General features: G+C 43.6%; 5 protein-coding genes, 1 non-coding gene and 1 pseudogene across 14 annotated transcripts; 5 read left to right on the top strand and 2 right to left on the bottom strand.

The window, feature by feature from the left end:
• The first annotated feature begins 79,356 nt into the window (after positions 1-79,356).
• LOC144261703 (small nucleolar RNA U3) lies at positions 79,357-79,574 on the top strand. Its single transcript, XR_013345399.1, has one exon. It is a non-coding gene; the product is annotated as a small nucleolar RNA U3 (small nucleolar RNA).
• Positions 79,575-79,625: 51 nt separating this feature from the next.
• LOC144261704 (small nucleolar RNA U3) lies at positions 79,626-79,823 on the top strand (annotated as a pseudogene).
• A 79,617-nt stretch (positions 79,824-159,440) lies between these two features.
• MTSS1 (MTSS I-BAR domain containing 1) lies at positions 159,441-341,178 on the top strand. 5 transcript variants are annotated; one of them, XM_077809810.1, is made up of 15 exons: positions 159,441-159,860; positions 182,955-183,016; positions 187,707-187,780; positions 285,218-285,302; positions 286,824-286,915; positions 289,183-289,257; positions 313,801-313,958; positions 315,087-315,194; positions 316,521-316,618; positions 318,900-319,110; positions 332,300-332,419; positions 333,377-333,571; positions 335,378-335,542; positions 335,959-336,121; positions 338,249-341,178. In XM_077809810.1, the coding sequence occupies exons 1-15, from the start codon at positions 159,789-159,791 to the stop codon at positions 338,944-338,946; spliced, it is 2,376 nt and encodes a 791-aa protein (XP_077665936.1). In that variant the 5' UTR covers positions 159,441-159,788; the 3' UTR covers positions 338,947-341,178. The 5 variants fall into 5 exon arrangements, with proteins under 5 accessions (XP_077665936.1, XP_077665931.1, XP_077665932.1 ...); XM_077809805.1 differs by lacking the exon at positions 332,300-332,419; XM_077809806.1 differs by lacking the exon at positions 332,300-332,419 and having other exon boundaries at positions 335,962-336,121.
• A 7,889-nt stretch (positions 341,179-349,067) lies between these two features.
• NDUFB9 (NADH:ubiquinone oxidoreductase subunit B9) lies at positions 349,068-357,158 on the bottom strand. 2 transcript variants are annotated; one of them, XM_077809816.1, is made up of 5 exons: positions 357,002-357,120; positions 354,763-354,905; positions 354,475-354,667; positions 350,526-350,639; positions 349,068-349,319 (listed from the first exon to the last, which is right to left on the bottom strand). In XM_077809816.1, the coding sequence occupies exons 2-5, from the start codon at positions 354,822-354,824 to the stop codon at positions 349,188-349,190; spliced, it is 501 nt and encodes a 166-aa protein (XP_077665942.1). In that variant the 5' UTR covers positions 354,825-354,905; positions 357,002-357,120; the 3' UTR covers positions 349,068-349,187. The 2 variants fall into 2 exon arrangements, with proteins under 2 accessions (XP_077665942.1, XP_077665941.1); XM_077809815.1 differs by lacking the exon at positions 354,763-354,905 and having other exon boundaries at positions 357,002-357,158.
• On the top strand, positions 357,152-386,666 carry TATDN1 (TatD DNase domain containing 1). Of its 3 annotated transcripts, none has more exons than XM_077809812.1 (12): positions 357,152-357,248; positions 357,939-358,004; positions 362,670-362,719; positions 366,359-366,422; positions 368,605-368,748; positions 368,837-368,879; positions 376,401-376,486; positions 376,593-376,633; positions 377,816-377,892; positions 378,816-378,886; positions 381,522-381,648; positions 386,187-386,666. In XM_077809812.1, the coding sequence occupies exons 1-12, from the start codon at positions 357,227-357,229 to the stop codon at positions 386,287-386,289; spliced, it is 894 nt and encodes a 297-aa protein (XP_077665938.1). In that variant the 5' UTR covers positions 357,152-357,226; the 3' UTR covers positions 386,290-386,666. The 3 variants fall into 3 exon arrangements, with proteins under 3 accessions (XP_077665938.1, XP_077665939.1, XP_077665940.1); XM_077809813.1 differs by lacking the exon at positions 357,152-357,248 and adding an exon at positions 357,348-357,518; XM_077809814.1 differs by lacking the exons at positions 357,152-357,248; positions 357,939-358,004 and having other exon boundaries at positions 366,674-368,748.
• A 1,264-nt stretch (positions 386,667-387,930) lies between these two features.
• On the bottom strand, positions 387,931-397,480 carry RNF139 (ring finger protein 139). Its single transcript, XM_077809811.1, has 2 exons — positions 397,160-397,480; positions 387,931-389,805 (listed from the first exon to the last, which is right to left on the bottom strand). Exons 1-2 carry the CDS (start codon positions 397,338-397,340, stop codon positions 388,010-388,012), a joined length of 1,977 nt encoding a protein of 658 aa, XP_077665937.1. The 5' UTR covers positions 397,341-397,480; the 3' UTR covers positions 387,931-388,009.
• A 61,217-nt stretch (positions 397,481-458,697) lies between these two features.
• TMEM65 (transmembrane protein 65) lies at positions 458,698-508,311 on the top strand. Of its 2 annotated transcripts, XM_077809817.1 has the most exons (8): positions 458,698-459,476; positions 468,203-468,283; positions 487,418-487,462; positions 490,201-490,268; positions 491,624-491,678; positions 494,355-494,397; positions 502,999-503,104; positions 505,175-508,311. In XM_077809817.1, exons 1-8 carry the CDS (start codon positions 459,122-459,124, stop codon positions 505,268-505,270), a joined length of 849 nt encoding a protein of 282 aa, XP_077665943.1. In that variant the 5' UTR covers positions 458,698-459,121; the 3' UTR covers positions 505,271-508,311. The 2 variants fall into 2 exon arrangements, with proteins under 2 accessions (XP_077665943.1, XP_077665945.1); XM_077809819.1 differs by lacking the exon at positions 468,203-468,283 and having other exon boundaries at positions 458,703-459,476.
• Positions 508,312-576,716: the final 68,405 nt, after the last annotated feature.

The following is a 576,716-nucleotide window of genomic DNA, read 5'->3' on the forward strand; positions in this document are numbered from 1 at the left end:
CGGGGCAGGAGCAAGGTGGAAAGAGAGACGGGGCAGGAACGAGGTGAGCTGGGGCATGGGGCAGGAGCAAGGTGGGAAGAGAGATGGGGCAGGAGCGAGGTGAGGTGGGGCACGGGGCACGAGCAAGGTGGGAAGAGAGACGGCGGGTGAGGTGAGGCACAGGGGCAGGAGCAAGGTGGGAAGAGAAATGGGGTAGGAGCGAGGTGAGGTGGGGCACGGGGCACGAGCAAGGTGGGAAGAGAGACGGCGGGTGAGGTGAGGCACAGGGGCAGGAGCAAGGTGGGAAGAGAAATGGGGTAGGAGCGAGGTGAGGTGGGGCACGGGGCAGGAGCAAGGGGGGAAGAGAGACGGGGCAGAAACGAAGTGAGGTGGGGCACGGGGCAGGAGCAAGGTGGGAAGAGAGACGGGGCAGGAACGAGTTGAGGTGCGGCACGGGGCAGGAGCAAGGTGGGAAGAGAGATGGGGCAGGAGCAAGGTGAGGTGGGGCACGGGGCGGGTGCAACGTGGGAAGAGAGACGGCGGGTGAGGTGGGGCACAGGGGCAGGAGAAAGGTGGGAAGAGAGAAGGGGCAGGAGAGAGGTGAGGTGGGGCACGGAGCGGGGGCGAGGTGGGGCACGGGGCGGGTGCAAGGTGGGAAGAGATACGGCGGGTGAGGTGGGGCACAGGGGCAGGAGCAAGGTGGAAAGAGAAATGGGGCAGGAGCGAGGTGAGGTGGGGCACAGGGGCAGGAGCAAGGTGGGAAGAGAGATGGGGCAGGAGCAAGGTGGGAAGAGAGATGGGGCAGGAGCAAGATGGGAAGAGAGACGGGGCAGGAGCGAGGTGAGGTGGGGCACGGGGCAGGAGCAAGGTGGGAAGAGAGACGGGGCAGGAACGAGGTGAGGTAGGGCACGGGGCAGGAGCAAGGTGGGAAGAGAGACGGGGCAGGAACGAGGTGAGGTGGAGCACGGGGCAGGAGCAAGGTGGGAAGAGAGACGGGGCAGGAACAAGGTGAGCTGGGGCATGTGGCAGGAGCAAGGTGGGAAGAGAGATGGGGCAGGAGCGAGGTGAGGTGGGGCACGGGGCGGGTGCAAGGTGGGAAGACAGACGGCGGGTGAGGTGGGGCACGGGCAGGAGCAAGGTGGGAAGAGAAATGGGGTAGGAGCGAGGTGAGGTGGGCCACGGGGCAGGAGCAAGATGGGAAGAGAGACGAGGCAGGAGCGAGGTAAGGTGGGGCACAGGGGCAGGAGCAAGGTGGGAAGAGAGACGGGGCAGGAGAGAGGTGAGGTGGGGTACGGGGCAGGTCCAAGGTGGGAAGAGAGACAGCGGGTGAGGTGGGGCACAGGGGCAGGAGCAAGGTGGGAAGAGAAATGGGGCAGGAGCTAGGTGAGGTGGGGCACGGGGCAGGAGCAAGATGGGAAGAGAGACGAGGCAGGAGCGAGGTAAGGTGGGGCACGGGGCAGGAGCAAGGTGGGAAGAGAGACGGGGCAGAAACGAAGTGAGGTGGTGCACGGGGCAGGAGCAAGGTGGGAAGAGAGACGGGGCAGGAGTGAGGTGAGGTGGAGGACAGGGGCAGGAGCCAGGTGGGAAGAGAGACGGGGCAGGAGCGAGGTGAGGTTGGTTACAGGGGCAGGAGCAAGGTGGGAAGAGAGATGGGGCAGGAGCGAGGTGAGGTGGGGCACGGGGCAGGAGCAAGGTGGGAAGAGAGACGCGGCAGGAACGAGGTGAGGTGGGGCACGGGGCAGGAGCAAGCTGGAAAGAGAGATGGGGCAGGAACGAGGTGAGGTGGAGCACAGGGGCAGGAGCAAGGTGGGAAGAGAGACGGGGCAGGAGGGAGGTGAGGTGGGGCGCGGGGTAGGAGCAAGGTGGGAAGAGAGACGGAGCAGGAGTGAGGTGAGGTGGAGCACAGGGGCAGGAGCCAGGTGGGAAGAGAGACGGTGCAGGAGCGAGGTGAGGTTGGTTACAGGGGCAGGAGCTAGGTGGGAAGAGAGATGGGGCAGGAGCGAGGTGAGGTGGGGCACGGGGCACGAGCAAGGTGGGAAGAGAGATGGGGCAGGAGCAAGATGGGAAGAGAGACGGGGCAGGAGCGAGGTGAGGTGGGGCACGGGGCAGGAGCAAGCTGGGAAGAGTGATGGGGCAGGAACGAGGTGAGGTGGAGCACAAGGGCAGGAACAAGGTGGGAAGAGAGACGGGGCAGGAGCAAGGTGAGGTGGGGCGCGGGGTAGGAGCAAGGTGGGAAGAGAGACGGAGCAGGAGTGAGGTGAGGTGGAGCACAGGGGCAGGAGCCAGGTGGGAAGAGATACGGGGCAGGAGCGAGGTGAGGTTGGTTACAGGGGCAGGAGCAAGGTGGGAAGAGAGATGGGGCAGGAGCGAGGTGAGGTGGTGCACGGGGGCACGAGCAAGGTGGGAAGAGAGATGGGGCAGGAGCAAGATGGGAAGAGAGACGGGGCAGGAGCGAGGTGAGGTGGGGCACGGGGCAGGAGCAAGGTGGGAAGAGAGATGCGGCAGGAACGAGGTGAGGTGGGGCACGGGGCAGGAGCAAGCTGGGAAGAGAGATGGGGCAGGAACGAGGTGAGGTGGAGCACAAGGGCAGGAACAAGGTGGGAAGAGAGACGGGGCAGGAGCAAGGTGAGGTGGGGCACAGGGGCAGGAGCAAGGTGGGAAGAGAGACGGGGCAGGAGCAAGGTGATGTGGGGCACAGGGGCAGGAGCAAGGTGGGAAGAGAGACGGAGCAGGAGCGAGGTTAGGTGGGAAGAGAGACAGGGCAGGAGCGAGGTGAGGTTGGTTACAGGGGCAGGAGTAAGGTGGGAAGAGAGACGGGGCAGGAGGAAGGTGAGGTGGGGCACAGGGGCAGGAGCAAGGTGGGAAAAGAGACGGAGCAGGAGCGAGGTTAGGTGGGAAGAGAGACAGGGCAGGAGCGAGGTGAGGTTGGTTACAGGGGCAGGAGTAAGGTGGGAAGAGAGACAGGGCAGGAGCGACGTGAGGTGGAGCACAGGGGCAGGAGCAAGGTGGGAAGAGAGACGGAGCAGGAGCGAGGTTAGGTGGGAAGAGAGACAGGGCAGGAGCGAGGTGAGGTTGGTTACAGGGGCAGTAGCAAGGTGGGAAGAGAGATGGGCAGGAACGAGGTGAGATGGGGAATGGGGCGGGATTAAGTTGGGAAGAGAGACGGCAGGAGCGAGGTGAGGTGGGGCACGGGGCAGCAGCAAGGTGGGAAGAGAGACGGCGGGTGAGGTGGGGCACAGGGGCAGGAGCAAGGTGGGAAGAGAGATGGGGCAGGAGCGAGGTGAGGTGCAGCACAGGGGCAGGAGCAAGGTGGGAAGAGAGATGGGCAGGAACGAGGTGAGATGGGGAATGGGGCGGGATCAAGTTGGGAAGAGAGACAGGGCAGGAGCGAGGTGAGGTGGGGCCCTGGGCAGCAGCAAGGTGGGAAGAGAGACGGCGGGTGAGGTGGGGCACAGGGGCAGGAGCAAGGTGGGAAGAGAGATGGGGCAGGAGCGAGGTGAGGTGGGGCACCGGGCGGGTGCAAGGTGGGAAGAGAGACGGCGGGTGAGGTGAGGCACAGGGGCAGGAGCAAGGTGGGAAGAGAAATGGGGTAGGAGCGAGGTGAGGTGGGGCACGGGGCAGGAGCAAGGGGGGAAGAGAGACGGGGCAGAAACGAAGTGAGGTGGGGCACGGGGCAGGAGCAAGGTGGGAAGAGAGACGGGGCAGGAGCAAGGTGAGGTGGGGCACGGGGCGGGTGCAACGTGGGAAGAGAGACGGGGCAGGAACGAGGTGAGGTAGGGCACGGGGCAGGAGCAAGGTGGGAAGAGAGACGGGGCAGGAACGAGGTGAGGTGGGGCACGGGGCAGGAGCAAGGTGGGAAGAGAGACGGGGCAGGAACGAGGTGAGGTAGGGCACGGGGCAGGAGCAAGGTGGGAAGAGAGACGGGGCAGGAACGAGGTGAGGTAGGGCACGGGGCAGGAGCAAGGTGGGAAGAGAGACGGGGCAGGAACGAGGTGAGGTGGAGCACGGGGCAGGAGCAAGGTGGGAAGAGAGACGGGGCAGGAACAAGGTGAGCTGGGGCATGTGGCAGGAGCAAGGTGGGAAGAGAGATGGGGCAGGAGCGAGGTGAGGTGGGGCACGGGGCGGGTGCAAGGTGGGAAGACAGACGGCGGGTGAGGTGGGGCACGGGCAGGAGCAAGGTGGGAAGAGAAATGGGGTAAGAGCGAGGTGAGGTGGGCCACGGGGCAGGAGCAAGATGGGAAGAGAGACGAGGCAGGAACGAGGTGAGGTGGGGCACGGGGCAGGAGCAAGGTGGGAAGAGAGATGGGGCAGGAGCGCGGTGAGGTGGGGCACAGGGGCAGGAGCAAGGTGGGAAGAGAGACGGGGCAGGAGCGAGGTGAGTTGGGGCGCGGGGTAGGAGGAAGGTGGGAAGAGAGACGGGGCAGGAGCGAGGTGAGGTGGAGGACAGGGGCAGGAGCCAGGTGGGAAGAGAGACGGGGCAGGAGCGAGGTGAGGTTGGTTACAGGGGCAGGAGCAAGGTGGGAAGAGAGATGGGGTAGGAGCGAGGTGAGGTGGGGCAGGGGTAGGAGCAAGGTGGGAAGAGAGACGGGGCAGGAGAGAGGTGAGGTGGGGTACGGGGCGGGTCCAAGGTGGGAAGAGAGACAGCGGGTGAGGTGGGGCAGAGGGGCAGGAGCAAGGTGGGAAGAGAAATGGGGCAGGAGCTAGGTGAGGTGGGGCACGGGGCAGGAGCAAGATGGGAAGAGAGACGAGGCAGGAGCGAGGTAAGGTGGGGCACGGGGCAGGAGCAAGGTGGGAAGAGAGACGGGGCAGAAACGAAGTGAGGTGGTGCACGGGGCAGGAGCAAGGTGGGAAGAGAGACGGGGCAGGAGTGAGGTGAGGTGGAGGACAGGGGCAGGAGCCAGGTGGGAAGAGAGACGGGGCAGGAGCGAGGTGAGGTTGGTTACAGGGGCAGGAGCAAGGTGGGAAGAGAGATGGGGCAGGAGCGAGGTGAGGTGGTGCACGGGGCAGGAGCAAGGTGGGAAGAGAGACGGGGCAGGAGCAAGATGGGAAGAGAGACGGGGCAGGAGCGAGGTGAGGTGGGGCACGGGGCAGGAGCAAGGTGGGAAGAGAGACGCGGCAGGAACGAGGTGAGGTGGGGCACGGGGCAGGAGCAAGCTGGAAAGAGAGATGGGGCAGGAACGAGGTGAGGTGGAGCACAGGGGCAGGAGCAAGGTGGGAAGAGAGACGGGGCAGGAGGGAGGTGAGGTGGGGCGCGGGGTAGGAGCAAGGTGGGAAGAGGGACGGAGCAGGAGTGAGGTGAGGTGGAGCACAGGGGCAGGAGCCAGGTGGGAAGAGAGACGGGGCAGGAGCGAGGTGAGGTTGGTTACAGGGGCAGGAGCAAGGTGGGAAGAGAGATGGGGCAGGAGCGAGGTGAGGTGGGGCACGGGGCACGAGCAAGGTGGGAAGAGAGATGGGGCAGGAGCAAGATGGGAAGAGAGACGGGGCAGGAGCGAGGTGAGGTGGGGCACGGGGCAGGAGCAAGGTGGGAAGAGAGATGCGGCAGGAACAAGGTGAGGTGGGGCACGGGGCAGGAGCAAGCTGGGAAGAGAGATGGGGCAGGAATGAGGTGAGGTGGAGCACAAGGGCAGGAACAAGGTGGGAAGAGAGACGGGGCAGGAGCAAGGTGAGGTGGGGCGCGGGGTAGGAGCAAGGTGGGAAGAGAGACGGAGCAGGAGTGAGGTGAGGTGGAGCACAGGGGCAGGAGCCAGGTGGGAAGAGAGACGGGGCAGGAGCGAGGTGAGGTGGGGCACAGGGGCAGGAGCAAGGTGGGAAGAGAGACGGGGCAGGAGAGAGGTGAGGTGGGGTACGGGGCGGGTCCAAGGTGGGAAGAGAGACAGCGGGTGAGGTGGGGCACAGGGGCAGGAGCAAGGTGGGAAGAGAAATGGGGCAGGAGCTAGGTGAGGTGGGGCACGGGGCAGGAGCAAGATGGGAAGAGAGACGAGGCAGGAGCGAGGTAAGGTGGGGCACGGGGCAGGAGCAAGGTGGGAAGAGAGACGCGGCAGGAACGAGGTGAGGTGGGGCACGGGGCAGGAGCAAGCTAGAAAGAGAGATGGGGCAGGAACGAGGTGAGGTGGAGCACAGGGGCAGGAGCAAGGTGGGAAGAGAGACGGGGCAGGAGGGAGGTGAGGTGGGGCGCGGGGTAGGAGCAAGGTGGGAAGAGAGACGGAGCAGGAGTGAGGTGAGGTGGAGCACAGGGGCAGGAGCCAGGTGGGAAGAGAGACGGGGCAGGAGCGAGGTGAGGTTGGTTACAGGGGCAGGAGCAAGGTGGGAAGAGAGATGGGGCAGGAGCGAGGTGAGGTGGGGCACGGGGCACGAGCAAGGTGGGAAGAGAGATGGGGCAGGAGCAAGATGGGAAGAGAGACGGGGCAGGAGCGAGGTGAGGTGGGGCACGGGGCAGGAGCAAGGTGGGAAGAGAGATGCGGCAGGAACGAGGTGAGGTGGGGCACGGGGCAGGAGCAAGCTGGGAAGAGAGATGGGGCAGGAACGAGGTGAGGTGGAGCACAAGGGCAGGAACAAGGTGGGAAGAGAGACGGGGCAGGAGCAAGGTGAGGTTGGTTACAGGGGCAGGAGTAAGGTGGGAAGAGAGACGGGGCAGGAGGAAGGTGAGGTGGAGCACAAGGGCAGTAGCAAGGTGGGAAGAGAGATGGGCAGGAACGAGGTGAGATGGGGAATGGGGCGGGATTAAGTTGGGAAGAGATACGGCAGGAGCGAGGTGAGGTGGGGCACGGGGCAGCAGCAAGGTGGGAAGAGAGACCGCGGGTGAGGTGGGGCACAGGGGCAGGAGCAAGGTGGGAAGAGAGATGGGGCAGGAGCGAGGTGAGGTGCAGCACAGGGGCAGGAGCAAGGTGGGAAGAGAGACGGGGCAGGAGTGAGGTTAGGTGGGAAGAGAGACGGGGCAGGAGCGAGGTGAGGTTGGTTACAGGGGCAGGAGTAAGGTGGGAAGAGAGACAGGGCAGGAGCGACGTGAGGTGGAGCACAGGGGCAGGAGCAAGGTGGGAAGAGAGACGGCGGGTGAGGTGGGGCACAGGGGCAGGAGCAAGGTGGGAAGAGATATGGGGCAGGAGCGAGGTGAGGTGCAGCACAGGGGCAGGAGCAAGGTGGGAAGAGAGACGGAGCAGGAGCGAGGTTAGGTGGGAAGAGAGACAGGGCAGGAGCGAGGTGAGGTTGGTTACAGGGGCAGTAGCAAGGTGGGAAGAGAGATGGGCAGGAACGAGGTGAGATGGGGAATGGGGCGGGATTAAGTTGGGAAGAGAGACGGCAGGAGCGAGGTGAGGTGGGGCACGGGGCAGCAGCAAGGTGGGAAGAGAGACGGCGGGTGAGGTGGGGCACAGGGGCAGGAGCAAGGTGGGAAGAGAGATGGGGCAGGAGCGAGGTGAGGTGCAGCACAGGGGCAGGAGCAAGGTGGGAAGAGAGACGGAGCAGGAGTCAGGTTAGGTGGGAAGAGAGACGGGGCAGGAGTGAGGTGAGGTTGGTTACAGGGGCAGGAGTAAGGTGGGAAGAGAGACGGGGCAGGAGCAAGGTGAGGTGGAGCACAGGGGCAGTAGCAAGGTGGGAAGAGAGATGGGCAGGAACGAGGTGAGATGGGGAATGGGGCGGGATCAAGTTGGGAAGAGAGACAGGGCAGGAGCGAGGTGAGGTGGGGCCCTGGGCAGCAGCAAGGTGGGAAGAGAGACGGCGGGTGAGGTGGGGCACAGGGGCAGGAGCAAGGTGGGAAGAGAGATGGGGCAGGAGCGAGGTGAGGTGCAGCACAGGGGCAGGAGCAAGGTGGGAAGAGAGACGGGGCAGGAGTGAGGTGAGGTTGGTTACAGGGGCAGGAGCAAGGTGGGAAGAGAGACGGGGCAGGAGCGAGGTGAGGTGGGGTACGGGGGCAGTAGCAAGGTGGGAAGAGAGACGGGGCAGGAACGAGGTCGGATGAGAGATGGGGCACAGGGACAAGAAGGAAGGAGGAAAGCGAGCTGGGGTAGGACATAATTCTTCATTGCTCTGGATTGCACCCCAGAGTGTAACATCTTTCTATTTTACACTGTGACTTATTATGAGCCTTGGGGGCAGCCCTGTTACATCATATTTAGGCACTTAAACAAGTGGCCTATTTACAGAAATGATGAGTGTGACATTGCACTCCATATGTTTTATGAAAATATGCTAATGAGTGTGAATATAATGGGTGACCAGACATCAAGTGTGAAAAATCAGAACAGGGGTGGGGGGGGTAATAGGCGCCTATATTAAAAAAAGATCCCTATAAAATCGGGACATCTGGTCACCCTAATATAATGTAACTGGAGTATACTTCATGCAAAAGGTCTCTTGTAAGGTATCATTTACAAAGCTTATAATCCACTGAGTGTGTTCATCCTATTTCTGTGTATGCATCATTCTTGTATCTAAAACTAGAAATATGAAGTATAAATCTGAAGTCTTACTGTAACTGTGTAAAGTGTGGGTCATTATTGGTGGCTTGGAATCTTGATGGCTCCCATTGTCTAGGACAATTGGTTGTAAATGGCTCTGTTTACTTGTAAGTCGTCCTGTATAGGTGTGTGCCTGTGAGTGGGTAATGAAGACTCACAGCACATGAGAACATGTCACATGATACTGGAAGCCATCTTAAACCTGGTGCTTCTCCATTTAGAAGGAGGAATGGGGATCCAGAAAGACAAAATATTCCGCCTTGTGCCAAAGCTGTAAAAGGGGGTGAAACAGAACAAAGGGGGTGGGCAGTCATGAGAAATCCCCTAGTCACCACCGGAGCTGGAACTAACAAGAACTGTACCAGGGGAATGGATTGGGCCCAGACTAGGAAGGAGTCTAGTCTGTGAAAGAAGCTTATTAAAACATCTCTAAGGGTGAGATTTACCTGTATTCAGTTTCTTAATGTATTGGGCTTAGACTTGCATGTTCTGTTTTATTTTGCTTGGTAACTTACTTTGTCTGTTATTACTTGAAACCATTTAAATCCTACTTTTTACACTTAATAAAATCGCTTTTGTTTATTAATTAACCCAGAGTAAGTGATTAATACTGGGGGGAGCAAACAGGTGTGTGCATCTCTCTCTATCAGTGTTATAGAGGGCGGACAATTTATGAGTTTACCTTGTATAAGCTTTATATAGAGTAAAACGGATTTATTTGGGGTTTGGATCCCATTGAGAACTGGGTGTCTGGATGCTGGAAACAGGAATATTTGCTGAGCTGTTTTCAGTTAAGTCTGCAGCTCTGTGGGCATGGTTCAGACACTGGATCTGTGTTGCAGCAGGCTAGCGTGTCTGGCTCAACAAGACAGGGTTCTGAAGTCCCAAGCTGGCAAGGGAAATGGGCTCAGAGGTAATTTCAGCACATCAGGTGACAGTCCCAAGGGGGGGTCTCTGTGACCAAACCCATCACAATGAGTTCTCAACAACAGAAAGCGGGAGCTGCTGAGTGCTCACCAATTCTGAAAATAACACCAAAGGTGACTAACTGTAGATTTATGAAATTAACTCCAGGCTTCCAAGTTCGAAAGTTTTAACCAGAGGCCAAAGGGTTTCATTTTTCTCTCTTGGATGCAGACATGGGGCCAAATTCTACTTCCAGGAACAGCTGTGTTATCCCATTGATTCAGAATCTGGGTCTTAGTGACTTTAAAATAGGAGTGAGTGATATTATGCTATTTTCAAGTATTACTTCACCAAAATAGTAATGATTAAACAGATTGCAGCTAGTGTATTAACAATAACACACCTTTCTCCTAGGACATCTGAGTGAGCTATAGAAGCAGTACACTTTCTGCTTCTCAAAAAAGTTACTTTGCTATATAGTTTTCATTGCAAAACTCTGTACAGAACAGTTGATTTAGCTAATCTTTGCTGCTACCTTTTTAAAATATTTGCTGGTAGTGAGTAGTTCTTGAGTAACTATGTTAAAGTATACTCCAAAGCACCCTTCACAATTTAGTAAACAGAAGGCCCGATCCACATTGCAGTCTGCCATTGCCCTTATGCACTGCTCTGTAGTGGCAAAGGGGCTGTAAACTGGCATGTAATCTGGACAGATCTTGTCCTCAGGGAATTGTAGCACAGAAGTATTATTTTAATTACTTTCAATTTAGTGTATTCTGGAAGTTGCTGAAATAATATCTTGCGTATAATAATACAGAATTGGCTTCTTTCTTCTACTACACTATAATGATATTTAGTTTCATTTCAACTTCCCCCAGCTGCCTGCTGGGAGCAGAGTCTGAAGCCGGCCCGGCTTCTCGACCCAGTTCCCAGCTGGGAGGGAGGTCCAAATCTACAGGCTCCTAGCTACAAGCAGGGAAAGACCCCTGGGCTTCTAACCCCGGCTCCCAGCTGGGAGCAGGGTCCAGCCATTCAGCTCTCCACAGAAGTGGGGACTTGTCAGTTTCATGGCTCCTGCCCTGAAATTGAGAAGGCAGCTGATGTAAAAGACCAGTGTCTACACCAGTGGTCCCCAAACTTTTCAGGGTCATGCCCCCCCACAGTAGCTGGGGCCAGGAGCATGGCCATGTCTCAAGGGAGGGGACAGGGGTAAGAGGCAAGGGAGCCAATTGGGGGGGGACAGAGGAGGGCAGAAGCCCCCCTACTTGAGTTTCATGCAGGAGGTGTGCAAACTCTCAGGTGGAGCTCTTAACTACAGCATTAGTGTGAAACATAAGTTCTGCAGAGGAGAGGTGCCCCTGGGGCAGGGAGTCAGTGTAACCCTTCTGCCTGTCCGAGTTGGCAGCAACAAGGGCCGGGTTCAGTATCTAGGGGTTCCATTCCAATAACAATGCAAAACCAGCTAGAGCCCCCACTCAGTGATCTGGGACAAATATATACCACCCCCGCTGGGCGCCTCCAGGAGGCAATACTTCCCCTCTTGCAAACACATAGTCTGAGTGTAACAAAAAGCCTTTTAATAACAGAGAGAAACAATGTGGCATTATGTTGGGGAAACACCACCAACAGGATTCATAACACAACCCATGAGCAAAAAACCCACCCCAAGCAAATTGGGGCATGTCCTTTCCCTTTAGTTGTTGAGTCCAGCAACCCAAAATCACCCAAAGTCCAACTACCCAAAAGTCTCTGCCCCTGGTCAGGGCAGCCCCAGAGTTCAAAAGTTTACCTGCAGAGTTTTACCTCCCAACCTGGGTGGAGATTGGGGGAGGGTTTAAGGGACACCTTATGTGGTCCAAAGCTGATGGCTCCACCTCTCCATGGGGCTCCGCTCTGCCAGCTGCCCTATGAGCTGCTATAGGCATCCAACAAACTGCTCTGCTCCCCACAGCCGCTCTGCTCTGCTCACTGTCCCACAAACTGCTCTGCTCCCCCAGCCGCTCCGCTCGCCATCCCGCAAACTGCTCTGCTCCACCAGCCACTCTGCTCCACTCACCATCCCACAAACTGCTCCACCATATAGCTTCAGGCTCCCCCACTACTTAACACAACACTCAGTGATTTCAGCTCTTAGTAAGTTTAGCTCTTTTGTCATTTCAGCTTGTAGTAGGGGAGCCTCAGTGCTAGTACACCATTAGCCCAAAGTGAATTCAGCTCAGCAGCCTGTAACTAGACTCCTAATAGAATCAAAATTAGCTCTGATAGTCCACAGTGGAGAGAGGAGGAAGTGCAATTAGCATGTAAGGCCCTCACCAGGGGACCCATCCCACCAAGTATTAATACCTATCCCCAGCCTCTCTCAATTCACAGAGTTTTGGAACCCATGTCCCTTGCCTAGCGAGTGCTACTTAGTTGATGGCGAGTCCCTCCATCATAACAAAAGGCCAAGTGCAGTTCCACTGTCCTTGATTCCCATAATCAGGGTAATAACAATTTATTCTTCCTGCCCCAATAACAGAGACACTGGGGATCCCACAGCAGCCAAAGTGACCATTTGGGCAGCTATGGCCTCATTCTAGGTGGAGTGGGTGTGCCTATGCAAATGAGATCAGCCCCTGAAGTTCTTTTCCATAACTTGCCACACCTCACCATCAGACATCAGGGTGGAGCTCATCCCGACTCTGCTTACATCAGTATTTTGTTTACAATCAGAGGCATGGTGATTAAGATAAGAAAGGGCTGGTGCTTAAATTAAGGATATGAAGTTTAGCCTGTAGAAAAGAAATCCCTCTGTGGAGGGGCAGGAGGGAGGATGGGTTGTTTTAGGATATGTCTACACTGGCAGAGTTACATCGCCGGCAGTTACATTGCCGCTCAGAGAGCGCTGAAGGGAAACCGTTGATGTGTGTTCACACTTGAGGCACTTGCATCAGTATTTGGAGCCATGCAGTCTGGGCAGCTGTCCCACAGAGCATCTCTTCCTCTTCTGCTGCTAAGAGTTGTGGGAAAGCAGATGGGGTCGCGGGGCATACTGGTCCTGTCCCAATAACCTGTGATGCATTGCTTCGCATCCCAGCAATCCCTGTGCTTCCGGCCGCATTTGGCACCATCTTTCAACGGTTTGTGTACTGTGCACTCTGCCTCTTTGGTCTGCAAGAATGGATCCCGCAGTGTTGACCAATATGCTGCTTGCTCTCACTAATGCGTCATGAGTGGCAGTGGAATTATTCCTTAAACTACAAAGGCAAGAGGAGCTTGACATTGATCTCACCACGCGTAGTAGCTACGACATGAGATTCATAGAATCATAGAATATCAGGCTTGGAAGGGACCTCAGAAGGTCATCTAGTCCAACCCCCTGCTCAAAGCAGGACCTAATCCCCAACTAAATCACCCCAGCCAGAGCTTTGTCAAGCCTGACCTTAAAAACCGCAAAGGAAGGAGTTTCCACCACCTCCCTAGGTAACTCATTCCAGTGCTTCACCATCCTCCTAGTGAAAAAGATTTTCCTAATATCCAACCTAAACCACCCCCACTGCAACTTGAGACCATTACTCCTTGTTCTATCATCTGGTACCACTGAGAACAGTCTAGATCCATCCTCTTTGGAACCCCCCTTCAGGTAGTTGAAAGCACCTATCAAATCCCCCCTCATTCTTCTTTTCTGCAGACTAAACAATCCCAGTTCCCTCAGCCTCTCCACATAAATCATGTGCTTCAGCCCTCTAATCATTTTTGGTGCCTTCCGCTGGACTCTGGTTGTGGCATTCACAGAGGTGCTAACCACAGTAGAATGCTGCTTGTGGGCTCGGGAAACGAGCACTGAGTGGTGGGATCACATCGTCATGCATGTCTGGGATGACGAGCAGTGGCTGCAGAAATTTCAGATGAGGAAAGCCACATTCATGGGATTGTGTGATGAGCTCACCCCAGCCCTGCAGCGCAAGGACACGAGAATGAGAGCTACCCTGCCGTTGGAGAAGCGTGTGGCGATTGCACTGTGGAAGCTGGCTACTCCAGACTGCTGCCAATAGGTCACTAACCAGTTTGGAGTTGGAAAGTCAACAGTTGGACTTGTGATGACGGAAGTGTGCAGGGCTATTAATCACATCCTGCTCTGAAAAACCGTGACTCTGGGCAACGTGCATGACATTGTGGATGGCTTTGCACTAATGTGCTTCCCTAACTGCGGACAGGTGATAGATGGCACGCATATTCCAATTCTGGCACCAGACTACCTAGCCACCAAGTACATCAATTGGAAGGGATTTTCTCTATAGTTCTCCAGGCACTTGTGAATCACCATGGGCGTTTCACGGACATTAACAGAGGCTGGTCCGGAAAGGTGCATGACGCATGTATCTTTCGGAACACTGGTCTGTTCAGGAAGCTGCAAGCAGGGACTTTCTTCCCAGACCAGAAGATCACTGTGAGGGAAGTGGAAATGCCCATTGTGATCCTGGGAAACCCCGCCTATCCCTTAATGCCGTGGCTCATGAAGCCATTCACGGGGAACCTTGCACCAGCAAGGAGCGGTTCAACAACAAGCTGAGCAAGTGCAGAATGACTATTGAGTGTGCTTTTGGCCGTTTAAAGGCCTACTGGCACTGCCTATATGGGAGGCTGGACCTGGCCGATGACAATATTCCTATGCTTATAGCCGCGTGCTGTACCTCCATAATATTTGTGAAGGGAAGGGTGAGAGCTTCACTCAGGGCTAGACCACTGAGGCTCCGCCCCTGGAGGCTGAATTTGAACAGCCAGAGACCAGGGCTATTAGAGGGGTGCAGCGTGAGGCCATAAGGATCAAGGATGCCTTGAGGCAGCAATCTGAAACTGAAAGCCACTCATATTTGTTGGTATGCTTGGGAGTGCAGTGCTTGTAATGCTAGGAGGTGATTGTGATTGGTGCAGACCATGCACTGTGAAGATTTAAGAAACTTGCCTGTTGCTTTTCAGGGCTCTGTTTGCTTTCAATGAATGGAATAAAGATTGCTTGCAAACCAAAACAATTCTTTTATTAAAAAACAACAATTGGGGGCAGAGAGACAAACAAAAAAACACATGAGCACTGTGGGGGATGAGGGAAGAGAGGGTCCCAGGAGGAGGTGGGGTCCTGGGACTGTTAAAGATTTGTGTATGTCCAGGTATCGTATGGAACCTTGTCCTTTGGAGTACAGTGCAGCAGGTACTGTACTTCAGCAGGGCTAAACTGCAGAGGGACGGGTGTTGAGTGCCATGGGTACTGGGAGTCCGCAGGGCTGGACTGATGGGGCAGGAGTGGAATGCAGCGGGTATAGATTGGAGCCAGGAGGTTGATAACAGCATGTTGATGGTGTTTGGGGGGCATATGGGAAAGAGTTTGCAACAGCAGCTACAGGGGAGGGCGGGCACGGAGCTGCTCCATTTGCAATGCTAGTAGCACCCGGAGTGTGTCCACCTGGCACTACATAACGTTTAAGAGCCGCTCCGTGGCTTCGTTCTGGCACTCCGCATTCTCCTTTCGGTCCCTCTCCTTGCTGTCCCGCCACTCCTTCAATTCTTGCTTTTCAGCCGTGGAGTGCATCATAACTTCATACAGAAAGTCCTCTTTAGTTTTTTGTGGCCGCTTTCTAATTCTGCGCAGCTGTTCAGCTGGCGATAACAAAGAGGGAGGCTGGGCTCCCAAGGTCATATCTGTGAAGACAAAATGCAACATTTTACAGAAGCAGTATTATTTGCAACACAGAGACCACTGATTCAGTGATTTAAAACACAGGCAGTATTCACATACCTGTAACTAACTTGCTGACCCCAGGCAAGCACGTATAAGCCACAAGTCCCCAAAATGGTGAGTAATCGCAGGGGCAGGGTAAATCAGCGTTCCAGGACCTTGCTGTACTCTGGGCACATGGCTTTTGGGGAGAGCCAGCACTGTAGGGGGGGCCTGAAATCATTACTGTCCCCACATTTTCCACAGGCCGTGTCCATTATGGAAGATATCTCTCTGATGAGGGTGAGCAAGGAATCAAAGGAGGGTCTTCCCCAAGACTGCGGCTTCTGCCCTGGCCCTTATGTGGCTCGCCTGTGTACAGCAATGGTCCCTCCCCCCGCCCCCCGCCCCCAGCTCCGCCCACCCCCCATGACAGCAGAGTGGCATGGGAAAACAAAGCAGCTCTGCCAAAAAACCTGCGGCAGCGGATTGCCCCGTATCTAGACTCCAGGAGAGTTTTGTGGAGATCTCTGAGGCAGATTCCTGTGAAGTGAGAGAGTCAATCAACACCCTGTTCCGCCGCTCAGATTAGGAATGTGGTGGTACGCACATCATACAGACACAAGCCTGCTTTCTGCTACCCTCCTGCCCCCAGCAACTCATTTCAGCGATTCCCAAAATCAAAACCACTTACCAGGGGCCTCCTCTGCTGTTTGTGCTTCGCCAGTCTCCGACAGCTGTGACTGGCTAGCCTCCTCCGAGGTAGAGAAGAGCTCCTGGCTGCTTGAATCTCTGACCTCCTAGTCATCCTCTGCCTTTGGGTCCCCCTCCACATCCTCATCCAAGATTTCCTCCTCCTGGCTCAGTCCACTCTCGACTGGCATGTGAGCCAATGAATTATCCACAGGGGCCTTCGCAGTGGAGGTGGGGTCGCCGCCGAGTATCACGTTCAGCTCGTGGGCACAGCACTGGAGCGGCGGTTTGCCTCCTGCACCTTGTGGTAGGCGGATGCAGCTCCTTCACTTTGACCTTGCACTGCAGTGTGTCCCGGTCATGGCTCCTTTCTGTCATGCATCGTGAAATCTGTCCGTAGGTATCATATTTCCTACGGCTGGAGCGCAGCTGGGACTGGACAGCCTCCTGTCCCCGAATGCCGATGAGCTCCAGCAGCTCGGCATTGCTCCAAGCGGGGAATTGCCTGGTGCGTGGAGCAGGCCTGGCCACCTGGAAAAATGCCCAGAGCCCACTGCACGCGTCACTGAACAAACAGGAAGGGGACTTTCAAAATTCCCAAGGAATTTAAAGGGCGGGGCTAACGGTTGGTCAGCTGAGGGCAGGGCAGAAGAGTTCAAATCGAAGACCAGAGAGGCGAGAGCAGGCATTGTGGGACACCTCCCGGAGGCCAGTTGCAGCGCTGTCATCGACCAGGGTGTCTACAGTGGCACTACGGCGCTGTAGCCCTGGCACGGAAAGCTCCGCGCCTCTTGTCGGGGTGGTTTTTTTTTACAGTGCTGCAACTGCGCAGTCTCTGTGTGCTGAGTGTCTTGGCAGCGTGGGCGCCTCGGGGGTTACACCACAGAAAGCTGCTTTAGTGCGCTGTAACTTGCCAGTGTGGAGAAGGCCTTAGAGAGAACACTGCGGGGACTCAGAAAAAATACACAAAGCTCTGAGCCTAGGTTACATGCAGAAAAGGGGAAGATTTGGGGGCATAGATGAAAAGAAGGGGTCAAACCCAGGGAAGGGCTAGCAGCGTATAGAGAAGTTCCCACTCTACCTGTGGTACTTATGTGGCCCCATCACCATGGTATCTGAGGCTGCGCTTCACAATGTCAAACCTGTTTCTCCTCCCAGCCCCGCAGTACAAATGGGGCACTGAGGCACACACAGACTAAGGGCCAGATTTTCAAAGGTATTTAGGTGCCTAGTAGATTTTCAAATGCACTTAGAAGGTTTGGTGCTTTGTAAACCCCACTAGATATCTAGCTGCATCTTTGGGTGCCTAAAAACCTTTGAAATTCTGTCCTTAAAGCACTGGCCTGGGGTCAGACAGAAAGTCCATGGGGGGGACACAACCCAGGTCTTTCTGAGCTAGCTCCCTATCCCAGCAGACCAGCCACTCTCTCTCTCTGCTGCATGCTGCAAAAGAAGAGGACTCTGATAGACTGGAGCAAAACCAAGGCAGCCAGTTCTCTGAGATTCCAGCAAATGGTCCCAGGATAGATGTCCTGGTTAACAGCATGAAAAGCAGCACAGAAGTTAGGGAGAATGAGAGTCAGATGAGAGGAAATCACTTAACTCCCAAGTGTTGGTAGGTTCAGCCGCATGCTGGGTTGTACAGCAATGGCTGCTGTGCAATTTTACTTTTTAACTGAAAACCATTTTGTTCAGTCATTTTTTGTTCTGAGTTTGAGAAAAGAAAGGAATAAGAAAGTGTCATATAAGTATCAGATGTGTTTATGCCTCAAATTCTTAGGGTTTCAGCTGTATTCAGGCCAATTCCAGAACAAAGAACAGAAACTGCATCCACAGAGTCCATAAAGTCAACGATTAGTGTCATGATTTGCATTATTCACTGGGCACCATTCAGCACTGTTCAGAATATGACAGAAAATCCAGTCCCTAAGCCAAATGCATATAAGAGGTGTAACTCTGGGTAAGATGACTCAGATATTTAAGTGTGAAGTGTATAGTTATTGACCAAACATGTTATCACATGGTCACTGTGATGTTTATATCTATGAGTGGAGGCACTGATGGCAATAGAAGTTTTAGTTAGAAGATTTGACCCTCCAACTTTTTTTCTAAAGGAAAAGCTGTCCAGAGTTCCTGTGCCAGTTTATTTTCCTTTCCTGCCTGCGGTGGCCCTGATATACCTTAGAAGTCTCAGGGGTTTTTTCAACTTTAAAATATAGAATTTTCTTGGTGTTTGGTTTTAAATATTCTGTGAGAACTGTAACTCAATCGCTATAGTGTTGTGTTTAAGAGCCTTCTGGAAAGTAACTAGCCTTTAAACAGAAGTAAAAGCAGTGTTGCTAATTCTCATGATTTTGTCATGAGTCTCATGATAATTGTTCTCCTTAAAGCCCCAGCTCCTGGAGTCAAGTGGATATGTGATGATTTCAGCCTTCGTGCTTAAAGAAAAATGAAGGTTCTAGTCCTCGTGGCTGTGGAGAAAGCTTCAAAATGTGACCCCAGTGCACCCTAAAGGCCAGGGGTGAAAGTAATAATAAATTCTTACAGGTACGGGGGGCCGGTTCCAGCCCCTGGAAGGGGCAGGGCCTTGGGCGGAAGGGGTGGGGCTGGGAGGGTCAGTAATCCAAATTTTCAACAGTTGTTTCAATTGTTATATTCAAGAGTTAGTAACAAAGAATATACATTAAAATTTAAAACCTAACCAGTGTTACTTAAGTGACTTGACACAAGATGTGAGAACATGTTAGTATTAGAGCTGAGTGGACCGAATATTTATTAAAGCCTCTTTTTTTATATAGGAATTAGATACAGTGCTTCTATAAGCTAATTTCTAAGTTATCTGCAAAAAAACCCTAGAGTTTTCAGGTGCCTAAGCAGCCCTTGGAATCACGGTTAAAGTTCCCCCTCCCAAAAAAATCTGAAATGGTGCCCCTGGTAAGGGGGCCGGGAACGGAGCCACAGCCAGGGCCTGAGGCTGTGGCCGGGAGTGGAGCCCTGGCTGGAGCACCGGGCTGGGGCTTGGAGAGGAGCTCTGGGCAGGGGTCAGGAGCAAGGACCGCTGCTGGAGGGAGAGTGTGGCTGGGTGGCACTCCCTTGCCCCTCATGGGGGCTGGATCAGGCCCACCATGCCCCGCCCAAGATTTCCCCCCACAATTTGGGGACCTTTGGTCTACACAGACACTGCGTTGACCTAACTACACTGACATAAGCCTTACGCCTCTCGTGGAGGTGGAGTTATGATGTCAGTGTAGTAGGGCGCTTACATCCATGGGAGGAAGGCTGTAGAGTCTATGATGCCTTATGTTGACCTAACTGGGTAGTGTAGATCAGCCCTGAGGCACTTAACTCCAGGAGAGGGTTCGCAGCTGAAGAAGTGGAGTTAGGTGATGAACACTCTGAGGGGCTTGGGGCTTAGGACAGCCCCCTCCCCACTTATTTAAGTGCATGCTGGCTTTTGTGAATCCCATTCTTAGGTGCCAATCTCTAGTCATTGTGTAGGAAGCCTGAGCCCCTCACTCAGGCTTTTTGAACTCCACGGATCTTCTAGGTGATAAATGTTGGGCATTGCAATGCTGAGTGTCAAAAAGCCTACGTCTTTTTGTGGATTTAGCCCTTAGTGTCTAAACTCTCTCTACGGCTTTGATGCTGCATAACGGGGCGAGGGGGATGAGAAGCCCCAGATGGCTTCCTCCCTGCTTCCAGCTTTCTTGACAGAAATTCCTTTATGGTAGAACATCTTCAAGGGTTATATCTCTATATTATTTCTAATTATAATAAATAAAAATAATTCTTTGCATTTAGGGCCTGATCCAGAATACAGTGTAGTTAGTAGAAAAATTCCCCTTCACTTCAGGATATGTCTACTCACATAGAAGTTGAGATTCCCAGTTTGGGTGGGTAGACAGACGCTAACTCTGCTTCAGCTAACATCTTAAAAATAGCAGTGTGGCTAGGGTGTAGCTACCCAAATATGTTGGGCAGGATTGTATTCGGGTGGTTAGCCCGAGCTGCCACCATATCCACATTGTTATTTTTAGCACGTTAGCTCCAGTAGAGCTAATGTGTTTATGTCCTCCTGGCCTGGGAATCACACCTATGAGCTGCGCTGTAGACATACCCTCAGTGGACTTTGGATCAGGCCCTTATCTTCCTACCCGTTCAAATAGTTTGTCTCACAAATACCTGTGTAAGATAGATATGTATCATTGCCTTCTCTTTTTTTTACAGGTGAGAGAAATGAGACCCAGAGTACAGGAGGCTGGGGAAAGTAGCATTACTTTACACAAGTTCCACCCTCAAACCTCTATATCTGATCATTTCTCTTTTAAAATTGCATAATGAGAAAGGCATGATCTAGTGCTCTGAGCACCCAACTATGAGATGGGAACTTGGAGTTCTAATCCTGGATCTGATGCTGAGACCCTGAGAAAGTCACTTAACTTTCCTGCCTTACTATGAGAATAATACTTACTTCATAGGGGTGTTGCAAGCATTAACGGATGTTTGTGAAATCGTTTGAAAACAAGTGTTAAGTAAAGGAAGATTATTATTATCTATTATTCATACTCTACTATGATTGTGTTATATATAGCTCCACTGATGGAAAACATGGGCTTGGTATGTAAAACAATACTGCAGAATGTAGGGAGAATAACATTTCTGAACCACCAGTTTTCCCCAACTGAAAGCATCAATTTTGTGCCTGTAGAGAAAAGTAATAACAGGGAGAATTGGGGTGTTTTACTGTGGAGATCAGTTCTACAAAAATCATTAGAGTGCTGTGGTTTTTGTCCAGATGCAATTTAAAAGGCACCTCTGAAGCAAATTATCAGAATACATTAGATATGCCAGAGTTCATCCTTGAGATAGTTTAATATACAGAAAAATAATTGACAATGAGATTCAATTAACAAAAGTCTTAACTAACTTACAACATCATTTCCCCACATCAGTTACTAATTTATGTGAATTCTTTGACCTCAAAGTAATTACCTAATTATTAGACAAAGAGAAACTACATTAATAGCTACTTCTGTAACTACCAATACATGTGACTGCTAGTACAGTTTATTTCAGCTAATGCTTCAGTACTCAACACTTCAGTTATTCTATTTGTTTAATGTTGAATATAACTTATTCTATATCTTGTAACCCAGTGTTCACAAGTGGACATTTAAATGGAACCCGTACTTTTAAATGTGAGTCTCTAATTATTGGTGGAACCCCCCTTTCATTAGTCAGTTCAGACAAAGCATAGGCTCAAATGGTCAGCAAAGTAAAGGATCATTAGACTTAAAGGTCCAGATCCACAAAGGGACTGAAGTACCTAAATCCCATTGTTAGGCACCACAAAATCCCCACTTTGCTGCCATCTAACCTGTAGGTACCCAAACTCACTTGGCACCTTAACTTTTGCAGTAATAATTCCCTAGAAACCTATGCTTCTGATTCTGGACATGCGCATTGCTGCCTCACACTAGGCACCCTAGCACTTATCTCCCACCTCAGCCCCAGCGTGATCCACAAACTGGAAGAAGATGGGCAAAGGAGTCCCTATCTTGAATGCTTGGCTTGATCTGGTAGGGTTGCCCACAGGGCACCTAACTCCACACAACAGCTGGGGTGGGGGTAGGAGGAGGATTCCCTTATAATCTTGAGCCCAGTTGCTAGATAGTCTCCCAGAATTTGGTTCAATTCCCTCCTCTGCCTGATGTGGAGAAGGGATTTGAACAGGGGTTCCCCAACCTCTCAGGTGACTGCCATTGATTATAGAGCAATTCTCATTCTCTGGCCCAATTGATTCTTAATTATTCAATCATTTAGCTGGAGAGCTGGATAAGGACCATCAGCAGAACAACCCATTGTCCAGTGACAACATCACAACACGCAAGGCCCTTTGTGGATTTGGGCCAAAGTCCTCTGATTTCTAAGCCCTCAGACACCTCATGGAACTGGAATGTAGTTAGAGCAATTATTAATTATGGTCCAGATTCTCAACTATGTCCAGTAGCTGCTGTTGCTCAATATGCTGGCTGACTATGGCCCCCCAGGCCATTACACCACTCAAGAACAGGCAGAGCTTATTATTCTGGCCACACTTTTAATGTGCCTTACACACTCCCTACGTTGGGAATTGCAAGGAATGGCTGCCCTAACACAATGCCTATATGCTTGCTGCCTATGCCAGGAACTGTAATGGAAGGCAGGGGATGCAAGAGCTGGCTATGCCTGGGGAAATACACCAGGGAAATACAAGGCTGGGGAGATCCAGCTCCTTTTCATGCAAACAGAGCAGCACAAAGGATCTGGATCCCAGAATAGGATCTAGCCTTCTGAGTAATACTATTATTTGCCTCCTCCAAGTCACAATACCTGTTCCAGATACAGGTGGATGATTTATGAATAAAGACAAACTAATCCCTTTGTAGTGCTTTGTGGGCACTTGGTTACACCCACAAACTTGTCTAACCACATCAGCTGCTGCAACTGTGCTGTAGTGTTTTTTCAGTGTAGCTCTCTTGCTTGTTTCTTAAACATGGGGTTTTCCTCGCAAATGCCCTTGTCCAGAGATATTTCTTGACTGACTATTCTTCGTCTTTGGGAGCTGGAGATTCCTTTTTGGAGTCTAGTTTGCAGGTGCAAGAGATAAAATGCAAGAGAATCCTAACTCACTGACTTCTATAAAAGCTGTGCATTGGTACTTCCTGGGTGGAGTGACCTATGGTATGTCCCAATTTGTTAGTGCCATGCTTTGAAGTATATCATACACAAATAAAACTGGCTTTTACTTTGAGTAATTGCCTTTCTCCAAGAAAAATTATTTTCTCTATCAGTATTTAGGGCATGTGAAATTTGTTCACAACTGATGATGGTAATTCAGTATTTTGTTTTCCTGAAACTTACTCTTTGTATTTAAATTTAAATTTGTAAGAGTTAAAACTGCATAAGGTCCTTTACATATCAGTAGCGTCAATTCTGGGGTTTTTTTTAGTCCATTTTCAAACTGCCCAAGGATTTTTATTAGTTTCTTGATCACAACTTTTTCAATTTCTTTGATTATTTTGGGTACCCAAGTTTGTACAAAATGAATTTATCCCCAGATTTTCACATCACTGATTGAGCAATTTTCCTTTGTTTCCTGATATACTATAACATGTTTATAATCACACATTGTGACGGTCTATTCTATTATGCTCACCACTTTTCCAAAGTATGATACATTTTGTACAAAGTTGCCTTGTAAGATATCACTTGAAAACTCATAAAGTGCTGAATATTGTTCTCCTGGTAAAATTAGTATATCAACATTGTATGGGAAGTTATTAGATTCCATTATGTATCATTGTTGTAACATGCTCTAAGGTTAAGACAAGCAGCCGTTCTCCAGCAATGAGAAGATGTGACGAAGCAATTTACATTGCATCACAGCAACATTTCAAACCTCACATCCACAACAGATTGCCTGTCACTGTGACTCAGGAAGGATGTTTCTAGCACAAGAAATGGAGTTATAGGAGGGCAGGAAAACACTTGACTTCACCTCCCCTCTTCCTGTCTCTCTGCTCATGACATTAACAGCTCTCAAAGAACTGAAGTAAGTGGGGAGTGGTCCCAGGCTGAAAGGAGATGCAGCCTGTAAAAGTTACAGCAGCATATGTTGAGACAAAACCTTTGCTTTTAAGTCTTGTTAAGTTAGGTATTAGCTTGCATATTATTCTTTTATTTTGTAACCAATTCTGACTTCTATGAATCAATTCTTGTAATCACTTAAAATCTATCGTTTTGTAGTTAATAAACTTCTCTTATTGTTTTATCTTAACAAGTGTGTTTGGATTAAAGTGTGTAGGAATCTCCATTTGGGACAAGCAAAGCTGATAGACATATCATTTTCCTTCGATGAAATGACAGACTTTCTATGAGCTTGCAATGTTCAGTAGTGTGCTACACAGTACAAGATGCACATTTCTAGGGGAAAGTCTGGAAATAAGAATTTGTGGGTGTCCCCCTATGTGCAATTCATGAGTGACTGGTTAGAGTGCTTGTGTGTTTAGCTAGGAGTGAACTTGCATGATGAAGGTTGTGTGAGCTGGCCAGGTGTGGATGTTCTGACAGCATAGTCATGTAAGAGACACCCCAGGCCAGACAATTAAGGGGACACAGCTGTTCAATAGTCCAGATTGTATCCTGGGGAATGCCACACCCATGTTATTAACAATCAATCCCTAGTTAGTTTTGACTTCCGAATAATAGAATGTAAGGGAAATTGAATATTTCACTTCCGTTTGTGACTGTTGTCAAACAAAAATTTTAAAAATTAATCAACTCATTAAAATGTTTCAGAATTCATTAAAATTGATTCTCCTTTTATCTTACTTAAGTGCCTTCTAGCTCAACCAAAATTCTGGGCCTAGTAGATTTTTCCATTAGGATGAGAAATTAGTGATACAAATCATGAATTTTCTTGCTGTAATTAATGTACACAAAGTCCTCAAACTCAGTAGAAACAAATAGCAGGCAGTTTCCTAGCACAAAAATCCACAGGTCTGCCACTCTAAAGTTCTGTGCCCCGGAAGCTGTGTCTTTCTGCTCCTTCTCAGGATCACTCACATGCGTTCTACTGGCTTTCTGCCTACAATCAATATCCTGGCTCCTGGGTTTGCACCTGGGAAGCCTCTGGCTTGATTGTTCTTTCTGCTGTCCCTAAAAGAGGGCATGGCACCTGCATTGGCTTTAATCAAATCCATGATTGTTTTTGGATGTGAGGCCTCCCTGATGGCAGCCATTAGCACTTTTCTGCATAACAATATAAAACCTTCCCTTGAAGCCTTATAGAAATAATATGTAGGTTTAACATGTACTTTGAATTATAAGCACAAAATAAATTTTCTAAACTGGACCAATATTTTATATGATTTACCGGATAAAACTGCAAAGTAATATAAAGCAGTTTGTATTAGTTTATAGCAGGAAAACCTTTGGAGGATTAGGACTTTCATGAATGAATTCAGACCTAAGCAAGATTCAAATGGGCCAAGAAATGGAAGCCCATTCACTTCATGGCTGCTGGTGGCGATGATTTATGTTAGGAGCATAAATAATTGCAACAAAGGTGGTTGCAAAAGAGATTTGGAGAGCGTAGATACAGGTTCATAAACCACACCTCCTTTGTGCCCTGTCTCCAGGTGCACACAACCCATGGAGTATGAACACTGCAGGTTTTGGTGATGAAGAAAATAGGGCATACATTTTTGGTCCTTCCTGGCCATCTCTTCTTGTGCATGAGCCATGTTGTGTTTAATTGTGGCTAATGGTACAGTATACACTCTGAGTCTAGGGCTTAGGAAATGTAGGGGCCTTGTCTGTGGCTGAGAGTTTAACTCCTCAGAGGGTTATTGATATTTGTTGTTTTCTCTTCCTTTACACATACAAGGAAAATAGCAGGAAGGGGGGAAAGCAAGACTAATTTTCATTGTATGATGAAACAAAATTCTAAACTTACTCGGATGATTTAAAGGAAGAGAAGGAAAGCCAAGAACATTCCTGTATATTTAGGAGGCTGGACTGATTGATATGGCGGACATCAGTTCAGGTAAGAAATCTGTCTCTTTCCTCAGCTGAGGTAGTGCCTGTTGAATTAATTGGGCCCATATGTTCTCATTTAAAAGAGTCAAGGGTGTTAACATAACCCAGTTACTGTCCCACATTAAATAGTATTAAACAAAGTTTTGCGTTTGGTATACAGAGACCTTGCCAGCTTAGTATCATGGTAAACACACAATTAAACATCTTTTTAATCTGTTATTAAAGATACAGGAAAAGCAGCAAAAATGGTTAAAGCATTTGAAATATAAAATATAAAGTGAGTCTTTCATTTTAACAACATCCCTTTTTCCCTTTAGCTGGAGAGAATGTCTAGAAGGAAAACCCCCTTTTTTGACAGTCTCTTAGATGTTACTAAAGATGGTAATACCTGTCCTTTTGGGGAAAAGAGAAGAAGTTAGTTGACACAGGCTGGAGCTGTTATTGCTGTTGTTAAAAGTCCAAGCCAATTTTCAAAGAAAAGATAAACACACCAAAAAGGGGAGGAAAAAGAACAGCAAAGATAAAACATGCAGTTTATGTCTCTGGTGTTGACTTTCACTGCTGGAAAAACACAGGCACAGCACATGGTCTTGTCAGCCACTCCAAGTCCTGACAAATTTGTATCAGCACCAGGCTGTCTAGGTAATTGCATTTAGCTACCTCTTTCTGGTCACAGATTTACAAAAAGGTTTCAGCATAGCAGCTGTGTTAGTCTGTATCTGCAAAAAGAAAAGGAGTACTTGTGACACCTTAGAGACTAACAAATTTATTTGAGCATAAGCTTTCGTGAGCTACAGCTCACTTCATCGGATGCACAAAAGTGTTGTATAATATACAGTCTTGGCTGGCTAAACCAGACTCTTAGCAGACAGAAGGAAAAAGGAGCAGGATAGGAAAGAACAGAAATGTAGGGAAGGAAAAGAACACACAGGAGGGGGTGGGGTGTGACCAAGTCTCACATCTCAGGTGGTATTTGAGATTTAGCTGGAGCTGGTGGAGGTGGCAGTGTGATCTGACTCCCTCTCACTGGCCTGGTCCAGTCAGGACATCTTTCCAGAATAAAATGAAGAGGGTCCCAGGCGATGGTGGTGGTGGCAGCCATGATGATGAAGTCTTTAAGGACCCCAAAATGAAGTGATGAGTGGAATAGCCCATCCCCTCATTATTTTGTCCACCAGTTAGGCCTAATCCGATACACCAGTTTTAATTCATTAATTTCCGGTCCCATATTTTTCTTGTTTACCAGGCATGCTTTTAACAAAGTCCTTGAATTATGTCAACAGGCCTTTTCCTTTGAACCTTTTCAGTCTTTTGCTTTTCTTTCTTTCTTTTTTTTTTTTTTTGCACCTTCTCCCATTAACTTTTCTTGTTATGAGATATTGTGACATCTTATGAACTCACACTCACTTTGTAAAATGGCGCTTACAATTGGGGTAAACTTGTAGGCCCATTTGTTATAAGAGACCAAAGGCAAGAACAGTAAGACAAGACTTAGGCCATGTCTGCACCACAAACTTGGGCTGACACAAGTTATGTCAACATAAATCTGACCCAATATATCACTCGTGCACACGCACACTTGGCTCCTTCACCAGGAGTGCTTAGTGCACAGTATGGTGCAACATTACATCTGACTGTAGCTTTCTGGATGAAACTGTCATTGGTATGGTCTTGATGCATGTTAAGGAAAGCTACTTTATTGTCTTATTATCTCATTATCTTAAGATAAGATTCCCAACATTCCCAAAGATTCTCAACGTTCTGTTAGCCTTCTTGACTGCCACTGCACATTGAGCAGATGTTTTCGGAGAACTATCCCCAATGAATCCAAGATCTCTTTCTTGAGTGGTAACAGCTAATTTAGACCCCCTTATTTTGTATGTATAGCTGGGATTATATTTTGGCACGTGTATTACTTTGCATTTATCAACATTGAATTTCATCTGCCATTTTGTTGCCCAGTCACCCAGTTTTGTCAGATCCCTTTGTAACTCTTTGCAGTCAGCTTTGGACTTAACTATCTTGAGTAATTTTGGATCACCTGCAAATGTTGCCACCTCACTGTTTACCTCTTTTTCCAGATCATTTATGAATATGTTGACGTTGGCACAGATCCCAGTACAGCCCCCTGGAGGACACCACTATTTACGTCTCTCCGTTCTGAAAAATGACCATTTATCTCTACCCTTTGTTTCCTATCTTTTAACTGGAGTCCCTGGCAATGTTTTCTAACGATCCTTAATTTAATTTAATAACAAGCCCTTTGTTAGCTTAATCATCCTGCCTCTGTTTATAAACAAACTCCCTGCTCCAAAGGCAGTAGCACAGAATTCATCTCACATTTCACACACTCAAACTGGGCCGCATTTAAGAGTTCCATCTGGGGCTAGGGCATGTCTTTGCCGGTAGGAAACTCAAGGGGAGGCCGGGACCTCCCCACTCCCCTCCAAATGGTATCCCTGAGGACAGACCCCCAGGCAGAGCGGAGCAGTTCCTCATTCACAAAAGTGGGGGGGCAGTGTCAGTGACTCCACATGCACCCCACACACACACCATGCCTTGCCTCTATGGGGGGGGGGGGTCAATGCCCCCCATCCCCGCCCCCCAAACTGCACCCATGGACTCCCCTCCCCGTCTCCCAACACTGCAGCAGGCCCCACCCCCAGCCCAGCTCTCTCTGTCTGGAATGGGATGCACTTGCTGCCTGCGGTTGTAGCCGGGCTGGGAGCTGTAGCCACACAGGGAGCCTGCCTAGGAGATGCAGGTAGGAGGCGGGGCGGCCCTAGGTGGGCAGGGTCTCATGCTGCTGATCACACTTGGCTTCTGCAGAGCAGAGCGAGCCCTGTGCTTCCCACCCTTGCTCAACCCTAAGCTCAACCTGGCTGAAGCCAGGAGCTGCTAAATGACTGATCGATGGAGCCCGCCAAACAGCTAATAAGCACAGATGCCTAACAGCTGATGGGTGGGGGCAGGGCCACCCCAGAACAGCTGATCCATGGCCAGGGCTGCAAAACCACTATGGCTGGTAGATGCTGAGCATCCATTATTTTTTTCTGTGGGTGCTCCAGGGCTGGAATACCCACAGAGCAGCACCTATGGTGGGTCATGCAAGTGGCATTAATTACTCCTGGGGGAATTCTGTGCTAAAATACTAAAAATTCTGCACACAATATTTTAAGATTCTGCAAAATTTTGCACAATTTATTTGTCAAAATAAGACTATATAACCATGCCAGTTTCAATTATTTTGGTAATTTATTTCAGAATATCTGTCAGCAAGTATGTCTGTAACACTACAGATCCACAAAAAAATCCCCTCGGGAGCAGAGAGCTAAAGAAACCCCTACGACAACCCAGTTCCTGTTTTTCTGCCCCCTTTCTCCCAGAGCCAGGAGGCCAGACACTCACACCCCTAACCCCCAGAGGCCAGCTGCAGGCCCCCCAGCCCAGACACTCACACCCCCTACACTCCTAGAGCCCAAGGATCAAGAGGGAGAAACAGCCTCATGCTGAGTTCTGGTTCCGCCTCCTTCCTTCAGGACATGCTCACAACTACAGCTGCTGTGAATCCTCCAGTTCCCTCCCCCTTCCCCCGGCCTTATCTTCTACTCTGCTGGGTCCAGTGGCCTGTAATGGCAGCTAAAATCTCCACAGCCCATTTCTGTGGAGAAAAAAGGAAATTCTGAGCACCCAACATTAATTTCTGCAGAATTTTGCATTGCACAGTGGCACAGAATTCCCCCAGGAGTAATTAAGTTAATTGTCTCCTGCTGCACAGGACTGTGACTCTCAGCAATGTGGAGGACATAGTGGATGGATTTCCAGCAATGGGGTTCCAAAACTGCAGTAAAACAATAGATGACATGCATATACCTATTTTGTCAGCAGCCCACCCAGCGTGTGTCAGCAGAAAGGGCTACTTTTCTGTAGTTATGCAAGCGCAGGACTGTTCAGAAAGCTGCAAATAGGGACTTTCTTCCCGATCTGTGGATTACCATTGGTGATGTCGAAAGGCCCATAATGACCCTGGAGGACCCAGCCTAGCCCTTTCTCCCCTGAAATTTTAAACAAGACATGCTTATTGTCACGTCTATGCTTGTGCACTGCCCCTCTCTCAGCACCAGCCATGGTGTGTATGGTCCGCCAGGGGTGAGGGAAATGAGGAGGGAATTCTTTGGTTGCATGAAACGCAGTCTAGGGCAATGGCACTGAATACTGGCCCCATTTTCCACAGGTGGTGGCAATTTTAGCTGATATCTCACTCCTGAGGGTAACAAAGGCTCCTGGTGTCCTGAAGCTGCCCAGGTCAGTCTGCCAATAGCTTGTCTATTGCAGTGGTGCCTCCTGAAGTTATTACCGATTGGGGTGGGAAAGTATCCTCCCGCGGGGAAGAAATAAGGCTGCTGTCCCTAAAAAGCTTTGGGAGAGGATGGTAGAGTACCTCCATGAAAGTTGCATTGAGATCTCTCCGCAGGGTACAAGGGCCATCCCTGCATGCATAAACAAACTGCCCCACATGCTCCCCATTCACCTGGCCTCACTCTACAGGGGAATGCAAACCAGATATCAACTCTACCTCTCTTTGTTGTACTGCTACCTCTTCTAGTACAAGACTCCCGGAACCCCACCCCCACCTAGGAAAGGTGGAGGGAAGGCAGGGGGCACGGGGTTCCACATGCTGCCCCCGCCCCGAGCACCAGCTCCACACTCCCATCAGCTGGGAACTGTGGCCAATGGAAGCTGCGGGGCGGTGCCTGTGGGTGAGAGCAGAGTGCAGAGCCCCCTGCAACACCTCTACCTAGGAGCTGGACCTGCTGCTGGTCGCTTCCGGAGCGCAGCACAGAGTCGGGGCAAGCAGGAAACCTGCCTTAGCCCCAGCTGTGCCACTGACTGGGAGCCACCAGAGGTAAGCCTGTGCCCCAACCCCGAGCCCCAGCCCCCTGCCCCAGCCCTGAGATCTCCCAAACCCGGAGCCCCTCCTGCACACCAAACCCCTCATCTCCAGCCCCACCTCAGAGCCTGCACCCCCAGCCAGAGTCCTCACCCCCTCCTGCACCCCTATCCCCTGCCCCAGCCCGGAGCCCCCTTCTTCACCCTGAACCCCTCATTTCTGGTCCCACCCTGGATCCTGCACCCCCAGTTAGAGTCCTCACCCCCTCCCAGACATTAACGCCTGCCCCAGCCCAGTGAAAGTGAGTGAGGGTGGGGAGAGAAGCCACCGCGGGAGGGGGAATGTAGTGAATGGGAGGCAGGGCCTTGGGGAAGGGGCAGGACTAGGGTGTTTGGTTTTGTGCAGTTAGAAAGTTGGCAACCCTAGCCCACGCCACCTGCCTGGCGCTCCAGGGCTCTGTGTGTGTGTGTGGAGTTTTGGCAGTGCCACACACTCACCCAGCACTCTGGGGCTGGGGGCGCCGGAGCCCCGCCACCGACCTGCCTGGTGCTCCAGAGCTAATGGCACTGGGGCCCTACTGGCCACCCACCAGCGTGCTGGGGCCGCACTGCCCACCCACCTGGTGCTCTGGGGCCGCCTGGGGCAGGAGGACCAGTGGTTTTGGTGGGAGAGCTCTGGGCTCCGGTGGGGGGGCGGGGTGGAAGGGGCAGGGCTGGGGGCTAGCCTCCCCGAATGGACGTGTCATGCACTGCCCATGGCTCTGGACTGTGCCCTGAAGGAAGGATTCATAACCTAGAAAACAAGTGTAATTCTAGAAAAATCTCAGAGCAGCTTATAAATAGCAATGTAACTTAACACTGAATGGCAAACAGAAGTAAGTCCTTGGTTTGTTGGCAGGAATGGCCATTTATTTCATGTATGCAGTGTTGCTGTAGATGTGTTGGTCCCAGAATATTAGAGAGAAAGTGGATGAGGTAATATCTGTTATTGGACCAATTTCTGTTGGTGACAGAGATAAGCTTTCCTGTTCCACTGAGCTCTCCTTCAGACCTAGGAAAGGTACTCAGTGTCACAGCTACATATAAGATCAAAACAGAGAGCTACTTATGCTGAACTATCTGTTTGATCATGTATTTAGTTGTGACCTTCTGAGTATCTTTCCCAGACCTGAAGAAGAGCTCTGTGTAGCAGGAAAGCGTGTTTCTCTCACCAACAGATGCTGGTCCAATAAAAGATATAACCTCACCCACCCTGTCTCTCTCATTCGTTTCATGTGTGCCAAATCAACTACAACAGAACTATTTTAAGCTGTATTTTTAGGAAGTGTTCTAATCCAGTTCCTGACTGGGTATTTCGGAGAAGCTAAAAAAGGCATTTCCCCTCCACAGGCCACCGGAAAGCTTTGTTGCACAAAAGTGGAATAACTATAAAAAAAAGAAAAAGGAGTGTGTTCTGCAGTCATTCATAAAAATCATTCCCTAGTCAAAAAGCTTCTTGTGAACCAGGCCATTAGCCTAGGCCGTGATACTTTCTACCAGTTTGCATTTCGGTCCCTGATTCTGGAAATAATTAAGCACGTGCGTAACTTTAGCCATGTGAATAACCCCATACTGCTCAGTGGAGCAATACACGTGAGTAAAGTTATGCACATGCTTATGTGTTTGCAGGATTGGGTCCTAAAAATAAATTTTTCATAGCATTTGCCTCAAAATAGAACTAAGGAAACTCAATGAAAAATAAGATTTAAGATCTAGAACTATATGACTTGGCTTTATTACTAGAACAGAATGACTAATTGATTAAAGGCTTTAATGCTCGTTTTTCCTTATTCAAATTTGATGGCAATAAAACTATGTCTGCAGTAAGTACCTCCTGGAGACCAATATCATTTTGGGGTTTTTTATGTTTGGTTGGTTGGTTGTGGGTTTTTTTGGTTTGGTTTTTTTGCTTTTATTAAAGCATCCCAAGGGTTATGTCAGGATGTTTTAAATATTAGTAACATTGGCGTATGCACAGGCCGTCCCACCTGGAGTAACCAATCTAGGAGATAGAAGTATAGTATTTTCAGGTACTTCACTTGCCTAGGAGTTCCCATGCCAATTTGTCCAGTTTTATAATCATATTCCCCTTTTAAAGTGTGTTTCTCTTCCCCAATGTGCTGTGAAAGGCCCCCACAAGTACCTGGAGACATTTATTTCCCAAAAAGTGCTAGGTGTTTCACAAACAAATAATGAAAGCTCCTGCCCAGAAAGGGCAGACCATCTTGATTTGACATGTCGTTAGATACACAAGAGTCAGGAAGAGAAAGATGACAATCATATTATCCATTTAGTCAGTTAAGGAGTGGCTTATGGTTTGATTTCTCTCAATTTCTTATAGGCTTTGCAGGAGACATACTTTTTAGGAGGGATTTGAATACTGCAAGGGAGGTGACCTGATGAACAGGTTTGGGAAAGCTATTCTAAGTGTAACCCTTCTGCCAGGTGTTGTCAGCTGCTAAAAGACTCAGGTTCAAATATCGAGGGGTTCCTGTTGAAATTAACAAACACACCAGCTTGAACCCTCACACATACACCCCGAAACCTCGACTAAATACCTTCCCTGGGCGCCTTTAACAGGCAATGAATGTTTCTCTTCTTGCGAGCACTGAATTGCTATATAAAACAAATAACTTTATTAAGAGGAAAAAGAAGCAGCATTTTTGGGAGAGGAGAACAACAAACCAACTTCACCTTTGTATAAAAATAAGTAAAACATTCATTCCCACAATGTCTTTGGCAGTAGTCCCCTGCCTCAGTTTTCCCACCTGCCGGTGTAAATGTTCTAGGAAAATGCTGCTGCTTTGTTGCCAGTAAAGTCCAGGAGTGCACTCAGGCAGGTCCCTCCAACCCCGCTGGGGGGAAGGGGGAAGTTTTGCCTAGCAGAAGCATCTGCTGTGGCGAAACACCTTACAGCCATCTTTGCATCATCTCTTGCTGCAATATGGTCTCTGCACCATCTCTGGAAGCTCCAACGCCTAACCCAGCTATAGTGATTACAGCTCTAGTGCTGCTAGGTTGGAGGGCTCTTATCAGAATTCACTTAGCCATTGCATTCTGCCATTGCACGTGGAAGGTGGGTAGGTGGGTTTCCTGGAGGACCCTTGAGCAGAGTCCTTGCTACCAGGGATTTGCTCCTAGCCAAAGGTAGAAATCCCTTTACCCATCTGTCTGGCTTGTATCTAAGTTCCACTACCCAATATTTCAGGAATGATTTAATATCCTCTTTCAGGACATATCTCTGTTGCCTTTTTGTCATGCAATAAGGATAATATTTCTTCATCCCTGTACCAAAAACATAAATTAATTTTAAACAAAATGACCAAAAGGAGGTTGGCTTTTTGTTTCTCTACAGTTCACCAATAGATGGCAGCAGAGAGCTCCTTCTTTCTAGAAATTCAGACTACAGCCATACACAAGCACAAGGAGCAGCAGGAAAGAAGACAGATGCCTGTGAGAGGAGATGAAGAGAGTATCAAGGCTGGTTTAATCAGGGCAGAAAAGAAGGTGAGGCGGGAATGAGAAAGGTGACAATGCCATAGATGAAGGCTGGGACTACATGACAATGAGGCCTTTTCTGACACGGACAAGTAGTTTGAATTTAATGCCTAGGACAATGGGGAGCTGATGAAATGACTCAAAGGGAAGAGGATGATAGGTTTGAATTGTTGAATGCAGAGAATTGCAGCAGCAGCTCTTTGGATGGGTTGGAAGGACTGTGAGGTTATTATCACAGAGCCAAGAGGAACCGATTCCATTATCAAAGCAGAGATGATCAGGGCATGTACAAGTGAGATGGCAGTGGAGACAGAATGGAACAGGACTTGGTTATAGTCTGAATGATGGAGTAGAGTCTAACCCTAACCCAAGAGAACTCCTAAATTACAGGCCTGGATGTAAGGGAACATGTTGGGGTTATGCTGCATCTGTTCTCCATTGCAACTGACAGAGGGTTTGGAAGGAAATTCTGTGAGCTTCCTTTTGTTTCTCATTGAGCTTGGGATGGCTTGCCACCATCTCAAGCTCAAAGTCAAAATGTCAGAGAGACAATGAGAGAGAGATCAGGAATCCAAAAATATTTTTGAGTCGTTAGTATAGAAGTGCTAGTGAGAAGAAGTAGCCACCCAAAGATAAGGTGTAGCGAGAGAAAAGGAAGGGGCCCAGGATAGAGCCTTGAGGGACTTCACTAGTGAGTGGAAGTGGAGAGCTGGAGGAAGAACATCAAGAAGAGATGCTGAAAAAGTGTCTAGAGGTTTAGGAGGAGAATCAAGATGGGACAGAGTTATGGAAGCCAATGGGAGACAGGATATCAAAGGGGAGAGTATTATCAACAGTGGGACAGCAGACCTGTTGGGGAAAATGGCAATGGAGTACGTAGGCCTTTAGATTTGACTAGAAAATGGTTTTCTGGAACACTGGTGAGAGCAGTATCTGTGGAGTGGAGGGGCCACAGATTGTTTTGACCACTGAGGCTTCTTATGCAATTGTATTTTACTTGATAGGTTTCAGAGTAACAGCCGTGTTAGTCTGTATTCACAAAAAGAAAAGGAGTCCTTGTGGCACCTTAGAGACTAACCAATTTATTTGAGCATGAGCTTTCGTGAGCTACAGCTCACTTCATCAGATGCATACCATGGAAACTGCATGCATCTGATGAAGTGAGCTGTAGCTCACGAAAGCTCATGCTCAAATAAATTGGTTAGTCTCTAAGGTGCCACAAGGACTCCTTTTCTTTTTGTATTTTACTTGACTGTTTCCTTCCACTTCCTACCATATTGGAAATGAAAGGGAAAAGGGATGGTAATTGAAGGGACAGGCATGGTGACAGATGGGTTTTGTAAGGATGGAGGAAACCAGGGCTTGTTTGTACACAGAAGGGCTGGAGCCAGAAGTGAAGGAGAAGGTAGGTTAATGGAGTAAGGAAGGGCCAAGGGAGGTTAGTCTGGAGGGGTTTGCATTGAGTGGCAAGTAAGGAGGCTGAACTGGGGAATAGGCAAGAAACCTCAAGATCAGAAACAGGGTAAAAGTGGATGAAGGGCAAAGAACAGAGAGGAGAAGGAAGAGGCTCCCAGGTGCACAGTAGGAACATGAAGGCTAGTATACCCCTTTGGGAATCAGCACAGCATATATCTGTCTGCTTCTTCCCTTTGGGGTTAGTGACTCAAGAAGCACTAGCAAGGAGTGCTCTGTGCACTCGAAGTAGAGGGGCTGTAGCTGATGGATGCCCCTGCACAGGGAATGCCAGTAAGGGAAGATTGCTTGGACTCCTCCCCCACTCCAGTAATCTGTCCTTTTATTTTACAGCTTAACAACATGAGTATAGTAATATTGATCTACTTTGCAGGGGGGTGGTGAGGCTTCATTAATTAATGCCTGTGAGAGAGGACTGATTTAAATCAAAGTGAGTTAAATCACCCATTTTAATCATGATTTGAATAAGTATGCAGGAAACCTTGATGTAAATCATCAATTTTAATCTTGTTTTGCATTTGTGCTTTTTAGTTATTTTCCTAAAGAAAGGCTGATTCTCGTTGGTTGGTAACCATTAAAACATGTTAATATACAACTAAATATAGTCTTTATGCTATATTTCGTACTTCATTTTGCTGATGTAAGCAGGGTGTGAATGAGCTTTCCCCTGATATCTAGTGATGCTCTGGGGAGGAAGGGAAAGACTTCAAGAGCAGAATGTGTTTGCACAGACAAGCCTAGATATGCAGCATAATGGAGCTGCTTTGCCAAAATGATTAATTTTGGCTGGTTTGGGTTACAAATCTAATATTTGAAAGCAGGGGTAATGAAATGTTGTTATCCTTATTGTATGAGTAAAGGGCAACAGAACTGGGGTTAGCATGCCCTAACTGAGTGGGTCACCCTAAACTGAACTTCTCTTGCTAAATGGTGGTGGGGTAGGGATGCCAAATGCTAGTAAAGCTGCGTGGTGAGTGTGGATTTTTTCCAAAGAAGACTTGATTTGATTTGGAGTCCTTATTTCTAGTTTGTGGTTCTTGGAGCCGGCCTTATTGCTGAGCAAGTCTAGGACCTAAACCTTGGATCTCCTATGGGAACAGCGAAAGCGGCATTGGCACTGAGAGATAAGTTAAGCAGCAGAATCTCAGAATAGGATGTCATAGCAATAGGGAAGAGCAGCAGCTGTGAGCTAGTTGTAGAGGTGGCAGCAGTACAGATATTGATCAATTCTTCTCCCCTGCCAATGCACCTCTGAACTCTGGGTCTTTGCTAACCAAGGACTGCCAGCTCTGAGTGGGGTACGACAGAGGGAAAGAAGTGTGGTGTGTTATAGGACATTCATTTATTGTACTTTCACACTAAAAGGTGAGACACTGAGGTAAAGAGCAGTGCACTGTGTAGTGGGTGTTTCCTTAAAGTCACATGCTTGGACACTGCCCAGTGCATTGTGGGGTGGGTGCTTTTGAAATATGGTTGTGGTGTTTTCCCCAAATTATTGTTGGGTCCCCTTTTCCCTTTTAATAAAAGTTTTATTTTGTTGTACACAGTGACTCAAAGCGTGTGACAGGGGAAGTATTGCCTGTTAGAGGCACCCAGGGGTGGTGTTTTGTTTTCCCAGATTACTGGGTCAAGATGGTTCTATTTTCTGTTGTTAAGAGAAACCCCTGGTTCTCATTGCTGCCAACTCCGCCTGGCAGAAGGGTTATACTAACTAGAAGAATACACTATATCTATGCACATTTATTTAAGCAATTACATAGCTTAATTCACATTTATTCAGATTCTTAATTTTTACATTTTTTATTACTAGATTAATTTTTTCCTTGCGATTTCTGTCAAGCTCTATGTGGCTAGAAATTTAAAATTCAAGTTAAACACACAAAACCAGCATTTTAAAATGTTTTTATTAGTTAAATGAAACTACCGTATGGGCTGGATACATAAGAAAATTTAAAACTAACTGAATAGTTAAACCCAAAAAGGACTATCTGTAGTTAGTGATTGTTTGTGGTCGCCATGCCCTTCAAGATTTTTGAACCGATGGATCCCTCACTGGTTTTTATTCAGCAGTTAAAGAGAACAAAAAGCTTTCCTACTTATAGTTTCTTAACTCTGAACTAACTAGTCATTGAACTGAACTAGGTGAATAAACTAAAATAAGAAAATATTTTCTCTGCACCTGTAGAGAGGCTACTGATGTCAAAAGCTGGTTCTGCACTTCAACAAAACCTAATTTCAGGTGCTTAGCCAGTGACTTCCACCAGTTCAGTGGTCTGACTTTCTTTAAAGTTTGACAGCAAACATGTACTACTTAATATTATTTTTAATTAATTTAAATTATTAATAGATTATAGTAAGTTCAGGCCTTAACATAGGCTGTCATAATTTCAAATGTAACCCTTCTGCCAGGCGGAGCCAGCAGCAAGCACGCCCAGGTTCAATATCTAGGTGTTCCTTTTCAACAATACAGCACAGAACTGGCTCGAGCCTCCACCCAGTAATCTCAGAATATTACACACCACCCCTGAGTGCTGCTTAGAGGCAATACTTCGCCACTCACAAGCACGGCGTCTGAGTGTAGAAAATAAACTTTTAATGAAAGAAAAGAAGTCACCCGACATTAATTAGGGAAAATGCCACAAGCAGGATTCATAATCATAAAATTATGAGCAGGACACCCACTCAACAGTGCGTGGGGCAGTGCCTTTTGCCTCATGTTCTTGAGTTCTACAATTAAAAGTTCCTTTTCTGTACCCCTCTTTGCTCCCTCACCATACCCGACTCACAGTGGTTGTCCTTCACCAGTGAGACCCCAGGGTTCCAAGGTGCATCTGTGTGAGTTCACCTCCCACCCAGGGAAGAAAGCATCTTACTTGCTCCACCATTTGTGCACTTGCTCTAGCTGGCTACACCACCAGCTGTCGTTCCTCTTTGCTAGCTGACTAGCCACTAATTCATCAGCTAACTGTCAGTTACCTTCTGCTATCACCTACCTCTCTGCTGTGAGCTCTGTAGGTCAGTCTTTCTGTGATTTTCAGCTCTTTCCCAACTGGGCAGAAACACATTATTACAGGTCTCCTTTGAGAACTTTAACATAACAAAAGGCTCCTAATAAAACCTATTTAGCTCTGCCTTTGAAAAGTAGGAAGGAAGAGATTAAACTAGACCAGGACCCCTTCACAGACCCCAACTAGAATACCTGTCTCTGCCCTTCTTGCTTTCACAGGCCTCTAGCATTCGAGGCCCTGGCTTAGCAAGTTTCTTTCAGCTGAAGGTGACACCTCAATTGGGACAAGCTCAGCACAGTTCTGCTCCCCTTTAATCATACAATGAAGATAACATTTCACTACCCCTGCATTCAATATACTAAAGTGATTTGTAACCCAACACCAGCCAAAGCTGATCACTTAGAGCTATACAACTCCTGTCTATTAGATACCTAGGTAAGGAAAGTAGGTGTGTTCATGTAAATACAGTTTGCTCCTGAAGTCTCTCCCCATCCTGAACTAGCTGTCAGGGGATAGTTCATTCAGATCTTGCTTACACAATTTTAATTATAAATAGGTTTGTTTTTAAAAAATAAACTGCAAACTTTAAAAAAAAAAATCCAATTTAAATCAAAATCTGATTTTAAAAAAATCCTTGATTTTTATCCACCCTGACACCTGTTAAATGTTTGGTAGTCCTTTGAGGGACTACTCATAGGAAATCCAGTCGTGAAAGACAGAAAAAAATGTCAATAAAGAGCAGTACAGACCTACTAAGAAAGACAGTTTCCCAGATTTCAAAGTCAAAATGTTATGGTTGTTTAATGAAAATGTAACAAGTGTCACAGTTTAAGATTTAATCTTTTAGCTGCCTTAGTACTGTACAACCCACTGAAAATATCCAAGGAAACCAGCAGGTGGCCCCACAAACAAGCATCTGAAAAGATCAGATTGGTTCCTGAGTGAGTGGCCAGGATATGATTGTTACACTGGTATATACTTGGGGTAGCTCCATTGAAGTAAATGGAGTCACATGTGTGTAAAAGCAGTGTCAGATCAGAATCTGACCCTTAGTTTCTAGTACCAAAATCTAAATGAAACAGTGTACAGTAATCCAATACCTGCCACAAATACTGTCAGCCAAAATTCTGTTTTGCCTTTTACTACGTATCGTCATTTAGACCTGTGCAAAATGGCTGGAAAACACTACCACTGGTGTAAATTAGGGGTAATTCTGTTTTGGCAGCATTTATGCCCAGTGTGCCAATGCTGTGGCAAATCAGACCCTAAATGTACTCAAGTGAATAGCCCCTGCTAATCCTAAAAGCTAATATATATAAATCCTGGAAGAGCTGGGACTTGTACGTTTAATGCATTGCTACACATATTAATGTAAAGTTACTCCTGTTCTGAAGCCTCACCTTGAACCCAAGTCTTTATGGTATGCAAGGCTATCCCCTGCACACAACCAACCCATCAACCAAAGTACTCCTGTCATGATGGGTGGGTCTTTAGGGATGGGGAGTTAAGACAGATTTAATAATTTTATTAAGATGATGTTAGAATAAAAAGAAAACGGTACAGAATTTAAACATAGAAGTTTCTGGTTATCAGGGAATAAGGTACAGATTATCAAGGGGTGCGAAGTTCGGTTTAGGAACAGGTGGCGTAAGGAATACATCATCTGCAATCTCCCCGATTGGGTGTAAAAGGTTAACAGGTCAAAGTACAGACATTGAGATATGGGGGTATGTTGTTCAGATGATGGCTATGTTCAGGTGTGGAGTATAATGAGTGGATACGATGATGAGGATGGATTTACCATCATTTGGTGAGATTTAATGTTCAGTGAGTTTATGGTTCCAGTTCATATGGTCCAATGGAAAAAGTCTCTCAGTCCCTTTTTCATAGTTGATGCACAATGTCTTACCAGCTCACACCTCCTGGTACTGTCGGTGGCAGGTGATGTGTTCGATGTTACAACCCACTCTCTCCATGCTCCACAAGGGGTACCTAGGGACCTGCCAGCTGATTTCAGCAACAGACTTCCTTTAGATTAGGAAATGACTGTGCAAGGAGCTCTTCTCTTTCCCCACACCTCAGCACTGGTCCTAGTCTCTTCTCTTCCCCTCCAGAGATGGAGTGAGGAGAGTGATCTTCCATAGTTTTCTTCTCCCCCCCTCCTTACAATGTGCATGATAAACACCCATTTTTTCATGTTCTGTGTGTATATAAATCTCCTCACTGTTTTTTCCACTCAATGCATCCGATGAAGTGAGCTGTAGCTCACGAAAGCTTATGCTCAAATAAATTGGTTAGTCTCTAAGGTGCCACAAGTACTCCTTTTCTTTTTGCAAATACAGACTAACACGGCTGCTACTCTGAAACCAGTCATAATTCAGTGATTCTGTCACATATTTACACCCCAGATTACTGCTGTCTTAGAAAGTGAGGAAATCATCAGAACCCAGTGAAGATATTACTGCGTCTTGCTATACCAGAGAAGGGGAACAGGCTGAAGTCTTTCCTATCTATACAGACTAGCACTAAAGTAAAGGAACTGAACATCAGAATTGCACAAGGGAGGCAGGAATGAAAAGACTGTCTCTGGCTTACATTGCCTTTAAGCCTTTATAAAACTTTAAATATAATTAATCACAACTCTCAAGCAAATCTCTGACCCTTGCATGAACAATACTGTTATTTCAGCGCTTGATTTAAAGGTACAGCATACCACAGTATACCTATGTAATGGGAGCAAAGGCTCTCAGTACTATAGAGCTGCCAGGTGAGGTCACCAAGACCTGGCCGGCTGGACTGTGTTAGTAGGGAAATGTAAATCCAGGCTGTGACGCTCGCAGACCTGATGCCAGCTCATGCCAAGGCCCCAGGTCTCACTGAACACTGACAAATGCCTAGCCGAAAACCAGTCTGACTCACCTTTGTACTAGTATAGTTAAAATAGATATTAGAGTTATAAGAATGTGTTTAGTGTTTAGACTTCATGGAATGCTTGTAGGATGCTGCATGGATTAATCCTACTTATAATATCTGTATCCCATGTTATAAGGTAATGTTTAAATGTATGTTCTGTAACTATACAAATGTTTGCTAAGGCTATGTCTACAATACAACTTATGCTGGCATAATTTATGTTGCTCAAGGATGTGCATATTCCACCCCCCTGAGCAACATCAGGTAAGCCAACATAAGTGCTCGTGTGCACAGCACTATGTCAGCTGGAGAGTTTCTCCCACCAACATAGCTTCTGCCACGCGTGGAGGTGATTTTTTTATGCCGACGGGAGAGCTCTCTCCACCACACATGCTCCAGGGGTGCAGAGGTATAGCGGCACCGCTGCAGTGCTGTACGTAGAGACGTGGCCTAAAACTGTAAATCCCCCACAGTCAGGGGAGAAGCATTGCCAAGTGTGAAATACTAGCTTACCACGAGAGGTGTTATCCGCTCCCTAACAAAAGAAGGACACCAGACAAACCACTGTGGACAGTTGATTGCTTCCCCTATGCCCCTGAAGAAGGTACGTGCACAAGTCCTCATCCCATCACAGATTGGACACTGAAGGAAGGAAATAAAAATGCCTATTAAGGAGAAACTGGTGGTCCTATGCTGCTTGAAAGGGCGAAGATTTCTAAGCATAAGCAAGCAGTCCCAAGGTGTTTAGCTTGGGTTAGCCCTGTGGAACTGGCATGTTACAGCAGTTTCTATTACCTTTTGAAACCTGATTGTAACTCATTTGTGTGTGTATGTTTACCTGCTTTAATGTTATGAATAACTCTCATATTTCTTTTTCCTAGTTAATAAACCTTTAGTTAATTACAGGACTGGCTACAAGCACTGTCTTTGGTGAGAGATCTAAGGTACAATTGACCAGGGGTAAGTGACTGGTCTTTTGGGACTGGAAATAACCTGAATATTGATGTGATTTTTGGTGTAAGGGACCATCTATCACAAAGACATGCTTGCATGGGTGGCAAGATAGACCAAAGTGCCCAAGGGGACTGTCTGACTTTATGTTAAGGCTGTTCCAGCACTTTAGGGGTTAATATTTGATATTTGGTTGGTGAAATATAAGTACAGAACACACAACCAATTTAGGGTTTGTGCCCTGTTTCTTGACAGTCTGCCCTGAGATTGGCATACATGGACTTGAGCCACAGTAGACACCATGACACAGGCAGATAATGCAGCTTGCATGTATGGGGTACCAAAGGTGAGCTAAAACACATAGCTAATCTGGTGTTGGGGTGGTTGGATGAATGCTCTGGTTGGGGGCTGCTAGTTGCCAGAAGTTGGGCAGAGGTTAGAGGAAGTTGCTTCTTTCTCCTGCTGCTGCCCTGCCCCACCCCGTTCTTCTTCACTCCTCTCCCCATACCGGAAACACCACCATGCTATGTTTTGGAGGAGGTACCTTTTAAGAGCTGGTTGAGCGCTCTAAGCCGTAGAGGCCTGGGGATCAAAGAGGCATATTCCTCCTCTAGCTGAGCACAATGTAGGTGGAAGGAGGGGCAAGGAAAGGCTAAGGTGGCAGGGATAATTCTCCTCTTCTTCCTTTCTCTCCAGCTGGGTCCTCTTGGCTACCCTCTGAGGGAAAATCCTGTCACACTTACTAGAGAATTCCATCTTTTCTTTAGAATTTAACTAAACTCTAGAATTCTAAAGGTTGGTTCAAAAAATCTGCAAGGTGGGTAACATTCTCTATTAAATTTTGTAGGTGTTTAGAGTAAGTTCTACAAAGCCCTGTTACATTTTTACAGAATTCTATCCAACCCTGTTGGTTTCATCCCTATCAAATTCCATGATTCTTTTCTGTAACAGCTGAGGAGCTGGCTGAAATCTTGTTTATTGGTGGAATTTTGGGGTATTACCCTGCAGCCGCCCGTTGGTGACCTAGTTGGAGTCTCAACCCCAAAACTAAAAGCTGCTGTTTTACTGTAATATGATGTGTGAAAAGAGCTTCTGGGCCAAATTCAGCCATGGTGTAAGGAGGTGCCATGCACCACAATGACACAAGGGCTAGATGTAGCCCATTGATTCTATTTGCCACTCATGGATCTTAATGAATTTCATTCATTGACTTTAATAGGAATGTGTTGGTGGCTAGCATTTCTGAAAATCAGGTCACTTTTATTTAGCACCATTAACATGTATTTAGAAGCCTCAACATTGAAAATATTGGTTATTGTTGCTAGCCTGGAGTTGAGCCCACACTCACTCAGCATCTTATTGTCATGACCCCACAGATCTCACACCTGGGTCACTGGGGTTTACCAGTCAGTTGCTGCCTCCTTATTCACATTCAGTGGCTTGCTACTCGCTGACCAAGAAGAGAGCCCATGAAACCTGAAACTACGTCTGGGAAACCTCCTCTGGGCGCTGAATGAAAGAACACTGGGATCTCTGATTGGTCAGGGCTTCCTATTTAAACCCACAGGAAGTTGTCCACACAACTAGGCCTTACCTGGCTGCTGCTTTGACTCCCTCACCCAGTGCTTAAAGCTCTGACATGTCTCATTCCGGATGACCCATCTGGTGTCTGAAGCCATATGAACAAGTTCAACTGGCTCCTGCCTGATTCCCAGTAACCTGAACACAATCCTCAGGAATTAGGTTGCTAATTAGGAATTAGGTTGGCCTAACTACCTGTGTCTCAGCCCTGACACTCACAGGGTTGGGGAAATATGTGTGTTGTCATATCACTCAGTAGGTTAAAGAGTTAATATCATAATTACATGTTTTATATTCTTAGTGTTTCTTGGATTAAGTACAGTAAGAGACTGTGATAAATGCAGAATAAGGGGAGAAAAAGACACAGTTTAAGCACCAAATATACAGCAGCAAGAAGGTTACAGGTACAGATGAAGAACAGCAATGTAATTGCAACATTTTCTAACTTGTCCAACTGCTGTGAAATAAAAAAAAAATATCAAGAATGGTTTGGACTCATGAATTAATAACACACGACAAATTAAGTCGTGAAGACGCTCAAATTAAATGTAAAACATATTCCAGGATTAACACAGAAGATAAAACCCATCATGGTTGGGCAATCTGCGGACCATGGATTTCTGCACTGCCACCCATGGCTACATATTATCATTAATCATTTATTATTTCACAGTGCCTGGATGTGTGAAAGACCTCTTACAGTACAGAAAAGATGGTGTTGTCCATGACCCATGAGTTTACAAACTGTGGCCTGGATCTTGGAAACTTTTTTGCACACATGAGTAACTTCATGCATGTGAGAAGAACCATTGGAATGTCAAACTTGACTCAACAAGGAAGAGTAAGAAGGGGTGGGTTAAGAAGGGCAGGGCTTACAGAAAGATGATTGCACAGTTACTCAGCTAAGGCACGTACACATCCTGGTAAAACAAACTTGTTGATTGTTGAGTTTTTTCTTCTTTTAAATATATATAAACTGAATCTCATGGTTGATTTTTGTCTTGTGGGCATCATGGAAGAAGCCAGCGTGAAGGAAGGATACAAATGAGAAGAGAATAGTGGCCTTGTGTAACACTTTCATCTTTTAAACAGTGCCTGGAACAAGCTCTATGTATCTATCCTAGGGTTTATAATAGCATTCAGTTCTATAGCATCTAAGCACCCTAAAGGAAAAATAGCTTGGATAGTGATGTCCCTAGTGGACTGCATGAAGTTCTCCGCTCCGCTCTCTTCCTGATAATAGGAAGCTCTGCTTGGAAAGTATGGCTAGTTAGAAGGTTTCAGAGTAGCAGCCATGTTAGTCTGTATTCACAAAAAGAAAAGGAGTACTTGTGGCACCTTAGAGACTAACCAATTAATTTGAGCATAAGCTTTCGTGAGCTACAAATTAGTTAGTCTCTAAGGTGCCACAAGTACTCCTTTTCTTTTTGCTAGTTAGAAGGGTTACACATCTATCTACCTGCCAGGTGGTGTAGGCAGCAACAAGGGCTGGGTTCTCTATGTAGGAGTTCCTCTTAACAGTACAACACAGAAGCAGCTGCAGTCCCCACCCAGTAATCCGGGAAAACTAAACATCCCCCCAGGCACCTCTAAGAGCAATACTTCCGCATTTGCAAGCACTGAGTCTGTGTATAACGAGAGAAACCTTTTATTAAAAGAAGAAAACACAGTGTTAATTTGGGAAAACACTGCAACAATGACTTGAAAGTATGTAATCAATAAGTAAAATACCTGTCCCATAGTATTTTGGGCAGTGTCCTTTTTTCATGGTTTCCCACCTGGTGCGTGAAAGTCCAAGGGAGGAATGTCTCTTTAACATGCCACTCCCTTTTTTCCTTCACTGCGCCCCACTCAGGATTTGTTTTCCAGGGTCAGCAAAATCGCCAATGTCCAGGGACACATTTGGGTGAGTTCCTTTCCACGCCTGAGAGAAGAGAGTGTTTGAGTGATGCTTCTGCCTCTGCTCATCAGCATTTGCAGTCTCTGCTACTGCTGGTCACTGCTGTGGTCCATCACTTATCCCCATTCTCAATTATTTCAGTGGTAGGGGCTTCTTTGGAGCTGCCTCTTCTGCGTTGCCTTTTCCCCACACCATTGACTCCATATCGGGTGTGAAGTTCAGCCCCTTTGAGGTGAGCTCTAATGATCCTTGAAAAAAGTCTACTACTCTCACATGAGCAAAGTCGCTCCTCAGTTGTGTTTGTAGACAGAACAACACCAGCTTCCCCCAAACCATTTATCCCTATTTTCTATTACTCTTGCTTGGCATTGGCATTGCTATCCCCTGCTTGGCAAATGAGATAATGATCAGGATGACAACCCACCCTCCCCCCGTCAGGGCACACTAAGTAGAGTCCTGCTGCCCTTTTTTCATACCATAAGGATAACAACATTTCATTACCCCTGCATTCAAGACTAAAGTGAATTTTAACAGCCATACCTGATCACTTTGGCAACGCAGGTCTGTCTTTTGATCCCCTTGGCAGAGTAAGTGTCACTATGCAAATACTCTGCTCCTGAAGTTTATTCCTGCAGTTCATCACTAGGGGTATGTCTACACTACGGAATTAGGTCGAATTTATAGAAGTTGGTTTTTTAGAAATCGGTTTTATATATTCGAGTGTGTGTGTCCCCACAGAAAATGCTGTAAGTGCATTAAGTGCATTAACTCGGCGGAGTGCTTCCACAGTACTGAGGCAACCGTTGACTTCCGGAGCGTTGCACTGTGGATAGCTATCCCACAGTTCCCACAGTCTCCGCTGCCCATTGGAATTCTGGCTTGAGATCCCAATGCCTGATGGGGATAAAACATTGTCACGGGTGGTTCGGGTACATATCGTCAGGCCCCCGTTCCCTCCCTCCCTCTGTGAAAGCAAGGGCAGAACATCGTTTCGCGCCTTTTTTCCTGAGTTACCTGTGCAGACACCATATCACGGCAAGCATGGAGCCCGCTCAGGTAACCATCACCGTACGTCTCCTGGGTGCTGGCAGATGTGGTACTGCATTGCTACACAGTAGCAGCAACCCTTTGCCTTCTGGCAGCAGACGGTGCAATATGACTGGTAGCCGTCATCGTCATGTCCGAGGTGCTCCTGGCCACACATGGGCGCAGGGACTAAATTTGGAGTGACTTGACCAGGTCATTCTCTTTAGTCCTGCAGTCAGTCCTATTGAACCGTCTTATGGTGAGCAGGCAGGCGATACGGATTGCTAGCAGTCGTACTGTACCATCTTCTGCCGGGCAGGCAAGAGATGAGGATGGATAGCAGTCGTATTGTACCATCTTCTACCAGGCAGGCAAGAGATGAGGATGGCTAGCAGTCGTACTGTACCATCTTCTGCCGAGCAGCCATGAGATGTGGATGGCATGCAGTCCTTCTGCACTGTCTGCTGCCAGCCAAAGATGTAAAAGATAGATGGAGTGGATCAAAACAAGAAATAGACCAGATTTGTTTTGTACTCATTTGCTTCCCCCCCCTCCCCCATCTAGGGGACTCATTCCTCTAGGTCACACTGCAGTCACTCACAGAGAAGGTGCAGCGAGGTAAATCTAGCCATGTATCAATCAGAGGCCAGACTAACCTCCTTGTTCCAATAAGAACAATAACTTAGGTGCACCATTTCTTATTGGAACCCTCCGTGAAGTCCTGCCTGAAATACTCCTTGATGTAAAGCCACCCCCTTTGTTGATTTTAGCTCCCTGAAGCCAACCCTGTAAGCCGTGTCCTCAGTCGCCCCTCCCTGCGTCAGAGCAATGGCAAACAATCGTGCATTTGAGTTGAGAGTGCTGTCCAGAGCAGTCACAATGGAGCACTCTGATGGGGCTAACACATTGTCATGGGTGGTTCTGGGTACATATCGTCAGGCCCCCGTTCCCTCCCTCCCTCCGTGAAAGCAAGGGCAGACAATCATTTCGCGCCTTTTTTCCTGAGTTACCTGTGCAGACGCCATACCACCGCAAGCATGGAGCCCGCTCAGGTAACAGTCACCCTATGTCTCCTGGGTGCTGGCAGACATGGTACTGCATTGCTACACAGCAGCATCAACCCCTTGCCTTGTGGCAGCAGACAGTACAGTACGACTGGTAGCCGTCATCGTCATGTCCGAGGTGCTCCTGGCTATGTCGGCCAGGAGCGCCTGGGCAGACATAGGCGCAGGGACTAAATTTGGAATGACTTGACCAGGTCATATTCTTTAGTCTTTCAGTCAGTCCTATTGAACCGTCTTATGGTGAGCAGGCAGGTGATACGGATTGCTAGCAGTCCTACTACATCATTTTCTGCCGGGCAGCCATGAGATGTGGATGGCATGCAGTCCTTCTGCACTGTCTGCTGCCAGCCAAAGATGTAAAAGATAGATGGAGTGGATCAAAACAAGAAATAGACCAGATTTGTTTTGTACTCATTTGCTTCCCCCCCCTCCCCTGTCTAGGGGACTCATTCCTCTAGGTCACACTGCAGTCACTCACAGCGAAGGTGCAGCGAGGTAAATCTATCCATGTATCAATCAGAGGCCAGACTAACCTCCTTGTTCCAATAAGAACAATAACTTAGGTGCACCATTTCTTATTGGAACCCTCCGTGAAGTCCTGCCTGAAATACTCCTTGATGTAAAGCCACCCCCTTTGTTGATTTTAGCTCCCTGAAGCCAACCCTGTAAGCTGTGTCATCAGTCGCCCCTCCCTCCATCAGAGCAATGGCAGACAATCGTTCTGCGCCTTTTTTCTGTGCGGACGCCATACCAAGGCAAGCATGGAGGCCGCTCAGCTCACTTTGGCAATTAGGAGCACATTAAACACCACACGCATTATCCAGCAGTATATGCAGCACCAGAACCTGGCAGAGCGATACCGGGCGAGGAGGCGACGTCAGCGTGGTCACGTGAGTGATCAGGACATGGACACAGATTTCTCTCAAAGCATGGGCCCTGCCAATGCATGCATCATGGTGCTAATGGGGCAGGTTCATGCTGTGGAACGCTGATTCTGGGCTCGGGAAACAAGCACAGACTGGTGGGACCGCATAGTGTTGCAGGTCTGGGACGATTCCCAGTGGCTGCGAAACTTTCGCATGCATAAGGGCACTTTCATGGAACTTTGTGACTTGCTTTCCCCTGCCCTGAAGCGCATGAATACCAAGATGAGAGCAGCCCTCACAGTTGAGAAGCGAGTGGCGATAGCCCTGTGGAAGCTTGCAACGCCAGACAGCTACCGGTCAGTTGGGAATCAATTTGGAGTGGGCAAATCTACTGTTGGGGCTGTTGTGATGCAAGTAGCCCACGCAATCAAAGATCTGCTGCTATCAAGGGTAGTGACCCTGGGAAATGTGCAGGTCATAGTGGATGGCTTTGCTGCAATGGGATTCCCTAACTGTGGTGGGGCCATAGACGGAACCCATATCACTATCTTGGCACCGGAGCACCAAGCTGCTGAGTACATAAACCGCAAGGGGTACTTTTCAATAGTGCTGCAAGCTCTGGTGGATCACAAGGGACGTTTCACCAACATCAACGTGGGATGGCCGGGAAAGGTGACGCTTGCATCTTCAGGAACTCTGGTCTGTTTCAAAAGCTGCAGGAAGGGACTTTATTCTCAGACCAGAAAATAACTGTTGGGGACGTTGAAATGCCTATAGTTCTCCTTGGGTACCCAGCCTACCCCTTAATGCCATGGCTCATGAAGCCGTACACAGGCAGCCTGGACAGTAGTCAGGAGCTGTTCAACTACAGGCTGAGCAAGTGCAGAATGGTGGTAGAATGTGCATTTGGACGTTTAAAGACCCGCTGGCACAGTTTACTGACTCGCTTAGACCTCAGTGAAACCAATATTCCCACTGTTATTACTGCTTGCTGTGCGCTCCACAATATCTGTGAGAGTAAGGGGGAGACATGTATGGTGGGGTGGGAGTTTGAGGCAAATCGCCTGGCTGCTGGTTACGCGCAGCCAGACACCAGGGCGGTTAGAAGAGCACAGGAGGGCGCGGTACACATCAGAGAAACTTTGAAAACCAGTTTCATGACTGGCCAGGCTATGGTGTGAAAGTTCTCTTTGTTTCTCCTTGATGAAACCCCCCGCCCCTTGGTTCACTCTACTTCCCTGCAAGCTAACCACCCTCCCCTCCTCCCTTTAATCATTGCTTGCAGAGGCAATAAAGTCATTGTTGCTTCACATTCATGCATTCTTTATTCATTCATCACACAAATAGGGGGACGACTACCAAGGTAGCCCAGGAGGGGTGGTGGAGGAGGGAAGGAAAATGCCACACAGCACTTTAAAAGTTTACAACTTTAAAATTTATTGAATGCCAACCTTCTTTTTTTTGAGCAATCCTCTGTGGCAGAGTGGCTGGTTGGCTGGTGGCCCCCCCACCGCGTTCTTGGGCGTCTGGGTGTGGAGGCTATGGAACTTGGGGAGGAGGGCGGTTGGTTACACAGGGGCTGCAGTGGCAGTCTGTGCTCCGGCTGCCTTTGCTGCAGCTCAACCATACACTGGAGCATACTGGTTTGGTCCTCCAGCAGCCTCAGCATTGGATCCTGCCTCCTCTCATCACGCTGCCGCCACATTTGAGCTTCAGCCCTGTCTTCAGCCCGCCACCTGTCCTCCCGGTCATTTTGTGCTTTCCTGCACTCTGACATTATTTGCCTCCACGCATTCGTCTGTGCTCTGTCAGTGTGGGAGGACAGCATGAGCTCAGAGAACATTTCATCACAAGTGCGTTTTTTTTTCTTTCTAATCTTCACTAGCCTCTGGGAAGGAGAAGATCCTGTGATCATTGAAACACATGCAGCGGGTGGAGAAAAAAAAAGGGACAGCGGTATTTAAAAAGACACATTTTATAAAACAGTGGCTACACTCTTTCAGGGTAAACCTTGCTGTTAACATTACATACATAGCACATGTGCTTTCGTTACAAGGTTGCATTTTGCCTCCCCCCCACCGTGTGGCTACCCCCTCAACCCTCCCCCCTCCCCGTGGCTAACAGCGGGGAACATTTCTGTTCAGCCGCAGGCAAACAGCTCAGCAGGAACGGGCTCCTCTGAATGTCCCCTGAAGAAAAGCACCCTATTTCAACCAGGAGACCATGAATGATATCTCACTCTCCTGAGGATAACACAGAGAGATAAAGAACGGATGTTGTTTGAACACCAGCAAGCATACACTGCAATGCTTTGTTGTACAATGATTCCCGAGGACGTGTTACTGGCTTGGAGTGGTAAAGTGTCCTACCATGAAGGACGCAATAAGGCTGCCCTCCCCAGAAACCTTTTGCAAAGGTTTTGGGAGTACATCCAGGAGAGCCGTGAATGCCAGGGCAAATTAATCCTTTCACATGCTTGCTTTTAAACCATGTATAGTGTTTTAAAAGGTACACTCACCGGAGGTCCCTTCTCCGCCTGTCAGGTCCAGGAGGCAGCCTTGGGTGGGTTCGGGGGGTACTGACTCCAGGTCCAGGGTGAGAAACAGTTCCTGGCTGTCAGGAAAACCGGTTTCTCCAGTTGCTTGCTGTGAGCTATCTACAACCTCATCGTCATCATCATCATCTTCTTCATCCCCAAAACCTGCTTTTGTGTTGCCTCCATCTCCATTGAAGGAGTCAAACAACACGCCTGGGGTAGTGGTGGCTGAACCCCCTAAAATGGCATGCAGCTCATCATAGAAGCGGCATGTTTGGGTCTCTGACCCGGAGCAGCCGTTCGTCCCTCTGGTTTTCTGGTAGGCTTGCCTCAGCTCCTTAAGTTTCACGCGGCACTGCTTCAGATCCCTGTTATGGCCTCTGTCCTTAATGCCCTGGGAGATTTTGACAAAGGTTTTGGCATTTCGAAAACTGGAACGGAGTTCTGATAGCACGGATTCCTCTCCCCATACAGCGATCAGATCCCGTACCTCCCGTTCAGTCCATGCTGGAGCTCTTTTGCGATTCTGGGACTCCATCATGGTCACCTGTGCTGATAAGCTCTGCATGGTCACCTGCAGCTTGCCACGCTGGCCAAACAGGAAATGAGATTCAAAAGTTCGCGGTTCTTTTCCTGTCTACCTGGCCAGTACATCTGAGTTGAGAGTGCTGTCCAGAGCGGTCACAATGGAGCACTCTGGGATAGCTCCCGGAGGCCAATACCGTCGAATTGTGTCCACAGTACCCCAAATTCGATCCGGCAAGGCCGATTTAAGCGCTAATCCACTTGTCAGGGGTGGAGTATGGAAATCGATTTTAAGAGCCCTTTAAGTCGAAATAAAGGGCTTCATCGTGTGGACGGGTGCAGGTTTACATCAATTTAACACTGCTAAATTCAACCTAAAGTCCTAGCGTACACCAGGGCTAGATGTCAGGGGAGAACTTATTCAGACTCTGCTTACAGAGACAGAGAGAGAGAGGTTTGGATGCCCTTGACGTATGCATGTCAAAACTTTGCAGAGATACTACTATTCCCAGAAGGGTCTGGGAAAGATGAAAGAAAATATATATTTAAAATTATTGCTATGTTCTCCCTAAAAAGAAACACACACAATATTTAATTACACAACTGAGTGAAAAGAAAATCCCTTGAAACCACATGCAGCAGCCCTTTAACCATGACAGTCTTCTTAGGGGTGCAGCTAACTTATAGTTAGTGGGGCCCAAGCTAGCCATTCCCTCTTTGTGTCTGTTAGCAGCTACTTGTTTTCCTCCCTCCCATCTGTCTGTGCTCTGGGCCCCTTACCTGAATTCAGCTCCTGATGACCCATCCATCTTGTCAAGAATTAAACAGCTCGCTGCTTCTCTGGTAGGGCACTCTGCTTCTCTGATACTGCACTTGGCTACTTAACACAGGCTTTCTATGCACCCCAAGACTGCAATCTCTTCCTCAGAGCTGTGACTAGAGGTGAGATGTAAGGTGGCTCCTGGGCTGTGGGGTCACAAAGCAGTCATAGTAAGGATGGCATTAACTCCTTTGACTAGGGTTACCATATTTCAGGTTCCCAAAAAGAGGAGGGGGGAGCTTGCATGGGGAAGAGGAGGAGCGGGGTGCTGGAGGGGGTACCTGTGGCAGGGGTGGGGGGCAGCTGGAGGTGGGGGGCAGCGTCATTCCTCTGTCACAGAGGCAGCTGGCACATGCCCAGGGCACAGTGACAGCCATCAGACAGCACCTCCTTGCAGGACTCCTTCCCTAGGGCTGGGAGCCAGGACCTAGGTGGGTGGGATCCAGCAGCTGTGGCTGCAGGGGAATGGACAAATCAGCTGCAGATACAGAGGAGGGACCAATCAGGAAGCAGACCAATCAGGCTCTTTCTGAGCTGCAATGTCTGCTCTGCAAAAATCCTGGACATTTCCTGTTATTTGAAAAATTCACCCAGGCAGAGGACGAAGCCTCAAAAAAGAGGCAATATCCGGGAAAACTCAGACATATGGTAACCCTACCTTTGACTGCAAGAAGAAACAGAGCCAGCCCAGTAGGCGAGACATCAGGGAGGGACAGAAAGAGATGAGAAAAGAAAATGAGGAATGGGAAAGCCAGGATCAAGTTTTCTTATGGGAACAAAACTGTTGCTCTGAGTATCCTCTCTGCCCCTTAATGTGGACTGTAGGAGACTCTTTTCACTCTGACTCCAGCATGAAATATTTCCCCCTATGGGTTGGAGTCAGAATATTCCACCCCCCTGAGTGCCATAAGTTACACCGACATAGGCTGTGTGCACTGCACTACGTCAGCAGGAGAGCTTCTCCCGCCAACATAGCTTCTGCTGCTCGCGAAGATGGTTTTATTATGCCAACAGGAGAGTGCTCTCCCATTGGCATAAAGCGTCTTCACCACACATACTGGTACAGCTGTGGTGCAGTCAGTGTAGACACGCCCTTAGACTTTCTTGTCACGCCTAGGATATGGCGCGGGTACCTCATTTCAGATGTTTGCAGCTTTTGTTCTAGGTGCTTTTTCAGTATTCATCTTTCACAACTATAAACCAATGTGGGTACAATGAGCATCATATATAATCTGGTCATTGACACTGATGTAAGGTATCAAACTTTTAAGGTTCAGGCATGCAAATGCTCTCCTGGTAGTAGCTATCCACCTGTTGAAGTCATTTTCATAGTCGTTGTCATGTGTTATGATGGAATTCAAGCCACCCACTTGTTCGATGCCTACACTGTTAATGACTAGTTGAGACAGTTTCTTGATTTTTTTTTATGTTACCTTTAGTCTGTTCTTTTGTTCATTCATTTGTAATCCCCATTCTCTGTCTGTTGTATAACCGTTTGTTGCTGCTTCTTGATAGTAGGCGTTATTCTTACAATACTATCTGCAAAGTCAAGCTGATTGATAACCTGCCCCAGCATCATGCAGCCTCCATCAGTGTTACTAAGGCAGTAGGACAAGATGTTTTCTACATATATAGCAAAAAAAAAATAAATAAATTGGACTGAGAATGCATCCCTGTTTGACTCCAGTTTTCACTTCAAATACTGTCAGTGCGCCATTGACTCTGGCTGCATGCTAGTTGAATCAGCTTGCTGCCAAAGCTATTCCATGTAAGTACTTTCCACAGGCCCTCTATGTTAACAGAGTCAAATGCTTTCTTAAAGTCAGTCAATGTATGTACAAAACAGTGGTTTGTTGAAGTCTGTGGCTCTCCAAGATTTGACAAAAAGTAAATATCTGATCTACAGTGGAACGTCAAAATCTAAAGCCAGCTTCTCACTCAAAGAATTTCCTCTGCCCTTCTTTTCATTTGGCCGAGAATCACTGTACAAAATACCTTGCAAGGAATGCTTATGAGACTTATTCCTCTGTAGTTATTGCAGACCATGCAATGCCAAAAATGTTTGAGCACGGGGCTGAAACTTCCAAAATCCCAAATTAGCTACACTGAAGGCTCCACCACTGATTTGCTTGTGGTCTACCCTGCAGAGGGCAGGTGACTATGTAAAACTTTCCACCTATTTGCTCAATGTGCACATCCACTCGGATGAGATTCAGAGAGCTGATGCAAGGAAGGATTGAAAAAGCAGCATACATGGCAATAAAGAAACATGCTCACTTTCACAGAGAGCTAGAGAAAAATGAAAATGAATTTGCCATGTTCTTTAAATGTTTCTTAGAAGTGATTTGTACATATGGAGACTACATAGCTTTATATATGTATGTTCTAAGGCCCTTCCAAAGCACCCTGTTAAATAATCCTGATGTTTCTCGTTAAAGGGTAGCCACACTGTGAAAAGTGGCTGTAAAATGTCATCATAGATTTCTATAGTTATTCATCCTCAGTAACTTCCAGGGAAGTTGGGACAATTTTTATAGTGGGGGCGCTGATGATGGAAACCATGGATACCATGTATTTGGTCTTTGTTATTACTACTTTAAACCAGGGGGTGCAGCAGCACCCCTCGTTCCCACACCATTGGTAACTTCATATCAAATGAGGTTGACTTGTAAGTAACAATGTGGGTTTTACATATTCTGCAAACTAATAAAGATAAAAGTAGTCAGATTCTGCCCTCAGTTACACCCATGTAACTCCACTATCTCCAGCAGATGTTAATGAGGTAAAACTTGGCCTGGAAATCAGAACATATTTAACAATTCCTTTGATGTATGAGCCAAAATACAGCCAGGCTCTTTCTTCTGGTTTTGTTGCCTCGACAGAGCTAACATGAGTAAAAAGCTGTAATGCTTATTTTAGTCACTTAAGTGAGCAGATATGACTGAATATCGGTATTGCCAACTCTCATGATTTTATTGCAGTTGAAATGATTGGGGGGGGGTGGGTTACCTGTCTCATAAAAACACAATAAAGGCACCAACTCATGAACTCTCCCTTGTTCGAAATGACCACCATCTACTATTACTGTCAATGGGGCTGAAGCCAGCAAAATGGCTGCCATTTCCCACAGTCTATCTGTATGTGGGAGTCAGGCTGTCCTTAGTCAAGTTGGCTCCCAACTCCCACTGTTTCAATGAGATTGAAGGCATGCCAACAGACAGAATGCTGTACACAACAGTTCAAGGTGCTAGACAGGACACAGGGACTGTGAGGGGCAGCAGAAACATTGTGAAAGATGGATGGGGAGAGTTTGGGGGAATCAAGGCAATGTGGGCAGGCTAGAGAACGAGGTGGATTTAGGGGTTGCAGAGGGATAAGGTGGGAGGCTGGCGGGGGGGAGACCAGAGGACAGTGATGAGGTGGGAGATGGAGAGGAAAGAATGGAATCCCCCAGCTTGGAGGCAGTGGTGAAGAAGGGGAGTCCCCTCCCAGCAGCCAGGGGAACTAAGAAGTTGCTGTACTTGATCACTGTACAGCTGCACTTTAACATACATAACCCATGGATACGGGATAAATGAAATTACACAGGCAGGTATCCATAACATTTATTCTAAATTATAGGGACATAATCCAATGACAGACTTCAATAAAATTAGTTCCCTGGTAGTGTTGTACTAGTTTGGTAGGATGCTTCTTAAGAATCTCTATCTGTATCATTTTGGATCTGTCTCTTCCATGTTATATCTGAAATAAATTAAACACAAGCCTGCACCAAACATTTTAGCATTCTCTCCCACCCTATGTGCAGTATTGCACAAACAGGACAGATATTATGGGATTTTTTTTTAACTTTCTTCTCACGCATCAAGCGTTGGGTTGCTGCAAGATGCAGGATACCAGACATGATGGGCCAATAACCTGAGCTGGCATCGTGCTCTCTTCTGACAGCACCTGATCTCATCAACTAATTACAGACACTTGCAGTTGATCCTGTGCGAAGACAAACAAGAGCTCGTAAACTCAAGCCTGCATGAATTGATCCACACATGATTAACGAATATAAATGAATACAGGGATGATGGCTGAAAACAGGGAGGTGTGGCATGGGCTGTGCTCATGTAGGGCTCAGTCAAGCCCATAAGGCACTGGCCTACATTGGGGAAAGGCAGAACCGCATTGCACCAGCAGGAACGCCAGTTTCAACAGTCCCCTGCACAACTGGCTGTGCAGGTAGAGGAGGATCACTGCTATGCCTCTTGAGAGTGCAATGTACTTACCTCTCCACAAGAGGCCAGCAATGCTGGTGGGTCCAGGTAGGAGATGGCCTCCTGCTGCCTCTTCTCTGTTGCTCTTAGTCTCTTTTGGGTTGGGCAGCATCCATGGGGGCATCAGCAGGGAAAGTGCAAAGGAAAGTCCAAAGACTGTAAATGTGGCTGCCCCTTGCATGGTGGCATTGACACAAGAAGTTGAGAGGGAATCTCTTTGCTCTCTCACCACAAAGAGCAGCTAGTCAGGACCAGTCTACAGACCTGCCTGTAATTTGTAGCTTTGAGCTGTACAATTTGTCATTATATCAGTATCTGAAAACACCACGCTCTGCCTATGTTATCAGGCACCAATTCATGGCAGCCTTATTGTGCGCTGCCAACTCTCAGCCCTGAGGAAATCCTGTAATGGTGATAATGGGAACATACAGTGCTTTGTACACTAGCCCAGTTTCATCTGTAAGCAGGGTCTGAATGAACTCTCCCCTGACATCTAGTGATGAGTCGGGAAGAAAAGGCTTCAGGACCAGACCATATTTATATGAACCCACCTACTCTGATTCAGCAGACAGGCTGTGTTACCATTATGGTCAATTTTGGCTAGTGTTGGGTTACAAATTGCTTTGGTATTTCAATGCGGGGTAATGAAATGTTGTTATCCTTATTGTATGAGTAAAGAGCAGCAGAACTGTGCTTAGCCTACCCTGACTGAGAGGGTCACCCTCATCTGAACTGCACTTGCTAAACAGGGATTAGGGATGCTAAATACCCCCTGAAGGGGGTGGTGGAGTGGATGGGGAAGAAGAATATACACATCTAGTGATAGCTAGTTTCAACCTGGTAGTGTGGGCTTTGCCTAAGAATTTTGGGTATTATTTAACTACATTTCTCTTTGCTGTTTAAAAGGCAAGTTGATTAGACTCAACTAGGCATCTTCTGCTTTGTTAAGTGATCACTAGAGCTGACATCACTGATAACCAGCTGTAAGCGCTAAGCCTTAGGCCTGCTGTGTGGTGGGGTTTCAGGGCAAGAGATTGCACAGTCTGTGTAAGTGGGGAAGTTCCACACTAACTGCTGAAATCACTGAGAGGTAGGACCTCAGGATGTGGCATTGCAGGAGAGAGGCATGTAGAAGCAGAGAAAGTGACTGCACAGCAGCCAATGGCAGTGGAGCGAATGATGGCGCTATGGGCGGCGGGTATAAGAGGCCAGTGGAGGCTCAGCCTCACCCAACAGTCAGTCCGCCACCTTTGGAGTGCACCACCACTGAAAGTAAACCCCGACCGTGGCTCTGCCCATGCTCCGACCCGAGGCCTCGCTCTCACTTGTCCTCTTCTCCCTGAGGCCCTGCCTTCCCTCCACCTCTTCCCATCCCTGCTCTGCCCTCATGGGGGTCTTGGGGGAGCGGGAGCAGTGAGTGGCTGGCTGGTGGGCCAGCGGGCAAGGAAACTGGGGGAGGGGGCGAAGAGGTGAGTGGTGAGTGGCCAGCCAGCAGGCCAGCAGGCAGGCAGGGCGGGGGGGCCAGAGGAGGGTGCAAAGAGATGCCCACGGCGGGCAGGCAGGTGGGGGGGTATCTCGGGGAGAGGGACCAAGATGCGTGAGCTGCGAGCGGGGGCTACGGGGAAGAGGTGAGCGGGGTTGGGACTGCGGGGGGCCGAGGATGGAGTGTGAGCAGGGCTTCAGGGGGAGGAGGCCGAGTGGGAGCGGGCCCGGGGCAGGGCCACAGTGCAGGCGTACACAGTCTCCCAAAATTGGAGGAGTCACGCACTGCCCATGGATGGCTCGGGGCAGCTGTAGGCAGCAGTGCGGAGTGGATGGTGGCAACTGTGAGCCAGCTGCAGCAGCAGAGGCATGACTGGATGCCTTCCCCTCCCCAGGCTGGGAGATGAACTCATGTGACTGCACCTCTGAATTCTGGGTCTTGGCTGACCAAGGACAATATTGCCAACCCAAAATGTTCAAAAAGCATGAGTCAGGCTCACCAACAATCATGAGATTGGCTTTAAAATCATGAGATGATGTAAAAATAACAGATTTGGGGTTCTTTTTATTTGCCTTCTGCTTTTCGAGCCTTTAGGGTGCACTGGGGGGTCACATTTTGAAGCTTTCTCCACAGCCACAAGGGCTAGAAACTTCCTTTTTCTTTAAAAATGAAGGCTGAAATCAACACCTAGCCACTTACTCCAGTGGCTTTAAGGAAAACAATAATTATCATGAGACTCATGACAAAATCATGAGAGTTGGCAACACTGCAACTGTGAGTGTGGTGCAGTGGAGGGAGAGGGGAGTTGTGTGTTAGGGGAACATTTGTTTGTTGGAGTTTCACAAGCAAAGTGAAAAACTAAGGCAAAGGATACTGCCCAGCGTACTCTGGGGTGGATGTTTTGCTTATAATGGCTTGGTTTTGAATGTGGTTGTGGTGTTTTCTCAAACTAATACTTGGTTCCCTTTCCCTTCTAATAAAAGTTCTCATTTGTTCTATACACACCTACAATGCTTGCAAGTGAGGAATTATTGCCTCTTAGAAGTGCCGAGGGGTGGGAGCTCTAGCCAGTTCTGTTTTGTAGCGTTAAAAGGAACCCCTAGATAGCGAACCCAGCCCTTGTTGTTGCCGACTTCACCTGACAGAAGTGTTACAAACCGTGCAACCCAATTGCCCTCACAGCAAGATTCATCCTGTAAGTGAGAGCAGTTTTTGTCCTCTTAGTCATTAGTACAAAAAAAAAAAAAAAAAAGGGGGGGGGGGAAGTAGCAAATCAAGTTTATCCTACAATGTCTTGCTAATTTTTTTTTTTTTTTGAGTAGGGGGAGCAAACTGAGAGAAAATCCACTATGGGCCAGATTTTTAAAGGTATTTAGGTGCCTAAAGATGCAGGTAGGGGCCTAGTTTTCAAAAATACCTAGGTATTAGGGCCCAGATCCTCAGAGATATTTAGTCTCCTAACTTCCTTTGATTTCAGTGGAAGTTAGGAGCCTAAATACTTTTGAGGCCCTGGTGCCTATTTGCACCTTTTGGGTGCCTATATACCTTTAAAAAAAATCTGTCTCTCTAAGTCACTAAAATCTCTCAAAGGTGAATCTGTAGCTTTGACTTTGAATTCCATTTGCTTTTTTGTTTTGTGCCACACCCTTAACACAAAATACCAGCTGCCTGTATGATGATTGTTCCTGTAGATGAAAAAGCTTAAACATTTACTGGAGATGTTTAAACAGAATTGACTGTTTCTGGTTAAAGGCATGTACAAGTACATTTATTTTACAAAATGTCTTTAGAAATAAATTAAAAAGTTATTAACTTAATTTTAGAAAGCAGGTGCATTTGTCATGTATATGTTGAGTTCATGGTGAAGTACGTGATATGCAATATATAATAACACGTTCAACATTAACACAAATCTCAACTCCATGGGAAAAAAAATGTGTCTTATATAAGAAACAGTGGAACAAAAAGAGCTATTGGGTCTAGTCTAGTCTATTAAAGTTCATCCCATTCAGAACACATTCCCCTTGGGGCAGAATCTAATTGCTTTCTGAATAACCATTATGCCTGTGCCCACTGGGCCATTCCGAACATATCATTCCTCAGAGAAAAAATGATTTCCCAGTGTCTGTTTTGAATTTCCTTTTCACTAACTTATATTTATTTTACAAAAATAGTATGTTAACAGAACATTGAGGTTGCAAAGTCAAGCACTTTTAGGAAATGTCAAAATTTTGGTTGTCTGTGCTATCTTCTTTCAACCCTCTTGTGCATATGCATTATGTCACAGTCTCTAATTACATGACCACATTCTTCTTTTTTTCACAGGACCCCTGCCTCTTTCAGTGCACAGAATGGACAGTGCTCACTTTATAAGCAGCTATTCTATATTTTGTATTGTCCTCATTATTTAATATGTGGCCCTGTGCATTATTTACTACGCACTATTCAAATGTTGCTCTGAAGACAGAATTATTAATTTCCTCATGGGCTTTTCTATGACATTCATTACTAGACTATCTGACTACTTCACAAACATTAATGAATTTATTTTCACCATACTCCTCCGAGATGAAGGGGTAGTAGTATCCTCATTTTACAGATATGGAGAAAAGGCACAGAAATTGAAGGAAAATGTATCCACTAATTTTGTGTGCCCGCTATGAGACACCTAGTGTCTGATTTGTCAGAGGACTTAGCATTATGTAGCACTCCATATGTTCAAAGTTCAGGTCCAATTGACTTCAGTTTGCAGCTGTGAGTGCTCACATCAGTTCCCAGGGCCTCAAGATGGCCACTCATAAAATGAAGTACGCCGAATTAGTGATTACCTGTGAGAGGCTTGGTTTAGTTGACTTGTCCAGCATCACTAAGGAACTCTGTGGCAGAGGCAATGATAGAGTCCAGTTCTTTAGGACAACTTTCAACTGCCTTAACCATGAGGCCATCCTTTCCCTTTCTGCAATCCCTTGCCTCACTCACTACATAATTTCCCACTTCTGCAACAAATGAGACAGACAGGGTCCTACAGACAACAGACTTTTTTAGTATACAGCCCCGATACATGCCCTGAGCTTAGTCCCTCCTGTGAACTAAATGAGGCAGGGTCCTAGGGAAAAAATATGTGATCATAGAATTAAAGTTTGCATCATAATGCTTACAAACAAGAAAGCCAAATTAAGATTTCACAGGCAACATTTAATTCTGGAATTTCCTAATTTATGAGTGCTTGATTTTGCAACCTTATTGTTCCTTTAGTGTATTTTTTGTGTGTAATTTCCTAGGTTTAAAAAAAACCTGCAAAATAATATTGATACTCACATGGTTCAACAGCAGGAATGGAACCTTTAGATCCAGCACACTGACCTCTTCCACTTGATCTAAAGGATTAACTGATAGCCATAGTTTGCTGTAATCCTCTATATGGACCAGCACTAGCAGGAGATGAGTCACACACTTTGCAAGAGGGTTTCATAAATATTTGCTGACAGCAGAGGAATGGTGAGACATGGGAATCTTGGATTGCATTCCAGGTTCTAGAAGGATGTGTGCTTTAGTGGTCACAGACCCTTCTGCTTCTGTGTCTCCCCAAGGCTGATTCCCCTTAGATTCACAGATGTTAAGGCTGGACCATCACGATCATCTACACATTGCAGGCCACAGAACCTTGCCCACCCACTCCGATTGAGCAATATACCCAGGCCTTTCTCCTCCTTTGTTGCTTCCAACTGATATGTCCACAGCTTAAACCAAAAATTCTTGTTGTTAGTCCATAAGTGCATGACCTCGCACTTTGCACTTTTAAATTTCACCCTATTTCTAATACTTCCTTACGTTCAAATGGCATTTCTTGCAGACATGCTGCTGCATTTGGATAAACTAAATGTGAACTTACAAGGAAAATTCTGATTGCTGTCTGATCTAGTGCAAAGTGTATTTGCGTTCATGAACAAACTGCAGTTATTTCACAGACAAATGCTTGAGGGAGAGCTGACGCACTTTCCCTCAATGTCATAACTTCAAGCCAGATCAACAGAAGATGCAGTAGAATCCCTAAAACGGACCACAACTAGGTATGCGAGCGTGATTAAAGATCTTAAGGACAGTTTTGAGAAAAAATTCCAAGATTTGCAGCAGAAAAGACCTCAAATCAGATTTCTGATTGACTCTTTTAGTGCTGAAGCAGATTGTCTGAAGCCCTCTTTAATCACTGATGAAGCAACATCCCAGACCAAAATAATAGAACTTCTGGAAGATGACAGATTGAAATCTGTTCAGAAGACAGAGGGGGCCCTTACTTTCTGGAAATCTGTACCAAAGGATAAATACCCCAACATCAGAGGTGCAGCCCTAAAATTAATCTTGATGTTTGCCTAGACCTATCTTTGTGAGTCTTGTTTTCTCAGCACTCAAACATGTGAAATCCAAGCACCGATCCATTTTGACAGATAGCCACTTAAGTGAACTGCTGTGTGTGAGCACAACTGAACACAAACCAGACTTCAAGGGAATTATTGAAAGCAAAGATTGCCAGAAGTCCCACTAAGTAAAAGATCAAGTTGTTATTATTGTTAACTATATATTATAAATGTGTAATAAATATACATGATTAACTTATATAATGAGAGTGTGTGTGTGTGTGTGTGTGTGTGTGTATACACACACATATATACGTACATACTCATTACATATGACTTTGGCTTTCTGGCAATGTATATTAGTAAATTCTGGCTCCTTCTCAGGCTCAGGTTCACCACCCCTGCATTAAGGTGTTTGAGTTTGGCTTCACCTTGGATGTGGTAATTTCTACTTAAGTCTCCTTGTATCCCATTAGCCACCCTGCCACTGCCCACCACTCCTCATTACCCTTATTAAAAACTGAGATGAAGTTTAGGAGTTGAGTCATGCCTAGTTTATCTTTAATCTCCACCCCCATCTTCAGTGTTTAGCAATCCCACTTCTTCTTTCCTTGTTTTCTTTTTATCTATATGGCTACAGAACCTTTTACTATTGATTTAGTTTCCTTTGCAAGGTCCAGCTCGGCCTGGCTTTTAAAAGTTCTCACTTTACTACCAACTACCAACATCAGCCCCTCTTTTAGATCTTGTCCACGAGTTCTATCATTTAGTGACACGATATCAAGGAGTTTTTCCCTTACAACACAGTGGTCAGACACAGTGCAGACAAATACCGATAATAAGGTTTATCCTATGCATGGCACAACTCATCCAAAGTGATGTTCAAATACTCACACTGCTGAAGTTGCGAGTGCAGTTGCAATTCGATGTCACTGTTCAGGTCGGAGATTCTGCATTCTATTGTGTGGCGTGAAAGCTGCAGGCCAGAAATTTTCTTCTGTAGATTCTCATTTTCTGGTGACAGGATTGAAACCACATCAGTGAGGCACATTTTTATAAGTTCTCCTTCAGAGTAGGGCTTTTTCGCACAGGTATGTGCCGCGCCACATAATGGGAGGCTAAGGTTACAGTCTGCAATTGATTGGCAAATCTGGTGAAGAACTGGGCTTCTACATCTGTTTGTTTTTTCAAAGTTTTCAGTTTTAAAGTGCGGAGTTCAGAACCTTGTGGGAATTCTTGATCCATATGTGTATGGCTCAAAGCGAAATGACGCTGCAAGTTTGAAGATTTGAACTGAGAGATACACATCTGGCAAAGAAAACACATGGCCTTACCATTACATTCAGAAAAAAAGTACTTATTCTCCCACTCCTGTTGGAAGCCTTGATTTTCATCTGTGTATTTTCTTTTTCACTTGCACTTGCCTTCCATTGTTAGATCGTGTAAGAAAAATTTTGATTAAAAATTTCCACACCAGCTAGTCACCATATGCTTTATTCAAGGAGACACTGGTGCCAGCCAGGGGGTGCTGGACACCTGGCTCTATCTCAGGCCCCACCCCCCACTCCACCTCTTTCCCCAAGTCCCCACCTCTGCCCCGCCTCTTCCCACCCTCTCCCCTGAGTGAGCCGTATCCTCACTCCTCCCCAGCCTCCTGCACATTGCAAAACAGCTGGTTGCGGCGGGCAGGAGGCACAGAGAGGGAGGAGGAGGTGTTGGGGGAGGGAGGGGTGAGGCTGCGCACCATGTCCTCTCTCCTCCTCCCTCCCCCCAGAGCCTCCTCAATGCTGCGAAATAGCTGATCGTGGCAGGCAGGAGGCACGGGGGAGAGAGGAGGAGGCGCTGACTTGGGGGGGCAGCCGGTGGGTGGGAGGTGCTGGGGGAGTTGGGGGGTGATAGGGCTGCCAGTGGGTGCTGAGCACCCACCATTGTTTCCCCCCAGTCAACTCCTAGCAGGAGCTGCATATTATCTCCTGAAGAGCTGCATATGGCTCTGGAGCCACAGGTTGGCCACCCCTGCTGTAGGGGTAGAACTGAGAGGTGACTGGCAGATCAGTGAGGGAAGCAGTTGGTTAAATTCTTCCCAGGTGACTTTGTTTGCATATTGTGTCACATGCTTAGGATTTTTATGGGCCAAATTCTCTTAGTTACGTTAGTCCATTCCCATTAATCTGTATATTATGGGATACATTTGTTTAATATATTGTTTTACTGATAAGATTTCAGTAGCTTGTGCAACATTTTTAGTTTTTTGGCATTCAGCGCCTGGGATTTTTCTAATGAATGGGCCCATCTCTCGTCTGAACTATAAATGGTTTCAAACATAGTCAATAGGACCCAAATCCACAAAGGCATTAGATATTTCAATGGAAGTTAGGAGCCTAAATACCTTTGATGATCTGGACCTGGGAGCTTAGTTTTTCTGAAAAGCAGGCCACTTATTTAGGTGCCTAAATATGGACTTGGGAGCCGAACTTTAGGCGTCCATTTGTGAAAATCATGGCCCAAGTTTAAGTGTAAGTGTGAAGCTCTTGAGCAGTGGCGAGCAACCTGTGGCCCACGGGTCACATGCGACCCATCTGGGTAATCTGATTGCGGGCCACAAGACATTTTACTGAAGTTGACCATCCACAGGCATCACCCCCCGCAGCTCCCTGTGGCCACGGTTCACCATTCCCAGCCAATGGGAGCTGAGGGAAGCAGTGGGCCGCAGGGACATGCTGGCCACCACTTCCCGCAGCTCCCATTGGCCGGGAACAGAGAACCGTGGCTACTGAGAGCTGCGGGGGGGACGTGCCTGTGGACGGTCAACGTCAGCAAAATGTCTCGCTGCCCGCAATTAGATTACCCTGATTGGCCGCATGCAACCTGCGGGGTCACAGGTTGCCCACCACTGCTCTAGACAAACTGAACTATTCAAATATCTATAAATGTACTTAAAAGCTACACGTGGAGAGACAAGAAACTGATGCAGCCCCAAACGAAAAGGCGGAATGTCAGGGCCTTCGGGATACCACAGCACAAAGAACTCACAGATGTAGCTCCTCTCCTTTTCAAAGAAGCCCTCGTATCCTCATGCCTCAGTACAGATTTCTATGTGGAAAGAGGCTGCTGAATTCTTCCAGGAATGATATATAAGGAGGATGAAGCCAAAAGTACAGTTTTGATCATTATCCATTTGTGATTGTCAGACCTAAAGGCATCAGAGGCCAAAAAGGGCATAAAATGTAGGGATTAGAGAACCCATTTCACGCCAGACAACATCCCTAGTAAGCAGGCCAGGGGCAAGGAGATCTTGCTGGTGAAACAGCCTTTAACTGCTGAAGCACGTTAATATGTTATTGTTTCCCTGCACATTTAGAATAGTGTGCAGTAACGAGACTTTCATTTTCTATGACGTTAAGTCTGCCAGGCCATTTACTGAGGAAGATAAAAGCAGAAAATCATTTCTGTGAGCCAGAGAGCAAGGCAGATGAAATGGACACTTGAATTTTATTCTCTAAGGCGATGCAGCTTTTGAGAGGCAAGTCACCTGATTCTGCACTCCATGCAATCTCTTTTCATTCTGTCACAGACACATGGAGGACTCTGAGATGTGGCTTATGCTTCTTTATAAATGTCTTTGAAAGATTTCTACTCTGCCTTTAATTGGGTTACTGCCCAGCCTTTCCCTACTGTTCCAGGTGAAATGTTGCTTGGCGACATATATTTCTTTTTTCTTTTCATACAGAATGTACTTAGGAAAAGATGAAGATTGAAGGAGTTCTGAATAACAATGTCTAGACTTTATCATTGTACTTCCCACCCAAAATGTTCAACAGGCCAGATCCTCAGCTGGCGTAAACTGGAAAAGCTCCATTTGCTTCAGTGGCATTTGCTGATTTATATCAGGTGAAGGTCTGGCCCATTGTTTGCCTATTTCTCTATTAACCTCCATGCCCTTACAGGTGATTTTTCTGATCTTTGTGCTAGATTATTCATTTTCGGGTGCATGCAGTGACAGTTTGATATCATAAATTACATAGGCTGTTAATTGCATAAACCATTGTCTAGACTATAGTTTACATCTTATCTGCTGCCTTTCATTTAAACCCTGTTTTTATACCTCTATATTTTACTCTGGTTCTGACATGTGAATGCTGTACTCTGTGTGGGATGTGTTGGAATATGTCTTTTTAGACTGCATGGAGTAACAATTCAAGATCACAGAGGAATTTGCTGTAACTGGAAATAGCAAAGCATATTCACTTATCTTCATTTTCCTCCCCCTTCTTCCTTCCTCCCTCCCTTCTCTGCCCCAGATAAAAAACCACCATGAGAATATAGTAGAAGCAGCAGGGAGTCCTTGAGTGATCTGGGGAAAATATTTCAGTTGCTTTTCATAGTCACCTGTTCTGTCATCACTAACTGCAAAGGGAACGCCAAACTGCCAAGGTTGACTTCTCTATAGTTACCTGTATGTGATCTGTTACCAGTGTTTTTCCTCTGTTGAAATCATTTTATATATCAAATATAAAAATCAGACTGCAGCCTGTTGGCCCAACCTAGCCCTCAGAGTTCTACAATGGCTGCTGTCATCTTTACACATTTGTGGCCAGTAGAATACAGGTCTCAGTGTGAGATGCTCCATCTCAATCTGAGAAGCCTAGCGAACTCCACAGCTGATTAGGGGAAAGCCTTTTCTTGTTCATTTTGGAAGGTAGTGTTTTTTAACTGGAAGTAAATTTAACGTTTTTGAAAAATGCCAGACTAATCACGCTCAAGTCCTCCATTTAACCACAGGACTGCAAAGGCAGTGTCATGCACATTTCCCTACTGTGCACCAACCTTGTTCTGGAAGGGATGAGCTCCAAGAACTTGATTCAGTGCCCAGTGAAGTCAGTGGAAAGCATGTCATTTATTTCACTGTGCATTGGATCAGGCCCTAAGAATGATAGCATGGTTCAGCCCTGGCATTCAAATGTCAGCTAGGATGTCAATTGAGAATGTGCCCAACAAATGGGTTATGGCCATCAACTCATTTCACAGAGGCCAATGACAACAGATGTAAAATGAAAAGGAGTACTTGTGGCACCTTAGAGACTAACAAATTTATTTGAGCATAAGCTTTCGTGAGCTACAAATAAATTTGTTAGTCTCTAAGGTGCCACAACTAGTCCTTTTCTTTTTGCGAATACAGACTAACACGGCTGCTACTCTGAAAGATGTAAAATGGTAATTGTTGAATAATCTATAATGAATAACTTATTCAACAAGATTGCCTTCTTTTTTTTCTATTTGCAAATTATCCCTAAACAGATAATAATTTTATCTGGTTTAACACTTTTTGTTTAATATTTTCTGCAAATTATTCTTGATTTGTAGCTTATTTGTGAACAGTGTGCTGCAAACATTTCATAGTCAACATTTGAGCTGTTTGGGTTGGGCAGTTTCTATGCCTGAATTCGTGAGCATAACTCATGGAATTGAGCTTTTGGTGCAAACCCTCACACTTATAAATGCAGAATTCCTTTTCTTTGGATATTTTGCAACATTTGCTGAAAAATTGCTATTTCAGTAAACTCATTTGCAAGAATATTCACAAAGTAGAAAAGATTACTAAAATAGTCAACACGACTTTCTTTAAATGCCAAAAGCATGTGCATAGAAACATTTTTGTAGTGTTTCTCTAACTATAGTAATGACTTTTAACCATTACTGGCTAGGACTTAGTTGGAACAAAGGACCTACAGGCATAAGGCATTCCTAGCCTGTTGAGCCATGCATCTTCACATTTCCTTCTTATTTTTAATGCAGAAATGAAGTCCCCAATTCTGCACCTCATATTCACAAAGCAAACACCTGCCTCCTTTGAGGTGGTGGCATGGTTTAGGTAGAGAATAAGGTTGGTGTTTCCTTGGTAGGGAGATAAGCACTGAGAAGCGAACGGTAGGAAACACCTTTTATATCAAAAGAATTACAATTTCTTTGACACATAAACAATTGGACCATTCTATTAGCAGAAGGCCAAAACATGGCTGGATTAACCTCAGGCAGCATGGCTCTTTCAAGTGAAAAACAATTTTAGAATCTAGCACTGAAGTGAAGTTTTTCTATTATTGATCAAGCTTTACTTCACAATATTTGGGCATTATTTAGGGCCTAATTTTTTAATTAGGTGTGTACATTTTATATGGATATTTGCACATAAAGGAATGCAATGTTTTTGCATTCTAGTCAGGTATTAACACACTCAGATAGCTAGGCAGCTAACTGGCAATGCACATATGCAAATATCTCATAAGCATGCACAGATTGGTATTTGTGCCAGACATTAGGGTTATGTAAATATATATGTTTAACTTAGAAAATCTGACCTTTAGGGAAAGATTCTAATGCTGATTAGAGACAGTCATAGTGCAGGGCAGGTGCTGTGTAAACTTCTCCATGTGCTCCAGTTCTGCCAGTGAATCTCACCCCTGACTGCAACACCCTCTGCTTTTCTAGTCCTGGGTCTCTCACAAGAGTACACTGCTAATTGCATTGATATGTGCCTACATGGGAGAAACAGGGAAACTTGGAAAAGCTTGCAATTGGGTCTTAGACTCAGACCACTAGACATTCTTATGGAAATATCCTAAAGAATTCAATAGAAAATGAGCATCTTTCTATAGATTATTTGAACCATCCTATATAACTTAATACAAAAAAAGATATCCTTTGTATAGAATTCTATAGGATGATTCAAAATAGAAATTTTATTATTTCTTATTCAGGTTCTTAAACCGCACCCCTTGCCAGGATACCTGAGCAGTTTCCCTCTCCATTAAATGCAGTGGGCTTTTCTAGTAATGTCCATAGAACCCCACTGATTTGGGACCAGATATTTTAAATATTTAGGTGCCTAAAGATGCAGATTGAAAATCCCACTAAAAACGTATCTGCATCTTTAGGTACCTAAATATTTTTACAAACCTGGTCCCTTCATCCCTATTGAATTCCACAGGGCTCCTTCATAATGATATTTTTGCTTGTGACCAAGGAGGATTTAGAGCCTGATCCAAGGTCCATTAATGTCAATGTGAGCTTTTTTTGCACTTACAGTCTAACATATTTGGTGTTAGATTGTGCTGCTTCTATGCCTTTAATTTCCAGGATGAACTATGGTCAAATCTCTCTCTGAAGCTTAGCCCGTGCATATTGATGAGGTTTCAATCAGAAAAATAAAGTTAGGGCTAGCTTGTGACTAGTCACAAGCATTCCCTCCATCCCCGGTACACATGCACTGGGGCTACTCACAATGGCAGCCCTTTTGCTCTCTGAATGCTTAAGGCTAGCAGCAACACAAATGCTAGCTTCCTCAAAGGGGAAAGATGGGAGGCCCTGGTCATACCCCCCTGTCCTCACTCTGGCCAGCTGGGCTGACAGTGTGGAGAGTGGAGACCATGCTGCACTCTTCCAAAGAGATGGCAGGTGCAGCTCTGGATCTTGCTCCCCAGTGATCCAGTCTCTAGAATCATCCATTGCACCCTTTCTACAGCAGGTAAAGGCTGAAGAACCACACATTAGCCCCTGGTCTGTCCCTCTATTCATGCTAGAGTGAAATTTTATTTTGCTCTGACTTAGAGTAAACACACCTGCATTTTTCTCCCCTTAGAATATTATAGTTTGTCATGGTGAATAACAGTGCAACAGATCAGATAGCTTTGTGGTTCAGGAAGCTGGAAGTTATTAAAAGCAAATTTTACATGAGGGCAAGATCGAGGAGAGGGAATTCCAGCTAATCCCTAAAATTTATGGAATGTTTTTGCATGACAATAGAACACAGAGTGCAGGAATACTTTAAAATCAGGTCTTAAGAGTTTTATTATATGAAAATCATCATCTTTTTTCCAAGCTGGAGAGGTTTTGTTTTTCACAACATCTTGTCTTACCAGGGTAGTGCTGGTTTGGTGAGTCATGGTGTGCTGGCTGATTATATTAGATCTGGGATTTTATCTTTGGTTTCAATATAGTTTTGAGAAATTCTCACCTGATATGTGGATTAGCACATCGGTGGGCCTGGAATAGGGCCCCTGTGCTGTGCTCCTGAAGTATGGTCCCTATCGCCTCCCAGTGGCGCCGGAGAAAGCAGCAGTTCTGAGCCTCGGCTGGCCCCCTCCCAGCTATCAAGTAGGAGCAAAAATAATCTCCAGCCCCACAGAAAACATTTGAACTAGGAATAAAGCAACAGGAAAACCAGACCAGATTCAGCTTGGTGAAAATAGGTGTCACTCCATTGATGTCAAGTGAGTTTCATCCATTTATACCAGGCTTGAATTCAATCCCTTTCATATAAAAGCTCCTGTAACTTTCATATGAGAATTGTGCAGGTAGATTCTGTTACCTCTGGGCAAATGTATATGAATGAAAGTACCAACTCACTTATTTTTTGTATTACCTATATTTATAACTATAGCCTGGAAAGCCTCTTTTCACTCAGTTTAGATGCCCCTAGGGTTTTGGATTAGAAGGACCCTTTGAAGGATCAACAAAGCAATATCCCACTGGAGGCAAATTAATATATGACATTCCTGTTTGTACCTAGGTGTAGATAAACATATGACAAACTGGCCATTTTGGGTCCCTGCCTGAAAAGTAGAAAAGACAAGCACACAGAAACCATGCTCTAACCTTTATAGCAATTGGGTTATTACAAATTAGCAAAAAGTTGTGATGTTCTTCTAAGGAGAACTACTCCCTAAAGGCAAAATTCTGTGCTCAGTTACACCTGCTTAATTTTACTGAAGGCAATGTGTAAGTTCTTTGAGACGGGAATGCTCACTTACTATAGGTTTGTACGGTTCCTAGCACAATGGGGCCCTGACCTCCTGGAGACCCCCTAGGCTCTACCACTATGCAAATTAACATTTACATGGGTGTAACTGAGAGCAGAACTGTCCTTTATAATTGTTTAGCTTTAGATCACTTTTCTAATAGCTGCAGAGTTGGGCTGAAGTCTTCGGAAGCCTCTATGGGCCAGATTTGTAAAAAGATTTAGATGCCTAAAGATGAAGATGAGCATCTCACAACGTTTTTCAAAAGCACCAACGTGCCAGTGGTGACTTAGGTGGCTTGGGCTAGCTTCACTTGAGGAACTTAAGAACTGCAATGCTCAAGGCTTGTCTACACTTACCGCACTGCAGCAGCACGGCTGCACGGGTGCAGCTGCGCCATTGTAGTGCTTAGTGAAGGTGCTATCTACACGGATGAGAGAGAGTTTCTCCCATCAACATAGCACTGTCTACACTGGGACTTAAACTGGTATAACTGTGTCACTCAGGGGTAATCCACACCCCTGAGCGATGTAGTTATACTGCCATAAGGCCAGGGTTCAGCATTACAGCACTTACCTTTTAGGTGCCCAGTAGAATTCACTACCCTGAATTAGGTGCCCCGGCTCCTTGTCTGATGCATGGAAAGTGTTAGGCTTCTGAGGGTAGGTCTACACAGCACTTAGAGGTGTGACTGCAGTTCAAGTAGGTGTACCCAAAATAGCTTTGAATTTAGTATGTATGCAGGGTAGTGTTGGACAAATTTCCTGGTGCCCTATGCAGCTGTGTGCTGCTCCAGCCCCTGCTCCACCTCTTCCCCATGGCCCCTGCCCCTGCTCCACCCCCACCCCCATTCCCACTCCCATTCCACCCCTTCCCCAAAGCCCCCACCCTGCTCCACCCCTACTCCCCTGAGGAGTGCAGCGGGGCCAGACCTGCACTCACAGGAGGCGGGAAGTGCAGCGACCCAGCCCCAGCTGTGCTACCAGTGAGTGCTGGGGGGCGGTTCCCCCCTGCCCACCAAGCCAGCCCCGCCACCCCCTCCGCGGAGGCCTGCTCCCCCCATGCAAGGAGGCTGCATATGGCCCCAGAATAGCTAGGGACAGCCCTGTCGGGAGGCTAGCCCATGCTGCTGCTGTAGCTACACTGCTATTGTTACTCAAGCTAGTTTTGATCTAAGGTTTTAACTAGATCAAAGCTAGGTTCAGGGTATGCCTACGTGAGCTACAATCAGATCTCCTAATTGTGCTAACCACTAAGCTGCATAGTCAATCTCTCTGGCCCAGTGAATATGACCCAGTCTCTGCGCCAATGAATATTTGACTAGTTCATACAAAGTGGAACAGCTTTATCAGAAGCAATTGAGAGAAGTCTTTCCCCCTCTAAATACCCTGCAGTGCAGTAGTTAGGGCATGTGCCTAGCAGCTGGGAAACACAAGTACAAGTCCCTAGTTAACTCTCAGGGAGAATGGGGATTTGAACGTGGGTCTCCCATGTCCTGGATGAGGGCTCTAACCCACTGAGCTATTGAGTGCCGAGGGCAACTCTAGCTCTGCCTTGGCAGTGTTTTTTCCAGGGCCCAATTCAATAGGCATGCTCTTAGGCGGCCTCTGAGCATGCCCACTGGATCAGGTGAGGTAGGCAGAACAGCCAGCTTGTGAATCCTTCCTTAGCTTAGGTGGGAGCCGAAGTGCACAGTGGTATCAGGACTGAGGTGGCTGTGCACATGCCCAGCAGAAGCAATTTAAGTGCCTAAGGGACTTTCCCAGTGGAAACTGAGGTGCCTAGGGACTTCAGGTGCCTACAGGGTTAGGCGGCAGCTGATCAATGGTTTTGTGAATGGCAGTGGTGCCCAAACGTTGGACTTAAGCACTGACGTCCACCAGAAAAATCTAGGTCTGTAAATCCCCCTAGCGAATCTAGCCCCTAGGCACTTTTGAAAATCCCAGTAGGTCCTTACCTGCCATTTTAGGCACCTAAATACCTTTAACAATCTGCTTCCAAATACCTATGGTTCCTTGACTTTCAGCCTCCTAAGTCATTTTTGAAAATGGGACATAGGCTCCTAAGTCACTTACATGCTTTTGAATATTTTCCCCTTTATACATAGAGATACTTGGCTCAACTTCCAAATATAACATCTTTAACAGAAAAGCATTTAGTTCCTTAATAATGCAATATAGAGTCAGATTATGATATTCTTACTCTAGCCACCACCAGCCTCAAAACACACACCACTGATTGTTGTCCCTTGAAAGTTTGGTCTAGCACAGGTTGGATTTAAAGAATAAGCTAATTGTAATAAGATTTAAAACAATTATTTGCATACATATTTGTCTGCAGGGACTATGCTTTCAAATTCCAATATTTTTAACAGAACATATGGCTATTTATACCAGAAACTAAGAGACATATTGCCAACATCAGCCATCGAAATAACCTTTCAGTGTTAGAAAGGTGGTGTGCAACTTCATATCAAGCACTGGATTCATTCCATCTTCTTGATGTGGACATGTGAAAGATGTGCTCTGAAACACAGTTAAGTTGGAGTCATTCCTTACTGTTTGGAGTCATGGAGTTGATTCTCTCTCTTTATAAGTGCTAGACTGTGTAAGCTCACTACAGAGACCAGTTCTTAATACAGTGATGATGGTCAATAAATAACAAATAATACACAGCACTATTAGGCAAAGTGCTAAAATTCTACAATTTGGATTTCCTTTAATGGGAACTATAGATGCTCATCAGGTGCTCAGGAATTAGACCCACAGCCCGCCAAGCTCCCCACTCCCCTGGAGTTATTTCTTGCTGCTGCCAAGCTCCCCTCACCCGCCACCCCCCGCCCCAGCGCACTGTGTCCCTGCTCCTCTGCCTTCCTCCAGGCACTTCCTGCCACCAAACAGCTGTTTGGCGGCACTTAGTGCTTTCCAGGAAGGGGGGGGGAGGAGCATGGAGCCGCACGCTTAGGGGAGGCGGTGAAGAAAAGGCGGGGCCAGAGCGGGGATTTGGGGAAGGGGTTGGGATGGGGGCGGTGAAGGGGTGGGAAGAAGTGGGGCCTCATGGAAGGTGTGGGGTGTGGGCGGGGCTGGGGGCAAAGCGGGGAGCTTTTGTATCTTTATATGTAAAGGTGTCTGTGATGTGGCCCTCAGACCAATGTACTAGTCCTCATGTGGCCCTCGTGGTGATTTGCATTTGAGATCCCTGAATTAGACCCATAGTAAATGTCTCATATGTACTTATTTAATGGGATCAAATGTGGATGTTTTTATTCCATTTTTGCTTAGGTCTAACTCAGGCAAAATTCTCATGGAAGTCACAGGACAGTCTACCTAAAATGAAGATTGAGTAAGAGTTTCAGAATTTGGCCCCTTCTGTCTGAGCAACCACTTTCTCATGTTCTGTGTGGCTCTCATGCACGCTGGGTGTTTCCTTGGTCTCACAATAATACTCAGCACTTATCTATTCCTTCCATTCTAGGATTTCAAAGAGCTTTACCAAAGCTTCAGATAACACAGCTGGGTAGTAGGGAAGTACTATTATCCCTATTTTACGGATGGGGAAACTGAGGCACAGAGAGCACAACTTTTGTTTTCTATATGCAAAAAATATTTTATTAATACTCAAGGATAGCCATGAACAGAGTGCGTGACTTAACACACATGTAAATGTGTTTACATGGATGAAACATACCATACGATGTTTAGCTGGAATCACACCTTTTTTCCCCAAGACACTGTATGTTGCAAAATTCAGTTTCTACGACCTGTGTTATGCAGAAGCTCAGACTAGAGGATCATGACTGAAAATCTACAAATGTATTAATATTGTTTTGATTTGAATCCCTCAACAATAAGAAAACAAACCTATTAAATTAAATACCTGTAGCATATAGTGTGCAAGGCAGATCTGAGAGGCAGTGTGCATAGGGCACTGGACCAAGATTCTTGGGTTCTATTTTTAGCTCAGTCAGTGGCCTGCTGTGTGACCTTGGGCAGGTCACTGTGCCCCTGTTCTATGTAGATTGCCTTTTACTCTCTCTCTCTCTCTGCATGTGTGTTGTTTTTTTACAGTGGCTAGCACACTCTAGATGCTATTATAGATAAATATGTGGATTTTTTTTAAATCTGTTACATCCAGAATCTTCCCCCGATGTCCTTGCAGTGCTATCATTAAAAAACACAGCATTTTCTTCCTTTGCTCGTGGAGCATATTGCACAGACCTTTTTGCCCATTCTTCATTCCGACACATACATTTTGTAAAACGTGCTGGATAATACTTAGAAGTGAAGTACATGTGAAGGGATGGATGGGTTATAGACTGGTGTGGTCAGAAGTTTTATTATACCAAGAAATTACTCAAAGCAAGTTATGAAATCCAGCTAATTCTTTATTTTAATGTAGCACCCTGGAGGTTGTCCGTATGATTCTTTAAAGACTTTCAATCAGGTGTCTGCAACTATGATGCAAAGCACATGCAGAGCATGATCAAAAGAGGTGGCATATTATTTCATTGTTTGTAATGAGCGGGGCACAGTCTTAAGATTCTGAAACCTTTGTCCCTTTGGGCTTAAATCATATCTGTACTGACTGTGGATAATAACTGGAGGATGCTTCCTAGTTCTCTGGTAATAACTTTATCCAGGGATAAATAAACTCTGAGGTTGAAGGAACAATAGTATAAAAGGACGGTTGACAGGGGGAATGATGTGAGGGGGTGGCACAGTCTTCACACCTTTTCAGATGGAACCTTTGCTCCCCCCTGCTTCCTACAGTGCTGCTGCCAATTATTGGAAGGAGTTTGGATTTTGAAAAGAGCCTTGTCTCAGACCTGTCAGTGGGTGCACATTGCATGGGAGTTACAGCTAAATGTGGAGAGGTGTTGAGCACTTGCTAGTTCCTGCTGTCTTCCCTGGGAGTCACTGGGGCTCAGCAGCCATTAGGATTTAGGGCCCTGATTAAGGAAAGCAGTTGAGCATATTCTCAAATTCATCCCTAGTCAGGAAGTCACTTAAGTTCATGCTTAAAATTAAGCACATGCTTAAGTGCTTTCCTGAATAGTGATGCTTTTCTGAGTCAGGGCTTAAGGCCTGATCCAGAGTCAATGGAAAGGATCCTATTGACAGCAGCAGGCTTTGGATCAAGCCCTTAGTGACATCAACAAATGCAGAAGTGAGATTCTGTGCTGGGTAGTGTACACACCCCGCAGCCTAGACAAAGGGGATGTTATAGTGGTTTTAAATAATCTTTGCGCTCTCCTGAGCCTCAGAGTTACTCAGAGTCTCTGTAAAGCTCGTGCTGTGACCTTGTCCTGCCACACTCCTCACATCCCCACCCCTGACCCTGGCATTGCCCCATACACCAAGGCTTTGTAGGAGGTGCTCAGAAGGCAGCCTTTTACAGCTATGTTCCACAGTGCCTACATCTGGGGAATCCTTTTGTGCCATTCTGGCCCTTTTTCCTAGTGGAAAGGGGCTGAAGTGGGAGCCCAAAATGCAGAGACAGCTATCAGTCAGTACCTTCCTGCAAGACCCCTTCCCAAGGCTGGGAGGTGGAGCCTGGGTGGGTGGGATCCAGCAGCTGTGGCTTGCAGGGGAATGGACCAAACCGCTGCGGATGCAGGGGAGGGACCATTCGGGAAGCAGACCAATCAGGCCTCTTTCTGAGTTGCAGCTTGTCTGCTCTGCAAAAACCCGGGACATTTCCTGTTATTTGAAAAACCTGGACAGAGAAAGGAAACTCAAAAAAGAGGCAATGTCTGGGAAAACCCGGACAAATGGTAAGTCTACCTGATAGAGCGATCATTTTGTGAAAAGTGTTCACCCACAGGTGATAAGGGTTTTGTCTTTTATCATTTTCCTGTGTGAATTCATTTGAGAGCATAATTATTATAATATTATATAATATAATATTATATTATAATTATTATCTGGTTTCACCCACATAATTGTTATTGGGGTATTTAATGCACTGGATGAGGTACACCGCATGTTGTGATAGGCATGTGTAGAACACATGGATCTTGAAAGGTGTGCTCTGGGGGGTGTTGATCATTGTAGCAGTGGAGATATGACCGCAGGTTTTGCAACTGCCTCAAACATTCACAAGACCATGGGCAACCCTCAGATATCCACCCCAAACACATAGCCAAATTCATCCATTTCATCCTCAACCATAACAATTTTACCTACAACAATAAACACTTTGTACAAACCACAGGAACAGCCATGGATTCTAGTATGGTTCCTCAATATGTCAAAATCTTCATGGGCCACCTTGACGAAGAATTTCTGGACAAATGCACCACGAAACCAATGATATACCTGAGATACATCCATGATATTTTCATAGGATTGCCAACTTTCTGAGTGCAGAAAACTGAACACCCTTGCCCCACCTCCTGCCCCACCCCAGCCCTGCTCCTTCTCCTTCACCCCACCCCCCACTCCCTCCATTCCCCCTCCGTCCGGTGCTGCTTGCCCTTACTCACTCATTTTCACTGGGCTGGGGCAGGGGGCTTACAATATGTGCTAACTTCTTATGCTAAACAATCTGTTATATCTGGCATTCTGCTGTGACGCTGGGAGTTCCTTTTCCAGACCTGAAGAACAGCTCTATGTGGCCTGAAAGCTTGTCTCTCTCACCAACAGAAGTTGGTCCAATAAAAGATATTATCTCACACACCTTGTCATGGTAAAATATGTATATTTAAAATCTCTTCTGTAGCTTTTTTTACATGTTATATGCTTGAGGGAGGAAATCTGCAACAAGGGTCAATTTGTGTCAATCTTTTATGGCAGGAGCCTTTTGTTATGTCCTGATGGTTTGATGATAAAATACTCTTCCGAATACAATTTAGATTGCTAAGTCAACACCACTTTTTCATGCACAGCTTTAAAGTTTATCTATTTCAAGCAGCTTTTGGTGCTTAGCTAATTTTTTTGTTGGCGTATAAAGAGCTCTGGATCTTGGACAATGAGCAATACATGCAATACAAGCAATACCTCTTTTAATTTAAACAGCAAATTTTATAGAATTTCACATCGTTTCTCATTGTTAGAAAGACTTGAAACATTAGATTAACAAAATGATGAAAACATTTGTATAATAGGGAACCCCCAATTTGGAGGGAGAAACATGGCAGCTATTTAATTATTATCATTTATATTTGTGTGCCCTCAAACTGCATTGCTCCCTCGAAACTGGATACATTTCAGAGTCAACGCGTAGCGGAGCGGGGCGGGGCGGGGCGGGGGGGGCATTCAGATTTCTCATTTAGCCCTGCTTCCTCCATGCAGATAAATGTTGGGGTGTAGAGACAGCAGGGCAAGCTGTGATGCCAGGAGCCCTGTGCCTGCTAGGCATTTTCCCTCATGTGGTCTGTGTAATGGTAGGGCAGGAGAGCTGGGACTCCCACAGATTTTTGGATCAGACTGTTTGAATGAATTATAAAGGGTGAAGATTAAAGTCCAAATTAGCGAGGTATTTCTCTGTAGTTATAAACCCCCGCCCCGCCATCCTGTCTTAAATTATGCAGCAACAGTGTCATCAGGGTTACCATATATACCTGCTCTTACTGGTCTATAGATGACGGTGAGCAGGAATAGCACTTAGACCCAGATCCACAAAGATAGGTAGATGAAGCCCAGATCTAAATACTTAAGTCCCAGTTTTAGACACCACTGTGACCCGCCACACTCCCTTTTTTAGCCCAGCTCTTTATCCACCTTGGATAAATATGTAGAGTCACTGAGCCAGAGAAAGCCTGTGAGAGGGACTCTACAGGATTGTTGACTTAGGCATCACAGAGAAGGGAGAAGGAGAAGATGGTGGAGTGGCCTGTCTGTGTCTTCAGTTTATGCAAATGAAAGGGGATGGCTGCTTTGCACCGCTTTGCTTTGAGAGGCAGCCTACGGAAGGGAGCCACGGAGGGCAGACTCGAGAGCCAGGTTCTGCTCATATGGGGCTTCTGGTAGTGCTCTCTGTCTCGTGAAGGCCAAATTGTAGCAACGAGCAGTTAGAGGACAATGTGTTAGAATGGCCTGTGACTGGCCGGGGGTATGCTAGTTAAAACTATGCTTTCGGGGATCATCTCTCTAGTCGGTGACTGGAGAAGGGTGGCTGTGAAAAGCTGGTCTTGCTAGCCACAATGAGGAGTTATAGGTGTTTCTTTCCAAAAATAAAAGTAGCAGAGAGTGCTGTTCTATAACAGCTGCATTTTTCTGCTGTAAAAGAGTGTCTTGCTCTTTCTGAGAAACGTGGGGGAAAGAAACATAGTCTGAGTGGCTAGCTCTGAGCTTGTTTTGCTGGGTGTGAAAAAGAGCTCCTGTATAGTTCTTTAAATCGGTCCTGTTTGTGGGTTATAAGTGAAAAGCTGTGACAAGCTGATCTTGCTAGCCACAACGAGGAGCTGCAGTGTTTTCTTCTGAGCATGAAAATGGCGGAGAGTGCTGTTCTATGGCAGCTGCTTTCTGCTGTAGAAGAGTGTCTTGCTCTTCCTGAGAAGAGCAGGGGAAAGGTGCACAGTCTGAGTGGTTAGTTTTGTGCTTGTTTTGTTTTGGGGGAGAACAAAGCTTGGGTGTGGTTCTTAGGAGCTGTGCTATTTGTGGGTTTGGTGTGCTGAACCCCAGCAGTGAAGCCCCATGTCCGGTTTCAGTTGCTCTCATGATGGGGCTGCTCTTTTCCAAAGACTTTAGAGAAGGGTTTTCTTTGGGTAGGTACTGTGTTTTTGCTATGTCTTTGCTCCCAATCTTTGTAGTCAGTAGATTTACCATAAAACAATTGTCTTTTCTCTCTTGCTTATTCTGCTTTATCTTCAGAGCCATTTTTGTTCCTCCCTTAAGTCTGACAGTTCCTTTCCCAATGGTGTCTGTCAGTTGTCCTGCACACTGGGATGAATGGATGATGCTTCCCTATTAACACCACCGGAGTCACTGATGCTTGGGAAGATTTTGTCTGTTCCCGCCTGGCATTTTTTAGAACAGGAGGACTGTAGCCTGTATGCCCACCATTCCTGCTCTCTGAGGAACATAGAACACACCATCAACTCTAGGTGACACACTGCCAAGCAGCTTTCTTCCAGACTGTGATGCTGTATGGCATGTGAGTGACCAGTTATAATATTATTGATACCAATTTTACAAAATTGCAATGAATCTTACAAGATATGCCATTTTCAGCATAGGCTTCCCTAGACAACACAGGTCATACAGATGAATAGCAATTTGAAATGTTGGCAGGGTTTCTCTGGACTCTGGTCTGGTTCAAAGGAAAGCCTATGGCTATGTACACTTGCTTTTAAGTCTGAGTTGTTAGTTTTTGGTTTGTCTTGCTGGGTGTGAAAAAGAGCTTGGGTGTGATGATTTTGAGCTGTGCTATCTGTGGGTTTTAAATGAAGTGTTTTATCTGCTTTTAGTTGCCATGTGTTTGGGTAGTATTTTTCCACAGGGTTTAGACCAAGGCTTTCTTTATGTCTGTAGTGTGTTTCCATTATGTCTCTGCGCTTAAGGGATTTACTTTAAGAACAGCCATATTGGGTCAGATCAAGGGTCCATCTAGCCTCGTATTCTGTCTTTCGATAGTGGCCAATGATCAATGCTTCAGAGGGAATGAACAGAACAGGTAATCATCAAGTGATCCATACCTTGGCTCCTACTCCCAGGTTCTGGAAAACAGGGGCTTGGGACGCCATCCCCACCCATCCTGGTTAATAGCCATTGATGGACCTACCCTCCATGAATTTTTCTAGTTCTTTTTGGAGCCCTGTTATAGTCTTGGGGCATGGCTACACTTGCGAGTTAGAGCGCATTAAAGCAGCCCTGGGTGCCCTAACTCACGACACATCCACACTGGCAAGGCACATAAGGCACCCGGATTCTGCGGCTCGAGTGCTCCTGGTAATCCACCCCGGCGAGTGGAATAACGTTTGATGTGCCCCCGCTGGAGCACCGCAGTGCCAGTGTGGACGCTCTGGTCTGTTGAGCTCTGATCAGCCTCCAGAAGTGTCCCACAATGCCTGTTCTAGCCACTCTGGTCATCACTTTGAACTCTACTGCCCTGCCCTCAGGTGACCAACCATCAGACCTGCCCTTTAAATTCTCTGGGAATTTTGAAAATCCCCTTCCAGGCATAGAATGCTTCAGAGAATCTTTCCAGGTGACCGTGCCTCCACGCACCAGGCAATCCCCAGTATGGAGCAATGGTGAGATGCTGGACCTCATCAGTGTCTGGAGGGAGGAAGCTGTCCAGTCCTAGCTGCGCTCCAGCCATAGGAATTACGATACCTTCTGGCAGATATCAAGGGACATGCTGGAAAGGGGCCATGACCGGGACGCACTGCAGTTCCGGATTAAAGTGAAGGAGCTGCGGAATGCCTACTGCAAAGCCCACAAGGCAAAGAGCCGCTCCGGTGCTGCCCCTGCGACCTGCCATTTGTACAAAGAGCTGGACGTGATACTTGGGAGCGACCCCACCTCCACTCCGAGGACCACCATGGACACTTCAGAGCCCAGTTCAACGAGGCATGGGGAGGAGGAGGAAAACGGGAGCAAGGGTGCTAAGCGAGGAAGACACGCCAGAATCCCTAGAAGCATGCAGCCAGGAGCTGTTCTCAAGCCAGAAGGAAGGTAGCCAGTCGTGGCTGCTGGTGCTTGGGGAAGAACAAACACCAGAGGAGGTTCCCGGTAAGCGGCTTTTATTTTGGGAAGGAAGTTATTTGGTGCGGGCTCTTGGGGCGAGGAGGGTTGGGGCTGCATGCATGCCTAGATGCGGAATAGGGCGTTGATGTGCTCTCTCACATCGCAGTAATTGGCCTCAGTGATCTCTTCAAAGGTCTCATCCAGAACTTGGGCAATGCGCTTGCACAGGTTTCTTGGGAGAGCCACTGTGGTCCTTGTCTCAGTCAGGCTAACATGTCCGCGCCATTGTGTTGTGGGGAGTGGGAGGACCATTGCTGCACACAGGCAAGCTGCATATGGGCCAGGGAGGAAGCCGCATTGTAGTAGAAGACCCTCCCTTGCTTCCCAGGTCACCCTCAGCAGCGAGATATCTTCCAGGATGAACTCCTGTAGAAAATGTGGGGAGAGTGTTCAGTGTAGGGGCCTCCTGCAGCTGTTGGCTCTCCCCAAGGCACAGAAACCCAGAGGATAGCACAGCCATGAAACAATCAGTCCCCCTTGACCCAGTGCTTACTCACCATTTTGGGGCTCCCATGGGTTTTGTGCACTCGCTTTGGGATGGGCAAATTATGCTATTGTGTAGACTGTGCTTGCCCTTAAGTATGGGGGAATCATTTCTCTGTCTGGTGTGAACAATGCAGCCTCTGTTAAGTGTTGCATTTTGCCTTTAGAGATGCAACCTTGAGATCTCAGCCATCCATGTTATCACCAGCCGAAAGACTCCAAAGAATTAGGAAGAGGCCATGTAGAAGCAAAGAAGACATGCTGCATGAAGTAATGCAGCAGTCCCTTAACGAGAATCTAAAAATGCAGGAGTGGAGGGAGAGTGAAAGGAAGATCTGCCAGCAGAATGAGGAGCACCAGCACAAAAGTGCAGAGCTCCGGCAGCAAAGCATCATGGAGCGCCAAGCGGACTTGAGCCAGGCGCTCGTACCCATGCAGGTGGAGCACTACTGTGCCTGCCCCCCACTGCAGACCTTGTCCCAAAACTCTTTCCCTTGTGCCCCCATGTCACCTCCACCCCACTTTCCCCAACATCCGGGTTCTTATCGCCACCAGCTGCCTCCAACACCTGTAGCTTCACCACCCAGTCCTGAAAACTACAACCCTGACCCTCTGCATTCAACCCCCATCGCCATGCAGTGTAGCCACCCTGAAGTGCAGCACGCATTGCGCAGCACTCCAGACAGGAAGGCTGAGTACGATAACAGGACATACACAAATCTGTGATTGTACCGTTCCCCACCCCACCCCCTTGCCCTTTCTGTTTCCCAAGTGGTTGTGTTTCTTTTAAATAAATTAATTTTCTTTTCAATAAATGGATTTTTTGGCTTTGAAAATATTCTTTATTATTGCATAAAGTAAAAGATACCTTAGCCCAGGAAAGAAACAGGCACTGCAAGTCAGCATAGCAAACACAGATTCCTACTAACATTGGAACCACTGTTCTTCACTCCTGTGCAGGGCACCAAACATTACTGGTGGCTTTCAGCCTCAAATTGCTCTCTCAAGGCATCCCTAATCCTTGCAGCCCCGTGCTGGGCCCCTCTAATAGCCCTGCTCTTTGGCTGTTCAAATTCAGCCTCCAGGAGTTGAACCTCCGAGTTCCATGCCTGAGTGAATCTTTCACCCTTCCCTTCACAAATGTTATGGAGGGTACAGCACGCGGCAGTCATTCTGCACCAGCTCAGCCTATTGTTGAACCGCTCCTTGCTACTGTCAAGGCTCCCTGTGTAGGGTTTCGTGAGCCATGGCATTAAAGGGTAAGCGGGGTCTCCAAGGATCACAATAGGCATTTTTGACTTCCCCTACGGTGATCTTCTGGTCTGGGAAAAAAGCCCTGGTTTGCAGCTTCCTGAACAGGCCAGTGTTCCAAAAGATGCGTGCGTCATGCACCTTTCTGGGCCAGCCTGTGTTAATGTCAATGAAACGCCCACTGTGATCCACAAGCACCTGGAGAACCATAGGGAAATACCCCTTCCGATTAATGTACTCAGAGGCTAGGTGGGCTGGTGCCAGAATTGGAATATGCATTCCCATCTACGGCCTCTCCGCAGTTAGGGAAACCCATTTGTGCAAAGCCAGCCACAATGTCATGCACGCTGCCCAGAGTCACGGTTCTTGTGAGCAAGATGTGATTAATGGCCCTGCAAACTTGCATCAACACGATTCCAAAGGTCGCCTTTCCCACTCCAAACTGGTTAGTGACCGATCGGTAGCTGTCTGGAGTTGCCAGCTTCCAGATTGCAATAGCCACCCACTTCTCCACCGGCAGGGCATATCTCAATCTCGTGTCCTTGTGCCGCAGTGTGGGGGCGAGTTCATCACACAGTTCCATGACAGTGGTTTTTCTCATCCAAAAGTTGTGCAGCCACTGCTCGTCATCCCAGACTTGCATGACGATGTGATCCCGCCACTCAGTGCTTGTTTTCCGAGCCCAGAAGCAGCATGCCATGGTGGTGAGCATGTCCATGAATGCCACAAGCAATTTCGTGTCGTGTGCGTTACTCAAGTCGATATCATCGTTGGAGTCCTCACCGTCAGTTTGGATCTTTAGGAATAACTCAACTGCCAAACATGACGTGCTGATGAGACTCATCAGCAGACTCCTCAGCAGTTCGGGCTCCATTCCCGCAGACCGAAAGGGAAGACAGAGTGCGCAGTACAAAAAACGTTGAAAGATGGCACCAAATGTGGACGGAAGCACAGGGATTGCTGGGATGTGAACTGATGCATCACGGGGCATTGGGATAGGACCCAGAGTGCCCCGCAGCCCCCACTCCCTTCCCACAAGCCACAGCACCAGAATGGGAAGAGGTGCTCTGTAGGATAGCTGACCATAATGCGCCCCTCCCAATGCCGCTGCAAGTGCTGCAAATGTGGCCATGCCAGTGCGCTTGCAGCTGTCAGTGTGGACAGACGGCAGCGCTTTCCCTACTACGCTCTCTGAAGGCGGGTTTAATTCAAAGCGCTCTACATCTGTAAGTGTAGCCATGCCCTTGGCCTTCACAACATCCTCTGGCAGAGTACCACAGGTTGACTGTGCATTGTGTGAAGAAATACTTCCTTTTGTTTCTTTTAAAACTGCTGTCTATTAATTTCATTTGGTGATACCTAGTTCTTGTGTTATGAGGAGTAAATAACACTTCCTTATTTACTTTCTCCACGCCAGTCATGATTTTATAGACCTCTATCATATCCCCCCTTAATCGTCTCTTTTCCAAGCTGAAAAGTCCCAGTCTTATTAATCTCGCCTCATATGGCAACCATTCCATACCCCTTATCATTTTTGTTGCCCTTTTCTGAACCTTTTGCAATTCCAATATATCTTTTTTGAGATGGGGCACCCCCATCTGCACGCAGTATTCAAGATGGGGGCATGTCGTGGATTTATATAGAGGCAATATGATATTTTCTGTCTTATTATCTATTCCTTTCTTAATGATTCCCAACATTCTGTTTGCTTTTTTGACTGCTGCTGCACATTGAGTGGATGTTTTCAGAGAACTATCCACAGTGACTCCAAGATCTCTTTCTTGAGTGGTAACTGCTAATTTAGACCCCATCATTTTATATGTAAGTAACCCTTCTGCCAGGCCAAGTTGATAGCAGCAAGGGCCAGGTTCAGTACACAGGGGTTCCCTCTCATCAAAGCAAATGCAAAACTGGCTCAAGCCCCCCACAGTGACCTGGGAAAATCCTACACACCCCCTGGGCGCCTCAAAGAGGCAATACTTCCCCTTTCGCAAGCACAGGGTCTCGGTGTAGCAGAGAATCTTTAATAACATGAAGTAAACGACATCAGCATTAAATTGGGGAAACACCACAACTAGTGTTCATTAACCAAACCATGAGCAAAGACCCACCCCAGCAAATTCGGCTACATCCTTTCCCTCGGGTTCTTGAGTCCCACAACCCAAACGTCTCTTGAGTCCAGCAATCCAAAAAATCACCCAAAGTCCAAAACGTCCAGCCCCAGAGTTCAAAAGTTCATCTGCAGAGTGTTACTCCCCAGTCTGGCTAAAAATGTGCCTGTGCGGGGAGGGGAAGAGGTAAGGTGCACCTTACATGACCTGAAGCTGACTGCCCCACAGCTCGACAGGGCTCTGCTCCACCCGCCATCTCACAGACACTCCACCAGCCTATCCATGAACAGCACCACTGCACGCTAGATCTTCCGGCTCCCCACTACTTGACACAGTGCTCAGTGATTTCAGCTCATAGTAGTGGGAGCCTTAGTACTGATGTACCATAAGGCCAAAGTGAATTCAGCATAGCACCTGTAGCAAGACTCTTAATAGACCCAAAATTAGCTCTGACATTCCACAGTGGAGAGAGACATAGGTGCAATTGGTGTTTCATGCTCTCACAAAAGGGCCCACCCCACCAGGTACTGATGCCTGTCTCAAACCTCTCTCAATTCACAGACTTTTGGAACCCATGTCCCTTGCCTAGCGAGTGCTACTTAGTTGATGGTGAGTACCTCCATCATAACAAAAGGCCAAGTACAGTTCCACTGTCCTTGATTCCCATAATCAGGGTAATAACAATTTATTCTTCCTACCCCAATAACAGAGACACTGGGGATCCCACAGCAGCCAAAGTGACCATTTGGGCAGCTATGGCCTCATTCTAGGCGGGATGAGTGTGCCTATGCAAATGAGATCGGCCCCTGAAGTTCTTTTGCACAACTTGCCACACCTCACCACCAGATGTCAGGGTGGAGCTCATCCTGACTCTGCTTACATGTATAGTGGGATTATAGTGTTCATAACTATTTCTGTTCCTCCACTAAGTCTGACAGTTACTGTCCCCATGGCACTTGTTGATTGTCCTCCACGCGGAGAAGAATGGATGATGCTTCTCTAAAGCACCACTGGAGCCACTGCTGCCTGGGAAGATTTTGTCTGTTCCCACGTGGCATTGTGGAGATCAGGAGAACAGAGGCCAGTAGTCCCATGATTCATGTAGTCTTTTCTCCCTGCCCCCAGGCCTCCCCCGCCCCCCACCCCGGTTCACTGGCCCAGTGTGAGGTTGTTCAAGATAGGGGAAGCCTGCCTTGCGACTTTTTACACAACCTTGGGAAACTTGGTCTCAGGCTCCTTTTGTGCTCTGCATTGTGTGTCACCTCAGACCACACCCACTCAGACAAACCACCAGGAACAAGGCTTTATTCTGTAAAGATCATAGAACAGGATTACACTCCAGCAGCCTCTTCACTGCTTGCCTGCCACTTGCTCCTAGCTCAGTCAGTGCTGAAACCTGCTGTAGGGACAGAGGGTACATCCTGGGAGGAATCAGGAAGTTCTCCCAAAATGCCACAGTTTGTAGTCCACAACTTGTAGTTCCCAGGGCTGCTGTTGAAGCGCTGTTGAAGCACTCTCTGAGAAGCCTTGTACACCTCACTCTAGGTTACATGCTGCTGGGCGACTTTCTTCAAGGCAAATAGCAATTAGACATTTTGACGGGGGTTAGCCGGACTCTGGTCTGGTTCAAAGGAAAGCCTTTGACTCTGTATCCTAGATTTAATTAGTGGTTCTGCATTTTCAGTTTTTATTTGTTAAAAAATATCTGGGAATTTTTCAGTGTTTATTTTCCAAATATTAAAACCAAGATGAAATCATCTTAAAAATTAAAAAAAAAATTAAAAATCGGGAAAAATCAGGGGGGGAATAAAAATAAAAATATTTTGTAATATGTACATTTTACTACAGTATAACTGAAACCTTTTTTAAATGCACAAAGGTGCATTTTGTCTCTCTCAGAGCTAGCAGTTTTTCCAGAAATCCTGGTTTGCGTACGCTCGCATAATTTTCTTTAAAGGATCTCATTCATGTTGAGCTTCATCCTGGCTTGGAGGTAGTCCAACTTGGAAAATATGCACTCTGCATCAGCAGATCTGGGGATACACTCAAAGCTCACCGTGCCACTTTGCTGAAGTTGGGAAGTGTGTCTTGATGACTGTTCCAAAAAGCCAGCACATCCAGTTTTGCATTGTCAGGGTTAGGCAAGTTCGTGGAAGTAGTAAATTCCCCTTTCAGATTTGAAAGTTCAATTTTAGTGGAAAATAGTTGAACCACTCTGGCATAACAGTCATAGTCTGCTGCAAATTTCACCTTCGGGAAGGGGGTAAAACACCTGGATAATATCCCAAAAAGGATATTCAGTACCAAACACATCTGAGTTTAGGTTACGCGTCACGGTCGTCTCCCATTTCTCGCTGAGCATTGCATTTGATGGAGCTGCAAACCTCTCTGGAAGACATAGTGGAGTACAAGCTGTGCTCAGAGAAAAGTGTAACCCTAATCTCTCCTATACACACTGCAGAGGCATCTACTCCAACTAGCATTAATATGAGTTGCAGACTCTTCAAAAAACATTAAAAAGCCATACATGTAATGGCTTTGTTATACTCTTTTTTTCAGCAAGAATCCAAAAGGTTGGAACATCTTGGAAAAAAAATAGAAGATACACTGGAACTGAAGTTCAAATTAGTCCAACCTGGGAAAACCTGCTGGCTTTCTCATGACAAATCTTTGGCTGTTGTCTTAAAATTACTGCACCCGCTATTACTGGCTTTGGAAAGTATCTGCCAACATAGGACAGATCTAAGTAGTGCAGCTACCAGACTACTTTTGTTACTGAGTTCAGAGAAGACTATCGCCATTCTCTCTCTTCTAAGTCTACTGTTGAAACCACTTGGGTCATTAATGCCATACAGGAATCTGCTACAACAGTAGTAGATCTTTGTCCAACAATAGAAGCTACCCTTGGATCAATCAGAGAGATATCCACTGAAAACATACTTGAAGAAGCAAAGACTTCAGTCCAGAAGTTGACTAAAGAAGGCACTTATATTGAATCCTTAAGTGAAGAGGACAAGAAGTGTTTGTTAAGCCAGCTGAAAAAGTACACAGACTTGATTCTTACAATTCAATAATAGCGATTTCTGGATTCTACTCAACCTCCACGTAGTTTTTACAGATGCCTGCCTTATAAAACACCTACAGTTGAGTGGAGTGAGGCACTACCAGCAATGGGACTGCCATGTGATCAGGACAGAATAGAGAATTTTGAACACAGAGTGGAATATCATACGACGAACAAATGAAGATTTAACTTCAACTTCTTCTTTATCATCACTAGAGGTTCGACCCAATTGTTATGCTGTGTTTCCTGGGATGAAAGAAGTAGGAATTCATCTCTTTCTAGTCCCAGTCACAGCAGCTACAGTTGAGCAACACATTCTTTTTCCTCATTGAATAGAATTTTGTGTTCTGAAAGAACTCAACTTCTTCCTGATCATGAGCATATCATGAAGGACTGGAAGTAATGGACATACAAGAAGCCACCAAAGATGAACGCATTGCATTCAAGAAGTTAATTAACAGAGCTGTGCAAATTACAACAAGAAACCAAGAAGCCTGTAGATGTAGTGCTTCATAGTAGCCTTGAGTAGCCAATTTTAATTTCTGTGATGATTTAAAAACATGAGTTAAATGTAATAAAATGGTCGTGAAACATTTTTCAGTTTTTACTATGGTGCCATACAGCCCAGCTGCGCTCTCGTGGTCTCACCCCTCATCGGCCCTCACCCCCTGTAGATTGGAACACCCCATAATTTCAATTCCTGGGTAAAACACTGTCTTTGTGCCCAGTAAAAAGAAAAGGAGTACTTGTGATACCTTAGAAATGAACAAATTTATTTGAGCATAAGATTTTGTGAGCTACAGTTCACTTCATCAGATGCATTCAGTGCAAAATACAGTTGGGAGATTTACATACACAGAGAACATGAAACAATGGGTGTTACCATACACACTGTAACAAGAGAGTGATCACTTAAGGTGAGCTATTGCCAGCAGGAGAGCGGGGTGGGGGGGGCAGCCTTTTGTAGTGATAATCAAGGTGGGCCATTTCCAGCAGTTGACAAGAACATCTGAGGAACAGTGGGGAGTGGAGGGGGGGAATAAACATGGGGAAATAGTTTTACTTTGTGTAATGACCCATCCACTCCCAGTCTCTATTTAAGCCTAAGTTAATTGTATCCAGTTTGCTAATTAATTCCAATTCAGCAGTCTCTCATTGGAGTCTGTTTTTGAAGTTTTTTTGTTGAAGAATTGCAACTTTTAGGTCTGTAATCGAGTGACCAAAGAGAGTGAAGTGTTCTCCAACTGGTTTTCGAATGTTATAATTCTTGACATCTGATTTGTGCCCATTTATTCTTTTATGTAGAGACTGTCCAGTTTGACCAATGTACACGGCAGAGAGGCATTGCTGGCACATGATGGCATATATTGCATTGGTACATGTGCAGGTGAACAAGCCTCTGTTAGTGTGGCTGATGTGATTAGGCCCTATGATGGTGTCCCCTGAATAGATATGTGGACACAGTTGGCAACGGGCTTTGTTGCAAGGATAGGTTCCTGGGTTAGTGGTTCTGTTGTGTGGTGTATGGTTGCTGGTGAGTATTTGCTTCAGGTTGGGGGGCTGTCTGGAAGCAACCCACCACCTCTCAGCTCTTCTAATCGATCCAGGTTTGTTGTAGAAAAAGGACTTTTATACACAGAAACTCTTTCTGGTGGACACCAGGAAGACTGGCATCCTCAGAGACAGTTGGTAATTCCAACTAAGTACCCGGTAAAGCTATTAAGCTTAGCCCACGATCATCCTAGTGGCCATGCTGGGGTGAACAGAACCAAAGACCATTTGGAAAAATCATTCCATTGGGAGGGAATGGGCAAGGATGTTTCTACCTATGTCCGGTCTTGTGAGTGTGCCAAAGAGTGGGAAAACCCCAAGACCAGGTAAAAGCCCCTCTCCAGCCACTCCCCATCATTGAGGTTCCATTTCATAGAATCATAGAATATCAGGGTTGGAAGGGACCTCAGGAGGTCATCTAGTCCAACCCCCTGCTCAAAGCAGGACCAATCCCCAAATAAATCATCCCAGACAGGGCTTTGTCAAGCCTGACCTTAAAAACTTCTAAGGAAGGAGATTCCACCACGTCCCTAGGTAACTCATTCCAGTATTTCAACACCTTCCCAGTGAAAAAGTTTTTCCTAATATCCAACCTAAACCTCCCCCACTGCAACTTGAGACCATTACTTCTTGTTCTGTCATCTGCTACCACTGAGAACAGTCTAGATCCATCCTCTTTGGAACCTCTTTTCAGGTAGTTGAAAGCAGCTATCAAATCCCCCCTCATTCTTCTCTTCCGCAGACTAAACAATCCCAGTTCCCTCAGCCTCTCCTCATAAGTCATGTGTTCCAGTCCCCTAATCATTTTTGTTGCCCTCCGCTGGACTCTCTCCAATTTTTCCACATCCTTCTTGTAGTGTGGGGCCCAAAACTGGACACAGTACTCCAGATGAGGCCTCACCGATGTCGAATAGAGGGGAACGATCACGTCCCTCGATCTGCTCGCTATGCCACTACTTATACATCCCAAAATGCCATTGGCCTTCTTGGTAACAACAGCACACTGTTGACTCATATCCAGCTTCTTGTCCACTGTAACCCTTAGGTCCTTTTCTGCAGAACTGCTGCCGAGCAATTCGGTCCCTAGTCTGTAGCGGTGCATGGGATTCTTCCGTCCTAAGTGCAGGACTCTGCACTTGTCCTTGTTGAACCTCATCAGATTTCTTTTGGCCCAATCCTCCAATTTGTCTAGGTCTCTCTGTATCCTATCCCTACCCTTCAGTGTATCTACCTCTCCTCCCAGTTTAGTGTCATCTGCAAACTTGCTGAGGGTGCAATCCACACCATCCTCCAGATCATTAAGGAAGATATTGAACAAAACCGGCCCCAGAACCGACCCTGGGGCACTCCACTTGATACCGGCTGCCAACTAGACATGGAGCCATTGATCACTACCCATTGAGCCCGACAATCTAGCCAACTTTCTATCCACCTTATAGTCCATTCATCCAGCCCATACTTGTTTATCTTGCTGGCAAGAATACTGTGAGAGTATCCATGTCAAAAGCTTTGCTAAAGTCAAGGAACAACATGTCCACTACTTTCCCCTCATCCACAGAGCCAGTTATCTCGTCATAGAAGGCAATTAGATTCGTCAGGCATGACTTGCCCTTGGTGAATCCATGCTGTCTGTTCCTGATCGCTTTCCTCTCCTCTAAGTGCTTCAGAATTGATTCCTTGAGGACCTGCTCCATGATTTTTTCAGGGACTGAGGTGAGGCTGACTGGCCTGTAGTTCCCAGGATCCTTCTTCTTCCCTTTTTTAAAGATGGGCACTACATTAGCCTTTTTCCAGTCATCCGGGACCTCCCCCAGTCGCCATGAGTTTTCAAAGATAATGGCCAATGGCTCTGCAATCACATCCATCATCTCCTTTAGCACTCTCGGATGCAGCGCATCCAGCCCCATGGACTTGTGCTCATCCTGCTTTTCTAAATAGTCCCGAACCACTTCCTCAGCAAGTAGCTGTGGATATTCTGGGTCCTTTTCCGAAAAAGACACTCAGGGGAAAGCAGTACATACTGACTTTCATGGATTTTGCCACCCCATGGCCAGAAGCTGTAACTCTAAGCAATACTAGGGATAAAAGTGTGTATTAGGCATTCATGGACATTTTTGCCAGGGTAGGTTGACCCTCCGACATCCTCTCAGATGCAGGAACTATGGAAAGCCTTTGGGAAGCTCATGGGGTGAATCACTTGGTTGCCACCCCTTATCATCATCAACCAAATGGCCTGGTGGAGAAGTTTAATGGAACTTTGGGGGCCATGATGCGTAAATTTGTAAATGAGCACTCCAATGATTGGGACCTAGTGTTGCAGCAGTTGCTCTTTGCCTACAGAGCTGTACCCCATCCCAGTTTAGGGTTTTCACCATTTGAACTTGTATATGGCCACGAGGTTAAGGGGCCATTACATTTGGTGAAGCAGCAATGGGAGGGGTTTACACCTTCTCCAGGAACTAACATTCTGGACTTTGTAACCAACCTACAAAACACCCTCCGAACCTCTTTAGCCCTTGCTAAAGAAAACCTAAAGGATACTCAAAAAGAGCAAAAAGCCTGGTATGATAAACATGCCAGAGAGCGTTCCTTCAAAGTAGGGGACCAGGTCATGGTCTTAAAGGCTCTCCAGGCCCATAAAATTGAAGCATCATGGGAAGAGCCATTCACGGTCCAAGAGCACCTGGGAGCTGTTAATTATCTCATAGCATTCCCCACCTCCAACCGAAAGCCTAAGGTGTACCATATTAATTCTCTAAAGCCCTTTTATTCCAGAGAATTAAAGGTTTGTCAGTTTACAGCCCATGGAGGAGATGACGCTGAGTGGCCTGAAGGTGTCTATTATGAAGAGAAAAATGATGGTGGCATGGAAGAGGTTAACCTCTCCTTGACTCTTGAGCGTATGCAGCGACAGCAGATCAAGGAGCTGTGCACTAGCTATGTGCCGACGTTCTCAGCCACCCCAGAACTGACTGAATGGGCATACCACTCCATTGACACAGGTAATGCTCACCCAATTAGAGCCCAACCTTACTGGGTGTCTCCTCAAGCTAAAACTGCTATAGAACGGGAGATCCAGGATATGCTATAGATGGGTGTAATCCGCCCCTCTGGCAGTGCATGGGCATCTCCAGTGGTTCTAGTTCCCAAACCAGATGGGGAGATACGTTTTTGCATGGACTACCGTCAGCTAAATGCTGTGACTCTCCCAGACAACTATCCAATGCCACGCACAGAAGAACTATTGGAGAAACTGGGACAGGTCCAGTTCATCTCTACCTTGGACTTAACCAAGGGGTACTGACAGGTACCGCTAGATGAATCCGCCAAGGAAAGGTCAGCCTTCACCACACATGTCGGGCTGTATGAATTTAATGTGCTCCCTTTCGGGCTACGGAATGCACCTGCCACCTTCCAAAGACTTGTAGATGGTCTCCTAGAGGGATTAAGAGAATATGCAGTCACCTACCTTGACGTTGTGCCCATATTTTTGGATTCCTGGAACACCTGGAACATCTACAAAAAGTCTTCGAGAGTATAAGGGAGGCAGGACTAACTGTTAAGGCTAAGAAGTGTCAAATAGGCCTAAACAGAGTGACTTACCTTGGACACCAGGTGGGTCAAGGAACTATCAACCCCCTACAGGCCAAAGTGGATGCTATCCAAAAGTGGCCTGTCCCAAAGTCAAAGAAACAGGTCCAATCCTTCTTAGGTTTGGCCGGATATTACGGGCGATTTGTAGCACAATACAGCCAAATCGCCACCCCACTGACAGACCTAACCAAAAAGAAACAGCCAAATGCCGTTCAGTGGACTGAAGAGTGTCAGAAGGTCTTTAACCAGCTTAAAGCGACACTCATGTCTGACCTGTGCTAAGGGCCCCAGACTTTGACAAACCGTTCCTAGTAACCACAGATGCATCCGAGCGTGGTGTGGGAGCAGTCTTAATGCAGGAAGGACCAAATCAAGAGTTCCATCCTGTCGTGTTTCTCAGCAAGAAGCTGTCTGAGAGGGAAAGCCACTGGTCAATCAGTGAAAAGAAATGTTACGCCATTGTCTATGCTCTGGAAAAGCTATGCCCATATCTTTGGGGATGGCGTTGCCACCTGCAAACCGACCATGCTGCGCTACAGTGGCTTCATACTGCCAAGGGAAATAACAAAAAACTTATTCGGTGGAGTTTAGCTCTCCAAGATTTTGATTTCAACATACAACACATTTCAGGAGCTTCTAACAAAGTGGCTGATGCACTCTCCTGTGAAAGTTTCCCAGAATCAACTGGTTAAAATCGTCCTTGAGATGTGGAAAATATTGTTAGTCTTTATACGGTTGGAAGTGTATTTAGAGGTGCATGTGTCTTATTAATTCTGTTTTCTCCTCGAGCTCCAGGAAGAAATAACAGACCGTGTTTTCACCTTATCTGTGATGGGGGGGGGGAATGTCATAAAAATAAAGGGAAGGGTAACCACCTTTCTGTATACAGTGCTATAAAATCCCTCCTGACCAGAGGCAAAACCCTTTCACCTGTAAAGGATTAAGAAGCTAAGATACCCTTGCTGGCACTTGACCAAAATGACCAATGAGGAGACAAGATACTTTCAAAACTGGAGGTGGGAAAACAAAGGGTCTGTCTGTGTGATGCTTTTGCTGGGAACTGATCAGGAATGCAGACTCAGAACTTCTGTAAAGTTAGTAAGTAATCTAGCTAGAAATGCGTTGGATTTCCTTTTGTTTAATGGCTGGTAAAATAAGCTGTGCTGGATGGAATGTATATTCCTGTTTTTGAGTCTTTTTGTAACTTACGGTTTTGTCTAGAGGGATTCTCTATGTTTTGAATCTGATTACCCTGTAAGGTATTTACCATCCTGATTTTACAGAGGTGATTCTTTTACCTTTTCTTTAATTAAAATTCTTCTTTTAAGAATCTGATTGTTTTTTCATTGTTCTTAAGATCCAAGGGTTTGGGTCTGTGTTCACCTGTACAAATTGGTGAGGATTTTTATCAAGCCTACCACAGGAAAGGGGGTGTAGGGTTTGGGGGGATATTTTGGGGGAAGATGTCTCCAAGTGGTCTCTTTCCCTGTTCTTTGTTTAACACGCTTGGTGGTGGCAGCATAGGGTTCAAAGACAAGGCAAAGTTTGTACCTTGGGGAAGTTTTTAACCTTAGCTGGTAAAAATAAGCTTAGGGGGTGTTTCATGCAGGACCCCACATCTGTACCCTAGAGTTCAGAGTGGGGAAGGAACCTTGACATGGTGGCAGATGGGATCATTTAGAGATCATTTTGAGATCATTTTGAACCAGAAGCACAGCAGAATTTTAAAAGGTTTTGTAAAAGAGGATTGCAGCTGTAGATTCTGTGTCTCTGCCTGGGGGACAGGGCAGCAGGCATAACAAAGGATTTTTCTGTAAGCTGAGAATTGCTATCAGAGAACACAGGTATCACGTTACAGCACAGCAAAATTTTACAAGCCAGGTTTTTTGGTTTTGTTTTGTGGTTTTCTTTTTAACTCTCCAGTATAATGTTAGTTAAAAACAGAGAGGCTAGGATGACAGAAACCAAGGTACAACACAAACTGGAGTTAACCAGACTGGAGGCAGCGAAAGAGGCAGAAAAAGCCCAAGAAGCTGCCCACCAGAGAGCTATGGAGGCAGCGAAAGAGGCAGAAAAAGCCCAGGAGGCTGCCCACAGGAGAGCTATGGAGGCAAGGGAAAAAGAACTGGAGGAGAAGGAAAAAGAGAGGAAGCATGCACTGGAGATGGAGAAGGCAAAGTTTGTACCTTGGGGAAGTTTTTAACCTAAGCTGGTAAGAATAAGCTTAGGGGGTCTTTCATGCAGGTCCCCACATCTGTACCCTAGAGTTCAGAGTGGGGGAGGAACCTTGACAACAGTATTTTGAATAATAAAGACAAATATATGATACGGCACAACTGGGAAGCTGTTTCCAAACACAATTTCTCCATACATCTATTTACACCAGTCCATGATGAAAACCCACATTTCTTGCCACACAGTGCACCTGACCCCATTTCATACACAGTCATCTCACCCATAATTAAAAATCATAACAATCAACCCCACCATTCATTGCCTACAGTGACAGTACCTTATTTACTGTTTACTTTGTTGTACAAACACATTCATAAATGTACTATCATCCCTCTTCTATTGGTCCATGCAAGGCCATAATGGATAAAGCATCCCTGATTTCCGTTAGCTGGATCCATTCTTCTCCAGCTGTGACAGGTGCCCTTTCTGGCTGAGTATACCGGTTCAGTAATCCATTACTGTCATAGCTCGACTCAGGGGAAAATGGCTCACCTTTGGCTTCATAAAGATTGTGAGAGCACAGCAAGCTACGATAATGCAGACAGCAATGACAACACTGGAGTCCAAACAGTTCTGTAAACAGCACCAGTGGGATTTCTATCTGCCAAACATACGTTCAACCAGGATTCTACGCTGACTGAGGGTATAATTAAACCTTCTTTTGGCAGGTCCTCTGAGATCAGAAGATTTCATAAGCCAAGGCAAAAGGGGGGGCACAAGCTCCCTTAGAATAACAGTGGAGCAGTAACTCCAGTTGTCATTTGGTGGGAAGGGTGTCCCAGCCTGACAATGAAGGTAGACTCCTGATCAGTGGAAAACCATAGCATCATGAACTTTTCTAATACAGCCCATGTTGGTGTCCATAACTTGGCCTCTGGTCCATGAGGGCCTGCATAACAATGGGATAGTACTCTTTGTGGTTTATGTACTCATGTGATCCTTGAGGAGGACAAACTATAGGCACATGAGTCCTATCAATGATCAATGGGCCCAGCACAGTTTGGAAACTCCGTTCTCTCAAAACCAGCATTTACTTCAGGAATATGGTTTATGCCCACCACCTCTGGGTCAATCACACACCTGATTGCATCAGACACCACTTTTCCCAGAGTCCACTTTCCAACACCACACTGGTTAGTAACAGACCTGTAGCAGTCCAGGGTAGCCAGCTTGAAGCTGGTTATAGCAACCTGTTTCTGGACCAGCAAGGCTGCCCTCATGCATATGTTGTGATGTTAGAGGATCAGGGAAAGCAGCTTACAAAGCTTCAGAAATGTAGCTTTCTTGGTGCAAAAGTTCTGTTCCCACTGATGGGGCTGCATGATGATGTGAACCCACCAGTCTGTGCTTGTGACTCTGCACCAGATATGCTGGTCTACACAGGGGGCATCTGCGGCTGTACCAGGAGTCATGAACACAGCAGCCTGTTCAAGTCTGCCATGTCTTTATCATTCTCAACCTCCTCCTCCGACAGGTGCCTTCGCTGGGTCAGAAAACGCCACCAAAACATCCACCTGCATCTCATGGAGGTTCGGCCCATTTCCTGAAACAGAAGTGAAAGCTCTAGCAAGACAAGTTCTTCAAATGGTGACTCCTCCATGTTGCTGGCTTCAGTTGCAGGGAGCATGGAGACCCAAAAGACGGCTCAGCTGCATATGTTGGTGGCCTGCAACCACTTCCTGTAACATGCAGAGTGGACATACACGTTTTCCCACACTGCATCACAAACAAAGGGCTAGAGAGGCTACAGCTGGTGAGGGTGCTAGGAAGCTTGTGATAGGCTGGTTTGACTCAGGTTTTCGGAATGCAGTGTAGATGCCTGAGCATGGCTGAGAGACCCAGGTCCAGAAATTCTAAAGCGGGGGTCAATATTCACCATCTGCAAGCCTGGGCTTGCAAACACTGGGCCAGGAGTGTACATTGCAAACTTCAGGCTTTGTGAATCCCAATACTGTTCCAGTTAGGCTCTACAACAGTGATCATTGCAATGCCCAAGTCCCTTTTTGGATCTGAGCCTAGACACTACAGTGATGAGTTACTCTAGGTAACCCTAAGATAGAATACAGTGTCTAGGTTAAATAGAATAGAATCACAGGGCTAGAATGGACCACAAGGGTCATCTAGAAAACAGAATATCATTGTCACATTGTACTCACCCTGTCTGTCTGTTGTATCCATCTGTTGTCTCGTCTTATTCTTAGATTGCAAATTCTTTGAGGCCGAGACCATCATTTTGTTATGTGTTTGTACAGTGCCTAGCAGAATTGTGCTTGGACAAGTAGGTATTAGCACACAGCCAATATTAATTTATAAATTAAGAGTGTTCACAGTTTCTTAACTATGAACCCTATCCTGACTTCCAATCATTTTTTATTTTAAGACTCAGCTTTATATTTTTCTTAATTTTCAAACCTTTGTGTACCTCATCTCATAAACTGGTGTTTTTGTTTCGTTGTGGGGGTGATATTTATTTACAAGCATATTTCTGTCTTTGCTTTTTTATGGGCGGGAATATCTATCTAAACAAAAAAGGCCATATTTTGGCTCCAGTTTGCATCACTGCCCAAAATTTCCTTTCTTCAATAAGTTTATGTCCACACAGTTAAGGTGTTCGGTACCATGGTTTTACATCTCATACAAAACATGGCAGCTTGATTAGCACTGTGTCCCCTACCCTCCATGGATAAAGGGAGCATCACTGGTTCAGCTCTGACTCAGAGTGAGGCATATAAAATCATCTGCATCACTTCCTGCAATGTCTAGGTGTTCCTGGAATTTTCTCACCCATCTGCTAGCCTTCTTATTTAAAAATTCAGATGAGATTGCAGCCAAAGAGAGCAGAGCTGTGAAAACCCAAGTCTATCTCCATAACAGCAGATGATTTACAATGACCAAGTTCAGAAAAATGGAAACTACAAGGACATGAAATATCATATGATTGTCATGGCAAATTCAGACACTGTAAACAGCGCTGTAAACCCCAGGGTTTATGAGGCTGAACCTGCAGCCAGACGTTTCTCCGCCTCTTTTTATAGTCTGACTATTCAGTATCTTTTACTTACATGAGTGTGCAATGAGGAAGGGTGGGGCACAAGACAACAGCCTCTCCCTTGCGCTGTCTATGCAAGGGCTAGGAAGAACTGCAGCTTTTGCATTCAGGAAACCATAGAGATTTTTCCATGCCTACTGCCCCCCAGGGCACATAGTGCCCAGCAGGGGATGGGGTTATACAGGGAGAATATGGAGCCATGGACCTGCCCACCTACCCATGGAGTGGGTCCTTGGCACAGAAGTCAGCAGGCTGTCCCTCATTCAGAGGTTATTGAGGAGCATGTTTCCGCAGCATTCCAGGGAGCTCCAGAAGTCAAGAACCATTACACTTACATGCATCCTGCAAGGTGTAGTCCTACTGTAACACCTTCACGGGACATTAAAGGTGCTCAGCATCAAATAGGATCAGACTCTTGTTTTTCCTACTTTTCTTTCTACAAAGGAAAAATAAATAGGCACCCAATGTGGCCATGGATTTTTGGATGCCTAACTTGAAACCCTGTGGGACTGGTTTTCAGAGAACTTCAGCGCCCTCCACTTCAGGTAACCTTAAGAGTAGCTGGGAGGGCACACCAAAAAAACCACACTCAAAAGTGTCTCAGGTTGGACACCCAAATTTGGAGGGTCCCTTTGGGACATGGTGTAAGCATGACAAACTGGCCTCTTCCATTAAATCTGTTAAACCTGGGGGAAAGGCTAACCACGTCCATTATTTTCTTTTGATTGCACCTTTAAAGCCAACCATTCACAGCACCTTCTTTTCACTTATGAAGCTGAATAAGGCTTGAGCTTCTGCCCTCTGTCCTCTTTCCACTCAGGAACAGGGGTTTCTTCATGTTTATTTCCCTGTGAAAATTGAAATTGTAAAGAGGAAAATAGTTTACTGTGGTGGGTTTGAATGAATTGTTGGTGAAATTTACCCCCAAAGCCATTATGTGAGTGACATTGTCAATCTGTTTGTTTGCTTGCTTGCTTGTTCGTTTGTTGTTCTTTAAAGTGTGGTCTGTGGCTGTCCAAACCAAGATTATTGAAAATAACATGTGAGTGATGACAATGCTGCCATCTTTGGCTGGAAACTTGCTCTCCTTGAGAGGTTCAGCACTTTAAGCAGTGGTGAGCTGGAGCCACTTCACACAGGTTCGCTAGAACCGGTTCTTAAATTTAGAAGCCCTTTTAGAACTGGTTGTTCTGTGAGGGACAACCAGTTCTCAAAGGGCTTCTAAATTTAACCGGCCGAAAGTGGCGCCTTAAGCGCCGACTCCGTGGGTGCTCCAGCCCTGGAGCACCCAAGGGGAAAATTTGGTGGGTGCACAGCACCCACCGGCAGCTCCCCGCCCCACCCCTGGCCGCAGCTCACCTCCACTCCGCCTCCTCCCCTGAACGCTCTGCCCCGCTCTGCTTCTCTGCCCCCGCAGGCTTCCCGCGAATCAGCTGTTCGCGTGGGAAGCTGGGGCAGGCTGAGAAGCAGGCGGCAGCTTCCCACTCAGGCCCAGGGAGGCAGAGGTGAGCTGGGGCGGGGGGACACGAGGAGAGCCGCCCACACCGCAGCAGGTAACCTGGGAGGGGGGGGGGCGCGCAAGGGAACCGCTCCCCGCCCCAGCTCACCTCCGCCACCCTCGGCCTGAGTGTGAAGCCGCCGCCTGCTTCTCAGCCCTCCCAGGCTTCCTGTGCGAACAGCTGATTTGTGGGAAGCCGGGGGGGGAGGGGATGGGGGCGCAGAGAAGCAGAGCTGGGCGGTGCGTTCAGCGGAGGAGGCGGAGGTGAGCTGGGGCTGAGCGTGGGGCGGGGAGCTGCCGGTGGGTGCTCTGCACCCACCAAATTTTCCCTGTGGGTGCTCCAGCCCCGGAGCACCCAGGGAGTCGGCGCCTAAGGTGCCACTTTTGATGTGATGGGTGGGGGAGCGGCTCCGCTAACGTGTGCTCTTTCAGTGGAAACCAACCAGTGGTGCTGTTAGCCAACAGCTGTTTTGCTAGTCTACAGTATTCTGCACCCATGAAGACTATTCCTTATTGCAAAGGAAGGGGGCTGCCTCTTTTCTAGCACCATAAACTGCTGTGCTGTATGGTCAGCTGCTGGAGGTCTTCCGGCAGAAGAATCAGTGACTTCTGCCCAGACTGATCTCCATATATGGAAATCAGGCTCCTGGGAATTACATTGGAAGGGACTCATTGAGTACCTATGTAACTCTTCTGCCAGTGAGTGATGGGTTCAATAGCCAGGGGTTCCTCTGAACAATATAAAACAGAACGGGATGGAGCCCCACTTGGTAATCTGGGAAAACTAAACACCACCATGGGGGGAGGGGCAATACTTCCCCACTCACAAGCACTGAGTCTGGGTATAACAAAAGAAAACCTTTATTAAAAGAAGAAAACACAGTTTTAATTTGGCAAAATACTGCAACAATGACTTGAAAGTAGGCAACCAATAAGTAAAACTCTCACCCCATAGCATCTTGGGCAGTGTAGTTTTTCTCTATTTTCCACCTTGCACTGTGAAAGTTCAAGAGACAAATGTCTCTTTAACATGCCACTCCCCAGAGGTGGATTACGGTTTTTGGGGGCCCTGGGCCAGAGCAAGTGGGGGACCCACCCCACCCTTTCCAACTGCAGGCTTCTCCCCCACCCCTCCTCCCAGAGCTCCTGCTGGGGAGCAGGGTTGGGGCCCAGGGGCTTCTCCCGCCCCCGCCTGCCCACCTAGCACTCCTGCCAGGGGGAACAGGGTCGGGGCACTGAGGCTTCACCCATTCTCCAGCAAGACTGCCGGGCTGGGGGGCAGGGGAAGCTCCCGCACCCTTACTCTGCTCCCCCCAACAGCAGGAGCACCGGGCAGGCAGGCAGGCGAAGCAGAACATGGGGGTGCCCATTCTTCCAGGACCTCCCAATTGGCTGGAGACCCTGGGCACGGGCCCCATTGGCCCAGTGGCTAATCTGCCACTGGCACTCCCCTTTTCTCTCTGTAGCACCCAACTCACAGTTTGTTGTCTGAAGTCAGCAATGTCCCCAGAGTCTGCAGATGCATTTGGGTGGGTTTGCCTCCCTGCCCTTGATGGTTAAGGGTGCCTCTGCTCATCAGTGTCACTGCAATCTCTGCCACTGTTTGTTGCTGTCATTGCTGTAGTCCAGGGATCGGCAACCTTTGGCACACGGCCCGCCAGGGTAAACCCCCTGGCGGGCAGGGTTGGTTTGTTTACCTGCCGCATCCACAGGTTCGGCCAATCGTGGCTCCCACTGTTCCGTGGTTCACCGCTCCAGGCCAATGGGGGCTGCGGAAAGCAGCGTGGGCCGAGAGATGTGCTGGCCGCCGCTTCCCGCAGCCTCCATTGGCCTGGGACGGCAAACCGCGGCCAGTGGGAGCCGCGATCGGCCGAACCTGCAGATGCATCAGGTAAACAAACCGGCCCGGCCTCATGCCAAAGGTTGCCGATCCCTGCTGTAGTCACTACTTCTGCACACAGCTACCACCATCACCATGTCCTCTTTCTTCAATACCGTGTTCTGAGGTTCCACCCTTTAGCCCAGTTGTCAGTGATCTCACTGGATGGGGGGCCTGGGGGGGGGGCGCTCTGTTCTACATTGTCTTTTCACAACAATGCTATCTCTATACTAGGTCTACAGCTTAGTCCCCTTAAATCAGCCTATCAGCAAACTCAGCTCCAATTGTCACTGAGAATGGACCAGAACGCTCAAATGAAATTAGCCAGCTCTGTCTTCAAACACTAGAGAAGGAGATCAAATAGTATTAGGGAGAGTCAAAGCTGAAGTCTCCCTTGGCATTGGCATCACTACCCCATGCTTAGCAAGGGAGATTAAAAGTTAGGATGAACCCCTCAATCTGGGCATATTGAGTACAGTCCTGCTGTCCTTTACTCATGCCATCAGGATAACAACATTTCATTACGTGGGCATTCAAATTTAAAAAATTTATTAAAGCGAAAGTTAAAAAAACCATGTAATGCACAGGTTGAGAAAAGAGTGTTTGTACATCTGGGTACAGTGCTTAGATTATCCACAAATACAGAGCTTGTTTTTAAAAGTCATATGATAGAGTCATAGAGTAAAGTGAATTTTAACCCAAAACAGCCAACCTTGATCACTTTGGTAACACAAATCTATCTGCTGATACCCTAGACCAGGGACGGGCAAACTTTTTGGCCTGAGGGCTGCATCGGTTTTCGGAAATTGTATGCCAGGCCGGTTAGGGGAGGCTGTGCCTCCCCAAAACAGCCAGGCATGGCCAGGCCCCCGCCCCGGATCTTCCTCCCACCCCTGCTTCTTGCCTCCTGACCCCTAGGGACCCCTGCCCCATCCACCCCCCCTCTCACTCCCTGTCCCCTGACCGCCCCCGGAACCCCCACCCTTGACTGCCCCCCACCACCCTATCCAACCCCTCCTCTCATTCCTTGATTGCCCCCCCAGGACCCCTGTCCCATCCAATCACCCCTTCTCCCTGACTGCCCCCGGAACCCCTGCCCCTGACTGCCCCCCCACTGCCCCATCCAACTCCCCCTCCATCCTGACTGCCCCCCCGGGGCCCCTACCCCCATTCAACCCACTTGTTCCCCACCCTCTGACCACTCCGACCCCTGTCCACACCACCCGACCCCAAACTCCCCTCTATCCAAGCCTCCTGCTCCCTGCCCCCTTACCGTGCTGCCTGGAGCACCGGTGGCTGGAGCCTGGCTGGAGCCAGCCACGCACCGCGCAGCTCAGAGCACTGGGTCAGGCCGGGCTCTGCAGCTATGCTGCCCCAGGAGCTCGCCGCTCTGAGCATTGCGCTGGCAGTGCAGTGAGGTGAGGCTGTGGAGGAGAGGGGACAGCAGGGGAGGGGTCTGGGGACAGCCCCCCGAATCAGGAGCTCAGGGGCCAGGCACGAGGGTCCCGTGGGCCAGATGTTTGCCCACCTCTGCCCTAGACAGAGTAGGTGTGTTTGTGCAGACACAGTCTGCTCCTGAGGTCTTTTCTCCCAGTTCATTACTAGATGTCAGGGGAGAGCTCAATCAGACCTTGTTTATACCTGCCTGGATGTCCTAATCCAGCCTACAAATCTACCATATAGACAAGAATTTTAAAGGGTCTGCATCCTAAAAGATATTTGGGCCAGACTCCAAACTGGCATGAATTGACAAAGCTAGAATCTGGTTCATTTGATTCTTGTGGGATGAAAACTCCATTTAATAAGTCACAACAGCTAGGGGAAACAAGACAAAGATTGCACAGTTCAAAGATTATCCTTCACTTTGTCCCAACTCTCTCACCCAGAACACAAAGGCAAAGGCAATTAGAAGTGGGAAGCAATTTTATTTATTTCTGGTAGTGCCCATAGTTTGTGAGGTGCTTCCCAAACAGAGAAGAAAGCAAGTTCTCAGCCCTGAGGTCTCCACAACCTAAAGATGAACCAGTAAATGAACAGACAGGGGGTAAGTGAGGAGGAGCAATATACATACAGTTATGTTAACAAATATATAGCTACATTATGTTGGATATGTAAACTGTACCCAAGTTACTTCTCAAATGCTCCGGTATGAAACTGCAGAAAAACCTGAGTGTCTCTGGATTAAGTTTAGAAGTGTGAGCAACAAGAGTGATGTAGTGGTGGGAGTCTGCTATTGACCACCGGACCAGGGAGATGAGGTGGATGAGGCTTTCTTCCGGCAGCTCGCGGAAGCTACTAGATCGCATGCCCTGGTTCTCATGGGTGACTATAATTTTCCTGATATCTGCTGGGAGAGCAATACAGCGGTGCATAGACAATCCAGGAAGTTTTTGGAAAGCGTAGGGGACAATTTCCTGGCGCAAGTGCTAGAGGAGCCAACTAGGGGAGGCGCTTTTCTTGACCTGCTGCTCACAAACCGGGTAGAATTAGTGGGGGAAGCAAAAGTGGATGGGAATCTGGGAGGCAATGACCATGAGTTGGTTGAGTTCAGGATCCTGACGCATGGAAGAAAGGTAAGGAGCAGGATACGGACCCTGGACTTCAGGAAAGCAGACTTCGACTCCCTCAGGGAACGGATGGCCAGGATCCCCTGGGGGAATAACATGAAGGGGAAAGGAGTCCAGGAGAGCTGGCTGTATTTCAAGGAATCCCTGTTGAGGTTACAGGGACAAACCATCCCGATGAGTCGAAAGAATAGTAAATATGGCAGGCGACCAGCTTGGCTTAATGGTGAAATCCTAGCGGATCTTAAACATAAAAAAGAAGCTTACAAGAAGTGGAAGGTTGGACATATGACCAGGGAAGAGTATAAAAATATTGCTCGGGCATATAGGAATAATATCAGGAGGGCCAAATCGCACCTGGAGCTGCAGCTAGCGAGAGATGTTAAGAGTAACAAGAAAGGTTTCTTCAGGTATGTTGGCAACAAGAAGAAAGCCAAGGAAAGTGTGGGCCCCTTAATGAATGAGGGAGGCAACCTAGTGACAGAGGATGTGGAAAAAGCTAATGTACTCAATGCTTTTTTTGCCTCTGTCTTCACTAACAAGGTCAGCTCCCAGACTGCTGCGCTGGGCATCACAAAATGGGGAAGAGATGGCCAGCCCTCTGTGGAGATAGAGGTGGTTAGGGACAATTTAGAAAAGCTGGACGTGCACAAGTCCATGGGGCAGGACGAGTTGCATCCGAGAGTGCTGAAGGAATTGGCGGCTGTGATTGCAGAGCCACTGGCCATTATCTTTGAAAACTCGTGGCGAACGGGGGAAGTCCCGGATGACTGGAAAAAGGCTAAAGTAGTGCCAATCTTTAAAAAAGGGAAGAAGGAGGATTCTGGGAACTACAGGTCAGTCAGCCTCACCTCAGTCCCTGGAAAAATCATGGAGCAGGTCCTCAAAGAATCAATCCTGAAGCACTTGCATGAGAGGAAAGTGATCAGGAACAGCCAGCATGGATTCACCAAGGGAAGGTCATGCCTGACTAATCTAATCGCCTTTTATGATGAGATTACTGGTTCTGTGGATGAAGGGAAAGCAGTGGATGTATTGTTTCTTGACTTTAGCAAAGCTTTTGACACGGTCTCGCACAGTATTCTTGTCAGCAAGTTAAGGAAGTATGGGCTGGATGAATGCACTATAAAGTGGGTAGAAAGCTGGCTAGATTGTCGGGCTCAACGGGTAGCGATCAATGGCTCCATATCTAGTTGGCAGCCGGTGTCAAGTAGAGTGCCCCAGGGGTCGGTCCTGGGGCCGGTTTTGTTCAATATCTTCATAAATGATCTGGAGGATGGAGTGGATTGCACTCTCAGCAAATTTGCGGATGATACTAAACTGGGAGGAGTGGTAGATATGCTGGAGGGGAGGGATAGGATACAGAGGGACCTAGACAAATTGGAAGATTAGGCCAAAAGAAATCTGATGAGGTTCAATAAGGATAAGTGCAGGGTCCTGCACTTAGGACGGAAGAACCCAATGCACCGCTACAGACTAGGGGCCGAATGGCTAGGCAGCAGTTCTGCGGAAAAGGACCTAGGGGTGACAGTGGACGAGAAGCTGGATATGAGTCAGCAGTGTGCCCTTGTTGCCAAGAAGGCCAATGGCATTTTGGGATGTATAAGTAGGGGCATAGCGAGCAGATCGAGGGACGTGATCGTTCCCCTCTATTCGAGATTGGTGAGGCCTCATCTGGAGTACTGTGTCCAGTTTTGGGCCCCACACTACAAGAAGGATGTGGATAAATTGGAGAGAGTCCAGCGAAGGGCAACAAAAATGATTAGGGGTCTAGAACACATGACTTATGAGGAGAGGCTGAGGGAGCTGGGATTGTTTAGCCTGCAGAAGAGAAGAATGAGGGGGGATTTGATAGCTGCTTTCAACTACCTGAAAGGGGGTTCCAAAGAGGATGATTCTAGACTGTTCTCAATGGTAGCAGATGACAGAACGAGGAGTAATGGTCTCAAGTTGCAGTGGGGGCGGTTTAGATTGGATATTAGCAAAAACTTTTTCACTATGAGGGTGGTGAAACACTGGAATGCGTTACCTAGGGAGGTGGTAGAATCTCCTTCCTTAGAGGTTTTTAAGGTCAGGCTTGACAAAGCCCTGGCTGGGATGATTTAACTGGGAATTGGTCCTGCTTCGAGCAGGGGGTTGGACTAGATGACCTTCTGGGGTCCCTTCCAACCCTGATATTCTATGATTCTATGACTCACTCAGGGAACAGATGGGTAGGATCCCCTGGGGGACTAACATGAAGGGGAAAGGAGTCCAGGAGAGCTGGCTGTATTTCAAGGAATCCCTGTTGAGGTTACAGGGACAAACCATCCCGATGTGTCGAAAGAATAGTAAATATGGCAGGCGACCAGCTTGGCTTAACGGTGAAATCCTAGCGGATCTTAAACATAAAAAAGAAGCTTACAAGAAGTGGAAGGTTGGACATATGACCAGGGAAGAGTATAATAATATTGCTCGGGCATGTAGGAATGAAATCAGGAGGGCCAAATCGCACCTGGAGCTGCAGCTAGCGAGAGATGTTAAGAGTAACAAGAAGGGTTTCTTCAGGTATGTTGGCAACAAGAAGAAAGCCAAGGAAAGTGTGGGCCCCTTAATGAATGAGGGAGGCAACCTAGTGACAGAGGATGTGGAAAAAGCTAATGTACTCAATGCTTTTTTTGCCTCTGTCTTCACTAACAAGGTCAGCTCCCAGACTGCTGTGCTGGGCATCACAAAATGGGGAAGAGATGGCCAGCCCTCTGTGGAGAAAGAGATGGTTAGGGACTATTTAGAAAAGCTGGACATGCACAAGTCCATGGGGCCGGACGAGTTGCATCCGAGAGTGCTAAAGGAACTGGCGGCTGTGATTGCAGAGCCATTGGCCATTATCTTTGAAAACTCGTGGCGAACGGGGGAAGTCCCGGATGACTGGAAAAAGGCTAATGTAGTGCCAATCTTTAAAAAAGGGAAGAAGGAGGATCCTGGGAACTACAGGCCAGTCAGCCTCACCTCAGTCCCCGAAAAAATCATGGAGCAGGTCCTCAAAGAATCAATCCTGAAGCACTTACATGAGAGGAAAGTGATCAGGAACAGCCAGCATGGATTCACCAAGGGAAGGTCATGCCTGACTAATCTAATCGCCTTTTATGATGAGATTACTGGTTCTGTGGATGAAGAGAAAGCAGTGGATGTATTGTTTCTTGACTTTAGCAAAGCTTTTGACACGGTCTCGCACAGTATTCTTGTCAGCAAGTTAAGGAAGTACAGGCTGGATGAATGCACTATAAGGTGGGTAGAAAGTTGGCTAGATTGTTGGGCTCAACGGGTAGTGATCAATGGCTCCATGTCTAGTTGGCAGCCGGTATCAAGTGGAGTGCCCCACGGGTCAGTCCTGGGGCCGGTTTTGTTCAATATCTTCATAAATGATCTGGAGAATGGTGTGGATTGCACTCTCAGCAAATTTGCGGATGATACTAAACTGGGAGGAGTGGTAGATATGCTGGAGGGGAGGGATAGGATACAGAGGGACCTAGACAAATTGGAAGATTAGGCCAAAAGAAATCTGATGAGGTTCAATAAGGATAAGTGCAGGGTCCTGCACTTAGGACGGAAGAACCCAATGCACAGCTACAGACTAGGGACCAAATGGCTAGGCAGCAGTTCTGCGGAAAAGGACCTAGGGGTGACAGTGGATGAGAAGCTGGATATGAGTCAACAGTGTGCCCTTGTTGCCAAGAAGGCCAATGGCATTTTGGGATGTATAAGTAGGGGCATTGCCAGCAGATCGAGGGATGTGATCGTCCCCCTCTATTCGACGTTGATGAGGCCTCATCTGGAGTACTGTGTCCAGTTTTGGGCCCCACACTACAAGAAGGATGTGTATAAATTGGAAAGAGTCCAGCAAAGGGCAACAAAAATGATTAGGGGTTTGGAACACATGACTTATGAGGAGAGGCTGAGGGAACTGGGATTGTTTAGTCTGCAGAAGAGAAGAATGAGGGGGGATTTGATAGCTACTTTCAACTACCTGAGAGGTGGTTCCAGAGACGATGGTTCTAGACTATTCTCAGTGGTAGAAGAGGACAGGACAAGGAGTAATGGTCTCAAGTTGCAGTGGGGGTGGTTTAGGTTGGATATTAGGAAAAACTTTTTCACTAGGAGGGTGGTGAAACACTGGAATGCGTTGCCTAGGGAGGTGGTGGAATCTCCTTCCTTAGAAGTTTTTAAGGTCAGGCTTGACAAAGCCCTGGCTGGGATGATTTAATTGGGGATCGGTCCTGCTTCTGAGCAGGGGGTTGGACTAGATGACCTCCTGAGGTCCCGTCCAACCCTGATATTCTATGATTCTATGTGTCACTGTCAGCAAACATCTCATAGACATGATGCGGTGGACTTTCAGGAGGAACTTGATTGTGAAGAGGATGAGTTCAGGAAGGTCCTTCCTTGCATAAGGACAGCATGGGAGAAAACCCCCAGATGTTTGTGTGGGACCATGTCAAATGGGTGCGCAAGGCTAACACCACTGACAGAGCAGAAGGGCTGATGAGGACATGGAATATAACAGCAAAGATGGAGTGAAGTCCCCTTCAACACTCTCTGGATAAGAAGAGAGCAGACACAGCGTGGAAGAAAAGAGAACCCAACAATTAGATAAATCAGGATGTTACTTTCCCTTTGATGAGACCATTTTGATATTACAAAACAAAAAAGCAACCACATGACTTTCCTCTGAAACTGAGTTTATCTGCTGATCATTGCTAGGCTCCCGCTCCTTGCTTGTGTTTTCAGATGAAAGTCGTGTCCACTCAGGGGTGACTCATTAACCACAAGACAAGAATAAAACACAAGTAATCACCATGGAACAGAAAGAAACCAACAAAGAAAAACAACAGAAAAGGTTGCCAGTTAAGCTCCAGACAATTGAAAGAATGATTCTGCATATGTTCAGTCACTCCCCACATCCTGTGGCATATGGCACTTGGCAATAAGCCTGAACTACAGTAACTTTCTTTGCTATGTGTGCATTCTTGAAAAGGATGATATTGTGCATAGAGCACTGGACTGGGACTTTGGCTCTGCCAGATTTCCCCTGTGTCCTTGGGCAAGTTACTTTGGCCCAGATCATTAAAGAGATGTAGGTGCGTAATTCCCATTGGCACCCACATCCCTTTAAAGTCTGGGCTTAATCTCTCTGTGCCTCAGGTCCCCTGTCTGTAAAATGGGGGTAATGCCATCCTTTATCAATTTAGATTGTAATAGCTTCAAGGGAGGGGCTGTTTCTTCCTCTGTTTTTGTACAGTGCCTAGGACAATGAAGCCTGATCTTAATTAAGTCCTACAAATGCTACTGTAATACAAATAATAATGCTTATCATAAAAATATTTTAAGCACTTACCTTAGAACTTGCACAGTGTTGCCTGATCTATTGCTTGTGTATTGATTATAGTTACTTAAGAATTCCCAGTTAACATTCTGAGGTTCCAGTTCCAAGATCAGGCCCAGAGTTATTAGAATTCCAGTTACATTGGAAACCCCAATGAGCACGGCTCCAAACTCACACTTAGGAAAAAGCTTCTGAATTGGTAAGAGTTTTATTTAAAAGGTTAGTAAACACACAAAGGTTCTGATCCAAAGAAGACTGTAGCAATCATGCAATATTAATTTTATGGCCAGTGTCATGTCATATGCATACTCACACAATCCTTGGGGAGACCTAGGAGTAGGGAGGCAGGTGGTGGTCCACAGGGGTGCCAAATGAGTCCAACAGTCAAGGTCTAGACGGTCTAGGCTGTGGTTAGCCCTATTATAGGTTCTGATGGCTACCAGAATATTCACAAGAGTGTTCAGCCTCCTTTGCCCGTAACTAGCATCCTCAACCTGATATTGTTGGGGTGTCTTTATTCTATAGGTTAGTATATGGTTAGTATATGAATTATCTCAAACTTATTAGCATACACATCAAGGGGTTACTATAACAATTGTGCAGTCGAACATCTGCTGATGTTCCTATCCTAAAATACCCAACCTGGCATCAACTGACATTTTGGTTACCTGTCAGCATAGTATGCACAATTTCAGCAGATTTATTGCAAAATTATATTTTGTGCCACCTTGCGACTTAAGCTCATTGTTGGTCATCTTACTTATGCTAAGCCTTAATAGGCCTAACTTCCTTAAATGCTCAAACTAATGTCTTCCAGGATTTGGGGCCTATAGGCTTCTTGCATTCCTGCCTTATACCTGTACCTTATCTTTAGATTTATAAGCTAATTTTGAACACATAATTTGACCCACAGGCTACAACAATACACTTAGAGCTGGGCCTTATTGTTGTATCCTGCTATGTAGATCTCTTGGCAGTCAGTGGGAAATTACTGTCTTGCTCTAGATAATTTATTCATAACATTTGGCCAATATCTTCATGTAGGCAAGGTAAAAAAACAAGGTTGCTTTTATTCAAAAAGATAGAAAATTACACTTGTATAATTTTCTCTGTAATGCATCCCTCTGTAATGTTACATGCTGGGTTGTAAAGTGACCCGGCTGGTGCAACCAGACATGGTCCATCAACAATACTCTACAAATTAAAAACAAAACCATGTTAACCTAGAAAGAGAAATTAGTGAAATAAATATCCTCTGGTAAAATTCTACTCTTGGTTATGCCTGGGCCACCCCATGTATATCTCTGGTTTGAGTAGGATGCAATTGAGGACAGAATTTAGCTCCATAAATCTTGCATTTTTAATCAGGTCCCATTACCTGTAGGCTGGTCTGGACTGAAATGAATGCTGTTTATTAAATGAGTAATATACTGAGGGGCAGGGACAATACTCTTACATCAGATAGTACCTGATATGATTAGTAGTCAATGGACTACTTGTGGAGTAAGGTACTAGCCAGTTTGGGTAAAATATTCTAAACTGGCCCTTTTTCATCATCTTATATTTTAATGAGAAGTTAGTGTCAAATTTAACTATGAAGGGACCAGCATGTTGCTATAAAAATATACTTGCTGTTATTAATGGTTGGTAAACAGTCCAAAGTCCAGAGTCTGATCTAACTTACACGGTCTGAATCCGACATACCTCCATGGAAGTCAGTGGAGCGACTTCAGATTTACACCAGTATAAATGAGTTCAGAATCTGAGTCCAGCTACTTACTCTTTGGTTGAATTTTATCACTATGACCTGTATCACTGAGCTCTGGGCAGCACGGTTTGTCATAATTGTGGCAAAAAAATACTTATTCACACTACATGCTGTCAGCCTGAGGCATTCACTGCTTCAGGGCGCCTGGACTTAAACACTGCAGCTGGAGCTGAACAAAAATTACATTGGTAGCTGGCATAGCAAGAGATCAGGATAATCAAATGTCATGCTTCAGAGCATAAACTGGTTGCTGTAGAGGTCAGGAAGGAATTCTCCTTCCACACACAGTACTGCACAATGGCCTAGATGCACAGTTGTGATGGGAGTTCACCTTCCACTGAAGCATCAGATGTTGGTCCCTCAGGCTACTTCCACGCTGCAAGTTAGGGGTGCGATTTCCCTGCTTGTGTACGCATACTTGCACCAGTACGCCCCGAGTTAGTGCAAGTTTAAATAGCAGTGTGGCCACGGTAGCATTGGTGGTGGCAGAGGCACCTACCCACTGGTTTCAGGCAGGTTTGTATTCAACACAGCTCAGCTGTGCCTCTGTTGCTCTTCATACTCATGCGAGCTCTATGCGAGCTAATGGCAGTATGGTTACAGGAATAGGGGAATTACATCCCTCGCTTACAGTGTACATGTGGTCTCAGAGGCAGGAGACCAGACTGAGTGGACTGCTGTAATTAAGGCACGGTGAATCCTAGAAATGTCATATCTCTTGGTAGGACCTGATCCGGGAAAGTTCGGAGCACCTCCTGGGAACGAGTTCCTCTGTGTTTGTGAAGTGCCTCACACAATGGGGCCCCGGTCCTGAACGGAGCTTTTGAACACTGCTTCCATATAACTACTACTACTACTAATGAATAATTACCTTCCTGACATTTTGTGACTTTACTGCCCCAGTCCTGCGCCCCTCGAAATCAGTAATCATTGGCTTAAATGGGAGCAGGATCAAACCCTAATTGGGCAACATAAAAATTGCACTGACACAGTTTTTAGTTTAGTTTATAGCTCTGGGATTTTGAAAGGAGCTGAAGAGACTTAGCTATCCAAGGTGCACTGAATTTCTGTGAGATGTGAGCACCAGACTCCCTTCAGTTCCTTTGAAAATCTCAGCCTCACAGAACAGCTGAACTTAGTTAATATCTCATACAGGTTGGTGCATGACTTTCAGTATTGTGTGCTGTGTGCCTCTGCAAACACTCTTATGCATTTCAACCTCTCCATGTTTGTTTTTAAAACAAAACAAACCGTATTTACAGAGCATATTCATACAAAGTTCTGCACATTATTGGCATTATGTGAATGATCTACGCTAGGAAGAGGTGTATATCCCAAGGTTGAACTGATTTGTGCTCCAAGAGCCCATAGTCATAAATCATAACACTGTAATTTACATTCTAGATCTTTGTGCTTTGTGGGGCCCCGCGCTTCAGGGCGACACAGCGTCCAGGGCGGCCTGGGGGTTTAGTGGGGGACCTGGTGCTGGCAGCAGCAAGCGACCCAGCCCCAGCCCCAGCCCCAGCCCCAGTCCGCCCCTGCTCCACCCCCATTTCACCCCTTCCCCCAAGCTCCCGCCCTACCTCTTTCCAGCTTATGCCCCCTTCCCTGAGCGACACTGGAAAGAGGCAGTTCACCCTTATTTCCAGTCTTAATCCATATAAGAGTTAAAAGCTCCTTCCTTCTCATTGCTCTTTCCTCCCCTTCTTCTTGCTGACTAACAGTTTTCCCTTTGCACCTGGGCTCACATAGGCCCTAATTTTTGAGATAACCCTGGTATGTGGGGTGGGGAAGGGCCGTGTTGACTCATTTTATGACAGATTCTCTTTGTCTTATATAAAACAACCTGAAGTCACCCCTATCGGTCAGAGGCATTCTTTTTATAAACTTCCCCTTATTTCATTAGTTATTCTTTGAACCAGACATTCTCCCTACTTTGTTCTTTCTGGCCTTATAACTTATTATTTTCAAGCCCTTCCTTCTACTTGCTAGTCAGGGCCTTTCTTTACTACACTTATTTCCTTAACCAAACATGAGCTAACCCTAATTCTTTAATTTCATATTTATCCTACAAAAATCTAAACAAAAGTCACAACGTTGAACATGAGGGTGGCTATGTATCAAATGTGGCCCCACCATAAGATGAGCTGTGTTTATAAAACAAACCTATTTTGGGAGAGACTCATGTAATCCACTGTTAAGCCTTTCCAATGTCACACAACTGCCGTTTGGCTTCCACTCCCCACATATGAGTTTGGGTGGGAAGCTGTGATCTGGAAGGAGCGAACTGCCCAATGACCACAAAATCCGTTAAGGTGCGAAGGCGCCCGGCCAGGCTTATTGTCGACGAAGCACGGTAATAGCACTGGCAGACTCTACGAGGATACTAAGACATGTATGCCCGTGATGATGGATGCACCTCAGTCAGTGGCAGGACTTTCCACTGCTCCCTAGGCTAGACAAAGGCACTCCCTCTGAGATACATCTTTATACACCAATACAAACAAGTTACATATCACCCTTGACATATCAGGGTGCCACCCTCTGACGTATTAGGGTGCCACCCATTGCCTTGTACCTGTAGGTTCGATCAAAACATCTCTATCCATCATGCTGTCATCCTGACCTTATCTTTAAGATGGGTTAGTGTGTTCCTGTTATGTTTGGGGAATGTGCTGGTATTGAGGTGTTCTGGTACCACCCTTCTGGAATGTGTTTGCATATATATTCTTATGCCTAGCACTACTTAGGAATGTGTGTTTCTGCAATATCAGCCCTGTTCTTTCCAGATTCTGTGAGCAGGGCCTGCCTCTTGCTCACAACTTGACTTTGCTTTATATTAGCAAGTTTTGACCATTACTTTAGCCCAGGCCTCAGGCCTCATACCAGGCCTTTAATACAAGGCCTTATGTTTCAGGCCCTCTTCCTGGTACAGGCCTCATGCATTCATACAATTCCTGTGTACCTATAGGGCAGAAAATGTCAAAGCGTAACCAGGTCTTATCATCTAGTAAATGAGAAAGGAAATATGGTGCAGTGGTTAAGCTCTGGGCTTGGAAGATATGATTTCAAGTCCCTGTTCCACCAGAGATTTCCTGTGTATGACCTTGGGCAAGTCACTTAGTCTTTCTGTACCTCAGTTGCCCATCGGTCAAATGGGGATAATGGCACTTCCCTACATCATCACAGCATGTAATGGAATGTTAAACTGTATTATAATGTTTAGCCAGTAGATAGTGCCATATGTACCATATCTTACCATACCTGGCAACATAACATATCATAACTGGCAGCATGTTACAGTGTCTAAAATAGAACGCATCTTCATGTGTGTCTCTGGGATAGAAGATCTGTAATGGGTCCATACGTGGTACATGGCATGGTATCAGAAGTGAAGGCAGCCTAATCGGTGCCAGAGGAGAAGAGAAACAGAAGGAAAGCAGCAGTAAAGTTTGTAAACAAACATTAAAAAAAAGCAACAAAGGTTGCAGGATCACTCATACCACTCTTCAGTGCCCAAGAGAACTTATCTTTGATAGACTGGAAGCAGCATTTTGCATTGAAACCAAACTCCTCAAGGAAACAGGAGTTATTCAGGTATCATCTTTAATTTATTCCAAGGGGGAGCAGGCAGAGCGTATCTTTAAACCTTTTACGTTCACTGAAGACAGTCACAAAGATGACTGTGAAAGGGTTCTGGCTCTGTTTGATGCATACTTTATGCCTCAGAGAAATATGATTTATAAAAGGGCATGTTTTCAGCAGAGAATTCAACAACCAGGGGAATCTGTTAACATTTTTTTCAGAGCTTTACATGCATTGACAGGAAACTGTGATTTTGGGCCTGTGAAACATGAAAATATCAGAGACAGGCTAGCCATAGGGCTTGCACTTAAAAATCTTTTACAGCAGTTAAAAACAGACTTAATCCTATCCACAGCTATTCAAATAGCAAAGCAATCTGAGCTAGTGAAACAGAAAAACTGAGAGCAACTTACCAAACTTGAAAAACCAGAAACTGTAAACAGACACAGTCTGAGTGCTAGAAGTCATAATCATAAGACCTCTGAGGCTAAGAGGAATACATTCTAGGCTAACTACAAATCTTTCAGGCTAAATGCACAAGATATGGGAAAAAATCATAATGCAAGAAATGTATGGCCAGCCAACAGTGCAAGATGTAATAAATGCACAAAATATGGATATAAATCGGGCTGTTTGCCATACCAAGACAATCAGGGAACTTAATGCTATAGACGGCCAAGAGCCATCATTTCTGGGATCTATCACGTGATGACACACAGCCTGCCTGGAGAGTGAAACTGACATGGAAGGGTGATTGACTTTAAAATCAACTCAGAAACAGATATGACAGTCATATCAGAAAGGACTTAAAACGCCTTCTACAGCTGAAATCATCTCTCACAGTCATGACTAGCCCTAGAGGTATTCTGAACTGCATGGGCCACTTCACCACAGAAACAACTTACAAAAACAAAAGCATTGCATTCAGAGTGTATGTGATCAAAGGATCAAAGACCAACAACATTCTCAGTTGGAGCATGGCAGCTATGTTGGGGCTAATGAGAAAGGTGGAAAAACTCAACAGACTCTTTGGGGATATTGGACTTTTGAAAGGAAATCCAATATAAATAACCTTAAGAGACAATGCTAAACCATATAGAATAACATCAGCTCTACCAGATAGACCTTGGAAGACACTAGCTGCAGATTTATGCAAATTCAGACATCATCATTACCTGGTCAGAGTGATTGTTTTTCCAAGAATAGAGAAATAATGTACTTAAAAGACATAAAATTTCAGAGTGTTATGGAGAAAATGATGTGCACTTTTGCTCATTTTGGTATTGCAGAACAACTAGTGACAGACAATGGCCTCAATTTACTGCAGCAAAATTTAAGTTATTCTGAACGAAATATGATTTTGATCATATTACTAGAAGCCCACATCACCCACAAATAAATGAAGAGGTTGAGAGCTGTACAGCCAGCCCAGAAAATCCTACAGCAGGAAGATCTGTTCCTTGCTCTTCTGACTTACAGATCAACATCAGCAGCAGCTACTGGATATAGTGCAGTACAATTCCTGATGGGAAGAGAATTCAGAACTATAGTTCCAACTTTGGAAAGGAAGCTAGTTCCAACGTGGCCAGACATGAAGAAAGCAGCCAAGTCTGATAAAAAGGCTAAAAGAACTTATGAACACTTACAACAGATGTCGCTCACTTAGAGAACTGCTGAGTCTAGAACCTGGTGACCATGTTCATGACAAATTGGATGGAGAAAAAGAATGGACACTTCCAGCTCTTGTAAAAAAATAATTAATCACCAAGATCATATCTGACCCAGACCGACACTGGGGAGTTCAACAGAAACTGTCGACACCCATAGTTTGTTCCTCTGAAAGACCAATCAATAGAGCAAACTCTACAGATGGTAGATATAGAACAAAAAGAAGAAGACTCAAAGATTTGAAACTGACCAGTTGCAACTAATGGGCCGTTGCAACTAATGGGCAGCCAGATGACCAAGTTGTTATGCACTTGGTTGTGTAGTCGGAATATCAAAATGATTCAGAGATGCTTAACAGAGTGGTATGTACTGAACTTTAAAGATAGTGTGATAGTGTACATTTTGTAAAAGTTTGTAAATGGAATGAATGTAAAACTTAAAGGAGAAGTTGTAATGGAATGTTAAACTGTATTATGATGTTTAGCCACTAGGGGAGCGCCATGTGTGACATACCTTATGCTGAGAACTGTCAAAGCTGGCAACGCATTAAAATGTCTTCAGGAGAACACATCTCCATGTATCCCTCTGGAGTGGAAGCTCTATAACCAGTCCATATCTGGTACATGGCACAGGGGTGGTGTGAGCATAATACATTACAGATTGAGAGGCACTCATATACTACAGTGATGGGGTCCATATAGGTACCAAAGGGTAGATAGGAATTGACCAAATAGGCATTTCAAATCCTAAGGAAAATATCCAACAGCACAAATAATTCCTCAAAACACAAACTGAAAGAGGAAAAAAAAAAATCTCCTCAACCTCTCCAGAAAAATGCTGCCAAGGCATTGAGCAAGTCAGCATTTGCTCAGCACCTGTCAGGGACCTAGCCTGCGGCACAGTCAGTCTCCTGGCAGCCTAATGAGTGTGATCGGCCCTGACAGATGCTGTCAATTGACTGCACCACCTGGCTGGCTGAAGGAGTCTGCAGGCTGATACCTCAGCTCAGTAGCAGCAGCAGTTCAGTGGCTGTTCAATGCATTTCTAGCCTGCAGCTGTGCAAGGCCCTATGTGGCCTTGCTTCTGCCCCAACCCCGGCTTCTTTCTGACTCCTGGCTCAGACCCTGAGATCTGCCTTCTGACTGTGACTCCAGTTAGACCTTTGGCTTAGGTTTTGGTTTCTGACTCCCAGCTCTGACTCTCCATCACACCTTCTGACTGACTCTGGCTAACTCTTCGGCTTAGACGTTGGTTTCTGACACCCATTTATGACCCTTGACTTTGTTTCTGGACCCACCCCCTCTGGATTCAGCTCTCACTGATAAGATGGACTCTTGCTGCCACCACTGGGCAAGACTGCCCATGACTTGGTTGCCGACACTGCCTGTATGGAAAGGCTGCCTGATAGGGCCAAGAAACATTCCCAATCCTCAACAATTTGATGAGAATGTTGGGTTTTTACAGAACATAAATGTGTGCAAGGTGCTTTGTAGAGCACATAAAATATAGGTCCCTGCCCCAAAGAGCTTCCATTTGAGTCTGTAGGGGTGAAAGCAGTAGACAAACAAAAGGTGGGGGGAAGAGGTGAGGGAGAACAGGAGCTGAAATAAGATGGTTGATCAGTTCAGGTTGGGTCCATCGTCATCCTTTTTCTAGATGTGACTTCAGATGGTCAGGGCACAGATGCATAAAAACAATTCAGCAAATGCAATGATGTGCTTAGCTGCCATTTTAAAGAGTCTCTCTTACTCCTGCTGCCAACTAGGTGTAGTGGCTACTCAAGTGTGCTTATGAGCTGCATTTAATAGACACTGATAGCGAGGGCAACCTGAGTGCCAGCAGCCAACCCAGCAGTATTTCAGAGGAAAGGGTATCCCTCATGACCAGCTGTTCAGTGCCCCACAATGTACGCAGGGCACAGTGTTTTGCTGGTGCACCAGCACATTCCCTTCAATTAACTTCACCTTTTGGATGCTGGGTTACAAAGTTCAGGTTTGATAGTACACGATGGCAACCTCCAGAAAAACTCACCTAGTTGCCACACAAGCAAGCTCAATTTAACTTGCATCATTTGTACCACTGCAGGGTCAAACCTTGCAAGCATCACTGATATCACCATGATATCAATGGTAGCCAGTCAGAAAGCACTAAAGCCCCAATTTGGCAAATAACTTAAACATATGCTTTTCTTTAAAGAGATTAGTAGTTTTATTGAAACCATTATCCCTTAAAATGAAGTGCATGCTTTAGTTAGCCTAATGTTTCCTAAGTGGGGCCTGGATTCCAAAGCAATTTCATAATTAGGGCTAAATTCTCCTTTCATATCTACATGCAACTCCTACTGATTTCAGCTTTAAGACTTGATCCTATAGCTGGTAAGCACTTCTCCGAGATGCTGGGTGCCCTGGATACCCCATCCCACACCATGGGGCTCAGCACTCTGCAAGATTGAGTCTTTAGTTTGCTAGTAGATGGGAGCTCAGCAACACTAAACTTGATGTAGATGAAGCCTCCATCATGAGAATGGAGTTAGATATGCAGAGGATTGGCAATGAGAAACTTCTCAGGGCCCATTATCCCTTCTACAATGAGACACTTGTCAACAGAATATTGTCTTGAAGTACAAGAATATAGTTTGGGGGCAAAAAAGTTATGAAAGAATGTATGTAGTATTTGAAACCTCTGGCCTAGTTGTGCTTACAGTAACTGTCAGGCTGTATTAGGTGAAGGTTTTGCTTGGTTAAGTCAATGTGATTTTTCCTGTATCACTGGCTTGTCTTTTCCACTGAAAAGAAACTGCAGACAGGCATGCATCACTGTCAAGTGTTAGAGACAAGAAGCAAGAGGATACCCATAACTGAAGGATGATGGGGAAAAGAAAGAGTCTTAACATGGCAATACAAGACACACTACCATGCTTGCTTGGCTCAGTTCCCAACCTGATTCCTGTTTCAGAGTTGTCATTTTTACCAAGTAAAGGTTTCACAATGTGGAGACGGAATCTATCAGACATGTTGTAACTAAGTTTTTTTTAAATTTAAGTGCCATTCCGTCCTATATGTAGTGTATGCATTTTCAAACTTAAAGCTGATATTCAGGCACTAATTGCAGCTTTCTTTGTTCTCATTAGTGAGATAAGTGTAATATGACAAAACACAATTTGTGCAAAGTGTTAACTGTCCTTCATTTCAGAATATGCTGAAGATGACTATGAGCACTGTGACTTTGATGTTCATATTGAAATAATGCTATCCAGAAATTAAGAAATACCGCCCCTCCCCCCCCAAAAAAACCAATCAAAACTTCCAGTTCTCTGCCTGGGTGTGGAACTGTATTATATTTTATAGATGAATGAATCAACATGTCTCCACTTGAATGCCAGCCTTAAAAGCTGTGGAGCTGTATTTTCAATATAACTTGAATCTACGTAGGTTCATCCCATTTATGTTACACTTCTCTACAAACTGAGAAGATGCATTAATGGAGGCACACAGAAGAAGAGTGAACAGAAATCAGTGAATTCATCAGAACAAACCGTTGTACAGCTGAATATGGTATCAGCATAAGCACCAGAAGGAGCACTTCTGTCTGATGCACAATGACTTGCGCCCCCTTTAAGCTGGACTTGCACGCAGTTTACATAGCCTTAATAAATGCTCTCTTGCAGAGTGCTTTGAGATTTTCATATGAAAGGAATGCAAAGTGGCAAGCATTACTATGTATAGTTAGCCAATATTGTATTTAAAAAGGTTATAAGAGGTTTTTTTGTCCTGCACCTTCAAGATTCTTTTTTTTATGATTCCTTTTCAAAGCTTCTGAGCTATAAATAGGTTTATAGATTTTAGAGCTGGAAAGAGCTTACTGAGGCTGAGACTGAATGTAGCTGAGGGTTTTTTTAGGGGTGTTGCTAGATTAAATCAGGGTGTGGAGAGAAAGAATTAAAACTAGGCAATGAGTTGCTGACAGTTGGAGGGAAAACATGGAAATGGAATCCACTGAGGGATTGCAGGGGCGAGCGGAGAAAAAACAGTATTTTAATAAAAAGTGGGACCAAGATGACATGTGTCAAACATGACGTCAGTTATTTTTTTATTTTTTGCATCCCTGTGCTCAGCTCACTCGTTCTTTTTATCTACTTAGGCTGTGATCCTGGAAAGATTTAGGTGCCTAACTTTAAACACATCAGACATCCCACTAAATCCAAAGGGATGATGAATGTGCTTAAAGTTGGGCACTTGCACAAGTCTTTCCTGGATAGGGGCCTTCGTTTGTAAGTGCTTTGTGGCAGGCTCCTGTCTAATGATCATATGTCTCTGGGAAGCACCTGACACACTTTGGGGCACTGAAAAACAAATAATAATAAATATTTTGAGGTATTTCAACTGTTTAGACACATCCACAAATGGGATTATGTTTTGTTTTTGCACCAGCATCTCATTGCTCATTCATGTCTAATTTCTCAACCTCTGATTGCTTTCCACACTAAAATTCTCTACCCAACTTTCTCCCACTTTGATATTGCAGTAAACTGTCTAGTGCGTATTAGTATCATTACCCTGTACTGGATGGAATCAGAACTGTTCAATTGTTTGTCACCGGCCTTATTAGCAGAGGCTGCTAATAGCCAAGAGATTCTCCTTTGCTTTCAGTGGCAGGGGCCTGTGTGTTTTGCAGCAGGAGAAGTTCTGCTCTGTCCCCTCTGGCTGTTGCCATGACACTCTGAGTGGCCACCGTGTGCAGCCATAGTGACAACAGGGAAATGTGAGAGGGTGATAGATTTGTTAGCAGATCATTTTCCCCACAAAACTGGTGCACGCTAGTTACCAGTAGTTCTGTCTCCTCGTAGCACGAAAGTATCCAGAATAGGTACAGCACAGGAAAAGGCAGTGCCACCTCTCCACGTCTTCCCACCAGTGCTCACTATAGCTGCGACCATGTCTTACATTCAGCCTCTGTGACCATTGGCTACCTAGCCTCTTTGGTGAGTCCGTCATACTCAGCCAGTTGAGGCATAGTGCTTTTAGTGACATCCACTAAGAACTGAACAGAGACCACTCAGCCTCTCCTTTTGATGTTGGTGTAGCCGACCAGCTCAGAAAAGCCAGTTTGTTTCACTCTACAGCTCAGGTAGAAAAGACATGACACCCTGTAAACACCAAGGCCTTGTCTAGGCTAGGAAAGAGACTGTTCCTTACACAATTGAGTTAGCTAACATGATTTGAAACACCCCTTAGCACTGATACCGGTCAGCTCTGTGTTTTTGCGGAACCAGGGCACAGTATCTAGCCTGTCTGACTCATGAAAGACACCCCCGCACCACCAGTCTCTTCTTGAACCAAAACCGATCACAGAAAAGGCTTGCAGAGAGCAGTGGAGGGCATTGGGAGACGCACCTAGACCCCTCCTGACAAGGGTGACAAGATTAAGACATCTCCATTAGCACACAGAATGGAAAACAGAGACAACTAAAAGCAGGGACGCACTGCATCATGGGAATCTCTGCTCCAGATGTTAATGAAGGCCTATGCCTGCACACACCCAGCTCAGCAATTATCAGACCAATTCTAGTAATAAGTCTTTGATTGATATCCAAAATACTGAAGCAGCCTAGCTGCATTGTGAGCTCCCTGGAAGAAAACACCACCCATAGCCAAGAGTGATCAGCTCCTATTGTCTAGTCTAAAGAAAACCCTTAAGTCATCAGGTTACCCATAAACAAATCTAGTGTTCTCCCTTGAACCATTGTATTTTCTCTATAAAAACCCCTACCTATGCCCAAGCAAGTGTTCTGATGCTTAGATCCAAACTATGCATCAGTTCCACTGGGAATCCATCTTCTCCTGACTGATCACGCTGGGGGCTCTGCCTGTCTCCAGCACTCAGGACCCTGAGCTACCCCCATCACCTGGGAACCCCGACCAGTTCAAGCCTCATGGAGTGGGTGAGATCCCCCTCTTTTTCTCTCTCTCTGTTTTCCTTTCTACCTTAGGTATTAACCTTTAATAATGTATGTTATGTTGGGTTAGCCCTCCTTGTGTAGTTATCACTATTATTCAATAAATAACTTTTATGGTTATGCTGGTTGCCTCTCTCTGTCTCTTGGAACTTTACTTTTTTGTGTTTTTAGCTTCCCCCATTTACTCTGCAGCAACGCTTCTTTTACCTAAGCTAAAGATCCCTGTAGTGCCCAAAAATACTGTGGGGTTTGCTCATCAAGTGGGTTACTACCAGTACAATTGTGAGGTGAAAGTGGGATAGGGACGTGTTAAATCTGTGGCATATAAGGGGGGGACAGCTGAAAGTGCTGCTCAGCCCAGCCTATTGAGCCCAGGGGCATGTGAAGGAGACAGCTTGAGAGTGCTCATTGACCAGGTTCACTCAGACTTGCTCTGTTAGTGTGTGTGTGTGTGTGTTTGTCTAGTTCTAGGGCTGGAGGAACCCAGTCCTGGGGAACCTAGGTTCTCCAGGATAGCTCCATTGGGAGGGGACTTGCAGAAGGAAGGAGTCGAGCTCCATATGAACATACAAGTGACATAAGCAGTACATTAATAGAATTACAGAAACCCTAATAAATGAGCATACCCCAAAGTACTGGGCACATCTGGTAACAGCACCTAGTGTAGACATAGCTTAGCACCTTTAGTTGGTCATGGTTTACCTGTGACCTCATAGCAATCTCCAGTCCTTTCGCCGCCTTCCTACAGGGCTTCCCATGAGAGTGGGTGTTTGGGCCCTGCAAAATGAATAGCTCTGGGCCCACTCTAGCTCTCACTGAAGACAACTGAAGCTGGGCCACTGATGTCCAAGTGATCAAGACCAGGCCCTTTCTGTGTTAAGGTCTGATTTATTATCGCCTTTGTGGATTGCAAATATTTTTAACCACGCTTATTTTTAGCAGCAGCCACCTGCCAGGATTTCCTGTGCATTTCCTCAGAACTGTGTCTCTTGGTGCATGGAAGAGCTCCCAGGACAAACCACTAATATAGATTTTTGCTTATGCTAGTAAGACACTAGGCCTTTTGAAAGTATTTAGGCCTCAGGGACTGTGGGAATTAGAGGGCAGTTGTACTCAGACCTGCCAATTTCTAAGTAGCTTCCCATATGACATTTTTGCAGACAGCGCATGTGAGATGAATGACTTTTTACTGATTCAGCCTGTCTCCCCCTTTCTAACTACAGTTAATAAGACATCCATCACAGTATCTTCAGGGGCTTCACCTACCTGTGAGGTAGGTCAGTACTGTTGTCTCACTCTTACAGATGGGTAAACTGAGGCACCATGACTTTCACAAGGTCATGCAGTCAGTCAGCAGTAGAGCTAGGAATAAAACCCAGAAGTCTTGACTCCCACTCCTGTGCCATAGCCACCATACCCATCCTTCCCTTGGTTGTCCTGCAGCGTTTCCTTTCTTCCCTTGCCTTGGTGTGGTCCCAGTCTCTCATATCTCTCTTTTTTCTTCTTCTTCTTCCCCATTGTGTCTCTCTGTGTCTACCACCTGGCCCTTTCTCTACATTTTCAGCTGGACCATTTCCCACTACGGTCAGTCTCCCCAAGACTTTTCTTTCCCTGAATTTCTTAGTAGGCTGTCTGGTCCTGTCTCCCTCAGCCCTTGGCTATCTCCTGGGGGATAGGAAATGCTGCTGGTCAGGGCCAGGAAGCAACAATGCTAGCTACCCATTCCTCCCGACTTGTGCTGCGCGGAAAGGCAGAATGGGAGTGAGGGCACAAGCGGATGAAGCAGTGAGATGGGGAGAACGAGGAAGCCTTAGCTGCTTGCTTAGAAGCCCCGACTCTAGGAGGAGAATCTTAAGGGGAATCTTTCTCATTGCCTGCAGGCCTGTTTATGAGTGATATTGCAGCGGGCATCAGCCGGGCAGTGACAGCAGGGGCACAAGTGTGGCAGGAATGTATGAAGCTGTTTGAATGAAGACCAATTGCCATTTTATCCCGCCTACCCTAAAATAAAGCTGAATATATGCAAAGGATGATTACTCACCCCTCAGTGTTCTGGTGAGTGGCGCTGCTGTACTTAGAAACTATTTCCCTCTGCTGATTCACTCTCATGTCCTAGATCATTTGTGGGTTAGTGAAGGTGGAGTTACTGCAAGGTGCTCTTAAACGTCTTTGGGAAGAAGAGGAGTGAGAGGAAAGAAATCATGCTCCATTCCACACAAATACTACCCACAAGCATAGCCACCTAAACTCTTTGGTTTAGATGCCTCAATCTTCAGGTCTCATTTCTGAGAGACCATGGGCTTGATTTGTAGATGTGCCAAGTACCCTCAGCTTGAGACCTATAGATGTTTTAGATGTTCAACACCTCTGAAATTGATGTTGTGGATCAAAATCTCGGTGTATTTTTCAAGATGTGGGTACTAAGTCCCAGATCCTCAAAGGTATAGCCTGGCCTAGCATAGTGTGAAAAGAAGCTTGTACTTGGCACATTGTTGTGTACCCCGGCATTATACTTGCCAATGGTTGTATAAGACACTGGCCTGAATGAGCTCTCCCCTGCCATCTACTGATGGGGAAAGACTTCAGGAGCAGACAACATTTGCATAGACACACCTATTCTGCCTGGATGACCAACAAATATACCTACTTTGCCAAAATGATAAATTCTGGCTGTTTTGGGTTAAGATTCACTTAAGCCTTAGCAGAGGTAAGGAAATGTTGTTATCCTTATTGTATGACTAAAGGGTGGCAGAACTGTATTTAATATGTCCTAATTGGCAGTGGGGATCACCCTACATTTAACCTCACTCACTAAGCGGGATGGGGGAGTGATGCCAAATCCTAGTGAAGGTCAGAGGAGATGGCAGGCAGGCGACCAACTGACCTTTCCCCTCCAATGTTTAACAAACAGGGCTGATTGGACTAGGTGAAAGTCCTTGTTTCTTTTCAGCAATTACTAGAGTTGAAATAGCTGATAATCCCTGCTGCTATGTTGTCATTCGCCCTAACACTCTCCCCATGTTAAGTCAAAGACTCAGCCCCCTAAAGCAGCTTTCCTCTATTATCCAGTAAATCACTAAGGAGGGGGCTAGGTAGAGTAACCTCAGAACATGATAGCATGACTAGTGGCAGCAGTGACTGGTGGCTGAGTTAGCATCAACAGTGGTGCGCAATGACAGCAGCAGCAGCAACAGTGGTTATCAGCAGAAGAGGAGGAGACATTATTTCACCATAACCACCTCTCCATGGTGAGAGGGGAGCCCACCTGAATACACAGCTGGATTCTGGGACTTCATTGACTTTGGACAATGAACGAGGATGCGGTGGAGGGAAAATAGGTGTGGCATATTAAAGGGACTTTCAAACTGCAAGGTGGGAAGCTGAGGCAAAGGACTATTGCCTAAGATACTGTGGGGCCGGTGTTTACTTATTGTTTGCATTCTTTTGAATCATTGCTGCTATGTTTTTACAAATTAATTCTGTGATCCCTCTTCTCTTAATATGTTTTTGTTGTTGATAGGTGTAACCCACACATCTCCTGGGTGTGGTACTCTGACCCAGATAGTGGCACCGAGACCACTTAGTGAGAGAGAGATTAATAAGTCTGCTCTACAGCCTTAGCTAACAGCTGATTGGCTTTTAGCTCATGAGAGGTTCATGCACTAAGCTCCAGAGGACCCAGGTTCAAGCCACATGCTGCCGACGGGGGTCTGTCAGTGTTACATATGCACAGAGTCAGTGCTTGCGAGTGGGGAACTGTTGCCTTTTAGAAGTGCCCAAAAGTGATGTTTCATTTTCTCACATTTCTGTGTGAAGGTTCAAGCTGGTTCTACTTTGTAATGTGAAGAGGAGCCCCTAGATATTGAACCTGGCCCTTGTTGCTGTCAGCACCACCTGGCAGAAGAGGTATATATGTGCTTTCTTAGCCTAAATAGTAGCAGCTGGAACTGGCCACAGGCTAAAGGATTAGATGGACCACTGGTCTGATTCTGTATGGCATCTCCTATGTTCCTAAAAAGCAGTTTTGAAGTGTTCCATGCCAGCAATAAAAGTGCCAAAGACAGGAAAAAGCCACAACACAGGGCAGAATGAAGGGGGAAGTGGGGGTGGGAGGAAGCACAAGTCTTTCATTTACATGGACTGTGGCATAGCTGTGTCTGCTACTTAGAGCATGACATTGTTTCTAAAATATATTCAGCACAACTCCAGTGGACCTAAACCTTAATAGCTAGTCACAAACCCAGAATTTAAATAGGTTGCTGATTCCCCATGGAAAGGCAACCCAAAAATAACTAAGTCTGGAACACAGAAAGATATGAATTTTGCTGTCATATAAACAGAACTTCTGGAAGAACATTTAATTTCCAGTCGCTTCCCTCTGAAAATACTAAAATCTGTTTTTTTCTTCATGATGCACAATGGTAGATGAAACTGTTGATACAGCTCATGAGGTTTTTGATATATAATGCTGTATTTTTTTTCTAGGGGCAGAAAAAGGCCCTTTAAATTGGAAAAGAATTGGCAAATTTCATAGGACAATATCCGGTATCAGGGAGTAGCCATGTAAGTCTGTATCCACAAAAACAACAAGGAGTCCTGTGGCACCTTAAAGACAAACAGATTTATTTGAGCATAAGCTTTCATGGGTAAAACCCCACTTCTTCAGATGCATAGAGTGAAAATTACAGATGCAGACATAAATATACTGACACATGAAGAAAAGGGAGTTACCTCACAAGTGGAGAACCAGTGTTTACAGGGCCAATTCTATCAGGGTGGATGTGGTCCACTCCTTGACACCTCCTCATCTATTACTGGGAGAGTCCAGAGGTGAGGGAAAACTGATAAAAGATTTAGAAACCAGCCCTGTGAGGAAAGGTTAAAAAACAGGGCATATTTAGTCTTGAGAAAATAAGACTAAGCAGCTGAGAAGAGTCTTAAAATATGAAGTAATCTGCTTAATTTGATTTAGACATTAAGAAAACCTTTCTAACTATAAGGATTAAGTACCATATTGGAATAGGCTGCCAAGGGAGATTCTGAAATCCCAGTCATTGGAGGTTTTTAAGAATAAATGAGACAAACACCTATCAGGGATGATAGTGTTGGTCTTCATTTATTGACGGGGAATGGACTAGCTGACCTCTCAAGGTCCCTTCCAGCCCTACATTTCTATAATTCTATGATTCAATACAGATCTAAAAATAGTCACAAAGAGTGAAATCCTGGCTCCACAGAAGTCAATGGCAACAACCTTCATTGACATTAACTGAGCCAGGACTTCATGCAAAGAATTCCTATTATTTTTTTGCTTGTGGTAGCTTTGTTTTAACAGTAGTGTTTTCCCTGTGGGGCCGGGGGCGAGAATTGTAGGGGTGAAAGGGCCATAGGAAACAGATAGGAAAAGCAAAAGAAAACACAGGAGTTTAGGAGAAAGGATGCAGCACTATCTGTTCCCTTGTTTTTTGAGGGGGGAGAGTCTGGTTTCTTTTCTCCTAAGCTCCCACATTTCTGTTCCCTTCTTTCCCTCTTTCTCATAGTGATCTGGTCTGAAGGCTCAGCCTGAGGAAGCCCTAGAGCAGGCCTTCTGGCTCCAGCCACGGCCCCATCCTCACCCGCCATCTGCACTCTCCTCCCTCTCTCAGTGGGATCAATCCTATTCACATCTCTCTGCCTTTTCTGATTAAATCCAAAATTTTGGTAAAGAAAAAGCACAGGCAAGGTGGGATGCCCTGTCCCTCAGGAAAGTCTCATCCTAATCCCTATAGTTTGAGACTTGTTTAAACCCTGAAGGAGTTTTTATTTCCCTTCCAAAACTTTTCTTTTTTACAATGAAGTATTGTAACTCTGGATATTTTTATTAGGTTGAATCTTGCTAAATTATTGGCCTCAACAACATGTAGTGACCATGAGTTCCACAATCTGTGTGCATTGAGTGAAAAAGTATTTCCTTTTATCAGTTATGAAAGTTACTTCTTATTTAAGTTAAACACATGCTTCAGTGCTTTGTTGAAACAGAGCATAAAAGCTGGGGTTTCAGTATATGAATATGAAAACGGTTAGACTAAGATCTAATTTCCTTTCAAAAGTAAAACAGAAGAGGGATATGATCAATGTCAATCCAGGGAAAGTATAGTAGATCAACCAAAGCAATGGGTTGATCCACAAAATTCTTAGTCACACTGCGTGTACGATATGCTACTATCACAAAGAGCCTGCTCCTGCTTTCAGTGACATTAGTGAGTGTTTTGCTATTGACTTCAGTGCAAGCAGCATTGAGCCCTAAGAGTCAGATAATAATCAACTAAGACAAGCCACAGGCTTTACACTGGAGGCTACAGCATCAGATTAAGCAACCATATTTGTCTTGAAAAATTAATGCTCCAGAAGTTCTGGTTTATTAGGATATCACCAGGACAAGCTGTTCCAAAGAAATTATCCTGTGATAGCCGTGTGTGTAATGTGCCCTGTCTGTATGATCTACTATGGGAGCAGAAGGGCCAGCTTCCACAGAACAGATGAATTCTAAAGCACTGTTCCTGTGTGTCATTGTCGGCTCCTTGTCTGATGTGTAGAGATGGGATGGGCAAGGGAAACAGATCCACTGGATGATCACAGGATGACAGATGTAAACAAAATCTGGAAGTTTGCTTCCTATTTGTTCTTTGTTATCAATATTTTAAAATAGATTGGCAATCAATGCATGAGTAGTGAATACTAAGCCACTATACATTTGCTTCATCCTGCAGTATTTTAAGAAAATACATAAATAAGAATGGGGAAATGGCAAGTTAAGTGCACATGTACGAATGAATATTTAAAATGTGTGGCTTGGAGTCTCAAAACATTTATTTATTGTTTGGAAAGCTCAGTATCTATGAGCACAGAGATGCTGATTCAAACTGAGCCATTAAATGACTGGCAGATGATAGAAGAAACCTTCCAATTCACTGGACTCTTTTATTTGCATATTTGTTATTTTGCTGATGCCTCTACAGGTCTCTAGACAACTCCCCAAATTTAATACACAAATCTAGAACATCTACAGTTTTCAATCTGACACTTTGCTTAATCAGAGATCAGCTAAAAGCTTCTCTTTGCAGACCAGAAAACTGAAGACACTGTACCCAGTTGTATCACAAGAGGCCACTTAAATCATCCTGCAGTCGCCAGCCCCTTATCTACCATCTACCAGGCAGCCAGGCCTGAGAAAAAAGTGGGGCCTTGCAATATGCCCAGAAGATTAATAGAGGGAAGTGAATTCTAGAATTGAGACCCCCTTGTGAAAGAAAGCCACACAGGGGCTCGCTCTCTAGAGAACGAGCTCTGGCTCGAATGCCTCCACTGATCTCCACTGCAGCAGAGTGGCCCAAAGAGCGAAGCAATCTCTCAGGTAAGCAGGTCCCAAAGTATTTAGGGTTTTGTAGGTTAAAACTGGCACCTCATGGCCCACTCAGAAACTTATCAGAAGCTAGTGCAGAAAGCCCTCCATACTTGCAGCCATCACAATCCCCTTAATTTACTTCTCTCCCGACCTTATTTCAGACAGCACACAGTGACAACTATTTGTTGGGCTGATGATTTAATAAATTCATTTATAGCCTAGTCTCAGGGTTTAAAGCAGAGGTGGGCAAACTACGGCCCGCGGGCCAGATCCAGCCCGTGGGACCCTCCTGCTAGGCCCCTGAGCTCCTGGCCGGGGAGGCTTGCCCCCGGCCCCTCTCCCACAGCCTCAGCTCACTGCGCCGCCGGTGCAATGCTCTGGGCAGCGGGGCTGCGAGCTCCTGGTCAGCGCAGCTGCAGAGCCTGGCCTAACCCCGTGCTCTGTGCTGCGCGGTGGCGTGGCCCGGCTCCAGCTGGGCGGCCCGCGGTGGTGAACTGAAGCCGGTTCTTAAATTTAGAAGCCCTTTTAGAACTGGTTGTTCCGCGAGGGACAACCTGTTCTAAAAGGGTTTCTAAATTTAACCGGTCAAAAGTGGCGCCTTAGGCGCTGACTCCACGGGTGCGAGCACCCAAGGGGAAAATTTGGTGGGTGCAGAGCACCCATCGGCAGCTCCCCGTCCCACCCCACCCCCGGCCCCAGCTCACCTCCGCTCCGCCCCGCTCTGCTTCTCTGCCCCCCACCCCCCAGGCTTCCCGTGAATCAGCTGTTTGCGTGGGAAGCCAGGGCGGGCTGAGAAGCAGGCGGCGGCTTCCCACTCAGGCCCAGGGAGGCGGAAGTGAGCTGGGGCGGGGACGCACGAGGAGGGCCGCCCACACCGCAGCAGGTAACCCAGGGTGGGGGCGCGCAGGGGAACCGCTCCTCGCCCCAGCTCACCTCCGCCACCCTCGGCCTGAGTGTGAAGCCGCTGCCTGCTTCTCAGCCCTCCCAGGCTTCCCGCCAAACAGCTGATTCACAGGAAGCTGGGGGGTGGGGCAGAAATGCAGAGCGGGGCAGCATGTTCAGGGGCGGAGGCGGAGCGGAGGTCACCTGGGGCCGGGCGCGGGGCAGGGACCTGCTGGTGGGTGCTCTGCACCCACCAAATTTTCGCCATGGGTGCTCCAGCCCAGAGCACCCACGGAGTAGGCACCTAAGGTGCCACTTTTGACGTGATCAGTGGGGGGAGCAGTCGCTCCCCCTGCTCCCCCACTAGCTACTCTCCCCTGCCCCTAGGAGCCAGAGGGACCTGCCGGATGCTTCCTGGGAGCTGCCCCAGGTAAGCACCTCCGGGACTCCCCACCTCGCCCCCCGGCAGGTCCCTCTGGCTCTTAGGGGTGAGGTGGGCACCCACTACAGTGGCCCACGAGACCCTCCTGCCCGGTTCTGGGGGCAATTAGGGGACAGGGGAGGGGGGTGGATGGGGCAGGGGTCCTGGGGGAGCATCAAGGAACACAGGGGGTTGGATGGGGCAGGAGTCCTGGGGGGCGGGGGTGGGCAACGACCCCCTCATGGGGTGAGGAGGGAACCCGTTGTTAAGATTTCGGCCACCGGTGCTCCAGGCAGCGCAGTAAGGGGGCAGGGAGCAGTGGGGGTTGGCTGGAAGGCAGAGGAGTTTGGGGGGGTGGGGTGGGCGGAGGGGGTGGATAGGGGTCGGGGCGGTCAGAGGGCAGGGAAGGGGGGTTGAATGGGGGCAGGGGTTCCGGGGGGCAGTCAGGAAGGGGGGGGTTCGATGGGACGGTGGAGGCAGCCAGGGGCAGGAGTTCCGGGGGCACTCAGGGAGAAGGGGTGGTTCAATGGGGCAGGAGTCCTGGGGGAGCCATCAGGGGGCGAGAAGCGGGGGGGGGTCAGATGGGGGCGGAGGCCAGGCCATGCCTGGCTGTTTGGGGAGGCACAGCCTCCCCTAACCAGCCCTCCATACAATTTCCGAAACCTGATGCAGCCCTCAGGCCAAAAACTTTGCCCGCCCCTGGTTTAAAGGATAGAAGGTACCATGTGTATTTTTGTGCATGATTTAGACTAATCAACATATACCTGCTCAGAAGAAAGAACACTGTGCAGCACATGCAAAGTTGGTTCATATACAAGTAAGAATCCTTTATAATAAAAAAGAACATTGGTACAAGGGCTTCCCAAATTATATATGCAGGAGAAGATAATGCGATTCAGTTATATCATTTTAAATTTCAGTAAGCTGAGCAAAGCTACTGCTAAGAGGTTTGCTAGCAATTTCTTCATCTGACAATATTTTCAGACATCGATAGAAATGTGCAATGACCTGGGTACCGCATGCATTTTCTCATGGGACAGTGCAAAAGACAGAGGACAACACTCAAAAATGCGTGATTATATGAAACTGGAGATAGGTTATGCCTCTCATTGGTGTAGGTGCTCATAAGCTACAAGCAGATGACCCTCCAGTTCACCTTCATTGTGTGTATGTGGCAGTAGACCACAGAGAGGTGATGCAAGGGGATTCGTCATGCTAGCTGAACTCTGCTTCTGTGCAGAAGTCCAGCACGTGGCCCTATTTCGAAGGCTTGAGTGGTGCCTATGCCTTGTGCTGGTCCTCTGCACAGGGGTAAATTTCATCCCTCTGCATACACAAGGAGCAGAATTCTGAGACAACTCTTTCCATATCAAACTGGAGAGAGGGGGTATCATGTACCAGATATGGACTGGTTACAGAGCTTCCACTCCAGAGAGACATAGAAGAAATGTGTTCTCTTTAATCCACGTCAGTGCACTGGTGGCTCTAGCTATTACCAGCTCAGGTAAAGTATGTCACCACCTTATGGCTGAAAATTATAATACACTGTGATGAAGCGGAGAAACCCCTGCTGGTACAGAAGAGGTTAAAGGAGCCTTTGGGCCCAGCTAGTCCCGCCCTGTTACACCTACAGCCAATGCCAGGCTGGCGTAGGGAGAAAAGGATAGAGCCTGGCTCAATTTGGGACTGACTAGTGACAAGGCAGGAGGTAGCTGCCTCTCTACTTGAGGGGAAGGGTCACTAGCCTGTCAGCCAAGGCAGCCACCAGGAAATAAATACTGTCTCCCTGGATAAAGGAGACCTTGGAAGAGACTTAGGAGCACCCAACTTAAGAGATAACTGGGTGACCAAAACACAGAGACCTTGTAGAGTTCTAGTCCCACCGAACTTACGGCTGCCCTGCCCAGAGGAACCTGGGACCACAGCAGGACACTGTCCAAGGTCCACGAGGGGGCATTACTAGAGACAAGCCACCACAGAGACTTAGATTATAGGGGCCATGTCCCAAACTGAAAGGACAGCAGTAGGAAGTAGCCCAGGGCAGTGGACATAGACTCCCCTCTGGGAGGTCCCATATTCAGGGGTTGACTCACAACTAAAATTCTTGTTATTAATCCCTAAATGCATGACCTCACACTTCTCACTATTAAATTTCATCCTATTACTATTACTCCAGTTTACAAGGTCATCCAGATCTTCCTGTATGATATCCCAGTCTCTCTCTAAATTGGCAACACCTCCCAGCTTTGTATCGTCCGCAAACTTTATTAGCACACTCCCACTTTTTGTGCCGAGGTCAGTAATAAAAAGATTAAGTAAGATTGGTCCCAAAACTGATCCCTGAGGAACTCCACTGGTAACCTCCCTCCAGCCTGACAGTTCACCTTTCAGTATGACCCGCTGTAGTCTCCCTGTTAACCAATTCCTTATCCACCTTTCAATTTTCATATTGATCCCCATCTTTTCCAATTTAACTAATAATTCCCCATATGGCACGATATCAAATGCCTTACTGAAATCTAGGTAAATTAGATCCACTGTGTTTCCTTTGTCTAAAAAATCTGTTACTTTCTCAAAGAAGGAGATCAGGTTGGTTTGGCACGATCTATCTTTTGTAAAACCATGTTGTATTTTGTCCCATTTACCATTGACCTCAATGTCCTTAACTACTTTCTCCTTCAAAATTTTTTCCAAGACCTTGCATACTACAGATGTCAAACTAACAGATCTGTAGTTACCCAGATCACTTTTTTTTCCTTTCTTAAAAATAGGAACTATGTTAGCAATTATCCAATCATACGGTACAACCCCTGAGTTTACAGATTCATTAAAAATTCTTGCTAATGGGCTTGCAATTTCATGTGCCAATTCCTTTAATATTCTTGGATGAAGATTATCTGGGTGCCCCCGATTTAGTCCCATTAAGATGTTCCAGTTTCACTTCTACCTCAGATATGGTAATATCTACCTCCATATCCTCATTCCCATTTGTCATGCTGCCATTATCCCTAAGATCCTCATTAGCCTTATTAAAGACAGAGGCAAAGTATTTGTTTAGATACTGGGCCATGCCTAGATGATCCTTAACCTCCACTCCACTCCATCCTCAGTGTTTAGCAGCCCCACTTCTTCTTTCTTAGTTAACTGGGGGCATTTAAGAATGGCATATTCATGAGAGAAATCCTTCAACCTTTGTTGCTTTTTTAAAATTATTTTCTTCTTCTGCTTGTAACCTTTGCTAGTTTCCTTCTGTTTCTGTTCTCCTCTGGCAGTTAGGTTGCCATTACTTCTGACACCATGTCATGTACCAGATATGAGAGAGAGATACAAGAGATGTGTTCTCTTTTTAAGACACTTTAATGCACTCATTGCTCTAACTATTACCAGATCAGGTAAATTATGTTAAACATGTCACCTCCTAGAGGCTAAACATTATAAAACAGTTGTAGATTCCATTACAGGGGAATTAGCAGTGGGCCAAGAAAATGGTCAATACATCCAAAAACTGCATGCATCCATTGGCTAAGCACCTGTGAAGAGGGTCCTTAGCAGGCCGCAATTCTTATTATAACTCGGAGTCTTTGGCAATGAATGCTGAGTAACCGTATGGCTGCTCTATGCCTGGGTTTGAGTTAGGGCAAGTGTCTGCTCCTTTGTTCTCCACGCAGCTTTCCCCCTTCTCCTCTGAGCCCAATTATTCAGGCTTTACACAGGGGATGAGAATTTGGCCCTTGTCATACTACACATACAAAATACAGTTACCATTCTGCTGAGGGAGGGAGAAGCAGATCTAGTGACATGAAATGGAAAATGGGACTGACAGACTTCTCATCTCCCTAAACCCGCCCTGAGATTTTCAGTGAGTGTGGCAGAGACGGCGTCACAGTCACTCTGTCAGTAAGGGCATATTTGATTTTTTAAATTATTATTAGAAAGAGAAAAGGCACAGACTGAGAAATAAGGTGCAGAAATGTCAGCTCTTATTTCTTTTTCGCCCTGGTGTTAAAACTGCCTCCTGATACCAAGGAGACACTTGCCTCTATTATGAGCCTACTTTCTGACAGTATTTTTTTTATTCTGATAAATTAGCAATTGGCTCTGAAGTTGTTTTTATTCTTCTGGGGAATAATGCCACATTGTTTTTCTACTTTTGTATTATTCACCTTGCTTTGCATATGATGTCAGGTGAATTATGATTTTTATTATTTTGCCCTCCAATTATTTTGTTCTTATTTGATTAAACTGCTAGAGTATGTGCAAACAATGAGCATTCTTTCTCTCGTCCTCTCTAGGTGAGTGTCTCCCGGGATTCTTCTCTCAGTCTCAATGAATACAAAGTCTAAGTCAAGGTCTCTGTAATGATAGTCAAACGTTCCATGGGACCACCCTGCTACCTGAGAGATCACCTTTCCTTGTGTGACCATGGCCTCTCATGAGAGTTGCATTCCACTGGCACAAACTGTCCGCCAAGGGTGAAGGCTGATGAGTGTGAGTGACAGGAGCTGGATCTAGACAATGGAGTTCACTCCCATGGGAGATAAGGATCATCACAGGCTTCACTGCATTTAGAATTAAATGCAAACTAAGTTTCTTTGATTTAGCTTTCCCTCAATTAGTTCTTCATATACTCACAGACACACACAACCCACTCATTCACTCACAAACAATTAAAAAGTGCTATACTTCAACTATTTCTCCTACAGACTAAGAAGAAAGAAGGAGAGAGAGAGAGAGAGAGAGATTGGGGCTATTTCTAAATAACTGGGCACTAAAGACAGCAAATATGATTCCAAATAGCCAAAGCAAGTAGATGGGATGAGTATGAATGTGCAACTTTTACAGTCACTTTTTTATGTATCTGTGGTACTTAAATGGCCCCCATCACCTTAAAATCTGAGCAGCTCATTATCTATTAACAGTTCATTTATTTTAGAATGGAAATCTCATAAAACTTTTTTTTACAACTTAAATGGAGATAAACTTAAAAGATACACAATTATAAATTAGCCTATAGAAGTCCTTAAAGCTGTCGTGATGAGACCTGCTACCAGTCACTTTCTTCAACTTTGTGGTATTGATCACATATTGTGGTTGATGCTTCTCTACTCTTTGTCTTCCTCGTCCGTCTTGTGAGTTGGTAGTGTTAAAGTCTTTGATCATCTCATGTTTAGGTCCAAACTTCTGGTTTTTCTTACATTTAGATGTGTAACCTGTTTACTAGTTGTCCTATTGAACTCTGCATGATACTAAGCCTTTCTCTTTTTCCTCCTATTTTCTTCTTGTTAAAGTTTTAATTTTGTGTTTACATCTGACTATTGTTGAAGGGGTTTCTCCCATCCTATTTTATTATACTGTCAGGTTTGGTGGCGAGTGAGGACCCTCTTCCAGCAAACATCAAAAAGTTCCACCAGACTTCTAAATAGTTGCCTTTTTTCCTTCTCCTTGTACAATTCTGATAGTTTTAATTTTTCTAATACCAGAATTTCCCACACTTTTTGATACCAATCATCATAATGTACCTGCAAAAAAGGTGCAGAGTACAAACCCCCGTATTTAGTGATAGCTTGGTACTGTATTATTTTTGTTTGGGAGCATATGGAAAGAGGGAGTCAAATAACTAGCTATCGCCATTAGATGAGAGGGTGCATGCACAAATCCTGTTACAGAATTCTGTTCTCAGACTTGTCCATGAGTATTTCTCATGCCCCATAAAAATAACCCCATAATACTGTTGCATAGACAAGTCCAGAGAAACAGCTGTTGTGCTAAGTCTATATGATGGGAACAGAGACAATTTCTGAACAGCACCCAATGCAGTTTTGATTAAATAAAGTATTCTTAAGTGGCAGTGGTTGGAAAAATACTGCTTCTGCTCCTTTTTAAATCTAGCTTGCAGACATGTTACTCTGATTCACTCTCTTTCTGTAATTGTCTTTTGCATAGGAATTTAATCGATTCCCACAGCAAACAATGAATAAAAAGGCAGGATGGATTATGAGTAATTGTGATGGAATGCTAAATTGTTTCACCGTGCAGCCTCTCGGTAGCACTGTGTGTAAAATACAGTGGAACCCCATTTATCTAATGTAATTGGGACCAGATCCAGAACAGATCATCAAAAATTCAAATAACAAAGAGAATGGGCAAAGCTCGGGCTGTCAGCCCCCGAGATGGCAGGGCTCAGGCTGTCAGCCCCAGGCAGCAGGACTGACAGCTCAAGCCCCACTGCCTGGTTTGGCTAATACAGAGAGATGGATAATGGAGGCTCAGATAAACTATACCTGATTTAAAGGACTCTCAGCCATACCTGGAAGAGCATTAAAGGATCTTATGATGAACACATCTGGTGTGTATAAGCAAGCTCTGTGATCAGTCCATATCTGGTACAGAACAACATGGCATGGTGCTAGGAGTAAACTAAAAACAGAAACAGAAGGAAAACTGCAACAAAGGTTGCAGACAGAAGGAACAAAGCAACAAAGGCTATAGGATCTCATCTAAATTCTACTCTTCAATGCCCCAAAGCACTTCAGCTTTGACAAAGCTTCAGAATGGACAGAGTGGAAACAATATTCTGCAAGATTTCGCTTTGCATACTAACTCCACAAAGAAACTGGAGATATACAGGTATCTTATTTAATGTATGCTATGGAGCAGCAGGCCGAACATATCTTAAATCTTTTGACTTTAGTGAAGACAGTCACGAAGATGACTATGAAAGGGTCATATGAAAGGGTCTGGCTATGTTTGATGCATACTTTATACCTCATGGAAATGTGGTTTATGAAAGAGCATGTTTTCACCAGAGAATTCAAGAACCAGGGGAAAATGTTGAATGTTTTGTAAGACTCTGCACACATTGGCTGAAAACTGTGATTCTGGGGATGCAAGACATGAAAATATCAGAGACAGGCTGGTTATTGGGTTAACAAATCAAAACCTCCCACAGCAGCTACAGTGAAAGAGAGATTAACCCCAGACACAGCTGTACAGATAGCAAGGCAGTCAGAATTAATCAAAAAACAGAGCAAAAGACAGGAGCAACTTGAAAAATCTGAAACTAGCTGAGAAGCTCTAAACAGACACTTGAGTGTTAAAAGTCATTATCATAAAACCCCTGAAGCAAGGAAAGAGAACTCCCAGACTAAGAGAGACAAATTCCAGCCTACAGGCACATGGTGTGGAAAAAGTCATATCCCAAGAGATGATGCATGTCCAGCCAGTGGTACACAGCATAACACATGCATGAAGTACGGCCATTTGGCAGCTGATTGCCACACCAAAGCAGTCACAGAGTTGCTTCATATTATAGGCAACCAAAACATTTGTGATGGCATAGAGCCTGCCCGAAGAGTGAAATTGAATATTCATTGCAAGACTGTTGACTTTAAAATTGACTCAGGAGCTGACATTACAGTCATCTCAGAAAGGACTTACAATCACCTTGAACCCCTCCCAGAGCTGAAGTCAACTGACACGGCTCTGACTATCCCTGAAGGCATAAATGACTGGTGCCCCCCAGCTGAAGGGGAGGACATGTGACCTCCCCACATGTCTCTGCCCCAGCCCGGAGCCCCCATGCTCTCCCCACCCCACGTTACCTGGAGGGGGTGGTGTCTCTGTCCTCCCCCTGCGCTGGCTCCTCCCCTGGCACGTTCGGCTGCTCTTCCTGGCACCCAGAGCCGGGCAGGGAGTGGGACAGAGCCACTCCTGGATACTGCGTGGTGCAACGCAGCAGCTGCCTGGGAGAGTGCCTGGCTGTGGCAGCAGCGGGCTGCCTCCCATCCTGGCTTGACTTCTGGGATGAGCAAGTCGGAGTCCCCCTACCCCACTTCCTCCGCAGCGTGCTCATATTGGCTCCTGTCCCCAGAAGCTGAGCGTGGGCAGGGAGAGGGCTGCCGCTGATGCCCCCCCAAGCCAGGCTGCAGGCTCTCTCACAGCCAGCCTGCTCTGTGCTCCAGAGGGGGTAGCTCCAGCTCACTCGGCCACTGTCCCGAGAAGCTGAGCGTGGGCGGAGGGCAGCCTGCTACTGCCGCAGCCAGGTGCTCTCCCAGTCAGCCCGGACACTGTGCTGCACTGGGCAGAGTCCCCAGCAGTGTGGCTGGAAGGGGCTCTGGCCCTGCCCCTTCCTCTCCCCACCCAGGCCGGCTGCTGGGGGGGCGGGGGCACTTGACCCTTCGTGCCCCTCCAACGAATCGCGTATGCCTGGAGCTATTCTGAACTGCATGGGCCAGTTCACGTATGCAGTGTTGGTGTAACACAGTGTTGCATGGGCCAGTTCGCCATAGAATCAACTAACACTCTGAATGCAAAGCTTTTATCTTTGTACGTGATCAAAGGACCACAGACCAACAGCCTTTTTGGCCACAGCATGGCGGCCATGGTGGGCCTAGTGAGAAAGGTGGAAGAACTCGTTGGAATATTGGGTGATCCTGAACTTCTGAAAGGAGATCCAATACAAATAGCCTTAAGATACAAGGCTGAACCATATATTGTACATACACCTCACAGAATTCCTATCCCATGACTTCGTAAAGTGGAGAATGAGTTAGAGAATGGTGCAGGTTGGAATAATTGAGAAAATCTGAGCCAACAGCGTGGTGTGCTCTAATGGTACCAGTTATAAAGAAAAATGGAAAAATATGAATCTGTGTGGATCTTAAAAGACTTAATGAAGCAGCAGTAAGAGAAAAATATCCTCCCAACAGGACAGAACAACTTCCTTCCCAAGATGACAGGAGCTACAGTCTTTTCCAAGCTGGATGCCTCAGGCAGATTCTGGCAAATTCCTTTAGCCAAAGGAAGTGCTAAACTGACTAAATTTATCACACCCTTTGGGAGATTTTGCTTTTGAAGATTATGTTTTGGAACTACCAGTCAGGGGTGCTGGAACCAGGGGGGCGGGGAGCCCTGGCCCTCCCACTTTTGAAAGTGGACGAGCCTGGCACATCCACTTTTTGCCACGGGCCCAACCCCCTGCCCCTCCTCTTCCCCCCAGAAGCCTTGTCCCCTGGCCAGGCTGGAAGCTGGAGCCTGGGCTGGGTAAGAGAGGCTAGGGGAACCCAGGGCAGCTGTGGGCAGCCACAGACCCTCCACCTGCCCAGGGTGTGGGGGAGGGGAGGACGAGAGCAGCCCCCGGCTCGTGTCCCCACCTTCTGGGCCCCCTGCCCAGGGCAGATGGCGAGCCACAGCTCCCCACAACTGACCAGGCAGCTCTTATGATGGCCCATCTGCAGCTCTTCAGCCCCAGAGGCCCCGTCCCTAGCCCAGGCCAGAAGCCAGAGCCGGGTCAGTGCAAGAGCCATGCGGGCAGCTGTCGGGAGCTGCGGACCCTCCACCTGCCCTGGGCAGGGGGCACAGGGGGCAGGGACATGGGCCGAGGGCTGCTCTTGGGCCTCCCACCCTCACCCGAGGCAGGTGGAAGGGCCCGGCGTCCCTGGCCCAGCTCCAGCTTCCCAGTTGGCCGGGGCCTCAGAGGAAAGAGGAGGGGCAACGGTGGGGCCTCATGCCTCTACCTCCCCTACCCCCCCGCCCACACACATACTTTTAGGAAAAATCCGTCACCCCTGCTACCAGTGTACCTAAAATTTTCCAAAGGAATGTGGCAGAACTGTTAACAAACAAAAATGCAGTTGTAGTTTTAATGGATGATAGTCTGATATATGGATCTTCGATGAAAAAACAACAAAATCCTCAATGAAGCTCTAAGCCTAATCAGCCAGTCTGGACTGAAGTTAAACAAGGAAAATGCATTTTCTGTCTACCCCAGACTGAGCTTTTGGAACAGACAATAAACAAAGATGAAATCAGTCCTAGTCCTAAGAAAGTACAAGCAATTTAAGAATTGAATGCACCACCTAATGGACCAGAACTCTGATGTATGCTGGGGATGGTAACTTACCTTGGTCAATACCTATGAGACCTTTCTACAGTGACAAAACCACTGAATGAATTGTTAAAATCCAGCACATTTTGGCTATGGGGGCCAAAATCAAGAAATTATCTCAACAGCTCCAGTTCTTGGGTACCACAATGTGCACAAACCCACAATGTGGGTCAGCGTGGATGCAAACAGTTATGGCCTAAGGGGTGCATTGTTCCAACAGCGTGGCGCTACGTGGAAGACACTTACATTTTGCTCTCACACACTTACAGAAGCTGAAAAATGATATGCACAGATTAAAAAGGAGTGCCTGGCAAGCATATGGGCATCTGAGAACTGTTACAGATATCTATGTGGACTGGATTTGTTTACACTGATAACAGACGACAAACTGCTTGTAACCTTCATCAACAGAAAAGACCTGGATCAACCACTGCTGAGATGCCAACATCTATTGCTAAGGTTAACGATATTTAACCTACTTGCTAAATATGTTCCTGGTAGATTTTTCCTGCCCAGGAAAAATCTGGTAGTAGCAGACACTCTGTTACAGATCTTAGCATCACATTCAACGACCCATGAGCTCAAAGATGATGTAAAAATGTACATGGATGCTTTAGACACATACAGACCTGTGCAGGAGAAGAGCCTACTCCTGCTACAAAAAGCAAAGCTTCACAGACTTGCAATTTCAGTAAGTTCTAAGTTTACACTGGGGTAGCTGGTCCAAGTATCTAAAGGACACTAAGGAAGTGACAAGAGCAGGGGTAGGCAAACTATGGCCCGCAGGCCACATCCGGCCCGCCAGCCGATTTAATCCAGCCCTCAAGGTCCTGCTGGGGAGCGGGGCCTGGGGCTTGCCCTGGTCCCATGCTCCAGCCGGAAAGCGGGGTCGGCAGCCGCTCTGCGCGTGCCTGCCGCAGTTCTGTGCAGCTCCCGGAAGCAGCAGTATGTCCCCTCTCTGGCTCCTACATTTAGGGGTAGCCAAGGGGCTCTGTGCGGTGCCCCCGCCCCAAGCACCGCCCCCACAGCTCCCATTGGCCAGGAACTTCAGCCAATGGGAGCTGCAGAAGTGGCACCTGAGGACAGGGTAGCGCACAGAGCCACCTGGCCATGCCTCCGCATAGGTCCCGGAGAGGTGACATGCCACTGTTTCCGAGAGCTGCTTCAGGTAAGCACCACCTGGAGCCTGCCCCCCTGAGCCAAGCCCCCTGCCCCAGCCGATTCCCCTCCCGCCCTCCGAACCAATCAGTCCCAGCCTGGAGCACCCTCCTACACCCCAAATCCCTCATCCCCAGCCCCACCCTAGAGCCCACACCTGGAGCCGGAGCCCTCACCCCCCCCCACACCCCAACCCCCTGCCTCAGCCTGGAGCCCCCTCCTGCACTCTGAATTCCTCATTTCTGGCCCCACCCAAAAGCCTGCACTCCCAGCCAGAGCCCTCACTCCCTCCTGCACTCCAACCCCAATTTTGTGAGCATTCATGGCCCACCATGCAATTTCCATACCCAGATGTAGCCCTCGGGCCAAAAAGTTTGCCCACCCCTGGACAAGAGACTACTTTGCGGTATGTGGACAAATAAGCAAGTCAAATGGACTAATGATTAAATGCAATTGTATCATATTTCCATACGAATTGAGAGAAGAAATCCTAAACCTAATCTATGAAGGATATCAAGGATTAATTTTCAGAGTAGCAGCCTTGTTAGTCTGTATTTTCAAAAAGAACAGGAGTACTTGTGGCACCTCAGAGACCAACAAATTTATTTGAGCATAAGCTTTCGCATCCGATGAATGCATCCGATGAAGTGAGCTGTAGCTCACGAAAGCTTAGGCTCAAATAAATTGGTTAGTCTCTATGGTGCATCAAGGATTAACTAAATCCTGTGAACAGGCCGATTGATCAGTGTGGTGGCCAGGAAGCAGCAAGGACTTAAAGAATGAAGTATCCGCATGTGAACACTGCAGAACTAACAGACCAATACAACACAAACAATCTTTAATAACAAAACCTCTACCAGACAGACCTTGGAAGAGACTAGCTGCAGATTTATGCAAATTCTGAGGACATTATTATCAGATCATAATGGACTATTTTTCCAAGGATACGGAAAAAATGTACTTGAGAGACATACCATGTCACAGTGTTATTGAGAACTGAAGTGCACTCTTGCTCTCTTTAGTATTCCAGAACAACTAGTGAAGGACAACAAACCACAATTCACTGCAGCAGAATTTAAGTCATTCAAGAATTATCTTGATCATATTACTATCAGCCCACATTACCCACAAGCTAATGAAGAGGCTGAGAGAGCTGTACAGCCAGCCAAGAAAATCCTACAGTAAGAAGATCTATTCCTTGCTCTTCTGAATTACAGATCAACACCAAGAAGCTAATGAATATAGTCCAGCACTACTCCTGATGGGAAGACAACCCAGAATTACTGTTCAGATTTGTTCATGTTGAATCGGATGGAGAAAAAGGATGGAGAACTCCAGCCGTAGTGAAGAAAAAGAATTCAGGACCCAGATCATATGTGATCGAGACTGACAGGGGAGAGTTCAATAGAAAAGGTCAGCATCTACAGACTATTCTTCCAAAAGAATAATCACAGGCCCAGGCATGCTTGGTTTGGAATCTCATGGGCTAGTCATTTTTTTTTTTTGTCTTCATGGTATACAGACATCAGCTGATACAAATCTTAGCTAATCATCACTGGAGGTTTCTAAGAACAGGTTGGACAAATACCTGTCAGGGATGGCCTAGGTTTATTTGGTCCTGGCTCAGTGCAGGAGGCTGGAATTGAAGACTTCTTGACGACCTTTCTAGCTCTACATTTCTACGATTTCTATGAAACTATAATTGGGGAGGAGAGAGAGAACACTAAACTTACATTATTCATTATTTTAGCATTCGGTACCGTTCAAAGTAATACAACAGACTTATCAGTCAAGTTGCAATAATGAGTGACAACCGGCTGCTTGACAACTAGATTTTTTTCTCCATCTCTGAAATTATGGGAATAACCTTTCCTATTTACTTTTGGGATGTGGTAAATTAGTACTTTGGCTTCATTACAAAAATTAATTAAAGCAGTCCCACAATAGCACCATTCATTGCTATACTTCTCTTTCCCTGAAGAATGTCTCCATGTCAGTTCTCTTTAGTTTGGGTCCCAAATTCCACTACATGCTGGACTGCCCGTGTTATTTGCCTAACTAGAATAGATTTTTCTTTTGTCCATCTTCCATATCTCTTTGGAAAGGCTCCTGTTATTTAATTCCAAAGTGTTTCTATTGTCGCTTTTGTTGTAGAAGCTATGTACTAGCAGACTCATGGTCTGACCTTATTTACTTACAAATGCTTTCTCTTGTAGAATTTGCTGTAGAACATCTACTTGAATTGTCAGGTGTAACTTATGGATAACAATCTGTCCTATTGACATCTTAAGTGTATAGCTTTGTAGAAAAAGGTTCATGATCCATGTGTTTTAATCAGTTTAAAAAAAGTATAACCCTGTTTAGTCCAAAATTATGCATATTAATTATTATTATTTGTATTGCATGTATAGTATAGCTGGATTTCTGCCCACAGAAATACATTCACCTATTTTTTTTCTAAACTGTTTCCATATGAATGTAATGCTCATGAAAGGTGCTGGATTTACAGGCCTGGAGAATAAAGCCCTCTCTTTAGAGGAGGAAGCATTCTATAATGCTTCACATCACCAGGTACAGTTGTGGATGAACATGTTAATTTCAGTGCATACCAATAAATATGGATCACAAAAGAGAGTTCTAGAAACAATTAAAGCAGTTGTAAAGGAAAAATGACCTTCTAAAAATTGTTGCCTGCTGAGAAGTACAGAAGAAATTCAGTTCAAGCTGATATCATCCCAAATAATTAGTGTTTGTAGGAAATGGCATCCAGAGGTTGAAGAGGAAGAAGAGGCTGTATGAAAAGTACTCGACTGATAGATGTATTGGAGAGGTAAAGTCATCATTTTAAAAGAAAATATCAATATTGCTTGAAAAAAGAACACACTGACTGTTTGGGAAAGTGACACCCATCACAGGCACCTCTTCTGCAGGGTGCCTAACTTTAAGCACATGGGTAGTCTGGAACTACTTAAGTGTTTAATGCAATGGTGGGCAGCCTGCCACCTGTGGGCTGCATGCGGCCCATCAGGGTAATCCGATTGCAGGCTACAAGACATTTTGCTGTCGTTGACCATCCGCAGGCACAGCCCCCCGCAGCTCCCAGTGGCTGCGGTTCACCATTCCTGGCCAACGGGAGCTGAGGGCCCCAGGGATGAGCTGGCTGCTGCTTCCTGCAGCTCCCTTTTTTCTTTTTTCTCACTTTGCAAATTTCCCATGACCAGAGTTTGGTTTTCCCCCCTTATTTTTAATAAATAACACACACAAGTCTTTTTGAACCTGTTTTGTTTTCTGATAGATGAGATACAATGAATTGTTTAAGGGGAAACAAATACGTCATGCTTGTACAGGTCTGGGAATATGTAACAGCTGTTTCTAGAGGCCCAACTTGCAGTCCTTACTCAGGCAAAACTCCCATTGAGAATAATGGGAGTTTTGCTTGAAAATGTGCTGCAGGCCTGGGCCCATTTTCTAAATCTGTCAGCCTAAGAAGAATCTTGGCAAGCAACAATTTAATTTCCACTGATGTAAAATAAAAATAGCCAATAGTTGATTAGGATCACTTGATGATTACCTGTTCTGTTCATTCTCCTTGAAGCACCTGGCATTAGCCACTGTTGGAAGACAGAATACTGGGCTAGATGGACCATTGGTCTGACCCAGCATGGCCATTCTTATGTAATACAGTTCCTGATAATACAAAAAAACCCAAAGTCTGATCTTTTATTACTCACAAACAGCAATATTTTTGCTGTCTTTTTAGTAGGGAGAAGGGTTAGAAGTAGAATCCTGATTAATTTATACCATTTAGAAATGAGAGGATCAGCCTTGATGTGCTCTGGTTGAATGGCATACTGTGTTTGATTTTGCTGAGACTGTACTTTACATCAATATAATATATTTAAAAGTTTATAACTAAAAGCGGGGCTGATGCAATGCATAGGTATCTTACTGTGGAGTTGTTGCCTGTGGGTAGTCTTTAGACAGAGTTGCTGCACAGAAATAAACCCTTCTATGTAGGAACAGCAGCTCAGTTACTTTGCCCACAAGCACTAAATTCAAACTACTGCAGAGATATTTGAACTAAAATGGCACTTGGGAATAAGGGGGTGGGAGGGAAACACAAAGAAAGCACAAAAAAAATTGTGGTAAACCACAAATGCACCATTTCTGGGTTGGCACTGGTGGTTTAGGAACCAGATTGAAAACACCTGTTTCAGGAAAATGTGAAATTTCCACCTCACCTGCTTCCCAGTTGCAGATATGACAATCAATAATTTATGTAACTTACAAATAACCTAAATCCTTCACTAGTGCTAAGGAGCAATTATTATTTAATATTTATATTGCAGTCCAGATCCCAGGCTTTCAAAAGTCTACTACTGATTTTTGTTCTGTTTTTCTCCCATTTCTTTTGTCCCCTTTTCAGCAATGCTGCCAGCCATCTTACATTCTCATCCAATTAGCCCTTATACCCTGATCCCACCAGCTCTGAAAAGCCAAGCAGGGTTGTATCAGGTTGGCTCTGGGATATTTCATCTCCAAGGAACAGCTTGAAGATGTAGGAAGTGATGTTGGGGATTTAGGAGGTGGCACTTTCTCCGGAGTCAGTACTGAGTCCACGTGGAGAAAAATATGGACCTTCCTTTTAACTTCATTGAAATGCAAAGGCTTATCAGACGGCTTTAGGGAGAGACAGATTGGGAAAACAACAGCTATTATGCTCTTCTCCTAAGAATACTGGGAATATAAGGAGAAATGTGTGTGCTTGTTTGTTAAGCTTACATAAGTGTTTTAGGAAAGCTTGAGGATGAAAGACTCTATAGAAAAGTAATAGAGTGTTATAATATGAATGGCATCAATTTCTTAATGAGATATCTCAATTAATCATTATACCCTTTGGCTATCATATTTAACCACATCTACTTTCTGAACCATCAGCCACCTGGAGGTGCAGGTTCCTCCTGCATTGTATCATGGATGGAGCAATTTTTTCCTGGAGAACAACATTACATGGAATTAGCAACCCTGTAATTTAAAGGTGAATAACCATTTTTTGTAACTATTGGTCAGACTATAACCCTGATCGTGAAAACACTCAAACACATGTGTAATCTAGAGTCTAGACTTCAATGGGACTACTCACATGAGTACAGTTACATACATGGTTAAATGTTTTTAGGATCAGGGTCAAAATCACTGCTGCAGTTAAACACTTTAGGGGATACTGATGAAATAATTAATATTTTTAATGGCAATAATATTTTTCACTTACAATAATTTCCATTAGTATATCTCGGTGTTTGCAATCCTGGGCAAATATCATATCCCTATTTTACAGATGGAGAATCTGAGGCACAAGGAGAAGAAGAGATTTTCCCACGGTCATGTGGCAAGTCAGAGGCAGAGCTGACAATGGAATTCAAGAGGACTAGTAGCACTGACTCAAACCAAGTATAGTGACAACAGACATTGTCCAGAGTTCCTTACATATCTCTGACAATATAACTTCATTCTTGACCAGGAGCAGCCCTGCAGTTTCAGCAGAATAGGCCTCTTATCAGTGGACTGCCAAATGTGTTGAAGCGTGCCAGAATGTGTGGTGGTATTGTGATGCTAACAAATTTTAGGGTTCTCGCCTTTTTGAGTGTTGTCTAATAGACACACTCAGCCATTATGATATTCTGATGTCCTGGTGGCATGTTGCTATCCAACGTGTTTCATGGTAATGTCAGCGCTTGGTGGTCCAATGCTGCAATGTAATGATGTTTCATAAGTTCTGAAATAGACTTTGGATGTAATTATGTGTTGCAATCAATGCTTGCAGAAGTGGTTTCCCATAACTAAATAAGGATGATTCCGGAAATACTGTGAGAGATGGCTACCCCTAGATTATGATGACACCACCAAACTCATTTTTAGTTATGCTTTAAACCACCATTTGGATTCAGCACTCCAAGGGAAAAGACTAGTGCTGACAGAAATTCAGAGTATCTGTTCCACAGGAAATTTGGGCACAGCAAACCGCGGCCAGTGGGAGTCGTGATCGGCTGAACCTGCAGACGCAGCAGGTAAACAAACCGGCTCGGCCCGCCAGGGGCTTTCCCTGAACAAGCGGTGTTCCAAGTTTGGGAAACAGGGCTCTAAGCCGACAGAAGAGAGCTCTCCTGTTGACTTAATTACTCCAGCTCCCGCATGTGGTGGTAGCTATGTCAGTGGGAGAAGCTCTCCTGCCAACATAGCGCTGTCCACACCGGCAGTTATGTCGGTGTAACTTATGTTGCTCAGCAGGGTGGCTTATTCTCACCCCTAAGCGACATAACTCATACCGACTTAAGCTGTAGTGTGTACGTAGCCCTACTAATAATGGTAGTGCCTAGATATTCCTGGGTGTGAGAGCTAACAGATTTCTTCACCAAATAGTCACTGAACCAACAAGAGGTGATGCCATTTTAGATTTAGTATTGGTAAGTAGCGAGCTCATAGTAGAACTGGGTGTAGAGGAGAACCTTGAGTTCGAGTGATCATGAGTTAATCCAGTTTAAATTCAATTAAAGGATAAACAAAAATAGATCTGCAACTAAGGTGCTTGATTGCAAAACAGCAAACTTTAAATAATTAAGGGAATTAATTAGGGAGGTGGACTGGACTGACAAACTCAAGAATCTGAATGTGGAGGAGGCTTGGAATTACTTTAAGTCAAAGTTGCAGAAGCAATCTGAAGGGTGCATCCCAAGCAAAGGTGAAAACTCAAAGGGAAAGGTTGCAGACCAAACTGGATGAAATGGCATCTCAAACAGGTATTAAGAGAAAGCAGAAAGCCTACAAGGAATGGAAGAAGGGATGGATCTACAAGAAAAGCTACTTCTTGAAGGTCAGAAAGTGTAGGGATAAAGTGAGAACTGCCAAAAGCCAGGCAGAGTTGGACCTTGTAAAGGAAATTAAAACCAATAGTAAAAGGTTCTTTAGCCATATTAGTAAACAGAAAACAAGGAAAAAAAGAAGTGGGTCTGCTAAGCAGTGAGGATAGGGATTAAAGATAATCTAGGTATGGCCCAACACCTAAATGAATACTTTGCCTCAGTTCTTAATAAGGGTAATAAGGAGCTTGGGGGCAGTGACAAGGTGGATAATGGGAACAAGGAAATGGAAGTAGAAATTACCACATCTCAGGTGGAAGCCAAACTTAAACACCCTAATGGGAGCAGATCAGGAGGGCTGGATAATCTCCATCCCAGAATATTAAAGGAACTGGAATATTAAATTGTTAGTCCAATAGGAAAGATTTTTGATGAATCCATAAACTTGAGGTCATACTCTATGACTGGAGAACTGCAAATATAGTACCTGTATTTAAGAAAGAAAAAAAAAGTGATCCAGCTAATTATAGGCCCTTTAGTTTGACCTCACTTGTGTGCAAGGTCTTAGAACAAATTTTGAAATAAAGTTATTAAAGACATAGAGGCAAATGGTATTTGGGATAAAATAAAACATGGTTTTACAAAAAGTAGATCATGCTAGACCAGCCTGATCTTTCTTTCAGAAGATAACTGATTTTCTAGACAAATGAAATGCAGTAGATCTAATCTACCCATTAAATGTTTTAGTAAAACATTCTGTATAGTTCCACATAGGAAATTATTAATTAAATTGGGCAAGATGGGGATTAATACAAGAATCTAGAGGTAGGCAGGGAACTGGTTAAAGCGGAGACTGCAACAGGTCATACGGAAAGGTGAACTGTCAGGCTGGAGGGAGGTTAGTAGTGGAGTACCTCAAGGATCCGTCTTGGGACAAATCTTATTTAACATTTTCTTTAATGATCTTGGCACAATGAGTGAGAGTATGCTAATAAAATTTGCAGATAACACAAAGTTAGGAGGTATTGCCAATATAGAGGAGGACCAGAATATCAAACCAGAAGATTTGGATGACCTTGAAAACTGGAGTTTTAGAAATGGGATGAAATTTAATAGTACAAAGTGCAAGGTCATTCACTCAGGGACTAACAACAAGAATTTTTGCTATAAACTGGGGATTTACCAGTTGGAAGTAACAGAGGAGGAGACAGACCTGGGTGTATTTGTTGATCACAGGATACTGTGAGCTGCCAATATGATACAGCCATGTGAAAGGCTAATGGAATCCTAGTATGCATTAAGTGAGGTACTTTCAGTAGAGACAGGGAAGTATTATTACCAGTCTACAAGGCAGTGGTGAGGCCTCACTGTAGTTCACTGTAGTACTGTTTTCAATTCTGGTTTTCCATGCTTAAGAAAGATGAATTCAGACTGGAAGAGGTGCAGAAAAGGGCCACTAAGATGATCAGAGGAATAGAGAACCTGCCTTATGAGAGGAGACTTAAGGAGCTTGGCTTGTTTGCCAAGCTGAGGGGAGAATGTGATTGCTCTCTATAAATATATCAGAGGGAAAAACACCAAGGAGGGAGAGGAGTTATTAAAGTTAAGGGCCAACATTGGCACAAAAACAAATGGATATAAACTGGCCATCAATAAGTTTAGGATTGAAATTAGATGAAGGTTTCTAACCATCAGAGGAATGAAGTTCTGAAACAGCCTTCCAAGTGGAGTAATGGGGGCAAAAAAAACTACAGTAGAACCTCAGAGTTATGAACACCAGAGTTAAGAACTGACCGGTCAACCACACACCTCCTTTGGAACCAGAAGTACGCAATCAAACAGCAGGAGAGACCAAAAAAAAAAAAAAAAAAGCAGCAAATACAGTACTGTGTTAAACGTAAACTACTAAAAAAATAAAGGGAAAGTTTAAATAAAAAGATTTGACAAGAGTAAGGAAACTGTTTCTGTGATTGTTTCATTTTAATTACGTTGGCTAAAAGCAGCATTTTTCTTCTGCATAGTAAAATCAATGTTCAGTTGTAAACTTTTGAAAGACCAACCATAACATTTTGTTCACAGTTACAAACATTTCAGAGTTATGAACAACCTCCAGTCCCGAGGTGTTTGTAACTCTGAGGTTCTACTGTAACTTGTTTCAAGACTGAGCTTGTTAACTTTATGGACGAGATAGTACGATGAAGTTGCCTGTGATGGCATATGGGCCATCTATGACTGTTATTAACAAATATCTCCAATGGCCTGAGATGGGACACTAGCTGGGAGGACTCTGAGCTACTCCAGAGAATTCTTTTCCAGGTGTCTGGCTGATGGGTGTTGCCCATATGCTCAGGGTCTAATTGATTGCCATATTTGGGGTCAGGATAGGCGCCGATTGCGTGGGTGCTCTGGGCCTGGAGCACCCATGGGAAAAAAATGGTGGGTGCTTAGCACTCACTGGCAGCCCCCCTATCAATGCCTCCCCCTTGCCCAGCACCTCCTGGCTACCTGCGGGCCCTGCCGATCAGCACCTCCTTCTTCCAGCGCCTACTGCCTGCCATGGATTAGCTGTTTCGTTGCATCAGGAGATACTGTGGGGGAGGAGGGAGGAGCGAGGGCACGGCGCGTTTGGGGGAGGAGGTGGACCTGGGGTGGGAAGAAGCAGGGCAGGAAAAGATGGGGAAGAGGCGGGACGGGGGCGGGGGGAGAAGCAGGGCGAGGGTGGGGAATTGGGGGAATGGGGGCAGGGCCTGGGTGGAGCCATGGGGGAGCACCCCCTGGCAGATTAGAAATTTAGTGCCTATTGGAGTCAGGAAAGAATTTTTCCCCAGGTTCAGATTGGCAGAGACCCTGAGGTTTTTTTTGCCTCCCTCTGTAGAGTGGGGCACAGGTCACTTGTTGGTCTGAACTAGAGCAGTTCATTGAACTGCGACCCTCTTCTGACAACAAAAATTACTGCACAATCCCAGGAGGAGTGGGGACCGAAGCCTGAGCTTGCCTGAGCTCCACCATCCCAGGCGGGGGAGCCAAAGCCTGAGCCCCACCACCCTGGGGGGGGGGAGGGGTCAAAAGTCGAAGCACAGTGGCTTCAGCCCCAGGCAGGGGGCCTCTAACCCTGCTGCCATCAAGGGCTGAAGTCCTTGGATTTCGGCTTTGGCCCCGGGCAGTGGGGCTTGGGCTTCAGCTCTGGGCAGTGAGGGTCAGGCTTCGGCTTTGGCCCCAGACTCGAGCAAATCTAATGCCAGCCCTGACGACCCCACTAAAATGGGGCAGCCACCCACTTTGGGGTCCCGACACACAGTTTGGGAACTGCTGAACTAGAGTAAATGGTGGATTCTTTGTAACTTGAAGTCTTTAAATCAAGATTTGAGAACTTCGGTAACTCAGCCAGAGATTATGGGCCTGTTGCTGGAGTTGGGGAGTGAGATTTTGTGGCCTGCGATGTGCAGGAGATCTGACTAGATGATCATGACTAGATGATGGTCCCTTATGGCCTTATAATTTAGGATTCTATGAGTCTACACTACACCAGCTTATGTATCTAAAAAATGACCAAAGTAATGCAATCTTCAAGGAATTGACTGAAACATCTCCTTCCACTGTCCTTTCTATTTAGAACCAGATTCACCTCTATCCTGTCCCATACACATATGGTATGATGTGGCTTTTATTATTGCAAACCTTGCACATCAGAAATACTGACTCAACAAAAGGAGGAGATACTAAATATTACCTATGGTAAAAGAATGTCCATCCCCTAGACTGAGTGACTGAAGGGAATGATAATGTGATACAAACCTTCATCTCTAAGTTGCTGATTCAAATCTATCCCCTGTGAAGGCTGTTTGGTTGGTTATGGGAAATAAGTTGGTGTTCACAGTCCAATTCATATCAGGCAGGTGCCCATATCACACACTACTGCCAGAATGGGCACTAGTCAGAATTCTCTTTAGAAGCAGCTAGGATTTAATAAGCCGTGGAGACTGAACTACTCTTTCAGACCAGGAGGTGTCCGTCCAGGGCACAGCTAAGGCTATCTGGTAGAGAGCAGTGAGAGTGTCTTCCACTAATGCAGTGGTTCCCAAACTTATGTGGTGCCTCCCATTACCTTAGTGTAATCTGTCTCACTTCCCCCGCCCCCAGGACCAGGACTGTGGCTGGGAGCCGGACTGTGGTCAGGGGCCGCGGCTGGGGCCAGAGCCATGGCAGAGCTGGGGGGCAGAGTGAGGCTGGGTGGCACTCCCTCCCCACCCCCTTTGGGGGCTGGCCTGGGCCTGCCAGGCCCCCCAAACGTTCCTCCGTGCTCCCCATAGTTTGGGGACTATTGCGCTAATGGGGTGTGCTGCACTGGCTTTATTGAGAGTGAGGATCACTCTGGCACTTTTCACTAGCACTAAATTAATGTAAATAAATTAACCCATCACATATATACATTAATAATACAGAGAGCAAAAGAGTGAGAGTACTTATGCAAGGTGCAGAGCATATTATTTTTCACTTATATTTTCCTGATCCTCATCTGGGAGCTTATTAAGTTGTGCAATAATTCAGTCTAATATCCCACCAGTGCAGCTCCACCAGGGATAGCAACAATAGAAACCCAGTGCCCCAGTCTTGAAAGTACTTGAGCACAGGATTAAGTTTCCACATTGTGACTATTCCCACGAATTTCAATGTGATGCCACTATGGCCCTGCCTGATCCTGCAAATACTTACCTTTACTAAGCAAATGTGTAAGTGCTTGCAGGACTGGGGTCATAGTGCATAAAATCAAGCACAATCATAATTCTTTGCAGATTTGGGGCCTCACTGTAGAAAGCTTTTGAACTGGATGAAATTTTAATAGACCAAAGCTTGGTGTTTTGAGAGAAGTATTTTTATTTGATATAAATGCTCAGACTATCAACCTTAACAATAAGGATTACTACATTTCTGGATTTATGTGTAAGGGGACTGTTGCCTGCTTACTAACATTCAGTGGGGGTGTTTTGGTTGGCTAGCTCCCAGTACTAAAGTGGGAAGAGTCTATGGGAAACTAGGACCCTGAGACTGAGACCAATGCTCCAGGTCAGCCTGAATGACAGGGCGGGCAGGCTAATCAGGGAGTCAGGAGGCCAGGGAGGTCCTGTCCTCCATGTGAGCTGGATTTGTCTGGGTCAGATAGTGTGGGGCTGAGCTAAGGAGAAAGCGGGGGCCCAAGCTAAGCTGGGGAGCAGAGCTGTGCCAGAGCCAGAGGGACCAGAAAAACAGTCCAGAGAGAGCAGACCCTGTCCTGGGAGCAGAGCTGCAGCCCCAGAGCTAGAGGCACAGCCCAGAGAGAGCGGACTTGCCCTGGGAGCAGAGCTGCAGCAACCAGAGTCAGAGGGGCCAGAAAAGCAGCCCAGGGAGCTGGAGGCAGAGCAGCAGAGACAGAGTGGTGGAGCTGGGGCTGGAGCAGTCCGGAGCTGGGTGTGGTGAGCAGCTGGGGAGAGCGAGGGGGACCCTGGGCAGCAGGCCCAGCACAGGGAGACGCCTCAGCCAAGAGGCTCTGCAGGCCAGGCTTGGATCATAACCCCGACAGGGCGGGGGCGATACTGGGAAGAAGGGTCCTACCACTTAGAGCCTGAGAGCGTGTGGCCACTACCAGAGCGAGTGTCCAACCCACAGCATCCCTGCAGCACAGCCAGAGCCTGAGAAGAAGGCCTGGGACTCACAAGGAACAGACTGTGAACTGCCCTGACATTCCAGAGACACTGTTTGTGATGTTTCCTGCCACAGAGCGGGGTGACGTATTTCCTTTAACCTTTCCCATTTTTCCTTATTCTTTTTAAAATTAACTGTTGATTAAATAACTTGCATTTGCTTTAACTTGTATGTAATGGTCAGTGGGTCAGAGAAGTGCCCAGTGCAGAGAGAGTACCCCGGAGTGGGGACACCCTAGCCCCTGTCCTAGGTGACCACAGCAGGGTTGGGGGTCGAGCCCCCGAGGAATCCTGGGCCCAGCCTTGTTGGGGTTACAAGGACTCTGCCAGACAAGAGAGTGGAAGGGCAGTCCTCAAGGGCAGGGAGGCCACTGGGTAAAGGAAGTGGGAACGAGGACTCAAATCCTTTTGCTAGCCCCCTTCACTGGGGTAGTGCAGAAGCCAGGAAAGTTCCCCACAACAGCGGAACTGTTCCCCCACTTACATATGGGTAGGGCCCAATGAAATTCACAGCCATGAAAAATGCATCATGGACTGTGAAATCTGATCTCCCCTGTGAAATCTGGCTAGTGTAGGGGAGGGGCAGGACTGGGACCTCTCTTACTGGGTGCGGATCTCCAGATGCTAGTCCCAGCTGAGCTGGGGAGGAAGGAGACTTCCTCTTCCCCTGCAGAGGCCACTCCTGGGGCTCGGTCAGACCCATCTCCTGGAACCTCCCCCGAACGCAGGTAGCTCCGCAGCTGCTGGCTGGGAGCCCAGCTCTGAAGGCAGCACCACTGTCAGCAGCAGCACAGAAGTAAAGGTGGCAATACTGCAACCCCCCTTAAAATAGCCTTGCAACCCTCCACGGTCCCCTTTTTTGTTGGGACCCCCATGGTTACAACACCGTGAAATTTCAGATATAAATATCTGAAACCGTGACATTTAAGACTTTTGAAAGCCTATGACTGGAAAATTGACCAAAATGGAACGTGAATTTGGTTGGGCCCCATTTATGGGATAATACACACATGCACCACCTATTATTAAAGTTGCTCTACACTTTCAATTATAAAATGTTGTTTTCAGTTGCTTATAACTTTTAACTGTTTGGGCTGAAATTTTCTGTGCCAGGCATCTGCCTCAGGCTGATTTGTCTTGGGTGAAGGAGGGTGCGAATTTCAGCCAGAATGGTTCAGCTGTTTTCAGTAACAAGGATATTATTATCAAATTGCCCATGTTAAAAAAATATTGGTAACTTTTTCTTTGAACATGTCTAGCACCTTCATGCTTTTGAAGGTGAATGGCTTTTGTGTCAGGGATGTGCCTTTTGCCAACCCTGTTAAAGTCTGCTCAACTTTGGGGAAGTTATAAGCCATTTAAAAATTGCTGTTTGCACATGCTTATTAGAAACTTGCAAAACCTTTGCAGTTAAATTCCCAGAAGGTTAAATTGCATCTTTGGGGTGCTATAAGCTGGGACTTGGAACGGAGAGCTGAGAGGCAGTCTCTCCTGTGTTCTCAATTCCCTCCCCCAACCACCACTTGGCCCATGCAGTGTGGAGCAGATAGCTGCCTGATTCAAATGCAGAGGGGACAGGAACCACACCTGAAGTGTGAGGGATAGGGATTTGATTGGGACAAGGAGCCTGGGGGAAGGAGACTGGGACTAGAGAGGGAGGGAGAAAGGGAAGCTGGGACTGGCTAGGGAAGGAGAATGGGACTGGGACCAGGACCAGCTGGACAAGGAGGGGTGGGAGCCCAGAGGGATGAAACCAGGACTTGCTGGGCAAGGAGACTATGACTAGGATGAGAAGCCTAAGGAATGACGACTGAGACTAGGTAGGTGAGGAGAATGGGACTGGGATGAGTAATCAGGGAGAGGGAAGAGACAGAAGTAGACTGGGAGAGAATGGAGGGAACAGAGTAGAAGAGGATCAAGTTAGAGAGTAATGGGCAGAAGACGCTTGTGCCTTGGAGAGTACAGTCTTCTACAGTGCCTGGGATGGAACCCAAGACTCACAAATCTCATCATGCCTTTGCTATCAGCAAATATCTATGAAACCCGAGCACAAAGCATTCCATCCCCCTCTAGTGCTAGTCCACATAGAGGATGACAGTCTACTACTGCTATCAGTTACTCCATTAGCTTACCTGGTAAAAGTCTGTGCAATAGACCTAATGATGAACCATGTGATTATCAGCATGATGCCCCATGATAGAATTTATTTTTTCAGTTTGCTTTTTTAAAAACCTAGGACAGTAGACACTCTTTCTCTCTCAAAGAACATTATTAAGGTTAGATCATCAAGCACTCTAAAGTCAGCAAATGCCAGCATTAAGGGGGCCCATGCAGCATTAATTTGGCCAGCTTGCTTGAGTGCATTATGATAACGTTTAATGAAATTATCATGTACTGCACTAATTTTTCCTAGGACCCCTGCACAGACAGCCTTAATTCTGGCATTTCCTAGCGTGCTTGACTTTACAACCTTAAAAATATTCTTCTAGCATGGTTTTTGGTGTGAGCACTATATTTAAAATTGCATGACAATTTGGCAACTGAAGGGGCAGATTGCGGGGAGTACAAACACCAGCCTGACAGAGGGTAGAAAAAGCTGTTGATTGCAACACCACATACCCTCTCTTTGCTTAGCTCATTAATCCCTCTGGATATAGGCCTTTTGTACCTCAGGATCTTCTCACATGCTACTTCTCATGGCTGGGGGCAGGAGGGGCAAAGCCATAGCAAGTCAGTAGCACCCCAACCCCTCCCGAGTTGGGAACAGAACCCAGGATCCTAGTACTGCCTGTTCCTAAAAGGACCAGTCTCTCCGGAGTCCTGACGCGCAGCCCCACCGTTCATTCCCACAGTGGCAGAGTCGGGACTCGAACCGGCAGCTCCTTGCCATTCCCTCGCTAGCGTCCGGCTCCCACTCCCGTGCGCGCTCCGGAGCCAGCAGCTCCCTTCTCCCCACCCGCCCCTTCTCCCTTTAGCCAATCAGCAGCGGCGGTGCGGGCACTGTGCGCTCGTGACGCGCCCCCGCTCCCGAGGAGGTGAGCTAGCAGGGCCTGGGCCGTGGCGCGCGCGCGCTCGCTCGCTCGCGAGGAGAGCTAGAGGAGCTGTGCCTGCGCCGTTCCGCGTGAGAGGCCAGTCACAGCGCAGCACAGGGGCACGAGAGGGGGCAGCTCTGGCGGTCGGGTGGCTCGCGGGGGTGGGGTTGCCAATAAAGACCCGCTGAATCCCGTGTATTGGGGCTTTCTGGAAACATTAGATTCGTAGTTGGCTCCCCTCCCGCCGAGGCAGCCAGGCGATCGAGCGCATTAATAAATGCAGTTGGGCTTTTAAAATTGAAATATTAATTTGTTGCTCTGAATGCGTTAGGCATTTTTTTTTTTGGCAAGCCTGTGATTTGTTTTGTTAAACGCGCTTTACTTTTTTTTTTTTAAGTGCAAGCTGTATCGTGGGTGTATTAAATGCGTTTCTTTGCGATCAGATTTGTTGCCTTAAATGAATAGTTATTTTCTTTTTTTTTTTGGTAGGCAGCAGCAAATGTATTTTTAAACAGCTGATGCTGTTTTAGATTGAAATACCAGGTTTGATCCTACTTGTGGGCATGACCCATTATGCACAAGGATGGATTTTGTTGTTGCCCTTGTGTGGGGGGATAGTAGCAGCTTCGTTTTAAATCTCAGGACATTTTGGGGGGGTTGTTGGGGACTGTATGTAGAAAATAGACACCAATAACATTGGGATTTTTTAAAAAATAGATAAGGATTTCAGTTATTTTCCCTGCTGCCTTTAGGTTTGCCTTTTTTTTTTTTATATATATAGAGCTGCTCAGGTTTTGTTTAGAGGTGGGAGATTGGGGCGATTATTTTTTTTTAGGGTTGTGAAATCGCAGCAGTGTCTGTGTCCTCTTGTGTGATCGAGCTGGGAAAATGGAGGCTGTGATAGAGAAGGAATGTAGTGCGCTTGGAGGGCTGTTCCAGACCATCATAAGCGACATGAAGGTAAGTGATTGAGAGGGAAGTGGGGGACCAGGTGCCGGGAAGCCATCTACTAACCTTTGCTGGGTAAACTTTACAAGCACCACATGATTGCACCATAAATTCCAGCTGCATTGAAGGGTCATTGCATTAACTCCCTACCCCACCCAAAGCCCCTTACATTAGTTTGTAGGTGAGACAGAGACCCCATGTTTAATCTTTGGATGCGTGGTGGCATCAGTTATAAATGCTCTTTGCAGTATGCTAGGTAATTGTTGATGGTTTTGACTTTTGAGTTACTTGCAGGACACCACGTCCTTCTCCTGCAGTGCCCGTCCGTGAACGTTTAAGTTTAGGTCTCTTTACCTTAGGGCCAACGTTTCCTATACCATTTTTTAAAACTGGTTTAGGCTGTGCCATTCCTAACAATAAATGCAACAAGGCCAGTAGTGGTTCAATGTAGGACACCTATTATAGTGTGTTGGAAAGCCCTAGGGTGGGGCTGAAAGGGGCAATATAGGCATCAGTATACCACCATGATGAGTGCAACATAAGAATCTGGACCTGCAGATACTAAAAAGTATATTTGTTTTTCTGGGTTGAAACTGTATCTGAATCTGTGATTAATTTTTTTGTATATGGTATGTTCGTATGGATGGTAGCTGCCCTTTCCTGAGTCCGTTTAAAGGCAAAGTGCATCAGTTCTCATAGCTTTGCCCCCTTGCAAACTGAAATCACAATCTATGAAGATCATTCTTGTAAGGGAGCCATCAATTAAGGGGTGTTGATTGCATCCTTGACTGCAAAGGGCCTCTCTGCAGGATATATATATGTGTATGTGTGTGTATGTATGTATATATAGGGAGGATCTTCTAGCCTAGTCTCGTTTAAAAAAACCAAACTACAGTATCTCTGCAGTAACGGTCCCAAACCACTATAGCTTAAAATAACGTTACTACAGTGTTTGCAGCTCTTCTTGCGGAATACTGTACAATGTTCTCCTTAACAAGGGCAAGATGCCTTTCATGGATGGGGCATAGATGAGGGGCTAGATTTGAGGGAATCCATCTATAGTCTACATACAGCCAGTAGTGAAGTGTTACACTGTTTAGAATCATTGCTGTAGGATGCTGTAATGTGTTTTTAATTTGTACAGGACTCTTCCTAGAAGGGCTGGGAAGTGAGGGTGCCAGGTGGAGGTAGTTCTCAGAGGTGAGGGATTCATTGGTGGGCGTGGATGTGCTCTGGATGGAAGCTCAGTTTTACTAGCTAAAATCTAATTAGAAATTAATGTTTTTTTGTGTGTACAGTGTCGGAGGGGAGGTGTCTGGTTCAGGAATTATTTTTTAGGTTGGTTTCGCATGCATTTTCATCTAAACAGATCTTAATTAAAAGCATGGCTTGTAAAGAGTCGGCAGGTTTGGGGGAGAGGTGTGTGTATCAGGAGAATTCTGTAATTCAAGCGTGGTTTTTTCCAAATTTTGCTTTTTTTTTTACTTTACACTAAGTGTAGGTTTCATTAAAAAGACAAAATAAAAACCAACCTCCGCCCCGTAATAATTTTCATTAAATATACCTCAAGAAGAACATTTAGCAGATGTTTTGTTCTGCCAGATTAAATCTGTTTTTTTTTAAAATTTAAATAGAGAAGAGCAGAACATGTCTTTACTTCTCTCCAATGAAAATGATGCATCTTGTTTTGCTGCTGCTGTTGTGTGTGTTTATGCACTGTTACGTGCACAGAAACTCTGCTCACTTGAAAGATTTTAACACTGCTGCTTTACAGAAATGGGAACAGGTGTGGATTTAAAAAAAATCTTTACTAGTAGTGGAACCTGTTTTCTAGACTGAACGCTAGAAGGGGTGTATTAGATTTAAAGAAAAAGAACACTGCCCCAATTCTTACCCCTGTTGATCACTGTTTAGATAAACAAGCACAATGTTCCTTATTGTTTAGTCTAAACAAAGCAATTAAATTACATTAATGCAATTAATGAAATATTAGCTGTCTTTACTAATTATGTGCAAGGATAATGACAGTTTACAAAAATAATTTTTTCAGAGATTAATGGGTGCTTTCAGCTGGCTGTACCTTTGCAGTAAAATGGAACTTAGCTTTCTAAGGACCATTTCGTACAAGTGGAACTGTGGGGGGTGGACTCCTTACAAAGCTGTTTGGATCTGAGCAGGGGTCTGCCCACTTATCCTGTTGCAGGATCTGTCCGTAATTCCCATAATGGGAAGGCTATAGCCAGAGCCCTGTGTTCTCTGCAGTGGTGTGGAATTTGCAACAGAATCCAGCCCTTTCATTTTATTAATTTTTATTCTTAGTCATTGTGATGAAAAAACCCCAAATATGAAGAGTGTGAACAGAGAGTCAGTGTTAAAGTACCCATTGCATGTGTCAACAATGGGTATGGATGAACACTGTTTGATTGCAAGCATAGAAGCAGATATATTCCCTTTGGAACTGCTTGTCCATATCTATGCTTGTATTTAAACTGTGTTTAGCACCACTTCAGCTGTTCTGTTGTTGATGCCCACCTTTCCTTAGTGGACAAGGCTTCTGAGCCTGTAAAGAATAGCTTCAAAGTGTGATCTCCCCCAATAGACTCAATGGTGTGTTAATTTTGAAACTTAATGATGACTAACTATGTTAGCAAGCTTAACCAGTCTAATGCTGGTTGTCTTAGCAGAAACATTGAACTAGTTTGCTTCTAGTCCACAGTCATAAACTGCTTCTCTCAATTTCCGAAGTGCCAAAAGTTCCAAATCGTTTTCCAGCAACTTCTACAATGCAGGTGTGGTTTCAGTGCAAAGTTTGGCAGCTATGTGTAAATTAAAAAATTTGGAGCATTGTATAATTAAGAACGTAAGAACTGTCATTCTCGGTTTGACCAAAGGTCCATCTAGCCCAGTATCCTATCTTCCAATGCCAGGTGCTCCAGAGGGAATGAACAGAACAGAATGAACAGAAGGTAATCATCAAGGGATCCATCCTGTCGCCCATTCCCAGTTTCTGGCAAACAGAAGCTAGGGACACCATTCCTGTCCTTCCTGGCTAATAGCCATTGATGGACCTATCCTCCATGAACTTACCTAGTTCTTTTTTGAACCCTGTTACAGTCTTGTCCTTCACAACATCCTCTGGCAAAGAGTTCCACAGCTTGACATTGCATTGTGTGGAAAAAATACTTCCTTTTGTTTGTTTTAAATCTGTTGCCTATTAATTTCATTTGGTGACTCCTAGTTCTTGTGTAATGAGAAGGAGTAAATAACACTTCCTTATTTACTTTCTCAATTAAATTGAATATCAAATTAAATAACACAAGGAATATTGTATTGTTCATTTTAATATATAATTCAGGAACCCCTCCCCCTTCAGTTTTTTACTTTATCTTACTCTGCTGTGGAATTTACAGTTTGCTGTGTAGGCAAAATCCAGGCCCTCTGCTGCAAAGTTTAGGTCAGATTTATCATGGAGTATGCAGGGTCTTCACTATGACAGACTCATGTTTGACAAGTTCACATTTGGTCCCATGCTTTGTATTTTTGCTGCAGAATCAGGATTTGGCAACTTCAGAATTCAAGCGAATCATAGAAATTTAGCTGTCCATTCTTAATGAACTATTGTTCCCTACAATCTATTCTTGAGGTGATAATGTACAGATGTTATATGTAAGATCTCTTTCAAAGTGGTCCAAATTAAAAAAATAAACACTTGCTTTGTGCCCTCTGAGGAGTAGATTTATATGCTGTGCTAACATTGTACAGTTTTCCCTGTGAGTGTAATGTGCTTTCTGTAGCTCCCTGTGGGAAGATAGCATTTGATCTGAATGGATTGTAACTCCTTTCTGGAAAGAAAACACTGAGAAGCACTGTACAGTAGTACGCTGTTAATTTCAGTATTTCTCATCGCCTACAGCAAATGTGTAGAGATCATTTTGTGGTGAGCTTTTAAAGAGCATGTTTCAAACAATCCTATCTTTAGATGCAGATCATGCTCGCCCTTTTCAGTGTTGCTCTTCCTTTCCTTCTTATTCCTAATTCTGTGCTCTTCTTAACTTACTCCCTCCCGCTCCACTTTAGTCACACTATTCCACATTATAATTATTCGCTCCTCCCTCACCCCAAAAAGGAACAAAGATACTGTGTGCCACTCATCACTCTTGCTTGCATGTTGCATCCTTTTTCCCCAACACACCCTTCATCTGTTTGGTCTATTCAGACTGTAAGCTTGTTGGAGCTATTGCTCTGTACAGCACCTGGTTGAATGGGGCCCTGATCCTGATTGTGGTCTCCAGGCATTCCTAGCATACAAATAAATGATAACAGGCAGGCCTACATTGATTATATCCATGAGTTTGATTGGACTTATATTGAACAGGGTTTTTTAACCACTTTTTTTTTTTATGAAAACAAATCTTAAAAGATGACTGATATTTGCATTCATTTGTCCAGATGTAGGAGGTGCTGGGGGATTTGCAGTTTAAAGATACAAGAAGGGGATATAAATTTTCTTGGAGAATAAAAACATATGTTTCTAAGGATCAGTGCCCACTTCCCTAATAAGGGATAGGAAATACAGAGGCCTAATTATAAGAGAATATAAATTTTTATAGTCTTTTAGTTGAAGTCTCCATGAAGTAATTGAGAGCAAAGACTTGATGTGACTTTTATTTTTAATGCTAAGTTGGAGAGATACCACTAACTTTATTTTGCCCTGTGGTGGCTAGTAATACTCTTTCGGATGGGAATGTGGTATCGTTGTTGTCAAATGTTCAAGGCTGTTGCTGGTAGAGATATAGAAAGGATAGAAATCTGAGTGGGCCCAAAAGGAGAATAGATAAGAGAATGTATATGAGTGGTTGAGAGATGAGAAATATTAAGTACTGAGTATTTTTCTGATTGTCAATGTATTTTCAGTATGGGAAGAGTGAAGAGTAGTTGTAAACCATGTACATGGCAAAATTTGTCACAAGATGCCACAAGGGAAATGGCTATAGTTCTTGAAGCAATTTGGTAGTTAGGTTCTACCACTGATTCAGTGGTTAGGGATAGCTGGTGGCATTTTTGTTTGTGTTTGGTATGAACACAAGGAAATGCACGTTTGAAAAACAGATGAAAATATTTGTGATGTGACTCGAACAATGCTAAGCCATTGTTGGGGTAAGCAAAGTGCTGAGCCAGTTACCACACAAATATAGCGTGAAATGGTCCTGGTCCCGTGATCAGATCTGTGCAAATACAAGAGGCTGCCCACATATATCTGCTTCCAGGACCCTGACTTTATTTTGTATAGCATCTCTCAAACAAGCTGTCTCTAAAAGCTTTGGAGTAAGCTGGTAGTAACAAAACTGAAGTAAAATATAGATACTACAGCTGAATTTAAGGTCTTCCAGCCATCCAATTTCTAATATGGCTAGCATTATTTTCTTTTAATGGTTAACTTAAATAAATGTGCAAAGCACAGTTGTAGACTTTGGGGGGGAAGGGAGATGAGAGAGGGACTTCTTCCATTACTGCAATGCATACTACATTAGAATTTACATGTCTCTCTACATGATTCCTGAAGACGAGCTCTGTTTCAAGCATAGGAACTCCTGTATTTATACTATACAGTGTGTTTCTTTTTTTCTCCATGCAGCTTCTTTTTTTAGAATAGGTGTTTTGCTGTCAACACTTCTGTGGATAGCAAATACAGCTGATTGTTTGCAATTTGTGCAAGCAACTAGCTTGTTTTCTCTGAAATTCTTTGCTCTTTACAAACAGCTGCAGAATATTTCTGTAAGTGTCTTAAGGACTTCAGAAGAAAAAAATCTCATGAATTTATCACGAAGTTTGAGTGATAGTCTAGGAAAAGAAATACTGAATGCTTATCAGTGTATTGGGCCTACTGGTATGTTCCATACAATTGTGGCAGAGAGATGAAAATGCATAACTACAACCTCTTTTTAGCAGCAGATCCTCAGCTGGTGTAAATCATCTGCAGTGGAGTGATGACCGTTTACAGCAGCTGAGGATCTGCCCCTCAAGTCTTTAGAGGGCAGTTTTGTTTCCTGATATAGTGTGGAGGGAAAAAATATTTTAAAAAATCCTTTCCGATCAGGCAGAATGCCTTGGGCTAGCTACATAGTAAGGTTTCCAGTGTTGTAGCCTAGAAGAGGTTGTGCAGCTTTGCATAAAAAATACAATTAACGGAACAAATGTTTGAGAATAACGAGACTATGTAATTATGCACCCAGCACTGGTTAATACATAACAAACACTGATGTGTCTCAGAGTTCACTGCTTCCTCGGTTCTGAACCTGGAAAAGATGCATTAAAACCAGCCGTATACAATAGCAAGTGCTGTACTGTGTATGCATGTCTCTTGGTCACCTATTTGTTGCTCTAAGTGATGGAGCACTTTTGTGTATCTGTATAGAATATCTTCCAGAAGCACCACTATCATTGTCTTGGTGTTTTCAGCTTTTCAGTTACAAATCCCCATTTTTAATCAGGAGGGAAGTAGCGATCTGTCCATGGAAATGTCTATACAAGGTATTCGATGGAGGAGGGGGGGAAGAATCCCATGGCACAGAGCAGAATAATAAAATGACAGCTGTACTTAAAAGACGCATGGGTCTACTTTGAACCCACAGAATCAGGGGGGCTCTGAATTAATAAGGAGGAGTCCCCCCAGAGGGCCTCTCAGCAGGGTGGATTTGTTTTCTCTTTGTGTTTAGGTTTGTCAGTTTAGCATTATATACCGTCCCCAATCCAGCAGAGCACTAAAATGTATAGATCGTGCTGAACGTTAAGCACATAAGAAGTCCCTGTAGAGTCAGTGGGACTGCTTGTGCACGGAAGTGCTTTGCTGGATTGAAGACGGAATGCTTGGCACTAGGGTTGAGCCCATAGTGCATTTCATCTTCAAAGTGCTCTACAAACGCTAGTACCCAGCTTCACAGGAACCGGAACCGTAGGAATATTTATCCCCTCCTTAACAGAAGGGCAAGGTGAGGCTTGGACCTTTGGTGACGTTTTCCCCAAGGCTGTAAATGGAATAGGACTTAGAGCAAGGATTTGAGTTCAGGAGATTCTGGCTTTCACTACTGTGCTCTCTGAACTTTGTCAGCGCCTCAGACTTCACTGATGGTTTCCCCTTGTTTGAAGGTGGAGAAGATAATCTCTACAGTTGCTCATCCAAGTCTGATCATGAGGATTCCCCCCCCCCCAACCCCCCCCCGATGTACATGAGGCCAAAAACATTGGGTACAACAGCTGTGTTTGGTTTTTAAAGGAAGGGACTGATTGGAGCACTTTAACCTGTGGGATTATAGTGTATGAAGGATCCATAGCTGGCTATTCTGTGAGTGGCTGTTTTATCTCTGTCTGTCTCACTGTCACTAGCCAACAACAAGCTGTTGAAGAGGCAAAAGCGGAGCAGTGCTGTGCTGTTTGTGCTAATCTTCGGATGCAGGCTGAGATACCGGTCGAGGCCAGCGGTTCTCAAACTTCAGCGAACCGAGGACCCCAAGCCCCCTGCTCAGCCCCTGACTAGGCTGACCAGACAGCAAGTGTGAAAAATCGGGATGGGGGGGGTAATAGGAGCCTATATAAGAAAAAGCCCCAAATATTGGGACTGTCCCTATAAAATCAGGACATCTGGTCACCCTATCCCTGACCCACCTCTTCCTGCCCCGCTCCACCCCTCCCCTCTTCTTCCCTGCCTCTTTTTGCCCCATCCCTGCTCCTCCCCCCATCCCAGTGCCTCCTGCACGCTGGGGAACAGCTGTTCCCCCCGGCATTCAGGAGGCACTGGGAGGGAGGGAGAGGAGTCTCTCAAACTGGGGTCCACAAGGGCCTCCGGCCCTGCTGATCAACGCTGATCTAGGCTATGTCTTCACTAGCACTTCTGGCAGTCAAACTTTTGTCAGTCGGGTGTGGAAAAAACACATCCCTGACCAACATGAGTTTCACCGACAGACGCTCCGGCGTGAACAGTGTTGTGTCGGCGGGGGATGCGGTCCTGCTGACATAGCTACCGCTGCTTGTTGGGGGGTGGTTTAAATATGCTGACGGAAGAGAGCTCTCCCGTCGGCATAGAGCGCTACACGGGAGACCTTACAGCTGCGTAGTTGCAGAGGTGTTGCCGTGCCGATGTAAGGCCTATAGTGTAGCTATAGCTCTGTGTCTGCTATAAGTAAAGTTAAGTGAGTTAACTTCTTGTTGTTGATGATTTTGTTGTTTGGTGCTCTTAATGATTATTCTACCTGAGAAATTCAATTTATGCTACCAAAAAGAAAGGGGGTGGTGGTGGTGGAGTGATATCACCTGTGGGTCTGAGTCCTCTTTCTCCTTAAACTAGCAATGCCACCATGTTTGCGTGTTGGACCCTCAATGTTGTTGTGAAATAGCTTTTGTGTAATAGCTCTGTAGCTGAGGGGGAGTTAGCCCGTCAGTGTTAAGCCTTATTTTGAGTTGGTAATAACTGTAGCCCCCTACCCTTTCCGATTCTTCTTTGCTGAAACTTGGCTTAGGTGTTTAGCTTGGGGCTCGGAAATTACTTTATTTTTCTCCTCTTAGCTAGTAATAAACTTGTAATAAACCCGGATACATATCATGAATTTTGAAACTATCCAAAGGGTAAAACCCTATATAGTTTGAGCCAGGCTGTCCAAGAGAACTCCCTTTCTCCCTATGTGCTGCCTTGACAGCTGTGATCAGCTGAGGCATTTCTGAACATCTTGGGAAAAGATTTTTGGCCCTGGAAATCATTTCATCTGCTGGCCTGAGGGAGCCTGTGTTAGACTTAACCATTGGCATTGAAACCATGGGCGTCTCTCATGTGGACTTGGTGGTGCATGCTTTGCATGGTGTGACTCTTGTAAAGGAGACACTGGTTAGCACATCAGATGCATAAAATATTGTACCATGCACAGGTACCGTGTGGTATGGGGCACTGTTATAAATTAACTTTTTTAGGCTAAAAGGGCTATGTAAAATTTTAGCTGATCAAATCCTAGTGCTGTTAATGGAGTTACCGGGCCATGGGTAGGCCCTGGTGTTGCTTTGAGAAATTACCCCGTATGCCTTAACCAGAGTGGATGCCTCTTGAAATTTTAATAATCTTAGTTTTGAGCCAACTGAAATATTGTGGGTTTAAGCGTCTGCTGTGCATACACAGGAGCTGATTCATAATGTTAGAGTGGATGAAAGGCTTCTATTGATGAGTCTCTGTGGAGAAATCTTCTCTTCAGAGTTTCTCACAAGTGTGGTGTTCTAATCTGAATTGAAGAACATGTAACTAAACGTTTCCCCTTGCATGACTTCTTTAGAATTATCTTCTTGTGTATACAACTCTTTTTACAGAATGCGCCATTGGATACTAGGTCAGGTTCTGCAATAGCTGCAGCTGGGTAGCTTTTTTCCTCCTCTTACAGACAACTTATTCTATTTAAAGAGAGAGTCTAGTTAAGACTGCTCATTTTAATGGAGGTCTGCATATGTTTGAGAGGGACTTTCAGAGTGGAAAAAACGTAAAGATATCCAGTGGGTGTGTACCCTCTCATACTGTATTAATACATTTTCTTAATATGTTTAATAATTTCCCAGTCTGTTTGTATTTAAACTTACTTTCTTGAAACTAAGTTTGCTAGGTCTTATGAACCTGCAGTGAAAATGTGCCATGAATGATGTCACACTTGTTGGCAGCTGGTGAGTGGACTGGTCTCAAGCCAGGATGTTATGCTCCAAGAAAGGGCAGGATGCTTTTAGAGCCCAAATATCTTGGGCTATTCCACCCTTGACATGTCACAGACTGATGTGATTATGACAATACAGTGTGTGTATTTCACTACTAGATCCATTTAGATGTGGGCTGTTGGGATGTGGGCTTTATTCCAATAAGAACTAAGCGAAGAAAATGGCTCTCTGATAACAAAATTAGACCTGATTCGTATTCCTCAACTCCTTCCCTTGAATTTTTTATAGCTGCTATGATCATTAAATTGCCATATTGCAAGAGATGGCTGCATTTCAGTGCTCTGGAATTAGTTATTGTTTGGTGTTCAGAAAGAGCTTTGGAAGTATCTAAATCAGTGGTGGGCAACTTGCGGCCCGTGGGCCACATGCAGCCTGTCGGTCGCCCACCACTTATCTAAATAGTAGAGATACTTTTTCCTGTGGTGTGGTGGTTCTCTTCTAGAGTTTTCCATAGACTTCCACCGTGACTGGATCAGTTTCTTGAGCTGACCAAGCTGTTACAAAAACCCTGGACTAGTAGGGGTGGTTCCGTGAAATTTATAACATTTAACCCATACAAGCTTTCCACTGAAGTCTTTAGATTGCGTACGTTGCAGCATTGTGCTATTGCACAAGGCCCTGAAAGTAAAACTGGCAAGTCTGTTTAGATTGTCTAGGCTGAGAGAAATAGAAAAGAAAACAGTAGCATAAGTGGTGGAACAATAGGTTAGACTTAGATTTTCCTTTTAATCCTCTACTGTCATGGTTTTCAACCTATGGTCTGCGGATGCCTGGGGGTCTGCAGACTGGCTAAGATGTCCAAAGGGGTCTGCACCTCCATTTGATATTTTTCAATGATCCGCAAATGAAAAATAGTTGAAAACCACTGATCTACAGTCTTCTGATCCTGAAACGCAACACGGGCTAAACCACCTCTTTAACCTGATTTCCTGTGATTTGTCAGTGCTTTTAGTTATGTGCAGTACAGCCTCTTAAACTTGATGTTTTTCCTTTTAGCGAAGTTGGGTTTGAGATGCTTTAGTTTTGAAAGGAGATGAAATTAATGTCATTCTGTTCTTTAACTGTTAACTACAACATATCATTCCTGGCCCTGCAGGGGTTCTGGTGAGTAAAGAGTTTCTTTGGTTGCTGCAAAACCATTGCATCCTAAATCCTTGCTCTGTGTATAGCATTATTTCTTTCTTCAGTTGTAGAACTCTTCATGAGATTATGGGCTTGCCCTTACCACTTGTGAGAGGTTCCGTGCACACTTGCTTCTCTTTTGAACAAAGTTGCATTCTGGGTACTCACAGTTCTCTAAGTGAAACTAAGTGGGGAAATTATTTTTCATTTCCCTTTCAAAAATAAAATAATACAGTGCAGTATTGCTTAGTAGGGGAGTGCTGCCCTCTTTGATCCCACAGGTGCATGTATATCAGTGATGGGTGAATGGGGATGCCTATTGGCTTCACTTTCAAAGGTGTCATGAAGATACATGTGCTCACCACCTTTTGTAAATCAGGCCATGCATATAGTTTGTAAAGCATTTTGGAATCCGTCAGAGTGAAAAGATTTTCATAGAAACATGAAGAGGCCTTGCATCTGCTTTATTCTAATTATCTATCAACAAGTTAAGGGTAGGTGTATTTTCATCTAATACAAAAATATTCTCAGATGCTGGTTATGAATGATATAGAGAAGGTAGACTGAAACTTCTGTTTGTCCTTTCTCATAATATAAGAACAAAAGGATGCTCAATGAAATTGAAAGGTGGCAAATCTAAAAGCTGCTAAAAAGAAATATCTGTACATAAGACTGTACGTAAGATACCATTGAAGGGAAGAGATTTTCAGGATTCCAAAAAAAGAATGAGATGCTTATATGGCTATCAAGAAAAACCATAATGGTGACTATTAAACGAGTTTTGGAAGGGATATAAATCTTCATGCTTCACGGCATAAGACAGTCTCTAAGTTTGGGGGTCAGCCTGCCACCATGAAAAAGCTTCCTCTGATCTCATTAACTACCTTGAGCAGGTTTTCTCATCCCTTCCTCTGAAGCATCTGGTATTGGCCACTGTCAGAGACAAGATACTGGTCTAGATTGAGCTCTGGTCTGGTCTGGCCTTGGGAATTGTAACAGTACACAGATTTTGAAAGCTTGACTTAAATTACATTGAGATTTCTCATGTTTATGCTATACGATTAACAAAATATGTTTTGGCTGGCATATCAACCAATGGAGTAACTTTTCTTTTAAGAAAGATTTGAGATGGGGTATTTTAATCTTATTTTTAGACCTTGGAATTGAAACACTATTTTAAATGCTTGGTTTTAAATTACATCTTGACATTGGAAAACAAACTAGAAATGCTCAAGATCTTGTATGATGGAGCGTATGGTGCATTTGGTGTTGCAGAAACTTCACGGGTTGATTCACTTAACTGGAATATTAATATTGAAGGATAGGAAAGGGAAGCGTGTGGGAAATGAATATGTCAAAATCACTTGCACCAAAGCAAGATACAAATTGATAATGAAGGCAGCAGTAACGAAGTGCTGTTCATTAAGAGACAAAATAACATCCTAGAATACATGTGCTATTGTTCTAGATCTGCGTGAAGAAAATAGAATGAACTATTTCTGGACCCTGCCTGAGTTTACATTTCAGCTCACTGTAAGATTGTAGTTAATCTGACATTTTGTTGGGAAACAGATTCAGCTGAAGATACTTCAGATAGGTTCTTTAATTATTTTTAATGTCAGCTTTCTGACCTGAAGAGTGGAGGAACCAGCCAGCTTAGAGGGAATGCTACCAATGGGAAAGAAAATTATTACTATTAAGGTAGTAGGGAAGCTTGGAAAAGGTGATCATAAACTTCAGATTGGACTGTCTGTTCTGTGTCAAAGATGATCTGTTTTTTTGCAAGAGCTTTTATGGTCTTGTGAGTGGCTACACAGTCTAACTTTTGAGTTATATAAACCCATCCATGGATTGAGGAGAGAAATGCAGTACTGTTTGCTAGTGTTTTGTAACTTCTACTCTCTTGGCTTGCCAAATGCCCTTTTCCCTTGTTGACTGACTTAAAAAAAAAAAAAACCCACAAACTGTTTGCAGCAGATGTTGTTCTGGTTTAGCAAACTGATTTTTCAGCCGCTATATCTCCCCTCACATGTTGATATTTGTCAGCGGTTAAGGTCCATTTTAAGGTCATTGTTGTATTGCTTCCCCTGGGTGTTCCTTGCTCTGTCCATTGAAATTTCTTCGGAAGACTGGTGTCCTTTATGTCCAGTCTAGTCCAGTTGTGCTTTGTGTGTAACCTTTGTATATTTGTACAGCACCTAGCACAATAGGCTCTCTGTTCTGATTGGAGACATGGTGTTGTGCTCATAGTACTAATCATTCTAGTGGTTGTGGTAACCAATGAGAGGGAAGTTTTGTTGTGGGTGGGTAAGATTTTAGGGTTGTGTGTTTTTTTTTTTATATTTTCAGGGCGTGTTCAGGAGTAGAGTTAATATTGTTTTGTTGTTGCGAGGACAGATGTGCAGTCTGTGGATGTGTTACTAGTGTGTGAAATTTGGTGACAGAACTGTAAACTTAAGTTTAGTTGTACAATTATGCTAAAAACCCAAGAAGGAAATCACCAGTTAACTTTTTGAGAAGTGCTAACATAGTGGTTTTCAAACTTTTTGTATTGGTGACCCCTTTCACACAGCAAGCTTCTGAGTATGACCCCACTTATAAATTAAAAGCAGGGAGGTAATTTAATGGGGGCTCAGGGTTGTCAGCCCCACAAAGCTGACAGCTCGCAACCCCCATATAACCACCTTGCAACACCCTGAGAGGTCACGACCCCCATTTTGAGAACCCCTGTGCTAACGCCCATGATTTTTGTATTAATGCCTCTAAACAGTGAGCTGTTAATGTGATAAATGTGGGTTGCAGGGAGGGAAGCTGTGGCTTGAGGGGAGGAAGTGGAGATTCCTGGCTTTGATGAGTAACACTACTGCTCTGCCCGCTGCCCTCACCCTGCTTCCTCCCCATTTTCTTCTTTTTTTTTCCTCCTCCCACCCCAGTGGGACCGTCAAACCATCTTCTCAATTTTTTCCCTAAAATAGGTAGTACATCCAGGTCATCATGTGACATTCAGATGGTTCTGTCAAAGGTTGTGTATGTGATGGATGTTAGCACAAGCAAAGAGTCAAACTTTTGCTGCGTCTTTTGCAGTAATTGTCATTGGTGAATGTCATAGGAGGAACTGACACCAGGACTGGAGTCACCTAACACCGGTTTTATTAGCAATTTGGAATGTGCATCATAGCTTCATCTAAGTCTTTCCTTCACCTTTGTCATTCGCAGTACATGCACATAGACTATTAAGGAAAGCCAGTCTTTTTCCTTGAAGTAGATAAAGAATCATCATAAACTGTTCACTAATTCCTTTTGCTAAGCTGTCAAGACCCTTAAATTTATTTTGGATTGCACAGTCAGCACCGGCAATTTGGTTCTTTCTCATCCTTGCCATTAGATATAATCCGTGTAAGTATGGCCCTCTTCATCAAGTATAGCCTTACTTTGCGCATCTATATCTGTGTGGTATTGGTTTCTTGAGAAACCAGATCAATATCCTTTTCTGGAGAGAGTGAATCTTTACTCTTCTCAAGCTTGATGTTCTTAGACGTCAAGGTGATTGTTGTTCAGTTGTTTCAGTTCATATATTAACTACCTTTGCAGGTTTGCTGGCCTGAAAGAAGGAAGAGAGCCATTTTTAGATCACCTCTTTTAGCAACTCCCAAATCCGCCAGGGAGTGACCATTCTACACTCGTTCCTGCGTGAAGAATCATGACCTACGTTCCCTGTAAACTGTGCAGCAGCCTATTTAGTGCCGCGCGGGTGCTCAGGGAACCTGTCTGGGGACCTGTCGCGGCCAGGGGAGGGGTGTCCCTCCCCCGGCACCAACTATGCCGCAGCCCCCAACCTGCCACGGTGGTGGCGGCCCTCTGGCCCCAACTATGCCGCGGGGGCCAGACCTGCCAGGGCGGCCCCAGCCCAGACCCAGAGGCCCAGATCCGGCTGCGGGTCGCCCCTCCCCGAACCCAGCCCTGGCCCAGATCTGCGGGGGCCAAGGGAGGGGCCCCTATCCCAGCCCCGGAGCCATGGTGGGGAGAGGCGCCTCTCCTCCTCCAGCCCAGGTGCTGCTGCAGGGAGAGAGCTGGGGGAGTTCTCTCTCCCCACCGTAGCCCTGGAGCACCCTCCTGTGCCCCAAAATCCTCATCCCTGACCCCACCCCAGAGCCCGCACCCCCAGCCAGAGTCCTCACACCCCTGCACCCCAACCCTCTGCCATAGCCCTGAGCCCCCTCCCACACTCCGAACACCATGGGCTCACCCCCACATGTGCACAGAATCCAAAGTGCTCCCCTTTGCCCAGGCTGGTACCAGCGGCTAGTACCAGTGGCCACTTTTTACCGGTACAACGTACTGGCGCACTTTCACCCCTGCCTTGAGGGGACACGGTTTGGAGTTTTAATTGTGAACTGGCTAAATACTGACAGGGTAGGACTCACTGTTTCCTTTGTCAGTCCGCAGGCTAGTCAGTCAGGGAGGAGAGGTAAAAGCAGAAAGACAGTGCCCTGCCCACCTTTACAGTACATGAGTCGCCTGATCTGAGGAGAGGACTCACCCACGCTGCAATTAATCACCCATCAACCAACCAACTAAGCAATAAGATATGGTCTAATAATGACACGCCTTGATGGTTGGATGGCAAGCAGCCAAAACCAGAGCGTGCTAAACACCAAGGTGTGTCACTGAAGGAAAAACACAGTAGTTGACATTTAAAGAACCAACTTCTTCAATAGGCATAAGGTTAGTTCTGAGAAAATAGATCCCAAATGATAAATCATTAACATTAAGAAGCCTCCCAAAAACCAAACCTACAAATGTCTGACTTGTTGTGTAAACCATGAAGTTGCTCAATAGATAGCCCTCGGACTTATGTCCTGAAGCTGATCTGCCCAACACTCCCTTCATACTGTGAACAGGGTTTGAAAGATAAAGGAAGCCTTCCCCTTTTACAGATAACACTTGAGCTCAAATGACTCTAACATTTAAAGAAAAAAATTGATTTCCTTTATCAGCTGTTTTGAAATCAGAAATTTCAGACTGAACAATGAAACATTGCACTTAAAACCTCTTTGTTGTTGTTCTTCCAGAGTAGTCTTAAATCACACAAGGATTTTTAGTCAAAGCAAGTATATAGTTGCTTTTCCAATTAATTAAAAAAGTAATGTTGCATTAAACGTTTCTTAGGATGAAATCTTACAAATTTAATGGACAATCTGTTGGGCCAAATTCCATAGCCCTCTGTTGTATAGTATCTGAGCACCTTACAATCTTTTATCCTCACAACACCCCTTTGAGGTAGGGAAGTATTGGTTATCCCCATTTTACAGATGGGGAACCCAGAGAAACCAAGTGACTTGTCCAAGGTCACACACAAAGAGGGGGCAAAGAAGGGGCTTGAACCCAGGTCTCCCAAGTCCTAGGCTAGTGTTTTAACCAGTGGACCACCTCTTCCTCCTTATTTGCTCTCCATAAACCTCATCCAGATGATCCTGCATAAATTGTTTCCTCAGCTGGAGGTAGGGTGCCATCAGCCCTGCCCACAGTCCACCCCTGCTCCTCCCAGGCGCCGCCCCCATGCTGCCCCAGGTCCCGCCCCCTCCATATTCGGCCCCCCGCCACTGCGCCCTTCCTCATCCCCCACCTGTTCCTGGCTTGCTGCATCCCTCCTCAGTCCCCCCACCCACTGCTCGCCTCCTCACACCCCCTGCCCGCTGCTGGCTCGCCGCTTGTCTCCTCACACCCCCCCACCCGTCGCTGGCCCACCACTCACCTCTTCACCCTCCCTGACCACCGCTTGCCTCTTAACTTCCCCGCCTGCTGCTGGCTTGCCGCTCACCTTTCCCACAACTCGCCTTGGACTATGGCACCGACTTCCCCTCTGCCTGGTGGGTGTTTGCCTGCCTCTTCTCGCCCCTGCACTGCCCTCGCCTTGCCCCCATTCCACCCCATTCCTCCAAGTCCCTGCCTGCCTCTTCTCCGCCTCCTCCCCTGAGTGCACCACATCCCTGCTCCTCGCCCTTCCTCCTGGAAAGTCCTAAGTGTCGCCAAACAGCCGTTAGGCGGTGGGGGTGCTAAAGCCCTGGGAGGGAGGGGAAGGAGTGGGGACGTGGCATGCTGGGGGGAGAGAAGGAGGCGAGGAAGGGGGAGCTTGGCTGCCGGTGGATGCAGCGCACCTGCTAATTTTTCCCTGTGGGTGTGCCATCCCCAGAGCACCCACAGAGTTGGCGCTTCCCTCCTGCTCACCTCCTTACTTGAATATTGGGACAAATGGGGTCCCGATTGTACATCGATCGGGATGCGTGAGAAAGGGTTAAATATCGGGACAGTCCCGATTTTATCAGGACCTGTGGTCACCCTAGCTGGAGGAGACAGGATAAATATTTACCCTCAGATCTTGTGACCTGATGAGCATCCTCAACTCCTACTGCTTTCACTGGGAGTTCAGGGCATTCAGTACCTCACAAGATTAGGTTGACAGAAGTATTTGGTTGAAGGGTTCAAAGGGACACCATAATTAATACACATGAATTAAATTCCAGAAAAGGGGGAGGGTGAGGAAACAAACTGCTGATTTGGCTTCAGAAGGGGCTGACTTGAAGGTTAAAGGGAAAGAACATTTTCTACTGGATAGGAATAATTGGAAATTACAAAATACGAGTTTATATAGAAGATTAGTGGGGGAGAGGTCAGAGCTGTGGAAACGCAGAGTGAGTTATTGCTAGCCAAAGGGGTTATACAGGAATTAATGCTATAAGTGAAGTGCAGATAAAAACCACAACACACACATGCTGCTAGAAGGTGGGCTTGTTGCTAGATTGCAAGTGAGCAAACATTCAGGGATTCAATTAGGATTGAACTAAGAAATTGCTATTTTGGTATCAAGTTAAGCTAAATCGCGATCAGCCACTCTTAGATCAGTTTAAGAATGTCCACATGAAAGGATTTGTACTGATTTAACTAAATCAATTTAGAAACCAATTTAATTACATTGATGCAGCTTCTGTGGGTAGGCTTAAAAACAAAGAGAACCAAGATTTGTGGAAGTGCTAGATGATGATTTGAATTTGATTTCTGTGTGGCAAGGTGGTACCACAAAATCTCCCCTTCCCAAGTTATATTTTGTCTCTACTCTCTCTTGAGTCTCCCTGTGACACAATTAAATTCATGACTGGTGTCCGTATTCTCTGTACCATTAGGCACAGTTAGCAGTGTAATGCTGCCACTGGAATGCTAAGCTTAGTTGTCAGCTTGTATTTTGCTTGAGAATCCAGTAAAGCCTTAGACCCTGCTGTTAGTTGTCAGTGCTTTGAATGTTCCTGGCATACACATACATAATGCATACGTTGCATATAGACATTCTAGCCAGCTTACTGTTGAAAGAAAAGGGTTCAAAGTAGTAGATTTCAGTAATACTGATAGGTTTAAGGAGATGGCAGTGATTAACTCATCAATGGGTGTCTTGCATTTACATGGCTGACAATTCTGTCTGAACATAAAACACTTTATTCAGGGTCTTACCACCCTGAATAAAAGTTTAACATCCATTTCTTCCCCATGAGGTGTAGACATACTTAGGTTCAGGTTCATGGCAACCTGACTGATTTACTGAATTCATTAAAATAAATGTGTGTGAAAGGTGTCATAGCCCTAGAGACGGAAATTTTCTCCACCCACAGAACAGTCACAGCTAGGATAATAGCAGGGCTTCTCCTATCTTGGTATGGTGTTTTAGTTATGCACAAGCTACTTCTAGGGATAAGAGGGAAGGGCCTCCTTCATACATCTTCACCCCTGGGCCTTTCTGCAGAGGTTGCCAGCTGTGGAGTGACTTCTTGTTTGTGAGAGATGTGGTCACTGGACAAGAATTTCCCATTTTACACACAGGCCATTCATGGCTCTCCAAGGATAGCCAATTGTTGTTACTCACCTTGGCCAGACTTGAATCAGAAATTTAGGGCTTGTTTTCACTGCAGGGTATAAATCAAGCATTGCCCCCAGCCCAGTTCTCCTCCCCCGCCCCATCTCTAGCTGAGGTAAATGATGTTTTAAACTCAAGCTAGCTGGCCTGTTAGGGGTGTAGCTGGAAGCCCCGTTGCTGTTGATGCTTGAGCTAGTAATTCAGCGAGGGTGCAGCTACAGACTACCTTTCGAATTAGCACAGCTCATAACCTCCTAATCCAAACACTGTATAGCTCAAGCCTTTTGCCAGGTGGCTGCTCTCACTCAAGCAAGGCTGGCTCAACAAGGACCTGGAGCTAACTGCTGCGGTGAAGACAAGCCCTGAGATGGGTGAGGCTGTGTAATTCATTATCAGTCCTCTGATTCATTCTGTTCTTCTCTCGATATTTGCTGTTAATGATGGAAAGGCCAGTGTAGTGTTCTGCCATTTCTCTAGTTAAGGAGTCTTCATTTCTCATGTCTAATAGGTAGTGTATTAAATTAATTACATTGTGAGGTTGCTGGTGTTCAGAAGGCAGCAGATAGCCGAACTGTAAATGCTCTGGTAGTCCAGATTAGAGTTTCCTTCCCAATTTCTGATGGTGGTATGGAGGGCAAATGTAACAATCATCTCCTGTGCGTTTCATAAGGCACTGATGCAGCAAGGTACGAAGGACATACCTGACTAATGTGGGTAGTTCCAGGGAGGTAATTGGGACTATTCATGGACTGAAATTTCAGTATGTACTTAGGCCCTGATTCAGCAAGGTACTTCTTTGACCTGTGTTATAGTAACAATAAGAACAATACAATTCTGCAAGTGCAGAGCCATTGGCTGCAAAATCTGGTTTCTAAAGGAATCGTGAATGTGGGAATTACAAAGATGCCTCCTCACTTCCTGGTGTTCATTAAGAGTGGGCCTTGCTGATTTGGGGTGTCACCTGGAAAAAACCTCAGGGTAAAATCCTGGCCATATTGAAGTCAGTAGCAAAACTCTCATTGATTTTAGTGCAGGCAAGATTTCAGCCTTATACTTCAGTGTCTGCATGTTCTGAAGCTGACTTTAATTACATGTGGTCAGCTTCATGCTGGGGTTTGTGTCTGCTGACATTTCTCAAAGTGGGGGGGAGAGGGGATGCATTCCAATCAATTAGCTGTGAACTTGATTAAGGAAATGCACTGTAAAAATGAGGCTTCTAAGACTTGTCAGCGAGCTGAGTTGAAATAATATTAGGAAAGTGGAGGAATCCGAGAACAGTAAGTACCAAATTTACATTAAATTGGCTATGTTGTATGAAACTTTTGTTGGGGAAACTGGTGTGTCCTTTTGAACCTGCTGCTTTCTGTTTTGCCCTGAAGATATCCCTTTGATTTAACCCTGCCAAGTACAATGCTCTTCTTTTCAAATAAACTTGCTTTTGGTTTAGCAAATCAATACAAGATTGGTAAAATAGTTAGTCTCTTCGATTAGGTGAAAAGATTTTTTTTGGAGGCATTTAATATCTTAATCTGACTTATTAACACTGATAGTTATCTACCATCACTAGCAATTTTAGGGTTTGAACCCGAGTCGCTGATTTCAGTGGGAATTATGATTAGGCTTGCGGGGTCAGACCCTTATTTTTAAATTCCACTGGATTATAGTTGATAAACACATTGTGATCTGACATTCTGATTTGCTGTCATATAGAGCAGTTAGCAAAAGAAGCCACTCCTGGTGCAGAATTCCTGTAAGATTGGGGTGTTACCAGATACGGTATTGCATGATACAAAATCTGAAGAGTAGATAATGTCTGCAAAAAACTGGACAACGGCTAGTGTACTGGTACACTGATATCAGTGCCTATCATGCTGACCATTATTGTCTTGTTGTTTCTTTGTATTTCCCAATTTGTATGACTGTATCATCTTTTTTTTCCTCTTGACTGATATTTAGACTGTAAGCTCTTTGGGGCAAAGACTGTCTTTTTGTTCTGTTTGTACAGCACCTAGCACAGTAGGACCTGGTCCATGCCAAGGGCTTTTAGACACTGTGGTGATATAAATAATTAATAGACTATCTTCTGTCTCATTTGATAGAAGCAGAGATGAAACCTGTTGAGGGCAGATATGCCTTACTACAAACAATTGTATTTGCATATAATAACTTCCTATTTGGAATGCGTATTCTCAGAAATGGGCATCAGTTTTATCTAGGCTTGTACCATGTTGCAGTAACTGAGTGTCTTACACATTTGTTAAAGTGAACACAGTTCTCTTTTTCTCTCTAACCCCTAGTCAGTTGGAATTATTTGTGGGAGGGCATGGACAGTTGGTTGTACTAGGGCGGGGAGAGAGAAGCTAGGTCAAAGGGGGACTTGACACTTATTCTGAATAGAACTGTTGTGGTAATGGGGCCTACCAGTTTATCCTAATTGTGAGCTCAACTGAGAAGAGTGAGTGAAAGTCTGTAAGATGTCACAATAACCTATGCCAATAAATGTTGATGGGAAAAGGTGCAAAAGGGAGACAGACTGAATTAGTCTTAACAAAAACGCCTACTGATATAATTCAAGAACAATGTTAAGATAATTCTTGGTAACCAAGAAAAGCCTGGGGACAGGAAAACAGTGAACCAAAATTAGGGTATTAGAAACTAGGCCTAATTGGTGGACAAAATAATGAGGACCACGAGTCCTCAGAAGGAGATTTTGGGGGATGACAGCAATGCTGGCTGATTAAAAGAAGGGGAAGGAGTGAGCCCCACTGTCTGCTGGGACCTGGATCTTCTTTGTCCTAATCCTGAGAGGTGCTGAGCAGACTGGGCCAGAGAGGGAACCAGATGACATTGTCCTCTCCACTGGCTCTGGCTAAATCCTGAATACCACCTGGGATGTGAGACTTTGTGCCCGCCCCATTCCCCTCCCCCCCCCCCCAACCACCGAGTATGTCGTTTTCCATCCACACGTTATTTCTTATCTTTGCTATCCTTCTCAGTTTGCCTTTTGTCTTAGAGTCTGGCTTAGCCAGCCGAAAGTGTATATTTTGCTATGCTGCTTTGAGTCTGTGATCAGAAAGAGGCTGTTAAAAGCAATGCCCTAAACATCCCATTGCTGGTATAAGTTTGCCAGGTCTCAGAGTGGCCAATAAGACCATGTGCTGTGCCTGTGATTTTTCCAGGAGAGAGATTGCAAGCGAAAGTTAACACCAGAGACAGAAGCTGCACTTTGTCTTTGCTGTTCCTTCTTCTCCCTTCTTGTGTATGCCCTGTTTTATCTAAACAGGGTCAAGGGTCAAACTTCAGCTGCATTTATAAACTGCATTTATAACAGCTCCAACCCATCTCAACTAAGTTCCCCTCCAAAAAAGACAGTTATCTTTGATACCATCTGAAAGACTGTCAAACAAGGTGTTTTACTCAAAAAAATTCTCCCCAGGTAGAGTGGAAAAAGGAACAAGGGATGTTGTTCAAATGAAAGCCTTATTCTACATTTCAAATGCTTTAAATAGTAACTGTTCCCCCCCCCCCCATTTGTAATAAAAGGTTAAAAAGATGTTTAATTGTGTTTGCAATGGTGCTAAGCAGGGCTATGGGCTCTGTATACCAAACCTTATTTGACACGGTTTAATGTTAGACAGTTTCACGGTCATGTTAGCACCTTTGACTCTTTGGGGGGAGATCGATCTAAGTTATACAACTTCAGCTACATGACTAATGTAGCTGAAGTTGACGTAGCTTAGATCTACTTACCGTGGGGTCTTACGGGGTGTACTTAGATCTACTTACGTAGGGTACTTATGGGGCGTACCGTCATCCTATGTCGATGGGAGACATTCTTCTGTCAACTCCCCTTGTGCTTCTCGTTCAGGTGGAGTACAGGAGTCGACGGCAGAGCGATCTGCGGTGGATTTAGTGGGTCTTCACTAGACCCGCTAAATTGACTGCTGATGCATCGATCGCTGCATGTCGATCTGCTGGTAAGTGTAGACAAGCCCTAAGTGGTTTGCCCAGGGTCACAAAGGAAGTCTGTGGCAGAGTAGGAATTTAAACTTAGGTCTCAAGTCCTGGGTTATAGTGTTCTCTCTGCTGCTTATGTTCAGCAAACAGGCAGCCTGAATTCAGAACCAGTGGGAGTTTTTTTTGTTTAAGGACAATGTAATTTTAAAGGAACAGCAGATAAATTGCTAGAAAAATATTACATGGCTCAAGGGATGGACATTTATTAAACAAAAAATAGGCTTTATTGCTTTACTTTGATCATTCATATTATCCCAAACACTGAATTCTGAACATCAAAATTGAATGGCCACTAAAATTCTTTTTTTTTTTTTTTTTCCTTTCAGGGAAGTTACCCAGTTTGGGAAGATTTTATAAACAAAGCTGGGAAACTGCAGTCTCAGCTAAGGTAAGTTTCTTATCGCATAGCCCATCCCCTTGGCATGTGGGACATGCTAGGTATACTGCGTAGTTTAAATGGTGTTTCATCCTTGATAGTCTATTTAGCATGGTTTTAGTTTAGCGTTTCTTTTTAATATTTCATATTCATAACTAATCGATGTAAATTCTGTGTGCCTCCTTTTACAGTTTTAGTATATTTTAGAAAAATAACTAATTGTCCACACAGGACTGTAAGTTCTTTTCACATTTTCATTTTCATGATGTGGCCCCATCTGGAATTCTAATGTAAGACAGTTGATTTATTTTTATTTAATTAACCCATAGCTTTGGGGTCGAAAGTCCTCGCATTATTTTTATAAATGTAAGATAAAGAAGGCTTATTAAGTTACAGAAGTACTCTAAATATTGGGTAAAGTCTATGGTAACCTAAAAACTAGGACAGAAGATCTGGCTGCCAAGGAAATCCCAGTGCTGGGTCATTTGGCAGCAGTTAATAACATGTAACTAGTTGGGTCTCAGTATACTAAGAACATTCTGGATAACTTTTCATAGACTTCCATTAATAAAATATTATTCAAGCAGCTTCTATATCATATCACAACTTGGTATCTGTAACAGAATCAACAGGCTCATAAAATGCCTTTCTGCTTACATAGAGAGAGGGGAGAAATTAAATTGCATGTTACTATGAACTGAACCTTATTTCCTAAACTAATGGGATATACACTTCTCATATGTCCTATTAAAAAACCCCACAAAAATCCTGTATGTGGTTGGTTGCCTGACGTGTGCTTCCCTTTCCATGCAGTCCCATCCCATTGGGTTTCCCAGGTGGGATTCACCTGTCTTACTGAAGAAGTAAAAGGAAGGAAAGAGGAACCATGCTTTCTCTGACTCCTATTAGATTGTGTAGTTATCTATTTTTAAAGATTGTTTTCAGTTTTTTTTTCCCCCCCATGTCCTTCTCTCCTCCACCAGCAGTCCTGCAGTATGGGATTTGAAGCGTGCCCCTGGGGCTAGGAAGGCATTGTTTTGGCCAATGTGAGCTTGCTTGTCCCCACCCTATCCAGCCCCCACCTGCCCTTTTTCGATATGTGATGCCAGTAAGGCAATTGCCATGTACTGGGAGTACTTAAATGCCAGAAAGGTTTTACAGGACTGTGCCAAAGTGTCGCTCCAAGTTGCAGATCATTATTAAATTCACTTTGGATTTTGGAAGGCACAACTGGAAAGAGTCTGCCTGGGTTCTTAGATGTTCAAACGTTGTCTGGCCAGTTTCCAAGTTCTCCCTGAAGTCTTATCCTGAATGGGATGGACCGGAAAGTGGAGCCATATTGGTACTTTTGGAAGGAGCTAGGCCCACTTCCTTATCTCCAGGAGCTCCTCCATGTACCCAATACCCCGAGTCTTATCTGGCTTCCTGCTTCTGCCACCTTTCCCTGCTTGGGAAGCTGTAGGGATAGATGGCATACAAATGCAGCTGTGGCCAAGTGTGGGGAGGAAATGACACACAGCGAGAAGTGGGGGGTAGTCTGTACAGAGGACAGGTGGGGCTACTGCTGGGAGAGGAGAAAAAGGAGTGGAGTCCTTGAGGGGGTTAACTGTTTGAAAGGTTACAGTGTAGTATGTCCTTAAGCTAAGGTGTGTTAAACAAATTAGGGCAACCTGGAAGTTTTTAATCATTTATTTAGGAAATACAGTTTGTTTGCCCAGTTGGGATTGCTTCAGAAACCGCTCCAGTTCCTCATACATCCTGAATGCCACCAGTTCAGGACAATTGGGCAACTCTTTGTCTTTCAACAAGGAGACCAGAATCCAGGAGAATCTCCAGATCCTGGCACACACTAGCTAGCCAGATCTTGCCCCCTGCTTTGTCTCCCCAGTACATCTTTGGTCTCTACCATTTTCTGGCTTATCAGTGCAGGTTTTCAGAGTTCTTCCTCATTTTTCTAATGTTCCTTATGGGCAGCAGTGACAAGGGACATTCCTCTCCTGCCCCCAAAAAAGAGGCTCTGCATACTCTAGCTGCACCTGTACAACATGGACCTTCGTCACGGATTCTTGCTGTGAAGCTGCCCTTCAGAAGGAGCAATGGCATCTGGCAGCACCTCAAAGCTCCAGACTACCTCTCCGCTGCCCCTGGCCTGGACAGTCTCTGATGCCAGCTGCCCATGACAGAGATTTCCCTGAATAGGAGCTTTCAGATCCAGGCCTTGTCCTCAACTACTGCAGCTGGAAGAGTAGAGGACAATTTCCAGGACACCATCTCCTCCAGCAGCTTCTTTTCGAAGGGGGGAAGTGTTTGCCTTCAGGTGCTGAAGTTCAGTTGCTCAGCCAATTATTTTATAGGTCTTATTCAAAGTCTTTTTTCTCTACCACCCATGCAGCACAAAGAAAACTTCCCTCCCAGGTGCTTTAATAGCTCTGTGCACAGACAGTTTGAGGATTCACTCACTCACTCCCAGCAAATGTTAATCTTTTGCCTCTGCTGCTTCCTTTGACAAAGGGGAGAATATGTAATCGAAGCTGGAGTCAGGCCCCCCTAGTATTTTTTATCAGAGAAGTGGAACCTCCTTATTAACAATCTGGATAAGATAATGTAGCACATGATTTTGGAAGAGCCTAACAATAGGAAAACAGTGCTGGAAAAATCCAGGTCTGGAAATAGCCAGGTCCATGAATAAGTATTAACAATTAGCTAGAGAAGCCCTTCTCCTCCCCCTATCTCAGGGGCTGACCTACAAATGACAGCATGTAGAGAGCCCTCCTTCCATCTGTTTGAGGTCATCATCTCTTTCAAACCCATATCTTGGATCAGAAGATTGAGAAGGCTCTTAGGAGGAATTCTGCACCGGCTGTAGCCCAACCATGCACTACCATTTATTTCTCCTCTATTTTGAGGGTGTGCATGAAGTGAGGGTTGGATAAAATCCAAGTAGTCCAGTTCCAGCTCTCCCAGGAAAACCATTCTTTATCTACAATTATGACTGCGGACAAGCTTCCCTGCAGCTTTCTGCTCACGTTTTTGGTTCGGCGGGGTGTGGCTTAGATGGACTTTTGCCTTTAGGCCACAATGAGGAGACTTCCATAAATTTTACTTTGTCTCAGATCTCTTTAAGGAAATCTTGATTGTTTGGGACTCATTTGGAATGATCTCTCCAACTGTTGTGGGCAGGAGGGAATTCACTATATTCGCCTATGTTTCTCTGTACCTCATTGTCCATGAGGACTAAGTATTGCTGTGCCACTGTTCTCATTTAATCCCTAAAGTCCTGTCCTAATTTCATTTAAATCAGGATACCCAGACTGTAAGAGAGAAAAAGAAAAGCTCTGGCACAAAGCTGCGATGTGTAGGGCCCTCAAGACCTATTTATTTAGAAAATTGGAATCTGTTTGTCCATTCTGAGGGTAAGAATCACTGGATGCCAGCGGCTAGATTTGCTATCTAAATTGATAAAACTGTTTATCTGAATTATGCAATTAGCAGGCCTTCCTTGCCCTTTGAACCTTAAAGGCCTATCCAGTTCACTTCCTAGGCAGAGCAGGTGAGCAGCTGTAGCTGAAGAAGTGCAAATCTCCCACTTGGTGGTCCCTGAAGAAGTGTTCTCAACATACTGCCTCTATGCTTTCATCCTCAGGTGCTGCCTATGGATTATGCATTCCTCATAGCTTGGTGGGCCTGCCCTCTGTCAAGGATGTGGGGGGTGAGCGGGGGGAAGGTATTCTGTATCTTGTGCATTAGTTCTGATGGAATTTTCTTCAGGTGGCTCGTCTGCCTTTGCCATCTATTCTCTTCTGTCTCTTGGGGTGTGTGTTTGTCTCCTCCTTGTGGTGAGTCTGCCTCCGGTACAGAAGAGACTTCTTACTTGTAACTCCTTTCTTTGCCCTGGTTCTGCTTGCACAGGCACGCACGATTAGTCAGCAGGTGCAATTTTGTTGTTGTACATGTTTATATATAGCACTACTAAGACATTTGGTTTAGCTCCTCTAGAGGCAAAGGTGGGGGTGGGTCTAGCTGGCTCGGCAACTAAGACTGAAGGTGACCTGCCTGTAAAGAGGAGAATGATATAATCATTTGTTCTGCCCTGGTGTAACTGTAGAACAGAGAGAACTCTCTGGGTAGTGAATATTCTCCTTTTCCCACTGGTCCCAAAACTCCCAAATAGGATCAACGGATCTCTTGGAAAGTACCCATTTATGCTCTCACAATTATCAGGGAGGCAGGTACACTTCAAGTGAGAACTCAAATGATGTGCTTAGGATAGGATTTGACTGGGACTGCAGAGAACTTACTTCTCCCTTATCTGGGGATGTATCCTGCAGCATACAGGTGCCTCCAAAAAATAATAGTGGCTTTAATTTGTTTAGATTCTTTTTCATGTTTGATTGCTTTAATATTGATTCATCAGATAAAATCCGCTATAAGGGGCTGTCTGCATCCTTTTGAAATAACACCTGTCCTGTGCAATTCACAGTACAGCATTAGCATGTCCATAGTACCAGCACAAAGCAAGGAAGAGATTAAGAAATGAAGGCAGAAGAGGGCTAAATTCAAACACAAAATAGAGGGGGATTTGTTATATTGTTGCCCCTGCAAGTTCCCACTAGTTTCTTAATAAGCCTAAACATTTTTGACAATAATTAAACGGGCAGCAATGAGACACAGCTAATGTTTTGTTTTTCTGTATGCATTTCAGGACTACAGTAGTAGCAGCTGCTGCCTTTTTGGATGCCTTTCAGAAAGTGGCTGACATGGCTACTAACACACGTGGTAAGCAGATGTGTCAATATTTAGTTTAGCAGAATGCTGTGTCCAGCTTATATCATTTGTGGTAGTAATAATAATAAAAAAGCCTTACTTGTTACCACTGACAGGCAGATCTGGTAGACCTCTGTTTGATGAGCTCTTACTTTGAATATGCAGAATATGAGATGGTTTGAAAGATTTGTGGAAAAATGATGGAGACCCATAATTTAGATTTGTTTGACATAAATCGTTTTGAATATTTCTTAATTGCCCTCTGAATTACATGCTCAGGAAGAATATTTTAACTGTAGATTTATTGAAATCTGTATCTGTTCTCACTCTGACACTTTATCCCATAAATAAGTTTAAAAGAGATGTAAAGCCAGCTCCTCAGCTGGCGTCAATCAGTGTAGGTTCATTGAAGACCATAGAGCTGTGCTGACTTGCACCAACTGAGGATCTGGTCTGTAGTTTTTTTAATTGCTTTTTAAGCTTCGGTCCCTGGATATCTGAAGCAGTTGCCTGCACCTTCATTTTAGAGGAATCTTCCTCTATCGTCCCCACCTTTCCATACCCTATAATTTTTCCTTAACCTGCTAATTAATGGCCAAACTAGTTCTCCTGGCCTCTAGCAGGAAATGAGGGATGTTCAGGTTCATATGGGTGACTGACTGCAAGTTTGTCCGTGAATAGACCAGTAGAAACAGTGCAACTGACAATCCTGCCAGACCCCTGGGTGAGTGGGGAGCAAAAGGCTGCTTTTCTGTGGTGTGCCAGATGACCACTGACCCAGGCAATAAGAGTTCTGATGTCTCTGCAGAGGCTGGGCTGCCCAGTCCAGCAGGGCTCTGTTATTGAAGAGCTATTCCAAAGTGAATGTACAACTGTTCATCAAGTTGTTTTCAGTAGTTTCTAGCTTTGGGTTTTTGGGTGGTGTTCCCCCCCCCCCCCCAAAATAAATCCTTGCTAGTTTCTATCTCTGAGTAATACTGCATCCCTAATGTTGAAAAGTGTGACGTTTAATTAGCAATGTGCTAACTATCTAAGCCACGCTTTTCCTTCTGAGAGCAGTAGCAGCAGCTGGAACAAGAGTTAAATAAGGGCACTGTGACAACTTTGAGGAACCAGATATTTGTTTTTAAAAGCTGCTAATTGCATTCTGCTAAGCTTATCTGAAGGAATTTTTTTATCTACTATTGGTGATATTAATACATGTTAGACATCAAACCATGACTGACAGACTTGGCTTCCTGTGTACATTGCACGAAAGGGACAAAACTAGAGATGAGACTGTCACAGGGACCCAAGATGAAAAATTTTGCGTTTGGAGTCTGAAACACCCCTCCAAAAGGTCAGGCTTGGCTGAGCTCTGCTTCAGTGCTGGGTCACTAAAAGCGCTTTAAGATCATTAAAACATTCTTTTTACAAGTGTTTTGAATTCTTGAATGACCAAAAAATTAAATAATGTGGATCTATGCAAATTATTGGGGGATATTTTATCCCTTCTGTTCCATGTATTTTGATGTATTTGGACTATATCCAGCATGCATTGCATCTTTCCAGACTACGTCCTTCAGAAAAGATAGGTTTCAGAGTAACAGCCGTGTTAGTCTGTATTCGCAAAAAGAAAAGGAGTACTTGTGGCACCTTAGAGACTAAATTGAAGTGAGCTGTAGCTCACGAGAGCTCATGCTCAAATAAATTGGTTAGTCTCTAAGGTGCCACAAGTACTCCTTTTCTTCAGAAAAGAAGCTCTGTAAATTCAGTCCAGTGAAATTTATATAACCCCCACTGTTCTTCCTCCCTTACTTTTCCCAATTGAAATGATAGAAGGGAATTTTGACATATTTTTAGAAACTGACATTCTGACCAAATAATTGAAATTTCAGGCTAGTGGCTCTTCCATTTCCCCCTATGTGTTGTTAAGAATTAGCAACTTGCATTGTACCCAAGAAGAAACCTCCTTGAGGTTCTTCAGCTAATGTGAATCCTAATATCTTTTGTTGTAGACTGGATGAAATCCCGGTCCCATTGAAGTCAATAGTAAAACTCCTGTGACTTCACTGGGGTCAGGATTTCATCCAGCATCTTCATAAAAGTAGTAGCTTAAGTGAAATCTGGCTTAAAACAACTGATTTCCCCCCCCCCCCCTTCCCTTTTGTGATGTGGGAATTCTTTTCTTGCCTGTGGTTTTGCCCCTTGAGGAGTTGTTAGATATGTAGGACTGAAGACAATACTGTACTAAATGTTGTCATTTGTTTTGTTTCTGTGTATTTTATCCTTTATAAATGGTGTATTTCTTTGACCTGTGGTGGTTGCTGTTGGTATAGATTACACCTAATGCTGCAAAACCAAGGGTGGTTTTTAAAACAGTTTTGTCCCATGTTTGTTTACATTAACTGAAATTAGCAAAGTTTGCTTTTGTGTTTTAAGTATTTGTGCAGAGAGTATATACAATGTTTTTAATATATATGCAAATGTTTGAGGGTAAACTACAAGCAGGATATACATGCGTGTCCTGTGTACCACTACACAGAAGGTTTAGCAACTTTGCATGCTGTGAATTATAGGTATACATTGTCATTGTATGAAGAAGTATTTCTTTGATAACTTTAAGTAAAAATGCTGATCCACTGCCTATTTCAGAGAGATAGTGTTATTCCCTAATGTGAAGTAGTGTGATTAAATTGTTGTAAAGCTGTGTGCTGTTTTTTATTTGTAATTGCTTACTGTTTTACTGGAAGTGGTGTGTTATTTTAAGGCCCAGCATTCTAGCTGATGAAAGCATTTTATCACAGTCAGTCAGCAGTAACCCTCTCTAACTACTTGTCAATCTGCTTGCATCAGCATTTGCTTCAGAGGGAGAAAATACTGTCTATGTATATAATATATAAATATTTACAACTATACATACCCACGTATACAGGGGAAAACCTAATACCTTTGCAGATACCTGAGGATGGTGGGTTGTACGTAGCTTCTCGTTTCATTTCTATGAAGTACAACACTGAAGCCAGGCTTTTCTAGCTGGCACTAACCTCTACATGATACTTGAGGTCTGCCACCCTGAAGTGCTGGCTGTTCCCTTCCTATCTACTTATCTCACCGGTTCTCAAACTTCGTTGAATTGTGACCCACTTCTGACAACAAAAATTACTACACAACCCCAGGAAGGGAGACTGAAGCCTGAGCCTGCCCAACCTGTCACCCTGGGTGGGGAGTGGGGGCCAAAGCCCGAATCCCACCACCCTGGGTGGGAGGGAGGAGGGGGAAAAGCTGAAACCCAAGGGTTTCAGCCCCGGGCTGGAGACCTGTAACCTGAGCCCCACTGCCCAAGGCTGAAGCTGAAGCTTGAGCCCTGTCTCCCAGGGCTGAAGCCGTTGGGCTTCGGCTTCAGCCCTGGACAATGGGACTCTGACTTTTGGCTTTGGCCCCGGACCCCAGCAAGTCTAATGCCAGCCCTGGCGACACCATTAAAATGGGGTGGTGACCCTGTTTGTGGTCGTGACCTACAATTTGAGAACTGCTGGTCTCCCTTGGTCATTTGCCTCCTCTTGACTTTAACTTTGCAGGTTTTGCTTGTTACACAGTTTTTATATTTGTGTTGGGATTGGAGTCTTTGAGGCGGAAGGCTCTAAGGGGAGAGTGTAAAACAATAGAATCACAGGGCGGAGTGTGCAGTACGCTATGCTGTGCTGCACCATGCCATCATTCTGCACATGCTACCTTTGAGGGTAGCAAAGACCCCCTCAGTGTGACGCAATGCATTGTTGTACTGAGCTGGTATATAGAAACAATAGCTCAGAGTGGTATGAGCTGCTCTGTTCATTTCAAGGTGGGGGGCTAACTCTGAAGGATTTTAATACTGATGATGCTTGCTTCTGATGTGTGTGAGCAGAAACATTCAGCTGTTCCAGGATTGTGAGTGGAGGATAAGTCCTACCACTTCTTATTTCCAGTCTGATTCTTTAATAAGAAGAGCTGTTAAATGAGTCGACTAATGAAAGAACATTGTCCATCTAACAGATGCAGTAAAAGTGGTGTGTTGCCTGTATTCGTTATATTTATATTCCGGATACAGAATTTGTTATAAAAGCATGTGAGCTCCAGTAGTAAAACACTGTGTTGTATTGGAGGATTTATCTCACTTTAAGGAGACAGTGTGGTCTGGTGGATTGACCGCGGGCAGGGAGCCAAGTACATGTGAGTCTGAGTTCTGCACTGTATCCATTTCAGAGCTGGCCTTCCTCAGGTTGCGGGGCTTGCGTAGACTAGGATAAAAGGTATATTTAAAGGATGCTGGCTAAATTGGTTCACTCTGCATTTTTAAATATCCACCTTTTATTCTAGTCTAGATACACCTGCTGTGGGGCCATCTTGGGATATGTGCTGAGTGCCCCCAACTCCTACTGACTTCATTGGAAGTGGACTGTGTTTAGAAACTCCCAGGACCAGGCCCTGTACTTCTCCCCCTCCATACCAGAAGATAATTCTTATCCAGAGTTCATGGGAGGATTAGTTCATGTGTAAAATCTATGGCCCCAGTTCAGCAAGGTGCCTGAGCTCATGCCTAACGTAAAGCATGTGAGTTGTCCCACTGACTACAGTGAAGTTACTCATTGGGTGAGAGTTATTTTATGTCTCAATTTAAAAAACAAGCACCAAATGCCCTTAGAATTATTAAATGTGCAATAAAATAACAGTAAATACTAATACATTAAATTGCATTAGCCCCTGGCATTAAGGATGGGATTTTCAGAAGCGCTCAACGTTGGTGTAACTGTTCCTGTTGAAGTCCATGGTAGAGATCTTATTGGCTGCAAATGGAGATCAGTTTACCTTGGCCAGCAAAAGGTTAATAAAACAAAACAACCCCCCACCCTGAGAAGCCATTTTTCCTCCCAATTCTCCAAAATACTCTTTCTGCCCCCATCAACCCTTTCCACTAGATGGCTTTTGCCAGTTAGGCATAAGTTTCAATACTTTGCTGAACCGAGGTCTGTATGATGGTGTAAGTATTTTTATTTTTTTTTAACCCCCATCATTTAAAATTTTTTTTGCAGAAAAATTACCTCAGACCCATTTAGAATTTTTTGATTTATAAAGAACAATATCTTTCACCGGGTTCTGCCACAAAGTTTCCGTGTGACCTTGGGCAAGTCATTTAGCTCCTCTGTGCTGCAGTTCCCCATCTTTAAACTGGAGATAATAGCACTGCCCTACCTCACGATGGGCGTTGAGGATAAATGCATTAAAAGATGGTGAAGCGCTTTGAGATCTACTCATGCAAAACACTACATAAGTGCATTTTTAGGCGTTATTATTATTTTAATTATTATTGGCTCAGTTTGCATTTTGCTGAGGATGGAAAAAGACTAGATTGGTCTAGTCATTTTCTCATGTTCATAAGTTGGTGCAATGTTATTGCATCTTAGTTCAAACCATTGAAGGGGTAATGGTCATTTTTAGAGTCTTAAAATCCTAAAGCCTCTCCTCTAACCCAGCCTTCTATAAATGTTGGCCTTAAATTAAGTTGACGTGGTCCTGCTATGTTTTCTTATAACAAGAGAATCCCAATATGTTCAAATTACTGTAGTTTGAAAATGTAATATAAATTTGTTTTTTGTGCAGTTTTAGCGTGTGGGTAAGTTGATTTCTTCGCTTTGTACCTACACTAATTTTCTCTTTGCCTTCACTGTATTTTGATGTCCTTCCGGACTGGCACTGGATTTAAAAACTTGAATATGTAGGGTGGAGAGGAATAGTGACATTCGCCTAATGTCTTAAAGCTTCAGAGTTAATACTGATGTTATCCTTTAAATCTGCTTTATTGAATATTCATAGGAGAGCCTGAATATATTAAGTGGCAATGTCTTCCCACCGTCTCCTTCGTTTTCACAGGTGTAAATTTAGAAGACTTATGGGAAGAGAAATTGAAAGCTTTGTGATTATGCGGGAGCTAACAATTGATCTTCAAAGTACGATTGTTAATGAGTCCTTCAGTATCCACTACGCATTTAGCTTTTTTTTTCCCCCCTGTATTGAAGTGGTTTTTAATACACATAGCAGGAGTATTTGCTATTGGTAGATAAGTGTGCCTCAGAATGGTTTAATTATACAGTAACTCAGAGAGCTTTTCTGTGGACAGTCTGATTCAGTGTGTGATGATGCAACTCGGGGGCTTGACATGTCCTGCAAGGGATACGCCTTCCCTTCCCATGTACAGTGCAGTATACTTTAAGATGTCCGTGCTGTTTATGCTCTCAATCCCCTTCATTCTACAGCAGTCCATGAGGAGTGAAAGATGATCTGCACATTAGAGTGCTAGTGAAATGTGTGTCGGAAATGGTTTCCTGACGGTAGGTTAGGACTTGGGGTTAGAGGATGTCAAGGCCCTGGAGGAATAGCCAAGATAGCACATTAGAGAGCAGCCAAAACTGATGCTTATGTCTACGCTGTAGCTGAGAGCGTGCCTCCCAGCCCAGGTAGACAGAGACACATGAGCTCCACTCAAGCTAGCATGCTAAAAATAGCAGTGTGGATGTTGTGGCTGGATGGCAGCATGCGTTAGATGCCCAAGTGCAAGCTCACCTACTCCCTAGGTCGGAGCTCAGGTGGCTAGCCTGTGCCTCTGCCCATGCTGCTATGTCCACAATGCTGTTTTTAGTGCACTAATTCAAGTCTGACTGGGCTGGGAGACATGCTTCCAGCTGCAATGTAGACATACTCCCGGGGCGCAGGGTGCATACTCTAGTTGCTAGCCAGTGCCGAATTTTGTGAAGCATCTATGCTGCTATTATTAACCATGATAACTAGATTAAATCACACCTTTGCTATAACGCACCCGTAGACGCACCCATGGTGTTCCCAGGCTGGGGAAAGGCGACTGAGGGCTGTGGGCAGAAGATGAGTCTCTGCCATCCTGTCTTGTGAAAATGAATTATTTATTTGTATTTCAGTAGTGCCTGGAGGCCCCACTGTGCCAGGCACTGTGTAAACATGAAGTGAGATGGTCCTTGCCCCAAAGATTTTGCGATCTAACTAAACAAGATAAGTGGTATGTGGGGAAAAACCGAGGGGAAGTGATTTGCCCAAGGCCACACAGCAAATCACTAGCAGAGCAGGGAATAGAATCCAGGTCTCCTGAATAAATATTTTAATTCTCCTAAACTGGTGTTTGACTTAATAAAAATGACGGTAAATTGTGTTCGCAGGACAGAATTCTTGACCGTACAGCTGAATAGCATGGGAAATATTGAAAGAAGTGTCCCTTTTCTGTCCAAAAAACCCCTTCAAAGTTAAACTTTGAACCAGCTGTAGAGATGGGTGCAGAAAAGAAATGTTATTTCCCCCCAAAACTTGTCCCTGTTTTTTGTTCGGCTCTATGGCAGTCTCCATTGACAGGTGAACTTGTATAAACGATGACCTCACAAGAAGCATGGGAGTAAAAGTGGAGCTGATGAGGGGAAGGGAATTTAGTCACTAAGAAACTATTTTTTTCATGAACAGCTGTTTAACTTCAGTGATATTAGAATAAAGGAAACCTTTGTTCAGTTAAGGGCCAAAGGACTTACAATAAACATCTCTGTCCTTCCACTGGTCCTCCCAAATAAAACCCAGGGATGATCAGACTTTCCACACATGATACTTGTAAGGTGTAAATCAAGCAGGAGAAAAAGCAATATTTAAATAAACCTTTCATGCTACCAGTACGTGCAATAAAGAAGCAATTTAAAATCCTTTGCAGGTAGTTTTTAAATTGCTTGAACGCATTTTTACATACAGTCTGTGTTCTGTAATATCAATTAATGCATAACAGGTTTAAAACTATTATCTAACTTTTTAATATTAAATCCGCAGAATCTGGGAAGTACATAGTTGAAGACCAGTAGGGTTAGCCATGTTTTCTCATCTCTATCTCCTTGCGCATAGAGTGCAGTGTGAAGGTCACTGAGCTGCATACCGACCTTGAGAGTTCTGTGGTACTCGGTAGAAGGGGTCGGAATGGAATGAGACCTGAGTCTTGTCTTTTTTAGATGTTGTTTAATCTTAAATGCGTAAATGCAAGAGATTTAAGGCTATTTTCTTATATTTTGTTGTTGTTTCTAGCTAGATTTGTGTGTGTGTGTGTGTGTGTGTGTTTTTCCTTAAGGTCAAGTCTGAAGCTAGCTCAGGATTCATGTAATCAAAATTAGTGCTGCCTTGTACTTCACACTGAGGGGAAATTTCCAGTTTGATAGATAAAATAATCACTATGGCAACCTACATGGCCACCTAGTCCACGGTGCTTTGCGCAATATGGTGTATAAATAGCCAATGATGTCTCTTTCCCTAAGTCGAAGCGTTTTTTTATGAAGCCGTCTGTCTTTTGTAAAGAGATTGAAATGCAGTTAGGAGATGGATTAGGCTGCTGCAGTGATTTGTATTCAGGCAGCAGAAATGAGCAAATTTAATTGCAAGGGTTTCTTTAAAAAACAAAAAAACCCCAACAACCACCCACCACCACCAAACCAATGTTTGGGAGGGAGTGCAAATAAGAAAAGGGCACGTGTATAGTAAAGAAGAGCTTGACACCCCTTTCTGATTAAAAATGCAAATCTATTCAGAAACATTGAGTCAGAAACCTTGTTGGGGGAGGTTGTGGGGGTAGAGGAAGAGTGAGCATTAGGTACGCATTGCTATTTAATCAATAACAGCAGTTTTCTTTCTGACTTAGTATTTCTTAGCACTGTAGTATCTAAGGCCCTACGGACCAACCCCTATGTCCATATGGTGCCTTTTATTTGACGCTGTGTAGGTGTCTGCCCACGTGGTGTTCCTTGCAGGACTGGGAATGAAATGCCTGTTTTTGGAATTGGTCTTGAGTTACAAGTGTTAAAGGGATGGGATTGGAATTTTAAAACCTTCAAAAATCCAGTTTCTTGGGGAACTGTGAAGATGAGTGTAAACCACAAGCTGTTTAAGGATTATTTCATTTCAATAATTTTCTGGCGGGAGAGAGAGAATGACTTTTAAAACAGTGGCGGCTGAGGTTTTAGTTGGTGGTTGCTTGTCAATATAGCTCATCTTCCTATGGTTGGAGATCCCCTTTCAGTCTGATTCAGTCATGATGTGATAAACTGGTCCTGTAGTCGGTGCATAACCATATTTCTGTAGTAACCACAACAAAAGAGCTTTTTTTTCTGCTCTGTGAATCTGTTAGTTAGCAACAGTTGCCAAAGAGATGTTTCCATTGTAGTTTACCAATATTTGTTCTATTTTAATCTATTCATCATTAGGCATCTATAGGAAAAATAAGTATAAGGTCATTAAGTTAGAATTGAGTTGCTCGTCCTTTACTTAAAGTACATAAGGAAGGTCATACTGGATCAGACCAAAGGTCCATCTAGCCCAGTATCCTGTCTTCTGACAGTGGCCAATGTCAGGTGCCCCAGAGGGAATGAACAGAACAGGTAATCATCAAGTGATCCATCCACTGTCGCCCATTCCCAGCTTCTGGAAAACAGTGGCTAGGGACACCATCCCTGCCCATCCTGGCTAATAGCTACTGATGGACCCATCCGCCATGAATTTCTCGAGATAGGTTCATGCTGGTGGCCCTGGAGATGTTGCCCAAATAAAAGTACTGTATGCTTGCCCAACTGCCTTTCCAAATCCCACCCGAAGCCTTCTGAGGCCACCTCTTGAGACAAAAAGCAGCTGATTCTCTACGTGCCAGTTCACTCCTTGGCCTCTCTGGGTATGTCTACACTGCAGATGAACACCTGTGGCTGGCCTGTACCAGGTGACTTGGGCTCTCAGGGCTTGGGCTAAAGGGGCAGTTTAATTGCAATGTAGAGGTTTGGGCTTGGGCCACAGCCCAGACTCTAGGACCTTGAGAGGTGGGAGGGTCCCAAAGCCCAGGCTGTGGCTCTAGCCTGAACCTCTACACTGCAGTTAAACAGCCCATTAGCCCAAGCCCTGCGACCTCGAGTCAGCTGGCATCGGCCAGCCACGGCTGTCTTATTGCATATGCTCTGCTGAGATTCAGAATGACCACTGTGATGGTAGCTTTAGTGAACAGGGGAATGTGCCCATGAGAAGTCAAATTAACAATGTCAACTTGCTTCCTGCAACTCACACCACATCTCTGTGCTGGTAACTTCATGTAGCTGTGTATCAACCCAGGCAGGATTCAGACCACTGACACAGGAATATGTCCTGTTATCACTACTTTAAGCCATTAGCCCCCTTTTCATTCCTTTACATCAGTTCTGAGTGATGCAAAGCAGTGTATTTGTTGCACATTATAAAGATACATCCTTTGGACTGGAATACAGGTTTGTTCTTAGGTTTTCCCCTCAGACAAAATTCTGTTTCTGACAACACAGAGGATACAAGCAAAGGTGAGATTACAAGTCTTGGAAGTCTAGAATTGAGAATTGCACATCCAGGAAAATGGAGCTCTGTTTAATCCTTGAACAAAAGACCCAGTGGCATTTGCATTGTCTACCAGGCTTTCCCCCCTCTGTGATATACTGTCTGTCTCTCAGAAGGATGCTTGAGCTACTGTTTCTGATGTTGATTTAATTATTCCTTGGAGGCTAAACTCTGCCATGTCAATTCCTTTTATGCACCCTTACTGCAGAGGTGTCAGCAATTTCAGGGGGGGTGCGCGTGCGTGTGTGCGCAAGCAAACTAGTTAGGGCTGTTCTCATTGCCAGGCAGTTTGCTTAGTGATATGATTCATCCCGCATTTGTATACTTGCTGCTCAGAGGAAGGTTATACATTTGTATGGTAATAATGAGGTCTTGCTTAAAATAGATCGGCTTCCTGTGTTTTCTTGTCCTTCTGTTTGCTTGTGAGCTGTTGGGTGTTGCTAGCTCAATTATTTGCCCCTGTTGCTATGTGCAAATGTCAGTTTGTTTTAAAATGAGGCATCTCCTAGAGCTAGACCTCAGGCAGTTGTCTGGTCTTGTTTGGCCAATGTTGGGGTAGAAATACCCTCTGTATGCAGAATTCTGAGCTCCTTAAGAGGGGAGCCCTTTCGGTTGTCAGATTGAACTAGAAAACTAGTATCAACCTAGGACAAGTGACTTATTGTTCTGTGCTCCTCTCTCCCTCTCCACTCCCTTGCTTAATGAAGTCCAACCTGTAAAACTGCGTGAAAATTAAATAGTGTGATCGTCCTGCTGTTTCAATTCAGTGTTAGAACCTCTCTTATCTTCTTTTCTAGGAAGAGTGGGTGTAAAAGGGCAAACTTCTGTAGTGAGTGATTTCCCCCTGCCACCCATTCTGATTGTTTCGTTTGGCATTTAGCAGGCAAGTTCTGGTTCAGAAATGACCCAATCTCAGTGAATGGTTGGCTTACACTCCGTTAAATCTCATTGCATTTGGCACTGTTTGATATCCTCTTGCTAGGTCTGATACATGAGAGGGAGCACGTTCCTTATTCTCATTAGGACCTTGGTGAAAAATGCTGCCATTTTGCAGCAGTGTCCCTAGCGCAGGTTGCAGATAACCATGTGAAAAATAACAGGGAGTGGGGGAACATTCTGCTGTATTGCAGTGTAGCAGAATCATGGGATAATTGTATGGGGTGGGTCTGTTTGCTATGCCAGTGCTTACAATTACTATGCAACTCTGTCTTTCTGAAGCATTTACTGCTATGTAAAATTGAAATCTGCATTATCCCCCACTGTGAGCATCTGGGCCTAGGGACTGGTTACTATAGAAACTAATATCAAGGAGCTGGCTGGTGCTTTTCTTTGGAGTTGTATAAGAGCATATTTCACAGTTCCGTGCAATCCTGTGCAAATGTTTGATTACAACCAAGAAGATAGGGAATGTGGCTTTCCTTGCTGCAACCGAAGTGCATGAACCTCAAATGTGTATTGCGATCTGAAAATGGGCATTCTGTAGAATGCCAGCTTCAGAGGTGGACAGCCTGTAGGTTTCTGATGGTGCCAAAAGAGCCATAGATTTGAAGGATTGAAGAATACAGTGAGAATTGATGGCAGAATATTCTTATATTCTGGGCATCACTTCAGCCCATCTCAAAGTGAAATGTAAGGCTAAGAATGGGTGCTATTTCTCCACAGGATAACAGCTGTCACAAAAGTGTTTATCTCATACTGAGACTGAGCTGGAGTCTGTTTTGCTGGGCATAGTGAATAGCATTGATAACAAAGTTCCAGTTGCAGGGCCAGATTCGGCTTTCATTTACACCTGTGCAGTTTTAAGTTGCAATGGGGTTGCATAGCAGAATGAAAAGAGACAAGAAAAAAGGTGACACTTACAATCCAGGTTTTGTGGTGCTGGTAATCTGGAAAATATCCTGGTTCTTCTTGAACAATTATTATGTTGTGGTCTGAGAGATAAAGATGGAATCCCATGATATTTTTGTATCTTTCAGAGTAGAACCCCATTTTCATGAGAAGGGGAATACAACATAGAAATAGTCTACTGCAGTAGAGTAACAATCCCTGAGCAGAGAATATTTCATACAGTCGGAAGAATGCCTCAAAGAAGTGGGCATACCCAATGCAGAATGGTACCTGAACTGTGAACAGTTCCCCAGATATGTGGAATTAAAGTCAGCAGTCTTATTGCCAGCCAAATTTGTAGCATCAACAACATAGTCTGAGGTGTGAATGTGTATTCTAATATATAATTGAAAGACAGTTGAACATATATGAGTATAAAAATATGGATAATCATTCTTTTTAGAATAAGATTTCATAAGAATGGCCATCTAGCCAAAAGTCCATCTAGCCCAGTATCCTGTCTTCCGACAGTAGCCAATGCCGGGTGCCCCAGAGGGAACGAACAGAATAGGTAATCATCAAGTGATCCATTCTCTGTCACCCATTCCCATCTTCTGGCAAACAGAGGCTAGGCACACCATCCCTGCCCTTGCTGGCTAATAGCCATTGATGGACCTATCCTCCATGAACTTATCTATTCTTTTTTGAACGCTGTTATAGTCTTGGCCTTCACAACATCCTCTGGCAAGGAGTTCCACAGATTAACTGTGTATTGTGTGAAAAAATACTTCCTTTTGTTTTTTTGTTTAATTGACCTTGTTATCCATAACATAACAAAATGTTAACCTGCCTGTTCACATGATGCCATTGGTTTAGTTCAGTCATGATTCTGAGTATTTTTGGACAACAGTGAAATGTTTCCAGGTAACTTGTTACTACCTCCTTCTGAGAGGTGGCACTGTCAGAACTGAACAGTTTGTGTTGGTTGATATTGCTGAGAAACCTTGTTAATCAAGGGGTCAGTTCTGGGGCCGGTTTTGTTTAACATCTTCATTAATGATCTGGATGATGGGATGGATTGCACCTTCAGCAAGTTTGCAGATGACACTAAGCCGGGGGAAGAGGTAGATACACTGGAGGGTACACGTGTGTGTGTGGGGTGGGGGGGAGCGTAAACAATTAGAGACACAGAGAAGGGGGGCCCGATCACATAAGTTTGAGAACCACTGTGCTAGACAAATAGTAGCTAAGTGTGGGCTTCAGACATGCTGGTTCAGAGGTAAAGAGTTCACATGTACTTCTGTGGCTGTGCAGCCAGGAGCCTGAGTGAGGAGTAAGAGTGATTAAACAAACGGCAGTTTAGCCTGCAGTTGGGGAAATGAAAGCTGTCTTTGAATAGATACCGTAATACTATGACCGTTCCAGACCACTTGATAGAAGGGCACCATACAAGTTTGGGGTGGTTAATTGATAAAGCCTGTAATAGGGTGGCTTGCCCCAAAAGGCTGGAGGGCCTGGGTTTAACCAACCCTGATTACTAAAGAGGCACATCTGGGTTGGTTTAGGTACTTCCCTTTAAAGGGCAGGAGGTAGCTATAGTTAAGGAGGAAACTGCAGGAAGTAAGGGTGTTTCCTGCAAAAATCTCTCTCTTACCCAAGGGTTTGGAAGCTAGAGCCATAAACCTGAGGCTTCAGTCAGTTAAGGTCTGGAAACGGCTGCCACAGCAGGAAAGGCCGCAGGCAGGAAGGCCTAGAAGTAGGGTGAATTGGCTCCAGCAGAAACACCTGGAGCATGGGGTTTCCCTCCTGAGACTACAGACAGGAAAAGCCTGGGAGTGACCTGTCAAGAGAATAAAACTGATTAATTGTATCTTGGAGCTTTGTTTATGTGAATAAACTCAGAGAAGGGGTGGTGAATGGACAAGAAAGGTCTGTGTGGAGTTTAAGAAGCTCCTCAAATGGGGGAAACGGAGGCAAACTGCCTGCAAAGTAACCCAGGGCCACAAGTGGGCACATGGAACCTGGATTTGTGCAGGAAATGGCCTAACTTCATTATCATGACAGGTTTCAGAGTAACAGCCGTGTTAGTCTGTATTCGCAAAAAGAAAAGGAGTACTTGTGGCACCTTAGAGACTAACCAATTTATTTGAGCATGAGCTTTCGTGCTGTAGCTTCATCACTTCATCAGCTGTAGCTCACGAAAGCTCATGCTCAAATAAATTGGTTAGTCTCTAAGGTGCCACAAGTACTCCTTTTCTTTTTTCATTATCATGCACATTGTGTAAAGAGTTGTCACTTTGGATGGGCTATCACCAGCAGGAGAGTGAATTTGTGTGGGGGGGTGGAGGGTGAGAAAACCTGGATTTGTGCTGGAAATGGCCTAACCTGAAGATTACTTTAGATAAGCTATTACCAGCAGGACAGTGGGGTGGGAGGAGGTATTGTTTCATATTCTCTGTGTATATATAAAATCTGCTGCAGTTTCCACGGTATGCATCTGATGAAGTGAGCTGTAGCTCACGAAAGCTCATGCTCAAATAAATTGGTTAGTCTCTAAGGTGCCACAAGTACTCCTTTTCTTTTTGCGAATACAGACTAACACGGCTGTTACTCTGAAACCAGCCAGCTTGTGAGTGCAACATACTTTTCAAAATGGGAGGGAGGGAGGGTTTCTTAAATAAGCAGGGTGGTGCCACAGACCTTTTTGTGAGTAAATGATGAAAGTGCAGAAGAAAAATGTACTGTAATATGACTTGAAATTTCATGCCCAGAATAAGTGAACAGTAACCTGCTCTGAAAATTGAGAGAAGAGTGATGTTTCGAAGCAATTGTTGCCTGGTCGAAACAAAGCCTGCCTGTTCAAGCATGGTACTAGAGTACATAAACTTCCTTACAGTAGAACTTGAATGGGTGTGTGTTTTAAGAAAAGGTATCTGCCTGTCCTGAGTGTCGCTGTGGGATGTTGGACAGAGCTGGCAGGAAGATCTAGCATTTCCTTTGCTTGTGGAAGGACTGATTACTTAAGGTTAAAGTAGGAAAACATGACTGCTTTTTTCACCTCAATAAGGTGGACTGTTTGATATAGTATTGCATTCAGATCAAAGTGCACTATCAAAAAACAAACAAACCAGTGCTTCAAAACCTAATTTTTAATGCCACCTTTTATATGGGAAATATTCAAGCCTGACTTTCAAAATAGGCCTCCGTTTTTATGTGCACAGTTTTGCAGATCCAGTAAACAATTCTACCCACAATTTTTTTGTTCCTGTCTAATTCATACTTTCCTCTAGTAATTCACCAGGAGTTAGTCTTGGCAGATAGTTTGCACTTGCCAAAATGGTAAGCTTGCCTTGCAAAATGGGTCCTACAGGTGTTCCTAGGTAGTTTAAAGAATGCCGCCAAACTTTAGGAACTCTGTTGTGGAAAATAAGGAAAGGAGGTGCTATTAGTATCATTCTTTACAATTATTTCCTCTAATGTTTCCCTTTTTAAAATGAAGTGCATTCCCCATGTAAAAAGCTTTCCCATGACCAATGGGAGTAAACATTAAATATTAAGGCTGTGGTTTTAAGTTGCATGGAAATGAAATGGGGCAAGTCAGTTCAGTTTACCTTTGATTCATTGCTTCTAGGAGCTGCGAAGAGGAAAGGTCGAAAGGACATGAGGAAAATGTGAACCTTTTCCTTAGCTGTTTCACATAAAGGCGTGTTGTGTGCCAGACAACAACCTAGCTAAGGAGATATGTTGCGTTTGGGTTTCAAGTGTGATTTGTGGGTAATTTTTTTTAAAAAATTGCATGCCAACAGTATCTGACTGTGGAACGTCCGTTTATATAATCACAGTAATTTCTAGTTAAGGGTATTTCAGGTCTTTCTCAAAAGGGGAAACAGCCTAACAAAATGACTCAATGCTCGGCAAGCTAAGACTGTCTCTGGTTCCTCTTGGATAGCGGAGTGAACAGATTGGTTTAAACACTGGGCTGGGTGCCAGGAACTTCTAAATTCTAATCCCATCTTTGACATTTTTTTCTCTCTATGACCTAGCTTATTAGAGTGGTTCCTCCTGACCTTAAAATCTATTAACTCTGGGCAAGTCACTTAGTTTATTTTCCTCCATCTGTTAAAAAGGCGAGTATTTTCTTACTTGGTGTTGTGGATTAATTAATGAGATGGATAAGAGTATTTTTTTTATAAACGCTCAGTGTCTTCCCCTCAGTCACCTGTAGGATGCAGTGGTTGATTTGTGTTGGACTGGGGATTTTTCCATCAATGCCCCATAAGGCTAACAACCATGCTCTGCTTTACCTTTAAAGCTCTCCCTACGTTCTTTTGCTTCATTTAAATTATTTGTAAATTTTACCACTCCTGAGAACACAATGAGAACATATGATTTTCTAACATTTTTTGCGCGTGAGGTGGGTGGTAAACACTAGTAATTGTTCCCCATTTCTGACCAGACTTCTCATGCCTGGTTCACGTAGCTCTACTGAGCAAATGGTAGACCTCACATTTTATTCACAAAGGCTTTATGTGCTGTTTTCCATCCTTTATCTGCACCTGTTGGTATCTTTCTTGTTTTGGAAGCACAAACGTCCTATGGTAAGAAGTAGCATCGTCAATATATTTGCATTAAACTAATGACCCATAAATATACAATCTGCAAAATAGTCCGGTTGTTGGTCACGTTTGTGAAAAGCAAGGTGTTTTGGACCCTGATTGCTCTAGCTCTGGATAATGGGGTTAGGGCTAGCCACAAATAAGTCTTAGCTCTAACAAGCCCAGGTGTTATGCCTAGTAGAGCAGACCTTTCTGATCAATAGCCAAATCTATTTTGCAGTGTAAAGCAGGTATAAAACTAGACAACTTTGAAAGCCTTGTTAATGTTCCACTTCACTATCTTAGTTCCTTTCACTCCAGGTTTTTATTACAAGATACTAATGAAAACAATATGTTTAGACACTGAAACTTCCATGCAGTAAATGTAAAGAACACTTCAGTTCTTTAATTTACGTCCTGTTTAGTACTCCCGTTTACTCTTTTAGATTTCATTTCAGCAACTAAAGACGTTATCTCTAATTAATGACATTTTTTTAAAAACCCAGTCTACAGGGAGTCTGGTTTCTTGGAATTTTTTTTTGAGAAATCTCAAATTACTTTTAACTCGGCTGAAAACCTTTTAATGTTGTTTTTTATTTATAAGTTTTAGACCTGATCATGCTGACAGGAGAGTGGGAGTAGAATTGTTTTGGCAGGAACATAAGGGACTGCATCTCTAGTCTGAATGAAAGCTTTCTAGACGTGGCTTATCAATTAATTAGGCCTCTACTTTGGCAGGCTTCAGTGGGAGTGCTAAACAGTGATGGCATAAAGAAGGCCCAGTATGACATAAATATTAATGATTGTCAGTTAATTCCTATGTGACTCAGATGGGTAGATCTGGGATCAAAAGGACTGTTGTCTTTTGACTTCATGGAATGTAGAATGCCTTTTGGGGCATTGCATTGTATATCTATCTGTAGTAACATGTGGATGAACTCTTTGCGGTGCTAAGTGGGAAACATCCTTATACATTTCCCAGTGATCAGCCCAGAGTGAGGAGGACAGGTCTTGCTTTACTTGAGAAAGATCGAGATGCTTGGGTGGGACAGGGAATACCACATGGACTAGGAAGGACAGGTGACTGCTGTAATAGAACCTTCAATATGAAAAATATTGTTTCCCCTTTCTCCTGAATCTTCATGCGCCATACCTTTGAAATAATCATCTTTTTTTTTAACTCCTCTTGCTTGTTTGAAAATGTAATACCCTCTGTATTTTTTCTAGATTGATAGATTAAAAGGCCAGAAGGGACCACTGCGATCATGTAGGCTGACCTGAATCACACAAGCCATAGAACTCCCCCAAAATAATTCTTAGAGCAGATTGTTTAGATGGAAAAACATCCAATCTTGATTTAAAAATAGCCAGAGATGGGGAAGCCACTACATCCTTGGTAAATGGTTAATTACTCTCACTGTTAAGAAGGTACGCCTTATTTCCCGTTTGAATTTGTCTAGCTTCAGCTTCCAGCCATTGGATTGTGTTATACTTTTCTCTGCTACACTGAAGAGCCCATTATCAAATATTTGTTCCCTGTGTAGAAACTGATACACTGTAATCAACTCACCCCTTAACCTTCTTTTTGTTAAGCTTAAATAGACTCAAGGAGCTCAATCGATCACTATAAGGCATGTTTTCTAATCCTTTAATCACTCTCATGGCTCTTCTCTGAACCCTCTCCAATTTACCAGCATCCTTCTTGAATTATGGACACCATTGAAATGTGGACACAATATTCCAGCAGCACCAGAAAGGTGCTGGCAGTTCCTCTGTCTGGTGTACATCAGACCTAATGGCTTGTAAAATGCCTAAGAACAGTGCCTATTTTGCAGAGTGGTTTGTAACAACACAGGTGGCCCTGCTGTACTTTGGCCAGGGCTTGTTCTGTAGGGAGTTCCTCTTTGCTGACGAATGCACTCTTGTAGTGCATACCATTGAAGACATGCAGCATCAAATCGACTTCTTTCTGGATCAGCAAAGTGATTTGGACTCTGTCAGCCTCAAGAAAACTGAAGTGCTTTACCAGTCTGCTCCAGGAAAAATGTATTCTGCCCCTGAAATCGCAGTTAATGGCACGCTGCTTACTGTGGTAGAATAATTTTGCTATCTTGGCAGCACTTGATCTAATAATGCCATGATCGACAACAGCATCACGCAGCGCATATCACAAGCCAGTACTGCCTATGGTCCTCTTTGTCACCACCTGTGGAATGTGAGAGGTGTTCGACTTCACACCAAGATCAAGGTCGGTTGTCACAGGCAACCTGTGCCTGTCGATCGATCGTGGGGGGAGGTAGATAGAGTGAGGGCAGCTGGTTTCAGCAGTGTTTATTGAGCATGCTCAGTCTAAGGCAAGTAGCAAATCTGGGGGGCACGTGACCTTGCATGCACCCCTACACACGCGTGGTCTCTGTCTGTTAAGCTCTCTTAACTGTGTTAAGCACTTCTCTCTCTGGCTGTGAAACATGGACACTACAGCAGGCACTTGGAGCAACTAGAATGTTTTCATATGCACTGTCTGTGTCTCATCTGTAAAGTCAAGTGGTCAGACAGGATACCAAACATCGAAGTCCTGGACCGATGCTGCATGACTAGCTTTGAATCCCTAGTCATACAGGTGCAATTTTGCTGAGCTGTTCACCTTGTACTATGGGTGATATGTTTCAGAGTAGCAGCCGTGTTAGTCTGTATTCGCAAAAAGAAAAGGAGTACTTGTGGCACCTTAGAGACTAACAAATTTATTTGAGCATAAGCTTTCGTGAGCTACAGCTCACTTCATCGGGTGCATTCAGTGGACTGGATATGGGTGATATGTGACTCCCAAAGCCATATTTTATGGGCAGTTGAAAATGGGAGCACATACCTTGGGAAGCCAGTGAAATATAAGGACACTCTCAAAGATCAACTAAAAGCTGACAAAGTCGACCCGAACACATGGGAAGCTGCTGCTGCTGCTGATAGATCAGGATGGCGGCAGGCATGTTGGTCTGCAGTTAAAGCCATCAAGAATAGCAGAACAGAAAATGCCAAAGAGAAGTGTGAGTGAAGAAAGTGGGCTGTGGTAAAAATATGAGGCCACGTCTGCCTGACCTGCAGATGCATCCATCTGGGTGGATCCCTCGCTGGTTTACTTAAGTACAATAAGATGCACTGAAACTGATTCTCCTACTTATCGGAGACCTCAGAGTCTGTTGTACTTTGGCCAGTAAAACATTAAAGCTATGCTCCGGATAAGAGTTTTCCTGTAGCAACGATGGAGACCAATAAGAGGCTAGAACAGATGTAGAGATGCTGTGTTTAGATTTGAGACACAGTTGCCGTAATAGTGATAATTATGACAGTTTAGAGTGCTTTGGGGTATATTTACTTGGTAAGATTGTCACCCAAGCAGCTTTTTGAAATGCTATCACAGGGAACTACCTTTGAACCTCAATATGCTCTTCTATCCCTCTTCCTACCATTTACACTGCAGGAAGGGGCTGGACAATAGGGAGGCTTGTTTCCTTCTATGCAAGCACAGCTATCTCTGAGTAACAGTCCCATTTTCAAAACCTGTACGTTGCTGCTTTAAAGCTGGAATAACTAAAGATGGGTCAAAATGTATTCTGTGCTATATTTTAAGCTGTAAGCCTGGAAGATTTATTTTTAATTTGATAATGTGGGTGAAGAAAGAATTATCTTAATTTTTTATTAGCTCATTTAGGAGCCCTGGGTTGTACGGAGTGTAGTGTCCTGCAACTTGGAATTACCCTGAAATATTGCTGACTAATTGCCACATTTTTGCTCTAGATGAAAACAAATTGCCCAACAGCTTATAATACGTGGTTTCAAATTGTATCCCAGAAAACTTTAATTGTATACGTCCACCATATGTGGATAAAATTGCCTCTCACTTCATAGTTTGTCGAGCACTTCTATGCAGACTGACAGATTGGGGTGAGAATATATATATAAAAATACCTTTTGAAATAATATTTTAAAGATTATTTTCTTCTGGTATATATTTAAGCAGCTGGGCCATTTCTCCAAATTAGACCCCCATCGTAGAGTAACTATGCCCTTGGTTTTCTGAACAGTAAGACCTTTAATAGCTAGGTCCCTGGTTTATGTTCTCTGGCAGTATGGTTTGTATGTTCGTCTAATCACATTGAGGACCATGAACCTTGCACTGTTGTAGAACACACACATATTGCCCCCTCCCTATGGTTTTGTGGCACTTGGTTTGGAAAGGGGATAAATTAGCTATGCTGGACTCTTTCAGTCAAATCTTGCACTTTACAAGATGGAAGGTATTGGCAAGGCAGTTTAGTAGATCTTACTTTGCATTACTTGTCCTTAATCCAGTAGAAAATCCCTGGCCAAACAAAGTATGCAAAGTTTGTGGATCCTTGTTCTGCAGGAGGGTGGTCTATTTGGAGGAAAGACTGATCTGTATGGAAGAATTGGGAACACTTTTTTCCTCCATGGACAAGGTTGGAGAGCTAAATAAGAAGTCAGAAAGCTTGTGAATGAGTCACCTCTCCCACAGTGCATGTTGAATCCTCCTTTCTTGTCCAGTAAATAGCAGTTACCCTAACTACAGTCGGGTACCTCCGACACCGTGGCTGGTTGGAGAGAGGAGCAGACTAACAGGGTTGGCGGTCTGTCTTCTAGAATTGTGAGGCTTATTTTTTTTTTAATGCTTTGAGGTGTGGTTAAGAAAGGATGATTAATAGTGGTCTTGTGCATTACTGCTCTTTTTTGGGTCTTTCCAGTAGTTTGCCAATCAATACAGGGGAGGTAGAGGATAGATGAAAGGGAGCAGTCAACTAGGGAGAAGCACCCAACAAAATCTGTCCATAGCCATTCCAAAGTTCTTCCCTTGCTGAGGGACAGACAGTTGGCCTTTGGGAGAATACTAGCTGGACTGTCACTAAACATATGGCAGTGAGGTCAAGCAAAGTTAGAGAATGCTCTTTCTCCAGAGAATGGACACTTGGGGAATACCTGATCAAGTCTTCTCTGATTGTCCCCTCAGAATCACAGTAATGGCAGAGGTAGCAAAAGACCTGTGAGAGGATGATTTCAGTTGGTGGAGCCCTACCTCTATGTAAACATACATGGAGGCTCAGTTTGGCTCTGACTCCACAAATATTACTTACTTTAATATAACTGTAAAACAAGCAGCAACAGATTTATGAAACAGTATTTTGTATATAGTCACATCTATAATTAGAGAGGATTAGAGTACATATACAAATGTTGCTGCTTGTTTTACTGCAGTCTTATCTACATTTGGTGTGTGTAAATTTACATAAAAGATGTAGTTATGAAAACCTAGGTTACATCAAAAAGTGTTCTTGTGACGGGATGAGGAGGACAGAAAATATTTTTGCTTCTTGAACTGCAGTTGTGATAGTGGGGTCTAATAGCTATTCTAGTATATTTGTATATATTTTTTGTAAGCACTCCTGCTTTTCTGATTGCAAAACCTTTTGATGCCCAGTTTATCTCTGCACGCTCAGCATCATTTGAAAAACTGATTTAACGTTACCTCAGTTTCCTCATCTCACACGAGCGAGATGCTTGGATGAAAGGGATTATACCCATAGAAATTAAAGGTCATCTAAATCTTGGGGCAGTTATTTCTACATTGTAGACTGTGGGATATATTTGTGTACCAGTGTCCTCCTTGCTTTTCATTTGTAGGTCTGAAGGTTTTTTAAATTTAACAATAATTTTATTTGGAGTAAGCTAATGTGAAACACAACTCTTTACATTTCTCTTGTAAGCCTTTAATGTAACATGCATCTTTGATTAGTAGTTCAGACAAGATCCATCCTGATTATAAAATATAATGGGCCTGTTTGTAGACCTCCAGCACAGATTTAAAGGAAGGGCACTATAACTGAAGCTTCTGGCTGATCACAAAAGTTTTTGTTTAGTGTCTAATTCTGAAAGTCCTAGGTAGCCTAGCACTGTGTTTTTGTTTGTGTTACATTGCGGGATACATTGCGGGAACCAGGGATAGTCCCCAATAGTTTTTAAGAGACAACAGTAGGGGAAAAATACATTTTAAAGCAAAGTTGCAATTTTGGAACTGTATGAGACGTTAGAGCGCTCTCCCTGTTAAAACTCACTCTTCATTAGAGACAAAGCAGGACTTCAACATAGCAAATCAACCCTTTAGACATCCTGGGATCACCTACAGTGGAAGTGGTGAAAAGGTGTCTAGCTGGCATTCATTTCAACTGTTCTGTGATTCTTTGTAATGGTTTTGAAAGCAAAATTCTTTGTTTGCAAGAGTCTGGAATGCCCAGCGACTTAAAAAGTAGCTAGAGAACATGGAAATAAGTGCAACTGCTTTTTCAGTAGCTCCATCATAGCTTTTTTGGTGGTGGTTGTTTTTTGGTTTCAAAACATCTATTTTCAGATCTCTTCATGGTTTGATTAAACTTAATTTGATCAGTTGTTAACCCCCCATGCTTGTGCAGCAAAACATGCTGACGGTCCAAATTCATGCTTCTAAAACTATGGAGTCAAGAGTGGTTTTAAAACTGGTTCTACTTATCTTCTTCCAGTAATACGAATTGATACAGTACATCTGTGCAACTCGAGAACAAACAAGTATAAGTCATATTTCTTGAAATAATACATAGGATGGAAATGCTGAAGACAGCTTTCATTTAATCTCCCGTCGATCCTCGTGTACAGGAATTTGGAATCTTGGCTTTGACTCTGCATGAAGAATGATCCCGCTATCAACATCTGGGCTCTAGTTGGGAACAGATCTGCTTTAGATCAGTGTCTCTAATAACTTTTTTAAAGAAATTCACTTAATATAAGAAATTTGTGTGGTCTCCAAACCAGCCCAGATTTCCAAACAAAAAATTAGAGCAGATAGGATCTAAGTAACCTTAAAATGCTGTCAGCTGTCAGAGTCCACTGAGCTTTGTCTGTTTTTTCTAGTCTGCAAAAGGTAAACTGGCATTTTTATCGCCTACTTCTGCATCTTTTCAGGTGTTAAATTAGAATTTTCCTTCTGCTCCACTGTATCTGCATGCTCTCCCAGATAATCTACACTGCCATGTTGCCATTTTTTTCAAGTGTTAACTATTTTAAAACTTCTAACTATTAGCCAGAGAATCAGTTATTACAATGTTTTGCTTTATGTAGAAGAGTGATTCTCTTCCCTGTCTTGTAACAAACCATTAGGATCTTTTAGCGGTGATGGCTCACTTTTTAGCTTTTGATCTCTGGGCATATGGAGTAATTTCTCAGTGTAAAAGTTACTTCTCAGCATTTCTTAATGCCTGGTAAAGCTTATATCTATCCTTTTTCTTAACTGTTTGTAGCGTACATCTGACTGTTAGTAATTACTTTGAGTGAGACTGTATTACTTTAACTTCCAAAGGGTTGTGTTAAACTGTGAATCAAGAATAACTTTTAAAAAAACGAGGAGAAAAAGTAGCCTGGTGGTGGTTCCTCATTCTTTTAAGAGGAAGCTGCAGTGCACGCCGTGCAGAGTTGACCTGGCGTTTGTGCCAAGAAATGGCTTTAACGCCTCTGAATTAAGGCTAATACAACTGCAGTCTGTGCACAGTATCTGGAGAGTCGGGGAGGTAAACAGGAACTTAAATTTGTCATAATGAAACTGATTCCTAATCTGTTTAAAAAAAAACAAAACTTGCATGTGAAATATGGAACAACTAGACTTGCAGCCAAATTTATCTCTGGTGTCACTCCGCTGCATTACACCAGGGAAGAACTTGCCCATGATTTCTTTTTCAAACCGTTTTAATTAGAATATTATGTTTATATATTATAATATTTGGAAGGCAAAAGAAGGAGAAGAAATATACTGACTCAGCCTATATGTGAAGTGTTTTTCTTCATGCAGTCAACTATTCTTAACGGGAAACAGATTAGTTCAACAGCAGATTCAGAGATTGCATCAGGACTGTTTTAAAGTAGAAGTTAATGTGGTTTTGAAAGCAGGTCTCTTTTTTAATTACTCCACATGTACTCTTAAAAAGAACAAAATGCAAAAAGAGACCTGTGCATGGCAATGGTTAACTGGTGAAAAGAAGTTATCGAGTGCCGGAATCAGAATTTTCCTGGGTTGAGCATCACCTTAATTATGGTATTTGTACCATTCTGCCCCGAAAGGTGGCTATGATGAGTAGCCTTTTGAAAGCGTGTTGTGTTGCTGTTGTGCTTACCACACCCTAAGTTGCTGGTGCCATTTTTAGAGATAATTGAAAGCTCACAGAAGAGCAGTAGTGAAACTGGAGCCTCGTATCTGTAGCGTTGGGGGAAATGCTATAATTTCGTCATTTTGGAATCAAACTATAAATCTGTTACTGTGTGACTGAGAATATACATTGTTTTGGCTTCTTCTGTTTCTCTACATCTACCCAATAATAACTGTCCACACAACATGGTTTAAGTGATCAGTCCTGTTTTTTTTTATGGGGATGTAACCATGGAAACAGAAATGAAGGCTAGGAAGTTCCACATAACCTACTGTATGTGAGGGGAAAATAGATGTTGACCAAAGATATGTGTGCATTTAATGGTAGGGTTATTTAATGATTTGGTTAGCTGGGTTATGTGAAATTAACAAATCATTGCAGAAAGAACTTAACTACAGCACCACATATTGCGTTTCAGATTGTTTAATGGTGTAGCAAATAATAGGCATTTTTAGGCTAAATTTCCAAAGGAGGCAGGTCCAGAATGCAGAAGTGTGCATTTACTATATTTGCATGCACGAATAAGCATGTTGGAGGCCTTATTTGCACAGGAGCCTGATTGTCAGTGGGGCAGAGGGAGCTCAGCCCTTCCTTAAAATCAGTCCTTTAAGATGTCTCAGTTTGGTCTTCCGAAAAATGAGACCTAAAATCACTAGTTACTTTTGAAAACCTTATCTGAAATGAGCGGCTAAGGTTCATGCTGTCCCATGCTGGACAAATTGTATTTAGTATGAATCTAGGTGCCAAAGCGGGGAATGTGGAAATGGGATCCAGTGCTTATGTTGGGGTAAACTTTAAAGTTTTTTAATGGAATTGTAACTGGCAAAAACAGTTTTCTTATGTGCCTGCAATCTTCCTGAAAATTAAAAGGGAAAACCATTTTGGAATGCAAGTGATGGACTTCTAGCTGTGTATCGTTTGCACTGAGAATAGCATAGCTGTTCAATCTATCCTAGTGGTTTTATTTGAAGTGCTGCAATGTTGATGAATCTATATAGTGGTGCTGAGTTAACAATGCAAGAGTAGGTGGTTATGCCGTGGTTCAGTTTTCCCTGTTGCTTATGTTTTCTGAGGTGGCTAAAAAACCTCCTGTTTATCAGGTTAAGATAATGCCTTATGACTTATTCTGCCAAAAAGTAAATTGGCTTCTGCTGCTTCCATTATTAGATTTCCCCCCTCCCCCACTGCCCTGTTTGAAATACTGCACCTTGAAGATATGGCTCGTGGTCAGAAAATTTTCTACCAAGGTTTTGGAGTGTCTTGTGTCTTTCCCACTGAAAGAGAATATGGGGTTTCAAAGAAGTGAAAGAGTAGATGTTAAATCAAAGCAACTTTTTAATAAATATGTGTGTGTGCAAGTTTTAGGTACAGTTCCACTTGGAACACTTGTATTGTCTAATTCAAGTTCTTGAAATATACTGATGGTCAAAAACATTAAATTGATTTTGGAGGGATGGTGTTGCCTTCACAGGCTCATTCGAAAAATATTGGAGATCATGCTGTTACCTTCATAACCACAAACATAATTAGTCACTGTCTCAACTGCAGTATGGAAGTGGTTAGTAACATCTAGATAATGTCTCATGCGCTTCCTTTTATTAATTGTTTAATTGGAAAATGGAAAATTAATTCAGAAAAGGTGGGTTTAAAACCACTTGCGTATTTTATGGTTTAAATATTGAATGGATTAGAAGGATGCATTTCTTCCTGAGCATTTTCAAATAGAAAGCAAACCTCTGTAAATAGCAACGGTGTCTGTTCCAGAACTTGGGGTTGTAGTTGTTTTGCTAACCTAGCAAGCAGTGTATATATATTTGTGACAAAATGAGATACCGGTTGTACAACTGGATACTTTCTGTAAAACTATGTTTTGGTTCCTGCAGATACTATGTTTACTATATATGACCCCACCTTAAGGTGTAATGTATGTTTTGAGTGTCATGTTAGCCCCAAAAATATACTCTTTGGATAAACAATGATGTACAGTCACTCTAGTGTGAATGAGGTGGATTATCTTGAATGTGATTGGATTTAGAAGATGATCATCATTGACATCAATGGCTTTTAGGCACCTAACTCTCACTGAAAGTCAGTGTGAGTAAGGTGTTTTAACTGCTATTTGTGCCTTTTGAAAATCTCCCCTGTAGTGTTTAAAATATCTAAGCTTGTTTAACTCTTCTTGGGGGAGTTACTAATGCCTGCACTCAGAGCTGTAGTATCTGAGTGCCTTACAGGTGTATTGGTGTGTCCATGTAGGTCAGTTTTCCTGTCTCAGCTAACTCTTCAGGCTGAAAGGATTCCGCTCCCCCCCCCCCCCGCCACGAATGCTCGGATTATTTATTAGGCTTTGTAGAGTGGATGGGAAGGCTAGATTGAAACTGGGTTTTACATCTCATTCTGAAACTGCTGAGGTGGGTCCCTGAAGAGAGTTTCGCCATCAGGGGCCAGTTGCCAGGAAAGCTCTGCCTTCTGTATTTGTGTGCCACATGGGTAACATGTGATGGTTTCCAGAGGAATATGCTTGTCATGGGAGGGCTGTGATCCTGCAGAGAGAGGAAGGGTAGCCTGACCAGCCCTCTGGAGGGCTCTGAAAGGTGAGGACCAAAAACTTGAACCTGACTTTGTATTAAATGGGAAACAAATGATGCACCAATGGAAGCTGTTTCCCAAGGTTATCAGTTTTGCTTCCAGGTACCTACTGATGACGATGCTGTATGTAGATTCATAAACATTTTTAGGTGGCAGTTGAAAGGTGGAAGTACCGTAGTCAAATCAAAGGTACCTTTATTAGGTTTGAGAGACTTCAGTACCCCGTTTCCCTAAACGGTATGGATATGGGGTTTGAAACCATGCACCGGTTTGTAGTAACAGTGATGAGGAAATCTCATTTAAGTAACACTGCTGTTAAATTCTTTGAATATAGACATGTGTTCTGATTGGCAGGGTTAGTAAATGACATATGCTTGTAAAGTGTTTCATTACTGCACATACAGCATAGGAATACAAAGAAATGGTTGTGGTTTGGGCTGAAATTAAATATTTCAGTGTACTTTTCTTGTTTGAATGGGGCATCAACTTGCATTCGAGGCTTTCCCTGCTTTTGCTGACTTTTTTTTTAAATAAAAAGGTTTTAAACACTGAGAATGATAACGTAAATGGAAGTGTGAATGTTGTGTTAGGGCTAGGCAGCCCCATCGGGCAAGAGGTTTATGGTGATGACAAATGTGGAATCTGAATGTATCTGTTTAGAGCCTGTTGATGTGGCCAGACAGTTGTTGCATAGTTACGTGAAACTGCGGCTGCAGCTAGCCACAAGGGCCTGCAGGCCTCTAGCCTCAGTTGTTTTACTGTATAGCACCAGCTGTCCATAGAGTGCTAAGAAAAGATGAGTACTTCATCAGCAGTGTTGCCCAGGTGGGCCCTGTCTCTCTCTAAACTGCCTGACTGCTCATGTATCTTTCCACTTAGTGGGCTGATTTGAAGTCCTTTTCTCAGGCTGTCGTAGCCATACCAATGCTAGGTGCCCAGTCTATTTAGCAATGTGCAGGCCCTTCTCTGAATGCTATTGTAAAGCTGAAAGAAATAGGAATTTTTTTTACTAGCTTTTCTGTGTAAAGTGAGGAACTCTTTGTATACAGCATCAGGTCTACTATGAAGTCTATTTAAATAGAATGTCCATATTAATGAGAGAGCTTGCTTGTATGCTCTGTGCGTGACTTCTGTCTGCCTGCTCCTCCCTATTTTGCATTTTTTTTCCTCCCCACTTTACTGTAGAAAAGCTGCTGAAAGGTGGGCGTTCCAGTGCCATTTCTCATCTTGTCCTTCATGTATTCCCTTACCTGAAATCCCATTCATCTTCTATCCCGCCCTCAAATGCCATGAATTGATCTTAAGATGATAGGGGTGAGACAGCTGTTGCTATGGTTGTACAATTGCTTCCATTCTAACCCTGTTTCCAATTGCTCGTAACATTCCGAATCTTCTGTGTTGAAATGTTAGGGTCTTTGTCTCTGCCTAATAGGGTGGGTGTGTGGGAGTCTATGTGTGGGTGTGTTATAAGTTTGAGCAAGTGCTTTGCTGGGTTAGGGCTTAAGAGAAACCTGTGTTAAGTAAACCGCAGCAGTATGACACTTTTTGTGATAGAGCTTTGCTGTAGCATTCCATTGGCATGATGCAGGTGTCAGAATCATTGTCAGGATGCCATCTTGTATTGGATCGGTGAGTATGTATCGTAGTAATGTTGTGGTTTAGTCGTATGACTTAGGACAGAGGACAGGAGTAGGTCTCTGGCGCCTGTCCAACCATAGGAAACCAAAATATATTTCTCATGCTGTTTGATATGGTAATATCTTTGAGTTAGGAAAAGAAGGTTACAAACTTCCAAACGTACTACTGATGAATGCAGAGTACATATCTGTGTTCTTGTTAAAGGGGGACATAGTCCTGTGACTAATTTGGGTTTGGAATAGCTATAATCTCTCCTGGATTTTATATTTTGCCTTCTCTTGGATATTCTCCTTGGTTAGCATTTTGAAGGTCATTCTTGGTCAGTTGTATGGGCTGCTGAGAGCGCCAGCTGGTCAGGATGGCATTCAACCAGCGCTGCTGCTGCTGCTGTGACGCAGAAAGCAGGGGAAAGGATCAGAAGAGGAATATGGGTGTACAGCACTCTTACTACTCAAAATTATCATAGTAACTGTGGTGGAGTGACTCTTCCCATGCTGATGAACTAGGAGCAGGTATACATGAGGTGGGGGTAGCGGCATCACACATACAGATTTCAAGAACACTACCAAACCCATGAATTATCAGATTGAGCAGTGCTAGCTCGGTAAATTGGGCACACATAAACAGTATGGGTTTTAGTACAGCTAAATGTAAAATGTGTACATCTAGGAACAAAGAATGTATAGGCCATACTTATCTGATTTTTTTTGGAGGGTCGGGGACTTCATCCTGGGAATCAGTGACTCTCTGAAAAGGACTTGGTGGTCAGGGTGAATAGTCAGGTTAGTTCCCATTGCAAACTCAGTGGCCAAAAGGGCTAATGTGATCCTTGGATGTATAAACAGGGGAGTTTCAAGTAGGAGTAGGGAGGATATTTTACCTCTGTATTTGGCAGTGGTGTGAGCACTATACTGGAATACTCTGTCCCCTTCAAGAAGGACGTTGGTAAACTAGAGAGGGCTCAGAGAAGAGCCACGAGAATGATTAAAGGATTAGAAAACATCCCTTTAAGTGATAAACTCAAGGAGCTCAATCTATTTAGCTTAACAAAGAGAACGGTAAGGGGTGACTTAATCACCATCTGTAAGTATCTACTTGGGGAACAAATATATAATAAGGGGCTCTTCAATTTAGCAGAGAAAGGTAGAACACGGTCCAGTGGCTGGAAGTTAAACTAGACAAATTCAGACTGGAAATAAGGCATAAATTTTTAACAGTGAGAGTAATTAACCACTGGAAAAATTTACCGGGGTCACGATGGATTCTCCATCGCTGACGTCCTTTAAATCAAAATTGGATGATCTAAAAGATCTGCTCTAGGAATTATTTTGGGGAAGTTTTATGGCATGAGATCAGACTACATGATGACAGTGGTCCCTTTTGGCCTTGGAATCTATGACTCTGTAGTACATATTCTTTGAACTACAGCTGCTAGAGGGTGTCTGGATCTTGCTTTGACACATCCCATCCAGTAGAGGGTGGCTTACAGTGCTTGCATATGGGTGCAAGCACACTAACATATGTATATAAATGGGATGCACTAATTGAAGATTTTATTCCTATTAATATTTGGGGCCCCCTTTAATCTATTTCTTCTAAAGTGTTTGTCTTCTATATTGATTTGGCCTTTGTCTTGCATTGTAAGCACTGAGATCGCTCTTAGCTGGAGAGCAAACTTGTAATATCTAACCACCCCTGCTGTCTGTGAGTTATGAATATTGCAGTGTTTAGTACCCTAGGTATGCTAGATACAGACCTATAAGAAGGCCACAGAAGCTTACAGTCTGAGAAGACAAAGGGTGGAGGAAAAGGTTACCACCTAACCCAGATTTTAGAGATCCTCTCAGTGGACTCCGCCAGAATGGGAGAAACTTGGAAAAAGAATAAAATAAGTTGCAGCCAACATGAGTCATTGGCTTTTGCTTTTCCTTCTGTAGAAGTGTGGGGATGGAGAGATTCAAGGAAGCAAATGGATAGGGATAAAAATGTGAAGTGTATTTTTAATTTTGTACCATATGCACCAAATATTGGATATGACATGCTGGAGTTGCTTCAGCCTAAATCTTTGGAGGAGCCATGTGCTAACTGTCATGATTTACGTGGATCCGTAAAGCAACACAAATCCTCTTTTTTACGTCTGTGATGTGTCTTAGTATATACTTTCTTTAGCAGCTCCCTTCAGTAGTTTTTGTTTACATTATTAACAGTACTTATTCCTCCCAATTCCCTGCCTATCAGTTTAGCCATATTCCTTTGCTGAAGGAAGAGAAATGTTTTTTATTTTTAGAAACTTACCAGCCTTCAAGTTATGATTCAGTTTGTGGCTTCCTGAGAAATTACTTTGGCAGCACAAATCTTTAGTGGTTACATAGAATTTTAAACAGCTGTTCAGTACAGGCCCAGACTGACTGCAAACAAGACTTAAATCTCTTTCCTTTACAGTAATGGTGTTTCCCCTATAGCTGGGACAACTGGTTAGCTAATCATATGCAGATTTTTCAGCACTATCAGTCCTGAAATATCAAATCAGTGAATTAGGAGGGAGCTGGGGAGCCTTTCTTTTTGGGAAGGTTTAATATATCTTAGCTGTTTGATACATTGCCTCTGGCATAGATTTTACTTGATAAAATCTGACCTCATTTGCTCTGTTGTCTTGTAAGTAGAATTCCCCTGTACCTGCTACTGTTGTTCACACTTGTTAGTCATCAATGACTGTACACCTACTTTGATATGGATCAGAGCTAATGTTGGTCATAGATTGACCACGTCAAACGAGGCGCTTTACTGGTGAGAAGGCATGCTGCCCTCAGTAAATGCACTTGTGCTGAATCTGTCAGATGTGTGCTGAATATATGAAAGGACATTACTTCATAGGATTGTTTTAGCTCTGGATCTCACTAACCACAAAACAGCAAGTGGCTTCTGAAATAGTACTTTGCACTTCTTATAGAGTGGGAAGGTGAAGCACCAAGGAGACTGCTGAGTATTGTCCCTAGTCCTGGTGTGGTACCTGAACGTATGACCTTACATAGGCAAGATTTCTACAAATTGAGCGTGTCCTGTCATGTGTGCCACCCCCCCCCCCCCACACACCACCCATTTTGGAGTGACAGTGAACTGATTCTTAACATTTACAATATGGCATCAAATCACTGTTCTCTGGAGAGAGAGAGAAGTAGGTTAGAAAATTAAAAGTCCAATACATTGATCCCTAGACAAAAGCCAAAGCTCTGTGCAGTAAGTACTATGTGCTTAGGTTACTGCTGATGGCAATTGATAAGCTCCTCTTAATGTTTTCTGCCCTAGTTTACTGATAAATATTCCAAGAATACAGACGCAACTGTGTAAAATATGCATACTTGTGCATTCTGTCCATTTTCAGAGCAAGTTTGAGGGCAGAAAAAGGGTGCTTAAGGCTGAGAGGTATGGTCCCAGGAGGCTGGCCCTAATGAAAGAGTGTGACCCTAAGGTGGCTGACATCACTGAAGGGGTCCTCCCAGGGACTGTTCCAGAGCTGTTCAAGAGGGGCTGACTTGTGGATCCATGATAGGGGGTAATTTTGCTTCTAAGTATACAAACAAAACAATCAAACTTTAAACTTCAGATGGAGAAGTTCTGATAATCCGATTTCTCCAGGCTGGAGAAACAGCACATGCATAGAGCTAATACCTACTCTGATTACACTGCACTGTGGGAATCATTCAGCACACGCTTTTGGATCATAAAAATCCTAGCTTTACAAGACCACCAAAGTGACATAACTACTTCTGCATAAAATGGACGCCTTTGACTCACTCATTCTCGGGAGGCTTCGTTTCCATCATCACCTTGCATGCCTTTAGTCTTCAGCCTGCTGAGTTGACTAAACTGCCGTGATTCTTATTATGGTTAGGTTATGTTGCATGCTGTCTAGAAAATACCACAGATTCTTTTGCCCTCTTCCTTTTTTTAAATAGGTCATTTGTTAATCAAATTAATCAGTGGATGAGGTAGACAACCTAGTTTTCTCATGTATGGGATGCTTATTTATTTTTAGCGTTGGACTTAATCTTTACTTTGACTTTATTCAGTTTGGTCTCAAGATTTTGTCCAGAGAGATCTCAAGGGAAAAGTCTGAAGACACCCCAGTGTTGTAAAATGCAAACACTAAACAACCGCTGGTTGTTAAATATGTAATACATACAACAATATGCACACTTTGTTTAGAGTAAGTTATATGGAACTCTGGTTCACTTGTTAAACTGACTCTTATCAGGGATTTATGCTTCCAAGCCAGTATGGGAAGTATTTTCGTGGAAACTAAATTAATGTAGGGATCGTTACAAGCTAATGTTTGAGTGACTGGTTCCCTGGGAGTTGAGAAGTCACTGCACACTCTTAGCTGGAACAGCTTTGTTGCATTATTTGGTTATGATACATAGTACACTAATAATTTAAACACTACAATAAATTATCTATGGAAAAGTGCCCTCAAATAGGAGCCCCCTGATGATTGATATAATTGGTGTGTGTGTGTGTGTGTGTTTTCATAGAAACATCTTGCCACAACTCTACATTTTGATTTAGTAGCTCCCGGTTTCAGTAAAGTCTTGGGACTGCAATTATTTCCTGGGTGCTGGAGGCACAGGGTGTTAACACCACTTTAATTATGTTCCTTTAGGGCAGTCTAAACTGCAGAATGCAGCAGCTAAAGTTCTGCAGACTGGCTCAGTTACTCCAAACATCTAAACCAAAAAACCCCTTACTTTGAAAAAAAGAAATTTCTGTTTATTATTGTAGGGAGAGTTTTTCAGGGCTGCTGTTTAGCAAGCTACAGATATAGTGCACCATTTATTGGTGTGAGTATCCAGATACATTGTTGCCAACTTTAACAAATTTATCACAAGCCTTGTCATATATGATGATGTCCTTAAATCCCCAACTCCTGGATTCATGTGATTAGAAGAGAGTATCTCTAATTTTATTTTAATAAAAAAGTAAGTTTCCAAGCCCTCATAGTTGCAGAGAAAAGCTTGAAAATGTGGCCCAAGTGCGCCCCTAATAAATCAAATTAGAAGGCAAATAAAAATACCATCAATTTATTATATTTCAGAAATTACATGATTTTTGAATACTTAGGGTTGACAGTGCAGATAGAAGTACCTTGCAATCCATACTAAGGCTATGTCTACACTACAAAGATAAATTGTTAGTTAATTAATTTACTGTGGTGGTGCATGTCTATACTACCCTCCTTGTGTTAATGGTGCGCGTCCTCACCAGGAGTGCTTCCCACCGACTTAAGAAGGGCAGTGTGCGGAGCTGAGAGCCCAGTCTCGGCTCCTTGGGCAGCTCCTTATCAGCTGCCCCACAAACTCGCAGTGGGCTTGCCCCCTCCTTGGCTCCCAGTTCCATGCTGGGAGTGGGTGGTAAGCCACCCGGGGCTTCTTGCCTCCCCTCCCGCACCAGGAGCAGTGGGGACGCCGCTCAGGGCTTCTCGCCCCTGGGGAGCAGGGTCCAGCTGCCCCGGCTTCTTGGCCCCATCTGCTGGGAGCTGGGCAGCTTATCAATTTCAGGGCTCCAACATGGAGCCGTGAAATTGACAAGAATGACAGCCAACAGCCCATGTAAGGAACGCAGCAGCGTCTACACAGATACCGCGTCACCCTAAGTGTATCGACATAAGCCTTACGCCTCTCATTGAGGTGGTTGTATGATGTCAGCGTAGCACAGGAGTTACATCGGTGGGAGGAGCATTTCAGTGTGTACACCTTCACTGTTTCGAGGACAAAAGCTGACTTTTGTCGACAAAAGTGCGTAGTGTAGACAAGGCCTAGATCAACTCGATGTAATTGGCTGAGTGAAGCGAGGTTTTAGGCCAGGTCTACACTATAAATTCTGATGGTAGAGTCTGTGTTGGTCAGGGCTGTGAAGAGAAGAGGTGTACTCCCTGACCACATACAACATGGCTGTGCTGGCAGAAGTCCCTAGTGTAGACTCAGCTAAACCAACAAAGCTGTGCTTTTAACAGTGTAACTTGTTTTGCTCATGGGGGGTGTCTTTTTTGTACTGGCACGCAGCATGACTTTGCCAGGATATGTCTAGGAGTGCTGTGTAACGTGGAGGGCTTTGCTAGTATGGTATACCGATACCCCTACACTAGTAAGGCTCTCCATGTATGATGTGGGTTTACATTCAACTTGATGGCATTTCTTTGTCTCTGTTTGTAACACCATAATATCTGAATGCCACATACCATCAATTCTAAAATTCAGGGAGTGTTCTGAGCATCTGTGTGTGGAAATCTATGGATTTTGGGGGCTTTTGGGGCTAGACAGAGCCCCTGTCATCCTGTTAGCAGAGTTGGCAGCTTCATTAGTCTGTCTATAGATAAAAAAAAGGTTGATGGCTGCCATTAACACCTTCCTGCATAATAATACACCACATCTCAGCTCTGTCCATTATCCCAATTCAGTGTGACCCCCTAAATGAATTCCCTCCCGCATAGAAAGAAAGAAAAAGATGAGAATGGTGGGAGAAATGGGGGCACTATAGAGCCCCTGGCATGGTGGGGAGAATGGGGGAGCCTGGTATGGGGGTAAGGGATAAAGCGGGGCACACAGAGTCCCTGGAAAGGGTGGGGAGAATGGGGGCAATGATGTGAGGGGGAGGGAGACGTGGGCACTCAGAGTCCCTGACATGAGGAATAGGGGAAACACAGAGCCTCTGCCATGAGAGTGTTGCAGCAAGTCCCTGAAATGGGAGGGTGGGGGAGCGGCAGGGGAAGGTGTCTCACAGGGAGCTGGTGGGGGTGGGGAATGGAGGGATGCAAGGAGTTCCTGATGTGTGGAATGAGTGTGGCTTACAGAATCTGTGAAGTGTGTGTGTGATTTTCTGTCAGGACACTTTTGCATCACCGTCACAATCAATCTTCCACCCATACAAATCTCTGGGAGTTCTTCTCTCCCTGCCTGATTTCATTTGGGCGGTTGTGTCCAGCCTTAGCTTCCACAGCTACATTCTCAGTTTCTGGGAGCAGCCAAGCTGAGATTCTGCCTGCTGAATACTTTCTCAGGTGGTCCTTAAACCCAAAATGCCATTTGAACTTAAAGTTGGCTCACACTCAGCACTCATCCAAGTGTTCGGTCCTCTGTGAGAGACCTTTCTAAGCTGCGCAGACCACTTTGCTCACAGAAGCTGCGTGAATACTACATTCAATAGCTTCTAGTAGAGCAATGCTACGTAATCCTGGCTTTGTATGTTTTTTTTAAAGAGGAGATTTTAACAGTTGGCTTTGCAATGATCAGGTTGTCTTCTGAAGCTTCCAAATATTTCGTCTGTAAATCAGTTTTTTCAGTGTACATTATCAATCAGGACCAGATCTTTTCTTCAAATGGTAGCCAGTTACCATCTAACAGCTTACTAGCAGGGTGCTGAGAGATTAATATTTGCCTCCCCATAAATTAAAATGTTGCCGATTATTTAAAACTTTTGGTCAGATTTGGCCCTCATTTTAAAGTGAGATTACATAAAGAGAATGCACAGTTACAAAACATTTGTAATGCAGTAGCTATGCTGTGCATAGGGGAGCTCTGTAATTGCTTGTTTCCTTTGTGTGCAAAGGAACGTTACTGTACGCAACTTTTAAGCACAGAGTTTGGATTGTACTTTTGAAGAGTGTTTATTTTCTAAAATCTGATATTAAAAATACTTTATGATGCTGCTTAATTTTCAACGAAGGGTTTTTAATCTAAACATTTCTCTACAAGTTTTGAACCGAAGATTATAGTGCATTTGAACCAGAAGATGAAATTATAGTCAATTTTCATAAAATCATTTATTCTGTCATTGTCTAAGCTGAGAATAATGCAAAACGTGAAAGTTCAGTTAGGGCTTTAAAACATTTTCAGCTGTGGTCATCTAAGTCAGCAGTTCTCAGCCTGGGGTGCAAGGCCCGCTAGGGGGCCTGAGCAGGTTTCAGGGGGTCCGCCAATCAGAGCTGGCATTAGACTCACTAGAGCCCAGGGCAGAAAGCTGAAGCCTCACTGCCCCAAGCTCTGCCCCTTGGGTCTGAAACCGAAGCTTGAGCAACATAGCTTCGCGGGGCTCCCTGTGGCATGGGGCTTTGGGCAGTTGCCCGGCTTGCTACTCCCAATGCCGGCCCTGGCTTTTATACAGGGGAGCTGGAACAATTTGTAGAGTGGGGGTGCTGAGAACCATTGAACCAAACTATAAACCCTGTGTATGATGGAAACCACTTCAAGCTAGGGGGTGCAGCTGCACCCCCAGCTCCCCAACACTTATTCTTTTATGTGCAGAAGAACTGTTGTTTTGGCACAGGTGGGCCATGGACTTTTTATAGTGGGGGGAGGGGGGGCGCATTCAGAAAGAAAAAGGTTGAGAACCCCTGATCTAAGTTATTGGTAATGGAAAGTTGTGGATTTTTTTAAAGTTATGTTGTGTTCTTTTTAAAATAAGTCCAATTTGTGTTATAATTATTGTTTGGATTATTATTTGTTGCATTAAATACAAGAAAGAAATGAATGTTACTAATGCACTTACCTGTAATATGTTACAATCATGAATATGTATTGTGTGTTTGTATGTTCACTTAGTGCTACCTTACTACCTGCCTTTTAATTTGAAATGGGACCTCTGCGTTTAGGGCAGCTTGTTTCCTGAGATGGTAAAATCCTTAGTTGCATTCTGTGGGAAGATCAGTAAAGGGCAATGTTTACAGGCAGAGAGAAGACAGATGCTAAACCACAGGAACCTCAGCATTCTAGTTAAGGTGCAATTAACAATCTGTTGCAAACTTTGGTGGTCAAAGGGCAGTAAACTGGGGCAATGAAACTTCCACTAGGCACTGAAACATCAGTAAGTCTTAATTTGTGGGAATCGATCTCCTTGTTTAGTTAGTATTAATGGGTTAGGTAGTTGGTGTGACAGTTCTTTGCAGGAGCACGTAGGGTGCTGTCTCCTGGAAAAAACTGTTTTGTTGACACTTTAACTGGATTGGTTAAAACACTCAGTTCACAAAAGACTATGGGGAAAAAACAGAATTGGTAACTAGAAATAGAGGTGGAAATGGGGGGAGACCAGGCACAGCACCAATCCAAAGAAACAACTGTGCAGTCAATATGACAAAGAAGCAAAGTTGCCTCAAATTATCAGAAATTGAGACTTCCCATTGGGAAGTTGTGATGAAAAACTGTGTATAACCTTTGGATAAAGATAGTTGATAGGAATAATAGGCTGCGATGGAGTAAAAAATGGGCAATGGTAAGTAGGCACAGGGGATTAAATCCCAAACACTACTGAGAAAACCAGTCCTGGGAAGTTGCCTGATGTACTGATCTGTTTTGTGACAGATACCAAAGCTTTCTGTCCTTCACGCTTTGGCACTTCTTGTGTAGCTTATCTGCCAGTGGAGTACTTCTGAAACGGAACGAAGGTTCAAGGCGTTTACTACAGGAGGTAAAGCTTCTGTATCTGGTCTGGGGTGAGACTTGTCGTGTTCAGCAGCAATGAGATGAATGAAAACTGAAACGTGGCTCCATTCCAATTGGGTTTTAAAATATTCAGGAATTTGGTGGAGGAAACACCCATATGGGGCAACTTCAAAATTGTTTCTGCTTATATTGCCTGTAATTCTTTGTGCACATCTCAAATATGTCCGTGCACATGTTTACACTACTTTAAGTCTTGCAGTGGAAGTACAAAGATCTGAATGCTGAGATTTTCTAGTATCTTGGGTATCTCATCAGAGATGAAATAGGTATGAGTTTGTATTCTATATTTTTTTTTGGTTTGGTCTGCTGGAAACATTAGAAAGCACCCTGCTACGCAACAAGCTTGAGTCCCATCAACTCAGCACCAAGTTTCATATTAATGATACAGCGTAATGTGTTTTTAGGAAATAATATAGTCTCCAACAGCCGCATAGCTAAACTTCTCAGAAGTTACTTGGTTTTTTAATTGTTCATACTTGAAGCATCAGTTTCCTTGTAGTAACTATTTCTGGGGTATCACTGATTTTACCCACAAGACATGGATTTTATTGTCCTTTTTGCATCTTATCTTTTTATAGATAGACTAATATAAACCTTAATGCCAGCTGTCCAACAACCACACCGAAATGTAGGGCTGAGATCTTGAAGCTGCAAATGCTAGGAGTCTATGGGAACTTCCTGTATAGAGTGGTTCCCTCAACAGGCCTAACCACGTGATTCTGCTGCTGAGGCCAAGCTGTCTTGTGACTTCTCAAGATGTCTGACTCGTTTTGCTTTCAACTGTGAATACAAAGTCAAGAAATGCTAAAACGAATGAGCTCCAGCAAGGGCCATGGTACTTTTTGCCTCTCTAGAGACTAAATTAGAATGAGTCTCAGTAGATCTTAGCAAATCAGAGTGGTGACCAAGAACAGCCAAGTAAGAAGATAGTGTGGAACTGACAGGCAGGTAACTAATGGGGGGAAGACCAGCACAGATGGCTTCAGAACCATCTGCAGAACCTGGAAAACGGTTACATCGAAAAATGTCTTGTTCACGTTCTGGAGCTTGCATATTCTCAAGGATTCCTGGATTAAAGTCTGTTTGTTTGTGTGTCAGTTTCATATCTACTTCTTGCAGTATCCTCTGGTCACCTTTAATAGAATGTTAAACAATACAGTGAATGATCCAATCAAGAATGGGCAGCCATCAGAGTCACCTACCCCTGTAGTTGCCTGCCTATGGCTTAAACTTCACCACTTCTACCCCCCAATCAAGAAATGCTAGGGTTTACAGAAGGGCTTTTCACTGTGTGATGGTGGTCAGCAAATTCTATCTCTGGTCAGGCGTGCTGGAGCAATTTGCTTAGTGGAGGTGCTGAGAGCCATTGAACCGATCTGTAAACCCTTTATATGGTGGAAATCGCTTCAAGCCAGGGTGTGCAGCAGCCCCAGCACCCCTAGTTCTAGCACCTATGTCTCTGGGCTGCCAACAGACGTAGAGCTGCCCAGCCAGGTCTCCTTCACTGAGAACGCTCAGATTCTAGTCCTTGAGTTCAGGTGGTGTCTTAAGAGGATACTAAGGAAGCAAGTGTATGTCTTTGAGATAACTTGATTCCAAGCCATTTAGGGGTTGATAGAGAACAGATGTTTAAATTTAAACGTGACAGCCCCTTTGAGCCAGAAAAGTAAGTGCATTAAGTCCTAAGAAACTGGTCTACTCCTATCTCGTCCCTTAGACAGTCCTAGAGATGGTATTTTTAGAAAAAGTTGTTCTCATTTGACTTGCTGATGTATTATTAGACTGGACTGTGTAGGAAGGATGTGGTCTATCATGTGGAGTAACCTTCGTTACTCTGAGGTTCCACCATTGAAAGAGGAAACTCTCATTTGGCCTCTGGAAAAAGTTGTAAGATTTGGCTATTCACAGCCTTATTTATTATCTTTTTCCCCTTTCTTTTGTAGTGGTTGAGTTTAATGTTTGACTTTCAGTCCTATGTAACAGTATAACAGCCTTGCAAAATGCTACATGGACAAGGATACCTGGATTATCCTCCTGTTCTTTTCTTATCAAGTAAAACTTTTTATGCCACCTCTGCAGTAAACTAGAAAAACATGTAACCATCTCATTGGAGGTTCTAGGTACTGAATATATTTACACACCATCCCTTCCCCAGTCGTCTTCCCCCACCCTCTTGGGAATGTGTAAAGTGGGGGTTGTCATTAAATTCGCCTTCCCAGACAGCAAACATTGAAAATACCATGATTAGTCACACCAGGATTATAGGTAATCCTGTAGGTCATGTCAAAACCAGTCCATACCACTGAAGTTGCACATTGTATTTTTTTTCCCCCTTCAGGAGTTGTCCACTGGTAGAATCTATAAATTTAGTCTGTCATATTTCCAGAAGGGGTACCATAGGAAATTGTAGGGGGAAAATAAAGACATTAATTGTTTCAAACAGTGCTGTAGAAAGCAACAGTCAGTTTCTAACTGGAGAGTCACTAGGCAGGGGGAAGAAAATTCCTTTACATTCATGTAAAGGTGCTTCACTGTCCCAGCTTTGTGTACTGCAGGATATGCAGTGAGGGAATCTTAATTTCAGAAATGAAATCTCTGTTTGTTGTCATGAGGCAAGGGTGTTACCAATTATGCCAAACAGAAACAATGGTGGTCTTGCCTAGATCTGTTTTGACTTGTATAATGTTTGGGTTGGCTTAATTCTTTCGTATTTTGTATGACATATATGGGAAGATCTTTCTCCTTAAATCATTCATTCTGAAGTTGTTTGCTTATTTAAAATTGTTTGCAGTTCTAAAATGTTGCAGTACACCTCTGTGGCATAGTACTGATAAAGAGAGCATCCTTCAGTGGTTAAGGGACTAGCCTAGGACTTGGGTTCAGGTCAGCTGGCTTTCTGTGCCTCAGTTCCCCACCTGTTCAATGAGGGTAATGGCAGGGCCCTATCTTGCAGCAGTGTTGTGAGGATAGATACACGAAAGACTGTGCAGTGCTCAGATACTATGGATGAGGGCCATTTACATAGCGTAGTAGAAGGCTACGATCAGTAGGACACACTAATTTTTTTAAAAGACAGAAATCGGAGTTTCAGGATAGTAAGACGGCTTTGAATGCTTTCGGTAGTGTAATTTTTGGGAATGTTTTTGAGATACTTGATGACGACTTGTATTTAAAAAAAATGTGAGCTTACTCTGATTTTTATTATTTGTATTGTGATAGCACCTAGGAGCTCTGTTTATGAGCCAGGCCCTCATTGCGCTAGGTGCTGTACAAACACAGAACATCCCAAAGAGCTTACAACAGATGGAGACAGACCGGAAAGCACAAGGAAACAATGAGACAATGCTGGTCAGCCTGATAGGCAGTGGTCTCGGTATGCTTGTTAAATTTTTTGTAGGGATCCTGGCAAAGAGTTTGAAGGAGGATAATGAAGTGAAGGGACAGCATGGGAAAAAGCACGAAGGTGCCTGTTGGAGAGTTGAATAAGTGGGTGATAGGGGCTGGCATCATGGGCTGATCGAAGGCAGCCGACACGTCTGTAGTGCAGTGTTTCTCAACTGCCAGTCTGTGGACCGGTGCTGCTCGCTTTGAGATCTCCCTGACACAGTATGGGAAGGTAGCAAGCTGGTCTCTGGTATCAAAAAGGTTGAGAAACTGTAGTGTATGAGATAAGTAGCATGGAATGGGCAGTGAAAGGCCTTGAAAGTGAGGACTAGTAGCTTATGTTTGATGTGATAGAGAAGAGGGAACCAGTGGAGGGATGAAAAGAGAGGGGTGACATGGTCAAAGCAGTAGGCTAAGAAAATGATCTGCTTGGAAGCAAATGTTGGCAATTCACCATCCAGCCGTGTAGATATTTTGCATTGTAGGATATGTCTCATGGAATCTTCTTTGCTTCAATCCCACACTTTAGAACATTTACACATTCCTTTATTGGGGGAGTGTAGAGTGAATATTATGGACTAGAGGAAATAACCTGCTAAGAAGATAAAAATGATTCTAAAATAGTTAAACTATTGAATTTCTCTTTAAAAATTTAACAAGAAAACCAAGCAACCTAGGAGAGTGGTGGGCAGCAATCGGCCCGTCAGGGTAATCCACTGGCGGGCCGTGAGACAGTTCGTTTACATTGACCGTCTGCAGGCACAGCTTCCCGCAGCTTTCAGTGGCTGCAGTTTGCCGTTCCCGGCCAATGGGAGCTGCGGGATGTGACTGGCAATGGTGAACCACGGCCACTGGGAGCTGTGGGTGGCCATGCCTGCGGACGGTCAATGTAAACAAACTGTCTTATGGCCTGCCAGCGGATTACCCTGACGGGCTGCAGGTTGCTCACAACTGATCTAGGGGCTTGTCTCCACAGTTGGGTAATGCACGCTATGGGAGTGAGAGTTCTAAAGCATGCAAGGGAACCTTTAGTGCATACTGGAAATCACCCCCCTGTAGAGCTCATTAGCTCACTGAGTAGACAAGCTCTAGATCAGAGTTTGATCAGTCAACATTCAGTAAATTGGGATATTAACCTATTCAAAATATAAAGGGAGGGAAAGGAATTGCATGAAATAGAGCTTAGGGGAATTTCTTTAGCCTTCTCTTTGTTGTAATAGTCTGTCAAAGGAAATGGTAGCAATCTTGTCACATGAATCATTCATGACTACACTGGACAAAATATTTGAATACGTACACTATAGGGAACTTCCGAGTCGCTCAGGAATGGACAGAGGGCTTACTAGTCTGTCTACCGTTCTCAGTTTCTATGATTACTGAAACAATAACTTGATAAACACTATCAAAAATGTGAACTAAATGTGAACTAAATGAATGTATCTGAAACTGCTGTTCACATAGAAGTTTAACTAAGCAGATGAGGTGAACCTAGTATTTTATTATGATTATTTGGGGATTGCCTGCTTACTGTAAAGCATTTATCTTGTGTTTTTTAACCATAAAAGGAATTTACAGTTGGGAACCTAGCCTGATGAGGCTTGGTTGATGAGAATTGATTAAAATGATTGAGCAATAGTCTCTGATCTTTGGAAACGGTAGGCCTAATACCATTACCTCTACTTCCTGGTGTTTACTGAGATTTCGTCATATTCTGGGAATTACACTAATAGTTTTCTGTTTAATTGGGATTATGTCATGAACTCAGGAATGATCAACAGTATAAATTGAGCACCTGGTTGCAATGGACTCTTGCATCAGTTTGGCTGATCCACTGATGGAGACCTCAGTTGCATAGATTTTTTTTTTTTTTTTTTTAAGGCTGTAAAGGATTAGTGTGATGTAGTCTGATCTTCTGCAAAATGCAGACCCAGAATTTCCCTGTAAATGAATATTGTTGAGCCCAACAACTAGATAACTGGTTAAATTAGATCGAATATTTTAGAACGACTTTGCGTGATGAATTTGCCACTTCCCTTGGCAAACTCTTTCTTGGTAATCTAACCAAACTGTAGAGTAGAGGCAGAAAACAAATGAAAAATATAAAATCTATGAAGTGGCAATATGTATTAAGAAATTAAAGTATGACAAAAGAAACTACTAACAATAGAATAAACCTTGATGAGATGAGAGAATTTTCTGTATGATACCCTCTTTTACTTTGGGCTAGCTTTTACCCATAAATTGCATTAATAAGTATTCCAAGTTTATTGTAGCTGCAATATGCTGCAGTTAAGTTCTATTTTTTTTTTAAATTATAACCAAAGAGGGGACGCAGTTTCCAGTGTTACATACTGCTTCCACTAAAATAAAAACCTACATGTTTTGAGTTGTACACTGGATGCAACCTGAGTAATGCATTCCAGAAATATGCTGCTTTCAAAATGAGTTATTGTGGCAACCTGTACCCAATGTTCACCATTTTTATAAGGTTATGATATATTTTGTACAAAGTATGTCTTGTGAGATATCATTTGAAAACTCATAAACTGCTGAACATCATTGTCCTGTTAAGATTGCATAACAACACTGTGTGTAAAGCTATAAGATTTTACTGTAGGATTATTAGTGAAATACGTTGTAGTTCTGGGTAATGCCTACAAACCAACTTCTTAGAGACAAAGAGACACTGGCACGCCGGCCAAGTGCTAAAGGGCCCTTACTGATTGAATTGGCTATTCCCTAGCGACCGGGAAGATATAAACAAGAAATTTTCATTGCATCGCAAGAACGTTTCAAATCTCATGTACACAAGGAACTGTTTGCCTGCATCCCGGCGGGGGGTAATCCTCAAAGAAGGGAGGAGGGTATAAAAATAAGAGACCGTGACCTTCACCTCACCTCTCTCCTCCTTCCGTTTCTCTTCTCATGAGAACAATGGCTCTCAAAGAACTGAACAAATGGGAGTAGTGATCCCAGACTGGAAAGGGGCACAGCCTGTAAAATGTATTGCAGCTCGTGGTGAGACAAACTTTTTGCTTTTAAGTCTGTTAGCCTTGGTAAAGTTTAGGAATTAGCTTGTGTGTTTTTCCTTTTATTTAGACTTAGACTTTAAGGTCAGAAGGGACCATCGTGATCATCTGGTCTGACCTCCCGCACGATGCAGGCCACAGAACTTCACTCGCTCCTGAAATAGTCCCCTAACCACCGGCTGAGTTACTGAAGTCCTCAAATTATGGTTTAAATACTTGGTTACAGAGAATTCACCGTTTACACTAGTGTAAACCTGCAAGGGATCTAAGTCCCATGCTGCAGAGGAAGATGACCCGCCCCCCGGGTCTCTGCCAATCTGACCCAGGGGAAAAGTGCTTCCCAACACCTAATGTGGTGATCAGTTAAACCCTGAGCATGTGGGCAAGACTCACCAGGCAGATACCTGGGAAAGAATTCTCTATAGTAACTCAGAGCCCGCCCCTTCTTGTGTCCCGTCTCCAGCAGTTGGGGATTTTTGCGATTGGCAGTCACCGATGGGCCACATGCCAAAGCCAGTTAGGTTTTTTGCCCACACTGCTGTGCTTGGAGGGCTGTTCCAGAACATCACTCCTCTGATGGTAAGAAACCATCTTTCTTTTGTAACCAATCCTGACTTATATGCATCTATACTTGTAATTATTTAAAATCTTTCTTTCTCTAGTTAATAAACTTGTTTTATGGCTTTATTTAAACCAGTGTGTTTTGCTTGAAGTGCTTGGGAATCTCCACTTAGGTCAACAAGCCTGGTGCATCATCATTACCCGTTGTTGGAATGACAAACTATCTATGAGCTTGTACTGACTAGTGGGCTTCTAAGCAGTGGCTGCTGAGCAGTACAAGGTGCACGTTTCTGGGGAACAAGGCTGCGGCTGAAGGATATGCGGGTGCTAGCCTGTATATAATTCATGGATGGCTGGGCACAGCATTCATGTAGTCAGCTGGGAGTGACTTTGCATGCTGGTGGCCGTGAGCGAGCAGAGCCCGGAGAGGCTGCTGTTCATCAGCAAATCGGTGTAGAAAGCATCCCAGGCTATAGAGCTAAGAGGACGCATCAGTCCAGCAGTTCAGATTGCACCCTGGGGAATGCTACCGTTACATCTTGAAAATAGCTCTCGGCACTGTGCAGAACAGTGGTAAGTGTAATAAGTTTCTAATTTTTTCCTGTCAGAAGTTACATATTCAGATATGTAGGTTCCTGAATTGTAGTTTTCTGTGGTGAGCCCTTTGGGATAAATGGCTTTGATTGAAGTGCAATCTCTGAAACAAATGACAAGAAATGAAGCTGTGAAGCAGCCTTTTTAGAAACTGAAAACAAGGGCATTTCTTCCCCATCAGGTTCTTCCTGTGGCTGGCTGGCGCTACATGTTTGTATTTTTTTTTAAAGATAACAGCTGTTGTTCATCATTTCCCTCTCAATAATAAGATCTTCCATATTTGTAAAGGTTTATCTAATTATGGTTAAAAGAATCCATACTTGTATTTCACATGCATGTAAATCAGTGTCTGAGATTTTCATAGTGAAGTCAACAGCCTCTTACGGTATTGTGGTAACAATGCTATACTTCTAAGGTTGAGATGGCACTTCCAGCTAAACCCCGACTTTTTAGAGTTTAGAAAATCTTCCAGAAATGGTGTCTTTGAAGTTTTTCATGCTTGGTCTTGTCCTAAAAGTGTGTCTTTAGATTTTAAAAAGAAATCCAAGAGGGCTGGATAGCAGAGGATATAAGCCTTTTGTTGGAGGCTGCGGGTTCTTAAGCGCTGTCTGCTCCTTAATCTCTCTCTGGTCAGTAGAGACAGAAGGTTACTTATCTGGTGGCTCTTTGAGCTGTGTGAGAATGAGTTTGATCTCAGTCAAGTTCCTAGAGCGCAGAAGTTAGTATATCACCGCCTCCTCCCCCCCGCCCGCTGCCCCACCCCGAAATGGCTGTCTTGGCAGAATGGTCAAAACTGGAGTGTGCTGTGGAGACCAAATGGAGTGTGCTGTGGAGACCAAATGACCATCTTCTCTTGAAGGTACTCATGGTTGAAGCAAGCTGATGGAAAGACATATGCATCTTTGAAGACGGGGCTTCCCTATCCATAGTTGTCAATCTAGCACTTAGCACATGAGAGAAAAAAATTTAAAATTCATTTTGAAATTATCCATGAATGAGGAAAATCCTTCCATGATCAGTTTTTAAAAGCCACCTTGGAACTACAGGTTTCAGAGTAACAGCCGTGTTAGTCTGTATTCGCAAAAAGAAAAGGAGTACTTGTGGCACCTTAGAGACTAAGTGAGCTGTAGCTCACGAAAGCTCATGCTCAAATAAATTGGTTAGTCTCTAAGGTGCCACAAGTACTTCTTTTCTTCTTGGAACTACAGAAGCTTTATTTTATTTAGCCAATTTAATGTCTGTGCATAGGTCGAACTCCGTAATGAGATGGTTTGCATGTTAATAGAGATACAGCTTCTTTGCATGTTAAATGGTTGTGTATTTGGTGGTGGTATGGCCAGTGGCTCTGCAGCTTTGTAAGAATAGTGATGGCTGGGCACCTTGAGTACTCATGGGCTGAAACCAAAGCCTGTCTAAGCACCTTCAGACATTCGCAAAGTCTGGATCCAAAGTCTGTGGCTTGGGTCCATCCCAAAGAGAGGAGAAAAGTTCATGGAGGTTGGCTTTGTGTCACAATCTGCTGTTAAGAAGGGGACTCCATTTTCTCTAACTTCATTTTTTAAAAACTCATTCTGCACTAAAAAATCCCTCCCTTAAAAACAAAGGAAAACACGCACAGGATGTTTTTGCATTACAGCAGGGACTCTCGTTACATAAGCTCACAAATGTAGACATTCTCACATGCTCTTCTGCGAACATGACACAAAAGAGCAGCCTCCTGTTCTGTTTGCTTGCATTTTTACAACGGGAGTTTTTTGTTATTTCCACATATTGTTAAGTCAAGTAGTAAAGGGGTTGGTTGTAAAGTATACGTGAATGGGGAGGGAGATAAACTGGCTTCGAGGATCTTCACTCTGAATTTTAACGTTAATGTTGCTTTTGTGTGTGTGTGTGCGCATAGAAGTATTGCTTTTGAATATATTGATACGATTACAGAGGTGAGGTATTTGAATGGGAGTAGATTACTAGAGGAAACAAATTTGGCCAGGTAGAGAAGATGGGGAAACCCTCTACTTCCTCTTCCTGTTGTATGAGAATTGTGACGTTTTTCACTTAACGTGTAGGCCGTTGTCAGAAAATGTATTCTGTTCTGCCTTTTGTTTGTCATTGAGTTCCATACGCTTTGGTAGTTTCTTTTTAAATAAAAATACTCCATATGTAGGTTGAAAGCTTTATCTGTTTATCTCCTCATTAAACAGAGACAAAGTGTATGAAATGTGCCGACGAGGCTTTTACTCTTGCTTTCCATTCACATTGCATTTTCCATTGAAAGCCTCCTTTACCCTAGTTTTGTTTCACAGTAAATGAGATGATGATGTGGTTAAGGCACTGGACTAGGAGATCTGGTTTCTGGCTCTGTCATGACTGCTGCATGATCATGGGAAAGGCATTTAGGGCCTGATTCAGAGCCCACTGAAGTCAGTGGGTATATTTCTGACGACACCGATAAGAATGGGGTTAGATCCTTTAAAATGTGTGCCACAGCTCCTGGCTACAATATGGGGTAATACCAGTGATGAGCTGCCAAAATCTTAACAACTGGTTCCCTCCTCACCCCACGAGGGGGTCGTTGCCCACCCTCGGCCCCCGGGACTCCTGCCCCATCCAACTCCCCTGAGTTCCTTGATGTGCCCCCTCCCCCCCCAGGACCCCTGCCCCATCCATCCCCCTCCCCTGTCTGCCCCCAGTACCGGGCAGGATCATCTTGTGGGCCACTGTAGCGGGTGGGGGAGCAGGGGGAGCGGCCACTCCCCCCACTGATCACATCAAAAGTGGCGCCTTAGGCGCTGACTCCGTGGGCGCTCCGGTGCTAGAGCACCCACGGGGAAAATTTGGTGGGTGCAGAACACCCACCGGCAGCTCCCCACCTCGCGCCCGGCCCCAGCTCACCTCCGCTCCGCCTCCTCCTCTGAACGCACCGCCCCACTGTGATTCTCCGTGCGCCCCTCTCCCCCCGCTTCCCATGAATCAGCTGTTCGGCAGGAAGCCGGGGAGGGCTGAGAAGCAGGCGGTGGCTTCCCACTCGGGCCAAGGGTGGCGGAGGTAAGCTGGGGCAGGGAGCGGTTCCCCGCGTGCCCCTCCCCCCCTTCCGGTTACCTGCTGCGGCGCGGCCAGCCCTCCTCGCGCCCCCTGCCCCAGCTCACCTCTGTCTCCCTGGGCCTTAACGGGAAGCCGTGGCCTGCTTCTCAGCCTGCCCCAGCTTCCCGCGTGAACAGCTGATTCGCGGGAAGCCAGGGGGGAGAGGGGGCAGAGAAGCAGGGCGGGCGGCTTGTTCAGGGGAGGAGGCAGAGTGGAGGAGAGCTGGGGCCGGGGGTGGGGCGGGGAGCTGCTGGTGGGTGCTCTGCACCCACCAAATTTTTCCCTTGGGTGCTCCAGGGCTGGAGCACCCATGGAGACAGCACCTAAGGCGTCACTTTTGGCCAGTTAAACTTAAAAGGGCTTCTAAATTTAACAACTGGTTCTATCTCACCACTGGGTAATACCCCACTCAGAGGGTTAACACTTGTAGATCCTTGCATATAAGGTGCTGTGGAAGTGCACTGTAGGAGTCTGATTTTCAGAAGAGCTCTGCTCCCATTTAGGTACTTAAATAAGTGGCCAGATTTTCATAAGTGCTTACTACCCAACATGTTGAGCATCTCAGCTATATTTTGGTGTCTGAATGGGAGCAGAGCTGTTCAGAAAATCTGGCCCCAGGTCCGCTAAAGCAAGTTAGCTAACTACTTTGCTGCTACTTATGCTTTTTTCTTGTCTGCAGCAGAAAGTTTTACTGTTTTAACTATACCAGCGTACTTAAAGTGGTACAAACCCCTAATGTGAATGCAGTTTTATCTGTATAGCTATTCCTGTACAGGAAAGTGAATAAGCTAGAAACTATAATGATACAAAATAAACATGGCACACATTCAGTGGATTAAAAACTGGCTGATAGGTCCCAAAATGTAATTGTAAATGGGGAATCGTCATTGTGCGGGTGTGTTCCACAAGGGTCGGTTCTTGGCCTTATACTATTTAACACCTTGACCTGAAATGATATGAAATGAGACTATAAAATCATCGCTGATGAGGTTTGCAGATGAGACTAAGATTGGGAGAGTGATAAATAATGAAGAGGACAGGTCACTGATGCAGACTGTTCTGGATCGCTCGGTAAGCTGGACACAATGTATGTTTTAATATTGCTAAATGTAAATGTATACATCTAAGAGCAAAGAATGTAGGCCATACTTATATAATGGGGGAGTCAATCCTAGGAAGCAGTGATTTACAATCAGCTGATTATGAGTTCCCAATGTGATGCTTTGGCCAAAAGAGCTAATGCAATCTTTGAATTCATAAATAGGGGAATATTGAGTAGGAAAAGGGAGGTTATATTACCTCTATTTGGCACTGGTGTGACAACTACTGGAATACTGTGTCCAGTTCTGGCGTACACCGTTCAAGAAGGAAGTTGCAGAGGGTTCAGAGAAGAGCCATGAGAATGATTAAAGAACAAACAGCAGACTATTAAATCGGTGTGGAAAGTGTGGCCAACTGACATGCTGCTGGTCTTGGATCCTGTTATGAGCTTAGTGTGCTATAAACATACCTGATAGTGAGATTTGTTTCCCCATGTGACTTCCTGATATCATCTTCTACCGGATAAGCTTGATCACCGGTTCACTGCCCAGTACAGCCAGTGTATGCACCTGTCATTTAAAAACATAATCTGACTATGACAAAGCCTAAATGCGTGGCTGTGTCTAATAGTTTGTGTGTGAGGGTGCGGTATCTGTGTGTGGGAGGGAATGAGGGCAGAATTAAGTGAACAGCTGGGCAAAGAACTTTCTGTGGAATCCTTACTGTGTTACAGGGAAGTAATAAACTTGATGTGAAATGCAAGTTTTAAAAAAAAAAAAAAAAATTCTGTGAAATACAAGTTGGAATCTGCAGTGGGTTCTGTCCAGCTGTTTGCTTAGAAACTGAATTCTTGAGATTTGGTTAGTGCCTGGATATGTCTAGGTTGTTTTTTTGGTGTGTTTTTGTGGGGGAGGATTTTTTTGATTAGATTAAAGGACCGTCTGTATGGGGTTGAATTTTCTAGTTATTTTACTACTCAATTAATAACAGATTAGATGTTATCTAATGTTGCCTGTCTCGATGGTGAAACAGCATGGTGTCTGATAAGTTCTTGCTTTATAGTACTCAGTTTAAGCTGCTGGCAATACATAGGTGACTGGGATATTCTAATGAAGCTGGAGTTATTAAAAATCTATTACATTTCAGGGATGTTTTGGCTTCACGCTTCAACAGTGGTAATTAGATATGTGACCCATTTTCCTTCTGCCTTGGCTCTTGGGGATGATGGAGCCTCGTTAGAGATATCAAGGACAGAAAATACATTTGTTTCTCACTCTGAATATCTTCTTCAAAAATGCCCAAAGAGTTAGAGTGCTTTTAGTGTAGGAAGTTGATTTGATTTTTTTTTAAGAGAGCGCTCCTCTTTCTCCCTCTCCATTTAAAAATAAACAGAATTCTATTTATTTTAATTTGGAAAACCTAATGACAAATTTTCCTCTTCTATTTACTTGTCAACTAAGTCTATCTTGTTCTTAAACAGAACTGAATACCTTAAATATTACAAAAAGAAAAGGAGTACTTGTGGCACCTTAGAGACTAACCAATTTATTTGAGATTAAGCTTTCGTGAGCTACAGGTCACTTCATCAGATGAAGTGAGCTGTAGTTCAGGAAAGCTTATGCTCAAATAAATTGTTTCGTCTCTAAGGTGCCACAAGTACTCCTTTTCTTTTTGCAAATACAGACTAACACGGCTGCTACTCTGACACCTTAAATATTACAATAACTTCCCATCAATTGATGGATTTAGAAAATGCTGTCTGTGCAGCACTGCACTAAAATGTGCTGCGTGGCTGGCCGGCTGCTGAGAAAAGGTAGTGGCCATGAAAAGTAATGTCTGCAAATAGACTCCAGCAAGAGAGATGTAATGATTTAAGTCTAGGGGGGAGGAGTAGGTAGAAAATCAGGCCAACAGCTGCTTGCAGAGCTGTTGAGTTTATTTGTGCTCTGTAGTCTCCAGGTTATTTTCCTGTAAAACTCAACTGCTTCATAAATAATTGTAAATAAAACAAAACCGATCATGTCCATCCATAGTGTGGAAAGAGCTGTTTTCTTAGGATGTTGAAAGATCTTTTTGTCAAAATAGGGAGCTGGGAGTAAGGCTCCTGGGTTCTGTTCCCATCTCAACAATAGATTATGCCTTTGAGCAAGTCTGTTAACATCTGTGCCTCTGCTTACCCATTGGTGATGCCTGTAATCTTTTTTTTTATGCCTACAATAAAAATACAGGAAGAAATTTATTTTTAATTTACATTTACTGTTCAAGGCTTTGTTTGTAAACCCACATTTTGGAGGATTGTTTTTGGTGGAGCCTTTATTCAGATGAGTAAGCAAGCTGCGGTAGGGCGTTAGTTGGGTTGGGTTCAGGAAGTTTTGTTGTATGTTCGTTCTCAATGTGGCATTCTCAGTGACAAAGCTGTCTTTAGTCTAGAGGTATTTAGTGCTGTGGACTTTATAGCTCTGTTCTTTGTATTGTTGCAGACATGTATGCAATGGATGTTGAGGTTAACCTTTCTGTTTGCAGAAGGGGAGGGGAATAACCTTTTCAAAAGCTGTTGGTTTTGGAATGAACATAGTTTTTAAAATATGAACATGGACAGTATGAATTGGTTTGGGGTAGTAACTTCATTTGTTTTTATTGCACTTGCATCCAGAGTGTACTAGGCACTGTGAAGATGAACAAAAACAGCCTCTGGCATGAGGCACTTGCAGTCTAAACTAAGAAGCATACAAAGAACCTGGGAAATGGGGATAAAGGGTTGTGACTGGTTCATGTCTAAGCTGGAATCCTGCAATGATTTAAGCACATGGTTTATCTTCATGCACTGTCAGTATCCCTGTTAAGGTCGATGGGACTACTCACAGCTCATATAGTTAAGCATGTGTGTAATGCTGTAAGGCCAGAGACCTACTTAGTTCGACTTGTAAAATATTTAATTTTTTAAATGTATAGAATTCCTTGCCATTAGCTAATAATCAAAAATGGGTAAAAAGTAGGCAAAGTATTTTAGTTGACTAGCTCAGGGCCTTTTGCCCTTTGATTGCTGTTTAGTTTATAATCTTCATCAAAAGTTCATCTGTATGTTCTTCCCTTCCCTGTCACTCGCTTTCCTGATCTTTCTGGTTTCATTTTCTTTTAACGTCTTGCCTGTTCTCAAAGTTTTAAATTGTTTCAGCACATTATTCATCAGGGCAACTATTTTCAGGAACATATCTGCCCAGTAAAGTATCTTTCTTGTGATCCTGAATGAACAGGAAGTTTGAGCTATTAGCTAATGCCATGTAAGGATTTCTGGCTTCTTTTGGCATACTTACGGCATCCCATGCACTAGTTGGTGTTATCTATGTACTGTACAGCAAGTCTCCCCATGTGTTGATAGGAGACTGACTCCTGCTAAAGAGCAAATTCTGCCTTGGGATACACAGATGCCAGTGTTTCTCTTGCATTCCATTGAAGTTGTGGACTAGGATGTTCTTTTGAAAAGAAAAACATAAGCCACCTGTTACTACAGGCCATAGCCTGAAAGAACAGCTGTTGCCTGAACAACCGCATTCAAGAGAACAATGTCTGGCCTACAAATTGCCTGTATTTGTTACAGGTCACACTTTGGAATTTATTTAAAGTTGTTTTTGTACACAAATGATGTTGATATTTGGAAACATTTTGTGAAGTTTCTAAATTGATTGTTTAAAACCAAAACAGGTGTATCTGGGGGCATTAAAGTCAATCAGCAGTGAGTGCTGCTTTTTTTTTTTTTTTTTAATTTAGAATCTCTGTGAAGAAAAATTGTTTCACTGATGTATTTACAATTGAATGAAACTTCCTTCTGTTTTGAGGCTGTAGTTTAGGGAGGATAAGGATGAGGACACTAAAGCACCTAATCCTTTTGTGGATCTGGAAAATAAGGTCATTCTCTCTTTGAGGTGAAATTTAACTCTCGTTCATCAGCCACGCTCAGTGCCCTCAGAAGTCAGTGGGAGCTGTTGGCATACGTTCAAGGGCAGAAGTTGGCCCTAAAGATCACAGAATGACGTTATGGATAAGTTTTAGCGAACTTAGTAGGGATGAAACAAGGTAGAAATTCTTCTAAAATCCTATAGATATGGGTTAAATTCCAGCAGACTTTTCCATTCCATAGCCGTATATATGGAAGCTATTTAGTGTCCAAATGGCATACTCTGGTTTGGGTTTGATCAGAGAGTAAGGTTCTTCTTTGAGTGATTGTCCCTATGTGTATTCCACTCATGCACCCTGCTCCTCCTCATGCTCTGAACTTGTGGATATTAGAGGTGGTGTGAACTGACTGCTTCTCCAGTTCCGTTCTACTGCCCGCAGTCTGAAATTGACTTACCCAGACTGAATACATGTGGAACTTTTGGTGGCCTTTCTTTTTGTGTGGTGCTATATAATATCAGACATGGGTTCTGGGAATAATTACTATATGATAGAGTTCTTGTCCATCTTCCATCCCCCACAAAAAACCTTTAATCTGCCACCTGACTTCAGAATGATCACCATGGCAGCTATAGCTCCACTGCTAAACAAAGGTGATTGGTTTGCATTCTTGACTTGAAGGGCACTATTTCAACATAAATATCCACCCTGCACACAGGAGATTCCTGCAGTTTGCTGTAGGCCTAGACCCGTGGTTCCCAAACTTGTTCCGCTGCTTGTGCAGGGAAAGCCACTGGTGGGCCGGGCCGGTTTGTTTACCTGCCGTGTCCGCAGGTTCGTCCGAGGGACGTACTGGCCGCCGCTTCCAGCAGCCCCCATTGGCATGGAGCAGTGAACCGCGGCCACTGGGAGCCGCGATCGGCCGAACCTGCGGACACGGCAGGTAAACAAACTGGCCCGGGCCAGCAGTGGCTTTCCCTGCACAAGCGGCGGAACAAGTTTGGGAGCCACTGGCCTAGACCATTACCAGTACAGAGTGCTCCCCTTTGGCTTCTCAGCAGTGCCATGGGTGTCGCGAAGGTGTTTTCAGTAGTGGCAGCTCATCTGCATTGTCGGGGTGTGTGAGTGTTCCCCTACCTAGACAACCACACACACAGGAAAGTCATACCAAGAAGTGCAAGTGGCAGCTGGACCCTGCTCCAATTCCTGTAATCATTAGGACTCCAAGTAAATGCAGAAAAGTCCACTTTAACTCCCACACAGACCATAGATTTTATTGGAGTGACCCTCGATTTAGTCAGGGCCAAAGCCTACCTATTTCAGAACAGGTTCCAAGCTATGAAGGATCTCACTATTCAGCTCTGAGTGAGCCCTTGGACAACACCTAAGATCTTGTTTTGTGCTACTGGGCCACATGGGATCATGTACGTGTCACACCTTTTGCACACTTCATCTCAACATGTACAGGCTTGGTTGTGGATACTCTATGCACAAATGAGCACAGTTTGGACAAGGTCCCCCACAGAGTTCTAACTTCAATCACCTGATGGGAAAACATGAAAGTAGTGTGTATAGAAGTTCCCTTTGTTTCCACTCTATCTTCCGACAATAAGACTGATTACAGATGCGCTTCTGCTGTGTTGAATGTACATATAGCACAAGGTACTTCAACATAACAGGATTCCAACTTACACATAAACCTACTAGGAACTGGTGCATGAAGCCTGCAGATGGTTTCTACTGCTGATCTGGACCCAGCAATTTCAAGTCATAGTGGACAACATGACAGCAGTTTGTTATATCAACAAACTGAGGGGCAAGGTCCATCCTTCTTTGCATAGAGGCTGTCAGTGTCTGGAACTGGTGCATCTGCCACCAGATTACCTCTTGGCAGAGTATTTTCCAGGGGCGCAGAACATGCTGTCAGGCAGCCCCAGCAAATGCTTCTTCAGAGACCGTGACTCAGTGGTGCAGAGCATCTTTTAGCAGTGGGGATTCCTGTCATGGGATCTCTTCACATCTCAAGAAAACAAAAAATGCCCGGCCTACTGCTCCAGGGCCACAACTCCAGAGGGGACACATTTTGAATACAAGGGTCATAACCCCTAATGTACGTATTTCTGCCCATCCCTCTCTTACCACTAGTTCTGAGGAGGATCAGACAAGACAAAATGATGGTGATCCTCATGGCTCCCAGGTGTCTGAGGCAGTCCTGGCTCACTTGTATCTTTGAGATGGGCTTGCATCCATTCATCCATATTCAACTCTTTCCAGATCTGTTGACCCAGGACAGAGGCAAGATCCAATCTCTGTCCATCTGGCAGCTTGGTATTTGGATGGCTGATGAACTTAGAGCGATCATGCTCTGTGCCTGTATATTCCATCCTTAGCAATAGCAGTAAAAACTCCATGAGAAAATGCCATACAGAAAAATGGAAGAGATTCTCTATATGGCATCAGCTTCATCAGCTACCTCCAGAAGGTCCCAAGATCTCTGCCGTTCTGGACTATCTCCTTTCTGTGAAAATGTCGGGGTTGTATCTCGGCTCCTTGCACATAGCAGCTATTAGCGCATTTCACCTTCTGGTGGACAACCATTTTGTCTTCGCCTGTCTGACTACAGTATAAGGTTTCTGAAAGGTCTTGTAAATCTTTCTTCCAGTGTGGAAACCTGCCCTGATATGGGACCTTAATCTAGTCCTACCTGCACAAATTTCCCATTTGAGCCTTTAGCCTCATGTTCATTCCTTCCTTCCTTCATCTATCTATGAAGGTTGCCTTCCTGGTGGCAGTCACCATAGAGACTTTCTAAATGGATTTCAGGATGCAGCCTGCTTTGCTACGAGTTGGTAGTGGCCCCTCCTGCATGTGGTATAAGAGCCCACTTGACTAGAGCTCAGACTGCATTGGATGCTTCTCTTTGAGATGCTCCTCTTCTGTAATGCAGCAATGTGGGGCTCTGCATACATTTGCAAGACATTACGCCCTGGTACAAGCTCCTACAGCAGATGTCTCCTTTGGCAGAGCAGTCCTCCAATCTGTGGTGCAGCAAGGGTTCCTCACACCTTCCTCCTCAAAGAATACTAATTGAGAGCCAACTCCGATGGAATAAACCTAGGGACCGTTACTTGAAGAAGAACGACTGGTTACTTAGCTTGTACAGTAACTAGAGTTCTTTGAGATGTGTGGTCCCCCATGTACGTTCCACCAGCTGTCCTCCTTCACCTCTGCTGTGGATCCTTATCCTGTGGTTATTAAGGGTTCAGAAGGAACTGGAGAAGTCGTTGGTCTGCACTGCCCCTAATATCCTCAGCTCAGAGCATGAGGAGGAGAAGAGGGCAGGTGCAGAACGGACACTGCTAATTACAAATTTTCTGATCTTAGGCTCATGGAGCACCTCAGGTGGAATACACATAAGGACTGCACATCTCAAAGTATTCCAGTTATTATACAAGGTCAGAAACCAGAATATATCCTACAGGAGAGCATGGACTGTTCTGTTTTTCTGCAATGTTCATAAGTCAGATGCATAGTGGACGGGTGAATATTTCAAAATATTAAAAATGGGTCTTACTGTTCCCTATTTGCTGAAAAAATAGAGGATCTGCTAAACAACTCTGGAATCTGCAGACATGCATACACACTTGGTTGTCTTGAAGATTTGAGTGTTTTGCTGTGGTTACAGAGGAATGATTTAAACATGTTGATCTGTACAAGATGCTTTATTTCACTGCCTGGATGGATGACTGGATGCAGTCTCTGGGGTGGGGATCATGGTGCGCCAGTAATTGTAGTTAAATGAACATGGCTGGCTCTCAAGCAAATGAAACCGAATTTGTCACAGCTGTCAGAAGGATCATGTCACATCTGTTGCCTTCGGGAGCAGTTTTAGGCTGCATACCATGTTAACGTTCCCGTTTACTGTCATTAAATATCAGGCCACATGTTTGCTGACCCTAGTCGTCTGTCTATTTATTTATTTATTTAAATCATCAGTTCCATCTCTTCTTACATAAACCAGGGTTGAACTTCTGTGAATCTTAGTTGTGTGTTGCAGCCTAATTTCAGACCTTAGCAGGTAAACAGTACAGTACTTCAAGGACTTCAACATTTCAGAGATGTTTGAGTTACCTGCGCAAAGAAGCAGAGAGATTTGTTTGTAGTTTAATATATTCAAAAGTCTTAATAGAGAAGAGTCCGCTTCAAATTATGTCTTAAAGAGCCAGCCTCCCAGGCTGTATTCAACATCCGTTTACACTCTGGCTCATGCTCTGTAGACAAAGCAAGCTACTGGAAAGTCCCAGGTGATTCCTGAATCCTCCTCATCCGTACCATCTGGAGATGCAGCAATTGTCTTAGTACAGGACTCGGATAGATTTCAGCATATAAATATTGCAATCAGGTGCAACTTGTCCTACCATTCCCCCTCCACCCTATATTTTAATATTTACTTTCTTTTTAGATAAGTGCATTGAGTCTGAACTGGATAGAGATATTCCTCTGCCATAAAATAAGTGCTATTTGGTTATCAGACACTGGGGGGAGATAATTTTCTACCACACTCAAAATGTGGTTCTAAAGCAGAATGTTTAGTGTGATTTAAAAATTAAAAAGTGGGTAGAATACCTGTGATGCATGTTGGGACAGGGATCCCCTGTATCCTTATGAATGGGGCTGAGGGGCTGTGAAGTGAGGTAAAGGTCTGTGTCTGTATTGTATAGCTGTGTGGGAAAATGTCAGCAGTTTCTGGGGTCACTCTGAGGAATGAGTCCTGGTGCTTTCATCTAGTCAATGGACTTTCAAGAAGGCATTGTGTAGCAGCACTGCACCATGAATGTCGTGAATTGTATAAACATGGCTTTTTTTCCCCTTTCTTTGCCACCTGTGGACTGAAGTGTAGACCTTCAGCAATGCAGACGTATTCTTTCCAAGCTACTCTGACAAAGTCAAGAGATTTCATTATGAGCAATGTCCTGGCTGTGTGTATTAGCCGACTTATTTCCTTGTTCAAGTTACTACATGTATTTGGCAGACTCTAACCAGGGGTATCCAGACATTGGACTTTCAATAAACCTGTACATAGTAATTGCCACTATGTTACAGTTGCAAACACGGGGGTAGGAGGAATCAATGGAGGAAGTGGAGCGAAGCCAATAAGATTGGTTCCCCATAGCTGCCTTATTAATGAACACTACTTAAAGCTTCACTTGTTCTGGGCCTATTCGGCTGTCAACATAATGGCAGCAGCTAAGGGTTATGTTTACAGTCTCTTCTTTATGACTTTCCATATATTCCGCTCCAAAAAATTCTGTTTGTGATACAGAAGAACAAATTACTTCTCTTATATGAAGTAAAGAGAAAACTTCTTCAACAGTGATCAGGTTTAATCTTCCATAATATCTACAAAACATTTTAACAGTTAATAAAAAAGCACGTCTGTTTTTGTAGATAAACAGAACTTTAGCTTAATGATTTATTGAAATTTGCATTTTTGTTTTGTTGTAACTTTCATTTTTAATACGTAGCTGTCTGAGTGCCCCTGAAAACAAAGAAGAGACCAACACACTCAGATTTGCATTGCGATTAATGACTTTAAATACGTATACAATTTTTTTTTCCTCTGAGCTCCTCAGCATAGGATTCTTCATTCTCCTTGCTCACATTGTATATTAGATATGGGAGCATGCAGAGCTTTGTTAGTGGGGCTTATGTTTTCTTTTTCATTCTGGTTATCGTTTTTTACCCAGACTCCATCCAAAGTCCTGAACTGTTGTTGCTGCTGACCTGGAGATTTTGAGAGGTGATAATCACCTCAGAAACTGCTGGGCTACTCTGTCAATCTTTGACATAATGGAGGTGATGAGGATAATGTACCACATGAATCTTCTCCCCTTGTCACCTAATGCAGAGTGGCTATGCTGACTACAGTCCTTCCACTCTGAGCCTCTCTTACAAGAGCTGCTTCAGTTTGTCTGGAAAAATCAAGGCAGAGTTACTCTGAAGCTTGTTGGGAGCAATAGTGCATTGTGCCATCTTTGTCCTTTGCAAACATGCATTGTATCTTAGTGGAATGGTGCTAGTTATGACTAGCTCAGATGTATTTTAAAGCCACTTGGGTTTACTCTTGGCTTTGGTTGTTTAAAAAGCCACCATGGCTCACTCAGGAGAGTCTCTGCCAGATGTGCCCCATCCAAGTCAGATCTGTGGTCGCTTGTCTCAAACAGTGCTACATACACAGATTGGAGCAGGAAGCATCTTGGTGGTGGTTTCCATTCACAAGGTAAGCAAAACTGGGGGAGTCAGGAATACTAGAGAACCTGCCCTAGTTCTGGATGAAAGTGGAAATGCGTCAGGTCTTCCTGTTTACCTTTCAGGAGGAGACCAGTTCTGATTATGCCTCACAGCTCTTTTAAAACTGTGGCTAGCTTTCTGAACATAGCTTCCACCAGAATACCAAGAAATGTTCTGTAAAGGACTATAGGTGCATGTGCCTCCTGCATGACCGGCCCACGGCAGTGCAGTTAGCCGCTTGTCATGCACAGTACTACATCGTCCTCATTATCTGACCCCGTTGTGCAACACTGACTCACGTTGGCGAGCGGTTACTTAGAAGAGGAGTCCTATACGGACAACTTGTGTGACTGAGGGCTAGACATCTAGTCATGAGATGGGTCTGTGGGTCTTGATGGCGTAGTTAGGGCAGTTATAGTATAAGGCTTTTGAAAGGCAGCTGCTGGTTTGCCGTGCATGTGTGGCATACGTTGAGGTTTGGTCTCCTTTGTGTGTATATATGTACGTAACCCCCATCCGCATTAGGGGACGTAGACATGCTGTTGAGGGGATGATCAGTAATGGCACTGCTGGGACCTCTTTCTGTTGTTTAGTACTGGAGTGCTAACCGTGCATTTTTATTGGCTGCTGAAGAACAAGAAGCGACTTAGTTATTAAAAACCCTACCCGTGATTTGTTTAATACATTAGCAGGTTGTTTTTAACCAGGAAATTCTCACTTGCATGTGGGGCTGCAGCTCCATTTGCCTTGGGGGAAATCAAGAGAGAATCATATTGCCTGCCAGTTATGGTGCCTGCTATATAATGTAGAATGAGGAAGAAAAGGAAGTTGTGTAGGTGTGAGGGTGGACAGGTCCTGCAAATGACTACAGTCGGGGGTTAAATAAATGTGGTGCTTAAGTACTACACTTAATTGAACCAGATATATACTAGTGTATTCTCCGTTTTAGGCACAGATTATAGGCTGCTTACGAAAAAAACTTCAGTTTTAAATGATCAAACAGTCCTCTTTCATCATGGGTATATCCAGGGGAACACCTGAGTCTTTTGACCTTTGTCATTTTGGAGGCAGTTCCTAAAGAAGTGGTGCATGGTTGGAGCCCAGACTAGAAGTAAGGAGCTCTGGGCTGTAGCACTGATAAATCAGCCTCTTTGGGGTATGTCTGTACTTCAGTCTCTGAGTGCGACTGCAAATCGACTACACGTTCCCTAGCTAACTCGGGTAACAGAGCAGTGGTACAGCCCTGCCCAGACCCTGGGGAATTACTCATGTCGCCAGCCTGTGCAGCCGCTACGCTGCTCCAGGACCCAGACTAGATAGAGCAAAGCTGACTCAGGTGTGTCTGCTTGCGCTGTGGTCACACCCTGTGATTGCAGCCTAGACTTAACTTCCGAGTCTGTCCCTCTATCTGCAAAGAATCTGGGAAGATTTCCCTACTCCACAGGGCTGGTGAGGTGTAACGTTTAATGCCATTCTGAGATGCTGGGATGAAAGGTGCAGTGAAGACACTTGGTTTTGAATTTAGCTAGTGCTGCTACAGGTGTCATTCCATCTGTCCTGAAATGAGAGACAGTTGCATGGTGATGACTTTTGTGGCTGAATGTTTTGTCGTGCATTATTGAAGATGGGAACATATTTCTTGACTCACGAGCAGTGGGGAGGCAAAAAGATACCAATGGGGGGAGTACTTTGCCAATATGTCATGTACTGATAGAGTAACCATAGCAACACTTTGGAACATCCAGTCCTGGTCTGTCTGCCACCTACCCTTTTGGCAACATCAAGTCCTGAAAAGGAGTGGAAGAAAAATATCAAAGCTAATGAACATGCCAAAGCCGGTCTCTAGAGTACTTAGGGTTTCAAAATGCTTATCCCTCTTAATTTTATTTTTTCTTCTTCTTTCCAGCCTCCATGAAGTGATCAGGGGTATGCCTACACTGAGGTAAAACACCCTGGCTGGCCCATGTCAGCTGACTTGGGCTCAGGCTGTGGGGATACAAAATTACAGTGTAGATGTTTGGGCTCTAGCCCAGAGCCCGAACATCTACACTGCTATTGTTATAGCCCTGTGAACCTGAGTAAGCTGGCAGAGGCCAGCCACAGGTATTTTTATGCAGTGTAGACATAACCCAGATGTCCCAGCCAGAGAGGAAGAATTTGGTTATTTTATTTGGTTATTCTGGTCTTGTTAATATGCTGATGTGCCCTATTCACTGCTCTTCTGCCACCTCCTGTGTTAATTATTGGTTGGGAAATCAACTCTCTGGTCTAATTTCCAAATGCAGCAAGGAGATGGGGCAGCTATGAGGGAATGCTATGTAAGCATGATGTGTCCAGTCAGTAGTAAAGTAGCTCTAAAGTTCTCTTAGCAGAATTAAACATTTATTAGAAGACTGTCTGTTAAGCAGCTGGTTTTGCCAGTCCCTCTGAGTTGAGTTAAAACAAGAGTCATTGTGGGTTTGGGGTGGGGGGGGGGTTGTTTCTGATTTGATAAAATGTACTCGCTACCAGGTTTCGTGTTAATCAATACAGAACTAATTGACTAAATGTCAGTCAGGCTCAACTCCTTAGAATAAACTTGACCACCCTCTGCTTTGCAAAACTCTGTGGAAAAAACATGGGCCATATACTATGCCTTACCAGGTTAGCACTTTTGCCTTTGATAGATCATTGAGAGAATTGACTGACTGCCACAGCTGAAGACTATTCACTGAGAATGTTGTGTCCCCTAAATTCAAAGGTAGTCCAGATTCTGGTGCAAGGGATGTTACCTTCTCCCATGCTTCTGTGAAGTGGGTTGTGGTTGAAGATTGTGAACTTTCCCTCTGCAAAGCAGTTCAGTCTCTTCCTCCCTCTGCTAAACCAGCTGCTTAGTACATGTTTTCTTTGGAGTCTTTTCCAAACCTCCATCTATGTTGGCTGTGGGGTGCCTCATTGTGGCACAAGACTCCACTCAGATTCTTTAGGATGTGAAGCAGCTTTGATTGTTGTCTCAAACTTTGCTAAAGTGTTTGGGGGAATTGGAATCCTACAAGGAAGAAAAAGTTTTCCCCGACCTTTTATGCGGTCACCTTGAAGTACCTGGGCCTGTAGATCTGTTTGTGATTGGAGTTGCTAGGATTTATTTGTAGGAACAGTGAGAGGTTTGAAAATCGTAAGTGATTTTTATAAACATAAAAGGACTGATAGAGATTATTATTATTATTATTATTATAGAACTTGGAGAGTGAATGTGTATTGCTGTATATACTCAAGAGTAAGACTACCCCAGTAGAAAAGAGATTCTATTTAAAGCTTTTCCTTAAAAGAAAGGTGAGCTATTTCAGACTCTCAAATATAATAGAGATAAGAGCACCCTTTCCACCCTGCTTTCTAGTCACATGGATGATGGGATGGGATTACTGTTCACCTTTTTTTTTTTTTCTTTTTTTTTTTTTGGACCAGCTGTCTGCTTGCTTTGTGGAATGGATTGATTCCCCCCCCCCCCCCGCCCTTGGTTTTCCACTTTGTGTATACATGAATTTTTTTTATTTTTTTTTTTAAGGAGCGGGAGAGTCCTCCAACTTCATTTCTTCTCACTGGTGCAGGCATTTTGATATCCATCACGCAAGCCTTTCTCTTGCAGCTGTCACGGCTGTGTTTACTCTTTGAACTTTGGAAAACCTCTGTTACCAAATTCTGAGGGCTTGTCTACTCTGGAAAGGTTGTATCCTTTCAACTATATCAGTATAATTGTGGTGTAACCCCCTCCCCCCCGCCCTCCACCAGGCCTCCCCAGTGTGGAAACAGTTATATCACCATAAAATTGCTTTATATCCGTGAAACTCAACCTTTCCAGACTACTGTTCCCCTTTCAGGAGTCTGATTTCTCTTGCAGACCCCCAAGTTACACCTCACTTAAAAACTACTTGCTTACAGAATCAGACATAAAAATAAAAAAGTGTCAGAGCACACTATTACTGAAAAATTGCTGACTTTCTCATTTTTAACATATTATTATAAAATAAATAATTTGGCATATAAATATTGTACTGACATATCAGTGTATATAGAGCAGTATAAACAAGTCATTGTCTGTGTGAAATTTTAGTTTGTACTGACTTCGCTGGAGCTTTTTATGTAGCCTGTTGTAAAACTAGGCAAATCTCTAGATGAGTAGATGTAAACCCCCCCTCTTCCCCCCATTCCTCCCAGAAGACCTCTGTGTACCCTCCAGGGGTACACATACCCCTGGTTGAGAACCACTGCTTTATACCATTATAAGTCACAATAATGCTGCTATTTATAACTGACAGAGTAAAGAGATACTTAATGAAAAAGTTTGATAGAACTAGCAGTCATAGATGAAAAAGCTTTCCATGCCTATCCTCATAAAACTCCCTGCAGATTCTCATTTTTTACTCTGGTTTTGAAGAACACGTAGTCTCTGGATGATGGGTCAATGGCAGCAAAGCTCGAACCTGAGACCTCTGCTGGATCTGAAACCGTGAGCCTCTAGGCTGCCTGTGCTAAAATACCCAGCTCTGCAAACTCAGATAGGTTTATGAGTTTGCTACTGTGTGATCCCGCCACTAGAGGGAGCTGCTCTCCAGCGTGGGTTACAGTTGCATACCCAGTAGCTCATCAGGTTAGTGTGCACTTGGCTCTTACGTTCAACTTGAATTTACACTTTTCCAGTGGATTAGTAAAAATCAAACTCATTTCCTGTTTCAGTTTGACATGGATAATAAGTTTGCTACATAATGCTGAGGGGTTTCGAGCATGATGTAAGCTCTTAGGGCATGCTTTCATGACTTTGGCACTGGCCAATGGTGATTCCTATTGATTTAGATTAAAGCCTGGGATTTCCGGAAGACGTGGTGGTCTCCACTGTTCTACTGCAGTGGCTTTGTGGTTGGAAAAGCAGAGCTTTGGGATTCAGTGTTGATCTGCCAACCATTAGATCTGTTGGCTAGAAATTTCAGACATTTGCCAGCAATTCAAAATCTTCAGTAACTAAATTGTCAGAGTGGAGGGGAATCAGAGCTCCAGAGTGGCATATTTAAATGGAACGAACACCTTTGCAGTTATTTAGTTTGCATTACAGTATTGAGTCTCCTTGTGCTGAATAAATGCATAGTAAGATGCCCCAAAGAATTTACTGTCTAAATAGGTTGTAAATTTACGCCCTAAATAGACAAAGCATGGGGCAGAGGTAGTATTAGTATCCTCATTTTACAGTTAAGAAACTGAAGCCCAGAGATGAAGCGATTTTTCACAGAGTGATGTAGAAAGCCTGTGACAGAACCTGTAATAGAATCCAGGTCTCCTGAGTCTAGGTCCATTGCCTTAACTGCAAGGACCCTCCTCTACCTTAGATAAACACGTCATCACAGAACCTTCCCTCCCCTTTCAGCTTCTGAAATTTCAGAGTGTTTTAACACAAATGAGTTCGTGCATTGCATACTGTGCTGAAGGTTTCACTTACTTGCCATACCGGGGAACAAGTCCCACGCGGCTTCCTGTTTCAGTCTCAAGCCAACTGGAAAATAGATTCAGTGGAGGAGAGCAAAGGGATATATAGATTCATTTATCACTGAATTACAGCCATTTCTGGGGGTGGGGGCAGCAGCACAGGCCAGGAAATGAAGAATAATGTAGCAAACTGAAACTGCAGAAGGTTAGCAGTGTAGGCTGGGAGAATATACTGCCCAAGTTGGATTTGCCAGGATACCAAGGTTAATGCCCCCGGCCTTGCAGAAAGCACCATGAGACCAGTGACCTTAGGAGGTCAGCATCTCAGATTTATGTAATTGAAAAACCCACCACCTGCAGTTGCAAAATCAAGGGAGTGGTGCTGCCAAAGTGGCCCAGTGCACTGCTCTGGCTCCTGAAATCTAGGTTAGAGCAAAGCTCTGGCACTTCAGAATTTCCCTCTCCCTCTCTCCCACTGACTCCCTCCGAGGCTTGTGCTCCTCTCTGAAATGTGTGTTGCCCAGTTGCTCCCGGAGACACTGCAGTGGGAGAGGTCCAAGGGGTGCAGGTGGCTAGGGCTAAAGGGAGCCTAGCAACCCCAGATCTGAGCACCCCTGCTGCCTGTGTATACATCCCATCTTAGCAGGCAAAGCTCTGGCAATGCTAGGGCCAGCTTGTCCCTGAGCTGCCTGGTTATTATTTTTCCCTTTATTTGTAAAAGTGCAAAATTAGTCTGTACAAAACCCAAATTCTGTAGGTATAAAATTGAACAGTCACAACATCGTGAACTCTTCCAGGAGCTGATAAGTTACAGTCCAACTGTGTAGCTATATGAAGTTTAAATAGTTTTAATGTTCAGTTCAGGGTGAAACACAAGAATTGTACCACTTGGGGATCAGATGGAGAGTTGTCTCTCAAACCTTGAGCGGGTCTCTGTCACCTGGCAGTTCTCAAGGTTCCAATAAATTACATAAATAGGTTGCCAGGCATCAGAATGAGCCGGGAGAGCTCCCGGAGCCTGGCAGCAGGCAGTGAGGTGAGTGCGCAAGGCCCCAGGGACATGGCGCTTTGGGCAGACTCCACCCTGGGTGTGGCCAGCGCCCAGCAAGCCAGCCCCATCCCAGCTGCAGCCGCAAGTCCATTCCCTCCTCCCCCGTGCTTTTGAGTGGAGTTGGGACTGGTGCCAGTGAGGGAGGTGGTAGACAGAGAGGGGAGGAGGGGGGAAGAGGCTGCAGAGGGAGCCAGACACCACCACAGCCAGCTGTGGCCCTTGGCACCTCCACACAATGTTCTCCAACCCCCGCCACCGCCATAGACTTCCAAATAACCCTGCTCCCACCCACCTCCCATCAGCCCCTGCTTAAACTCCTGATACCCCACCCCCCAAATAAACACACCCCAACTCCTTCCCACTCCTCCCCCAAACTCCCCACTACCTCAGCTCCTCACCCAGCCACACCAACCCCCATCTCTCTGAGTAAAGGTACCCCATCACCCAGCCCCCCCAAAACACTCCTATGAAACATCATCCTGCCAAACCTGCCCCACATCTCCACCCCCAAACCCTCCCCCGCTACTGCTCACCATACTCCAGCCCCCTTCCCCAATAAACCCCTTGTACTGACCCACCCACTAATTCCCAAAACACTTCCTTCCCCCTTCCTCCCTCTTCACCCCTGCCTCCCCCACTATTCCACCGCCACTTCCTTCCCCAAGGGCTCTTCTGCTGCAAGTCCATCTGCTGGACAGATCAGCCTAACTGCCCCCAACTCCTGGCTGCACCAGCTCTCCTCTCCCTTTCCCAAGTGCCCCAGTCCCCTGAGGCTCACCCATGAACACCCTGCAGGGCCCTTTAGCCCTGGCATCTGCATCCTGTATTTGCTTTGAAGTGTTAAGCACCACCCCTCTCATGTTGGGGTGGTCAGATGACTGTCATCTTTCCCTCCTCCTACCCTTATTCAGAGGAGCCTGCCACAGCAACTCTGCGAGTGGTCAGAGCCAAAAGGCCAGAGCAGGCAGCTGGGCCCATTCCCATCGGACAGAAGCCGCTACTTTGGGGTGAGTTTGGGGCGGGCATGCTCTCCAGTCCATCAGTCCTCTCTTTCATACCAGGCTGGGCTAGAGACAGCCACCCTTGCATGCACCAAAGAGCAGGGCCCAGCCCAACAGTTGTACCCGTCTCCCCAAAGAATATTTTCACTAGCCATTATGCTAAAAGGCGACTTGAGCAGAGCATGGGGGGCAGGCACTGGAGGGAAGGGGCAGGTGTAAGGTGGGGAGATGGCTCCAGTACTATAAAACTTACCTCACTGCCCACAGGGACTCCAAATGCCATCCCAGGGCACTGATTGAGTGCCACTGACTAAGCCATCTGCACTATTCCCTGTAGTACCTGAGTTTTGACCAGGCCTGGCCCTACTTAACTTGTGAGGTTGAATGAAATCACAGTCAGGGGGAGTGTTGCTGCAATAGACAGATCCTGAACCAGATTGAAGGTTGTTAAGTGTCTAATTGAATTATTGCACTACAGGGACACAGTGACTCATATTGAAGCTAATCACCTGCTGTTTTTTCTTGGCCACAAAGAATAGATCAGTAGTTAAACACTGGCAGGTCATAGTCATGGTAATTGGGATGATCTCCTTGTTTTTCCAGTTTGTGTCTGAAGGCATCCTGCAGTAAGTTAGGAGAGGTGCTTCAGAGAAGTAGCACTTTAAAGAGGAGGGATTCCAGCTGATCAATTCTTCCATCTCATGCTGTGGAGCCAGTGATATTGTTTATACAAAGGACAGTGTTTTGAGTTTGTGAAACTGACGTCCCCTGATCCAGCGACTTAACACACATTTCCCCAGCCCATAACCACTTTAGAGACATTCTTCTGTGGTGGTTCACTTTAAGTCCACATAAAACACAGCTCTCCGATCCTTGGAATACTTTATTCAGGGCCATAACTAGGGTGTGGCATCCGCTGGAGCCCAGGGTGCTTGGCGCCCCCATCCCTGCAGGATCATGGGCCCAGTGACCCCAGCTGGCGTAGGCTCTCCCTGTGGTGCTAGGACCAGGGTAGCAGGCAGGCACAGCGCTGAGTACGCTGTTTGGCTCCTGCTATAAATATACTCTAATAGACTGAGCACGCTCAGTAACATCTTTTGAAGCTGCTGCCTTTGCTGGGGATTAAAATCTGCTGGTGTTCAGAGAGGTTAAAGGGAGCCAATTGGAGGCGGGGGATGGGCTGTGTCTGAGCAGGGGTGGAAACTGACTGTGTGGGGGTGTCAAACAGCTGGAGGCAGGGGCAGGAGAGCGGCCGAGGGCAAAATCAAGGATGGGAAGGGTTAGGAGCCAGGAGTGAGGGGCTACCAGAGTGGCAGAGGGCAAAACCCTGGCACAGGGAAGTGCAGAGGGGGTACCAGTTACCGTGATGGGTTGAGCCACCTGCAGCGTTTACAAAAATAGAGGGGGGGGCGGCGGGCTTTTTTATTTCCCCTCCCTCAGAACAGTACGGCTCAGCATCCGCTTCTAAGGGCTCTGTTCTTAAAGGCACTGGCATCCCAATGCCTACACAAGGCAGCTGTTCTGTCTCTTATAACGTACTGAGGTGGTATAGGAGACTTGATTCAGTGACATACACCCCCCAAAACTGTGTCACACATTTTGAGTACCTAAAAGAATCCCTTACCAGTTTATATGTCTGCATAAAGTCTCATAGCAGTTCACAGGTTTGTCTCATCTGCTGCTGTAATTCCCTGAATTTCACCCCCTTTCTGGTAATCCATTTTAAATAGAGTTTTGCTCCTTCTAATTGTTTAGTTTTTTAAATGTTTTTATTACTCTTAGCATTTCATCATTTGCCTTTGTCAACACTAAGCAGATGGATGTCATTGTGCTCTTTAATTTATATTATAATAGCAAATAATCATTGAAAATGTTTATAAGTAAATGGTTGCTAGTAGTTTTTAGCAATGACATCTGTGTTTCTAGCATAGCACTTTCTATGTTTTTACTATAGCACAAGTTTATTTTGTTGGGATCATGTGACTTCCAGTCTGACTGATTTCCTAGCTTGGTGTCAAAACTTCATTTTCATTTGATCCGCCAGTGGGGATTGCCTTTCTGAACTCTTGTTTTGCCTCTAAGTCCAGCCCTTCGTGCTTTATGCATGTCACTGCTTCTGTGTAGAACTTGCTTCCCCAGTAGTCACAAAGGGCCATATACTATCTCATATTAAATCCTCTCAAAGGCAAACATCTGTTGTAATTTGTACTGAGCATAAGAACAGCCATACGGAGTCAGTAATGGTCTGTCAAGCCCAGTATCTTGTCTTCCAACAGTGGACAATGCCAGGTGCTTCAGAGGGAATGAAGTCATCGAGTGATCCTCTCATCCACTCCCAGCTTCAGGCAGGCAGAGGCTAGGAATATGGACATATTCCAGGAGGAGTAATGGTCTCAAGTTGCAGTGGGGGAGGTTTAGATTGGATATTAGGAAAAACTTTTTCACTAAGAGGGTGGTGAAACACTGGAATGTGTTACCTAGGGAGGTGGTAGAATCTCCTTCCTTAGAGGTTTTTAAGGTCAGGCTTGACAAAGCCCTGGCTGGGATGATTTAACTGGGAATTGGTCCTGCTTCGAGCAGGGGGTTGGACTAGATGACCTTCAGGGGTCCCTTCCAACCCTGATATTCTATGATTCTATGACATCCAGAGCATGGGGTTTCATCCCTGACCTTATCTAATTCTTTTTTTAACCCAGTTATAGTTTTGGCCTTCACAACGTAATGAACACATATCTACAACCCCAAGATTGTTTGACAATCACAAGAATTAAAAAATCATGAGTTATACACCCTGAAGTCATGAATAAGAGACTGTTTTAGTCATGAGTATTTTTAGTAAAAGTCATGGACAGGTCACGGGCAGTAAACAAAAATTCACGGCTCGTGACCTGTCCATGACTTGTACTATATGCCCATGACTAAATCGGGGGGATGGGCGGCCAGGGGTGCCACATGTGCTATGGGCTGTTCAGCAAGGCAACATCCCTCAAAAGTGGCAACATCCCTCAGCTCCTAGGTGGACTGGGAGGCACGGCCAAGCAGCTCTGTGTGCTGCCTCTGCCCCGGTCGCTGGCTGCACAGCTCCCATTGGCTGGGAACCATGGCCAATGGAAACTGCGGGGGTGGTGCCCGCAGGCAGAGGCAGCGCAGCGAGCCCGTTGCCACACCTCCGCCTAGGAATGTCACCATTTCTGCGGAGCTCCCCCGAGGTAAGCACCGCCCAGAGTCCTCACCCCCTCCTGCGCACCCAGCCCTGAGACCCGCACCCAAACTCCTGCTGTTGCTGGGGGAGGGAGACACGGCGGCCTGAGACTGCCCCAGCAGCAGCCAGTGTGACTGGCCCGGGGCTGCCTGAGCTGCTCAAGTGGCCCCTGGGCAAGCCACACCAGCCACTGCAGAAGTCACAGAGGTCCTGGAAAGTCACAGAATCCGTGACTTCCGTGACAAACTCGCAGCCTAAGTCATGACATTTTTAAAACAAAATAAATGATACTGGGTTCTTTTTATGTGTCTTTGTTCCTGAGCCTTTAGGGTGCAGGAGGCTTAGATACACTGAGAGCTTACTTTTGTGGATCTTGGCCTAGCCTCATACTTTTGCTGTTACCTCTCCCAAACAATTCATATACGTAAGGCCCTATCTACACTACAAACTTACGTTCACTCAAGTTACATCAGCATACAGTCACCGCAGTGAGTATATCACTTGTGCATGGGCCTGCTTGGCTCCTTGTGTCGGGATGAGTGTACTCACTAGGAGTGCTTGTACTGATTCAGAGTGCAGGTGCACCATGGGTATGTGTCAGCCACCCATCACAATTTGCTACCACTCAGTTGTCATTCTCTAGTCTAGGGATAGCAAATTGTGATGGATGGTTGACACCCTGTCTCAATTTGGTACTCCTGGACCAGAGGATGGGAAAGGCGAGAGGTGGCAAATCATGACAGGGCAGCAAAAGAGAGCATCCGGAGGTGTCAGTAACAGCTACTGGTAGAAAAATCCATCAGTTGCAGTTTCTGACAAGGTACCGTGGCTTCTGGCAGGAGGTGACGGTTTTCAAACTGTAGGGCATGTCTCCCTCATGTGGCACACCCCACAGTTTGAAAACCTTTGTGCTAAATGGAAGGCAGAAATCTGGGAAGGAGGAATGTGACCCCTCATGCTCTGCCATGCATCACCTCTAGTGGGCACAAATATGCTTGCTCACCCTGGGCGCTAAAATGCTTAGTTATGGCTCTGACTTTATTCCTGTGGATCTCAGTGAAATCCAGAAGTGAAAGCAGAGCCAGATTCCCAGCCCTCACAGCTGATCTGGTCCAGGCTAATGGATTTAGCAGAGCTTTCTTGCTCATTAGGCTAAAAATATCTGAGGGTGACAGGGTTTTTCTATTTCCACCAGAAGCTTCTTGACAGCTTTTTAATGATGGTTTTTGATAGAGAGGGGTGTGTGTGAGAGAGAGAGAGAGAGAGAGAGACATCAATTTAGAATATAACTTGCATTGCTATATTCCTCTAATCAATTGCCTAAGGGATTTGGAGGAGGAAGAACTCAGGGAGTCAAACCTTATCTTGCATATCTTCTGTAGAGAGGAATTGTGAACTCTCCTCTGTGGATCGTCCATCAAGGCTACCCAATATCATTCTGCGTGGTACTTTCCTATTAAGTTGCTGCATTTGTTTATTGCTTCTTTTATTTGGGATAAGTGGTATGATTCCATGATTCATGAGAGTAACGATCATGCCATCAAAACTAGTGGAGTCATACTTGGCTATTAGTCTGGAATAGAGCTCTCACGGTGGAAAATCCAAAGATAAAAGGACAGAAAATTCCCTCCTGTAGCACATCATGGCAAAGCATCAAAATCTTCAGCTGAGAAATCCAGTTATTAGGTCGTTATTTTTTAATGTTGGCATTGGTTTGTGGCCCCAATTGAAATAAGACTTCTAAGGGAAGTTACTGTGATGTTTTCCATACAGAGGTGTTCTGTGGCAGGAAATGTTCCCCCCAGAACACAAATTAGACTATTTTAGAGTCTGGGTCAATGACTAGGCATGACTTTTTTCTTTTGAAGTAATCTTGGCTGCCCCGAGCTGGCTAGAGAACACTGGGGTATGTTTCAAGCTTGGCTGCTTCCTTAATTTTTTCTATGATTTGAAATCAAAGCTTTGGAGACAGTTTGGCATGTAAACAATGGGTTTCTTCCTTTGCTGCTGTGACCTCTGTTATTGGACAGTGATCTCATGAAACTAGAACAAAACGTTTGTCTGTAGCTTGCAGACAGCTATGCTGTACACTCTAACACAGGATGCATGCGGACCAGCAATCAGCTGCTTGGGGCTGACTTGGTGGATGATGGCACATTTTGATTTGCCCATGGCTCACACTTCCCCCTCCACCCTCAGAAGGAAACTTTGCCAATTGCCTCTACGTTTTCTCCTATTGTATTTGTTGGTATTTAGTAGAACAATGATAGTAGCCATGGATCCAACTATAGAAAAGCCTCTTTGAAGGGTGTAAACACTAAGGAGGGAGAGGAATTACTTAGTGGTAAAGAGGATGACTGCGTTACGTGAAGAGGGGAAAAGTTTAGGATGAATATCATGAAAACTTCCTGATGATATGTGTTAGGCTGTAGATTAGTCTACAACTGGTGCGAAGCACTGTGTTTGGGACACTTAAAACACATAGTGCAGGGAACAGCCCTATGTTGTCAGCGAGATGAACTCGATGGCCTGATAGGTCTAATCCCTTTTTGATGTTTTCATCCTACCCCGTATCATTTTAAAAAATGTGAGCTCTTTGACATCTTTAGACTAAAGAGGAGGCCATTTCTCTTAATGGGACCCCTCTGCTGCTTTTGCAGACTGATTTGTTTTACTCTTCCTTTTGCAAAAGGCAGAGAAACTTCAAAGGGGGCCACATCTTACCTCCCCGTGCATGCGCTTTACACTCAAATCAGATTCTTCTCGTTCATTGCTTGTGGTGAACAGAATGTCCTGGAGGGGGCTTCCCAGTGCATTAAATTACTGTCATTACTATTGTTATAGGTAAGCTTAGAGAGGGGGCATATTGGAAGAGAAGCTGGGACTGCTGCTTCTTGCTCAGTACTTATTTTATGGCTGCAAATCTGGCACCTCTTTAAGCGCTTAATGTGCACCCACCCACCCCAACCCTGTAAAGGGGAGAAATCTCCTATCTCCCAGCTCCTGTTTGGAACTTGGCATGCTCTTTAATTTCATGGGGTGTCTGTGCCCCTAGCTTGCCTGCTTGAAACAAATCTAGTAGAGTAATATGTAGATCACTGTTCCTTGAGTCTGGTTCTGTTGTTGATTAGCGTGCTGAAATTTATCAGTCTCCTGAGAATTTTCTATGCTTCCATTTCTGTCCATGTAGGATTCTGCCATAGTTACTGGATAATAAAATAGTGGATTACATGGAATTTATCCCACATGCATCCCTGTTCTCTCTTTGAATTACCAACATTGCTCTCATTTTATTACACTTTTTCCTGTAAGCAGTTTTTCACAGGTTTCTGATCCTTTTGGAAATGGCAGATGAATGAGACTAAAGGAGTGCCTTGGAAAGGTTTTTCATAACTATAGAGTGGCTGCTTAGGCCAAGATCTAATTACTCTGTCCTTATTCTTCTATCAAGAAGTAGTTCTTTATATAATTTATTTTACCTACTTAAATATACTGTTATGAAATCTAGGCTAATGCTGTTGCAGGCAGTTGTTTCTAGAATGGATTGCAGCTGGACAGATTGAATGCACCAATTATTTTGTTAAGGATTTGCCCTTGAGTTTCTCGGATTGAGTGGCAATGTTGCTGCTTCAAAAGACAAAATCCGAGATAATCAAAGACCACACAGATGCTGCATTGCAGTTACTGTGAGCCTACGTCACAACCAGAAATTTGGGCTGTTGAAGTGTTCATCAGGAGCTTTTAGGATATGTCTACGCTACGGAATAAGGTCGAATTTATAGAAGTCGGTTTTTTAGAAATCGGTTTTATATATTCGAGTGTGTGTGTCCCGACAGAAAATGCTCGAAGTGCATTAAGTGCATTAACTCAGCGGAGTGCTTCCACAGTACCGAGGCTAGAGTCGACTTCCGGAGCGTTGCACTGTGGATAGCTATCCCACAGTTCCCGCAGTCTCCACTGCCCCTTGGAATTCTGGGTTGAGATCCCAATGCCTGATGGGGCTAAAACATTGTCGTGGGTGGTTCTGGGTACATATCGTCAGGCCCCCGTTCCCTCCTTCCCTCCGTGAAAGCAAGGGCAGACAATCGTTTCGCGCCTTTTTTCCTGAGTTACCTGTGCAGACGCCATACCACGGCAAGCATGGAGCCCGCTCGGGTAACAGTCACCCTATGTCTCCTGGGTGCTGGCAGACGCGGTACGGCTTTGCTACACAGTAGCAGCAACCCCTTGCCTTGTGGCAGCAGACGGTACAGTACGACTGGTAGCCGTCATCGTCATATCCGAGGTGCTCCTGGCCACGTCGGCTGGGAGCGCCTGGACAGACATGGGCGCAGGGACTTAATTTAGAGTGACTTGACCAGGTCGTTCTCTTTAGTCCTGCAGTCAGTCCTATTGAACCGTCTTATGGTGAGCAGGCAGGCGATACAGATTGCTAGCAGTCGTACTGTACTATCTTCTGCCGGGCAGGCAAGAGATGAGGATGGCTAGCAGTCGTACTGTACCATCTTCTGCCGAGCAGCCATGAGATGTGGATGGCATGCAGTCCTTCTGCACCGTCTGCTGCCAGCCAAAGATGTAAAAGATAGATGGAGTGGATCAAAACAAGAAATAGACCAGATTTGTTCTGTATTCATTTGCTTCCCCCCCTCCCCCGTCTAGGGGACTCATTCTTCTAGGTCACACTGCAGTCACTCACAGAGAAGGTGCAGCGAGGTAAATCTAGCCATGTATCAATCAGAGGCCAGGCTAACCTTCTTGTTCCAATAAGAACGATAACTTAGGTGCACCATTTCTTATTGGAACCCTCCGTGAAGTCCTGCCTGAAATACTCCTTGATGTAAAGACACCCCCTTCGTTGATTTTAACTCCCTGAAGCCAACCCTGTAAACCGTGTCGTCAGTTGCCCCTCCCTCCGTCAGAGTAACGGCAGACAATCGTTCCGCGCCTTTTTTCTGTGCGGACGCCATACCAAGGCAAGCATGGAGGCCGCTCAGCTCACTTTGGCAATTAGGAGCACATTAAACACCACACGCATTATCCAGCAGTATATGCAGCACCGGAACCTGGCAAAGCAATACCGGGCGAGGAGGCGACGTCAGCGCGGTCACGTGAGTGATCAGGACATGGACACAGATTTCTCTGAAAGCATGGGCCCTGCCAATGCATGCATCATGGTGCTAATGGGGCAGGTTCATGCTGTGGAATGCCGATTCTGGGCTCAGGAAACAAGCACAGACTGGTGGGACCGCATAGTGTTGCAGGTCTGGGATGATTCCCAGTGGCTGCGAAACTTTCGCAAGCGTAAGGGCACTTTCATGGAACTTTGTGACTTGCTTTCCCCTGCCCTGAGGCGCATGAATACCAAGATGAGAGCAGCCCTCACAGTTGAGAAGCGAGTGGCGATAGCCCTGTGGAAGCTTGCAACGCCAGACAGCTACCGGTCAGTTGGGAATCAATTTGGAGTGGGCAAATCTACTGTTGGGGCTGCTGTGATGCAAGTAGCCCACGCAATCAAAGATCTGCTGCTATCAAGGGTAGTGACCCTGGGAAGTGTGCAGGTCATAGTGGATGGCTTTCTTGCAATGGGATTCCCTAACTGTGGTGGGGCCATAGACGGAACCCATATCCCTATCTTGGCACCGGAGCACCAAGCCGCCGAGTACATAAACCGCAAGGGGTACTTTTCGATAGTGCTGCAAGCTCTGGTGGATCACAAGGGACGTTTCACCAACATCAACGTGGGATGGCAGGGAAAGGTACATGACGCTCGCATCTTCAGGAACTCTGGTCTGTTTCAAAAGCTGCAGAAAGGGACTTTATTCCCAGACCAGAAAATAACTGTTGGGGATGTTGAAATGCCTATATGTATCCTTGGGGACCCAGCTACCCCTTAATGCCATGGCTCATGAAGCCGTACACAGGCAGCCTGGACAGTAGTCAGGAGCTGTTCAACTACAGGCTGAGCAAGTGCAGAATGGTGGTAGAATGTGCATTTGGACGTTTAAAGGCGCGCTGGCGCAGTTTACTGACTCGCTTAGACCTCAGCGAAACCAATATTCCCACTGTTATTACTACTTGCTGTGTGCTCCACAATATCTGTGAGAGTAAGGGGGAGACGTTTATGGCGGGGTGGGAGGTTGAGGCAAATCGCCTGGCTGCTGGTTACGCGCAGCCAGACACCAGGGCGGTTAGAAGAGCACAGGAGGGCGCGGTATGCATCAGAGAAGCTTTGAAAACCAGTTTCATGACTGGCCAGGCTACAGTGTGAAAGTTCTGTTTGTTTCTCCTTGATGAAACCCCCCGCCCCTTGATTCACTCTACTTCCCTGTAAGCTAACCACCTGCCCCATCTCCCTTCAATCACTGCTTGCAGAGGCAATAAAGTCATTGTTGCTTCACATTCATGCATTCTTTATTCATTCATCACACAAATAGGGGGATGACTACCAAGGTAGCCCAGGAGGGGTGGTGGAGGAGGGAAGGAAAATGCCACACAGCACTTTAAGCACATCACTTTAAAAGTTTACAACTTTAAAATTTATTGAATGACAGCCTTCTTTTTTTTTGGGCAATCCTCTGTGGTGGAGTGGCTGGTTGGCCGGAGGCCCCCCCACCGCGTTCTTGGGCGTCTGGGTGTGGAGGCTTGGGGAGGAGGGCGGTTGGTTACAGAGGGGCTGCAGTGGCAGTCTGTGCTCCAGCTGCCTTTGCTGCAGCTCAACCATACACTGGAGCATACTGGTTTGGTCCGCCAGCAGCCTCAGCATTGAATCCTGCCTCCTCTCATCGCGCTGCCGCCACATTTGAGCTTCAGCCCTCTCTTCAGCCCGCCACTTACTCTCTTCAGCCCGCCACTTACTCTCTTCAGCCCGCCACCTCTCCTCCCGGTCATTTTGTGCTTTCCTGCACTCTGACATTATTTGCCTCCACGCATTCGTCTGTGCTCTGTCAGTGTGGGAGGACAGCATGAGCTCGGAGAACATTTAATCTCGAGTGCGTTTTTTTTTCTTTCTAATCTTCACTAGCCTCTGGGAAGGAGAAGATCCTGTGATCATTGAAACACATGCAGCGGGTGGAGAAAAAAAAAGGGACAGCAGTATTTAAAAAGACACATTTTATAAAACAGTGGCTACACTCTTTCAGGGTAATCCTTGCTGTTAACATTACATACATAGCACATGTGCTTTCATTACAAGGTCGCATTTTGCCTCCCCCCACCATGTGGCTACCCCCTCAACCTTCCCCCCTCCCTGTGGCTAACAGCGGGGAACATTTCTGTTTAGCCACAGGCAAACAGCCCAGCAGGAATGGGCTCCTCTGAGTGTCCCCTGAAGAAAAGCACTCTATTTCAACCAGGTGACCATGAATTATATCTCACTCTCCTGAGGATAACACAGAGAGATAAAGAATGGATGTTGTTTGAATGCCAGCAAACATACACTGCAATGCTTTGTTCTACAATGATTCCCGAGTACGTGTTACTGGCCTGGAGTGGTAAAGTGTCCTACCATGAAGGATGCAATAAGGCTGCCCTCCCCAGAAACCTTTTGCAAAGGCTTTAGGAGTACATCTAGGAGAACCGCGAATGCCAGGGCAAAGTAATCCTTTCACATGCTTGCTTTTAAACCATGTATAGTATTTTAAAAGGTACACTCCCCAGAGGTCCCTTCTCCGCCTGCCGGGTCCAGGAGGCAGCCTTGGGTGGGTTCGGGGGGTGCTGGCTCCAGGTCCAGGGTGAGAAACAGTTCCTGGCTGTCGGGAAAACCGGTTTCTCCGCTTGCTTGCTGTGAGCCATCTACAACCTCATCATCATCATCTTCTTCGTCCCCAAAACCTGCTTCCGTATTGCCTCCATCTCCATTGAAGGAGTCAAACAACACGCCTGGGGTAGTGGTGGCTGAACCCCCTAAAATGGCATGCAGCTCATCATAGAAGCGGCATGTTTGGGGCTCTGACCCGGAGCGGCTGTTCGCCTCTCTGGTTTTCTGGTAGGCTTGCCTCAGCTCCTTCAGTTTCACGTGGCACTGCTTCGGGTCCCTGTTATGGCCTCTGTCCTTCATGCCCTGGGAGATTTTGACAAAGGTTTTGGCATTTCGAAAACTGGAACAGAGTTCTGATAGCACAGATTCCTCTCCCCAAACAGCGATCAGATCCCGTACCTCCCGTTCGGTCCATGCTGGAGCTCTTTTGCGATTCTGGGACTCCATCATGGTCACCTGTGCTGATGAGCTCTGCATGGTCACCTGCAGCTTGCCACGCTGGCCAAACAGGAAATGAGATTCAAAAGTTCGCATTTCTTTTCCTGTCTACCTGGCCAGTGCATCTGAGTTGAGAGTGCTGTCCAGAGCGGTCACAATGGAGCACTCTGGGATAGCTCCCGGAGGCCAATACCATCGAATTGCGTCCACAGTACCCCAAATTCGAGCCGGCGAGGTCGATTTAAGCGCTAATCCACTTGTCCGGGGTGGAGTAAGGAAATCGATTTTAAGAGCCCTTTAAGTCGAAATAAAGGGCTTCATTGTGTGGACGGGTGCAGGTTTACATCGATTTAACGCTGCTAAATTCGACCTAAAGTCCTAGTGTAGACCAGGGCTTAGGAAGGTGTGGCTTTAGTTCTGTATAGTGGGAAGAGGTCTCACAATGTGTAGGCTTTCTAAGGTTTTTGATGTTTTAAAGGCTTTTTCTGCATGATAGTCACTTGATATCAGCCTGCTCCTCTCTTTAATACTATGTACAAAGCTGAAAATGCATATGCAGTGAGAGATTTTGAACCTTCTCTCTATGTATTTGGATATATACACGTATAGTATGTAAGAGAATTAGCCAGAAGAGCTGGGACCTAGCTCCAGTACTTTAATGCAGTAGCTAGTGATCCAAAGTTTATTTACAGGAGGGAAGCACGGATTTGATCACAGTTCTGTTGTCTACTATTTTGCTCTTTTGCAAGTAGTGCATATCTATTTTTCCATAAGTAAATGGCCTTGCAAGCTGCAGATGGTGAGATTGGCTGTTGGGTATTGATGCTTCAAATGGAAACTGATTGTGGAGAAGAGGTTTGTGGGGTGGAAGGAAGTAAAGCAGTGAAACTTCTATTCCATTGGATGTCTCTTAAGACTGATAAGATGTAATACATACCAGAGCATAACCAACTTGAATATTTTGCATATAGCATACATTTCTAAGGATCACCACACTTCTGACCATCCCATTCTTTCATATAGTGCAATATCTCATTTCCAGTATTAAATATTACAAAATATTTTTACTAGTTTAATAACTGGATGCTATTTAAGGCTCACAAGTATCAAAACTTGATGAAAATCATTGATACAACTCTGTAGTTACAGCAGAACAGCCCTGTACTTAATGGATAACTGATACAAATTTTCCTGAAGCAAGGGAAAGAGCTTTTGAATGTTAAACATGCTGTATTCATTTTAGTACTTGTGGCAATATTCATTCTTAGAAAGCAAAGCATTTCAGAAAGATGGTTAAGTTCCATTATTCCCATTTTACAGTTGGAGAAATAGAGGTATAAAGAAGCTAATATTTTGCAATTCATATTCATAATTTCCTATTTAAAAAATCAACCAAAACCTAAGATGTAGCAGGTAAACTGTGTGAGAGACAGACCACACAGAAGGAAACAAAACACACATGCTCCCTATGGTTGAATTTATGTGATCTAAAATAATTTTGATCACTGATTTTAGTATAGCTTTGATTTTTTTTGTCAGAAGTTTCATTTGATCTCTTATATTGTTTTTCATTGACGTTTACCGTCAAATATAAGACACATTTATTGATGTGTCCATAATGCGATATTTTGGGCATAGTGTTAATTGGGACGCATGGTTCCCTTAAAGCAAGGGTAGTCAATAAGTGGACTGCAGGCCAAATACGGATCACCAGATGCTTTTGAACAGACTGCAAAATCTTTTTATTTACTAATTATTATCATTATTATTTTCTCTGGAGTCTGTACCTTGACCAAGAAATTTGGACCTTGACAAAAAATAATTACCCCGGCCTTAAAGCATTATGAGCAATCGTACAGTGTAGAGAGTAATTAATACCATATGCAGTAGCTATGGTTGGTCTCCCTCTGTCTCGCACCCTTTCAGAGATGTTGCATTCTTGTCCTGTGGACTGTTTCTTCTGATCTTCAGGACCACACCTTCCATCTGGAGCTCCTCTGTCCCACCCTTGGCCATGATTTGTAACTCATTCATGCGCTGCATACAAACAGTTTTAAATGAATCATACTTTGATCTGGGGATCTGAGACTAGAACTCAGGTCCTTTAGCTTCCAAAATGCTGGTCTTCACCACTTGAGATCACAGTAGACGATCTCTTAACCTCTCTGTGGTCCATCCATTAGAGCAGTGGTCTCCAAATTGGGGTGCATGAGATGATCCCAGGCGGTGCACGGCAGCAGGAGCGCCGCCGGACGGCGACTTTTTTTTTTCTTCGGCGGCAGCTCTGCACGTCCACAGCTGGTGTTCCCCTCCGGTGGCGCGTCTGCGGCAGGTCTTCCAGTCTTCTTCCGTCAGCGGCGCGTCTGCGGCAGGTCTTCCGGTCTTCACCCTGGGGGTGCGTGAGCCGAAAAGTTTGGAGACTACTGCATTAGAGGGCCTGTCTCCCACAAAGTCAGGAAATTATAAATGCACTCTAAAAGACATTGCAGGAGGAGTTACTGCTCCTTACTACCCCATTAGAGCATAACAAATGTTAAACTTATAAAATGGTCTGTAATTGGGTCATGCTCTTTGTCTGAGAGTAGCCTGGTTCTCATGTTGACTGTCTTCAGAGGAACAGCTGGGTGAAATGAACAGAGTCCTGCTTCATGGTCGACAGAGAGAAAGAGAATGGGGGATGGGGGGAGGGAAGTCTATAATACAAGAGCATCACTACTAATGTGGGAACATGGCACTAAATCAAACTACTTCCTTTGGGAATAGTTAATAAATTCTAAATAGCAGGCGAATCTTTCCAAGTAGTTTCCTGGAAACCTGCAATTTAGATGCTGGCATTATGTGCACCAGAGCACTTAGAGCCTAGGTCAACAGCCCTTTTGCCTCCTCTGACATTTCCTGTCATGTTTAGCTGATAATTTTATAAACTAGCCCTGTCTTCCTAAGCAAAGGCTGAACAAAGTTGAACAAAGGAGTGGTAATGAGGCTTGAGAAGATGTGAGATTTGCATGAACTTACCTCAGTACCAAAAAGTCAGATGACCAGATGCCGATCTCAGTATCATTAGGCATAAGTCAACTTAACCTTGAAAAACAGGGCAAAATGTATTTTGATGTGCTTTAGGAAGTACAGAGAAAATATCTGTGTCCAGATATGTTGGTGTTATCCCAGAGCTTAGCTTCTTTTGCTGATAGGTCCTCTCAAGTACACCAGAGAATCTTTGTAACTAGGTTGTGACACTGGCATTTGACCTGTTTAACACACATGGTTGAGTTGTGTTGACATAAAAACATTTTTCCCAATACAAACAAGCGTCCACTGTGTTTCTGTCCACACCTATCAGGCTGCTTTACCACGTCGTCTTTCAGGTCATTCTTGATAAATTTGGGCAGCTAATGCCTGAGGTGGGAACTGAGCATCTAGAAGTCATGCACACAGCAGCAGTGGGCAATGCGCTCTGGGATGTTCCACTTAGGGTGACCAAATGTCCCGATTTTTGGGTCTTTTTCTTATATAGGCTCCTATTACCCCCCACCTCGTGTCCTGATTTTTCATGCTTGCTGTCTGGTCACCCTCGTTCCACTGCACAAAATGCTGGGAGGAAGGACAACCAGCCAAACTGGTTACACAAGTACTCTTTGTGAGGGGAGGGGGGAGATGAAGCGGGCCAAATGAGTTACAAGAAGACAGCCATGTGCCAGCTGCATATGCTGGCAGGGAAGAGAACGTTGTGAGCTGCCATAGTCACTAAGGCGGGAGCAGCAGCAGTATTGTGTGTGGACAGAACCTTTGTGTAGAGCCAGAGAACCTTGACTGATTACAAACTGTTAAAAGTTGTAAAGTAGACGGGGTGATGGCACTGTCCTTTATAGGTGTGCAGAGGAACTTGTCTTCCTTTTCAAGTCTTGAATCGCAGGGCATGCTAAGTCTCTATTAATCTTTTTTTCCCCCCTCTTGCGCGCTTTTCTTCCTTCTTTTAGCTTTTGTCTTGGTGTCCGTGGGTAGGGAAAAAACTGTCGCCTTTAAGGGTAGGTTTCTCAGAGCTTTTTACAATTCGTTTCAGTGAGGGAATGCACAAAGTGTCTTTAAGCTTTCTTGTCCAAAATCTGAAACTTGTTTTTTGCTTAATTTGTGTATATCATAGCAGCAACTATACAGCAACGTTATTTTGTGTGCAGTCTAACAATCTGAGCTCTTAAGTTTCCATCATAGTTGTGGGGATCTCCTTAAAGAAGAAATCAAAAAGACACGTTGCTGTATTTTGTGGACGGTGCTAAATCCTGCACTGGTACTTCCTGCCTTGTCCATGCATTTTACTTCCCTTTTTCTTGCCTTCACTGATAGCTCTGCAGCAGTGAGACATGAGCATATGCTATGCTTATGTAAGCGGGGGAACAGTCCCACTATTGTGGGGAACTTTCCTGGCTTCTGCACTACCCCGGTGAAGTGGGCCAGCGAAAGGATCTGAGTCCTCACTCCCACTTCCTTTACCCGGAGGCCTCCCTGCCGTTGAGGACTCCCCTTCCACCCTCCTGTCTGGCAGAGTCCTTGTAACCCCAGCAAGGCAGGGCCCAGGATTCCTGAGGGGCTTGACCCCCAACCCTGCTGTGGTCACCTAGGACAGGGGCTAGGAAGTCCCCACTCCGGGGTACTCTCTCTGCACTGGGCACTTCTCTGACCCTCTGACCATTACATACAAGTTAAAGCAAATGCAAGTTATTTAATCAACAATTAATTTTAAAAAGAATAAGGGAAAATGGGAAAGGTTAAAGGAAACACATCACCCCACTCTGTGGCAGGGAACATCACAAACAGTGTCTCTGGAACGTCAGGGCAGTTCACAGTCTGTTCCTTGTAAGGCTCTGGCTGCTGCAGGGATGCTGTGGGTTGGACACTCGCTCTGGTGGTGGCCACAGACTCTCAGGCTCTAGGTCGCAGGCCCCTTCTTCCCAGCATTGCGCCCGCCCTGTCGGGGTTACCAATCCCACTCCGAGTCTGGCCTGCAGAGCCTCCTGGCTGAGGCGTCTTCCTGTGCTGGGCCTGCTGCCCAGGATCCCCCTCGCTCTCCCCAGCTGCTCACCACACCTGGCTCCGGACTGCCCCAGTCCCAGTCCCAGCCCTGCTCTGCCTCAGCATGGCTGCTGCTCTGCCTCCAGCTCCCTGGGCTGCTTCTCTGGCCCCTCTGCCTCTGGTTGCTGCAGCTCTGCTCCCAGGACAGGTCTGCTCTGCAGGCTGCTTCTGTGACTCTGCTGCCAGCACTGACCTGCTTCCTGGGCTGCTTTTCTGGCCCCTCTGGCTCTGGTTGCTGCAGCTCTCCTCCCGGGGCAAGTCTGCTCTCTCTGGGCTGTGCCTCTGGCTTTGGGGCTGCAGCTCTGCTCCCAGCACAGAGTCTGCTCTCTCTGGGCTGCTTTTCTGGCCCCTCTGGCTCTGGTTGCTGCAGCTCTGCTCCCAGGGCTAGTCTGCTCTCTCTGGGCTGCCTCTGGCTTTGGGGCTGCAGCTCTGCTCCCAGCACAGGGTCTGCTCTCTCTGGGCTGCTTTTCTGGTCCCTCTGGCTCTGGCACAGCTCTGATCCCCAGCTCAGCTTGGTCCCCTGTTTTCTCCTTTGCTCGGCCCCACTCTGTCTGACCCAGGCAATTCCAGCTCACAGGGAGGACGGGACCTCCCTGGCCTCCTGACTCCCTGATTAGCCTGCCTGTCCTGTCATTCAGGCTGACCTGGAGCATTGGCCTCTCCCCATTGTTCCTAGGGACTGGCAGTCTCAGGGTCCTGCTTTCCCTTCGACCCTTCCCCCTTTTAGTACTGGGAGCTGCAACTAAAACACCCGCACTGAATGTTAGTAAGGGGGCAGTAGTCCCCTTACACTTGGTATTTGCATGTAAATGAACACCTTAAACATCTTGGTTTGCTCCAGAATTGCCATGCACTACAACAACGCACAGCTTTTTTAAATGAAGGATGTTTTTTGTAAGATTTGCAGGTTTTACTTGCAAAGTAAGAAAATCTCAGGAAGCTATTCCCACTTTTATGCTCCATGCTTTGAACAGAGGTGCTTTAAATTCAGCATGCCAATTTCGATTGTTGTAAAGAATTTTGGGATAAACAGTACATTTGCCAGCTGAGCTGTTAACTCAAGCCTGCAAAGAATTTATTTGGAGAACAAGAGCTGGCCTCATCAGATTTCCCGCCTCTAAATTAATCTGTTAATGGATATGCAAGCTGCTTAATGTAAAAAGCGTAGTCCTCTACTGTGCGTATATGCAGAGGGGGAAAAGTAGCTACAGTACTGTTTTTAAATTCAAAATTGAAACATTTTATAATTAGATTTAGTTTATTTCAGAGTTTGTATCGTTTAGTGCATTTATGTGGCCAGAAGAGCAAAGACACTTGACTTTCGTGTGTTCAGATTATTGTCCTCATTATGTTTTTCATAACAGGTGGAGTATTGCTTTTTTCCATTGATGTCAATGTTGTGTACTAAATTCTTGTGCCTACTGGGTTTAAACAGCCAGCTGGTGTTCGGCTGTGTGGTGCTAGTCTCCCTCCATTTGTGGAAAAGCATAACTATGTAACAAATGTAGGAAAGCTAGAGATGAAAGTAGTTGCACTAATGCAAAATATTAGTGCCCATTGGTCTTTGAACATAGCACTGGATAAAATAGCTTAGCAGGTTTCATGGAATCTAGGTAACCATTTTAGTGGCACAGTTATCCAATTTAAACTTAATACTTGTGTTGGTTGTCGTTTGGTTAAAGGAGTTAATAAATTCTCCAAATTTTGCCTAAGAAATTGCTGTCTAGAGAAGTGGTGGGAAAAGACAGTTAATTTTAAAGCTCCATTCTTTGTACCAATCCATGTTAAAACAAATTTCAGCAATGAATTATTCCTGGGAGATAGAGTTCACAGGTATTTCGAAATACAGTTGAGATCAGATTTTTAAAATTGGCTTCACCGAATGCTCAGCAGCTGCCTTTGGAGAGTGTGCATTTAGGTGTGCAATAAAAACTTGTTCTGACAGTCATACCACACTAAACACAGTGAAAGAATGTTAACACTAATGCAAAGCGAAAGACATTCACAAGTGGGAAATGAAGCACATCATGGAATACCTGGAAATGGAGTATAGCATTCCTCTACATGCTTTATTGGGCTGTGTTGTGCAGAAGACCATGTGGTGCTGTTCTGCTTAATTGTGCATTTAATTGTTGTTGTTGGTTGATGTTGCCATTTTAATTTAAACTTTCGTACTGTATTTCTGTATGTTGAATGAAGACCTGTGAAATTTTATGGAAAATGTGTTAACTTTAATATAGCATTTAGTGAATTTTCTCCTTTTGTTACCCCACCATCCTCCCTTGTACCCTGCCAAGGAAACTGCTCTAGAGTTGTTCTGCTCAGAAAAGTGGCAGTTTTAAAAACAGCACTGCCATACTCTGCAGAACTGCTCACTGTGTGTTCTCTCAGTTGTAGCTGCTGCCTTCAGTGACAAATTCTTTGTTCTGCTTTTTGCACCTGTTAGACTTAGCTGTGTTTGGATCCAACTCACCCTTCCATGTGAATATCAAACAGAATTCCAGTAGCAGTGATGTCCTGCATATGTCATCAGTTTCGTCTAACCCTTAATACATATAGGATGTCACAGAGCGTTCTGGTGCCCAGTTATCTGGCATAGTCCAGTGAACACTTGTGTATTTGCATGCTCTTCCCATTTCCTAAACACCAAGTATTGCACTAAGTGCACCCACTGTGTGTGGATGTCAAAGACCTAATCAAACGTTCTATTCTAAATTTAACATCTTGAATACAGATATTAACAAATGAATTTAGACTGAAACCGTTCACGCGTTTTCTCAGATTGAGGGGTTTTATTTTGTTTTTGTGGGTTTTGTTTTTAAATTCCCAAACCTTGTTTGGAGATCCTCAGAGGGCAGAGTTTTGTTGCTCTTCAGGAATAGTCTGTGCCTCTATATTTTACTGAGATCCATCATTCACATTAATTAATTACTAGGTCTGGTCCACATCTTAAAAGTTTTGCCAGCACAGATACATTGGTAAGGAGTTTGAAATATTACACCTCTGACCGACATAACTATATTGGCAAAAGCTGTATGGTGCAAGCACTTATGTCAATATAGTTTATTTTATTCGGGGGAACTGATATAAGCTATACTATCAAAAGAACCCCTTTAGCTAGTATAAGCTGCATCGCCACTAGGGGGAGGTGCTCGCATAACTATGTATGTATAGCTGCGGTGGCCAAACTTTTTGGCCTGAGGGCCACATTGGGGTTGCAAAACTGTACGGAGGGCCAGGTAGGGAAGGCTGTGCCTCCCCAAACAGCCTGGCTCCCACCCCCTATCCGCATCCTCCCACTTCCTGCCCCCTGACTGCCCCCCTCAGAACCCCTGACCTATTCAACCCCCCTGCTCCTTGTCCCCTAACCGCCCCCTCCCGGGACCCCCCGCCCTTAACCACCCCCGGGACCTCACCCCCATCCAACCCCTCTGCTTCCAGTCCCCCGACTCCTATCCACACCTCTGCCTCCTGACAGGCCCCCCCGGGACCCCACGCCTATCCAACCCCCCCGTACCACGTCTCCTGACTGACCCCCACGCAGAACCACCGCCGCATCCAACTGTTCCCTGTCCCCTGACTGCCCCCGAGACCCTCTGCCCCTTATCCAACCCCCCAGCCCCCTTACCATGCCGCTCAGAGCAGCATGTCTTGCAGCCGTGCTGCCCGGCCAGAGCCTGCTGCACTGCCCTGCAGGAGCGCGCAGCCCCGCTGCCCAGAGCGCTGCCCGTATGGCAGCGTGGCTGTGGGAGGAGGGGGGACTGTGGGGGAGAGACCGGGGCTAGCCTCCCCGGTGGGGAGCTCAAGGGCCGAGCAGGAGGGTCCCGCAGGCTGGATGTGGCCTGCGGGCCATAGTTTGCCCACCTCTGGTATAGCTAGATCCTTTCTATTGTAAACAAAGCCTTAGTACCATTGACACAAATAGCTCCTTCAAGAATCTGCATCTCTGAGGCAGTTTTCCTCTGATTTGTGTCTGCAAAGACTTTGGCATCCTTAGTTACAGAGAAAATAGCTATTTAGCATACTTCTTTCTCAGCCAAGCTGGGAACAGAATCCCATAGCCTGGGCAAATTTTCAGTCATGTTTATATCTAAGCCCATTTAAATATATATTACCCAGTACTTTTTCAAATAGGCTGTCGTACTGAATATTACATTTCATCTAGTCTGTGTTGACAATTGTATGGCTATGCAGTGCATAACTTTGGCTTGTCATAATTGTAGGGTTTTTTTTCTGATTTAAATGAAAATAGTTGAGGGAGTTTAGACCTTGTAACAATTGCAAATTCACACTTGTTTCAAAGATGTCTAATTTTTAAAAAAGTGAATGAAAACTTTAAAAATTGTTTTAAGTACCTAAGAAAATTGCTTAGTTTTTATCACCTTGAGCAAACAATGTTTAGAAATGTTTCCCAAGTGCAGTTCAGCTAGGAGTTGCCCAACACTCAACTGTTTTTCCAACAATTCTTTTCGGGGGGTGGAGACCTGTGCTAACTTAAATAAATCTATAAACAAAAGCTCCTTCCTCCCCCAAAAGGTAGTTTATAGCATGGTTTTAAACAAGTTTATAATATTGTAACAGTGTTCGTTTGGTTTAGTGCATGCAAACAGTTGCCCTGTTGGGATTTCTTGGGCTATATGGAGCCTAGCATGGCTGCAAGTCTCTGTGGCACTTATCCGTCAATCCGTCCTTTACTTTTGTGGGACTGCATGTGGACACAAGTGTCCCCCCATGAACAGCTTTCAGGATCAGGGCCTATGGCTTGTAACCCATAAAGGAAACTGTCTGCTATTTCAACAGCTTGAGTTTAAATAAGGGTTGAGTGATAAGTCGAGAATGTCCCACTGCTTATCAGCTTGTCACAGCCTTGGTATTTAATGTATTTAATAATGGAGCCTATAGTCAGCTGCTTGTTTAATCTATGCTATGAGATGGAAGCATCTCTTGATAACTTTGAAATTGCAAAATATTATGTCCCCTTTTCATGGTCTCCCTTCCCTTTTGGACTTCCCCCTTGAAGATAAAAAGGAATCACTTAAGTGGAGTCTTAAAGTCACTTCCTGAAAGACAGTTGTCAAGCTAACCTTCTGTACCCTGCTCAACAATGAAGTTAAAGGCTAGAAGAGATAAGAGGCTGATTGTAGCCAACTGCTTTGAGTATACAGAAGGCCTTGTAGTTATACAGCTGCACGTTTCATCAAATAATCATTTCATTGATACATGATCATTAAGTAGAACAGAATGATTCTAATAAAGCAATTTAGCCTGTCTCTTCCTCTCCCCCTTCCCCCCCATCCCTACTCCTTTTATTCCTCTGTGGTGTTGAATAACAAATGGGCATGGAAATAGAACCATTTAAGCCTTTACAGTGGCCTCCTTGTAGCAGTATTACACAGCATTTCATTTAATTAGTTTATAATGAGATTTTTGGTCTTCTTAGGCTTGATTGGGGGACGCATGTGTGTGTTGTGAATAATGCATTTTATTTCTGAGAACACAGAATCCTTGATTTTTTTTTTTACCCTGTTTTTTTAACTTGATAAAATGACAGGTTTTTTTTAATACTGATGAGAGGTTCCACTGTATAGCAGTAATGCCATTCTCCACTTGTAGAATATTTCTTTAGACAGTGTTAGAGAATTTTAGAGATGTTTAATGAATCATTGTAATGTGCCCTGTAAGATACATAAATTTTACCCACATTTTATAGGTGGAGAAACTGAGACGTAGTTAGGGAGCTTGCCCAAGGAGTCATAGAGGAGGGAGTGGAACTCGGGTCTTCCAACACTTTATCATCTCTTTTACTAGGAGACTGCTAAATATGCCATTATAATCTCTTGTCTTCAGGGGATTGTAAGTGTCATAGAAGCATGCTGGGACTTTGTGCAAAGTGTCAGCTTTTAAACAAAATGGAGTTTAAATTGGTTCAGCAATTTCTCAGCTACGGGAATGCATGGGAGTGGATGGTATTGCAATGCAAAGCCTTTTGTCTGGCTCTGTCCAGTTGGGTTTGGTAGCAGCTGAAAGCTGGTGCTCTCTGTTTGCTTCTGGGAAACAAACTGACAGCATTCTGTTCTTCAGTGAATAGGTTTTCCCTTTGCAACTGGCCACTTGTAGAGAGTCTTGGTGGGTAAGAAGTGAACAGGCATGGAGATTAGATTCATCTCACCTTTTTAGAGGTGGGTCCCTCTGGGACATGGTTGCGGAAAGTGTATGAGTTAGTGCTGGAAAGCTTTCACTGCAGCTTCCTATGCTTGACTGTAGGTAGACTTCACTTTTCAGGGTCCATGCATACTTGCATTAAAACTTTTATTTTAAATATGGAAATACTTTCCCATATGGATTTTAAAATCCTGTTTTGTGCTCTTAAGCACTAGACTGCACCAATTGTACTGCATACTTAATACACGAACTTCCTCCCACATTCCATTCGTGTTGTTGTGAGGCTAAACTCCCAAGTATAATGCTGAGGGTTTGCCTGGTGGATTAGTTAGTGGCTGAATTACTTATTGCCATGTGAACTTTCATAATTCTGTAATGAACCAAATAGCTAGTGGTTTGTTAACATCTCATTCTATGGGCAAGACCAGGGGTCCCCAACACGGTGCCATGGCGCCTGCCGGGGCATTTTTGTGCGCCCGCAGGACACGCCGCTGCCGAAATACCACCGAGAAGCGTTGCCATTTCTCGGTGGCATTTCGGTGGCAATGCTTCTTCCCGCTGCCGCTTTTCGGCATTGGGGTGTCTGGCGCCTGCCACAGTCTTCTGGGGATCACTGCAAGACACTAAGTTACTGTAATGATGAACCAAAGTATGGGACTGCCTTTCCATCTGTGGTGACCCTCTGGAGGAAGCTAAAAATTAACGCTAGTTTAAAAACAAAACCAACAACAAGCTTCAGCAATTTTGAAGATTCACAAATTTTGGATCAGTTCTACTAAGATCGTATGACTTGAAGAGATCATCTTCTGCCTGGTGCTAGTCTGTGTGGGCAGTGTCCCACCAGCCGATGCCAGTATCTTTAAGAAGTGCTGGGATTGACCAATAGCAGTCCTCCCAACAGTGGGTACTGCAGTGCCATCCTGTGGTGTGGCTCAGCCCAGTCACCCCCCCAACACATACATACACACATTCAGTTCCTGGAAATTCAGTCCCTATTAATGTAAGGACCAGCCACAGGAAGGGAAACCAGCATGCTCTCCATCACAGAAGTGAAGATAATGAGAGGGTCAAATGGTTGGACATGTCACAATAGGAAATAAAGCGAGGCTGTAAAGGGCCTAGTGCAGGTTGCTCCAGTTGAAGGAGGTCTAGGCTATATTGATATGGGCATATTTAGCAGAGACTGAAGAATTATATTGGGGGGGTGGCTCTTGCAGTGACTTTAGATGGAAGGACAACTGAGGGAGAGATCAAAGATGCAGTACATGGACCAGGTATCAGTGGACCTCAAAAGGACACATCTGCACAGGAAAACCTGTGCCTGGCTTGTGCCAGTGGGCTCAGGCTGAAGGGCTGTTTCATTGCTGTGTAGACTTATGGGCTTGGGCTGGAACCTGGGCTCTAGGACCCTGTGGGGTGGGAGGGTCCCAGAGCTTGGGCTCCAACCTGAGCCTGTAAGTCTACCCAGCAATGAAACAGACCGGCAGCCTGAGCTGGCTGGCATGGGCCAGCCATGGGTTTTTCTTTGCTGTGTAGACATACCAAGAGAGATCAGTTTGCCCGACAGCTTGGTATAAAAGTCATCAACCCCAGATAGGGAAGTAGCAAGAAAGAAGAAGATAACTTTCTCCCTGGAAAATATACTGAATATATTGATAGCATGGCAGTGTTTAAATGGTGTAATCTGATGTGGGGCTGAAGACCTGGTAGGGGCCTGCGGGATTTTTTCTGCCCCTGGAAAATATTTTTTAAAATACCTGGGGTGTGGTACAATCTGGTCCATTCCAGTCGAAAAACATTTGCTCTTCAGGGTATTTTTCAGAGTCCTGGGTTATAAGTAATCTTTGGCAGGGATACTTTAGTGATAGGTGGAGAAAGGGGGTGGTTGATTCAGAGGCAGGGATATCAACCCAGTTTGATGGTTGAATTTTATCAAGGGGCTCCAGGAATATCTCCCAGTGTCATTGTGTAGGTCATCTTCAGAGATGAGATACTCACAGGTATCAGTGCAGTTGTTTCTTCTTCAGCATCTCTCTCTCTCTCTCTCTGATATCCTATAAACCCAGCATGCCTTCTCACCTGGATAGGTATTTACAGACATATCTGTGGTTTTCTGGCTTTTCTGATCAAAAGCGTGTTAAGATTAAAAATCCAATTGTCTCTTCCAGCAGTTCTGTCTCATACACTTAATTATACTTCAACAACATTAGCTCTTAAATGGGAATTTGAAATGCAGAGTGACTTTGTTGTTGCAGTATGCTTTGAATGAACCCCAGGTTTGTTTTTGTTCTTTTTGCTGCGGCAGAAGCCTGCTCATACAGAACAGCTTTTTCAGTGCATGCTTGCCACCTGCACCCCTCTATGGACTGATTGACTGTGTAGCCATTAGCTGCCTGCTGTGTTGAGACGGTAGCAGCCTGCAAATGAGAGGGCTTTGAGGAATAGAACAAAGATCACCATGGTCTGCATCAAACAGCACTGTAATTGTTTATGGCAAGTTGCTATATGCAACTGTTTTTTTTTTTGTTTGTTTTAAATGGTCCCATATTATTGTTACCCTGGGATGAAGATGATGATGAGCTGCTGGAAGGTCTGGATATGGGACTTAAATAGTCTTTGCAGCTATATTTTGATACTGACTGGGGCATTGCAGATGTCTTGTTTCTGGGATCATCAGACTCGGTGTCCCTCTGCTCTTCCATTTATGCATACATTTTCATTTAGTAGCACATTTGATCTTGAAGGTTCTGAAGAAACCAATTCTTTGTGTTTTATTGTATGAGCATGAATCGTCTTTTGTTACTTAGCAACTTTTGGCATTCACTTGTTTCCTAACACTTCCTTTGGTTTTAGACGAGCTGAGTCAGATACATTAGTGTGCTGTTTGGAAATGACTTAAACATTAACCACTCATTTTGCGGTACTGATCAGTTCAAGTTTCACATTTACCACTTAGAATGAGAAATTGCTTGGTGAATTCAACACTGAACAGAGAAAAAGAAGATTAAGCTAACTGACATTATACAGCATCATTGTAACGGGGTGCCCTCACTTTTTGGGAGCGCCCTCCTGGCAGAGTGTGTGTGCTTGCATTTTCTCTCTGCTTTGTGATGAGTCTTCAGCGATCCAGCCCTCCAGCCAAGTCACACACAGTCTGTGTGTGAGATAAATCAAACCCCATCCAGGATATAAGCCCAACAGGGGGCCCATCTCAGGTCCTGCAGAAGACAGGGTATGCATCCGATGAAGTGAGCTGTAGCTTACGAAAGCTCATGCTCCAATAAATTGCTTAGTCTCTAAGGTGCCACAAGTACTCCTTTTCTTTTTGCGAATACAGACTAACACGGCTGTTACTCTGAAACCTAAAAGAGTTCAATTCCTCTTCTGGGGCGTATCAAAGTCCAGGCCACTTTCCCAGTGGCTGGTGGGGCTGACCAAGCCCCGCCCTCTACTCTGGGTCGCAGCGCAGGGATCCTATAGAAAGCAGCCATCCGCTGCTTTTAAATAAACTGTGTCAGTGCTACAGTTCCCTGGGCCACTTGCCCGTGGCCCCAGAACATTCTTCACCCTTACCTCAGGGCCTTGTCCTGGTGGAGTCCCATCAGTCAGCTCGAAGCTCCTTCATGTTCCCGCCAGCCTCTGCCAGCACTGCTCTGTCCTAGGTCCTGTAGCTCCCTCAGCCTAGCCAAACACACCATCCACTCTCCTCCAGCTCTAGCAAATAACTGATCTCTCTCTGGCCCTGCAATATTTCTTATACTAGCCTGCTGGGTCCTGATTGGCTGCTCCCTGCAACCCCTTTCTGATTCGCTGTGTCCCATACCGCCACTCTAGGCAGCTTGGAGGACCCTTTCCACTGCCCTTTTCTGGGGCGGGTGTGGCAGGGCTGCGAGGCCTTCAGTAGGGGCCCTCAGAGCCAGGTCTGCCCCATCACAATCATATTATCAGATGCCCTACCCACTCACAGCAAGATTTTAACAAACTAAGCCTCCTGCTAACCATTGACAACTTCTCCCAGTCTCTTCTCTTTAATATTCACTGACGTTTAATTTCATGTGCTGGTCCAGCTTCTCCTTGTTATCATTGACTCTGCCCATTCGTCTTCCCTTCTATGCTTCTGTAACAGTTCTAGACTTTGTTTCCTAACAGGCATACAAAAACTTGGATGTGCTCATCACTTCCCTTTTTTAGGATAATTTTCATTCACAGATTGACATTTACACCTAATGTTTCTGGTATAAAAAAAATAAACCACCTTTCAGATATATACTATGATTCTAGAAATACTTCCAAAGAACATGGAAATTCAAAGGGGGGTAGAGGGGGGCAATTGGTGGTTTGTTTGTTTTTTTAAAAGACTGTCCATCCCAAAAGTAGTGTTGTTTTCTGGGAGAAAAAAAGTTTTTTCACACCTCTGAAAGAGCTTTTTACAATTAATAGTAAATACCTTCCCTTGTTTCATACAATGTTGTTGTGTTATATAGTATATATCCTTGGTGTTGAATGTGCATATTTATGTTGGCTGGTTACTGCTACTTGGGTTAGAATAGTGCTACCTGGCAGTTTTTTATTTGTGCCCTTCTTTATTTTAGCTGACCCTTATTCCCCATTTTACAAAACACGTTGTTCCCCATTTCCCATTTTCTGTTCTTAAATGGCTCTTCCTTTTCTCATGGTGTGGGGTTAGGGAAGCATAAATATTTAACCTATAAAAACCCCAGAATACTTGTGTTCCTATTCAAGTTTCCCCAGTTCTTGTGTAATGCAGCATTTCACTGTATCTTGAAAGATAAGTTACTCCACTAATCACAGTGGAGATAGTTTTAGCAGCCATTTCTCAGGAGACCTTCCTTGAAATCTGCAGTAGGAGTTCTGCCTCCATTAGGACAAGAAGTCCTGCTCTTTGCTTGTTTTTTAATGGCCTGGTAGTTCTCTGTTGGGGGAATGAAGAATAAGACCATACTGAGCATGTAGGACAAGAAAGATGCCGTCAGTAGCTGACATAGTTTTTCACTGTGGGAGATGAGGGGTCTGACTTTTCTACTTTTTGGTACACAGCTGTATGTGTAGTAACAGCTTTTGTATGAACTGCAGTATTAATGAGAGAAGACTGATCTGCCTCCACTGTAAAGACCCATTCAGATCTGCAAGTTTTCTTCAGTCATTGTTTTTGCACAGTTGTTAGTTCTACTACAGCACCTTAATACTTATAAATGTTAGAAAAACTTCAAACTTCTGTATGTTCGTTATTAAATTAATTCTTCAAAGGAATTTAATTCTGAACATGTTCAAAAGGGTAAATAAAAGGCTTCTGCCATAATAAGAGCCAAAATATAAAACACCACAGCATTTTTGTGCAGAATATTTGCAATTTCATTCATTTGATGGGCTCAAAATTTTGCTAGTTGTAAAAATAATTTTAACATAAAAACGTGACATTTAGCAATTTTTTTAAATGTAAAAATTGGAATATTGACCATATTGAGCTTTTCACTTGAAAATAAATTCTTTCCCCTAGTTTTTAGCAAAACTCACAAAATTTCAAAGTATATTGCAAAAGCAGATCAAGATCACAATCAAAATGAAAAACTTTACATTTTGAGGTTTTAAAACTGTTATGGGTGTTTCACACAACCCTGGTGAATATTTTTAACCAATTAGTTAGGACGTTGCGTAGCAGTTTGTTGAGATGCTAACTACAGCTTGGCTTACATATAGGTAGAACCATATGGCTATCAAAACAAAAGCTAACTGAACACAGAAAAGGCCAAGATGATTGTTTAATTAAATAAAGCGGGCAAATGCTTGCTTTAAAAGAAAATATACTTTGGGGAGAAAAAGTCGTAAAAATTAATCGTTTGCTGTCAAGAGAAGTTATCATTTGGAGGCACTGAAATGAGTGAGTGGGAGTGCAGAGCACATAAACAGTGCCATCTTCTGGCAATATTGTGAAGTGATAGATGCATGGTCTATGATGACTACCGATATGTGTCCTGTATACAGGATTGGGTTTGGGAAGAGAGAGCGTAATCTGTGCTGAAATGGGGTGTTTTAAATGTCAAAACCTTTGCAGTATTGGCTGTGAAGAATCTGGCCAAAGGAAATTAGTCAAAAGTCCTGGATATGTTGTTTCAAGACTTTGGATTACTGTGTGAAGTGAGCTGTAGCTCACGAAAGCTTATGCTCAAATAAATTTTAGTCTCTACGGTGCCACAAGTCCTCCTAATCTTTTTGTATCTCTCTAGACACTGACTTGATCAGTGTTTATGCTACTGCTCCCAACTCTCTCTCTCCTCTCTTTACCCTACTTCTTCCTCCTACACACCCAGCTCTGATCTCCCAGCTCTTGCGCTCCTTTTGGATCTCTTCCAAGTAAAATGTTGCGAGTATGTTGATCCTCTACACATTCTTGGCACACTAAGGCCTCTAGAGAGAAAATTATTTTGTCCTCTTGTTAATCCAGTTCTGGGCTTCTGGTGACCAGCAATAAATCTCTTTTTTTCCTAAATGTCAAATATTGTTTAGTGGTTCTGCTGTGTTAATAGTACACTAAGGACTTAATTTTACAATATGATATTTAATTCAGCTTCCATCTACATCCCAGTGAGAGTCTCACATCTGAGAGATCCCTGTCCCTTAACTCTTTTGTATTTCGTTTGCAGGTGGTACCAGAGAAATTGGGTCTGCCCTGACAAGAATGTGCATGAGACACAGAAGTATAGAGTCCAAACTCAGGCAGTTTTCAAGGTGAGCAATTACACAACCTGGCCCAAAGCTTGGGAATCACTCTTCACTGGCTACTGGACTACAGTCAAAACATAATTGTTACACAGCCCCTTTCATTCAGGAGCACGTTAAGCTGTGTACCAGTGTTGGCTTCCAGCTGACCTCTGACTTAAAGTCAGTGAGAACAGGCTTTCTTTTCTCTCCCCCAACAAACTGGACTTCATAGAAATAGAGAAGATCAGGGATTTAGCTGCTCATTCTGAGAATTGGACTTGCCAGCTCAAGCTGCTTTAAATGCTGGAAATTCCTATCATCAACGTTACTGTAGCTCAGCAGTGAGCAGTCAATTCATGGTATTGGGGACCAGGCTTAAAATTTCTGTGTTGTCACTGAGTTAAAGTAAAAGCAAGTACTTCACCCCGTCTTCTCAAATGCATGGGAATCCGAATAACATGCAGCCAAGAAAGTATGGGAGCAAACTGACATGAACTGAACTCCTCCACTGCACCCTATTTCAGTAGATTTCTACAGAATGCAGAAATAGTGAGGTGGGGAAGAATAACACAATCTTGTTGTGTGTTAGGAAGAAAGCTGCCAATATGCTTACTCCAACACCTTTTATCAGAGAAGAAAAATGCATACTCTGCCAGTGGTAAGAGGAAACCATGACCTGCCATTTCTTTGACCTAGATACATTTTTTTTTTTTTAATGGGGTAAATTTGAGGGACTGAATGACTGAAGATTGGTGAAAGGGGGTAGTCCTGTCATCTCCCAATTACTGCTTTTAATTCAGTTCATGTCAGCTATGGCCAAACATTGGCTGGTCAGTGGCCTATTTGAAATGAGTTTGGTCTCAATCCAGTTCCCTAGAGCACAGTTCCCAATGCCATATCACAGAATCCACAATAACAATTGAAACTCCTACTTAGCATTCTCAGTAGAGATGCCAGGAATTCAGTGGGCATAGAGTGGGCTGAATTAGCCCATCACCATGGTCCCCACTGATGAGGATTGGGGCACATGGATGGGGCAGAATATAGAAGCTTGCAGTGCTGCTGGTTTTGCTCTGTGGGAGCATTATGTATTTGTAGAATCTTTTTGGATAAATAGAAGCCATTAGTCTTCAGGACGTCAATCTAGAGCATTCTGCAAACATGGACTTCTGCAAGCGTGTGACAAATGAAAAATCTAATCGTTTGCACCGGCCCTGTTTCAGGTCGCTCTTCTGGTTTATATTCTATTCCACACTGTCCCTGAACTTCTACACACTGGTTCTTGTTGCCCTCTTATGTGGGTTTTTTGATTGTCCCATCTTTGGCTTTCATCCCACCAGAGAAATTTGGTTCACGTCCTAACAACTATTTAACCACCTGATTGCATAGCAGGCACTTAAGCGCTTCTGGGTTTAGATATTTGCATTCCATGGCACTATTAACCCTTGCAGCGGAGTGAAATACTCCAGTATTGACCTTGGCTCTGGATAGAGAAATAAGGGCATCTGCAGGATTTGATTGCTCTTTGTGTTTTTTCAACAAAATTAGTGCTTTAATTGACTGTCTGATAAACCCACTTCAAGAACAGATGGAAGAGTGGAAGAAAGTGGCCAATCAACTGGATAAAGACCATGCAAAAGGTAGTTACAGAGGAAGAACACTGTAGTATAATAGGACACGGTTGTCATACAAGATTTCTTCCTAACATGGCACTTCCCTTTTTATTGGGTTTTGGGTAAACCATATTAAACTTGCTTAAGTATCTATACTAATTTTCCTCATTAGTTTTTGAAAAAACTACATAGCAAATATAGTTAGCTAATTCTTCAGGCTTTACAGGCTTAATTTTGAAGCTAGGTGCTTAAGGGTCTAAGTGAACTCTGTAATGGGCTGTTTTCAGCATATTACTAAACGTAGGTGAATCTTCTCTTGTAAATTTAAGTCTGGCATGGTGTTTCTCTCAGCAATCTCTTGTTGCGTGATGCCTTGTCATGCGCTCTGCTGGGGATATGGCACCCACCACTCGACAGCCCTGGGATATGTAGACTACCTGTAGGGTTAAGGCAAGTCTCAGCCAGACTGCCCTCCAGATATTGTGTAGTCTTCTGAAGCATTCAGTCTTTTTTGGTTTATATCCAATAGGATATAACAGATGAATATTCAAAGAGAACTTGGAAAACCATCTGTTAGAGGGCAGGAGAAGCCAACTTCCCACTTGGCAGAGCAAGAGTGGCAGTGTTGTTCCATGGTGGGGTGATCTTCCCATACAGTGCCCAGTGTGGGGAGAGAGGGACACTTGCACACAGTCGGAGCCATGGCTGTTGCCAGGAAACAATTTCAGACATACGAGGCGTTGCATTGGTGGGGAGGGGGGGGAGGAGTTGACCTCAGACATAGCCATTTGAACTTGTTTATGTTTTGCTGTTAGCCTTTAAAATTCAAGCCCTTGGGTCTGCGTGAACAAAGCAAAATCATGCTTGCTGATCTAATAATGCTCTGAGCATTCAGATCAGGGTCTCCTGCATGGCTGTGCAGTGACTCAGGCTTGCTGGACTGAGAGCAGTTGACACTGCTGTGGAGGCTGCACAGTGGTCCCTGTGGGAGAAAGTGCCTCTTAGCACTCAGTTCATGTTATGGCCTAATAGAAGCATCAACAGTCTCCGAAGGAATTTACACCCTGACCTTCACCCTTGCAACTACAGAGGTGACTGGGGGAGATTTAAGCAGAGAGAGCAGTGGGCAGGAGGGATCTGCAGGGCTCCTAAATGTGGGGTTCTCTGAAGAGTGGAGGTTGGGGCTCAGTGCAGCCAACTGGAATGGGATACAGGAGACCTGGGATCAGTTGCTGGCCCTGTCACTGTGCTGCTGGGTGATGTTGGGCAACCCCTTCCTTTTCTATGCCTCAGTTTTCCCATCTGTAAAATGGGGATTATGATACCAACCTCCACTATAAACCCCTTTGAGATTTACTGATGGAAAATAGAATATAAGAGCAAGGTGGTATTGCTGTTAAAACAGATGAGAGATTGCATACTTGGGACCAAAACAATTTGCCGAAATGACACATGTTCACGAAATGTCGGTCAACCAGAATCTGCATTTTTAATTTTAATTTTTTTTTTTTTTTTTTTTTTTGCAAAAAGAGTTTCAGCCAGAAAGTTTTGCCTAGCTCTAGATATGACATCCCTTCCCTGGCTTTCAAAGGGGATAGTAAATATAGTGTTCTCTATTTTACAGTTAGTGGTTACTAATTTTTGAACACAAATGTTCTAAGAGGCCTGTCAAAATCCTTCTGTGTTCCATTGCTGTTAGTGGATAAGTCATGAATCAAGCTAGTTCTCTCATTTTGTGTTGTGTTCACTGAGATTTCTGTAAAGACCTCGTTTATTTGGAAAAAAGTCCATTGGGGGTACATCTACACTGTGATACACTACATGGCATGGGAGCAGTTGGCTAGCATCAGCTGACTCAGGCTGATGGGGTGCAGACTGTCAGGCTATAAAATTGCAGTGTAGACATTTGGGCTCAGGCTAGAGCCTGGGCTCTGAGACTCTGCAAGGGGGAAGTGTCTGAGAGCCTGGGAGCCAGCCCGAGTCCAAATGTCTCCACTGCACAAGCTCCACGAGCCTGAATCAGCTGACCCAGACTCTGAAATTCAGTGCTACAGGTTTTTTATTGCGTGTAGATGTACCCTGTGAACACTATTTCACCCAAAACCAAAGCTTCAGACACTACAAAATGTCAATCTGATTTTTAAGCTGCTCTGATTAAAAGTGAATATCCCTGTGTGCTGTGCTAAAATTTCTAGTCTAGGGAGCATTTACAGTGTCTTAAAACATAGTCTTTTTTGTAAAACAAAGACTGAACCAAGTATCAAATGTGTTGACATACAGACTGTGTTTTTTAGAGTACAAAAAAGCCCGCCAAGAGATAAAAAAGAAGTCGTCAGACACACTGAAACTGCAGAAGAAAGCAAAGAAAGGTAACTTCCTCCATACTTTTATCATTGAGGTACTTTTGTGAAGGATTCATTGGCAAAAATTGCCTAGGTATAGGATGTTCTGTGGAAACCCCATCATTCCATATAGTGTCACATCTGATGTGTACCTGTAATGGTGTTCTTGTAGAAAGCATAAAAGCTGCTGTCTGTTTTAAAATGCCTTAAAAATGTGTGAAAAAATCTCTATGTACAAAATTGATCAGCAGAGAGAGTTTTTAAAATGGAATATTTTTGTGGGCTTTTTCATGTTAAGAAACTGGTAATGTTGTATGACTTGTGCTGTGTTATACATGCAAAATCTCCTGGAAGCTTTGGAATAGTGCAGAAAAGCCATTATGCAAATGCTCTGTAGTGGTTATAGCAGGAAATTATGCTGTTCCCCCTTTTCCACCCCCTTCTTTTACAACCTATAATCTCCTAAATTTCCCATTGTTTGTTACAAGATTCATAAAATGACAGCTGTAGAAAGCTGTCAGAGAGTGCACTTAGCAATAGTGAAAAGCCAGAAGATGAGGTAAAGAAGGGCAGGACAATAGTTTCCTCTTCCTCCTCCCCAGCAAAATTTCCAAGCTCTTTCTCTCATAATCCCTTGATACAATGTTTAGTAGCAGAATCTGTGGTTTTTCACAGTGGTTTGTTCCCCATTGGTGACTTGCCAGTGCTTTATTTTAAATTTGCACTTTCCTGAAGTCAGAGAACTCTGGTGGTAACACTGATAAGTGAGGTCCCGAGCGCTGCTGAGTGATGCACAAACTTCACCATCCTGTAAGTTTCAGATTCTTCCTATCGCCTCTGTATGCTTGCAAAACTGGACTGGAAACCTTGCACTTCTTGGGCTCTCTGATATCAGGTTGGTCGGAAATTCGCTTTGGACAGATTCTCTGTTGGAACTTATGCTTCCCATCCTGGCTGAAACCTGGATGTGCAGAGCCAAGCCAAGTGAATGGGGGGATGTGGTGTTTCCTTAACTTTCTACACCTCAGCGATTCAGATGAATTCATGTTTTATCCAAGGCATCCCTTTCTGACCACTGAGTTAGCAGAGTTTGTGAACAAATATTCTAATGGTTGATCATATGACTAAATTATTTCATAGTAAATAAATTGCTCTTGAAGCTTCTCTAGCTATTTAAAGGAAGAATGGAGGGGAAGGGGGAAAAAAGGTGAAAGACTGCAAAATAGGGGATTAGCACAGTGGGGCCAGCAATCTTTGCCTGTATCCGGAGTTGTCCTGGGGAAGAATCCAATATTAAATCATAACCTCGGTTTAGGTTCTTAGCTTTGTTTACTCCTTGTTTGAGAAATTGGCTGATTTCAGTCTTAATTTTATCAAGCCAGTGTATGTTATTCCCCTCCCGACCACCTGCAGTCCCCCTTGCTTCTTCACTGGATACCATGAGCAACCCTGCAGTGCATGGCATCCTTCAGATGGAGAGTTACAGAGAACATGTCCAGAGTGGGACTATGGAACCATCTTTACATGAGTTTTGTCTTAGAAGTTATCCTCTAGTGGGTTATCCCTTGCTCTCTCCCAGGCCAGCCAGCATACTCAGTGCTGCAGAGACTCCCTGGAGTGAAGGAATGCTTAATGCCCCCTCTGCTGGAGCATGGAGATGTTCACTGCTATCCTATCTAGTTTCTTATACCAGGCTCACCACTGTAGTATCTGAGCATCTTCCAGAAATGCATTAAGCAAGGTGACTAATGTGTGTGTTCTCTTATCCTGTCCCCATGTACAGGAGTGTGTGCAGAGGAGGGTATTGCCTTGATTTTTTTTTTAAAGGAACCAGAGCTGGCCAAGAGAAAATCAGCTTACTGTGGTGTTTTATTTTATTTTTTGAAAGGATTAAAAGGGGAGAAGTAAAAGGCCATTTGCGTTAGTGTCTCCATTGTGACACAGATACCATGGTGGTTTAAAAATCCAGTCACCTTTTCTAAATGTTGGCACCTTGGGATATGTTGTCGGACTCCTTACTGAATCATCCATGCTGGTGTGCAATGCATTCTTGGAACACTTCAGATCCCAGAGTTGTCTGTCTTGAACATTCACTTGGATCCAAAGTTTCTTTAAGGTAGAAATTGAGGACAAAATTAATGGTAAAGTGAGCAGCAAGGGAGGTTGGAAATGAGGAGAGCAAACGAAGCCAGCCAGATAGCCAAACCAATATATAGTGAAATCAGGGTTCACCATGTTTCTTAGGAAACTTTTGTCCTTTCTCTGTCTACCTGGAGTATGGGTACACAGTTGTCTAGCTAAAAACTAAATCTTATATAGAAGTGAAAAAAAATGAATTCCTGTGATCCCAGTGGATCACACACACAATGGATAGGAGCATAGCTACTTCCTCTAACATTTGAAAAAGCAATGACGTGTAGAAGAAAATAAGTGTCAGGTGCTTTCTGTTCTCCATATCCCCTGCGCCCCAGACTTGAAGCATCAAGACATTGTCCTTAAAATAAAATCCGTGTCTAGCTAAAAGCAGGCATCATGAAGGCAAAAATGTTTTTGTGCTTCCTCCTAAATATCTGCTTAATATGCCTCAGTCTTGATTGCATTATTCTTGCTATCAATCTGCAGTGTCTCATAAGCAGAAACTTCTAGTACTGCCAAACTGAAGTGGGGCTTGGTAATTAAGTGTCAAACTTCTACCAGGCACTACATTGACAACACTAAGCGAATTCCATTCTAGATAGAAACAGGATTTGAACCACAATCTCTAGAGGGCTGTGTACTAACCAGTAAGTGTATTAACTTTAAAACCCCAAAACCTTGACATCATGACACATGTAAGTTTCAAATGAGTATCCATGTATTCAGACCTGTGTGTCTATCACCTGTGTTTCTTCCCCCCTCCCACTTCCTGTAGTCATAAACTCATTTGTCTGTTACATCCCTCATTAAAATTGAGCTATTTCCAAGCAGGAACTTATCCCTTTTATTTTCTGTAATGTTCCTAGCACGCTTTTGAGAACTATAAAATAACAAATAAGATAATCTTTCACCTTCCACTTCTCAAATATATTTAACAAACCTTATGATCTAAGATGGGTCAATGGGGCAGTGCTGAGATCTGGATCTAGATTAAATTTAAGGTAAAATCTGGTGCCAGAATTTTACTAGCTTTCCATAGCAAAATTTCTGCCACAACTGAATTGGAAAGTAGACCCCTCTTGGCTTTGGATACAAACTATATGGGTAGCATTGGATTCAGAGATTTGAGCATTATAATCTGCCTCAACACAATGCATCCTTCATCCCCATCCCTTAGAATTCAAAGAAGGTTGAATGTATTTGGTCCATATTTTTTTGTCTTGTGTAGACTATATATAGTCCTGTGTGACTATGTGGAAACTCAACTTTAGACTTTCTTGAGATCAGTAGTTAGACATTATACCTATGGAATCAGTGGTGTTAATTGGGATAAATGTGTTTCCTTTTAAGATGAATGGGAAGCACTAGAACGCTAAACTAAATGAATGATTTTAGGATTGCTTTTTCCAAGTTTGCAAAAAGGTATTTGGCAAAATGGTAAGACTTTTAGGGAAAGGGAAATGGAGATTTTACAATTTTCTTGGGGAATCTTATTGATTTTGTACATTGAGGTCGTTTCTTGTGGCTGCTTTATGACAAGCTTATTAAGACTATAGGAAAAGCATATGCTTTAATTGATCTACATTTTTCATTTATTTTTGTTTGTTTCCAATGGATGTAATTACATGTTCCATCTTTAAATTGCTCTCCTTTTTCACATTATTTTTTTGGTGCCAAAGAGATCAATCCCTTCCCACTTCTGTGTACTCCGTGTGCATAGGAACTGATTCAGTAAAGCACATAAGCATGTGCTTAAGATGAGGTGTGTACTTCAAGTGTTGTGATGAATTGGGACCAGGTCCCCAGCTGGTATAAATTGTCGTAGCTATTTTTGTAGGTGTAAACGTGGGGGGGCAAGGGTGAGTTAATATTGTTAGGCACATTTTAACTAAAAATCATATTTTTTAAAAAAAATTAACTAAAACCATGAATAACCTCATAGGTTATAATTGAAAAAAAAATCTAATTACATCTAGCTAGACTACTCAGATTTCACTATTGCTTAATTCGTGTTTGGTAGGTTTCGCTTTCAGGGTCTTTGTGGAGCATTGTGTTAGTCCAAGGGCTGCAAACACTGCAAGGGAAAATGATTAAATCTGAAAAGTTTTCAGATAGATAAATCTTTTGGGGGAGGGGAAGCAATTAATAGTCAAAAATCCCTTTCTCTCCTCCCCCCCCCCCATAAATTTTATAAAACATATAGAAAACCTGAATTTTGGATCTGAACTACCCAATAAAGTCCCTTTAGAGCTCTACTTACACTTAATATACCTGAATGGGGACATCTCTCATCCCATCAGTAGCCAGTGCCTAAGTTCATGACATGTAGGGCTAATGGGTATTTACTTTAGATACTGATTCTTGGTACTTTTGAGTTACTCAGCAGTTCTTGAGAACTTGCTCTTCAGAATTTTAGTGTATATATTTGAGATTTGTTTTTTATTAAGTAGCTTTAGAAGCTCTTTAAATTCTTTTTTTTTTTTTGTTAGACAAGATAAATATAGTGATGGCAGCCATATAAATACTTAGATTAGCGTTTTGATTAAAATCTCTTAGCTCAATTTTGCAGTCCTTAGTACGAAAAGCTCTCATGAACTCTCACTGGAGTTGGATGCAGGTAAAGGACCTCTGATCAGGTCCAGTTTTAGAATGTGTCTACACTAGGATTTTCCCTTTTAAAGTAAGCCCATGTGCTATCACAGTGCATGCAGCTCCAGCAGTGGGAATGTAGACGGAGCTGACGGCAGTACAACCAGGCTTGGCACAGTGATCGGAGCTAAACTGGAGGGAACAACTTTTAGAAACTTTCGGAGAAAATTATAATGTAGACAAGACACCTAGGAGCATCTTATTTCTCACCCCTCTATCATGTAAGCTCTGCTGGCGACAAGATGAAAATAAAGGTGTTAGGGAAATCGTTGACCAGAAATCTTGTTTTGATACTCGTTCCTTTTATCGTATTTAAAATCACAACTTGCAGAGGGATTGTTTCTCCTTCGTAGTAGCCGCCTTCTGGCATTGTTTTTTACTGCATCAACCTTTAGCTTATAAAACCGCAGCAGAAAGTATGCTGGAGCGTGCTGCAGCAATCGGTGCAATATGTCAGCATTGCAAGGACTTGAACTACTGTTCTATGTATCACTGCAGCTTTAAATAGAGGTACAGGGAAAGTTAGACAAAAGGACATTTACTTCCTTCTTGTTCATTAACTTAATGAGTCTGAGTATTAACTATATATAGTGTGTGCTTTCTTTAAGGATCAGCTACTGTGGTGTTGCTGTAAGTTAAACAATGTTGATTTTAAAAATTACAAAATGGGTTTAAAGTTACTGCCTTTAAAATATAACTGCTTGGCATGTAATGGGAGGTTTGTTTATTAATGAACTGTTGTAAATCAATACTAGCAGTTTTTCCTTGATACCAGCACACGAAGAAGTCAAAGTAGTATAATCTGAAGTGACTCTCTCTCTTGTCCTGGAGCTGATATTGATGTATAAACACTAGGAATGCTGGAATATCAGTTTGACTTTTTTCATTTTCCTTTTTGTATCAATTTTATATCCTGCAATTTCTCATCATGCGCACCTTCCCGCCAGCTGAGGCTCTGGGTAAGTCTGTGCTGTGCTGTATCCCTGGTGGCTGGTTGGTTGTAGTCCTTTCTGTGGCCTCTTCATGGTTGTCTAGTCTCCACTAGCTGCCTAGACTTTAATTTCTAATTAAAATAATAAAATTAAAATACCACCTATTCTCAATGATCTTGAAACTCAACAATCATTCTTTTAATTTTCCTTTTCTTTGCATCTAGTTGGAACACTGTAAAAGGAAAAAAAAAATCTGTTTGTAGTAGCTAAATTGTAGGTTTATTTTAGAAAGGGATTAATATGCACTGGTTAAATCATGCCATGCTTGTGAGAGAAGTTACATTACATTAAACACACAATCTGTCATCAGGGTGATGCCCAAATAACTTTTTTTCTAATTGCCAGTGTGATTTTTAAAGTCTAGAGCTTAAAATCCTTCGTGGTGTTTTTTTGTAAACCTGTTATCTGAATCCCTTTTAAACACATTGCATGCACCTTTATCATTGATTGATTAGTAACAAATTATATTGATCTTTCAAAGGGATGGAAATTGGATTCTTCTTTTCTGCTGCTTAACTGTCTTAAATCTATTGAATCAGAGGGTTATCTTCAACCATGCTATTGGAAATTGAATACGGTTGTTTTGCTTAGTCTTTTAGTATTTTTTCTCCTTTTTGAATTGTACTTTGCATTTTTCCTGGGCTTATCTAAATCCATAAGTTTGCATTACTTAGAGCTGGCCTTATAAGGACAACTAACAATTTTTGCAGGATTAGGGACTGATCCAACGTCGTCTTCTAGTCACTAAAAAGACTCCCATGGATTTCAGTGGGAGTTGGATTTGGAATTAGTTTCTGAAGTTTGCAGCAGCAATAAGCTGTGTATAACAAGGGGAAGGCAAGTGGAAGACAGTGTAAGAGGGGTATTCATGTCTTCCTGTATTTGGACAATTGTTTACTGAGGGTCAAGTCCAGAGAGGAAATCCTCTGTCCTGTCCACATCACACATACATCATACTACGCCTCCTAGGTCTCATCCTGAACAGTGGAAGTCAACATTGGTTCCAACTCAAAGAATTGAGCTCATTGTGGCCCCAGTAGATGATGAGTTAGAGAGCTTTTCTGCCAGCCAAGCGATTAGTGGTGATTCACCACCTATGTCTAACGCTGCAGTCTCAACCCTCAACCACAGCCTGAGTACCTCTGAGGTTGCTAGGCCATATGCCTGCATGCTTTCTTAACAGGTTGGGGAGCACAGGGGCCTGCTGAAAGTTCAAGGCCTGTAGTCCGAACAGGAAGCTTCTCTGCATATCTATGTCCTGGAGCTTCATGCCATCTACAATGACTGTCAGGGCCTTCGAGATCACATGAGAGACTCAGAAGTGCACATTCTTACCAACAATGCCACCTCGGTGTATTACATGAACAGACAGGAGGAAGCAAACTCCAGCGTGGTGTGTCAGGAGGTGATCAGGCTCTGACAGTTTTGCCCTGGGAAAAACATTATCCCCGTGGCTGATCACTTACTGGGATCCAAAATCACTCCAGCAGGAATTTCTCCTTTAATCATGAGTAGTCTCTGAACCCCAGTGCCCTGCAGTCTACTTTTGCAGTTCGGAGCATCCCAACAATCAGTCTGTTCACTAGCTGTTTTGCTCTTAAGGGGGTCTCAGTCTGGGCTCCTTGACCAGTGCTTTTCACCTGAGTTGCAGATCAGCACTCCTGTATGCCTTTCCTCCAATTCTGTCATCCTATCATTCTCAAGCTGAAATTGGACTGTGTTAAGCTCATTCTCATTGCTCCGGTGTAGCCAAGACAGTGTTGTTTCTCCAGCCTCCTTGCGTTATCAGGTCGGCCTTCCATATCTCTTCTTCATTCTGACCTCCTTATTCAGCACCATGATCAGTTTTGCATCCCACGCTCAGCTTTCTGCATCTCTCAGAATGGATGTTGCATGGTTAGATGAAGAGGAGGAGGAACAATGTTCAGTGGTGGTCCAGCACGTCTTGCTGAATAGTATGAAGCCCTCCACTGAGAGACCTATTTGGTCAAGTGGAAGTGGTTCTCGATATGGTCTCTAGCCCAGGGAGTTCATCCGAAGTTGGCTTGTATCTAGGATATCTTGGGATACCGGTTACACCTTCAGTCTTCTGGTCTTGTGCCCTCTCAATGAGCTAAGCACCTGGCAGTGATTTTGGCGTGTCATCTGCCCATCAATGGAAGATTGGGGTTTTCAAATGCCATGTCGGCGGGGTTCTTGAAAGGAGCCGCTCGTCTCCACCTGCCGCTTAAAGAGCAGATTCCTTTTTGAGACTTAATACTATCTCAGCAGCTCTTGTGAGGCCTCCGTTCGAGCCTCTGGCCACGCCTTCTTTTCTCCCTTTTGTGTCAAAACCTGCCGTCTTTATGGCAGTAACCTCTGCAAGGAGGTTGGGTGAGTTGTAGGCTTTGATGGCAGAAACCCCTATGCCCAGGTTTCTGAAGACAAAATAACCCTTTAGCCGCGCCCTAAGGTTTTATCCGAAGTGGTTCCCTAGTTTCACTTGAATCAAGTGATATATTTACCCGTATTCTTTCCTAAGCTGCATTCAACCCCAGAGGAATAATATCTTCACACATGGGATGTCAAGAAATTTTTAGCTTTTTATCTAGATAGGACCAAACCTTTGCATTCCTCATCTTATTTGTCAGTTTCATATGCTGACTGAATGAAGGGTCAAGCCATCCCATCACAGATGATCTCCAGGTGGATAACTTCCTGTATCGTGACAGCCTATGAAGTAGCCCAGATTACGCCACCTCAAAGGGTGCGAGCTCATTTCACAAGCACCCAGGCAACACTGAATGCATTTCTAAGTGACTTTATTAGACATTGGCGGGGCTGCCATTTGGTCCTCTGTGCATAGTTTTATACGCCACTGTGCCATACTGCTGCATCCAAATCAGATGTAAATTTTGAGAAGGCAATCCTGCAGTCCTCTGGCCACCCTTATATGGCCAGAGGAGGGGGTAGGGCTGCAGGACATGAGCACCACTCCTATGGATACTGCTAGGCAAAGTTCTCCATCTCCAGTACCCTGGGCACGCACCCACAAGTAGAAAACACATCTGCATCACCTCTCAAAAAACAACGGTTATAGATAGGTAACCGTTTTTTCTTGATGTTTGCAGGAATGGAGTTGGGGACTGGATCAATTACTGGGCTTCTAAGGATTCTGTTCTATAAGGTACCTCAGGCATTCCTTAGAGATTTTGGAGAAGGTTATTTGCAAGTTAATATAACACATTTGAGTTTTTCCTCTTACTTTTGAAGATAGTCGGATTAATCCAACAGAAACCATTTTTTAACAAGCTATTCTGACAAATTGCAGATACTGTTGTATAGTTTCTTCCCACCGGTCTGAAAACAGTTGCGTGGTTCTTTTGTTCTTGGACTACACCATAGTTGTTTGTTTATTCACTGTGCAGTACTTACAGTAGTGAATTATACTGGAAGGTCAAGGTGCACACGGTTGCCATAGGAGAAGAATAGGGGGTGCATGACTACAGCAGCTGTTTTTTGGTGTTATTGTTTATGTGCTCAGCTTGTTAATGTGTAGTGTAAATTGTCATTTTGCGTAGAGTCCAAATTAAAAATTCCTTGTAGACACCTGGAAGGAGTGGGGAAGCAATCTGTGAGCCAAAAAGTGTGCAATGAAAAGTAGTCTTAATTGAACCAATGTATATGGTGTTATCCGTCTTGTCTATGCTAGCAATACCATTAGTGTCCAAACCTAAATTGTGGGTGCGTTTTATACTCCTGGGGGAGTTCTGCGCCACTGCCCGTGCTCAGAAGGCATCACCCCCTTGTAGATTTCTTTGCCTCCTCACAGAAAATGACAGGGAAGCAAAGGGATGCCGCGTGAGGGAAGGGACTGGGTATGCCCATAGGTGTGGTTTGGGGGGGCATTGCCAACCCCCAAGCTGAGGCGAGGTGAGGGGGCATGCAGGGTCATGTGCCACGGCTCCACTCATTTCTGCGAGCACAAAGCTGCCTGGCTGAAGGAGGCTGGTGCTCCGCTCTCTGGCTCTGAAGCTGGACACTGCCTCCTGGGTCCCAGTGACTGGTTTGTGTACAACAGTGAGTGCCCACGGTGGGACAGGGTAAGGTGGGTGAGGGAAATGAGGAAAGGGGGATGGGGTGGTGGGAAGAGGCAGTGGGGAAGGAACAGGGGTGGGATAGGGCAGGGGGTTATGGGAGTTTAGGTGAGAGGGATGGGCCAGGGGACAGTAGGGAAAGGAAGAGGGATGGGATGGGGAAGAGAAGAGGATAGAGGAATTGGGGGCAGGTGGGAGAAAGCAGGTGCCTGGTATGCAACATCCCCTCAGCAGTAGCAGCTGGGGCTCTTCTATTAAGCAGGCCCATCAAACCCCCATCCCGAAGAGCCCCACACCCTTGCACCTGGACACCCCAACAAGCCCCCTGCACCCAGACCCCCATCCCACTGAGTCCCAACCAGCTGCACCCAGACCGCCACCCCATCAAACCCCACTCCTGCAGCACCCAGACCCCCTCACCGAGTCTCCCTCAACCAGACCATCCCTCCTGAGCCCCAACCACCTTCACCTGGCCCCCAGTGCAGAGTCCCATTGTCCCTATGCCCAGAACCCCGCAACAAGCCCCTGTGCATCCAGATGCCCCCACTGAGCCACCCGCACCCAGGTTGCCCCAGACAGAGCCCTCTAACCCCACCCCTGATCCCCCTCACTTAGCCTCTCTATGCTTGGATCCTGCTGATCCAGAGAAATGTTCTGGAGAAAGGGGTAAACAGTGAGGTGGCATAGTTTTCAGATGATACTAAACTGCTCAAAAAGAAAAGGAGTATCTGTGGCACCTTAGAAACTAACAAATTTATTTGAGCATAAGCTTTCGTGGGCTACAGCTCTCTTCATCGGATGCATCAGATGCTGTAGCTCACAAAAGCTTATGCTCAGATAAATTTGTTAGTCTCTAAGGTGCCACCAGTACTCCTTTTCTTTTTGCGGACAGACTAACGTGGCTGCTACTCTGTAAACTGCTCAAGATAGTTAAGACCAAAGCAGACTGAAGAACTTCAAAAAGATCTCACAAAACTAACTGACTGGGCAACAAAATGGCAAATGAAATTTAATGTGGATAAATGAAAAGTAATGCACATTGGAAAAAATAACCCCAACTATACATACAATATGATGGGGGCTAATTTAGCTACAACTAATCAGGAGAAAGATCTTGGAGTCATCGTGGATATTTCTCTGAAGACATCCATGCACTGTGCAGCGGGAGTCAAAAAAGCAAACCAGGATGTTAGGAATCATTTAAAAAAAGGATAGAGAATAAGACAGAGAAGATCTTATTGTCCTTATATAAATCCATGGTACGCCCACATCTTGAATACTGCGTACAGATGTGGTCCCCTCATCTCAAAAAAAAAAGATATACTGGCATTAGAAAAGGTTCCGAAAAGGGCAACTAAATTGATTAGGGGTTTGGAACGGGTACCATATGAGAAGAGATGAAAGAGTCTAGGACTTTTCAGCTTGGAAAAGAGGAGACTAAGGGGGGATATGATAGAGGTATATAAAATCATGAGTGGTGTGGAGAAAGTGAATAAGGAATATTCTCAGAATATAACAACTAGGGGCCACCAAATGAAATTAATGGGAAGCAGTCTTAAAACAAATAAAAGGAAGTTCTTCTTCACTCAGCATACAGTCAACCTGTGGAACTCCTTGCCTGAGGAGGTTGTGAAGGCTAGGACTATAACAGGGTTTAAAAGAGAAGTGGATATATTCATGGAGGTTAAATCCATTAATGGCTGTTAGCCAGGATGGGTAAGGAATGGTGTCCCTAGCCTCTGTTTGTCAGAGGGTGGAGATGGATGGCAGGAGAGAGGTCACTTGATCATTACCTGTTAGGTTCACTTCCTCTGGGGCACCTGGCATTGGCCACTGTCGGTAGACAGGATACTGGGCTGGATGGACCTTTGGTCTTACCCAGTATGGCCATTCTTATGTTCTTGTGCTGGACTGAGCCTGCCAAGCCTGCCATACCTGCCTCACCTGTTATAAAGGGGCAGGGCCCTAGGTTTTTCTGGGGAAGGCCCCACCCTTGCACTGTGTCAGTGTTGGGTGCAGCCTCACTGCTGAGTCTGTGCCCCGAGGGGGTTTGGCGCTGCAGAGTGATCTCCCATCTCCATGTACCCAGTGACCTGTGTTCCCCCCTGCTATGCTGGAGCCTCCACATTTATTTATTGACGGATAAAATTTGCAGAATGTTGCAAAATTTTAAAATATTGTGCACAGGATTTTTAATTTTTTGGTGCAGAATTCCCTCAGGAGTAACTTTTTTAAAATAATCCATCAATTCTGCAGTTGAAGCTAGCTTTTATTTAAGTTGTAGCACAAACCTCAGTCATGAAAACAAGTTGGAAATTAGAATTATTAGTTTTTAGTATGCTCCTTTCATTAAACTTTTGTTTCAATAGATGAGTATTTAGGATTCAGGCTCACAAGCACATTCAGCTGCAGCTCTCACAGAGGTTTTAATGAATGTTGTCCCTTGAAAACTCTTGCATGCCATGCTACTGATCATGCATGACTGAAGCAGCTGCTATGAAGGTAGCATATTAAGACTGTCCTGTAGGTAGCCATGGATTCTTGTTAATATCAATGAGAAGCAACCCAGCAGCTGTGGTGAGCTCTCTGTACAGTTTATTAGACGTGTATCTGCCTGTGTCGACCTCTTAGTCCCACAACTGCCTGAAGCTGCTGCTTTTTCGACCAGCAGAGTGGAGTCGGGCCACAACCACTCACGCAGTAGATCTGCTCCCCGTCAGCAAAAATCAAGATTGAGAGAAGAGCGAATGGACAATAAGAAGCCTTTTGCCTTCAGAAATCTCTCCTCAGGGTATTTGAGCAAGTGATTGGTCCCTTTCTGAGCGTGCACCTTAGTGTTCTGTAGAACGACCACATTGATGTTCTTCGCTCTCGTTGATTGGGGGAAATCAGACCTTTCTGTCTGTCGCTAATTTCTATTCTGTCAAGTCATGCAATCCAATACCTAGCTGGGGCAGGACTGTCCCCCAGTGTATATTTTTCACTGCCGTGTATAATCCGGTATTAAATGACGAAGCGTCTCTGGAAATTTTTTTTTATAATTTAAGAATTTTATTCTATGAAAACATTCCTAGGTAGCTAGCCTAAGGCCTTGTCTATGATAAAGAGATTAATCGGTTGTTAATGTTCCCTGTTGATTGCGGTGTACCATGTGTCCATGAGGAAAAATACTTTCAGTGGTAATGGAGGCAATAATCCATTGAGGTTTCCCTGGTAACTTAGGGGGAGAAGCCTCAGTTGATTGAAGTTGTTCATTCAGTGCCAGTGCAGATGCATGTGCACAGCTGGCCACCTCTCCTCTCTGGCAGCAGCTGGAGCTGACAGCTCCTTCACATGAGTAACGCAGTGGAGTCAGGTTGATGAAGGCAATAGCTGGGAAGTGCCTGGTGATCTGCAGTCTAATATTACAACCTCAGAGTTTTTCAAAATGTGTATCGCAGTGTATCAGGAGTGCAGCCTAGAGGTAGCCCTGTGTGCCATTTCGCCTGGGGCATGGAGACCTCTGTAGGGCTCAGACACAATTCCTGCACTGGTAAAGCCTGGGAGTGCTGCAGTTGGCAACTGCCACTGCTTTTTCTAGTAGTGGACTTATGGGTGCTCCACTTCAGGTGCGCATGTGCTCTCGAGCCCTTGAGCAGAGATTTTTCTGTTAGCAGTGTCCATTTGCCCCTCATGTGTGCTTGAAACAACTTCGTTCCACTCTCTGAGCATACGTAGGGCTACGTTGGTGAACTGACCTCAGTTCCTTCTCTACCGCCTTGGCCTGAGACGGGGTTCTAGCATGTCTGCCTCAGGTATGCCTCACTGTTTTCTGTAGTTGTTGTTTAGTTAGTTTAGTGTTTCTAGTTAGTGTTAGCTATTGTTGGTATAGAATGAATTAGGTTATTGTGAGGGGGTTCAGTTTCCCCCCCCCCATTTTTCCCCTCCCCTATTTTTTCTGGGGGGCTTATTTGTCCTGGCTGGGTATGCCTCACTCACTAGGTTTCAAACACTGCCTCTCTTGTGGGGAGGCTATCCTGATCAGTAACAGCCACTCTATGTGTATCTGTTGCATGGGAGAGTTCCATAGCTCCCAGAAGAGTAACTCTACCTGACTCTAAAATCTAGAGCTCGGAAGAATCGGGAGACGAAACTGAAACCGCTGATGGAAGCGCTCTCTTTGACTCACTTCCGAATCAGATCAGGAGACCCCCCCCACCACCTCCCCAAATACATCCGTCTCCAGACAGATCCAGTGCCCCTTCAACTTTAGCTAAGGTTTCGCCTAAGAAGAGGAAGATTTTGGAGGACTCAGGGTAGGCCTTGAAGAAGAGGAGCTCAGCCTCCTACCACAAGGAGCCAGCTCCCAACAAGTGCAGTTCTCCTGGTAGGTCTGTGATGTTGTGAGCCTCGACCTTTTGACTCAGAAGAGTCTTTCGTCTCCATGGTACCTCCAGTACCAGCAGAGCAGGGAGATCCTAGAGCACTTTGGAGAAACATGACACTGGCAGGGCCCCAGTACTATGTCCCTCCAGATCAGCACTATCTATTTCACTTATTAATGGGGCCTTCCCACTCCGCGGTCTTGGTACCAACAAAATCAAAGCGCACAGCTTCGGTGCTGGCACCTAGATGCTCCAAACCAATGGTACCACCAAAGTCAACTGCTCTGTAAATACAACCCACTTGTTACGACAGAAATTCCATTACTCCAGGAACTTGTCAGTGTTAGATGAGCCAGAATCCCCACTGCTCGTGGGTACTGAATGACTTGGTACCAAGACCCTGGTCTCTGGATTACCAGTGCTTCTCCATGCCATAGGATTCTTTACCCTTTTCTACTACCCCTCCACCATTAGAGGACATTGAGGAGGATTAGGGAGACATTTAATCAATCTCCCCCTTATCAGAGCAGGGTTCCTTCCTCATCATTATAGGAACCCATACTTTGACAGAGTCACGCCCATGTCAGTGTGGGATCAGTCCTAGGTACCACCCCATCTCCTATATGGGGATCCTTGAGCAACGTATCGGTAGCGATTTGCCAGACCTCCAGCTTCACTGCACCAGGAAACTAGAGTCACGCAGTCTCCTCCACCAAACCCTGAAGATGCTCCCAACTCAGGGCAGATGGTCACCTCAGGAAACCAGTCTCCATATCAACTTGTTGGAACTCAGGGCAGTCAGGAATGCCTGTCTTCAGTTCCTACCCTTCTTCAGGGGCAAATCAACCACAATCCTGATAGTGTATCTTGTATGTTCTATATCATCCCTCTCCCTGTGTGCCAAAGCTATAAAGTTATGAAACTGATGTATAGCCCATCAGATTCAGATTTCAGATCTTTATCCTCCTGGAGTCCAGAATGTCACAGCCAATATGCTCAGCAGGTGCTTCTCCCAGGATTATAAATGGGAGCTGGACTTTCAAATTCTTCATGAGATATTGCAGAGTTAGTGACTTCCACAAGTGGACCTATTCACCACACCCGGGAACAGGAAGTGCTCCTTATTCTGCTCAAGAGGAGGCCCTAGGTGCCTCTCTTTTGGAGACACCTTTCTCCTTCCTTGGACAATAGGTCTGTTTTATGCATTCCCTCCAACACCACTAATTGTAAGAGTGATTAACAAAATCGGGCAGGACAAGGCCAGGGTTATCCTCGTAGTACTGATCTGGCCAAGGCAAGCTTTATATCCTGACCTGCTTCACCTGTGTGTCCAACTGGCACTCAAACTTCTGACCGTCCCTCATCTCTCCCAGCGTGAGTTGTGCTTCACCCCAATCTAGGGGTTCTCTGTCTCCAAGCATGACTTCTGCATGGTTCATGGGATTAGAATCCACCTGCTTGACAGGAGTACAAACGGGTATTACTAAACGCTAGAAAATTGAGTCAACTGAAATTACTTGCCAATGACTGAACCTCTTCCATTTCTGAAGGGGTCACCATTGCTGTCTTGTGTCTGAATCTTTTTCGTCCCAGACATCTTGGATTATCTGCTGGACTTGGGGAGAGCGGGGGGAGCTCTGTTAAGGTTTATCTTGCAACAATATCAGCTTTTCATTCCCCACTAGAAGGACTTTCTGTTTTTGCACACTCTGTCATCAAAATTTATTAAGGGTATGGGGAATCTTATTTTTATCCCCAGCTTAAGGATCCCACTCTGACTTGGGATCTCAGCCAAGTACTTAAATACCTTTTGGGCCCTCCATTTGAACCTGTGACGACCTGCTCCTTGTTTCACTTACCTATGAAGATGGCCTGTGTAGTAGCTATCATGTCAGCCCACAGAGTTGGGGAAATTGGAGCCTTGATGGCAGACAGCCTCCTCCCCCCCCCCCCCCCCATTTACGATATTTTTCAAGGACGAGGTCTCCCCATGACTGCACCAAAGTTCTTACCTGAGGTGCTGTCTATTCTTCTACCAGTATTTTTCCCTAAACCACATAAATCTGCGCAGGAGACTTCCCTTCACACATTATATATACGAAGAGCATTGGCCTTTAATCTGGATAGAACCAATCCATTTCAGAAATAACCTACACTCTGTGTTTCCATTGCAGAAAGATTAAAGGGGTCCATGATCTCATCACAGAGATTGTTGGGAGGGATCCCTGTGTGTATTACTGTTTGCTATGATGCAGCTGGTGCTTTGCTTCTGCAAAGGATCATAGCACACTCTACCTGATCACAAGCAACTTCCACAGCATTGCTCAAAAACATACCAGTGTCTGAGATGCAGAGCTGTTACATGGGCTTCAGTACATACATTTTCTAAGCACTAGGCCTTGGTCCACACCATCAGATCTGGTGCAGCATGTGGTTCTGCTGTACTGTCTTTAGTCTTGGACTTGATTATTAAGCTCCCTCCTCCCTGTGAGGATACTGCTCGGGAGTCACCTGAAGTGGAGCACCCATAGGAAGACTGCTTCAAGAAAAAGAAAAGTTACTCATCTTGTGCAATAACTGTGGGTCTTCAAGATGTGTGTCCCTATGGATGCTCCACTACCTGCCCTACTTCCCCTCTGCCTCGAACTGTTCTTTTTGGACGTTCGGATAGGGAAGGAACCGAGTGAAGGTGGTTCGCCTGCGTAGCCCTCTGTATTTTTGGAGCACAGCATGAAGTAAGGAGTGCATGCATGAGCCAAACAGAAACTGCTAATGGAAAAATCTCTGATTAAGGGCTCAAAAGGCACATGTGCACCATAGGGACATACATCTCGAAGAACCACAGTTACTGCACAAAGTGAGTAACCTTTTCTTCAGGGAGCAGAGTGGGTAGGCCACACATAGATCACAAGCCCTATCTGCTGGCTGGCTAGGCTCTGCGTTGTGGGTATTCAGTACAGTTTTCCTGTCCAAGGAACAGTCATTAGGATGCATCCTGTCCACATAGGTTTGGCAGGTTACATAAAGGAGTAATACAAGAGCTTTATAAAGGCACAGGTGATGCCAGAGCTGTGTGAGGTTAAAGAAACTTTGTGTTGAAGGGAATTGGGCTAAAATACACTGGGCCTGATTTTGGTTACTCCTTACTTACACGAGTGGTAGTCCATTGAAGTCAGTGGAGTTACATTAGTATAAGCTAAGTCACTTATACACCAAGTAATTAGTGCAGGGTTTTTTCTATATAACTTTTAAACAATGATGATTTGAATTTCACCATCAGTTGACTTTACTTCATCAGTAGATTCCTAGTGAAATAGATAGTGCATCTTTTATCGTTTATACCAATAGACCTATGAATTTAACCTAGAATCTCTGTGTTCATCCAGGGCTTTCACCATGCACAATTATATTTGAGGAACAGCTGAACATTTATAGCAGCTCTCTGAAACAGAGTCATTCATTAGTTTCAGCAGTTCAGCTAATGACTAATATTTCGCATTTGGTAGACTTACATTTGTGAGCTACTGTCTAGATTTAAGGCACTTACAATCATTTTCAAAATTCTTCTCAAAATATAGTCACTTTCGTATTTTCTTGTGTGATGTCAATAATATAATCCTCAGTCTGATAGAAAAGAAAAACTCCAGTGTAATGTAAATGGTATTCTAATCACTGCATCTAATTACAAAGAGGAGCGAATCACTTGAAATAAAAAGGATTTGAAAGGTATTAAAAAATGACACAAAGTTACCACCTTGCCTGTTTCAAGAGGCAGATGAGGACTCTGAAAATGTGAGTCCATTCAGGAACGATTTGAAATTGGGGTGGATAAAAATCAGGTTTTTTTTTAAAAATCAGATATTTTTATTTAAATTGGATTTCTTTGATTTTATTCGTTTAAATTATACTTTTTCTTTTTAAAAATCTATTTAAAATGAACTCTGAATTTAACAGTAAACGGCTTATAATCTCTTAAAACATTTAAATAGAAAAAAATATGCTGAATCCATGAGTCTCTTTCAGAAACTTGGAGTTAAAACTGATTTTCTATATAAAGAGAGAATCGGGAAAAACATCTAACTTTTGAGGTCAAGCTTTATAAATATGGCACAATAATAGTAAATAAGCAATATATCCTTCACCATTTTCTAACATATTAAAAATGTACAGATAATAGGAATCTGAAAATACTAAGCTCTGTAGTTGCTTAGATAAATGTATTTGTGTACCCTCCTAAGTAGCAAAAAATGTACCAAGCCTGATGTAAAGGCAGCATTAGTTGTAAATCAACATGGTTTAATGGTTATATCAACCAATGAGAATGCACCTTTCTTTAGAAAATAACTGAAGAACAATTGATTATTTAAATTGAGGCTTTCCACTTGGTGCTTTAAATTGCCTTGATCTAAATCAGTCCACCCTGTTTCAAATCAGAATTTGCCCAAAAAAACCCCAATTTTTAATGTTTCACTTTTTCGGGGAGGGGAATTTAGTAATTCTATAATTTCACAGGCCACTATTAAATTAACTATTTTTTAAAAGTTATAGACCTTACTGTAAAACAGTTGTGAAAGTGTTAGGCCTGGTCTGAGAAAAATCCGCGGATGGTAATGTCAGTCAGTTGATCTGACACAGCTGGTCAAACACCAATTGAGTGTGTCCCCACTGGTAATGCTGCACCAATGTAAGTCAGTGTGCAGTCTTGTCCTGGGTCCATGCTAGCACTGTGCTGCTTTAGTCGAGGCAGATGCATTGCCCACTAGGAAAACATCAGAGAGTTCTTCACACTGTACAATAAAGCACCGTTTTCTCTCTAGATTACACTCTCTGCATGTGCGTGGATTGGTCTCAATTTTTATGTTTTTGTTATGTTAGAAAATTATGAATAACACATTGTATTTTCTACATGATGATTAATGTTTTACTTGTGATTTGTGCCAACCTGTATTTGGATGGAGATTCAGACTCAATTAAAAATGCATGTCATGGGGTGAAAGGGATGGCACCTTTGACTGATTTTTCCTTTCAGTTAATTGGGCAGCAGATAAGCACGTGTGACCAACTGGCTGCTGCTGATCAAAAAGGAAAGTATCTGGGTTTCATAAGGCAGGGAGGAGTAGATATGAAAAGAGGGATGTGGAGAGTTTCCTGGGAGAGAGTCAGGAGCAGCAGGGGAGTGCAGCTGGAGGTAGAGAGGAGCAGCTGGGGCTGAGCTCCTGATAGGATTCCTTTGGGAAGCAATTGGGAAAGTTGTCTGGAGGTACAGCCTGAGAATCCAGAGAGCAGAGGTGTCAAGAAAGGGACCTGGATAACCCAGAGGACTCCAAAGGGAATGAGAGGAAGTAGGAGCTAGAGAGCACTGTATTATCCAGGGAAATTGAAGCCAGACCTCAGAGAAGGATGGCTGTGAAAGGGAAATAGACAGGCCTTAGACAGGAGGACTGTACCCAGTGGAGGACCTCAGAAAGAGACTTTATTTGAAGCTGCGAAATAGAAAGACCTTCAGAAAGGAGGGGCTGTACCCAGTAGGATACTGGGACAAAAGGGACTGTTTGAGCATATTGTATGTTCATAAACTACTCCCAAGAAGGGTGTTGGCATGTGACACAGGCCTCAGTGGACTTACTGTGGAGCTCCTGGGCGAAGGGAAACTGAGTGCCGCAGAACAACTGTGCTCATTTACCATGCACAAGAACAGCATTTTAAAATTGTTTTTGTGAGTTAAATAAAATTACCTTAAATGTTGTGGATACATAAAGAAAAAAGTCAGTTTATCAAAAACAGGTTTTGCATATAAACTTAACTTATTAAACAGAGGAAATACTATCTGTAGTTAGTGAATTGAACTGATTGTTTCTTGTCACCATGTCCTTCAGGACTTTAGAACTAATAGATCTCATTCTCTAAAACAGTTGTTCTCAACCTTTCCAGACAATTGTACCCCTTTCAGGAGTCTGATTTGTCTTGTGTACCCCAAGTTTCACCTCACTTAAAAAGTGCTTGCTTACAAAATCAGACACAAAAATACAAGTGTCACGGCACACAAGCTTACTTTCTTGTTTTTGCCATATAATTATAAAATAAATTGTTTGGAGTATAAATATTGAACTTGTGTTTCAGTGTTGTACTTGAGCCTGTTTTTCACTTGTCTAAAACCCAAGCCTCAGGTGACGGGGCTGAAGTATGTAACTGAGCTTCATGGGGGCTGGGGCAGTTGCCCTGCTTGCCACCCCCTAATGCTGGCCCTGCATTTGTGATTCCCCAAACCCATCCCTGTGGCTCCCCTGGGGGCTGCAATCCCCAGGTTGAGGAAACACTGATCTAGATTAATTGAAGTACCCACTGGAAGACCTCTGCATACGGCCAGGAGTACTTGTACCCCTGGTTGAGAACCACTACTCTAATATCTAGTTTTTATTCAGAGATTGGAAGAGAAAAACAAACATCTCTGCTTTTTCAACTCCCATTGGTGTCTTAACTTTGATGCCAACTAGTCACTGAACTGAACTAGCTGAATAAACTGAAATGAAGAAAATATTCTCTCTGTTCCTAAAGCAGCAGCCACTGCTGTCAAACCTGGTTTAGCACTTCAGAAAATTCTAGTTCCAGCTGTTTATCCACTGACTTCTACCAGTTCAGTTTTCAGTGGCTTGACTTTCTTTAAAAATTTAGCAGCAGACATGTACTGATAATTTTTTTTAATTTAATTTATTTTAATAGCGTATAATAAGTTTAAGCCTTAACATACATCATCATGATTTCGTGGAGCTGGCTTGAGCTTGATGATCAGCTGGCAAGTGCAACAGAACAAGGGCACAGTTTTGCCTAAAAAGTTGGGACGTCCAGGGTAAGGCTTAAAAAGGGGACTATCCTGGCCAAAACAGGACGGATGGTCATCCTAGGCTTTGGTAAGAGCCTCCCAGAGAGCTCAAGCCACTGTGGGGAACCTCGGCCCCTCCACCTGCCTTGGGTGGGGGGCCCGAGAAAAGCTTTGTCTTTGCCCCTTGGAGCACACTGTCTAGGGCAGGTGCCAGGGCTCACCACAACAGCCCAGGCTCCCTGGGAAGCTCGTACCACAGCCCAGCTCTGCTTCTGGCCTGAGCTGGGTCTTGGTGGGAAGGAGAAGAACAGGAGGCAGGGCCCTGGCGGGGGGGAGGGAGGGGGACGGGACTCAAATATTCTTTGTGCCCAGGGCCCCAATAAATATTAATCCAGCTCTGCGCCTATAGCTTTGATTGGATTTGCATCAGATAATTATATTTTTGGTAGCTTATTGTTACAAACCACTTTGACAGAGCATATATATTGTATATTAAGGATTCACTCACAAACTCTCAGTTTAATTTTACACGCTCCTCAAAATACTTGATCATTCAAGATGTCATATGTACTCTGCTGTCCCTAAATGTGCTGGTGTCCTAGCTTCTCTGCTGTCCTACATCATTAAAGCCACAGAACTTAGAGCCTGGCATGTAATTCAGTGCCAGCTTCGGCTAGCCCACAGAAATAACTAACTCCTATTGTACTTATCTCTATATAAATCTTTACTGACAAACATGCATCTTAAGAGATCTCTGCACCAGTTTATACTGGCTGTGCTTTTAGGTCAACCACTTTAGTGCTAGTTGTTTGATACATAGAAGGTGTAGTTAGCTAGAGATCTATTAAATGTTTTCTCTACCTGACTTGAGTCTAAAACAAGTGAAACTGAATTATACATATTTTTTTCAACCCATTTTAAACTCTAGATTTCAACCCTTAGGCAACAGGAGCCCTGAGCTCAGCACACACATTGCTTTAATAAATCCCAAGTCTCAGCACCATGGGTTAAATTCTTATAGGGTATTTTCCAGAGGGGCCTCATTCCCCCTAACATGCTATAAAATCTATAGGGGGGTTGAAAACATTTACCAGAACGTGGCTCTGGACAGCTCTGGCTGAATTTAAGCCCTGCTCAGCACCAACTAGTGAAAAGACATTCACTTGAATTTTCTTTGCTGACCTTCACCATAAAAGGTCTCAGTGAATGACCTTGTTGAGGGGTGAAGCTGGTCGTGGTGCCTGTACGGTCCAGTTAGTCATGCTCCCAAAATGGCCCCAGGCATCACTACAAGGTGATGCAAAATGCTCCTTTGTATAAACTTCCCTCCTAAGAAAGGAATATGCTGCCTCTAAAGGAGACAATACATCTTAGATGGTGTACTTTCATCATGTGCATGGTAATGTGTTACCATCAGGCTAACCCAATCTTACCTTGCCTTTTGCTTTCTCTCTAAAACAATGTTGTACCAAGATATCAAATTCTGTTCTAATTAAGGTTGGCAGTAACTATTCTCATCCAATGTATGAGAGTCCAAGGTGAAATGAGCATGTGGTCTCTGGTCTGTATAGGCCGCGTTATACATTTGCACCTGGTACATCGAGTAGTCTTTGTTTTATAGAGGACCATGTAGGTATAGCTTCTGAAGTTGGCTTGCAAAACAGTAAGGAAAAATCCTATGTTCTGTCAGGTCTGCTCCCTAATAGGATTTCAGCTTCCAGGAATTGCAACTCTGCCAACTTTCATACTACTGAAGTTTTGGTGCACCAGAAAAGGCAAGTTAGTTTCTTCATCTGCCACCATTTCATAAACCCCATCCTTGAGCCAAACATTACAAAATGTTATATAGCAGTCTTTGGTGTAGATGGAGACAAAAAAGGTTTCTACAGAGGGTGAAATGTAAATGTTGGGCCAGCTTCACAAAGGGTGTAGGAGTTGCAATGCCTAACAGGTGCTTAGAAACTACTGAAAAAACACTGGGAATCCAGAAAACCTGAATTAAGTGCCTACACTCCCTATATGGTGAACGGGGGGAGAGAGGTGCTTAACAAAAGCCAGCATACTAGGCAGGGAAACGCCTAAGCTGCTAATGGGAGATGCTGAGAAGAAGGGTATATCCTAAGCCCTGCCCCTCTCTTGGAGTTCAGTAACTCAGCTTGGGGGGAAGCCCCTTCATAGCAACTATGTACCCAAACATGCTAACCAACTGTTATCTTGCCTGGAAATGGTCTTCCCCCAACATTTCAGACGGATGCAAAAACTAGTGATGGGCAGTATCACTGCAATGAATCTGGGAGGAGGAGCTTCACTAATATGAACAAACATAAATATAATATACAAGTAGTCCTTGGTATTCCACACTGATGGAAATGGAAATATACAAAGTACATAAAATTTTCAGAAAAAAGAAAAGGAGTACTTGTGGCACCTAGAGACTAACCAATTTATTTGAGCATAAGCTTTCGTGAGCTACAGAAATTGGTTAGTCTCTAAGGTGCCACAAGTACTCCTTTTCTTTTTGTGAATACAGACTAACACGGCTGTTACTCTGAAAATTTTCAGAAAAGACATCACATTATTTAACGCTTAGGGTAAATGTACGTGTCTGAGTCTAAAATATTACAGAACCTAATAAGTTGTACTAAAAAGTCTTGTAGCTATAACAGTGAATCAATAATGCTTTAGCTAAGGCTGCTTTTCATTACAAACCCATTTTTTTAGAGTGGTGGACAGTACGCATGGGTGTAACTTGTTTTAGAATGAGACTTGATGTATATTTACTGTGGCAGCAAGCTTCAGCATAATGAGTTTGTTGCAACTATATAGATGGATCTCTGACAAAAGTCTGTTCCTATTACTTTTAGTAGATTGGTTTTAGGTAAAAAAAAAAAAAAATGTAAAAGCTACTGGACTTATGCATAGCTTATGAAAGGGTTTTGACCTTAGTAGAATGGTGAATACTGTGTTTTGCTATTACCAGTTACTTCTAGAGATACAAGAGAATTCAGTGTTCTAACCATCAGTAATTAGCACCTATTGTCATTTGATCCTAAGGAACATCACTAGTGCGTGAATCTTTCGTGGTCCTACCAAAACCAAAAGTAACTAGGAACTAGGCTCAAAGAGAGGGTAGGGGGAGAGAGAAAGCTGTCAGTGACTGGCACCTTCACAACTCCTGCATGCAACAGTCATTAACAAGGATGGCTGAGGGTTTTTTTAATAAGATTGGCTTTATACAGCCATCTTACACTCTCCATGTGAAATACAAACCAGAATCTGCTCTTTCTAACTTGAAGGAACCTCCTTCAATTGGAATTGAGGGGGTTGTATTTCTTCTTCCAGGTGAAAAAGAAATTATGGTAAACTACTTGATTAAGAAAATATATTTTAATTATAGAAAATGCTGATTAGCCTCACATTATGAATAGCCTTGTCAGGCAATGAGGCGGTGATATTGACTGAAAATAGGGAATTCCTTCTGTGTAAGCAAGTAGTTCAAACAAAACCTACTTATGATTCTTTCCCATGTACAGGGAGAGGAGACATCCAGCCCCAGCTGGACAGTGCATTACAAGATGTCAATGATAAGTACCTGCTGCTTGAAGAAACTGAGAAGCAGGCTGTTAGAAAGGCCCTCATTGAAGAACGCAGTCGCTTCTGTACTTTCATCTCGATGCTACGGCCTGTGATAGTAAGTCTTTTGTTTCAGGTTCTTAAAATTAACAACCCTGACAGGTGAACGTAATTTTGAGGTAGAGTAATTAGTAATAAAAGTTTTGAATGAACTTTTAGATGTTACTAATTCATATTCTGCCTCCCTCTCTTTAAAATGGGATATTAAAAAGTATCCTTCCTCCCTCACTCTTCACTCCGCTAGGACTTGTGTACATTCCATGAGCCAGCCCCCCATATACAGAAATGATTATCTGACAGATTCCAGTTTGCTCTGACACAGTTTTCTGATGGCATCGGCCACCTACACAAGGCCCTTTTCAGTTCATTTGAGAGGTTTAAGTATATTTCCTTAAGCTCAGTTTGCCTGAAGCCCAGGGATGGAATGTTGTCTCATTATATAAGACTTGTGTATTTGTGGATAGTTGCATATGCAATATGTTCTTGATGCTTGCTTATGAAAGGCATCAGTCCCTAAGTAGAACCACAGTTAAATGTTAGGTAGGAGGGTGCCTAAGCAATAAGAAGTGAATAGCAGACGCTGGAGTTCTGGATAAAATTGCCATGGTAGCTGAAGCAACTGCTGTGGTAATTTGCCATGTTCCTGAAACTGTAAGGTCAAAACCAGCCCTTGGCATAATTATGTGCCAGTCTGAATCTCAGATTTATGTAATGACTTTATCTAAATGAAGTGCACACAAAACCAGCAAAAACTATAAGTTCAACCACTGTGTCTTAGTTTCAAGGATAAGATCCCTAAGGCCAAACATTGAATACACTTAGGAGTTCTGATTGCCATTCCAAATGCAGAGAGGGACTGCACTTCTGTTTGCACAAGTCTTTCTAAAAGTTTGCTTAGATTTCTGCATCTCTTGGGTGAGACAGGTGGCTTATTGAGCATGAGTTTTGAGGCACAGATTTGCTGCAGTGTGGTTCTCGTTCTTAAGAATTATAGATTGAACTTTCCAGCCCTTTTCCATGGGAAATAATAATCTCTTGGACAAACACATGAGCATGTAACTGATTGTTTGACATAGTTGTACCCAGGAGGAGGAGTGATAAAGGTTGCACATCATGGTCTATATATGGCAATTTTTAAAATCCAAGAGGATTTTGAGCCTTACTGTTATGTTTTTAATCTCTTCAGGAAGAAGAAATATCAATGCTAGGAGAAATAACGCATCTCCAAACCATATCAGATGACCTGAAAAACCTCACTATGGATCCTCACAAATTGCCATCATCAAGTGAACAGGTTATTTCTTATTCCCTAGAAAAGGCAGTGTTATGGGAGTGGGGGGAAGGGTGGCTGCTTATTAGAAATTTTTACTAACTCCAAGTGGGAAAAAATACTTGAGTATATATTTGTAGGTGCCTAGGTGCAGCTTGATAACTTTTTCACTTTTAATATATACAGTGTTTCCAACTTGATAAATCAAGTAAATCATCGATTCTCTCCTGAACTCGTGGCAGACCAACCCAAAATGTCACTTTGAATGTAGCTAAGAAACAACCACCTGTGCTCCAAAAAGGACTGAGTGGAAAGTGCTGTTTATAAATCAGTTTCACCATTTGGTGCTGGAAAATAACATCCTGCAGCCACAGAGCTGGGGGACTCTTTCAAAGGGAAATGGCTTTTTTTTTGTCGTGGGGCCCCACTGTAAGTTTGCTGCTGGCTACAGTTAGAATTAGGCTGCTCGGGGAGAATTTTCCACCCTCCACCACCTTTGTTTGGCCACTGAAAACTAAAAACTGGTATAAATGTTCTTTTGAACCTTTAAAAGTATCTGTTAAATGCATGTATAGAACTGTAAAAGCAAATGCAGGAACAAATCTTAAGGTAGTTATGGTAACATTTTAGGCTGGACATTTCAAGAGGCTAAGGGAGTTAGGTGCCCAGCTCCCATGGAAACTCAGTGGATTTGGGTGCTTGACTCCCGTAAGGTACCTTTGAACATCTTAGACAACAGCAGCACTGCTCTGGATAGATAATTCCCAGCATTCTGTTATTTGAGTTTTATACCCAACCCCCCCATATAGGTCTACTATCAAGTAACCTAGTTTTAGAATTTAGGCCCTTATCCCACAAACACTTGAGTAGTCTTATGGAGTCCAGTTCTTATTCATTCTGACTCCTTTACACTGATCCAGCAGTGTAAATGAGAATTGGATCCATTTAATTTAATGAGTCTGCTCTTATTTGCAGGATCATGGCCCAAGGGTTGATATTTTTTTATTATTACTACATGTAAATAAGTGAAAAAATTATTATTATTTTTGTATAAATCTAAACTTTCCCTTTCATGTTAGTAACCCAAATACTGGGACATTGCTTTAGTGTGCCAGAACCCAAAAATGAAGCTGACTAGTCTGTGCTCATCATCCATCCAGAACTAAATACGAAAAAAAATAGAAAGCATGAATTTGGTGATCACAAAGTGTAAATCAATAGAAGAATATCGCTAGATTTGTAGTGAAAATTCCTCTAATGAACAACTTTTTGTAAATTTGGAGTATTTTCTTGAGAGGGAAAATGGCTTTTTTTTTAAAGCATTTTATATGATCAATTCTGTTTCACCAGGTGATTTTAGATTTGAAAGGTTCTGATTACAGCTGGTCATATCAAACTCCTCCATCCTCTCCCAGTACCACCATGTCCAGAAAATCCAGCGTTTGCAGGTAAGCAGATTGGGGAAATGTCATTTTAATCTATTTTGGGGAAAATAGAGCCCCAGGCTCTGTTGCAAATTTGTGCCTGTATTTTGTTTTAATAATGAGATATCAATCCCTACTAGTCATTATCCATTTAACTGTGTGACAGGACATGAAAAATGAGGGGCACTATTAAATAACTGAATGCAAAGAGACTGACCGCTGAGGATACGTTTGATTCAGTTCAGCTTAGTGCACTGCAGATGAAAGAGCAAACCGTATTAGCCAATCTAAGCTCTGAATTGTTCACTCATAGTTGCCCTTTTTGATCATGAATACATCATGTTATGATGATTTAGATAAAGAAATGATCATGCAGTAGCTGTAATTCACTACTAGCTTAAATTGTATGAAAGGGAAGAATGTACTAGTTAATTACTTTTTCAGTCTTTTAAATGGAAATGCTTTACTGTGAAATACAAGACTGTTTAATGCTGTCTAATTCTGTCCTAAAGTGTATTTTGGAATAGTTGGATCTTGTCTTTACTTTCTCTGGAAAACTGTTTTCTTTCAGTAAAACAGTTTATCAGCATGTTGCCCCTGTGCCTTGGTGTCTAAATAATTAACTATCCCACCCTTTAAAAAAAAAAAAAAAAAAAGGGGGATGAATACCTATTGTGTATTCTGCTCTAATACCTTTGTAACCTTTAATGCTCTTATCTTTTTGATTTACCTTGCAAATCAAATGGATCGTAAGCTCCTTTGTGTGAGCTGAATTCAGCCTATAGCATGGCAGACCTAGCAAAATTGCACTTCTTCATATATGTATCTAGCTGTCTCTGCATGCGCATATATATATATATATATATATATATATATATATATAATATAAAATTATCCACCATATATATACATACACACACACACACGCACATGTGTGTGTATATATGTGTGTGTGTGTGTGTGTGTATATACACACACACACACACACACACACACACACACATATAGAGTGGATAATTTTATATGTACAGCAGTGAACACAGGCTTAAAGATGCAATATCCTGAAACTGTAAAAGAAAATGGCTGAAAATACATTGTATATTCCTAGACAGCTTTTTATTTTCTCAAGTGATAAGATCATGTAGCAGCAGTTTTTGTGTGTCTGGATCAAGCAACACAGCCCTCCCCATCTTTGTCCCAAGCACACACTTTTACATGCAATTTTTAAATAGAAAAATTATGTTATACATGTTGAATCAGCATACAGCTGGGTGGATACCTTTTCTGTTTCCTTTATACCATTGGGGAGAGTTTACCAGTCTGAGCAGTTATTCCCTATACTTACATTGGGGAGTGCTACTAATGCCATTAGTAAGTTATCTTAAGAGGCAAGAGGAAACTCTTGAAAACCACCCATATGTGGCTGGTAAATAATTAATGCAACATAGATTTATTGGAACTTTGAAAACAGTCTCTTTTGGATTATTCAGAAGTCAGTAATATTTATGCCTTTTTCACAGTTACTAGCTGGGATCTTTAGGTCTCTTCCCTCTCTGTACTCACTGACATTTGATAAATACCCTCAGTATAGCTTTACTTTATGTGCTTTCAGTTTGCAGTTTACCAGCAGAAATCTTTTATACAGTGAAACCTGCTGTAGAAGATCTAGAGAACTCAAGATAAGTTCGCATTTTCAAAGCCATTTCCAAAAACTGCATCTGTTTGTCTGCCTACTGACCCTCTTTGTCCAGTCAGATGCAGGCTATTGGATGTGCCTTTAAACTTTGCAGACATGTTACTGGCCACTACCTTAACAGTGTGGCCCATTACATTGAATTTAACATATCTGAGCCGGTAATATTAAACTAGACTCTCTCTGCTGACCATCAGATAGGGACAGTAATGGACTGTTCATGCTTGGTGACAGGAGCTCTGTAAAAGCTCAGGGAGTGAAAGTGAGTGAGAGAGAGTGTGTTCTACTGTCTCCCCAAGCTAGGGAAATGAATTCCTTAGGGCCAGATTGTGCTACCCTTACTACTCAGAGTGAGTAAGTGTGTCAGAGTCCAGCCCCTAATGAGCGCAGAACACATAATAATGCAGAACGCCATTTTCCCTCTCTGATCGCTCAGGATATTTGCAGCTTCTTACGATTTTTACCAATTATTGATCAACATTTCTTTTCTGGTTTATGCTGCCTGTTGCTAGACCTGTAGAGTGTTAATTGTACTGTATTGGTCTCTTCCCATTCCTCCCTCTTGTCTTTCCCTCTCCCCTTTCCTTTCTCTTTTCCTTTTGTCTCTCACAGCAGTCTGAACAGCGTTAACAGTAGTGATTCCCGGTCGAGTGGCTCTCACTCTCACTCACCTAGTTCACACTATCGCTATCGCAGCTCCAATCTGCCTCAGCAAGCGCCCATGAGACTGTCCAGCGTGTCATCCCATGATTCTGGATTCATATCCCAGGATGCTTTCCAGTCCAAATCGCCATCCCCTATGCCACCCGAAGCACCTAACCAGGTACGTGCAAGTGAAAAAATACAAATCTGAGTGTGTCGTGTACGGTAATGCGCACACAAAATGTATGGAGTTAGAGGAAGGAGCACGTGGTTTTTGGGTATCATGGAATCAAGTTGAACGCTTTTAAATGAGGCAATTAATTTCCACTTGAACTTCACGCACCCAGCTCACTAGTTCAGACCCTATCTAGGTCAGCAGTGCCTGCAAGTTGTTAACATCTAATGGCTGTTGAGTTAAGTCATCTCAGTTCAATTTCCCAGTGGTCAGATATCCATGCCACAGTAGCCTCATAATTCGTATTAACTCTGGTGCCCTTGCTGATAGTGTTGGCAAAGAGGCCAAGGACTAAATACACATAAGACTTCATTCCTGTTTGACCTCTGAGAAATGGCCCACTCCCAAAGCAGGTGGAGTACCAGAAGCGCTGGGAGAGCTCTCTTCAAAGCGCCGGGAGAGCGTCCATGACAGCGCTTTGAAGTTTTGAGTGTAGCCAGGCCCTGAGTTGCTCTGCCACTTGTGGTATCCTTCTCCATGGATAACCTCATTCTCCAGGGCTGCCGATCCAGCACCCGACAGAAGTACTAAAACAATGTAAACTTTTTAAATAATACTACTTATAAGACATGCATATTAACCTAAAGATGTTGGGCGAAATCCCAGCCACTTAAGCCAATGGGAGTTTTGCTGTTGACATCAGTGAGGTTAGAAGTTCACCTCTTGCTTTTTTCCTGATCTTTTTAAACCAGACAGTACATTCTATACATGTCTCTGTCAAACTGAGTTGTGTTCTGTTTATGGCCTGTTTGTTTGTATCCTACAAAACCTTGGTGAAATATGCAAATGGGATTTCTGTGGCTGACTGGCATCTCGGTTTCAGCAGCTGAATTTTGCATAGTTACTACAAATAACCCTTTAAATACAATTTTTTTTCTGTGCTCTAATTAAGGCTTTTTGCCATTTTACATACTAAATTCCACCCCAGAGCTCAACATCACAACACTGGGGGTATGTCTGTACTTCAAGCTGGGGGCGTAGCTCTTGCATGAATATGTCTCCTTGAGCTGGGAATTATATCCCCAACTCAAAGTGTAGACATACCCATTGAGTAGGTCTTTGTCATCTTTTGTTAAGATTTGTGTTTGTTGCTTAGTAGCCCACAGGTCACTGGAAGAAGAGATGCCCTTAGCGCCTCTTTAATGAAGCGTTTTTAGTTTAATAAATACAAATCTAATCTTTTTCATCTGGTAAAAGCTAGGTGAGTTTGTATGCACTAAAAACTATGACTTTCCAGCTAAAGCAGGAAATGGAGAGTTTGAATCCAATCAGTAGAAACACATCTGTCATCAGTACATCTGGTGCATCAGGTCCCTTGTTTCTTGCTGAGTATCTGATAAGTATAACTAGAAATAAAACTGTAGGACATGTAGTAGAATGCTCTCAGGTTAATTTAGGTCCAGAATATAGTCACATAAATGGAACGTCAACACAAATACTTCCATTTTTTTATTTTAATGAAAACATTTTGTTTTCAAATAAGTATATCCTCTGCAGTGTTGCAGCTCAGACATTGCAGCATTTTTCACATGGATGAGATCCTGAAAGTGAAATTGATTAGGAACTGCATATAGACCCTTAATTGACTGCTCTGTTTTGATGATCTAAGGCTAAGCCAAGTGAAATGCAAAAAGTAAATGCAACATGAATGATCAAAAATGAAAATTGGATTAGTAAAAAGGTAAGAAAGTTAACTTTAAAATGTATGGATTTAACCTGTCGGTATCCCCTTACCTTTCCATAAAACATCCAGCACATTTGGGTAAAAGGGTGGTGAGTTGCGGTATGGTACTGGCAGGTATTTTTGCAGGCAAAGTTTTTTCTGTTAAGGTCATTTAGGGAAGGGAAGCATCAGCACTATCTCCTACAAATTCTCTTTGCATCTTCTTAAATAAGGGGACAGATCCTCACTGTATAAGTCGACATAGCTTCATTGAAGCCAATGGACCTGTGCTGATTTAAACCAGTTGAGGATCTGGCCCAAGTATTATTTTAGTTCATTTCTGAAGCTACGTATGAAATCACAAAGCAACCCGAATACCACTGTAGCTCCTGAATAGCGGTAGTAAATTAGTAACTGGGAATTCAGCTATTTTACATTGACTTGCCAACTGTAGTATCTTGGTACGATGCATAAGTATGTACTCAACATGTCCCAAGTTATGTGTGCCTTTCCCTCGAGGGAAAGGTAACAGATCATTGCCTGGCAGTTTCATTTTTGCTTAAGTGGCTTGCTTTGTATGTGCAGCACTAATTAAAATGTGCATGTTGTGCTGATAAATTTGTGACAGGAAATTTATGAAAAGGCTGTTTAACGTACAGGATATTTCATGTTGTGAGTCTCCAGCTAACGGCCAGACTTTCATTCTTGTATTGTGCTTCCACGCTCCTATGGGAAGAAAGCGCAGGTACTGTTTGCTAAATGTTGCTTTTGAAACCCAGATGTCATTTCCAACCGTAACATTTTGAGAAGCAGAAAAGGGAGTTTTAGAATGACAAAAGGAAATCAAAAGCTGTACATCCAGCATTGACTGAGCACCTGCTCTGGTGATTTCTGTGAGCTCCATGTATTAACACCACGTTGTTTAAAGGGACCGTGCATAAATTCCGTGGTCATGTATCTTCCACGAGGGCTGTAGGAGATGGGTAGAAAGTGTAAACCATAGTTTTAGAAAAGTATATAACTAGTGGTTTAACAATAAATCAGGGTGTGGTTTTTTTTTTACTAAGTTAGCTGAAAATGAGGGATACCTAGTGTTATAAACAAGAAGGATACAGACTTTACCAAACAGATAGACAGAGCTACCTAATCTATCAGTGAACATCCAGCAAAGTGAAGACTACTTTTCAGTATATTGAAGTGATAGCTGGATATTACTGAGCAATTAAAGAACACAGATCAGGTTGGTCTTTTGTAGTTGATAGTTATTTAAAAGGCCAGACTTATATCAAGTGGGGTTGGAATTGCCTAAGTCTTGTTTTGAGGGAACTCCATAAAACTAAGGAGGGGAATATGCTGGTAGAGACAGCACGTAACATCTCTTTGGGGCACACTTTACATGGCAGAGGTCCTATTGAAGCTAACCATAGCCTAGTACAATAGAGAGGCCCAGGTTTGGGAGCATGTAGGGTCAACTGATGTGGTAATTATTAGGGTTGTCAATTAATCACAATTAACGCATGCAATTTAAAAAAAATGAATCACGATTAAAAGAAGTAATCATGATTAATTGCACTTATAACAATAGAATACCAATTGAAATTTATTAAATATTTTTGGATGTTTTTCTACATTTTCAATATTGATTTCAATTACAACACAGAATACATGTTATACCAATAAAATAAAAACCAGCAGGATCTTATTAAAGGGAAAAAGGCAAAATACCACATTTATTGTGAATACAGAAAGAATCATAGTAAGCAGTTAGTTATAGTTATAACATTCCATTCAATCTCATATTTATTCACACATTCATTCATACGAACATACACACACAGGTTCTGCAAGGTTGTTATCATAGTTACCAGCCTTAGAGTTGCTCATGCCAAGCCACTGGCCAGGTGGCCTGGACATGAGGAGGGAGCAGGGCCTTGTCAGATGCTCATCTGATGCTCCTGGAAGTTGGTTTGCAGAATCAGACCCCAAAGTTCTCACTTTTTAGAGTCTATTTTTATAGGAATTTCTTCCTATGCCAGTCTATGGGAATTGCTTCATCATGCTGTTGCTGAATCAATCAGCAGATAGCACATTCCTGACGGCTCCAAGATGTTATCTTGTTCTTTGGTTCTCCCATTCTTGAGGCTGTTGGGTGGATTCCAGTCTGCCCTCCGGGGGGTCCTCTGGTTATTTCCACTTGACGCCTTCTTCAGCCGATGGACACTGGATTCTTAGGCTGGCACCTCCCTGATCATTCAGTTATTATCCACACCAAGCATCCATCCACATACATCCTCTATCTCTATTTTAATCACAATTGTTAATACAAGAAAAGGGTGGGGAGTCTCTGGGTGCTGTTTCTGTTGTTAGAGTATTGCTTTGAGTCTCTCTCTCTGTGAATTGCTTTGAGAATAGACTCTGTCTTAGAATGTACTAACACAATTAGCAGCTTGCAGGTTTCACACATAGAGGGAGAGAAACAGTACCAAAAACCAAGAGACCTCTTAATTAGTAATACCCTGGAATTTAAACTATGGGGAATCAAATTCATTTTTGTGATTTTAATACAGAACTTCTTTAATATGATCCAACATAATCCCCCTTTTGACACTAAGATTTATAATCTTCAGTGTCACTTTCTATGTAGCCTATTCAAGAGAAAGTACTGTGAGGCAATTTGAGTTTGTGATTCCAATTCATGCCACATACATGATCCTAGTGATGTATCTTTACTACAAGGTTCTGGGGCAACAGGCAAGGTGAGGCACACCCACTTTTGAGGAGTCCATTCAGTACAACCTCTAGTGTCCAATAGCTTCCCTCCCTCCCCAGCCCACTGGGTCAAGGTCCAGGGTAGCCAGAAGGATCCCATGTGTAATATGGGGAGTGGGTTAACCTTCAATACCTTTGCCTCCAGGGACTGTTGGTGTGCAATTTTGACAACAATTTCTCCCATTAACAAGTCTAGTTTACAATACTGGAAACATATTGCATCCATTCATATTGATAAGTGTCAAACAATGATCTCTTTCTTTTTTAACAAATGCATCAAACCCTTAATATTTCCCAATATGACCCAGAATATTTTGTGTTCCAAAGTAGCTAGTGCAAGTATCTGCATTTCAGTGCATCCCATAGCTATGGCTGTGTAGTTTCCTATTTCTAATATTTTTTTTTTCTTATGGATAAGCCATGTGGTAGTATTAAGCCATTACTAAAGATTCCATCGGCCTTTTAGGTTACCCAGACCAATTTGGACCAAGTCTACATTGGCATGTACTTGTTTTTGTATCAGGCTGTCCTGTAGCTGGGACAGAAAGCTTAATTTATTTTTAAGTTCCTGCAGGTCTTCAGTATTTTTTTTTTTTAAACACACAACAGTGCTAGCAACAAGACAAAACACAAGACAAAACACAGAACACAATTTCTATTTTGACAGTAGATTCATGGTATTGGGTTGCTTTTCAGCTGGCATCAGCTTTTCCTGATTTTCTGAAAGACAAAAAGAATATGTTTCTACCCCTTTTGGGGTGGCAGATTATTGCTTAAAATATTTCTTTTACAAATACCCTTGCTGATTGCAGGCAAAACAGAGGAATTGCCCCCACATTTTCCTGTTTTTGTTCTATAGGCAGGCCAGGTTTCAATGGTTTTTATCTTTTAAGGGTTATGGGGAAATTATCCCACTGTTTAGTCATTAAATCCCTGAGTTTTCCTTCTTATATAGCAGACTAAGTTTATAATGTTTTTCCAGCTGTGTTAAGCTTTAAGTTTTATTTACAGATAATAACTGAGAAGCATCATTACCATACGACCTTAAAGGATTTTTCCAAAAATCATACACACTATACGTTGTTACAGGGATACTTATTATCATTAAATTTATTAAAATTATCTTGTTATCCCATGCCTTTTATTTAGACAATTTGTTTGCTGACCAGGTATGTCCTTTATCTGCAGCTCCTTTGTGCTGCTAGTTCTTTCCTTCCTTTATCATTTAGGTAATTTGCATTTTCACAGAAACTTCCTGCTTTTGGATTTAAAGCCATCAGCAGCTCAGAGAGTCTATCTTAAAAGGGACACAATCAACTTTCACCAGAGTTTTGATTACTTTTAACTTCTGGTTCCAAAACACACAGCAATCTGAAAAAGAAAACCCAACCTATTGTGGCTCCCTTTGGAGCCTTAATAGCATTTTAATTAAGTAGCATGGTATGTTTGTATTTCTTTTGCCCCTTCTACAATATACCCTGCACATGTTCTGGGGCAAATGCACATTCCTTCCATAGTTTAACTTCTATAACATTATCCATATCCATTTTTACATAAGGTGTCACTATTTCTTTTTTTTGCTTACAGAGCTTTCATGTACCTTTATCAAAGTGACAGTCTGATTACTCAGAGCCATTTTAAGACTCACTGTTTCTAACATTGCTTCTTTTTGTTTTGTGCACCTCACCCCTGCTGTTGCTTCAGAGAGGCACTGTCTTTTTTTAATTTTTTTTTTTTACTACAACTCTCATCTGCTATTTTGTTACAAAAACAAACAAACAAAAAACAAACAAACAAAAAGAATCCAAAAAATTTTTTTTTATATTCTCCTGATTTTGACTGCCCTGCTGCAGCCACAACTTAAAAACATTTTAAATTTTGTAAAGCATTGAGTTACCTTTTAAGGGTTAAATGCCAAATCCCAAAGCCAAACAACACTAATTATCTCTGTCTAGCAAAAAGGTCTGTCAGTTTTGCAACTTTGAATTAAAGAGTCAAATGGATTTTTAGTGGCATTATTTAAAACAAAAACAAAACTAACTGGTCCTTAGAACTTTACATATTTACACACACACAGACAGATACATACACATTTTCTTTTCCTTAACATCCCTTCCACACTGCTCTGTTTTTTACATCTTACATTCCCTTTATACATTTGAGGCAGTTAAGTTCCAATAGAACCCTCTTATGTTCTTTTAGCAAATTTGACTAAATTTTCCAGTCAAATGATTTTAATCAGATAGTTTATTTTTGCCTGGCTAATTTACAGACATTCCTTTGGAAAAGGGCCCATTTTTCTTTCAGAATGGCTGCAAAGAAACCAAGAATGCTCTTTCTCTAACACTTTTCCTTTTTAACATTTTCGGTTAAAAGTTGTTTGGGTGAAATACAAAGTTTAACTGCTTAATTCCCTCCAGCCTCTGCAGACTTAACTTTTTTTTTTTTTTACTCTCTTTTCTCTTTGTAATTATGCCTGGGGGTGCCGTACATAGGACCTTCTCCCCCTTTACCTGCCTCCCTCCAGCCTCTGCAGAGTTAACTTTTTCACTCTTTTTGTATTCCTGGAGTGCCTCTTTCACTATTTTCAGCTGGCTTTGGGTATTTGTAGCCAGCACCTTCCAATTGTCTGCTCCCTTTTCCGTTTGTGCCTTTTCCTCTTTACATGAAGACAAGCGGAGGGAAGAATCCTTACATGCCTCCCACAACAACCAAATTGCTGCTGCATTTCTTTTGGCAGCACTAGAAGGTTTGTATATGAGGGTATACTGAGCCAATCTATCCTCTAGGTCCGAAATAGTGCAGACATCAGCTAGGGCTTGTTTAGTCTAAGGACTGTGCCCAAATTTTTGAAGGATTTGTTTAAAAGGTGTAATTTCTTTAACAAAAGGTGAGGTTGGAGTTCCATCTGACTCCATTCCTCCCTCTGGTACTGGCTTACCCTGTTTTCTTTTAAACATCTTAACATGGATATTTCAATCTCTTTGTCACTGCTGGTATTACTTAGCAAGTGACACAGCCTAGATTCTGAAATCATAGCTTAATCTATGCGTTTTTCCCCTGCTACCTTCCCGGAGGCCAGCAGGTCCCCTGCTACCTTCCCGGAGGCCAGCAGGTCCCCTGCTACCTTCCCGGAGGCCAGCAGGTCCCCTGCTACCTTCCCGGAGGCCAGCAGGTCCCCTGCTACCTTCCCGGAGGCCAGCAGGTCCCCTGCTACCTTCCCGGAGGCCAGCAGGTCCCCTGCTACCTTCCCGGAGGCCAGCAGGTCCCCTGCTACCTTTCCGGAGGCCAGCAGGTCCCCTGCTACCTTTCCGGAGGCCAGCAGGTCCCCTGCTACCTTTCCGGAGGCCAGCAGGTCCCCTGCTACCTTCCCGGAGGCCAGCAGGTCCCCTGCTACCTTCCCGGAGGCCAGCAGGTCCCCTGCTACCTTCCCGGAGGCCAGCAGGTCCCCTGCTACCTTCCCGGAGGCCAGCAGGTCCCCTGCTACCTTCCCGGAGGCCAGCAGGTCCCCTGCTACCTTCCCGGAGGCCAGCAGGTCCCCTGCTACCTTCCCGGAGGCCAGCAGGTCCCCTGCTACCTTCCCGGAGGCCAGCAGGTCCCCTGCTACCTTCCCGGAGGCCAGCAGGTCTGGTTAACCTAATAGAAATGCCTAGCTCACTAGAGCTGGCGGTGTGCACACCAATATTCCCCCTTTCGCAATTCTCCACCAAAATGTTATACCAATAAAATAAGAACCAGCAGGATCTTATTAAAGGGAAAAAGGCAAAATACCACATTTATTGTGAATACAGAAAGAATCATAGTAAGCAGTTAGTTATAGTTATAACATTCCATTCAATCTCATATTTATTCACACATTCATTCATACAAACATACACACACAGGTTCTGCAAGGTTGTTATCATAGTTACCAGCCTTAGAGTTGCTCATGCCAAGCCACTGGCCAGGTGGCCTGGACATGAGGAGGGAGCAGGGCCTTGTCAGATGCTCATCTGATGCTCCTGGAAGTTGGTTTGCAGAATCAGACCCCAAAGTTCTCACTTTTTAGAGTCTATTTTTATAGGAATTTCTTCCTATGCCAGTCTGTGGGAATTGCTTCATCATGCTGTTGCTGAATCAATCAGCAGATAGCACATTCCTGACGGCTCCAAGATGTTATCTTGTCCTTTGGTTCTCCCATTCTTGACGCTGTTGGGTGGATTCCAGTCTGCCCTCCGGGGGGGTCCTCTGGTTTTTTCCACTTGACGCCTTCTTCAGCCGATGGACACTGGATTCTTAGGCTGGCACCTCCCTGATCATTCAGTTATTATCCACACCAAACATCCATCCACATACATCCTCTATCTCTATTTTAATCACAATTGTTAATACAAGAAAAGGGTGGGGAGTCTCTGGGTGCTGTTTCTGTTGTTAGAGTATTGCTTTGAGTCTCTCTCTCTGTGAATTGCTTTGAGAATAGACTCTGTCTTAGAATGTACTAACACAATTAGCAGCTTGCAAGTTTCACACATAGAGGGAGAGAAACAGTACCAAAAACCAAGAGACCTCTTAATTAGTAATACCCTGGAATTTAAACTATGGGGAATCAAATTCATTTGTGATTTTAATACAGAACTTCTTTAATATGATGCAACATACAAAGTGTATAGTGCTCACTTTATATTATTATTTTTATTACAAATATTTGCACTGTAAAAGTTATAGACAAAAGAAATAGTATTTTTCAGTTCACCTAATACAAGTACCGTAGTGCAATCTCTTTATCATGAAAGTGTAACTTACAAATGCAGATTTTTTTTTTTTTGGTTACATAACTGCACTCAAAAACAAAACAGTGTAAAACTTCAGCGCCTACAAGTCCACTCAGTCTTGCTTCTTGTTCAGCCAATCGCTAAGATAAACAAGTTTGTTTACATTGACAGGTGATACTGCTGTCTGCTTCTTATTTACAATGTCACCTGAAAGCCGGCATTATTTACATGTCAGATATGCTAAACATTCGTATGCCCCTTCATGCTTCGGCCACCGTTCCAGAGGACATGCTTCCATGCTGATGATGCTCGTTAAAAAAATAATCCATCAATTAAATTTGTGACTCTACTTCTTGGGGTGAGAATTGTGTGTCTCCTGCTCTGTTTTACCCGCATTCTGCCATATATTTCATGGCATAGCAGTCTCAGATGATGACCCAGCACAGGTTGGTTTTAAGTACACTTTCACAGAGGATTTGACAAAACGCGAAGATATCAATGTGAGATTTCTAAATACAGCTATGGCACTCGACCCAAGGATTAAGAATCTGAAGTGCCGTCCAAAATCTGAGGGACGAGGTGTGGAGCATGCTTTTAGAAGTCTTAAAAGAGCAACGCTCTGATTCGGAAACTACAGAACCCAAACCATCAAAAAAGAAAATCAACCTTCTGCTGATGGCATCTGACTCAGATGATGAAAATGAACATGCGTCAGTCCACTCTGTTTTGGATCATTATCAAGCAGAACCAGTCATCAGCCTGGAAGCATGTCCTCTGGAATGGTGATTGCAGCATGAAGGGACATACGAATCTTTAGTGCATCTGGCACGTAAATATCTTCCAATGCCAGCTACAACAGTGTCATGCGAATGCCTGTTCTCACGTTCACGTGACGGGGTAAACAAAAAGCAGGCAGCATTATCTCCTGCAAATTGTAACCAACCTTGTTTGTCTGAGTAATTGGCTGACCAAGAAGTAGGACTGAGTGAACTTGTAGGCTCTAAAGATTTATATTGTTTTATTTTTGAATGCAGATTTGTTTTGCACATAATTCTACATTTGTAAGTTCAACTTTCATGGTAAAGAGATTGTACTACAGTACTTGTATGAGGTGAATTGAAAAATAATTTTTTGTTGTTTTTTACAGTGCCAATATTTGTAATAAAAATAAATATAAAGTGAGCACTGTACACTTTGTATTCTGTGTTGTACTTGAAATCAATATATTTGAAAATGTAGAAAACATCCAAAAAGATCTAAAATAAATGGTATTCTGTTGTTGTTTCATCACATAATTAATCGTGATTGTGGTTTAATCTCTTGACACCCCTAATAATTATATTTGACTTATCAGGGTAATAATAAAATGATGTCTTTTGACTTTGAGTGAACATGAAAATGCCTTGTTTATAATAATATAAGAAATGTACTGCAGGAAAGTGGACAGTAATTACACAGTTGGAGAGACTGCACATGGAATTAATTCTGGTTTAAATCTAATCATGACAAAAGGACAGCAAAAGCCATTGTAAAGGCACAAGTCACAAAAAATCAAAAAAGCTTTTAAAACAACCCAGTGAGGATGAAAACTAGGTAATGGTATTAGAAAAGTAAATAAAGAAGCAGACAAAGCAAGTTGAAAGGACAACTAGAGCAAAATAAATTCTGATCTCAAATTGCAGAAGACAGTTTGACTAACAATAAAGGATTCTTAAAATATCTTTCTAGAGATGACAAAGGAAAATGGGTAATCTCTAAAAAGGGAAACTAGGTCAGAAATATGTGGCAGATTTGTTTTAACTTGCTTTTGCATGTACAAATCAGGAAGCTGATGGGAATCCACTGATGAGGAGATCCTGTTGCATCAGATAGTAAGGAAGAAGTTAGTATAGTTCAGAGTGGAAATATTTCTGGAAAAAAGTCCTTCTTTCTCCATAAATTATGAAGTGCAGATAACTCTACAAATCCTTTTTTTTTAAAAAAAAAAAAAAAAAAAACCTGACTGAAATTAGTAACAGTTTCACTGACAGTCAGTGTGTGTTTGTTTTTAATACCAACTTAAAATATATGGATCAGGAACCTTTACTACATGTGTTAGGTAAACTAGTAGGAACACCTGGGTACAAGGGCCTGGAGATCTGTTATGCTTAACTAATTGTTGGAGTTCATCAGTTGTTATTTATATGGCAGTCTGCAGAAATTATTATGACTATAGCGCCCCAAGTGTGTTGAGTGCTTCCCAATTACAGATGAAGATGCAGCCTCTGTCTAAAAGATCATACAGGCTAAAATACAGGATATCCTTTGATACCTAGCTATTCAGAAAGCATTCAATAAAGTACTACATTCATTGGCTAGCAGAAAGTTCTGGTGTGTGGATAAACTAGCTTTCCTTGGGTAAGAAACGGGCTTGGAAGACATTAACTGACTGGACCAAGCATCATTTTGGTCATGTCAGGAGCTCTTCCTTTGTTAATGATTTATAAAATATCAGTTTGTTGTCACTTCATTTCAGAATTGACCCAGTCACCCAACGGACCACGTGTGAGATTTAGTAGGGGTCCCCCAGGAACTATAAATCTCTGTGAGCCACCATCAAGTATTAGCTTGTCCTGAGTTTCTTCAGCTTTAAAAAAATCCAGTTGGGTTGTGTTATTGACCACAGACCGTCAGAAGTCACTGCAGAGACTTTCTGCTGCCCGTGGAAAAAATCCAAAGGAGTGATCTCAAGTCACTGTCAGCCTGACCCAGCTGAAGTCAGTGGAAAGACTCCCATTGGTTTCAGTAGGCTCTGGATCAGGCCCGTCAGTAAGATTTTGTCTTCCTTGGTATGGTGACAAAAGTTTTTTGTTTGTTTTTAAGAAGCAACACAGTACATGAATTGAAAATATAGCAAAATGAGGATGCCGACAGATTGAAATGGATATGGCTCTTGTATAGGTCGAAAGCTGGAAAGTGCCATCTAATATAAAAACATGGTACAATGGCCCAAAATACTGTATATATTCGATGGAATGCCCCTAAGCCATACTAACCAAGAAAGGTTATTGAAGAACAATCCCTGACACCAAGAGTCGTCATCTAACGGACAAGGTAGCAGGCTACGTAGAACAAAATATAACCCTGAAAAATGGCATTTGTTGCTGTGCAAAGCACTGTTTAGATTGCTATGTTAGTGTTGTGTTAGCTTTAATCTCTTTCATACAAGAGGTGATTTTTAGATTTGTAGCGAGTGCACTCATTGAAGGGTAACCACGGTCATTCCAGGCTTTAACAAAATATTGACCGTGATGAAATAGTTAAAGGGGTGAATTGAACTTTAAGGTCACCCAATAGGTATGTTCATAATTGTGAGGGGATTTCATAGTCAACCTGGTCTCACAGGGAAGGGTTCCAAAGAGGGAAAGTCAGACTGTATGCTGTTCTCTAATGTCCAAACGCAATCAAGCTTTGCATACGCACATTTGCATCTGCAAAAACCAGAAGTTGTTTGCACAAGGGGTGTTTGCCATTTTGCAGGCACATGTTGAGTCTAGACAGCTTCCAGTAGGAAACTGAGCTCATGATATAATCTGCCTTTGATATTAAATAGTTAAATGCATATAGGGCCCATAAGCTGAGTTCCCTCAATTTCCACTGACTATATAGGAGGGCCCTCAGCACCTGAGGGCATCTGGCCCTGGAGGTGCAGTGGCACAGAAAGCAGTGGGGGTGAGAGAACCAAGAGGTCCATCTGTCCTTGCATTAAGGAATTAGTTTCTTCTGTACAGTTACTGATCACTAGTGATGGCTTTGAGCAGTATTTAATGATTGATTTAACCCCTAACCCTCTGCTTTTCTCATCCTTCCCCTTCTTCTGTGTTTGTCCGTCTGTTTGTGCGTGCTCTTTGTTTTCCTTTGTTGGTGGCTTGTTTTTTCCTTTCCTTGCGTTGTGGTGCTGTTCACGCTGCAGAATTCGTCCAGCTCTGCCTCTTCAGAAGCTTCTGAAACCTGCCAGTCAGTGAGCGAGTGCAGTTCCCCCACCTCAGTCAGCTCAGGCTCCACCATGGGGGCTTGGGCCTCCACAGATAAGGTGAAAAATTTCATCTCAGACATACAAATCTTCTGGCTCATTAGCCAAGCCCAGCCATTGAATAACAGCATGCATGGGACATGGAGCTAAGACCCTTCCCTGTGAAGATGAGAAAAAGAACTGTTATACACTCCCTCAACGAATGAATACATGAGTAAACTACAGTGAAACTTGTCTAAACTACCAGTCCGGGGACCTACAAATTGGTGGCTTAAGAGTTTTTCTAACACAGGTGCAGCCATACTGCACTCTCTGCTTGGGGGCACTGTGGGAAGTTGTCTGCAGAGAGCAGTTGCTTAATATGAGTGGCCTCTTGTTCAGGTTTCACTGTCCATGTGTTTTCTCCAAATTATTGTATTATGCATTAATCTCTGAGAAACCCAGGTATGCAAAAAAAAAACCCCACCATGCTAGAATAAATTTTGGATAAACCCTAAATTTAGGGGAGCCAGTGATGTCAGTATCCATTCTCATCCAGCCATTTTTCCTTCCCTCCCTTGTCATTATGCTGCTGGTACATATCATTTTCAGAGGCTGCACACTTTCCCCTCTCTGTTTTATTGCATATGATAAAGCTGACATGAACATTTTCAGCTTTGGAAATGTTTAGTTTCCATATCCAGAGCTGCATCATCAGTAAATTGTTGAGTCTCTTTTTTTTCAAAATACCATCTCCAGGGGAGACCAGGCAAAGCTGCTTAGTCCAAAAAAAAAAAAAAAAAGATTTCTGGATTGTCCTCTGAAATTTGTTAATTCAAATAACAATTTTCAAGCAGGCACACTTCAGGAGCAAACATTAGATCCTTTTTTTAATTAGCTGTTAATTTGTAGCAGTTCTCAATTTTTTTGCTGTGAAATTAAGAGACTTTCTGCCCAGAGCACATCAGTCACCGTATATTTCCATACTCATCTTGTTTATATTAATTTATTTTTTGTTTGTTTGTTTTTTGTTTCCAGTTGTCTAATGGGTTTTATCACTGTAGTTTATCAAGTGACCCATACCTAGCTTCAGTTGGTGCAGGTCCTTTCCCTCATTTCCCGCCTGTCTCCCGCCCATGGACTCGGGCTTCCTCAACCCTCCTTCCAGAACGCGGTCATTATTACACCATTGGGCCAAGCATGTTATCATCATCTAAGATCCCTAGCTGGAAGGTTTGTGTTTCTTTTGTTGCAGCAATGCTCTCCTCTCCATGCATTTCGATACTCACTGCGGTCCTTGCCTTTCAAATCCCACTTAATTACCAGTTGATCTGCTCTGTTTAGTACCATTCTAAAGTGGAGTTTAAATGCTGAATATTTACCACAATCCGATTATAAAGGTACAAAGAACTAAACCAATATTTCTGCATGACCATGAATAGTCTAAGGTTTGTAAAATACTTGCCTTTAAAAATAGGGTTGGCCTTAGAAAGGGGGATGGGGGGGGGTTGTTCCTTTGTGGGCACTCTAGGCTCTGTTCAGCAGGTGGTAAGACTTCCACAAGTTGCTTAGCACCCCACCGAACTTATGCCTGAAGAGGCAAATGTAGGGTTGGCATCTAGTTCACTGAGTAGATGTTTTTTAAATTGATTAACAATGTACATATGTTGCATTTAACTATTGTAAAGAACTACTAGAGAATACCCCTGTCTTTTAGTGGATGGAATCAGAACTGTTTCATTGTGTCATAGGCCCAATAGTGCCCAGAGCTTTCAGAGATTCTCATTTAGCTCAAACAGGAGGAATAGGCCTGTGTTTTTGGACCAGGACAATCTGAGTTCTGTCCCCTTGAAGCTCCAAGTAGCCATGGTGTGCATCATACAGACAGCTGTGAAGTTCTTGGCTGGCTATGGATTTTTGTTACAAGATTGCAGCTTTTTTAAATGGGACTTTTTATAAATTAAATCCAGACTTGGGATACTTATTGCAGCTGTAGAATGCTACATATAGGCTTCCAGTTCTACCCCACCCTCTGAAACTTGGAGTCTGTAGCTCTACCTCTCTCCGAAAGCCCTTTATGGAGGATGGTAATGACCATCTCTGGGCTTGGGTATCTTCCATGAGTCCTCCATTGACTTCAAGAGGGTAGAGAAGAGGCTGATTAGCAGCCAGGCTGCTACCAGAAATGGGCCGTGTAGTCTTCAGGTTCTGGCAGTTCACTTATGGAAAAGGGAGAAAGGACTTCATGTACAGATGAGAGAAGACCTCTTTACAATCAGTTGAGCATTATCATTTGGTAAGCAGCACCTCTGATTCTGGTCATCAGTGAATTTGCAGTCCCACCAAATTTCTCTGCTTAACACCTTTCCTGGTGCATGCTCTATAGTTTCTATGTACCCTCAGAATTTTCACTGCTTAAGAGAGCCATAAGTGCATATATTCCCAATAGCTTGAAAAGTTGCCTTCTTCGGGGATTCAGCATCATCAGTATGCAAAGTGAAGTTAGCCCTCCTCAATAGAGCTCTAACTAAAACCTAGATTTCAGCTAATAAGTAGCTTTAAAAGAAAACACTCAGAATAAATGCACACTTTTAATGTGGTATTTAGATCTGTTTAAGACCGAATTTTCAGAACACTGCAACCATAATGTGATGTGTGCACTTTCTGCTATTGCCCATGCATATGAATTTTTAGATGGCTAGCTGGCCATTTGCACATGCATTGCAATTGCTCATTTGTGGTAATGACATAAATTTTGCCTCTGTGTTTCTGAAAATTTAGGTTTTAAATGCAACTGAGTTTTACCTGGAGAGAATTAAGGTATTTTAGGTACCTTGTTTAAAGGAGGATTAGAAGAGATGGGTTTATATCATGAACTTCTTCATATATATCCTGAGAATTAAGTATTTTATTTCACTTTTTTTGAGTATTGCACCTACATTTGATACCTACTCTGCTGCTATGTTGGTATTGTTCTATAATAAGAATGGTTGTATTTCTGCATAGACCATATGTTTACTAATGGAAACGTTTTCCTAGGATTGGGCTAAACCAGGTCCATATGATCAGCCTATGGTGAACACCTTGCAACGCCGCAAAGATAAACGTGAACCAGACCCTAATGGAGGAGCCCCAAGTGGACCATCTCTGCCCACTGAGGAGGCCCAGAGACCTCGGAGTATGACTGTGTCAGCTACCACAAGGGTGATGCTCTAATTTTTACTATGGAGCTCTGTGCACAGGGCATGTATTTGTTAGCTCTTGCAAACATTTTAGTTTAATGATTTCTGTGGTCATAACTCTTTTTATAAAGACAAAATGGTTAAGGCATGGGCATAGTCTCCATAGTTACATATTTATGAATGCCGAAGGATACACAGTTCAGTATGTTGGCACTTTGGAACTATGATGTAAGAAGAAACACCTATTTCTCTCTCCTTTCCTTTTTCTTTTTTTAATAGTGAATATTTAGAAATAATCCTGTTGGGTTGTGGTGGTGATTCAGGTTGAGGTGGGAAAGGATACAACAGTGACAGGACCAAACTTGGTGTGGTCTCGGAAATAATGCCCCAGCGGAATCATACATAGATCTAACGCGCTGCTTTCCTGTGTGTAACTAGCAGGGAGAGGAGATAGAAGCATGCGAGGAGCTAGCTCTGGCTCTGACGAGAGGTCTGCAGCTGGACACCCAGAGAAGCAGCAGAGATTCCTTGCAATGCTCCAGTGGCTACAGCACTCAGACCACCACACCGTGCTGTTCGGAGGACACTATCCCGTCACAAGGTATACGGATCTAAGCTGCTGCACTTCTTGACCATTCAAAACAAAGGCCATCACAGCCCCTGACTTCTCACTGCTAATGGATTTGTCTCACTGACTGTGTAGCCTTTTGGGTGGTCCTGTATTGTCCAATGGCAAATCCATGAACTTTGCTCAGTAGCTGACTAGTTCATTCTGTGAGCTTTTTTGAACATAGGTGGAAATTGTAGTAACTTTAACTGAAAAATAGATTTTCTGAAAGTTTATTTGGGGATACGTGACAAATTGCATTCACGATTTATTTTTAGTTCAGCTTCAGAAGAGACAACCCAGCCAAGAGGGAGTGAGCCGGATTTATTCTTTGTGCACCACTAAAATTGTTTACTAATTTTGAATCCGTTACACCTATGCAAGCCCATTAAAGGTTATAAGGGTTGGATAGTTATAACTGAAGGCCTAATTTGCCATAACCTCTAACTTCTAGTCTGTGAGAAGGAGGCTTAACACTCAGAGCTTAGGCTGAGTTTGAAGGGCTGGCCATTAGAAAATATTTTTACTCCTAAGTCGAACATATCTGATGGAGAAATCATTGAGACACAGCAGATGTGCACCTCCACAATGCAATTTTTAGAATGGCCTTTTAGATCAGGACTGCACTTCCATCATCACTGATGAATTAAAAATATTGGGACGTGGCTAACAGGACAGAGTAGTGAGTGGTTTTAAAACTTGGGTTCTCTATGGTTGGCACCCAAATTTTTTAGACACCTGAATAAGTTATCTGATTTTTTCAGAGGTGCTGAGCACCCATAATTCTCATTAACTTCAGTGAGAGATGTAGGTGCTTATCCTCTCTAAAATCAGGCCACTTAGGTGCTTAACTTTAGACACCTAGGTTTGAAAGCTGTGGCCATGGTATCTTAGGCTTGTTCACCTTTTGGGTGCGTGCACATGCTGGTAAAGTGTCTTCTGCAAATATTAATAGATACAGTAACTCCTCACTTAAAGCCGTCCTGGTTAACGTTGTTTCGTTGTTACATTGCTGATCAATTAGGGAACATGCTCGTTTAAAGTTGTGCAATGCTCCCTTATAACATCGTTTGGCAGCCGCCTGCTTTGTCCATTGCTTGCTGGAAGAGCAGCCCGTTGCAGCTAGCTGGTGCAGGCTTGGAACCAGCGTGGACTGGCAGCCCCCCTATCAGCTCCCTGCTCCCCTAAGTTCCCTGTGCGGCAGCTGCCCAGCAGGCTATCATTGCCGGCAGTTCAGCTGTCCCTCCCCCCACTGCCATGTGCTGCCCCTGCTCTCTGCCTTGGAGCTGCTCTCCAGAGCCTCCTGCTTGCTGTGTGGGGAGGGAGGGGGGGCTAATGTCAGGGTGTCCCCCTCCCCCCTGCTCCTGCACCCCGCTGACCCCATCTTCCGCAGAGCAGGGGGGACACACGAGAGGGCTCAGGGGGGAGGGAACTTCCTGGCCCGTTTCAGCTTGTTGATCTACTTAAGAAGGCAGTGTACTTAAGAGTGGGGTCAGCATACTTTAAAGGACACACACACACACACACACACACACACACACACACACACACTCACTCACTCACCCTCTCCCTCTCCCTCTCCCTCTCCCTCTGCCATGCTGTCTCCCCTCCCTCCATTCGTGCTGCCTTGTAGATTGTGAGGCTACATTAACAACGAGTTAACCCTTGAGGGCTCAGCCAATTGCTACTTCATCATTTAGCAGTAAGATGTTCCCTGGGAAATATCCCACCCTCAGACTTCACCACCTCAACCAAGCTTCACAATCATCATTGCTGTGTACCAGTATTAAACTGTTTGTTTAAAACTTATACTGTGCGTGTGTGTGTATATATATACACACACACACACACCATTTATATATATATATAGTCGTCTTGTCTGGTGAAAAAAATTTCCCTAGAACCTAACCCCCCCCATTTAAATGAATTCTTATGGGGAAATTGGATTCACTTAACATTGTTTCGCTTAAAGTCGCCTTTTTCAGAAACATAACTACAGTGTTAAGTGAGGAGTTACTGTATTGACTTCAAACTTAGTATTGTTATACACTTACTTTAGACTCACTAACCTAATACAGCTGTTTGCTCCAGCTTGTTTCTAACAGTATCCTTTGGCATCAGTTTCAGATTATGATTATTTCTCCGTGAGTGCCGATCAGGAGACGGAACAACAAGAATTTGACAAATCCTCAACCATTCCAAGAAACAGTGATATCAGCCAGTCCTACCGCAGAATGTTTCAGGCCAAGCGTCCTGCTTCCACTGCAGGCCTGCCAACAACGCTTGGACCTGTAATAGTTACACCCGGTGTAGCAACCATCAGACGGACCCCTTCCACCAAACCTTCGGTCAGACGAGGTACCATAGGGGGGGGCCCTATTCCAATCAAAACTCCAGTAATTCCTGTCAAAACGCCAACAGTACCAGATGTACTAGGGGGACTGCCAGGCATCCTGGGTGGGGCAGAAGAATGTGCTGAGCAGAGTCCTGAGTCTGAATCAGCAGGCGACGGTGGGCAAGGAGTCACCAGTATGCCCTCTTCCTTGTGGAGTGGACAAGCATCTGTCAACCCTCCACCACCAAGCCAGAAGCTGAATACCCCAGATGAGCAGAGACAAGCAGTCCCTGAAAGTGAGGGAGAAGAAAGCGAAAGGGATAGCTCAAGCACCCTTGCGCCCCCATGCCAGCCAAAGTGTGACCCAGGAGACCTGAGCCCTGGAGATGCCCTGCAAGGTGAAGACATGCTGAACGCCATTCGCCGTGGTGTCAAACTGAAGAAAACTACCACAAATGATCGCTCGGCACCTCGTATTTTGTAGACAGGAGATTGCTGCCAGAGTTCTAGTCAGTGAGAATGAACTGTGATGAAACCTTATTTGTCTCTATCCATTCCAATCTATAATCAAACAATTTTGTAGGAAACTCAGTAATAGACAGTTTTGAGGTACTATAAATGGGAAAAGGAGATGAAAACGCATAGTAACAGACATTTTCACTAGTGTTTTAATTTGTAAATATCAGTGATTTTGTTTCTGCACATTTTGGATCTAAGACCCCCTTTTAATTTTTTCTGAAGGTGCCAAATCCCATTTAACTTTTGTATAACTCTTTGTAAAGTTTTAAATACGCAGGAGGAAAAAAAAGTTAAGTAGTTAACTCTGGCAAAGAGATTTACTGCATTTGGCTTTTTTGCAGGCTTTTGTAGAGCACCTTGTAATAGTGAGATTTAAAAGAAATGATACTTCTGTGTATAAACGAACCAGTAAGGAATAGATACTCATTTAAGTATAATGATTTTATTTGTTTGTTTTGTTTGAAAAGCAGGAATAACAATTGATGATAAAAGCAATATAATGCAAGAAAGAAACCTGCAACTGGTAGAGTATTGGGGGATAATGGGGGGGAGGGAAATGCCATCAAAATAGCAGATGCTGTTGCACAAGAGTAGCCTAGTAGGATTAAGTGCTAGTAGCTTCACAGTAAGTGCATCCGAATAAGCCATATTGGATTGCGGTGTTTGTTTCTGTAGCGTGTTTAAAGACTTTAGTTTTTTTCCCCATATTTCTTCTAGACTGCACAGCAACAACTTTCAATCACATGCATGCCACCTGAACTGTGTAGGCTTAGATGTCCTCCATCACTTTCCATTCCGCTCATCCTTTCATCGAATACAAACAAGTTCAAGAGGCTTAAGGCAGTTACAAATGTGAAAACGTTTTAAAAATGATAGCAGGGAGTTCTTCGATATATCAAAATGCCTTTTAGTGACTGAGCCCAGCAGGCTGGGCACCCTGAAAAGCCCGAATATTTTGAGAAAACACTTAATGATTTGACTGCAGTCACCAGCTTAAGATCTAGTAAATTGCAAATATATTTCTTTTCCAATTCAGGGGCTTGTTTTTCTTACCGTCTTTTAAATGGCAGTTGATTGGCTTTTACTAAATACTGAAAAATAGGGGGGTGGGAGAAAGATTTGTATTTAATGTCACTTCTCCAAGACTGACCACTCTGTTCTCTTTTTTGTATTCTAGGCAATGTATTTTTGGAATGTTATTGATAGAATTATAGATGAGATGGATTTTTTTCTTAAAGTAAAATTAAGTTATTACTGCAGTACCCATCTCCTGAAGCCAACAGAAATGTGCAGGACTTGGGAGTGCCGCAAGTGTTCTGTTCAAACAGTCCAAAAGGGCACAACCTGCCTGTCTTCATCAACCCCAAAAGTGAGATAGGTACCAGGTTTGTATGTTTGTGACTGTTAAAATACACCAAATAAAATGTAAGGGGCTAGTTTCCACCAAACACTGCAGATTTCTGTTGGCTTTTGTCTTGCCTACATAACCTCTTATGCTTTAATACATAACTGCATTGGATGTGAGCCTTCTTGTAACTGAATAGTCACTCTGTTCTATATAATATTTACACTGCTGTGGTTGCTTAACATTTTTATATTATGGCTTTAAAGCAAAAAGGCATGATTCTTAGAACATAGGAAACCTTCCTTTCTTTGAAAAACAAGCTCCTTATTACCGAATATAACAAACAGTAGTGCCTGGGGTGGAGCCCACCAATCTTGATAAAGTAGCTGATGCATTGTGCAAATGATGCTTTGAGGCGGTTTTTGCTTAAACAAAAACTGTTAGGAAATAATCTCAATAGTTAAAAGTGTTATTTAAACCTTTGAAATAAATGGATGTAACTGTACCGAAGTACAGCTTTTCACTTGTTTAGTTCTTAAACGTAAGTATAATCTCGGTAAATGTAATATAAAATGTTGCCAAATTCAATGTAGAAAGAATGTGACAAAACACTTTGGATAGTTCTATTGTTTGTGTTTTTGCATATTGTAAAAGCAGTGTCACAGCTAAAAAATAAAAAGTTTCTAATGGTAAATTATTGTGGTTTAGTTGCTAGTTTGTACTGAGAGTTGACCTCTCCTTGTGCAGCTTTTTGTTCTAAACTGGTATAAATAATTGCTGTAACTGTGGGTCTCCCTTCTACATTGTAATGATTGCTTCAGCCTACATTATAAATAAAGAACTGATGGAAAATGCGTGTTTTTCCATTCTTAAAAAAGACTCCGTCCTTTCAGGGCTTTGGATGTAGATGTTTTTCTTTGTCTAATTCCTTTAAAAAAAAATATAAAACACAGAACATGCAAATCATGACTGAACTCCAAGCATCTGAATCATGCATGTAGGTAAACAGAAGCTTAGATGAGGACTCTTGGAGATTATACTTTTGTTCAGTTGTTTTTTTCCTAGGGCGTTTGGAGAGGTGGCCCTGAGGTTAGAGGAGAAAGATACATCGTACAACACTCTAAAGTGCTGGCCAATACTGTGCTTTCAGTATATCTGTTTTCCTGGTGGACTGCAGTTATCCTTTTGCCTTAGGACGAAGATTACTGCTGCTGATGCGGCTTGTGTTCTAATAAATATATTAGTCAGTATCAAGCATAACAGTAAGTGCTATCTTCCATATATTTCTGACTGATGTCTGCTCTCCGTTCTGGTGCCTGTCCTAAAGACAAAGGTAGGATGGGAAGGAATTGTTTTAAAACTACCATACAGCGTCCTAATTTACCTGCTGCTGAAACAGACAATTCATGTCCTAAAGTTTTCATTTTTCATTCAGACATGAAAGGAAAACTCAAGGTGGTTGAGCTAGATATATGTTGTGCCTATAAAAGCAGTATACTTGCATACCCACTTTCTTTCTACTGCCATAATTTATTTCATAAGTGCATGGTGCTGCTAGGCAAGCCTATACAACCTTGAGGCACTTTCCTAATGGTTCTCCAGTGTGTGTCAGCTTTGACCCTGTGTGCAAACATTTGAAAAAAGTATTCTCCATTAGAACATCAGACATAGGGCCATCAGATCTGATAGCCACTGAAGTCAATGGAAAGATTCTCACTGGTTTCAGTGAGCAATGGATTGGCTCTTCAATGCTAGCTGTAAACATGGAGACTTCAGACAAGTGGAATAAAAAGGGTATATTTGTCCCCAAAAGGCCATAACAAGGCAACAACTTGGATCTGTTTAGTGTTTACACTGGAGGTAGGAGTTTAGTTGACAAACAGCACAAGAATCATGGGAGAGTAAAAAAAAAAAAAAAAGTGGCTTGTGTCCATTTTAAAGAAAAAGAATCAGACAATTCTGTGTAATTAGTTGCTAAAACAAATTGGCTGTTGGAACTTGTTTATGGAAAACATCTCAAACTAGCCTGATTTTTGGGTGGCTTTTTTTTATGACAAGTTTAGTTGATAAAGGCAATAGTGCTGATGTAATATATTTAAGACTTCTGTAAGACATTTGACTTGGTACCACACGACACTGATTAAGAAGTTGAGTAATGCAAAATCAACATGGTACATATTAAATGGCTTAAAAACAGGTCTTAAAATGTAACTATAAATGGGAAATCATCGAGTCGATATGTTTCTAATGGGTCATGCAGGGATTGGTTCCTGGACCTTTGCTATTCAACATTTTTATCAATGATCTGGAAGAAAACAAAATCATCGCTGATGAAGTATACGGATGACACATGGATTGGGGTTATGGTAAATAATTAAGATGATGAAGTAATCTGGAATGTTCGATAAACTGGGCACAAACAAAGGTGTTTGAATACCACCTATGTAAATGTATATATCTAGGATCAAAGAATATAGGCCATTCTTTAGGATGGGGGACTCTTGAAAGGACTTTGTGCTTCTAGTGGCTAATCAGGTGAACATTAGTTCCCAGTGCAAACCTGGTGGCCAAAAGGGCTAATGCAATCCTTGGATATATAAACAGGCATCTCAAGTAGGCGTAGGGAGGTTATATTACCTTTGTAGTTAGCACTAGTGGAACAGCTATTGCAATACTGTACCCAGTTTTGGTGTCCACAATTCAAAAGGGATGTTGATAAATTGAAGTTGAGAGAAAGCTATGAGAATGGAAAACTTACCATATAGTGATAGCTTACAGGAGTGCAATCTGTGTAGTTTACCAGATTAAGGGGTGACTTGATCATTATGTAAATACTTACATGGGGAACAGAAATTTGATGATAGCAGGCTCTTCAGTTTATCAGAAAAAGGTGTAACATGATCCAATGTCTAGAAATTGAAGCTAAATAAATTCAGACGAGTAATAAAGGACATTTTTTAATAATTAGGGTAATAAATCATTGGAACAATTTACCAAGGGTCATGGTGGATTTTCCATCACTGGCCATTTTTAAATAAGGATTTGATGTTTTTCTAAAAGATCTGTTCTAATTCAAACAGGAATAAATTCATCCGAGTCCTATGGTCTGTGTTATGCAGGAGTCAGATTAGATAATCACAATGGTCCCTCCCTTCTGACCCTGGAATGTATGATTTTGGACTGGCTAACTTCCAAAATTTTGCTGCAATTATTAGAGCTGCTGTGCTACAAAGAACCTAGCTATGGCAAGGAGTGCTTTACAAATGCATGAGTAAAGGCTTAGCTGGGACTCCTGTTATGAACAAGTCATCTCTACAACAGCCCTGTCAGTGACAGCCACCTCCTCCCGCAGCCCAAGACATAGCAGGGAACTGCACCAGAGGCTAAAGGGGGAAGAGGAACATCCTGTGTATGTGCGGAACAGTTCTGTGCTAAAGATCAGGGGTCATATGTGAGAGAGAGAGAGAGAGAGAGAGTTGTGGTCATGTTGGAGAGGAGTGCTGGAATGGGGCACAGACCACCTGCTGGAGGGGGAAGGGCCCTGTTCTGTGGAAGGTGAGTACTCTTCAACAGGGTGTACCACAGAAAAGCTAAAATGTATATGAATTTCAAAGGCAGATAAGTCAATTTTAGTTAAGCAGTGCCAGTGTATTCAAGTCTAAGGGAGGCATTGTGGAACAGTGGATAAAGCCTGATGCCGTAGTCAAGAGACTCAGGTTCTGGAGAAAGGCATAACCCAGTCAACAGCTGGATGTTAAAGCCACATACATTCATATTATAAATGCCACTTTTTATGAATAAGGGTGATTAACCATTGGAACAAACTATTAAAGCAAGTGGTGGATCCTCCATCTCTTGAAATCTTCAAGACTGGAGGCCTTTCTGGAAAATATGCTTTAGTCAAACAATTATAGGACTCAATAGTGGGATAACTGGAGGAAATTCTGTGGCCTGTGATATAGAGGTTGCACAAGATGGTCCTGTCTGGCCTTAAAATCTATAAATGTCTGACTCTGGAGATGAGAGACAAAGTGGGGTAATATCTTGATGCACACAATTATATTGCATGCAAAGATTGTGGAGATGACATTTCAGTTAAATTACTTGGATTATTTCCCCACATGAATCTGTTGCTCTTACACAAGCTTCATTTTTGTGTGCTTTGCTACTTTATTCTCTATTTACATTGCAGGCTAGACACCCAATCATAGTTCTATCAATCAGCTTTATCCTCATCTCTAATCTTGTGCACCCTGGTTAGAACTCACATCCTTCACTTCTCCCCTGCAACACCAGCCTAGGTGAGAACAAGAGGGGCTATACTAGAAGCTACTGTTAGATACTGACTTACCTCCATCTTCCTAGACCAGTTTGGTTAGAATACCTTCAGTGCCTGATATGGAGCTGGACCGACCTTCTGTCCTTTACCATGATTGCAACAAACAGTGGTAAAGGATGCTGCTAGGGTGATGCCTAGTGTTTCTGGTGGATGTACAGACTGTGCCTTGGAAGGCACAATGCTTTTAGAGCTAAAACAGTATCAGCTTTCTGCAAAAATGTCTACTTCAAACATGTCCAAATTCTCCGATCAGCTCCAGCTACAACCCATTTCCAAGATCACATGTTGCAAAACACTAATCATGCATTTTTGGATTTGATTGCATTCACAATCTAGATGCCAAGACAACATGCACATGAAGATTTTAATTTCTCCCATTAAGTTGCCAGGAGCTAGTTTGAGAGAGAGAGACAGACAGACACTTCTCGCTTCTGGGCACCTGATGCACCATGATCTCTTGCAACTGGGTTCTCCTCAGAGTCCTAACAGGTTTTTTTCAACTCCTCTCTAGTTTCACAAATAGTGCCAGCAGGTGGAGCAATCAGAAAACTTAGTCTTACTCTCTGCTCCAACGAGCAGGACTATGGCTCTGTTTCCAGGCAGGCACTTAAGTTGGCTCCCTGTCTTCTGTGCCCTGCTGTAGAGAGAGGCTTTTTGATGACAGGAGTCTGCGTGAAACTGGTATTTAAGAGAAAGCACAGTACAGTAGCAAGTCCATTTAAGATCAAAAGGGCTTCTGCTCACAGCCCAGCGGCATATTATGGTACCAAGGCAGGGCTAAAACTGTTTGGGGAAGAAAGTCAGCTACAAGAACCAGCTTTCCAGAATCTCCAAACCCAGGAGGCTTTGCATCGTTGGTGCTCCTGCCAAGGTGAAACACGGTAGCAAAGGCTGACACCAACTGCAGTAACGTAGCAGGCAAGCCTTAAGCAGCTCAGAATGGAAATTCAGTAGGACCTGGCATTTTGGAATCAACAAGCTCAAGAGTGTGAAATATAGTACAGGAGCAGCTTCAAGACGCTGGAAAAATCCACTGAGCAAGATTTCCCCGTCCCTTTCCGACTGCTGTGAGTCAGTAATTGCTCCACGAAGAGCTTTAGTGAGTTCTTGTTATGGTCAGTATCTTGAACCTCTCACTCTTCCCCCTCTGCTGGGCAGTCCTGATGCCTACAGGCTCCAACACCAATGCCACATTAACTCCCTCACCCCACACATAGCTCGGATGCCTCATATTTGGTACCAGTTGTTACTATTCCGTTAGGCTAGCCTGAGAGTTTGGTCCAGTAAGCCTGTTCTCTGTTCCTGCACCTGTGGGTTACTGCAGCCTGCCACTTCCCCATGCAGATTTTTTTTCCCCCTCGGTGAGGCAGTAGAACTGCTTGGGCCGTATTGCCAGCCTGGTGGTGGTGGTGAGCCCTGTATTCCCCTCATACATGGCCTGGGCCAGTGTCATTTTACCACTGCTATCCCCCACCCCATATTATTACTCCTGGGAGAATGCTGTACCAGTTCACACATGCAGAATTCATGTCCCCTACAGAGTTTTCTTTTCCCCACTGCAGAATAATGTATTTTGCTGGGGAGGTGCTGCACTTACATATTTTTCCCCACCAGGGGCTGCTGTGGCCCCAGAAGAGAGGACAGCTGTCTCAGGGCCAAAGCAGCCACACACTGGTCCAGGTGATGAGACATGGACTATGGGGAGGATGGACAGTTTGGGGCACTGGGGGGCAGGGTGTGTGTCACACAGACATGGACTCAGAAGGGCTAGTGGGCAGGACAGACTGGAGTGGGAGCATGGGAGCTAATGGGGTGACAGCACTGAGTCAGGGCTGAATAGAAGTAGATGCTGCAGGGTTACATGGGGAGAGGGCTGCAAGGATACCTGGGGATGGAGTGGCTGAGTGAGTGTGCAAGGACACATGAGACAGGCAGAGGTGCATGACTGAATGGGAGACTAGGGGTTAGCTAGCATGTGCATGGGGGAGGCTCCCCAACTCACTAACAATCCCCCCACAAAAAAACCTGTTCCATACTTCTCTCACCCACACCTTCTAGGTTCACTATCAGTTCCCTCTCCCTCCTTTGTTACCCCTGACTCCCCCAAGCCTTTGCACTGGTTCTGAGGGGCATGGGAAATATGTTTCTGTACTGTAGTTTAAATGAATTATTAAAGTTCTGTATTACTATGTCTAGGTAAGGAATCTTTTTTGTTGTCTATTAAATATTTCAAAATAGGTTAGTGAATATAAGTTACCAAAATAATTAAAACTGACATGTTTTACAAATAAGATAAAATTTTAAGAATTGTCAACAATTTTTGGTGCAGAATTCCCCAAGGTGTGCCACATACAGCACAGCATTCTAACTCCTATTTCCCCCCAGGGCCAGGAAGCCTGTTTAGGCCTCCGTTGGGTCAGTGTGGTCTAACCCCTGCCTGCCTATTTCTTTTCTTACCAGTGCAACCTAGCTCATTACATCAACCTACATGGCCCAAGGATCACCCACATTTCTGGAATACACATAAGTGTGATAAAGCTTTTCCCTTTTCCTTCATGAGTGCCAAAACAGACTTGCATACCATTTTATTCAGCCCAGCAGCAGCTTTCATTCAAGAAACACTCCCAGCTGCCTAATTGCTCACAGTGGCAGCATGCTGACTCCAATGGACAATTTGAATGGCTGTGATTCTACACTAACACAAGCACAAATTACCTAGCCAACATTTTTCCTTCTCTGAAGTGGGCAACTGGTGCTCAGAGCCCCACCCAGGACATCCTATTCCTATTAGAGGGGAACTCTTTCCTTTTTCCCCTTATAGGCCATTGCTGCAGAGAGATGGAGATTCTTAGAATTCTCACAGGAGAATCTTCCTTGCTGTAAGTTTTTTTCCATTTGTTATGTGTTAATGAAAGAGTAGCTAAGATAGTATACTGCCTGGAGGGGGCTACTCTTTCAAATGAATAAACAGAATTGATAGTGAGGCAATCAGTTCTCTAAACATGTCCACCTGCTGGCACTGCATGGTAATGCTAGAGGGGATTAAGGGAAAAAAGGATTTGTGCTTGGCTGATGAAGAATGGCTCAGTTGTACCACATCAAAGAACACCATGGGCCAGTTTCAGAGAAGGAAAAGTGATACCTTACATAGATAATGTTGGTACAGGTGCATAAACTTGCATCTAGCATTTACATTACATTTTCCTTAATGTAACTTAGGTACCTTAGTGAATGCAAGAGCATCTGGATTGCCCTGCCGATTAACACATTTAATAAGATAAACAAGTCATATTTCCAGTGCTTGAAACTAGGACTTCTTCCAGCAGAGGAGACTGCTGCATTAAGCCAAATACCATTAAAATGATTCTTTGCAGTTTGGTTGTTTTAAAAAAATCAAAATCACTTGTAGCCCATTTAGCCAAATCAGTAGAAGGCTCACAAGCACTCTAATGTGAAAGAAAAATAATACAACTAGCTTACTAGAGATGCACCCATAGTTTGCAGTACTACATAAAATTGCTGATATCCAAATGCATTTTTGGAAAAGTACTAACATTTTAGTTTATTCTATCTTGCCAGTTAGTTGCTAAGTGCAGTGTCTTAAAGCAAAACATCAAAGGGAAGAGAGCAGGGCTTGCGATCTTTTCTTCTGCTTCATTGTATAGAGGCAGCCTGCACATCTTTTTCTGCTTGTCTTTCACCTTTGAAATTCATGTCCTGTCTAGGAGGGAAGAGCTAGTGTGAATGATAACACAAGGCATGAGTGAAAGTTCAGCTACTAAGAGGGTTAGAGATTGCTCATCACTGTTGAGAACTTGGCACCTATTTAACTTAAATAAAAGCCTCCTTCAGCCATCCTTTACCTCCACCATCTTCCAATCAACCTAGAGAAGGCCAGAAATTAACATTTCAGAAGCAGAATTAACATTTTACAGGAAGATGTCAGTGCAGAGGGATGCACAGCATCCAACTAAAATGTTGTGTACTTGGCTGAAAAAAAAGGCATCTGACCTACAGGCCCCAAATGATGTGTGAAGATACAGATGCCTACACACTACAGTAGAACCTCACAGATACAAACACCAGAGTTACAAACTGACCAGTCAACCACACACTTCATTTGGAACCAGAAGTATGCAATCGGGCAACCACAGAGGGAACAAAATCAAGTACAGTACTGTTAAACTAAAAAAATAAAGGGAAAGTAGCATTTTTCTGCTGCATAGTAAAGTTTCAAAGTTGTATTAAATACATGTTCAGCTGTAAACTTTCGTAATATGAACAAATGTTCTTTCAAACAACCTCCATTCCTGAGGTGTTTGTAACTGAGATTCTACTGTACGATAGGTAGTTTTGATGCTAGAGTTAAGGTAGAATATCACCAAATCCCATCCAAAGTATATTCATGTTTGTTTTAGTTTTATTGTGCATTAAGTACAGTAGTGCATGTTACATGGAATTCCTACTGGTCGTAGAGAACAAACCACTTGAGTGTAATTCTCTTGTTCATGCACGGATTCTTTTACATTGGCCGTTCTCGGGGTCTGGTTACATGATGCCACCACAGAGGTGGCAGATGCCCTTCTTTGCGAGCTGGGGGCAAGGCTTCATTCAAAGGACCACCAGGTGGAGTTTCATCTTCTAGCTGCTTAACCTAAAACATACAAGAAAACAAATTTCACCCAGTATACCTAAGTCTTGAATCCTGGTTTGTTTCATTTGGTATTTTGCTTTGCTCTCAAATATAGGCCCAGAACACTTCCTTCTGTCACAACTATAACCAAATGAAGAACTGACTCCATGAACAGGATAGAGTCAATACAAATAAAATTCCCTCATTTAGGTTGACTGCACTATCTAGTGCTCATTTGCAATTTCAGTCACAGATCTTCTACCCCTACAATAACTTAAGTTAAAACTTATTAATGACAAAGCAATATTTTAAACAGAAGCTTATTCCATTATTTGTTACAGGTAATAAGTATCCTCCCTCTGCTTTGGAAGCCTATCAGATACTTTAATAAATATTAGCGACCCAAACCAGCACCACTGGACTCAGTAAGTGTCTTTCCATTGCCTTTAATGGACTTGCTCTAATGTCCTTGCAGGATAAAACCTTTTTAAAACATGAAACATTCTATATGGAGTCAAGAGCCTCAGCTCCCATTTCTGTTATTTTGAGCTGATTGTTTTTGAAGTTAAGAATGTGAAACCTAGTGTTAAGGTCAGCTTCACCACCTCTATGTAATGGCATAGTCACAAATCCACTCCATTTGCCTAAACATTAATGTTTGGAAAAAGTTCAAGATTTCAACATAATTAGCAACTTTTTTTCTCCTGAAAACTAAATGAAAAATGGCCCAAGATGGTTCTGAATTCTTTAAAAGCATGTTGACAAAATGAGCTTTGCAAAAGCATGTACCTATTTCTTCAGAGCTTCTACCCACAAAAGGTATAGTACAATAATAATAAAATAATATTATATAATAGAGTTACTGTCCTATTTGTCCCAGTGTGACACTTACAACTTTTGTGGCTAAGTGTTGCACCCGGTACACTAGAGGATGAGACAAGGATATAATTGCAGCTTTAACTCTGAAATGATCCTTTGGAGTCCTTATGAAGTTGTGTGTCATTAAGATATCTGCATATGGAAAGCTGTCAGTATTACAGAACTAACAACTTTACTGGGAGTAGTCTAATTAAGAATTCTGTAGGGAAATTTAAGTATCATGCCGAAATCAAGTAATCACTTTTAAAGTGTTTGTCACCCAGTTGGAGTCTGGAATACATTGTTTGCTTCTTTGAAAGCACAGAGTCAAACTAACTGAGCTTCGCTCCACAGTAAAATAGTACTGACCTCTTTTTCCCAGCTTTCTAACTGCAGCCTCTTCCACTGCTCTCTTTTGGAGAAGTAATCAGGATACATTGCCTTCTCAGAAGGATGCCAGAAATCCAAGCACCACTCAGGAGCCTGTCAAAAATCCAAGCACTAGATATGAGAAACTACAGACTATACAGCAACACAGCTTAGGCAATCACATTAATAGGACATTGGCAAGTGGCCCATAAAGCAAAGCATTACATAATACTACCTCTTATATAGTACTTTTCAGATGTAGATCTCAAAGTGCTTTACAAAGGAGGTCAGTATTTTTAAACTCCATTTCACAGAAAGGGAAATGGAGCCACAGCAAGGTGAAGTGGCTTGCTTAAGGTCACCCTTAGCAAGCACCCTTAGGTGGCAGAGCTGGAAATAGAACCCAGGCGTCCTGAGTCCCAGTCCAGTGTTCTGTCCACTAGGCCAATTACTTTCATCTTTCCCCTTGAAAGAATGCCAATTGCTTATACTATGAGTTAACAGTTACAGAAGAGGTGTAATTTAAAATAAAAAACAAAAAACTCATGTCCTCCTAAATTTGGGGTTTAGTTACCAGCATCTGTGATGCAAACCAGATGAAGTGATGAAGGCAAAATATAATTATAACACAGTGGTCCAACGTTCAGTTTATTTCTGCTTGTGTGCTCAGCAATCACATATCCAGAAGATTATAGCACAACCTGAACTCTGAAGTGATGTCTAGTCGAGACGAGGTGGTATATCTGGATTAAAAGGTGGATGTATCTTCTGGGCTCCAAGTAGGATGCACAGAAGCCCCCCAGGAGAGAGATAAAATCATAGTTCCAAGGACTACACCTGTCCAAGACCTCAGGAGAATTGTTATATGGTACAAGTTCCTGTTGTAAATATTTTCCTTCTCTGTTGCAGGGTGAAAGATGCACATCATCAAGAGGAGAAAAGGGACTATACAGAGGAAACAATGAAACGGGCTAGTGCTATCAAGTGCACAAAGTAAAAACGAAAAAGATAAGAAAAACCTGTTTCTCTAACCCCTTTCAGTTTGTTGTCTTACGTGTTACTTACCTCCAAATAAGCTCTCAGCAAAAGTGCCACTTCTAAATTGATGGTGTCCCCTTAAACAGCATTTTTGCTGCTATTTGTTCCAATCAGTTACTATACAAAGTGCTTGAATCTCAACAATGGACAATTTAACCTTCTCCCAGGAAATACACTTTAAGAAAATGGGATTTGAAAAACTGTGCAATGCATCAGACCAGACAGTTAGCTACATATACAATGTTCAACCATGATGGAGTCATTAATGAATCCATTCTAAGTGCAATAGTTTTTTTGCACATGCAAACAAAAGTGTTCAGGTTGAAGCTTTGCATGCTTCATCTTAAATCAAATCAGAATTTTGGGAAAAGCGGATAAGCTATTTAAGTTGTGGTTCTTACAACTCAGAACATGGGAAGTGCACATTTTTGTTTAAGTCTCTAGGCACAAAGAATTCAGATACTTGGTACACATTTATCCTTAATTAAAACTAGAATATAGACCTAGCTTTACTTTTGTGTCTTGAATTCTTTATAAATTCTCAATGCACAGCAACAGGAAACACATGCTGTCATAAATATAAAGGGAAGGGTAAACACCTTTAAATCCCACCTGGCCAGAGGAAAAACCCTTTCACCTGTAAAGGGTTAAGAAGCTAAGACAACCTCGCTGGCACCTGACCAAAATGACCAATGAGGAGACTAGATACTTTCAAAGCTGGAGGGGGGGGGAGAAACAAAGGGTTCTCTTGGTCTGTGGGTTGTTTTTGCCAGGACCAGAGCAGGAATGCAGGTCAGAACTCCTGTAAAAAGTCAATAAGCAATCTAGTTAGATATGTGTTAGATTCTGTTTTGTTTAAATGGCTGGTAAAATAAGTTGTGCTGAATGGAATGTATATTCCTGCTTTTGGGTCTTTTTGTAACTTAAGGTTTTGCCTAGAGGGATTCTCTATGTTTTGAATCTGATTACCCTGTAATCTATTTACCATCCTGATTTTACAGACGTGATTTTTTTTTTCTTTAATTAAAATTCTTCTTCTAAGAAGATTGCTTTTTCATTGTTCTTAAGATCCAAGGGTTTGGGTCTGTGTTCACCCATGCAAATTGGTGAGGATTTTTATCAAGCCTTCCCCAGGAAAGGGGGTGTAGGGCTTGCGGGGGGAAAGGTTTTCAAGTGGGCTCTTTCCTGGTTATATTTGTTAGACGCTTGGTGGTGGCAGCAATAAAGTCCAGGGACAAAAGGTAAAATAGTTTGTACTTTGGGGAAATTTTAACCTAAGCTGGTAAAAATAAGCTTAGGGGGTTTTTCATGCAGGTCCCCACATCTGTACCCTAGAGTTCAGAGTGGGGAAGGAATCTTGACACATGCGAACACTGTTAAAAAGTTCTCATGTTAATATTCCTACTCTGGGGTCTGTCTTCCTTACAACACTGGAGTATAAATTTACATAAGATTTTCAGCTCTTGCCAAATCCCTCAACCCACAATTTGGGGACAGACCCCTGCAGCAAAGTGATAATATACCAAGGGAAGAACAATGAAAAAGATGGAGTGAGCTTTCGTGAGCCTGTTACTGACCCTTTAAAAAAAAAAAAACCTGCAGTTAATCAGAGGGGTATAAACTCTGCAGCAAACTCCCACCCAGCTGTGGTATTTTTTTAGGAGAGAAAAAACAGTCCATTCCCAGGCCAGGAGTCCCACCCTGGAAACTGTCATCTCTTGAGAGGTGAGGAAGACATAGGCAAGTCTCCCCTTTCCTGGGCTCTTTGGGCAACTGCTTTCTGAAGTAGCTGATTCCTTTTCAGACAGCCAGTGCTGTCCATCTAGCCTCATCCCCAGCAATTATGGTTCTACTTGGGATTTAGCCAAAGAGAAGAGAGACATTTTAAAAACAATTATGTTGAGATGTACCTTCTCTGTTTTTCTTTCATGATAAACAATTCCCATTGTTTTGATTCTGTCACTGTTGACACCACTATCATCCTCCCTATCGCTCAGGCCTATGACCTGGGCATCATTGATTCCTTCTCCCTCACATCCAGGCCATGTACAAATCCTGTTGCTTCTCCCGCCATATCATTTCCCAAATTGACTGTCTTCTGTGCATATTGTTAAGACCCCCTCAACCTTGATTATTGTAACCTCCTCTCTAGCTTCCCACAACCCATGTCCCTCCCAAGTCTGTTCAAAGCACAGCTGGTCTTTTGCATTGATCATGTAAGCCCAACCCCCTTTGAATCCTTCCATCACAGCAAATTCAAGCTTCTTTTTTGTTCTTGCTTTCAAGATGTTTCACAGCTCTTCCCTTTCTTATGTATTTATTTGTTTATCAGGTTGCCGTTCGATTCCCACGGCCATCAGCCTTGTTTTCCATTTGTTTCTTTCTTGCTACCCTTTATGCATGGAACATCCTGCTGGATTTATCTGGATGGCCACTATCCTCTCTGCCAAATCCTATTTACTGATGTAAGAAAGGATGAATCTCGGTTGTACCATACAGAACTATAGTCTTATTGTAATACATATAACAAACAAAAAGAGATCAGACTTAGAGTTCACATAAGAACTTTATTTTTAATTTTTTTATTAACTTCACAGTTTTTCTTAGTGCCCATCATACTATAGTATTCAAGTAGCAAACCTATAATTAAGATCTACAAAGCATCTTCTGAACATCTACAAACCTAGTTTATAATATTAGCGGAGTAAGGCAATTGGGAACTGAAATAGAGATCCGTCAATAGACCAAACTGAAACTAGAGTCCTGACAGACCAGCAAAAGAGCAAGACATTATAAACAGTGCTTGAAATTCCCATCTTCCACTCCCAACAGAACAAGAGACAACTCATTAAGACAGGAGAGAACAACATAGGCCAAACATTCCATTGATACTACTTTAGAGCCTACCTACCTTGTAACATTCATATCTCTCATAAGATGTGCCTCCTGGAGAATCAGGGAAGATGTAAGGTTGAGGATGCTGGTTTGCCCAAAGTTCTTCCTCAGCAGCTCTCAGCAGTTTTGTTGCTTTCATCATATCCTTCTCATTTTTGTGTTGTTCGAACCGTTCTCTCAGCACACAGGCAAAGAATCGATAATTGTCCCTATAGATACAAATGTGCAATATTTCTAGTGGTATAAATATCAGGGTTGTTTTCTGCATTGTTTTCTAGTACGGGAATATTAGAAGTTTCCTCACCACAAACTAAAAGACTTGCCCTTGACCTTTTGAGAATTCACATCATTATCACCATTCTTCATGGAACTCAGGGATGGAAGAGCTTCCTTGCGTCATCTAGTCATTGGATGTCTACAGTAGGTTCTCCTTGTTTATGGTCTAGTCTGAAATGAGTCAAACCCTTTATCTAGTTATAAACAAGTTAAGCCCTTTCTGCAGTTTGACCCATCCAGGTGCTGTCTAGCCAATTCCTTCATAACATCTCCTCAATTCTGTATGTCCTCTCTGTCCGCATCACCAGAACTCCCATAATCTTGCACCTTGACTACTGCAACCTCCCTGAGCTTGATTGCAAATTGAACTCAAGTTTATTTGAAATGCTGATGCTATGATAGTTTTCCTGGCTCACCACTTAAAACATCATTGCACTAACCTAATCCCTGCACTGGCTCCTTCTTCATTCTTGTATCAAACAATAGTTCTTGTCTTTATCTTTAAGGCCTTCACAATTTGCCCTGCTCTAGCACTTGAGACACTGCCCACGGATAAGCTTCTCCCTTAAATTTTCTGCACTCTCTCATGCTGCCTGTTATGCAAGTAACAAAACTGTGGCCATTTCAGTTATTTTTAGGTTATATCCCCATCCCTAATCCTTTGTCTGCTCCTGTATTTTTTTTAGACTCTGGGCAGGGACTCTCTCTTTATCCATGTTTGTAATGCAGACGGCACAACTGAGCCATGATTTTGATAGGAGCCTTTTGGCTTATTGGAATGCAAAAGTTTGTTAGTAATAAGCAACCTACCCTAAAAAAGTTGTAAACCCTTTTGGGCAGAGAACATCTAAGTATTTGTACATCAACCAGCACAGTAGGGCCCTGATGATCCTGACTGAGGCCACTGGACACTACTGTAATAGAAACAGATTAAGGCCAGAAGGGACCATTATGTTAATCTAATCTGATCTTCTGCAGAACAGAGACCATAGAGCAGTGATGGGCATCCTGCAGCCCATCAGGGTAATCTGCTGGTACACCATGAGACAGCGTTTACATTGACCGTCCACAGGCATGACCACCCGTAGCTCCCAGTGGATGCAGTTCACGGTGGCCAGCATGTTGCTACAGCCTGCGCCGCTTCCTGCAGCTTCTATTGGCCAGGAACGGCGAACTGCGTCCGCTGGGAGCTGTGGGAGGCCGTGCCTGAGGACAGTCAATGTAAACACAGCCTCGTGGCCCACCAGTGGATTACCCGGATGGACCGCAGGTTGCCCACTGCTGCCATATAGTCTCACCTAGTAATTTCTGCATCAAACCTGTAACTTGTTTGAGCAATAGCGTATCTTTGAAAAGAATAGGGAGTCCTGATTTGAAGGCCACAAGTGATGGAGAATCCACCACACCTAATATTCCATGATGTAGTGGACACAGCACTGGAGTGGAATTCAGGAGACCTGGATTCTATTCCTGGCTCTGTCACTAATCTGCTGGGTGACGTGGGGTAAATCCTGTCGAGTCTGTGCCTCAGGTTTCCCCATCTGTTAAGTGGGGATAAGGATATAGACAGCCTTCACAAACCTTTTCCAAGACTCTGGATGGAAAGGGCTAGTTTAGAGCTGGGTATTAATACAGCAGACTACTGTTTAAACTGAAAATTTTAAAGCCACGGAAAAGTTCAAAGTCAAGTAAGACTGAATAAAAGAGGCTTTAGCACATCGCCAATGCCAGAGATCTTCCAGCGAGTGGAGATGGGCTGAAGCCTGTACTGACCCGTCTCGTTTTAATGCCCTTTCCTTTCCCGCCCAGCCCCAGCCCGATCCCACCTCACACCCACCCGCCTTCCACCCGTTTATTACTGACCGTTACTGGCGTCAGAAACGTCACCCGTGGGCGCAGACAGCGACCTCCCCGCTCAGCGGCCCCAGCCCCCAGCTCACCTCCGGCCCGCCCGCCCCACACCGGCCCCCGGGGAGGGGAAAGGGGCCCGAGGTGTCAGCGCTCAGGCCCAGAGGCCTGCGCGGCCAGGAGCTCGCGCTGCGGAGGGATGAGCGCCCCGGGGGCGGGCGGCGGGGGATGGGAAAGGCAGCAGCCTGAGGCACCAGCTCAAGCCCTGCCTGGCGCCCAGCCCCCCACGGAGACGGCTCAGGGGGCGCTAAGAGGCCGCTCCGGCGCGGGGACCGTGCGCGGCGCTGCGGGAGTCTCCCCCCAGCAGGGCCGAGGGCGGCTCGTAGGGGCCCCAAGACCCACCCGCGCCCCGCGCTCACCGCTGGATGCACCAGGACTCGAGCTGGCGCATCGCCCGCTTGTAGAGCCGCAGCACCTTCTGCTGGTGCGTTAGGTACGCCGCCATCTTGGCCTTCGGCCCTCACCCTCGCCAAGGGGGCGCGTGGGCCGACGGGAAGGGGGAGGAGCCCGCGACGCTCAGGCCGGGCGCTTGCTCCTTTCCTTCCGCCGGCCCGGGACAGGGAGGAGGCGGAGCTGCGGCCGCCATGAGCCGCTTTAAATTCATCGGTGAGGGGGATGGGCGCGGCGGCGGCGCGAGGTCTGGGGCCGTGGGGCGTGCGGATCCCGGGCAGAGGGCTCCAGTGTGCGGGGCCGCCGGCGCCGGCCTTCTGCGTGCGCCCAAGAGCTTGTCTCGTTCACGGGCAGAAGCTGGTCCCATAAGCGATGTTTCCCCCGCCGCCTCGTCTTTCTGCCCTGCGGGTTGTCCCGGGGGCCGGGGCTCGGGAGGGGAGGCTGGCGGGCTTGGAGAAGCTGCCTGGCCTGCCCCTTACCCAGCAGGTGCGGGAGATGCTGCCTCTTTCCCTGGGCTGGCACGAGGGAGCACTGCTGGAGATGTGCCAATACACACCGTTCCCTAGGAGGCTTATCATTTAGGTGTTTGCTTTGCTGTAGGTGGAGTCGGGTTTTTAAAATGTTTATAAGGTAGCACGAGCCTGATGCTTATTCCCAAACAGGCCACAATTTGTCATTCTCTCAAGCCTAAGAAGTGAAACTTCAGGATGGTTGAAGAAAACCCATGCTTAAGCTTTAAACTATCTCTCTATCTCTGTGGTATCTGGGGCCCCTCAGAACCATCATGTACACAAAGATATATCTGTTTCTCCGTGGCTTACTTTCAATACCGACTCTGTTGAGCTACATGGGGAAATAGAAAGACTATAACAGCTAATTCAGCCTGCATTGTTTTTCTCACTGCAGATATTGGTATTAACTTGACAGATCCTATGTTCAGAGGCATTTACAGAGGTACACGGAAACATCAAGGTAAACGTAACTTTTGACAGATTCAAGGAAATCCGATTTCTTACCTGAACAGTAAATACGAAATATTCATCTTTTTTTCTCATCAGTTGCTTATAGTATCTAAGCATTATTATCTGTATTATGAGATTCCGGGAGTGTCATTCTGAAGCTTAGATTAAATCTCAGGAAAAATTTCCTAACTGTAAAAACAGTAAGACAATGGAACAGCCTGTCTCGGGAGGTTGTGGAAACTCCTTCACTGGAGGCTTTCAAAAGGAAGCTGGATTCCCATCTGTCATAGATGGCTTAGACACAATAAATCCTGCATCTTGGCATAAGAACAGCCATACTGGATCAGACCAATGGTCCGTCTCACCCAGTATCCTGTCTTCTGACAGTGGCCAATGCCAGGTGCTTCAGAGGGAAGTAACAGGGTTATTGGCATGGGGTTAGATTACTAGACCCTTGCGGTGCCTTCTAACCCTATGATTCTAAGCTTAGTGTGAAATGATGGAATCTGCTACAAGCATGGTTGAGAGCTCTTCTTGTTTAGTTTTCAGAGTAGCAGCCCTGTTAGTCTGTATTCGCAAAAAGAAAAGGAGTACTAGTGGCACCTTAAAGACTAACCAATAATAATAAATTGGTTAGTCTCTAAGGTGCCACTAGTACTCCTCTTCTTCTTGTTTAGTATATCACCAGGTTCAATCATCGCTGGAATTTGTGGTATATTAATGTCCAATATTCAAGTTCTCAGACATTTTCTACTTTTTTACACTTACTTACACCCATACAACAGCAATAGGCTTTCACCTAGTTGTTACTTATTTCTATAGTGTCCAAAGTGAGGTTGGTGCTTTAAAAATACATGTTTATACCTTCTAATTAGAACATGTATGTTTTGTAGTATAACTTCCATACAGATTCAAATCTAAGTAGCTGAACATTTTGGTAAAGTCTTTCCGCGGTGGTTTTACAAGGTTATGCAGACAGATCTGAGTTTAGACTTCCAGCCTTTGTATTTTTTCCAGCCTTTGTATTCCAGCCTTTGTCAGGTTTTTAAGGTCAGGCTTGACAAAGCCCTGGCTGGGATGATTTAACTGGGAATTGCTCCTGCTTCGAGCAGGGGGTTGGACTAGATGACCTTCTGGGGTCCCTTCCAACCCTGATATTCTGTTCTATGATTCTATTTTGTGGGTCAGATCATCAGCTGGTATACTTTGGTGTAACTCCATTGTAATCAGTGGAGCTACTCTGATGTGGCCTAGCTGAGGGTCCTGTCCTATGTGTTTAGACTGTAGTGTCTGTCTGGTTTATATTGTAAGTTTTATGTGACAAGGTCCATTACTTCTATTGTGTATGTACAGAGTTGTACACACTGTCTCTCAGTAAATATTTATTAGTAATAACAGTCAAGATTTCTTTCTATAAATCTTCAAGCTTCTTTTTCTCTTTAGCTTCCATGTGAATTATTTTGTGATACATTGTACTACAGGGCATTAATTTCATATTTGTTGGGGAATTCTCTCCTACACATTCCTTTTCTTTTCCACTCTCTTCTTTCAAAAAACAGGGGGATTCAGAAATTTTAGGTGTGAGGTTTTATACAATGTACTGACATGAATTCCAGATAATTATAATTTCAATCCTGACATGGAGCAAATTTTCTTCTATTTTTCTTTGTTCTGGGTTTTTCTTCCTTTTTATTGGTATGATGCTCCTCTCTGATTAGTCCTCAGAGGAATTTTAAGAGAGTGTGAGGAACACCTGCTTCTGGTGGCATAGGAAAATGCAAGTTATTTTCAGTCATGTGCCTAACTTAATCCTTGTATTAAATACTCCTGAGGGCATTCTGTGCCAAAAGGTTACAAATTCTGCTCCTAAAAATTATGTGCACAAGATTTTAAAATTCTGCAAGTTTTATTTGTCAATAAATAAATGCAGAGGCTCCAGCATGGCAGTGGGGAGCGCAGGCCACTGGCTGTGTACGAAGGTAGGAAATCACTCCACAGGCTCCCCACCCCTAATCGTCAGGGCATGGATTTAGTGATGAGGTTGCATCCAGCCCTGACACAGCACAAGGCCTGGGCCTGCCCCTCTGTGCCAGGTGTGGAGCAGGCAGGTTCAACTAGGCAGGATCCAAGTGTGGAGGGGCTTAGTGTGGAGGGATCCAGGTGTGGGGTGAGAGGATTCTGTGTGGAACAGTCTGGTTGCAGGCAGCTCAGTGGGGGGGTGTTCTAAGTGTGGGAGGAATCTGGATGCACAGAGGCTTGTTGGGAGGAGTTCCAGGTGCAGGGGCTTCCAGGTGAAGGTGGTTGGGGCTCAGCAGAGGGATATGGGTATGGGGGGCTCAGCAGGGGAGTCTGGGTGCTGGGGGAATGGGGCTTGGTGCCGTGGGGGTTTAGGTGCAAGGAGCTCAGTGGAGTGGGGGGTGGTCTGGGTGCAGGGATGGGGGTCCTGAGGCAGGAGGTCTGGGTGCAGGGGGGCTCCAGATGCAGGGGTTGAGGTTCAATGTGGTGGGGTTTGGGTATGGAAGACTAGGGGGGTTCTGGATGTCTGGGGTGAGGCTTGGTCAGGGTGTCTGGGTATGGGAGTCCAGATGCATGGGGATTGGGTAGATGGGGGAGCAGCTCCCTATACAGTGACCCCCTTCCTGGCAGCTGAGGAGTGATGGAAGCAGGGGAGGATGCCGAGTTTCATGTAGCTGGGGGAGGTTTCTGGGGGTGGGTCTGACACAGCCCCAGCCACTCCTTACAGAGGAAGAGGAAGGCCTGTCATCTCCTGCCTCCAGCCCAGCCTAGCCTGGGCTAACAGCTGATCCCGGCTCAGGGTAGGAGCTACTGGCTGGGGTTTCCCCAGCCCTGCAGTGATTTACCTCTCCACCATGTGCTTGAAACAATGTACCTGCGCAGCTAGGGAGTGGTGTGTGACTGCTCTTGCAGCTTCCTGTTGCTTCCCTGTCAGAGAGTCATTTTTCTGCAGTGAAGCAAATAAATCTGCGGGGAACATTAATTCTATGCATGCACAGTGGCACAGAATTCCCCCAGGCATAATTAAAGAAACCAGATAAAGTAAATTGTATTATGGTACAATTTGGATGTTTTTTCTTATACTCACACACAATAAATCTTTCAGATGGTCACTTCCTTTGTAGCAGAGACGTTTTCCTTTGTCCTTCTAAAAGGAAGGCACAGTGCAGCATATTATATGCTGTATATTTTAATTCCAATGTTTTCCTACTATCTACTTTTTTTTTTAGTTTGTGGGAACTTAAACTCTAATCCAGTCCACCTGTTCTGCTGAAGACAAGACAGCTGGCTTCACTTTGTTCTAGCTAGCCAATTATTTAGGTCCAAAGACTATTCATACCATATTAAGCATAATACATCAAAGTTAAACAGCAGTGCATATGAAATACACACAGGTTTTTAGAGTGCATTTCTGTATGCTACAGATTCACAGGAATCAACTTTGTCATGTCCGCAGGAGTTGCATTTATGGCAGAGTTTTTAATCTTTCATTGGTCTATTTAGTAAAGCTTGTAATTTGTTTTTATGGTACATGGGCAAATGATAGGAGCATATTCAAAATACAAGTAAGTATTATTTTGTTTAGATTCCTGAAGATCATTTCCCTCAGTCTATTGCTGTTTTATGAGGTGGAAGGATAAAGTAGCTGAGCAGTATGGCTGTAAGAAATATACAAAGTTATAAAATAACATTGTAATAAAATACAGAGTAGAACCAGATCTTTTTTTTATAAATGGCTTTTTGACTAAATTTTTTCCGTTTTTTGTTTGGTGGCGAAAATTCCACTTTCTTTCACTTTTTTTTTTATTCTCTCGTCTCCCTTTCTAATGGAAAACAGTGGGGGAAATTTTTAAAAAAAAAAGAAAGAGTGGTTCCCTCAACCCCGAAACAAAACTTCTTTTGTTTTTTTTTAAATAACCTTTAGTTTCTTTTGAAAATTTTCATGAAATATACTGACCCTTTTTCCAACCAACTCGAAAGAAGAGTTATTTAGAGAAGCTAAAAGGAAATTAGACAATTTCCCCACTTCCCAAAGAACTTGTAATTCATTTTCATTCTTTTCTGTTCCTTAAATAAGCAGTATTTCATTTAACTGCAGTCTTTCATTTGGATTTAATTTCAATATTGGAGAACAAGTATTGACTGACCATGCAGACAGCTCAGCTCTTGAGGCAGGAACAGAAAATCGGTGGGGTTAGTTGGCCTACAGCTACTTACAGACTCGTTAAGCGACACAGTCTCTACCCGTAGAGACAACTCAGCAGATGGGGATCTATGCAGGCGGAGTGAGCTATCGGGCTGTTGGTGTGCTGGGGCACAGTGACCCACTATACCTACTACTTTCAGCAAACACAGTTGTCAGACATAGAGCTCAAGACAAGAGAGGCATTTATGTAACTAGGGCCTGATCCAAATCCCATTGAAGTCTATGGAAAACATCCCATTAACTTAAATGGGTTTTAGATCCGGTTCTTAGTCATTTGCATCATCCTCCTATTTGCCTTCCTAAAGATTAACTAATTGTATGTGTCCAAAGATTATTCAGATCATGTTAAGCATATTACTAACTGTACATAAATGACTTTATAGCAAAGGAATGTGCAAGTTAAATTATGTGTTAAGAACTGGACCTTAATTTACCAAATTTTTACTTTTGCAGATGACTTTTTGGATGTAATAGAGAGAGCAGTCAAAACCGGTGTTAAAAAGGTAATTTCTCTTATAAATCATGCATATATGGTTTTGTTATGATGTTGTACATTTTTAAAAATGGATTTTAACAGCCAGAGTTTTTAGGAATACTGAAGTTATAACAAAAACAATTTTCTGCTGAAATTAGCAACTATAAAAATACCAGAAACTTTCTTTAGTATTGCAGAGTTCTCTGCAAAATCCGAATTCTTTGTACCCAATATTACGTCTTCCTGTGCACAGTGATTAGCTGGTCACAAAAATACATGAAAGGGCATCCTTTTTGCAAAAAACTTCTGTATGTAAAACTGGCCATGGCAAGTTCTAACGTAAGGGAGGGGGAAGTTTTCTGGGTGTTTTTTGTGTTGAAGGAGGCCAGTATTGACTTCCATTATCTATGTAACTCTCTCACTTTGTGATTACCTCTGTCAGCCTACACCAAATATTCATGTGGCCTTGATTCTGTAAACATTTGAGTTCAGTAGTTCTTAAACTGGGGTCCGCGAGTCATGTCCAGGGCCACAGGCCCCACTGATCAACTCCTCCCCCTGCCTCCCAGTGCCTCCTGCACGCCTCAGAACAGCTGTTTAGCGGCATGCAGGAGGCACTGGGAGGGAGTGAGATGAGTGGGGACAAGACACGCTTGGAGGAAAGGGTGGGAAGAGGAGGGACAGGGGTGGGGCGGGAAGTGATGGGGGCAGGGTCTGGGGCTGAGCGGGGGTTGAGCACCACCAGGGAGAATTAGAAGCCGGCTTTAATTCAATCATCTTTATGTGCTTTTCACCTGTGTAAAGTTAAGTATGTCCATAGATGTTTGCAGGATTAGGCCCTTAGCTGACTCTCTGTTAGTTGATGTACTAACAGTAGACGTACAGTTAATAGAGTTCTTACCTTTATTTAGATTTACATCATTATGTGCAAACTTGGAACTCTATGACAAAAATTCTTGGCCAAAAGCTCCTTCCCAACTACAGTGGCCAGTGAATATTCAAGAAACAAGTATTCAGTCCAACTCCTTTTTATTGGACCTCTGTAAAATTAAAGATATTTTGGTTTTCCAAACAAAAAATATGAATTTGCTCAAATCAGCAGTTTTGTGATATTATAATGGTATTTTACTATGTTAATAAAGCATAGATCTTAGTTTGTTTTAAAAAGAAAGAACCCCCACCTCTTCCACAGGAGGTTTAATAAATAAAATAAATAAATAAAACATAATCTGAAAGGAGTTAAAATTTGGAGAGCAAGGGAAAAGTTCAAAGTAACTAATGTAGAATCAGTAATACTTAGCACTTATGTAAGTGCTGTACAAACATTATTCAATCCTCACAGCACTCCTGTGATGTAATTAATTAGTAATATTCCTATTTTGCACACAGAGAAACTGATAAACATAGATTAAGTAATTTGCCCAAGAGCACATCATTATGTCACAATCATTATGTTGCTGTTTTGTGGCTCTCCTGATTAGTTCTAGAGAAGCTTGCATCTTTCACAGTAAGATGTTTCTGTTTCTCCTCAGAGCACAGTGACCAGTAACATTCATGGGAATTATTGACATATAGCAAGTAGATAATAAACCCCAGTTACATCCAGAATATGTGAGAAATTGTTTAGCTATCATGAGCATTATTAGCCCTGATTCTGAAAAATGTTAGGCACGTACAGTACATGTGTAATTATATACTCCTGGAGGAATTCTACGCAAGTGCAGAATTAGTGTCCCCCACAGATTTTACCCCACAGAAAAACTGATTCATGCATCCCTTCTGGGGAGCAGTCAGGGTTGGAGGGGCGCATTTGGTTTGGGTGTCAGGAGCAGCGCGGGGGAATGTAAATCGCCACCTTGTGGGACAGGGCTGGGCTCTCTCTGTCCCTCTCACTTGCTATTGAAGTAGCTGGGGAGGGACAGGGCTGGGGATGCCCCAGCTGGTGGCTCCTACCGGGCACCAGACTCTAGCTGCTAATCTTGGCTGAGCTGGGGAATGGGACTTCCTCTTCCCGTCCAGTGGCCACTCCCAAGGCCACAGTCGGATCAGACCCACCCCTGGAACCTACCCTGGCTGCAGGAAGCTCCACCTCACCCCTCCCCCACCCCCACCCGCTTCCTGCCCTCATCGCTCCCTGGCTGCAGGGGAAGTGTTCACTGTATGAGACGCTGACCCTGGTCTGGCCAACCCCCCCACCCAGCCCAACCCCTCTGTATCTAAACCTCCATCCCTACACCCAGAATCCCCCAACAAGCCCCTGTGCATCCAGATCCCCCTTGTACCCAGACCCGTCACCAAGCCACCTGCACCCAGATTGCCCCACACAGAACACTGTGACCTGGATCCCCCCACACTAAGCCCCTCAATACTTGGATCCTGCCAGGTTGAGCCTGCCTGCCCCACACCTGGGTCAGGAGGACAGGGCTGGGCGTGCGGGTGTGCAAGACTCTGTCCTCCTTGCTCGCTGTGGAGCCATATAGATGTACTAATATGCCTACTATGCAATCTATTTGTCAGAAAACATTTCCTGAATCTTTTTTGTAGTCTGTATTGTTACAGACTTACTTGCTGACCGGTATTTTGAAATAAATTTACCAAAATAATTGAAAAATGTGTGATTATATTGTGTTGTTTTGACAAATAAAATATGCAGAATTTTAAAATATTGTGTGCAGATTTTTAAATATTTGGTGCACAATTCCCTCAGAACTAGTAATTGCACACCTTTAACTTGTATGCGCAATTGATGTGATTGCGTATCCCGATGACGTAATTATGTAGTCATATGGCCAAATCTTGGCATTTCCACATATATTAACCTATTTGCACATGCTGTCACAGCTATCAACTGTTCATTTTGCACAAGTAATTTAAAATCCAGTCCTGTGTTTCCAAAAACAAACAATAGAAAACGTTCTATAGCAAAAGCATTACCTGGTTTGAAGAAAAACTAATAGAGCTGAACAATCGTACATTTAAATTGCCTTTGTTCTCCCTTGGGAGAATGAGACATGGTTTTATTGCAGAGGCAATAAAACGCTGGATGTACATCCAACATATGAAAGGTTAAGAGGACACTTAAAACTACAATGTTAATGTAACAAGCTCTGATGCTATGGCTGGAGCATGACACTGAGGGCCCGAAACTCCTGAATTTTTAACCCTGGGGCTCTAATATTGATTCCCTGGATGGCTTTTTAAAAATCACATCATCCTTCTACTTTGATTTCCCCAACTGTAAAATGGGGATTATACTTTACAAATGAATTAATCCTCACAGAAAAGTACCCAGAAAAGTGCCTTGAAGATGAAAATGAAAAAGGTCAATACTGTTATTAATAGTGGTATTGCAGTAATTGAATGGACTGTGACCGACATTATGGTGGGAGGATAATTTATGTACTACTGATCAAAAGCCATGATTTGGCCTATAGTACATTCACTAATATGTCTGCTGAAAGTCTTAATGAATCTTGAGACACTTGCGTGGTTTAACAGAATACTACTATATTCATAATACAAATAGCTACTAGGCTTTCCTCTGTCTAGGTTCTTCTCTGATTTCTATCACTCTGGTATCAGAGTGCCTTTTAAAGCATTTCCTGGTTGTTTGCTGTTAATTCAAAGTTGAACACGCATTTACTAACAATATTTTTCTTCATTTCAGTTTATGATTACAGGCGGAAATCTACAAGATAGTAAAGATGCATTGCAGCTGGCACAGACAAATGGTATCCTTACTTTAAAAGACATGATATATATTTAATCCCTGTAGCTGTAGATTTCCACCCTTCCCCATGGTAATTAACATTTAAAATTACTTATTCCTGGCACTATTGGCAGAATTATTCAGATTCAAGAAAAGAAAAAATATATCCAGGTTAGATGGATATATTCTACATAATTTATTTCTTGTTATTACAGAGGGCATGGGGTATTGGTGGATATCAGTCCTTCCTATCTTCTGTTTCTGTATTTCTAGATAAAACAAATCAAGAGTGTTTTTGGAGGAGGAGTACTTTTCTATCCTAGAAGAACGTACAGAATAGCCAGCTCCCCTTATTATCTATTTCAGGGATTTTCAAAAGGCATTTGACAGCCTGCAAAGGCATACATTGCAGAATATTCTTCAGTCTTATGGAATTCCAGCTAAATTTATCAATATCATCAATGCTGTATACAGCAATGCAAAGTGTACTGTAAGAGTGAACTACCAGACAACAGCATGGTTCAGTGTGCACAGTGGTATGAAACAGGGCTGCATTGTGTATCTGATAATGAAGCAGCATGTTACCAACACACACACTGGCGTAGCATGGGTAGTTACCAAATACCTAGAAGACCTAGACTCTGGTGATATCGTGCTATTGAATGACACCCCCAAAAGCTACAAACAAAGACCGACATCTTGGCAAAAACAGGAAGCCAAGTAGGGCTCAAAATCAGTTACGCCAACACAAACATCCTTGAAACCTGGATGTTAAGCTGGGGCATCCTATTAGAAGGTAAAAACATCAAGAAAGTAGAATAGTTCATTTACCTGGGTAGCACCAGACTAGCCAATGGAGACCTCAGGAAAGAAATGACATCAAGGATAGGAAAGGCATCCACAGCATTCACTAAACTCAACAACCTATGGAAATCAGAGATATAGAGTGCAAAAACAAAACTTAGAATTGTCAACTCAAACATAATCTCAGTGTTAATATACAGCTCTGAGAGCTGGAGATCTACCAAACGATTAAACAGAAAACCAGGTGCCTTTGAAAATAAGTGCCTTTGAAAGATCCTGGGCCTTGGATGGAAAGGTTTCATCACCAGTGAAGAGATCTAAGAAATCACGAACCAGCAGCTTGTCTCTACCAGAATCAGAAGGAAGTGCTTGATGTATTTGGGGCATGTACTCTGGATGCTAACACCCAGACTTTCACACGAACCTGTCAAGTGGAAACCAACTGGTGTGAGGAAACAAGGGTGCCCAAGAAAAATCTTAACAAGAACCCTTAGTAGGGAGGGCAGAACAATTGGTCTGAACACCATAGAGCAGATGGAAGCAACAGCCAATGACAGAAGGGGATGGAAGAGACTTGCAACGCTGGTGTGAGAAGGATGTAATAATACTTCTCTGGCCCCTGCCCTTCTGGAGCCAACTGAAATGCTCGTATAGTATTTACTGCTCAGGCTTGCAGTGCCACACGGTGTGGAGTTTGTGCTATTTTGTGGTGATTGTACTAATATGATTACCATGTGGAATGGGGATATTTTTCTCTTTATTGCAGTGTTTGCAGGTTCCCCCTTCTCTTTCTGTTTGAAAGCAACCTCCATCCACTGTTCACCTAGATCCCTATTTAGCAGATCATTTAAGCGTGTGAATGATCCCGTACCTATTCAGCAAAGCAGTTAACCCTGTGCTTAAATTTCAGTATATGCTTAAATGTTCTGTTGAATAAGGCTGGGATTATTCATGTGCTTAATTGTTTTGTTGAGTTGTGGTATTAACTTCCTTCACAAACATACCCACAAATTCTGAATACCTAAACTCACTCGGCACATAATTTTCTGCTATAAAAGTTCCATAGGTGCCTAAGTTGTAGACTCTGGGACATGTGCACTGATGCCTCCCTCTAGGCTTCCAGTATCAAAACTTCTGGACAAGTTATCCCCTTACCTAGCTGGACTGAATCTCTCCCACCCCAACAAGGATTGCATAAGAGATTGGAACAGGTGGGAGGAAGAAAGTAACATGTTAAATCATGAGCCTCAGAGCTGAAGGTCACCTGGTTTGCTTGAACCAGCCCCACTTCTGCTCAGGGTTTGCCCCAAGGAAAAAATAAATTCAGTATGAGTTGCTGTTAATTTGATATAAACTTACTGTATTCCTGGAAATAAAATTCTAATACTGTTATGCACTAGACATGTTTTACAGTACGGTTGGCTGCCATCCCACCCGCTGTGGAGAATTTGAGCAGAGCGACCCTGACCAATATTTAGGTGAATTGCAAAATCTCGTTGAAAAAAATAAGGGGAAGATCAGAGCAATTGGGGAATGTGGCCTGGGTAAGTATTGTTGGGATAGCTCAAGATTATCCTCTTTGTTGAATTCTTAAAAAAGACAAGGAATTAATTGTTTTTTTTTCTTTTGTAGATTTTGATAGATTAGAATTTTGCCCTAAAGACACCCAACTCAAGTAAGAGATTTGATAACTATAGAGATTGATGTATAAATCTTTACAGTGATTTACAACATTTTTCATTTTGTATTATAGCAACTGGCATTTTGTTGGCTACATACTTATTCTAACTTGAAGTCTGATAAGCTATTATTTTTTTGACCAGCACTAATGATTTTATAGGAAAGAGACCTATATTTAAAAAAAAAAAATCAGGTACTTAGGGTGTAATTCACAAAGCAATTTAGGTGGTTAAATTCCAGAGAGTTAAACACGTAATCCCAGTGCACAACCTCACTGCAATCCATGAAACTCCTTGGCTGCTGCCTAATACTCTGGATGCCTAAACTCACTCAGCACCTAACTTTCTGCTGTAAAAGTTCCATAGATGCCTAAGTTGTAGACCCTGGGACATGTGCACTGATGCCTCCCTCTAGGCTTCCGGACACCTATCTCTCACCAAAGCCCCAGAGCAATCTATGAACTGGGGGAAGATAGGCATTGGCCGCCTAAGTTGCATGTAAGGTCTGATGTGGTAGGCAAACTTTGAGCACACCGAACAGGTTGGGTTCCATTCCGCATCTGTCCAGAGGAGGTTGTGGTGCCCACCTTACAACTTTTATCCCTGTGTTTAGAGCACTCACCTGGGATGTGGGAGATCAGGATTCAATTTCTCCCTCTCTGCCAGAGTTGTAGAAAGGATTTGAACAGGGGTCTCCCACCTCTCAGGAGGGTGCTCTAACCATGGAGCTATGGGATATTATGATGTGGAGCTCCCTCAGTCTCTCCTGTTGAAGCTGTTCCGCTGTGGATAAATAATGAAAGAGTGATTGGAGCAAGGGGATTGGCACCCACTTAATGTGCTGGCTTTTGTGGATTGCGGTGTTGTTCCTTTGATTTTTCTAGGTACCTAAAAGGCGCTGTGATGCTCAGCGTTGCAATGCTAAGCTCCTTCATGGAGTGTTGTGTCCAGTTCAGGGCACCACATTTCAGGAAAGATGTGGATAAGAGGGAGAAAGTCCAGAGAAGAGCAACAAAAATGATTAAAGGGTCTAGAAATCATGACCTATTAGGGAAGATTGAAAAAAACCTGGTTTTGTTTAGTCTGGAGAAGAGAAGACTGAGAGGGGATATAACAGTTTTCAAATACATAAAAGGTTGTTAGAAGGAGGAGGGAAGTAAATTGTTCTTGTTAACCTCTGAGGATGGGACAAGAAGCAATGGGCTTAAATTGCAGCGAGGGCAGTTTAGGTTGGACATTAGGAAAAACTTCCTGTCAGGATAGTTAAGCACCAGAATAAATTGCCTAGGGAGTTTGTGGGACCTCTGTCATTGGAGATTTTTAAGAGCAGGTTAGACAAACACCTGTCAGGGATGGTCTAGATAATACTTAATCCTGCCAAGAGTGAAAGGGACTGGACTAGATGACCTCTTGAGGTCCCTTCCAGTCCTATGAGTCTATTCCACTTTTAATATTGCAAAACTACTCTTATACCTGACATTGAATCAATACTTCCTTTGCTGTAAAATCAATCAGAATATGAGAGTTTCTGGATAGGAAAGGCATTCACTGACTTTGCTATTCAAGAACTGTCTGGAGCTCCAGTCCAGAGGGAAGCCTACAATAGGGAGTGGCATAGAAGGGAGGCTTGTAGAAGGGAGTGGAACTGTCACAGAGGACAAAGCCTGCAGTGGATAAGGGGGCAAGATATTGGCAAGGTAGGCCTTAGGAGCAGGGCAATCTAGGAAAGCTGGTGAGGAGCGGGCTAGTTTGTCAGAGGGCAAAGCACACATTAAGGAGCAGGGAAGGGACTGAGTTGTTCTGATGCTGGCACTGCACCCAGAATTGGGTTGTGGTGTTGGGGAGGAAACCCTGCAGAAATGAGTAGGGCTGTCTAGGGAAGCAGTTGAGAAATACATCTTTGACAGCAGATGATAAATTTCAACAAAATAACCTTTGGACTTGTGGATGATGCTTGCACATTGCTGTCTGAGTAGGGAGAGAACTAATGTCATTCACAGAATTGGAGAGGTTACTTAGGACTTTTTACACTTTGCACCTGCAGTATGAAGCTGTAGCTTTCGCTACAGAAGGTATAGTGGCTTGTAAATAGGTTAAAAGCTACAGCATTACATGCTACTGAACTAGCCTCTTGTAGTAAGAGGATCAGCCAAGTGGCCAGCATATTTTTTTCTTGTTCTTGTTATTAGTTTCCAGTAGCAACCAAAATGTGCTGAATTCAATAAAGCACAGCTTGGTGAAGACTTGTTCAACCATTGCTGTGAAATGAAACACTGGAATAGTGAGCAGGAGTAGATGATGTCACTTTAAAGATTCTTCTGTTTCCTAAACAGAGCCTGAGCCTATTGAAATAAATCTTTAGAGTCTAATTGTTCCTTCCCACTACACAAGCTAACAGACAGCTATCTGAATCAGCATGGTCAGTGATGCAAGTGCTTGACTTATAGTTTTAGTGGGCTAGAGGAAAACTTCTAATCAACCATACTTAAATTGGCGTGGGAGGGTAGAAGAGGAAAAATAGAACAGGTAGATCATCTGTTGAGCTGCAGAGGCAGAAAGTCTCTACCATCTGATTGTTCAATGGATTGTCTGAAATAAATTGGTTTTGTCAGTTCAATTCCTGTTGGCTCCACTTGGCATCCTTGCTGGAAATCACCATAGAGAAAAGATAGATGGGGGGTGGGAGGGAGGGGAATGAGAGCAGGCAACAAAGAAATGTAAAATGGGGAAAGACACATGCCACTTTTAGGTTTGTAAATTTAATGTTATTGTTTTTCCTAGATATTTTTGCATTTTGCTGGTAGCTGTCCTACATATGTCTGGGAAAATTACTGTTAAGAGAGTTTTAAAATTTCATGCCATAGTGTTAGGCATTTGGAGTTTCAAACCAAGATAAGGGAAAGTTTTAAAATTAATAATTTTTAAAAAAGCCCATAAGGACACTGAAAGAAAAAAAAAGGATGGAATGAGTGTAGCCAATTTGCCAGTTTTCAGCTTAAATGGAGTCAAACTGTTATACTACTTATTTAAGATTGCTAGCAGTCAGCCAGATGTTACTTTTTTTCTCTTACTGGGTAACACCGTTTCCCAGTAGATTATACCTGAGTATAACTTCTAAGTTCCATTTCATGCTTAAACATTATTTTCTGTTGTAGTGAAACTTTGTTTCCTTGGGGACAATTTTTTATGAAGACTAGAGAATATCTGTCTCCTGTCTTGCACAGCCATTCATGATGAAAGTCCTTTGGTAGAGCTGCCCCAGGAGGCAGTTTCAAGTTTTCCTTCTTCCTCTTTCTCACCTGTTGCAGTGTAGAAATCATAAAAATTGGCCAGGAGATTCAGGGACATGTATTAAATGTAACATGAATAACTTTCAAGTTGATGGAATTCATAGATTCATAGATTCATAGATATTAAGGTCAGAAGGGACCATTATGATCATCTAGTCTGACCTCCTGCACAACGCAGGCCACAGAATCTCACCCACCCTCTCCTGCGATAAACCTCTCACCTATGGCTGCACTACTGAAGTCCTCATATCATGGTTCAAAGACTTCAAGGAGCAGAGAATCCTCCAGCAAGTGACCCGGGCCCCATGCTACAGAGGAAGGCGAAAAACCTCCAGGGCCTCTTCCAATCTGCCCTGGAGGAAAATTCCTTCCCGACCCCAAATCTGGCGATCAGCTAAACGCTGAGCATATGGGCAAGATTCACCAATCAGATACCCAGGAAAGAATTCTCTGTAGTAACTCAGATCCCACCCCATCTAACATCCCATCACAGGCTATTGGGCCTATTTACCATGAATATTTAATTACCAAAACCATGTTATCCCATCATACCATCTGCTTCATAAACTTATCGAGTTTAATCTTAAAGCCAGATAGATCTTTTGCCCCCACTGCTTCCCTTGGAAGGCTTTTCCAAAACTTCACTCCTCTGATGGTTAGAAACCTTCGTCTAATTTCAAGTCTAAACGTCTTGGTGGCCAGTTTATATCCATTTGTTCTTGTGCCACATTGGTACTGAGCTTAAATAATTCCTCTCCCTCTCCAGTATTTATCCCTCTGATATATTTATAGAGAGCAATCATATCTCCCCTCAACCTTCTTTTGGTTAGGCTAAACAAGCCAAGCTCCTTGAGTCTCCTTTCATAAGACAGGTTTTCCATTCCTCGGATCATCCTAGTAGCCCTTCTCTGTACCTGTTCCTGTTTGAATTCATCCTTCTTAAACATGGGAGACCAGAACTGCACACAGTATTCCAGATGAGATCTCACCAGTGCCTTGTACAACAGTACTAAAACCTCCTTATCTCTACTGGAAATACCTCGCCTGATGCATCCCAAGACCGCATTAGCTTTTTTCACAGCCATATCACATTGGCGGCTCATAGTCATCCTGTGCCGAGGTCAGTAATAAAAAGATTAAATAAGATTGGTCAAAAACCGATCCTTGAGGAACTCCACTGGTAACCTCCCTGGTTCACCTTTCAATAGGACCCCTTGTAGTCTCCCCTTTAACCAATTCCTTATCCACCTTTCAATTTTCCTATTGATCCCCATCTTACCCAATTTAACTAATAATTCCCCATGTGGCACGGTATCAAACGCCTTACTGAAATCTAGGTAAATTAGATCCACTGTGTTTCCTTTGTCTAAAAAATCTGTTACTTTCTCAAAGAAGGAGATCAGGTTGGTTTGGCACGATCTACCTTTTGTAAAACCATGTTGTATTTTGTCCCAGTTACCATTGACCTCAATGTCCTTAACTACTTTCTCCTTCAAAATTTTTTCCAAGACCTTGCATACTACATATGTCAAACTAACAGGCCTGTAGTTACCCGGATCACGTTTTTTCCCCTTTCTTAAAAATAGGAACTATGTTAGCAATTCTCCAATCATACGGTACAACCCCTGAGTTTACAGATTCATTAAAAATTCTTGCTAATGGGCTTGCAATTTCATGTGCCAATTCCTTTAATATTCTTGGATGAAGATTATCTGGGCCCCCTGATTTAGTCCCATTAAGCTGTTCGAGTTTCGCTTCTACCTCAGATATGGTAATATCTACCTCCAGATCCTCATTCCCATTTGTCATGCTACCATTACCCCTAAGATCCTCTTTAGCCTTATTAAAGGCTGAGGCAAAGTATTTGTTTAGATATTGGCCCATTCCTAGATTATTCTTAACCTCCACTCAATCCTCAGTGTTTAGCGGTCCCACTTCTTCTTTCTTTGTTTTTTTCTTATTTATATGGCAATAGAACCTTTTACTATTGGTTTTAATTCCATTTGCAAGGTCCAACTCTACTTGACTTTTAGTCTGTCTCACTTTATCCCTAGATGTTCTGACCTCAATAAGGTAGCTTTCCTTGCTGATCTCTCCCATCTTCCACTCCCTGTATGCTTTCCCCTGGGCCCCTCCAGCCCGGACCCTCCCCGGCTCAGTCCCCTGGGCCCCTCCAGCCCGGACCCTCCCCGGCTCAGTCCCCTGGGCCCCTCCAGCCCGGACCCTCCAGCATCCTCCCCAGCTCAGTCCCCTGGGCCCCTCCAGCCCGGACCCTCCCTCCACCCTCCCCGGCTCAGTCCCCTGGGCCCCTCCAGCCCCCTCCCCTAGGGGAGGATTTATTAAAGTGGACACTCTAGATCAATGGTTCTCAACCTTTCCATACTGCTGTACCCCCTTCAGGAGTCTGGTTTGTCTGGCGTGCCCCAAGTTTCACCTCACTTACAAACTACTTGCTTACAAAATCGGACATCAAAACACAAAGGTGTCACAGCCACACAGTTACTGAACAATTGCAGACTCTCTCATTTTTACTATCTAATTATAAACAAAGGCGATTGGACTATGAATACGGTACTTTCATTTCAGTGTGATACCCGAGCCCTGGTTTCCACTCCTTTAGTGTGTTGTCTGGATACTGTATTTATATTAATTTGGATTCTTTGGTTAAATAGTATTTGGTTGCTAGCTATTTATAGCTTTTGTGGTTAAATAATTGAAGTGATTTAACAGCTGGCTATTTTATTTTATTTTTTTTTAATAAATAGCTGTTGGTTTTTTTTTCTCCCCTCTCTCTTAGGAAGAGTAGGCTTTGTGTGACTGTCCCTTGATCGATGCTAGTTCTCTGGTGCTACCACTCACTTTTTTTTTTTTTTTTGCATTTGTCATGCTTTTCTTTCTCCCTTTTCTGTATATATGGTTATTATATTAAGTATTTATTACTATATGTCCAGTCCACTCTGGTGTTGTGCATCATACACACCTGCATGTGGACTGGGTCTTCCCAGTCTTTGTGCTGTTGATATCCAGATGACATTAACCCCCACCTGTTTCCTAAATTTTTGGGAAACATGCTGCAATTGTGCTAAATTTAAACCTAAAGTTCCTCAATTTTTAAAGCTTCCTGGAGATAATTCAGTTATCTTTTTTAAAAAAAAAAGGGGAGGGTCACACTTCTGATTCAGTGTAAACCGCTTTGCATTCCCCCAACGTTGCCATTCCTGGCCTCTTATTAACTGACTTCCAAAATGTATCACTTAATATAGTAGTGTGTCCAGGGAAGACTTCCCTTTAAAGATCTATCCTTTAGTCATTTCACAGGCAAAAACTCCCATTCAGTGGAACCGTTAATGCGGTGATACTCAGATTTCAGTGGTTCAGGAGCCAAATTAGCCATCCACATTATCTAAAAGAGCCACAGTAGTGCAAATTCATTGTTTCTTTACTATATATACACCAGTGGTTCTCACTCTTTTTTTTTTTTTTTGCAGACCACTTGCTGGGGGTCTCAGTGAACCACTTAATGATCTTTCCAAACATTCATTGTATGATTAGCTAACTATTGAAAAGCGCTTTGGATAAAAACATTCTTTTAAAAAAAACTTAAACATTTTTTTGTTCTACAAATAAAAGCGCACAATTCATATTTTAATATCAGTAGTCTTACCTTTCCAATGCGATGGATGTACCCTCTCTCCCCCGCCACAGTAGCTTCCAAGCTGGGGCTGGGAAGAAAGGGAGTCTCTCCCCCACCACAGCAGCCACAGAGCTGCCATCTCTCCCCGACAGCTGCAGCACTGGAGCTGGGGAAAGTCGCCTCTTTCTCTGACCGCCGCAGCCCTGCATGTCCTAAATTCTGCCTACCCCCTCTTCTCGCTTCACTGTCCTCTCCCACCTACCTCCTATTCCCCCCCCGGCCACCACCTCACCTTACATGTGGGTCTTCTCCAGGGTCCAGGCTCGTAATTAGTGGAGGCTACGTCTGAATGGCTCCACTAATTAGGTGGGTGGCCCTTCATTCTCTCATGTGTGACCGCCCAAGCACGCACCTGAGAGGGAACTATCCACGGACCATCTGAATGGAGCTCGCAGACCACTGGTTGTCCGCAGACCACAGTTTGAGAACCTCTTCTTTTTAAAAAGACCATTCTGTCTCATGGCCTCCTTTACACCATTTTTATTCAATCTTGCACCCAGTTTCTATCTAAAAACATATTTTTTTTCTTACAGATACTTTGAAAAGCAATTTGACCTGTCAGAGAAAACAAAATTGCCAATGTTTCTCCATTGTAGAAATGCACACACTGAATTCTTAGGTAGGTTTTGCTCAGGACTGAATGTGACAAAAGTTTGTAATAGTTTGCTTTTGCCCTTTAGCAAATAGTTAGTTTTGCTTACATTGTTCTTTCTTTTAATTGGCAGAAATAATGAGAAGGAATAGAGATAGATATGTGGGAGGAGTGGTAAGTATGACCAATCTTATAATAAATTATATTCAATCTAACACTCATTTAATTGTTTTGAGTACTATCCTTTTGAGTGTAATATAATCTCAGTAGATTTCCGGTTAAACCATTTAAACCACTACAAATCCATAGTAGCTTTACAATCCCTTTCACTACTTTTATCCTTCTCACTGTTGCTTTTCCAACAGTTTCTTGCAAGGTATGAGGATTGGTCAAGGAGAGAGAGACTTTGCAGCTGACATCAACAGTTTTTATTGGCTTGCCAGAAGTGAAGCTTAAAGCACTTTTTGCTTAAACTGGCTCCTTCCCAATTCTGAAGTGTCTACAGCTGCAGTTAGTTTTAAGGAGTACTAATCCTGTCTAGAAATTGAAACCCAATATAAAATGGTGGGTTTTGTACATGGATATGGGCAGGGTTCAGTTTAGATATTGATTGGTAGGATACCAGATCACCAAGAGTGTAAAAAAAAAAAAAAAAAAGAAGTCATACTTTAACATAAGGGTCATGCTTACATCACTCCAAACCAGTCTGTTTTAGCGATGAAGTCCTCTCCATCGTTGGTCCTACTACCACTAATGTCTAGGATGCCTTTTCTGTGACTGACAAACTGCACTTTTTCTGGTGCAACTAACTTTGTACCACTGCATTTTTAATTTCTTGTCTGTTGCATGCTCCAGCAGGAACGGTAACCACAAACGTTCACTTTTTATATCAAAACACTTTGTCAAAACCATGTCCATATGTAACTTTCAACCAGTATATATCTGCAGAAATTAAGGTTTTATATTTTAATGTTAAAAATAGTAACTGGAAACAAAGGACAATTTTTTTAAAAAATTCTTGTAGGTTACTTTAAGATATAATCATCATCCCTGGCTGAGAGAGAAGAGCAGGCCATCCTTCCGAAACGCATTCACAACCAACACTACTTGTCAAGGGGCTGCACTCTTTTGTCAATATTCGGGTGCAGAATTCAGCCTGTGAGCCTCTTGCCCAAAAGCAGAAGTGCTATCAGATGAGCCTTACTTACTCTATAATTCACTGAATTCTATATAAATATATCTTGCATATTACCTCTGGTTTTTACTTTACAATTAAGAACTATAAATATTTACACAAATATTAATTTTGGGTTACAGGTTTTCTTACATGATAAAGTATATAAACCTCTTTTCTAGGTACATTCATTTGATGGCACAAAGGAAGAAGCAGCTGCTATAATAGATTTGGATCTCTATATAGGAATAAATGGTTGGTAAGTTCTTTTCAACAAATGATATTTTTAAAATAGTTTCATAACTTGAAATGTAATTACTTTTTAAAATGAGGTTAAGACTTCAAAGCCCATTAGACTAAGTGATCATTTGTAGACAGATTTAGATTTGCACTTATTAATCTGTTAACTGCAAAAAGTTCTCAATTCACAGGTCAAATGCATTCCTCTTTACACACTGAGATAATCTAGTCTTGGGCCCTTTCTGAGATGCTCCATGCCAATTCTAGTTTGTAAATAAATGAGGTGGAGTGTAGCGGCAGCTGTATTTTAGGACAAAGTAATTAAAAAAAACAAAACTACATTGTCTAGTCCAAAAGTAACCAAGAATTAATGTGACCAGCCTGATCTACCAATGGACTGGGCTGAAATCACACTATTAATTATCCTGAGACCTAACTGTTTGATTTATGTGAGCTCAGACTGCTACACCTTTTGGCAGGAGCCTTTAAATTATCCAGATATCGAGCCAGATGAACACAGAAACCCAGCAGAAGCTTCCATGTGCTTTACCGGGCCAGTGTGGCTGTAGAAGCTGATTTGTGGAACTGGAATTAGGACTGGGACAGCGGGCCACCTCCTAGGGTTGTCATTTTTAGCCGTGGCTTGGATGCACAGCTGGGAGCTTTTTTTAATATAAGTTGAGGCAAATAATACTTACACATTATTTAGAAATTAACTCTTTAAGAAACCACTTTTGCTAAGAAACCATTTTTGTAAGCAAGGTAATTAAATACCAGCCAGAGAACATTCTACTTAGTTTCTAAAAGTTATGAGCTTCATAAGGCTCTGAGAAGATGATTCCAGTCGCACATGGCTTAAGTATGGTTTGAACAAAAAACCACAATCCTCTAACAAAACATCAACTTACGTCCAAATTCACTCCCTATTCTTATGATTTCTAGCTCACTGAAAACAGAAGCCAACTTAGAAACACTGAAGTCAATTCCTAGTGAAAGATTAATGATAGAAACTGGTAAGCTGCTGTTCTGATGGACCATATTGCATTTTTTTTATGTTTTGAAAACTTTATTAGAAGTGCAGTTATGCTTGTATGGCAGTGAATATAAAGGGCAGTCTTCAGACACAAACTCACCATTACAGTAACAGGGGTTAGGAATGGCGAAAGGATTACCTTGTTCTCTATGGGTATGTCTACACTGCAGTGTGAGCTCAGGGTTGGAATTCAGGCTCAAGCCTAGCCCCCTCTTCCTTCTAGACACAAATCTCGCTAACCCACAACTCAGACCCAGGACCCCAAGGAGGTGGAGGGCCTGAGCCTGAGTCAAGCCAGGACCCACAGTTCAAGCCCTATTGCTCTGCAGCATAGACGTAGCCCCACTGGGCTTCTGGTCCGGAAGACTGCGAAAAGTATTCCACAATCCCACAGGCCAACTTTTTGTCCTCTAGACAGGCACAGTCAAGTTTTTCCACACTGCACCACAATCAAAGGGTGAGAGCAGCCACATTTTGGGAGGGTGTTAAGAAGTCTGGGATATGGGTGGTTGGATTCAGCCCCACATAATGCAGCGTAGATGCTGGAGCCCCAGGTTGGGATGCAGGGTTCAACAATTCCTAACATGGGGTTACAAATGAGTGTAGATGCTCAAGCCCTAGGTCAGGGGTCGGCAGCCTGCGGCACGCATGCTAATTTTTGGTGGCACTCTGCTGCCAGCTGGGGTCCTGGCTGCCGGCCCTGCTCAACCTGCTGCCAGCCTAGATGGATGGAACCCAGGGCCAGCAGCAGGCTGAGCGGCGCCAGTGGCTGGGACCCCGGCTGGCAGGGGCTGGCAGATGGAACCCCAGACCAGCAGCGGGCTGAGTGGCTCAGTCCGCTGCCGGTCGGGGTTCCATCTGCCATCCCCACTGCTGGTCTGGGGTTCAGTCTGCCAGCCAGGGTCCCAGCCACCAGCCCCACTCAGCCCACTGCCGTTCTGGGGTTCCAGCCCCTGGCACGCAAAACCTTAAGTTACAGTAAATAAATGAAGACTTGGCACACCACTTCTCAAAGGTTGCTGACTCCTGCCCTAGGTTATAACAAACCCAGTGTCTGCTAAGTGGAATTCTATTAACCCTGGGTTTACATTGCGGTGTAGACATACCCTAAAAAACTCTCTGGCAGACTCAATGAGCAGAGTTCACAGGCTCCAGAAGTAGTTATATTCAGCCCTCTTCTGGTAGAAAAGAACATAGATCACCTTGACAGAGACTGAGGGCATGAATGAATAAAAGGGGAGACACTAAGGCCTGGTCTACACTGTGGGGGGGATCGATCTAAGTTACACAACTTCAGCTGCATGAATAATGTAGCTGTGTGTCGTTCCCCCCCCCCCCCCCCCCCGGTCAAGTCCGCCTGCGCCTCTCACGGCGGTGGAGTACAGGAGTCGACAGGAGAGTGCTTGGAGGTCGATTATCGCGTCTAGTCTAGACGTGATAAAATCGACCCCCGCTGGATCAATTGCTGCCTGCCAATCCGGTGGGTAGTGTAGCCCTACCCAAAGCAGAGTGTAGATATGCCAAACACTATGGTAAAGAACATGATAAAGGCCATCCCATTATCAGCAGTAATGGCACTTGGGTGCATACCAGGAAATTCCAATTCATTAAGCAAAACAATATGAAAGAGGGCCTGAAAATACCTCCTGGAATAATTAGTTACGATTGAACTGATCTATTAGTGGATATTGGTTCTACTCACATTTATTTCAGACATCAGTAGTAGGACAGTTAAAAATAGATTAGGAGATTTAGTCAACAGTTATGTAATTTTGGCATATCTGAAAAAGGCTGTTTTTAAAAACCCTGTAAATCCCTGCATTTCATTTTTGTCTTATACACCCTGATGTGCCTTTGTTTATCATTGATACTCAGACTTCAGTGGTTCAGGAGCCAAACTGGCAATCAACATTACTCAAAAGTCCCATAGTAGTGTGAATTCATTATTTTATTTACTATAGTACTATATATTCATATTTAAACAGTATGATGGGGAAATATTAATTCATATATATAATATATATACACACACACACTCACAGCAAAATGACTGATCAAGTACTATTTTATCAACTACAATTGGTTAATATAGTAAAAGCATCCTGATTGATTAATAACTTAGATTGGTTAATAATTAAATCAGTGTTTTAATATCACGTGCTGCAAAGAGCCACAGGAGACACATTAAAAAGCCACTTGTGACTCATGAGCCTCAATCTGAGTATCACTTGTGTATCTAAACTTTCTGTGGGTTACACAAGTGGTTCACTGGCTAGCAGCCCTTGTCATGGTAGCATTTCTCTCTCTGCTTCTTTTATTATACTGCATTATTGCTGAATAAAGTGGCTAATTTTATAATATGTAAAAATCTTACAGAATTTAATATAATGGAATAGTAATTTGAAGTAATTTATTAATTATTATGGATGTTAAATGAACTAATCTCATAATCATTCCTTTATCATTTGGGAGAGAAACTGTGCTTAAGAGGAGTGATTTCTAAAATGGGCTTTGGTCTGTGGAAGGTGGGGAGGACATAAACTGACAGAAGAGCAAACAATTATATGAAATTATTAACGATTGTATACATTTAACTCTTGTTTGAATCATGCAAGATGCTCCCTGGTGTGGTGTGAAAAATACTCATGCTGGATCAAAGTGTATAAAAACAACATTTCCCACAAAAAAGAAATGGGAACTAGAGCATTGCTTGAAGGACAGAAATGAACCTTGCCATATAATGTAAGTATGTACTTTTTATATTTGAAACTAAAGGTTTGGAAATGTACACAAGTACATACAAAATTTAGTAGGCTTAAACCAATACAGAGTTATTGAATCGGGAGCAAGGTGCTGTACTCTAAAATATGTTTTACAAAATACATTGTGGCTAACTTTTCAGAGGTTCTTGCATCTCCATTGATTTCAGCAGGAGTTTCGGAAGCTCAGCAAATCTTAAAATCAGGTCCTTAGTGATGTCTTTTCATTTGATATCCCATGTATCCCTTCCCTCTACTTTGTAGTTCTCCCCTTAGCACTACCAAAATAGAGTCCAAGTACCCAGACTCTAATTCATGTCACTGTGTTGCTTCTCCAGATGTAGCTGTTAGAGTACATGCAACACCAGAAGAGCCAACTGTGTGATCTTTTAAAGTGGGAGGGGCTAGTGGGACACAGAGCGGATACAAATTGTTTTCTCCAAATCACTACTGTTTTAAGAGTACTTCCAGCAGATGAGGAGGCTAGTGTTGGTGTAGCTGTAACCTGAGGATCAGCAGCAAAATGAAACTGATTAAGATCACATCAGTTTCATTCTGCTCTACAGCCAGTAAAGACACCAGTTTGAGGTTTGGAGATGAACAAGAATGCCCCAAAGGGGCGTTTGGAGAGGGAAATGCTTCAGGTGCCTATGGCCCGCTTTGCTCTAGAATCTAAATGTCTAGAAAAAACAAACAGCAGGGGGTAAAAGTGCTACTTTTGATTTTAAATTGTATTAACTATAATCACTAAATGAGATTGATGGCTGAAATACTCAAATCTCATCAAATGCTGATCCCCTATTGTTTCAGTCTGGTCTTGGGGTTAGATCTGCTTTCTCCTGTTTACCCACCACCACAAAACATTACGTGAAATGCTCTGATTATAAGTAGGCTTAGAAGAGTTTGATTTTTATTATTTTATAATGTCAATTGAGGATGATTTTTTCTGTTTTTATCAATTTACATTTCACAGTTGTGGGAAATTAGGCAATTATTTAATGACAGTGGATGTGGAGAGTCAAAAAGTTAAAGCTGTATAATTATAAAACACAGAAATGGTCAATATCACATCTAAATATCCTTAAATCAAACTCTAATAAGTTCTCAAGCAGCATTTTTCTCTATCTGTACATTTCAATTATCAATGGAAATATTTTTTTCACCAGTTTGTATATGGTGAAATTGACATTTACCTAAAAATCTAATTCTCCCAAGCCTAGTTGTAAGTGACTTTAATTCACTTTTGGCCCAGTAACAGTTTGCAAGAGTGTCTGTCAGCAAGAATGTAAATACGTTTGTAGTAATCAAAATCTGAAACTAGTTTACTTGTAGAAATGTTCAGTCATTTTGGGGGAAAAAAAAAAGTTTTATAGCTTAATTTTTAAAAGCCAGTGTCTTTATAAAAAAAAAAAAAAAAGTCTTTGGATGCAGCTACTAAAGAGTCCAAATAAATTTGGCAAGTAATCCACAAGAGAGTTGATTGATCTTACTTTGATATGGCATCATCTATTATAAGAGTGTTCAGAAGCTCTTTGTGCATAGCAATTTGTAGGAGCTTTTGAATAACGTGTACTTTCCATACTTTTCAATACATTACCAGACCTTATAGGGACACAGTTTGATTTAACAATTTCTAACAATATTTTGACAAACTTGTATGTCCCCAATTTGTAAAGTTTATCTTCTCCCTGCTGCTGTTTTAGAAAGGTTATCTGGATGAACCTCAAATTATGTTAAGAGTCTGTTCCTCCCCCTCTCTACACACATGCTTGTCAGCTGATCCTGTTTCAATTTAGCTGTTAGCAGTCAATACCTTGTTACAGAGAGTGGGGGAGAATATGCAGGGGAGCTCCCCCCTCCCCCTGAAGAGCAGTACATGAGATATGAAGTGCAACTAACGATGGATAAAATTTTGTTTATTATTTTACTGGGAGCGGGGGAAGGATTTTCTGATTTCAGTGACAGTCAGCAGCCTGTAACATTAGGTATAAAATGTTTAGGTCAAAATGGGACTAAAGTCAGTCACCCTTTAAAATGATCATAAATAGCATGCAGCCAACTTCAACCCTGAATATCAATTCTAAGATGTAAATTGGACAAAACAAAAATCTTCAGTTGGTTACTTTAGTCTCAGATAAAATGAAGTGTGATAAGTGACATTGGAGGCCATCTTAGGCTAGATCCACAGAGATTTTGGTACTTAACTGCCACTTTATATGCCTACATTCGACCCTTGCTCTGCTGCTGCCTGAATTCCTGCTGGTGGGCACGTGCAAAGCTGACCAAGTTCTGATGCTCAGCACCTACTTCATGCCTCATCCCTAGTGGGATTCACAAACTCGACTTTCTCTCATCTATCTTGCCTGCAGGTCCCAATTTGGTAGGCATTCTCAGGGGTCTCTTAAGAGCATGTCTACTGGAATGGACCCCAGAAAAACACCACTTGAAAAAGGAGGTGGAATACTTTGTCACTGGAGCAGAGACCTGAGTCTCCCAGGAGAGTATGCTAACCCCTAGGCTATATTCTCTCTAGGCTGATGATTAAGTATGTGACACAAAAGTAAAACATCTTCAGCAGGAGAGATTGAGACATTCATCCCAAAATACCCTGTTAGCCTAATGGTTACTCACCTGAGAGGTAGAAGACCTGTGTTCAAGTCCCTGTTCTCCATCAGGCAAAGTGCACATTTGAACCTGTCTCTCCCACATTCTGGCAGAGTACGCTAACTGCTTGGCTACTGAGTTTAAGGGCAGTACCCTCTTCCTTAGTTTTACTTGAAAAAGGGCTGAGCTGATCTAGGGATCTAATTAGGAGACTCTTCAGTGGTGAATTCCAAGTGGAAACAGGCACCTAATTCCCTTTGAGGGGGTGAGGCTTAGGCAAAACCTCTCTCTTTGGCATTGTCTCCTAGTTAGTTTAGGCAGCTTCCTGCTCAGCCTATGGTGGCTTTTGTGAATCCGCTTTTTAGGCACCTGCCCCTCATTCACAGTGCAGAGAGTATGGGAGCCTGACTTGGGGCTAAGGTGTCCATTTAGGTGTTCTGCCACCCAGAGTAGGCATTACAAGGCTTACCCTACATCCCCTTTGTGGATCAAGCCCTTCCTCTTTAACAACAAAAAGATGTGGCTATTAAAGGAGGGTAAGGTGGAAAGTACTGTCAAAATAAACTACATCAGGCCTTTGTCATAGGCCATTGGGTGATGGTCTGTTCTCCATGAGGGGAAAATTCCCTGTTGTCATTGTCAGAGCTACACAGATTCTTAGCTAGTGTTACTTGGGATGGCTATATAAGCTTCTGTAGAGCTACACCAATTTACACTGGCTAAATGTCTGACTTTATGGACTTCAGGTTGAGATTTTCTATTCAGGAAGCTAAATAGGTGGCCTGGTTTTTCAGAAGTGCTGAGCAACTTCTGCTGAAGTTAAGGGGAGCTGCTGGGTGCACAGAACTTTAGAAAAGGCCACTTATTTATTGGCCTAAATATGGACTTCAGCTTAAGATTTCCTAGTGAAACTTCCTGAGGCCAGATCCTCAGCTGGGGTAAATTGGTGTAGCTCTACTAAAGCTAATGTATCTACAACCAGCTGAGAATCTCTCCCTCAATGATCACTTTCATTTATTGTTAATGTCTTGTACCTACAACAAACCACCTGTGCAGAAATTTTTCTTGTGAACTGAAGCCTTAGTGGCAATAAAGAACTTGAAAGGGCAGCACTGTAGAACTTAACTGAGGTTTTTTCTAAGCAGAAGTGTATCCACTAATTCAGCTGCATCTAAAGAAGCACAATATTGCATTGATAGTCGGAAGGTAGTCCTAAGGGCTATCGGGGATCACCAAGTAGTGGAAGGAACAACTATTCAATCCTTGTTTTTCAGCTACTAATTGGAAACCTGTATTTTCTAAATACAAATAAGTGGTAGTGCATTGCTCCACCTGTCAAGACTTAGGGTAACAGTTTTTGAAAAGTGCAACTATTTATTTAGTCTTATCTTTTGGCTTCTTCCCCATCCCTTTTAACAACAGATTTATTAAATACCATATTCCTGAAGTGTTAATTTAACAAGCTATTGCTAAACACCTAAGAACTTGTTCATTAGAAATAAAAAATGTGGATAGGAAGCAAGAGTATAGGCTATTTAATTGACTACACTCTTAAATTCACCCTCTGAACTTCTGATGGCCTACGTGAGAGATTTATACTGCACTTTATCCAAAATAGCAGAAGTTTCACCTGTACAGCAAAATCACTTCCATTGGAATGTAAGGTTGTTTAACTACCTATGTAGGCCAAGCAAAAGTTGTCAAAGGATCAAAGATTAGGAGACTGCTAGTGAGTGGTTGATGTTTTAAGTGGTAGAAGCTAGTTACTGTGTACAAATGAAACTAAAGTAGACTTGCACCATTAAGTCCTGACCATCTTGGTCCCCTCATAGCTACTTGTGTACGCATAAACTAAACTGCCATTAGTATATTTACCATTACACATAACTGAGTGAAATTAACTTTTTTTCTTTTTAGTCAAGTACTAGAGATAATGACGACAGTAAGAGAGGAAGACCCACTTGAACTGGCCAACACTCTTTATAACAATACTATTAAAGTCTTCTTTTCTGATATGTAATGCTGTTCCTTACCCTTATTTTGTATAAAAGTATGCAAAGTCTGTTAACCTTACTGTAAAACTTAAAAAAACAAAACAAAACCCCACTCCTGCCATAAAAAAAAATTATATTTTGAGGTATGACAAGATTAAACCTGTCTTTGTAAACCTCAAATGCTGAACATCTAAAGCAGGGGTTCTCGTAACAATTTTTTTGGTGGCCACTCTGACCATTTTTCCTAAAATAATTAACTTTAGGGAAAATAATACATATGCACATATACATGTCCAAATCACTAATTTATTTGTGTGGGGGTTTTTTTTTTTTGCAGACTCAATAAAAAATGTACAGTTATGTCTATTCTTTTCTGGACCTAAACAGAATAGAAACAGTAAAGTACTTTGCATAGTGTTGTTTTGTTGTTCTTTTTGGGGGGAGGGAGGGGAGGATTTTTTAAAGATTTGCTAGCTAGTAAGTCTGTTTCTGTGAAAAGTGATATTTGTATGTTAATCACTTTTCACAGCAGCAGGCTTGTTAGGTAGCTGGGAGACAGTGAATAATATACAAATATCACTTTTCACAACTGACTTACTCAATTTGTCCTCCAGCTTGCCAGAGCTAAGCCCTGGATAGGGAGGTGGGTAGGAAAGCAGCAGGGGCCAGGGGTAATGGGGGTTGAGCCTAAGGAGAGGAGCCCTGCAGCTATGCAACAGGGGTAAGAGGCCATAATGGGGGCCAGAAGTATGGGGGTGAGCCTGGGGCTGGAGCCCAAAGCCTCATGTCCAGGGGATGGAACCTACTGCTGCCTGCCACCCCAGGCCTAAAGCCTACTCCTCTGGTATTTGTGGATCCAAAGGGGGTCAGTCCCAACACCTGCTGGTGCCCCTGGGGGGGAGCATTGCTTTGCCCCCCACCTCCATCAGTGCCAAGGAGACTATGGCTACACAAAAAGCCCCTGATGGCCACAGACCTAATGCCTCAACAAACTTGGTCTGCTTTTTGTACAGTCAGTTTTGCAGCTCTACTTCCCTCACAACATTCTAGGATCAATTTTAAGGGTAGTCTGTAGCAGCTATGCTCTTGATTCATCTTTTCCAGTACTCTGACTTTGTATCAGATTAAAATAAGTCTGTAAAAAGCAAAGTTTTTACTTTCCATGGTACCTTCTCATAATATTAATGAAGTTTACCTATCCATCATACAGCTTGGTTCTGAGAAAGTTTTCCAGAAAACATAGCAGTTTCATTCTTATATTCCACACACACAAGTACTTTTAAGTTTTCTACAAACCTGAACTTTATTTTGAGATAGCTATAATGTTCTGCTAATGTTTTTAAATTTATAGGTTCAAAACATTTCATCTCTAATTGTGTCTTCCAGGCATACTGAAGGTCTTTTTTCTCCAATAGTTTAACTCACAGCCAAAAATCATTGTTCTAGAATTTAGCATGCAGCCTTTGGCACAGCAGATGGATTACATGTGTCACTATATCAAGTGTTTGTCCAACTTTGTCTTAAACATGTGACAACATTTTATTCCATGTACAATAATGTACACAAGTTTAAGGTAGTCATGAAAGAGACTGGAAATAATTAGTGGTATATTTACAGTAGCACACCAGAGTAAATGACAACCATTCACAGACAACACTGAGATACCATTGTTGTGCTTAAGTATACAGTGAAGTGAAACTTTTATTCTGTTGTTGAACTCCATTTTAAACAAATACCTCAGTGATTTTAGTCACCCACGGAGTCAGAATCAACATTAAGAGTCTCATTCTGGTGTTCTGCCACACAGTCATCATCATCACCACTGTCAGTACTGTCATTATCTTCATTTATTTCATGAGCAGCTTCTTCTGCAACTTCTACAGGATTTTCATTAGGTGCAACAAACCCATTGTTAGAGATATTTGCATTTTCCTTTTCTTCAATATATACTTTTTGATGGCACATTGGACAAGTGTCTTGAATATAGAGCCATTTCCGAAGGCAAAGTGCATGAAAGTAATGATTGCATGGAGTAATACGAGCAGATGTAGTAAACTCATGGTAGCAGATTGCACATACATCATCTATTTCATGTAACCGACTTCCTTTTACTTCAGGAAGTGAGTTTATTTTCTTAACAGCTGTCCTCCGATTTATAAAAGTTTTCCAGCCATTCTTTGCTTGCAAGTAGATGTTGAAATAAGCATGTAGACACATCATGCAAGCCCGAATCTTACTTCCTGATTCAAATACCATGGTATAAGCTCCATTTCCAAACATGATCACACCAAATATAAACTCAATAATATTGCCTGTTGAACGAACATAGTAGACATAATCATCAAGCTTTTCCCATAGGACATTATAGTAGCCATCAATCATGAATAGTACATAAACCGTGATAGAAACAATTACTTTTAGGCAAAGTTCCACACAGAATGCTGTAACTGCAAAAAGCCATGTATTTAGTGCATAGTGGTGCCAAAGGATATAACTGAGCAGAACTGGAAGAATAAAAAGGCAAGCTGAAACAAGAAGTACAGGGAAGTGTCTGCGAAATGATGACACATGGGAGGCACTGAGAGACATTAGTACAGGGTCTGTCATTCCATGGATAAAATGCAGGACTGCAGTTAACAAAAGGCACATGTTTCGACTTAGGCGAACTAGTCTCTCTTCTGGCTTTAGACCACTTAAGCCAGTCTGCAGAGCCAAAATAAAAAATAAAACAGGTGCTACAAAACCAAGCCTCTTGTCATCTTCATCAGTTGATCCAATAAAGGCCAAAATACCCAGTCCCAAATAATGGGCTACTGAAGAAATTACAGCGCTCATGCCTAAGACAGTTAAAGTAGAATCACACCCACTTATTATAAGACTGCAAACTAGTTCCCAACAATTTTCCCAAGAAATCAAGTAGAACTTCTCTTCTGTATTAGTTTCTGCCATCTTGACAACATAAGTTAACACAACTGCTTGTGCTGTAAGTCTCGTTAGCCAGAACACACGCAGTACAGCTGGAAAACGAATCCTTTTCCACGTATCTTCCATCAATAACTGTAATCCATAAATGCGATACATATGCCTTAAAAGGAGATAAACGTATCGTGTGGAATAATAGAACCATTTAATTTTCATAACTAAATTGATTGTGGTATGTAATGTCAGAATTAGGCCTGAAATAAAAACTAAAATCTGTCTGACATTTAAAGGTAATTCAATGATCAAGCCTATTATAGGAATCAGTATATCCAGTATGATTAGTTGGGAGTATATGGACTGTACGTTTAACAATGTAACATATCCAATCCCAAAGGTAAGCTGAAGGATAGAAAGTGCCATCCATAGTGAGGGTCCTTTATGAGGGAGGAACTGAATTCCAAAAGCTGCTGTGTAGTAAGCACTGTAGAAGTTTATGTGCAAAGAAGCATAATAATTCACCAACACTGAGGTTGCAGCTAGCAGAAATGCTGAGCTGATCATATAAAACTTGAAAAGTGCTCGCTGTTGCAAGACCAGAACAACACTGGATACAAAGACCCCTAAAAAACAGAATGAAATCATTTAGTTTTCAGCAGAAATTAGACATACGCATTTTACCTATTAACTCTCATGATACACAGTTCAGAGTTTTTAGCTTTGATGCTTTTATTTACCTTTAAACATTTCTAAAAAACATTTGTGAATAGAGCTACTGTTTAAACTTTAGCTTTTTCTGTGCAAGAGGCACCAGGGTACAGGACTACTTAACTTGCTTTTAATACACACAAAAAGTGAGCCCCACACCAATTATGCAAAAATAGTAAGTCACCACCACAACTGTCTGTCTTTTTTGCAATTTCAATACAAAGACTTAACTACTTCCCCCATCTCGGTAGAGTGGGATCCTTCCAGATCAGTATTGAGACACAATGCAGGGAGATTCATAGATTTTAAGACCTGATGGGACATTTGTTCATCTAGTCTGACTTTCTGTATATCACACACCACTAAATTTCCACTCAGCTACACCCGTATTGAGCCAAATAACTTATTTTTGACAAAAGCACTGAATTGCCAATGCCTGAACTCTTCAAGTACTGTGAATCTATAGAGGACTTCAATCTGTAGGACAATTAATCCAGAGCCTTTCACTAACTTTTTTTTTTAATTATTTTTAAAATTTAGAGAACAGTATAAGTAAAATGTTGCTATCAGAATATATTTTGAAACCTTCAGACATTCTTAAATTGCTGCTATTTTGAGGTGTTCACTTCAATCAACACCTTAAATAATCTAGTGTCCAATTAGTTTAACTTTTTAGTTTGACGATAGGAAACCAATTATTTTTGTAATATAAGTATGATAGTAAGAGAGAAAGCCAAGAATACAACTGTGCACATTCATTTTCATACAGGATACCATATTCCTATCCAGATCTGTAGAAAGTTGCTGAAAACCTAGGGTAAAACCTACAATTTTTTTTACATATTTCTAACAGCTGTTTGACTCAAATGACAAAACAATCCGCTCCAATTTGCTTGAGGCAGCATTTTTCAACCTTTTGAGATTGGTGACCACTTATTCAAAATCAAATTTTGCAATCTAACATTTTCACTCTTACTTTTATAGTAAATGTATTAACAATGATAAACCTATATATTTTTGTGTGTGTCGAGAGATTGGTAGGGAATACTTGATTTGAAGGGTAAGGGTCTGCAGGGAATAGGGGAAGATTTTTTTTGTTTTAGACTGTGATACCCCAACCTCCCCAACCCAATTCCTTTCATGACCCTGCTGCGGGTTACAACCCACTGGCTGAGCAACACTGGTCTAGAGAAACCAAAAACATACTGCTCTTACAAGCTGAGAGACAATCACAGAAATTAGACCTAATTGGAAAATAGAATAGATACTAGTCACTGTAGGCCATTCCCTATAACACATTTTAAAGTTTGTTTTCCCAGTCTAGCTAGATTTAGTTTTCCTACATTATGGAGGGAATTTTAGGATTCCGTTCCACAGCTTAATAGATTGTTAGGAAGTTTTCAGAAAAAATGTTTATTAATTTCATCTTGTAACTTCTAGATATACATCCTTGTACGACCATAAATAATTTGACATAATTTGATATTTATACTATTCAGATATTTTTGAATTGTTATGTCTCATCCTATGTAATTTCATCTTTTTTTTTTTTATATGTGTACAGATTTACTTTTATTGGTCTTGTTTGCCCACCTCTGAATTAGAGGGAGTTCAAAGTACGGCCCATGGGACACTCGTGCCCAGCCCCTGAGCTCCTGGCCTGGAAGGCTAACCCCCAGAACCTTCCCTGCTGTTCCCCCTCCCCCCGCAGCCTCAGCTCACTGCACCACCGGCACAATCCTCTGGGCAGCGGAGCTGCAGAGTCACAGCCTGACCCGGTGCTCTGTGCTGCGTGGTGGTATGGCTGGCTCCAGCCGGGCGGTACAGCAGCCTGTCCCGGTGCTCTGGGCACCGCGGCTGTAGTGCTGCCAGCGCTCCAGGCAGCGCGGTAAGGGGGTGGGGGTTTGGATAGAGGGCAGGGGAGTTTGGGGTGATGGTCAGTGGGCGGGGGTGTGGATAGGGGTCGGGGCGGTCAGAGGGCAGGGAACAGGGGAGTTGAATGGGGGCATGGGGTTCCAGAGACGGTCAGGGAGAAGTGGTGGCTGGATGGGGCGGCGGGGGGCAGTCAGGAATGAGAGGAGGGGTTGGATGAGGCAGGGGGGCTGCCAAGGGACAGGGGGCGAGAAGCGGGGGGGGGTCAGATGGGGGCAGGTGCCGGACCTCTATACAATTTCAGAAACCCGATGTGGCCCTCAGGCCAAAAGGTCTGCCTGCCCCTGCTCTAATTTATCTCTCTCTCTTATAAGGTCTTGTAATAAGGTGTTCAGAACTGAACAAACTCATACAGAGAGGAACTATTACCTACTTGTTTTGTGACATGATAGAATTCTGTGATGTGTGTACAAAAGCATTGGTCTTTGCCTGCCATATCACAGTGAAAACTCACACCGAATTCGTTGTCTGTCAATTTCAGATCTCAGCATATTTGTTTGCCACATTTTTCCCTCATATAGAATTTGTGATGTCTTTTGCCCCAGATTTAAAAGCTTGCATTTTTCCATGTTTAATCTTGTTGTGTTTTTCTTGGGCCATGTTTCTAATCTCTACATATATTTGTATTATCTCTGTCCTTCCAATGCCTCCTTCTTTAGTATCATCTATGAATTTCATTAGTGTGCCATTTATCACCTCAACAACCACCTCCAAGTCTTTAATGAAAATGTTAAATAAATGGGACTCACACTAGCCTCTGTAATACCTCACTCGTCCATGGCCCTTCTGCCCATGCGACAGTGTTCACATTCAAACCAGTCTGGATAAATTTTGACTAATATCGTGAGGATTTTTTTTTTTTTTTTTTTTGCGCTTCTGCAATAACACACCATTCTGGGTAATGAAGAGCTGCAGGCACCTGCTCGGGATAGGATTGTACCCAGTACCAGTGTAGTTCTAGCTATACACATATCGTGAGTTGCTAGCAACTTCATCTGGAAAATCCAAATATATCATACCTGGTTCATGTGTTTTATATAAGGACAGAACCCGGTTGCTTTCTGAAAATAATATTTTAAATTGATTGTTGCACAATGCTCTAAATCCTCTGAGAACAAAGATTTACAAACAGTAAAAAACAATTATCTTAACATGAGGATGACATTACTAATAGTGTAATTTGTATCTTCCCTTATACTGTAATCAATACCTCTCATTCCCTTGTTTCTATTCTCAGCTGCACTCCCTGCAATTTGTCAATATCTTTCTGGTAATGTGGTACCCAGAATTCAACAGAGTATTCAAAAGTCAGTAATATACGAACTATATTAGAAGGAACTATTACTTGTCCACATACTATTTATTTTTTAACTCTTTAATCAGCCACTGAACTGTCTTTCCAGCCCCAACTCTGTCCACCTCAAGCTCAATCTACACTTAGAAAGCAACATCTCCAGTGAACCTGTCAAATCAGCACACCCCAAAGAAGAGATATTGCCTTCTGAAGTGACAATTTAATGCATTAGACACACATGACCCCAGAAATGATTTTAATGCTTAAAGAAAACTGGGAGCCAAAGGAGATGGTGAAAGGAGAGTGTGTAACTAGGGAGATAAAGTGAGAGGTTAAGCAGAAAGGTTAGAGAAAGCTTGGAAATAGTTTTAGGACTCCATTCTGCCCTGACTTCCTATTCACCTAATCCCAGTTGAAGCCAATGTGGTTACTTACATAGGAAGCAAATCAGGGCAGAACTGAATACAAAATTTAAACGGAAGCAACAGGATTCCATAATGTACCATAACTGTACAGCATTCCATTCATTCTTCTCAAAACAAGATATACTATCTGGAATAGCGTTTCAAAACTATTCAAACAGCACTCTCCAACAGTATCAATGAAATTTCATTGGGACACATAACCTTTCCTCCCATCCATAGCTAAATTAGGGTATTTATCCTATTTTTATAAAAGTATATCAAATGCTGCAACCAGTTTAGTTTTTAAAAAAAGAAAAGGAGTACCTGTGGCACTTTAGAGACTAACAAATTTATTTGAGCATAAGCTTTCTTCCAAAACTTTCCATGGAGGAAAAATAAACAAAGAACAAAATGATTACCCGCTCCTTCTCCAAAAACCTATCATACAGACACCATTCTGAAGAGTGCCATAATCATATTATTAGACACTTAACAGAGATCATCCAATAACAAACACACCAACTCTCATTTATGTGGGATTAATTCCAAGGCACTTTCTAAAGCATCTGCCTCATACAAAACAGGACTTTGAAAGGTGTTTGAAAGGTGTTCTAAACGAGACATTTAGAAGTATCACTTAAAAAAAAAAGGTAATTTATCAGTTTAAGGTAGTGCCCACACCAGCTTAGGGAACAGAGGGAGTAAGTCAGGGCCTTCCAGTCCCGCAAGACAAGAGAGACCTTCCTAATGAACAGGAACCATTTATCCCCCTCCCTTTCTCCCAACATACAGAAAAGCAGGAACAAGAAGGGCTCCTTCTCCAAAAGCACCACTACCAGCTTCAACTGAAGGCACAGTGGGCACATGAAGGCTTTCTAGCCTGCATACTACAATCCATGAACTCACCTAGGCACTGAGCCATGTAGCCTACCCAATTCTTCACATGAGGAGCAGCAGCCACAAGAAGCCTTTGTGTAATGACACATCCACTCCAGTAAAACTATTTCTCTTTGTGGGTGGCAGGGATGGATAGCCCAGTGGTTTGAGCATTGGCCTGCTAAACCCAGGGTTGTGAGTTCAATCCTTGAGGGGGCCATTTAGGGATCTGGGGCAAAAATCGGGGATTGGTCCTGCTTTAAGCAGGGGGTTGGACTAGATGACCTCCTGAGGTCCCTTCCAACCCTGACAGTCTATGATTTCTGCTCCTACTGTTCTTGTAAAGTGCTGGAAATGACCCACCTTGACTATCACTACAAAAGGTTCTGCCCCCCGCCGCTCTTCTGCTGATAATAGCTCACCTTGTCACTCTTGTTACAGTCTGTATGGTAACACCCATTGTTTCATGTTCTCTGTGTATATAAAATCTCCCCGCTATATTTTCCACTGTATGCGTCCGACAAAGTGAGCTGTAGCTCATGAAAGCTTATGCTCTAATAAATTGGTTAGTCTCTAAGGTGCCACAAGTACTCCTTTTCTTTTTGCAGATACAAACTAACAGGGCTGCTACTCTGAAACATTGTATTTTGTGTTCCCTTCCCCCACCTTCTGCCTCTCTCCTGTCTTTTGGGATTGCAAACTCTGTACAGGTGGGAACTGCATTTGTACCGTGCTTAGGACAATAGTATCCCAGTCCTGTTTATGGGACACAGGGACACTACTGTAATATAAATATATTATATATCACACAGGAAAACAATGAAAAATTCCCCAATATCAACCATGACTCCTGCCAAGTTTCACTTTTTCCCTATCTGGGAATTCTTTTTCATGTACTTTATAAGCTATATGATTGAAAAAACTGGGTTTCTTTAATCTGAGGAAGAGAAGACTGAGGGGAGACATGATCATAGAATCACAGGGTTGGAAGGGACCTCAGGAGGTCATCTAGTCCAACCCCCTGCTCAAAGCAGGACCAATCCCCAATTTTTACCCCATCCCTAAATGGCCCCCTCAAGGATTGAACTCACAACTCTGGGTTTAGCAGACCAATGCTCAAACCACTGAGCTATCCCTCCACACTGCAGTTTTAAAGTACGTAAAAGGTTGTTACAAAGATGAAGGTGAAAAACTGTTCTTGTTAATCTTTGGAGATAGGACAAGAAGCAATAGGCTTAGATTGCAGCAAGGGAGGTTTAGGTTTGACATGAGGAAAAACTTCCTGTCAGGGTGGTTAAGCCCAGGAACAAATTGACTAGAGAGGCTGTGGAATCTCTGTCACTGAAGGTTTTTAAGAACAGGTTAGGAACACCTGTCAGGAATGGTCTAGTTATTATGTAGCCCTGCCTTGAGTGCAAGGGACTCCACTAAATACTAGATGACCTCTTGAGGTCTCTTCCAGTCCCACACTTCTGTGATTCTATTACATTCAAAGATTTTGAAGTATGTTTCAACAAAGCATATTACACTTCTGGTGGTTGTTTTTTAAAGTCTCTCTTATCAGAATGTGATATGTGTAAGATCACCAAGCAAAGGACTGTTGAAAATCTCCAGACTACACAGAACATTACAATCTCAAATATGGAGAAAAAGAAAAACTCTAAAGAGAAATGGATAGTAATGCAAAATGGTCACATAGCAGAAGACCCATTACCACGGTGTAATCTATTTTAGAGACACTGAAGGTATTAGCTTCAGCATCACTTGCAGGCTTTGTTAGCCGGATAAAGTTACAATCATAATTCCTAACACTTAGATGGAATTTTAAAATTTTCTAGGGTTCTCAAATTGTTACTGAGGGGCAAAAATATCTCATTTGAGGGCAGGTTAGGAGCCACACGCAAAAAGCAAGAGAATGAGGAAAGAGGAGCAGAAGAAATCTCTTCTGTTTACTTCAGTTAGGAGATATGTAGCAGAAGGAATCAGCTCTCAACTTGCTGCTGTTAGGAGGGAGAGATGCTGAAGCAGAAGGAAAAAAATGATGAGTGGAGAATAAAAAAGAGTGAAGCGCTATGAGCTCAATGAAGTCAGACCAGCAGCAGGAGAGGAGGAAAGTGCAGACATAACTGCTCAATACAGGTAAAAAAGAGAAGTAGGGCAACAGAACAGAGACTAGAGAATTCGGATCAGCTGGCAGTGAAACAGGAAGGAGAAGAAACGTGGAGGCACTCGAGGGAAGGGGCCCTAGGTATAGAAGGGTTGCGGGGAAACAGGCGGCGTAAGACACCAAGAAGAGTTATGGGGAAAGCAGCAGCCACGAGACAGAGGCTGGCGGGTGACTCGGCTGAGCTCGAAGTGGGGAGGGAGGCGGCCGGGAGGTGTGCGGATGCACCAACAAGGAGGAAAGGAGTACTTGTGGCACCTTAGAGACTAACCAATTTATCTGAGCATGAGCTTTCGTGAGCTACAGCTCACTTCATCGGATGCATACCGTAGAAACTGCAGAAGACATTATATACACAACAAGGAGGGTGGCGGACAGTTGGGAAAGTGCAGGTATGCCCCGGGGCCCAGGGGGATACCCAGCCCCCGCGGCAGTGCCTCCAGGAGCCGGGGTGGGATAAGAAAGGGGATGTACAGTGGAAGAGGTCTCCCCCAGCAGCACCCCCAGGAGCCCGGTGAACAGGGGGAGGGGAAGAAAGGGGGTGTCTCTCCCCCAGCACCACCCCCAGGAGCCCGGCGCACGGTGGGGGGGTCTCTCACCCAGCAGCCGCAGCAGCACCCCCAGGAGCCCGGCGCACAGGGAGCCCCCCGGCAGGGGGTAAGAGTTGAAGATGGCGTCGATGAGGAAGAGGCTGGGCACCCGCAGCGCAACTTCCAGCCCTGTTCGGAGCCGCGGGCCCAGCCCCAGCCCCGGCAGCTGCGGGGGACCAGGGGCCGCCATCCCCCGGGACCCGCCGCCTCGTACCAGTCTCTGGCCCAGGGACCTCGCTATAGTCCTGCTCCCGCCTCCTGGACGGGCCAGGCCCCCCGCAGTGCGGCCTCCTCCATGTTCCTTTCGCGCTCGGGCCTCGGCCTGCGGCAGCCCGCACCACCCTACAGGGAGGGGGGAGGCGGAGACACGGCGCCGTCACAATGCGCGGCCCCGCCCCCGGCTTCTACCCGGGGCGGGCGACTGCTGCCGATGGTGGCTCGGGGAGGGTTTCCGCCGGGAGCCCTGCTGCCCCCGGGTCTCGCACACCGCCCCACAGACCTCCCGCACACCGTGCTGCCGCCTCAGCCCCCCGCACAGCGCCCGGCCGCCCCATAGAGCCCGTCACACCGTGCTGCCGCCTCAGTCCCCCCGCAGCACACCGCCCGGCCGCCCCATAGAGCCCGTCACACCGTGCTGCCGCCTCAGTCCCCCCCAGCACACCGCCCGGCCGCCCCATAGAGCCCGTCACACCCGGCTGCCGCCTCAGCCCCCCCGCTCACCGCCCGGCAGCCCCATAGAGCCCGTCACACCGTGCTGTCGCCTCAGTCCCCCCCAGCACACCGCCCGGCCGCCCCATAGAGCCCGTCACACCGTGCTGCCTCCTCAGTCCCCCCCAGCACACCGCCCGGCCGCCCCATAGAGCCCGTCACACCGTGCTGCCGCCTCAGCCCCCCCCAGCACACCGCCCGGCCGCCCAATAGAGCCCGTCACACCCGGCTGCCGCCTCAGCCCCCCCCGCTCACCGCCCGGCCGCCCCATAGAGCCCGTCACACCGTGCTGCCGCCTCAGCCCCCCCGCACACCGCCCGGCAGCCCCATAGAGCCCGTCACACTGGGTTGCCGCCTCAGTCCCCCCCCAGCACACCGCCCGGCCGCCCCATAGAGCCCGTCACACCGGGCTGCCGCCTCAGTCCCCCCCAGCACACCGCCCGGCCGCCCAATAGAGCCCGTCACACCGTGCTGCCGCCTCAGCCCCCCCGCACACCGCCCGGCAGCCCCATAGAGCCCGTCACACTGGGTTGCCGCCTCAGTCCCCCCAGCACACCGCCCGGCCGCCCCAGAGAGCCCGTCACACTTGGCTGCCGCCTCAGCCCCCCCGCACACCGCCCGGCCGCCCCATAGAGCCCGTCACACCGGGCTGCCGCCTCAGCCCCCCCCCGCACACCGCCCGGCCGCCCCATAGAGCCCCTCACAGCGGGCTGCCGCCTGAGCCCACCGCCCGGCCGCCCCATAGACCCCGTCACACCAGGCTGCCGCCTCAGCCCCCCCGCATACCGCCCGGCCACCCCATAGACCCCGTCACAGCGGGCTGCCGCCTCAGCCCCTCCCACACCGCCCGGCAGCCCCATAGAGCCCGTCACACCGTGCTGCCGCCTCAGCTCCCGGCACAGCGCCCGGCCCCCCTAGACTCACCCCCCCCCCGAACACCTCCCAGCAGCCCCATAGACTCTCCACACACTACACTGCCGCCCCATAGCACTCCCTCACAGCACACTGCCGCCCCAGAGCCCCCCTCACACCGTACTGCTGCCCCCATACCCTTCACAGTGCATTGCCGACACATAGCCCCCCACACACACACTGCACAGCCGCCCCCTCTTCCTGCCGCCCCATGAACCCATCCCTCACACTGCACTGCCACCCCATAGCACCCCCACACTGCCTGGCCCCCCCAGACTTCTCCCCCTCACACCGCCGGGCCGCCCCATAGACTCCCTCACACCGTACTGCCACCTCACCCCCTCACACTGCACTGCTGCCCCCACCCCCTCCACACTGCACTGCCACCCCATAAACCCCCATCACACCCTACTGCTGCCCCCCATCCCCTCACAGCGCATTGCCAACCCATAGCCCCTACACACACTGCATGGCCGCCCCCTCTTCCTGCTGCCCCATGAATCCATCCCTCACCCTGCACTGCCGCCCCATAGCCTTCCCTCACCGTACTGCTGCCACCACCCCTCCATTGCACTGCCGCCCTGTAAACCCCCATCACACCCTACTGCTGTCCCCCACCCCCTCACAGCACATTGCCGACCCATAGCCCATCACTGTCACTCCTTTCACACCCTACTGCCATGCACAGCCCATCACTGTAACCCGCTCACACTTCACTGCCGCCCCATAGCCCATCACTGCAACCCCCCCTCATACGCTACTGCCACCCATAGCCTGTCACTGTAACCTGCTCACACCCTACTGCCGCCCATAGCCCGTCACTGTAACCCGCTCACACTTTACTGCCGCCCCATAGCCCCTGCAAACTCTACTCCCATGGCCCCCTATAAGCCCCACTATAGCCACCCACATGTCCTACTGCTACTCTACCTACCGCTCCTCCTCACACTCCTCAAACCACACTGCTGCCTAATTGCCCAAACCCTGCTGCAACCCTCTTAACCCCCACAAACTCCACTGCTGCCCCCTCGCATCTCCTAATAACCCTCAGACATCTCAGATGCCACTGCTGCTCCACATCCCCCCTGCAAACCTCACTGCAACCCCCACTCACACCTACCTACTGCACCCATCACAAGCCTCAAATCCCCCCTGCAGCCTCATCCATAATCCCCATAAACCTTATTGCAACCTCCCTCTCACACATCTCAAAATCCCAGTGCAGCCCCTCTAAAACCTCCACAAACCCAGTTGCAGTCTCCCTCACACAAACACTTTAACCCCCCTTTGCAACCCGCTCATATGCCCCCAAACCCCACCTATACACAAACACGCACGTTGAAACCCCACTGCAGCCACACTTGTACATCTAGGCCCTGTCTACACTACAGAGTTTTGTTCACAAAAGTTATGTTGACACTCAAAAAGAGCTATAATAAAAATCGGTATTGCATGATCACACTTGTTCCCTCTGTCGGTGGAGTGCGTCCACAATTGGGGCACTATCATTGACAGTGTGAACAATGCACTGTGAGTACCTATCCCACAGTGCAGTTTAACACCTGCCGCTAGGTCTAGTGGGAAGGCGGAGTGGATCGGGGCACATCTTGAGATCAGGTTCAATGTCCCATGATGCATCATTTTCCATCCCAGCATTCTATGGTCTTCTGGCTTTCTTTCATGGCATTTTTCAACAGCTCTTGTTTGCTGTGCACTCCGGCATCTTTGTGGATGGATCGCGCACTGCTCTCCTGTGCTCTGATAACTGTCATTAACACATCACGAATGGCAGTGCAGTTAATCATGAAGTTCCTAATGAACAAGACTCGCAGTTGCTTGACATGGTGTGTGATATGGCTAGGAGCAACTTTAGATTTCTTTTGGCATTCTCAGAACAGCTGCAGACAGTGGATCATCGCTTTTGGGCTTAGGAAACAAGCACCAAATGGTGGGATTGTACTGTCATGCAGGCTGGGGATGACAAGCACTGGCTACAGAACTTTCGGATGTGGAAAACCACCTTCTTGGAACTGTGTGTGGAGCTCACCCCAGCACTGAGGCACAAGGACACCAGAATGAGAGCTGCCCTATTGATAGAGAAGCGTGCGGCAATTGCAGTGTGGAAGTTTGCGACTCCACACTGCTACCTGTTGGTCACAAATCAGTTTGGAGTTGGGAAGTCGACCGCTGGGGCTGCGTTAATGCAAGTGTTCAAATCACTTAATCACATCCTGCCACGAAGTACCATGACTCTGGGAAATGTGCGTGAAATAGTGGATGGCTTTTCAGAAACGGGTTTCCCTAACTGTGGACAGGAGATAGATGGCACACATATTCCAATTTTGGCACCAGACCACCTTGCAACAGAGTACATCAATAGGATGGGGTACTTCTCCATGGTGTTGTAGGCGCTTCTGGATAACCATGGGCAATTCACTGACATCAGCGTTGGGTGGTCTGGGAAGGTGCATGAAGGGAATGTTGAAATGCCCATAGTGATCTTGGGAGACACAGCGTTCCTCTTAAAACCAGAAAAGGAGTACTTGTGGCACCTTAGAGACTAACCAATTTATTTGAGCATGAGCTTTCGTGAGCTACAGCTGACTTCATCGGATGCATACCGTGGAAACTGCAGCAGACATTATATACACACAGAGATCATGAAACAATACCTCCTCCCACCCCACTGTCATGATCTCTGTGTGTATATAATGTCTGCTGCAGTTTCCACGGTATGCATCCGACGAAGTGAGCTGTAGCTCACGAAAGCTCATGCTCAAATAAATTGGTTAGTCTCTAAGGTGCCACAAGTACTCCTTTTCTTTTTGCGAATACAGACTAACACGGCTATTACTCTGAAACCTCTTACAACCATGGCTCATGAAACCTTACATGGGAAAATTGGATCGCAGTAAGAAGCAGTTCAACAACAGGCTGAGTAGGTGCCGGATGACCGTGGAATGTGCCTTTGGCAGATTAAAGATGTACTGGTGATGCCTTTATGGCAGGTTAGACCTCAGTGAGGGTAATATACCCATTGTCATAGTCACGTGTTATATGTTGCATAATATTTATGAAGCTAAGGGTGAAAGGTTTGCTCAGGGGTGGAATGCTGAGGCAGACTGCCTGGCCAGATACCAGGGCTATCAGAGGGGGGTAATTCGAGGAAGAAATTGTGAAATTATGGGCCTTAAATTCAAGTAAGTAAATGATTAAACTGCCTATGTATGTCTTGGTAGTGCCTGCTATCTCAATTTGTAAGACACAAATAAAGATTAGTTATTGTTCAAAACTTTGCTATTATTTCAGAAAAAACAACACACACACACACAGAGTTGGTGGGAAAGGTGGTACCAGGGAAGAGCAGACTTTCAGAGCTGTGTGTAGGTCCAGCTATCATTTTGAAAGTTGTCTGAAAGGGTGGAGTGAACGGGAAACCGAGAACTTCCAGAAAGCGGAAAGGAATGTGCAGGTAGAGTTGGGTGGGGGAGGGGAGGGCACGGAAAAGAGTTTTGAATGAGCTGCAGGGGAGGGCGTGCACACATCTGCTCAGTCTGCAGCATTATTAAGGACTTCAGCATCTGCTTGTTTGTTCCTCCATGATTTTAATCATCAACACGGTAGCGTCCTTAACGAATTCCTGATTTTCTTTTCTGTCCTGCCTTTTGGCTTCCCTCTACTTCCTGGAGAGGGCCGGATTAAGGCAGGAGCTTTAGGGGCTGCAGCTCAGGGCCCCGCAAAAATAAATTACAGGCAGCAATCTCTGGGATGCTAAAAGGGGCTCTCAGGCAGGCTGCCTGCCTGCCATAGCCCCACGCCGCTCCCGGAAGCGGCTTGCTGCTGGCACATCTCTGCAGCCCCTGGCGAGGGGTGGGGGAGGCAGCTCCGTGCGCTGCCCCACCCCCAGCACTGTCCCCACAGCTTCCATTGGCCAGGGGCGGCACTTGCAGGTGAGGGCAGTGTATGGAGACCTGCTGCCCTCCTCCCCCAAAGGGGCACCTAGAGATGTGCTAGCAGCCAGCCACTTCCGGGAGTGGCATGGGTCTATGGCAGACAGGGAGGCAGCCTGAGCCCTGCTGCACCGCTGGCCGGGAGCTGCTTGTGGTAAGCGCCTCCCAGCCAGAGCCTGCACCTCGCACCCCCTCCTCCACCTGAACCCCTGTCACAGATCAGAATCCCCTCCTGCACCCAAACTCCCTCCCAGACCCCGCACCCCCTCCTGCACCCCAGTCCCCTGCCCCAGCCCCCTCCTGCACCAAACTCCCTCCCAGGAAAAAGACTGGTATACAGGGGCCCCACAAAATCTAATAGCCCCAGGCCCACAGGAGAGTTAATCCGGCCCTGCTCCCGGAACATATCTTCTTTGCTCCATCTTGTGCGCTTTCTTATCTCGCGGAGACACTCTGCTGGTGTGTATGGGGTGTCTCTAAGGCCACATCTGCAGAAACACAAGAAACAATGCACAGAAGCATGATTGTTAAGTTCATGCACAGCATTGAAACATTTCAGTAAAATACACCTCTGGTAACATTACAATCACTCTCTCACTGACCCTTGGCAAGCGCACATCTCGGCAAATACCCAAAGCATGGTGAGTGTTGGCTGGAGGGGAGGGCTCTCTACATGGGAAAAAGAGCACTGTAGAAGGGATGCGGTGCAGCTGACTAGGGGAAAAAAATCTAAATTCTCCCACATTTTCCACAGGCAGGGGTCATTGTAGTAGATCTCTCACTCCTGAGGGTAAGCAGGGAAACAAGGGCACATCTACTACACACTTGTGGATTCCACCCTGGTCCCTATGTTGCTCGCCTGTGTGCCGGTTTGGTCCCTGCACAAGTGATTGCTGAATGGCGCGGGAAGTTTCCTACAATGGGGGAAGGAACAAAGCAGCTCTGCCAAGGAACCTTCAGCAGAGGAATGCCGAGACCTCCAAGGAAGTTTCCTAGAGATCTCTCTGGAGGATTCCCAGGAGATCTTGGCATGCATCAATACCCTGTTCCGCCATATTGATTAGCTGCCCAGGAAATGTCTGGGAACACAGTAATACAGCCAGCCTTCCCATTTTTATACCCTGAGCCCACCTCCACACTACACAAACCACATTCACTTACCAGGTGTCTTCTCTCCTTCTTCTTGCTCACCTGAGAGCAACTGGGAGCAACTGAGACTGGCTAGACACCTCTAGAGTGGTAAACAGTTCCTGGCTGCCTGCTCCACCAGGCGACCCTGTTCTGGGTTCAACATTGTCGTCTAACTCCATTCTTCATCAATGACTTCGTCCTCCGGGTTAGGTCCTCTTTCTGCTGCCTCCAGGCCTGCCAAAATATCAATGGGGGTCTTGGTGGTGGCGGTGGAGTTGCCACCAAGGATAGCATCCAGCTCCTTGTAGAACCAGCAGGTCTTGAGTGCAGCACCAGAGTGCAGGTTTGCCTCCTTTGCTGTATGGTACACCTGTCTCAGCTCCTTTATCTTCACGCTGCACTGCAGTGTGTCCTGATCATAGCCTTTTTCGCACAAGCCTTGCACAAGTATCAAAATTCCTAAGGCTGAAGCACAGCTGGGATTGCACAGCCTCCTCTCTCCAAATACTGAGCAGATACAGCAGCTCCGCAGTGGGCCAAGCGAAAGAGTGTTTGCTGCATGAAGCCACCATGGTCACCTGGGAAGATGCTATGAGTCCTCTCCACACCGAGCAAACAGGAAATGGAATTTTAAAAATTCCCAGGGCTTTAAAGGGGGAGGGGCAGATGGTTGTTTACCTGGCTGCAGGGCAGCGGAGTTCAAACCGCTGACCAGAGCAGTCAGGATGGGCATTGTGGGACACCTCCTGCAGGCAAATTAAAGCAATAAAATCAAGCATGGTGTCTACATTGGCACTTTGCCAACAAAACTTTTGTGTCTCTTGACAGGGTGGTTTTATTTTGTTGCCAAAACAGGGCATTTTTGCCACCAAAAGTCGCATTGTAGTGTGTAGATGTAAGCAGTGTCAGGATGAGCTCCACCCTGACATCTGATGGTGAGGTGTGGCAAGTTGTGGAAAAGAACTTCAGGGGCCGATGTCATTTGCATAGGCACACCCACCATGCCTAGAATGAGACCATAGCTGCTCAAATGGTCACTTTGGCTGCTGTGGGATCCCCAGCGTCTCTGTTATTGGGGCAGGAAGAATAAATTGTTATTACCCTGATTATGGGAACTGTGCTTGGAACTGTACGTGGCCTTTTGTTATGATGGAGGGATTCACCATCAACTAAGTAGCACTCGCTAGGCAAGGGTCATGGGTTCCAAAACTGTGTGAATAGAGAGAGGCTGGGGACAAGTATTAATACTTGGTGGCATGGGCCCCTTGGTGAGGGCCTTACATGCTAATTGCACTTCCTCCTCTCTCCACTGTGGAATATCAGAGCTAATTTTGATTTCATTAGAAGTCTAGTTATAGGCTGCTGAGCTCACTTTGGGCTGACAGTGCACCAGCACTGGGGCTCCCCTACTACAAGCTGAATTCACCTAAGAGCTGAAATCACTGAGTGTTGTGTTAAGTAGTGGGGGAGCCTGAAGATATATTGTGGAGCAGTTTGCGGCACGGCTGGTGAAGCAGTTCAACGTGGAGCAGTGTGTGGATGGCAGGAGCTGCTTGTGGGTCGTGGAGCTGAGCGAAGGAGTTCGTGGGGCAGCTGGCGGAGCGGAGCGCGGCGGAGCGAAGGAGTTCGTGGGGCGGCTGGCGGAGCGGAGCGCAGCAGAGCGAAGGAGTTTGTGGGGCGGCTGGCGGAGCGGAGCGCTGCTATGGAGCTGTCAGCTTCAGATCATGTAAGGTGCCTCTTACCCCCATCCCATTTCCACCCAGGTTGGGAGGTAAAGCTCCGCAGATAAACTTTCGAACTCTGGGGCTGCCCTGACCAGGGACAGAGACTTTTGGGGCATTGGACTTTTGGGACTTTGGGTGATTTGGGGTTGCTGGACTCAAGAACCAAAGGGAAAAGGGCATGCCCCAATTTGCCTGGGGTGGGTTTTTTTTGCTCATGGGTTGTGTTATGAATCCTGTTGGTGGTGTTTCCCCAACATAATGCCACATTGTTTCTCTCTGTTATTAAAAGGCTTTTGCTACACTCAGGCTATGTGCTTGCGAGAGGGGAAGTATTGCCTCTTGGAGGCGCCCAGCGGGGGTGGTATATATTTGTCCCAGGTCACTGGGTGGGGGCTCGAGCCGGTTTGCATTGTGTTATTGGAATGGATCCCCTAGATATTGAACCCGGCCCTTGTTGCTGCCAACTCTGACGGGCAGAAGGGTTACATATACATCCACTGTTTTTTCAACTAAATCCACTGTAGTGTAGACAAGGCCCTAGAATGCTCTCATACACACACCCTAACCCCAAACTCCCACAGGGCCCCTGACACAGCCCAAACCCCACCACAATCCCACTCCACATAACCCTAACAATGATCACAGTGCCCCTCCCACACACGCCAACCGCACTGCATCCTTGCATACTCACTCATGTACACAGCAAACACCCCTCAAAAAATCCACCACATCCCTTAGCCACCCTCTCTCACATACACCCAGCACTAACCACCAGTACTGAAGTTAAACAGATCATCTCCTCACTGCACAATTCATTCACATATACTAAAGTTACACAAATCCCCATGCATTACTAACATTAATATGGCAGTATGACCCATTTCACATAATACACTCCACACACATAGGACATATCAAAAATGACATACTATGTATGTATATGAAACTCATATGCCATTATACAGAAGTTACATTGTCAAGGTTCCTCCCCCACTCTGAACTCTAGGGTACAGATGTGGGGACCTGCATGAAAAACCTCCTAAGCTTATCTTTACCAGCTTAGGTCAAAACTTCCCCAAGGTACAAAGTATTCCACCCGTTGTCCTTGGAATGGCCGCTACCACCACCAAACTAATACTGGTTACTGGGGAAGAGCTGTTTGGACGCGTCCTTCCCCCCAAAATACTTCCCAAAACCCTGCACCCCACTTCCTGGACAAGGTTTGGTAAAAAAGCCTCACCAATTTGCCTAGGTGACTACAGACCCAGACCCTTGGATCTTAAGAACAATGAACAATCCTCCCAACACTTGCACCCCCCCTTTCCTGGGAAATGTTGGATAAAAAGCCTCACCAATTTGCATAGGTGACCACAGATCCAAACCCTTGGATCTGAGAACAATGAAAAAACATTCAGTTTTTTACAAGAAGACTTTTAATAGAAAATAGAAGTAAATAGAAATGAAGAAATCCCCCCTGTAAAATCAGGATGGTAGATATCTTACAGGGTAATTAGATTAGAAAACATAGAGAACCCCTCTAGGCAAAACCTTAAGTTACAAAAAGATACACAGACAGAAATAGTTATTCTATTCAGCACAATTCTTTTCTCAGCCATTTAAAGAAATCATAATCTAACACATACCTAGCTAGATTACTTACTAAAAGTTCTAAGACTCCATTCCTGGTCTATCCCCTGCAGAAACCAGCATACAGACAGACACAGACCCTTTGTTTCTCTCCCTCCTCCCAGCTTTTGAAAGTATCTTGTCTCCTCATTGGTCATTTTGGTCAGGTGCCAGCGAGGTTACCTTTAGCTTCTTAACCCTTTACAGGTGAGAGGAGCTTTCCCCTGGCCAGGAGGGATTTCAAAGCGGTTTACCCTTCCCGTTATATTTATGACATACATATAGAAAAATTCCCCAACCCACAAAACAGTTTTTTTTAAATGAGGAATCCATTTTTTAAAAAAAGAAATGTGTGTTTGATTTTAATAGCAATGGATCTTGAACAATCCTGAAACTTAATCTAAGGCTGGAATGGTTTCAGTTTGTTTCAACACACAATTATAAAGACTGCCATCTCTCCCAGCATACCAGTATTGATGTTTTTCTGTTTTTATTAGCTCAGCTATCTTATTTTCTCACAAGAAATTGTATGTAGTTTGCACTTCAAGGCTGTGTCTACGCTGTCCTTTTTAATAAAATTTCTCATAGGTGCCAGCATTTTTACCACTATATTGTCTAACCTCATTTAGATACAGGCAAATTTAGCATTGTCATTTCCTGACTTATGCGTGAGTCATTCTCCTTGAAGTGTCAATGTTCCTTTAATGTTGGGGGAGGGGGCAGAAGATGTTGCATGGAATTTCCTATTTTTATGTGTAATCAATAATGCAGAAGCTCTTGCCTTATTTCTCTGCACACCTTTCTATATCAGATGGAAGAAGGCAGTACTCCTTTGGAACCATGTCTCCTTTCCAGCATACATCTTTTTTAGGGCATGTCTACACTTACCTCCGGAGCAATCGATCCAGCAGGGGTCGATTTATCGCATCTAGTGAAGATGTGATAAATCGACTACTGAGCGCTCTCCCGAATGAGAAACGTAGGTGCAGTCAATGGGGGAGCGTCAGCAGTCGACCTACCACAGTGTAAACATTCTAAGAAGCTCTACTTCAGCTATGCTATTTTCGACGCTGAGTTGCGTAACTTAGACCGACTTATCTCCCCCGCACCTGCTCCCCGGTGTAGTCCAGGCCTAAGAGACAGACCAGGCCCTACAGCATTGCATACAAACTTTCCTAAGCTATGTCCACATTAACAGAACCAATAGAACATTGGCAGTTTGCTAAAGGATTGCATTACAAATCCAATAAACATTCAGAAAGAACATTTAATAAAAGACAAAACTTATCTTTGACAATGCACAACTAATTTCCACTAGATACTGATGGGCATATCTGCAACCCTGGAACTATTTCCATGCCAAATAAAAGTTGTAGGTTTTGGTTTTTTGTTTTACAATGAGAAATGTGTATTTTTTAATTTCCTCATTTTTAAAGATGCCTGATGCCTATAATAATATTGATAATATTGTTCAATTTGAAATAAAAATAGAGAGCAATACAGGCTTGAGACGAAGTATTTGAAATAAATCAACACTAATAATTTTTGAGGAGGAAAGGAAGAGAAAGGGGAACAACATGTATATACCTGATCATTCTGAATAAGATATATTGAAAATGTTTATCTGTATGGGGTATAATTTAAATTAACTAACAGCTGCAAAGTCTTCCATGCAGAAGGACCCTTTGGTCTGCATGGGGCCTCATTAACTACAGTTGGGTTCCTCACTGATGGAAGGTACACCTTTGCAGATCAGCTTGCTTGATAGGAATTTACATTGCTATTTTCATGTTGCTTTAAAGGAGTTAAGCCAACGGTCCCTAAACTGTGGGGTGTACCCCCTTAGGAGGGTGCATGCAGACCAATGCTCGGGGGGGGTTGGCGGGGCCCAGGCCAGCCCCCAAGGGGGTGGGAGCACCACCCAGCCCCGCTCTGCCCCCAGCTTCACTCCAGCTCAGGCCCTAGCTTCGGCTCCACTCCTGACTGCAGCTCCTGCTCCTAGCTGCAGCTCCCAGCCCCAGCTCCAGCCTCAGTCCCCGGGGGGCTGGAGGCGGACCGATTACATTACGGTTGTGGGGAAAGGGGCGAGCGCAGCATAAAAAGTTTGGGGACCACTGAGTTAAGCGTTAAACACAGTGGACTAGATTCACAGTGATTCATAGATTCAAGGCCAGAAGGGACCACTGTGATCATCTAGTCTGACCTGCTGAGAAACAGAGGCCAGAGAACTTACTCAAAATATTTTTTGTTGAAATACATATGCATGTTTACACACATTTATACAAGCTAATTTAGGCACACAAGTACCACCAGGTGCATGTGCATGTATATGTGTTGGGTCTTAGGTGTAAAACAACTCCAACTTGTGTGTGCCCATCAGGTGTAAGGTCTAAGGTGGGTCAGATCAAATGAGCACACAAATTTTTGTACATACACTTCTGAAAATCTGGCCCAGTGTTTAACATTGCTGCTGTTATTTTTAAAAACCTTCTAAGCTCGATTATTAGCAAGCATGTAGTATGAGTAAAGATAACATCTATTGCATATTTACACTTTGTGCTCCCAAATGTGGTGGTGATCATTTGGAATAATGAACCAAATTCTGCCAGTTACTCTGGTTTGGAACCTCACTGAAGTCAATGGGGTTGTATACATGAAGTGACTCTTCCCCTGTGGATAAATTATCCCCTCTGGATAATAGTCATTGGGTGAAAAAGAGAGTGAGCATAAGAATGACTATAGTTCAGTGATTAAGGCACCCACCTGACAGGTGGGAGACCCTGGGTCCACTCTCTCTTTTCCAATCACTTTATCATTATTTATTCACTGTGGAACAGCTTCAACAAGAGAGGTTGAGGGAACCCCCACATCAGAATACCCCATTGCTCAGTGGTTAGTACATCCGCCCTAGTAGGGGGGAGATCCCTGTTCAAATCCTTTCTGCCTCTCTAGCAGGGGAGAGGGAGAATTGAACCTGGGTCTCCCACATCCCAGGTGAATGCTCTAGGTATTGGGCTAAAGTTATAAACTGGGTTCTAGTTCTGGCCAGATTCTGAACTAGACTCGATCCACTATCTGAGCATACCTATTGGATCAGATCCTGCAGATGACTTTGGCAGCTGAATACCTATCTTCTCCCTATTCATGACTCACTTTGGCATTTACATGGGAGATAGACCTTGAGGGAGGCAGCAGTGCACAAGCTCAGAGGCAGAAACATAGGCACCTGGGGAACTTTTCCCTGAAATCTTAGGTGCTAAACTGAGTTTAGGAGCTTACTGCATTCAGAAGGAGTGGAACTAATCCTGGGATTTAGGGCCTAACACTGGACCGTAAGCACCTAAATTCCCTTGTGGATCTGAGCCTTAGTTTCTTGCTATATAAATTGGATATAATAATTACCTGCCAAATTGCATTCTGAAAATTAATTAGAGTTTGAACAGTACTTTGAGATTAGAGCCAGCTGAGGATTTTTAAAATTTTGACAAAATGAATTGTGCAAAAATGCTTTAAATTTTTTTTTTTTTTTTTTACAAATGATTTTTACTGTTTTATAGCCAGATCATCGATTGGTCAAAATTCATGAAAATTTTCAAAAATTGTTTGAGATTTTGGGTGAGAGGTGCTATATAAATGAAAAGCATCAAGTATGGACTGCAATGGTTTGCTTGAGCTGTAGCTGGTTTAACAAAATGAATGCAAATAAACTGGACATAAACAAAAGACATTTGCTGGAGCTCAAAAAACTCCTTAAACTTGCAAATTAAAGAATGCCCTGGTACAACCACACACTTCTCACACCAGGCCCTCTATACCTTGTCACCTCCTGAAGTCAAATTTGTGGGCTTCTGTGGCCTTATGAAACTGCCACTACATCAGCTGTCGGGAAAAAACTGCTGACTCATGATGACTACTTCTATTGCTGTGGTGCTATAAAGGGCTCTACACCCAAAGGGCAATAGTTGCCTTAAGGTCAGCACTCAGATTGCACATTATAAAATGATAGGATTCTGCAAAATGCTCATTCATAAAGGTAAAGAAAAAGAAAAATGGGAGAAGACTTTGTGGTTGCATTCCTGTTTCTAGCTACAAATTCCTGAGAAGCATGTAAATGTATTCAGAGACCTTTTACCCTGTGTGGCCAAATGTTAATTTAGCCAGATCTAAAAAACATAAGTTACGTAAGAATTATAAACACTTACTATTTGTTAAAAGAGACTCAACTCAAAATTTGGGTATTGAAAAATTGAAGTTTGTACACAGCTTGCAAATGATGAAATAATTAATGTCTTGCTGTATTTCAAAAAGAGCTTTTTTTCCCTTCTAAAGGCTTAAATCTTTTGGAACCAACAATTTAACACTTCTTATTGAAAAGCTCTGTGTAATAGCTCATTAATTTATCACCAGGTTTTTCACATTAGGAAGAGTGAGGATTTTTGTTCACTGGACTGGAACGAATGAGAACTGTGAAAGGAAATTGGAGTTGAGGGCAAAGGGGTTTTTTTTTATTCCCCTCACTGAATGATTTTCTAGTATTAGATAGATTAATATCTGTACATTCCTTTTTAAATGCTAAGTATTACTGTTTATTAGTATGGGCTTTGATATGCTGAGTATGCAGATGACATCCAGCCTCTTATAGAAGGACAAATTCAGTCCCCAGTTATGCTTGTGTAAAATGTTAATAGGTTTGTAACAGGAGTACTGACTACAAGGTCAATAAAATACGTTTAGTGGGTACTGCACGTAGAGACTTCATATATCCTAAACCTGCACCTGTTGTTTTGCAATTCGGTATAGATGGACTTTTGCACATGATACTAGAAGCATGAATGATACTTAAAGACCAGAGCAGTTGCTGCTTGGGGCTTAATGTAAGAAAATTACAATTACAGTGTATATTTTACCTGTGTCTTTAATTATAATGTGAAAAGTCTTTGCCGAGAACAAACAGTTTATATCTGCATCTGCTACTTATGAGCAAAATAATGAAAACACAGCAAACTAGAAGCTCCTTTGAAAAAGAAGAGCAACTGACTATAACAGTAGTAGTAAATATTTGCAAATGCCTTAGGGACATCTTTTTGATATTTGGTTCTCTTCCCTTTTCCCCGCCCAGAAAAAAGCACATGTGTCCAAGATTCAGCTAGTAAACACAAACCTCAGGAAACTGTGTTTACCCTTTGCTCTTCTTCTTCTCTGCACTCCAAGCCATGAGTTTGGTTTTCACTTTTAAAGCCAAGTAAAAAGTGTGTGGAAAAGTGATTTATTCCTATTAAATACAGACAAGTCGCATGGTAATTTATTTCTGTGTAAAAAAACCCATTTTTATTTCACATTTCTAAGACACCTATCACTACAGTATGTAGGCACCCATTATATAACAATTCTCTCAAAAGGGAGATGATCTCTTACCCATTGTCTGGCAAAACGTGCTCACTGAAAAAAGGGAACAGGAGAATGTTTCTTTTGTACAAGGTAAACTATACAATGGCATTTGCGAGAAAAAAAGACACTGCAAAGTGCTTTAAGGATCCAGTAATAATGATCTCTAGGGGCAAACGTACAAAATAGTAAAGTATATGTAAAGTAAAATATAGCAAAGTAGTATAGCAGTAGCTATAAAAATGTCAATTTATCCTGGGCTGACAGAGTCAGTGTTTCTAGATTTGTTTTGGTTTTTGCTGCTCTTTAGAAGTTTGTAGTAAATAAAATACTAGACCTGCTTGTGCATTGTAACATCATTTAAAAAAACAACAACTCTCAATAGCAACTTTCCTGATGATTCAATTTGATATATTGATTTCCATAGCTAAGGAAAACGAAAGTATTTTACGCTCCTGATGCATGTAGTGCACCGATTATGTAGGTAGAGAACTTAAGGACCTGATCCTGCTCCCCAATGACTTTGGTGAGGCAGGTTCATATTCCATTTACTTAGTTTCTGATAAATCTTGAACACTGGAACCTGTTTTGCTTTGAGAGAACATGTGGGGAAAGACACTGAAATCCCCTTTGTCTTTCATTGGTACCTGGATGGAGACACCACAGTGGAAGAGGTCATTAGGAGTTCTGGTTCCTGTGATGTTTTGGCCCATAATGAGTGAGTGCCACCAAATGACTGATATTGATCATCTTTTTAACCAGTAAAATTTTGGAATGCAAATAGTAATCTTGTGAAAGTAGAATGAATTATATTGAAATTATAATTCATTAAAGAAATGAATCTGGTGGGTTTGTTGAAATATAGTTGGAAGAGAAGAGAAACATTAAGGAGTGAGAGACAATGAGTCCTCAAACTAATTAACTTAGAGCTCCTACTGAGCTAGGAGATTGGTAAATGTCAGTATGCAAATAAGATATGTATATATATTTGTCAGTTTCTGCTTCCTTTTGTCTCTTATGTTACATTGGCTTTGGCTTATCTGTATAAATAAGTTAGCTTGAACTTTTGCAGAGGGCTCACATCTGGGTGCATTGGCAAAGCGCTTTGCTAATAAACAGAGTGGTTTGACAAATTCTGTGAGCCTTGAATCTGACTTTGACAATTTGGAGGTCCCACCGAGATGGCAACCGTTTTCACTGGGGCCGTGTGACTCCTGACCGTTCTTAGGACGGCCGTGGCAAGCCGGCACCTGGGCATTTGGCCTGAGCGGTCCTCCGCCAGAACGGAAGGGTGAATGACCACAGTGAAGTCTACGCCATCGAACCTGTTGGTTTCCTACTCTGTTCTGGTAGGGATCCCGGGATCTGACATCAGGAATCTGGTCAGGTAATTATTTCTGTGTTTTGTCCAGACTGAGGACTGTCTTGTCTCTGTGTCTGTCCGTCTTCCCTGTGGTGTGTTTGAGTCTGGGTGCCGTCTCCGTCCGGGGATTGGCTGACCAAAGGGTTCCTGTCCCCACGGTCTGAGTGAGTGAAATCTGCACAATCGCAGCTGCACCGTGCCTTGGGTAAAACCCTTGGTGTGAAAGCAAGGGCGATTGAGGCAGTAGCCTGTGGGCTCTTTTTGTATGTTGCACCGGGCTTTGCTCTGACAAACCCAACTTTCCTTCTTGTGTGATTGGTATGTAAAGACCTCCTGTATGTGTAACCAGACATCTAAGTCGGGACAGTTCCCTAAAGGAACGCCAGCTCATTTTATGTATTTTAGGAAGGGTCCGGACTCCTGTAAATTTCTGGAAAAATGGTCTAGGCTAACTCAGGAGAATCCCAAAATTCAGTGGCCACTGTTAGGATCTTGGGACAAAGACCGAGTAGACGTCTTAAAAGACAAAGTCGGCCAACCTAAAACTAAATTGGCAAAAGGAGAGGTTGATCATTTCATGCAGTGGTGGGAAGAGGCAAATCATAGGTGGACAGAATCAAAACTTGCCTCTCTCAAAGTTTCTGGCTTCTATCCCACCAGATGCAACTCATTTTATTGTTGTTGATTTGTGCTCTGCTTTCTTCTCTGTCCCGGTTCACCCTGACTCCCAGTTCCTTTTTGCCTTTTCTTACAAGGGGCAACAGTACACATGGATCACACTGCCCCAGGGGTATACTGAAAGCCTGTCATATTTTTCCCAAGCATTAGCCCGAGACCATGCTGACCTTGTTTTCCTGTCCAGGTCCACGCTAGTCCAATATGTAGATGATCTACTCCTCTGTTCCCCTTCATTGTCTGCCTCTGAAACTGACTCTTTAGTGCTCCTTGCTGCCCTAGCAAATAAGGGTCACAAAGCTTCTCGCTCTAAACTACAACTCTGTCAAGCTTCTGTCACATACCTTGGCTTTCTCCTCTCCCAGGGTTCCCATGCACTTTCTCCCACCCGCGTCCAAGCTATCCTTAGCTTTCCCTGACTCCGCTCCCCAGGTCCGTAAGTTTTTAGGCATGGCTGGATTTTGCAGACAATGGATTCCCCAGTATGCCTCCCTTGCAAAACCTCTCCAGGAACTCACTCGAATCTCTGTGCCTGACCCCATGCCGTGGCCCCCTGAGGCCAGTTCTGCCTTTGTTTCCCTCAAACAGGTTTGGCTTCTGCCCCTGCCTTAGGGCTGCCTGACTTTTCTAAGCCTTTTACCCTTTTCTGCCATGAACAATCTGGGTGGGCACTTGGAGTTCTCAGTCAGATGCATGGAGAAAAGAACCACCCAGTGGCTTATTTCTTTGCCACTTTAGACCCTGTTGCCCAAGGCTTACCCCCCTGCTTGTGTGCTGTGGCTGCTGCAGGGCGCCTAGTTGAAATGTCGATCCCCTTGTTCTCTGCTCTCCTCTTACCCTCCTGGTCCCTCACTCTGTAGAAACTCTCCTGCTACAACGTAACACAGGCCACCTCTCCTCTGCCCGCCTTACCAGGTATGAACTTTTACTACTATCAGCTTCATATATCACCATAAAGCGCTGTTCTCAGTTAAACCCTGCCACTCTCCTTCCTTTGTTTAATGACGGTGATCCCCACGACTGCCTTGCAACTGTCTCTGCTGTCACCGTCCCGCGCTCTGACCTTTCTGATGTCCCTCTCCCTAACTCTGACCTTGTTTTATTTACTGATGGTTCCTGTTTTCGAGACGACCAAGGTGTCTCCTTGCAGGATACGCTGTAGTTTCACTCTCTGAAACCCTGGAAGCTGTGCCTTTACCTTCTGTAACCTCAGCACAATTCGCTGAATTAGTTGCCCTCACCCGTGCCTGCTTTTTGGTGGAGGGACACTCCGCCACCATTTACACTGACTCCCGCTATGCTTTTGGGGTTGTACATGACTTTGGTACCCTCTGGCAAACTCAGGGTTTCCTTACCTCTGCCGGTACCCCTGTTAAAAATGGGCCCTACATCGCTGCCCTTCTGTATGCAGTTTTACTTCCGTCTGTCCTAGCTACTGTTAAGTGCCCTGGCCACTTAATGGCGGATACTGATGTTGCTAAGGGTAACGCATTTGCTGATGCCTCTGCTAAACATGCTGCTGCCATAGAACCTTCCCCAGATGCATTTCTAGGTTCCCTTTCTGTTTCTATACCGCTGCCATCCCTCACTGACCTCATCCTGCTCCAAGACTCTGCCCCAGAAACTGAGAAAGAATTCTGGGTTGCCCAAGGTTGCTTTCTACATCCCGATTCTTTTTGGCGCCCATCTCTGGCAGCCCTGCTACACGGTGTTTCACATGTCGGAAAGGAGGGGATGGTCTCTGCTGTAACTGAGACAGGATGGTGGGCCCCCCATTTTAGCTCTTTTGCAGCCTGCCACTGTGCAGCCTGTACCACTTGCGAAAGCCATAATATTGGTAAACCTATAAAAGTGGCCCAGGGGTTCAAGGGTCTGCCTCAAGCACCGTTCTTGCATTGGCAACTTGATTCTGTACAAATGCCTAAGTGTCAACAATATGAATTTATACTGGTTATGGTATGTTTAGTCTCTGGTTGGATTGAAGCCTTTCCTTGTCACAAGGCTGACTCACTGTCTGTTGCCAAATGTTTGTTAAATCATATTATGCCTGCCAAGGGAATTCCTGCTACTCTGTCCAGTGATCGGGATACACATTTTACTGGACAACTTGTTCAACACCTGGACCGTATATTGCATATCAAACACCTGTTGCATTGTCCCTACAGGGACAGAGTGCAGGTGCAGTTGAAAGACGAAATGGTGTACTTAAGAATAAGCTTGCTAAAATTTGTGACTCTACAGGACTAAGCTGGCCAGTAGCCTTACCATTAGCCCTTATGGACATGAGATCCACTCCATCCCAAAGGCATAAATTTAAGTCCCTTTGAAATTGTTATGGGACGCCCTATGCGAGCTATGACTATCATTACTCCCGTTCCAGATTTGAACTTGACTCACAGTGCGCTCCTTAAGTATTGCAAGGGACTAATGCAAGCTGTAAGTCACTTCCATTCACAGGTTCGAGCCGCCTGGCCCACGGAACCCACCTCCGACGCTTGCCACAACCTTGAGCCAGGTGATTGGGTCTATATACAGTGCCATCATTGAAAGCACGCCTTGGAGCCCCGATTGAAGGGTCCTCATCAGGTACCGCTTACTACACAGACGGCTGTTAAACTATTTGGCATCGCAGCGTGGATACATGCTTCACAGTGTAAAAAGGCACCATCCCCAGAGAACCAATCATCACCTCAGGACAACGCAGAGTCAATTTTGACTCCAGAAGAAGACATAGAGGAACAGTCTGCAATACCTTACAATCTACGCTCTCGTAAGGGTTGCCAGAAGCAGATGAGAAGAAAAGAGGGGAAAAAAAAAAAAAAAAACCCTCGTGGGAGTAAAACCGTGACTGCAGTTCCCTCAGTTGAGGTTGTCAGAACCAGAAGAGCCTTGCCTCCAACATGCGCCTCTGCCTGTTCCTCGGCTGCTGGTATCTTACGGTCTGGGGAGACCACGATGACCATTCTTTTATCTAGCAGCAGGTGTGGATAGCTCAGACCCTTAATATTTCTAATTGCTGGGTCTGCAGCCACATCCCAGCCTACTCTTAAACTGGTGTTCCTGTCCTGGCTATCCCACTCAAGTCCCCAGACCTCACTGGAGGGCCTCGTCCGTTTAACAAAATATGGAACAGCAATGACACTTGGGAAGTGGTGGGAATAAATGCATCTAAATGGATTAAGTGTGGTGGAGGGAAAAGGTCATTGGTGTTGGGTGTGTAATGGGACAGGGCTGGATCTGGGGAAAAGCTGTTGCCTTCAGCATATTGTGGCCAATGGTGTATCGTATTATTCAAACAAAACTAAAAAGTGGCGGGCTGGGTATGGAGATATGAATCTTTTTCTCAACCTGGGATCAAACAGAGAAATCAATCTCATGTTCCCCCTACAGTCATGCAAATAACACCACTCCTCGTAAGGAGAATTACCCTGTACCCTTTGTGGGATACTCCTCCTCCTTTGCAAACACCTACATGACAAATGGGAGCAACCGACCCTTCCTGGCCTTAATAGGCCATCACTGGGTGTGTGGGACCAGAGCTTATACCCCACTACCAGCTAATTGGTCAGGAATCTGTTATCCCGCCCGACTTTTCCCCCAATTCTGAGTGCTAGGAACCTTCCCTCAAGAACGCCTCCACAATTTCAGGCGAAAAAGAAGGGACTTAACAGATGCCCAATGGTATGTAAATAACGTAAGACCCTTAATCTGGGAAGAGGCCATTGGCGGTTCCTTCATACCATTAGGGGGAGTAATACACCATGCAAAAAGGCTCCTAAGGTTACAAGCAGTAGTTGAAATAATGGCAAATGAAACCGGAGAAAGTTTAAGAGCCCTAGCCAAAGAAACAGGGGCAATCCGACAGATGGCCCTCCAAAACCGTCAGGCATTGGACATAGTGCTGGTGGCAAAAGGAGGGACTTGTGCTGTCATTGGAAAAGACTGCTGTGTGTATATACCAGACAACACCAATGAGGTAATAGACCATGCTAGCCACTTAGAACAAATCGCATATCTTCCCTACGAAGAGCCAAGTTCTTTATGGAAGTGGCTAAGTAACCTTTTCAGTTTCTCTGGCATAGGAAACTGGTTGTTTCAGGGAGCCCTAACTCTCCTGTTTGGAATCCTAATAATTTTTGTATGTTTTCAGTTACTTTCCTGTTGTATCCAAAATTGTGTCAGACATGCTACACAGATAGCTGCCCCAAACCAGAGTGCTAATTTGATGATTTTAGATGTCACTGATGAACAAAGAGATAAAGAACGATTGATATGTGGAACCCAGTAATTGTTGGTCATTGCGTAGCTTGACCAAAAGGAGGGATAAGTCAGATTCAAGGCTCACAGAATTAGTCAATCTATTGGCAGCTTTCAACAAATGTATCTGAAAACCCTGACCCCTACTCTCAAGTAGAATTGTTTCTTACAAGTGTATTTGTAATACATTTTACATAGAAGCAGGAGGAAAATAATGGCAAATGGATTTGATCTTACAAAAGTTTTATACATGCAGCTCAGTAAAAATGATTATTTATTTGTCTTTTGGATATGATAGTGTATCAAGAAAGAATGATATGTCAGTGCACAGATATCTATCATCAGAGATCTAGAACTGTCAAGTTAGGTGCCGTTAGCTTGAATTTACCAAGCCACTTAGAGTGACAGGCTAAAACAACACCTTCAAGTGTGCTTAGAAACAAACTGGAATCTGATGCTGACTATGAACACATCTTTAATTTGCTCCCTGTGGGAAACACTGCTAAATAAGTGAGCAGCAACATTCTACACCAGTTGAAGTTTCTAAGCGGTCTTCAAGTATCACTCCCTGTAGGGTTTATTTTAGTAACCTAAGCTGGATGGGGGGAAAATCATAGGTAACTGTGGTGAAATCTGCATCTGAAAGACAAGATCATAACATTCTAGCTAAGCATACACACAATAAAGCCATCTTGGCAACTGCTGCGGTCAGATATTCAGCAGCCATCTAAGATATAATTACAAGATCACCATCTGTCTCTCTAACAAAAAGCAGGTCGATATTTCCAAATGAGGGAGCTCTCTACTGGTTTCCCTCAGTCTAACATGATCTCTGTCTTTCCTGGGCTGAATGTGGCCCAGCTATGTTTTCCTGTGGGTCCCAATCTGACTACACTGAGAGAGCCAATCAACATTGCTGACACAGAGCTGGGTGTCTCCTGCCTACCGAATGCACCAAAGCCCACACTATCTCCCCAAGTAATCTCTTACACATACTGAATGGAGGGGATGACAAGGCCCCCTACCTGGGCCTGCATGCATATGCAGCACAATGCCAAATTAAATTCATTAATTGACAAATGCAAGGTAATGCACATGGGAAGGAATCATTTGAACTATCCATATACATAACTGGGTTTTCATTTAACTATAACCACTCAGGTTAAAAGAGCCAAGTGGCATTTGTGGGCAGCTCAGTGAAACGTCTGCTCACTGTGTAGTAGCAGTAAAAAACAAAACAAAACAAAATATACCAACAACAGGATAGAAATAAATATGAGAACACTTGTGATGTTCTTACAGGTAGGTCCCTACCAAATTCACAGCCGTGAAAAACACATCACAGACTGTGAAATCTGTATAGTATATGGTAAAAGTACACAAAAGACCAGTTTCAGAGTGGTAGTCGTGTTAGCCTATATCAGCAAAAAGAACAAGGAGTACTTGTGGCACCTTTGAGACTAACAAATTTATTTGCGCATAAGCTTTCGTGGGCTAAAACCCACTTCATCAGACGCATGGAGTGGAAAATACAGTAGGAAGATATATATACACACAGAGCACATGAAAAGATGGGGGTTGCCATATCAATTCTAACGAGACAAAAGACCAGATTCACTGGGGAGACGAGCGTTTCTCAAACTGGGGATCCCAACCCAAAAGAGGGCTGTAAGGGGGGGTTGCAAAGTTATTGTAGGGGGTCGCAGTATTACCACCCGTACTTCTACACTGCCTTCAGAGAGTGGCCAGAGAGTGGTGGCTGCTGGCCCAGGGCCCTCCTCTGAAAGCAGCAGCGCAGAAGTAAGGGTGGCAATATCACGACCCCCCTACAATAACCTTTTGGGTGGCACCCCCACAGTTACAACGTCAGGAAATTTCAGATTTAAATATCTGAAATCATGAAATTATTTTTTTAAATCCTATGACTGTGAAATTGACTAAAATGGACTGGATTTGGTAGGGCCCTACTTATAGGTCAGTGATTCATTCTCACCTTGAATGTTGCATTGATAGACATCTAAAGGTGAGGAAGATGATTAGAAGCATGAAGAGATTTTTGTATGAGGAGAGATTGGAAATACCAGAATTGTTGCGTTCAGGCCACTATTCTGCAAGCTGCTTCATGTGGACAGAGTCCTGCACCATGTGGGATCTCACTGACTTCAGTCAGGCTCTGGTTTATGGCTGCATGGAGCACCTACAGGTTGAGGGGAGGAGCTAGAGATGAGAGGAGAAGAAACGGTAAACTAAGAATTCCTGTTTACCCTTTTTCATAATAAAAGAACAAGTAAATAGTTAAGGAAATTGAAAAGTATAAATTTAAAGTGGATAAAAGGAACTATCTTTTACAAAATGCATAATTACAATGGAACTCATTGCCAGAGGATGCTATTGAAGCCAAGAGCTTAGTTGGATTCAGAAAGGAAGTAGGCATATAGATAATCAGAACATCCATCGCTCTATTAAGTAGGATACATTTTTTTTAAAAGAAGGGATTAAAATACTCATGCTTAAACCTGCCACTAACTGATGAGGGTTTGAGGACACCTCTCTTATAGGCAGACTATTCCAAAATTGTCTGCTCCAGGATTTCTTGCACCTTCCTTTGAGATATCTTGTAGTGGTCACTGTCAGAGACAGGACAGTGGACTAGATAAACCACTGGTCTGATCTGTTATTGTGTTGCCCATGTCCCTATGTTTTATATTTTTAATGACTGATTTTAATTATAATTTATTTATAAAGAAGGCTTGATTAGATTCAAGAAGACAGAATCTATGCTTTTCTCCATAACTCAAGGGCCATTGAAATCTCATAAGCCCAGGAATGTAAGCTCCAAGGCAACTTAAAATGAACTCAGAACCCTTACTATGGACTCAAAATCTTGTCTCTTTCACCAAGAGAAGTAGGTCCAATAAAAGATATTACCTCACCCACCTTGTCTCTCTGCATTCACATGGCATTTACAAATTGGCACAAAGTCTTCAAATATTATAGATTTCAGAGTAGCAGCCGTGTTAGTCTGTATTCGCAAAAAGAAAAGGAGTACTTGTGGCACCTTAGAGACTAACCAATTTATTTGAGCATAAGCTTTTGTGAGCTACAGCTCACTTCATTGGATGCATACTGTGGAAAGTACAGGAGATCTTTTTATACACACAAACCATGAAAAAATGGATGTTTACCACTACAAAAAAAAAAAAAAACCAACCTGGATTTGTGCTGGAAATGGCCCAACTTGATTATCATACACATTGTAAGGAAAGTGATCACTTTAGATAAGCTATTACCAGCAAGAGAGTGGGGTGGGGGGAGAGAAAACCTTTTGTAGTGGTAAACACCCATTTTTTCATGGTTTGTGTGTATAAAAAGATCTTTTTTACTTTCCACAGTATGCATCCAATGAAGTGAGCTGTAGTTCAGGAAAGCTTATGCTCAAATAAATTGGTTAATCTCTAAGGTGCCACAAGTACTCCTTTTCTTTTTGCAAATATTATAGAGCTTCCCAGGGTGTATCTTCCTCATGGATTTTGATAAATAACCCCCATATGTCAAAGCCTTTCAACTGTAGTCTTTCTCAGCTATGGGGGGAGCCTGGTACAGAACCTGTATGAGGATCAGATTTATGAGATCTGAGAAGGTCAGAGCTACTTATATTCTGAACATGCATATATCATCAGCTTTTTGATTTTTTTCTCAGGGAGCTAACCAGCTCCAGATGACACCAGAAATTAATCAGCTCATTAATACTAGCTTCTATTTATAGAACCAGTTGAAAGTGGCGACTGCTTTGGAATGTAACAGTTTGATTAATAAACTGGACATTTTTCAATTAAAAATTATCTGCTTCCTGGGAAGATTCCTGTCTCTGGTCTAGCTAGCCTTAAAGGTATCTGTTTTCAGCCCTTTCGTGAGTGTCAAGCGAGGAGCTTGTCACTTGCCTTTGGAGTTATTTGTCTGTGAAATTTTGCATCTAGATGGCAAGACAAGAGTTTGGCTGGGGAGGTGGAGGGGATGAGTGTAAATAGTTGCAGGTTGGTGGTAGCATCACAGATCCTGTTACTACAATTGTTCTTCACTGATCATTAATACCAGCTGTCTTCAGTGGGAATTCCACAAATAAAATGATCTCAGGACTGCAGTATCACACCACTTTCAATAGAGGATTGTGGAAAACATATTATGATGCTACATGATTAAGGGTATAGCTCACTCTTGTGCAGAGGGCACACAAGACTCATGCTAGATTTAAGGCTTAGGAGGGATTTAAATGATGCACAGATTTGATGGCCCTCTGTACGGGGTGAATTTCACCTAAAATAATGGGCCAAATTCCGATTGGCAGCATGCATATGCAGATCAGAAAATTATGGGTGGCAAGGGAAGAGCTTTGTGGAAGTTGTTCTCCTTGATTCCACAACCTCCAGAAAGTTACGTAGGGCTAGGTTCACAAAAGAACTTAGGTGTGGCGATGCTGAGTGTCACCATGCCTAACATTTAGGCACTTAGAAAATCCCTGTGATTCACAAAGCCTGAATTAGGTGCCTAGACTCCCTCTACAATAGATAGGGAGAGAGAGGCGCCTCAAAGTGCTGTGTAGACATAAAGAAAAACCCAGGGCTGGCCTGTGCCAGCTGACTCGGGCTCACGGGCTCGGGCTTGTTTCATTGCTTTGTAGGCTTCTGGGCTCCGGCTGGAATTCAAGCTCTGGGACCCTCCCATCTTGCAGCAGATTGGGTCAGAATCCATGATGGATTTAACAGGTTGCTGTGTTAACACACATGTGGCTTGCCGCTTACCATGTTATTACTGCATGCAAACACGCAGCACTCTACAGGTTTCCTCCTGCCCACACCTGGCACAGTTTGGGGCAAAAACTGACACCCCACTCATACTTGGGAGAAATGATTTGGTGACCCGCAGACAGCACAGATTACCTCTAGCTGAAATGGACTAGATTTCATCTAGAAATAGAATACTGTTTCCCAAACACACACACTGAGTTCACTGTTTCCAGGCAGCTCCATAGACCGAGGAGCAGGGATTACAGAGCAGCAAATTTCAAGTCCTTCCTAATGAAAGGAAAACATGAGTGACCCTAGCAAACATCTGTGACTTTACACCGAAAATACTCTTTTCAGCTGTTTGAAACAGTCACCATTTTGAACTCCACATTGCGGGGGATGAGGGGGAAAGGCGACACCAACGTGCTCTGAAAAAACCTGCCATTGGCGGGCACACGCTGCTAGCTGGGGCTTCTCATAACTTTTGCATTGCTGCTTAGAGCAGAAATTCCTCCCATTCCTGTAATAATAAACTGTTAATTGGAATCATAAATTTACTGAGCTCTGGAGCGTCTTCTGTCTCCTCTGAGTTTGCTGCAGATTCAGCAGTGGGCTGTTCCTGGTGGTGGTGGTGAAATCAAACTGCTCTTCTGAGTAGGGTTGCCAGTTTTGGTGGGATGTATTCCTGGAGGTTCCATCACATGGCATAATCTTTCATTAAAGATTAATCTTCAATTCCTGGAGACTCTAGGACAATCCTGGAGGGTTGGCAACCCTAGTAGCAACAGAGAATTTGCTGTTGATCCTGATCATCAGCCTGCTCTGGTTTCATTGAGAGTAACATTATGCTCCTCAGGGGGAGCCTGCTGCTGGCTCCCTTCAGTCCCCATGCTGGATTCAGAGGCCAGCAGGGCACCATCCCAGCTCACCAGGTCAAGTTGGCTCAGTGCTGGGTGCAGTGCCTCGCACCCGGTCAAACTGCTCATAAAACAGGCATGTCATTGGTGAGTTGTTCATTGTGTGGTTCTTGTCCCTTGTCTTCTGGTACTCAATCTTCAGCCTCTTACTATGCTCCCTGCACTGATCACCTGTCTGGAAAATCTACAAAGCTGCCAGCTTTTTAGCTATCTGCTGGTAGGCGTCATCATTCCTGGTGCTTTTGCTAAAGTCCACAGTTTTACTGACCTCATACCAGAGAGTCACCAAAATTTGACTGTGCTCCCGTGACCATGAAGCAGCGTGTTTTGTAAAAGGCATGCTCTGCTTGATCTCCATTGCAAACCTAGGAGGCTCTGCAATAGTGTGCTTGCAACTCGGTGATTAGAAGAGAACGGGTTAACACTGCCCTGAGCTGCTGCCCTATGCCAAGATGAGGGTGGCAATAGAGTCAATTGGAGATTATTTGGTTAGCAAGGAGTAAGGGAGTTGGCCCCTGGAATTGTGGGATACTTCTGGTGGTCTCCCAGGACACGAGTCACAAGAGTCACTGCGTCTGCACTGAAAAGCAATAGGGCTCAGACCCTGGGTCCCAGCTGGACTTGTGCTCAGACCCTGCAGCCCTACAGGATCCTGGGGCCCTGGGGCTCAGGCTGGGTTAGCACAATTGCAGTGTAGATGCAATGAGGCGGCGGTTAGACTTGAGCCTGAGCTTAAGCATGGGCTTATGTTGCAGTGTATACATATCTTCAAAGCCCAGGTCAATTGACTCAGGCTCATGGGGCTTGGGCTCTGGGGCTAAAAATAGCAGTGTAGGTGTTTGGGCTTGGGCTGGAGCCTGGGCTTTGAGACTCTCTCCTCTTGATGGATTTCAGAGCCCAGGCTTCACCCCAACCCCGATATCTATACTGCTATTTTTAGCACCTCATCCTGAACCCTTTGAGTCCTAGTCAATTGACCCAAGCTCCAAGACTCAGTGCCACAGGTGTTTTATTGCAGCTAGACATAACCTGTGGTTGGAGCAGTCACCTGGGCGTAGGAGTCCCAGGATCCAGTCTTCCTGCTCCAATTACTTTTTTATATTATTTATTCACAGTGGAACAACTTCAACAGTAGAGCCTGAGGGATCTCTGAGCCCACTTACCAGACTGGTCCCTGCAGGCAAGTTAGGTGATTTCCCCAGTTCATGTCTTCACTGGGAAGCCTGGACACCAAGAGTGGAGCAGCAGCATGCATGTGCAGAGGCAGACACCTAGGCACTGAGGGAACTTTTACTGCAAAAATGTAGGTACTGAGCGAGCTTAGGTGCCTACAGGATTCAGCAGCAGCCGAGCAGGGCTTCTGTGAATCCCAGTGGGGCCTGATTCTTGGACTTAGGCACCTAAGTCCTTTTGCAAATCTAACCCCTAGAGACTGTATGGAAGGTTTTCATGACTGACATCAAGGAAGGGAGATAAAGGTATATGAGCGAGCCAGGTGGGAGATGTAGAAATTGGCATACCGCGCTTATATTGAGCCTTTATACGGCTACATAGATAGTCCCCATACACACACCATCCCTCCCAAATTAGAGCTGTGCAGAGGACAGAAATTCCATTTTGGGAAGGATTTTGAGATTCTGAGATTTAAAAATCTGGCTTTATTCCAAATTGGAACAAACTACCAAAATTTTTAAATTCTCCGTGAAAGAAAATGTCCCCCTGCCCCTCCCTCCCCCAAATTCACTGTGGATCAATTGAAACATTTTGTTTTGACAAAACTGAAATGTTTCATTTCTATTTGGACTTTTTTATTTCCTTAATAATATAATATAAAAAAAGACATCAAAACAAGAAGTCATTTCAAAATGAGCAATCAAAATGTTTCATTTAGAAAATAGAAAAACAGGAGATTTCAACATTTCTGAAACTCCCCCCCCCATTTTTTCTCCAAATTTAAATTTTGGCAAAATTGTCATAATTACGTGAATTACTTCTGTTTCAATGCAATGCCTTTTCTGATGAAGAATGCTTCTATTAAAGGTTTTCTGACCAGCCTTATCCTGGATTATTGCTGCTCCTGAACACATGATGGGGCTGTATGTGTGGTGGGTCTCGAGCAGAATAAACTGCATGTCAAAAATGTTTGTAGTGTACATACATGTCGTTTGGTGGGGTTATGCCACTCTCACTGCATTCACCAGAATGTAGCCCTATATGTTTATATTTTAATAGATGATATTTGAAAATTAGTTTCGGCTTTGGCTAAGTCCTGAGTTGAGAATTTCATGTTTCCCTGCAACAAATGATGATTTCAGATATATATAAAACAGCTTTCCTAGACCTGAGTTCAGATGCAGATAAGTGAAGAAGGAACTAACTTTCAGATATGTATTTAGTTGTAAACTTGAAGATTTTGGGATCTCAGATAGTTCAAGGTCATACAAAACTCTGCACTGCCCTACACATCCAGTTAGTCTCTTAGTATGTCACCCTGTGCCCATCAACAATGCCAGCCTCAATGCTCCATTTGTCCATTCTTTTCTATGTCTTTTTCCAGAGTCCTCCTTATGTATTGAATACCTTCACAATTCTGGTCCATCAATCTATTACCTTATCCATTAATATCCCTCCTGAAATCTTGTCTCTCTCACCAACAGAAGTTGGTCCAATAAATGATATTACTTCACCCACCTGGTCTCACTTCTTCTGTAATGCTCGCAAAAAGACAATAATTATAATATTTCTTTCTAAAAATACTAGTTATTTCCTCCTGCAGGCTTCCTAGTGCATCTTGTCTATATCTGTCTTGTTTATACCATAAGCTCTTTGGTACACAGACTATCTGTATTTTGTGGTTTGCTCTTCCCCTTTTAGATACTGAAGGTGGATGAATCAAATACAGAACCTGACATTCCTGAAAATGACCAGCATGATCTGTCTGGCTTTCTGGGTGATTCATAGATTTTAAAGCCAGAAGGGATCATTATGACATCTAGTTCTGCTGCCTGCATAACACGGGCCATACAATTTAATCAAGTAATTCCTGCATCAAATTTAATAACTTCTGGTTGCAGTACATCATATCTCTTAGCAAGACATCCAGTCACGTTTTGAAGACCTCAAGTCATGGAGAACTTATGTTGGAAAACTTATGTTACCTTTGAGCAAGCAAGCAAGTTCTTCATTCCCAGTTAAAAATACTTCAAAAAGTTTTCTTCTGTGGGGTCAAATTCTAGCGAGTCACAAGGTTACTGTGCTTTGGCTTTTATTAGAACTGTGTGAAATATTTGCAGTGGAACCTGGCACTGTACAAACTCTACTAAAAGTTCTACTTCAACCTTGACATTTAACAAAGGTTCATCCAAATGCTCTATAATAGTTTGTGAACCTTGGGCCCCTTTTGTGGGCAATCTTGGTTTGACGCTGAAGCCATCAAAATTTGTGATTTTAATGCAAAAATAGATTAATTTTGGTTGTTTCAACAATGTGTGACTCTTAGAGTAAATGCAAACCTAAAGGAATGCTCAGGGAATGTAAACGCTGCAGAGAGAAACCAAAGAAAAGATTAAAGATGAAGCCTTGTGAACCAAAAGAGAGGAGTTTTGCATAACTCTAGGGCCAAATTTGTCCCTGATGTAATTGGGGGAATCTGTTAACATCAATGGCACCCAGGCTTAATTTGGGCCCCAGTTTCCTTGTGTCAACAACTCTCAGTATAGAAACTTTCATGTGGGTGTAAGCAGTGTCAGGATGAGCTCCACCCTGACATCTGGTGGTGAGGTGTGGCAAGTTGTGGAAAAGAACTTCAGGGGCCGATCTCATTTGCATAGGCACACCCACCCCGCCTAGAATGAGGCCATAGCTGCCCAAATGGTCACTTTGGCTGCTGTGGGATCCCCAGTGTCTCTGTTATTGGGGCAGGAAGAATAAATTGTTATTACCCTGATTATGGGAACTGTGCTTGGAACTGTACTTGGCCTTTTGTTATGATGGAGGGACTCACCATCAACTAAGTAGCACTCGCTAGGCAAGGGTCATGGGTTTTAAATCTCTGTGAATTGAGAGAGGCTGGGGACAAGTGTTAATACTTGGTGGTATGGGCCACTTGGTGAGGGCCTTACATGCTAATTGCACTTCCTCCTCTCTCCACTGTGGAATATCAGAGCTAATTTTGATTCCATTAGGAGTCTAGTTACAGGTTGCTGAGCTCACTTTGGGCTAATGGTGCACCAGCACTGAGGCTCCCCTACTACAAGCTGAATTCACCAAGGAGCTGAACTGACTCAGAGCTGAAATCACTGAGCATTGTGTTAAGTAGTGGGGGAGCCTGAAGATATATTGTGGCACAGTTCGCAGGACGGCTGGAGTGCCTTGTGGACAGGCTGGTGGAGCAGTTCGTAGGACGGCGGGAGCTGCTGGTGGGACGTGGAGCAGTTCGTGGGATGGGGGGAGCTGCTTGTGGGCCGCGGAGCTGAGTGAAGGAGTTCGTGGGGTGGCTGGTGGAGCGAAGTGAAGGCGTATGGAGCTGTGGGGCAGTCAGCTTCAGATCATGTAAGGTGCCTCTTACCCCCATCCCATCTCCACCCAGGTTGGGAGGTAAAGCTCCGCAGATAAACTTTTGAACTCTGGGGCTGCCCTGACCAGGGACAGAGACTTTTGGGTCATTGGACTTTTGGGACTTTGGGTGATTTGGGGTTGCTGGACTCAAGAACCAAAGGGAAAGGGGCATGCCCCAATTTGCTTGGGGTGGGTTTTTTGCTCATGGGTTGTGTTATGAATCCTGTTGGTGGTGTTTCCCCAACATAATGCCACATTGTTTCTCTGTTATTAAAAGGCTTTTTGCTACACTCAGACTATGTGCTTGCGAGAGGGGAAGTATTGCCTCTTGGAGGCGCCCAGCAGGGGTGGTATATATTTGTCCCAGGTCACTGGGTGGGGGCTCGAGCCGGTTTGCATTGTCTTATTGGAATGGAACCCCTAGATATTGAACCCGGCCCTTGTTGCTGCCAACTCTGACGGGCAGAAGGGTTACATGGGAGTATTTCCAGTAATCCAGCCATTTCCATTAATCCAGCCATTAATTCAGTTTATACCTTGTTTTGACCACAAGATGGCAGGCATGTTTTGTATGAAGAATTAAAATAGCCTCTACAGAGTTTTTCAGTTTATAGTTTTTGAAAGGTTTCCAAGCAGGCTTGTGTTTTAATTTAAGAATAAAGTTATGCAAAAGCAAGACTTTTTGACTGTAAATTACACTCCTGGGCAATTTTTAGTACTCTCAAAACTGTTAATTTTTAAAGATAACAATTTACAGTAACAGTATTTATAAATATCCTGAAAACAGCACACAGGTTTCTTTACTGAGCTCAGAAGAATAAAGATGTGCCCACTTACTTTGCTGATTTTAAAGTTAATATATTCTCCCTTCTAAATCTGAGCCCCTCTTAACTTCTCGAGTCTGTATCCACTTTCACAATTGGAAGGAGCTAATACTTTTCTGGATTAGAAAAAACACAGGAATTATCACCCAGTGCAAATTCTTTGGTTCATGTTATTTCTATTTTCTTCACCTTTCTATAATTTACCCAGGGATGGAAGGGAGGAGAGAAAAGGACCTAGGGGTTGAACTTTCCCTCTCACACAGGGGTGCTGAGAGCCATTGAACCAAACTGTAAACCCTGTATATAATGGAAACTACTTCAAGCCAGGGGGTGTGGCTGCACATATACCCTCACAACAACCACAAGGACAGGCCCTTTACTACTTTAGAAGCACTGCCTGATTATCCTTCCAGCTGGTAGTGACTGGATCTGACTTCTAAAGTTTATAAACATTGTTTCTGAGTTGGCCAAATGTATGACAGTAGAGCAAAGCTGTTGGAATTATTAATAATATTTGAAATTATGGGAAATTACCAAACACCAGTTTAACCATAAATTCCATTATTAAATCCAAAGGCCAAACGGTACTTTATGTAGTTGCTCTAAACATGTCAAAAAAGCCTTAATAATAAGCAATTTACTACATCCAAATAGTAACAAAACATTTATAAGCATTAGATTAAGATACTTTCAAATGGGCTAACTCCAGGGGTGCTTAGACCCATGTTGGTCAGCTTCAGTGTGGTCAGGCAGGTGTTAGCAATGAACCCATTCAGAGCTGACTTTCTATACCCTTTAACAAACAAGTGATGTCGTTACTGACTTCAGCTAAAAAACATTTAAGACAGTTCACCCTTATTTCCAGTTTCAATCCAGATAAGATGTATAACCTTCTTTCTTCCCAAGGTCTTTCCTCCCCTCCTTGTTGCTGTCCCCATTGCACCTGGGTTCACACAGGCTGGAACACGTGTGTGGGTTGGGGAAGGGCTGTGTTGGCTCATTTTAGGACAGATTCTCTTTGATTTAAAACCATTTGCAGTTACTCATATTGGTCAGCTGCCTTCTTTTTGGAAACTTCCCCTTATCTCATTAGTTATTCTTTGAGCCAGACATCCTCCCTACTTCATTATTTCTGGCATTATAACTCATTATTTACAATTCTTCCTTCTACTTGCTAGTCAGGAATGTTTTTTTTACAACATATACATATTTCTTTAACCAAACTTAAGCTAACTTTAATGTTATACTTCTCCTACAAAAGCAAAACACTTGCTTCCTCCAGGGGCTATGCATTCCGCCTCTGTAAGACTCCCAGCCACTCACAGAATCATAGAATATCAGGGTTGGAAGGGACCTCAGGAGGTCATCTAGTCCAACCCCCTGCTCAAAGCAGGACCACTCCCCAATTAAATCATCCCAGCCAGGGCTTTGTCAAGCCTGACCTTAAAAATATCTAAGGAATGAGATTCCACCACCTCCCTAGGTAACGCATTCCAGTGTTTCACCACCCTCCTAGTGAAAAAGTGTTTCCTAATATCCAACCTAAATCTCCCCCACTGCAACTTGAGACCATTACTCCTTGTTCTGTCATCAGCTACCACTGAGAACAGTCTAGATTCATCCTCTTTGGAACCCCCTTTCAGGTAGTTGAAAGCAGCTATCAAATCCCCCCTCATTCTTCTCTTCCGCAGACTAAACAATCCCAGGGTATGTCTACACTACGAAATTAGGTTGAATTTATAGAAGTCAGTTTTTTAGAAATCGGTTTTATATATTTGAGTGTGTGTGTCCCCACAGAAAATGCTCTAAGTGCATTAAGTGCATTAACTCGGCGGAGTGCTTCCACAGTACCGAGGCTAGAGTCGACTTCCGGAGTGTTGCACTATGGGTAGCTATCCCACAGTTCCCGCAGTCTCCACTGCCCATTGGAATTCTGGGTTGAGATCCCAATGCCTGATGGGGCTAAAACATTGTCGCGGGTGGTTCTGGGTACATATCATCAGGCCCCCGTTCCCTCCCTCCGTGAAAGCAAGGGCAGACAATCGTTTTACGCATTTTTTCCTGAGTTACCTGTGCAGACGCCATACCACGGCAAGCATGGAGCCCACTCAGCTCACTGTCACTGTATGGCTCCTGGGTGCTGGCAGACGTGGTACTGCATTGCTACACAGCAGCAGCAACCCATTGCCTTGTGGCAGCAGACGGTGCAATAGGACTGGTAGCCGTCATCGTCATGTCCGAGGTGCTCCTGGTCGCCTCTGTCAGGTCGATCAGGAGCGCCTGGGCGGACATGGGTGCAGGGACTAAATTCGGAGTGACTTGATCAGGTCATTCTCTTTAGTCCTGCAGTTAGTCCTATTGAACCATCTTATGGTGAGCAGGCAGGTGATACGGATTGCTAGCAGTCCTATTGCATCATCTTCTGCCGTGCAGGCAAGAGATGAGGATGGCTAGCAGTCCTATTGCACCATCTTCTGCCGAGCAGCCATGAGTTGTGGATGGCATGCAGTCCTTCTGCACCGTCTGCTGCCAGCCAAAGATGTAAAAGATAGATGGAGTGTATCAAAACAAGAAATAGACCAGATTTGTTTTGCACTCATTTGCAAACCCTCCCCCCCCCCCGTCTAGGGGACTCAGTCCTCTAGGTCACACTGCAGTCACTCACAGAGAAGGTGCAGCGAGGTAAATCTAGCCATGTATCAATCAGAGGCCAGACTAACCTCCTTGTTCCAATAAGAACAATAACTTAGGTGCACCATTTCTTATTGGAACCCTCGGTGAAGTCCTGCCTGAAATACTCCTTGATGTAAAGCCACCCCCTTTGTTGATTTTAACTCCCTGTAAGCCAACCCTGTAAGCTGTGTCGTCAGTCGCCCTTCCCTGCGTCAGAGCAACGGCAAACAATCGTGCATCTGAGTTGAGAGTGCTGTCCAGAGCAGTCACAATGGAGCACTCTGGGATAGCTCTCGGAGGCCAATACTGTCGAATTGTGTCCACAGTACCCCAAATTCGACCCAGCAAGGCCGATTTAAGCGCTAATCCACTCGTCAGGGGTGGCGTAAGGAAATTGATTTTAAGAGCCCTTTAAGTTGAAATAAAGGGCTTCATCGTGTGGACGGGTGCAGGTTTACATTGATTTAACGCTGCTAAATTCAACCTAAAGTCCTAGTGTAGACCAGGGCTTAGTTCCCTCAGCCTCTCCTCATAACTCATGTGTTCCAGTCCCCTAATCATTTTTGTTGCCCTCCGCTGGACTCTTTCCAATTTTTCCACATCCTTCTTGCAGTGTGGGGCCCAAAACTGGACACAGTACTCCAGATGAGGCCTCACCAATGTCAAATAGAGGGGAACGATCACGTCTCTCGATCTGCTAGCAATGCCCCTACGTATACATCCCAAAATGCCATTGGCCTTCTTGGCAACAAGGGCACACTGTTGATTCATATCCAGCTTCTCGTCCACTGTAACCCCTAGGTCCTTTTCTGCAGAACTGCTGCCGAGCCATTTGGTCCCTAGTCTGTAGCGGTGCATGGGATTCTTCCGTCCCTAAGTGCAGGACTCTGCACTTGTCCTTGTTGAACCTCATCAGATTTCTTTTGGCCCAATCCTCTAATTTGTCTAGGTCCCTCTGTATCCTATCCCTACCCTCCAGTGTATCTATGTCTCCTCCCAGTTTAGTGTCATCTGCAAACTTGCTGAGGGTGCAATCCACACCATCCTCCAGATCATTTATGAAGATATTGAACAAAACCGGCCCCAGGACCGACCCTTGGGGCACTCCACTTGATACCAGCTGCCAACTAGACATGGAGCCATTGATCACTACCTGTTGAGCCCGACAATCTAGCCACCTTTCTATCTACCTTATAGTCCATTCATCCAGCCCATACTTCTTTAACTTGCTGTCAAGAATACTGTGGGAGACCGTGTCAAAAGCTTTGCTAAAGTCAAGGAACAACACGTCCACCGCTTTCCCCTCATCCACAGAGCCAGTTATCTCGTCATAGAAGGCAATTAGATTAGTCAGGCATGACTTGCCCTTGGTGAATCCATGCTGACTGTTCCTGATCACTTTCCTCTCCTTTAAGTGCTTCAGAATTGATTCCTTGAGGACCTGCTCCATGATTTTTCCAGGGACTGAGGTGAGGCTGACTGGCCTGTAGTTCCCAGGATCCTCCTTCTTCCCTTTTTTAAACTCAACTCCGTCAGCCTGGCAGTGCTCTGTTTATGTTAGAAAAGGGAAGACCAAGGAAGTGTGCCTGGCACTCAGAGTGTAAGGTGGTGATATTTGTGATAATCCTTAGCTCCTGTGGGAGTTGATTATACAGTCGTGGGCTGGTCCCTGAGAAAACTCTGTCTCCTGCACAGACTACCTTTATCCTTTTTGTAGATTGTTGTTATTGTGCCAGAGGAGCAGAGCTCTGGTGGCTCGTTTAGATACCCTGGGCCCAGGCCATTGAGCGCTCAGAAGAGAGGGACTGAAACCTTGAACTTGATTTGATATTCTATAGGAAGCCAGAGTAGAAAGTGGAGGACTGGTTTGATGTGTTTGTGGTAGCTAATGTTGCTAAGGAGATGTGCTACAGTGTTCTGTACCATTTGTAGTTTCTTCATCACTGAAGTCTTCATGCCCATGTATATTGCATTGCTGTAGTCCAGCTGAGAGGTGAGGAAAGTATGAATAACTGAGGTTAGGTCATCATTTGCCAGGATGGAGTGGCGTCTCCTACCCAACTGGAGATGGCAGACAGAGCTACTGGCAAATGCTGTTATATGAGAGTTTAGTGTCAGTCAGAAATTCAGAAGCACTCCTAAGCTACAAACTGAATTCACCCATGTGGATGTATACCTTCAACCAAATAAGACTGTACCATGGCTACAAACTCTTCAAAATGCTTTCCTCTGCCCACCAACATCACCTGTCTCATCTGAGTTCAGCTTCATCCAGCTATTCTTCATCCATGAACTGATCTCATCCACACCCTGGGCCACACTGGAGGTAATAGTATGGTTATATGTGGTGAAGTATAGTGTAGATGTTGAATAGGACTGGAGGGAGACTTGATCCTTGTGGTACTTTACAAGTGAGGAGTTTGGTAGTACAGGTGCACTTTCCCATCACTACTCACAGGGTGAATTTTTCCAGGAAGGATTCAAACCATTAAGGCTGCTAGATAAGCCTTGTCTACACTAGCACTTCTGCTGTTGCTTCTTTCAGTGGAGATGAACCACTGGTAGCAAAGCGTGTCTTTTTTTGCGGAAAAAAGCTAGTGTTAACAAGGCAGGATCTCTGGAGAGAGAGGGCAATGGCCTAGTTCAAGGGATATTATTTTCATGTCTTTACCACTTTGGTTTCAATTCTGTCAAGATTTCAGTTGTCCTGACTTCTTGCTGACACATCAGTCCTGGGGAGCCCAAACTTGCATGAACAATAGAACAAAGCTTTGAAAATTATCAATATGTGGAACTATATTTAGAAAGGGAGTAGGAAAGACAGATTTCTATATATGCTATTCTGGATCAAGTCTCAAGTTTGGAAGCAATATTGGGGAGTTATACTTGAGTATGGGGGAAGAACCAAGTCCCTTTGTATTTGATTAATAATATAATAATCTACTTTTAATTTCCTGATTTAATATTAAAGATACCATTCATATCTTAGTTATAGCAAGAGGTACAAACTTCCAAGCAAAATATATCAATAGGCAGATGAAGATGCCATGCCACTGCCTAAAATACCAAATGAGTAATTAGGCTTTTCCATCAAAGAGGTTTAAATGATTTTTAAAACGTTTTCATTTTAATTTGTCAGCTCTCAGGATAGATTATGGGAGAATTAATTCCAACCCATGTCATGGCATGATTACTTAAAACAATGCCCTTAATAGCAGGCTTCCTGAACTATTTCACTTGAATTTATTTTTAGAATAACTAAAACCTTGATTAAGGCTGAGCACTACTACAGAAGATTGTGAAAGATTTAGATGTACACAGATGTGTGGTAAATTGTACATACACCCTTTGAAAAGGTCTCTGAGGAGGATAGAGCTGTTTGTGAAAGTTAAAGTCCTGAAAGTACTTCCAAAAGAAGAGATTGCAATCCAAATGACAAAATTAGGCTTGAATCAAGAAGAAAATCTAGTTATTAGAAAATGTCCCAAGAAGTGAACTTCCACCTTATCTAGGCTGTTTGGTCAGTGGCACATCATCACAATCAAAGCTAGTGGTTCATATTTCAATACTGACTCTCAGCAGTCCCTCCACTGGCTCCCCCATGCTCACTATACTAAATTTAAACTTGTCAGACTCTTCCCAAGGCCCGTAATAACTGCTCTGGCCTGTACTTCAGCTCTAATTTCTTATTATTTCTCCCCTCCTCTGGCTTTACCACTGAAGTCAGTCTTGATGAGATGTAGTCTAGCCAAGGAGTCCATCCCATGGGAGAGAATGGGGGGCATGAAGAACCCAAACTACAACCCCCCTGAGGCACTGTAGCACCCTACACAGATGCAGTTTAATGTTGGCCAGACTTGAAACAAAATGCAATTCAATAAACTGAAAGGTTTTGATTGCGATGAAACCTCCCTAAAATAAAATATTTCATTTAGATTTTCCTGACAGAAAATAGACAAATTTCAGCAAAATCATTTTTTGGGGGGCTGAAACTGCATTATCTGTTAAAATCATTTGTTGGTTAGCAATTATCCAGGTCTAAAAATGAACACATTTTTCATAAATACTGAAAAAAACAAAAAATACTGAACATTTTATTTCTATAAATAAAAATAGTGGACCAGATTCTCAGCTGGCATTAATCAATATAGCTCCATTTACTTCAGTGGAGGCATGTCAGTTTACATCAGGTGAGGATCTGGCCCAATACTTTTAATCTAAAAATGCAAAAATTACTGCTAGATACTTTAACCCAAAAAATAAATAAAAACAAACAGCCCCTAATAATAAGGTGACTAACTCTTGGTTATTGTTCATCCTCTTACACATAATGCTATGTGTAACTACTTTCCTATTAATATTTATTGTTGTTTTCACTATTATTATTTATTAGTTTGTATAGCACCCAAAGGCTCCAATTAAGATCAAGGCCTTTTTGTGCTGGGCACTGGACAAATATGCAATAAAAGACAGTACATGTACCAATTTGCTTACAGTTTGATGTCCTGATTCTGCAATTAACTTCTCAATGGCAGATCTCTGGGCCTGCTCAGAGCTCATTGCAAGATTGGGGTTTAAATTAGGGTTGCCAGTTTTGGTTGGGCATATTCCTGGAGGTTTTATCACATGACAATCTTTAATTAAAGATTAATCTTTAATTCCTGCAAGATCCAGGGTTGCAACCCTAGTTTAAATAGATCGTGTACAAGATGCAAGGAGGAGTGAAGAACACAACATGGGGTGAAATGGCAGGACAGTGCTCATGGAAATAGAAACACAAAGTTGCTTAAGGCTTCAGTGTTGCTCTATAGCTAATGTGCTATATCTCATTCAAAGTGTTCGGTTTCGGAAGCTTGGCATATTGCTGTTTCTGGGAAGAGTGGCTGATGATCAATTAACATGCAGATGCTACAGCCACTTATCCGAGTATCCTGTTTCGGTGTATTGACTACATTTCATTATTAATACTATAGCCAAACTAATGGTGTGTATCCTGCTTTACCATTCAGGTTACCCCATTATGATGCATTATGTTGTAACACACTCTGCAATATAGGACGATCTGAGGAAATGTTGTACACATCAGCAGGTCTGACAACCTGTAACTGAATCTTAATTCTGTGGTTGTTTCAGAATCGTAGGTGGAGAAACCACAGGCCCAGACAGGCTCATTCCACTCTTCGCACACAATATGTTTCAGTGCTCTGTACTCTTATTTATAAGCTTTCCCTCACGAAGAGAAGTGATTAGTCTTTAGCGTTCATGCAGCCGGGCATAAGTTGATCAGCTGGAGGCTGTGACAGATTTCCCTTTGGGTACAGAACTGGTTAGGTATATTATAGAGATTTTATGCCATCCTCAAAGTATCCGGCATTAGCCATTATGAGAGGAAGGGATCTGAGGATGTTGTTAATGGGAAAATGTTGCTGTTCCAGGATGACTGTCCCTGTACTCTCAGAACAGTTTCAGTTAATTATTTCCATTCAGTGAAAACAACTGGCCATTTTCTTTTTAAGGGCCAAATGCTTAATCCCTGCCCAGAACCCTAATAGATAGGATTCCTTCCCATATGGCCAGCTGTGGAGCACCATGCAGAGCCGCTCTATGGTTGCCATGGAAGCCTCAGGACTGCAGCAGCATCTCTGGCCCCAGATTTTGGCCAGAGGTTCTACATAGTTGTTGACCCTCTCTCATCACCCATCCCCGAACCCCTCCGCATTGGCCCAGAGGAAAGTCACCATGGTGCACTGCTTTGCTGCCGGTGGTTGGTGGAGTCTCCCTATGTGTGCTGCTCACAACTTGGGCAGCAGAACCATGGCAGTTTTGGTGTATTAGGGCCCTTCCCTCTACAGAAGGGGATGGTGCAGAATATCTCCTCACATATTATCTAGTTGGGTGTTGTAGCAAGTGAAGAAAATATAATTTACATTATGCTGGTACACAACATAAATTCATCACTAAGGGCCTGATCCAAAATCCATTGATGCCAATGGAGAGACTCCCATTGACTTCAGTGGGAGTTAGATCATGCCCTAAACCATACACACGTCTACTCTTATCCTCTGGAAATTGATGGTACTGTTTCTTTTAATTAAATGTGGCCTGTCGGACACCTGTAGTATTACAAGATCTACGCCAGCCTATAACTGATGCTGCAATAGCTCCAATAAGCCTCATGATAGGTTTTTTTTTCCCTAGTAGCACTCATAATATGTGATAGAGGCGGTTGAAAAACAAGTAAAAAAAATGACTTAAAATTGGATTTTCAATATATATATATTTTTAAATAAATTAATCAAACCAGCAATCAAATTGGTTTCAAATGATAACCTCTCTATGAAAATCTTCATTGGGAAAAAGATTTTTTTGGGGAGTGGTGGTGGTTGAAATTAAAATTTGTAAAATTCATCAAAAGGCAGAAGAAGACATGGCCCCTGTCACAGTTCAGGGCAACGGCACCTTTAGTTCCCCTCAGTGGTTCAACAAGGGGTCCCACATCAGTGTTCCAGCTCCCCAGCTGTTGGGTCTATTAGGTAGAGACATGCACCTGTCTCTGTTCTGACTGGGTTATTTCCAGGCTGCACCGGTCTCTGCCTTCATTGTGTTATCTCTCACAAAGACAGTCTGCCTAAAGAGACCCGCTTGCTTTCTCTTCAGATACTGATCACAGACTGATTGCTACAGGTATAAATTACCACACAGCCCTTTCTAAGCAAGCCTCCTTTATTATAAGGTAAAAATCATTACAGAGAAAACATGGGAAAAAAAATAAAAGAACCTACACACATGCTAATAAGTTCACCAGAGTCCATCCCAACTCTAACATGAATTCTGGCAAGAGATGTCCTTTAACACACACCCCCCACACCGCCAAAGGGATTCCTTGTGGTTACAAGTTCACCATAGCTTCAGTTCAGAACAAGCACCCAGTCTTATGAGGCCTCAGTAGGCCAAGTCCTGCCAATCTTCTCCTAAGGATTGGGGCCCTCTGTGGACCAGGGGTCCTGCCCATTTGCTGGATCAGGAAGAAGGCCCTGAGTCAGCTTAAAAGCAGGTTTTTTATCCAAAAGTCCTTTCTTTGTCTGTTGGTCTCTGGAGAATCCAGTTTGATCTAGAATATGCATATATCCCCAGGGAGTGACATCATAAGGGTTAGTAAAGGAGGAAATGCATTAGCATCACCCCTCCCTACTAGTGAAGGGACATACAATGCCACAATGCCACATACACAATTGCATTTTTAATACAATGTACCCCAAAGACATTCAATAAGGTTTAATTTCAATAATAACCTCTAGTTCAATAAAGTTTAACTTAAACTTTATTAAATTATCTTAATCCCATAAGGTTTGTTCTGGATATTGTCAGTCCATCACAGTCCCTACCCCAAAGGGCTCATAATTTAAAAAATCCTGAAAGGGAAGCTGGTAGTGATTGTGGGAATAAGATAGGTAGTAGAAAACAGGGCTATAGTATGGAGTTTGGCTACCCTGTGGCATGGACATTCTTTGGGGTGCCTGACCTTAGAAAAAATTGCATGTTTCTATGGATTAACTGGCCTATTCCATATTTATTCTATCCACCTGCTGCTGCTTTTCTGAGAGCATTTCATCATTGTAGCACTTTGGTTTTGCAAAACATAGATTAAAAATAGAAAGCATCTCAAATGGAATAATTTTCTTCTTGCCTCAGTAAGTAACATCTGTAGGAATTATGAATGCACTAATCAAGAAATGATTCATAGATTTGTGTGTGTGTGCATGCCACCATATCAAAAATATTGCAACTCTAAATGACAGATTAGTTTCCTGGAACACACAAAATAAAAATAGCCAATCCCCAAAGCCTTTGTTACAGGAGGACCATCTCCATTTCAGATAGATTATTTCATTCTTGCGCTATATTTCTGGAATAATTCAAAAATGTGGGCATCCCTCTGACTGACAAACTAGAATGCCTAACTGTAATTAACTCTTTAGTTCTGGGAGTCATGTTTTTTGTTTTTGTTTTTAAATACTGCAATTAGCACAACGCACCAAATCTTAACTCTTCCTACATCAGGTATTGTGCATTGGATTAACGTATTGTAGCTACTTTGGGCGAGATTCTCAGCTGGTATAAAATGTTGTCATGCCATTGATTTCAGCAGAACTACACACTAGCTAAGGATCTGACTTTATTTATTTTGTACTAATACTTTCTGTTTAGTCATCACACATGGATGGCTTTGTATTTTTGGCCAATGTTGATACAGAATTTAAATATTTCTGCTCTAACATGACGAAATCAAGTGACAACATGCTCAAAATTGCCAGAATCTCTTCTTAATTTAAAATTTTCAGCCACCAAGGGAAGATTTAGAAAACAGCCTTTACTTAAAAAGAAAAGGAGTACTTGTGGCACCTTAGAGACTAACAAATTTATTTGAGCTTAAGCATCCGATGAAGTGAGCTGTAGCTCACGAGAGCTTATGCTCAAATAACTTAGTTAGTCTCTAAGGTGCCACAAGTACTCCTTTTCTTTTTGTGAATACAGACTAACACAGCTGCTACTCTGAAACCAGCCTTTACTTAGTAGGCTTTCTTCTGCTGCAGAAGAGTGCATTTTAGCTGCAAAAAACACTAAGAGCTCACCTTAACTTGTTTTCCCATTAAAGAGTTGAAATTCCATTTTTCTAATAATATGGCACAGCTGTCTGATCTATGATAAACAGTGAGTATTCAAATAATTTCAGATACAAGCTATTGCTAGACATTTTCACCTTGGGTGAAACCCAGGCTTCATTCACGGAAGTTTTGCCATTGATTTCATTGGGACTAACATGTAATGCAGGCCTTCTATTTCTATGGAGTTTAGATAAGACAGTGACCAGCATCCTAGAAATACTTAAGCTACATATATATATATATATTTGTTTAACGTATGCTGATTTCTTCAGCCATGGTAATTCTGAGCCTTCATGGCTTTATGTGGTTGCTAGAAAAGTCATTGTTTGGTCAGAAAACTGGAGACTCTTCTTCAATCTACCTGTTCAAACTCTCATCAAACATCACTTATTTCAATTAGCCTTCCATCACTGACCTTGGGCCCTACTCCAGCCACTGTGCCAAATCTTAACATCTTTTATAAATAAGGGAACCAACAAACCTATATGTAGCAATAATCATACTTCATGTTGTTGACGTTATCCTCATAATTCTATCCTCTTTCCCACACCCTTTGTTTATTGCCATTCCTTACTGTGTTATTTTTAATTTAGACTGCAAACTCCTTAGGGAATGGACTAGTCATTTTATTTGACTATTAAGTTGTATGCACACAAAGGGTGATCAGTCTAGCTGTTGTAAGAGTTGGTGGAATAGGAAAGTGATAGGTCATTTTATACCCGGAGTGAATAAAGTACCAGAGAATAATTTGTAAAGAATGTTTCTGCACTGGACTCCAGGGGTTAAACTAGATTGTCCTAATAATGATTAATTTTTTCCATCTCTCATTCCTACCCTAACTTTGGTAAAATAATGGCAAAATTCCCAGTGTCTTCAATAGAACCAGGATTTTACCTTTTGTTTCTACAAGATTCTTAGGTGCTATATTTAGCATATGGAAAGTGTGTATTCTTTCCCTCTCTTTTTTAAGTTTAATACTTTTATTTGAATTTGGAGTAAATTCGTTTCATAGAAAACATTCAGTACTCTTAGAATCTCAACATTTATACAAGGTTAAGTGTAGCATATTGAATGCTACTTTCCAGTATTAAATAATTGTTCCATAGCTACTCAGATTTATACCCATAGTGATATATATGATTTAAATACTTAAAGACTGAGATTTCTATGTCCAGTTCATAAATATTGTTACACGGGAGGATCAACTTCTTAATGACAAAAAGTACCCTAAATTTGCTGTGCATTTTTACTCACCATCCACATTTCACCCCAGAGCTGGCTGCATTTCAGTGGTAGGTAAATCACCATTTAATATTCTAGAGAGAAAATAATTTTGCAAAATGTCTGCCCTTTATGCTTTGGAAAGGAAATATATAAATTCAAAATAGATACCATGCCTCAGAGAGCCTTATTCAGTGGAATGATGCAGAGATAGTGATAGTAAACTCTTCAGGGCATGACTTAAATGCATTAACTTAACTTTATGTTTAACAAGTTTGGGTCCCATTCCAGTTGGTGCTGATCTTCCTGAACTCCCACTGAGTTCAACAGGAACTGAAGGTGGTAGAATTTCACAGGAAGCACTCAGAACCTTCAGTCCTTTATTTTCCCCATTGCAGATTTCTGCAACGCTTGCTCCTTGTAATGGCAAAGACAGGTAGTTTCTCACATTAAAACAGAATCAAGGGGAGCACTTCACTACTATGCTATTTGTTTTTAATTTCTTCTCCAAACCCTCCTGTTTCTCCGCAACATTTAATCAGAACCCCAAGCACAACCACCTCCTCACCTCTCTGTCCCTTTTACTGTATCGTTCTGCCACTAAATAAGGCTGTTAAGCTCCTCGTGGAATATGTTTTCCTCTACAAATTGTTGTATTACCAGAGAGGCTGGCTGGGGCAGGGACCATGTCATTTTCTAAATGCCAACAGTGCCACCATACGTGTCTGTATACCTAGATCCCATTGAAAATGATAAAGTAAGAAAGCAACATGGACAGTTAGCAAACAGAGAGAAAATTCTCTCCTGAGCCATTAGCTGCTTTTCACAATCCTGTTCTATCTTCACCCAATATGATTTGAGGATATTAGACTCAATCTACCGCCATCCATTTTAGGAAGTTGTGGAAGCCAGCAGCTTAATTCAGTTTTTAAGGCTTATTCATTTTATTAAAGGACAACTTTGATAGGACGCTGCTATATTACTGGATGTGAATAATCTCCTTCTTCACCCACCTTTAATGCACTTTACGATGAAGCATGTTCTAGAGGTTAAATTAGAAAACAAGGGATGAAATCCTGACTCTATGAAGTCAATGGGAGTTTTGCTATTGGCTTCAATGGGGCCAGAATTTCATTATAGGTATTAAAAGATGGGTCTCCATCTAATTTGCTTTCACTAATTTGCTGTGTGATTCTGAGGAAGTCACTTAATTATGCTACTGGGTAAACATGAGTGTGACACTCTATACCTCGGGGGAGCACCCTGTAACCTCCATATTAATCATTTATATATAATTGTGATATTTCATATAAAGCATGCCATGTAAGCCATAGACGCCATCTTTATGAATTGCCGGGGGTGCTCGACCCCCCACTCTGCCCCAAGCCCCTCCCCCACTTCACCCCTTCCCCCAAACCCTTATCCCTGCTCCTCCTCTTCCTGCCCCTGCTCCACCCTCCCCCCACTCTGCCCCCTGGCCCGGCTCCTCTCCCTCCCTCCCAACACCTCCTGCATGCCACTGAACAGCTTATCTGTGGTGGGTGGCAGGCACTGGGAGGGAGGGGGAGGAGCTGATCGGGGGGCTGCCAGTAGATGCTGAGCACCCTCTATTTTTTTTTCGGTGGGTGCTCCAGCCTCAGAGCACCCATGGAGTTGGCTTCTATGATATAAGGAAAGGTTATGATCTGCTGAAAGCCATTGCTTTGTCTAACTATGTATATTATTAGTGCATATCAAGTTTTGAGATTGTGTTGTATGGTTGTCACTAAAATATGTTGTGAGTTAGGGAATCACCCAGATATTAGATCCCCAGAGACAACAACAAGGGAGGTAACCAGCATCTGAGCAGGTGTTGAGCAACCATCAACAGCCATTGTCCAGCAAGTGAGTTACAATTCAATGACTCACTTGCACAAGGCCACACTAGGGGAATTGCTCAACCTTGCCTGGTCACTCAGCAATGCCCACCAGACATGCCTGGACTTGTGTTCTCCAAGCACATGAAATGAGAATATAAAATAAAGGACAGAGGCTGCATGGTTTGTCCTTTCTCCTCTCCCACCTATACTAAAGGCAACAAGAATACTGGAGCTGACGAGACTGGTCCCCAGGCTAACAGGGAGAGCCTGTGTATGAAAGACTGTAACCAACCTGCAGTATCCAGTAGGGTGAGAAAAAATTGCTTAATCTAGCTACTCCTAGTCTAATGGTTTTGGTAATTAAATATTCATGGTAAATAGGCCCAATGGCCTGTGATGGGTTTTAGATGGGGTAAGATCCAAGTTACCTGGGAAAGAATTTTCTGGGAAAGAATTTTCTGTAGTATCTGGCTGATGAATCTTGCCCATATGCTCAGGGTTTAGCTGATCGCCATATTTGGGGTCGGGAAGGAATTTTCCTCCAGGGCAGATTGGAAGAGGCCCTGGAGGTTTTTCGCCTTCCTCTGTAGCATGGGGCACGGGTCACTTGCTGGAGGATTCTCTGCTCCTTGAGGTCTTTAAACTACAATTTGAGGACTTCAATAGCACAGATATAGGTGTGAGGTTTTTTTTGTAGGAGTGGTGGGTGAAATTCTGTGGCCTGCGTTGTGCAGGAGGTCAGACTAGATGATCATAATGGTCCCTTCTGACCTAAATATCTATGAATCTATGAATAATAAAATTGAAACGTTAGACTGCATGCTTATCTTTTATTTTCTTTTGGTAACTACTCTGACTTTTTGCCTATCACTTATAAAAATTTAAAATCAATCTTTTGTAATCAGTAAATTTATTCTAATGTTTATCCTTACCAGTGAGTTTGACTGAAGTGCTTGATAAATCGTCTCAGGTTACAAAGGCTGGTGTATGTCCGCTATCCATTGATGAAGTGGTGAACCAATTAATAAACTTGCATTTGCTCAAGAAAGGGTTTTGCGAAGTGCAAGACAATATAACCCTGAGGTATAAGGCTAGGAGCTGGTGGCGGGGGAGGGAGTTTGGCTGGTACCTTTCACTGTGTGATTTGTGAGTGGCTCTGGGAGCATTCATGCAAACTAGCTGGGTGTGGGGCTCCATATGTAGTTGTACTGAGTGGCAAGAGCACCTGGTGGGGTTTGCTACTTGTCACCAGTAAGGCATTATGAGAGACAACCTAGATGAGTGAGTGAAGGTGGCACAGCAGTCTCACAGTGCCAGATTGTACCCCAGGGATCCCGTCACAACGGGAATCCAATTTTGAAATTTGGGAGCTTAAATCCTTCCTTTGGGTGCTCAAGCCACCATTTACAAGGGTTGCCTAAAAGGGCATTTAGTTTCCCAAATGCTTTGTAAGTGCTCAGCTACAGGATTTAGGCAGACAACTTTGAAAATTGAGTCCCATCGGAACGGGAAATAGGTAGCAAAAAAATTAACTACTGGAGTTGACTATGAAGAGAAGATGGGAAACAGAAAGCTGTTGTTTTCTGAATGACATGATTATATTTATGACAGTTATTTTCAGTGATTTAATATAGTTAAGGCTTCCTGTTTGGGAAAATTATTTGTGTGTATATTGGTGGAACTCCTCAAAATACTTGAGCTGCCAGTGGTACACTGCTCCTCAATCTGAAATGGACAGGCAAGTGTGTGGAAGCTGCATGACAGATATTAGGAGAATGGATTTAATTGGCCATATATGATTTCTGTTTGGAAACCAGGAGGAGTATGCCCCCATCTGTCCTCAGTCAGTGGATCTGATAGTCCACAGCAAATGTTAGTTCATTTTCCTCCCCCTTTCCCCTCGCCCCTGCCAGGTGTCATCTCACAATAGATGATCATGTGGAGACTAGGATAAAACCGCAATTTAATTTTCACATATGACCAGAGACAGGACTTGAATTTAAGTGATAAACTAGTGCATTAACTAACCCCCAATGCCATATCAAGAATTAAAACCAAATGATCAGCATTTTAGTAGAACATTCCTGATTTCTGATAAGGATCCAAAAAGCACTTGGCAACAAAGGTCCAACATTAAATTAATTCCAAGACCAGGAAATTTACAGGAAAGCAAGCTTGAATCTACCACACAGTGCAAAAATTAGGCTTCTTAATCTCAGTTACTGTCTCAATATGCATAAAAGAAAAAGTCACTTTCAACATATTGAGATAATTACTCTTCTGTGCTCAAAGCCACGAACGTTTGAAGACTGTTATGGGTAAGGATGCATGTCACAAACTTTCACAGGAAAATCATTGCCAGTAGGTTTCACTCCTCCTCCTTATCTTCCCTCCTCCATAATCAGCTAAAATAACATGAAATGTCAAGTGGAACACCAAGACTAATTCAAGGGTAAATTGTTCCCAAAATGTTTATAGAAGCATAAAAAGTTAAATTTGTTTTATTGTGTGAATTTTCATATCATGCAACGACAGCTATTGTGGCAGATTCCATCCAGTTATTGTGAGTGATCTTAGTGTGATCCAAACATACTCAAAGAGCTAGTCTGGGACCCAAAGTACTTATATATTCAGATGGACAGTCAATACAGTATTGCCACAAAATCTACAAGTTGGCTAAAAAAAGCCCACAAAACAAGGAAGGTAGATTCCTTCTGTAAGATGTAGTTATGAGCAGAGTTCTGTGTCTGTCACGGAGATCGTGGAAGTCATGGATTCTGTGACTTTCCATGACCTCTGTGACTTCTGCAGGGGCCAATGTGGCTGACCCCAGGGCCTTCCAAGCAGCTGCCTCTGGGGCCAGCTGCTCAGGTGGCCCTGGGGACAGCCACACCAGCCCCTGCTCTGGTGGCCCCAGGCACCAGTCCCCAGCTGGCTGGCTGGAGCAGCTGCAGTCCACTGGCCCTGGCAGCTGTCCCCGGCTGGCCCCAGGCCCACTCCCCAGCAGTGCCCCCCCCGGACGTCCCCCCAGCTGCGTCCCCCACCCTCCAAGATTTAATCACAGGTATTTTTAGTAAAAGTCATGGACAGATCACAGGCCGTGAATTTTTGTTTATTGCCCATGACCTGTCCATGACTTTTACTAAAAATACCTGTGACTAAATCATAGCATTAGTTGTGAGATATGAATTGTGGCAGTATAAAGAGACAAAGGAAGTGGTTAGGTGGTCCAGTTGGTGGAAAGAGTGCAAAAATTTAACCTGAAGTGGAGTTCTATAGGGTCCTGAAACTGAGGATGAGAAATCTGAACTTAATACAATGGACAGAAAAGAGATGTAAATAGGGGAGACACATAATCACACTGGTGAGAAGCTTGTTTTCACAGCTGCATTCTGGATGGGCTGGAAGGTGGCAAGGTGAGAGGTAGAGAAGCCAGAGAGGAGAGGATTGCAGTAGTCAACACAAGAAATGACTAAGGCAAGGGCTACCATGCTAGCTGTAGGCATGGAAAGGAAAGGATGAATTCTGGAGACACCTTGGAGATAAATACAACAGTATTTGGCAACAGTCTGGATTTGTGTGTGTGTGCATAAGGAAGGCAGACTGGGGAAAGAAAAGAATAAACAAACGACATCCAATTTGGAAAGCCTAGGTGGTGGGAAAGGTAGTGGCATCATTGACAGCGATTGGGAAAGGGGGCAGATGGAAAGTCTTGAAAGGAAAGATAAGGAGTTCATCTTCTATCATATTGAGTTTCAGCTTGTGGTTGGTCATCCAGAGTGAAGTATGAGAAAGTTAGCCAGTGAAAGAATTGTGTAGACTGTCAGTGGGAGAACCGTGTCTTTGTGCATGGGCTGAAAAGTTTCTATGCCTCTTATATGTGGATTGATGGATCTATAAATCTGGAGCAGATAAAATTAGGATAAAATAAACATGAGAAACAAAAGTGCATGCCAGTAAATATTATATGAAATGTATTGCTGCAATGTGTCACTGAGTCCAAGAACTTAGCAGGATACAGAGGAGAACTAAACATTTATATTGATAATGTTCCATTAAATAAAATAAAAATTGAGGGATATAAATCCTCATGCTTCAGGGCATAAGCCAACTATTAGTGACCTAGGGTTAAGAAGAAATTTCCCCTGTGAACAATTTGTTCCATAATCATATCTTTCTTGGAAGCAATCTGGTATTGGTCATTGTCGGCAATAGAACTAGGTGGACCACTATTCTGATTTGGTATGGCAATTCCTATGTGGCTTGGGAAATGAACAGATTGATGGTTTTTCATGTTTACAATTCCATCTTGGAAATGATGCAAATATTAAATTAAAAAATATATAATAATTCCAAAATCAGCTTAACAGCAATGTTCCTTGTCTTGAATGATTGCTGTGCATGAAACACACAAAACATAAAAATTCTGCATTCAGAACGAACATAGATGGATGTAACATAGATGCATTTGAACATGGATGTAACATAGGTGCATTCTAAATAAATGATTCTTCATCTTTGTATTCATCCATCTAGTCATGAACAAAATCCCACAGAGCTCACTGTATCCAACTTTGTTAATTCTTTAGCTGCAGTAGAATGAGGATATCTGTGCACAGAAAGCTCTTACTCTCTGTGAAACAATGTAGACTAAAGGTCATTTCTTCCACAAATGTTAGGACTGTTGTGGTCTACAATCATGATCATGACTATACAGAAATAATTAAATGGAAATTCTTGATTGACAGCAACACATGTTCTTTCTCTCCAGAATACTGATGAATAAAACCACCCTCATCTTTACTGTAGACAAAACAAATAACAGGCAAAAACAGATTCCAGTATGTTGGAGGTTTGAAGAAGGGGACTTAGGTATTTTCTAGGTATTTTCATTAATTTTCTGCCTCTATCATATGGGAAAAAAGGTATTTTCCAAATATTTTGCCAGGCAAAGACATGATGGCAGGAGGCATTATGTAGTGTGTTGCACTCACTTATTTGTGTCTTTTATAAGGCACAATTTGTTTTGTAGAGCATGGCTATTGGGAGGATAGACATGTTTTTAAACACTCTGATATTCCTTATGTGTTAAAAAACAACCTTCCAGAAGCAGTGACTATATGGCTTATCTTGCCCATGCCTCCCATATGTCTATGAAAGGGTTTGATTTTGTATATCGTATAATAAAATGGAAACTAAAATTTCACTCTGAGAGTAGAATTCACCTCTATGTGTAAGGCTCTCCAAAGCATTTAAGTCTTTAGGCTGCACTGGGAGGATCTGCCGGCTGGGTAGGAGTTAACATGCACACCCTGTTGCCTCAGGAACTGTCCCCACAGTGGCCCTGCATAGGCTGGTGAGGAAGGTCACATTGGGTTTGGACAACAGGCAGAATGGAGAGGGGCTTAAGATCTGCGTTTTCATGGCTCCAGTATTCCAGACGATAGGTAGATTTCGCCTCCATAGTTTCCCCATGCTCCACCTGCACAGAGAAATTCTATCCAGGTAGAGTGAATTTCTTTTTCAGTCAGAATGGTGCCAACCACATTAACCTGTTTTCCTATTAAATAAGATTTATAGTCATTAAAATATATATTGAATGAGATGTGTACAACATCAGTATTCAATCTATCAAATTATATTAATAGAAAAAATTCCTACTCTTAAATACAGTCTATATGCTAGTATTAAAAATAAAGTGAATGGGAGCCTTTTGAAATCTACCATCTATCAGAAACATAATGCAGTATACTTGACTTACTCCTTATAGTGCAAAGGTGGCGGCATTTAGTGCAGTAAACACAGGCCAGAAGCAATGAGCTCCAGTAGCAAAATCGTGGTCCTGCTGAAGTAAAGAGCAAAACTCTCATTGAATACAGTGGGACATGATTTCATGCCTAAGTTCTAACAACAGCTCTTACAGGTCTGGTGTACAATGGGGAAATTTCCTCCCAAATTCTAACTGGTTTTAAAACTAGGTCAGCTAAACAGATTTAAAAACTGGTGGGAGCTGAAGTGTAGATCAGGCTCCCCTGTTTTTACTGATTTTTGTTCAAAACCACCCTAAGCAAGTTTTGAATTAGGTTCAGGCTGCCTGGACCCTGACCTATTCTATGACTCCAACCAGTTTCAAAATTCCTTTAGCTGAACTGATTTTGAAACTGGTTAGAGAAAGTGTGTGTGTGCATTAGGAAAAGGAGTACTTGTGGCACCTTAGAGACTAACCAATTTATCTGAGCATAAGCTTTCGTGAGCTACAGCTCACTTCATTGGATGCATACTGTGGAAAGTGTAGCAGATCTTTTATACACACAAAGCATGAAAAAATACCTCCCCCCACCCCACTCTCCTGCTGGCAATAGCTTATCTAAAGTGATCACTCTCCTTACAATGTGTATGATAATCAAGTTGGGCCATTTCCAGCACAAATCCAGGTTTTCTCACCCCCGCCCCTCCACAAACCCACTCTCCTGCTGGTAATAGCTTATCTAAAGTGACCACTCTCCTTACAATGTGTATGATAATCAAGGTGGGCCATTTCCAGCACAAATCCAGAGTTTAACAAGAACGTCTGGCCGGCGGGGAGGGGGGAATTAGGAAAAAACAAGGGGAAATAGGTTACCTTGCATAATGACTTAGCCACTCCCAGTCTCTATTCAAGCCTAAGTTAATTGTATCCAATTTGCAAATGAATTCCAATTCAACAGTTTCTCGCTGGAGTCTGGATTTGAAGTTTTTTTGTTGAAGAATTGCAACTTTCATGTCTGTAATCGCGTGACCAGAGAGATTGAAGTGTTCTCTGACTGGTTTATGAATGTTATAATTCTTGACATCTGATTTGTGTCCATTTATTCTTTTACGTAGAGAGTGTCCAGTTTGACCAATGTACATGGCAGAGGGGCATTGCTGACACATGATGGCATATATCACATTGGTGGATGTACAGGTGAATGAGCCTCTGATAGTGTGGCTGATGTTATTAGGCCCTGTGATGGTGTCCCCTGAATAGATCTGTGGGCACAGTTGGAACGGGCTTTGTTGCAAGGATAGGTTCCTGGGTTAGTGGTTCTGTTGTGTGGTATGTGGTTGCTGGTGAGTATTTGCTTCAGGTTGGGGGGCTGTCTGTAGGCAAGGACTGGCCTGTCTCCCAGGATTTGTGAGAGTGTTGGGTCATCCTTCAGGATAGGTTGTAGATCCTTAATAATGCGTTGGAGGGGTTTTAGTTGGGGGCTGAAGGTGACGGCTAGTGGCGTTCTGTTATTTTCTTTGTTAGGCCTGTCCTGTAGTAGGTGACGTCTGGGAACTCTTCTGGCTCTATCAATCTGTTTCTTCACTTCCGCAGGTGGGTATTGTAATTGTAAGAATGCTTGATAGAGATCTTGTAGGTGTTTGTCTCTGTCTGAGGGGTTGGAGCAAATGCGGTTGTATCGCAGAGCTTGGCTGTAGACGATGGATCGTGTGGTGTGGTCAGGGTGAAAGCTGGAGGCATGTAGGTAGGAATAGCGGTCAGTAGGTTTCCAGTATAGGGTGGTGTTTATGTGACCATCGTTTATTAGCACTGTAGTGTCCAGGAAGTGGATCTCTTGTGTGGACTGGACCAGGCTGAGGTTGATGGTGGGATGGAAATTGTTGAAATCATGGTGGAATTCCTCAAGGCTTCTTTTCCATGGGTCCAGATGATGAAGATGTCATCAATATAGTGCAAGTAGAGTAGGGGAGTTAGGGGACGAGAGCTGAGGAAGCATTGTTCTAAGTCAGCCATAAAAATGTTGGCATACTGTGGGGCCATGCGGGTACCCATAGTGTGTGCATTGTGTGTGTGGCAGGGTGTGGGAGCTGCTAAACTTCCTCACTCTCTCAATATTTTCCCTCGGACAAGTCCTCTGGCAAGCTGCCCTGCATTGCCTGGCTCCGGCTTCCTGCCTCCGACCTGGCCAGGGGGCGGGGAGAGGAGATTGTGGGGGGAGGTGTGGAGCTTCCCCCGGGACTGCCGTGCTCTTGCGCTGCAGTTTGAGGAGGAGCAATGCCCTTCATGTCCTCAACTCTGCCCATGGGCTCAGGGTTTCTGCCCCACAGGGAGGCACCAGGGCTCAGGGCTCCAGGCTTCAGCCCTGCGGGGGGCACTGGGGATCAGGGCTTCAGCCCTGCACCCCCCAGCTTCAGTCCTACGGGGGGCACTGGGGATTGGGGCTTCAGCCATGGGGCCCCGCAGCCCCCTTGAAAGGGCTCTGGGGGTCCGTGGACCCTGGTTGAGAACTGCTGATCTAGATGAGTTGGTGAACCCCCTGGAAGACCTCTGCATACCCGCCCCTCTGAGAGCTGCGTGCATGCCCTGGTTGAGAACCACTGAGCTAGAGAGACTTTCAGAGATGTCAGTAACACAAAGGTCTTTCTGTACCCAGTGAAGCATAGGAAGGAAGTTACAGCTGAAGTGGAGGAGGGACAGGCTGAGATCTGTTAATTCTAGAAAAGTGAAAGTCTGTCATAGTAAGAAGGAAAATAAAAGTAGCTGACGGCCAAAATGAAAACTATAAATGTCTATGGGCCTGGTCTAGTTCCAATTGACTGGAATGGTGTTGGGCCAAATCCCCATGTGAGAAGCTTACAAGCAAAACTAGATGATCTAGAATTCCTGGAAAAGAAGAGGACCATGACATAATAGGCAATATTAACACTTGGTGGAAAAACAAAAAAAAATCATTATAATACCTGGTTGTAAATTCTACAGGAAGGACAGATTATGGCTGTTCTTAATCTTGGTAAAAGTGGTCAGATTTAAATGTTGCAGGTTGGAGACAAGACTTTTGCAGAACAGGGGCCCTAACTGCTGTTATATAAACTTAAACTGGTTGATCTATGGCATCATGCAAGAGGTACCTGAATGTGTTACATTTGGATTTGAGTAAGTTGTTTTTGTGGTTCAGGGTGTTCTGAAAACAGATTTTTATGGTACTAGATAACACAGGTGCTGGCTTCCTCCTTTCCCCAGGGGTGCTCAAGCCCCACTCAGCCACAGGCCCCACCCCAGCTGCGCCCCTACCACCTTCCCCAAGTGCGCCCCATCCCCGCTTCTCCCCCTCTGCCCAGCGCTTCCTGGATGCTGTGGAACAGGTGATTGCGGTGGGTGGGAGACGCTGGAAGGGAGAGGGAGGAGTTGATTGGTAGGGCCGTTGGCAGGTGGGAGGCGTTGGGGGGTGGTGGTGGGGAGCTGGCTGCCAGTGAGTGCTAAGCACCCACTAATTTTTTTCAGTGGGTGCTCCAGCCCTGGTGATGCCTATGCTGGATAATCTTTACATATTTTTAAATAAAATGCAAACAATCTGGAGGCTATTATTAATTCATTATAACTGTCCAATCGAATGTTTAATCCTTTTCTGACTCTTGGATGGGCTTGGTGAGTTCTGCAGCATGGTTTGGGGAGTTTATGGTGGAGAGGCTTCATAACCCTTGCACTGCCCTCTGGTGGCATTCTCCACAGCAGCATAGAGAAAAGTTAGAGGCTAGAGATGAGTATGAGCAGTGTGGCCAGGGAATTCAGGATTCACTGACGGAAACCCATATTTAGCAGCCTGAAAAGGCTACATAGAACAGTGGCTCTCAACCTTTCCAGACTACTGTACCCCTTTCAGGAGTCTGATTTTGTTTGCGTACCCCCAAGTTTCACCTCACTTAGAAACTACTTGCTTACAAAATCAGACATAAAAATACAAAAGTGTCACAACACACTATTACTGAAAAATTTCTTACTTTCTCCTTTTTACCATACAATTATAAAATAAATAATTTGGCATATAAATAGTGTACTTACATTTCAGTGTATAATACATAGAGCAGTATAAACAAGCCTTGTACGATATTTTAGTTAGTACTGACTTTTCTAGTGCTTTTTGTGTAGTCTGTTGTAAAACTAGGCAAATACTAGATGAACTGATGTACCCCCTGGAAGACCTCTGTGTATCCCCAGGGTACGCGTACCCCTGGTTGAGAACCCCTGACGTAGAACACTGGCAATGTTCCACTTCATCTTTGAATTGACGAGGAAGATTTCATCTCCTCCAATCCCAGCCGCCAGCACTGGTCTCCTGTGTATAGGCTGTTCACTCCAGTTTGTAAATTGGACTGGATTTTGCCCATTGGTTGGGGAAGAGGTAGAGCAGGGGAGGGGCTTTGGGGGGAAGAGGCTGGGCAGGGGAGGTTCCAGTGCTCCTGCTGGAGTGTCTGGTTTTTAAATATTACCAAGTTGGCAACCCTGTCTGAGAATTTACCTTTGTAGCAAGCTCACAGATCCTGCTGGAGTCTCAAAGATTAATCAGAGTTACTATACATCATGTGATGAATCTGGTTAAAAATAAAGTCTGATTAATCAAAATGTCTGCTTGCCAGAGGCTTCAGTTACACTTTCTCTTTAAATAAAAGTAATCGCAATGAAAGATAGAGAAGGCCTGTTATATCATTTGGCCCATTCCTTGCCAGTGCAGAATTGTTGCTTTCAATGTTTTTATATTAAATTTATCCTATGCAGTTTTGTATGGAACCACCGCTATTCCCTTGAGAGACTCCACAATTTACTATACTTTCTGACTTCGACCTGTAGCTTGATATTCAGCAGAAGATTTTTCTTTTCTTAATGTTATTATAACATAACTAGTTTAATCCCCTTGACCTCTCTTTTGTCTCCTGGTGTGGTGTTTATATATCTCAACTACCTTTAGGCTGTTATGTCTATCTCCTTAAGATCCCAATCCTGCAATGAGTTCCACCATTGAACCTCCATTGATTTCACTGTGGTGACGCACAGGGATCTGCCTGTGTGTGGCTCTTTCCAGGATCAGGGCCTTAGATTGTGAGCGCCTTCCTATGAGAACAATCACTTCTTGAATGTTTGGAAAGCCCCGACCACATTTGAGCTCTGTCACACCACACCCAACCATCATAAATAATAATTGCAGGAAAGCTTGAGCAATAATGTAAGTTTTGCAACACACTGAAAAAAGGACTGCGCCCAAAATCTAATCAGTCTTCTCTGGTAGGTCATTCTGTAGTCAAGTGCTCTTTATGGAGCATTCTTTATCTCTGGCTCTCAAGTCTCCCCTCATAATGGTCACTTCTCCAAAGATGTCACAGTTGGCTGAGTAAATCCTTCTAGTTCTCTGGTACTCTGTTGCCCTCAAAATTCTCAGTTTCTTTACAAATTAAAGCTATAAAGATGCCTACAAGAAGAAACAAAGGGCCAGGAGTTAGGGCTCCTAGGTTTGTTTGGTTCTCCCATAGATGCCAAAGGAAAAAAAATGGTGGGTGCTCAGCACCCTCTGGAATCCCCCCATTAGCACTTCCCCCCACCCCTGCCAGCGCCTCCCGCCCGCCGGGGAACAGCTGTCCCGCGGCATGCAGGAGGACCTGGGTGGGGCATGCTCGGGGGTGGGGTGGGCGGTGCCCTGGAGGAAGGGGGAGGAGTGGGGGTGGAAAGAGGTGAGACAGGGTGGGGCATTGGGGGAAGGGGTGGAGTGGGGCAGAGCCTGAGGTGGAGCCAAGGGGGAGCAGCCCCCCGGCACATTAGCAGGTTGGCGCCTATGGGTTCTCCCACTGACAAGTCCTGTGACTTCAGCCTCTCCCTGTCTGTTTCCTTATCTCTAAAATGAGGACAGTACTTGTCTCACAAGGGTGACATGATTTAGGACCCCATCCTACAATTAAATCCATGTGGGTGGATCCCTGCACCTCCATATTCAGTGGGGCTCCTTCTAGGCACAAGGGTCTGCCTGCAAGAACTCATTGTAGAATCAGGACCTTAATTAGCACAGCCAGTTCGTAAATGTTCTCATGAAAATGAGAAATGATAAAAGATGGGGGGAAATTGTCAAAAGTCTTCTTCAAAAGTTCTTAGGATTTTGCAGAAAAAACCCACCCAAAATGAAACTTTTAAATTTTTTAACAACTATTTTTTTTTATTTTTCAGCTGAATTTTTTCAAGTTTTTACTTTCTTGGCAACCCCTATTTTCCCTTCCCACTTCAGAAAAAATTTCATAATAGGGACACTTCCTATGGAAACTTCTGTTTTGGTGAAAAAGCTATTTTTGGCTGAGAAACATTTTTGAATAAAAAAAACTTTTACCAGCTTTATTAATTAGTTAATATTAATAAAGATCTCTATATGTGTAAAATATTGATATCAGCATAACTCACCAGATAGTTATGTTTTTAATAAGGCACCACAGATACTAAAAATATGCCCAGGCTGTCATCAAAAGCTTAAATTTTCTGTACAAGGAATAAGAGCAGGGAGAATAGATTAAAGAACAGTGACATTTTTCTTGAGTTTCAGAAATGAGATAGTGCTCTAAAACCAGTTGGCTGCCTGATAAAAACATGTTTAACTAGACATACAAGCCAACACCCATCTTCTTCTGTTGTTTCCCTTAGTAGGCTGAAAATTACAAGCAGTGCATCATTTATTATATATGCACCGTAGAAGAAACCCCACTTATTGTGACATCTTTGTCACAGAACTTGATATTAATCCTCTGCAGCTGTTGCATTTACAGTCACGTGCTTCTAACTTCTCCTCAGAATGGATGGAGAGAGGAGAAGTGGCCTGGGCACTCTCCCCAGAAAAGTAGCAGACACTATGCTGCACTATCTGGACTTGCTTCCACCTTCCAGAAGTCTTTGTTATTCTTTCAATTAAAAGAACCAGCAACAATATAAAGAACTTTATAAATAAACCCCTTGTAGCAGAAGCGCTTGAGATCCTGAACAGTTAAAATGTAAAAACCAATAATTGCAATTTTTTTTTTTTTTTTTTTAAAGCAAGCTAAACAAATGGGTTGCCACCTGTCAGGGCCTGGACACTCCTGACTATGAATTTAGGCCTGACACTTTCTTTACACATAAATTAATTTCCAGGACAATAAAAATATCAGATTGCATGTTAGTGTATTTAAAAAGCTTCCCAATTCCTTTAAAACTTTGGCACATAATTGTCCTAGAGTGTTCTGATGAAAAAGATTGCACTTTAGGATCATACTGGATAGTTAGTACTCATTTAAAAAAAATATGAATACATTTTTATTGCAAAACCTAATTAGAAATCTGAAATCTTTGCATTTATAAAAAAGAACAACTGTCTTTTAATTTAAAAACAATTCCCCTGCAGTGATTGCAATCCAAATGTTGCAGCATTGTCCTGTTGCATGCGGGGAGGGAGGCAGAAGAGAAGAGAAAAGGGATGAAGAAACCGAAGTGAAACACAGTTTTTTTTCCACTGCCTAAATGATAGGGTATTGATTTGCTGATGTTTGTAACGTTTTGATTATGTAAATCGCTATATCAATGTTAAGCTATTACTTATCAAATTTATTAGTAATAACAGGAAATAGTTCCCCCCCGAAAAAAATCTCATTTGAATCTGCCAGTTTTAGTTACAACGATGACACACCTCTGAGATGATTCAAGCTTGCCCAGGAGCATGGGTTTTGGAAGATCAGAAACCACGTGCCTAAACCTGGCACACCGTCTCTGTGTAATCTACAGAAAACAGAGAGGACAGCTCTCTGAGGTTCACTGCCTGAAACTAGTTGTCCAGACTCCCTCCCCCGAGGGAGAGAGCGGTACCCCATGAATATGATGTGTAAGTAAACAGCATCTCAACCCAGCCCTCTGAGAGAGCACGCATGCAGCCCTCAGAGCACGTGTCAGGTCACACAGGTCCCTCCCCTCCACTGTGCGACAGCCCCACCCACTAAAATCAGACGCGAGCTCACCCATAATCCCGGGGGAAGGGAGCGGGGCGGCGAGGCTGACTCCCCCGGGACAGACTGACACGGGATAACGGCCCCAGGTCGCACGAAGAAGCCCTCGGCGGGTCAGACGCTCGCTGTGTTCTATTTCCCGGACCCCAGCGCGGTATAAACGCCGGCCAAGCTCGCCGCGCCCAAACGAAGCCCCGCTCCCACTGAGTCCAGCCTCGCTGCTGAGACACGCCCGGGCTGCCCAGCGCTTGAGCGCCGCAGCGGCTCGCTCCCCTGGCACCAGCGGGCCGGGGAAACCCCACGGGCAGCGCCCAGGCCACCGAGTGGTGGAGCCGGGCATGAACCCGCTCCTCGGCCGGGGTTGACCCAAGGGAGCACTGGGACCGGAGGGGAGCCCGCCCAGGCGGAGAGCCCGGGGGCGGGGGTGCTGCTGAGCACGGCGGGAGGAGCCTCCCCGGGCTTCCCCTGAGGCTGAGCGCCCCCACCCACGCGCCTCGGAGCAAGGCGTGGGGCCCGGGCCGGGGCCGGGCAGGGCGCTCGCCACTCGGCTAGGGGCGGGCCCCCGGTCTCTCTCCCGCCGTCGCTCAGGCATCGGCCGGGCGCCTGCGCGGAGCCGCCCCCTCGGCTGTCCGCGGGCGCCGCCGGTGGTTGCCGCGCCTGTGCGGCGCGGCCGGGGTGTTCCCTCCCCAGCCGGGCCGGGGGAGAGCGCTGCTGCCAGGAGCCTCCATGGGGCGGCGCAGGGAGCTGTGACTGGCTCGCCCTTCCCCAGCCCGGAGCCCAGCCGCAGGAGGCGGCTGCAGAGAGACCGAGCGGAGCCCCCTGGCGCGTCCCCCTCCCCAGTCTCGGCCACCGGCGCACGAAGGAGCCGAGCCCGGCCGCGGCTGCTCGTTTCCCGGCTCCGGGGCTCCGCCCTGGATGGTGCCCGGCCCTGCCGCGCGCGGGGCTCCCGGGCCGGGATCGTAGCTCCCTAGCGCCGCTCCCTGCCTGCTGATGTCGGCGTGGCTGAGCCGGGCGGCGCTGCGGCTGGGGCGGCCGGGGGGCCCCGCCACCGCCGCCCCTTTCTGCCTGGGCTCCTTACGGGCCCCCCGCTGCTGCCGCCGCCGCCTGGCCACCCTGCGCGGCGGATCCGAGGGGCTGCGCCTGCCCCCGGCCTCGTCCTCCCCGGCCTCGGGGCTGGCGCCCCCCGGCCGCCCGCGGGCGCTGGGCACCCACCCCAAGAAGGAGCCGATCGAGGCGCTGAACACGGCGCAGGGCGCCCGCGACTTCATCTACAGCCTGCACTCCACCGAGCGGAGCTGCCTGCTGCGGGAGCTGCACCGCTTCGAGTCCATCGCCATCGCGCAAGGTGAGCGGCCGGCGGGGGCCAGCGCCGCCCTGCCCTGCCCGCGCCGGGGCCCAGCCTGGCATCGCCGCGCCCTGGCAGCGACCCTTCCTCCAGCTGGGAGCGTGTCCTGTTCCCCCCGGCGCTGGGGGAGACGCCGACGCGCAGCCCTCCGCTAAAGTCCTCCTGTGCACGGCCTGTGCCCCGTCCTGCACCTGGTTCCCCAGCTGCATTAGCTACGGGGCGCCAGGCTGCCAGCGCAGCCGCTAACGCTTTGTAACACCTTGCTCCCAAAGTAAGTGACATGGAAAGGGTTCCTCATCGCCTGCTCCCCCAGCCAGGTGTCCTGAGCAGCCGGGCTGGTGTGGCTGTGTCGCGTACTTCAGAGTACCTTTGATGAGCTGAGCTGGGCTGTGCAGTGAAGTGAGATGCTGCATGGGTCCCCGGGTTACTCACGGAAAGTTTTCTATTAAAAAAAAAAGTAGGAATAACATGCCTAGTGTAATGGTTCCTCTCTTGCCTATCTCTGTTCATTGAAAAGTAAAACCTATTTTGGTTGAGGAAGGTGTGTTTGAAGGGCTTTAGGACCAGGAAGGAGAGAATCTCCAGAAGGTATTAGGAAGCAGAAGAGTAGAGCAGAGGAGGTAAAACGAGTAGAGGATCTGTGAATGACTTGAAAACATCCAGCATCAAACTGGGGAACCGTATAGTGAAATAAAGATGAAAGTGTGCTGTATGCTGACCAATTAAATTAATACTAGCTTCAGGTTGTTGGTAAAGAGGGACAGGGAGAAAAAGCAAACTCTTTACCATATTAGATAAAAACCTTAATGAAAATAGAAGCAGAAAACAAAGTGTTAAAACTAGGGCTTGCTATTTCATTCTGGACTAAATTGTCTATTTTGAGCTTTTTAAATTACTGTGGAATTTAGAGATTTGGCATGTGCGATTTTAGGGAGGCTTCTCAGAACTCCAGGAAAAGAGATGGAAGTAAAATGACAGCGAAATGGAGAAAAGGAATAAAATGATTCTAAGGAACCCTTTTCACACTCTAACTACTCAACTTGTATGAGTTTTCTGGATGTTGGTATGATTTATTGATTCAATGATGTATTCAGGTCCGACTTAATAAGAATTCAGCCTTTTCTCCCTCCTATGCATTAGGGCCAATAGAATCCTTAAAAAGCAATAGAGTAAGTAGGAGACTCATGTAAAATGTGACTTCAAAAAATATACTAATGAGATAGATAGATAGATAGATATAAAGGTAAATTTGTCTTTATTGTGCAGTATCAGTGCATAGGGACTGTGTCCTCTGCCTTCAACACCCGTAGCTTGGCAATTCTTGGGCAGCGTAACATTTGTGTATGTCAAAGTGTTAAGCAGCAGTTCATAAGCTTCCAAAAATGCCATGCAGGTGGCCAATTTTTAAAATTTTCACCTAGCTTTGGTCTCAAAACTTGATGTAACACAAACAAACAAAAACAAAAAATCTATTAAGCAGAGTACTGAATTTGAAATTCTGACTCTTATAATATAATTATTAGGTACCATCATTTTTTATTACAAATATTCAAGATTCTGTAACATATTAAAGAAATCAACTCATATTTGAGGTAGGCCTCTGTGTGTCTTCAGTAGTACTGTCGTATATGTCCTTGGAAAGGGCACTTTTATGACCTGTAGATGTACAGTGCAAGTCTCGAGGAAACATTGCAGTAAATGGAAAACAGCTACAACATTTCAGCCCTAGAAGCTCTGTTTCGCTGAAGAAATAATGTGCCTTTCTTATCTTTGTTGTGTAAATGAATGCTATACTATTCTGCGATAGAAAGCAAGGGACATTTTAAAAAATTACTATGTGAATATCTCTTGAGAAAATTCAAGCTTTTGTGGCGCTTTACTGCTAGCTTTTGGCAAAGCAATGCATGAGGTGTGAATAGTTGTATTCTTTAGCATAGTTGCCAAAGCAAGTTATTCAATGATAAAATAGGACAAGAAGAAATGTGATTTTTTTTTTTATTTCAACATAAGGTTTGAGGATTGATACAGAGATAAACAGATTGCATTAAGTAGTTTGCTAAACTACTGCTAGTTGCATTATGATAGCCTTCCTCTATAACTTCATTTCTATAAAATCCATAGTCTGCATACCTATTAACTGAGTATTTAGAAGACTAAACAGGAAAAAAAACAGGCCATATTAATCTTTATTGTATTTGAATGATGACTTCTGTCATCATCTGTAAAGTTACCAGGGGCACCTCTCTCATACTCTTGGCACTCATGAAAATTAGTTAATAGCATAATTAACATGAACAGAAGACTCAGCAGGAACCTCACATACTTAAATAAATGAATGGACCACATAATATAGATAAAATAGCCATTCCATCCTCGGTAAACATTACTCCTCAAATAACATTTGTCTCCAAAAATCCCTCTAAAAATTTTTGGAGACTCCCGTGCAGGTCAGCATATCCAGGCTATTTCTAGTTGGGTGTGTGTTTGTTTGTGTATTCCAGAGGAAAGGGTCCCTCATCTAGAATGCCCTGCCAATTTAGCGAGAGGGATCTCTGGCTGGAGTGTTTCCACAGGTCTCGACTTCAACAGTGTGTCATGTAGAGAGAGGCAGTCTAAGTCCTTGAGTCATTTAGCGATTTGTATATCTACAAATTGTACCTTCAACTCCACCTGGAAATCTGCAGGCAGCCAGGACAGATCTGGGAGCACTGAAACAATAATCTTATAATAGGATGCTCTACTTGCTGAGTGGGTTGCCACATTAATGTTAGCTTCCCAGTGGATTTAAAATGCAGCTCCAAGTAGAATGTAGTCCAGTCTTGATGTGACAGAAGTAAGAATTATTGTTACAAGGTCAGCATTTGAAAGAGAATGATGTAATGTGTGAGAAAGGGTTCAAGTGATCTTAGCTACTTGTTGAAAGGTTACTGGGGATAATTGAGATTCCAACCTGATTCCACATCGAGAAGAAATCCTCAAAGGGTATGTCTGCACAGCAAAGAAAATCCAGTGGCTGGTTCGTGTCAGCTGAATCCGGCTCAGGCTGTGGGGCTGTTTCATTGCTGTGTAGAATTGTGAGCTCGGGCTGAAACCCAGGCTGTAGGACCCTGTGGGGTGGGAGGTTCACAGAGTTTGGGTTCCAGACAGAGCCCAGAAGTCTGCACAGTAATGAAGCAGCCTGATAGCCTGAGCCCCACAACCCCGAGATGGCTGGCATGGGCCAGCCTTGGGTTTTCCTTTGCTGTGTAGACATACCCTTAGAGGATATCTTCTCCATTTGGGAGACAGTATATACCCTTTGAGGAACATATATTGTCACCACATCTTCCAATTACTTTCCCTGATCTATTAACCTCACCTTTATTTTTTTTTTTTCTGGGTTGTGCCTAGTATTTGTCAATGTGAATTTGGTAATATAGTGCATTCGTTCTGGCTTCTCATTGTACAGCAAGACATTAAGGAATTGACTGCCTGGAATCATATTTGAATTGGTTTGTTTGGTATCGCTTCAGGTTCACTTTTGGTTAACAGGCAACTAGAAATTCAGCCTTTAGAATTTTCATTTAACTTGCCATGCCTGCTACAACTAACAAACTTTCTCCTTGATGAGAAAATAATAAAAAGTGTGCACAGTTCTGTCACCATATACACTTAATCTTGGTTCATGTGTGTGGTCTTCTGATGTGTCCTGAAGCTTCAGCTCTTGACACAATACACCTTTATGGAAGAAGAGCCTTTAGTATGTGCCCCTTGTGACCAAGAATTCCTAGTTAGGGTAGGTTTTTTTTACACTCCTCCCCCACCCCTCCCCCTTCTCTACTGCTTCTGTGCCCTCGCGGAGACTGTCATTAGTTAGGGGAGACTGTAAGCAGATAGGAGACATGTTCACATCAAGAACCAAAGGGGGCCTGTTTCCCAACTAATTATCCAAGCCCATCACCAGAAGAATATAGTCCCATCTACATCTACCAACTGCCTTACAGCTAGATAGGGCAGGACATCTTGCCTGCAGCTTCTACTAACAGCAGAGGCTGAAGAATAACCTACCTTTTGTCACCACTGCTGCACTGAAGAACAGTTGTCAGATAGGTGAGCCAGAGCCATCATCCTTAACATTTAGAAGCCACCAATCCGAACAGGTGGGCCTATGAAAAAAGTTTGTATCATTACTATTTCAAAACGTAACCCATTCCTGTCCACCGTGATCATATAGCTATGCACGGGGATGTGTTGAGTGGATAGGATAATTCCTTGGGATGCATTCCAAGCATAACTGATTTGTTTTATGTTAGGTGTTAGTTGGAGAACTCTAGGTGCCCTCCAGCTCCCTGTTGCCGAAGTGGATCCCAAGTTCTGTTTTCTTTCACCAATCCTACTGATCGGTTTACACTGGTAGACATTATCAGGGCTATCTAGAAAAGAGCTAGAAGTGTACTTTAAAAACAGAAATTCTCCTTTATACTTTTAGTCCTCAATCAGAAGGCCTGTCTCTGTGTGCTTGGCAGTGCCCTGCAGGGAGCCACACGGAGCTGTGCTTCTCAACCTTTCCAGATTACTGTACCCCTTTCCAGGAGTCTGATTTGTCTTGTGTACCGCAAGTTTCACCTCACTTAAAAACTACTTGCTTACAAAATCAGACACAAGTGTCACATCACGCTATTATTGAAAAATTGCTGACTTTCTCATTTTTCTCATATAATTATAAAATAAATCAATTGGAATATAAATATTTTACTTGCATTTCATTGTGATATTAGAGCCTGTTTTTCACTTGGAAGCCTTGTCAGAAGCTTGAGCCCCAGGCAGCAGGGCTGAAGCATGCTACTTAGCTTTGCAGCAATCCCTGTGGTGTGGGGCCCTGGGCAGTTGCCCTGCTTGCCACCCCTTTATGCCAGCCCTGCACTTGCAATCCCCCTAAACACGTCCTGTGGACCCCCCCATCCCCCGAGGGCTGCAACCCCCAGGTTGAAAAACACTGATCTAGATGAGTTGAGTACCCCCTGGAAAACTTGTGTGTATCCCCAGGAGTACATATACTCCTGGTTGAGAATCACTGACATAGAGGAACCTCTCACAGGAGCAGTGGAGCAAGAGCATGTAGCTCTGGGTAGGAAGAATGGGAGGAGGAAAAAGTATAGAATTGGATTTTTAGGTTGTGTTGTCAGGATAATATTTTTACCTTACTATGACCTGACAGTTGAGGTGGAATACATTTTTTTTTAAAGCGTTCCATGTTAAAATTTTGACAGTACATCACTAGATAGTGTGCTGTATCGACAACATTAATTTTTTTTCCCTTGTAACATGGAAATCCTTTGCAAGTTGTTCTCAGACAGAGAAGCTTGAGGATTATGTCTGAGTTTCTATTCTTCCTGGAAAATACAGTTTGTAAATGTAATACCTGTCCCTTACAGACATTATCTTAAAGTCACACAGATGGACCGGACTCGCATCATATTTTACTTCCTCCCTCTTTACAGTTATAAAATCACCAAGTGGTGGGCTGACAAATTCCTCCCTTTTCTGTTTTGAATATACCTGGAATGCTTCCAATTTTGCTTTATTTTCTGAGTAAAAGTGGTACGCCGATAAGCTTGCTTAGCAGTGAGACAAAGTTAATTCCTTCTCTCTGCCCCAACATGGTCAGAGGAAGGAGGTGTCCCTGATTCCAGAGTAGTGGGGAAGACTTACAGCTGGTGTCAAAAATGACTTTACACAGAGACTCATTTACACTTCTAAATTTCCTTTTATGTAACAAAACTATCTTTTGATGAAAATTAAGAAATGTCTGTAGAAAAAAATTTTCAGTGAAAAGATGGTTACATTCAAGTTTTGTACTTTCAGTTTGATCAAACTTGCATTTCTTAAGTGACTTTCATGAAAACACCCCTGCACAGTGTACTAAAGCGTACCAAGACCAGTAGGTTGAGTGCCACTCTTTGACCCAGTGACCACTTACATGATTCTGCTGGGATCATTTCCTCTGCAAAATAAGCTTCCTTACACTGGGTAGGGTGTGGGACTATGTGTGTGCATATTTTGGATAGACTAGTTGGTCTACTGTGGGGAATGTTTCTGCCAGTGTGATATGGCAGATATGGTTGAAGCTGAAGGGAAGATTCTTCTGGCATCCCTTTATGGCTATTGTGTATATATGTGCAGGTGGATTTGGAGCTATGCATAGATGGAACCATCTGCCTTCTGGCTAACTCTTACATGGTTTGTGCTTTCCCAAGGCAAGCAATTTTTTTTTTTTAGTGGGAGAATAAAATGATTAATTTCATTGTTGTTTTGATAATCGGTGGTTGGGCAGATTTTGTGCCTGTGTTGCTAAACATTCATAACAGTTTTTCAAGAATAAGCTGCTTTGACGGGTGCAAACGGTTCTAGTCCAATATGACAGCTCTTTCAGCTGTATGTTTGCAAAACCCACTAGTGAGTGCAAAAGGTTAATTCATAGAATCAATGAGGCTAAGATATTTCAGATGGAAATATACATTTCCTCCACCATCTCACCGTGCTTTTTCTTTTCTGAGCCTCTAAGACTAGCGTCAAGTCTCTGTATAAAGGAGGCATGTACAGCAACTGCCATGTAGCTTGTCTAGAATGTTAAAAGAAAATGCAAACAATATTGAGTTTGAACTTTGGTCAATCTTACTGTACTTTGAATATATTTTACACAAAGCATCAATTTATGGGAATCCAAGAATTACTATTTTTTAATGCTTTATGTTAATATTTCTGTGTAGAGAAGCCGAGCAACATACATTAATGCTAACGGTCTTCTGTGGTAGAGAATATAATTGGTAAGCATTTATACCGCAGTAGAAAGTCAGAAGCCTTTCATTGCTACTTTCTGTTGACATGTACAGCAATTAGCTCAATTATCAGCAATAAACCATATTTAACTTTAAGAATTTATTTCAGTTTTATGTTAAATACATTCTTTGATAATTTGTTCAAATAGCAGAAGTTGTAGGTGATAAGGTGTGAATAATATACAATGCTTTCTTGGTAAAAGAGAATGTGTGTATATAATACATGCAAACCAGCCCAACCGGGGACATTCAGAGTTAAGTTTTGCTTTATTTGCTTTGGTACAATACTTGGCCTGAGGAAAAAATGTATTTTCTTGTCAGAATCACGACCCCTCTGTTCATCCACAAAATTGTCACAGCAGCTTTTGAGTCAAAGTATTCAATGAAGCAAGTTGCTGTGCAAAGCAGATTTGGCTTTGTTGGTCTGCCCCAGCCATGCCCCTTTCTGGTGGCTGGAACTGTGGATTCTGCCTTGTTCAGATAGGCACTCTATTATGGCGTTTAGCCAGGGAGAACTGAATGCCCAATTGGGCTTAAAAACTCCACAGGTAACTGTATTACTATATATAGGCCAGGGTCAAACCTCCCTCATTAGTGAACACCACAACTACCCCACCAAGTAAATAGGGTCAAAAGTTGGATTTGTTCACTCTCCTCATCCCTAGATGAAATTATTTTGCCTTGTAAAACATAGTCTGGATGAAGTTTCATGCTAATCTTTCCTTCCACAAATGTGGGTGGCGCTAAGGTTATAGCACCTCTTGTAGCCTGCAAAACAATCAGCACCAGATGCAGGTGGAGAAGAGAGAAAAGATTGAAGACTAGGAATTTCTTTGGATACCTCAGTTATGAGCCTTCTGAGCTGAGAACTTAAAAAATATTAATCTACAAAGTTAAAAAAGCTTTAACATGTACTGCTCTTGAGGAGCTGAAAATCTTTGTTTTTAGTGGCATAAGTACCTTTGGTTGCACTACAGAGCTGCGCAACTCAGCAGTTCTTCACCTGGTTTTCTTTATTCCTTTATTCCTCTACATATTTAAGCTTTATTTAAAAAAATACACAACGCTATGTCAATCCAAGAATAAAATTGCAAATTTTAAATAGTTGGGAAACTCAATTTTAAATTTCTCATGGGGGTAAGATAACATTCCTATTACACATGTAGTATTTTTGCTAGATTAAATGTTTACCTTAATATGCCGTATGGTCAAGTTAAAATTGCTTTGAGAAATTTAACTTTAATTTCCTGACTTGTTTTGTGTTTAAACTTGCAAACCTAACATTGTGTTGGTTTTGTTTAGGACTTGATCCTGGTTCCGTGTGTATAACCTGTGAAAACAGGAGCTTCTTATAGAAAGCACTCCAGGGTGAGGCTGTTGATATATTATTAGGGTACCAAAAGTGGGGTAGGGTTTAATAGCCTAAATTACAAAGGAAGCATTTAATCATTTAAAACAGAATTAGCCTGAAATTTATCTCAGAAAATGTCTAAACATATAGCTGTCCATTTTTACACTAGATTCAGCAACAAACTGTTCAGTGCAATTTAACTCGTTTTATGACTCATTCACCAGATTTCACTTTCTGCTCCATCCTGCAGTGTTCTGTCTGTATATTTTTATGAAGACCACTTCTTTAATTTGATATGGCATCTATTTCTCTATTCTCAATAGTTCTCTAGAAATTCTCAGAGCCTGATGCTACAGACTTTACTGTCATGAAAACATCTTATTAAAGACCAATGGTGCTGTGATCAGTGGGAGTTCTGTTTACAGGATTAGGCCTCTCTATCAGTTATAAAGGCTGTATCCTTTCTGGCAGGTAAATTATGGTAGCTGGAATGGTTTTAAATAATATAAGCTACTAGAGAATGACTTGTTCCTGTTTTTGCTTTTTAAAATGTTTAGCATCCAGATACCCAAAACCACTGGTACCCTTTGAGAAGGCAACGAAGCGGGTAACATCACCAGAGTCAACTAGTACTTTTGGTATGGTAAAATCTCTTTTATGTTTGCTGGCTTTATGCAGCACAAAAAATGTAGGAAATTATCAGTTTGACATACTTCTGCTTGCTTGTTTTGAAGCAGTTGGCATGTTTTGTTAGTAGAAATAGAGTTTGCAGTTCTGTTTATAATTCAAGAATGTCAGCTAAGTCCAAAAATTATTATGGGAATATTTTTAGCTCAATTGTAGAAAGTTGTTCTTTTCCTTCTCCTTGTGGAGAGGCTTATGAACTATATCATAACTTTTAGTTAATGCTGAAACAGGCATGCATCTTTGAAATAGCTTTGTTCGCTCTGTAAACATTGGCAACATGTACCTTATACCATCAGCATCTCTTTGCTAGGAAAGAGCTACATCTGGTACACTAAATGTTCAGTACCATAGTACTGAAATACTTTCACCACTAAAAATATTATTACTTTTTTTACAAAAACCAAAGCAATAATTACTGTTCATAGGTGAAATGAAATGGAATATTCTAATTTAGATTTAGGGCAAAATTTTCAAAATTGTGCATGTGCAATTTTGCATATATATTTTGTGCCAAGTTACTTCATAAATTATGCTTGCACACTTTTACATGCATGTCTTTACAAATTTGAGCCTTAAGGCCTGGTCCTGCAGATGCTTACTCGTGTTTTAACTTCAAGTGCATGAGTAGTCATGTTGAAGTTAATGAGATTACTTACATACATAAAGTTCAGTATATACATAAGTGTTTTCAGGAGCAGGGTCTAAGTTTGACAATATATGTAAAAGTAGTAATCTTATATCTGTAAAAGGAAGACATTTATACCTGTAAGAAGTTAAGATTTTTAACTAACTTTTCTACAGGAAAATATGCTACTTTTTGATATAGTAGGACTTTTAGAGGAGATCAACATTCTGCTAACACTAAATGTGTAGTTTGATTTTTACAGTTCACATAACTATCCTAGTTAAAAACACTTTAGCAGCCATAAGCGGTATTCAGAGTGTGCATATGCTTAGTTCCATTATTTTCTCCATCAGGAGCTTAGTTCTGGTGTGTCTTCTAAATTAAAAGAAAATAAAATATGGTGTTTTACTTAAGCAACGAGAAAAGTTTACCCTGAATTGCCAGCTCTTAGCCACTGCCAATCTTATTTAGCCAGAGTGAACTAGGTGCTGTTCAGAATTATGAAGACATAGTCTGTTTCCTCTCGAATTTACATTATAAAAAGACAAAGATCACGGAATACAGGTAGATACGGTATAGAAGCAGAGAAGTCAGGGCAACTGTCACAAATCTTGTTAAGTTAGTTCCATTTTAAAAAAAATATATAGAAATGGGTAGATGAAGAGACAGTTGGAGATAGCTTGTTTTTAAAAATATCATGGAACCGTTTCAAAAACAAAAAGTATCTTCTTTTAGTTTACTCTTATTCTGTGTGAAACTTTCCTTCATAACAAATAGCATGCTTGCTTGAGTCTTGGGACATGTACTAACAATGCTTGCAATTAAATTCGTCTTTCATTTCTGACAGCTTTTTGAATTTTCAGTTTTTGTTCCATACGAACCATATTTACTTGGTTTTAAAGGCAGAAGTTCAGAAAAATGTTTTATCCAACGGATGTGATTTTTTTCATCCAAAAACTCTCAATGCTATATGCAAGAAGTTGAAAGTACTTCTGCAGTGTTCATTGCACTATGTCTATCTAAAGAATAAAGTATGTCAGTTTCTTAATATATAGCCCAGGTTTTGCTAAACTTTAGCAGAGTTATGGCATGTCAGCATTTGCTGGTTCTCTTTTCTAGTTTATTAAATGGTGTTTCCTCAGCATGTCTGCCATTTTCCATTCATCTCTGATAGTTTGTTTACATTTTGTTCTTTGGATTCCTTTGGAAGACTTGTTTGAATTATTCATTTTGTACTACTTGTTTTTAAATTGGTGAGGATAGATGTTGATTGTGCTTTGGGGAAGGACGCACTAAGGAAAGGCACTCTATTTGTAAGCTCTTTAAAAAGAGGAACCAGATGGCTAGAGATTTAAGACTGAAGCAGCACCTTCTCGAGCAGACTTTGAAGCCTGCCTGGATGCTGTGGACCACTTTGGAAAGTCAGGCCCCTCAAAGAACACCAGAGCTGGGACTTCTCAGCCAAGCTCAAATTACTCATGTGGAAGGAAGAGGAACCATTGGGCTATCTGAGAAGAAATCTCATAAGACAGCCCAGGGCCATTCCAGAGGTCAGGCTTGACTTCTGTGCCTAAGAATAGTACTGAGCAGCACTGAGAGTCTCCGGTATACTGGTTAGAGTGGGACTATCAACACACTCTCCAGTACTGAGGTGGGAGCAGAGAGGGCCTGTACTGTTGACTCAGTACTGCCTTAGGTGCCTGTTGAGACTGTCGGTCTCCTCCCTGTCTTGTACCAATAAAATAAAAACCAGCAGGATCTTATTAAAAGGGAAAAAGGCAAAATACCACATTTATTGTGAATACAGAAAGAATCATAGTAAGCAGTTAGTTATAGCTATAACATTCCATTCAGTCTCATATTTATTCACACATTCATTCATACAAACACACACACACAGGTTTTGCAAGGTTATCATCATAGTTACCAGCCTTAGAGTTGCTCATGCCAAGCCACTGGCCGGGTGGCCTGGACATGAGGGGGGAGCAGGGCCTTGTCAGATACTCATCTGATGTTCCTGGAAGTTGGTTTGCAGAATCAGACTCCCCCCTTCCCCGCCCCCGCAAAGTTCTCACTTTCTAGAGTCTATTTTTATAGGAATTTATTCCTAGGCCACTCTGTGGGAATTGCTTCATCATGCTGTTGCTGAGTCAATCAGCAGATAGCACATTCCTGACGGCTCCGTGCTGCTAGATGTTATCTTGTTCTTTGGTTCTCCCATTCTTGACGCTGTTGGGTGGATTCCAGTCTGCCCTCCGGGGGTCCTCTGGTTATTTCCACTTGACGCCTTCTTCAGCTGATGGACACTGGATTCTTAGGCTGGCACCTCGCTGATCATTCAGTTATTATCCACACCAAGCATCCATCCACATACATCTTCTATCTCTATTTTAATCACAATTGTTAATACAACAAAAGGGTGGGGAGTCTCTGGGTGCTGTTTCTGTTGTTACAGAGTATTGCTTTGAGTCTCTCTCTGTGTGAATTGCTTTGAGAACAGACTCTGTCTTAGAATGTACCAACGCAATCAGCAGCTTGCAAGTTTCACACATAGAGGGAGAGAAACAGTACCAAAACCAAGAGACCTCTTAATTAGTAATATCCTGGAATTTAAACTATGGGGAATCACACTCATTTGTGATTTTAATACAGAACTTCTTTAATATGATCCAACACCTGACTGTATATCAGGCAGCAGCAGATTTTCTGTGCCTTTCTGCCCGACTCGCCGCTCATTCAGGACCAGTCGACTACAGTGCTGTCATCCTTGGCGTCCTCAGATCCCCTTGGTTTGGTGGCAGACTTACTGTTGTTGCTGATGCCATCCTTCGTACTGCAGTTTACCTTGGTGCAGGGTCGTTGTCGACTTCCTGCTTGGCATGAAGAGCATCGTTGACGTGCATACAATCTTCGGTAGTGGTGCTCTCTACAGTGCAGCCTGCATCTGCTGTCCTTGGACCATCTTCGTTTTTGGTCCTGATGCCTCTTTCGGAACCCAGTGTGAGGTTGAGGCCAGTACCAATATCGAAGGTCCTGTTGACTGTTCCTTTGGTACCAGTGGCATCATGGGGTTGAGCTATGGATGATGCTGAATGTTTAGTGGCCCCATCCAGTGACCCCAACAACACTGTCAAGCTATTTGGAGGGATCCTCACAGTCAAGCTCCCTCCCCTTTCCCATTGCTCTCAATCTCAAAGGTCATCGAGACACAGCAGGAATCACAGTTGGTAATGGGATTGGTACCGTTCCTGCAGTAGAGACATGAGACCTTGGCCTAGTGCTTTCTGGTTGACAAAGCCTCTGTGGAAGTCCTTTGTTTGGAGAAATGCTGGTTGTCTGTACACTGTAGGGTGAGTTCACCTGTACCTACAACGGGCTCCCTGCCAGAACCACCAGGCCTGCAGCCATCGGCTCCTTCTGCCACGGGGTATCCTGAACCATTATGGCAGTCAGATGTCATTCCTCAAGGGATTCCATTGGTCCCAACTATATCTTTCTCCTCATCGCCAAATGACACAGGAGTACTGAGTCTTCAGTGCTGGATGACTTCAGATTTTTTCACGATCTGCTTAGTTGCCTGGTATCGGCCTTAGGAATTCAGGCTGAGTTTGTACAGGAAAACACCTACACACCCCCTACAGCTGCATTGGTGGCTATTCTCCAGCCGTCGGTTCCTTGGATAGTTGCAGCCCTATAAACAAAGCAATACAAGAGCCTGGTAAATCCCTGTGGAATGCCCTTGCTTTGTTAATGCACGCAGCAAAGCTCGCTGTCAGAAGATACTGTGTGCCAGTGTAGGGCTTTGAGTCTATTTTCTCTCATCCAGCTCCGAATTCTCTGACTGATATAGTGGCAAATGAGAAAGTAAGACAGGGAAGATGTAAATTGGTGCCTATGGAAAGAGTCCAAAAGGCTAGATTTGATGGGGAGAAAGATCTGCTTGACTCCCACTTTGCAGATGCACGTTACAAACAAGCAAGCTGTGTTATCGAAAAATAATTCTGTGAACTGGGATGCTATGTCCAAATTTGTGGACAAGTTGCCAGAATCTTTCAGGCAGGAGTTCAAGGCCTTTATTACAGAAGGCCATTTAGTGGCCAAGACATTCTTACAGTCAGCCCTGGATGTAGTCGGTGCTTCATCCAGGCTCGGGGCCTTGGCCATAACAATGAGAAGAATCTCATAGTTACAAAACTCAGGCATAGCTCCTGAGATCCAGCAAACCATAGAGTACTTGCCATTTGGTTGCTTCCTATTCTTGAAGAAAACTGAGGAGAGATTTCATTCTTTTAAGGTCTCCTGGTCACCCTATGCTCATTGGGGACTTACACCCAGGCTGCAAAGAGATGTCATTTTGGGAACCAACAGCAATGTCATCCTCGATGATATTTCCAGCAGTCCTTCTACCCTGTGAGGCATCAAGATTTCCCCAGAAAGGGGTACAAATCACGGAGAAGGAAACCTTCTGGGTCTGGTTTTTTCTCAAATGGCCCATCCTCTTCCTCTTTTGGTTAGACACGTTGTTTGGGCATTTTGAGAGCAGTGCCTCAGTTGTCAGTGTCATATCCACGCCCTAGCTATGTGGGGTCAGGCTGTCTCACTTCTATGGTGTTTGGGGGACAGTAACTATGGAGAGATGGGTCCTGAGCACCATGAGATTGGGTTATATCATTCATTTTCTTTCCATTTTCCCCACTCCCGTCCTACTACCCCATCTGTCTTCAGGGATCCCTCTCAGAACTCACAGTTGTTACAGCAGGTATGAACCCTGTGTACTCTGGGGGCTGTCGAGGAGGTTCCTCATCACCTTCACGGAAAAAGATTTTACCCCTGGTACTTCCTAATCCCCAAAGCCAAAGGGGGGAATGAGACCTATCCTCGATCTCTGTGCTCTCAAGACACATTAAGTACATTAGATTTTTGTCTGGGTACTCTGGTTACCATTCTCTCAGCTTTGAATCACGACTTTGAATCAATCTCCTCATTGGTCATTTTGGTCAGGTGCCAGCTAGGTTGTCTTAGCTCCTTAACCCTTTATAGGTGAAAGGTTTTTTCTCTGGCCAGGAGGGATTTAAAGATGTTTACTCTTCCCTTTATATTTATGACCTATGTCTTCGGAACTGAAAGGCCATCAGGCCAAACCTGACCTTAAAAAAACCAAACAAACCCCCACCCCCGTTAATCTACCTTCCAGCTTTCTCAGCCTACCCTTTAATTGCTTTCTTTTCCAAAATAAATGTAGGGTCTCAAACTCATCAGTGCTGTTTGATTCAGATATTTTTCTTGGTAAGTTTTTCACCACATGCTCATCCTCATTTGTAGCTCATTTGTAGCTATTGTTTGAGTTTCCTCTTCTGTTTCCAGTTTTTTACCTTTTTGACTGTAATTTTATTGATCGTCTTACTGTGATAAAATAACATCTGCTAACCCCTTTCAAAATTTGGGAAACCTTTTAATCACACTGAAGTTCATCATTTCTCCTGGTTGAATTATGACAAATTCCTTTTAGACTACTTAGATTCATTTGCCCTTCTCTGTCTCCTCTCCAAATTTGTATCCTGTCATGTAATATTTATATATATATATAAAGGATTCCAGATACATTACTTGTGAGTCTATCAACAGTGTCTTCTCTATCTTTATATTCTGTATTTTGTAAATCTAATAGCCCCCTCTGCCACACCACTCCCCTTCCCCCCCCGCTACACACTGGTATATGGTGATTTAATGATTTATTTGCACAGTAACCCCAAATACTTTCTCTGAGCACAGCATTGGATGCCTGTTCCATTTTGTGCATGTCACCTAAAATGATCCATGCTCTCAGACTAGTATGATATTTTCCCACATTGATCTTTGCAGATTGCTGTAGCCAGGACAGCAGGAATGGCAGGAGAGTCTAGTTGTCCCAAGTACTTGCCTAGCATTTTGGACAGATACATACTTGGTGTGGCTAATTGTTCACATCTTTGATGCTACATTTACTGTGTTTTAGGGTGCTAGTTCAATCAAAACGACCACGTGTATGTCTCTTACACCTCAGCTAGAAGTGTAGACCTACCCTTAATGTTTTGACAAACGATTGGAGTAGAGGACTGGGAATTGAGAATTCTGGTTTCTGTTCCCAGCATTGCCATCTACTTGGTGCAACCAGAGGCAAGATAATTGTAGTGCCTCAGTTTCTCTCATAATTTGCCTCAAGGGAAAATTGAAAAGCATTTTGAAACCTTCAAATTAAATATATAAAATTCAAAGCATACATAATCAAGTGCAGAAGTCAGGTTTCTGGATACAAGTGGTGGAGTAGTTTATTCTAACTTTGTCTACAATCTGAATAGCTGGCTTTCTGCTAAATGATTAGTAGTTAAATAGTTAACATTAATGCTAGACTCATCAGCTTTCAGCATTCCTACTCAGCTGATCTAAGTGGGGCAGTTTTCACCTATCTTTCAGCAGTGATGTAGTTTGTCCAGTAGATTTAACGCTATTTAGTGGCCTGTTGTTTTTGATCTATCTGCAGATTTGGTAACATGCCCTGCATAACTGTGTGGTGGCAGAGCCAGACCTTTAATCTGAGATGGGTATTTGTATTCCAATATGAAGTTTGTTTGTAATGTAAGGGGCTACCACAGCTCTATAACTGAGGCAATCACATTACAGCCTAGGTCATGAAGAATTGTCTTGTCCAAACTACAAACAGAAATTCTTACTTGAACAGTGATGTTTCTAAGCATCTGCTGATATAGTTATTACTGCAGTGTGGATTGGGCCTGAAACAACACTACCTCTTCATAATCGGATGGTCATTTTTGTGGCCATAGGGACTAAAAGCTTAAAATTAAAAACAAAAGCCTACGTGCTTTTGCTTGTTTTAGATCATCCAGTTCCAGTTTATTTGCATATTTAAAACAACCCTTGTCTCTTGCTGCTTTACTTCCAGTAGGGCTGTCTCTACACTACAGTTTGTCGGCATAATTTGTCACTCCCGGGTGTGAATGAGTGAACAATGAGTGTCTTACATTATGCTGTCGTAAGTGCCAGTGTGGACAGTGCTATGTTGGTGGCAGGGCTTAGCTAGCTAGCATAGCATAGCTATTGGCTCTCATGAAGAGAGCTGTCCCATCGGCATAGAGCAGTAATTCTCAACCTGTGGCCCACAGGCCACTTGCAACCCAATCAGTACAGCTGCGGCCCATGTGACATTCTGAGTGCCATACAGGTAGTATATATATTGTGTGGATGTGACCCGCATAACCCACAGAGCTGCATATGTGATCCACCGTGGTAAATAGGCTGAGAATCACTGGCATAGAGTGTCTTCACCAGACGTACTGCAGTGGTCGGTGCAGCTGCAGCGCTGAATGTGTAGACAAGCCCTAGTTTAGGTTAGCTTTTATAGCTTTTTGGCTATATTCCAAAAATATAAATATCCCATCCACTATTGAATGCCAGCCAGCTTTCTTTAATTCGTTTAAAAAAATGTATGCATGTAAATCTTTACAAAAGCTTTATCTGAAATGTGTACATTACATTGATGAAATATGGCTGTCAGAATATGTTTTAATGACTGGACTTGCTGAAGCTGTTCTACTGTGTATAAATAGTCGGTCATTGAAGCAAGGACTACAACATGGGTCTCACACATCCCAGGTGAGTACCCTAACCATAAGGCTGTAGTCATTTTCATTCTTTCCCTGGCTCAGTGACTATCTCTAGTTAACTATGAATTGCCACCATGATTGACAAGGGCTAGTCATTGGACCAGGGAAAGAGACTGAAAATGACTATAGCCTGGTGCCTTCATTTTGACGTTACAGTCAAGCTGTTTAGAATAGCTCATGATCATGAGTGCCAACCTCAGGGCAGACTTCCAAGGAACAGGGCACAAACCACAAACTGGTTATATATTCTATAATTAGATTTCATCAACCAAGTAACAAGTGTGATCTTGTAAAGCAGTGACTCTCAACCTTTCCAGACTACTGTACCCCTTTTGGGAGTCTGATTTGTCTTGCGTACCCGGTTCACCTCACTTAAAAACTACTAGTTTACAAAGTCAGACCTAAAATATAAAAGTGTCATAGCACACTGTTACTCAAAAATTGCTTACTTTCTCATTTTTACTATATAATTATAAAATCAATTGGAATATAAATACTGTACTTACATTTCAGTATATAGTACATAGAGCAGTATAAACAAGTCATTGTCTGTATGAAATTTTAGTTTACTAGTGCTTTTTTTGTAAACTAGGCAACTATCTAGATGAGTTGATATACCCTCTGGAACACCTCTGTGTACCCCCAGGAGTACATGTACCCCTGGTTGAGAACAAATGTCTTAAAGCATTATAACAGCCTTTACATGGGCTCACAGACGAGTCCCTCGGGCACTCTGGTCTATCTTGCCACCCAGGCAAGCCTGCCTTTTGTGATAAATGGTCCCTTACACCAAAAATCACAATATTCAGGTTCTCCCAGTCCCAAAGGATCAGTCACTTATCCCAGGTCAATTGTACCTCTGATCTCAAACCAAAGGCAATGTTTGTAGCCAATCATATAATACTAACTAAAGATTTATTAACTAAGAAAAAGAAATGAGTTATTTCCAAAGTAAAGCAGGTAACTATACACACGCAGATGAGAGAGTCTTCAGTTCCAAAAGGTAATAGTAGCTGCTGTAATATGGAAGATCTATATGTCTTGTGGGGCTAAGCCAAGCAGCTTGGGGATCCCTTGCTTGTGCTTTGAAATATTGCTGTTTCTGAATTCCAAGCAGCACAGTGACAACAGTTTTTTTCTTAACAGGGATTTTTATCCGTTTCCCCCAGACCTCAAGCTGGTGGGAGGAGAGTTTGTCCATGTCTCTATTTCATGGGTTTGAGGGGAAGCAATCAACAAATTGTCCACTGATGTCCCACAATTACTTGTCTGACATCTATAGGCCTTCTTTCATTGGGGAGAAGATGACACCTCTTGTGGTAAACTAGCATTTCACACTTGGTAATGATTCTCCCCTGATTGTGGGGGTTTATAGTCTTAGCAAACATTTTGATAGATACAGAGCAAACACTTAAATGTTACTGTATAACATGGGATACATATATGAGAAGTAAGATTAATACATGCAGCATCCTACAAGCATTTTATAACGTCTAAACACATTCTTATAATTTTAACATCTGTTTTAACAGTGCTAACACTCAGGTGAGCCAGACTGGAACACAGCCAGCTATGCATTTGTCAGTGTTCAGTGAGGCCCAGGGGCCTTGGCGTGAGCTGGCACCTAGTCTGCCATCCTCACAGTTACCATTTTTATTCTTATTTTTTTGGTTTGGTCAAAACTGTTGGGCAAAGTCAACACGAATTTATGAATATTTTTGTGTTGACCGAAACTGAATTTTAAATTTCATCCAGCCCTAATTGCCATATTCTTTAGCATATTCCATAGAGGAAACTTGGCATCTATCATTAATCTTTCCATATTTTATTTTATTTGTTCAATAGCGGGACTAGAGAAGTAAAATGAAATTATATCAAACTGTAAAACTTGCAGTGTGGGGGAAACCAATAAAATGGTTATCTGCAACAGTGGTGGTACTCTAAATACCAAACCAGACTGTCAGTGACTTCTTAAGGAAGAAGAATAGAAACGTCTTATAACTGTGGTAATATGAGTTATGGGGAATGAGAAGAATGTAATCTGGATGAACTGATATATGGGGATGGGAACAAAATAACGTAAGAGGTGAATGTATTGCTGATACTGTATTTTAAATGGACGTTGTCAAAGTTGACAAGTCCACATGTGGAGACTGTTAATTTAAATCATATGTTCTAAATGGATTTTATTTAGACTGGCAAGAGAGCTCTTATGCCTCTTATTGGCAAACAAAGAGTTGGCCACAATGATCTGAGCTTTTGTGATGTCAAAGCTGGGTTATTCTAACTCTTTACATGAGGAATGAGTGCAGTGTTCTCTAACAAGAACAACTAAATACCTAGTCCAAATAGCCACTGAGACCCTATCACCTCAGTGCTCTTGCTTATTATAAAACACTGGGTTAATTTGAAGATGTTCATCCTTCTCTTTGAGGCCCTCCTTGGCACTACACCAAGACCACTAAAAAGAGCTATAAAGACAGTAGTTTTGAGTATGGAGATATTGTAGTTTGCCTCTTATTTGGATATTTGAGGCATTCTTTCTGCCAAGCATCTTGTAGGAGTTATGTCTTATATCTAATGATGCCATCTTACAAATAGAGATCCTGGTCTGTGGTTTGGTATGCCTTGGATCATGCTATGTGCGAATTCTGTTTGGACTGAAGTGGAAAGATAGATGTATTTAAGTCAGCCCGGCCTGATAAAATTCACTCTAGAGTATTTAAGGAACTAACTGAAGCAATCTTGGAAGCTTTAGCAGTTATCTTTGAGAAATCATGGAGGATGGGTGAAGCTCTAGAGACTGGAGAAGGGCAAACATAGTACATATCTTTAAAAAAAGGAACAAAAAGAACCTGGAGAATTATAGACCAGCCAGTTTAACTGCAGTATCTGGAAAGATACTGGAACAAATAATCAAACAGTTTGTAAGCACCTAAAGTATCATCAGGTTATAAGTAATAGCCAACATGCATTTGTCAAGAACAAATCATGCCAAACAAACCTAATTTCATTCTTTGATAAGGGGTTACTGGCCTAGTGGATATGGATGGATGGATTGGGGGGGGGACTGTAGACTTGATATTTAGTAAGGCTTTTGAGACAGACATGACATTCTCGTAAACTAAGGAAATGTGGTTTAGATGAAATTACTTATAAGGTGGGTGCACAACTGATTGAAAGACTATTCAGAGCGCAATTATCAGTGGCTTGCTATCAAACCAGGGCAACATATCTAGTGGTGCCCCACAAGAGTCTGGCACTATTCAGTGCTTCCATTAATGACTTGGATAATGGAGTAGAAAGTACGCTTATAAAATTTGCTGATGACACCAAGCTGGGAGGGCTTGCTAGGGATATGTGCTAGTACTTTGGAGGACAGGATTAGAATTCAAAAGGACCTTTGTTACCTGGGGTTTTGCTGAACCCAAAGCTCTTGGTAACTTTATTCTGTGAGGTGGTGGCAGGAAATAAATCAGTAGGGACACAGCACGTCCGACTGATAGATAGTTGATGCAAGCAGGCAAACAAAAGTGCTTTCACTTAAAGCGTCTACTTTATTTAGTCTCAAGCACTTACACACCTCCACAACAGGTTAGTAGAGTACCCCAAATTAACCCCAGATTCATATTTATCCAGCGTCTTGATGAGGTTTTGAGTGGATTTCTATAGACTTCCGGTGGCCAGCTTTCTGTCTGCAAAGGAATTGGAGAGGTGTTCAAGTGTCCAATTTCTTAGTATTACAAAGCTTGTTCATAAAACAACAACAAAAAAATAAAACTGGAGAAGCTAAGTTAAGTCTGGAGTTTTCTAGCCTGTAGTGTGGACTTTTTCATCAGTTAGCCAGCTGTATCTGACACAGCAATTAACTATTGCCAGACTTTCCATCTTGCAAAACCGCATGCTTCGGAAAATACTCAAGTCAGGAGGGCACAGGGTCATGTTTACTCCTCGTGGTGGCTCGCTTCTCACTTCCCCTCGTGATCTGCTAATTGTGCTAAGGCTTCAGAAATGGCCTTGCTAGCTGCTTTCAGCAATGAGCATAACAATTGGTATTCTAGCCGGCAGTGGTCTAGGCTTGTTACTGGGCTCTGGGCTATCAAAAATGTCCCCCTCCTACACCTTGACAAATTGGAGAACTGGTTTGAAATCAGCATGATGAAAATCAATAAAGATAAATGTGAAGTACTGTCCTTAAGAAGGAAAATTAAATGCACAGCTACAAAAATGGGAAGTAACTGTCCAGGCAGTAGTACTACTGAAAAGGATTTGGCGGGTACAGTGGACCACTAATTGAATATGAGCCAATAATGTGATGCAGTTGCTAAAAAGGCAATAGTCTGCCGTGTATTAGCAGGAAAGTCAGATGTAGGAAAAGGGAGGCAGTTGTCCCACTCTACTAGTCAGTGGTGAGCCTCAGCTGGAGTCCTGTGTCCAGTTCTGGGCACCACACTTTCAGAAAGATGTGGACAAATTGGAGAGACTCCAGAGGAGAATGAAAATTTTAAAAGTTTTAGAAAACCTGCCCTGTGAGGAAAGATTGAAAAAAAAAAACTTGGCATGTTTAGTCTTGAGAAAAGAGCTGAAGGGGGACCTGATAAGTCTTCAGATATGTTAAGTACTGTTACAAAGAGGTCTGTAATCAGTTCTTATGTCCACTGAATGTAGGTGAAGTAGTGATGGGCTTAATCCGCAGCAAGGGAGATTTAGGTTAGATATTAGGGAAAACTTTTAAACTATGAAAATAGTTAAGCGCGGGGTTAGTCTTTCACAGGAGCTTGTGGAATCCCCGTCATTGGAGGTTTTTAAGAACAGGTTAGATAAACATCTGCCAGGGTTCACTTGGTCTTGCCTCAGTGCAGGGGGCTGGAGTAGCTGACCTTTCGAGGTCCATTCGAGCCCAACATTTCTATTATTCTGTGATTCTAAAATAAATCTGTAAATTTAAGGTACTGAAGTAGAGTTAGAGAAGAGAGGGGAAAATGTTCCCTTGTTTTAGGTGCTAGCCTGGGATTTGGGAGAACTGACTTGGATTCCCTGCTCCGTCTCAGACCTCCTTGGTGATCATGGGCAAATCATTAAATCTCTCTGTGTGTTAGTTCCTCATCTGTAAAATGGGGAATAATAGCACTGACCAACCTCATAGGAAGGTTGTGAGGATATATACATAATTTAAAAAAAAAAAAAGTGAGGTGCTAAGTTACTTTAGTAAGGCACATCATATAGGTGCCGAAGATAGAAGTCGGTACCCAAAGCTCTGTACATCCTGTAGTAATATACAACGTTTGAATTTTGTGTGTGATTTACAGTAATGTGCAGACTAATGAGTTTCTTAATATTGAAGTATGTTTGGGAACATGACTTAATGTAGGTTTCTTCAGGGAAGGAGCCTCATGTTAATACATATGTATGAAGTGCCAAGCACACTTTTGTCACTACCATGCATAAATATAGAAGCTTGTTGCTTTTCCTTGCATAATCACCCTACATGGTGTGACACTGTCTCCTTCTAACATATACAGGTTTGTCTGCTATAGCCTTTCAGTTAAGGAACCTGGTTCTTTATCTTAGCTAGTAGGGGCTCAGGGTTTTAGATCCAGAGGTTCTAGATTCAATCCTCATCACTTGCATACACTTATAGTAAATATGGGGTGTCATGTTATTACCTTAAATGTTTTTGTTCTCGTTGTAGCACCTTCTGTGGAGATTGTGCAAAATGTGGTCCAGTAGCACTGAAGGCAGTTCAGTTTAAATATTTATTTTTAAAAATAGTCCTCCTTGTATTATACAATATTTGATATTCAGATGTAAGAGTAGGATTAAGTAAATAGAAACATTGAATAACTGTAGAAGTTTCTCAGATTTTTGAGGGAGGAATGAGGCACTCTCTCTAGATGTCACTAAAATTCTCTGAGGAAGAACTCTGTGTATCTTGAAAACATTTCTCTCACCATCAGAAATTGGTCCCATAAAAGATACTACCTCACCCACCTTGTCTCTCTAATATCCTGGGACTGAAATAGCTACAACAATGCTGCATATAAAATTCTCTGCAGATTTCCGTTACTTTTGTTACTTGTTTTATGTTGGTCTTTTATCTGAACAGCACCACAAATATGCAGAGTTTTATGGACAAAAATATCTTTTTCCAGTGGTGATGTGGAGTCACGTATTTTCCCATGTTCTGCGAATCATGTGAATGCTTTCCTCAACTTTTTTTTTTTTTGTGTATCTAAATAGTTAATATAGTACAGCATATATTTAAGCATTTCACTAGTCAACATCTTTCCATGGTTTGACTGTCATAGCAACTGGAAACCATTTATATTGTGTGCAACAAGTGGCTGAAATTTTTTGTTTCTAGATACAGTCAGCTTGTGTTTTGGCATTTCCTGCCTGAAATATCTGACAACCACTGGAAAAGCAATGAACTTGTTCACTAAACGTTATAGCCTAAGTGTCTGCTTTATTTCCATCTCATTTTTAGGTTTTAGAGATCTTCATGATTTTACTGCCTCATGAGGCTATCCCAGTGAGTAAAATTGACAACTGCTCAGCAGTTATTATATAGAGTCCACCTCCTTCAGGATTCTTAAGTAAGTGTTACCTGGTTTCTGTGCATCTTATCCACCAGTCCAGAATTTTCCCCTAGCATAGTCCCTTTCCTCTTCATGGATAGTCCTATAAAGAAAAGGAGTACTTGTGGCACCTTAGAGACTAACAAATTTATTAGAGCTTAAGCTTTTGTGAGCTACAGCTCACTTCTCTCACGAAAGCTTATGCTCTAATAAATTTGTTAGTCTCTAAGGTGCCACAAGTACTCCTCTTCTTTTTACGGATACAGACTAACACGGCTGCTACTCTGACTCCTATAAAGGATTTTAGATTAGGTTAGATTACCTTTCTGATAGACATGGAAAATACTTTTGGTTGTTTTGTGTGTTTAAAGCCCTCACTGTCCTGATTATGATTATCTTGGCAAGTGATTTGCTGGCTTTGCCTTGACAGGCAGGTCGGAGAGAAACTTGTGTTCTGGACTGATGGATCTGAGGCACAGAAACTAACTTCCAGGTAAGAAATTATCCTTCAATCTGTGTATGGTAGGGGTACTAGATTGAGAGCATTAGTACTTTCCTTGACTGTTCATATTATTTCCTCCCCCTTTTCCAGCATCCACTGTTAAACTGCTAACAATGATTTCTTTTCTGTTCTGCTTTGGAGGAAACAATTAAAATATGACCAGTACAGTATCTGAAATTATTCTTTCTTACAAAATACCCTATTTAGATTTTTAACACTTTTACGTTGAGACTTGATATTGCCCAGCTGTATCTTACATATTTAAGGGAGCATCCATTCCCATATCAAATATCACCAATAGCAGATTGCAGGATTATAATATTAGAGAGTGATTCTAATTTTTAAAATAAAATTATAGCAAGTTATTACTTGGATTACTAGTAGACCTTGTGTATTTCTTTATGGCTGCCAGTTTCATTGTATCCTTATTTCTTAATCGTTTGGTCACTCACAAACTAGCACTAGTGCTTCTTTAGTAGACTTGACTAATTTCCTGAATATCCCTGGTTATCACTCACCTAATCATTTTCCTTCTGGACGGAAGGAAAAAAACCTGGATCTAAACTGCTGTATATAGCTTGAAGGAGTATAAATCAGCCACAGTCAGCAGATTTTGTCTTTTTGCTGAACTAGGAACATATTGGAAAAACAGTGCTGTATTAGCGTTCAGATTTATGTCCTTCAAGCTTAATCCTTTTGCAATAAATCTAACTTTGTTTTAAAACAATTTATCAACTATAAACATGTAAAGAACTTAGATTTGAGAAGTTGTGGGGGGAAAAAACCCCACTTCCCTAGTTGATTGCTGGGCCTCAGTTATTAGGAAATAGAGAATGCCTTACACTTCCTCATATATAGGGTATTCCAATGGTTTGCTAGTATGGTTCTCTTTCCATTTCACTCCTCCTGCTGCAAGACACAATCTGGGGTCTCCTTCAGTTGTGTGCCTTAGCCAGAAGGTCTGTTGAGAAGCTCTCTCGAGACCTGATGCCAGGGCTGCTTTCATTTTTGAGACACACATACTCCCTATTTGTGTATTGAATTTATAGTATGATGGTAACTCTTAAAACTGAAGCTTCTGCATGAACGTTCTACTGAGGTTGCAGGGGTTACTGGCTTTTTTTAAAAAAATGGAAAAAATTAAGGACCCTTTGCTTGTTTTTCCTTTAGCATTGTTATGTAAGGTTTCAATTGGTCCCTTTCTAGTTTAAAAATAATGAAAAATCAAACAAACCACAGCTTGTATCCATTGTGCTAAGCCTTGAAAATTCAAAAGATCAAACACAGCTTTTGTGTATGACTGTACTGTGAAGTGTATTTCAAGTTTTTAATTACATCTAGAATTTTGGTCTTTCAACTGTTGGGGGCTGTCTTGCTAATAAGATAGTGACATTAATGTGGTTACAGTCTTGTAGATTTCTTTAAAGCCGTGGTTTTATACACTACAACAGGGGTCAGCAACCTTTCAGAAGTGGCATGCTGAGTCTTCAGTTATTCACTCTAATTTAAGGTTTTGCGTGCCAGTAATACATTCTAATATTTTTAGAAGGTCTCTTTCTATAAGTCTATAATATATAACTAAACTATTGTTGTATTTAAAGTAAATAAGGTTTTTAAAATGTTTAAGAAGCTTCACTTAAGATCTGCATTTTAATTTAATTTTATCAGTTTAGTGTGATCTTTGGCCTTGCTTTTCCTTGCTGAGTTTTCCAATGTCTGGCACATATTTGGATACTTTAAGCTGCACACAGGCTTCTGAGAGATCAGTTGTTAACCAGCTCCGAGAGGGACAGAGGACAAATTTCATGTGTGAAAATACCTGTTCACACAAGTGTGTGGATCCAAATGCTGAAAGCATTGCAAACGTAATTTTCTTCAAACAGTTAAATTTCACTGGCAGGGACGTCCAGCAGGTCAGAATAGAGGCCCCATGATCTCTCTCGGTAGCTTCAAGTGCACTCCACAGATCTCCAAACGTTGATGCCCACAATTCTGAGCTTTTTAACTGAATGAGCTGCATTTTGAAATCTTCAACACCCATCCACTGAAATACAGACAAATCCAAGTTGTTTTTGTTGAACTCCTCGGGTTTAATTAGAAAAGAAAGCATTGGGCCAAATTTCTGGAAATGTTGAAATCTGTCAGAAAGTTCTGATTCCAGTTCTTGCATATATATTCTAATCTCAGCGTCAAACGCAGTGCACTGTTCCATGTGGCATGATAGTGATGAAAGCAGCAAATCGGGACTTAAAACTATCCCAGTACAGTGGTGCTGGAACTATTTTTAAGGTGGGGGTGCTGAGCTGTGCCCCCTCTTGCCCCGTCTGCACCCCTCACTGCTCCAGGCTGTGGGCCGGGACCCCAGGCCAGCGGAGGAGTCCCCGGGACTGGTGGCTGGGACCCCAGGCTGGCGGATGGAACCCCAGCTGGGACTGGTGGCCAGGACCCGGGCAGTGTGAGTGCCACTGAAAATCAGCTCGTGTGCTGCAGGTTGCGTATCCCTACACTACAAAGTGACTGCAAAAATGGTATTCTGGAGTGTCATGGTTGTGTCTCAATTATTCTAGTTCAAATTTGCTTGTTGTTAAAAGAATATTTTTTTCTGCCAGCGTTAAACTCAGAATTGGGCTCTGAGAATAAAGCTAGGTTCTTTCCTTCTCAAGCGTCATGATCTGTAATAAAGGTACTGCAGGGTTTAGCCAAAGTACAGTTGTGCACGTTGGAGCATGATTGGGTGATCAATCAAGAGTTCCTTGTGCTTTCCTTTGAAGTGCAATTTCTACAGGCTTGCTGCAGCAACCTGTAGGAGAGAGCTTTAATGTCCAGTGCTTGGATAACATGCCCAGCTTCAGGTTGTGTCCCTGATCCTGGCAAAGGTAACATCAGGGTGACAGTGTATGCATATCTGAGGGTCAGTGTTGGTGGACCTGCATTTAATTTCCTGGGCTCAACTCCACATAACGAATATCACCACCAGTTTGGTCCCCACAATTCAAGGTTAGATTTCTTTTCATTACCTTAACATCTTGGTCCTTACCTTCGAGCTCTTAATGGTTTGGGCCCAGGATACCTAAATGATTTTCTCATGCTTCAGGAACTCAATTGCTGCTGTTAAAGGCAGTGGCCTCTGCCACTGTCATATTGTTTACTTTTAATCTTGCATCAACAATGAAAAATCCATGCTATTAGATGATAAACTTCTTTCCAATATCCGTATACAAAATGCTATCTGCTCTATACTTAGAGTATCTTTTTTTAAACCTGCTTCTGTAAGGGCTTCATGCACCATGAAATGTGCTGTTGTTTATTTATGTAGACCTATTACTGCCTTATTGCTGTTTTTCCAGAACTTTCCCCCAAAATTTTAAAGCAAAGGTACTCATCAAATTTTTTTGAATATAGGCAACTTATTTTGCATAATTTTGATAATTTTTCAGTTTAATAATTATATGGAACTAGTCTGAGGCTTTCCTATTCCATATTTAAAAATTACTAGAGAACGTTATCATCATGACTGACATGCTATCTTGAATCCCAGTTAGCTGTATCCTTGTATAATATATTGATCCATACCTGTATTTTCATTACTCCACTACAATCACATTCCTTTATATATCCTAGATGGCAGAAAATAGAGAGATATACTGTAAACATTTTATATTGCAATGAAATGGAAGTATGATTAGACTAACTTTCTAATTTCGTTTTGACCTATCTAGAGAAGTTGGAAGTTGCACCACCATCCCCAGGACAGCTGAAACATGGTAAAAAAAAAAAAAAAAAAAAAAACTTATTAAATATAGTTAATAGTTGTATATATTCTTTGATTGCTCATACTTTTAAATACTTTGTCTTATTCTCAAAACTGTTCAGATTTATTCTAACTCCTCCTTTCATTAATGGGAGCTATCTACATATTTTCCTTAGAGACTAGTGAGAGAACCTACATCTGGAGTGCACTGAGGTATTAAAAAGTATCTGCAACCACCCTGCTGCTGTTTCATAATACGCTAATTGGGGAAATGACCAAATATCTTTGGTGTGTCTTATTGTCCCTAATGTCTAGTTTACCCAAACCCTAAGTATAAACTGTTACTGCATTGGAAAAGAAATTCAAAGCCAATACGGAACAGTGTATTGGTTCCAAGTTGTGTTGTTACGGTAGCATTTTTTTTGAAGCTGGAAATTTTAATGACCAATCAGGTTCTTATTCTTGTCGCTGACCTTTTGCAGTATTCGTTTTAGCTTTCTTTTATTTAGTGGTCTACTTACAGATGTTACATTATTAAGATGGTAGAGGGGTGTGTGTGTGTGTGTACACATGCAGTATAAATATAGGCGTTGGATAACGTTTCTGAGAATTTAGTAGTCAAGTCAGTGTGGTTATAGCACAGTGTTCTCTCCTATAGATGTAAGTTTGGGATTTGGCTAAAAATTGTAGGTGTTAAGATTCAGTGAATTTCTTTTTTGGCAGGAAGTGGTATCTGAGTAAATTATTTCTTATCCCACAGAAGTAGATTATCATGTGTGTGTGGAGCGGTGGAGGGGGACTAGAAAAAATAAAACTATTTGTATACACTGAGTAGAAATATTTTAATTTTTTAACTGCGCTTACATCTGCTTAATGTTGATCTTCCATAAACACTTTAGCAAACAGATTTACTGGCAGGAATGTTTGCCAAAGCAATTTATATTTAAGCAAATATTTCAGAATATTAATGGAAAGGAAATTTTAGATCAAAAGTATTCATGCTGTTAGTCTGCAAAGAGCTACTCGCATGCAGTGACCGAATTGAGTATGTGAAACAGTGAACAAATACATAAAAACTTCATTTTGATCACAGATAATTCACAAACAGGGAAAAAAATCCACCCCACTCCAAATTATTCTTGACAAATTATGTGTTCAGCTCTATTTATTAACAGAATGTAAGTACCTTTTTCTTGTACATCGATGGACAAACACACTACTACACCCTTTTTCCCTTTTTTAGTTGTGTAAGTTGTTTGTAGTGTTACTCGTTCAGGGATCAGTCTAAACCCTATTGAAGTTATTAGAATCTCATTGATTTCATTTGAGTTTGATCCATAGTTGGTAATACAGATCTTGAAAGGCACTGCAGTGTTTCACACTTGGTGTTTTCTATCTATATTGCCTTTCTAATGTCCTCCATGTTCAAGCATGCTAACACACCAGATGTATACAAATCACAATCCACTACACATTTTCAAATGCAGATATGAAGAGAGAGAGTTTTTACTGTCATGTAAAATAGTTCCAAAATTCCAAACTAAACCTTTAGTATTTGGGGGCAAAAAAAACCTTATTCAAGTATGGTATTTTAGTTCCAAAAATTGGATTATATCTAGGTGCCTCTACTGGATAGTATGAGTTGACTGTACCATTCACCTTTTTATTATTCTTTCAGTTTCCCTTCAATGTGAAATTAATACTCACAGGTTTTCACTCTACCCTTCTTTCTTTCTCTATCTCCCCCCCCCCCCTCCCCCGGTGGTTGTACTTCTGTATGTTTACAAAATAGCATAAATTTTAAAAGACCATAGATTTTTAAGATGATATTGGGGAAAAAATGTCAAATGGCAGAAACATTGGGAATATTACCAAAAGATGTTTAAATGAGTCTATTCCCCACATTTGTTTTTTATGTTATATGCGTTATACTTCAGTTCCCTATTTAATATTTATATTCTAGTAGCACCCAGAGTTTCTAATCAGGACTGAGGCTTCACTGAGACAGGTGCTGTATAAACACGTACAAAGACACATTCCTAGCAGAAGAGCTGGGTATGACAGCAGAAAGAAAATTGTGCTGTAATAAAAGCCTGCTTATTATTGAAGGAAGGTACTCGTGTCATAGACCATACCAAGTTACTACAATATTGAGTTATATCAAGTGGCATTTTCTTCTCTTGAACTATCAGAGGAAAGGTGAGGGGTAGAGAAAAAGGGAAGGGTTGGGAATGCAGAAAATGGAGATGAAACTCAGTTCTTCAAGCAGGGAAATGAGGAGCAGATTTAAGTGTAGAAAATGTTAGCACTGGCCAAGAAACATAAAGGAAGACATACTCCCTGATCTGAGGAGTTTACAGTCTTAAAAAAATCACAGCTCCAGGAACATGTTAAGGAAGCCAAGATAATGTAGATAATTATAGACCCTCGCAGGGTCTCGGAGTCTGGGCTCCAGCCTCAGCTCAAATGTCTACACTGATATTTTGTAACCCCACAGCCCAGGTTAGCTGAGGATAGCTGCAGCCATGCTGTGGGTCTTCTATTGCAGTGTGAGCATACCCAGTGAAAACAAAAAGGTCAGGACAACAAGTCCAAGCTATATAAAAGCAGCCGGGGAAAGACTACTGCATGTGTGTGTCTTAATTTGTCTTTTAAATCTGATATCTTGCAATTGAACAGTTGAAACTTAGATTTATTTAAATGAATGAACTCAGCTATAGAGTCTTACTTCTTATTTTTCATTTCTTTCAGTGTTCTTCCACAATGCAATACCTTTTGTAGGGTTTGGATTCTTGGATAATGCAATTATGATTGCTGCGGTAAGTTTTTCTTTGTCTGAAGATAAAGGAACTGTAGTGTCTCAGATTAAATAAACATAGTTTCTACTCATCACTTCTATTATGATTTCCAGAAGACTTTTTTTTCTACCATGTTGCTAACTTCAGTCCCATTTTAGTACTTCCACTGAGAATATTTTCACATTTTATTTATACAGAATATTTTCAAAATTTGTTTTTTTTTTCTTTTTCAGAATAGTGATGTTCATGTCTGAAGGGGCAAAATTAAAGCTGATCTTATTTTTGCGTGGTTTGAAAAGAACTTGCTTTTTTTTCTGCTCTTAAAGATCTGTGCAGTGTGAGCAGTCTAATGTGTGAAGAATCCTTTGTTCTGTTGACTGACACTGGCTTGCCATGTGACATTAGACATGTAATGAAACATGTCTTATTTATAAAATGGTTATAATATATACACAGCACATGGGAGTGTTGACTGACACTGGCTTGCCATGTGACATTAGACATGTAATGAAACGTCTTATTTATAAAATGGTTATAATATATACACAGCACACGGGAGTATTGTCATGCTTAATGTTTGTAAAGAATGTTCGTGATTTGCTGATAAGTGGTCCTATAGATATGCTGTAAGTGCTTTTGCTGCTTTTTATTATATACAGTATTTTATTAATCTAGGTGGGTTTAATTGGAATAACACTTTCAAATATTTCTACCTAATTCATCGATTCTGTGGCCAGAAAAGATCATTTTGATCATCTAGTCTGAACATCTGTATAACACAGGCCATAGAACTTCCCCAAAATAATTCCTAAAGGCAAAATAAACTAGTGGAGTGGGAACAGGAGTAGAGGCCAAAAACTCTTACTTTTAATCTTGATTTTTACCACCGACCCTAGGGGGTTGGGCATGCTACTTAATCGCATTGTGTCATCTTCCTCATCTGACAAATAAGGCCCTATCTCATGTGGTGTTGAGTATTTATTATTTTGATTAGCATTTGAAGATGTAAAAGTGTTAAAATAATTATAACATGTATTAGTTTTACATTTAGCTAAGAGAATTAAAATAGGAAATTAGTGTGCTGAGATTGGGACTCCTGTTTTCTGATGTCCAGCAGATAGCCACTGTGAAACAAATATATAGTATGAAATGAATATAGGAGGTATTAAACATATGAAGCAGGGACCTGTATTTAAGGGAATGGGAAAGGCTGGGAGGAGATGTATTGATCAAGTAGAAGCTATGGTATTACCTATCTCTGTACTTCTAAATACGAAGCAAGCAGCCGTCAGTCTGTTATGTTAAAAATGAATGTTCTTAACTTATTGCTGACAAGTAATGCCTCAAATAATGACAAGACGAACTTTTATTTTCAGGGAACCCAAATAGAATTATCGATTGGAGTTGTCCTGGGAATAACTACTATGGCAGGCAAGTAAGATAAACACAATAAATGTAAACCAAAATAGCAAATTCCTTCAGTCTAGACTGAAAATAAGCCACATGGATTTGAAACAGCTGCTCTTTGTTCCATAATTGAATCTTGTTTATAGAGAAACAATTCTGTTGTTAAAAGTAAGTATTCCATATACAATCATGGAATTTTCAGCTGAAATAGCCTCTGAAGATATTGATAGATTGTATAAAAATCCAGTTGTGTTACTTTTTTTTTTTAAAAAGTGGCATTTCTGTAGGAAAGCTGTAAACCACCACAGGTCTGATTCTACAAGCTGCTATGTGCCTGCAACTCCAAATAAAGTACACAGGAGTTGAGGGAACTCACCTTGCAAAATCAGGCTCACAGTCTATAGCTGTTAAGTATGTTTAAATGATCTTGTCTGTTTACCAGCATTTGTAACATGTTGTTTTAATTCTGTCATTGTTTGAAAGAAGACTCTAAAGTTCCAGTTGCAGAGAAATGGCACTTAAATGCTTAAATGAAAGTAGGGATGACTTTGTCTTGTATAAATCTAGATGTAACTCTTTTGCAAAATTCTGCTTTACTACAAAATTATCAAAAGTATTTTTGTTTAACTAATTAATGGTGGCCAATACCAGATGCTTCAGTGGTAATGAACAGAACATGGCAATTATTGAGTGATCCATCCCCTTGTCATCCAGTCCCAGCTTCTGGCAGTCAGAGGTTTAGAGACACTGAAGGCATGGGATTGTATCCCCAGACCATCTTAGCTAATAGCCATTGATGTATCTATCATCGATTAAACTCAACTAATTCTTTTTGAACCCAGTTATACTTTTGGCCTTCACAGCATCCCCTGGCAAAGAGTTCCATACATTGACTGTGTGTTGAATGAAGAAGTACTTCCTTATGTTTAAACCTGCTGTCTGTTAATTTTATTGGGTGAAGCCCTAGTTTTAGTATTTTGTGAAAGGGTAAATAACACTTCCCTGTTCACTTTCTCCACACCATTCATGATTTTTTAGATCTCTATCATTTTGGAATGCAGAGATGTATAGTTTCTCCATGTGGGTGTTCTCCTCAAATACTAGTTAATAGGACATAGAATGAGTAGTTTCCTTCTCTGTTTTTAGGAAAATACACATTAGCAACAGGAATTTAGTTATAAATCCAGTAGCATTAGCAGAACTTTTTGAATGACTTTCTTAACATGGCTAGTATAGACCTAGAAAGAGTGCTCAGTTGGAAAATGTCAAACATAAAAGCCACAAAAATGTGACTAAAAATAGTGCCATGCTTTGTAATTTGCTTTACGGAGTCCCTGTTAAAATGTGAAATATCATCAAGAAAAACTGTTGATTGAGAGGGAATTGGTGTCTGATTATGCCATGTTGATTTACTTCTGTTATGTGATATTTGTGTGTGTGTGTATATATATATAGTTATTTATTTAACTGGGAAGAAAATCTAAGTTAATTAGAACTGTCCTTAAGATTAGTTTGGTAATTTAAAGCTTTTTGTTCTGCTTGCCCATACAAGATTCAATATGCATGTTGGTATACACTGACTGAATTACCAGTCTTAGACATTTTTACACCAGATCTGAAAAAGTTGTGTCTAGGCACTGCCAATGGCATTAAGTAACAGACAGGCAAAGCCTAACAGGCACTTTGGTGTCTTTAGTGTTTTGCAGTCCCCATAGAATGCTTTGTGACCACTCCATGTTGGATAGACTTACAACCTTTACATTGGCCAAGTGAACTGTTGTATTTTGGTGCTGGGGGTATCTGTTAAACCAAACGTGTTATACCAACTATCTGAATTATCTCCTTTATTTTTACTTCTGAGATAAAGAAATAATTTAAGTTTCGAAGTTGGAGTACTTCCTGTTTACTTTCAGTGGTATGTACTCTCTCCGCACATGTGGGAGAGCGGCCCAGAAGGCAAGAGGAATTGGTTTGCCTTGTGTAGACTGACTTTATCTTTTTAATATTAATTAAATTTAAAAAAAAATCTAACAACAAAAAAGTAAACCTCCTTGCGAGTTCTGCTCTTGCAACATAAATGTTTTAAATGTGTGTAATGTAAAACATTACTCTTTCAGGCATGTATAAAATATATTTCTCAGAATAAGAGCTAGTCTACATGACCAATGCAACTGTACCACTGTAGCGCGTCTCGAAGACTCACTCTGCCTATGGGAGAGCACTAGCCTGTCGGCATAATTACTCCACCTCTATGAGAGGCAGAAGCTATGTCCATGGGATACCACTGCCTTTTACTGGAATATCTGTCATACCTAGCTATACAACTTCTGGTGCGAGTGCTGTTGCTTCTGCTAACTGACTGGAAGCCTTTTTGTGTGACTCCAACTAAGGACTCCTAGTTCCTGTGTCAGATATACAAAGTTGGCTGGTGGCTGTGGCCATTGTTAACTAAAGTCTGAAAATTTGTTATTCCATGTCCCAGAACTGAGTGATTTTCCTGAATTTAATAAATTCAAGAAAATAAGTACACCACCTATGATGTTAAAGCTCTGCTAGACCTAGTGTTACAAATTGTGCTGCTAAAAGAAATCCTAGTGTGAGAGAAGAAACTTAATTCTGGATACTCATGCTATATATCTTAATTACTCTTTTGTCCGTGGGTTTTGTAAAATAATGCTTTCCTGTTTCTCAATTTTTCAGCTGCTGCTTTGGGAAATCTTGTTTCAGATTTAGCTGGACTCGGGTAAGTCTGCATTTTGCTTGAAGTATGTTATTGCCTGATCTCAAAAAAACAAAACAAAAACCCCCCACTCAACAAAGCTTAATACACTGTAGAAATCTCTTTGGGTGTTTCTAATTCTTGAAATGTGTATTAACAAACCAGATACCCATAAAGATACCAAAATAATTGCCCTTCTCTCCTTGCTTTGCTCAGAAATAAAGCTGCATTCTTCTTTGAATTACTGCACCTGTGGCTCCCAGTTATGGTGTTCATATATCCCAGCACAGGAGTTTTGAACATTTTCAGTAGCAGTGTCCAGGAGGGGGTTGCCTTGTATGCCCTCATTCCCCAAGTACATAAAGGGCACAATGATCCCAACTGCCACCCAGTTCCTTCTAACTGCCTCAGCCAGCGAGTCAGAACAACTATCGGTGTGTCTACACTGCAAAGAAAAAAACACAGGGCAGCAAGTCTCACATTCTAGGTCAACTGACTCAAGCTTGCAGGGCTTGCTGTACAGGGCCAAAAATAAAAGCTAAAAATTTCTGCTTGGGCTTTGAAACCCAGCGGAGAGGTGTGGGGGATGCAAAGGGACCTAGCACTGTCTTCACAGGGGCTTAGGTCAGCTTCATAGCACTGCTCAGGGGTGTGGATGTCACACCCCTGACCAGTATAGTTAAACTGATGTGCTTTTCTAGTGTAGGCCAGGTCTCAGTTTCGCAGCATCGAATCCTGTCTCTGTGGCTGGGAGGGCAGAGGAGTTCTTCAAAGGAGCTGTTATGCCAGTGCTGAGAGTGCAGAGGAGCGCTGTTGTGCTGAAGCATAGCACAGAGCTGTGACAGAAATCTTCCTCTTCCTCTTCAGCTAAAAGATCTCAAAGGAAGAAGAATTCAGACAGTCACCTTCTTTCCTCCTCTTCAGCACAGGCTTCAGCAGCACTCTCCCTTTCAGCATCAGAGTGGTTTGGACAGTCTTCTGCAGTGCTTCCCTCGTTGGCACAGCACCTTTGATCAAAGCCCGTTCTGGGCCAGGGTTTCAGCTGCTGAGGAAACTTCAAAGCAGGGAGAGGCATCTACAATACCCTCGCTGCAGGGACCTTTTTACAACTAAATTTGCAGTTCCAAAGGCTTCTTTTATGTCTTTGCCAAACCTCAGGGTCACTCCAGATCCTATGTCACCAGTCCTAGAAGTTCCCCAATCTTGATACCAAACATATCCCTTCCTCAAAACGAAGCCAGGGTACCGCTAAAGAAAATTGCTTTGAACCAGCATGTTGATACAATTAAGGATTTAAGTCCCAATCAAATCCTTCCATCTCCTGTTATGGGTTCTGCACAGGGCTTTGGAGCTGTGCTCTGGCTCTGCTCCAGCTCCAGGCAAAAAAACCTGCTGCTCCGTGCTCCCAGCTTCAGGCTCCGCTCCAAAGCCCTGGTTCTGCATTAGAAGTTTCTTCATCCAAAGATGCTGACGGGAGTCCTCCACCAAAAAGGAAATTGCATGAACGGAAAGAAAATAAGTCTTGTTAGGCATATGGAAAAGACCTTCCCATTTAACCCAAGGACACTAATTATTACTATGCTCCTTGATTCCCTCCACTACTTTCCATATGGTCCACAACCATGGCCATATTTGGCTCTCATGGCCTCAATAGTTGCAATTTTGAGGGACAAGTTCTCCCACAGTATATGAAATCTATTCATGAGTCACCTGCTACAAACCGTATAGTCCTGATCACCCATTAAGTTGAAGATGCAGACGAACAACAAATTGTAAGTGATGGTGAAATACCAGCCCATCAGGACAATTCTTCTGATCTTCTTTCTTACCTGATGGAAACCATTTCATAGGCTACACCACTTTCAGCGGATGATTTTTAAAATCTTTGAGGAATCATTGAAGCATATGACAAAAACAATAGAATTTACTATGGTGACAGTTCAGGAAAAACAAACATTTTGATATTCTACAGTCAGCATCCCAAAGCAGGTTTACACTACCTATTAATGAAGGAGTATTGGATCCAACAAAAGATTTCTGGGCTACCTCTGTTTCCATTTCAGCTATTTTAAAACACACTGATCATAGATATCAGGTGCCCCCTAGGATTTGAGTATCTTTGTCACATCATCATCTCGCTTCATCACCACTGGTTGCTGCAGCCAATGAACGATCAAAACAGACTAGGAAATCTGTTCCAAAGGAGATTGGATTTTTTTTGAAAGAAAATTTACTCTTCAGCATTTTTATAGATCAGGATAGCAAATTATCAAATCATGCTGTCTAAATATGATTATATCCAGTGGGTAGACTGTCGTTTAAGGACAAATTGCACTCAGAATAGAGCTGACTTTAAAGCTATTTGTGAAGAAGAGCAGCTTATTGCTAAAACCTCTCCAAGCTACGTTAGATGCTGCTGATTTGAGTGCTTGTTTAGTGGCTGTAGGTATCATGATGCAGTGCTCATTGTGGTTCTCTGCATCAGGTTTACCAAAAGAACTGCAAGTGACAATTGAAGATCTGCCATTTGATGGTCAGAATCTATTCAGTGCCAAGTCTTACGAATCTCTGCATTAATTAAAAGACTCAAGTTGCACACTCAGGTCATTGGGTTTATGTAATCCTTCCTTCAAAAAGAAATTAGTTTCATCCTCAATTTTCATTCTCCAGATATAGGAATGCTCAATATCCTTCTTTTTCATATTCCTGACACCAAAGGCCCTTCTGAAAAATCTAGAAAGAAATTTAGATATCAGAAGTAGTAATCAACTCCACTGCCCTCTTCTAGAATTACTCAGTTGCGTCAGACACACAGACGTCAGATTTGATGCTCTTTTACTCCACCCTTTGGTTCCCATCTATTTTATTTCCTGGAGGCTTGGTAGAAATCACCACAGATTGATGGGTCCATTAAGTAATCAGGGTTGGTTATGTCATTCAGTTTCAATCCTTGCCTCCTTCCCAGTCCCTTTTCAGGGACCTTTCTTATGAGAGTGTCATGGATCAGAAAATTGACAAAACTGCTCAAGCTTGGAGCAAGAGAGTTAGTTCCTCAGCAGTATATGGGAAAAGGCTTGTATTCTCCCTGTTTCCTCATATTAAAAATAAAGGTGACTTGCGTTCGATTCAAGATCTCAGGAACCTCAACAAATTCATTTGGCATGCAAGGTTCTACATGGTAACTCTTGCTTCAGTTATCCCTGTGCTGGATCCCATGGATTAGTTCATTACCTTTGACTTACAGGACACTTATTTTCATGTATCAATCACACCCAGCACACAGAAAGTATCTGTTTTATGGCTCTGGGGAGTCATTACTCATTCAGAATACTACTTTGGAATTTCATCAGTACAGAAGACATTTACAAAATTCTTGTCAGTAGTGCAGCCCATCTCCTCAGAAAAGGGTTGCATATTTACCATTCCCTAGAAGACTGGCTTGTGTAGGGGAAGTGACGAACACAGGTCATAACGGCAGCAAAGAAAGTGATTTGTTTGTTTTCATTCCTGGGTTTAAGGATCAACTTTAAAAAGTCTACTCAGATTCTGTCCCAATACATAGAGTTCATCAGAGCTCTCTTAGACTCAATAGCAGTGAGACGTTCCTCGCGCCGGACAGATTTCAAATAATAAAAAATCTGATTCTTCACCTCCATACTTACCCACAGACAACAATAAGGATATGCCTGAAGCTTCTAGGCCATATGCTTTGTGTACATTTGTAACCCCATTTGCCAGGTTACGTCTGGCTGTTTCAAGCATGGATCAAAACTGTTTACAGACCAGCAATCCACACTAAGTCAGTGAAAGTGCTGATCCTAGATCAAACTCTATTCTTGATGGAAAGGTGGATGATACATGGAAATGTATGTGCAGGAATTCCATTTGCCCCTCTGATTGCACCCAAAACTTTGATAACATATGCACCCAATATGAGCTGGGGAGAACACACAAATCAAGACTGGAGGCCATGAGTTCGAACATATCTAGAATCCACAGTTCACATAAATGTACTTGAACCAAGGGAGGTAAGATTAGCTTGCAAAGCATTTCTACCTGTCATAAAGAATTCTTAAATCCAAGTTCTGACGGACAATTCCATGGCTGCCTATTACTTAAATAGATGGAGGCACGAGGTCAGGCCTTCTTTGCCAACAAGCCATAAAACTTCGGGAATGGTGCATTCAGAATCACATAAAATTGACAGCTCTTCGTCTCCCAGAAAAGAAAAAATGGTCTAGTGGCCTCACGGAGGAGGAAAATGTACTTATCTCACAAGTGGGAAGTAAAAAAATGCAATACTAAACTGATTTTTTTCAAGTGTGGGGACTTCCCCAGATAGACCTAGTTACATCAGTTCAAAATAGGAAATGTGTGATATTTTGCTCCAGGAAAGAATCTGGAATCTCTAACAGATGATTCATGATTTCTTGGTCACACCGTTTGATGTATGTTTTCCCTCCATTTCCACTAATTCCAAGGGTGTTAGACAATATGGCAAGAAAAGTCTTGAGTTATACAGATGGCTCTGGCTTGACCTTGCCAGTTTCGATTCTCAGATCAAATGTTACTGTCATCAGTTTGTCACATTCACAGTTCTGGAAGGCCTGTTATCATAGAGTCACGGTCTGATTCTCCACCCAGACCCAGCCTCTCTGCCTTTCACATCCTGGATGGTATCTGGATGTCTTCAACAGACAGAGAGCATTCTTCAGACGTACAGACCATTCTTCTTCGGAGTAGAAAATTATCCAATAGGGCTAAATACATGGCCAAATGGAAACATTTTTCTTTATGGGCAAGGTCGAAAGGTTACGCTCCATCTCAGTGTTCAGTTCCAATAATATTAGATTGCCTCTTATTTAAAGCATTCAAGACTTTATCTCTTCAATCAAATTCATTTGGCAGTGATATCTGTATTTCATTCTCCAAAAGAGGGAGATACATTTTTTTTTTCCCCTCTCATAAATCAATGAATAGATTTATTAAAGGGCTTGTTCACATTTTTTTCCTTTTGTGAGAGAGATTGCTTCAGCATGGGACTTAAATTTAGTGCTTTCGTCACTTATGGACATCCCCACTTTGAACCTTTATCAGATTGTTCAGTTCATCTAACAATGAAGGTAGCATTTCTGGTGCCAATTAACATCAGCTAGTAGAATAAGCATATTTCAAGCCATATGGATTAATCCTCCATACACATTTTTTTTCACATGGATAGAGTAACTGAGATTGCATCCATATTTTATTTCCAAATTGCTATCAGATTTTCATAACAATCAGTTCACGCATTTACCAGTTTTTCCCCACAAAAGCTTCATTCTTCTCCTGCTGAATCTAAATTACGTATTTTAGATATGAGGTCCCTGTTATATTGCCTAGCTAGCACTAGATCTTTTCATAAAAAGACAAGATTTTTCATTGCTTAGGATGACAAATCAAAAGGGATGGCTATTTCATCACAGACTTTCAAAATAGATATAGCATGTCTTAGAACTGCTTATATTAACAGGAAGAGACATCTGTCAAGCATTCAAACCACTCCACCAGAGCATAAGCTTCATAGATAGCAGCTTAAGTCAAGTCCTAATATAAGAAATATATATAACAGCTACCAGGTCTTTAGCTCGTACATTTACGAAACATTATTAGTTAATTACTGCTTCAAGACGTGACACCCATTTTGGTAGAGTTGTTTTGCCGTCTCTTTTCCAATAAGTCCTGGCTCTCATCTCTTAACAGATAACTGCTAGGTGATCGCTATAAGTGGGCTACTCATGTGCAGTACTGCGAAGGAGGAAGAATGGTTATTTACCTGGTAGTAACTGTGGTTCTTTGAGATTTTCTGCGCATGTGGATCCCATGACACAGCCACCATCCCCACAGCTTAGAGTCCTATAAATGAGGATTCTGGGTGGCAAAAGGAACTGAATAGTGGTTGAGGTTGCTGTGACCTTTGTGCCTTTGGAGGGGACAGGCACAAGGGCATGCAGGTTACATGTGTGATGTCTACTGGACACTGCTAGTGAAAATGTTCCCAACCCCTGTGCTGGGGCACGTGGACCCCATAAGTGGGATCCACATGTGCAGAACGTCTTGAAGAACAACAGTTACTATGAGGTAAGTAACTGTTCTTTATCTGTTTCTTACAGTAGCTGGAATTACGATATCGTTACTCACATTGATTTCTCTTCCCGTTTCGGAATGTATTTTAGCCTTTGCTCCATTCCAAAAATATAGCAAAGTAGCTAAAGTTTAGCTTTAGAAGTTTTGCTGTATCCATTAAAAAGTATATTCACATACTTTGCAGATGATAAATAGAATTTTCACCCATTGTTGCAAACAGAACTTGCATTCACAAAACCCATTCATTTCAATGTGTTCTGTAGATGCAAATATAAAACAGTTGCCTACTGGTAAGGGTTAGAATTGTGTTTGCACAAATGTTTGTACCTGCAAAATGTGGACCCATGTATGTATGTGCATATATGTGTTTTTGTGCATGTCTAAATGGAGACTCAGTAGAGAACCAGCTGAAAACTTGACCCTAAGGACAGTTCATTAATGTTCAAGTTGCATTAATGTAATGAAATGGCCAGAAAGTGCAAAACTGTGTTCAGATTAGAGAAACATAACTAAAGTGCCATAAATCCAACATTTTAATATTTTTCATGCTAAGCTTTTTTTAGAGCAGTTCCTTAAAAATGTCCTTGATCATCTCAGCATGACATACATTCTGTGCTAGAATATGAAGTTGCCACCAGCAGTATGTGGAGTCAGTATTTGAGACTTTGGGCAAGATCTTTGGATAGCATCATATGCTGTCTTAGCCTCAGTTAGTTCAATGCTGTCTCATTCTGGAATAACAAAGCCCACAGTGAGAATCTTTTGGTGTTAGTAACTTCAAATAGCTTTTTCATATACAGGAAAAAATATGGAAGTAGTTATAAACTGTTCAGTCCTAATCTATAAACTGGACTTTATATTATAGTTTGAATAGACTCTGCATCTTTCAGTCCATTTAATGTAGTTTACTAGAGCGCCTAGACAGGTGATCTGGAACATCCCAACAATCTGCCTTCAGGCAGGTTTGTTCAGCTGGCCTGCATCTTTGGAATACACTCCTTTTTATGGAGTTTATTTCCAGAGGACTTGTGCAACCTAGAGCTCCGTAACTATTTCCTTGAGGCTTATTTGGTAGGCCAAGTCCTTCCCAAACTCATTTCCACCACCTTTACTGTGTAGCAGCCCACTATCTGCACCTAACGATAAAAGTGAGACTAACCTCCAGGTGGATAAGTTGGTTAAAAGAGAGAGAGCTTTCCTAACTTGCATTCCTCTGCAGTGGGAAAACACTGCACTGTTAATACCAAGTGTTCCCCAGCAAGTGGCTAAAGTTCCAGGCATGCTTTGGAATATTGCCAAAGCTTTGACAAGAGGTAACAGGCTTTTAGAATCTCTACATAGAGAATTTCATGGTAATAACAATTTGCTCTTGGAAAACTGAAAAACCTGAAGAGTTGCATATAAACTAGTAATTCTTTGGAATTACTTACCTGCATTGGGAGGGGCAATCTACAAATACAGTGCCTCATACAATTTTAATATATTTTGCAAGTATTAATGTGCCTTGAGAATCACAAAAGTGGGTAGAGTGGGTGAGGTAATATCTTTTATTGGACCAACCTCTGTTGGTGGAAGAGAAGCGTTCAAGCTCTGTGTCCACATGAAAGCTTGTCTTTCACCAACAGAAGTTGGTCCAATAAAAGATATTACCTCACCCACCTTGTCTGTCTAATATCTGGGGATCAACACAGCTATAATACTGCAAAAGGCTAAATGGATTAACTCTGCCAAGAACTTTTCTCTGAAACTTTTTTCTTTTTTCAGTTCCATTTTTAAAAAGGTAACTTTTGTTTGTCATGTAGTTACTGGTATGATAAGGGTTATGGTAAATATGCTGAATACTCACATTACATTTTAATACTAATTTTTATTTTACAGTTGTACTGTTACATTTTAAGAAAAAGGTATACAAGAGGGGGGAAAGATGTCTTTAGACTCTAGACTTGAGTAGTTATAAATGGTAAATTAGTATGTGTGAGACTTTTCTGCTTTCTTTTCCACAGGAAAAAAACATATTGAACATTGATTTCTGCCTCAGCAACTGATTATTAAAGCACAAATATATGATATGATAGAATGTTCCATGAATAATTGTTGAGAGGGAAGCTCTTACATATGTACTGGATTTTTTCTAGTACTGAAAAACATTGCTAAATGATTAAATATTTTGTTCATAAAGTTACTGTAAATGTGTCAAACTACAATAATGTCCAGGTCTTTTTACATGAAGTTTTGGGTTTTCTGGAAGGCTTGACTAATTAGGGAGTGAATTAGTCAAAAATATGCACTTACAATGTAAATGTGAACTTTCGAGTCTGAATATTTTCTTCTATATGCCAAACTGGTGGGTGAACAGTACAGCATGCAAGAAGAAAAACTTTTCAGTATAAGTTAGTACTACTTTTGCACAAGTAATTTAACTTCAGTTGTGCATTACTCCAGCTAATATATTTTCAAATCCAAAAGCCTGAGTACTACTGACATGTGGCTCTTTTTTAGTCTTGCAGGCTATGTTGAAGCTCTAGCTTCGAGAATGGGCCTGTCAATTCCTGATCTGACACCCAAGCAAGCAGATATGTGGCAAACGCGTCTCAGTGCACATGTGGTAAATATATTTATGTATAGTTTGTGTGTACTTTTCACTGGTAATTAGCAGGGATGGGAAGAATCCAATTTTTTTCATTTTTGCCAAATATCAAATACTTAGCTTTCAGTATTTGGTAAATACTGAATATTGTTGTGTCAAGTTGACGGGAAGCAGATCTGGGCTGCGGGGGGGTGGGGGAGAGGAGGGAGAGGTAGATCTGGAGTTGTGTTTGGATGATTAGAGGCTGGCTGCAGTGGGGATAGGGGTGGAAAATAGCCACACAATCTGCATATGTCTGTGAACTCTGGCTGTGGTGGTAAGATTAGGTGGGTGTCTGTGAAGTCAGTCAACGTGATGGCTGGCAGTTCTTGTCCTTTAGAGAGTTTGGTTTTTTTATTCATTGTTCGTGTCAGACTTATTAAATACTTTCTGGGAATATATCTGTAGTGTGTACAAATCTAATTCCAATCCTTAATTTATATATAAATTTGGATATGAAAACACCTTTCATCTAAGTAAAATGTGCATGTTAAAAGAATATCCACCACCTAGACTTAAGATAGAAATCATTTTCAGAATTACTGGATATTCATCATCTTACAGAGAGAAAATGTTGGGTATTTTAATTTTATTAAAAATTGAAGTATTTGATATTGACTTATTAAAATGGGGGGAATTAAATTTGCCAGTTTATTTCTGTGGCAATTCATTGTGATGAAATAAATGCTACAGCTGCAAGATGAAGGAAATATCCAAGCAAAAGTTGAAAAAGTAATGTGGGAATAGTTTACCTTGGTGGAAATTAGGGTAAAAAAAATTGCAGCATTTATCTTGGAAAAGTCATTATGGAGAGCTGTGTGTTGTATGTCCTGATGTAACATCACCAGCAGCAAAAGAAGCAATGAATCCTCTAGCCTTATGTACAGATACTAAATGTTTTCAATGGCACATTCGTCAGCCTGTAGCATTTAGGGTTTTCCTATGCTAATTGTTAATCCCAAATGTTAAAATTTTGAGAGTCCAACTCCTGGAACTTTAAACAAAGTTAACTGTAGAGCTACTCTGCTACTCTTCCTGTACATCTTTTTGTAAGATCTCATTCATTCACATAGATTCGACTTCCATTCTCATCCCAATGACTCTCAAATCTGTCTTTCTGCTGTCTCCCTCTATCCAATTTGGCTTTACAGCATCTCTCTTTGACAACGTCTTCTGGATGTCTTAGCAGCTTAAACCTAACATGGCCAAAATTGAACTCACTATTTTTCTTCCCAAAACCTTCCCACTCAACCCTTATTTGTCACTTCACAATATTACCATATTTTTTTTGCTCCGAGATCTAACCTGCACATCACCTTTGACTACTTCTTCTCCTTTGACCTAGACATGTGGGCCCAAATCTTGTGGGTTCTTCTTCCATAACGTTTGTGAAATCTGACCTATTTCTTTGTGTACATGCAGCAAAATCTTACAGGTCCTCATCTCCCATTTTGATTACAATAACCTCCTCTTCTCTGGCCTCCCTGACACCTCCTTCACTGCCTCCCATTCCATTAAAGTGCAGCTGCTAAGGTATCTTCCTTGCCTGTCATTATGACCATGTCACTCCTTTTTTGAATCCCTCCACAGTTGTCATCGTCTCCATTACAAGAAATTCAAGTTCTTGGGCTCTCTTTCAAGACCCTTCACAGTTCTGCGCTCCCTCCCACCCCCACTTATTCACACACTCTTCTTTTATTATGGTGTGTATCCCACTCCTTGTGCCTTGCAACTGTCAGCCTTGTCCACCTGCGTATATATTCCTCTCCACCACTCTTTGTATGTTCCCTGACTTGGGGCAAAAAAACCCAACCCACTGAATTAATTTGACGTTACCCTGATTGCTGTCCTTGCACATTTATATCTTTTTTTTTTTTTTTGTCTTCCTATATTGTAAGCACTTCAGAACAGGGTTAGTTTCTAATTATGTGCTATTGCAGTGGCTAGCATAATAGGACCTATTTCCTGATTGGGGGTGCTACCACTGTGCAAATGTGTAGCAACTGGACTGTGAAAACCCTGGTAATTTCTCTCCATTTTTTTCCTTAGGGTAAAGCTATTGGAGTGACCATTGGCTGCCTTTTAGGAATGTTTCCTTTGTTCTTCTTTGGAGATGAAGAAAAAAAACTGGAAGAGAAAAATTAACCTTTTTACAATACAAATAAAAATGTAAACTAATGTACCTCAATTATTCAATTATGCTGTCAGAATATTTAGGAATTAACTGACAGTAACAATGTATAGACCTGGGAACAAAACATTCAGCATGTTGTTTTATGGATACACTAATTTATTGTGGCTTTGTCTTATTCAGTACATCTTTTTATAAGATACCATTTAGCTTTTTATTTAAAGTAAGTTGTTGAAATGTTCTCACTTATAGTAGCAACTGACGTTTACTGATTCCCTCTCACCTTCATCCGGTAACAGGATTATTACCTACTTGCCTGCTCTGGATGTACTGTGTAGGTTTTGGGTTTCCACAGCTGCTGCCTAACTTGTAAATGCATGCCAAAAAGGATCCTTCATGGTCTCATCAGGTCCTCCAATCCAGACTATCAGTGGGGCCAGTTGGCAGATGATTTGGAATGATGTTATTAAGCACTTTTTTGCAGTTATTTTTTTCCTTTGAGCCACCATTTCACATTTCCTCAGGATAGGCCTGTTTCAGCAACCCCCCACTGTTTGGTTTGCACTCCTTCACAATTCTAGCTAATGTGGCTTACAAGCCATCCATTACATGCCATCACTTCTTGACAAGGTAAGTGTTTATAGTGGTGCCTTGTTACCAGGCTCATCCTTCAGAGTTTATACACAGTCACCCAATTTTTTTCCCCCCGAAGCAGTATTTTGAGAATCAAGTTTAAAGTTAGTGTGTGGAGTATCCTTTCTTTCATCTAACCACCCACTCAAATATGTTACAGCACCTACTTGCAGTAAGCATAACTTTCCTCTCTTCCTGGACTTTCACCAAACTCCAGGAATTCCAGCTGAGCCCCTAGTGGAGTAATTATGTGCTCCTGGTAACTGGATCAAAATAATAACTGTGTTTTGTACAGCATAGCAGATAGGCTGAGAAGAGCTGTAGACAAGGGAGGGATGTCTTGAGATGAAACTGGAAAAGGAAAGTTCTGTTTGAGGTGATGATACATACAGGAAGTCTTTTCCAGGTGAGTGCACAGGACAAAAAATGAGGTTGAATGCTTCGTGCAAAGGGTATGAACCCGTGCTGTGTTCTGTCCAAGAAAGATATGACTTGAAGATCTGTTTCAGTCAAATTAAATCGGATTCCAGTGTGGCAACTCTGGACACTTTCCAGACCTGCCAGTTCTACAGGTTTCCCTGTAGACCACAGATTTTCAAACCATGATATGGATTTGTGGGGAAAACCTCTAATATATGGGGAAATAGCCTCTGTTTGGTTGTTCTTTCCTATTCATCTGCGTCCTGGGGAACAAAAGCCAACTGGAGCTGCTACACAAGCTGATGGACAGTCTGGTCTTTAGTCTGTGGAGCACACGAGAGCTCTGCTCCACTATCTATTAGCTGGGCAAGCAAAGGCTTGAGGGCTGGTGGAGTGCTCAGCTCTTCGGTCTTAGAACTGGCTGGGGAGCTGCTGCTTTCTGCCAGCTCTGCAGTTCCCCATGACCTCCCGCATCTGCCTATGTGCATTTGCCCTCCCATGAGTCTCTAGCATCAACCTACCCACCCTGGCCCCAGCTCCCCTCTTACCTTAGGAGTCTTCTGGGACAGGCCCTGATGGCCTGCCCCTCCCCTCCGTAGGTCTTCATGTGGTACCTGGCTGACTCCCCATCTCTAGTCTTTCGGGAGCTGAGAACAGGGAACCCTCTGCCTCCCAAATCCCAGAGCCCCATGGCCTTTAGAGGCAGGGACATTGCCTCCCAGGCACTGAGCTCTGCTGACTTCAATCATACTAGCCAGGAGTAGCTCTACTCAGTAGTTGGGGTTTTCATACCCATCCGATGGGAAACCCCCTGTTGCTGGCAAACTCCTCCCATGGGGGTGGAACTGTCTTCAGCAGCCAGGGCTGGAGCCAGCAGAGTTTAATGCCTGCAGAGCCAGGGTGTGGATTAGGCAGTGTCCCCCACTTGACAGTCCCCCAAACACTGGAGATAGTGGGTAGCTGGTCCCTCCCAAAAGCACATAGGTGTGGGAAGCCATTGCGGGGAGGAATGGGGAGAGAGGAAAAGAATAGGGAATCATAGGCCTGGGATGTTTATCGGGAAGGATGGAACTTCCACGCCTGGGATTCCCATCCTTGCCCTGGGCTCTGCCTGTAAATGGTGAAGCCTATGGTATGCTTTCCCTCCTCTTGTGTAATGTGGGAGCTGGCTTAGTGGAGGGTTTTGTGGGTGATGGGATGACTGCATGGATTGAATTGGGTATGAGGTGCAGGGGTGTGTTTTTGTGTGTGTAATGGGTGGGTGAGGTGTTCAGCACAGGTGGGTGGAACATGCATGGGTGTGTGAAGTGAGCAGGTACAGTTGGTGGGTGTGGGGCTGCATGCATAGAACTGTGTATATGCAGAATGAGTGGAATGAAGGGGGGGGGTTGGTGGAGGAATGAGTTGTCTGGGTAGTATATGAGTAACTACGATGGGCAGAAAGATGGGATGGAGTGAAAGTGGGTGTGAGATGAATGCTAGATGAGATGTATGGAATGAATGTATGAAGTGGGCATGAGTAGAACAAATGGACAAATGTATCTGAATTTATGCATATTTATGCATGTTCATACAACTATAGCTAAATTAAAATCTACTGGGTTTTTTATTTGCAAATGTTTGCAGGCATGGTTTCCTAATTTAGAAACTCAATATGATGGTCTTTCTCAGTCTTTCTGTTGAAAGCTATCTTAAGATGAATGAGTGCACATGCCAAAAATGCTTAAACAGGTGGTTTCTCTGATTAGTCAAATTCGAGGTGGGGGGAGGGAATCAGTCTGGATTAGTGGATCTGATTTGCAGAATATAATTCACAGTTAAAACTAGACCTTTGTTTGTTACTTTTGCTGTGATGGCATTTATTGGAAAAGCAGATTTGTGGGTTTTTTCCTTTTTTGCCTTATTAATTTTACTTATTTGCAGCCCTGTATAATCTTTTATGTTTATGTGGTGAGTGATGAGTTAAGTTGCAATTACCATATTAAATATTTTTAATATTTCAGTATATGACCCATCTGTACTATAATTATAAATTCCTTATAGTTGCCTACAAAGGAGAGGATCCTCTCTATGTACAATATGGAAGAAGATACCAAAAGCAGGGTAGAGCTAGAACACTTTATTTTGGCAGCTCTGCATTCTTAGATGAGTTTTTCTAATCTATAAGAAGATAGTAACAATTACATTACATCCCATGAAACTAAGTGTTTTGTTTGCTGTTGGAAAGACTTTATTATTACAGCCCTTATTTGTTTAACATGTTTGATTAGCAGCTCGCCTCCTGGGTGGTAAATCTGATCTCCCTCTTGACCACTTCCAGAGGCCCTGCCACAGCAGTACCAGCCCTTTAATCCTAATGGATGAAGAAGGAACAAAGAAATACTATCAACTTGTTAATAAGCTTTGAGATAGTACTGATAAAGCAGTGTCTCAAAATTGCACTTTGCACAAAAAGATGACTTTTCATAAACTTTCGGTTGATATCCCCTTAATATGTAATATCAGTTCAAATGTCCCTTGTTGTAGCATAGTATAATCTTCTTTCCAGTATAAGTTTTTGTGTTTTATGAGGCACTTGGATGCTTTAAAATTGATCATCCAGGTTGTTGTCTTGCCTGGAAAGGACACTTTTTGATTTTCTTCCTCTGCATATGTATTCAGTTTGCAATAAGCTTTTCTTCTTTTGACAACTGTTCTTTCCTGTTTTTTTCTTTACAAAGCTATAATTAGTCCCTTTAATATTTTTTTTAAGATGGAGAACACATAAAACGCATTTTGGATAGCAATCTAACTGTATTCACAGTTATTTTGCTATGGACATGACATAATTCATCAATTTATGGGGGCCATCTAATACTCATCAAAGTGTAACATGTTGCTGAAGATAAGTACCATACTCTAATGTATAGTATTTTGCACAGAATAGTTTCAGCAGCGTTTCCCATTACAATATTGGCATTGACATTTTTAGGCAATACTCAAGCTTCTGTACTTCACTAACCGATTTAAAATTGGAACACTAACTTCATTCTCATTATTTTGAGAGCTTGCAAGAACAAATACATAGCTAAATTCAGCTGTTGTAGTAGTGCTCATTTAAAAATGACAATATTAACTCCATGTACTATTGTTTATTACCTTGTGCATGTACATTGAGTGCATTTTGTTGATACTGTATGGTAAACTATTGTTCTGCAACCAGTGTTTTTAACAAGAAAAGATGAACTAAAAGATCTTCAAAGAAGTGAATGTGATTTTGTTTTAAAACTATTGAGCTGGCCATGAAAAAGTATAATGGGCAGGCAGCACGTGGTTGGAAATAGTCTTGGGTGTCTCAGACCAGCCGTGGACAGGGAGATCATGAAGGTGACTCCCTAGGTCTCCCAGGATTTGGGAAAGGAATAGTGAATACTGTGGGTGAAATCCTGCCACCTTTGTCACCAGTGGGGAAGTTCTCACAGTTTTCAGTGGGGCTAGATGTCCCCCTGTATGTGGGATGGCTCAGCAAGGCTACAAGATTAACCCATGTACCTCAGTAGTGAGAAAATAGGGTATCTGCCTGATTCAGAATGAGGGATTTGTGCATATTCAGTATTGTGAATCTCTCAGCATGTGTTTTTAGTAAATGAACAAGGGCAATTCTGAGAACTCTGGCTCTGTTCTTAAAAACACAGATTTGAAAAGACCAAGCATATAACAGAAGAACTACCATGTTGTCCGTACAAGTTTTTTAAGAGACTTTGTTCTTACTCTATTTATTTCTATCAGTTTTGTACTGTATGTAAAATGGGCCTTTAACATTAAAAACTTGGTAGACGTGACATTGTTTATATTCTGAAATGGTATGTCTTTCATTGTAACTTTAAATTTCATTATCAGTGTGTTTTTAACAAATGATTCAAGTGATTACTGTAATTTGAGCAATTCCTTTTGCTTCCATTGCCCATGATAGATGCAGGGACAAGTTTTTAGAAATAACCAGCAAAAACCATGCATTTGATAGTATGGTGTGTGCCAAACTGAGAAATATCTTATTTTTTATGAATATTGTGCATACCTCGGTGTGTTTATGATGAGTTACTTGCTATAGGGTAAGATCAAAAGGGGTTGTTAGAGGAACCAAGCGGGAAAAGGAAAATAATCACCTAGATAAGGAATGTCTCAGCCAGGTTATTAGCTGTAAAGAAACAACTTATCTGGTGCCAACAAAGTTACACAGCTGCTTTGTCAAGGCTGATGAGAGACAGAGAGAGAGAGAGAGATCAAAAGACTCAGTCAATTAAAGGATTTGCCCTGCTGAAAGAGATGGGGAGAGAGGATTGTCAGCAGACTGAGGCTGACACACTGATAGACTGAGACAGAGAGGGTCTGTGAAGATGCGAACTAACGCTCAGAAGGGAGGTCAGGAATAAGCTGGACCTACCTCAGCTGTGCATAGAAGGGCTGTGCATCGGTAAGTCAGAATACATATAGGACACTTTTTTGCTTTAACTGCTTTTCCTAAATGCTGAGTTCCCTTTGGCAAATAAATATTACTTTGTTTTGAAGAAGCTGTTTCAGTGTCACTACGAACTTATTCCATCACAGGCTCCTGGAGGAAGAGGGCTTTCATGTGCCAACCCCAGTTGGTGCCCCTCAGGTTAATGCAGCTGATAAATGGGGCTGCAGCCCAGAGTTCAATCTGAGTGGTAAGACTGCATGGTTCCACCCAGAATGAAGCGCTGGAAGCCAGGCCTGTCATGTGAGGAGAGCACTTAAGAGGGACTGAAAGGGCTCTAAAAGCGCAGCTCACCCTGTAACCATGACACATGATCATCAAAACTTATCTTTGTATATTTCTCATTCATTGAATCATAAAAGATTAGGGTCAAAGAGACCTCAGGAGGCCATCTAGTCCAATCCCCTGCTCAAAGCAGGACTAACCCCAATTAAATCATTCCAGCCAGGGCTTTGTCAAGCTGGGCCTTAAAAACCTCTAAAGATGGAGATTCCACCACCTCGCTAGGTAACCCATTCCAGTGCTTCGCCACCCTCCTAGTGAAATAGTTTTTCCTAATATCCAACCTAGACCTCCCCTACTGCAACTTGAGACCATTGCTCCTTGTTCTGTCATCTGCCACCATTGAGAACAGCCTAGCTCCAGCCTCTTTGGAACCCCCCTTCAGGTAATTGAAGGCTGCTATCAAATCGCCCCTCATTCTTCTCTGCTGCAGACGAAATAACCCCAGTTCCCTCAGCCTCTCCTTGTAAGTCATGTGCCCCAGCCCCCTAATCATTTTTGTTGCCCTCTGCTGGACTCTCTCCAATTTGTCCATATCCCTTGTAGTGGGGGGACTAAAACTGCACACAATACTCCAGATGTGGCCTCACCAGTGCCAAATAGAGGGTAATAATCACCAGCCCAATATGCCATTACTCTTCTTGGCAACAAGGGCACACTGTTGACTCATATCCAACTTCTCGTCCACTCTAATCCCCAGGTCGTTTTCTGCAGAACTGCTGCTTAGCCAGTCATTCCCCAGCCTGTAGCTGTGAATGTGATTCTTGCGTCCTAAGTGCAGGACTCTGCACTTGTCCTTGTTGAACCTCATCAGATTTCTTTTGGCCCAATCCTCTAATTTGTCTCGGTCCCTCTGTATCCTATCCCTGCCCTCCAGCGTATCTACCTCCCCCCGCCCCTCCCCAGTTTAGTATCATTCACAAACTTGCCAAGGGTGCAATCCATCCCATCATCCAGATCATTAATGAAGATGTTGAACAAAACTGGCCCCAGGACTGACCCCTGGGGCACTCCGCTTGATACCAGCTGCCAACTAGACATTGAGCCATTGATCACTACTCATTGAGCCTGACAATCTAGCCAGCTTTCTATCCACCTTATAGTCCATTCACCCAAGCCATACTTTTTTAACTTCCTGGCAAGAATACTGTGGGAAACTGTTATCAAAATCTTTGCTGAAGTCAAGATATATCACGTCCACCGCTTTCCCCATATCCACAGAGCCAGCTATCTCATCATAGAAGGCAATCAGGTTGGTCAGACATGACTTGACCTTGGTGAATCCATGTTGACTGTTCCTGATCACCTTCCTCTCCTCTAAGTGCTTCAAAATGGTTTCCTTGAGGACCTGCTTCATGATTTTTTCCAGGGACTAAGGTGAGGCTTACCAGTCTGTAGTTCCCTGGATTCTCCTTCCCTTTTTTAAAGATGGGCACTCTATTTGCCTTTTTCCAATCATCCGGGATCTCCCCTGATCACCATGAGTTTTTAAAGATAATGGCCAGTGGCTCTGCAATCACATCAGCCAACTCCCTCGGCACCCTTGGATGCATTAGATCCGGACCCGTGGGCTTGTGCATGTCCAGCTTTTCTAAATAATCCTTAACCTGTTCTTTCACCACTGAGGGTTCCTCCCCATACTGTGCTGCCCAGTGCAACAGTCTGGGAGCTGTCTGTCTGTGAAGACCAAGGCAAAAAAAGCATTGAGTACTTCAGCTTTATCTGTATCATCTGTCACTAGGTTGCCTCCCCCATTCAGTAAGGGTCCCACACTTTCCCTGACTACCTTGTTGCATGCTCGGGCAATATTTTTATACTCCTCCCTAGTCATCTGTCCAAGTTTCCATTCGTAAACTTCCTTTTATTTAAGCTCACCAAAGATTTCTCTGTTAAACCAAGCTGGTCACCTGCCATATTTGCTACTCTTTTTTCACATCAGGATGGTTTGTTCCTGCGCCCTCAATAAGGTTTCTTTAAAATACAGCCAGCTCTCCTGGACTCCTTTTCTTCTCATATACTTTTACATGAATATTCGTGTTCAAACAGCCCAAATTGTATTCTATTAGATTAGACAGGGTAAGCCTGTTGCTCAGTGAAGGGGTGTGTGTGGGGGAAACAATAACAGAAAATGTGGAAATGGCAAAAATGTTAAATGGCTTTTTTTATTTTTCATCAAAAAGTTTAGTAGCGATTGGACATCTAACATCATGAATGCCAGTGGATACGAGGTAGGCTTAGAGGCTAAAATGGGGAAAGAACAAGTTATAAATTACTTAGACAAGTTAGATGTCTTCAAGTCACCAAGGCCTGATGAAATGCATCCTAGAATACTCAAGGAGCTGACTGAGGAGATATCTGAGACATTAGTGATTATCTTCAAAAGTCATGGAAGACTGGAGATTCCAGAGGACTGGAAAAGGGCAAATATAGTGCCCATCTATAAAATTAGGACAACCTGGGGAATTACAGATCAGTCATCTTAACTTCAGTACCTGGAAAGATAATGGAACAAATAATTAAGCAATTGATTTGCAAACACTAGAGGATAAGGTGATAAGTAATTGTATGGATTTGTCAAGAACAAATCCATGTCAAACCAGCCTAATAGCTTTCTTTAACTGGGTAACAAGTCTTGTGGATGGGAGGAAGCAGTAGATGTGGTATATCTTGACTTTTGATACTATCTCGCATGACCTCACAAACTAACTAGTGAAATACAACCTAGATGGAGTACTAGAATGTGGGTGCATAACTGGTTGGAAAACCATTCCCAGAGAGTAATTATCAGTGGTTTATAGTCAAGCTGGAAGGGAATGTCGAGTGGGGTCCCTCAGGGATCATTTCTGGGTCTGGTTCTGTTCAGTATCTTCATCAATGATTTAGACAATGGCTTAGAGAGTACACTTGAAAAGTTGGTGGATAATACCAAGCTGGGAGGGGTTGCAAGTGCTTTAGAGGATAGGATTAAAATTCAAAATGTTCTGGACAAACTGGAGAAATGGTCTGAAGTAAACAGGATGAAATTCAATACAGACAAATGCAAAGTACTCCACTTAGGAAGGAACAATCAGTTGCACACGTACAAAATGGGAAGTGACTGCCTAGGAAGGAGTACTGCGGAAAGGGATCTGGGGTTCATAGTGAAACACAGGCTAAATCTTTGTCAACAATGTAACACTTGCAGAAAAAGCAAACATCATTCTGGGATGTATCAGCAGAAGTGTTGTAAGCAAGACACAAGAAATAATTCTGCTCTCTTTCACGCTGATTAGGCCTCAACTGGAGTATTGTGTCCTGGGCATCATATTTCAGGAAAGATGTGGACAAATTGGACAAAAAGTCCAGAGAAGAGCAACAAAAATGATTAAAGCTCTAGAAAACATGACCTCTGGGGGAAGATTGAAAAAGGTGGGTTTGTTTAGTCTGCACAAAAGAAGACTGAGGTGGGACATAACAGTTTTCAAGTACATAAGTTGTTATAAGGAGGAGGGAGAAAAATTTGTTCTCCTTAACCACTAAGGATAGGACAAGAAGCAATGGGCTTAAATTGCAGAAAGAGAGGTTTAGGTTGGACTTTAGGAAAAACTTCCTAACTGTCAGGGTAGTTAAGCACTGGAATAAATTGCCTACAGAGGTTGTGGAATCTCCATCATTGGAGATTTTTAAGAGCAGGTTAGACAAATACCTGTCAGGGATGGTCTAGATAGTACTTAAACCTACCATGAGTGTAGGGGACTGGACTAGATGACCTTTCGAGGCGAGGTCCCTTCCGGTCTTATGAGTCTATGATTAAACTACTGAGTTTTATATAATGTTTTCGCTACAGTGAACTTTTTTTTGTGTTCCTTTACTAGACTGTCCTCCAGTCCTTGGGAGAAATGCCCATTAATTTTCATGCAAAATGCCCATTGAAATAAGCAATCCAGGAACTGAGCACTTAAGTTACAACCAATTACCTTGGTTCCTTTCATATGAGGTACTACAGGTGAGTGTGTTCAGTACATTCACGTTAGGGCATTCTCTCCTATGCGGAGGTATTTAAATGGGTACTAAATGTGAAAATTTTTAGGAAGTAAAGTCAGCCAAACTTTAACAAATATATAGGCAAGAAGTTCAGCTGCACTCTAATTTTGTGCCTGATAACTTGCATTTAAACATAAGCATTCAGTTAAATAAGCCTTTGGAACTCCGCTTTAATCATTTTGGCTCTTTACTTGATTTACTACTTGTCGCTCAGTAATTGAAGCACAGAAACAAATGCCACAGATGCCATTCATTTTAATACAAGCGACTAAAATAAATATATTGAGGAAATTACATGGTCTCATTTAAAATGTATTAGTGTCTCTGGCATATGCAAAATCACACATTTCGCTGGCACCAGTAGTAAAATCAATAAAGTTCATATAAGAATGAATGAATGGCTTTCACAAATTAATAGAAGTTCAGTTACATGGATGGCATCTACCATGATTTTTACAGTAGCAGGCACTGATATCCATGGGCGTATCTCTTATTTTTGCTTCTGTACTATAGACACTTTCTAAAATTCTTCCACCTCAAAAGAAATCTTGGTTTTCAGTATTCAGTGGATGTCTGAATATTTTTTCCTTTGAAATCTTTCTCATTGCTACTGTTTAGCACTCATTCTTGACAGGCTTAATAGAGGGATATGAATGATTCTGTACAGATGTTGCTGCTTCTGCTAGTTAGGTTACAATACCGGGTGGGTGTTAGCATTTTTGTTCTCTCCCGGTAGCCAACCCTATTGAACTACTTTAGACTTTTAAAGAGAATAAAGGGCACATGAGAAAAGGAGCCAAGGCAAAAAAGCGTGTTTGCCATTCTTAGATTTGTTTTTTATTCCAGAAAATACTTTTAGAAGCATCTAGCTGAGCAGTGTCAATCTCCACGCTGTGAGCGAGATGGTCTCTAGCCAAGAAGCTGTTAGTTACAAAATTACGCTTTTTGAGGATGACTTCTGTGAGGCCTTTTGTAATGATGCTGGTTCTGGTGGGACCCAACTGAGAATGTCAATTCAGGGCAAATTGCTTAAAGCAGGGCAGTTACAGTCCAAGGTTGGGGTTTCTATGCACACCAAGGCAAACCAAACCAGCCAAACAGAGAAGACTTCAGTTTTACCCCACTGCCTAACCACAAGTCACACAAGCAATTTCCCCTAGGCACTCCAGTTTCCCAGTATCCCCACCAGTGCCACTCGTTATGGGGATGGATGGTTATGAAAACCAATACCCCAGTAAAAGAAAAAAGCTTCTCTCAATCCCAAAGGACCAAGCCCCAGACCCAGGTCAATATACAAATTACCCACAAATCATGCTGTTGCCAATCCTTTAGAATAAAAATTCTAAAGGTTTATTCATAAAAGGAAAAAGATATAGATGAGAGCTAGAATTGGTTAAATGGAATCAATTACATACAGTAATGGCAAAGTTCTTGGTTCAGGCTTGTAGCAGTGATAGAATAAACTGCAGGTTCAAATCAAGTCTCTGGAGTACATCCACAGCTGGGATGGGTCATCAGCAATGTTCCCTCTGATTTTTGACAGGCCGTGTGTGCAAAAAATTTCTTCTGTGCAAATTGTGCTTCTGTGCAAATTTTTGTGCACGCGGTGTTTTGGATCTGTGTGCACGTGCACAGCTTAGAGGGAACAGTGGTTATCAGTCCTTTGTTTAGAGCTTCCATTTGTAGCAAAGTCCCTCCAGAGGTAAGAAGCCGGATTGAAGACAAGATGGAGGAGCTGCAGCAGCCTTTTATAGTCTCCTGCCATGTGGTATCTGCTTTCTTTGTTCCAAAGACAAGCTGTCCATCACATGGCATGGAAAAACCTTAGAGTTCTGTCCATAGGCAGGTCCCTACATACCTTGCTGAGTTGCAAGGTGTATCTGCCTTCTCTCAATGGGTCAATTGTATAGCTGATGGTCCTTAATGGGCCATCAACCAGGGTAGGCAGAGCTGACACCAACTTGTCTGGGGTGTCACCCAAAAGTATAGCACAAGTTTGAGCTACAGACTGTATAGAGCCAATACTTATAACTTTAAATACAAAAATGATACATGCATACAGATAGCATAGTCATAACCAGCAAACCATAACCTTGTCCTAGACACCTTATTTGACCCCCTTTATACAAGATTTGGTGCCACTACAGGACCTTAGTTGCAACAATGATCTATATGGTCCCAGTTCTTGATCACACCTTTATGTTGATAGCAAGACTTACATTCATTGCATAGCATTACTCCTACCGGATCAGACCACTGATTGATCCAGCTTGGATTCTAGCCTTTGGCAGTTGCCAGAATCTGAGTCTTCAAAAGAATACAAAGGTCATCCCAAAATATACCTAGTCATTGGGACAATACATACATAGTATTCAGCAGTTCCCTCAGGCAGTTAATTTATGCCAGAAAGCACAGCAGAATTACCTTTAGCAATATTCTGCTTAAATGTCAACCATAAATATGGAATAAAATCATATTGTGATAATGTGTTTATAAGACACATCAGTTCTTGTAGTGTATAGTTGCCATTGCCCATGTTTAGAAATCCATCAGTACCCTGGAGGAAGAGAAACAGACTTCCTATTTCCCCTCTTGCATGAAGTTTACATATCTTGGAATACCCTACGGCACTTCACCACGGAAAAGTACAAGCGTTGTTCAGCTAGAAAGGATCTTGAGTATATATTTAACTAACCCTTAAGCCTTTCATGTGAATTGTATCTTGAAACATAAGTAGACTGAATTTGTTATTTTGTTGTACAGAGTATGTTTTGCAGATGTATGAATTGGTTTTGTTCAATTTAAGATTGTCCTGATCTGTGCAGATGTAGTGAGTTAAATTTATTATTATTCATGTTTATTACGGTAGTGCCAAAGGACCAACCACAAATGGGGAGCTATTGTGCTCGGCAGTGTACAGGTGGACAGCCCTGGCCTGAAGAACTTAAAATCTAAATTGACAAGACAGACACAGGGTCAAAGGTGCAGTTAACCCTGAAACTGGCAACACACCAGAAAATTTTACAAATGATCCCTAAACCGGTTAGTGGTAGTTTAGTTTTCAGGTGGGGTCAACCCCAAATTGACCTGTTCATGTCCACTCAGAATTCTCAGTGTCATCTGTATTGACCAGGGCTCAGAAACCAATTGCTATCAGATGCATTCCTGCTGGATTGAAGCAATCATCTTTGTGCTTTCCCTCTATTCCTTTGATACCCAGAGTCATAAGGAAAATCAGGGAGGACTGAACAAACAGTATCCTCCTAGCACAAATGTGGCCTTAGTGTTATCGGTACACAGATCTTCTGCAGCTGATCAGAGAACTGCTGGTTCTCTGAGTTTTCCCTTGCCCAGACCTCCTTTCTCAACAGCAAGGAGAATTTGTTGAATTTGAGACACTTCACTTAGCTACTGGGAGGACAGTCTGCTGATTTCCATGGATTGCTTGTGTTCACAGAGAATTCAAGCAGTGCTGTTACAGTCTAGGAAGATCTCTACCTTGAAGTGTTGCAGACTAAAACGGATGAGAATTTGGTGTTTGGTGAAGGACAATGAGTTATCTCTGTCACAGGTGGGAGTTTCTGCAGTTTCAGAGTATCTCTTGCATTTAAAATCACAGGGTTTGACAGTAGCTTCCCTAAAGGTGCCTCTTGCAGCTGTATCTGCCTCTCAGATATTGATGAGAGACTAGCCTCTATTCTCCCACTCCACAATCTCTAGGTTTCTTATGGGAATGACTAATGCCTCTCCTGCTATTAGAGGCCCTTCCTGAGTCTCCAACATTGATGGGCCCACCCTATGAGCCCCTCTCTCAAGCTTCCTTAGAACACCTAGCTATCAAAATGGCATTTTTAATAGTCTAGACAAAGTCGTTTGAGACTTCACCCCAGATTTCTGCCTTAAATGGACTCAGATTTTCTGCTGTCACAGTATGTGTCCTTCCACAGACTTCATGCCCATCCAGGAGAGTTCCATTTATTTTTTTTAAGATGTGCAAAGGTCCCTGTGCTATTATCTGGGTAGGACTAAGCCCTTCAGAAAGTGTAACATTATTTGCTACCTGTGGGGAAAGATGTAAGGGACAACCTATTAGTAAATCGACTTTCTGAATGGATTAGGAGGTGTATTAAATGTTGTTTGGTGAGAAAATCAATACCCATATGATTAAAGATGCACTCCAGTGGGGGCTACAGCTGCCTCTGTAGCTTGTTTGAGGCCAATTCCTTTTGCAGACATTTGCAAAGCAGCAACATGGAGTTTGGGTCATACTTTCACTAACCGCTGTCCATTGGACTTGGCATTGCGATCTGATGCTCGGTTTGGTAAGGGGGGGTCCATTTGTGCCTAAAACTCCTTGCCTGCCATCCTCTAACGCGGGCCGTTGCTTACTAATTCCCCATAAGTGGAAAAGCACAGAGGCCCTCCAAGAATGAGGCTGGTTGCTTGTGACTGTTCAAGAGTTGCCGCTGTGCATTCACACCACCCACCCACCTTCTGCTCTGCCTCAGAATTCTTTGTGTGTCGGGGTCAGCAGGCTGGAGAGAGAGAACGGGGGTGACTCGGGTGTGGGGCAGGTGTACTCTTTTTCTAGACATGGCTGATGACCGCATAGCAAGAGAATGCTACTGCACCACTCCCCTCATCACCCCTACCACAGCAGACATGGCTTTCTATACCCCAAATCCCAAAAGTGTGACTGCACAGAGGCAACTCTCAGAGAGCAGCAGTTATGAGTAAGTAACCCCTCTTTCAATCCAAAATTCCCTGAGGGAGAGAGGCAGGTCACATGCTGTGCTGATATAAATGCTTGTCTTCGCACTGGAGTTGTGTTATTCGTCAAAGAATACATTCAAGGCCAATCAACCCTCAAAAGGAAGTGGTGTGCATGGTGGGGAGGAGGGGAATCATACATTCCCTCCGTTTTAATATTCAGGCTTATTGTGACACTTGCTCTGGATACTCAGGGTTGGAAGGCACCTCGCTATCTCTTGCGCCTCGTGTGAGGAAGCCCTGTCAGTGCTTGCTGTGGGTCAGCTCCCCAACTCCACCAGCCACAGGCTCCACACGCGATGCCTGGAGGTCTTGCAGGCCCCGCTATTACTCTGCCAGTTAGCAACAGGCACACCCTGAGGGGAAATACAGGTGCAATTGCCCTGAACTGTGACAGCTCTTATTAACCTTTGTGCAAATTCCACACATAGCTTATGATCTGTTAACCTTACCAAAAAGTAGAGAGGAGGGAAATCAATTTATTAGCACCTGACTCACAACTGCATTTGTTATTCCAGAATGATACTGATACATCTGATTTCAGAGGAGTTAGTCAAGTGTTACCAGTGTAGTGGAGTGGTGAATGAGATTATCAGTCCAAATACTGCTTGGTCAGCAAATAGAAATATGGCAACTTATGTAATCGATTTAAAGAAGCCATTTATCTTCATTTTCAAACCAGTGTAAACCATTTGTCCACTTTTAGAGTAATTGCCTGTAAATGTTTCCTTGAAATGAAGATCAATATTTAAAACCTTCACTACCAAAGTATACAAATTAGGTGATCATGTCACATGGCATCTTAACTATAAAAGATTGGAGACAGAGAGAGGGAGTTTTGTTGTTGGTTTTTCATCTCTCATTTTTAAATTCCAAGTTGATTTAAGAGTTTGGAAAGAAATGACTACATGTTGCCTTCTGCGTGGAAACACTTGTAGCACCATCTGATTTAAAAGATAACCAGCCATACATGGCTATAAAACTACATATGCACAAAAGGTGCATTGACCTCGGGATTGCAGGGCAGGGCAGTACAGTCCCCTAGGTTGCCTTGTTGCAACAGTCAGTGGGTGCAGGGAGGAGGAAGAGGGCTCTCACTAGATAGTCATGGTCCATGAAAAAGGCACTTGGCTGGCTGGGGAACAGAGCAGCTGATATCACCAAGAGACGCAAAGGAAGGCCCGTTCCTGTTCTGCCTCCCATTGAAAATACCACCTTTTGTTCCCTGTCCTTGGAGGTTGTGTTAGATGTATTAATACATTTGCAGTCTGTTTATGCTTGCAAGTTGCATTTTGAGTTTCACAGGATGCTGTGGTTCCGAGTATTTTTCATTGGCCACTCGGAGTGCAACAATTGTGTGGATAATGTGCCTGGATACTCACAGACTTTGTCACTGGTATGGAGATTCTTGGATCTGGAAAATTTCATGGGTGTTCTGCAGGCACTTTGCGGACCTCTGAGACATCCTGTGAACTTTTTACTTTTGCAGTTTGTTGGCCTGGGTGCTTTGAGAACTGATGTGGTTGATTTGTGATGCACAGCCTGAGACTGTGGGATTTCAACATCAAAAGGGTGAAGGTGGGTGACAGAGGGATCACCACAGCCCTTTCTCCCTTTTCACTGCTGCCAGGGCAGGTTGGCCCAGGAAGTGTCCTCTTATAAAATGAATAAAGTTGTGGCCACTTGGCCACAAATTCCAGAGGTCTATGTCTGTCCTTATTGGCTTCTACCATCCTCAAAAAAGATTTTAACTACTCAGAGTATTCAGTAGTTTCACTTTAAAATCCAACGGTGTGTACACTTTCTGACTTACCTTGTCTTTATCTCATTGTCTTTGATTAGTCTCTCTAGGTGAAGCTGTTAATTATGCAAGTGTTAAGCAAATACAACTTTGCACTGGATCAGTGGAAATAGCATTGAATTTTAATTGTAAGTGCGGTAGCTTAATGACAAAGGGGCTGACACATAAACAAGTGACTTCTTTTGAAACTTTCCAGCAGGGAACTGTTCCTTATTTCTATAGGATTGTTCTTGGTGACATTATATGTGGGCAGCAAATTGCAACTTTTGTTTTCATTCCAGCTGCTGTGACAAACACTGGAAGTGTCAAATGTTACAAAATAGCTCGTAGTTGTTAAGGCTTTCTGTGAAGAACAATCTACTGAAATATCTTTGTGGTGGTCTTTCCCAATCTGTAGAATGCATTATCATTTAACAAAATAAACATTTACTAACATGCTTATAATTAACATCGTTGAGCACTGTCAGTTTGGCATTGTTGGAAGATGCTACAATATGGTGTGGGTTAAAAAGGGGAGTTTTACAGTGTTGAGCACTGAGTAATTTTATCACAAAAACTACTAAACATTTGTAGCCTAGAGAAGCAGCTCCCAGACTTTATTGGTTCCTGCACCATCTTCAGTTTGTTGTGAAGTGAATGGATGGAACATCACATCACGCTTATGTACCAGAGTTTGGGAATCTCTGGTCTAGAGAAACAAGAAATGGTTGGGCAAATCTTAATTTTCTCTCACTGCCAATTCAGGAATTGTGATTCCTGGTATTCTAGTCACATGGAGTTCTGCACCAGGCCTGAAGGGGCACCATGATCAAAGACAGATAAAACAGAACACAAGCAGAAACACTAGTTACTTCAGATACAGTCTCCTCTGTCTGTCTGTCTGTCTGTCTGTCTGGAGAGCTTTCAACAAAGATTCCACCTTTAGAGTGGGTATGCTCTGGTGGGGACACTCTTCTCTAGGTAAGATAAGACCAAATTATATTATTCCCCAAATCAGTAGCAAGTCCTGTCTCAGTGTATCATAGACAACTAAAACAGTTTATAGATGAGCAAAGGAATTTTGTTTAAGGGTTGGTGAATCTTGTTTGAATTATCACAGATTGAAAAACAGTTTATAAATGGGCAGAAATGAGTGATCATAACTAAGACCCATGAAACCAAAAGTACTTAACTCAGTTACGTAAAAGAAGCCATTCAAGGAGCAGTCTTGAGACAGGCAAATTAATGAATATAAAGAATCTTAAATTCAAATTAAATCCCACGATACCTGTGTACCAAGGTTAGCTGATGGCTTCTCTCCAGGAACATAGTTTGAACAATCTGGTCTTTAACAGGAGAATCTGTTAGTACACTAAATTACAATAGTATTTCAATTTCCCATTAAAATTTATTACAAGAAAAGTTTAAATCTAAAGCCTTGGCCGTGGTTTTGCAAACTCCCATCTCACTAATGATACTGAAGTCTTGGCAATGTCATCAAGTTGCAGAAGCAAAGTGCTGGACTGGAAGGTTGCTGCTTTAATAAGCTGTGCTGTGGCTTCTTTCTTCTTCGCTGTCTTGTAGCTGCTGTTTGTTTGCTTGGAGAGAGAAGATGTTTTTTCTCTTTACAAAGCAGAGAGGTAAAGAAGGCCCAATTCATGACCTAGTTTATAGCGCTGAAAACACATCCTAAGCATCACTCCTCTTTGAAGTATTCTGAATAAAGGACATCCTCATTTTCTTTTAGACAACCAGGTCTCTTTCTAAGACAGATGTAAATATCTCACAGAAAGAAAAGGAGTACTTGTGGCACCTTAGAGACTAACCAATTTATTTGAGCATAAGCTTTCGTGAGCTACAGCTCACTTCTGAAGTGAGCTGTAGCTCACGAAAGCTTATGCTCAAATAAATTGGTTAGTCTCTAAGGTGCCACAAGTACTCCTTTTCTTTTTGCGAATACAGACTAACATGGCTGTTACTCTGAAAAATATCTCACAGAGTTTGCTTTTGTGAGATAAAGCTAATATTTTAACCAAAACAGTGCCTTGTGCAAGGGGAATGTGCCCAGTTCTTTTGGAAGACACACTTGGTGATGGTTTTCCTTTTGATCAAATAGTTCCTTGCTTTGCAACCTAGCATATGTCGTACATTTACAACTTGCAGTTAAGAACTCCTATCCAATGTTCGATACAAATCACAATAACTCCTATTTGCATTTTTCAAAACCTAGAATAAAAGAAAATAGCATAGAATGTTAAAAGCAAAATAAAAAGTATAAAACTTCATTCCTGAGTCTGTGTAAACCCACTTGGCGATAACAATTGTGAGGTTTTATGGGTAAGGCGGTGTCATCCTCTTTGACACTTGTGGTGCTTGTCACTGATTGGAGAAACCAGAGAATTCCTAGGAATCCCCTTAATTAGCTTGAACATTTCATTTAATTAAATAAGCAACCAAAAACATAAACATGCAAGCTATCCATATTTTCCCCAGCATAATACATATGAAAATAATTTTATCTCTTAAAATTCAGCAGAGGTGAAGTCAAGACTGTAAGAATTGTAAGATTGTAAAATTAAAATAAGAAATTATAATATTAACCATTTGTGCATCAATATTGAGATCTATTCCCCCAAAATGAGCTGCATGGTATAAACATCTCATGGGGGAGGAAAATCCCGCTCCTCTGAAAGTAATTGTAAGAAAATTAGTTATTTTGGTAAGTTATAGTTAATATAATGTATTACTATTGTAATATATTACTTATTATGATTGTAGAATAGGCTGTGTACATTCTTACTGATGTACAGGTGGAAGTAAAAACCAAAGCTGCTGCTTTATTACAGAAATATCATTTGCAAAATAAGAAAACTCTGTAGGGAAATATAACTCTCTGACCTGCCTGAAGAGAAAGGTTAAGCACTCTAGCTAAGTATTTTATCAGAATCCCTGAAGACAATGATGAAAACAGTTTTTGGCTCCATACTAACATCTTACTTTACTTTATTTGTTTCTGGTTATCCCTTTTGACACTAATAAGGTAAAGAACAGTGCTTCTGATCTCCTCTAACTCAGTTTTGCATGTGGATTACTCCCATTGACTTTAAGGGAGTTACATCTTACACAGATGTAACTGAGAGCAGGATTAGTGAGTTTTGCAAATGTTTTTATTCTAATCATTTTATTCTGTAAATTAGCAGAGTTCCTGATTAGATCCAATTCTACAATGCAGTCTGCGAAAGAGGAACAGTTACTGTTTCTATTTTGTGCTGGTCAGTGGGAAGAATTACTGAGGAGACTACAGTAGGTTTTGTGTCTACAATACAGTGATATAGTAATGCTGACCATAGATTTTTTTCATTTTATCACCCTGTTCCTAGGACAATGCTGTTAAGAGGTCACCTCACAATTTTTTAAACAAATAGCCTTACTTGTATTTTTATACCTTTTATTTACTGAAATAGAAAGAAGTTTTAAAAATTTCTTTTCTTTTCACCATTCATATCTGTTTGCATATCATTTAGATTAGGTGATGGAAATTGACTAATCCAGTTGTTCTTAAACTTTTTCATAATATGGGTCCCTTGTTAAGAGAGCTTCCAGTCATGATCCCTGTAGGTAACCAATTGTTCTCTGTATGTGTGTGTATATATATAAATAATGCAGTGAAATTAGTTTTCCAAAGTACGTCTCTGCGTGTGTGAATCTGCTTGGAAAAAAGTGGAGATGTGGTAGAGGTTCATAAAATCATGAATGGTGTGGAGAAAGTGAATGGGGAAGTGTTATTTACCCCTTCCCATAACACACAAATCAGGGGGTCACCCAACAAAATTAATATACAGCAGGTTTAAAACAAACATACAGAAGTACTTCTTCACACAATGCACAGTCAACCTGTGGAACTCCTTGGCAAATGATGTTGCGAAGGCCAAAGCTATAACTGGGTTCTAAAAAGAATTAGATAATTTCATGGAGGATAGGTTCATAAATGGTATTCGCCAACCTCATGCTCTGGGTGTCCCTAAACATCTGACTGCTAGAAGCTGGGGCTGGAGAATGGGCTGGATCATGCAATAAAGTGCCCTGTTCTGTTCACTCTCTCTGAAGCATCTAACACCGGCCACAGTTGGAAGACTGGATACTGGGCTAGCAGGACCATTGGTCTGACCCAGTATGGCCAGTCTTATGTTCTTATTTCACTATAGTAATGATTTTGTATTGGTCGGAAGAGTGTTGGAAGTTTCTAAGCTGCTTTAGACTACGTCTAGTTGTAGTTTTATGCAAAAATAATATAGGTTATTTGTGGCTTCAGGCTTTGTAAATTAAGCACAAAATATCCATTACAAACCACACAAATATAAAGTCTCTAGTAAAATCAGATTGTAAACTCACCAACCTACTCTATATGTATGTTTTATTTGTGGTCTGGTCTGATAGCCTAATATTATGGCTTTGCCTTTCTAAGCACAAGACCCAGCTTTGATATGTTTCCAGTTGTGCTTCTCCTTGTCCTATGAGTCTGAGACTGAGAATGGTTATCTAACCTCTGCCCTATACAGTAGAGGGTGAAAAGTACTATTGCACCATAATTGGACCAGTTCTGGACACTCTTTGTAAAAAGAAGAAAAATTGCCACAAACATTGATAGAAAAAAAAAAACTTGGGGTATATCTTTCTTCCTCTGTTTCTCTCTGATCACATTAGAGAAGACCCAAGTGCCTGGAAGCATGTTTGCTATCTTTATCTCCAGATTTTCAGAAAATGTGGGGCAAATGCCAGTGGCATACAGATAGTCAGTGGCCTCAATGATAATAGGGGGATGCATTTTTTTCAGTGAACTTTCCCTATCCTTGCTAAAATGCCTTATAGAATCATAGAAATTAGAAATGGAAAAAGGCCTATTAGCCCTCTCTCTGCGAGTTCATGATTGTTCCTCAAGTGTATTTGGCAGGGTTTTGTCCAGTGTCTTTTTGAATTTTCCAAGTATGTGGCTCCCTCTAGTTCCCTTTGAAAACTAAATTCTACAACTTGAGCTATTTTTTACTTTCAGGAAGTTCTTCCTGCTATTCATTCTTAATGTCCTTTAATTTCATTTCTTTACTCTTAGTTAATTCCCCTGCTGCCTTCATGGGGATTTACATGTTTACAATATTTGTAGGGTGTTCATAGCCTTTTCTTAACCACTTCTTAGGCAAGCTATTCATATTTAGCTCGTATTAGCCTGTACTTATGTCAGTTCCACCAACCCCCGATCATATCTGATGCTGTTCTCTGTACTTCCTCCAGTTTGTCTGGTAATGTGGACAGAACTGAACACAATATTTCACAGCATACAAACAGAGAAGTTAGATAACATAAAATACTCTTGCTGGAAGGTTGCAATGTAACCTTAATAACCTTATTTCTTAGAATTCAGAATAACACAAGAACCACAAAACAGAGCGAGACAAAGCTCCCTCTAACAGGCAGGCACTACTCCATCCACCTTACTCTAGGCTGTCTGTGTGCTGATTGACTGTATTGCACACTTCCCTAAAGAGCCACTGCTAGCTTACAAGCAGGACAAGAAAATCCCTTACAAATTAAATGAATAGTCTACAATTTCAACACACTTTTCAAATACACCATATAGTATTCCCAGGATGGCCACATGATAACAATATAGAGAGTGTACTATTATTTCGCTCACCTTCTCCTCCTAATATTTCTGCAGCCAAAATTGTGTTAGCCTTTTTGGCTGCCATCACCCAAGGCAAATTTGTATCTCATTTGCTGTCACCAACTGGCAAGATCTTTCAGCATTACTTGTTTCTACCACTGAATACTTGTTGCAGATTTTCCACAGATGCTAGTTTGTATTTTTCCAAGGTTCACTACATATTAGCATCTACCAATGTTTCGTACCTGTCTATATCCCTATTGTAGTATTTCTCCATTTTTTGCTAATATTAGAAGTAGTTGAGAGATGAACACATTTGTTTACTTATTTCTTGGGGTATTAAAATTAACATGTTGGTTGCTCCTTTCTAAACTTGAGTCTACATCATTCTTGGCCTGTGAACAGAGGACTTGTTGGTCACCACCACTATTTTTTGTTGCTTTCTCCCTGGTTGTCATCCTCTATCTCCTTTTTTATTTTTCTAGCAATTTTACAGGATTTTGAGAGGATGTAAAACATACATTTCACATGACAAACTGTACCTGTGTTTAGTTTTGACCATGCAAATAATGAACCAGCAATTTATAGAAGCTGTCGACTTCATTCCATGGTAACGTTACTGGAGATTCTACAGCATAGCAGCCTGGTGCTCAGCAAGAAGTGTCTCAGAACAGTAGATCTCAGCACAATAAGGGTTACTGATGTGAACAATGCACAGTGAAATGATGTACTCTTTTTTTTACATGACTACTGTTCAGACTCTAAAGCGAACAACACACTATAATAAACCTTTCACATTAAGGACTATTAGATAAAATCAAGGGCATTATTTTTGGCTTTGGAGTGAACCTTATTATTTCCTGTCGTCTTATTAAGCTCTCAGCAAAGAATTTGCACACGCACATGCATTTCTATTGGCAAGCAATGAAAAAGTTGCCATTTATTTGAAAAGGGATAAAGATTGTTGCATTCTTTACCAAGAAGAAAAACAGTGTATCATCTGCATCACAAGTTGGCTTTGGTGTCTTAAATCAACTGGCTTTTGAAAAACCTGTACAGGCTTCTTCATTAGGCTTCTGGTACTAACTCTGCTTCTTCTTTACAGTTTGTGAGACTGGGCAGGGCTGGAGATTGGTAACGGGATATAAAGTCTTTCTCCTGTGGCATTGGTTTGAATCAGGGTTAACATGAGTGTGGCCATATCTCATTACCAAGTGGAAATGGCACTGAGACCTATATAAAATTAGTTGCTCCCCAAAGGGTTAGTGGGTGCAATGCACTAGCTGGGGTAAACATTGAGTGACTGACACAATTTTAGGCACAATGAGAATCATGCTTTGATCGCTATATCTATTAAAAAAAAAAAAAGTTGGTAGAATGTCAACCTTAAGAAATCCTGGGGGTTTTTTTAGGGGGTTGTATAGGGAGAACCCCTTCCTCAATTGACTCCAAATTTGGATCACTACCCTTACCCTGCAGCCCCATGATGCATACCAAATTTAAATATATTATGAGTAAGCATGGAGATTTTAGAGCACTTAAAAGAATCAACCTTTAAACAGAAAGGAATTTTGAACCTTAATTTATGCAGAGCTATAATACTATAAAAAGTATTAATATACCTCACTTTGCAGATTGACAGGTATATTAAAATGTGTGTTAGTGCAGTATAGTGAATGTTATCAATAGAAGAGATTCCTTATCAATAGCAATTTATCAATGGTCAAGGTATCTATGATTTCTCAAGACTTCAGCCTCATTCCTTTTACTCATGAAAGCAAGTATTAAATAAAAGCATACTGTAGAATTGTGAGAATAAATTAAATTATCATGCCACTTATACATATTAGCTATTTTCCCTGTAATTTTTTGTGTAGAAGTTATTGTCTTGGCTAATACTTTGAGGTTGTTTTTTGTTTAAAGTATATCTTGTTAACACTGTTGCTTCTGCCAAAAGTGTCATATGATCTTTAATCACCAGCGCACATTAGGATCTCTTATTTTCCATTTCATGGGAGGGACAGAAATTCCAGCAATGTATCTGCCTGACCCCTCCAAAGACTCCTGAACCCTTCTCATCTCCCAGAGCCCTTCTTCTCTCCCAAAACATCTGGGCCTCACTTTCCAGACTGGTGATCCAGTTGATAGAGTCCTTCAGGTACACCCCCAGCCAGCCCCACCCCACTCAAACTCAAGAACCCTTACTAAGGGCTGATCTAGGCATGGTTTTTGTGCCAATGTAATGTTTTCAGTTAGGGGCATGATTTTTTATGTTTTAGCTGTAAGCATGGTTCGAATGATTCGCCCCTGACATCTAGTGATGAGCTAGGGAAAAGATTTCAGGAGCTGACTGTATTTGCATAAACACACCTACTCTGCCTAAACAGAGTAGGTGTGTTTATGCAAATACAGTCAGCTCCATGATCAATGATCAATTTTGGCTGGTGTTGGGTTACAAATCACTCCAGTATTTTAATGCAGGGTAGTGAAATGTTGTTATCCTAAGTGGATCAGTAAAGGGCAGCAGAACTGCGCTTAACCTGCCCTGATTGCGGAGAGTCACCCTAAACTGAACCTCACAGGGTTACAGCAGTGCAATAGTACTGTAGTGAAGATGCTCCTATGCTGACTGGAGAACTTCTCCCCTTGACATAGTTAATCCACCTCCATGAGAAGCGGAAGCTATGTCAGTGACATAGTATAGTCTACATGGGGGGTTAGGTTGGTGTAACTATATTACTCAGGGGGGTGGATTTTTCACACCTCTGAGCGATGTAGTTATATCCACATAGACCTGTAGAGTAGTCCTGGCCTAAGCCCTAAAGATCATTTGATCATCTCCCTTCCCACTGTTTAAAGACCAAGCTGATTAGACTTAATTGTGAGTCTTTGTTTTAGGAAGAGATCACTAGAACTGAAACCCCTGATAACCAGTGGTGGCGCCTTAGACCTGGGGTGGGACAGTCTTGCAGCGAGAGCCCAGCCTGCCGTAGCAGTGAGGTTCCCCACAGCCCACTGAGAGCTGGGGTAAGTGGTGACACCTCAGAACGTGGTATCGCAGAGCGTAGCAGGTGGCAGCGGAGACGCAGCAGCAGCGCCAGAGTGAAGGGAGGCAGCGGCAGAGAGCAGGGCCAGAGCCAATGGTGGCAGCAGGTGGCAGAGTTAGCGACTGCTGCAGCGGGTGGTGGCGGCAGAGTGAACAGCGGCCGCTGTGAGTCAGCTGCTGCTGAGGCATTGCTCAATGTTTCCCTCCCCCACTCTGAGGGTGGGAGGGGGACCGATATGAACGCACCTCTGCACTCTGGGTCTTTGATGACTAAGCACAGCCAACCGTGAGTGGGGTGCAGTGGAGGGAGAGGGGAGAGATGCACTAAAGGGATGCAATAGGGGAAACTGAGGCAAAGGACACTGCCCACCGTATCATGGGGTTGGTTTATGATAACGTGGTTTTGAATGTTAGTTAGTTTCCCAAACTAATGCGTGGTTCCCTTTCACTTTTAATAAAAGGGTTTTTTGTTGTTGTTGTTTTGTTTTTTGTTATGCAGACTCGGTGCTTGTGAGTGAGGAAGTGTTGCCTCTTAGAGGTACCCAGGGGTGATGGTAAGTTTTCCCAGGCTACTGGATGAGGGTTCAAGCCAGTTCTGTGTTGCAGTGTTAAGAGGAACCCCTAGATACTGAATCTAGCCCTTGTTGCTGCTGACTTCAGCTGGTAGAAGGGTTACATAACTGATATAGCTATTCCAGTATCACAGCTAGTGTGGATGCAGTTATATCACTATAAAGGGGTCTTATATGTACAGTTTATTGCTCTTTTGCAAACTCTTTTTGAGTTCAGAACTCTTCATCTCCACAGCTGCAAGATTTTGTGTTAAAAGTTTGAAATTTGGCCTTGAAATATCCCTCCTGAAGGAGAAGTACATAATGGGAGTGTTCCAGGGAAAATAGTCAAACTAGCAGAGCAGATGAACTGTATTTGTGTGTATGTGTGCTGCTGTAGCACTTTAGGGCTTGTCTCCACTTGCTGAGGGATCAATGCATGGTGATCGATCCACCAGGGGTCAATTTAGCAGGTCTAGTGAAGACCAGCTAAATCAACTGCCGGTTGCTCTCCTGTCAACTCTGGTACTCCAGTGGAACGAGAAGCATAAGACAAATCGTTCTCCCCTCGACCCAGTGCAGTGTAGACACTGCAATAAGTCAACCCAAGGTACGTTAACTCCGGGCAGGTCTATATTACAGGGCTGAGTCGACTTAACTTCTGCAACTCCAGCTCCAGGGCCTTGCTTGTTAGAGATCTGGTCTCTGTGGAGTGAATTCCTGTGAGCTACCATGAAAAACACATTACTTGTGTGGCTGGTTCCCCCTTTTCCTTTGTGCCAAATTTCTTATTGATTCCTCTGACTATAAAGGGGGAGAAAGCCTTCTGACATTTCCTTGCCCTCTGATTCACTCTCATTTTGAAGCAGTGAATTTAAATCAGTCCCAGAGAATATCACTCACTTTGATAGAAAACCTGACCGTCTTTGTGTTTTTCTATGATATATACTTTGAATTAGGAGTGAGAGCCATTGGAGTGGGCATAGCTAGTTAGCTGCAGGAAGAGTAGAGGGCATTTATTAAGTTTATTTTAACCATCTGTGAACAAACAAAATATTAAATTATAGCTTAAGATGTGGTTGGGGATGGGATGGAATCTTCAGTTGCCATGGAGAGAAAATAAGAAATAGATGATTTGTAGTACAGGTCAAAAAGATGTTAGTAACAGGAACTTATTATTCATGTATGCAGCGCTGTACAAATATAATTGAACAGCTGTATACAAGAAAATGGAATAGAATTAATCTGTGAGTGGGTTGTGGGAGGGGAGTTGGAGAAAGGAATTTTCTTCCAACTATATTAAACATTAAGGCTCAGAAGACTTATAGAAGATTTATTGCTACAAAACCTGTTGCATGTCATCAACTTAATAGGAATATTAAATAAATCATGTCTCATGCATGAAATCTCAGAATTGAATGCTTCCAGCAACTCTATCTGTAAATTCAGAGGATGAAATAGGTAGACATCTGATTTCAGATTAACACTGATTTTCATTAATACTACAGCTCTTCATCCCCAAACTGCTTTACAAAGCTTTTCAACATCTCAGTGGTTTGAGCATTGGTCTGCTAAACCCAGGGTTGTGAGTTCAATCCTTGAGGGGGCCATTTAGGGATCTGGGGCAAAAACTGGGGATTGGTCCTGCTTTGAGCAGGGGGTTGGACTAGATGACCTCCTGAGGTCCCTTCCAACCCTGATATTCTATGATTCTATATCTGGGAAGTAGCTAAGTATTATTTCTATCCGATAGCTGGTGTAATCAAGGCAGTGGTAAGTGACCTGTTTAAAATCTTAGGGCAGTTAATGCCAGAGAGAGGACTAAACCATAAGAACCTCAAGTTGCCAGTTATTTAAGTTAAGGGCCATTGTTGGTACAAGAACAAATAGATATAAACTGGGCATCAATAAGTTTAGGCTTATGTAACCCTTCTGCCCGTCAGAGTTGGCAGCAACAAGGGCCGGGTTCAATATCTAGGGGATCCATTCCAATAACACAATGCAAACCGGCTCGAGCCCCCACCCAGTGACCTGGGACAAATATATACCACCCCCGCTGGGCGCCTCCAAGAGGCAATACTTCCCCTCTCGCAAGCACATAGCCTGAGTGTAGCAAAAGCCTTTTAATAACAGAGAGAAACAATGTGGCATTATGTTGGGGAAACACCACCAACAGGATTCATAACACAACCCATGAGCAAAAAAAAACCCACCCCAGGCAAATTGGGGCATGCCCTTTTCCCTTTGGTTCTTGAGTCCAGCAACCCCAAATCACCCGAAGTCCCAAAAGTCCAATGCCCCAAAAGTCTCTGTCCCTGGTCAGGGCAGCCCCAGAGTTCGAAAGTTTATCTGCGGAGCTTTACCTCCCAACCTGGGTGGAAATGGGACGGGGATAAGAGGCACCTTACATGATCTGAAGCTGACCGCCCCATAGCTCCATAGCGGCGCTCCGCTCCGCCAGCCGCCCCACAAACTCCTTCGCTCCGCTCCGCCAGCCGCCCCACGAACTCCTTCGCTCCGCTGCGCTCCGCTCCGCCAGCCGCCCCACGAACTCCTTCGCTCCGCTGCGCTCCGCTCCACCAGCTGCCCCACGAACTCCTTCGCTCAGCTCCACGACCCACAAGCAGCTCCTGCCATCCACACACTGCTCCGCGTTGAACTGCTTCACCAGCCGTGCCACAAACTGCTCCACAATATATCTTCAGGCTCCCCCACTACTTAACACAACACTCAGTGATTTCAGCTCTTAGGTGAATTCAGCTTGTAGTAGGGGAGCCCCAGTGCTGGTGCACTGTCAGCCCAAAGTGAGCTCAGCAGCCTATAACTAGACTTCTAATGAAATCAAAATTAGCTCTGATATTCCACAGTGGAGAGAGGAGGAAGTGCAATTAGCATGTAAGGCCCTCACCAAGGGGCCCATGCCACCAAGTATTAATACTTGTCCCCAGCCTCTCTCTATTCACACAGTTTTGGAACCCATGACCCTTGCCTAGCGAGTGCTACTTAGTTGATGGTGAATCCCTCCATCATAACAAAAGGCCACGTACAGTTCCAAGCACAGTTCCCATAATCAGGGTAATAACAATTTATTCTTCCTGCCCCAATAACAGAGACGCTGGGGATCCCACAGCAGCCAAAGTGACCATTTGAGCAGCTATGGTCTCATTCTAGGCGTGGTGGGTGTGCCTATGCAAATGACATCGGCCCCTGAAGTTCTTTTCCACAACTTGCCACACCTCACCACCAGATGTCAGGGAGGAGCTCATCCTGACACTGCTTACACTTAAAATTAGGCAAAGGTTTCTAACTATCAGATGAGTGAAGTTCTGCAACAGCCTTCCAAAGGGAGAATAGGGGGCAAAAAACCTAATTTGCTTCAAGACTGAGCTTGATAGATTTATGGAGGAGATGGTAGGATGCCTACGTAAGAACGGCATGACAATGGCATATGGTCCTGTTGCCCTGGATCTGAGGGATGTGTATATGTGTATGTCTCTTGTACCAAATTTTTAACATTTCTGCTGTGTTAAGAGGGCAAATTTTCTTGCTCCTTCTCACTTAAGTCTGCTTTTACTTTGTATAGCATGTATCTTCCATACACTATACCCGTTATTATTATTAGAACACAGTGACTTAATCCCATACTTCTTAAAAGCAAGTACAATGTGTATATTATATCCAGTTAACAAAGGTTCATTAATGAGTCCTTGGTTTTGCTCATTCAATGGATGCAGTATTTCTGCTGCTAGCTTCTACTGAAATGCTTGGTCATGTTCCCACAGCATCTCTGTCAGCTTGGTTTCAGAGTGACATACCAGCCCCAAACAGCTCAGCTCCCATGCCAATTCCACCAAGTGACCTTCGCTTTTGTTGCTGCCCCCCTTGGCCCACTCATCCATTTTAAAACACATGTTTTTGTTCAGAAATTCCTTTCAACAGTTCACAACCACATTCCATCAGATTCATTAGGGAACTGCAGATTGGTAAAATTCAATGACACTGGCACATAAATAAACTGAACATCATTGAACAATATTTTCTTAGTAGCTCTTACCCTAAGCCATTAGCTAGATTTGTTTCCAATCCAGGGCATTTTGATCTTTTATACAATTGCTTGGTTTTAATACAATTCTTCTTCCATTTACAAAACACGGCCACATAGTTTTTCACTCCCTAATAACATTTACTTTACACCACAGTTAATGGTTAGGCTCCATTTCTTATATTCACTGATCTTCCCTGGTGTTGGGTTGGTTTCTGCTTCCAAAGCACACAGCCATCTGAAAAAGAAAACACAACCGGTTGTGGCTCCTCTCTGGAGCCCTTTTCGGATTTTAATTAAGTAGCATGTTTTGTTTACACTTCTTTTATCCTGATTATTGTACACACTGCATGTTCCATGGGAATTCACACTCCTTCCATAATTTAATTCCTCTCTTTATTTTCCATAACATTATATTAGCCATATTAATTTGCACATAAAGTGGAGCTGCTTATTTTGTGCTTACGGAGTTTTCATCTCATGCTATCAGAGTGACTGTCTGATCACTCAGATCCACTCAGTATTCTTAACACTGCTTCTCTTGTGCCCCGCTCCTAGGTGTAGCTCTGATTATTAATTTATTTATTTTTCCTTCTGCAGCTCTTTCAGGTATTACTTTATTACCAACAAAGTGATCCAGGGTCTCTCCCAGGATCCTGGTTCTGGCCACCCCTTTAGTCCCTATTTGCATTTACTAATTCATATTTAACATTGATAGCCTAATTTTAAAAAGATGTTGAGCTTTGTAAAAGCATTGAGCCACCCGAAGGGTTAACTAACAAAGTTAAAACTGCCAGGAGAGGTTGACTGCTGCCCACAGAACGTCTGTCAGCTTTGCAGCCTTGAATGAAAGATTCAAATGGATTTTTAGTGGAATCTTTTAAAAGCCAATTCATTTTAAACATATAAAATAGGGTTTTGAAAACCAGCAGTGTTTGTGAGAGCACAGGGGTGACTGGGAACAAGGGGCCAAGTTCTGAGGTTGCAACTGTCTCCATCCCACAGTGTCATCTGTGTCCCATAATTTTCATGCCTTTTTTCTAATCCCACAAAGCCGTGCGGCCCTCCTCGCTGTCTGCCATCTCGGATAGAAGCATGGAACCTGCACAGCTCTGCACTATTGTCAACAGCATTGAAAGCACAGGATGCACAATCCTGCAGTGCTTGCAGAGCTGCAAGAAGAACTGAATCAGTGACGAATCTGACGATTTCTTGGAGCACAGTTTGTTGTCGGCAGTATCCACTTCCGGGCCCAAGAAATGAGCACTGACGGGTGGGATCCCATCGTAATGCAATCTCTGGATGACAAGCAGTGACTGCAGAACTTTTGGATGCTCAAAGCCACAGTCCTGTATCTGTGTGCTGAGCTCACCCCAGCCTGTCAGCACAGAGAAGCCAAAATGAGAGCTTCACTAACAGTGGAGAAATGAATGGTGATTACTCCATGGAAACTTGCAGCACCAGATTACTACCAGCCAATGACAGGTTTCAGAGTAACAGCCGTGTTAGTCTGTATTCGCAAAAAGAAAAGGAGTACTTGTGGCACCTTAGAGACTAACCAGTTTATTTGAGAATGAGCTTTCGTGAGCTACAGCTCACTTCATCGGATGCATACCGTGGAAACTGCAGCAGACTTTATATATACACAGAGAATATGAAACAATACCTCCTCCCACCCCACTGTCCTGCTGGTAATAGCTTATCTAAAGTGATCATCAGGTTAGGCCATTTCCAGCACAAATCCAGGTTTTCTCACCCTCCACCCCCCCACACAAATTCACTCTCCTGCTGGTGATAGCCCATCCAAAGTGACAACTCTAGTTGTCACTTTGGATGGGCTATCACCAGCAGGAGAGTGAATTTGTGTGGGGGGGTGGAGGGTGAGAAAACCTGGATTTGTGCTGGAAATGGCCTAACCTGATGATCACTTTAGATAAGCTATTACCAGCAGGACAGTGGGGTGGGAGGAGGTATTGTTTCATATTCTCTGTGTATATATAAAGTCTGCTGCAGTTTCCACGGTATGCATCCGATGAAGTGAGCTGTAGCTCACGAAAGCTCATGCTCAAATAAATTGGTTAGTCTCTAAGGTGCCACAAGTACTCCTTTTCTTTTTACCAGCCAATGGGAAATCAGTTTGGAGTCAGGAAATCCACTGGTGGGGGGGCAATTATCATGCAAGCATGCAGGGCTATTAATAGCATCCTGCTACACAGGATTGTGACTCCTGGGAACACAGAGGATGGATTCGCTGCAATGGGGTTCCCAAACAGTGGTGGAGCGATAGACAGGACACGTATCCCCCTATTTTGGCACCAGACCACCTTGCCACGGAGTACATCAACAGAAAGGGAAATCATTGATGGATCACTGGGGACACTTCACCAACATCAGTGTGGGCTGGTCAGGGAAGGTGTATGATGCTCTCATCTTTAAGAACACAGGACTTTTTAGAAAGCTGCAAGCAGGGAATATAACATTGTCAATACATCTATTAATTTTGTGTGTGGCTTATCCTATATGTTGTATCACGTTGTCAGTAACAAGTAATTGAGTGCTTTTAGACCTGCTAAGCACTTGGTAGCAGATGTTGCAAATTAATAAAGATGTTATGTTTTAAATAACAGACATTTATTTTGTAAAAGAATTCAGTGCAAAAAAAAAAAACTCCAGAACATTTTAGAACAAATATATTTAAAACTTAATACAAGCTTAATAAATGAAGAACACAGAACTTATGAAGGGGAAAGAACTTCAGCTACAGGGACTCAGGGAATTTCAGCTACATGTACAGGAAGCTGTGATTGTCTTTAACATCCCCCAGGGTGGAGTGGTAAAAGTACGGCAGTAACCTCTGATGCCACATGGAATGTTGAGGGGAGTATAGGGAAGTCCAGATATTGAGCTCTCAGTGGACTTGCAGAGGGAGGTGAGACTGGGATTGCTGAAACTGCAGGTCAACCAGAGTCTGCAGCATCTGTGTTTGCTGCTTGAGGAGCCCCATTATGTCCCTGGCTCATCTACCTCTTCTTTTCCTGCTGGAGCTCCGGGGCCTTTCTCCTCTCCACTCTTTCCTTCTCCAGGCTGTCAGCAGTGTTCATCCTCCAGGCCCTGTGCTCATGGTCTGATGCAGCACTGGCTTGTAGGATCTCACTAAACATGTCATTCCAAGTCCTCTTTTTTTTCCTGCAATGGCAGCAGCTGCAAATAAAAAAAACACAGAGGTACCCTTGTCAGTCTATTCACTATGGAAAGTGAAATTTACGATGCAGAACTCACTGCCCTTGCTCCTCTAACTACATTCTCACCTCTGCTTGGGATTGCTTGAGCACACCACCAGCCATGGTAAGTATGGACCACTGGGGGTTAGGGAAATGAGGGGGGAATTGCTCAGTTGCATGAATCTTGTAGTATAGCCCAATGGCACTGAATCTTAGCACTGTTTTCCACTGGCAGTGGGGATTTTAGCTGATCTCTCACTCCCGAGGGTAACAGGGGCAGAGACAGCACAGCTGCTGCGGGTGTCCTGAAGCCACCCAGACCCGTATGCTGATAGCCTGTGCACTGCAATGGTGTCTGCTGAGGTAATCACTGATTAGCATGTCCAGCCACAGAGGAAGAAATAAGGCAGCCCTTCCTAGAAATCTTCAGCAGAGGATTGCAAAGTACCTACATGAAAGTTTCATCAAGATCTCTCAGGAGGATTCAAGGGACATTCCGGTGCACATAAACAAACTGCTCCACGGGGTCCCCCTGCCTAACTTTAGAAGGGAATGAAAAGCAGATAACAACTCAACGTCTCTTGGTTGTACAATATGTATTCTAACATGAATAAATTATTGAAAGGTCAAAAGCTTTTCCTGCTATTTTGAGGACACCACCGCCTGCACTGGGCTCACTAGGGCTCAACTGGCAGGATGGTCTGGACTGTGGTGGAGTCAAGAACACATCCTGGCTTGCTGCACAGCTGGATTCTCCAGTCGCCTCTCCTCCATCCTCCTCCTCTTCCTCGTCCACCTCCTCCTCACTGTTCACAGCAGGGACCTGTGACTCAGGCTCCTTGGAGGTCTCCACGGTGTTACGTGTATGTGATGGAGTCTTCATCGAGTATGGCATGCAGCTCTTTGTAAAAGTGCCAGGTCTGTGGCTCTGCAACGGATTGGTTGTTGGCCACCCTGGCCTTCTGGCATGCCTGCTGCAGCTCCTTAGCTTTCATGTGACACTGTTGCTGGTCCATGTCATACCCCTTTTCTTGCATCCCCTGAGCAATCTGCTCATAGAAGTCCATGTTTCCAGGGCTGGTTCAGAGCTGTGCCTGACAGCCTCTTCTCCCCACAGGCCCAGGAGATCCAGTATCTCCTGTCTACTTCAGGCTGGAGCATATCTGGAGCATGTAGCCAGCATGAGCAGCTGGGCAGTTGCACTCAGGAGTGGAGAGCTGCTAGGTGTGCTTGCCAAGCTGGGCTGTCAGGAAAAGGAATTTCAAAAATTCACTGGGCTTTAAAGGGGAGGCGGGACTTCCAGTCTCTGTGACCCCAGGGCAGTGGAGTTAACAATGGTGACCACAGCTGTCAGTGTCTGGTATTGTGGGACAGCTGCTGGAGGACTGTTAAGATCAACATAGGTAATGCAGTGTCTACACTTGCACTGTGTCAACCTCAGTACATCAACCATGGCTCAGTGCCACTAAGGGAGGTGCCGTTATTTTAATGTAGACACATGCATGACTAGGTTGATACGTCATGACTAGGTTGATACAAGACAAATTTTAATGTAGACACATGCATGACTAGGTTGATACGTCATCATAACTTTTGTAGCTTAGACCAGCCTCAGTACAGTCCTTGAAGGACTGCTGCTTTTTATTTGGATTTATGCAAGTAGGTAACAGACACTGTTTTCTCCCTGACCTCCAAGGAATGTTTTCCATGTAGTTTGTTTCCTCGTGTACGACTTTAATTTGCTCTTTATGCTTTTTACATTCATCCCTCAAGGTGGCACATTTTGTTTGCAAAGATTTAGCCACCAAATTCAATCTCTGTAACACAGCTGCCTTTGTCTGTGCTTTCTTTACTTTGGAATTGTTTAAGAAGGCAGTATTAACATTGTCACCATGTTTCAGAGTAGCAGCCGTGTTAGTCTGTATCCGCAAAAAGAAAAGGAGGACTTGTGGCATCTTAGAGATTAACAAATTTATTTGAGCATAAGCTTTCGTGAGCTACAGCTCACTTCATCACCCATGGGCCTTTTGCTTTTAAAATATCTGTGGCATTCCAGCATCTTCCACTGTGCTTTGCCAACAAGCTTTCCATCTAGGTATCCAAGGTACAGTACTTTCCATTTCCCTTGTGTTACGGATTTTCTCTTTAGGAGAAAGAAAAGGAGTATTTGTTTTTCCACTGAATGCATCCGATGAAGTGAGCTGTAGCTCACAAAAGCTTATGCTCAAATAAATTGGTTAGTCTCTAAGGTGCCACAAGTCCTCCTTTTCTTTTTACGAATACAGATTAACACGGTTGCTACTCTGAAACCTCTCTTTAGGAGAGATATTATAGTGGCCCCAGAGGATAGGTCACTACCTCTTCACTATGTGGGTTCAGAGCAACTGAAATTGATGTCAGGGGTCCCTTCATGGTTGCCAGAAATATTGGAATTATTAATAATTGAAATTATTAATGTTAATGTGGGAGACCACCAGACACCAATTTAACCATGAATTCCTTTATTAAGTCCAAAGGCCAAATGATATTTTACACAATTGCTCTAAACATGCCCAACAGCCTAAAAATAAGCAGTCAGTCCAGTTTGAAGCAGTTTATCCTTCTATTTTCCTTCCTCCAAGCCCTCCCCTGCCTTGCTTACCAGCAGAACAATGTTTCTTTTCAGACAGTTTTCCTTTTTCTCATTACTGCAGCTTTTCATTTTATGAATTACTTTTTGAAGCATACATCCTTTCTACACTGCAAGTAATAACAAGTACCACTAATTATTCTCATGGCCTTCCTTTGCTTGCTGATTTGGGTCCTTGTCCTTGCTAGCCACAAAAGGTAAAGCAAATATATCATTTTTCTGAACCAAATTTAAGCTAACTTTAATTTTTTAAAACTATCCCTACACAGCTCTTTGCTTATGAAAACACATGCCCAGTGATCTGTGCATACACAATGTGGAAGTATAATGCCTCCTCAGGAAGAAGAAGAATTAATGACAGGTAAACTATAAGGCTCAATGGCTTGCTTAGGATTATGAGTCCTAGGCCATGGAGAAGAAGCCAGGGAGTCAGATGCAGAGAGATTTTTCTATATGTGTTTGAGACGGCAAGCTCTCTGGAGCACAGAATGTCTTTGACACTGTACAAGACAAAAAAGAAATGCTTTGTTCATGTGTAATATAGCTGAAATACCCAGAGCCTACTGGCCGTCAGGGCACACTGCAAGACATGTCTGTCTATATGCGGTGGGTTGGGAGGGGAATCTGACTTGTGGGGGTAGGGAGTCTGGTGTTCTGTCAGCAGCTTAATTATACTTGTTTTTGTAACTTATGGCAGAGATGCCTAAAGTCTTGGGTAGGTGACTCTTTATTTTTTGTATAAATCTGAAAAAATGAATAGTAAATGGTGAGGCAAAGCTTCAGAAGTCAATAATGCATGAATTGTATCTCTCTACATTCACTTTGGAAGAGAAAGCAGTCTCCTGGCCCTAACTAGACAATTCCCTGGGGATTACAGTGCTAGTTGCTTCATGGCTGCTTAGCAGCCTAGCTCTTGGGACAGACTTTGAAATGTTCTTGTAACTAATATATGGGAAGTTGCTTCAGTGAATTCTTGAAAATGATTGGTTGATTTCACTGGTACGATCCAGTTCATCCATTCTGGAGTACCACAAAGCAGCCACTTCATACTGGTGAATATGGCAGTAAATTAATAGATGTAGGTACTTAAATTTATTCTTTTAATGTATTCCTTACAGCAATTTGTAGATATCTATAATTATAACTAGAGCTATTCAAAATTTTTTGCCAACAGTTTTCCACTGAAAACAGTGCAGTTTCATCAAAATTGAAATGTTTGGGAATGTGTTGATTTTTGACAATTTTTCAATAGCAACAAGTATAAACATTTTTTAGATGTGTGTTTCATTTTGACTTACTGTATAAACTATTAATTTTAAAATATGAATATACACGTTATAATGTAAACATCTAAATGAAATGAATCAAAACAATACAACAAATGTTTTGACTGAAACAAAATGTTTTTCAGAATGTTCATGTCACAGCAAATTTCAAAATTTCAGCCTTTCATTTCAAACTGGAATCATTATTATTACTATTATTTTATTTTAAATGTCAGAATTTTTTGTGGGAACTGTTGGGAACTGAAGAAAATGTCAGTTCCCAACCAGCTTTTCTGTTAAAGAATATTTTTGTTCAGTTGAAAGCATTCATTTTAAAAGGATTTATTATAAATATAGTGTGTAGAGAGGCTGGCTAATGTGCGGTCTATTTGATCTTCTGACTATGGTTTATTCAGAGATTTTTAAGGCCAGAAGGATCACTAGATCCTCTGTACTTCTGTATAATGCAAGCCATAGAATTTCATCCATTTACCTATGTATTGAGCCCAATAGCTTGTTTGACTGAAACTGGTGGTTAATGTGGTGAATTGAATGCCCCATAATGTAGCAAGGCTGTGAATCTCAATAAATGCTCTATTGTACTAGGTAAGGAAAGCCTCCCAGGCCATCTGCTATGTCAAAAAGATAAGGGAATGCAACTAATTGTAAAACACTAACAAACCCATCAGATACAACTGTTACGCTGAGAGGTCTTGGTGACTGCATGGATAACAAACCTCTTTGTCAGGTTTCAGAGTAGCAGCCCGTGTTAATCTGTATCCGCAAAAAGAAAAGGAGTACTTGTGGCACCTTAGAGACTAACATATAAGTGAGCTGTAGCTCACAAAAGCTTATGCTCAAACCTCTTTGAGATTGGGTGTGAACACAGCCTTCAATTGACATAACTATTGGGATAAATTAATCACAGACCTCCCCTCACCTAAGACAAAAGTGTTGTGAATCTGCACAGGGATTTGGACTGAGTGCAGGGAGAGGGGTTTTGCTGAGCAGTGTGTGTGTGTGTGTGTGAGAGAGAGAGAGAGAGAGAGAGAGAGAAAAGAAAAACAACACCGAATAGAAACTGAGGACTGGTCCACACTACAAAGTTGGGTCAGTGTAAGCCGCCTTGCATTGACCTAGTTTTGCATGTGTCTGAGTACACTAAAATTTGTCTCCCACTGATGTAAGCTCTTCTTTATGTTGACATAGTAACACCACCTCCCTGAGCGGTGTTGAGCCATGGTCAATGTACTGAGGTTAATACAACGCAAGTGTAGATATTGCGTCACCTATATCAACTGTGACAGTCCTCCAGCAGCTGTCCCATATGCCTGATACTGACTGCTTCAGTCACCATTGTGAACTCCATGCACAGGGGTCACAGAGATCAGAAGTTCACCCCCATCCCCTTTAAAACCCTGTGAATTTTTGAAATGCCCTTTCCTGATTGTACATCTTGGTGAGCATTAGCAGTTCTCCAGTGTTGTGTGAAACTGCCCAGATGACCCTGCCAGCTATGTACTCCAGAAGTGCTCTGGCCTGGAGTAGACAGGAGATACTTGATCTCCTGTGTGATGGGTTGGATCACAGAAAAACCTCTAGGACCTGCCACCTGATGTGCCAAGACTACTTCTGCTCCTGCTTTCTTGCCCAGTCAGCTTAGGACTTCAGTGCCCTGCCTGGTTTGAGCCAGACCCGCTAGCCTGCTGTAAACCCAGACCCAGATCTGAACCACATCCCCTGACAGCTGTAGGCTGAACTGAAAGCAGTTTACAGAAGTGTGCCTGTCTTTAACACTCAGATGCCCAACTCCCAATGGGGTCCAAACCGTAAATAAATCCGTTTTATCCTGTATAAAGCTTACACAGGGTAAACTCATAAATTGTTTGCCCTCTATAACACTGATAGAGAGATATGCACAGCTGTTTGCTCCCCCAAGTATTAATACATACTCTGGGTTAATTAATAAGTAAAAAGTGATTTTATTAAATACAGAAAGTAGGATTTAAGTGGTTCCAAGTAGTAACAGACAGAACAAAGTGAATTACCAAGCAAAATAAAACAAAACCCGCAAGTCTATGTCTAATAAAATTGAATACAGACAAAACCTCACCAGTTCCAGTAAGCTTCCTTTTACAGACTAATCTCCTTCTAGTCTGGGTCCAGTAATCACTCACACCCTCTGTAGTTACTGTCTTTTGTTCCAGTTTCTTTTAGGTATCCTTGGGGGGGTGCAGAGGCTATCTCCTTAGCCAGTTGAAGACAAAATGGAGGGGTCTCCCATGGGCTTAAATAGACTTTCTCTTTTGGTTAGAGACCCCCTCTTCTCTCCTATGCAAAGTCCAGCTCCAAGATGGAGTTCTGGAGTCACCTGGGTAAGTCACATGTCCATCCATGGCTCACAGTTTCTTACCAGGTAGCAGCCATGGGTCACATGCTACCTTGAATGTCCTCAAGTAGACTTCTTATGTGGATTGGAGCATTCCAAGATCCATTGTACTTTAAGTGCTTCTTGATTTGCACATTCCTTTTTCAAGAAGCTGACCAAATACTTTACAAAGTTTACTTAAAAATCAAGCCAGTACACAGCCAATATTCATAACTTCGAATACAAAAATGACACATGCATACAAATAGGATTAATAGACTCAGTAGATCATAACCTCTACAGAGATATGCTACATGGCAGATGTAGCATAAAACATATTCTAGTTATGCCATATATACATTCATAAGCATATCTCCATAAAGCCTTATGGGGGGCACCGTCACATCCTGGGCCTGTGGGAAGAATAGGCTGTACAAGCACAGCTCTGGACCAGCCATAAAAACATCAACATCTATAGGCAGATTGAACAGAGGATGCAGAAGGAGGAGTATGAAAAGGATCAGCAGCAGTGTCACATACAAGCAAAGGAACTGCAGCAGGCATATCAGAAAGTCAGAAAGGCCAACAATCAATCTGGTGCCAAGCTGCAGATCTGCGGCATTTACAAAGAGCTGCATGTCGTACCTGGGGGAGACCACACCGCCACCAGGGATACCTCCAGAAGCTTGAGTCACAGCCTCCAGCCATGAACAGCGAGGATGAGGAAGGTGTGGAGGTGGGATGCTGGGACTATTTTTATAGTGGGGGTGCTGAATCATACTGTAAGCCCTGTATATAATGGAAAACACTTCAAGCGAGGGGGGGTAGCAGCACCCTCAGCACCCCTAATTCCAGCACCTATGTGTGGAGGAGGCAGAGGGGATGGGGGATTTGCTACCGGGGGAGGCCCAGCTATGTTGCGAGCCAGGACCTGTTTGAGACTCCATTGCTGTCAAGTCAGTCGCAGGAGATAAGCATGGATGAGACTAGTGCAGAGGAAGGAACCTTGGGGAAGTGTGTAAATTTATTTCCCATTAGAGTGATGACACCCGCAACTTAGCAGAACACAGCTATGAAAGTCACATGAATTTACTCATACTAGAAAAGATACAGCAAAGAGAGGTAGAGTTATTTGGTTTTCATTCCCCTGTAGAGTTTGTGGAGAGGCCATGAGGAGCACTTTGTTTGCAGACACCAGGATGTCACTTGAATTCTCCTGAGAGATCTCAATGAAACTTTCATGGTGGTACTCTGCAGTCCTTTCCTAAAGGTTTCAAGGGATGGCTGCCTTATTTCTTCTTGCACAGCAGGACACTTTTCCATGCTAGTCAGTGATAACTTCAGCAGGCACCATTGCGGTGCTCAGGCTAGCTGCATAGGGGCCTGGGCAGTTTCAGGACGCCAGCAACTGTTGTGTTCTCTGTGCCTTTGTTATTCTCAGGAGTCAGGTATCAGCTAAAGTATCAGTGGTGATCACTGGCTGTGGAAAATGGTGCCAGGATTCAGTGCCATTGCTGTATGCTCCCATCTAGTTTCATGCAACCAAGGAATTCTTTCATTTCCCTCACCCCTGGTGAGCCATACTTACCAGGGCTAGTGCTGTGAGTGGTGCCCTGCACAACCAGTGTGAAGCAGAAGTGTCAATAAGCACATCTTGCTTAAAACTTTAGGGGAGCCAGGAAAGGGGGTTCTGAACCTTAACTTTTGATTTCCATTATGACCATACTGACAATGGAATTTCTGAGCATTGCATCTGTAGCTGCTGCAGTTGCGGCCTCGAGGGTTTTCGTTTCCACACAAGCGGAACCTCTGAGCCAGATACGGAGGAGAAAGAAGAGGTCTCAGGGTGATCTGTTCTGTGAGATGCTGCAAGCCTGTGGTGCATCAGACCATGAACAGAGGGTTTGGAGAATGAATATCACAGACTACATGGAGAGGGAAAGAGTGGACAGGAGAAAGGCCCAGCAGGGAGAGGAGAGGGAGATGCACCAGGACATAATGGGGCTTCTCTGGCAGCAAACACAGATATTGCAAGTATCAGGGGGTTGCCGTGTTAGTCTGTATCCACAAAAACAAGAAGTCTGGTGGCACCTTAAAGACTAAGCATAAGCTTTCATGGGTAAAACACCACTTCTTCAGATGCACGAAGGCCAGATGTTGCAGACTCTTGTGGACCTACAAGGCCTATAATCCTGGGCTTTTCTTTCTTTCCAGGCCATGGAGAACTGCAGCACAGCATCTCCCTATGCTCCACCTCAGCACTCCACATGGCATCAGGGGCCACATCCCTACTCCTACCACTCCACACCAAGGGACAGTAAGGACAACCACAGCTTCATATACACTGATCTGTGAGAGCCACAGTGGATGTATGCATAGCTAAAATGCACATGAATGTTCCTTCCTCTTCTTTATGCTCTGTCTCAAATTTATTATGATTTTAATGTATTTACTTTTGACCTTTGCAGAATTTTTTGAGGTGTTTTCATTAGTCAGTAAAATTCTTTTGTTTGGAAAATAATTCATTTTTATTAGTTCCCAACAGATGCTGCGTAATGCGTGGTGGCAGTGAAAGCAGGGAACACAATCAGTGACACACAAACACACAGTGTCTTAATCAAAAATGTATAGCACATACCACTACATTAATAGGTGCATTGTCAGTGTTACAGTTCTAGATGTGCTGCGAGCACCACACAATTCCTAACAGACCCTCAGACTGCAGGACCAGATGGAGCATGGCACAGAACAACACATTACTGTGACTCCCTATTAAAGTGCTCTTTCAAAGCTTCCCTAAGCCAGATAGCTCCTCGCTGAGCTCTACTGATAGCCCTTATGTCCAGCTGTTCAAGCTCAGCAGACATCTGTTCCACATCACCGTCCACCCCAGCCAGGTCCAGATTTACATCTTACATGCCCCTAGGCACAGCATCTTCAGCACTCCCCTCCCCCCGCACCGACTACAGCTGATCTTTGTGTTTTCTGTACAAAATGAAACTTTTAACTCACATTTAACTTTTAGGCACCCCTAAAATGCTGGTGCTTCTAGGCACCTGCCTACTGTGCCTAATTGGAAATCTGGCCCTGACCCCAGCGGCAACTTCTCCCTCTTTGCTTCACAGATGTTATAGCTGTCTGTTGTGCCTGCATAATCATCGGGATATTTTCTCACTGAGATCTAATCTGGCAAGTAAACAACACCAGCGTCTCTTCAGTCTACCAAAAGCACCTTCAACTGTCATTCTGCCCCTGCTGAGCTGATAATTGAATCATTCTTTGATGCTGTCGAGGTGGCTGGTGAATGCTCTTATGTTTAAGGCAATTGAATGGGGACAGTGAAGTGGTTGTAAGAATTTTTGAACGTGGGCAAAATGATGTATTTTTCCATAATCTCATTGTCAGAAATGGTGGAGCCATTTCAGCAGAGCTTTCAAAAAACCTCAGTCTGATGCAGACAGCTAGCATGGTTCCAGTTTAGCAAAGTTACAAGCAATGCAAAACAGGATCTAGTAACTGAAAATGTCAGACAATTTTAACTATAGGCAGCAGTGGTAGTGCTCTCTATAGTACATAGAGAGTACATGATGATGTGATACAAAGGTTTTAAGGGCACGAGTTCAGGATGGGTGCATTACTCACAGGAGGCGAAGCCACAAGTGAATTATGCAGCTGTTCCTAAACAAGTGTCAGAAAAACCTTCCTCCTGCATCACCATGCATTCTGTGTATACCACATCTTACAGAAAATCTATTTTAGAAATGGGAGTCTTACAATATTTTATTGAATCTATATTCATATCCCTCAGTTTACAAAACCAGGGTTCCTTAGCTCCCAAGAGTCCAATTGTAAAGCCTTAAGAGCGGAAGAAAAAATATAAGTCATAGATTTAAAAAACTGGTAAAAATCTTACATAACTTTTTTTGCCTAAACAAAAATGTTCTCGCTGGGAAGTTCAATATCTCAGAACATCTCAAGGCTCAAAGCTAGAATTGGGTAACACAGTGGGAATATCTCCTGTCTAGTGGAAAACATCTCGTGTTTCTAGAGGCACCTGCCATGGGACAAAGAGTGAATATTGCCCTTCCTGCATCCCAGATTAGTGGAATTTGTGGGGAAGCGATATATTTATCTGCCAGGTTACTTAAAACTTCTTTACATGGTGGGCCAAATCCTCAGTTGGTGTTAATAGTGTTGGGTTCCACTGATGTCTACATGGATTTACACTAGATGAGGATCTGGCCCACTATGTCATGATTTTATGAAACAATTCCTTAAACTAAATTGTGGAGGGGGTTTCTGCTCCCCTTTACATGGTTAGATGGGTCTTTGCAGCAAGGAAGACCCTAACTGTCTGACTATATACAAAGTGCTGACAAATGTACAAAATCAACTGAAATCAATTAGAAATGTTTTTCTACCACTTCAACAGTAATTTTCTGGTGTTGTTTCTAACCAGAGTAGGTGCACAATTTTTGGGCAGAAATGTCATTTTTTTTCATCCATTAACTATTATTCATTTTTTTCTTTCTCCTTGTTTTATATCCACACCTTTTCCACCCCCTGCAATGTAGTGGTGTCTAGTCCCTGCAGCTCTTTACTCGTGTGCCTAGTGCTCACTGGAATTACTCCCACTAAAATCCATGGATGAAATCCTGGCCCTACTGTGGTTAATGGCAAAGCTTCCACTGACTTCAATGGAGACAGCATGTCACCAAAGTGTTTCAGGATTCATAGCTTATAAAGAGAGAAGGAACCAGCACTGTGATCATCTAGTGTGCCCTTCTGCAGTGAACCCTTATGCACCGAACCTGCAATGGGCTTCTGTCAGCAAAACCCCTGCTCTTGCACAAAACCCCATTGACCTCAGTGGGGCTCTATATGCAAACAGGCAAGGAGCATTTCAGGATCCAGCCCTGATGTTCATAAATTTCTTTTCTTATGTTTGTAAAGCACCATACCCCCCTATGGCACAATCTAAATCATCAATAACACTGCTGGATTTTGTACATTCATTTCAAATGACTCAGCCAACAGCACAACATTCAGGGCCATAGCAGAGCTCTTATGAGATTTATCATTTAAATCAGAACTGCTGTGGTTCTGCTGTCGTCTTTTCAATCCCCACAGCTCAGCAGGAGCCCAGCTATTTGAGAAAGGTCACTTTTCCAAGTAAACAATTCTTTCATTTTTTCCCCAGTGAAAGCAAGTTTAAGTAACTTTTGAAATTTTGGATTTAAACTTCCAGCCTCATGAGAGAAATAAATGATTTAGGGTTCTGGAACTCTCCCAGATATTCAGATTAATTTGAAATGAAATACAGAAACTAATTACCTGGTTTTCATGTTTTGTGGGTATATTAATATGACAGACAAATGACAATGGACATCATAAAGTTATACCGAAACACTGTAGATGTTTTTATATAAAATAAAGCAATTAAACCTCTCTTACAATTCTTTAAAATGACTTGTTAAACTTCAAATATAAAAAATACTATGGCTAATGATTGCTGATCTGGTTTTCTTGGTTAATAACACAGATAAGAGTTATCCTTAAACACTTTGACTTACCTCTGTCTTTCCAATCCACTTCAGGTTACATTTTTATTATTATTTTATTCCATTAAAAGTTTATTACTATACCCATTAAAAGTAAAGAGAAAACAGCCCACGTGTACAGCTACTTCCGTGTTGTTGGGGCAAGATTTGATTTTGTTGGGTTCACCGACCAGTTTCATAGAAAGTTTAGTTCCTCAGCTACCTGAACAGAATTTATTGGCTCTTCAAAATTTTATCCCTCAGGAAATGGTGATTTGGTATGAAAACTCCTAAAGTCCTTAGCTATTGCTTAGAATTCGTCTGTCTGATTCTCTCCAAAGTTTTCTTTGTCAAAATTATTAAATTGGTTGGTTTTTTTAAATAAGCTATTTATGCAGATGAAAATATTCATTTCCGCAGTTTCTTAACAAGAATTTCAAAATGTTCCTGTGACGGCTCTTTATTTTAAAGCTGTATAGGGTCTTCGTTCCTGGACAAAAAAAATCAAGCCCTATGCATCATCCTTCTGTCAGGTGTTGTCAGCAGCCGCAAAAAGGACTGCATTCAGGAATCTAAGGGGTTCCTTTTAAGATTCTAACAAACACCACAGGCTTGAGGCCACAGGGCTTACATCAGTAAGGGATGAGTGATGTTTTCAGAAAGACTTAAGTAACTTGGGCCCTAAGAAACTAAGGTGCTTTTGAACCTTTTATCTGATGTTATGCTGTGGCCAACCTGCTTATTAGCCATGTCAGGGACTGACCTGGCCCAGAAATGCCTCAGCTCTCATGGTTAAAGGTGTGGTTTAAAATACTAGGTAGGCAAAGTGCACATTTTCCAGATGCCATAGGCTAACTCATCCTTCTTCAGCCAAATGAATGACTCCAAATAAATGGCTTCTTGCAGCCAAAAAAGCAAGATGGGTTCTTGCAGCCAGAGTTTTTCAGTGCTAAGACAGTTTGCAAATCACTTTCAGTGTTGCATTGTCTCATCTCAGAGAAAATCTGCTTCCTTTCCACTTCACTTCCTAGTGCAAACACTACCAAAATGCTCACCTTTCTTATGCAGCTTTCTTTTCCCAGATGGGACAATCATCAGTGGCTGAAGACATCCCATCTCCCACCCCTATTGCAGAATTTCTCTGCTGTCCCTGCAGTAGGGATAGAAACTTTGCTTTTTCACTAAACCCGTGTTTTGATTCTAGAAGTTCCATAACAGCTGATGAGAAACTTAGCTGTTCAACGGCGAGTGAAATGACTGTATCTCGAAAGAAAGTGGTTCTGTGAGAATTCCCTTTCATGTAGAGACACTGTGTAATTAATGGTAGGTTTCAGAGTAGCAGCCTTGTTAGTCTGTATTCGCAAAAAAAAAAAGGAGTACTTGTGGCACCATAGAGACTAACAAATTTATTTGAGCATAAGCTTTCGTGAGCTACAGCTCACTTCATCGGATGCCATTATTAATATAATTTGAAAGGTTCCGCATTGTCTTCCGTAGTCTTTTAGAGGTTGATGATTTAAAATTTTGGCTCTGGTTTTGCCAACAGAAAGTAATCATGTAGAAACCAAATAGATTCCAGTGCCATTTTGTTGAGGTAAAACTCTAATATACTGGTAACGGAGTGTGAATATCTCCTGGCTTTTTCAGTTTGATATTGGGTCTTCTGTTCCCCATTGCTTTTGGCAGCTTTTTGCAGCACTTTGACAGCATGATTGAAACAGTCTCCTCTGGTGTTACATTTCACAATGCAAGAAAATTTCAGTACAGCAAGGTCAAACACATAATGCTGGCTTGGGCTCAGTTTAGTCTTCAGCTATTTTGTAGTTCAGTCTGAATAACTTTTTATCCTCATTTCTTCTTGCAGGATAGATTAAAAAACTGATTTTGTACTGCTATTGGATTTATTCTTTGTTCCACACAGACCTATTATAAAGATTTATCTAAAACTCTCTCTTGCTGCCCTACAGATTATTAAGTAAAAAACCTGCTGGTTGTTTGAAGTTAATTGTACAAAGTCAGAATCCATTATGGGTATAAATCACAGTTAAATTGATAGAGATGACAGCAAAGTAAATGAACCATGTACATTTTAAATCATTTTAAGGAGCTGTAAGTGTCTTAAATTTGCATTTTCTACATGGATCCTCAGTTGTTTTATACTTTAAAAAGAAAAGGCTTACTTTGTATCTACAAAACAGGACACTAAAATATAGGAAGCAGAAGACAAGCATTGTCCAGAGGTGAGATTAGAAAAAGTGCCTGAACCAAAATGATCTTGACTGACATCTTATGCTTTTACAGGTAAACCTCTCAAGCTGTTCTCCACTCTGGAAGCTGTTTTTCAAGAGCCCAGTAAAAGATTATCTGAAGCAGTAACACAAAATACCTTGGGAGAAATATTTTGAGGCTATAAAAGAATACGTTGCAAGTCCCTTTCCATGTCACATGTTTTTAAGTGGTATTCCATGCCTGAGGCTCCCTCTCTTTCTGTTGTTCACCGCCTTGTAAACAGTTGTGGTTCAGGCCGCAGCACTTTTAAGCGATTCTGATAATGTAAATAAAATGCTACAAAGCAAGTAATGGGCCAGATTGTGGAGCCTTTACTTACACTGATGAACACTTATTTATGAGCAGTCTCTTTGCTATTAATACTTTGTGGGACACTACATAAATATTTCACAAATATCTGAAATAAGTCTAATAATAACTCGATGAAGTGAGCTGTAGCTCACAAAAGCTTATGCTCAAGTAAATTTGTTAGTCTCTAAGGTGCCACAAGTCCTTTTCTTTTTGCGGATACAGACTAACACGGCTGCTACTCTGAAATCTGTCAAATGATGTTTCAATTAAAAAGTTAGAGTCCTAATACCCTCCCTGCAAGCACCTAATGTATGATCTTAAAGCTGAACAGAAATGGATGTGTAGCGAAGTGAAGACCCACTGGTGCAGCACCTCCTGCTGGTCATCTTGGGAATTAGCTCTTCAGCCTCTGAGCGCCCTCTGCTGGCCAGTGTCTCATTTGCCTCAGGCCCCGTGTCCCTCCTGGACTCCGGTGCCCTTTTCCTCGGGGTTCTGCCCCAGCAGTACCCCCACACTCTGGGTCTCCCCTCTCAGGGAACCCTCAACCCTCTATCCCCACCTTGCCTCAGTGGCTACTGCCAGTCATCAACTAGCCCCCTTTCACTGGGGGCAGACTGCAGTCTGTAATGGCCACTAGTCACTGGCAAGGGGATAGGACCTGCTGCCTTTGCCTATTCCCAGGCTGTATCTCTGCAGCCCCAGTACCTCTGTAGGCCTCCAACAAGGCCTGCAGCCTGGGGTTTTACAGCCTGCAGCCTGGGGTCCCCAGCTCCTTGCCCTATTCCCCAGCACTGCTCCAGTTCAGGTACCTTCCTCTCAGGCAGCTAGCCCTTCTCCCTCCAGGGCTGGAGAGAGACTCCTTCAGTTCCTGGCCCACAGCCCTCTTATAAGGGCCAGCTGGGCCCTTATTGAGCTGGCCACCGCTGTGGCTGCTTTTAACCCCTGTTCTCCAGGAGTGCAGCAGCTGCCCCACTATGGGATGTCTAAGGGATTGTCTATACTACTGCTTAGGTTGATATAGGTTACGTCACTCAGAGGTGTGAAAAAGCCGCCCTCCTGAGCGACATAAGTTACATCGACTTAAAGTTGTGTCTACATAGTTTCCACGTCTCGTTGAGGTCCATGGAGTAATTATGCTGCCAAGAGAGTACTCTCCCATTGGCATAGCGTGTCTTTGCCAGATGCGCTACAGCGGCATCGATGCAGCAGTTTCTTGTGTAGTGTGGTAGCATAGACTAGCCCTAAGAAATATGGCCATGAATCAGCAATGAATTAAACGTGTGCTTAAAGTTAGTTAGCCCCCTTTGCTTCGGTGCTTTGCTAAATCAGGCCATCGGAGGCGAAAGGGTAGAGTCCGGAATGACGCGCTGACCAGGGTAAGTGTTTTGTAATGATACGCTTTTACTCTATGCACATGTTCTGGACTTACCACTTCACGGCTTGTCACGTCGTTGGCTCCTTAACTTTTAGACGGTGTTTCAAGGTCTTGTCCATCAAAGAAATACTGCCCAAACCAGTCAGCTGGACTTCCCTTTAAATAGACAAGGTGGGTGAGGTAATATCTTTTATAGGACCAACTTCTGTCCTACAAGAGAGAGACAAGCTTTCAAGCCACACGGAACTCTTCTTAGGGTGCGTCTTCACTGTAATCAGAAGCATGGCTACAGCATGCACAGACAAATCCAAGCTAGCTTTGCTCTCACTAGCTCAAATGACAATAACAGTGAAGTCGTGACAACACGGGCACTAGCTGTACAGGCTTGCCCCTTGAGTATGTACCCAGGGTCTTGGGTAGGCTTGTACAGACCATGCTGCGGCCTGTGCTGCTCCAGCTTCATTTCTATTGTTATTCAAGCTAGCTAGTGTGTTGTACTGAGGATTGTGTTGGAATTGCAAACTGTCGCTTGATCAATATGGAGTTTCCTGGTTCTGTTTGCAGGCTAGGGAGCTCTGCTGGGAAACTTACAATCAGAATCAGTTGGAAGCCAGCTGCCTAGAGCAAGACGGGGTGAGTTATGCCTCTTTATTTTAGGGAGCAGCCTACTTTGTCTCTCTCTGTTTTGGGGTTCTTTTGCAATATCATTCTAAATTATAAGAAATAAAGTAGTGTTATATTGTAACTTTCTAGCAAGAGTATTTTATATTTTTATCTAATTTCTCCATTTGTCTGCTTTGAAAACATAACAGCTAGAGTAAAACTGGCTTGGGTACGTCTACACATGCCACAGTCATATCCCTGACTGCTGTGTAGATATACCGATAGTTGCTTCCAACATTTTGAACACCAAGGAGTCTTATAATCAGACCAGATATTTCAGTTTTCCTTCAATTGCTTCAGAGAACCAGATAAAATTTGAAACAAGAGTAGAAGTAATTTATCTGAAACCACATACTTCAGTCAGGCTTCATTAGTTGGTAGGTGTCTGGAAGATGGTGTTGAAGTGTAACCCCAAATGGTCTGGATGTATGAACAGCTAACCAACCATACAAGTTACCTCTTCCCATTATAAGCATATGCTGAGGATGAATTCTGTCCAGGGAACTAGATGGCACAGGGGGTTGGTGTTTTGTATTAAAGTCCATTCCTATATTATCTATCATCATGGTATCTGAGAGCAAAGAGTCATTGTTGCAAAACTTGGATCCCATTTAAAGCAGCAGCAGCATTGAACAAAAATGTCTCCAATCTATATGTTAAACCAGAAAATGGAAGCAAGGTGTGCAAATCTCATCTAGGGTTTCTCAAACAAGGGGGAGGGATAGCTCAGTGGTTTGAGCATTGGCCTGCTAAACCCAGGGTTGTGAGTTCAATCCTTGAGGGGTTCCATTTAGGGATCTAGGGCAAAAACTGGGGATTGGTCCTGCTTTGAGGAGGAGGTTGGACTAGATGATCTCCTGAGGTCCCTTCCAACCCTGATAGTCTATGATTCTATGTCAGTTACTAAAACCTCTGAAATGCTCAGACACTACAGTAATTGGGGCCACATAAGCTTCTGAGTTAGTGATGAGGCTGCCAGTTAGTGGTTCCCAGCAGACCACTTCCTGAGATCCAGCAATTACACTTGTTGACATTTTGTGCTGTGTACAACACCAAGCACATTGGAAACACTTAACAAAAACAATCCAGTTTGTGACTAGTGGGAACTATTTGGTTAAGGAGAGAGGAGAAACATCTGATACAGGGCCATGGCTGAGGTTCAGATTACAGGGAGAAATGGCAACCTTGCTATTAGCTTGCTTGGGTGAAAACAGGGAGACATTTGTGGGTTAGTAAGGTACAATGTCCAATGGAATGCTCCAGCGTCTGCTCCCAGGCAGGGTCAGGTAACTTTGCATACTGTAAAAGTGACAAGGGATTGTCTCCAAAATAGGTACAATTGTTTTTCTCATGAACTGCTTTCCCAACACGATGTGTGTGGCAAGTTTAACGGGGCGTTTCTGAAGGCATTAGGGAGAGCAAGGGGCTGTGGCATTGTATGAATGGCAGCAGCTTATCTTGAAAGAAACAAGACAGTTGATGAATCCTTGACACATAATTATTAACGTGTTCAGGCAAATGAATAGATGAATAATTTCATTAGCTGATTCACAATGTTTTACCCTGGGCAACAGCTGAGCCATGCTGTTTTAAGCAGCATTGGAAAGAAGGTGAAGCCATTTCCAGTGTCTAAGTAGAATCTGGATGTTCTTTCCTTCTTGCTTTTCCTTCGGTACCTTTCAATAAAAATTTTCAGTGAATTTAGTGTCTATGCAAGTCTCCAGTCATTTTCACTGCTTTTGTAAGGGCTTGTATGGGATTTGAACTAGACTCTGCTCGCACCCAAAGTGAGCGTCTTATCCTTGTTTTATGGACAGGGAGCTGAGGCATGGAGAGAGATTAAAGGATACTGCCCAGGAAATGTATCCTAACAGCCCTGGAGAATCTCATTCTCTCGCATCAAGGCTTGTCTACATTAGGGATTTTGTATTGGTGTAGCTACATGACTACAGCACCACTGGTGAAAACCCCCTGTCTAGATGTGCTGCAATGGTGTAAAATGGGACTTACACCAGTGGAACTTACCCTATTTTGAAAGTGAGACTTCACATCAGTGCAGTGCATCTACATACACTGAGTTTTGCCCTGGTGCATACAGTGGTGTAGCGGTTAAAAAAGAAGTGCATAAATTAACCTTTTTGGTGTACTAGGCTAGAGAGTGCCATGGTAGGCACTAAGGGTGTGCAGAGATGCATTTATTTGGAACTGGATTTAGGCAAGGATGTCATCGGAGCGAAAACCAGAAGTGACGTTAAAATTGCACTGCACACAGCCAGGCTTTGCTTACCATGAGAGCGAAGGAGTGAGTCAACACTTTATTCCCCAAATGAGAAGGCGTAAACTCTGTTTACCCATGTTTTGCTTCGATTGCAGGTGTGTAGCTAGGTGTGTAGCTACATCACTGCAAAACTTGGCATATGGCATGCAGCACTAATGCAAGCTTTCCCACATTATCCTGCTCATGTGTCTTAACCATGTCCTGCAAGGAGTTTCTTTAGTGGGTAAAGTGATAAACCAGTATGCCAACCCCTCCTTAGTTCTGAACCCTTCTACTTAGGGTCTCAGTTATTGAGCTGGCTGGAAAACAATTTCCTTTTCATTAAAAATGTCAAATTTTAGAAAAAAATTGTCCTGAGACAGCAGCCCAGGGAATTGGGAAGGCTGGACAACACGCCAGCCCAGGGAGTTGGTGTGACAGATGTGGCAATTCCCTGCAATATTCTGGACAAACCTTATTGAATTAAGTTTAAGTATTTTAGGAGTTCATTGTATGAAAAGTGCAAAGATTTGGATATTATGGTGGAATTGTATGGAACTTCTCTAGAGGGGAGACGTGGTTATTGTAAACCCTGGGAAGTGTTATGAGCATCAAAAAACTATTTGAAACAATGTGCCAGACAAGAATGAATCTTTTAAAGTTAAGTGGGTGTCCCAGGAAATCACTAGGGTCAGGTGTATGCAAATATAACCTCTCCAGTTATACACGACTTTTGACACTTCACCCTGAGGATGGGACCTTTGAGGATGGGAGCTGCAGCTAGCAAGAGATGTCAAGAGTAACAAGAAGGGTTTCTTCAGGTATGTTGGCAACAAGTAGAAAGCCAAGGAAAGTGTGGGCCCCTTACTGAATGAGGGAGGCAACCTAGTGACAGAGGATGTGGAAAAAGCTAATGTACTCAATGCTTTTTTTGCCTCTGTCTTCACTAACAAGGTCAGCTCCCAGACTGCTGTGCTGGGCATCACAAAATGGGGAAGAGATGGCCAGCCCTCTGTGGAGATAGAGGTGGTTAGGGACTATTTAGAAAAGCTGGACGTGCACAAGTCCATGGCGCCAGACGAGTTGCATCCGAGAGTGCTGAAGGAATTGGCGGCTGTGATTGCAGAGCCAATGGCCATTATCTTTGAAAACTCGTGGCGAACCGGGGAAGTCCCGGATGACTGGAAAAAGGCTAATGTAGTGCCAATCTTTAAAAAAGGGAAGAAGGAGGATCCTGGGAACTACAGGCCAGTCAGCCTCACCTCAGTCCCTGGAAAAATCATGGAGCAGGTCCTCAAAGAATCAATCCTGAAGCACTTGCATGAGAGGAAAGTGATCAGGAACAGCCAGCATGGATTCACCAAGGGAAGGTCATGCCTGACTAATCTAATTGCCTTTTATGATGAGATTACTGGTTCTGTGGATGAAGGGAAAGCAGTGGATGTATTGTTTCTTGACTTTAGCAAAGCTTTGGACACGGTCTCCCACAGTATTCTTGTCAGCAAGTTAAGGAAGTATGGGCTGGATGAATGCACTATAAGTGGGTAGAAAGCTGGCTAGATTGTCGGGCTCAACGGGTAGCGATCAATGGCTCCATGTCTAGTTGGCAGCCGGTATCAAGTGGAGTGCCCCAAGGGTCGGTCCTGGGGCCGGTTTTGTTCAATATCTTCATAAATGATCTGGAGGATGGTGTGGATTGCACTCTCAGCAAATTTGCGGACGATACTAAACTGGGAGGAGTGGTAGATACGCTGGAGGGGAGGGATAGGATACAGAAGGACCTAGACAAATTGGAGGATTGGGCCAAAAGAAATCTGATGAGGTTCAATAAGGATAAGTGCAGGGTCCTGCACTTAGGATGGAAGAATCCAATGCACCGCTACAGACTAGGGACCGAATGGCTAGGCAGCAGTTCTGCGGAAAAGGACCTAGGGGTGACAGTGGATGAGAAGCTGGATATGAGTCAGCAGTGTGCCCTTGTTGCCAAGAAGGCCAATGGCATTTTGGGATGTATAAGTAGGGGCATAGCGAGCAGATCGAGGGATGTGATCGTTTCCCTCAATTCGACATTGGTGAGGCCTCATCTGGAGTACTGTGTCCAGTTTTGGGCCCCACACTACAAGAAGGATGTGGATAAATTGGAGAGAGTCCAGCGAAGGGCAACAAAAATGATTAGGGGTCTAGAACACATGACTTATGAGGAGAGGCTGAGGGAGCTGGGATTGTTTAGCCTGCAGAAGAGAAGAATGAGGGGGGATTTGATAGCTGCTTTCAACTACCTGAAAGGGGGTTCCAAAGAGGATGGCTCTAGACTGTTCTCAATGGTAGCAGATGACAGAACGAGGAGTAATGGTCTCAAGTTGCAGTGGGGGAGGTTTAGATTGGATATTAGGAAAAACTTTTTCACTAAGAGGGTCGTGAAACACTGGAATGCGTTACCTAGGGAGGTGGTAGAATCTCCTTCCTTAGAGGTTTTTAAGGTCAGGCTTGACAAAGCCCTGGCTGGGGTGATTTAACTGGGAATTGGTCCTGCTTCGAGCAGGGGGTTGGACTAGATGACCTTCTGGGGTCCCTTCCAACCCTGATATTCTATGATTCTATGATTCCTCTGTTACATGAGGACAAGATCAGCACCCCAAACTGTATAAAGGAGTGACTCACAGATTCATGCATCTACTTGTTCTGGGCAGAACAACCTCTTCTGTAACCTCTGAAAAACCCGTTGGTGGGGTTTGAAGGACTGACTCCTGCCAGCGCCCTTGCTGGAGTCAGAGGGTGATCTCGGGTAAGCTTATTAGCATACAAGTAGGTTTGTTTATTGTTTTAATAAATGCTGTAATGCTTTCACCTTAAAAATTAATGTGCTTGCTTAGAGAGAGCTGTGTGGTATCTTATAACTGTGGGAAGTTACGCTGCTTATAGCTTCTGAGGAGAAAGCAAAGCAGGCCTGCTTAGGCAGTCTGACTTGTTGGACTATTCACAGCATAGGTAGGGAATGGAGCAGCCTGGAAAACCCCTGTTAAGGAGGAGAGAAACATGGGTCTCTGCCCAAAAGAGATGCTGGCTGAGGAGCTGGGAACCTAAGAGTGGGTGCCCTTGGTGGAGCAGAGAGGGGGAATACAGGTGCAGTTGCTCTGAAACACTGACAGCTGGGTCACCTGGAGAGCTAGGCAGGCTGGCCAGAAAACAAGCAGACTGGCCTCATTCCCATTGAAACTTTCAATGGAATCGGCATGTTCCCATAACATGTTGGGATTCCATCCAAAAATGCTTATTCAATGGAAAACTTTTCCCCTGGAAAGTGTTCAACCACCTCCAGTCAATTATGATTCTGATGGTTTCTGTGATTGTTTTTTCCCCATCAGGAACTAAATTAATATCCCAACTCTTTTTCACATGCTTTTAAACAGATGTCAGACAGTAATAACTTTTAATCATTACTGACTTGGGATGAATTGAACTTGTGACTTAGAGGAGCAAGATTTTTATAACTGTCTTACAACCTGGTTACAGCATCTTTATTCATGGTAGAAATTAGAGGTGATGACCAAGACTAGGTCCCCATTGCTCTAGGCACTGTACACACATGGTAAGAGACTTTCTGTACTGAAGTGCTTATAATCTAAATAAATACAAACAGAAAATGTATGAGAGAAAGGCATTATTTCCCCCATTTTACAGACAGGGAGCTGAGACACAGGGAGCTGAGGCACAGTGAGATTAATTTGATTTACCCAAAGTCAAACAGGAAGTCTCTGGAAAATCTGGGCATTGACTTAGATCTTCTGAGTCCCAGTCCAGTGCATTGACCACAAGATCATCTTGCCTCTTTACTTGTTCCTGAATTGTCCAAATACCCCTGCTAGGTTGTGAGAGAGGTTGTTTTTTCACCTCTCTTTCTCTTTGTTTACTATTGATTAAGAATCTGCAGAATATACCGAAAAGTAATTACAACTTACACTTCTGAATTACATTAAAGCACTGAAGCAATGATAGCGTCAAACAGTATAGCAATTAAAATCCATGATTCACTTTTTTAAACAAATTAAAACCCTTTTATTGATTTATTTACACAAAGTGAGAGAGCCATAAATTCGGTCTCAGTTGTGGATCCTGGGAGTATAACGCATATGGAACTGTGTTGAGTATAATGGTTTGTGTTTGCATTTTAGCTGAAATTTGTGGCAGTTACTTGTAGGCTTCAAAGCTCCTCAGTGGATACAAAAAAATGTGGAAAAAATGTCCAGTGTTCTGAAAGGAACTACAAGAATGATGTACGGTCTTGAAAACAAGCCTTATAGTGAGAAACTTAAGAATCTCATTCTATTTAGTTTATTGAAGAGAAGTTTAAGAGGTACTTAATGTCCACAGTACCTACATTTCACAGAGATTTGTGATGGTAATGGCTCTTTGATCTAGCAGAAAAAGGCATAATGGAATCCAATGGTTTAGAAATATGGCACACATTTTTAACTGTGAGGGCAATTAATCACTGGAACAGCTTATCTGGGGGAATGATGGATTCATCATCACTTGAAGTCTAAATCAAGACTGGATGTCTTTCTAAAAGAGATGCTGTCGTGAAAGCAGAAGTCATGGACTTGATGCAAAGATTACTGGGTGAGGATCTTTGGCCTGTGTTATGTGTCAGACTAGACCACAATGAGCTCTTCTGGACTTAATATCTATATATTTGTCAAGTTGCTAGCCTGGAGTTCTCCTGCCCCAATCTCCTGTAGTGCCTGTGTGTGTGATTTCTGAAAATCCATTGGTGTGTGTGTGTCTCTGCATATTGCACTTGAAACATTGTTAGAAAATACTAATGCTGAGTAACTGACATCTAACTGCAGCTTCAGTTTATCGATGTGCAAATTATCATCTGGTTTTGTAAAAGGATTCACTTAAACATCACGACACAGGAGTGTATTATTAGCAGCAGGATTGGCCATTCTGAAATCTGTTCAGGAATAGGTTCAATATGAGTTCTTTTCTGACTAGAAAGATACTTACTTTCTTCCCTTGTACCCCAGAACCTTAGTCATACTATGAATACTTCGGTTCATAAATCATGTACAATGAAATTATTATTGCATGAGCAACATTAAGACTTTAGCCCAATACTCAGCTGTGGATTTTCTCTGCAGATACTAAAGAGATCAGCAGTGTTTGCCTATGCTTCCATACGTCAAGCACCCCCAAAATAAACATGTGTATACAACTGGCTACAGTAATTTACCAGGAAATCAATATGGGGTCTGCTCCTACAAACACTCACACATGCTGAAGGGAATGGGACTATTTACATGAGGAAAGACTGCCTGTTTGAATAAGGGTTAGCAGGATAAGGGCCTGAGGTCATTAGGGTTAATATCAGACCTTCCAAGCAAGTGATCTCCCAGTTTAGCTAATGGAATAGCTGTACTAACTTAAACCAGCAGATATATTTTCATACTCTACCCTCATCCTGTGTACATCAAAGAACTCTCTTTTGTCTAATTATCTTTGGCAACTCAATGTGAGATAGAAAAGGAAAATAAGGATTAAAAAAAGCTAAGAATATGGGAGGTAGAGCATGAAAGAACAATGGGAAACATGAAGGACAAAAACATGTTTCATAAAAAGGATCCATTTCCTGGTCAAGCTGCACACTTCCCCGGCTATTGCTACCATGAACCCATCAAGAAATTCAAAGTGTTGCCGATAGGCACTCTCATTGTCTGCAGGGAGCGAAGGGGCAGCTTGTGCCAGAAGGATGGTGAAGGTGCTCCCCCCGCCAGCATTCCTCCATCACACCTCACAGGCAAGTGCAGACATTGCCACCTTTACCTGCCCTTTTGCATGAAGGAAGAAAGGAAGGAGACTTACTGAGCCTTCCGCTCCTTTCACACCAGTCAACAACTGCCCCTTAACTTGTCCACATTCTCCACTGGTACAAGTTGATATTGACCCTTGGTCTTCAATGTCTCAGTGAATGCTCATGTCCACAAGGTTTTAAAAAAGCTAAGAATATGGGAGCTGGTCCAATAAAAGAGATTACCTCGCCCACCTTGTCTATATAAGATCTCCCAGTAGCATTTTCTATGAAAGATGTCCCATAGTATTTTAGAGGTGAATTCATGCTGGCTCATATCTGCTTTCTTTCATATGCCTGGATTGGAGGAAGTCCTCAAAGTGCAGCCTAAGACTAGTGTATGTCATCTGCTCCATTGTGTCAACTTGTTTGGAAGCATGGGTCCCCATCATCCACCATCACAGTATTTTGTGAAACATCATGATTTTGTTATGTCACTTTTGGTTGCAGACAAGTCAGCCTTCGTATTATGTAATATATATTAGGTTCTAGATGCTTTACAAAGAAATGAGATAGACATGTCCCAGGATCTGGAGACCTTCATATTAACTGTAGACATGATGCAACAAGTAAACTGAGCAAACAATGTGAGTAGGAGGTAGGGATAGGGACTAGGGTGAATCAGGTGCAGGAATAAAGTCACAGCTACTTGAGTTTGTTATGCCCTCATGTGACACAGGGCCAGAAAGGGGTAAGCAACTTGTAGGCTAAATGACCCAATTCAACGTTTAAAGACATATTAGAGAAGTGTATAAATGGTAATTAGGGCTATTCCTTATAAATAACTAACATAGCCATGGTAAATGGAGTAGAGCTTTGAAACGCCAGCCTGTATTGTTAGAGAACTAGCGGTAATACTAATTGTATGTGTTTACTTATATCTTGTTAGATGTTAACCTTGTCGACAGATGGTTCCTGTCTATCACTGTATTCCGTTAATTAAGAGATCAAAAGGGAATATTAACATTTAGATGAAACTTTGGTGTAATTAAGTCATTTTGTATATTTCACTATGAAGTTCCTAGAAAATTGTCTATGCACTGCTTAATGAATAATTACTTTATGTAAATGTAGCTAGTTACCAGTGATGCTTAGGAACTAGAAGATTACTTCAAAAGCCTGTTGTTCACACAAAGACTGTGGGTTGTCAAGAGGCTGCAAAAAATCTCTATTAAAAACTTTTGGGACCTGATCCTTTCATCTCAGATCTGCTTAAGCTTCGTTCAGGGGAAATTTGAGTCATAAGACTGAGGTCTCCAGTCCCTTCTGGAATGCCCTGATATTGGATATGGACATTGGACTATAACCTGATACTAATTCTGGAAAGAACTCTTTGCAACTTTAAAGCTGACCATCTCTACTACGAAATGAACCTAAGAACTCTATTCAGGTCTGTATATATAATGATCTTTTAACCAATACTCTCTCTTTTTTTTTTTAATAAATCTTAGTTTAGTTAATAAGAATTGTCTGTAAGCATGTATTTGGGTAAGATCTGATATATTCATTAACTAGGTGGGTAATATGTCTGATCCTTTGGGATTGGTAGAACTTTTTATATGATGAACAAGATTTTCAGTAATGCTCCTCATATCTGAGTTCGCTGTTTGGGAGGAAGCCCAAGGCTGGGTTGCTTTAAGGGAACTGTGTTTTTGGCTTCTGGGTAACCAGTAAGGTATTGTAGAAACTGATTTGTTGCTGGCTTGGTAAATCTAAGTATACGAATAACCACCAATTTTGGTGGGTCTGCAATCTATATACATGCTGTAGATACACTTATTTTTGTTTAGGCAGTTTGGACCTAGAATATCCTCACCCAGTTATAGCTCTTGGGTGTACCTCATTGCTCTGCACCTCAAATTACATTCTGTTTAGTTTAACCTACTAAACTGCCCTCTTCACCATCCGTCCTGCTAGTCGTCCCTGCATACCACTGCTCAGGGTGTGTACGTGTGCTTTCCAACGTTAGATGCAACACACCAAACAAGAATTAAAATCTTCACCATCATGTTGCCTGTGGCATGTCATGCAATGAGATGCCATGATGCCTTCTGCCACACTACAGATGGCACCAAACCAAAGCTAATCTCTTCCATCTAAGTGCCTAATTTGGGAGCGAAGGGGGGCAGGCTGTCTTCCTGCCTACTTACATTTCTGAAACAAAATTGATGCTGAAGAACCTCAAGGTTTTGCATGCAGCCTTGTTACATGAAGATCACCCCAAGCTGTGAAACAGCTTCAAGGGGACATCAGAATACAGTGTTTCTGTGGCGTTTTGACATTATATAATGCTATGATGTCATAACTTTTGTGCTGTGGCATAAACATCACAGCATTGATCTGAGCTAATTATAGGCTAAGGCCACAATTTTTCAACATGGCTGCCTAAAGCTAGGCACCTAAATCTATATTTGGAAGCAGTAGATGGTCAGCAGCTGTGGAAATTTGGTCTACTTTTAGGTGCCTAACTTTGGGCAGCCATGTTTGAAATTTCTGACCTTTAATCCATTGCTGGGTGGCTCTAGACCAGGGGTGGGCAAACTTTTTGGCCTGAGGGCCACATCGGGGTTCTGAAAGGGCTGTGTAGGGAAGGCTGTACCTCCCCAAACGGCCTGGCCCATGCCCCCTATCCGCCCCCTCCCACTTCCTGCCCCCTGACTGCCCCCCTCAGAACCTCCGGCCCATCCAACCCCCCCTGCTCCTTGTCCTCTGACCGCCCCCTCCTGGGACCTCCCATCCCTAACCCCACCCCGGGACCCCTCCTCCTATCCAACCCCCCTGCTCCCTGCCGCCTGACTACCCTGCCCCCTATCCACACCCCTGCCCCCTGACAGCTCCCCCCTGGGACTCCCACGCCTATCCAACCGCCCCCTGCTCCCGGTCCTCTGACTGCCTCCCGGAACCCTCTGCCCTTTATCCAACCCCCCCACTCCCCGCCCCCTTACCATGCCTCTCAGAGCTGCAGGACTGGTAGCCGCGCCGCCCGGCTGGAGCTCGCAGTCCTGCCACCCACAGCACTGGCGGCAAGGCGAGCTGAGGGTGCGGGGGAGGAGGGACAGCAGGGGAGGGGCCAGGGGCTAGCCTCCCAGGCCGGGAGCTCAAGGGCTGGTCAGGCTGGATATGGCCCATGGGCCGTAGTTTGCCCACCTCTGCTCTAGACAAGCCTGCAATTCATGCAGCTAACGTATTTTTATGTGTCCTTTAGGTGCTTTTGTTCATCTCCTTAGAGTACTTTTGCCTCACATCCATATATTGGCCAGTCTCAAATAATACCTTGGATTCATATTTACTGTTCTGCCATGCTGTAACTGGAGGGGTTGTAGGAGTTGCAGATTCTCAGATCTCTTAGGAATGACTTCAGCAGTTTTTGCTGGTATCCCGGTCTCCTCATTAGTGGTGTCCAGCTCAGGTGACCCCAGAGAATTTATTGACCTCTTTTGAGACACTGTGCCAAATGTTAACAAACAGTGTCTCTATTACATTCTCTCAAACAGGGGATGAAGCCAAATACCAAAGCCCTGGCAGCTGCACTGTATGTACGCAGGCTAACTTTTAGGTTGATACTGTGTCAGAAGTAAGGCTCTTAGCTATGCCTGCTTAGTACGTCTGATGCCCTAACGAACCAGCTACGCTGCCTGATGGACCACCCTGCCTAATCGGCTGAGGAACTCATCAGGCCAGTTCTTAAACCTAGCAGCAGTAGTAGCTTCTTGGCTGCTCAATGCACATGCCCACGGACTCTCTGCCACCGTGTGCTAGTCTCTACAAACCCTGCTCCTGCTTTGCTCCTCCACAGATCTTGCCCTGCACCCAGCCTTGTTCCCATCCTGTTCCAGCCCTGCTCCTGCCTCAGAAGCAGCCCTGCTCCTGCCTTTCCTGACTCCTGGTAATCCTGCTCTGACCCTTGGTTCTGGCATTCGGATGCTGTCTCAACCCTTGGTTCTGGCATTCGGACTCTGACCACTAGGCCTAACTCCCGCTCTGACCTCTAGGCCTGACTCCCACTCTAACCACTATGCTTGACTGCCTATGACCCAGTCCACTGACACACTGTCCTTTGTTTTGAACATTGATTTACATGACTGAACTGAAACATTGAGATTTTAAGGCAATTTTGTCCAAATCTATGGGAAGCAGTGTTAGAACTCAATGTTACATTGATCCGTGATACTTTTGTAAGCAGAACCTTGGCTACACCCACAGGAATCAAAGTTAACAAGACAAACAAATGATGGATTCAATATTATTGCTCAAAACTATGTCATGCCTCTTTTTCTTGTGTTCATCCGGAGAGCTCATGGAAAATGGCAGAAAGATATTGCAGGAAACACCCATTTTAAAAAAAATGATTTCTGTATACTTTTGCAACAAATTACAATGGCCACTCATTTACTTCCTTAGTGTCAGATCCTTGTTGTGGTCTTGTCTTTTAAAATGGCAGTAGTAGGTACACTCGGGCAAACATTCTCTTGGAAAAGCGGAAGCAGCCTGCATATTCAGTGTACCTGAGGCAGACAACAAAGTGAAAGACTCAGACTTAGATCTGGACTCGGTCTTCTGCTCCCAGGTCTGAAATTCAGCAGACTAGGCACCGCACAGGTACAGGATGTAGGTGCAGGATGTGCAACCCCACAGTACCCCATTTTTGGATGATACAGAATGGTACATGTGACGGGTTGGTTTATATACATATATATTTGCAAAGTGCTTTGATGTCATGTGATAAAAAGAGCTATCAAAATGCAATCTTGTAATCTAATTAGGCATCTCTTTGCTAGTAGGAAAGAAGCACCAGCATAGATGGGTGGTATGTAATTTCCCTCCATTGTTCTTCCAGTGAACATCAACTTGAGTTGACAAAATAGCTCCCTTTTTACGGTTTCCTTCTCCCATGGCTTATAAGCCAGACCACATAGAATAAGAAGATAAAATGTGCTAAACATACTTTCCAGCATGATGGCCATCCCCTTCCAGGAACAAAGATGAGGGCCACAGATCTAATTTAAATGGTCATCTTAGCATGATCTCTTGGGACCTCTCAGTCTGAGTTTTTGATAGAGCTGCATTTTATGTTGTGCTCTGTTCATTTATTTTTCCTTACCCTTTCGTAAAGATCTCACTGGCTTGCTGGTCTGTAGCTGTGTTGACATGATGAAAAATAACATCATTTCTAGTCTAGGTTATTGTCTTCAGTTCACGGGAAATAATCAGGGAGGGTGGATGGCCCAAGCTGTTCCCTTGTGAAAAATCTGTATTAATCAGTTGTAAATGGGGGTATCTCTCTCACTTCCAGAAGCATTCTAAGAGCAGTGAGGCTGAGAAGAGTCTCCTTCATTAATACTTTCCATGTTCGTTGTTGTCGGGACATTTTCCAGTGGCTCTTTAAGCCTTGCTGTAACTGGAAGATGCCAAAGGAAACCTTTGTGTTGAGGCACTCCTCATCTGTGGGTTTCGCTGGTAAGAAGGTATGAGGAGATGGGCCTAAAAGAAAAGCGTTCAAAATGGAACCATCTCTTAAAGTGCTGTCACGAAGACCCCACTTGGACTAGGATTGCCACGAGTGACAAAATACCTGTGGCAAAGGGAGGATGAAAGTGGAGAATATAGCTTTGTGAGCTGGGGTGCCCGGTGAGACCCTGGCCACAATGGTGGGTGGGGAAAAGCAGAGGCGGGGAGAGATGAGACAGAGACACTAGGACTGTGCAGGGTGTTGTTGTGAGTCAGTCTCATGCAATAATGGAGTTAAAATGGAGATCCTGAGAAAATCCTGTGAGTTGGATGATGGGAGTCTGGAGGCAGGAACCAGTGCATTAGAAAATCATAAAGGAAGCAAGTGGTAAAAGGCTACTACACAGGGATGAAGTTGGGTGGAGGGGGGAGAGGAGAAGAGGAAGAGGTGAAAAAAAAGGGAGGGATGAAAGGATGATTGGAAGGAGGAGAAAAGGAAGAAGAACAGTAAAATGATCATTGGTTGTGGTTCTCACTTCTGGAAGATTTTTTTAAAAGTCTGCTCAAAAGGGTGAGAAATTAATTTTTGCCTTTGAAAACTTAAGAAAATAAAATAAGTTACTTTCAGTGCGATTATTTCAACCCCACTGACCACTGACTAGCACCAGTAGGAAAAGGTTATTAGAAACAAAGTTTTGCTCTGTACAGCTGAATCATGACAATAAACAGTGATTAATGAAAGTGCATGCCACTCTATGGCTAGCTCTACCTTTTACAAGGTGCTGGCTCCTAGCCCTGTCCTTACCTGGCACTTGGTATGTATCACAAAGACTGTACATATAAGTTTTTAATGCAGATGTTTGAGGAGATGTGCTGAAGCATTATGAACCAGTTTTCTAAGCATGGAAAGCTTCATGCCCAGGTCTATCACGTTGTTGTCATCTAGCTGAGAGGTGATGAAAGTGTGCATTGTTGTGCAGTAGGGAATGGAGACTCTTAGCCAGCTGAAGATGGTGGAAAGCATTACTCACAAATGCTGCTATGGGAAAGCTTAGCATCAGTGATGTATCCAGGAGTACTCGTTAGCTATGGACTCAAGTGCTCAATTGTGGGCGTGTACTTGCAACCAAAGGAGACTGTACTATGGCTGAAAACTCTTCAAAATATTTTCCTCTAGCCACTAGCATAACCTCTCTCTTGCTTGGGTTCAACTTCAACCAACTGTTCTTCATCCATGAACTGATCTCCTACAGGCCCTGGTGGTAATGGTATGGTTGTATGTGGTGACGGTTAGGCAGAGCTGGATGCCATCTACATTTTGCTGGCACTTGAGTCCATGTCATCCCACCGGTTCACCTAGTGGCTGTATGTAGATGTTGAATAGGACCAGAGAGAGAATTGATCGTGGGAGGACTCCACACATGAGGGTTCTAGTAGTAGAGGCCATATAAGTACCACAGAGAGAGTTTGTGGGGCAGTTTCCCATCAGTATTCATTGGGCGCATTCCACCAGGAAGAACTCAGATCATTTTCTCTGTATAGCTAGTTAGTTTCTTCTGTGGCTCTTATACACATCAACAGGGGAAAGAGAAGCATTTGAAAATGTAGGACAAGGTATGTGAAGAAAACCTGCAACTGGTTAGAAGATAGGAAACAAAAAGTGGGAATAAATGGTCAGTTTTCATAACAGAGAGGTAAAGATTAGGGTCTCCCAAGGACCTGTGCTGTTCAACATATTCATTAATGGTCTGGAAAAGGGTATGAACAGGGAAGTGGCAAAGTTTTCAGATGATACAAAATTATTCAAAATAGTTAAGTGCAAAGCTGACTGTGAAGAGTTACAGAGGGATCTCACAAAACTGGGTAATTAGGCAACAAAATGGCAGATTAAATTTAGCATTGATAAGTGTAAAGTAATGCATACTGGAAAAAATAATCCCATCTATATATATGTAATGATCGGTTCTAAATGAACTGTTATGACTCAAGAAAGAGTTCCTGGAGTCACCATGGATAGTTGTCTGAAAACTTCAGCTCAATCCAAAGCAATGATCAAAAAGGCTAAGAATGTTAGACACTATTAGGAAAGGGATAGAAAATAAGACGGAAAACATCATAATACAACTATATAAATCAGGGATCTCAAACTCAAATCACCATGTGGGCCACATGAGAACTAGTACATTGGCCTGAGGGCCGCATCAGTGAAACCTTTTCATATAACGATACAAAAACTATAGTCAAAAATGAAAAAATGAAGAGCAATATAGTATGCTATTAAAAGTCAATGTATTAACTTTTTTAAAAATGTATTGCGAAAAGTCAGTGCTAATTTTGACAGTCATTTCATTTTTGGCCACTTAGCTGGCAGCATTTTGCATCAACCTAGTCCATCAATATTAGGTTTGATATCCTGAGATGAAATCAATCTCAGTGTTGCTTGCAAATGTTCATCAGCGAGCCTTGACCTTAGCACAGATTTGTTAATCTTCATGGAAGAGAGAAACTGTTAACATATATATGTACTTCCAAACGTTGCCATTACCCTTGCAGAAGCAGAGAATAACATGGGAAATCTTTCTTGTGAAAGAAACCAGTAGAATTCTGGAATTCCAACTTCTGTATACTTCTGCTTCAAAATGGTATCACACTGAAGCTCCACTAACTCCATTTGCATTTCCTCTGCAACGTTGTCAATATCCACAGCAAATGGTGTGGAAAAAAGTTGAAAATGTGATTCAAGTGCCTTGAAATCTTTAAACTGCACATCAAACTGTTTGTGTACGTTAGAAATGATATCTGCATATTCTTTCAAGGATTTGGGTTCAACTTTTCCTAAGGAATTCAGAGTCGAGAAATGGACCAAATTGCCAGCAATCAGCTGTTTCCCCCACAAAGGTATGTTTGACTTTGAATGACTTAACACTGTCATACATCTGTGTTATCACCTGTTTTCTACCCTGTAGCTTCTCGTTCAGTGTATTCAGGTGATCAGTGACACCTGTTAGAAAAACAAGGTTGCAGATAAAAGTGGAATCAGCAAGCTGTGGAACCTCCTTGTTTTTCATTTTCATGAAGGAATCAATCTCCTCTCTAAGTGCAAAAAAACACTTCAAAACATTTCCAAGACTCAGCCATCTAACTTGAGTGTGATACAGAAGTGTCCCATATTCGCTGTCCATACATTGACTTCAGTGGAGCCAGGATTTCATTCTAAATAATTAGGGACAAATCTGGCAAACTCCTGTTGAGATGGTTCCTTTGAGGAGCTGAGCATGCCCAACTGGAACTTAGGATGTTCAGCTGGTACTTGGTATATTGCAGGATGTTGCACAAGTGAAGGTTTTCCTGAGTAAAAATCCTGAATCTCAGGATTTTATATATAGTCAGTATTTAAAAAAAAAACATAATAAAACAACAACTGGAAGACCTTTATAGCCTATAGGATTAATATTTAAGTACTTGCAATAGAGTACCTGAATTTGAACGTATCTTATTTAAGATGCTGAAGTGAAGCTAATGCATAAATTTAAGTTCAATTAATAAAAACCTTAGTATGTTTGCAGACAATTAACAAACAGGAAGAAGGCTATAATGACTGAATAGTTCACTCAAATCTGCTGTCAAACAAGCACCTTTTCCTGTTATAATGAGAGCATAAATGTTCCCCGCTCTGCCCCCAGCCCCGCCCCCACTCCACACCTTCCATGAGGCCCCACCTCTGCCTTGCCTTTTCCCACCCCTTCCCCGCTCCCATTCCAACCCCTTCCCCAAAGTCCCCGCCACAACGCTGCCCCCTCCCTGCCCCTATTCCAATCCCTTCCCCAAATCCCCACCCCAGCCCCACCTCTTCTCCGCCTTCTCCCCTGAGTGTGCCGTGTCCTTGCTTCTCCCCCCTCCCCCCTGGAAAGTCCTAAGCACTGCTAAACAGCTGTTTGGCAGTGGGAAGAGCTGGGAGTAGGCAGTGAAGTGAGGAAGCAGCACGCTCGGGAAGGGGGCAGGAGGGAGGGGCGGGGGGAAGGGGAGCTTGGCTGCCAGTGAGTGCAGAGCACCCAATAATTTTTCCCCGTGGGTGCTCCAGCCCCGGAGCACTCACGGAGTCGACGCCTATGGTGGGCCTCAGGAAATAACTCTGCGGGCCGCTGCGTGTTTGAGACCGCTGATATAAATACATGGTGTGCCTTCTCCTTGAATACTGTGTCCAGTTCTCTGGTCACCCCATCTCCAAAAGGATATAGCAGAACTGGAAAAGGTTCAGAGAAAAGATGGTCAAGGGTATGGAATGACTTCTGTATAAGGAGAGACTAAAAAGATTAGGACTGTTCCACTTAGAACTGAGATGACTAAGGTGGGATATGATAGAGATCTGTAAAATCATGACAAGTGTGGAAAAAGGGAATAGAGAAGTGTTATTTATGCTTTCCCACAATACAAAAAACATGGATCCCCTGATTAAATTTATAGGCAGCAGGTTTAATACAAACAAGAGGAATTACTTTTTCACACAATGCACAATTAACCTGTGGAACTCATTGTCATGGAGTTGGATTAGATGACCTCCTGAAGTCCCTTCCAACCCTGATATTCTATGATTCTATGATTGTGATGGCCAAATGTATAACTAGGTTTGAAAAAGAACTAGATAAGTTCTTGGAGGATAGGGCCATCAATGAGCCTAGGTTTTCAGGGTCTTGGCTTTGCGTCAGCCAGCAAATCAGGCGAGCTGGCAGGAAAGCAGTCCTGGCTTCTGTCACAATATTCAACCAAATGGACATGCTCCTGCAACACATTTTGGTGAATCAGATGGAAAAATGTTCAGTCAGAAAAGATCTGGCCTGCTTTAAAAACTACATAAATGATGGAGAATGGTGTGTGTCCGCGGGGAGGGGGGCGGAATTCTATTAATTTTTATAGGTTTCAGAGTAACAGCCGTGTTAGTCTGTATTCGCAAAAAGAAAAGGAGTACTTGTGGCACCTTAGAGACTAACCAATTTATTTGAGCATGAGCTTTCGTGAGCTACAGCTCACTTCCTGTAGCTCATGAAAGCTCATGCTCAAATAAATTGGTTAGTCTCTAAGGTGCCACAAGTACTCCTTTTCTTTTTATTAATTTTTATGTTGATCTCTGGAATTCTCCTTCTGTCTGTGAAGGGTAATTATTGTGGATCTGTCCACAGTATAGGTAACCGGCAGAGACAGCAAAATATTACTCTTTATTTTCTCAATGTGCTGAGCAGGGATTTAACCTGCTCCAGTGATTTCAAAAAGGTCACCTAATCTTATCCTTCAGTTACAGCCATAAAAATTATATTGTAGTCAAAGTAAATTTTATTAAGCACTGTTTTATGAGACAGGCATGTGGGCTGGAGGGAAGGATATGGGCTTTTCTGCTTAAGGATTGTATTGGTGGGTCTGATAATGTCTAATGGCTGGAATAACTTCATTTGTATGAGCACTCACATGTCTTTTTAGACACGTTAAGTAGGGATTAAATTTCTCTACAACACCACGAACTTAGCACACAACCTCTCCCAGCCATTGTTTTCTTTTCTCCTGTTTTATTTTTCTCTGAAGTTTCATCTGCCCAGCCCACTGCCAAAAGCTATTAGTCTGGACCAAGGCTCAGTCTCACATTTAATGACAGAGGGACAATTGCAGAAGAGACTTGCCTGACCCACTGTTATAGGACTGACTCAAATTCTTCTGTAATAGCCATCAAAGTTCATTTGGAAGGACATGCTGTTCCAGCTTCCTTTACCATTAAGAAAGGGACAAATGATAAGACAAAAAATATCATAATGCAACTATATAAATCCATGGTTCGCCCACAGTTTGAATATTGTGTGGAGTTCTGATTGCCCCATCTCAAAAAAAGGTATATTAGAACTGGAAAAAGTACAGAGAAGGGCAACAAAAATTATTCAGGGTATGGAACAGCTTCTATATAAGGAAAGATTCAAAAGACTGAGACAGTTCAATTTAGAAAAGAGATCACTAAGGGGGAATATGATAGAAGTCTATAAAATCATAAATGGTGAGGAGAAAATGAATAGGGAAGTGTTATTTACCCCTTCACATAACACAAGAATCAAGGGTCACCCAATGAAATTAATAGGCAGTAGATTTAAAACAAACATAAGTAGTTCTTCATACAATGTACAGTCAGCCTGTGGAACTCATTGGCAGGAGATGTTGTGAAGGCCAAAAGAATAACTGGGTTAAAAGAAGAATTAGATAAATTCATGGAAGATTAGGTCCATCAATAGTCATTAGTTAGGATGGTCAGGGATGGGTGTCTCTAAACCTCTCACTGCCAGAAGCTGAGACTGGATGACTGAGGATGAATCACTCAATAAATTGCCCTGTTCTGTTCTTTACCTCTGAATCATCCGGCACCAGCCACTATCGGAAGACAGGATACTGGATTAGATGGATCATTGGTCTGATCCAGTATGGCCATTCTTATGTACTCTGCAATGATCAATGTCATGGGGCAGCCATCCCACAACAGAACAACTTTTAAACAGCAGAATGCCTGTGCTGAATCCCAGCCAGAAAGCCAACAATGCTGCTCTGAAGAACTCAGGGCACATTGTGCTGATGTGTTTAATTTTGAAAATTATTCTCCATTTACTTATTCTCTGACTTGTACTGCTGGCAATGGGGTTGAGTTAGTGGCTGGAACATAGGACTTGGAGCCAGGAATCCTGGGCTCTGTTCCCCACTGTCACCTTGGACCCAATCTGGAGCCTACTGATATCTTTCCATAGACTTCAATGGGCACTGGATCCAGCCTTTAACCCTTTTGTGCCACAATTTATCCATTTGTAATATGGGTATTGTTTGTCATATCTGTCACAGGTATAATAAGACGTATCTACCTCATTGCAAAGTGTAATTACTTAATATTTATAAAACAACCTGAGAATTTTGGATGAATGTTCGCTATCGTAAGGGATTTCATCCCTTTTAATGCCCTCACATGCATACTAATGAGATGATTGGTTCAAATCCAGCCATCCAGTTCCTTTTGGTTAATTAGTCTGGGTTCCAGATATCTGAGCTGCACTCTTTAGAGTGCCAAGTAAATCACTTTATAAATGGGTATTTAGAAACCAACTGATGGTGCTTCCAGATGGTTTTGAATCTGGATTATTCCTTGATACAAAGATCCATTTGAAAACTGATAAAAGTACAAAGGAAGAGCAGACAACCTGTTCAGTATCCTGCCCAATATATAGTCTGTCGGCCATCCAGGAAAGGAGTTGTGTGGTGTTTTGTTTTTGTTTATGTTTGAACAGGAACTCAATGTTACCAGTGAAGGTCAGCCTGCTGGACAGAGAATGCCATGTGGAGCATGGCATGCAGAGGCTACAAGACTGTAATATTATCTATCTGAAAGATCAAGGCTTTCAATATTTGATGGAAACTGATTTATTCTCTAAGGCTGAGCAAATTTGTTCTCAGAAATATTATTAATATTACAGTAGTGAGTAGATTCATAGGTTCATAGAGTTTAAAGCCTAAAGGAACCATTGGGTCATCTTATCTCACTTCCTGTATATTAAATTTTACCCAGTTTCCCCTATATTGAATCTAATAACTTGAGTTTGACTAATGCATATCTTCCAGAAAGGCATTCAGTCTCCATCTGAAGACACCAAAGGACGGAGAATCCACAACTTCCTTTAGTAGTTTGTTCCAATGGTTAATCACCCTCACTGTTAAAAGTTAGCGCCTGATTTCTCATCTGAATGTGTCTGGTTTCAGCCATTGGTTCTTGTTCTGCCTTTCTCCGCTAGATTTAAGAGCCCTTTGGTACCTGATATTTCCTCCCCATGAAGGTACTTAGACACTGTGATCAAGTCACCTCTCAATCTTCTTTTTGATAAGCTAAATAGATTGTGCTCCACCTTTCTGTGCCCTCTGTTCTGCTCCCTCTCTGATTTTTGAATATCCTTTTTCAAATGTGGACACCAGAATGGTAAGCAGTATTCCAGTATCAGTCTCTCCAGTGCCATATACAGAGGTAAAATCACCTCCCCACTCCTATTTCCCCTGTTTATTCATCCAAGGATTGCACTAGCCCTCTTTGACACAACATCACACTGGGAGCTCATGTTAAGTTAAGTCCACTATGACCTCTAAATCCTTTTCAGAGTTACTGATGTCCAGGATACAGCTCCATTCTGTAGGTGGCCCTTGCATTCCTTGTTCCTTGCATTTGGTTGCATTAAAATATATTTTGTTTGAATGGACCCAGTTTACCAAGAGATCCAGATTGCTCTGTGTGACTGCTCTTGCCTCACCATTTACCACTCCACCAATCTTTGTGTCATCCACACATTTTGTTTCATAGTGTAGCAGTGGCCACACTGAGCGAGGCCCTGGGCAAACACATAGCAAGAGATAATCCTTGCTCTGAAGAGTTCATAATCTAAATACACAATAAAGACCAAGGAGAAAGAGAGAGAGATGAAACGCCTTGCCCAAGATCACACAACAGATCAGTACTAGAGCCAGAAATAGAACCTCAGTCCCCTGATTCCATTCTGCTGC

Source organism: Eretmochelys imbricata, chromosome 2, assembly GCF_965152235.1.
Source record: "Eretmochelys imbricata isolate rEreImb1 chromosome 2, rEreImb1.hap1, whole genome shotgun sequence".
NCBI classification, from domain to species: Eukaryota; Metazoa; Chordata; order Testudines; family Cheloniidae; genus Eretmochelys; species Eretmochelys imbricata.

What these genes read in the sequence shown, in the direction of transcription:
- RNF139 (XM_077809811.1), bottom strand. Translation starts at nt 397,340, where the DNA reads ATGGCGGCCCCTGGTCCCCCGCAGCTGCCGGGGCTGGGGCTGGGCCCG. An exon ending in GGTGCTGCTGCGGCTGCTGG is followed by an intron (nt 389,806 to 397,159) that starts GTGAGAGACCCC and finishes TCTGTTTTTTAG; the next exon opens with GGGTCTTTGTATCCAGTGTT.
- TMEM65 (XM_077809817.1), top strand. Translation starts at nt 459,122, where the DNA reads ATGTCGGCGTGGCTGAGCCGGGCGGCGCTGCGGCTGGGGCGGCCGGGG. An exon ending in ATGCAATTATGATTGCTGCG is followed by an intron (nt 490,269 to 491,623) that starts GTAAGTTTTTCT and finishes TTTTATTTTCAG; the next exon opens with GGAACCCAAATAGAATTATC. An exon ending in CGCGTCTCAGTGCACATGTG is followed by an intron (nt 503,105 to 505,174) that starts GTAAATATATTT and finishes TTTTTTCCTTAG; the next exon opens with GGTAAAGCTATTGGAGTGAC.
- NDUFB9 (XM_077809815.1), bottom strand. Translation starts at nt 357,087, where the DNA reads ATGGCGGCGTACCTAACGCACCAGCAGAAGGTGCTGCGGCTCTACAAG. An exon ending in GAGTCCTGGTGCATCCAGCG is followed by an intron (nt 354,668 to 357,001) that starts GTGAGCGCGGGG and finishes TTGTATCTATAG; the next exon opens with GGACAATTATCGATTCTTTG. An exon ending in TAGAAAGCTGGGAAAAAGAG is followed by an intron (nt 349,320 to 350,525) that starts GTCAGTACTATT and finishes TGTATGTTTTAG; the next exon opens with GTTAAGCAGCTAGAAGATGA.
- MTSS1 (XM_077809810.1), top strand. Translation starts at nt 159,789, where the DNA reads ATGGAGGCTGTGATAGAGAAGGAATGTAGTGCGCTTGGAGGGCTGTTC. An exon ending in AAACTCAGGCAGTTTTCAAG is followed by an intron (nt 285,303 to 286,823) that starts GTGAGCAATTAC and finishes CAACAAAATTAG; the next exon opens with TGCTTTAATTGACTGTCTGA. An exon ending in CGATGCTACGGCCTGTGATA is followed by an intron (nt 313,959 to 315,086) that starts GTAAGTCTTTTG and finishes TAATCTCTTCAG; the next exon opens with GAAGAAGAAATATCAATGCT.
- TATDN1 (XM_077809812.1), top strand. Translation starts at nt 357,227, where the DNA reads ATGAGCCGCTTTAAATTCATCG. An exon ending in AGGTACACGGAAACATCAAG is followed by an intron (nt 358,005 to 362,669) that starts GTAAACGTAACT and finishes TTACTTTTGCAG; the next exon opens with ATGACTTTTTGGATGTAATA. An exon ending in TGCACACACTGAATTCTTAG is followed by an intron (nt 376,487 to 376,592) that starts GTAGGTTTTGCT and finishes TTTAATTGGCAG; the next exon opens with AAATAATGAGAAGGAATAGA.